Below are 576,716 nucleotides of genomic sequence, written 5' to 3'. Positions count from 1 at the left end.
CTTCTAAGAGATGCTGATGACATGTGTCCACAGGCCACTCACAGAAGTAAGGCTATAGGTGAAAGCAGATAGGACACTCTAGGTACCCAGGCAAGGGCAGACAATGCATCAAAGGAATGAGATCAATACTATCTCATCCACAGAATCACAAAATTAGGACTATAAAAGAAGAGCAGCCTTGTGATGCCATCTAAAAAACATTATTTGCCTCTTTTTAATGGCAAATGTAAAAGCTCTGTGTGGGCTGGATTGGGGTTTCCTTAGGGTGGTGACAATATGGTCTGTTAGGGTAAATGTCAAGGACTTCTGGAAAATTCCAGGCTCTGCTGTCAAGTAGATAAAATTTGTTTTGGTCCCATCTTCCCTGCTGGTCTCACACTTCTTAAAACATGACTTTTCCTAAGAGAAAACTGTGATCTTTTCTTTTAGGACAGATCTCAACAAATTGTCTTAATCTCCTCTACGGAATGAGGTGGAAAGGAATTCAAGGTGTGGTCTTTCCCATGGAAGTCTTTAAGACTCCAGATTTTCAAGACACTACGGGATAAAGCTCTATTAGCAAAATGCGAGACTGTGACAGAACAATATTGTGACAGGAGGGTTTGCTTAAATGGCCTTCTGATTCCTCCACAGACTGACCTTACCCAGTATAACAGGAGTGGGGAGAAATGTCAGTGTTGGGAGGGATTCTAAGAAAGGTCTCCCTCTCATTCTAACTGATTAGAATTGAGAAGCTTGCAGGATTAAAATATTGGGGCAAAGTAAAGATATCTGAGGACATGGAGTAGCTAAGGTTGTTAACCGTTCTCCAAACGCTTATTTATTTTACTTCAATGAATCAGAAATAATTGGATTCCACCCTGTTTCTCTTCTCAGAACAGATAGTAACTAATGTTGTACCATATATTTTAAACTATACTAAGAATATAAGAATTACTTGCTTCAACCATCCACAACTTAGCTCACCAGCAGTGCTGTCCATCTGGAACATAACTAAAAACCAGGAATTATGCAAAAAGTTCCCTGAGTAGGCAAAATAGATGTCATTTTAAATCCATGCAGTAAAGCTCATAAGAGCTCAAGGTTTTAGTATTTATATAATCAACATTTCCCACTTAATGGCAGTAATACATTACTGAAAATCAGATGTTCTACATCTTAAAACTGACTAGAAACCTATTTCCCACTATTTGGAATGGAAAAAAATTATAATGTGTTACATATCAGCTTTAAACCACCAACAAATTTCTTAAAAAGTAACTGAAACACAGTAAAGTGTGTATATGTAAGTAACAAACTACCATATCATGATGTAAAACGACCAAACCATGCTTGCTGATCATCTAAGGATTGATACAGTTAATAGCTACTTTATATGCTGTGATGTCTCTGTTAGTATTAGTGACAGAGAAACTTACCTTTGTTGATAATGTACACTTTTTAAAGTGTGTGCACATGATTCTGACATTCTACTAATTATATTTCTTTTCTCACATATTGCTTTGTTAAAAATGTTCTGTTGAGTTATAAATATGCAAATATACATTTTTTTCCTACAAAAACATAGCCAAAAAATGGTATATTGAGAAGTATATATGCTCTATGAAATTGGGTATTAAAAACCAATAAGTATTCTAGGGGAAAAGTGTTAATTGGGGAGATACTTGCAGTGCATGTCTAGTGCCATGCTGGAGCCCAAAGTCATATTGGTAACTTGAAATTGGCCACAATGAGATTATTTACACCACAAAAATAGGCAAATGTGATAAATCAAGGATTCCCTCCATCTCCATGAAAGCTGGTTGTGAGGCATTTACCAGCATTCCACTGAGTATGCCTATACTTTATCTCGCCAAAAGTAAGAGGTCACAGGTTGCTGGATGGACTTCATCATAGTCAGGATATGCTAGACTTGTGTTATAGTAAAAACAACCTGCAGACACCAGTGGCTTATTCAACAAAAGTTTATTTCATGCTACAATGAGAGTCAATTGAGGCCTCTGCTCTACTTAGTCACTCGGGAACCATAAGCTGATGGAGGCTCCATTATCTTTGTAAGAGGCTTCAGGGTTTAGTGTGGTGTGAGCAAAGACATCTGGAATCAAGAGCGAGTTTTTCTATGCTTTGACCCACAAATAGCATAATTCACTTTTCACCCATATCCCTCTGGCTCAACCTAACTATAAGAGAACTGGGACACATGAAGAAACAAATGGAATGTTGGAAGAGCACTGATATTCCTTTTACGTATACATCATTATTTTAAATGCCGCTAAGGAATAAAAATCCACTATTAATTAAACTATGATGTAAGGCTTTGTTAAAATGAGATATTTGGACATAGACCTTAAAAAATCATTTATGTCTCTTTTGCATACCAAAGAAGATAAATGAATCAAAATAAATTGGTTGAAGTGTTCTTTAAGATTTCTGGTCATTTGAAGAAGGCTGACTTCTGATTCAGAGTCACTGGTATCCACTTTTCTACAGTGTAAGACTGTATGAGCAAGAGCATGGGTGAGGCAGCATTTCTTAAGAGTGCTTTGTGATGATCTCTAAGACTTTTGTCTAACCCATAGTCACACATTCTGCAAGTTTAAATTCTGGAGGTTTATTGATCCTATGAAGATGTTCATGGAGGTTTTCTAGCAGATCCTTGCTTCTTCCTCAATTGGCCTCAAAAGTTTTGTTGTCTAGAGCTTTGCAGTATCAGGGCCTGCACACAGCTAAGTCAGACCCTGATACTAACAAACAAGTCACTACATTTTCCCCGCAAGCTTGTTCTTTAGTGCACCTAGTTCTCATATAACTAAGAGGCACCTATGTCATAAATGCTGCTTGGCTAAGTGTGATTGTGAGAAGTCATAGATTATAAGACCTGTCCTAAAGTCAGAGATGTAGAAATGTAAAAATAAATAGAGGTGTTTGGGCAGTCAAACTTACCTAAGGGGAGCTTGAACTGAAATGCAGTCTTAACAAATTTTAAAAACTCAACGGGCAGAAGGAGAGAGGAAAACCCCTGTGATTTGAATAATATAGGCCATTTTTTTTTAATCCCTAAAGATGACAACTGGTAATCATGTTTAGGGAAGATTGCTCTTTCATTTTGAGAAAACAGTCAGAACGAGTCATTTAGGTATTCAAACATAAGCAAAGGCCTTGTTCTGAATTGGTGATTTTCAGCCAGGGTGACTCTGAGTGGCTAACATCTGTATTTTAACTCAACAAGAAATGCCTGTTTTGAAATCTACAGGAATGTATCTCTGCATGTTGCATCTTCCTTAGATAAATTCTGATTTTCTTCAAAGTATAAATTCAGACTATACTGGAACTTAAAGTATCACTTAATCATTTGGAAATTTATGTATGTTCTTACATAGAGGCAAAATCTGGCAATTTCATGAAAGATGTGCAGGCAAGATTTGCATCTCCTGCTATCAGACAAACCACACAGAAGAGCGGAACTGGACTTGGTAGAGCTCACCCAAGTCTGGACTGTCAATGTCTGTGAGCCTTATCAGGTTGAATTATCTACAGTGTATTGATATTGGACTGTTAGGTTTTCATGCACTGTCCTAATGGATGCCACGAGACATGTTCATGGTTCTACTGGTCTTGTAATTTTAGGAAGAGTACTAAGATGCTGATGCCAATAAATGATGAGTGGAGAAGTAGGCCCTTCTCTCTTTAGAGCCTGGCCATGGAACTGTGCTTGGAGTTATGGATGTCTTTGGCTTGCTTCCAAGGTTGGGTTGATAGGGATAGGAACTAAATAGTCATATCCCCATGGAGGACTGAGTGGGTCTCAGCCTCTCTGGGTTCAGGAGTAAGCTCATCTGTAGCCAATCCAGCAGTAGTACCACAATTTGCTTCTCCTCTGTTATTCCCCAGCTTTCAGTTAACCTTGTTAAAAGTGCAACCTTGTCTCTGGGGACTAGAATGAAGTAAGGGAAGGTCTGTTTTACACTGAGATGACATGACAAAGAGGAAAGGAGAATGCTCTCCTCTGAGGTCAAAGAGGTAGGAGTGGCAAATTAGGAGTGAAAGACTGAAGAACATGGAATACCAAAAATTTTCTTTGTATCAAGTACAAACTCTGAAAGAAATGAAAGGAAAAATTCACCATAGCTCCATGATCAAATAGTGCCACAAATCTCAGTTGATACCCTGGGTCCTAAGAAATCATAGCTCAGTACAATTACAGGTATTCATCATGACAGCTCCCAGTCCTTAAGGAAACATTAAGTTTGTCAAACTCATGTAAGAGCACATAAAAATTTATGCCACCACTGAGACAGATTTTTACACAATTTATTAATATAAAGAAAATATGGCCAGGCATAGTGGCTTATGCTTATAATCCCAGCACTTTGGGAGCCCCAAGCAGGAGGATTGCTTGAGGCCAAGAATTCAAGACCAGATGACCAGACTGGGAAACATAGCAAGACTCTATCTCTGCAAAAATAAAAATAAAAATTAGCCGAGTGTGGTGGCATATACCTGTGGTCTCAGCTACTTGAGACACTCAGGTTGGAGAATAGCTTGAGCCCAAAAGTTCAAGGTTACAGTGAGCTATGATTACACCACGGCTCTCCAGCCTAAGTGACTGAGTGAAACCCAGTCTCTCAAAAAAAGAAAGGAAGGAAGGAGAAGAAAAAAAGAAAGAAAGAAGAGAGAAAGGAAAGAAAGAAAATGTAATGTAGTAGCTTAACTTCTAGTCACTTGGAAAGGTTGGTTACTATAGATGTTCATTTCCCTGAGAAACCTGGATAACCAGAGATTTGCTGTGTTCAGTCCATGGCACCGCACTGCAGGACATTTTGAAGACAAACATGGTATTTTCCCTGAAAGCATTTGGAAACGTTCCCTGTGTGTTTCTAACAATGCTCTAGCAGCTCATATGAATCTAACAAGGATGAATTTATCTAAATCTTTCTTTATCCTATTTATATTTGTGGACTATGCAACATCTTGAGGATAATGAGTTCCATATGTTTACTACCCACTGTATAAAGTAATGCCATCTTTTATTTATCTTTAAACTACTTGCATAGAATTTCAATGGGTGCCCCTGAATTTTAGCATTCCAGGATTTGAATATGTTCTCACTTTAGGGCTGCCTCTAGCCCATATAGGCCTCTGTGCAGATAAGAAACAGCACCCACTCTGGGTGCTTAATTTAGAATGAGTGCTCCCTCTTTCAGACACATACAGCCCTGTGCCAAGTGCATGGCTCAGTGAGTGGAACATGGGCTAGATTTCAATCCCAGCCTAGTCCCTCACCCCCATGTCAGGCCCTTGACTAGGTGCCCTTGCAAAGTACAACTGGTACAGCCATATACAGTGGCCAGGCCTCACCATGGAGGTCCTACAAAGAGTACAGATTTTGATCATATCCTCTCTCAGGTATCATCTCCCTAAGGGATCACAGTATTTCTCTTGATTCCTAATTTTGATGCTATTGATCCTACTCTGCCTTCCTTGAGATGTGGGGCTCAGGCTGAGTGGCAGTCCAGGCAGTCTGCACTCTCCTTGGGACCCTCTGGATCCAGGGACGGTCACCAGGCTGTTGGGCTCTGGGACAGCTACAAAGCAGGGGCCAGAGGAACCAGTCAATAATGGTTTCTATTTGTAGAGCTTCAAACAGATAACCCAGAGAGGATCAGCTTATGATAGCTTAGCTTAATGTCCCCTAGACACACCGTGTGCTTATATGCCAGACAGAGAGTTGTCTGAAACTTTTCTATCCCTTGTCTAAGCTTGGTGAGGTTTTTCTTCATTTTCTCTCCATCCATTCAGAACTATACCAACTGCCACCTACCAGAATTCATTCCATATTTCTTTTTCAAAAATATATTCAATGCCTAAATCATAAAATAACTAGCAATAATACAAGGACAATATAACTTTTTAAAAATTACTGGAGATTATGAGTTTTAATAGTCTAAGCTTATTCTATTTTTAGATTCACTAACCTAATACAGTGTCTGACACATGATTGATACTCAATGAAGAACGAATGGCTAGATACCCTCAAAGTCAATTTTGTTTTGTTTTTGTTTGTTGTTTTTATATAAATAATCTGTTGCAAACATTTGTAAGACTTGCATTCTCCTTGTTCTCTCAGTGATCACTGGAACTTTAGTGATACATGGATTATGTATTAGGTCCTTCTAGCATGTTGGATATAGCACTTAGTCATCTAGTGAAATTTAATGTGATTGTCTAGCTTTCTTTCATCTCAGGTCTTTGTCCCCATATTTAAAGTATATCAAGTATTTCTAAAACAAAAAATTCAATTTTGATTATATCAGTAGATAAAATGTTTACATATTTTTCTTCCTTCTACCATAGTAGATATTTTCAGGGAGAGAAATATCCAATACCAATCCCAACTAAGAGAGGTTTTTATCCTAAGCACCTTCTCTTCAATGAAGAATTCTGCTATTTCAAACTGTTTAGTTAAAAAAAAATTTTAAATGTTATTGTAAAAAAACTTAAACACATAAAAATGTAGTTAAAAATTGTAAAAGGAAATACCAGATACCTATCCTCCTGATTCAACAATTATCAATAGCGCTTGAATTTAATCTATTGTAAAAATATATGCCTTGACTCCTATTGTCCCTCCTGAGGTGAAATTCTCAGATTCTTTCTCCTCTTCTGAGGAATTTTATTTTAACCTCTTGTGGAAGGTTGAAAAATTATTTATATAATCACATAAGCTCCCACCAACTCCATGTATATCATACACATAATGATCTGAGATATTAATTCAATTCTCAGTCACCTGCTGTTTGAGTGCCATTCCCACAGTGCTGCTAGATAGTTGTCTGTCCTGATGGAGACATTTTTCCATGGGTCTCTCATATTTCTGCACACCTTGTGAGCAAAGCACTGACTTGCGCTTTCTTCCTGTAAAAGGATGTTTGTATAGTGAAGAGCTTTAAAAGCTGGAGCTACTGTCTCCCTCTAGAGCAAAGGGCAGGCGTACTTACTGACCATTATAAAAGATTCAGTTTCCCTAAGCTTAGGTTCTCTTCTGGTACCCTGACCTGCTGCATGAAATGATGTCACCTGATCTTCTGTGCCACCTGTTGGAATTGGGACTAAGGAACAAATGCAAAAACACAGATACTCTGGCTATTGCTATCGATGTGAATAATAAGTCATTCTTCATCTCTGATCCAGGAATCTTGGGTTTTCCATGAAACTATGGCAGGCAAATAGGGTAAGTGTCAGACTCTTGACAGTTTAGTAATGATGGTAGGATGCTGACAAAGATATGGCTTTCTGGAAGAGGAAGGATTAGTCCATAAGCCTATTGGTAGGAATTGGGGATGTTCATGGGACATAGTAGTGAACTGATCAAATTGTATGGCCAACTGGGGAATAAATTGTCCTCTACTGCTTGTTAGTGAGAAGGAATTGAGAAGATTAACTGTAGGACTTGCAGGTTGAGTATCAGGAAGTAGGTTCAGGAACAGTTGTTCGAATACTGAACTGCTTGTTGCTAACTCTCCTCTGGGTGAGGAAACTTCCTCACCAACTGAGGGGTCAACTTCAAATCTCTCCATTGTAATAGCCAGCACTAAAATTCCTCTCTTTCATACAAGTTACAGAGACACACATCTACACTGAGCATGAAAGGAGGAAAATCTGCTTGCCAGTGTAGGCAAAACTCAGACAAATCATTTGAACTTTGGCTGGTTTGCTTAGCAAATGAGGGATTGGGTAAGTAGAGCTAATTAAGAAAAAAACGTCAAAGCTGGGCTTTTTAAAAATTGTACTTTAGGTTCTGGGGTACATGTGCAGATCATGCAGGATTGTTGCATTAGAACATACATGGCAAGGTGGTTAGCCGCCTCCATCCCCCATCACCTATATCTGGCATTTCTCCCCAAGTTATTCCTCCTCACCCTCCCCACTCCCGCTGTCCCTCCCCTAGCCCCACCCCAACAGACCCCAGTGTGTGATGCTCCCCTCCCTGTGTCCACGTGTCATTGTTCAACACCCCCCTATGAGTGGGAACATGCAGTGCTTGATTTTCTGTTCTTGTGTCAGTTTGCTAAGAATGATGGTTTCCAGATTCATCCATGTCCCTACAAAGAACATGAACTCATCGTTTTTTATGGCTGCATAATATTCTATGGTGTATATGTGCCACATTTTCCTTGTCCAGTCTATCATTGATGGGCATTTGAGTTGGTTCCAGGTCTTTGCTATTGTTAACAGTGCTGCAATGAACACATGTGTCTTTATAGTAGAATGATTTATAATCCTTTGGGTATATACCCAGTAATGGGATTGCTGGGTCAAATGGAATTTCTATTTCTAGATCCTTGAGGAATCGCCACACTGTCTTCCACAATGGTTGAACTAATTTACACTCCCACCAACAGTGTAAAAGTGTTCCTATTTCTCCACATCCTCTCCAGCATCTGTTGTCTCCAGATTGTTTAATGATCACCATTCTAACTGGCATGAGATGGTATCTCAATGTGATTTTGATTTGCATCTCTCTGATGACCAGTGATGATGAGCATTTTTTCATGTTTCTTGGCCTCATATATGTCTTCTTTTGAAAAGTGTCTGTTTATATCCTGTGCCCACTTTCGAATTTGTTTGTTACATCCTATGCCCACTTTGGGGTTTGTTTGTTTGTTTCTTGTAAATCTGTTTTAGTTCTTGGTAGATTCTGGATATTAGCCCTTTGTCAGATGGGTAGATTACAAAAGTTTTTTCCCATTCTGCTGGTTGCTGGTTTGCTCTAATGATTATTTTGCTGTACAGAAGCTCTGAATTTTAATTAGATCCCATTTGTTTATTTTGGCTTTTGTTGGCATTGCTTTTGGTATTTTAGTCATGAAGTCCTTGCCTATGCCTGTATCCTGAATGGTTTTGCCTCAGTTTTCTTCTAGAGTTTTTATGGTGTTAGGTCTTATGTTTAAATCTTTAATCCATCTGGAGTTAATTTTAGTGTAAGGTGTCAGGAAGGTGTCCAGTTTCTGCTTTCTGCACATGGCTAGCCTGTTTTCCCAACACCATTTATTAAACAGGGAATCCCTTCCCCATTGCTTGTTTTTGTCACGTTTGTCAAAGATCAGATGGTTGTAGATGTGTGGTGTTGCTTCCAAAGCCTCTGTTCTGTTCCACTGGACTATATATCTGTTTTGGTACTAGTACCATGCTATTTTGATTACTGTAGCCTTGTAGTATAGTTTGAAGTCAGGTAGCATGATGCCTCCAACTTTGTTCTTTTTGCTTGGGATTGTCTTGGCTATGCGGGCTCTCTTTTGGTTCCATATGACATTTAAAGTGTTTTTTTCCAGTTCTGTGAAGAAGGTCATTGGTAGCTTGATGCGGATAATGTTGAATCTATAAATACTTTGGGCAATATGGTCATTTTTACAATATTGATTCTTCCTAACCATGAGCATGGAATGCTTTTCCATCTGTTTTTGTCCTCTCTTATTTCCTTGAGCAGTGGTTTGTTGTTCTCCTTGAAAAGGTCCTTTACCTCCTTTGTTAGTTATATTTCTAGGTATTTTATTCTCTTTGTAGCAATTGTGAATTGCAGTTCATTCTTGATTTGGCTCTCTTTAAGTCTGTTATTGGTGTATAGGAATGCTTGTGATTTCTGCACATTGATTTTGTATCCTGAGACTTTGCTGAATTTGCTTATCAGTTTCAGGAGATTTTGGGCTGAGACAATAGGGTCTTCTAAATATACAATCATGTCATCTGCAAGTAAAGACAATTTGATTTCCTCCTTTCCTAATTGAATACCCTTTATTTCTTTTTCTTGTCTGATTGCTCTGGCTAGAACTTCCAGTACTATATTGAATAGGAGTGGTGAAAGAGGGCATCCTTGTCTAGTGCCAGATTTCAAAGGGAATGCTTCCAGTTTTTTCCTATTCAGTATGATATTGGTTGTGGGTTTGTTGTAAATAGCTTATACTATTTTGAGATATGGTCCATCAATACCTAGTTTATTGAGGGTTTTTAGCATAAAGGCTGTTGAATTTTGTCAAAGGCCTTCTCTGCATCTATTGAAATAATCATGTGGTTTTTGTCTTTGGTTCTGTTTATGTGGTGGATTACATTTATAGACTTGCATATGTTGAACCAGCCTTGCATCTCTGGGATGAAGCCTACTTGATCATGATGAATAAGCTTTTTGATGCGCTGTTGCAGTCGGTTTGCCAGTATTTTATTGAAGATTTTTGCGTCAATGTTCATCATGGATATCTCTGCCAGGTTTTGGTATCAGGATGATGTTGGTCTCATAAAATAAGTTAGGGAGGCTGGGCTTTTTTAACAGCTCAAAACCTCCTGTAATCTCTAATGCAGGTCTTAAATCCAGTTGGAGATGACAGTAGAAAGTCTCAGACTTTTCTTCCAGTGGGTCCTGGTTGCTAAAAGGGAACTTTGACCTCCTTGGGAAGATTTTCCTGAAAAAGAAAAAATCCTGTGGGGATCCATAGATGAGGCGTTGACTAGGGTACAGGCTTTTAATGGCCTAGATTGGTTTTATAATGTTGGTGGAAGATGATGAGAAAATAATCTCTCCATCTCTTTCACTCTTTCTCTTTCTTCCCCTGACCTAAGCCAAGTTAAGGAGAAATGATTAGAGATGGGGCCAAGGTCTTCCTGTCCTCAGGGGGAATGAAAGACCATATACATTCACCCCAGTATGGTGGGAAATCTTGGAGAGAGAAAGGAATCAAACTTTTATGGCTCTGTTGGATACAGATCTACCTAGACCTGTGAGAGGGAAAGGCATGCAAATTCAGTTAGCAGCGGTTTAGGCAGGGTTCATGGTGGGGAAAGAAAGCTAGCTTGACTTTGTGGGTAGGGTCCTTTGGGCTAATTCAGTGTTCTATTGCTGCTGCTTCTACATCTCAGTGTAAATAGGAATTGATGCTTGCCTGTCTCATAAGTGCCAGAAAAGAGATTCTCCTAATTGAGAAGAGCTATCCAAAGCTCATAGATGACAGCTTGTTGATTGGCGAGTCAGAAGCCTCAGCTTAGTCACTCTTATCAGAGGTGGCTGATAAGCTCTGACAGAATTCAGGGTCCTATTGGACAAGTAAATTTCTCAGTTCTATGTGTTTGGATATATAACACTTAATTTTTGGTAGTCAAGGAAAAACTGCTCTCTTTGATCCCTACCACCAAGTATTAGAGACAGTATGTGCCTCACTAGAGACTTTTGTTTGGTTCCTTATGTGGGCTAACTTTCAAATCAGCATCCTTTGAGTGGGACTCAAACAAATAAGCTGCATTGGAAGCTATCCTGCCAGTTATAACACACTCTCTACTTTGGGGAACCATAACCCTAATGACCCTTCTGCACTACAAGTCTCTCTGACTAATGATTTTTTTGATTGGAGCCTCTAGCAAAAGGAGGTAGTTTCTACCCAGAGATTCCCCCCTTGAGGTTTTAGACTCATCACCTCCCCGATACAGCTACCAGGAACACCCCTTTTGAAAAAGTGGCTATTAACTTGCTGTGTGCTCTTGTCAACACTGAGTACCTGACCCTTGGAAGGTTTGGGGCGTTCTGAGGTGATATTCCTATTTTGGGGTGAGTCTTTTGGATTCAATGATTAACAAGTGGGGAAGGACCCAACAAGCTTCACTAGTCAAATGAGATGAAAATGGCACATTCAAGAACACCAGCATGGCCTCAGTTGCATCTAGGCTTTACTGGTAAGATCAGTACCTACTGCTTTGGAGAAATAATCTACCCACACTCTGCCAACTGAAGCAAGGTCGCTGGTTCTATAAGGTCTTCAATTCACAGCAGTTTCCGTAGAATCCTGGCCCAGTCAGCTGAAACCTAGTAGTATTCATTGGGCTGCTGTGGCTGTTCAACCTCAGTGTCAGCAGTATAAAACCCAAAATGAAGGAGTTTGCTCCACTCTGTGGACAGAACTCAAGCTGTTCTCATGGCCCTAGCCAATGCTACCCTTGAAGAACCCTGTTATATTTTTTACTGACTTGAGCCATTGCCAATGGCCTACCTGTCAGGTCTACCACTTAGAAACTAAAGACTGGCCAATTCAAATACCCCTTTAGGGCTGCAAACTGTGGAAATAAATTGTGACTGCTGATGGAATTGTCTGGATGAAGTCTATGAGAAGAATCCAGTCTCTGATGAGAGTGCCAGAACTCAGGCTGCTGATTAAGCCTGTTCTGCCCAGATTGCCATCATTGCTGCCTGGGTCCATCACCATATTGGATGAGGAAATACGTCCACGATCACAGAGGCATAAAGTAAAGGCCTCTGTGTTCCTGATGCAGACACTATGACTGCATGCCAGACTTAGAACTTCTGTCAAAAGTTGTAACAAAGGAGGACACATCCCATGGGTCACTGAACCACCTGCAATGGCAGATTGACAGCATTTGACTTTTGATTCCGTCTCAGGGCTGTCCTTGGGACTTCACTGCTGTGGATACTTTTCTGGATTATGGTGGTTTTGTTCCAGCTGATCATCCAATTCTGGCCACACTATTATGGCCCTTGAAACTAATCCATGCCATGTTTTGGGCTGTCTGAATGATCTGAAGTCTGACACTAGTGTGCCTTTTATCACAAAAGTCACTCAAGAGTGGGCTGATGTTCGAAATACTTGATGGACTTTCCATGCTTGTCAGTTGAACCATCTGTGGGCATCTGGTATTGTGGAACATTGCAATGGTCTCCTTATTAACATTTCCTATTCTTCCTCCCTCACCTTTTCCAGATCCACACACCTTAGTAAGACAATTGATCATTCAATGCCACTCTTCCTGGGAGGGGGTCATTTTCTCTCAGTTGCTTCCCGGGTAATAATTAGGAGTGAAGAGGTAGAGAATTATATAGAATTATTTTAAAAATTCAGGAGTCCACCCAGATCATTCCTGGGCATGATGTTTTTATTTTTCTCCTAATGGCAACTTCAAGCCAGTCTGGTGGGTTCATCCACTAAATGATGTGAGTAACAAAGTCTTTTGTCTCAGCCAGATTCTTATTTCTTCTACCAGAATTCATAGAACTATGATGGGCTAACTTGCTAGTTTGCAAGTAGGGTAAAATATCAGACCTTCATAGTTATTGGCTATATTCCCACTTTGAAGAATAGCCTGGATTATAAAACATGTACAGCACAGAGCTGTACAGAATGAGGCTTGCTTATTTTGCCTTTCTGGCTAGTGCTGCCCAAACTGACAGCAATATCTCTGTGACATATACTCTTGTGGACTCAGCAAGATCATACCAAGAACATTTTGACAAAAAATGGAAATAAGTAGGACTCAGGCACTATTTGTTCCCCCTTGTATTGCCATGCAAGGGAAGAAATTCTATGTTTTCTTTGTCAGTTGCCATGATAGTTAGAGGGTCCAGGGTGTGATGACCTATAGGAGAGTGTGCCCCTTAATCACCCTTCTCAGTTGTGACACAATGTGTACAAGAAAGAAACTAATTACAGTAAAGATTGTATGCAGCTCAAATCAGGGTTGCCTAATTGAGTCTAATACCATTGCTGATAGATATGAGTATGTTCAAAGAATTTGTTGTGAAAGCACCTCTCATGTTAACTATTATGATTCCGCCTCCATGTAGTGAGATTACAGTTCAGGAGGTTCCTGGTACTGTAGGAATAATACTAGCTTGCTCTATGTGTGTGTGTGTGTGTGTGTGTGTGTGTGTGTTTGCGTACACACTGCCCATCAGAACCTTTTCATCCACTCAAACTCAGGTAGAGTAAAACAGCTGTTGTCTCATTTATTAACAAAGGTTTCTGTGGTTACCATAAAGCATGACTTCCAAAAGTGATTGTTTATACTAGTCAATATGTGACAGTTCTGATATGCAGTTCTTCACATGTCTTCACACACACGTGATAGCTACTGCACATGGAAACCTTGTGAGGCTTAGGGTCTGGAGACTGAAGAGAGCTCAAAGACAGACCTGTAAATTGTCATGGCCACCAGCTCAGCAGCTGGACATTATGCATTATATTGTGGATGATTCAATACTCATTTGTTGGGTGTCTACTATTTGGAGTTATTTTGCTGGACACTAAGATACACAGATGCTAAAATGTTTGCCAATGAAAAGCTAGCAGGCTAATGTGGGCAACCATAAATAGGCCTATAAACCAATAACTACAAAATGTGAAATGGGAATACGGAGGAGGAAATCATTAATTTTTCTTGCAATTAAAAAAGAAAATTGAGAAGGCAAAGTTGTTTTGGGGCCCTCTACTATGTTTAAGGGCTGCATATTACCCCATTTTCTATGCACAGTGAGGCTCAGACTCCCTCAGAGGTGCAGCAGGGAAAGGTAAGTTTTGGAGACACACAGCTCTGGGCTTGAATTTCAGCTGCCATTAACAACCACTTGGTTATGTAACTAACAAATTTAAACTCTGTTGAAATCCAGTTTCACCACTGAAATAGTGTCACCTCATTGAGTAAAGGGCTGATATCCAGAATTTACAAAGAACTCAAACAGATTTACAGGAAAAAAACAAACAAGCCCATTCAAAAGTGGGCAAAGGATATGAACAGACACTTTACGAAAGAAGACATATATGAGGCCAACAATCATATGAAAAAATGCTCATCGTCACTGGTCATCACAGAGATGCAAATCAAAACCACATTGAGATACCATCTCACGCCAGTTAGAATGGCGATCATTAAAAAATCTGGAGACAACAGATGCTGGAGAGGATGTGGAGAAAAAGGAACACTTTTACACTGTTGGTGGGAGTGTAAATTAGTCCAACCATTGTGGAAGACAGTGTGGCGATTCCTCAAGGCCTTAGAAATAGAAATTCCATTTGACCCAGCAATCCCATTACTGGGTATATATCCAAAAGACTATAAATCATTCTACTATAAGGACACATGTACACGAATGTTCATTGCAGCACTGCTTACAATAGCAAAGACCTGGAATCAACCAAAATGCCCATTGATAATAGACTGGATTGGAAAAATGTGGCACATATACACCATGGAATATTATGCAGCAATCAGAAATGATGAGTTTGTGTCGTTTGTAGGGACATGGATGAATCTGGAGAACGTCATCCTCAGCAAACTGACACAAGAACAGAAAATGAAACACCGCATATTCTCACTCATAGGTGGGTGATGAAAAATGAGAACACATGGACACAGAAAGGGGAGTACTAAACACTGGGGTCTATTGGGGGGAAAAGGGGAGGGCCAGTGGGAGGGGGAGGTGGGGAGGGATAGCCTGGGGAGAAATGCCAAATGTGGGTGAAGGGGAGAAGGAAAGAAAAGCACACTGCCATGTGTGTTCCTACGCAACTGTCTTACATGCTCTGCTCATGTACCCCAAAACCTAAAATCCAATAAAAAATTAAAAAAAAAAAAAAAGAGAATCAGAGGAGATAACCAATCTAAAGTGCATGCATAGTAGTTCCATAAATGTTATCCTCCCCTCTCTACCCTTCACTCATCCCTACAATGAGTGATGTAGAAAAGTCAAGTTATCTGTTTACTGGAAATAATTATTTGATTGCTCTTTAAGGGATACAAGGCAGATTTCAGTGTATTTTGGAATGTGAAAGCCAAATAATTGACTGAGTATAGGAAAAAGAGAAACTAACAGTAACAACACATTACTTTTCGCTTGGGGCCTACATACATTCTCTTTTTTAATCTTCACAAAAACTTCATAAGGGAAGTAGTGTTTTCCCTATATTTGATGATAATTTCCTCACCTACTGTAATATTTATTATGGCTTAATTCACTTTATAGTGTGTGTGTTACCCTCTGAAACTTGAGACAGGCTCTTCTTTTCCTTAGAAAAGCTCCCAAATTTAGGTATACTGCAACCAGATAAGAATAATTGGCTGTATCCACCCAATAGAGATGGAGCAATAAAGCCTAGTATAAATGTGCTTGATTGATTTAGAACTTGGTATATTTTCTTTATTTGTGTAGTGAAGACATACTTCTGTATTAAAAGTGATTCAAAATGTAAAAGTTCTTAAAAATAACTAGTAAAGAAAATAAATCTGTTATCTTTTAGTTTCTTTTTAATCACTCTATCACAAACTTAATGTTATTCAGAGTTCATGATCAGACTGTTCCTTTATTACTCATCCTAAGTCTTAGCTGAGGGTCAGAACTTTCCCAAGACTTGGGTATGGCCATAAGGCTCCTGACTAGATTAGTATCAAAATAACTTTTTTCTCAGTTGTCGGTGTCTTCTACTACCTTGGGCAAGAGGGCACTGAAAAGAAGACTTTTTTGCTTATCTCTGTAAAACTCCTGATCAGTCGCAAAGGCATCTGCCATTCCCTAGCTTCTCTGCTTAGAAGCTTCTGTTGGCTTTCCCATCTTACTTAGTGTATAGAAGTGGTTCTAACCAAAAGATCCCAGAATACAGCATGACTTGAAAAAGAAAGTTCATTTTTCTCATGTGATATAGATCAAAAGTGAGCAATGGGGGCCAGCCGAAGAGTTCTGTCCCATGGGGTCATTCAGGAAAGCAGGTGCCTCTGTCTTCTCCACCATGCCAGGGTATTTTTCTGGTCAAAGCTAGGTTGATGCCATGTCTGAGTTCTAGCCCAAGGGAAGAGTGAAGAGTCTTTTCTCTTGTGGTTGCATCCCTCAGGAGATGACAAGGAAGCTGCATACATTACTTGTCTTCATTTCCCAATGGTCTGAGTTCAGCATAAAATCATTCCTTTATGACCAAATGGCAATATGTCTAGCAACTCAGAGAGTTCTGTTACAAAAGTCAGGAAAGAATGGACACTGAGAGATTGTAACCTCAGCCACTCTCCCTAAGACAAAAGTTGAAAGAGAACCTTTGCTATATAATGGATTTGCTATATATATTGGAAGATTGGAACTTCCCCAACCCTTGCTTCTTGTTCCCAGTTGAGAGGTATTTTTCCAATTTTAAAGATTTTAGTATTTCTCTCCCACTATCATGGCAGCTTTTAGCTGTGTTCTCAATAGCATCCCAACTGGCATTCTGCCTACACCCTTGTTTCCCCCAAATCTACTGTTAACTCAGAAGTTAGTGGCATCTTTATCAAATGTAAACTAGGCAACATCACTTCTCCATTTATAACTTACAAATGACTTCTCATGTGATAAGAATCAAACTAAACTCGTTGCCACGGTCTGAAGGCTGCCATATTAGCTCCACTGACTTCTCTTCCTTCTGTGCTCTCTGCCACTGTCTTTTGCTCATTTGCCATTGCTTTCGTTCCCTGAATATTCTGAGCTTGATCTCATCTTGCGTCTTTCTCTCTCGCTGTTCCTTTTGTTTGAGGTCTTATCTTCACAAAGTTGCCTCCTTCTAATAATCAGGCCTCAACCCAAATGTAACTTCTTCAGCGAGGACTTCCCATGACTACTGCAACTAAAGCAGCCACAGCCTCCCAGTCACTATTTGTGATGTTACCCAAAGTATCTCCTTTAAAACATACATCATGGGCTGGGCATGGTGGCTCATGCCTGTAATCTCAGCACTTTGGGAGGCCGAGATGGACAGATCATGAAATCAGGAGATCAAAATCATCCTGGCCAACATGGTGAAACCCCATCTCTACCAAAAATATCAAAATTAGCTGGGCATGGTTGTGCATGCCTGTAATCCCAGCTACTGGGGAGGCTGAGGCAGGAGAATCGCTTGAACCAGGGAGTTGGAGGTTGCAGTGAGCCGAGATCACGCCACTGCACTTCAGCCTGGCAGGAGTAAGACTCCATCTCAAAAACACAAACAACAACTACAACAAACACATCATGATCATTATTACCTATTATTTGGTTTATAGTCTAGAAACATGTCTTATTTGACCCTGTATCTAGAGCTCCCAGCAGCTCTAAATGCATTACAGACACTCGGTGAATATCTGTTAATGGACAGGTTTGATCTTTGTAAAATGGCAAAACTATCTAACATCTATTAGCACACTGCCTTGCACATGCTCAGTATTAAAAAAATATTTATATTCATATTTTTATTTTTATTTTTAGAGACAGGATCTTTCTTTATTGCTCAGGCTGGAGTGCAGTGGTGTGATCACAGCTCCTCAAACTCCTGGGCTCAAGAGATTCTCCAGCCTTAGACTCCTGAGTAGCTGGAACTACAGGCTTGTGCCAGTACACCCAGCTAATAAATGTTTATTGAATGAATGGAACTAGCTGCAAATCCCAGTGAATCAGAGGAACGAGGAGTGCCATCTGAGAAGTCTTTACAGAAACATTTTGTGCTTAATTAGTACTTTTTCTGAATATTAAAGTAAATATGTGCTGTAAAAAATACAGAGAGGTAAAAAGAAAAATTCCACTTGCAAATAAATAGACAAATGTATTAACATCTTGGTAAGTATTTATACAGACTTTTTTTCTTATATGCATGCATACATACAATTTTTAAAAATTGGTATCATATCATATATGCAGTTTAAATACAAAGTTTGCCAAGTACACTCGCCAAGAAATAATGCCTATTTTAAAGTATGGAGATGTACATTAAAATAAATTAGGTTGTTATCTGATCTTTGACAAGCCTGGTAAAAACAAGCAATGGGGAAAGGATTCCCTGTTTAATAAATGGTATTGGGAAAAATGGCTAGCCATATGCAGAAAACTGAAACTGAACCCTTCTTTACACCTTATACAAAAATTAGCTCAAGATGGCTTAAAGACTTAAACATAAGACCTAAAACCATAAAAATCCTAGAAGAAAACCTGGGCAATACCATTCAGGACATAGGCATGGGCAAAGATTTCATGACTAAAACACTAAAATGGCAACAAAGGCCAAAATTGACAAATGGGATCTAATTAAACTAAAGAGCTTCTGCATCAGAGTGAACAGGCAACCTATAGAATAGGAGAAAAAATTTGCAATCTATCCATCTGACAAAGGGCTAATATGCAGAATCTAAGAAGAACTTAAATAAATTTACAAGAAAAAAACAACCCTATAAAAAGTGGGCAAAGAATATAAACAGGCACTTCTCAAAATAAGACATTCATGTGGGCAACAAACACATGACAAAAAGCTCATCATCACTGATCATTAGAGAAATGCAAATCAAAACCACAATGAGATACTAACTCATGCCAGTTAGAATGGTGATCATTAAAAGGTCAGGAAACAACTGATGTTGGAGAGGATGTGGAGAAATTGGAACACTTTTACACTGTTATTGGGAGTGTAAATTAGTTCAATCATTGTGGAAGACAATGTGGTGATTCCTCAAGGATCTAGAACCAGAAATACCATTTGACCCAGCAATCCCATTACTGGGTATATATCTAAAGGATTATACATCATTCTACTATAAAGACCCATGCACACATATGTTTATTGCAGCACTGTTCACAATGGCAATGACTTGGAACCAACCCAAACACTCATCAATGATAGACTGGATAAAGAAAATGTAGCACATACCTACCATGGAATACTATGCAGACATAAAAAAGGATGAATTCATATCCTTTGCAGGGACATGGATGAGGCTGAAAGCCATCATTCTCAACAAACTAACACAGGAACAGAAAACCAAACACCACATGTTCTAACTCATAAATAACAGTGAGAACACATGGACACAGGGAGGGGAACATCACACACCAGGGTCTGTTGCCAGGTAGGGGGCAAAGAGAGGGATAGCATTAGGAGAAATACCTAATGTAGATGATGGGTTGATTGGTGAAGCAAACCACCGTGGCACATGTATACTTATATAACAAATGTGCATGTTCTGCACATGAATCTCAGAACTTAAAGTATAATAATAATTTTAAAAATAGGTTGTATACACTACCACTTACATATTTTAGGTGGTGATTATGAAAAATACAAAATAAGGTTTGCATAGACACATCTATGAGTAGCTGGACCTGTGCCCCATGTCAGGGGCTCTCTGCAGAGCAGGGAAAAAATAATTCTCTAGAAAAGTTTGTCAAGTCTCTGATGCTGCTTATTTTTATTTAGATCTAAATCTTCTTCCTTCCCACAGAAAAACATTGGTTGCTTGTCTTTTCATCTCTTCTAGCAAAGGTTGATGAATATTACTGGAATGAAACTATCAGATACATATTTTTGCCTTTATTATAAATTTGTATATAATTCAACTCTCTTGATGAAATTGTATGGTGATGCCAGGGGTGCTGCTATCTCTGGGTAGTAAGGAAAAACAACTAGATTTGGAAATCCGGTATACAAATGCATATAGATATACAAATGACATTTATAGATCCCAACATACTCATTCACCCATGAATATATATAGTTGGCATCAAGTCACTAAGCATAAAAATGTTGTGGGTGTTTACAACTTTTTAAAAAGGCATTATTTGCATTTTCTTTAAAGTTTTCTGGACAAGCACAGTGGCTCATGCCTGTATCCCAGCATTTTAGGAAGCTGAGACAGGAAGATAGCTTGAGCCCAGGAATTCAAGACCAACCTGGGCAACATAGAGAGACACCAACTCTACAAAAAATATTTCAAAATTAGCTGGGTGTGATGGTGTGCTCCTGTGGTCCTAGCTACTGAGCAGGCTTAAGTAGGGGGATTGCTTGGGCCCAGGGGAGTTGAGGCTGCAGTGAGCAGTGATTATGCCACTTCATGTCAGCCTGGGAAACAGCAAGACCCTGTCTCAAAAAAAGTGCTGTCTAATTTTTAAAATAGACTCTGTGAAGAGTTAGGAATTTGGGCTAAGATAAAAGAGGGGGGGGGGAAGCCCTGGGAAAAGAATTAGAAAAGTGTGAGTATAAATAGAGTTTTGTACTTTTAGCTGAAGCCTCTTAGAGTTTGTGAATAATAAAGACTCCATTACTATCCACAAAATAACTTCCTTGGAAAAAAGCACATGTTACCTGAAAATTACCTGCTGTCTTGATGAGGGCCTGGAGAATGAGAAGACAAAAACCACATCTAATGGAAAGGGGTGGTAGAAAGAACGTCCCTGTAGCAATCAATGTTAAAGTGTGCAGTAAAAACTTTCAGGACAGAATAAAAACCAAACTCACAAAGGTGCCCAACACAGTAGTCGGGAATCCCAGGCTAAGGCACAGCCATGCGTCTAAAACCTTGGAATGAAAGAAACAGTGCACCTGATTATTTATCACAGTGACAAACTTTAGAACTTTAACTTAAGGAGATTCGGTAGGGCAAGGAATTAAAAATAGATAAATAAAGTTTTTAAAAAATAACCTCTTTCTGAGCATTCCTTGCTCATCCAATTTGAAAGTGGAATTTCTCTACTGGAACTGCTGATTTGTAAGGCATTTTACATAGGTTTCAAAGGGCTTAAAAGTTCACTTATAAAAATATTCTACTTGTTTGTGTGCCAGTATCACATACACACATACTCATCCCATTTATACCTCTAGGCCAGTGTATCTCAATCTCTGAACGACTGATATTTGGGGGCAAAAACTTCTTTGTTGTGGGGCCATCCTGTGCATTGTAGGATGTTTAGCAGCATCCCTTGATCCACCAACTAGACACTGGTTGCCCCTTCCTTCTCTCCCTACCCACAACCCTCATATGACAACCAAAAATGTTTCCAGACATTGCCAAATGTCTTCTGGGGAGGGGAGAGCAAAATCACCCCTGGTTGAAAACAACTGTTTGAGGCCGAGATGAAGACCTTTAGTGAGAGGGAAAAGAAGACTCTTGGGAGACTAAAGAAAAAGAGAGCTTCCTCCAGAATTCAGATATTTATTCTTCAAATTATTTTATTTATGGAAGTTACTCAAAGATGCTTACAAGTGTTGTTAGGAAACTGATCTCATTCCAAGCAAGCCAATATTACAAATGTTATTTTAAACTGTAACTTATAACTGCATTAAATAAATAGCATTAAAGAATGCTATTGATTCATTCATTGTTTTCATAACTCATGGTGTTGCCAGCCTTCCACTTGGAATGGCATCAAGTGGTGTTTTGCTTTCATCCCCAAAACTTTTCAGATTACTTTGATGCATTGCTGAAAATACATTCTAGTGGAATAAGTTATGTTTTACTGCTATTCTGTAAGAACCCATTGTATCTACTTGATAGTAAAGCAAGCATTTTAAATTGGAATGTAATAGTTACCTAGATCCATTTTTGTCATGTTGCTGCCCAGATGTAAAATATTTTACTACCAGCAATATTGTACTTTGCATATAATACTAACCTTGCCAAATAACCTTATGACCAAACCTCATATCTTAACAGTGATTAAAGTTAATATACCTTAATCTGAAGTTTAAGAATACACCCTTATTTGGCACTTACATCTTACCTTGATTTATATTTTTCTCCAAAGAATAGAAAAACACTGCAAATGGTGTTTTGTTTTGTTTTTAGTGGCTTCCAGGCCCCTTTTTCTCAATTTGTTTCAACCAACATTTATCAAACACGAGTATGGGCAGGACTTGTGCCAACTTACAAGCAGATTTTTAGTTTAGCCATAAAATCAGATGTGTTTCTTCTTAAATCATGCTGTAATTTATTCTCTATCATTTTTATATTAGTGAAGATTAACTACTGAAAAAGTTATCAGTTTCTCCATCTATAAATAGAGGACAGAAATCAGGAAATAGAAGAGAGAAGCTATAAAAGGCAGGCTAGGTTTTTACAAAACTAAACATCTAGCTGTATGACTCAAAGATGTGGTGAGAATTCTGTTTCCTGTCACTTTACTACTTGGCATCAAGTAGATGAAAAACATGCTGAAGCTTTTGGGCTAAACTTTTATTTTCACCTGGATAGATGGCAGGCCTAGAGGAACATCGCAGGAAAAACTCTTGAAACGTCTATAACATCAGATGAATTATGGACAAAATATTTACTTTCTGGCCTACAATTTGTTCACTGTATTTTTCCATATTTGCTACTTATTCATTAGTTACATATTAAGTATCAGTCAGTAGTAATAGTATTAATGTTGCCAATGCATTTAAAAATATTAATTTTAACTATAATTTTACTTGCTTTTTGATTTTGTGTCTTTTACTTTAGGTGCTGGGCCCCTAGTCTGGAATTGATTTACTTGGCTTTGTAGGAGTTATGTAAAAATTTCCAAATGATATAAGCCAGGTGTTCACAGCTCTTTAAGTGTCGAGACTACAGTGGAAGCTTTCCAAGAGTAGGCGTCTGTGACCTATAACAGGGATGACAAAGATGGCACACGGGCCTATTTTCACTGTCCCTTAGGCAAGTCGTCTCCACAAACTCACCAACCTTGCAGTGCCCCATTCTCCCATCCCAATCATCTTTCCTCTTCCCAGTCATCTGGGAGGACCATCCTTGGCAAGAGTCAGATCCAATGGCTTCTTTCCGCACTGCTGTGAAGAGTTTTTGGGAGCACAACGGCCTTCACGCTCTCCTGCTGTGCTCCTGTGTGTGTCACTTCCTATATCTCTCACTGCTCTAAGCGGTAAAGAGCACCTAGAACCTTAGAAAATTATTTTTCAAAGGTTTCTTATATTAGCTCTGTATGTCACAATAAACAACACACTTGTCATCTTAAAAGTGGTATTTTACAAACATTCCCTCTTGCTCTTCCTCTCATTCCTTTTTCTGTTGTTTCTAATTCTCGTTGCTTAATTATTGGCTCTTCATGGAGAAGGAAGAAATAGGTTTAAAGGCAACTAGAAGATGCTGGGGGAGGAAAGGGGACTCACTAGAGTACAAGGGGAGGGTTATCAGCATTAGTCTTGGATCTAGGCTAGTGCTGCCAGACTACAAATGATTTGTCTGGCGTGTGCTATTGTTTGAATGTCATTTGTGCCTGCCAAAACTCATGTTGAAGTTTAACCCCCAGTGTGATCCTGTTGGGAGGTGTGGCATAGTGGGAGGTGTTTGGGTCATGGGTGTGGATTCCTTATGAAGAGAAGAATGCCCTCCTGGGGTGGGTGAGTCCTTGTTTTCCTGGGGAATGGATTAGTTTCTGGGAGACTGGGTTGTTAAAGAGAGTCTGGCTTCCTTAACTTCTCTCTTGCTTCCTCTCTTGCCATGTGATCTCTGCACATGCCAGTCCCCTTTTCACCTTTTGCCATGAGTTGAAGCAACCTGAGGCCCTCATCAGATGCAGATGCACAGTCTTGAACCTTCCAGCCACCAAAATTGTGAGCCAAATAGCCTCTTTTCTTTATAAATTACCCAGCCTCAGGTATTCAACACAAAACGGACTCACACAGTGCAAGCATGTGCAGGGGCAGCCATGTCCCAACATGCGGTGGGGTCTTAGTGGTATGTTCCCCAGCCCTGGCAGCCAGCATCCCTGCCCACTTGTCACGCAGTGCTAGTGCCTTCCTGAGAAGGCTGCTCAGAAAGCTGAGGAAGTACAAACGATTGTTGTGGGTTGAATTGTGTCTCCCTAAAATTCATGTTGAAGTCTTAACCCCTAGAACCTCAAAATGTGACCCCATGTGGAAACAGGGTCATGGCAAGTGTAATTAGTTAAGATGAGGTCATATTGGAGTAGGTGAGCCTGTCATCCAATAGGACAGGTGTCCTTATAAAAGGAACATTTGGAGACAGTCACATATACAGAGAGAATACTATGTGAAGATTGAAGTCATGCTGCCACAAGCCAAGGAACCACCAGAAGCTAGAAGAAAGGCCCAGAATGATCCTTCCACAGTGCTTTCAGAGGAAGCATACCCTCCCTGCCTCACCCTGATCTCAGATTTCTGGCATCCTGTGCTGTGAGACAATAGCTTTCTGTTGTTTAAGCCACTCACTTTGTGGTGCCTTGTTACGACACCCTAGAAAACTAGTGCTATATAACAATGTGGCAATGGCAGGCCTGCCATTGATTTTGACTCTAAACCTCCTTGAAGAGTGCTGGTTTGATGGTACTAAGAAATGTGTACAGTCCAAGTCCAAACATCTAGAATGAAACTCATGTAAGTTGATAATAGACATAATACATATAAGGAAATAAAAATACAATTTCTAAGCAACTCCATGAAAATAATGATTGCTGAAATTACTTGTTATGGCACTTAACGCAAATGATAAAAACATGTGGTTACTGTTAGGCTTCTTAAATGCCAAACAATCTGTGTCTCCATTTACCAGGGCAATCCCAGGAGCTGAGCACTTCAGGTCATCTCCTTCTATAACTCAGCTCAACCAAAGTTTACTAATCTGACCAAGTGCTAAGAATTCTAAGAAATGGTAATAGGAAAAAAAAAAATCAAACACAATTCCTGCCATTAAGTAGCTTGCTGCATAATAAATAATAAGGAAGGTAGAATTTTGGAAGACTCTTTAACTAATTATCCTATGGGGGATTTCATCCACTTATCCCTAGGACTGTTGAAGACTCCTTTAGTTACAGGTGATGGAAATAAAATTCAAGCTGGCTAAAGTGAACACACAGATAAAACCATGACTAGTTTGAGGATCAAAATATGATTTTGTTCAGTGTATTACTCAGAGTTCTCTCAAGAAACAACCAGTAGGAGAGAGTGAGGGAGGGAGAGACAGAGATAGGGAGATGGGGAAAGAGGCACAGAGGAAAGGAGAGAGAGATGGAAAGAAGATTATTTGTTTTAAAAAATTTGTTCATATGAATTTAGGGGCAATTAGTAGGACAGGCTGGCAGGCTGGAAAATCAGGTAAGAGTTGACATTATAGTCTTGAATCCAAATTCTGCAGAGCATCAGACTGGAAATGCAGCAGCATTTCTGTATTGCAGACTGGAGGAGAATTCCTTCTTTGGGAAACATCAGTCTTTGTGCTTAATGCCTTTAACTGATTGGATGATGTCCACACACATTATGGAGGGTATCCCAAATCTACTAACTTAAATGTTAAACATCTTTAAAAAATACCTTCACAGCAACATCTAGACTGGTGTTTGGTCAAACAACTGGGCTCCGTAGCCTATGCAAGTTGACAGAGTTAACCATGGCAGGTTGAGTGGAACGCAGGGAGTGCCCTTCAGTCACCAGGAATCTCCCCCTCCCCATCTTTCTACTCTGCTTCTTCCTCACTGAAGGCTGTTGCTGCCCTGTCTTCCTGTACATGCCCATGCCCAAACCAGTCATTGTGGCCAAGGGAGTGCTTTTCTGCCTGGGGCAGAGAATGGGGAGAGAGGCTGTTGTGTTAGAAGAAGAGATGTCAGGCAGGCAAAATCAGGAACCGCAGGCAAGTGTAGTTTTGAAGGAAACAAAAACATTTTGTGCAAAACCAGCCCTGGGGTACTGAAAGTAAGAAGGAAGAGGGAGAAAAGAGACTGTCTGGGAGAAATGAAGAGTCCTTGCTGGAATGCCTTACATATTCCTGCTGCTGGAGGTGGGCAGTGACATCAGTGGTTACCAGAGACCTTATGTAACTGATGGGCTTATACCCATTAGCTTGATTTAAACCACCTTTGAATCTAATGAAATTTTCCTTTGAGGAAAATTTAGTTTTTCTCATTGATTTAAAGTCAGTAATTTTGATTCCTCTGAGCACAGCATTGCTTTTAATCATAAATGTATGACATTTAAAATTATTTAAATACAAATATTTTTACACCAAGGGGTGTGGAATGTGGGGTGTGGGATGTAGGGATGGAAGCAATGAATTTTTTTCCTGTGCAAAAACCCTGCTGGAAAAATATTTTCCCTTAGTCATTGTTCCAAAAATCATCCCTCTCAGAGATGCTTGTTATTTAAAATTAAATGGAATTGGCATTCAGAGATTTTTGAATAATTTAGCTGAACTTGCTTCAGTGATTACGTAATGGTTGCAAATGGGTCAAGGCCCAGGTCATCTGTGGGAATTAAACAATATATTTGTTTCTGTGGCCATTGTTCCTCTGCTTCCCTCATCCTTATCTTCACACATCCCCACAGCTGCTTTCACTCTCTCCACACTGGAAGCTCCTTGAGGAGAGGAGAGCGGCTCCCTTTTCTCCATCCTACTCCTAGGGCAGTGTCTGGCATCTAGTATACAATGCATAGGAGTGTGCTCAATTGCACTGAATGTTGACACCTGGGGAGCTCTGGCATTTAGGAAAGTAGAGAGAGCTATGATAGTTTTGTAGATTCTCAGAGAGGAAACCTTTTAGAATAAAGTCAACAACAATGACAACAACAATAGCTTCACAGATTTCTAGATGCACAGTTGCCATTGTTGGCAGATTTGTACAACAAAAATCTTACATGCAGCTAATGTTTGTCAAATATTGGAAACCAACAATGGGAAACTCTGAAGTGTGTTTTCTGTGTTCCTACTCTTTACAACCCCCCCCTCCTTTTTTAAACAACCCTCCCACTGTCCATACATTTCCTGTATTCAAATCTCGCCTACCATTTTCATTTTTTCTTCTAATCAAAGTAGAAAAGGACCTCATTTTAATAATTTTTCCTTAATGAACTGATTATAATTTGAAATCAATGAATGTCATTTATTTCTTTCTCTATTATAAAATGAAAGAATGGATCACACCTGAAAGGGAGTCCAAGTATTAATAAGAAGATAGGGATGGTCTATGTGTCCACTGATTGGTGCCTTATTCCTTCTCTCTCCCACTTCATTCTTTCTTGGGGAGGGAGCAGGAAAGGGGCATAGACAGGTTACCCTGAAAACCAACCAGAACAGTACAATGACTTCAGTCCTTTGAGAGTGACTAGAGGGATCAAATAGAAAAGGTGGTATGGACTTTTTCCTACCCCAAACACCTATTTCTGGAACCTGAAGATCCCTTTCTCTAGGAATAGTAACAGCACCTTGCCTTACTGCAGGCACTTCTGGCAAATCGTCTCTTCCCTGTTTTCTATTAAACATAGGTGAGTCAGCTTCCCCACCCTTAACCCAACCCTTTCCATCTGTGTGCTTGAACAACAGAAACCACAGCGTGCCTACTCAGCCCACCGCTGTTGGAAGTTTGCATACACTATTGCTAGTCTGAACACAACCCTGAAGACACTTTTTTTTGAGACAGAGTCTTGCTCTGTCACCAGGCTGGAGTGCAGTGGTGCGATCTGGGCTCACTGCAACCTCTGCCTTCTGGGTTCAAGTGATTCTTCTGCCCCAGCCTCCTGAGTAGCTAGAATTACAGGTGGGTGCCACCATGCCCAGGTAATTTTTTGTATTTTTATTAGAGATGGGATTTCACCATGTTGGCCAGGATGGTCTTGATCTCTTGACCTCATGATCCACTCCCCTCAGCCTCCCAAAGTGCTGGGATTACAGGCGTGAGCCACTGCGCCCGACCCTGAAGACAGATTAATACTGTCTTCATTTCACATGTGAGATTCAGAAAGGGTAGGTCACATTCTCAAGGCCACAGCACTAAGTGGCAAAGTCAAGAAGCTTGGGTTTCTTCAGCCCCAAAGCTCATGTCCACTGCACCACTCTGCCTCCCAGATGTGTTTTAATGTTGTCCAGCAGTCCCACATTCGTTTTTTTTAAAATGATAATATTGTTACTCTGCTCTCTCCCTAACCTGACTTCTTGGGTCACATTTTCATGCCTCCTATATGATTTCTGCCTCCACAAGAATGTCCCTTTGGCACTTTACATGCCTTGTGACCAAAACCAAAGGTAAAACTGTTTCTGTGTTTCCAGTTTTTGTTAATTCAATTAAGTCACCTAGTTGCTTAAACCAGAAACCCGGGACCATTGACTTTTCCCTTTTTTCAAACTCTCCTTTTTCAGTTCGTCACCAAGTCCTACAGATTGTTTCTCACACATACATATCCATAAACATAAACACATACATACGCAGTGCAGGTCTGCCCCTGGACTCTCATTTTGCATTTCGTAAGAATCCTAACTGTTCTCTCATTCAAACCCCCCATGTTGCCATTAAGTTTTTTTTCTAAAATACACATTTAATTATGTCATTCTCTTGCTTATAAATTCACAGGATAAGGTCAGAATTCCTTGGCGTGGTATAGAGGACCCTTTACAATCTTGTCCCCCTCCCCACCCTACCATGACCCAACTCCCTTGCTTGTTCTCAATCTACCATATCTTGTGTGTGAGAGTGAGAGAGAGAGAGAGAGAGAGAATGTGTGTGTGTGTGTGTGTGTGTGTGTGTGTGTGTGTGTGTGTGACGGAGTATTGGTCTGTCACCCAGGCTGGAGTGTAGTGGCACAATCTCAGCCCACTGCAACCTCTGCCTTCCATGTTCAAGCGATTCTCCTACCTCAGTCTCCCAAGTAGCTGGGATTACAGACACACGCTGTCACGCCTGGCTAATTTTTGTATTTTTTGTAGAGACGGGTTTCACCATGTTAGCCCGGTTGGTCTTGAACTCCTGACCTCAGGTGATCTACCTGCCTCAGTCCCCCAAAATGCTGGGATTACAGGAGTGAGTCACCACGCCCAGCCTTACTATGTCTTTTGAGTTATACTTTTGCAACTGCTCAACTTTTCTTGTTCCACGTGGCCATCTTCTGTGCATGCACCAAAGCCAAGTTCAAATGTCAGGGTTCACCTGTAAAACCCTCTCAGATTTCTCTGGAAAACGTAGCTTTTCTGCACTTTCGCAGCTTTAACTACATACCTAGATTATAGAACACATACTGTTGTGCTTGGAGCATCTGTTGACAGTGTACCTCTTGGCCCCACTAAAGTGAGAATTCCTTATGGGCAAAGAGATCTATATTGTCTGTACTTGGAAATCAGACATCTTGGACTGTTTCTGGCATACCATAGATCCTCAATAAATGATGTTGGGTTGAATTCAATGGAATGCATCTGAGGAACAAGAGTTTTACAGTGTCCACCTTCCAGCCTTGCACTTGTGATTTAAATACCCACTCACAGTTAAACTGAGGCCTGACCAAAATGGGGAAGACTAGTTTGTTTTTTCTGTCAGTGGCCTTTTCTTTCTAACTTCCTTTTTCCTACTAGTAACAGCCTCTCTCCTTTTAGATTCCCAGTGACCTACATTTTTGCTGTCCTCTTCCCAAATCAGGAAGGCTCTGGAAGCATCACTTGTATACCAACTGAAACTCCCAGCTCTGCTGCACAATAGCTGTGATCCTGGGCAAGTTCACCTGTCTGAAATTATTTCCTCATTTCTAACCTGGAGATCATAGTATCTGCCTCCTAAGGTTGCTGTGAAAATTCAACAGGAAACTCCAAGGAAAGGATTAGCACAATCCCAGGCATATAATAATAGCTCAATTAATGTTTTTTAAAATGCCTTATTTATACTGATATGCTAATTTTTCCTATTTAATTGTGGAACAAATGGTCTCTTATTAAAGAAATCTACTAAATCAGCTAAGACCTATTGTTAGCTTCCTTGGTGCCTGGCTTCCTACCTTGTACTGGGAATGCAGGGAGGGAGACTCGATCCCTGCACTGGGAAGCATGTTGATCCAGAGTCCTCGGTACAGGTGCTGATGTGTGAGGCATTTCCAGGGTTCAGAGTGGAGGCATCTGGACAGCCCATGGGGCGTGCTGAGGGCAAGTTTTCCAAGAAGGAGTCCACGAGGGCTGGAATCAGTCAGAGGAGGGCAATCTTGTCAGTGGAAACATGAGCAAGGGAACAGGAGTCAGGGTTTGAGAGGAGAGGATAAATGACAAGTCATTTGGTTCAGCTGCAGCTTGGGTATATGTAGGAGGGAGTCAGAAAGATGAGGCTGATAAGATAAGCAGGTGGCCAAATCTCAGGGGCAGCAGCAAGTGAGTGGGAAGGAGTGGGCTGCGGTTCTTCTAGCCCAGTAAGCGTCAACTGCGTTTGCATATTGGAATCACCGGGAGCTTTTAAAAATACCAAAGCCATGACCCTTGACTATTACATAGGAACTACTATGGGCAGAACTGAAGCATCATTTTTTTAAGAATCCAAAGTGATTCCAATGCACAGCTGAGATTGAGAAATGCTGCAGTCCAGCCCCTGAAATCACATCAACCCAGATTTGGCTGCCAAGTAACTCAGAGTGATCGTGGACCTTTAGCATGGACAGGAAACCAAAAGCACATCCAACCCTACCCCTGTATTTTTCAAATTAGTTATTAATTTTTGTGTTAAAATATACACATAACATAAAATTTACTATTTAGTCATTTTCAAGAGCACAGTTCAGTGGCATTAAGTACACTCACTTGCTGTGCAGTCCTCACCTCCAGCCATTGCCAGAGCTTTTCATTATCACAAACTTAAACTCGGTACGGTTAAACACTAACTCCCCTTCCCCCACCCCCCCAACCCCTTGCAAGCACCAACCTACTTTCTGTCTCTATGACTTTGGCTTCTCTAGGTACCTCATACAAGTTGAATCACATAGTATTTGTCCTTTTGTGACTGGCTTATTTCCCTTAGCATAATGTCCTCAAGGTTTATCCCTGTTGTCACCTGTGTCAGAATTTCCTTTCTTTTTAAGGCTGAATAATTTTCCTCTGTATGTATACATCATATTTTGTTTATAGCCATTCATCCATCGGTAGGCTCTTGGGTTGTTGGCTATTATGAATAATTCTGCTGTGAGATGGGTATACAAATATCTATTTGAATCCTTGTTTTAAATTTTTTTGGTCATATACCCAGAAGCAGAATTGCTGAACCATACAATAACTCTATTTTAATTTTTTTGAGGACCTTCCATACTGTTTTCCACATTGGTTATACCATTTTACATTTCCCATCAGCAGTACACAAGAATTCCAATTTTCCCACGTTCTAACACTTACTTCCTGTTTTGTTTTGTTTTTATAATAACCATCCTAATACGTAAAGTGGTATCTCATTGTGGTTTTGATTTGAATTTCCCTAACGATCACTGATGTTGAGTATCTTTTTATGTGCTTACTGGCCATCTGTATATATTCTTTGGAGAAATGACTAATTTTCTTTAATGGAAAAGTCCTTTGCCCATTTTTAAATTGGGCTGTGTTTCTTTTGTTGTTGTTGTTGAGTTGTAGGAGTTCCTTATGTATTCTGAATATTAATCCTTATCAGCTATATGGCATGCAAATAGTTTCTCTCATTCCATGGGTTGCCTTTTCATTCTGTTGATAATGTCCTTTGATGCACAAAGGTTTTTCATAACCCCCATATGTTAGAGATGTGCACGCTCATTCCCCCAGGGTGGGCTTCCCTTAAGACTGGTGTACAGTAGTCCCTCTTTATTGGTACTTTTACTTTCTGCAGTTTTAGTTATCTATGTAGTCCAAAAATATGAAATAGAAAAGTCCAGGAAAAAATCATAAGTTTTAAAGTGTGTGATGTTCTGAGTATGCTGTACACTCTCGAGCTGTCCTGCTCTGTCCCACCCATGATATGAATCATCCTTTTGTCCCATGTACCCACACTGTACCCGTTCCCCATCCGTTAGTCACTTTGTAGCCATCTTAGCTATCAGATCGTCACAGTATCATAGTGCTGGTGTTTGAGTAATCCTTATTTTACTTAATAATGGTCCCAATGTGCAAGAGTAGTAATGCTGGCAATTTGGATGTGCCAAGGAGAAGCTACAAAGGGCTTCACTTAAAAGGTGAAAGTTCTTGACTTAAAAAGGAAAGAACAAAAATTGTATGCTGAAATTAACAAAATTTATAAGAACAAATCTTTTACCCATGAAATTGTAAAGAAAGAAAAATACATTTGTGCTAGTTTTGCTACTGCACCTCAAACTATAAACATCATGGCCACAGAGTGTGATAAGTGCTTAATTAAGATGAAAAAGGCATTCAGTTTGCGGGCAGGAGACATTAACAGAAATGTGTTTTGTATTGGCAAAGTGTTGCACCAGCAAGCACTGAGCCTATATGAAGACAAGCATTGATCCCTACAGCAAGGGATCCCCTGAAATGAGTGACACCAAGCCATTTATTGCAAGTAAGGGATAGTCACACAGATTCAGGACTAGGTTTGGACTGAAAAATATATAAATTACTAGAGCGGCTGTGTCTGCTAATGAAGAAGCTGTTGCCACAGGAATATAGAACAATGGGATATTCTGAAAGAGAGAGTGAGAGAGACCACATGCATATGATTTTATTGTAGTATGTTATTATAATTGTTCGATTTTATTATTAGTTATTATTGTTAATCTGTTAACTGCACCTCATCTATTTTTTAAACATTTATCAGAGGTATGTATTAAAGAAGCAGTATATACAGGGTCCGGTATTATCTGCAGCTCCCGGCATCCACCGAGAGTCTTGGAATGTATTCCAGGCAGATAAGGGGGACTGCTGTAGAGAGGGGATTAGGGTCTGCTCTTGGTATTGTTCCCAGACCAAACTGAGGGTCGGGCTGCTATTTCTCGTGGACCAATAATGAGATGCAGATGAACTGGGGAGGAAGAGAGTTTCCTTTAGACCCCAATAAACATATTTGTGGAGGCCTGGGGAGTTTCTTCAGACCCCCAATAAAACTTGTTTAATCCCAAAAGGGTTCTGATAAGAATCCCTTCGTTATCTTGTCATGCTTTGAGGCACAGGAAAAGCCTAGGCAAAACTGTTGGTGGGCTCTTCGTTACATTCCAGCCTTTGTATAAGGGCACTGGCTCAATCAGCTTTTAATGTTTAATCTAGCTACTCAGCCAGTGCTGGGACAGATGTAACAAAGGCCTGCATTTGTGAGACCTAGCCTGCCACAATCCCCACTGTCAGTTTGTGCATGATTTCTATCATGCTTGTATATTTATTTATCACGAGAATCATAGGGATATGGGGCATCATAATCTTTCTGGCTACTTCCTGCTGAGAGAGGGTCATCATGATGGGGCACTGAATGCAGCATTGGAGTGGAAGAGGTCAATTTGTTCCCAGTTGCCCTCTCTATTTCGGGTGCTTAGAATAGTATGCAACATTTTTCCTCTATTCTTATATTAGGATCTCCAAAGTTATCAGAAATCTGCATTAAAGAGCACCTGTTAGAGCTTTATGGCTGATTATAAAACCACCTTCTAAAGAGGACCTAAACAAGACAACAGTTGTTTATGGATGACAAAAAGTTTTAGGGTAGCCATAGTTATTACTGATAATGTACACATAATTATTACTGATAATGTACACTAAGATGTATCAGAATTATAGGAGTCTCCCATAACTTTGGAACACATACCAATAACCTATTTATACAAATGTAGCCCAAAGAAAACCAAACACCATTTCATATTTGACAATGCTTTCTGTATACTTTTTATACTAAATAAGCCAAATTTCACCTTTACATTAGTGTACTGTTAATGTTAAACCCAATTCTTAACAAATCCTTATAGACATATTTACCCAATTTTAATGTTTGGCCATAAGGTAAGACTTTTTATAGACCTTTTGTAACCCTTTACAATATTTGTTAAAGAGCAGGTTAGTGCTCTAAGAAAAACCCACTGTGCTTTTATTTTAGTGTTCAATTTACAGAAAAACTGGATGATACTCCTTTCACTTTAGCCAATATGTTTACACACAAAATCAACTTGCTTATACCTTCCTCTTTATTTTATCTAACTTACAACAATCCTTTAACCTTTTAACCTAAGCAAAAATTCACATTCTCATGCCTCCTTATAATCTTTTTACCAAAAGTATATTTTGCTCTTCTTACACACCTTGCATGTAAACTGTTTCTTCAATAGTCCTAAATACATGTTACGCTGTTAACTTTTAGCAACCTTTCCTTTTAGTGAAAACCTTGGTAAGTTTGGGATTTTAATTATGTACTAGGTGTGCAGCCTAAGACCTAGACAGAAGTGCAGATAAAATCTGACGTACTCCACCGTCTAGCTCCATGTGTCTCAGGCCTTTTCTAGCTGTAAAGCAGGCAAACTGTACAGCTAAGAGTCATAGTGGCATTTTATAAAGCATTTAGGAGGCCTAATCACCTTTAAATTGTACAACATTCCTTGCATAAATTCTGTTTCATAAATTCTTTCATGACTACACAGACAAGCTACAACATGCCTTGACTTTCTGATTTGTCCTAAACATCCCTCTTTTAAAACAACCAGTTATTTTACTTTAGGACAGGAACTTACCATACAAGATCCTTCATTATATAAAATATCTTTTCTTTACTATCTTTTTGCATAGCTAGGGACATGGCTAATTTCATATGTCCCCAGGCCTTATCTAGATTTAACGCTCCAAAATAAACTGAACAATTTTTAAGTCAAAAAAGCAGTTTATGACCTAAAGCATTTTGCAAACCTAATAATCTGCATCGTTTAGACCAAATGTTTACATTTTTAAAAATATTTTTATTTTACCAATAGTCTTTAAAACTCTCTTTCTTTTTATAACTTACTTTATATCTCTCTTATTTCCTGGTTTCTTTTACCTTGGTTTACATGCAACCTTTAAATAAGCTTTGAATTAGATAAAACTTATTTTTAAAAGAACACAATTTTTAGAAAGAACATTTTCCTACAATATATTTTTATTGGGAAATACCTAAATAATGAAATATCTGTTGTTTAATTTAATGTAACCTTAGTTTCTAAATTATGACAAGTTTGTTTTACAAGTATTTGTCGCATTATAATAATCTAATCATTTATTTTAATCGTTTACCTAGATTATTTATGAAAACTGTGATAGTCATCACTTAAAGTTATGAAATCACCATCAAAAAAATTATAACTGACACAGTGAAAATGATCTGACTCCATCTTGCTTCTTACCTCCAAGTTATTCTTACTCATTAACTAAGCTTATAGTTTAGTTTTGAAACAAAGATGGTAACAGTCCTTTCCCAGAATGAACTTTCTTTATGTCTGTGGACTAGACTGCCTAAAGCCACAAGATTAGAAGTTAGGGTATTTTACTAAATACTTCAAGGTGTAGCTGTCTTCATTAAACCAATACTAATGTTTTATTTATTAAAAAATACACAAGCAAAGGTCATTCTGTTTTGGGCTGAATTGTAGTTTTATAGCCTCTATGACAAATTTTGACACCTTAATAGTATTTGGCAGAGATAAGTATGAAGTTGCTTGATCAATAAATGCTAACAAAAATGTATGCTGGAAACTCTTAAGACATTTCTAATATTACTTCATCAATTTTTTTTTATTTTTTGAGATAGAGTCTCACTCTGTCACCCAGGCTGAAGTATAAGTAGTGTCATCTCAGCTCCCTACAACCTCTGCCTCCCAGGTTCAAGCGATTCTCCTGCCTTAACCTCCTGTGTAGCTGGGATTACAGGCCACCATGCCCAGCTATTTTATATATATTTAGTAGAGACAGGGTTTCACCAAGTTGGCCAGACTGCCCTTGAACTCCTGGCCTCAGGTGATTTGCCAGCCTCAGCCTCCCAAAGTGCTGGGATTACAGGCATGAGCCACTGCACCCAGCCATTACTTCATCAATGATTTTTAAAGCTAGCTTATTTATTAACGATTTTACTAAGGTCACATAAACTTGAGAAAGCATTTGACTAGTCTTTCCTTTTTTCTGTTAAGTATTTAAGCGCTTTTATTTTTCTTTGAGCCAATTAATGGGAAATCTTTTATATATTTTCAGTAGTGAAATATAGTGTACAGAAGACATAAATACATAGACATATTAGGCATGCCAATAGAAGCACATTTTATAGATTCACAAGACCTCCTTTTTTCTATCTTGTAACTGGATCTTTGAGCACTGAGCAGAGCCCACACTGAATCCTGGGTTTTCAAAATTATTATGAGGCTAGACCATGTGGTGCTTTTACAGTGCACTTAAAAATATTATTTTCCCAAACAAAGACATTTCTAAGTGTTTAAATTACACTTTTCCTTAAAAACCCAAGAGTAGGTTATGTTGTAATAATTATTAATGAAGAAAACAGAATTCAGTCAACTGAGAAGAAAAAACAAACCTTTTGCTCAAAAAGACAAGGTCCTAGAAGATAAAAAAAAACAATAAACAAAAACATGAAAGACTTTTAAACACAAACATGCACAGATGCACACATACATATACACATCTTGGATGTTCGCTTTTAATTAAACTGACTCTCAATCATTGAGCTTCTAAAAAATATTTTTCCTTCCCAGGAGCCTCTCAACGGGAATGGACCCAATACCTCCCATTTTCAAGTTTACATGATATCAAAGGGAATAAGACAGATACACAAGTAAGTGGAGACAAGTTTTGAACAACACAAGGGGGATTGCATTCAGGCAAAACAGACTCAAAACCTGATCTCAACCAAAATGCAAAGCAGGTGTACGAGCAAGCCCTGCTGCTTCCCTTAGTGGCACCAGACAAATGGCTTAACAAGACCAGATAGGAAAACAATAGGCTCCCAGCATGATACCCAGTTAACTCACCCTTTGAGTGACTCCACTCCTGATCTCCGTTCTTCCCCAGTAGTAAAAGGAACATACACTTTTGCACATGGAACAGCCTTCAAGATGGTCCCCGGGAAAATCTCACAGGCAACTGCTGGGATGCTCCTGAACACTCACACAAGCCACTGGCCAGTGAACGTAGCACCATCCTGGTCTCTCTTGGCTGGCACACCAAATTTTGTTCCCAGACCAAACTGAGGGTAGGGATGCTACTTCTTGTGGCCCAATAATGAGATGCCGATGAACTGAGAAGAAAGAGAGTTTTTATTTCTGTAACTGGTTACAGGGAGAAGGCCTGGAAATTATTGCCAGACCGACTCAAAATTGCAAAGTTTTCCAGAGCTTATATACCTTCTAAGCTATATGTCTATGTGTAAGTGTGCATTCATCCAAAGACATAAGTAATTGACTTCTTTTAATCTGTAACTAAGGTCTGAGTCCTGAAGACCTTCTTCTGGAGCTTCAGAAAGGGTACTTAATCTAAATGGGTCTAAGTACTGGGGTGACTACCTTATCTTGTCTCCTGCTAAATTATAAAGGTTTGGGGAGTTTCTTTAGACCCCAGGAAACTTGTTTGTGGAGGCCTGGGGAGTATCTTCAGACCCCTAATAAAACTTGTTTAATCCTAAAAGGGTCCTGATAAGAATTCCTTCATTATCTTGTCATGCTTCAAGGGACAGGAAAAGCCTAGGCAAGACTCTTGGTGGGCTCTTTGTTACATTCTGGTCTTTGTATAAGGGCACTGGCTCAATCAGCTTTTAATGTTTAACCTAGCTACTCAGCCAGTGCTGGGACAGATGTAACAGAGGCCTGGCATGCCACAGCATCACCACCTGGGGAAGGAAAAGGAAGAAATCATGGAGATATTGGGCTGTGGCATAGTCTCAATGAAAGCCTCAACTCACCCTATAGTGAACACTGAAGCTGAGATGAACCTTTAGAGATGTCCTTTCCTAGGGTGAGGTGATGGTCTTTATAATTGACAGGTCGTTGAATACAAGGTGCTACAAATGGAGTGTGACCATGGGCAAGGCACTTCCAAGAGGGCTGCCAGCTTGGGGCTGCCAGCCAGCGGCATTCCTGGCATCTGGAGGGAACAAGGCTTAAGCCATGAAGGAGATCTGAGTGACATACAACATCATCCACTACAGTTCCAAAGAGGTCTCTTGTATAATAGGAAAACAAACAGTTTTCTCCTACTATGCTCTCAACACAGGACACTTTCAGTCACCGAAATGTGTGTGGACTTTTCTCCATATTGATCAATTCTCTAACACCAATTAGATGTCCTACAATTTAACTCAATTCTAACATTAACCAGAGTTAGTTTGGATCCTGCAAATTAAGGGCTCAGTCCCACGAGACTTCTCCCAACTTCAGATGCCAATCATAAACTCCACATTGGCACCTGTGCTTCTGACTGAGCAGCTATGAGGTTCCCATAACTCCCTCCTCTGGTTTGATCATTTGCTAGAATGGCTCACAGAACTCGGGGAAAAATTGACATATGTTTACCAGTTGACCAGGGGGACATTTACTTGTATTTACTGGTCTATTATAAAGGATATTTCAAAAGATACAGATGAACAGCCAGATGGAAGAGATGCCCAGGACAGGACATGTGTGATGTGCACTGAGCTTCCACACCCTGTCTAGTGTGCCGACCTCCCTGTACCTCCCTGTGTTCAAGCAACCTGGAAGTCCTCCAAACCCTGTCGTTTGAGGTTTGTATGTAAGCTTCACTACACAGGCATGATTGATAAATCACTGGCCATCAGTGATCAAGTCAACCTTCAGCTCCTATCCTCTCCCCTTCTGAGATATGAGGGGATGAGGTTGAAAGTTCCAAACCTCTAATCACTAGGTTGGTTCCAGCTGGCATCCTGAAGCTTTCCAGGACCCCCTAGTCATCTCATTAGCATACAAAAAGGCACTTGTCACTTAGGAGAGTTCAAGCATTTTAGGAGCCTCGGCCAGGAAATAGGAGCAGAAACCAAATATATCTATTTCTTATTATGGCATATCTCCTCTTGCTTGCTTTGGTCTAATTTAGAGCAGAATCTAAGGTCTCCAGGAAGCCCCAGCCTGTTCTCACCAGACCCACTCCCTCCTTCCCTCCTCACTTTCCTTTCTGCCTCCTTAGTTGCTCTCTTCCTCACCTACAACTTTGTCATGTAACTGTTGCCCTTCTGTTAAAGTCTGCAGTTTAATTTCATGCCCAAGTTCCTGCCACTTCAAGACTTCACCACCTGAGATACAATGAGCAGGGGCAAGGACAGAAAGCAACTGCTCAAATCTTCCAATATGAGTGGAGGGATGTTGGGTAAAATACTTAGAGGAAAACCCCAGCCCGGGGGCATGGGCCCAAATACCAAGGGGCAAAACCTGACCCAGAAGCACCTACATGATGAGAAAGTTAAGGAAAAAAGGATGACAGTTAAATGGTACTTGGCATTAGGGACATCATAAAAATTGTCCTCGGTTTTAGATGTTGAAGAAATGACAAAATGAATTAAAAATTTTATAGAGTTAATATTTATGTCTAATTATTATGTAGTATGATATTTCTGTATATAACGTGTTAATAAAACTTAAATGTATTAAAACTAAATTTTTCTCAAGTTGTATTTGATTAGAACAGTGACTCTGACATAATAAATACTAAGTTTCATAAACTGTGGCTTACACAGCATGGAGATCTGCTCACATCACAAAACATCAGAGGGATACTACAATGTATCCTCTTTTGAAAAGAAGGAAACTGTGCCTATGAATCCCTCTTCTCCCATCTTGGGGCTCACAGATACAGGATTCATGCTGAGTTCTTAACCTAAACTCAAAGACTTGTTTCTCATAAAAGTTTCTCTTTAATAGTCTTTTTGCTATACTTCAGTTATGTTTTGTAATGTTGTTTTCCAAATTTTTTATCCTAAAAAAAAGAATATTTAGGCCAGTTGTGGTAGCTGATGTCTATAATCCCAGAGCTTTGGGAGGCTGAAGTAGGAGGATCACTTGAGCTCAGGAGTTCAAGACCAGCCCGGGCAACAGAGTGAGACAGCATCTCTACTAAAAATCAAAGAAACAAACAAACAGGTGTGGTGGCTAGTACCTGTAGTCCCCAGGGGGTGCTGAGGGGGTTGGATCACCTGAGCCTGGGAGGTGGAGGCTGCAGTGAGCCCTGATCACACGACTGCACTTCAGCCTGTGCAACAGAGCAAGACTCAAAGAAAGAGAGAGAGAGAAAGAGAGAGGGAGGAAGGAAGGAAGGAAGGAAGGAAGGAAGGAAGGAAGGAAGGAGGGAGGGAGGGAGGGAGGGAGGGAGGGAGGGAGGGAGGGAGGGAGGGAGGGAGGGAAGGAGGGAAGGAGGGAGGGAAAGAAGGAAGGAAGGGAAAGAAGGGAGGAAGGGAAAAGAGGGAGAGAAGGGAGGGAGGAAGGAAATGTGAAATATTGAATTTTTAATTTTCCTTTAAAAATATTTACATCATCGAATTTATGAACATTTCTATTTCCACCCTATAGGTAACTTACTACACTTCAGTTTTAATTAAAGTCCACTACCCAAGGGTCTTCCCAAAACTTTTATGTCATTGGAAGTCAGGGTCTATTTGGAGGCTGAGTGACTTTTTTTCTGAAAAGTATTCTTGAAAAGGTCTTATCTATTTGGAAATGCTTTAGGACAATCAGATAGAGGAACAAAAGTTGGATTTTATATTCTTCCTTTCCCTTTCTAGTCTTCTCATTAAAGAATACCAGGATTTCTCCCACCCCTACCCTTCCACTTCCCACATTATCCCTGCCCGAAATTAAACTACTCCTTTTAGAGACACTAGGAATATCCGATGGATTGAAAAACATTTCGCCTACAGGGAGTTTCCATTTGACCCCTGTATAATTTCTGAGTGTCGTTTCCATCTCTTGCTCTAACCCTATTTATACTCTCTAAATCCCCAGACATCTCTCTGGGGAAATTTACTCAGAATAAACCCACGAATGCAAATTATCTAGAAAATAACTTAACAAGATTATATATTTTAAAAACAAGTTTCGATATTGCTTTTGGGCTAAAGCCTCATTTCTCTTAGGGTATCCATATGGGAATTGAAATTTCTTTGCTTGCAGTAGTCTTTTTTACCCTCATCACCACGATTACTGCTATGAAGTATTTAGCCTACATTTTTATGATTCAATCTTGGAAATAAATGGTTTTAGGGTTTCATGATCATTTCCTTAATTGTTTCCATTTTTCAGGCTTTTACTATGACATTTGCTACTGCTCATTCTTTAAACTACCTGAAAATGAGGAGCTGAATTTTATTATCAAGTAGCTAAATGGAAGATCCATTTCCCAGGATTCTTAGAGGAGTGTAGGAGAGACCTCTGAGCATATTCTATCTCATTACAGAGCTGGCTCAGAAGCCTAAGACCTGAGCAGGTTCTCTACTTTGTTTGCGGCTTATCAGTGTAGTAACTCTAGTAACTCATCAAGGCTCTAGCGAAATCATCCTGCCTTTTGGCTGTTTTGTCTCATTGTCTGTTTAATTCAAGTCTTATCTTCCTTTGTCGATCAGTTCTTCCCTTTTGCCAGGTGTTCTAAGCAGTTCTTTTTTTTTAGATGGATTTTCGCTCTTGTTACCCAGATTGTGCAATGGCGTGATCTCGGCTCACCGCAACCTCCGCCTCCTGGGTTGAGGCAATTCTCCTACCTCAGCCTCCTGAGTAGCTGGGATTACATCTAAGTAGTTCTTTACTTCTCACTGTTAGTTTCTAGCAGTTCCTGGACTCTCCAGGTGAGCATGGAACACTACAATATGTGTCTCCCAAGGATCAATGACACTTTATGAGAAACATCTAAACTTTCCCACCAAGACTCAAAAAAGGTAGAGTATTTTTTTTTTTAATTTTTTATTGGATTTTAGGTTTTGGGGTACATGAGCAGAGCATGCAAGACAGTTGCGAAGGTACACACATGGCAGTGTGCTTTGCTTTTCTTCTCCCCTTCACCCACATTTGGCATTTCTCCCCAGGCTATCCCTCCCCACCTCCCCCTCCCACTGGCCCTCCCCTTTTCCCCCCAATAGACCCCAGTGTTTAGTACTCCCCTTTCTGTGTCCATGTGTTCTCTTTTTTCATCACCCACCTATGAGTGAGAATATGCGGTGTTTCATTTTCTGTTCTTGTGTCAGTTTGCTGAGGATGATGTTCTCCAGATTCATCCATGTCCCTCTCGGCGGACACAACGAGAGCTCCAATCCTGGGTTGTTCTCACAGCGCCATCTTGAGTCCTCCAAAAAAGGTAGAGTATTATTGTGACTTTTCATCTATCTCAATCCCTTCTGCTTCTCCCATCCCACCTTGTCTCTCTTTGACCAAAGAGAAATTATTAGCTAGGGATAGATGATATTATCTTTGGACAAAGGAGATAATTGTCAATTATCTACCTTTTTTATTTTTAACTGAGACAGGGTGTCACTCTGTTGTTCAGGCCAGAGTGCAGTAGCACAGTTATAGCTCACTGCAGCCTCAATCTCCCAGGCTCCAGCAGTCCTTCTGCCTCAGCCCCCAAGTAGCTGGGACTACTGTCAAATGCCACCATGCCCAGCTAATTTTTTATTTTTAGTAGGCACAAGATCTCACTATGTTGCCCAGGCTGGTCTTGAACTTCTGGGCTCAAGCAATCTTCCTGCCTTGGCCTATCAAAGTGCTGGGATTATAGGCATGAGCCACAGCACCCAGCCTATCTAACTTTTAAGGTATTCTATGATTGCATTATTGTGTCATCTGAAATGAAAGATTATTTGCTCTTTTAAAATTACTTTTTTAACCTTGTAATTCTTGCCCAAAATGCTGAAGTTGGTGAAATGGAAATAGCAAAGAATAATTTATCTTCTATCAGAGAGAGCAAAGCTACTTCTCAACTCAAACAGCAGAACTGGGCTTGCTATTAAGACTTGTAGTAGGCCAGATGCAGTGGTTGACACCTATAATCCCAGTACTTTGGCAGGCCAAGGCGGGAGGATTGCTTGAGCCCGGGAGTTTGAGACCAGCGCAGGCAATATAGTGAGACTTTGTGTCTACTAAAAATAAAAAATTAATTGGGCATGGTGATGCACACCTGTAGTCCCAGCTGCTTGGGAGCTGAGGCAGAAGAATCACTTGAGACCACCCTGGGCAACATAGGGAGACACCTGTCTCTATTAAAAAAAAAAGCCATTAGCCAGATATAGTGGTGTGAGCCTGTAGTCCCAGCTACCTGGGAGGCTGAGATGGGAACATCCCTCGAGTCCAGGAGTTTGAGGCTGCAGTGGGCTATGATGGCATCAGTGTGCTCCAGCCTGGGTGACAGACCAAGACCTTGTCTCCAAAAAAAAAAAGACTCATAGTAACCCATTTGTTATTCGGCTCTGAAATCACGAGATGAAGTTAAAACATTTTTTAAAAAATTTATGCTTTGCTTTTCCAATTGTGATTATTAATACACAAATAATGCAAGGCTGAGCAGAGTCAAACCTGGGATATGTGCATCATCAGTTCCAAAAAACAGAAGACTTGGTTTTTCATTCTGCTATCTAAGAGAGGGGCTCATGGGGCAGCCAAGGACAGAACTTACTGGACCCAGACCTCACATAGTACCAAAGGCAAAGTGCTAAAAGTTAAGAGTAGGGGATGAATATAGGCCACTGAGGAAAATGACAAGCTCTGAAGCAATAGGAAGTTGAATAGTCACCAAAGCCATCCAAAGAATCCAGCCATACTGTGTTTTCCTTGGCTAGGACTATTTGTACCTTGGTGGCCAGCCATGCATTGGCTCTTGGGTCTCAGCTTCTTAAAGGTACCACTTAGGACCTGGTAGTTCTTATTCTATAAATTGATGCTGTATCATCATTACCATCAAATCAATTCTTTTCCAGGATGCAGACCAAGTCCTAATTTTCCTAATTCCCCCAGGGAACTAAACTCTCAGTTGGATGTGATAATGTCTTCTCCTCTTAGAAGTTTGTCAAGACAGTTTTCTGGAGTTGACACCTTTACTGACTTCCTGCTATCTATTTTATATAACAGGCATGGCATATGCACTATCAGAATTTCATGCACAAACCTATTGCATGCTACAAGCATAAGGATAGAAAGGAAAGAAGCTATTATATTTACCCACCCCAATCAGTTGTTTGCTGTCATGTGCAGGAGATACAGAAGAATGCTCAGAGGAAAGGAAAAGAGAGAAAAGTTTCTTCTGCAACATCCAGCCTTTTTTGAGGAAAAGCAAAAAACAAAAAACAAAGAAACAAAAATCAGAGAATCTGTCTCTAGCGGGCATTGTTTCCATACCTTATTACAAGTAATGAAAAGGACAGAAAATCACAAATGAACTTTCAGATCTCATTTGTTTGAACAATTCACCCCTGACCACCAATGGCATTTAAACAGAGCTATAGAAGGGAATTTAATGAACTGATTAAGATCATCTACAGAAACCTCACAACTAGTATCATACACAATAGTGAAAGAATAGATGCTTTTCTTTGTCAGAAAAAAGACAAGAAGACCTATTCTTGTTACTTTTATTCAACGTTGTACTAGAAGCTCTAGACAAGGCAATTAGTCAAGAAAAAGAAATAAAAAGCATCCATATTGGAGAGTAAAAAATGAAACCATTTCTATTTGCAGATGGCATAATATCATATACAGAAAATCCTAAGGAATCCATTAAAAAACTATTAGAAGTATTAAGAAATCAAGAAAGGTTGCAAGATACAAGATCAAAATACAAGTATCAATATATTTCTGTATACTAGCAATGAACAATATAAAAGTGAAATTTCAAAAATTCATTCATAGTAGCATCAAAAAGGATAAAATAAGAATAAATTTAACAAAATGAGTAAAAGATCTAAAAGATCTGCACCAAAAATTGCAAAATAACCATTGAAAGAAATTAAGATCTAAATACAGTCATATGTTGTTTAATGATGGGATTATATTCTGAGAAGTGTGTTCTTGGATATAGGTGATTTTGTTGTCATGTGAACATCATGGAGTGTACTTACACAAACCTAGATTGTATATAGGCTACTATACAAACTGCAAATATATGGCATAGCTTATAGCTCCTAGGCTACAAACTTGTACAGCATGTTACTGCATTGAATACTGTAGGCAACTATAACATAATGGTGAATATTTGTACATCCAAAGATATCAAAACATAGAAAAGGTACAGTAAAAATATGTTATTATAATCTTATAGGATCACCATCATATATATGGTTGGTCATTGACCAAAATGTCATTATAGTGGCGCATGACTGTAAATGGAAAAATATCCTATGTTCATGGATTGGGAGACTTAATATTGTTAAAATGATATTACTCTCCAAATTGACCTATATATTCAATGCAATACATACAAAAATTTCATCTGTCTTTTTTTCTTTTGTAGAAATTGGCTCATATTTCCTTATTTCAAATGTTACTACAAAGCTACAATAATCAAGACAGTGCAGTAATGGCATAAGTACAGACATAAATATCACTGGAATAGAATTGGGAGTCCAGAACTAAACCTTCACATAATGGTCAATTAATTTTCTATAAGGAAACCTGTCAAGACAATTCAAAGAGAAAGAGTATTTTTTTGAATAAATACTGCTGAGGGCTGGATGCAGTGGCTCATGCCTATTATCCCAGCACTTTGGGAGGCCTAGGTGAGTGAATCTCCTGAGGTCAGGGTTTGAGACCACCCTGGCCAACATGTTGAAACCCTTTCTCTACTAAAAATACAAGAGTTAGCCAGGTGTGGTGGCATGCACCTGTAGTCCCAGTTACTTGGGAGGCTGAGGCAGGAAAATCACTTGAGCCTGGGAGGCAGAGGCTGTAGTGAGTGCACCACTGCACTCCAACCTGGGGAGTGAGACACTGTGTCAAAAAAAAAATGCTGAGAAGCTGTGTGTGGTGGCCCATGCCTATAATCCCAGCTACTCAGGAGACTGAGGTTGGGGGATCACTTGAAGCCAGGAATTCAAGACCAGCCTAGGCAACATAGCAAGGCCCTGTCTCCAAGAAAATAAACATTAAAAAATTAACTGGGTGTGGTGTGATGAGCTTATAGTCTCAGCTACTCAGGAGGCTGAGGTGGGAGGATCTCCTAAGCCCAGGAGGCCGAGGTTGCTGTGAGCTACAATCACGCCACTGTACTCCAGCCTGGAGTACAGTTGCTTAAAAAAAAAAAAAGAAATTAAAGGCTAAGACATCTAGATATTTGCATGCAAAAGAAAGAAGTTGGATTTTGACTTTTCATCTTATAGAATAATTAGCTCAAAGTAAATAAAAGACCTAAATGTGATGGAAGGGACTCAAGATGGCACGGTGAGAACAACCCAGGATTGAAGCTCTCGGTGAATGCGCAGAGAGTGAGTCAGGGCCTCATTTCCAGACGGATCTTTGTTGCCCACAGAACGGGGAAATTCCCAGGTATAAAAGAGATGTGGGACGCCAGGCAGAGGTTTTGGCTGGTGCAGCCGGCAGCCGGTGCAGCTGGCGGCCGATGCTGCAGTGCAGTGGCACTCCACAGCGCTCCGCACAAAGCACACTGGTCCAGTTGCCCTGTTGAACTGGCAATCTGAGACTTGAGAGGGGTGAACTTGAGACTGAACAGGACTTGGACAGTGAGCCAGACCAGGAGATTCCAGGGAAACAGCGTTTGGGGTAGCACACTGGGACAAACAAAATGGCGATTCCAAACGCTCCGGGTGGAGAGGATCCCTGCAGGCACAGCTGAACCCAGGACGCTGCAGCTCCATGGGGTAGGGGCGTCCACCATTACCGAGGCAATCCGCCCCTACTGAGGTACACACCATTGCTGACGCACGCTGCCGTTGCTGAGGCAACCTGCCTCAGAGAGACTCCACCGCAGGGCGTAGCCCGGGGCAGCAGGGCGGAAACCGCAGCAGCAGGGCAGAGCCTGCAGCAACAGGGCGAACCTCACACCAGCAGGGAGGAGCCTCAGCAGGCAAATACTGACTAGACTGCCTCCTAGCTGGGCAGGACAGCACAACGGACACTCATAAAGAAAGCCCCAACCCCCCGGAGACAGAGCATCTGAGAAAAAAAGGGTTTTTTAAATGAGTTCTGCTGCAGCAGAATTAAACATAGCAGCCTAACAGCCCTGAATGAACAATAGAGCTCACAGCTCAGCACTTGAGCTCCTATAAAGTACAGACTGTCTCCTCAAGCAGCTCCCTGACCCCTCTACATCCAAAAGACTGACATTTGGCAGGCATCATTCTGGGCCAAAGACAGCAGAAAAAGAAACTGGTAGCATCCCTCACTGTTCCGTAGCTGCTATAGGTGCACCCCAGACAAGCAGGGCCTGGAGTGGACCTCAGCAGTCGTACAGTGGAGGGGCTAGACTGGTAGAAGGAAAACCAAGTAACAGAAATACTTCATCATCAACAATCCGGGCGTCCACTCAGAGACCCAATCAAAAAGTCAGCAACTACACAGACAACAGGTGGATAAATCCACAAAGATGGGAAGAAACCAGTGCAAAAAGGAGGAAAACACCTGAAACCAGAACACGTTGCCTCCTAGAAAGGACCAAAACTCCTCACCAGCAAGGAAACAAAGCTGGACGGAGAATAACTGTGATGAAATGACAGAATTAGACTTAAGAAGGTAGATAATGAGAAACTTTTGTGAGCTAAAAGCACATGTTTTAAATCAATGCAAAGAAACTAAGAACCTTGAAAAAAGATTCGAGGAAATGATAACAAGAATGGATAACTTAGAGAGGAATATGAATGAATTAAAGGAGCTGAAAAACACAATACGAGAACTTCACGAAGCATGCACAAGTTTCAACAGCCGAATTGACCAAGCAGAAGAAAGAATATCAGAAGTCGAAGATCAAATCAATGAAATAAAACGAGAAACCAAGATTAGAGAAAAAAGTGCAAAAAGGAATGAACGAAGCCTCCAAGAAATGTGGGACTATGTGAAGAGACCTAATCTACGTTTGATAGGCGTACCAGAATGTGACGAAGAGAATGAATCCAAGCTGGAAAATACTCTTCAGGACATTATCTAGGAAAATTTCCCCCACCTAGCAAGACAGGCCAATACTCAAAGGAAATACAGAGAACACCACAAAGATATTCCGCAAGAAGAGCAACCCCAAGGCACATAATCGTCAGATTCAACAAGGTTGAAATAAAGGAGAAAATACTAAGGACAGCCAGAGAGAAAGGTCGGGTCACCCACAAAGGGAAGCCCATCAGACTCACAGCAGATCTCTCGGTGGAAACACTACAAGCCAGAAGAGAGTGGGGGCCAATATTCAACATCCTTAAAGAAAAGAACTTTCAACCCAGAATTTCATATCCAGCCAAAGAGAGCTTCATAAGTGAAGGAAAAATAAAATCCTCTGCGAACAAGCAAGTACTCAGAGAGTTTGTCACCACTAGGCCTGCTTTACAAGAGCTCCTGAAAGAGGCACTACACATAGAAAGAACAACCAGTACCAGCCATTCCAAAATCACACTAAATGCTAAAGAGCATCAACATAATGAAGAATCTACAACTAACGGGCAAAACAACCAGCTAGCATCAAAATGGCAGTATCAAATTCACACATAACAATATTAACCCTAAATGGAAATGGACTAAATGCACTAATCAAAAGACACAGACTGGCAAATTGGATAAAAATCCAAAACCCATCAGTGTGCTGTATCCAGGAAACCCATCTCACATGCAAGGATACACAAAGGCTCAAAATAAAGGGATGGAGGAAGATTTACCAAGCAAATGGAGAGCAAAAAAAGCAGGAGTTGCAATTCTCATCTCTGATAAAATAGACTTTAAAGCAACAAAGATCAAAAGAGACAAAAAAGGCCATTACATAATGGTAAAAGGATCAATACAACAAGAAGAGCTAACGATCCTAAATATATATGGACCCAATACAAGAGCACCGAGATACATAAGGCAAGTTCTTAATGACTTACAAAGAGACTTACACTCCCGCACAATAATAGTGGGAGACTTTAACACTCCACTGTCAATATTAGACAGATCAACCAGACAGAAAATCAACAAGGATATCCAGGGCTTGAACTCAGACCTGGAGCAAGCAAACCTGATAGACATTTACAGAACTCTCCACCCCAAATCCACAGAATATACATTCTTCTCAGCACCACATCACACCTACTCTAAAATTGACCACATAATTTGAAGTAAAGCACTCCTCAGCAAATGCAAAACAACTGAAATCATAACAAACAGTCTCTCAGACCATAGTGCAATCAAGTTAGAACTCAGAATTCAGAAACCGACCCAGAACCACACAGCTTCATGGAAACTGAACAACTGGCTCCTGAATGTTGACTGGATAAACAATGAAATGAAGGCAGAAATAAAGAAGTTCTTTGAAATCAATGAGAACGAAGACACAACATGCCAGAATCTCTGGGACACATTTAAAGCAGTCTCCAGAGGAAAATATATAGCAATAAGTGCCCATATGAGGAGAATGGAGAGATCCAAAATTGATACCCTATCATCAAAATTGAAAGAGCTAGAGGAGCAAGATCAAAAAAACTCAAAACCCAGCAGAAGACAAGAAATAACTAAGATCAGAGCTGAACTGAAGGAGATTGAGACACGAAAAACCCTTCAAAAAATCAATAAATCCAAGAGCTGGTTTTTTGAAAAGATCAACAAAATAGACAGACCACTAGCCAGATTGATTAAAAAGAAAAGAGAGAACAACCAAATAGATGCAATAAAAAATGATAAAGGGGAAATCACCACAGATTCCACAGAAATTCAAACCATCATCAGAGAATATTATAAACAACTCTATGCACATAAACTAGTAAACCTGGAAGAAATTGATAAACTCCTGGACTCCTGTGTCCTCCCAAGCCTAAACCAGGAGGAAGCCGAAACTATGAATAGACCAATAACAAGGGCAGAAGTCGAGGCAGCAATTAAGAGCCTACCACACAAAAAAAGCCCAGGTCCAGATGGGTTCACAGCCGAATTCTACCAGACACACAAAGAGGAGCTGGTACCATTCCTTCTGAAACTATTCCAAAAAATCCAAAAAGAGGGAATCCTTCCCAAATCATTTTATGAGACCAACATCATCCTGATACCAAAACCCGGCAGAGACCCAACAAGAAAAGAAAACTTCAGGCCAATATCCATGATGAACATAGATGCAAAAATCTTCAATAAAATATTGGCAAGCCGATTGCAATAGCAAATCAAAAAACTTATCCATCATGATCAAGTAGGATTCATCCCAGGGATGCAAGGCTGGTTCAACATACGCAAGTCTATAAACGTAATTTATTACATAAACAGAACCAACAACAAAAACCACATGATTATCTCAATTGACACAGAGAAGGCATTCGACAAGATTCAACAGCCCTTTATGCTAAAAACCCTCAATAAACTCGGTATCGATGGAACGTATCTCAAAGTCATAAAAGCTATTTACGACAAACCAACAGCCAATATCATACTGAATGGGCAAAAACTGGAAGCATTCCCTTTGAAATCCGGCACTAGACAAGGATGCCCTCTTTCACCACTCCTATTCAATATAGTACTGGAAGTTCTAGCCAGAGCAATCAGGCAAGAAAAAGAAATAAAGGGTATTCAAATAGGAAAGGTGGAAGCCAAATTGTCTCTATTTGCAGACGACATGATAGTATACCTAGAAGACCCCATCGCCTCAGCCCAAAAACTACTGAAACTGATAAGCAACTTCAGCAAAGTCTCAGATATAAAATCAATGTGCAAAAATCACAAGCATTCGTCTACACCAATAACAGACTTAAAGAAAGCCAAATCAAGAACGAACTGCCATTGACAATTGCTACAAAAAGAATAAAATACCTAGGAATACAACTCACAAGGAACGTAAGGGACCTCTTCAAGGAAAACTACAAACCACTGCTCAACGAAATCAGAGAGGGCACAAACAGATAGAGAAACATTCCATGTTCATGGTTAGGAAGAATTAATATCTTGAAAATGGCTATACTGCCCAAAGTAATTTATAGAATCAATGCTATCCCCATCAGGCTACCATTGACTTTCTTCACAGAACTGGAAAAAACCACCATGAACTTCATATGGAACCAAAAGAGAGCCCGCATAGCCAAGTCAATTCTAAGCAAGAAGAACACAGCAGGGGGCATCACACTACCAGATTTCAAACTATACTACAAGGCTGCAGTAATCAAAACAGCATGGTACTGGTACCAAAACAGAGATATAGACCAATGGAACAAAACAGAGGCATCGGAGGCAACACAACATATCTACAAGCATACAATCTTTGATAAACCTGACAGAAACAAGCAACAGGGAAAGCATTCCCTGTTTAATAAATGGTGTTGGGAAAACTGGCTAGCCATATGCAGAAAGCAGAAACTGGACCCCTTCCTGACACCTTACACTAAAATTAACTCCAGATGGATTAAAGACTTAAACATAAGACCTGGCACCATAACAACCCTAGAAGAAAATCTAGGCAAAACCATCTAGGACATAGGAGTAGGCAAGGACTTCATGAACAAAACACCAAAAGCATTGGCAACAAAAGCCAAAATAGACAAATGGGACCTAACGAAACTCCACAGCTTCTGCACAGCAAACGAAACAGTCACTAGAGTGAATCGGCAACCAACAGAATGGGAAAACATTTTTGCAGTCTACCCATCTGACAAAGGGCTGATATCCAGAATTTACAAATAACTCAAACAGATTTACAGGAAAAAAACAAGCCCATTCAAAAATGGGCAAAGGATATGAACAGACACTACAAAAGAAGACATATATGAGGCCAACTATCATATGAAAAAATGCTCACCATCACTGGTCATCAGAGAGATGCAAATCAAAACCACATTGAGATACCATCTCACGCCAGTTAGAATGGCGATCATTAAAAAAATCTGGATACAACAGATGCTGGAGAGGATGTGGAGAAAAAGGAACACTTTTACACTGTTGGTGGGAGTGTAAATTAGTTCAACCATTGTGGAAGACAGTGTGGCGAGTCCTCAAGGCCTTAGAAATAGAAATTCCATTTGACCCAGCAATCCCATTACTGGGTATATATCCAAAGGACTATAAATCGCTCTACTATAAGGACACATGGACACGAATGTTCATTGCAGCACTGTTTACAATAGCAAAGACCTGGAATCAACCCAAATGCCCATTGATGCTAGACTGGATTGAGAAAATGTGGCACATATACACCATGGAATATTATGCAGCAATCAGAAATGATGAGTTCGTGTCGTTTGTAGGTACATGGATGAATCTGGAGAACATCATTCTCAGCAAACTGACACAAGAACAGAAAATGAAATACCGCATATTCTCACTCATAGGTGGGTGATGAAAAATGAGAACACATGGACACAGGGAGGGGAGTACTAAACACTGGGGTCTATTGGGGGAAAAGGGGTGGGCCAGTGGGAGGGGGAGGTGGGGAGGGATAGCCTGGGGAGAAATGCCAAATGTGGGTGAAGGGGAGAAAGGAAGCAAAACACACTGCCATGTGTGTACCTATGCAACTGTTTTGCATGTTCTGCACATGTACCCCAAAACCTAAAATGTAATAAAAAAATTTTTTTAAAAAGACCTAAATGTAAGGGTAAAAATTATATAACTCTTGGAAGAAAACATTAGAGTAAATCTTCTTCCCTTTGGATTGGGCAGTGGTTTCTTAGATATGACACCATAGCACAACAACAAAATTTGCACATCATCAACATAAAAAACTTTTGTGCTTTACTTCAATAAAGTGAAAAGACACACTCAGAACAATATCTAATAAGGAACTTGTATCAGAATATAGAGAGAATTTTAACAAGTCAAAATAAAATTTTAAAATTTAAAAAAAATTTTAAATGGCCGAAGACTTTTATTCAACATATTATTGGAGGTCCTAGGAAGAGCAATTAGGCAAGAAAAAAAGTAAAGAATATCCAAATTAGAAAGAAAGATGTCAAATGATCATGTTTGTAGATAATATGCTATTAGATTTAGAAAAATCTAAAGCCACCACCAAAAAACTGGAACAGATAAACCAACTCAGTTAAGTTTTAGGATATCAAATCAACATACAAAAATCAGTAGCATTTATATATGCCAACAGTGAACAGTCTGAAAAAGAAATCAAGAAAGCAATCCTATTTACTATGCAAAATACCTATGAATAAATTTAACCAGAGAAGTGAAAGGTTTATGCAATTAAAATTATAAAGTGCTTATGAAAAAATTGAAGAGGAGAAAAAAAGTAAAAAATGTTCTACGCTCATATATTGGAGGAATTAATATCATTAAAATGTCCATACTGCTCAAAGCAATCTACAGATTAAATGCAATCTCTATCAGCAGAATACTATTGACATTCATCACAAGTAGAAAAAAAAATCCTCAAATTCTAATGGAACCGCTCAAGACTCCAAATGGCCAAAATAATCCTGAGCAAAAATAACAAAGCTGGAGGCATCTTACTTTGAAATATACTACAGAGCTATAGTAGCCAAAAGAAATATTACTTTCATAAAAACAGACACATTGACTAATGCCACAGAATAAAGACTCAGAAATAAATCCATGCATTTACATCCAACCCATTTTCAACATAGGTGCGAAGAACATACGTTAGAGATAGAACAGTCTCTTCAATAAATGGTGCTGGGAAAACTGAATAACCAGATGCACAAGAATGAAGCTAACCTCTATATCTCATCATATCAAAAAATCAGATCAAAATAAATTAAAGACTTAACTCTAAGACATGAAACTATGAAACAACTAGAAGAAAACATTGGGGGAAATGCTTCAGGATATTGGTCTAGGGAAAGGATTTTTGGAAAAGACCTCAAAAGCACAGGCAACCAAATCAAAAATAAGACAAATGGGGGTTATAGCAAGTTACACACACACACACACACACACACACACACACACACACACAACTTCTGCGTAGCAAAGGAAACAATCAGCAAAGTGGAGATACAACCTACAGAATGTGAGAAAATATTTGCAAACTATCCATCTCACAAGGAATTAATAATCAGAATATATAAAGATTCGACTCTATAGCAAAAAACAGTCTGCTTAAAAAATGGGCAGAGCCAGGCACATGAAACTCATCTGTAATCCCAGCTACTCAGGAGGCTGAAGTAGGAGGATTGCTTAAGCCCAGGAGTTGGAGACAAGCCTGAGCAACACAGTGTGACCCTATCTCAAAAAAGGAGTAGGAGGCAAAAGATCTGAATAGATATTTTTCAAAAGAAGACATATGAATGGCAACAGGTATAAGAAAAAATGCTCAATATCATTAATTATCACGGAAATGCAAATCAAAACCACAATGAGGTATCATCTAACCCTCATTAACATGGCTCTTATCAAAAGGACAAAAAATAACAGATGCCAGTGAGGATGTGGAGAAAGGGGAATGCCTACACATTCTTGATGGGAATGTTAGTACTGTCACTGTAAAGCAGTATAGAAGTTCCTCCAAAAAATTACAAATAGAGCTACCATATAATCTAGCAGTCCTTCTGCTGAAGACTTAAGTCTTTAGTCCATTTTATCCAAAAGAAAGGAAATCAGTATATGGAAGACATATCTGCACTTTCATATTTATTACACTATTCACCATAGCCAATACATGGAATCAATGTGCCCATCAGTAGTTAAATGGATAAAGAAAATGTGGTACATATACATAGAATATTATTCAGCTATAAAAAAATAAAATCCTTTCATTTACAGCAACATGGATAGGCCTGGAGGGCATTAGGTTGAGTGAAATAAGCTGAGCACAGAAAGACAAATACCACATGCTGTCATTCATATGTGGGAGCTAAATGTGGATCTCATAGAGATAGAGAGTGGATTCAGGGTTACCAGAGGCTAGGAATGGTAGGACTGAAGGAGAAACAAAGAAAAGCTGGTTAGTAATTACATGGAAAGATATTCAACAGTATTAGTTATTAAGGGATTGCAAACCAAAACCATAAGATACCACTTCACATCCATTAAATCATCTATCATTAAAAAGATAGAAAATAAAAAGTGTTCACAAGGATGTGGGGAAATTCGAATCCTCATTTATTGTTAGTGAGAATGTAAATGATGCAGTCACATTGGAAAACAGCTTGGCAGTTCCTTAAAAGGTTAACCATTGAGTTGCCAAATGGCCTAGCAATGCTAGTGCTAGCTGTACATCCAAGAGCACTGAAAACATGTCTACACAAAAACTTGTACACTAATGTTCGTAGAACATGATTCATAGTAGCTAAAATGTGAAAACAACCCAAATGTCCATCGGCTGATCAACAGACAGTGTGTTATAGCCATACAATGGAATATTATTTGGCCATAAAAATGAATAAAGATGGATGAACTTTAAAGTATTAGGCTGAATGAAAGAATTCACATAATGTATGATTCCATTTATATAAACTGCCCAGAATAAGCAAGTCTGTAGAGACAGAAAGTAGATTAATGATTTACAGGGCTCCAGAAAGGGAAAATAAGGGTAAATGCAAATAGGCATAGGGCTTCTTTTGGGGATGAAAATGTTCTGGAACTGGTGTCAGTGGTTGCACAACTTTGTGAATGTATTAAAAACACTGAATTGCACAGATTAAAAGGATGCATTTTTGGTATGTGAATTACATCTCAATAAAGCTGTTATTTTATAAAAGAAAGGAAAAAATAGAAAAAGTAAGCTATACAGAAACGTATCTGTGATGGTTTAGGCCACTCTCGTCCCTGGCTGCTTCAATACTGTCAGGTGTTTACATTGATTAGCTTCTGTTTAGTTGTGCTTTTTTTCTTTTCTTTTTAAATTTTGAGGCTTCAATCCAAGTCATCTAGCCAAATAAATTCCCAAACATGTGTTTCTGACACATGGCCAAATAATCTAGATTTAGTTAGGAAATCATGACCAAATTCATTTTAGTCATAAATTAACAGACAGGCAGCTCCTAGAGACCCAAATATGTCTCTTTTTCAAACATGGTGACTGTCTTACACCGTTCAGGCAGCTATAACAAAAATACCAAAGACTGAGTGGCTTAAAACTACATTTATTTCTCACAGTTCTGGAGGCTGGGAAGTCCGAGATTAAGATGCAGATTCAGTGTGTGGTAGGGGCCAGTTTACCAGTTTATAGGCTGCAGTCTTCTTACTATATCCTTACAGGGCAGATGGGTGAGAGTTCTCTGGGTCTCTTTTATAAGGGCACTAATCTTATTAATGAGGGCTCTGTCTTCATGACCTAATCACCTCCCCAAAGCCACACTTCCCAATACAGCACATGGAGGATTAGGATTTCAACATATGAATTTTGGGGGGACACAAATATTCAGCCCATAGTAGTGACATTGAATTATTAAATTGATAATAGGTTTCCTTTAGTGCAAGGATAGTATCTCGAAAATAATAATTTAAAAGTTAAAATGAATAACAAATGTAATGAAATACACACAGACATTTAAATGTACCCTGAGAAATGCCCTTTTACATTACCATACTAAGAGTGTCAAAAGAGAGAGAGAAAGAGCTTTACCTGTGGGTGTATAACGATTTTGGGTAGTTAAGCAGCACCCTTCTTTTGAATTGCTCACAATGCTTTATAGCATTCACTTCAGCAATTGTTACAACACTCTTGTGGGTGGCAGGCATTGTACCAAAAGTGCAGTACAACTGCAGGTCAGACAATCCAGGGACACACAGCAATCACACAAATAGTTGAAAGCACAGGGAAATGTGGAACCAACATGGTCGGTCCAGTGATGCCTTGCCCACATCTGACCAAGGCGGAATCTTCTTGGATTGATAAGCTCTCTAACAAATAATAGTTTTGAGTTCCTATTATTCTGGGTTTCCCAAGTGTGCCTGCCATATCTGAAACAGATGGTCAGTATTGCAGGATTATGACTGTTTTTAATGGTAATAGAATCACGTGATTAACACTTCCTGAAAAGAACTGGATTACATGAAAATTGGACCTCAGCTCTTCAAAAAAATATTATTCGATTTCCTGTCTCATTTCCAGAAAATCATAGGAAAACTGAAAGTCTGTAAAGAGTATTTTAAAATAGGTTAAAATCTACATTTGTTTTGTCACACTGATCTCTTAGGCCCCATCCAATGATTTACTTGTTTGGCAGTTATGATACTTTCTCTGTACAGCCGAAATCCTGGGGAGGGACATGCATGCAGGGACAACAACGTTTTATTTAGCCATGTTGCCCCGTGCTTAGCACCATGCCTGGCACATAGCATGCGCTCAACAACAGTTTTTGAATAAATAAATCTCACCGTATTTTGCTTTATAAGACTTTTCTTTGACTATATGGCAATGCAGTTGGAGTTCAATTTATCATAACAACCCCTCCTAGCAATGCTTTTGTTGCATGGATAATGTGTTTTTATTTTTCCAGATTTCTTTCATTTCTGATTTACTCTGACTATTCACGAAAGAATATTAAGATTTGAAGATTTCCAAACAACTCTGGTGAGGGAATTTCTATACGTGTTCAAATGTTTTTTGACTAAATTTTAAAAGGTTATTTGTATCTGCAGTATTTTTGGCACTTAACAAGTAATAACATATTCATATTACATCAACACTTACTTCATTGTTTTTCTTTAAAAGTTCTTAAAAAAAAAAAAACTAAACATCTTCCCAGATTGTATTTCCCTCATCTCCATTAGTTACCAGTGTTGACTCTATTGTTTTTATTGCCAATATTCTTGCAGAAAACTTACAGATGACCTGTTTGTCCTTGATTTTTGCTTCCAAAGATGCACTACCAAAGAATAGGAATTTCTTATTGAATGCATACGTTTTAGAATGCATCTGTCTCTGTCTTTAACTTTGCAAAAATAAAATAATAAAGTTATGTGTTTTCTTCACACATCTGAAAGCCAGAAATAGATTCAGACGTACATTTTCTATCCGTGTGCCAAGCTAATAAGCAGAGCACAACAGACTGCAGAGCGCAGGCCACCGCGGCTCCGCCCTCGCACTGCGCCCTTCCTCCTCCCGCGCCTCCCCCGTCCCTCCTCCCACCCGGGCCCGGCCTGGCCAGCAGCACCCCGCAGCCCCGCCAGCTGCTCCCCTGGCAGCTGCACACTCGCCTCTGGGTCTGTCGTGCCGCGTTGTGTTCCTGGGCATCATTGCAATCATAGAATCGCAGCGTTTTAAAGCCGAGTGACTTTGGACTGGCTCCTTTGAGACCACTGAATTTCTGCAGATCATTTACTCCATTTTAGAATCTTAACAATTCACCATCTGGAAGGGCTTGGAGAGGGCACTGGGACCAGCGGAGTGTCTGCTGCGTCGTGTAGGAGCACTTTTAGTGACCTCCTCTTGAAGCAGACGTCAACTGGAAGTGTTCTAGGTGCCCAGAGAGAGGGGTCTGATGCAGAACGCCTGTCTGTTACTGCTTCTTCACCCTCCAAGGAAGGAAACCTTCTAGGCTTCTGAGGAGGTAGAACTCAACAGTAATACATGCTTTTAACTAGCAATATATATGGTACACGTTATTCCTTTATAAAATCAGTTCTGCAATGCCCGTTACTCCAGTCTCTGTTATCTTAGGAGCTCTAGAGTGAAGACTATCCCCTGACCTAAAATGGGCAGATCAGAATCTCTCTGGGGAGTTTGGAACTGGGACAGAAATGCTGATCTCTGTCCTGGTTTCTCCAACAGGAAAGATGTGCACGGGGAGCTCGGGATGGGCCGTGTTTGCGGCTGTGTGCCTTGAGACAGTGAAAACAGATCTGCTGGTCCTGGAGGCAGTGAAAGAGAGAGAGAAAGAAAAATAAATCTACAGTGAGAAAAATAGACATGAGAAAGAGCCAGCTTCCCGGCTTCCCAGAGGCTTCCTGGCTCTTCGTTCTAGTCCCCTGGGAGATTGGGCTACTTCCTCGCCTGGCCTGAAGTTAGTTTCTCTTCCATGCAACAAAAATCCTTTCCTAAGATGTTGACTCCACAAGGCTTCTGACCACAAAGCACAATCATAATCCTTTCATTGAGTTTAATTATCCAAAATCTCAAGACTCTCAACCGCAATTAAGAACCCAGAAGTAGACAGATGACATATCCAAATAGTGAAAGCTGGTTTTGGTCCAGAATTGTGCAGAACGTCACTCCTAGCTGTGTCTGTCTGGCGCTGCTCACTAATCCTCCTCAAAAAACAATTCATCAAATTTATCTTGCAGCTGCTACATGCTCTGTACCAGGTCAAATGCTGAAGTTTTGAAAGCCATCGTGACACAGCCCCTGATTCCCATGAGTTTTCAAGCTAGTGGGGAACTTAGACAAGTAAAATACATTATACAAGGGGTCTTTTAAAAGTTCATTGAAATAAGTATTATGAAAAAACTATGCATAGATGTCAAAATTCTTTTGCACCAAAATAAACTTGTACTAACTTGCTATAAAATGTCTGAAAAGGCACTAAACAATAGTTTGTAAGGAGTCCCTTATCAGAGCAATGTGAATTCTGCTAAAATTGAAGCAAGAACAGACATCAGATTTTTGGTGAAGCTTGGTTCAAAGAAGGGTGAAATCATTAATTTTGTAATGAAGAGTTTATTGGGACAATTGTCCCAAGAAATTAAGCAGTTTATAAATAGAATAATTCATTTGAAGAAGGGGAGAGACAATGTTAAAGCTGAAGCCTGCAGCAGCAGACCATCCACGTCAATTTGTGAGGAAAATGTATCTTGTTTGAGCCCTAATTGAAGAGGACCAATGATTAACAGCAGAAACAGCCAACACCATAGACGTCTCAGTTGGTTCCACTTACACAATTCTGACTGAAAAATTAAAGTTGAGCAAACTCTCCATTTGATGGGTGTCAAAACCGTTGTGCCCCCAAATCAGCTACAGACAAAAGCAGAGCTTTTGGTGGAAATTTTAAACAAGTGGGATCAAGAATCTCAGAGTATTTCTTCAAAGAAATGTAACAGGAAATAAAACATACCTTTGCCAGTACAATTCTGAAAACAAAGTACAATCACAGCAATGGCTACAAAGAGGAGGACGTGCTTCAGTCAAAGCACCAGCAGACACCAAGAGCCAAGGTTGTGGTGAAGGTTTTTTTGGATGCTTAAGGTACACTGCTTGTTGACTTTCTGGAGGGCCAAAGAACAGTAATATTTGCTTATTATGAGTGTGTTTTGAGAATGCCAAAGTTTTAGCAGAAAAATGCCTAGGAAAGCTTCACAGGAGAGAGTCCTTCTCCCGCACAATGATGTTCCTGCTCATTCATTCCTCTCATCAGACAAGGGCAATATTTTGAGTTTTGATGCAAAATTATTAGGCATCCACCTTACAGTCCTGGTTTGGTTCCTTTTGACTTTTTGTTTCCTAAAAAAGCTTTAAATCTTTTTTTTAGTTAATAAGGTAAAAAAGACTACATTGACCTGGTTAATTTCCCAGAACCCTCAGTTCTTTAGGGATGGACTAAATGGCTATTATCACTTATAAAAATGTCTTGAGGTCAGGTGCGGTGGCTCACACCTGTAATCCCAGCACTTTGGGAGGCCAACGCAGGCGGATCACAAGGTCAGGAGGTTGAGACCAGCCTGACCTATGTGGTGAAACCCCATCTCTAAAAAAAAGAAAAGTCTTGAATCTGTTAGAGCTTATGTTGAGAAAGGAAGTTCATATATTTTATTTTTATCTTTTAATTCTGTTTCTTCATGAACCTTTTGAACTAGTGAGGTAATTTACTTCTTTAACTTCACTCAGTTTAAATCTCAGTGTTGTTCAAGAAATAATAATATTGGCCAGGCACAGTGGCTCATGTCTGTAGTCCTAGTGCTTTGGGAGGCTGAGGCAGGAGGATTGCTTGAGGCCAGGAGTTTGAGGACAACCTAGCCAACACAGTGAGACCCTGTCTCTAATACTCTGTCTCTCATTAAAAAAAAAAATACAAGATCTGAGTCACATGGCAGAAAAAAATACAAAAAATGATAATCCCAGCCTCCTGAGCAGCTGGGATTACAGGCATGCGCCACCATGCCCAGCTAATTTTTTGTATTTTTAGTAGAGACAGGATTTCACCTACAAATAATCCCTGTTAATGCTGTATAGAACTCTTGCCCTAACGCGCCTCCCCACCCACCCTTGCACTGCTCTCCCAACCCATTCTTGACACAATTCAGACAAGTTGCTGCTCTGAACACTCCATTATTTACTTCTTTGTACATTGTATTTCCTTGTTTTGCAATGCTTTCTTTTCTATTTTTGCCTGTTAAAATCTACTTCTTTAAGGTCCAGGTCAAATGTCACCTTCCCCTTAAATGCATTCTGATTACACCCTCTGAATGAAGTTCCACCTACTCGAACCACCCGCAATTTGTACTTTACTGGAAGCACATGTACTCTGAATTGTACTAATTTTTGTGGTAGTCTCAACTCCAAGACTAAATAGAAAGTTTGAGAGTAATTCCTACCTGAGAGTAAGAATTTTGTTGTATTCAACTTTCCTTTTCTCTTTCTCTCTTTCTCTTTCTTTCTTTCTGATGGTGTTTTACTCTTGTTGCCCAGGCTGGAGGGCAATAGGGCGATCTCAGCTCACTGCAACCTCCACCTCTCAGGTTCAAGAGATTCTCTTGCCTCAGCCTTTTGAGTAGCTGGGATTACAGGCACCCACCACCACACCCAGCTACTTTTTGTATTTTTAGTAGAGATGGGGTTTCACCATGTTGGTCAGGCTGGTCTCAAACTCCTGACCTCAGGCAATCCACCCTCCTTGGCCTCCCAAAGTGCTGGGATTATAGGTGTGAGCCACCGTGCCCAGCCTATATTCAACTTTTCATCTCCCATGTCAACTGGTACAATGCCTTCCTTGCCAATAGTATGTACTCAGCAAATATTTGTTTCAAAATATATGCATTACTAGCAATAGAGAGATGACATACCAATTAAGTTGGCCCAAATTCTTTAACTTTATTAAAATAAAAAATGATAGGGTTAGGGACTGTTGTTCATACCTGTAACCCCAGTGACTCAGGAGAATGACACAGGAGGATCACTTGAGGCCAGGAATTCAAGACCAGCCTACACAACAAAGCAAGACTCTGTCTCTACAACAAATTTAAAAATTAGCCAGGCATAGTGGTCACATGCCTATAGTTCTAGCTATCTGGGAGGCTGAGGTGGGAAGATCACTTGAGCCCAGGAGTTTGAGTTTACAGTGAGCGATGATTGTGCCACTTCACTCTAGCCTGGGCAACAGAGCAAGATTTGTTGTCTTAAAAAGAAAAGTATCAAATATCTGTTATACGTAAGACTCCAGGTATTTAGTATTTCAAACTTTTCTTAAATTTAATTTTTAAAAGTTCAGATGTACAAAATTAATAATATAATTCTCATACACTTAGCATCCACATTAAGAAATAAAACATTACCAGTATAACTAAGTACTGTAAATTCCATCCTTAACGCATCCCTTTATGTCTCTACCATAGTTAGGCAAACCCTGAACTTGGGGATTAATCTTAAGCATTTATTTTTATTTAACCATATTCACATGTATTTATGATGTGTGTTTGCTGAGTTATTTAAGAACATTCAATTCTGCTATACAAAATAAGAGAAATAAACACATAGAGAAAACAATGAAACTAAGAATTGAAGCAAATAGCTTATGAAACAGGCAAAATTCCTACAAAATGTAGTAGCGCATTTGTGTAATGAACATAATTAGAAAGAGATTGAAAGAACAATAAACACCTAATAGTCATGATACATGAGGCCCTGAATCATCCAATTTTCATGAAGCATTGAAGATACTTCAGGCATATGAGGCATTCGGTATTCAAAAGGTTTTAATTTGGTCAACCATTGGCTCCTAACACCCTCTGCAAAAGAAATGTAAATAAAAATCCATAGCTGTTCATCAGGCTCACTGATGAGTTATCGCTGTCAGCCAGACCCACTTTGCCCCCAAGACTGTAGAGCAAGTGTGTATTTTGACCCCAAGCACCCTCTGCCTGTTGGGCTGCTTTGCTTAAATCTCAACTCCGGTCTTTGCAAGCAAACTCTTCGTTAGGAAGGCTAACGTAGCAGAGAAAGACAGAACTGAGCATTCAGGTGTTGTCATCTTTCCACCCTGCCCCCTGTAACACATCTTAAATGTGTTAACCTACTCCATATCTTGCACCTAGCTTCTTATGGTGTGTTTTAAATGGATTTAATAAGACACGTGATTTGCGGATTTTGTTTTGGTCCACGAGCCTTTCTTGTTCTGCGATCCCTTGATATAGCTTGCCTGTTAGTGTACTTATAGGCTACCATTGCAGCAAGGTAATTTCCCACACAACAATAGCATTTGCAAGTTTTTAATCTGGATAGAAATATATTCTACACATTCATCTGCAATTTTTTTTTAAGAGACGGGATCTTGCTCTGTCACCCAGAATGGAGTGCATTGGTGCAATCATAGCTCACTACAGCCTACAACTCTTGGGCTCAAGGAATCCTCCCACCTCAGCCTCCTGAGTAGCTAGGACCATGGGCATGTATCACCAACTCTGGCTAATTTTATTTTTTGTAGAGCAGGTCCTTGCTACGTTGCCCAGCCTGTTCCCAAACTCCCGGCCTCAATAAGTCTTCCTGCCTCGGCCTCCCAAAGTGCTCCCAATTTACAGGGTGAGCAACTGTGTCTTGTCTTGCAACCTGATTTTTGATCAGTTTGATCAACATCTTGTTTGTGAGAGTCTTCCATGGGAGAAACACTTATCTATTTCATTGATTTTCACAGATATATCCGTTGACTATTTCACAATTTACCCATAAATTCTTCTGTTAATCTAATGCTCATCATTTCCATTTTTTTCTATGCTACTGTGAATATTCTTGTTTGTATCTCCTTGGGCACAGTTGAGACAGCATCTCAGAGAATATACCTAGGAGTGCAATTTCTGGCTCACAGAGTATGTACACCTTTAACTTGACTAAATATCGCCAAATTGCTCTCCAGAGTGTTTGTACCAATTTACACTCTTACTAGTTCCTACGTTGTTTGTTTTTTGAGATGGGCTCTCACTCTGTTGCCCAGGCTGGAGTGCACTGGCATTATTATAGCTCATGGCAGCCTCACACTCCAGGCTTAAGCAATCATCCCACTCCAGCCTCCCGAGTAGGTGGAACCACAGATGTGTGCCATCATGCCACTAAGTTTTTAGTTTTTGTAGAGATGGGGTCTCACTATGTTGCTTAGGCTAGTCACGAACTCCTGGACTCACATGATCCTCCTGCCTTGGCCTCCCCAAGTGCTGGGATTAGGAGCAGTTCTTATGTTCTTAATCCTAGCCAACACTTTGTGTTGTAAGGCTTTAAAATTTTTACTGATCTGATGAATGGATGAGCTCTGCCAAAAAGAATCATCTTATAGCATTTCCTCAGTACTTTAATTATGAGGAAAAATAATCTGTGCAAATTTTATGTCAGATTTTTGGATTTTCTCATTCTCTGTTTAAGGCCAAGTAAGGTTTCCTCTTTCTATTTCCATCACTGTCAGCACCAAAGGAAAAACTTTGCAACAAAACTTGTTATTTTTTTTTCAGAAGGATTAAAGTTTGGAAGAATACCATATTGGAGGCTTTAAGTCTCAAAAATAACCCTCTGATTATACAGGGGCATAAGAAAATGAATTTAACTGCATGCATGCAAATTAATCATCACTAAGTATATGTCATAATGATGGTAGGTCAGTAGTGAAACAACTATGACTCACAGGCTGAGAATGCCCTCATTTAAGAAATCCTACAAAGTTGCTCCCTACCCCAGAATATCTACCCCAGGGGCTTGTTCCATGCCTCAAATTCAACTACTAAAGTACTGAAGTCCAAAATTTTCATATTTAAGAAAACTCCAAAAGAAAACACATCTAAGAAAAATATATTTAGTACTTTAGCCAGGCTTGGTGTCTCATGCCTGTAATCCCAGCACTTTGGGAGGCCAAGGTGGGCAGATCACGAGGTCAGGAGTTCAAGACCAGCCTGACCAAAATGGTGAAACCCTGTCTCTACTAAAAATACAAAAAATTGGCCAGGTGTGGTGGCACGTGCTTGTAATCCCAGCTACTCAGGAGGCTGAGACAGAAGAATCACTTGAACCCAGGAGGCGGAGGTTGCAGTGAGTTGAGATTTCGCCATTGCATTCCAGCCTTGGTGACAGAGCGAGACTCTGTCTAAAAATAAAATGTATTTAGTATTTATAAGTCATTAGCAGCTTATGTGTCACATCTCTTTTAAAAACACAAAAGGTATGGGACACAGAAACCACAAGTGCTAATAGGGCATAAGATGGAGGCCACCCTCAACTTCTTCCTCTCCCTTTATCCACAACATTCAGATAGACAAATCTCTGTTCTTAGCATCCTGCTTAAATCTTTTGGGTGGCTCCCCAAGAGGGTTAGCAGTGTTCTCAATGTGTGGTCTAGGGGTCCCTTCTAACTTCAGATTCAGTAAGGTAATCATTTAAAATATGCAGATTTCCCGAGTGCCAGCCCAGGCCTACTCAATCAGTATGTCTGACAGGGAGATCCTGGAATCTGTATTTTCAATAAATAACCCAGCTGGATTTTCTTAAAAAGACTTTTTTTTTTTTTTCACAATTGAGTAGAATATACAAGTACAGAAAGCATAATGTACAGTTCAATGATTACAAAGTGAACATCTACATGGTCCGGAACGAGAAAGAGCCTTGCTGGCCAGCACTTCCAAAGACCCCTTGTTCCCCTTTCAATCATTTCTCTCTTCTCTTAGTTGTATCTATTAGCCTCATGCCTGACACTTGCAGCTTGATTCTTGCACTGATGGTGAGAACTACAGCTACAAGATAAAGTCCAAGAGGAGGCTCCTGCATAATTTGGTCTCTACAACTTCATCTTCTGGCTCTGGCCTCTTCACATCTAATTCTCAAGTCATTTGGACTTCCTTATGTTTCATTTGACAGTAATTTCCCTAAGTTATTGCTCATGCTCGTGCTGCTTCATCACTGCCTCTGTGCTTCTGTACTTGCTGGGGATGCCTGCACGTCCCGAGTCTTTCTATTAATTTCATCCTTCCAGACCTGTCCAATGTTGCTTGCTTACAAGGCCTACTTACTCTCATCCCTCTGCCCTACCCAATACAGAACCATCACTTTTTCTTTGTATGACTAAAAACATTTTATAATGTGTGTACATGCTCATTTACATGTGTATTCGCCTTTCTAGACTAGGTATTAGGGCAGAGATTTTTTTATTTTCTTGTGCATGTAGGCTTAGTGCCTATCCCTCAGTCAGTGCTTAATTGTTGAACAAGCAAATAGCCTGCAGGTATAAACATCTTTGGAAAAGCAGCACACTGCAACCTCAATACATCTGGGTATATTTGGATCAGATCATGTTCTTCCTTGTCAGGAAACAAATTCAGACATCAGTAGCACACTAAGTGCCTGAGAGGGAAGTGAAAGCAAGTGAAGAAAGAGGGATGAAACACTGCAGGAGCAGGAGCAGGAGCTGGGGAATTAGTGATGTTGTCCGAAGAGCTGCCAGAGCCTGCAGTATAAGGAGCAATCAGAGTGCTCCTGGCAGCACTGAACTTCCCCTTCTTTCTCAGACAGTGCGCTACCAGTTGTCAGACCACTGTCCTGCATGGGGAGCCTGGAGTGTTCCAAATTCTTTACATCTTTTCCTGCCTCTGATTGTCCTTGCACTGTCCATTTTCTTTTCTTAGTATCCATTTTTGCTTGTAAAATGCCACCTTCTAAGTAAGTAACCTGCCTATTTTTTGACCTTAGCATCAAAACTCCTATCCATCCATAGTATGTGAGTGGGAGTGGAAGGTGACAATAAGCCACACAGAGGGGCCTTGTGTAACTGCCTGGTGCTCAGAGGAACTGGACAGAAGCATCTGGGCAGCCTACTGGGAAACTTCACAGCAATGTCAATAGTCCTAACGAAAACGAACCTTGCTGTTGGGCAAACTGAAAGGTTGGAAGGACAGGAATGAGCATGGCTTGAAATCTACTGATGCTGGAAAAGATACCATAAAGCAAATTTAAAATAAAAAAGTAGTTAACAAATTTAGGCCTCTTCTACTATATGGGTCTTAAAGAGCGCCATCACTGGTGGCTTGATACCTTTGAGTCGAGATGATGAAGGTGGGTCTGGAGCCCACACTTGGGAGATGGTTGCATCTGCAAAATGAAGAAAGAACTGCAGAGTCGGAGAAAGTGGACTCTGCTGTCCTCCCCTAAGGAACCACAGCCGTAGATGGGTCTCAAGCAGCATGGGACCAGTTCTGCACCTGGTAGGCCAGTTTTCTGCAGCTAAACAGGCAGGGCATTAGAGGTGGCCCAGATGCCAGTTCCGTCATTGGGTGTGGAAGCCCACTGAACGTCAAATTTTGAACTGCAAAAGCTCTGGAACTGCATAGGTCCCTGGAACAGGAGGATCCTCAAGAAGATACATACTTGAATGATTAATCAGAAAAAAAGAGACTATTTGTGACATCAGATTAAAGCAGTTCAAGCCAGTGATATATATAAAAATATATATTTATTTTATATACATATATATTTATTACATGTATAATATATATAATCAATATTAACACATTCCATTTTTTTGTAGCTAGTTGGGTGATAAGGCAACTCAGGATGATATCTGAATCAGCATGGTGAAAGTATTTGGTGTGGTGGGGTAACTGTCTTGAGGGTCTACCACATGTCAGATATATTATCTGTAGTTATATAGGACAGATGACATACTAAGTGTCCAACACATATTTCTTAGCTCCTGGTTTTTGTTGCCCTCTGCAAACAAGTGGATAAACATGTACAATTTTGTTTTCGTTTTTATGTGTAAACTGCTTTTGAAGCAGGATCTTGGTCAAATAACATTTAATTTTTTCCTGATTTTCAAAGTAATGCACGTTTATTGTTGAAATTTTAAAAAATTGAAAAAAGCATAAAGATAAAAGTAAAAATTATCTATAATACCATCACCCAGAGATAATTACGGCTAACATTCAGTAAATTTCCTTCCCTGCATATTCAGCTATAGAGAATACAGACTGTTTTTCTCTGCTCTATTTTTACACATAACATTATGAGTATTTCCCAATATTCTTAAATATTAATTGAATATATTCCATCATATAGATGTGACATAACTTATTTAACCAATACATTATTTTGGATGGTTTTTCAATTTTATAAATAATGTTGTAATAAAAATGTATACACTTAAATGTGTATACACTTAGTATAATTATCTTAGAAGTGAATTTGTTGGCTGAAATCATATGGACATGTTGAAACTCTTGGTTCAGCTTGACAAATTGCTGTTCTAAAGGCTGGTTATTTTTTTTTTACCAGCAATGATGAGTCCCTAACCTCTGCAACTCTGCGATGATTTGGAACAGTTTATTTAAAGAATGTATTTTATAGTTGGAAAAAACCCTTCCTCTGACACTGTGAGAAATTGTTATAGTAAGAAATGAAAAAATACAGTAATAGATAGAAAAGTCTTTAAAGTTTTTGACTACCACATATTATTGCCAGTCCTGGGTAAGTTGAGTCATAATGTATAAGTCTGGGTACATAACAATATAATTACAACTGTAAAGATGTAGCTTTGCAATTATATGCAAACAGAATTATGTTTGATTTATCTTTATTTCAGTAGTTAAAAAGTCTCTCATTGTAGGATACCTGCATTGTCCTTTCAAAGTACTTGCTCCTAGAAGGCAGTGTTGAGTAATTTGTTGGGACAATTAGCCAACTTATCAATATTAACACATTCATTATTATTTTTGTAGCTAGTTGAGTGATAAGGCAACTCAAGATATCTGAATCAGCATGGTAAAGTACTTGGTATGGTGGGACAGTTTTTGAACCCATTCTGCTTTTCTTTCCTTTTCCTGACACTTACCTCTTCCAATCCAAGCAAAGAGAAGATGGGCTGCTGCTTCTTTGCCCCTCTCCCTGCAGGTCTGCCCCAGCCACTCCATCCCATCACTCCCATCTGTCCCAGGTCAAGAGCACAAATCTGTGGCTGGTTTAGAGGAGTTTATGTGAGGATGATCTCTTCTTTGCCCCCTCTGCCTTTTCTTTCCATTTTTTTTCAGGGGAGCCCTGTACTTGGTACTTTTTCTTTGGCTTTTCAATTCCTCCCAAAACAGTTATGTCTACTTTAGTCACTTCTCATAAGTACAGACACATTTTCTTTAATCTCCATCCTCTTCCCCCACTTTCTTCCAATTCTTGCCCATTCATTTCAAGAAGGGCTGTCTTCCTTGACATGCTCTCTTCCTATTTCCTGGCTCCTTTCATGAAAAAGCCCACATCTTGGCTGACAAGTCACACACCTTTGTCAAGGAAACAAACAAAATCCTCCATCACCCTAATGTGGAGTGCTTCACAGGGGTACTTCAGCTGCTGGGTCCTTTGCCTGCAATGTAGACCTAGAGGAAGAGAGAAGCCCAGAGACTGAGCTGGGAGAGTCAGCACAGACTCGACATTCATCTCAGTAAACTAGGTGGAGAAGGGCAAAGCCAGACATGGGACTGTGAGGAACGAGGCGGCAAAGAATGCAGGTTGCAAATGGAAGATGGTTTGAACACATTCCAGAGATGGTGAGCAGAGCACTTTTTTTGAGATGGAGTTTCCCTCTTGTCTTCCAGGCAAGAGTGCAGTGGCATGATCTGGATTCACTGTGACCTCCGACTCCCAGATTCAAGTGATTCCCCTGCCTCACTCCGCCTTCTGGTAGCTGGGACTACAGATGCGTGTCATCACCCTCAGCTAATTTTTTGTATTTTAGTAGAGACTGGGTTTCACCACATTGGCCAGGATGGTCTCTATCTCCTGACCTTGTGATCTACCCACCTCAGCCTCCCAAAGTGTTGGGATTACAAGCATGAGCCACCATGCCCGGTCTAAGCAGAGTACTTTTTAACCTACTCTTTATCCTGGCTTGTGTTGTTAACAATTATGAATGGCCAGGAATGAGAGGACAGTAGCCACTGTGGCTGAGACCTAAAACAGTGTTACAGATGAGTTAATCATAGAAGTCCTTCACAGTGGATGCTGGGAGAAGAGGGAAGGAGTGGGAAGAGAAGACAGAGTTGAGGAGTTTTAACCACTGTTGCCAAAGATAGGGGATAGAGGAGAAAGAAAAACAAGGCTCTAATCCGTAAAAATTTTCCCAAAATTCTCTTAAGAAAGTCTTTTCAAAAGTTTCCGTTTACATTCTCTTCTGTCTTAAACACAAAATTTAACCATAATTACTATTCAGTCAATTAAATGTTTGGTTGTACTTACTGCCTAATATTATATTTTTCTGCTCTTTATATAAGCAATGTGAAGTATAAATTTCCTTATCTGTAGAAGTTAATTGGATTAGGTGATTTCTAAAATCCCACCTAATCCCCCCAAAGTTTATAATACAGTATTTTCATTTGCCTTATAAGCACTGGTAGCCCATCCTGGGAATCTAACTATCTCGTTTTTTTGTTTTCTTAAAACAGAGATTGCATTATAAGTTCAAAATAACCAACTTATAAAGAAATAAACAATTGGAAACTAAACTAGTTGTATCTTGAATTTCTGCAATGTATTTGAATATATTTTGAATATACAGAAGAGGCTGAACTAGGTGAACTTTATAATGTTTTTTACCTTAAAATTCTATAGTATCTTGTTATAAAATACAATGAATAAAGATTTGCTTATTTTTTAGCAAATCTTTTTAGCAGCTATTTTTAAAGTCATGGCTTTTGAAATTATGAGTTATGATATATTCCTATTAACATGTCTTTTAAAAACTTGCTTATATTCTCCATCTATTTAAAAATACTCAAATTTCCATGCATTTAAAAGTTCACTTAGTCTATAATACACTTCCAAAGCTTTGAATTTCATATTGCAAAATAAGAAAAATTTTAATTCTATTTCTGGTAATATGAATATTGTACATGACTCAGTTAATTGTAGGGCTACCACCACACAGAGTGGAAAATTTGTTAAGTATAGAATTGTTCTGAGGCAATAATAAGGGAGAATTATATTGTATCTTAGATCTTGTAGGTCATAAGCCATAATGTTATTTTTCCTCTCCACTAAGAACATTTTAAATCTATTCTTTTGTTTGGAATTACTGAAGCACTTTAAAGTACTAAATCTTTCTGAAAGTAATAAATTAATGCTCTTTCAGTGAAATTTTCACTCAGTTGTCAAAATCACTACCAACTTTCTACAGTTTTTTTTACTGAAAACTTTTTTTTAGTTTCACAATGTGGAAATGGTTTGGGTTTTATTTTTTGTCCAAAGAATCCCCTATTTTTGCAAATGCTAAAATAATGTTGAAGCAGTTTTAATAATAATTTCTTAAAACCCCTTTTAAACATATATTTACTGAATTCCAGAGAAATATGAGACATAGTTGCTCTTTCCAAGGGGGCTTACTGTGTATACTTACAATGAACATAAATTAGGTCACTAAAGATGCATAAATAACTATGAGCCTTCCATGTGGTATCAAAGATAAGTGGAATGGGAGCTAAGGAAAGCAGAAGTTACTGAGGGACATGGAGGTCACAGTGATCTTCAAGGAAGTTAAGCTGGACCTTTAAAGATGGGAGAAACACTTGAGTGTTTCTGAAACCTTGGGCACTGACTTGGCTACTTACGGCTATTTGTTTAATGGTCCAGACATGCGCTCTGGGAGAGTTCTTGGCCTCAAAGCCTGGGTCTTTGTTACCTTAAATAGGATATTTTAGTACCTCACATTTCAGTTTCCTCAGCTCTACAAGAGAATGAAGTGAATACTAGCGCATACTTTATAGTGCTGTTGCAAGCAGACTGATAAAATGCTACAGCACTTATTAGGTACTCAACAAATGTTAGTTATTATTTTTTTTGCAGCACTAAAATAGTATTTACCTTGAGAGGTGGTCTTGAGCCAGGAGCTCAAAACCAGTCTGGCTAACATGGTAAAACCCCGTTTCTATAAAAAATACAAAAATTAGCCAGGCGTGGTGGCACGCCTATAGTCTCAGCTACTTAGTAGACAGAGGTGGAAGGATTACTGGAGCCTGGGAGGTCAAGGCTGAAGTGAGAGCCGTGATCACACCACTGTACTCCAGCCTGGGCGACAGAGAGAGACCCTGTCTTAAAAAAAAAAAAAAAAAAAAAAGGAATTTATTTAATATTTTTTATTTTAAAATTAAGGGTTTTTGCTCAAGGAAATCTATTTAAAAGATATTTTGAGATGATTTTTCTAAATACATAATGAATTTCATTTGCCTCAATAGAAGATCATCATAAAAACAAAAACAAGGAAAACAGTGCTATTAAATTCCAGTTATATACTGAGGCCTGCCAAAGGCTCTGAAGCCTGTTTCCTCACTGTAAAAAAAAAAAAAAAAAGAAACAGAATTCAGCAAGTATTACAGGGATCAGAGACATACTGGCACCAATTTAAATATCCTCTTTCAAAGGACTGAATGAGAATTGAAAAGGGAATAGCTTGTTCAGTATGTGATTTACTGCTCTTTAATGCCAACATGCATCTTCCATCTCAAATCATCTCAGCATGCTTCTATACTTTGACAGAGCCATCAGAAGAGAAAAGTAAAGGAGAAGTGTTCAGTTACCATTGACTGGTCTTGTGTTCAAAGGTGTGTCATATATACTGATTGTATATTTTCAGTGGCATACATTATATTCTATTTTCCATGAAGTTCAAAAAAAATATTTTTCTCTAATTTTTAAACTTGAGAGCAGCCATAAAAAAGAACAATATCATGTCTTTTGTGAGAACACGGATGGAGATAATAAAGGCTGTTAGCCTTAGCAGAGGAACAAAAAACCAAATACCTCATGTTTTTACTTGTAAGTGGGAGCTTAGGATAAGAACTTATGAACACAAAGAAGGAAACAACAGACACTGGGGTCTACTTGAGGGTGGAGGGTGGAAGGAGGGAGGGGAACACAAAAATAACTATTGAGTAATGGACTTAATACCTGGGTGATGAAATAATCTGCACAATGAACCCCCGTGACACAAGTTTACCTATGTAACAAACCACATGGGCCCCTGAATCTAAAATACAAGTTAAAAAAAAAAAAAAAAACTTGAGAGGCAAAATCTGGCTTTTTGAGAGGGGAAATACATCTGGTGATTTCGCTGTACACTGTGACACACTCCACAGTATGGAATAAAATTATGAACAGGCTTGTAAAATAAGCTTCTTCCAAATCTACTGCTAACAGGTAAAAACAAAAACTAAGCCAACGATTTGAAAGAAGGCTTTCAAATAAGTAATATTTCAAACAAGTAATATTTATTGTTTGAAAAAATACTTTGAAACAAGTAATATTTATTTAAGCCATCAGAAGTAGCTCTGTCTTGCCCTTACTTTTGTAATACAGAATAAGCCTGGGATGATATTTGCAAGTGATAGAGTTAAGAATAAACATATGAATAACAGATTAAAAAAACAGAATTTGATATATTTCTCAGGCCATTTTTCAAATGGTGTTAAAATACAGAATTTGGTGTATTTATTAACCTTTTATAATTTATTTAAAAAGAAATTTTGTGCCTGAAAATCTAATATGAATTACTTTAGGAACATTCTAAAATTACTTCACAATTTACACACTGCTTCAAAACATATTCGTACTCTAAATATTTTATTGAAAATATTATATACCTAATCAGAAGTAGGTATCATATATTTTAGATACATCTCTTAGGAAATACAATTCATACTAAGAAAATCTACAAAATACAAAAACTTTGTTAGTTCATATTTTCCATTTCTTCAACAAATATTTATTAAGTGACTAGTATACGTCAGCCAATGTTCTAGCCAGTGAATATACAAAGGTTAATAAAAGACCGTAGTTAATAAAACTTTTGCCCTCTTGGAAATTACATTCGTGTCCTTTAGGCTCTAATTGAAAGGTAACAGGAAATGTAATGTTTCCATTTTTAAGAAAATTATTTTTATTTTACTGTGATTTGCAGTCAAAGTATTACAAAAATAATATAGTCTCATTTCTTAGTTTTTATATTAATCTTTTAGAGTATATGAAAAGACAATAAAACCTGTAAACAGAGACAAAACATTTTCCTTTTTCTTTTAGACTTCCTTCTGTTCTTATTTTCACTGTTTTATAGCAAAGCCCTAGGGGCAGGGACCCATCCATGACTTACTCGTCTTTGTGTTCCAAGCATCCGGCCCTATACCTGGCACATTCTTGGTGCTCAACAAGCTGTACTGAATAAACCAATAACTTCGTATATAGGTATTTATAGTAAAATCACACCAGGAGAAACCAAAACTACTGCATGGACGTTTAACAAAAGATATCCAAAGTGGTCTGAATGGGAACTATTTGTGTTACCACATTCTTACACCTATCTGGGATGCCTCCAAGAACACTCTAAAGCCTTGAAACTGTTTGTTCTCTTCCAGAGGGCCTTCAGAAGATAATCAGACAACCATAATTGTTACCTTCCAGGATGGTATGTGCATCTCTTTGCTTTCCCCTAACAAATCCTGAGGAGGCGTGGAAGTGGGAGAACACTATGTGTGTATGCTGGAGTCGGGAGGTGATATTAGGGATGGCATGAGCGACAACAAGTGGTAAGGTGGAAAAACAGAATCCATGCTTCTTCATCGAAGTTGTCTCAGATACAGGTGAATGCCTCAGTTCTTCTTGAGCTACCATATTGACTACAGTGTTGTCATATAGACATACAAAATTGGATGCTTAAAAGCTTAAAATTTTATCGTTCCTTCATTTTCCTTTCTCCCACCACTTCACCCAGCACCATAGGGCATTTAAGGCAAAGTAAAGTGGGCCAAAAGTGCCATTCTTAATGTGGGAAGAATACACTATCTAAATGTGCCCAGAAAACAAACAAGGATAGATTTCACTGTTTAACTGTAGAAACCAGTTACAAGTCAGAAGAAACAGTATCTGCCCTGACACATTTCCTTTTCAGCATCATGTTCAGCCACACACAGACAAGCTTGGGAAGAGGATTTCATACCGTTTCTTCAAACTCTGGAAACAATTCCACTTGAAGGCTCAATAGTTCAGGTAAGACTACTAATTTTGTGACTCATGAATCAGTGATTATATATCTTTATGGAAAAAAAGTTCTTTGTCTCTAGCTGTTCAGGACCAAGTGTTCGCAAAACATCAGGATTCCAAAAAGGAATTAGAGGAGAATTTTGCAGATTTCGTTGCCTGAACGTTACTTTCCCCACCAGCCAAGAAATTGCCTAGTCTTCAACATAACCACCTAACTTTCTCTCTAGCAGAAAAGGATCCACAGCTGCAAAAACCGTGACAATTAGAGAGGCTAACAGAAACTTCCAGCAGTGATTTCTGCAGTTGAAGAATTTGAGGAATTAAGCAGACTTACTCATTTGAAATATCAACTCAACTACTCCAGACAAAACCTGTCACTAATACTGAAGAAAAAGATTTAACTTTAATTATATGTATTCCATTGTGGCATTACTCATTTCTATAACATGTTTTCACAAAAAGAAAAAGAAAAGGTTCTGTACGTGATTAAAGTCTTGCTTTCAGTATCATCATCATCCTATCCATTGCTGCAACATAAAGATATGATTTGAAGAATTTTTCATCTCAAAGAATGCCTTGTATCCCGATCAGCGAAGTAGGCACACTCTGGGAGGCCAGCCAGGATGTGGGAATGGCCTCCTATAAAACTGGATTTTTGTGTGTATGTTAAAACGGGATTCTACCTGTCTTTGCAGTAGTTTTATATTAATAAATGCTCTTTAACGTTCAATAACACGATGAGAAAATTACTTTTTGCAAAGAATGGAAACATAGATTTAAAAAATAGACTTACAAAATTTTTTTGGTAATAGCTTAAGTACTTTTTTTGTCGTTGTTAAGAGGAGTTTCATTCTTGTTGCCCAAGCTGGAGTGCAATAGCTCGACTCAACTCACTGCAACCTCCGCCTCCTGGGTTTAAGCGATTCTCTTGCTTCAGCCTCCCGAGTAGCTGGGATTACAGGCGCGCGCCACCACACCTGGCTGATTTTTTTGTATTTTTAGTAGAAAAGAGGTTTCACCATGTTAGCCAGGCTGGTGTCGAACTCCTGACCTCAGGTGATCCGCCCGCCTCAGCCTCCCAAAGTGCTGGGATTACAGGGGTAAGCCACCGCACCTGGCCAGCTTGTACATTTTTGAAGATGCTTTTAACACGTTGGTTAGCAAAGTTTATGCAAACCAAAAAATTCTATATTGTGCCTTGGGAACTCTAATTTGACATATTCCAGCACTAAACTAATGCCGTCTTTTTTCTATACCATGTACACAGAAAACACTAAACAGTAAAATAAAAGGCAGATTTTTAGGAGGTTAAAAAGGTTGGAATTAAGTTACTCGGTGAGCGCGACAGTTGTCAAAATTGCACTTTGGCCTCTCGGGTTCCCATTGTTTCCCTCCTCCTCCTCCAGTCCCTACGCCAGGCGGAGGTGGGGATGGGGCAAGATGAGCAAGGGAGAGGTGATCTCCCAGCCGCCGGTTTCTCCAGCACCGCGCACCTGCTGCCCCTTCCTCCGTGTGGTCGCTGCCGCCTTCCCGCCGGACGCCTCGGCCCCCCGGCATAGGCGCACCTGGTCCACCTGCCTCCGCCCCGAGCCTGCGGGGGCGAAGGGAGCGCGGCGCGCTAGGATTTTTTTTTTTTAAGTCAGCCTCTCGGGGAATGTTGGATTTGGCGGGTGTGCTCTTTGAAATACTATATCGGGAACCTCACACATAATTCTGTTTTTTTAAATTGCAAACCTCCCCAGTTCACTCTGCAGCTGGAGAGCAGGCCCGAGGCGGCGTCCCCCGCCCGCCTCCCTCCTGGTCGTCCCCTCCCCGCACCCGGAGCAGGACTCACGGGAGCCGCCCACTCCCGGCGCCCACTTGGTTCCTCCCAGCTGCCGTGTGAATGGGCCGCCCTCTGGATTCCGCGGAGGGGGTGGCTGGAAGGGGCCGAACCCCGGCCCCGGAGGCCGCCCCCGCCCACGCCCGGCGGCGGCCCACGCCGGGATCTGCGTCACTCGGCCGCGCGTGGGCGGGCGCCGGAGCCGCGAATGTAGCAAGAGCGGAATCTCCCAATGTGACAGCGCGGGGGGTGGGGGTGGAGGCGGCGGAGGCGGGAGGGGGAGGGGGAGGAGGGTGCCGCGCGCGCTGGGAAGGCAGGGGAGGGGAGGGCAGGGCGCGGCGGGGGAGGCGCTGCCGCCGCCGCCCGCGCGCCGCAGCCCGGAGGAGCTGCTGCAGCCGCCGCGGCCGAGCGAGCGCCGTCGGGGCGGGCGGGCGGGAAGCAGCGGCGGGCCCGAGCTGGGGGGGAGCAGAGACAGCGCGCCCACCACCTTCCCTTCCCCCCTCGATGGGAGCGGGGGCGTCCCGGCTCCTGCAGCCGCCAGAGGAGGGAGAGCCGGGGGCCGTCGCTTTGGAGTTGGGGCTGAGCAGTCCTCGGGGAGAGCGCGCCAAGACCGCTGCAGCCACTGGCTGAGTACGTACCGGGGCGGACGGCCGCCACTCTCGGTCCGCCAAGTGCGGGACGCTTTCGCGCCGGAGCGGCCGCGGGCGAACTTGGGGCGGCGGAGTCGCGGGGCCGCGCGGGCACTTTGGGGGCGGTGTCCGGTGGAGCGGGCTCCGCGCGGCCGGCGCCGGAAGAAGAGGGCGGCCCCGGGCTCGTGTGGGCGATACCCGGAGATGTTCTGCTTGCCGGGGGAGCGGGGAGCGCGGCCCTGACTCGTGCATTGTGCATTTTCCATCCGAGAAAGCCGGGGGTGCTGAGTCCATTCTGCTAACCGGGCTGGGGGCGTCACGCGGCGCTCGGAGGGACCGCGGGGCGCTGTGGGGGTGTGCGATGTGGGTTGTGCGCGCTGGCCCCAGAGTTTTGCAGGCGCCTTCGTCAAGGCAGGCTTTTTGTTTGTTTACTTTATAAAAGTGCTGTTCTTACCGTCTCGATTTTCTTCTTGGGTACCCTCCCCTTGCGAATGTAGTTTTCTTTTTAAAAGCGGAAGGAGAGTTTTGCATGGAAGTGGCTTACAGAAACTTGGCACCGAGGTGCAGGGAAGCGAGAGACTCTTTGTGGCTCTAAGGCCGTTGAGGAATTTGCAAACACATGTGGGACATACAAGCCTTGGATGCAGAGGTGTGTGACCTATTATGGAGAAACATGGAAAATACTATCAAATCTTTGTGGTCTGCAAGCTCAGAGTTTCCAAAGCTTGAGATAGGTAACGACCCTTCTGATAAGCCTGGATATTGCAGGATTTGGGGGAAAGGGATGGTTGAAATGGAATATCCATTTGTAGATTGTGCAGACCAAGTTTTTCAGCAAGTGATCGGGAGGACTTGCGTGTACTTAACCCCTCGCTCGCTGAGATTCGGGAGGCACGGAAAATTTGGGGATGGCTGTTAATTTAAAATTTCATCTTAAAGAGTCGATTTGGAGTAACTTGTCACTACCAGTTGGTTTGCCAGTGACGTGTCTGCCAACTCAAGGAGTGCAAAGATCAGAAACTGAGAGAGGAATTCTCAGATCTTGTTTAAAAATATTTTGGCAGTTTTAATAGATAATATGAGATTGCATAGGAACAGAGGAACCGAATTTAAAATAGATTAGTCATGTAGGAAATGCTTAGCTGTTGTTAGAGTGTGCACGCAATGACTTACCTTCCTAGGTTTTCACTTTTTTGAAGATTTTTCCCTGAACAACATATTCAATTACGCTATTTCGTAATTTGTGTGTGGGTTATAAGAAGTATGAGAAGAGAGGATGCATAGGATTTGCTCTCTCCGTTTTGGGTGGAGATTGAGCTTTTTCTGAAAGAGCTGCTTCTGATCTAATCTGTGTGCCAGTAAAAGTGGCTCTTAGATGCAAGGCTATCTTTTTCTCCTCCTTATTTGTGTCATTGAAGACATTTAATATTATCCTTTTATTCAGTTTAAAACATTATATTTTGTCCTTATGGGTATTAACATGCAAGTAAGGGTTTTCTTGAGACTTTGTAAGTGGCTGGCTAGGTCAGCCTCTTTTATCCCTGTTTTGGGTATTAAATATTGGAACATTAGATCTTGAAAGAAAATGTAAAAGAACTTCTGGAAGAAACTTTTTGTTTCAATTTTATTTTTACCATTTTGCAATAAAGTCAATATGCCATTCCCATATTAGAAATGTTTTCTTTTCCTGGCTTTGATGGTCTCTTGTTACTCGTGAAGGTATCAGTAATAATAATAATAAAAACATTGAGGCACGGTGGATTTTTATTTTATTCTACCTTCCAATTATGGATGTAATTCAAATGACAGAAATTCTTAGGATTACTATGCTGCTACAAGGACATTGAGTAAGCTTATATATCTAGTAAATAACTTGATCTAATAAATTATCTTATTTCAAAATTATTAATTCAGTTGAGTAATCTGTATTTTATAACTGGTAAGTAATACCCACTGTGATATGGGAAAGTTAATAGATTTTTATTCTCCTTATTAGAGAATCAGTTAAAGCATTAGGTATTTTTTTTTCATTACACTACAGCTAAGAACCTATTGGTTTATTATTGAAGATTGTGGGGGGGTTGCACTGTGGATGCTTCTCTGAAAGAAGAAATTATAAAGTGGGAGACATCTTTGAAGAATTTGTTAATGAACTTTAAATATTTAAAGTAACAGCTGGATGAAAACAGAAGTATGCCAGTTCCTAAAAAAATATAGACATGGGGTCTCGCTGTGTTGCCCAGGTGGACCTCAAACTCCTGGGGTCAAGGGATTATCCCACCTTAGTCTCCCAGGTTATGTCAAGTTTTTGTATCTGTTGGCCTAAGACTTAGGACTCATTTATTCCATTATAACAAGCCTGCAGCTGTTTTTTTGTGGGTGTTATTTATGTGCGTTTTTGGAAATGAAATCTCCGTAAAATTTACCTTTAAATGCAAAGCTTTGTTTTAGATGGAAGTGACCATTTTATAATATGATTTGAACAGTTAAGATCATGCTGATGTGTAATCACCCCACCTATGCATATTTCATTGTGGAATTTGCTAAACATTTTACACAATGAATAATACCACACTTGAGCGTAATAGAAGGTTGCTAGCCCCTTTGCTTTGGATTTATTTTTATCTTACCTGCTTCTTTTATCCTTTTGAACAGTAGTATGAAGAATAGCACAATTATTATATTAAATGCAAATTCCCTTTCTGATCTAACATGTTCAATAACTCATACAACGGTAGAATATACTCCGTAAGCTTAATGGAACAAGTGAGAAATTTGAGAAGTTGACACTTGAGAAAAATTGTAATCCTCATCTTGGGAGAATTCACACAGCTAAAACATACCATTAAGTTTTCAAAGAGTTTGTCATTTCTCCTTACATTGTATTTAGGGGTGGCCCATTAATTTGCATATTAATTTATTAATTTAATGATTTTTACAGAGAAACTTCTGAAAAGGTGAAAAAACTTATAAATATTGCCTGCATAGTCAGTGCTCAGAGGCTACTTAATGTTTGTTGAATGACTTGATGGTTTGTTGGTTGATTGGTTGAGAATTTCCAGCCATTATATGAAATGCTAGTATTTGCCTATTGTAATTATAATGAAATTAATACATAGTTATTTAGCAAAATCTGATTTAGTTTTTTCTAATTTTGCCAAGTAAATTTAACCTTACACTGAATATTTTTATTAAAATTTTAAGATGTCTCTAAAATTTTTTTTCCAGCTTCATTCAGAATTTAAAAACAAACAAGAGAGCATTTTAAATTTACCAAATTACCCTCAATTCATTGGAAGGGATATATTTAATTCACAGCTCAGATCCAAAAGTATCTTGACTTATAAATGATCCACCACTGAATACTTACTAATATGCATGCCTAGGTAAATCATTTGGAACTTGAAACACCTACATGGGAGTTAGTACCTATGGCTACTCTGCAATCTTAAGTAACCCATAAAGTTTAATCATTTTAGCTTGAGTTCTGGGTTCTAGAATGAGGATAAAAGCAAAAATAATTAATTGCCTCGAGCAAACTTTTCCATATCAAGGCCTGTGGTTGCATGCAGCCCAGGATGGCTTTGAATGCAGCCCAACACAAATATGTAAACTTTCTTAAAACGTTATGAGATTTTTGTGTGTGTGTGATTTTGTTTTTTTTAAGCTCATCAGCTCTTGTTAGTGTTAGTGAATTTTTTGTGTGGCGTAAGACAGTTCTTCTGGTGTGGCTCAGGAAAGCCAAAACATGGGACACACCTGACATAGAAGCTCATCCTTCCCTAAGTCAAACTTCTGCTTTTTATGAACCTTTTCAGTTTCAGCCTCTCATGTACCCATTTCACCCTTCTCCCAGGTCCCTGTACCTTCAAGCTATACTCTCCTAAAGTTGCAGTACTTCAGAAGCTTTAAGTGTAGTCTGTCCTCAGATCTCCTATTTTCATCATCATCCCCATTTCTCATCTCAATCTTTCATTAATGTGCATCAGATCTTGTCTAGATGTTAAGAGGAAAACAATCTGGTGGAACTAATTTACCTTAATCTGTAAATTATTCATGAGCTCTTAACTCTTTCTACGGTTTTTCACATTTTTTGCAAGTCTGTAAGAGGTTGCTATTAACTCAGGTAATTTTAAAGTAAAACTTGCAGGCTGTGTTGTGGGAAGGAATTTCTAGTTTTCTGCATAAATAAGTCAGGCCTTACTAGGATTTTTCCTTGGTTTCTTCCCACTCCTAGAAGTGTGTGAATATGTGTATTGCTGTATATGTTTGTATATATATATATAACAATGAATCCCATAGCACGGAGGGGAGAAGATGCAAGAATAGTGATTATAAATCCCTTTTAGTATGTGGATCATTTATGAGATAGATAATTTGGTGATAAGTTACACCACATTTATAGGAACAGTGAAGAAAAAGAACTAGGATCTCAAGACTGAACTTGAATTCTTAAAAGGCAGGTTTTGTGGCCAGACTCGATGTATAATGTGTAACACTAACCACTTGTAGTTCCTGTATGGGGAGAGCATCTTTTGCTTTCTTGGGAGAACAGCCATGTTATAGGAGTGCACCGTATAGCTTTTTAAGAAAGAGGAAGTAATGAGGATGAGAGAATGGAAAGGACTGTAGGTAAAGTAACGGGATGCCCTGTTATTGGATTGACAATTCATTGAGATGCCTGTTTACACAGAAGGCCTCCCTTTTGGAATATGAAAGGTTGTTGATCAGATTCCGACCCAGACATTGGGTTTCATTGCACAGCAACCTTTCCAGTGTTCTATGTTATTTAACATAGAACACTTCACTAAGAATAACGGGGGATTAAAGATTAATGAAACCTATTTCCTACCCTCGGGGTGCTTATAACCTAACAGTGGTTTGTTCTACAGAGCCAGGCAGGTGCCTGCCTTGTACCATGACTCCTTCACAGCTGCACAGCATTTACCACAGTGTTTAAGTCTCTGCTTCTTGTCTTTCTCCTGATTCTCCATGAAGGATTGTCTTGCCTCTGTTTCCCAGAAAACTGGCTTGGTGCTTGATGTATTTGAATAAGTTCAAAATATGAGAGAGAGAGTGTGTTGCGGAGTTTAGAGAAGGGAGAGGGCAGCTGTAGCCAGGGTCAGTGGAAAAGACATTTTGGGAAGGGCTGTGGAGGTTGGAGGGAAAGAGGATGCCTGGCACAGGGGCAGGGAATTGAAAGGCGTATTTAGGAATGTCCAGTGTATCTGCTTGTCACAAGTATATGGGCTTGCTAAGGAACAGAGAGAAGGGTGGAAAGACAGGCTTGGGTCTGGGATGCCCATATGAGTCGTTTGGATTTCTTTCTCTATGCAGTGGTGGTGAAGTTTGCCAGTTTGTAAACTTGGCATTGCAGTGTGGTATCTATTGAAGGTGAAGGAGCTTTTTTCAAAGTTGAGGCAAGAAGCAATGAGCACTAGAATTTGGTGCTTTTGAGGCAGAGAAAGAAGTGGTGGTGTAGCCTAAGGACATGCAGATTGGAAGAAAAAAGAACAAAAAGCAAAAATGGAATCCAAACTTACTTAAATCCAGGAAACTGAAAGACTAGTGGTGCAACTCAAAGAGCTAAGAGAGTCGGAATGAGTAGACTGAGGAATCTGGAAGAATAGAAGTAAATAAGATAATGTATTTGCTTTTAGACTCATCAAGTTTGAGGTTTTGACAATGCCCGGGTGGAATGCAAAATTACAGTTCAGAAGAACAATTTGGGCTGATGGTTCTGAACTTTTCAGGTGTGAGGATAGCGTTTTAAATTAAAAAATTGCAAATATTCATGACTACTTTTAGTATTTGTTTTTCGAGAATACATATAAAGACAAAAACAAAAATCCAATTATGCTTTTAAGTGAGTTCATATGTTACTAAATAATAGAAGTGTCTACCTTCATTTACAAAGGAGACCTGTGTGAGAGGCATCTTTTTCACTCCAGTGTTTTGTGTGCATTTGGATTTGAGAACACTTGGAGTAACTCCATGGCCCTGGTCCAAGCTGCAAATACAGATTTGGAGGTCATCTGCCTATAATGATCATTAAAGCCTGGGAATGGGTGAGATTGTCAAAAGAAATTTATGGACACACAATAGAGAAAAAAGATGTACTATGAAAATCTGGAGAATTCTTGCACTTAGAATATAATAAGGGAATGTAGGGGAAACAAATAATACAGCATTACCAAAGTCAGATGAAGAGCATCTCAAGGAGTGATAGATAACATGTAGCAAAGAGGTTAATGAGAGAGAGGCTCAGAGTTTTGATGATGAGGCCAGAAAACAAGCTGGCCTGAGGCAGGTTTGAAGGAATGGTTCTGCTTTTCCCTAGTGACAATTCAAGGCCTCTGTGCTGTTAAAATATCCTCACATCCCAGCTTGGAGACTGTCAGGGAAATTGTTTTCCAAAGGGAAACAGGAGTTGACCAGTAGTTTTGTCGACCAGACTAGCTCCTTATTTCACTTAGCACAGTTGGAATCTGGCAGGTGGCTGCTGCTACCCTGTAAGAAGACACAGTGAGTTTTTAAAAAAAGTTTTGGAACAAATCATTACCATTTAAAAGATCAGAGAATAACAGACAACAACAAATGGTCTTAAATTAATGCTTTTTGTTTAATCTCGCTTCCCTTAACATCATTGTGATTCTTTTTATTGGACTGAGCGGGGTAAGGAACATTTAAGCTGGTGGAAGTGAAAGTTGGCTGTACATTGGCAGCCAGGTCTCAGGGTTGGTTTTTAGAATGCAGTTAACTAGTTTCTCTTAACTATGGAATTCATTGAAAAGTCAGACTCAGTGTGGTCGTTCCAGGATATCTTGAAAAGGCCAGGTAACGGTAGTTTTCAGCTGAGTGGCTTTACAATACTATAAGCTTCCTGTATATAACATGTTAAGGACCCGTTTTATATTTTCTTCAGCTTGAAGAGATGGAGGTAGAGGCTTTCTTTTGACTTATTTGACCTTCATGTTGAATCATTAATTGTTATAGATTTTATGAAAACAGAAAATCTCATAGAAGTTTTCTTTCAAATCACATCAAGTTAATATATGAAGGGTGGGTGTTTAAATTATCACAGCAGGGTTTGGAAGGAAACTGAAACATTCTCTTAAAGCGAAAGCTTAGGAGGAAAACTCCTTTCCCAGTAGTAAGTATGGGCCTCTAGAAAGCCTCCAGGGACCGAATCAGTTAGTTCCCTTCCATCTGTTATCTTGGCTTTGGAGAGGTACACTTAGTCCTGTCAGTCTTTATGGAGATATTATATTCATAACTACTTTCTTACCCATACAGAGGACTTTCCCTTAAGAACTAGGGGGTTTCATTTTTTTTTTAATGGGTACAGATAAGAAAGGATAAAACTTGAAAATTATTTTCTAAAATCATTGCCTTATCTCAGAAGAATAAAATATAAGCTTGGTTCTTTTAGTTCTTTTTCTTAAGTTTCTCTTTTGTATTTGTCTAACATATGTATATTTTTCTTATTGCTCATAAAAAGATTAAAAACTATTTTTCCAGGTTTCCTCATTTAATCTCTCCTCTATCTCATAATGTAAGGAGTACATATGGTGAGTTAATCCATCACTCTATAAAGCTTGCAGAGTTCCAGTTCTCTTAGTGTGTGTACTACTGGGAAACACCGTGTCCTGGAACTTCCGGGTCTTCCCCAGTCTATTTTGATCATGTGTACATATATACACAGATATACATGTACTTTTTTAGTATTGCATTGAAAGCTTATGGAGGAGTTGCATGACATATATGATGGGAAAGAAAATTTCCTTTCTTCTACCTCTGACACTTTCTAGCAACCCTTCTATTTGTATAATGTAGTTTAATATAGCCGTAAACTTGGGTCTGTAACTCCTGACAGCTGTTTTTGTGAGTTGGTGTCCAGGTGGATGATAGACTCACCCTGGAGTGGGAGAACATGTAGAACCTCCTTTAGGTGATTTAGAAGATGCAAGTTTTCATCCAGAGGACTGAAGTGGCATGAATGTGAAGGTTGACCTAAAGAATTAACCTGGATCATCACAGGACCTGTAGCAGTTTGTGGTGCCCAGAGGATTTATTAAGTAGGAATCTTGTGTAGTCTGTCAGATTTGCCTAATCATGGGAGTCTCCTGAGATGCATCTCAGGCACCTGGGAAACTGTTTTTCAAAAGCACCCCCGGTGATTTCCTGGGTGTTAGCAGAAGCTACTGGGCCCTAATTCAGTCTTTGTTGTCTTTTGGGAAGTCATCAGGTCACCTGGTTATGCCCATGCTAGCCCTTACAAATAAAGAGACATAAAATTTGAGGATCAAAACAGATCCTCAAATAGTTGATCAAAACAGATTGTGGATGATACAGAGGTTCCAGGAGATGGGGCTTCTAGTAGTCACTGCTTAGAGTGGTAGGGGCACCCATTCTCCTGGCTTCAAGTGACTGAGACTAGAATTTTGTGTAGCCTTCTGTTAGATGGCGTAAAACAAGTCCCAAGTTCTGTGACTTCTTGGCTTTCAGAGAAAAGCCTAGTTAACTATTAATAGTTAACTATTGTCCCAGTTAACTATTACTATATGCCATTAGAGTTGAGAGTGGGTCTTCCATTTTTCCCTGATGCACATATTTTTTTTAGCCTTCTGTTATTTTCTCCATAGAGGGCTACAGGGTACTTTTAATCCTAAGAGTGCATTTGATTACAACAAGTTTATTTGTTTCTCTTAAATGGAAGTACTTGGCCAACTCCTCTTTGTATGTGGGAGGTCTCCCGGCAACTGTGAACAACTTTTAAAGGCTGCTAAGAGGTCAAGAAGTACTTTGCTGAGTCTTGTTCTGTCTCTTTAAGAACAGACTTCTTTGTCTTGCTTGGCCTTAAAAAGTATGTTTCTTCCTTGGCTTTGTCTTAGGCTTTCTCCTGCTGCTTTGGAGGGATCACCCGCCCTCCTCATTTTATCCTGCAGCTCTCCCCAATACATGCAGGGCAGTTCTCCGTAAGCGTTCTACCCTGTGCCGTGTGCAAGTGTGTTTGAAAGGGAATCCCATCTTCCTTATTTTTCTGTGTTCCCAATGCCTGTTAGAATTCTGAACTCTCAGATGTAATCTCATTGTCACCTGTAACTCTTTTCTTAAACCACAGTAAACAGTAACTATTTCCTTCGTCAGTAAACGCCAATAAACGTAACTTTGTTCAGCACTTAGATCTAAGTGATCACCAAATCTTGTCACTTACTCGTTGGACTTTTCTCTACTTCTTCTCTCTTGATTCCTAGACATACCACCATCTATTATCTCACCTCCAATTCATACTGAAATCGATCTTCCTTTGCCTGCCAGACTCATCTTTCTCATTTTTTTTTCTGTAAAATGGGAATAACTGTACCTGTGTCACAGGGCCGTTGTGAGAATCAGACATACGTAAAGTGTTTATCGTATTGCCTGGCACACAATAAGTATTCAGCAAATGGTAGCATACTCTACTTCTTACCTCCTGCTAAATTTGATAATTTATAACTCCAGCTGTGTCCAATCCCATATACAGTCAAAAATATGGGATGTGGAACCCTTGGTTTGAGCCTAGTTGGAACCTCTAGATTCCTGCTTACCAGTTATTCTCTTTCGGGAGAATAGTTCAGTTTAGTTACTGACCTATAAGGTTGTTAGGAGTGCAGAGTCAGATAAAGTAGGTAGAGAGAATGCTTCCTTCACAGTCAGTCACTATGCAGATGCTGCTTGTTTTTGTTTTTAAAACCTATAGTCTAACCTATTTGATGAAAGAGGTTTGAAACAAGTATGATGAATTTTTCCTTTTTTTTTTTTGGCAGGTTGAACCCATCCACAGTAATGGCTACGGCCTTACCCAGGACTCTGGGCGAGTTGCAGCTGTATAGAATATTACAAAAAGCCAACCTACTTTCTTATTTTGATGCCTTTATCCAGCAAGGTGGTGATGATGTCCAGCAGCTCTGTGAAGCAGGAGAAGAGGAGTTTTTGGAAATCATGGCACTCGTGGGCATGGCTAGCAAGCCTCTTCATGTTAGAAGGCTGCAGAAGGCTTTAAGAGACTGGGTCACAAACCCTGGGCTTTTCAATCAGCCGCTGACTTCCCTTCCTGTCAGTAGCATTCCCATCTATAAATTACCAGAGGGATCGCCAACATGGCTGGGAATATCCTGCAGTAGTTATGAAAGGAGTAGCAATGCCCGGGAACCTCATTTAAAAATCCCCAAATGTGCTGCCACCACCTGTGTGCAGAGCTTGGGACAGGCGAAGTCAGATGTGGTCGGGAGCCTAGCACTGCAGAGTGTTGGTGATTCCAGACTCTGGCAAGGCCACCATGCTACTGAGAGCGAGCACAGCCTCTCCCCAGCAGACCTGGGCTCCCCTGCATCCCCAAAGGAGAGCAGCGAGGCGCTGGATGCTGCTGCTGCGCTCTCTGTGGCCGAGTGTGTGGAGAGGATGGCCCCCACACTGCCGAAAAGTGACTTGAATGAAGTGAAAGAGCTGCTAAAAACCAACAAGAAGTTGGCCAAAATGATTGGTCACATCTTTGAGATGAACGATGATGATCCACACAAAGAAGAGGAAATTCGGAAATACAGTGCAATATATGGCAGATTTGACTCAAAGAGGAAGGATGGGAAACATCTCACACTCCATGAGGTACAAAGCCTGCATTATTCTTCTCTGTGTATGTAGCATGTTGCTAGTCATTAGAGATAAGTTTGGTAATAGTTTGCAGCAAATGTGATACACTCCCTGAAAGCAGTATTAAAAGCATGGAGGTGTTAGCAACATGTAACTCTTCTGTGAAGATAGACCATATTTATTGTGTTGGGGTATATATATATATGTGTATTTATATATATATATATATATATATATTTTTTTTTTTTTGAGACGGAGTCCCACACTATCACCCAGGCTGTAGTGCAGTGGTGCAATCTCAGCAACCTCTGCCTCCTGGGTTCAAGCAATTCTCTTGCCTCAGCCTCCTGAGTAGCTGGGACTACAGGCATGCACCACCACACCCAGCTAATTTTTTGTATTTTTAGTAGAGACAGGGTTTCACCATGTTGGCCAGCATGGTCTCTATCTCCTGACCTCATGTTCCACCCACCTCAGCCTCCCAAAGTGTTGGGATTATAGGCGTGAGCCACCACGCGCAGCTGTTTTGGGGTATATTTTTATTGAACGTGAACATGTTTGAGCTTTGTAACTACGGTATGTAGTGACTTTTAGAAAAATGGCAGAATTTAAGCAGTGAAAGCATAATGTCTTTGCATTTGCAAGGCAGTTCCTTTTTTAATTAAGAAATAAAACTGGGTTTTAAATATAACTTTTCATTTAAAAAACATTTTTGTAGTAATTACAGCTTTGAACATTGTTTTGGTTTGATGTTTGACATTAAAGATTTTTATTTTATCCTTATAGCACTCTAGACATAGTCTGCCTAAGTTTGTATGTGTATATGTGTGTGTGCATATAGATATAAAATTTTGTATGTATAACATATCATACTTTATGTGTGTTTATCAACTTTGACATTTATTTCTTGTCTTCTCATCTGTCTGGTCAACACATCACCTTTAAAATTCAGCCCAGAATAAGCTTAAGTGTTTTCTGTTATCTTTTCCTTCAAGTAGAATGACCTTTCCTTTTCATTTTTATCCCTACATATGCTTCTGTCACAATAACTTCAACTCCTTTTTGTACTTTTTTTTGTATACTGGTCGTGCTTCACAGTATACTCTGGGTTTCTTCAAGGCAGAGATAATGTCTCGTTCATCTTTATATCCCTAGAGTCTAATGTACTTAGTAAGTGCTTGGAAAATAAATGCGTTTTCAAGAGTTAAAAAGACTATTTCATAGCTTTTTTTTTTTTTTTTTTTGAGATGGGCGTCTCGCTCTATCATCCAGGCTAGAGTGCAGTGGGTGCAGTGTCAACCTCCTGGGCTTTAGCAGTCCTCCCCACTCAGCCTCTCCAGTGGCTTGGACAACAGGTGTGTGCCACCACACCCAGTTAATTTTTTTTTTTTTTTTAAGTTTTTTATAGAGATGGGAGTCTCTGCATGTTGCCCAGGCTGGTCTCAAACTCCTGGGCTCAAGTGATATGTCTGCCTTGGCCTCCCAAAGTGCTGGAATTACAGGTATGAGCCACTGTACTCAGCCAGATCTTTTTAAATAAATGATTTTAGACATGAATGTTGGAGCTTGAGCTCAGATAATTGGTTGGCAGAATGACTTAAGTCATGGCCAATCTGTAACTTGATCTATTTTGGGAGTATCCTTTGAACCAGTGGAGGGATCCACTTAAAAGGCTATATGGCTGTCATTAGTAGAAAAACAAAAGGCAAAATGTGTTGACACTTTTAGCTTCATACTTTAATTTTCTTATAATTTTTAAAACATAGCAGATGAAACACAAAGTTGAGTCAGAATACCTATATTTTTATCAAAGTAAAATTATTTCTAAAAGATTAATAAACCTAGTTAACCTGACTTAAAAAAAATCATTTCCTACTTTAAAAAAATCCAAAAAGAATTATTTTACACTTAGCTTTTGCTAAGGAGCTCTTTGCCTCTTTAGATAAGTAGGTACAGATGGTATTTAAGTAATGAGACTGTGGGTTTCCCAAAATAAGGAAATACTCAAAATGAATGCCAGTAGGCTGAAATGTGGGGGTGGGGGCTTTGGAAGTTGTGGCTTGTGTTTTAGAAGCTTCGCTTAGGCCTGCTTGTTACTTGTAACTCCAATATGTGAATCTGGTTTAATAATATAGTTTAGGATAAATGTTTGTGAATCAGGAAGCTTTCTTAAAACTAGTAACTATCTAAGATCTTGGAAGAAATTACAAAATCCTGAGGGAATTGAAAGAAAGTATACCTATTAGGTATACCTTTTAGGTATTATGAGAATTTTGCAGTGTTTTTTTCTCCTGATTATTTAAAATTAGGGGAAGTTTTTTTAGTTTTTCTAAGTTCCTGAGATTAAAGAATGTTGCTGGTTTCTACTCAATTTCCACATAAGGAATATATAACTTATTCTTAATTCATTGTTGGCTTAATCTCACTGTTCTGAGGGTTTTCTTCATATAAATTGTGTGGATACTGTTCTTTTAATCTTTCAAGACATAGAGCTGTATGTAGGTCACTAGTGGATAAAAAGCTATCTATACTTGTTTTTTCAACTGTTCAAGTACATAAAATTCTTTTTCTTGTAAGAATAAAATATTTGTTTATGTATTTATAATAATACATTTGTTTCCAAGTGTAGACTGTGAAGAACTATGGAATGACTTATTGTTAAGCCCCTCTTTTCTTTTTATGCTAAAGAATCAGTGATAGTCCTACAACCTGGCTAAGTATGGTCTGTTTTATAGGCATCAAATTGTGGAGAGAATGAGGGCTGAGACTTAGAACCACACACATTGCACGTGCTAAGGGACAAACCCCGAGCAATATCAGAAAAAAGCCAGCAGGCAGGCAGTGTTGCATCTATTATAAGGGGCATTAGCAGATAGTAGATGGTAAACTAGGCAAGCAATGTGCCCCCAGTCTTAAATCAGTGAATGGATGAGGAGAGAGCAACTAAAATTTGGGAACAGAAAGGCAGTAGAGTATTACAAGTTTCTACTTGTAATACTCATAAATATAAATAGGTAGACAATTTGGCATTACAGAATATTTGTCAGCAGGTAGCAGTTTCCAGCCAAAGAGCTCTAGAAAGATAGGAAGGAGAAGAGGAGAATGTAGTCAACAGGTAACTGTAGACTGAGCAGAAGAAATTCTGGAGGAATTGGGTGCTAAGCAGGTTACCAAGGTAAGGACCCAGGCCTTTAGAATAAACAGTGATGCCACGCTTAGGTCAGTTTCCATTATAGTGCTGAGAAGTCAAGGCTGAGAGTTTCAGAGAAAGCCAGCAATTTCACCTTCGAGAGAGGAGGAACGCTGAATCTGGGAACTCACAAACCTGGACACATTATTAAGTTAGCTTGTTTTATTCTGAACTCCCAATCTCAGAATTGATAGATTTTAGCATCTAACACTTGAAAGAAAATGTTGAACTTTTCCTTTTGATTATTTTAAAAAATGAATTACGGTAGTCTATTTCTTGAGTCAATTTTGGTAAGCTACATTTTTCTAAGAATATGTTCATTTCGTCTAAGTTTTCAAACTTACTGCTGTAAAGTTATTTATAGTTTTTTAAGACCTAATATTGACCTAAGTCCAGGCATGGTGGCTCATGCCTGTAGTTCAAGCATTTTGGGAGGCTGAGGCAGGCGGATCATGAGGTCAAGAGATCAAGACCATCCTGGCCAACATGGTGAAACCTCGTATCTTCTAAAAATACAAAAATTTGCTGGGCGTAGTGGTGCACACCTGTAGTCCCAGGTACTCGGAAGGCTGAGGCAGGAAAATCACTTGAACCCAGGAGGCAGAGGTTGCAGTGAGCTGAGATTACACTACTGCACTTCAGCCTGGCAACAGAGCGAAACTTAGTCTCAAAAGAAGAATACACACACACACACACACACACCCCTAATATTGATTGTACACTTGCTCTCCTTTGACCGTATCAGCCTTGCCAAAGATTTGCCAGTTTTATTCTTTTTCAGACATCTGCAAACGAGGGTCTGTGGGCCCAGTGTCGCTTATCTCTTGTTTTTATGAATAAACTTTTATTGGCACACAGCTGGGCCTATTTGTTTATGTACTGTTTGTGGCTGATTCTGAGCTCCAGTGATGAGTTGAGTAGTTGTGCCACAGGCTGTTTGGCCCATAAAGCCTAAAATATTTACTCTCTGGCCTTTTACAGAAAAAGCTTGCCAACCCCTGATCTTTATGAAGAAGCCATTTGGGCTTAGTTTATATTCTTGCTTGTGCTGTGTATATATTTGTCACCTTTCTTACAGTTATTTTATTTTTTTTTCTAACTTCATTTGGGTGCTTAGTTCATTAATTTTTAGACATTATTTTTCTAATATGAGCAATTAAAGTTCTCACTAAGTACTGATCCATTGTTATTCCCAAAGTTTTGATATGAGGTTATTATTTTTCAACTTTATGATTTATTTTCTGACCATGAGTTATTAAAAGTATTTTTTCATTTCCAAATAGGAGTGATTTTTTTTTCCATTAGTTGTGTTTTCTAACAATTTCTGACTGAATTGCATTGAGGGCAAGAGAACATGGTTTGTGTGATGCCAGCCCTTTAAAATTTGTTGAGAGTTTAGTTGTGGTTCAGTTTGTGGTCAGTGCTTTTTTATGTTTGGAAATGATATCTTAAGCAGTTGTTGGTAGAGTGTTCTGTATGTGTCTGTTCTAACAAGCTTATTAACTGTTATTCAAATCTTTTATATTCTTAACTATTTTGTCTACTTGCTCTATCAGTAAGAAGAGTTGTGTGCTAAAATTTTACTGTGATTGTAGTGTCATCTGTTTCTCTTTATATTGTGCAGTAATCTTATTAACCTTTAATAATGCATTTTACTTTAAAAAGCTATTTTTTTAATATTCATATAAATACATGAGCTCTCTTTTTACTAGTAATTGCCTATTACATCTTTATATCTGATTTTGAGACAGGGTTTACTCTGTCACCCAAGCTGGAGTGCGGTGGTGAAATCACACTCACTGTAGCCTCGACCCTCCACGCTTAGGCGATTCTCCCACTCAGCCTCCTGGGTAGCTGAGACCACAGGCGTGTGGTCCAAAGAAAGCAAGCTAATTTTTTCTTTCTTTTCTTTTCTTTTTTTGTAGGGACAGTGTTTTCATGTGGCTCAGGCTGGTCTCCAACTCCTGGGCTCAAGTGATTTATCTGCTTCAGCCTCCCAAAGTGTTGGGATTACAGGCATGAGCCACTGCACATGGCCTATTGCTTGTTATATCTTTATATCATCCTTCTATTTTCAGCCTTTCGGAATCCATGTTTTATATATATCTTTTACATAAAATTATATATAAAATTTATATAAGATTTTAAAGAACCCAGTCAGATATGCTTTGTTTTTTAACTGGAACATTTGGTCCATTTACATTTATTATAATTACTAATATTTTGGATTTTTTCCATTATTTTATTTGTATCTTCCCTCTTGCCCCGATGCATTTTATTTCCACATTTATCATCTGGGATTCGTTTCCTTTTAGGATTTTCTTAATGAAGTCCTGGTGGCAAACTTCATCCTTCCCCACCTACTAGGAAATAACTTTATTTTGCTCTCATTTTTAATTACTATTTATTTGGGGTGTTAAATTCTGTAATGTTAGTGGTTTTCCCTTAGTAATTAAAGATACCATTTTATTGGCTTTTGGCTTTCATTGTTCTGTTTAGAAGTTAGTGCTTATTCTGTTACTTACTGTTTGCCTTTTAAATCTTGTTTGTTTCTGCCCCACTTCTTTCTCCTCTCCTGATTCTCAGGTTTCTTGGTTATTTTTACTGTATTGCTTTTCAGTCATATTTTCAAATCCCTATATTTCTTCAAATGGAGTGTTTGAAGGTCTGATTTTGCTGTTTCTATGAGTTTTCACTTTTGTTCTCTTGTTTCTTTGGATGTTTTATGATTTCTGTGAATTTATATTTCTTGGAACTTTAACTGTGAGAATATGTAGAGGCCTGGGAAGAAACTGAATTCCCTAGAGGTTATTTGCTTTTTCTTTTTACCAGGTATCTGGGGACATTGCAAATCTGCGACCCTATGAAAATAAATTTTCAGCCCACATAGTGTGAATTATGGCTGATTTGGGGTCATGAAATCTCAAAAGAGTGCCTTTTGTTCTCTCCCAGTCATTACCAGTGTTCAAGACAGATAATTTTCTTTGCATTATCCTGGGGGTACAGATGTATTTCTAATTCAGCCTTACATTGGGCATGTGTGCTGAGGTTTCAGCTTTATGGAGGCAGCATCTTAGACTCCTCACTTTTGGTTGGCTGTGGCCTTTGCCTCTTGTTTCCTTCCCATTCTCTCCAATCCCATGAGGCCATCAAGATTGAATCTCAAACTTATCAAGTATAGCAACTGTGCTTAACTTAAACTCCCTTGAGGTACTGTATTTATTCATTTTGGTCTCAGTGTCCTTATTCTCATCAGCTCATTCAGCATTTAGATGATCCCCTCCCCATTTTATTTAATATTTTTGGTTGTTTTTTCTGAGAGGGGCCAATAATGATACCTAGCCCTCCCAGTGCTGGAGATGAAAGTCCTGAGCCTTCCTATCACACTGTGGTCACAGTGTTTTTATGCCAACAGTACTTAAAGTCACAGTCATTTGATTGTTGGAGATTACAATTTTAACAACCCATAAAGAAAGATTTATTTAAGAATCAATAAACCACTATTTTTGAGCATAAAGATAACTGGAATGACTTTAATTTTTAAGTCCAGTTATAAGAGATAGCTAATTTCAGGAGGCCGGGTGTGGTGGCTCACGCTTGTAATTCCAGCACTTTGGGTGGTCAAGGCAGGCAGATCATTTGAGGTCAGGAGTTTGAGACCAGCCTGGACAACATGATGAAACCCTGTCTGTACTAAAAATACAAAAAATTAGCCAGACATGGTGGCACACACCTGTAGTCCCAGCAACTTGGGAGGCTGAGACAAGAGAATCACTTGAACCCGGGAGGCAGAGGTCATGCCACCATATTCCAGCCTGGGTAACCCAGTGAGACCCATGTCTCAAAAAAAAAGGAAGCCAACTTTAAGAAATCTTTAACATAAAGATATGAGTGGAATTTTGGTATTTTGGGCCACAAAAAAAAAGGAAATAAGTAAACCAGTAAGGTTTACTTATTTGTTACTTTATCCTTTTAACAAAATTAGAATATTGACATTCAGAAAAAGCTAACAGTGCTACAGCAATTGATGAACTGTTTGGGAATATTTTCATTTTTCTTTTGTAAGTATATCATAATAGTTATTGATTTGTTAATTATTAGCAACTGGGGGCATGAAATCTAGGTAACTCTGACAAAATACATGTTTTTAAGGGAGAGGCTTCATGAATCAGCTTTTTATTACAATAAGGGGGGGTCTGCTAGAGTTATTTCTCCAGCCTCAGTTTTCTCAGGTTCCCTGAGGGACTGCGGAGTTTAGTCTACTACTTTGGTTTGTGGGAGCTTAAATTCAGTGACAGTGAATGCATTATGTTTGTTTTCCTTGGTTTCTGGTAAGGTGATGGAAGGAATATTAGAATATTGTTTTCCGTTTATGTTGAAAAGTTATTTCCTGTGGTTGTGCATAAGCTGGTACCTCTGAAATGTCAATTTAAACATCTTACGGAAAATCAGGTTTTTATAGTAATTTAGATTTATGAGTGTGAAAACAAAAATCGCTATGTAAAAAGCTATTTGAGAATGCTCTTCAAGGTCATGTAGCTACTGTCATTCCAAAAGTGAAGTTGATTTATTTTGGAAATCATTATTTAAAGTATACATTTCACTTTTAACTCCAATAACATTCAAAGGCACTTAGGGGAGGAATTTATCTATTGATGACTCTTTAGAAGGAGGGGAGAAAGCTGAAAATAACTTCTTCCTTCAGTTACGCTTTCATATTCAGCTATGGATTTAAAGTAGGAGACTTGGGTTTATTATTATAACCTTTTGCTGTCAGTAGCCAAATTAATTGTCTCAGAACAAATCAATATAAATCACAGTTGTAAATTTGGGGAGGAGGATATCAGATGTCTGTATCATACCAGTGTACCATAACACATCCTAGATGGTTTAAATACTTCGATGGGAAAAGTAAAAGGATTAGACTAAATTATGGTACATTTATATATTGTTAGGGTGGGAAGAGTGTTTCTGTGCCTGGCACCCAAGGCATAGAAACTGTGTGGCTAATGACAAACTTTAAAAAAAAAAAAATCCCGTTATATGTGATGAAGAGTTAATACTGTTAATAAAGAATTCCTGAAGTTCCAAGAAAATGAAACATTGTAATGAGTCAAAAACATAAGAAAAAACTTTAGTTTCATAGTTAAAGAGATGCAAATTATAACCAAATGCTTTTAGAAATAGAAAAGTTTTAAAAAGGTAAGAACAAGTGTTGGTCAAGATGATAGGAAATGGACTCCTCATATAATCATTGACAGCATTATGATTTAGAACAACTTTTCTGAGGGTAGTTTGGTGGAATGTATAAATTTGTTAAAATTTAGTATACCCTGTGACGTGACAGATCTATTTGTAGGAATTTATTCCAAAGAAATAATTGGATTTGTGTGCAAAGATACACATTTAAGAATCTCTTGTCGGGTGCAGTGGCTCACGCCTGTAATCCCAGCACTTTGGGAGGCTGACGCGGGTGGATCACGATGTCAAGAGACTGAGACCACCCTGGTCAACATGGTGAAACGTCGTCTCTACTAAAAATACAAAAAATTAGCTGGGCACGGTGGCGCGTGCCTGTAATCTCAGGTACTCAGGAGGCTGAGGCAGGAGAATTGCCTGAACCCAGGAGGCGGAGGTTGCGGTGAGCCGAGATCGCGCCATTGCACTCCAGCCTGAGTAACAAGAGGGAAACTCCATCTCAAAAAAAAAAAAAAGAATCTCTTATGCAGCTTTTTTTAAACAGTACATGGAAAACTGGAGATATGTTCAGAGTGAAGGTGGTTTAAATAATATATTGCTCTTTTCTACAATGGAATATTGTATGTGTACATAGTAAAAGTGATATTATAAAGGATTTTTCAGTTCACTCAGCAGTCAACAGATATATATTGAACTTCCAACCCATGCCAGATGCTAATGTAAACAAGTCTCTGCCTTAATAAGCTGGTGAAATAAAAAACACAGCATACATAACTGAAAAAAGTAGATTACAAATCTGTATGTATGTATGTACTTACATTTTATATGTACACTGAAATATTGGAATAATGTATATTAGAATATTGTCATTCTGGATGGAATGATTGTGTGCTATTTATTTTTGTTTTTAAAAATTTTAAGTAAGAAAAATTATTCTAAATAAAGAGATGAGATGCCTGGGTAGGGAGAAAGGGTGGCTGCAGTAGTCCCCTCTTATCTGTGAGGGACACATTCCAAGATCCCCAGTTGGATGCCCGAAACTGCAAATGGTACCAAACCTTATATACACTGTCTGTCCATATACATGCATACCTACCATAAAGTTTAACTTCTAACTTAGACACAGCAAGAGATTAGCAACAGTAACTATTAATAATAATAAAGTAGGACAGTTAGAACAATATGCCATCATTATTGCTCTTGCACTTTGGGGCCATTGTTGAGTCAAACAAGGGTAACTGGAACATGAGCACTGTGATACCAGAAGACTCCATCTGATGGCTTAGATGGCCACCAAGTGACTGATGGGCAGGAATGTAGACAGTGTAGGTACATTGGACCAAGGATTGATTCATCACTTGGACGGGACAGAGTGAGATGGTACATCGTTTAGAACTTATGAATTGTTTATTTTTAGAAATTTTCATATAATATTTTTGGGCCACGGTTGACCACAGTTAACTGAAACCTCAGAAAGCAAAACTGTGGGTAAGAAGGTACTGCTGTACCTGATTTCTTATGAAAAGAAAACAAGAGCTAACACTAACAACCTTGTGCCAGGTGTGTCTCCTCATCTGCTTCTTGTTAGAACCTTTTGGGATAGTGATATTATGCCATTTTGCCTCTCAGAATATTAAATACCAAGTCTCTCAAAAGTTTTGCATGTCCAGAGTCACAGCTGGTAAATGATGGAGCAGGAGATACCTCAGGTCTGTCTGCCATCATGTCCCATTTTCTTTTTGCTAATCATCATGCCTTGGTTAAGTAAATCTTTTGCATATTAAAAAAGCCTGATATAACTCTTGACAATTTCCTATATCTATTTATATTGACAAAATTATGTGAAAATTTGTCTAGTTAAACAATTACAGGTTTTGAGTTTAGGGTAACAAAATTTTGGTACAAAGTGTTTGGTCAACTCTATATTGGCAGTATTTGGTAATTATTGAATTATGAAAAGGCTGTAGAATTAGATGGATCATAGAGATTAGTCCAAGACCTTGATATTCCAATACAGCCCTAGTATGTGATAACTCTTTTATTTTTTTTTATCTTTTTTTTTTTTTGAGTCAGAGTCTCGCACTGTCACCCAGGCTGGAGTGCAGTGGCATGATCTTGGCTCACTGCAACCTCCACCTCCCGGGTTCAAGCAGTTCTCTGCCTCAGCCTCCTGAGTAGCTGGGATTACAGGCACCTGCCATCACACCCAGCTAATTTTTTTATTTTTAGTAGAGATGGGGTTTCACCATCTTGGCCAGGCTAGTCTTGAACTCCTCACCTCATGATTCACCCGCCTCTGCCTCCCAAAGTGCTGGGATTACATGCATGACCCACCATGCCCAGCCACTCTTATTTTTTACTAAGCGATTTTATAAATGTTTAAAATCATTTGGTCTTGATTCCTTTTTAAGAATTTTCCTGTCAACGCACATTTAAAAAAATCCGTCAGACCATGTACATTCATTTTTGGTTAGAGATAGTATCAGCAAATCCTGTATTCTAATATTTTGGGTTCTTTTATAAGAAAGATGCAGAATATGTTTTACTCTTTATTTTCCTTGTTGTCTATAAACTCTCCTACCTAACCAAAAATAAGCAAGCATATGAATAAATGAAATCAAGATGACTATTATGATTCATTTGGGTGCTGTGAGATGGGAGATGCGTTGATTTTCTTCAGAAATTTGGCGGGGGGAACGATCCAAGATGGCCAATCGCTAACATCTCGGGATTGCAGCTCCCAGCGAAAGCTCAGACAACGAGAGGACGCCACACTTTCAGACAAATTTTGGTTGCTCACGGAGCAGAAGATTCCCAGTGGAGGAGCCACACAGGTCGCCAGCGCGACTCTTGTGGCCGGCACAGCAGTTGTGCCGGCACCTAGGCGCGGCAGCTCTTGGTGCAGAGTAAATGGGACTGGTTCCCCTTCTGACCGAGGTTTGGAGCTCGGGGAAGGCAGAGTCGCCTATTACGGACTCAAGAAGGAAGCCAGACTGGAGATTCCCAGGCAGAAAAGCACCATCAGTCTTAACCCTGCTGTTTTGGCTGGCGCAATGGGTTGCTCATATTTCGGCCCTGGGAATTAACAACTTGGACGTCCACTCAAAGACCTAATTTGAAAGTTGGTAATTACAAAGATGACAGGTGGATAAATTTACAATGATGGGAAGAAACCAGCGTAAAAAGGCTAAGAATACTCAAAATCAGAAAGCCTCTCCCTCTAAAGAGGATCACAGTTCCTCATCAACAAGGGAACAAGACTTGATGGAGAACGAGCACATCCCATTAACAGAATCAGGCTTCCAAAGATGGATAATAAGAAACTTCTGTGAGTTAAAAGAACATGTTGCCCCCCAGTGTAAAGAAACTGAGAACTTTGAAAAAAGGTTTGACGAAATCCTAATGAGAATAGACAACTTAGAGAGGAATATAAGTGAATTAATGGAACTGAAGAATACAATGCAGGAACTCCGAGAAGTATGCACAGGTTTAAACACTCGAATTGTTCAAGCAGAAGAAAGGATATCAGAGGTAGAAGTCCAACTTAATGAAATAAAACGAGAAAACAAGATTAGAGAAAAAAGGATAAAAAGGAATGAGCAAAGTCTCCAAGAAATGTGGGACTATGTGAAAAGACCAAATTTACATTTGATAGGTGTACCTGAATGTGACAGAGAGAATGAATCCAAGCTGGAAAATACCCTTCAGGATATTATTCAGGAAAATTTTCCTAAACTAGCAAAGCAGGTCAATATTCAACCCCAGGTAATACAGAGAACACCACAAAGATATTCCTCAAGAAGAGCAACCCCAAGGCACATAATCGTTAGATTCACCAGGGTTGAAACTAAGGAGAAATTACTAAGGGCAGCCAGAGAGAAAGGTCAGGTTAATTACAAAGGGAGGCCTATCAGACTTAGAGCAGATCTCTTAGCAGAAACTCAACAAGCCAGAAGAGAGTGGGGGCCAATATTCAACATCCTCAAAGAACAGAACCTTCAGCCCAGAATTTCATATCCAGCCAAACTAAGCTTCACAACTGAAGGAAAAATAAAATCTTTTATGAACAAGCAAGTACTCAGAGATTTTATTACCAACAGGCCTGCTTTACAAGAGCTTCTGAAAGAAGCATTACACATAGAAAGAAACAACCAGTATTAGCCTTTCTAAAAATATACCAAAAAATAAAGAGCATCAACATAAAGAAGAATTTACATCAACAAATGGATAAAACAGCCAGTTAACATCAAATGGTAGTAATCCTAAATTTAAATCGACTAAATCCCCCAATCAAAAGATACAGCCAAAACCCAACGGCATGTTACATCCAGATTCATTTCACTTGCAAGGATACACAAAGACTCAAAACAAAGGGATGGAGAAAGATTTACCAACCAAATGGAGAGCAAAAATAAATGAATAAATAAAAAGCAGGAGTTGCAATTCTCGTATCTGATAAAATAGATCTTAAAGCAACAAAGATATAGTGGTAAAAGGATCAGTGCAACAAGAAGAGCTAATGATCCTAACACCCAGATACATAAGACCTATAAAGAGACTTAGACTCAATTAAACAGAAAATTAATAAGGATATCAAGGACTCAAACTCAGATCCGGAAGAAGTAAACTTAATAAATATTTATAGAGCTCTCCACTTTAAATATACAAAATACACATTCTTGTCAATACCACATCACACCTACTCATAGGTTTAAATGAAACATTGATTGGCCATTATTAATACCCATTTTTTTTTAGAATAAAGCAACATTTCCCTTCTCTCTCCCTCTTTTTCTTCCTCTCCTTCCCTCCTTTTTTTCTTTTCTTCTCTCAAAAAAAGAAAAAAAAGAAATCAACTTGTAGACCTCTAGATACAGGTCGGCAATGTCTCTCTCATTGCTCGATTTCCTTCCTTGCCTTCTCTCCCTCCCTCCCTCTCTCCCTCCCTTCCTTCCCTCCCTTCCTCCTTTCCTCCCTTCCTGCCTTCCTCCTTTCCAAAAAAAAGAAAAGAAATTTGGCAGTAGGAATAATTAGGAATAAATACCATTCTGATCTTTATGAATTACGATGATTTCATTATATAATATTGTGACATTCTTATATATTAAATGAAATCTTTTGCATTTTGATGAAATCAAAATGTTCATAATTTTTTAAACTCTGTTTTGAATATCCAGCTCACTGTTAATGAAGCAGCTGCTCAACTCTGTGTGAAGGATAATGCCCTGCTGACAAGAAGAGATGAGCTCTTTGCCTTGGCTAGGCAGATTTCTCGAGAAGTCACCTATAAATATACATACAGAACCACCAAGTAAGTATTTAACCAATTGGCAGTATTTTTGCATTGCTCGATAGAAGCAGAGTTTGAAACATCATTTGTTAATAGAATATAAGCTATAAGCATTTCTGAAAAAGCAGTGTGAGTATTGTTCCGTGAAACTAAACAATGCAGTGACTTTTGCAAACATTGCTCAGGTGACTTTTGTTGTTTAATTCTCCTCTTTCTTTTTTGAACGGCATCATTCTCTAATTACTATAGCATTGGTCTGGTTGTGGTTTTAGATACTTTTCTCTCACACTCTTTGGTTTTGAGTGTGAGGAGGGGATTTAGTCAGACAGCATTTATTAGATGTATTTGTACATCCCCTAACTACATGAACTTGTTGAACTCTAAGGAAACAGTGGTTCTTTTTGCAGAGTGTTTGCAATCTGATGAGATTAGCTGAATATGTAAAATGTCTCTCTTGACTAGTATTTACCAGAAAATTGAAAGACAATTCTATTACTAGCAAATGGGTTATGGAACAAGAGTCTGAAATAAAAAATATGATGTTAAAAAGCAATGGTGGTTTCAAAATTTAATGTAAACACAGCATATTCTTCTTCACCTTATCCTTACTTGAGCCGTAAGCATTGTCTACAGGATAGGATCATTTGATTTTGTTCACTTGATTCCACATAGATCCTGATTTCCAGCCCACATTGTATTGTGCCTACCACTGCTTCTCTGAGTGGATGCAGATGACCACTGCATTAAAGTAACTCAGTTTTTGTTGGTAATTTCACATTCTGAGCACCCTCTCCAGCCCTAATAAATCACATTCTTTGGGGATGGAACCCTGGAATATGAACTTTCACAAACATCCCAGAGCATTCTTGTGCATCCTCAAGTTTGGAAACCAGCAATAGGCATTTTCCCTCATTACCATTATTTTTCCTAACTCACAACAGTTTCATTTTCTGCCCCATGTCAGTACCTACGTATTTACAACTGACAAGTAAAATCATGTAGACTAAATGAATAGGGTAAAAATATACAGCAACATTCTCTGGGATTATTTATAAGGTTTTTTTATTTTTTGGAGTTAGATAATCAAGAGCTGATTCGCTGGGTTTTTATTTTCTTTGTTGTATTATACACCATTTTCTTTCTGAGTACTTTATTCAAATAATTTTATTTAATCAAAGTGATGCATGTCCACGATTTAAAAAGTCATGCAATATGTAAGGCTTATAATGAAATTCGTTGGTTCCTGTGCTCTGCCTTCCCACTTCTCAGTTCCATGTTCTAGAGTCAACTGCCTTAAATGATTTTTAGCTGTTTCCTCTAGTCTGTACCTTCACCTTTCCTTTTAAAGTTAAATGTACTTTAAAATATATTAACAATTTTACATAACTTAGAAGCCACCTCAGACTCCTAAGGCACCCTCATTATTTTTTATGGCTGCATGGTATTGAATTGTGTAGATGTGCTGTAATTCATTTAGTCCCATTCCCTACTGCTGGCTACTGGGGTTGTTTCTAGTCTTTTCTTATTATAAATAATACTACAATAAATAACATCATACATATTTTGTTGATTCTGAGATGTACATTTTAACATCTTTTATATTGAAGTATAACTTGTAGTTGATGGCTTATCATAGTTTAATTTATTTCATAGTGGTACATGAAATTATTATGTATTGGCAGAGCACGATTTTATATATGTGTAGGTACCTCTGGGATTGGTTTTCCCAGCAGAAAAATTGCTGGGTCAGGGTAAATAATCTTTAATTTCTGTAGATAGACAAAATGCATTTTAATATCATGTAGCCAAAAATGTCCATCTTAAATGGTCATTTTAGTCATTTTATCCTAAATTATTCCTATTGAACCATAAAGGAATATTCTCCTTGCTTTTTTTTCTTTATGTGATGATTATTAAATATTTATTGAGTGCTAGGCTGGGCACAGTGTCTCACGCCTGTAATCCCAGCACTTTGAGAGGCTGAGATGGGAGGATCACTTGAGCCTAGGAGTTTGTGACTAGCCTGGCTAACATAGCAAGACTCTGTCTTACAAAAACAAAAATTATTGAGTGCTTTTTCTGTGGGGAGCTCTTAGGTAGTGGGCTTTTAAAATTTATAGTTGTATCTATATGTTCCCCTAATGTTAACTTGGAAATGAGGAAAGATCTTTTCTTTATTATTTTAATGTTTATTATGAGTGTGTCATTTCTGGTGTCGAAGTTTCGGGGTATATATTTTGGCAGAAGGTCGTAGGCTGAGATGCCTTTGGAATAAAATCAGTTATTTTCTCAAGTTTTTTTTTTCCCCTCTCCTGTTTCCCTTAGGTCAAAATGTGGAGAAAGAGATGAATTATCCCCGAAGAGAATTAAAGTGGAGGTATGGCCCTATGTTACATTTTCTTATTCTGATAATGTTTGCTTTTGTTTTAAGATCAAGCAAAATCTTAACTAGTTCAGACAAAAAACAATATGGTCCCATAAACTAGTGAAAATTGACTTTCAATAAATCTTTTTAAAAATTCAGAATTTTTGTTACTTTCTAATACAATATTTACGGTAATTTGAATTAGCAGACCAAGGACGAATTTTAAAGACTTTTTTCTTATAGAGACATGGTCTCGCTATGTTGGCCAGGCTGGTCTTGGACTCGAACTCTTGTGTTCAAGTGGTCCTCCCTCCTTGGCTTCCCAAAGTTCTGGGATTACAGGTGTGAACCACCATTCCTGGTCCAAGGAAATTCTTAGAAAACTATGGTGACTAGTCCAGTCAGTTTATCAAACACCAATTTGCAATTGGTGTTTCTTATAGATTTAAGACTTTACTGATTAAACCATTCTTTTTGTAGTCTTATTTACATCATTAGTCATCAAATACATTCAGAGGAGCTAACTTTGCGTTTGTTTATATTAACTAAGGGAAATGATAAGTTAGTAGCTATAAATTACAGAGACTTTACTGTAACTAAAGCCTCTTTTAGAGGGTCACTGTTGAGGCTGCCCTTTTTATTTAAATTTGCAAGTGGTAAGTGGGAGTAGAGAAAAACATACTTTTCTTAGGACTCTCAGAACTATAGGATGGTTTCAGAACTATTGTTTCTTACAAATACTTTTTAAAAAGTCTAGTTTGCAGCAGAGTGGAAATCTGGCCAGGCAGCTCCATCCTTTCTTTCTTTTTCTTTTAGTAGAGGATGGAGGTCGATGTTCTCTTAGCCATTCCATTATTTAATTTCAAATTAAAGCAAATAAGCTATGCTTGACTACCCTAAATTAATACATCATCAAATTATATTTATAGAGTATCTATTTGTATGACAGTAATCTTTTATGCATACCAAGGCCAGAGTTATCTTATAAAAACATAAATCCCTTTCTTTCTTAAATCTTTTCAGTGGCTCATCACTGTACCTAGAATAAAATGTAAGCTTTTTTTTTTAAAGCATCTTTAAGACTTAACATGATCTGATTGCAGCATGCATCTCCTGCCTTGTCTGCTGCCACCTCTCCATACTTACTGTGTTCCAGCCACCCTGGCTGACTTTCTGTTCCTGGAACATGCCAAACTCATTTATGCCTCAGCACTCACTGTTTTCCCTCTACCTAGAGTTATATTTCTTTAGATGGCTTCAAGCCACAGCCGAGTTTCCCCTGACTTCCCTGACTCCCTTTCTGCAGGGGCACCCTCGCCCCAGAATCACACTCAGGTTATTCTCCTAGTTTGTTTTGTTTTCATAGCATTTGCCAATATTTGAAACTATTAGATATTTGTTTTAAATCTATTATCAGTCTGCCCCATTAGATGAGAACAGGTCTCTTATCTGTGTATCTGCTGCTGTATAATTAGAGTTTATAACTGCCTTGCACCTAATAGGCACTTAATAAAATCTATAGGATGAAATAATGAATGGCTTCAGGTAAGCATTTTTGCCTTACAAACACTTTATTCTAAAGCAGTGCTTCTCAAGGAAGAGAAGTGTTTTGTCAAAAACAAAAAGCCACGTTAAAAAAAAATTGTAGACTGGGTGTGGTGGCTTATGTCTGTAATCCCAATACTTTAGGAGGCCAAGGCAACAGGATTGCTTGAGCTCAGGAGGTTGAGACCAGGGAACATGGGGAGACTCGGTCTCTATGAAAAAAAAAAGTGCTTATATTTGTAACCTATCTCACTGTTAGCTCTGGAATAATGTTTAACATGGTTGACTCAGAAAATCTGTTGGAATTATCTAAAAGGCTACATTGAAAGATTGTCTAACTAGTGAGATGTTTTATCTGTTGCCCTTGTGGATTTGGCTGTTTGTGACTCACTGCCACTGAAAAGAAAGGCAGGTGAACATAGAAACTGCTAAGAAGGCATGTGCCACTGGAGGGTTGGAAGGAAAGAAAGCACAGAACCTACACAGGGCTGGGAAAAGCAGTCAACTGCTAGGCTAGAAATACATCCATATCTGTTTTTCACTATTGACCCTAAGTGTGATCATGATTCAGGCTGCTTACATTTAGGCCAAATTTATCTATCTTCAGAGGTCACTGTTACATATTGAAATTTGTGATCATGAATTTCATGGTCTGTTTGAGCTGCAGTTGTTTCTTAGTGGGCTTTATTGATAATTCTTTCTGACCCTCTCAGAGGCCTTGTATTTCATTACCGTGCTTTCAGTTTCTTACTAGAAGCCCAGATGTTGGGTTGTAACATTAGGTGTGACTTTTCTGTTCCTTGAAATATATTCCACTAGGGATACTTGAATTATAGTTCTATATGGTTAGTTTATTGGTTTGCTGGAGTTCACAAAGCCACTTAAACAGCTCTGGATTCAGAATTAAGATAATTAGTGTTTATTTTTCCTGTGAATAACTGTTCTAACCTTTCCTAAATAAGAAAAGTGACAAGCAGCCCCAAGCTGCTTTAAATACTTCTATAGACACTAGACTCTTGATTTTGTTTCTCAGAAATAAACAGTAACTATAGCTTCGAATTTAGGACAATGGCTCACTTTTTTGTTGTTGGTTGGTTTGTTTTTAATTTTGTTTCTCTCTAGTGTTTTGTTTTTATACATTAAGTTCTGGGGTACATGTGCAGAACATGCAGTTTTGTTACATAAGTATATATGTGCCATGGTGGTTTGCTACACCCATCAACCCATCATCTACATTAGGTATTTCTCCTAATGCTATCCCTCCCCTAGCCCCCTACCCCCTGAGAGGCCCCTGTGTGTGATGTTTCCCTCCCTGTGTCCATGTGTTCTCATTGTTCAGCTCCCACTTATGAGTGAGAACATGCAGTGTTTGGTTTTCTGTTCTCGTGTTAGTTTGCTGAGAGTGATGGTTTCCAGCTTCATCCATGTCCCTGCAAAGGACATGAACTCATGCTTTTTTATGGCTACATAGTATTCCATGGTGTATATGTGCCACATTTTCTTTATCCAGTCTATCATTGATGGGCATTTGGGTTGATTCCAAGTCTTTGCTATTGTGAACAGTGCTGCAATAAACATATATGTGCATGTGTCTTTACAGTAGAATGATTTATAATCCTTTGGGTATATACCCACTAATGGGATTGCTGAGTCAAATTGTATTTTGTGTTCTAGATCCTTGAGGAATCACCACACTGACTTGCACAGTGATTGAACTAATTTACACTCCCAGCAACAGTGTAAAAGTGTTCCTATTTTTTCACATCCTCTACAGAATCTGTTGTTTCCTGATTTTTTAATGATCACTATTCTAACTGGCGTGAGATGGTATCTCACTGTGGTTTTGATTTGCATTTTTCTAATGACCAGTGGCGATGAGCTTTTTTTCATGTGTTTGTTGACTGTATAAATGTCGTCTTTTGAGACGTGCGTATTCATATTGTGTCACCCACTTTTTAATGGTTTTTTTTTTCCCCCTTCGCTCTCATGTGGAAAGAACAGCTGGAACTGTGGCAAGCACCACAGAGTGGAAGGGAGAGCAGGGGGAGAGAGAAGGCCTCATTTCTCTGTATTTATACATAACCCTGGGGAAGACACAGAGACTTGCACTTGTGCTGTTCATGCCACTGCTGCCTCTGGGCCTTCCCAACACACACATGGTCTCTTCACCACTGCCCTTGAGTTCTGTGTCTCCTTCTCCTGCCTCCAATTGCTGTCTTGGCTGCTCTCCTATAGTTGGTTATTTTTTATTTGGGGCAGTGGGCATGTATGGGGAGGGGAGGGGATTCTTCCCAGCCTCAGGTCCCAGTTGTTTAGCATTGTTTATTCTGCATCCCCTTCAATAAAACAAGCCAGTTGGGCGTGGCTTAAAAAAAAACCCTCTCTAGTTTATTAAAAAGTACTTGTGTATTGCAGCTCCTCAGTATCTCTCAACGTGTGTGTCTTGTGTGTATGGATGCCTACACATATAGATTGTGTAATTCTTTGCCAAATATATAGTATTGGTATGAATCCTTGTCTGTGCTGTACTATAAGTCAAATTTGAGATACCAGAACTATTTATGGAAGCTGATATGAGGTAGATAGTACTGGGTGTATAAAGTTACTACTCCCTTAAAACTTTTCACCAAGTGCTAGTGCTTTATGTCTACCTTCTTTGTGGCTTCTGGGGAGGGAGAATTTCTGGTATAAAAAGAGATTAGTGGAGACTATTGGGAAGGTGTAATTTGAGCTGGGTTTTTAAAAAAAAGGTTAGAATTTCAGAAGATAGGGATATGGGGAGGATATTGAGATAACATTATAAAGATAGACTAACATGGGCAAAGACAGATAAGAAAATACTAAGCATATTGAGAGAACAATAAGTTTGTGTAGGGAATGTGATTGACACAGAGGACCTCATGAATAAAAGTACAAAGAATGTAGAATTATTTTAACATACTATTTATTTCATTTGAGTATTTCTCTTGTGATTCTCAGCTTATTAATTTCTATGTAAAGAAAGTAATATATAAGGCTGGGCATGGTGACTCATGGCTATAATCCCAGCATTTTGCGAGGCCAAGGCAAGTGGATTGCTTGAGTCTAGGAGTTCAAGACCAGCTTGGGCAACATGGCAAAACCACCCCATCTTTACAAAAAATACAAAAATTAGCCAAGCATGGTGGTGTGCGCCTATAGTCCCAGGTACTCAGGAGATTGAGGTGGGAGGATCACTTGAGCTAGGGAGGCTGAGCCTTTATTGTGCCGCTGCACTCCAGCCCCAGCAACAGAGCACGACCCGGTCTTAAGAGAAGAAAATAAAGTTTTAAATGATTTACAAATAAGCTTAGCCCATTTTAAAGTGTAACTGGTTTTTAATTACAAGGCCCAAACTAATGAGACAAGTTTTTATCTTCTTTTAAAATCTTTAAGTGTTCTAAAATATGTTATTGCTGGCTTTTTCCATCTTAAAAATATAATTTTTATAGTGAACAAAAATGTAATGCTGAGCAGATAAAATAAAAATGACTTCAAAATAATTTGACATGTAAAGGAAAGAGAAACATTTTCTTGCTTGTCATTATCAATGCATTAGGGTATACTAATAAAAGTAGTGCTTTGTTCACGCTCAGTTAAGAGCTTTTGTTGCTAAATACTGTGTTTTCCTGATCTAAACATGAAGGCTTGGGTAGAAAGAAGTTCTAACTCATTCACTTGTCCGATTTTTCTATCTGGAAAGCTCTTAATTATGTAGTAGGTTGTTCCCCCTTAAAGGATAGTTACTTAATTGATTAAAAAAAAAAATAGCAGTATATACAATACATAGAAGTACACAAGATAATCTGCTTTCCTTAAATAGTGTTCCTTCTTACAGGGTATGTTAAACATTAAAAAACACTTTGGACTCTAATTCCTAGAATATGTGAGATAGACATGGAGAAAGATCGCCCGCTAGCTTAGGTATGTGTTAGGGAATCCACCATTTGGAATGAAATATTTAGGAAAACACATCTTCAAGCCTTCATGCTAGTTAGTAAGTGAGGTTGGGAGTCCGTTGGCTTGACCCAGATGAATAACTTGTCCACTGGAACACAGCTCTCTGTGATCCACTTTTAGCTGAAATGAAAATAGATTTTGTTTATTCTTACTTATCTTTTTAATTAGATCTTCTAATTAAATCTTCTAGTTCTGGGGCAGTTGTATTAGCTACTTTGTGGTGCTTTTATTATGTGTCAGTCCCTACTAGGCATTTGGAGTTCATTATCACAAACATTCTTGTCTAACCTATGTGGAGGCTTTATGATTTCCATTTTACAGCCAAGGAGAGACCCAGATCGTCTCAGTATCTTGCCAGTGTTACCAAATTGCTATCCAGTAGCAGAGCCAGGGCTTCCAATCTATGTCTGATTCCCGAATGTGAAAGCAGTAGCACCTTTTTAGGTGCTATTGATCATTCACAAAGCATCTTACCTGTGAAAAAACACTATTGGGATTATATCTTTCCTCCTACTAGTACGTGTGAAGGGTGAAATGTGTGCAGGACTGGTAGTCTTTGAAAAGGGTGGACAGTGGCAGTTACTGTTTTCTAGTCCAAGAAATTTTATCTAGTAAACAGTTACAAGTTTTGAATAGAAAATTCAATGATGTAAATTATAAAAATTTAAGTATAAGAAGTTATCATTTGATGCCGATTGTTTACACTGAGTAAAAACCTTGTGTTGGGAAGATAAACAGAGTAAATCAGAAAAATTAGTTTGATTTCCTGTGTCCTACCTATGACAGAATATATTTAAGGTGACTTGACAGCTCATTCAGGGAGATGAAAAATCAAGAGCCAAAGTCCCTGGCTCTCTTGTCTTCTCCTAATTTTTTTTAAATGTTAGTTAAAAGTGGATTAAATTGGTAACTTTTCTTTTTCATTAAGAACACATTGAGTTCCATGAACAAACTTGTCATTAACTCCAGTGTTACAAGTAACATCTTAGAAGGGAGGAAAGATATATAAAGTTACAGTCTCAGGGCTGGTGGTGGCAGCTGACTAACTGAACTGCATGCTATATCTCATCTGAGTGTTCTTCATTCACTCAAATTGCTGGAGACTGGGCAGAGATGAGAAATGACAGCATTCTTGACCCTGTGGGAGTCAGAGGTGCAAAGCATTCAGAGATGAGTGGATGAAAGAAATGAGGTTTGTTAAGAGAGCCCAGGAAGTCAGAGAATTGGGGCTTGAAGAAGAAAGACCTAAAGGAAACATCTGCTAGCAGGTCCAGCAGGTGGGTGGGGGTGGGAAAGTGAGGAAGGGGGAGGAAAGAGGGTCAGAACATCCACCTACACTGCTACTAAGCTTGTTGAAAAGAAAACTGGTCTAATTTGACTTAGACTCTTCCCCTCTGGATCAGAAAAACAGAAGCACTACAATATGCTATTCATACAGAAAGTGTGATTAGAAAAAAGGAAAATGCACGTGTGGGGTTGAGAACATCTGCTGTAACAAGTCATCTAGAGACAGCTAGCTAAGCAGTGGCTTTAAAGCCACTTGCTAGTGTTCAGCAGGAAGGATGAGGAGGAATGTGGATGGAGACCAATGGGATGCGAGTACTTAGGTCATGCCCCAGCCTCGGTCCGACTGCTTTTATTTTCTCAGTGCTCAGACCCAGAGTCTCGTCAGCAAGGGAACACTGCGATTAATGGCATCAGCCAAAAATATGACATGGAGATAGATCACTCATAGCATGGTGCAGCTGGTGCCTGGGAAACAAGCTTACTAGACATGTTAACAAAAGTCGTGCACCAAACATAATGTGAAAGAGAGCAGTTTCTTGGGAATATTCTCACTTTTATTTCTAAGTCATATATTTTGGGGACCTTAAATCTACTTTATATGACATGCAGTGATAGCTACTCGATTTTGTAATTTTTCCATCCACAGTGAACTGTCAAGACAGTGGGAGAAAATAATGACTAATGTACCCAGTTGCAGAGAGATCACCGATTACTTTGGATATTGTTATTTATTACTTGTTTTAGGCTTTTATTTATCTTTATTAATGATGGACTAGTGTCCATTTTCCAGCAGCTTTCACATGTAGAGTTTGAGGCTCTCCCATCCAGCTTTTTCAGTATTCTCATGGTTGAATAATCCTGACAATGGGGTCACTATATATTTGTATGGCAATGTGTACTTTTCCAAGGCTCACTTATTTGTGTTACTTTATTTAATCCCCACAAACTTCCAGTGGGCAGATACACAGGTGGTGTAATCCAAATTTAAAAATTTGGATCACTCGGAATAATGAGGTTTACTTTTTTGCTTGAGATCATGCAGCTGGTTCCTAATGTGAAATGACTAGATCATACCTTTCTTTTTCAAGCTCTTCCAGAAAAAGTATTGAGGCATTGGGGCTCATGGGGATTCTGATTGGTACACTCCACTCAGTCTGCTGATGAACCGATAACCCTCTAATCTGGGTCTCCAGCCGTGATTTTACAACAAGATCAAAACTCACTGCCCCTGTTTACGTGGCTTATCTACATACAGAGGTCTGACCAGCAGATGAGCTCAACTGAATTCATCAGTTTTCTGGCCCCTCCCAGATCTTGAGTTCCTTATTCTAGTGAATGTCACAACCAAACTCTCAGTTTGCCTTATTTCTGCAGCACCTGCTGCTGTCCAGGGCTGTGCCCTATCTTCACCAACAACCCTCTAACCAGTGTCCCTGTCACTTCTCTGAACTCCCCTCCTCCGCACACATTCTCCATCACATTCACGCGATGGGTTTTCTGAAATGCAAATCCAATCTGTCACTTCCCTGAGACTTTCAATGGCTTCTCTTTGTATTTAAGATAAAATCTAAAATTCTTAACATAGCTTACAAGGCCTGACAGAATCTGGCCCTATGTTTCCACCTTCCCTCACCGCTCCCTCTTTCTCAGTGTATATGGAATATTTTCCAGCTTCCCAGAGTATGCCCTGTTCTTTTTGCCTTCAGACCTCTGTACCAGCTGCTTTCTTTTGGAACTCTCAGCCTAGACGCCCTGGCCTCTGGGACACCTGCTCTGCCACAGCGCCCTCTGCTGTGCTCTGAATCTCCATCCTTTTCCCTCCCTAGACTGTTGTCTGGAGGGCTGAAGCAGGCCATCTCGTTTGCCATTGTATCTTGTATCCCTATATTGAGTACAGTGTATGAATCAGCTGGGTGAACACGACATTTTTGTGAACGCGTAAACACGTTTCTAGGTTTCCAGTGTTGTTTTCACTGAGATAGTTCCCCAACAATGTACTCAATATTCTCTGATTGATTCTAGTATTAAATGTTTAGTTCTTCCTTCTCTAAGATGTCTATACTGTGTGATTGTCCATAAAATTTCTCTTTTTCCCTTGGATCATGCTTTACTGATTAAATCTGGTGACTTTTCAGATGAACTTAACAGATATCCATAACAAACATTTATCAAGTAATTGCTATGTGCCAGACGCTATATTAAGTATTTTTCATGAATTTTCTGCTTCCTTAAAAGATTCTGTAAGTTAAGTACCATTGTTGTGCCCATTTTATACGAGTAAACAGACAAAGAGAGATGAAACGATCTACCCAGTATCACAGCAAATAAGTAGAAGAGTTGGGTTTTGAACTCAGTGCAAGTCATACCGTTAAAGCCCATTCAGCTTATGAAAAACTGAACTATAATTTCTGTTTATAGAAATGCCTGTGTTCTTGTGAGTTTCATAAAGGCAGTAACTCTGTGAATTTATGGATTGAGCATAGGCTTTGAAGCTGGTGTTGTAGCTGTAAAAAAAGGAAACCCAATCTTGTCTGTGAGGAAGATTAGACGACATAATGAATGTAAAATATAGAACATAGGGACTGGTACATTGTAGACTCCTGAAAAATGATAACTGCTCATTTAGAAGTCGTTCTAACTCTTCTACTAGCTTACCTCACTGAACTTGAGAACTTAAGTAGTTCCAGGGGGTGGGGGTTTGCTAAAGAGAAAGTTGGATTTTTCAGTCTAAATAAATTCTTATAAGAAAACTGGAATGGCTAAGAAAAAGTGGACTTTGGATTTAGCTTGGACTGTATACACTTGTATGAAGTTCATTCTAGCTTACGTTATGATTATGTTCCATACATGTCTGTAAGCCAACACAAGAGACCTAGAAGAGTGGCTATTTTCAACACTTCAAAAATGCTGATTACATACTGGCCCATGATAAAGCTACATAGGACCATCTTAAGATGTTAAGTTTATTAGCTTTTGGCTCTCTCTATGTTATTTCATGTCTTTGAATTTTAAAAATAGCAAATTAGTTACTACTTAGGGAATGAATTTTGATAGATAAAATATTTGAAAATGTTAAATCCGCAGAGGAGAAATCATTTATTGTAAAGACCCTGATGGGGGAAAATTTTTGAACCACTATCTTCCATCCCAAATAAGGTAAAATATTTTGTTATTATTACATCTTTTCCTGCTGTATGTTGTTAGAACTTTGGTTTCTAAGGATTTGCCCTCTGCTGCAAATATGTAACTTATCAAAGAAGGGGAGAAATAATGTTTTAGAGTTTGTTAATGTTAATTTCTGTGAGGAGTCCTTTAGGAGGTTTCACCAAAGTTACTAAAACCATGCTCTCATGATATTTTTTAGTTATAAAAGTTCATGAGCAATAAACAGGCAAAAGCCAAAAAACCTTGAAAAAAGTAGTATGTGGAATACAGTGTATAAAATGGAAGTAATTTAAGTTGAAGTGTTGTCCAGTGTCCCCAGAGAGGCCCTATTTACTATAGGAATTTAGTATGTATTGATATACCCATTTAGTAGTTATTATAACTGAAGGCATTATTTCACTTTATCTCATTTGGTCCTCACAACAATCCTAATAGATAGGTTCTCCTATCCTCATTTTTCCTATGAGGAAACTGAAGTTCAGGAAGGTTAAGTTACTCATCCGGTGTCACATCGCTGGTAAGTGGTGGAATTGGAACACGAATATAGGCCTTTTGATTTCCAAAGCCCCATTTCCTGTCATAGGATATGATAAAGGAGAAATCACAAGCCTACATGAAGGAATCTTTGAGCTATTCAGGGTGGGATTATTGGTTAACACTTTAAAGAAAATTTAGTTTGGATCGTTAACCACATTTATGTAACAAAATAAATTTCAGATGGGTTAGAGGGTTAAATTTAAAAAACAAAGTTCTAGAAAAATTAGAGGGTAGATCTGAATACATACACCAGATTTCTGAGGCAGAATTTCCTGAAGCAGAATTTCTCTATAGCAGTAGATGAAATCACAAAATAAAAGTATGTACAACTGTAGCATGGAAAAATTAGAGGGTAGATCTGAATGCTTACCAGATTTCTGAAGCAGAATGTCCTGAGACAGAATTTCTCTAAATTTTATAGCAGCAGATGAAATCACAAAATAAAACTATGTACAATTATAGCATATAAAAATTTAAAAATTTTTGCATATCAAAAGTGTAGATAAATTGGCAGAAATTAAGAAACAAGAATACTTAGTGCTGGCAAGGAAATTGTCATATATTGCTTGTGGTATGATAAACTAGTAAAGGCTCTCTATGGGTTTAGCAAAAGTATATAAGGCATAAAAATATCATTTCTGCAGTAATTTGGCTTCTGGGAATCTTTTGTAATGGATAATCTAAGCTATCAAAAATGCTATCTCCATGAAAATATTTTTGCAGTGTTTTTCATAAAACCAAAAATTAGGAAAAGAACAAAAAATGTCCAATGCGAGGATATGGCTAGTCAAAACCCCCCACTAGGTTAAATACTTTTTGCTCTATGTTGTGTGTTGTTGTTATTGTCGTCATTGTTGTTGTTGTTTGAGACGGAGTGTGACTTTGTCACCCAGGCTGGAGTGCAGTGGTGCAGTCTTGGCTCACTGCAACCTCCACCTCCCGGGTTCAAGCAATTCTTGTGCCTCGGCCTCCCGAGTAGCCGCTCAGCCTCCTGAGTAGCTGGGATTTCTGTCACGTGCTACCACTCCCAGCTAATTTTTGTGTTTTTTATTTTAGTAAAGACAGGTTTTCACCATGTTGGATGGGCTAGTCTTGAACTCCTGACCTAAGGATATCTGCCTACCTTGGCCTCCCAAAGTGCTGGGATTACAGGCATGAGCCACCTTTCCTGGCCTAGATGAAATGTTATATAACCATTATAATCAATGATCATAAAGTCTGCTTTCTAATGTAAAACAATGGGGATGATGATATTTTTCATCTAATTTATGTTTCTACTGAGGTTACAGTTGTAGAAAATAAGATATGTTTCATAAAAGACTGAAATGAAATATTGTACATTAAAATCTTAATCATGATTGTATTGAGTTTGCTTTATTTTCCAAGTTTTTAATAATATTGTTATTTTATTATTTACAAACTCCAAATATAAAGGACTTCTTATTTGACCCACAGGATGGGTTTCCAGATTTCCAAGATTCTGTGCAAACGCTCTTCCAGCAGGCTAGAGCTAAGAGTGAAGAACTCACAGCTCTTAATTCACAGGTAACATAAACTACCAGTTATTATTTCATAATAGTAGTATCTGTAGATTAAAAAATAAATAACTACTTCAACTAGCTTCCACTTTAAATGTCTGAGGACTGACTTTTTATTTCTGGTTGTTTTTTAAAACGTCATCTGAGCCACAGCTGTATCAACATGAGAGCAATAACAACTTGGTTTGATTCAGTTAGTGAAAGAATCTGATATGCTGCTACTTTCTTATTCTTGTAGTTTTGTAGGAAGTGAGACAGATTTTCTACTCAAGAAAACTTCAAAGAAACAGTGTGATGATGGGGAAAACCCACCATGGTTATCATGTAATACGACTCTGAGATAAAATAGTACTAGTTCTCAATAAAATATTAATGGTCAACCTTGTAATTATTAACTCTTTTAAATTCATATTTATTGAAAAACTGTTAAATGAATATGTGGCTTCAGGTGCTTTTGCCATTAAGTTACTTGTGTCTGTATACTGAAATTAATTTTAAAATTCCTTCTGCAAACATCATCTTTTAGAAAGAACTGTAAGCTTTTATTCCTGTTGAACAGCTTCTTCGTAATAACTTGCTTTTGGTCAAATGTAGTACTGCTAAGTTTTGTTTTTTCGTGTTAGGATGAAAAATACTTTTTTTTTAACCTTAGGTATGCTTATTTAAATTTTATCAACTAATTAGTAACAAGTTCAAATAAAATGCAGTGGTTACTCTTGATTTGGTTTATGTGCATTTCGAAAAATAGTGTGTTTATCATGTTTATTCTGTGAATTAGTATATTTTATCTATTGATTTTTACGTTGTGAATCAGAGCTTTTTGTAACCAATTTTATATAGCAGCTTTCTTGTCCTACTCTTTTATATAGCATGGTAGTGATTCATATCTGTGCATTTGACTATTACCTCCTTGGCAAAATATCACAAATACACTGCTCTGAATATCACATGTAAGTAATCTAGAGCAGTGCATTGAAAAGGAACTTACAAAACACAGGCAGAGATAAATTTATGTCAGTTGACTTAATTGCATATTTAGAATATGCTTTTTTGTGATTGGTTGGGAAATTCTGCAGTTACATTTCCTGATGAAGGTGAAGATGCTTATTGGCACTGGGTTTTTTTGCATAATTTACATTGTTTAATTTTAGTGGGAGATGTGTTTGTCTTGTTCTTCTAGACAGCTGTTTTACACCTTCTCTCCCCCAAACATATTGTCATCATATCAGAGTCTGTGTACTGCCAGATCCTAAAATAAAAATGCCAAGATTTCGCCCTAAGTGTTAGAAGTAGTTTATAGCAGATGTTGCTATTGCTTTTAGGTTTCTTTTTTAAAAAATCCTTTAAAGGATTTAGTACCTTGGAAAACAAAGCTAAGGTTATGTTGCTTTTGAGCTGACATGGAATTCTCTTGAAAGAATTGAGAAGAAAGCTTTATCTTTTGTACAACCAGCATTTTATGTTCTAACATGATATAGACATCTTTGCATATTTATGGAATTTGTATACCACATGAAGTGTGAACTAATTTTAATGAATACTAAATATATTTGCTGGAGTCTGAAATTGGTATCTTTAAACCATTAAAAAATCTAGAATGTTTCAATTACTGGTTTTATTTTTGCTTTACTTACTAGCAGCCTGAGAAGGTGATGGCAAAGCAGATGGAGTTCCTTTGCAACCAAGCTGGCTATGAGAGACTGCAGCATGTCGAGAGGAGGTTGTCTACAGGGCTTTACAGGCAGAGCTCAGAAGAGCACAGTCCTAATGGCTTGACTTCTGATAACTCAGATGGACAAGGTACATATTTTAGAATATTCTACACCTTTAGGGCCCCTACGTGCACTTCAAAGAGAAACAGAAGAAAACAGCTGATTATTAAATTACGGTATTTTGTAGAGATTATTTTATAGATCCTCTTATCAAAATTAAGTTCTCCATTTTCTAAATAGAAAATAATTTAATTTGTAAATTTTTTAAACTTTATTATTTCTAAACATTAGTTTGCATGTGAGATTGACATGTATTCTTTTATAAGGGGTTGGTGGGCATATAATCACGATGACCACAGTACAGACTATTTTCCCCAAAGAAGCAGATTCCAGGAAAGATGTTTATCCTTTTTAAATGACCGAAACTTCATATTTTTTAGACTTCGAAAACAAGTTTGTGAAATTTTCAACATTGGGCTTCTAAGAGAATATGGTAACTGCTTCTAAAGTGTTATGACAGAGTACAGCTCAGGTTTAGAAAGCCATGGGATTCATGAGTATTTTTACCATTCTAAAAAGTACTTCATTCTTTTCACATCCTCACATAAAGAAAATCCCAAGTCATCGTTGTTTCAGTCATTCAACAGGCATTTTATTTTTTTAGCATTTTCTATGTGCCAGGCATGCTTCTAGGCACTGAGGATGTGGCAGGGAACAAGTCCGTTTACTTGGAGATTACACTCTAGTGGAGGGAGATGTACAGATTATAAGTATATAAGTATATCCTCTAGTTTCAAATAGTAGTAAGTGTTTGAAGAAAAAAGATAATGTTGTAGTGCCTACTTTTTATATGTTATTGTTATACTTTTCTAGAGAGTGGTTATTATTGTCAAAAAAAAGTAGCATTTGTAGATAAGAATACCATCTTAAGCATTCACTAACCATGGAGTAAAATATTACATGTCTCAACAGATCAGAGTACTGGACAAGAAGGAAGTTCTTCCTTTTAAAAATATTACAGGAACCTTTGAGTTGAGGTCTTGTTTAACTTCTCCGATTATCCTTAACCGTTAAGAAGCAAAGGCAATTATTAAAGATTTTATTACTCTAATTTGTGACACCAGGATAATTCAGTGTGGGGAGACAGTTTGCTAATGTGATGCATTTCAGTACATGACAACATGATTGGGTATATAATTTTTCCCCATATTTGTGCTAAATCTGTTTTCTCATGGATTTTGCTTTTTTTTTTTTTAATAATCTATAATTGGCTTGAAGCCTTCTCTGTCTTTCTATTACTTGTTATTGTATAATTAATGGCATGCCTTGGTAGAATGGTGACACTAGTAAGAAAATGCCTCATGGAGGAGATGTATTATATGCCAAAACTGGAATGCTCACTGGAATTCTCAGTCTTTTGTTTAGCTCTTAAAACTATCCTAGCAGAATTGTAAACCTTGGGACTAATATGAAATGACTTGCCATTTTCCTCTTAAATTATCATTTAAAATGTTTTTTCCAACTGTTAAATTCTTCAGTATCCACTGACTTTCCTCACTTTTTTCCTAAGGAATGTTCAGGCAATTTCTGAAAACTTATTTTTAAGAAAATCCATGATGTATTTTTAATATTATGCATATTTCTTTTTTTGTTTTTGTTTTTTTCATTAGGAGAAAGACCTTTGAATCTCCGCATGCCTAATTTACAGAACAGACAACCCCATCATTTTGTGGTGGATGGGGAGCTGAGCAGACTTTACCCCAGTGAGGCAAAGTCCCACTCATCAGGTGAGAATGTGCTATATGATGAGAGGGTAACACTTGAATAAAAGCATCTTCAAATTCTGTTCTCCTATTCCCAATGTCCCTCCCCCACCAAAAAATGTTATTACTGAGAGTGTTCCTACAGGTTGAGTATCCCTAGTTGGAAAATTCGAAATGCTCCAGAATCCAAAACTTTTTGAGCATCAAAATGACACTCAAAGGAAACCTGCATTAGAACATTTCAGATTTGGGATGCTAAACCTTTGGTATAATGCAAATAGTCCAAAATCTGAAAAAACTGAAATCCAAAGCACTTCCTGGTCCCAAGCATTTTGGATAAGGGATGCTAACTTGTCAGTTTTTCTCCCCTAGGAAGTGATAGATTGCCATAACACTGGCTGCTCTTGCTAGTCTTTTTGCAAACTTAGTATTTTGCACAATGAAGGGAAAACTCATGAAAGTTGAGATTACTTTCATTAGCCATTATATGAACGGTGACGTTTATATGAAAGTTTTTAATAAATAGCTGGTTTAAGTTGTGTTACTGCCTTTTCTGGCAATAACAATATGAAATTGATGGACTACATGTTTGCTTTGACACAGAGAAAACCTTGTGTACCAAAATCTAAACTATATATGCAGATGCATTTTGAAGGTGATACTCATATTTCAGAAGTAAACTGAATTCCATAAAAGGATGAGCAGTTCCTTATCATTGTTAGATATTCACATATTTTTACCCAAGTGAAGTGAATTAGACATTGTTAAAGCATTAGAGACCAGCACCATTTGAAAGATTCTGGTATCATTCAGATTAGGATTAAACCTGACTTTACATCTGTTATCTAGATAGAATGAATTATATATTTACTAGAAAAAAATGTTATTAAGAGCCTTTATGTCTTTCAGTTTCAGATAATGCTCTTAGTAGCAGATGCTAAAAGGGCAAGTCCTAAATAACGTTCTGGTGCTGTGACTTTAGCATGCGATTGCATACTTGATCGTAGCCAGCTTAATAATGTCAAAGGGAGGTTGAGAAATTGAAACTATCCTAAAAAGATGACATCCTGGTCTGTTTTCCACAACACAAAAAGTGATCTATTATTTAAAGTTTTTTAAAAAAAGAACAAAATCCCACTTTTGACTAATTTATATTTCTTTGAAGACTCTATACAACAGAAATACTCCAGTCACATTGATCATATGTCTCATCATGGGGCACATTTACATTTTACACAGAGATATAATTGAGCTAGGGTTTTATGGGTTTTATGTGGAACCAAATGAAGAAATGCCTGAAAAAGCCTTTTTAAAAATTTTTTAATGAATGGAAATAATACAGGTTTCATATAGTGCAAGCCTGGGTCCAGATCTTAGCACCAATGCTTGACTGAGTGGCATGACTGTTACTTAGGTACCTGTCCTTCAGTTGCTTCATCTGTAAAAGAGAAATAATTTCTACCTTGTAGGATAGTTAGGAGGATTAAATGAGATAGTATAGTTGAGTCGTACACTGTCTATTTCAGCCAGCAGGAATTCAATAAATAGTAGCTACTATTTTTATTACTTTTATGCAGAACTTAAAATCCCCTTCTGTTCAGATAGAGAGGATTGATAAATTGAGCTATTTAATTTCAGATAAGCTATTAGTATCGATTACTTTTCAGAATCCTTTGAAGGTGTAAGTATATGTGTATGGACGTTTGCATGTATGTGTGTGTGTACATATCTCCCAGTGTTTGAACTGTACATAAAGATTACATTTCATTGTTATTCTGTGGTGTTTGTGTATGGTTGAAATAACTATAAACATAGAACTCCATGGAATGATTTCTTATGAAAATAGTGTTCATTATTTTATCCCTAGTTCTGCCACCCTAATATGTCATTGTCAGGAAAACTTTAAAAAATAATTCCAAGGTTATGAAGATATTTTTCAGTCTGATTTCTTTATTGGTGATAAATATTTTAACCAATAACAGTTATATATGAATAATGTTTCCTTTTATATATTTATCATATTGGATCAAGCATTAAATAAAAATTAATATGTTCTATATGCTAAATGTTTTATGTGTATTTCATTATTTAACTTTCATGCCACTTTATGTAAATACTATTCCCATTTTATAGATGAAGACACTGAGGCTTAGGGAGGTGTATAACTTGCCCAGACATGTATACAGCTAGTAATTAGCCGAGCTGAAATTTAAATCCAGAATCCAAATTCTTAACAGCTCTATGAACAAAAATTTTATATGGAATTGCAGACATGAATAGTTGATATATCACTGTTTGGAATGGAGTGTGGAGGTTTGTTTTATAGCTTTGTTTCATTTTTGTAGTCCATTGATTTAAAATATCAACTCACTTTGTTTCCATTTTATGTAGAGAGCCTTGGGATTTTAAAAGACTACCCTCACTCAGCTTTTACCTTAGAAAAGAAAGTCATCAAAACAGAGCCTGAAGATTCAAGATAGCTGTGATTCTCTCACTGTTCTCTGGAAATGGCATCAGATTTAAGGATAATACTCCATCATAGAAATAAGCCTTAATAACCAGTGTTGCCTCATTCAGCTCAAACAGATTTCATAGCCAAAGCAAAAGGACTGGTACGGTAGTCTGCGGAAACCAGGAAGATAAAACAACAGCCACAAAAGAGAAAATCAGGAGTGTTACAGTCTATAACAGTAATATTGATTCATTCACATTCCTGTGTTAAGTAATTTTATATGGAAAGGCTTGCAAATCAATATTGTAAGCATTCATTATTTAAGAATGTACAATGTATTTGTGTAATTTATAGAAGTAAACTCTGGATGTTGAGACCTGTTTGGTCCAATAGATGTGGATAGTTTATTTTACTTGAAATTTTGTTGTCTGCTTTGTGTGTTTAACGTAAATATATGTCAGCGTTTAGAATCTTTGCCTGCAGTCCTGAAAAAGAAAGCTTAAGTGATGTAGTTATTGGCAAGATTGTAATGATTGTGGAAAAATAGAAAGCAAATACTCAATTTAAGCCAAGGAAAAGAGTGTGGATTTAATATTTGATAAAACTGATTTTGTTTAACAGGAAATGTGTAGCATTCACTCATAAAATATCTAGTTATCAATGCACGTTTACACAATAAGTACTTGAGTGGAGGAAAGTTAAAAAGATGAGCAATAGAGTAGAAAATATCTCTTAAACTAGTTGACCTAAATTGTATTAATAGTTACCTAAGATGTATCAAAGATAGGAAGCTATTACTTGGACAGAGGACTTGAAATTTCAGAATGTGTTAAATAGATTAAGACATAGTAAATTAACGCTACATGTTATAAAGATGGTGACTGTTAACAAAAGCTATAATAGATTAAGTACTTTTTTATATACAGAAAGTCTTCTCTATGTAGAGAAGTCAGACTAGATGCTTTCACTAGGGAATGGCTTCCCACCCAGCCATCACAAGTGTGGACAATCACTGCGTCCGCATTTGTAGGCATACTTCTATAAAAGTTTAGTTGGCACCTATATTCATTATTTATTTTACAATTTCATTTTTCTACATCTTTGAGATTTGTGGATGCAGTTTTTTCTTAAAATTCATTTTAAATTGACAGTACGTTTTTAATTCTCCCAATCTAATTCATGGACTGTGTGCATATATATTGGAGTGTGCTTACATGTTAATAATGTACTTGCATACTTATGAGAATTTCACATTGGAATTCCTAATGGTAAAAAAAAATGTATCTGACAATATGTATTTTTTTCTGTTGGTTTAAGAGAAGATATCTGACAGCTTTACCTACTTCCTATAGATTCATCAAACCCAGATATTGCTGAGAAGAGTGTATTGACTTAGAGTATGTGTTTTTTTGTTTTTAGTTCTGCTCTAGATCATAATTGTAAAAAATATTAAGTCATAATCTGTTACACTAAAATTCCTCAGCCAAATGTTGTGTCTGCACTGTAGTCTCAGATCACTGTCACATATATAAATTGCTTCTTCATTTTAATTTGTAGAACTTTACAGTAAGAAACACCAGTAAACAACTTTTATACTGTTAAAAGGCTTTTTTCCCTTCCTAAATGTTTTAATTGTACCATAGTGTTTTGCTCACTGAAGAAGCTTCTTATGGACCTTGCAACTTTGTTGCTAGCTTGAGGTTGATTATTGTGGTTGTATTGTTCACTGTGTGTAGAAATAGTATGAGTACAACTTAAATAGACTGGTCAGTTTTTAATATTAGCCATAGCACTGGTTAGTATCTCAGTAGTTTCATGAAACGTTTCTTGTATTCTAATCTATTCTGAAAACTTTTGTTTTTTTTAATTGTGTCTTACAGTCAAGTTTGTAGATTTTAATAAGCCACAATTTTAAAAGATGCAGTAATCTTCCAACTTCCAATATTTATCCATCCATTGTGGACCCACAAATTGCATCTTTAAATTCATAGTAAGTTTCCTTAAGGATCATCTGTTTCCGGTCTTTCAAGCTTTAGTGATAAGGTGGAAGCACAAGAAAAATTTCAGTAGAATACAATTTTTATTTTGTAAACACTAATGTATTAAACTTCCTATACATTAAAGCAAATAATATATTTTTATTTGAATTGTATATATGAATTGGATGTTATAACTAGTTGATTTTTTTTTCATTTTGTTAGAGGTATTTTCACTGAACAAGGTCAATTGGTTACCTCAGTATTACAGCCAATATAGTCCAAGGGACCATTTCTCCCTGAGTCTCTTACACTTTATTGTGCGATGTCCACGTTTCTGTGACTCTTCAAGCTGTTGGTGAGGTGGGACGAGTGCACTTGCTTCCTGTGGCAATAAAGCTTTTCTGTGCCTCACACATTTACGTTTATAGCATTTTCTACATAGCAGTTTTTCAGTGAGTAATATTAAGCCTCCCCTATCTGCTTATTTAAACTAGGTTTCAGCATGAGGGAACAAGAACTTACGTCTTAAGTTGGGACTAAATATTGTCAGCTACCGTCATTTCTAAAAAGTCATTTGGTGAACAGGTTCTCAGTAGACTCTGGTCTGGGAGATAGAGGTCAATTTATTTTCTCACTTATGAGACTTTAAAACTCCACCATTTCAAACTGTATTAAAAGCAGAAATGTTAGGATTTAACATCTATAATGCATTACATATTTATAAAATATTAATGTGATTTGGCTTCAGTATGATAGGCTAATTATATGAAATTGAGCTAACCTGTAGTAAAGAACCAGGACGAGCCTATCAACCGGTATTAATTGGTGAGTTCTATAGATTAATGAAGATCATCAGTATGCCAAGCACCATGCTAGGTGCCAGGGAAGAGGTAAAGGCCACAGACGAAATATATGATCCTTGCCCAAAATCTAGTTGGATGGGAACTAATACCACCCACATAAAAATAAAAATTTCAGTGCCTTGCATATTGGGATGAGGAGCCGACATTTAAGTGCATTCTGTATTACGTAGCCATTATGGCAGCAGGCACTTTACAGGTGAGAGAAAGCACATTGAGATTTCAAAAGAGAATTGGCCGGGACTGAAATCAATTTGCAGCAGTGAAATTTGATAAGCCATAGTGGTAGTACATTTCACTTTGAGGCTTTTTTTTTTTTTAACTGCAATTTTATTGTGAAACTGAATGGCAGATCTGTGCCTGGGTAGTAATTCTTTCGACAATCCATTGAATCTGTCAAAAGGCAGCAGGGAAAGGTGCTTTTCATCTGCCCTTAATTAGTGAAACCACTTGGGTAAAAGCTTTAGGATTTGGTAATTATGAGACTGCTAGCACCTAGTGTACCTTTACAAGTATATTTGACACTATTTAAGACTTAAAGCCTGAATAAGTATGCAGGGAATTTCCTAATGTATGGTCTACTCACTTGGCTACTCAAATGGTTAACTATTACTGACACAATGCCCATTTTCCTTGTGACTTCACTTAATATACCACATTGAGTCTTCAAAAGAAAACCAAGGTATTAACCAACCTCATGAAGCCAGAAGGTCTGCCTCTTTTAGGAAATGAATTCAATTAGTGAGTAGCTGAAGTTAGAATTGAATAAACATTGTATGTTTGCAACAGCTTGAATGACCAAATATGGTGATTGCTCTTTTACTAAAAGCCACCGTATGGTCCAGCTGTGCATGGGTGGTGGTTCAGGGAATGTAAGCTTATATCTGTGAGTGTCCTCATAAATGAAGTTTGTAAGTAGGCCTCCCAAGTTAAAAAAAAAAAAAATCCAATGTCCTGACATTTATTTTTATTCTAAATACAATTTAATATCAGAAACCTTACTGTTAATTATGTCCATAGTGATCCTATAAGATTTTTATTTCACATAGAAGTGATCGAAAGCAAAATGCTTTTTCTTACCTTCTGAGTATCCAACAGTTAAACCTTTAAAACATCTTCTTTGACATCTGTTTCTACTGACTTATGACATTTTTTTTATCACCTCAAAGGTGTTTCTTTTTTGTGCAGAAAAACCTAATCAGAAAGTGTTTTTTAAGTTTCTAATCAGCTTATTAAAGTTAGAATGCAAAAATGTATTGTGCTGAAGGTTAAGCTCAACTTACAAATCTTTACTTTCCAAGTTTAGCAAATCTTAATCACTGTTAAGGGAACTGTGAACTGGTCCTGTTTACAAAGTTGGTTAATTAAGCCTTATTCTTTTATAGTCTTCCCATCTGTTAGGTCACACAATTTCTTAAGTGTTAAAATGATGTCCTGTGGAAATCTAGGTCTCCCAGCTGCGTTTGACTATTTGTTCACAATTTCTAAATTGTTATTCTGACTGCTAAGTGATTTACTTTCAAAGTATTGCTCCAATAATGTTAAAGGTCCACTTCATCACTTCATCTCAAAGGAATTTTTAATGAGGTTTTTTTTGCTTTTTGTTAATTTTGTTTTGCAATTGGGATAAAACCCTCAAGTAACGTCAGAATCACATAAAATAGTAATCAGTTTTTATGTCAACATCCATAGAAAATGCTTAGTTACCATTATTTCTCCATTTTATTCTTTTAAAAATATTTGACAAAAAGCTTAAAGTATACAGTGCGATGGTTTTTTATACAAGTACATTGTATATTGATTACCACAATCAAGTTAAAACACTTCAGTGGGAAATTGTCTCTCCTAATTTTTGTTGACTTAACATTTAGTGCACTTTAGTCAATTAGTTATTAAATGTCTATATATGTCAGTAAAATGTTTAAAAATATTTCCTTTATACAGAGCAGTTTTCTACATTTATGTAAATTAGAAATCTACCTAAACAGTTTTACATTTCAGAAATTTCTTTTCCTTTTTTTTTTTTCTTTTTTTTTTGAGATGGAGTTTCACTCTTGTTACTCAGGCTGGAGTGCAATGGCACTATCTCGGCTCACCGCAACCTCCGCCTCCTGGGTTCAAGCAATTCTCCTGCCTCAGCCTCCCTAGTAGCTGGGACTACAGGCACGCACCACCATGCCCAGCTAATTTTTGTATTTTTAGTAGAGACGGGGTTTCACCTTGTTGACCAGGATGGTCTTGATCTCTTTACCTCATGATCTACCCGCCTCAGCCTCCCAAAGTGCTGGGATTATAGGGGTGAGCCACCGCACCCGGAATTTCTATTGAAATTTTTGCTTTATTATACAGTCCTATTTAAGTTTTTCATTCTGATTAAAAGAATCTGCTCACTTCATAACAATCGCTGAGAAGTAGTGATAGTCGAATGTTGCCATCAGAACATAATGTTGCAAAATGTAGATTAAGTACATCACATTGGTTCAAGGTGGTAGTGCTACGCATGTTAAAATCATGAACCCAACAATTTTTCTCATTTATTAAGAGTGACAAATTTCTTGTGAATTTCCTGTTAGTCCAAACAACTTGGCAATCAGCCTAGCCTAGTTTTGCTGTGGGTGAGCACCAGTGATGGTATAAATTAGAATGTGCTTCATATGTACACATTCTGAAACCTTATGAGTCATCTTTGCATTAAAAGTTTGCACCTCATAAATTTATGTTTAAAGTGCCATGTTTAACACCCACACATAATCCTAAGCGAGCACGGCCATTCTCTTGTAACTGTCACAGACACCCTGTATTGGCAGTCACTTAGGCTGCAGTATGTAGGAAGATAAGTAGTGCACACGTAGGTGGAATCTTACTGGTAACTGTCTCAGCAGAGACATTTTATAATTTTCTGAGACTACCTGCCATCTTCAACTGTGAACTGTTAAACTAAACATCTGTGGTCTAGCACGCACCATACCCTGCTATTATCCTTTTCAGAAGACGAAGTGATTTTTTTGGTAGCATGTTCTTACACGGTAGGCTCTCCAGAGTTTCATCGTTTTAGTTATGTTTCCCCCAAATATATATGCTTTCCATCCCTAGATGCCTGACAATATAATGTAAGCATGTTTTTCATCAGCAGTTAAAATGGTACGTCATTCATTTTCTTTCTGAGTTTAACCAATGTTTCCATCATCAGAAAATGCTCACTGACTGTGTGAGTCTCTTTTGCAATTGGCTAACTCTCAAATTGGACCACATCTTTCCGATTTTTATTGTTGAGAAGGCAACAGAAATATTTGTATAGTGAGATATGGACATGACAGATACAGCCACGGCCACAGATATATTACAATTCTTAGGATAATAAAAGGCATTTCCACTTAGAAAACTAACATTAAAGGGAAAATTAATTAGAGGTTATGTAATTTATTCAAAGAGAAGAACGATTATTTTAATATTTAAAAGTGAAAAGAGAGGATTCCATTCCTCAAGACTTTGCGCAGGTATGTGACTGCTGGCTTATAAGTAAAGTCACTTTTTCTATGATTCCTTATTTAAAGGACAGGATCTAGTTCTGCCTTTCAAAGCAAAAGATTTAAGACTTTGGGCCCCTCACTTGTCCATGAGCACCCTAACCTGTCAAATATCCTTTGAACTGAGTGGTCTGCACTATGTGTGAGCATTTTACACAGTAAACACTTTTACAGATATAGATAAGACTTGAATACACACATGTAGAAAGAACTAGGCCATATGTGAGCACTGATCAGCTGGTGATTATTGTCTAGATTGCAGCAGAGGCTTCCCAAAGGAAGTAAACATCAAGCCATTCTGAAGGCAGTTACTGAAGTGGAGAAGTGAAAGGGCATTGCCAGGCTTTGGGATTAGCACGTCTGAAAGGCCCAAGTTGGGAAGCAGAAAAGTCACTTCCAGATACCACTGACAAATGCAATGGACTAAAGCAGAAAATTGAAATAAAAGTTTATTTTTAGAGATAAAACATCTGGAAAAGAGTGCCTACTAAATGAAATCCTTTGAAACTCATACAAAGTTCTCGTTCAATTTGGGAAGCAATTAGAAGTTGCTTGTTTTTGTTTTTCGAGGCAGGGTCTTGCTCTCTTGTCCAGACTCGAGTGCAGTGGTGCAATCTTGGCTCACTGTAACCTCAGCCTCCTGAAAAGCTGGGACTACAGATCTGCACTAGCATTCTCAGCTAATTTTTTTCTATGGTTTATTAATTGTTCCAAGATACCCCCAAAGGGCTTCATTCTGGCTGTGTTATGTGGAGCTAGTGACCAGGAAGCTGCTGCAGTTGTTCACCCTTCAGGTGGTCAAACTTGAGCAGTGGCAATAAGGACCAAGGGGAACAAGAGTGAAGGATATGCAATTATTCAATCATTCATTCAATAAGCAAGCATTTGTTAAGCCGCCTGCTTAAAAATGCCCAGGCATAGTGTTAGGAACTGCCCTTGAGGGACACTCACGTCTAATAAAGGAAGAGAGAAATTGTTGATGATGAAGTGACAGAACTTGGTAACAGATTAATTGTCCAGCTCATGAGAAAAGATCATATTAACCAATTGGAGAAAAAGAATCAGTGGTTGTGACCCTAAAAAAAAAGAATAGTAGCATCACTTTCCAAAAAAGAATTTAGGAAAGAGTCTGGGCACAGTGGCTCATGCCTGTAATCCCAGCACTTTGGGAGGCCGAGGTGGGCGGATCAGGAGGTCAAGAGTTCAAGACCATCCTGGCCAATATGGTAAAACCCTGTCTCTACTAAAAATACAAAAATTAGCTGGGCATGGTGGCGCATGCCTGTAATCCTAACTACTCATAGGCTCAGGTGGGAGAATAGTTTGAACCAGGGAGTTGGAGCTTGCAGTGAGCCAAAATTGCACCACTGCACTCCAGCCTGGCGACAGAGTGAGAAGTCTAAAAAAAAAAAAAGAATTCAGGAAAGAAAGGGAGTTTGGTGTTCAATAATACTTTGTATCAGACAGTTCAGTTCTAGGGTCGTTGTTGAGCAGAGCTGTCCTACAGGCAGCAAGAAACAATAGACCGAAGAGAGTGTACAAGATCCAAGCTGGAGGGAGGAATTTTGAGAATTCAAAATCATTTTCCTAAAGAGCTCCGCCAAGAGCAAAGTTAATTATAGATATACTGATATATCTTGGGTAGCTGGGATTACAGGCACTACGCTGGCTAATTTTTGTATTTTTAGTAGAGACAGGGTTTCACCATGTTGGCCAGGCAGGTCTCAAACTCCTGACCTCAGCTGATCCACCTGCCTCAGCCTCCCAAAGTGCTGGGATTACAGGCATGAGCCATCGTGCCTGGCCTAAAGAAACCTTAAAGAACCGCATGATTAAGGATTGAGGTGTGTTTTGTATGTGTTATTTAGAGGACAAGGAGGAAGAAGGGATTAAATAAAGGAAACAATTAGCTAGGTTTCTTTCATATTATGGTTTAAGTTAATTTGCATCTCCAAATGTCACTCACAAATTATTTATTAATTGCAAAGGAGACAAGTCAATTTTACAGCTGTGAGCTCTAGACTGTTCTCCTTTCTTGCACTACGTGGAAAATTCTAGAAATAACACCTTTATTTAAAGCTTGCAAAACTATCTTTATCATTAGTTGTGATCTAATTAATCTTTTTCACAAACCAACACATTTGGCACTATTATCCTCCTTTTATGAAAGGAAAAACAGCACCAAGAGATTTAGGAACTCATTGACACCTAGAGAAGAAATCAGTTTGCAGGTGATATAAGTATTACTTCTGCTCTGGTTTCTGTTGGTAATGAGAAGGGAAAATCAGATTGCGCATTTAAAAAAGATAGGTTTCCTCCAGCTCCTTGATGTGGGCCAATGTGAGGGCCCTAATGAGACAGTTGTGCAAAGACTGAGGAAGCACCAGCACGGCAGCATAGATACTGATGTCTTGAGAGAAATTCAAAATTAAATATAAATATTATATTGTGCCTGTTTCTTAAATTGAGGGTCTTTTATTTTTTAGACAGGGTCTCACTGTCACCCAGGGTGAAAGGTGCAGTGGTTCAACCGTGGCTCATTGCAACTCCAGCATCAACAGCTGGAACTGCAGATGTTCATGCCACCACGCCTGGCTAATTTTCTGAATGTTTTTTAGAGATGAAGTCTCATTATGTTGCTCAGACTGGTCTTGAACTCCCGGGCTCAAGCAATCCTCCCACCTTGGCCTCCCAAAGTGCTGGGATTACTGTTGTGAGCCATTGTGCCCGGCCATTAGAGCTCTTTTTTTAAGATGGAGAAAATGTTTTTAAAAACTCAAGAGTGTCCTAAACACAACAAAAACTATCCGCATTAACATTTTTTAGGCACATCTAAGGACAAGGTGACCATAAGAACAAATCAAGATATGCTTTTTGAGCTTGAAACAGTTGTAATCTATAACAGACAGAATTATTCTGGACAAATGCAAAGAATATAATAAAGCATTATAAACTGCCCACTACCCAGACTCATTCTCTGCTTCCACTCCAGGACATGAATGCATACTGGGAAACTGGTGCCACTGGGGGCCACCTGGGAGACTGCCTTCCACAGTGAGGGAGACAATGAGTTCTGTGTGGGACTTGGGGAGCTTGAGAGGCCTTTAGTTTATTTTAGTGGAGCTATCTAGGATTTACTTGGAGACAAAAGTCTGGAGATCAGGGAAGCTGGGAATTCAGGTCAAGACTGGGAACTTAGACTTGATAGTCATTGGAGTCTCATAATTGGCAGCTGAAGCCATGGGAGTGAATGAGAGAACAGAAAAATGAAAGAGAAGATGGGTAAGGATAGGACTCTGGGAAATATTAACTATATGGGGCAGGTGGAACAACAACAAAAACCACCAGGGATACCAAGAAAGAGCAGTCAGAGAAATGGGAGGACACCGAGACCCAGAAACATCCTAGAGACCAGGCAGGAAGCCACAGGATAAAGGGTGCTGGGAATGCCAAACTAGGGAGGAGTCAAGCAGGGTGAGAACAGGCTGTGGAAGTGGATTATTAAAGAGGCTACAGGTAAATTTAGGAACATTAAGAGAGTGCGACCAAGCAGGGTAATTGGGAAGAATAATTGATGCAATCGTTCAATTTACTAAAGTAAAACACAGGGTACTGACAGAAGTAAACAGGAAGAATATGAAAATGAGTGGTGGACTCACTATATGGCATCTTTTATTCAAATGTAAGGATTTTCTATTCCTCAATAAACACCACATTCCTCCTTTATTCACAGAAGGTTGGAGAGTTTTTCTGACACATCCAGACTTACTAGGCATGCCACATTTGCACTGTCTGTACTTAAAAAGGTCAAAGAAGAAGCCCGTAGAACAACTGATCAGGCAACACCTAAACTTTACAGCAGAGCAAATTAGTGTAAAAGAAACATTTGTTTTTTATTTGCTTTGTTTTCCATAAATTTCAGTAAAATTAGTATACTGTCAGTAAACTGCAGTATTCTAATGACTCTTGACCCATGACACCAGGGCACCCTCACTGATACCTGGCTGTTTATAATAACCTGTGTTTCTTTGGTTTAAAATGCTTGGCTTGGCCGGGCGCGGTGGCTCACGCCTGTAATCCCTGCACTTTGGGAGGCTGAGAGGCGGGTGGATCACGAGGTCGAGGGATGGAGACCATCCTGGTCAACATGGTGAAATCCTGTCTCTACTAAAAATACAAAAAAAAAAAAAAAAAAATTAGCTGGGCACAGTGGCGCGTGCCTGTAATCCCAGCTACTCAGGAGGCTGAGGCAGGAGAATTGCCTGAACCCAGGAGGCGGAGGTTACGGTGAGCCGAGATCACACCATTGCACTCCAGTCTAGGTAACAAGAGCGAAACTCCGTCTCAAAAAACACCACCAACAACAACAAAAAAACACCTGGCTTATCTTACCACCGCTTATCTGAAGTTATTATGGCTTTAAAAATACGTAATAAAAATCAAAGCATGAAGTGAATTTTTAGAAGGCAACAGTAACAATTTACCAACGATTTTTTTAAAAAGGACTTGAAGGAGCTTCCAGATAGCTGAACACATGGAGGTTCCTGGACAATGGTGCGCCCAGAGAGGGATGGAAGCTCTGCTCCTCCTCCTTCTAGCCTTGCCTTATGCTTCTCTTCATCTGTGGTTTCAGATCTTGCCTGTAATCCCAGCGATTCAGGAGGCTGAGGCAGGAGGATGATGTGAGGCCAGGAGTTCAAGGCTGCAGTGAGCTATGATGGCACCACTGCACTCCAGTCTGGGTGACAGCAAGACCCCATCCCTAAAAATAAAAATAAGTTTTTTAAGTAAAGGACTTGAAATATGTTTAAGTCTCTAAAATATACTTGTTTTTCTCCTGTTAAGAGCAGCTCTGACTTATGATCAGAACACTTTAATAGCTGTAGTTCAACCTAAAGATGTTCTTCCTGATCTCACAGAAATTATGAACTTTGATGACTTTATTTCTGTGAAAGTAAACTACATCTGCTTCTAGCTTCTGCCATCAAAGAGAGTCAATATATACACGACGAAGCCTAGAAAACAGGACGTGCCCAACCACATATTTGGGAATCAAAGACCTGCTAAAATTCAAAGAATGTTGGAATTTGAAGTAAAGAGCTATCAAATTTAAAAATTTTAGCAGCCTACAATATACTATTCCTGCACTAGGTACAAGGTAATTAACTCATAAAGACTTCTGAGTTAAAGAAATTAGACTAATTCTTCTCATCCTTCGTAGTTTGCTACCTTTAACTTAATAAAAATGGCTTTCAAAATTCACTTAATTCTCTCAAAAGTATCTCACAAAATGTCCATTTTGTTTGATTGCAGACAGGGCACCAGAATGCCAATTCTGCCATATTATCATGTGGGCTATGATACACACACAGAAGAATCAAAAAAGCTCATCCTACTGAAAGAGTAGAATGTTGAGGTCACCTGCCCCATTTCCCAAAGCTAACCCAGGCCCAGCTGTTAGGTGACTTGTCAAAGGTCTCACACAGCCAACAAGTGACACAGCCAGAGACCCCAGGTCCCTGTATCCCTAGTCCAGGGTTTGTTTTCCTGCAGCACCTTTCTCTGCTAGGTGAGATTTTTATTGTTTAACAAACAACAACAATAAAAACACAAACTTTTCACTATTAAAGGTTACAGATAATTAAGGACACAGGAGTTTGAGTCTTGGCTTATCCACTATTTATTTGACTACCATCAAATCATTTTATATCCCTATATCTATAACTGCATTTTTCTTATCCAGAGAAGTACACTTTGGAAGTTTAAAGCCATGTGCTACAGATCAAAAAATGGGAGAGGGGGCCAAAAAAATCTTCATTTTACAACTAGTTTCATCTTCAGATGATGAGACCTGTAAGCAAGTCATTAGAGCTTTTTGACCTTCAGTTTTTTCATTTGTAAGATGTGAATCCTAAAAGACGCCCTCCAAATCCTGAGATTGTGGTGAGATCGTGGCATACACAAGACATAAAGATGCTGTAAAATTGTCACCGCCTTTTTAGGGGGTGCAGATAGTTTCTTACCTGATTCCATGCATATCTCCAAGAATCCATGAGATTAATCTTATAAATGTTTATTGCTAATATTTACTGAGGAAAACAAATTCTTGGAGTCAACAACCTTTGTCTTGGCATTGAAGAGCATGCTCTGCCTACTCGTTACAATCCAACTTTAAAGAGGCTTTTGAGCACCAAGAGGCACTGCACTGTCATACAGCGGAAGAACCCTGAATAGTGTTCCAGACATGTGGGTTTCAGTCTGGCTCGGCCACTGTATTGATGCATGACTTATCAAGTAGCATTTTTGCTGTGCCTCAGTTTTCTGTTAAAGGGGGGTTGGGCTTTCACTGGTTGTTAAACTCTTGTGTCATGTGCCCTGTTGGTTAGCTGATGAAGCATATTACTCCTTTCCTTATAACAGTGCACTTAAGCCTCAACTTTTGCATAAATTTCAGTGGGTCCACAGTCTCCCCCAAAACATAATAAAATCTAAATTAAGAAGCCCTATTTGATCTCTTCTAGCTTTAATTGTCTAGGAAAGCTACAGCCAAACTGTCTATATGTACTTTGGACAAAGATGACATTCCATTTTCAGTTAGTTGTGTTTTTTTTCTTCATTAAAGTTCAACCCAACTCCTACAGATGTCAGGAACTAGCTGACAGTACTAAGCACAGGGTCACCCCACAAACAGCTGATATTTGTGAGATAAAGGATGTGATGGCCTCAATATTATTTAAAATCAGAACTGCTGAATGTACTCCCATATTTTAAGTACTGATAATTTTTTAGTTCTTATATCTATACCTGCAACTAATATATAATGCTACTTTTTTTCCCCCACTGTGATGCCCAGGCTGGAGTGCAGTGAGTGGTGTGATCTCAGCTCACGGCAACCTCCACCTCCTAGGCTCAAGCGATTCTCCTGCCTCAGCCTCCCAAGTATCTGGGATTACAGATGTATGCCACTATCACCTGGATAATTTCTGTATTTTTATTAGAGATGGGGTTTCACCATGTTGGCCAAGCTGATCTTGAACTCCTGACCTCAAATGATCCACCTGCCTTGGCCTCCCTAAGTGCTGGGATTACAGGCATTAGACACTGTGCTTGTCCATATAATACTACTTTGTTAAATGAATTATAAAGTCTCTGTTCATATTAAAAAGGAAAGTTAATACATCCAAATACCCTTTTCTACTCTAAAGAGATACATGGAAAGGGAAGAAATAAACTTAAATTATATTCCTTTTTTTTCCTTAATGCTACCGGTTTTGAGAATCACACAAATAAGTGACAGTCACATACTCTATCAATTATATGACAGACCCCTATAGTGATCTACTGGCAAGACTCTGTGATTGACTGGCATAGAGTCCATTCAAATGAACTTAAGCACAGGGAAGTTTTTGAGAAGAATATAAGGAAATCTTAAGGAACCCCAGGGCAGGAAGTGCAGCCCAGCCTCAGGAGGAACTGGAGTCCAAGAAGCTGGGGAATTCAGAAGCAAAGGTCATCCTCTGCATAGCTCTCTAAGAGGCAGAGGGGTTCCTCATTCTCCCTTCCCTTTGCACACCTGCTTTGTCTCTCTAGACCAGCAATGTCTGCTGCAAGATGCTTATGGCTGCCCAGCTCAGCCTGACAATGACTTTCTATCCAGACCCCAACCAAGACTGACCAGAGTCTCTAAAGCCCAATTCCAAATTCTCTGCAGGGAGAATATGATTGCTCCATTTAGGGTAGGAATATGTTTCAGTGAGTTGGGAGAAATTTGGCTGCATCACTGCCTGCTAGGGATTAGTAGGAGCCATGGGAGCAAAATTCACAAGAAGGAGGCTTGCACTGCTTCCCTAAAAAGGAAGTGTCGGGGCAGAGTGAAAATAATAGAGAAGGAAATTACTTTCCTCTGTAGCATATGGCAGACCTCGAATCAAAGAGAGTCAATGGCATTAGGAGCATGGTGGCCGCCAGCCAAGTATGGACCTCTGATGCTTGCACCCATGGTCCGAACACACAAAGAGAGGAAGCCTTTACCTGCAGAAGACGGCCACAGCCTAGCAACTACCATTTAACATGAGGGCAGAGAGAGTCTATGTTGGTCATATCTCTTCCCAGATGGTTACCAACATTTAAGACTAAGTTGCAACCACATTCTGAAATCTTCATCAGAAAAATGTTAACTAAAGGGGCAATAAATAATATCAACTTTTATACCAAAAGTTATAGGACCATTTAACTATTATTGTTAAATCTATAGGATTTTAAAAGCTAGTTGGGGAAATGTAGCTTAGCTTTGCAACCATGAAACTGTATTAATTAGCACTGTTTCGATTGCTAAAAGTATAAACTTGAGCTAGCTTAAGAAAAATTATAAATTTATTTTAAGAATAGAATGATGTTTAAGGATATGGGGATAAAGGACAGCTCTACTTAGACTAAAACTGGGAATTTTAAAAGTGTCAGGAACCCAGACAGTCCTCTTTCCACTGTTTCCTCGTTTTGTTTGTTTTAGTTTTGATTTGTGAGAGGGTCTCACTCTGTCACCCAGGCTGCAGGGTCATGGCATGATCTCCGCTCACTGCAGCCACTACCTCCCTGGCTCAGGGGTTTCTCCCACCTCATCCTCCCAAGTAGCTAGGAATACAGGCACACGCCATCATGCTGGGCTGAGTTTTGTAATTTTTTGTAGAGACGGATCTCACCATGTTGCCAAGGCGGGATTACAGGCATGAGCCACTATTCCTGGCCTTACTGGCTCCCCTGTTTTTCTTTGTGAGTCAGCTTCATGATCATCTCTGCAAACTGGCTTATACCCTCTCCCTAATTTACAAGGTGGAATATGACTGCCAACAACAGTGAGTTTACTCACATAGCGGAGTAATTTCTTAAAATACTATTGTGTCTGTGTCTCTGTGTCTCTGTATTTGCACTTCCTTTTGCTCACCCAGAGTAATCCACATTGACCTAAGGAGAATTAGAGTGCTTCTAGCAGGTATGCAAAAATAAAGACACAGTCAATGCTTTGTTGTTGCTGTTGTTGTTGACGGGGTGGGGGTGGGGTGTTACAAAATAGGCTTTTCTTTTTTTTCTCTTTTTTTTTTTTCCTGAAACGAAGTCTCCCTCTGTCACCCAGGCTAGAGTGCAGTGGTGCAATCTTGCCTCACTGCAACCTCTGGCTCCTGGGTTCAAGTGATTCTCCTGCTTTGGCCTCCTGAGTAGCAGGAACGACAGGCGTGGGTCACCAGGCCCTGCTAATTTTTGTATTTTTGTAGAGATGGGGTTTCACTGTGTTGCCCAGGCCAGTCTCAAACTCCTGACCTCAAGTGATCCACCCACCTTGGCCTCCCAAAGTGCTGGGTTTACAGGCATGAGCCACTGCATATGGCCAAAACATGCTCTTTTCTAAGAACCTATCAGAAACAATCTTTCTGAAAGCCAAGATTTTGATTTAAAGAATGAAGTGAGTTTTGTTGAAAGAAAAGAAGGATTGTGAATTAGAAGGAAAAGCCTTGAAGGAAACAAGGTATATATTTTCTGTCCTAACAATAATACATTAGAAAGAGGCTGCAAGAGGACCCTGACTGTGACCCTCTCCCCAGTGGGTAGGAGAGGTGAGGTCAGTGGAGCCCTGGGGATAAAGGAACAGTATCTTGGGGAGGCCACATGGATAGAGGCAGAGTAGGCACCCAGAGACTGTGAGTACTTCACTCCCCAGGGCTGGGAGCCACACAGGGAAGCCTAGCCATATATGCAGATGAAGGAGCAGCCATGGAGTGAGGTCACACTGTACCTGCTCCTTTTTGCCAAGGTGCCACAGTGAGCTGGGTTTTGTTGCTCTGTGACCTGTAGAAGTTCTTCCACAAGCAGCAGCCAGCACATCCCCTTGGCCCATCCAGCAAAAAAGGGCTTCCGGGACTCAAGACTTAGTGTATCTCCATCTGTTCAGGCCATTGTGGACAAGCAGCCTTTTGAAAACAGCAAAACGTTCCTAAGCCTTCCCCAACAGAGGGTGGGCCTCATCCCAGAGCAGGGTTAGTGTTATGGGGAAAGAGTGCCACTGCCCCATGCTTGGGTACTACTGGACAGTGGGGAATCTGACTTTGTCACTGGGTCTAGCTACATCAATTGCCACTGTCTATCTCCAAGTCTAATTCCAAATTCCCTGAGAATGGACTCTGATTGACTTACCCTGGGTAAGGTGTCCAGTCCAGTTCAGCCAACTGCGGAAAGTGAAATAGAGATTCAGCCACTTTGGGCATGGCAAGAGGGAACTTTAAGGAAGACGATATGAACTGGACAGATACTCCAACACACAGTTTCTTTTCTTTTCTTGAGAAAGGGTCTCACTGTATCACCCAGGCTGGAGTTCAGTGGCGCAAACATGGCTCCCTGCTGCCTCAACTTCCCAGGCTTAAGTGATCCTTTCACCTCAGCTTCCTGAGTAGCTGGGACTACAGGTGTGCACCACCACACCCAGCTAATTTTTTATATTTTTTGTAGAGAGTGGGTTTTGCCATGTTACCCAGGCTGGTCTCAAATTCCTGGGCTCAAGCGATCCATCCACCTTGGCCTCCCAAAGTGCTGGAATTACAGGCATGAGCCACCATGCCCAGCCCCAATGCAATTGCATATGGAACTCTTTCCACAGTTTTAATTTGTAGTATCAGGCACCCATTACACGCCTTAGCTTTTAGACTTAGAGTATTTAATCTTTTATAAACTATGATGTAAACTTAGACACAATATTTCTGTGTCCCAGTTTCTTTACTTAAACTATAAAGATACTGGTAAAAGTATCCCTAGGATTTCTTATAACTCTATTTCAGATTCTGTGATTCTCTTTATTTCACCACATCTATAGACGGTGAAGGAGTTAAAAATATGCCACTCTCACATGTTGACTATTTTGAACTAAAGGCACTTGAAAATCAGCAGGTGCAAGTAGATCATTCTGACTTCTTTTCTGTTTTTGAAAAGCAGGAGATGAAACTCCCATGTGAAAGAAACCCTTCCTATATGAGAAGAAAAGGCAATATTCTTATCATCAAGGGTGAAGAGTTGAGATCAACAAAATTCTGTACAGACCTTGTTAAAATAACTGTTATTTTTAAGTCTTCCCAGAAATCTACTTGCTTCTTCACTACTTGCTTTGTCTGATCCTTTGTCCAGTTCGGTATATAAGTAACTGACTCTAATTTCTTCTTTGGGTCTTCATTTCATTACACAGCTTCCGTGCCATGTAAAACCTGTATTACATTCACTTGTATGCTTTCTCCAGTTGATCTGTCTTGTGTGAATTTAATTCTCAGGCACAGACAAAAAGGAACCTTAAAGGGGAGCCTCCCTTCCCTACACAGCTACAGGCTGATCATTCAGAGTTCGCGCTGAAAACTCAAATTCTGTTCTAGAATGACCTTTTCTACCTGCAAACATGCCACTCACTCCTCACCACACAGCACGGCCCTGCCCACCTGTACTGTCCCCCACCCCCACCCTGACATACCTTCACATACTGGAGGTTGCTTGTCTCCTCTGCTCAGGATTAAAATCTCTGTCTTGCACTTGAGATGAAAGAGGGTGTTGTGTAGGATGGACGGGCTGTGATAGAGGGAGGAGAGGCTTGACAGGGCAGAATGGAGTAAGGTTTGGGGTCCTCCGTGCAGTAAAGGATTAGAGTCTGGAGCTGGATGAGTTATTCAGAGAACTTTGTGAGGCTTGAGGACAGGCCAAGCTGATTCAGGAGCTCAGGTGACAGATATGGTTGGGAGCACCCCCAGGAACAGCATCCATGGGCACAGGCCCTGCACCCTGGACCAGGACTCTGGAGGTCTTGGAGGCTGGAGGTGCCAGCAAGCCTTCTCTTCCCAGCAGCCTTGTGAGGAGGAGCTGATGAGACCAAGAGGAGCTGAAGTAAAAGGTAGAAGAAAGGCTAGGGTGCATGCCCGGCAGTGCCGTTGTGGTGTGGGGATACATTTAGGACTCATTTTGCCCTACAAAACAAGTTCCTGCACTAACTCAAACAGGGACTAAATGTGAGTAGATATTCAAAATCCACAAACCTTGTGTCCCAATGTTATGGGCTCAATTGTGTCCTTCTCCAAATTCATATATTAAAGTCCTAATTCCAAGGACCTCAGAATATGATTATATTTGGACATAGGGTTTTAAGGAGATGATCAATTCAAAATGAGGTCATTAGGATGGGTCCTAATCCAACACAACTGATATCCTTAGAAGACGAGACAATTTGGACATAGATACAAACAGAAAGAAGACAATGTAAAGACACAAGGAGAAGAAAGTCTACAAGTCAAGAAAAGAGGCCTGGAACAGACCTTTCCCTCACCCCTTTCTTCAGAAAGAACCAACACTGCTGACACCTTGATCTGAGACTTCTAGTCTCTAGAACTGTGAGAAAATAAGTTTCTAAGTCACCCAGTCTGTGGTACTTAGTTTCAGCAGCCATAGCAAACTAATTCACAAGAATACTGTTTTCTGAAGGAACTTTCTTGATCTCTGCATTTTAAGGATTTCCTAATATCAGGGACTAAAAGATTCACTGAGTTATGACTGTGGCTTCTTAGAGACAGAGAGAAGACACTGACTGGCTTTAGCCGTGTAAAGCTGCAGAACAGAAGAGAAATCTCCTTCATTAGCTGGTGACCAATGGCCTCCCGGTAGTGGTGGACTGGCCACATTTTCATGTGATTTCCTAACAAAGTTCGCTGAAACAAACCAACTAACTCTTTAATTTTTGAGGATTTCCCACAAAAGAAATTATTTTAAACTCAGAGATGGTTTAAAAGGTAAATAGCCTCCAGTCTATAAGAATTCATATGGACACACCATAACAAATTGAGACTATTGTGCTAGTTAATGAATTTCTTGCAGAATGGGAAAAACGTTAGCTGTCCTGCTCCCTTGTGTTCTTTTTTTTTTTTTTTTAAGGAAAGGAGGGATGAAGGAAGTGGGGGGGAGGGAAGGGAAGGAAGGAATTCAAGCAATGAGAGAGACATTGCCGACCTGGATCTAGAGGTTTACAAGTTGATTTCTTTTTTTTTTTGAGTGAAGGAAAGAAGAAGAAAATGAGTAAAGGAGAGGAAGAAAGAGGAAGAGAAAGAGGGAGAGTGAGTGGAAATATTGCTTTATTCTTTAAAAAATGGGTATTAATAATGGCCAATCAATGTTTCATTTAAACCTATGAGTATGTGTGATGTGGTATTGATTAGAATGTATATTTTGTGTATTTGAAGTGGAGAGCTCTATAAATATTTATTAAGTTTACTTGTTCCGGATCTGAGTTCGAGTCCTTGATATCCTTATTAATTTTCTGTCTCATTGAATCTAAGTCTCTATGTATCTGGGTGTTAGGATCATTAGCTCTTGTTGTTGCATTGATCCTTTTACCACTATATCTTTGTTGCTTTAAAATCTATTTTATCCGATACGAGAATTGCAACTCCTGCTTTTTATTTATTTATTTTTGCTCTCCATTTGGTTGGTAAATCTTTCTCCATCCCTTTGTTTTGAGTCTTTGTGTACCCTTGCCTGTGAAACAGGTCTGGATGTAACATGCCATTGGGTTTTGGCTGTGTCTTTTGATTGGGGGATTTAGTTGATTTAATTTTAGGGTTACTGCCCTTTGATGTTAACTGGCTGTTTTATCCATTCGTTGGTGTAAATTCTTCTTTATGTTGGTGCTCTTTACTTTTTGGTATATTTTTAGAAGGGCTGATGCTGGTTGTTTCTTTCTGTGTGTAATGCTTCTTTCAGAAGCTCTTGTAAAGCAGGCCTGGTGGTAATCAAATCTCTGAGTTCTTGCTTGTTCATAAAATATTTTATTTTTCCTTCAATTGTGAAGCTTAGTTTGGCTGGATATGAAATTCCGGGCTGAAGGTTCTGCTCTTTGAGGATGTTGAATATTGGCCCCCACTCTCCTGGCTTGTAGAGTTTCTGCTGAGAGAGCTGCTGTAAGTCTGATTGGCTTGCCTTTGTGGGTAACATGACCTTTCTCTCTGGCTGCCCTTAGTATTTTCTCCTTCGTTTCAGCCCTAGTGAATCTAACGTTTATGTGCCTTGGGGTTGCTCTTCTTGAGGAATATCTTTGTGGTGTTCTCTGTATTACCTGGGGTTGAATATTGACCTGCTTTGCTAGTTCAGGAAAATTTTCCTGAATAATTTCCTGAAGGGTATTTTCCAGCTTGGATTCATTCTCTCAGTCGCATTCAGGTACACCTATCAAACATAGATTTGGTCTTTTCACATAGTCCCACATTTCTTGGAGACTTTGCTCATTCCTTTTTATCCTTTTTTCTCTAATCTTGTCTTCTTGTTTTTTTTCATTAAGTTGGACTTTGACCTCTGATATCCCTTCTTCTGCTTGAACAATTCGAGTGTTTAAACCTGTGCAAACTTCTCGGAGGTCCTGTATTGTATTCTTCAGTTCCATTATTTCACTCATACTCCTCTCTAAGTTGTCTATTCTCAATAGGATTTCATCAAACTTCTTTTCAAAGTTCCTAGTTTCTTTACGTTGGGCTACAACATGTTATTTTAACTCACTGAAGTTTGTTATTATCCATTCCCTGAAGCCATATTCTAGCATTGGGATGCGCTCGTTCTCCATCAAGCCTTGTTCCATTGTTGATGTGGAACTGTGATCATCTTTAGAGGGAGAGGCTTGCTGACTTTGAGTATTCTCAGCTTTTTTATGCTGTTTCTTCCCGTCATTATAAGTTTATTCTCCCGTGGTCTTTGAATTTACCAACTTTCAGATTCGGTCTTTTGAGTTGTTAACTAACGTCCAGGTTGTTAGTTCCCAGGGCCAGAGCAGCGGCATTAAAACTGATGGTGCTTTTCTGCCCAGGATTCTCTTGTCTGGCTTCCTTCTTGTGTCTGTAGTGGGCGACTCTGCCGTCCCGGGGCTCCAAACCTCGATCAGAAGGGGAGCCGGTCCCGTTTACTCTGCGCCTCTGCACCACCGTCACAGCCGCTGCGTCGGGCTCTGGTGTCATGCTGGGGGCCCTTGTGGGTCCTCCGAACCTGTTTACTCTGCTCCGAGAGCCGCCGTGTGGAGGCGCTGGCGGAACCGCTGTGCCGGCCACGAAAGTTGCGCTGGCGACCCATGTGATTCCACCACTGGGGATCTTCTGCTCCGTGAGCGACCAGAATTTGTCTGAAAGTGTGGCATTGTCTAGTTCTCCGTGCCTTCACTGAGAGCTGCAGTCCCGAGATGTTAGCAATCGGCCAGCTTGGATAGGTCTCCCCCCTTTGTGTTCTTGAGAAAATACCAAACAAAAATCTCTGAGGAGTATCTTTCAACATGCACGTGCATGTTGCACACTGCTACTGTAAGTTGGGTGTCAATCATGATATATTAGTCCATTTTCACACTGCTAATAAAGACATACCCAAGACTAGGCAATTTACAAAAGAAATATGTTTAATGGACTTACAGTTCCACATGGCTAGGGCGTCCTCAGAATCACAGCAGAAGGCAAGGAGGAGCAGCAAGTCGTGTCTTACATGGATGGCAGCAGGCAAGGAGAGAGAGCTTGTGCAGGGAAACTCCCATTTTTAAAGCCATCAGATCTTGTGAGACTTATTCTCTGTCAGAGAACAGCATGGGAAAGACCCACCCCCATGATTCAATTATCCCCCACTAAGTCCCTTCCACAACACCTGGGAATTATGGGAGCTACATGATGATATTTGGCTGGGGACACAGAGCCTAACCATATCATGTGAGCTCAGCTGATAGTCTTCTGAAGTCTCAATCAGCTACAATTATGACACTGTGCCATTTACACAAAATAGGTAATTTGCTTTAGTCTAAAATTTAAACCTGTGATAGAACTCCCAAGAAGTTTCCTACTCCAAAAAACCCAAAACAAAACAACAAAGAAAAAAACTGCAAAAAAAGACTAAGGGAGAGAGGGAAAAAAATTTATAGAAAAGTGAAATAATTTTTGCCACTTTTTTTTTTTTAGTTTTGACTTTGGGCTACAGGAGTAAAGCACTAAATGAATGCATTTTTTTCCTGTTTCTCCAGAAGTTTTCTTTACAGGCCAGGCATGGTGGCTCCTACCTGCAATCCCAGTGCTTTTGGAGGCTGAGGTGGAAACACTGATTAAGTCCAAGAGTTCAAGACCAGCCTTAGCAACATGACAAACTCCTGTCTCTACAAAATAAAAATCAGATTTGTGTGGTGGCAGGTGCCTGTAGTCTCAGTTATTCTGGAGGTTGAGGTGGGAGGATCACTTGAGCCCAGGAGTTGAATGCTGCAGTGAGCCACAGTTGAGCCACTGTACTCCAGCCTGGGTGACAGAGCAAAACTCTGTCTAAAAATCAAGTTTCCTATACAAAATACATTTTATTTCCTGATTATGATATGGAAAAACCAAATAAAGCAGTGTTGGATATCTGTTGGGTCAAATAATTACTTATACAACTCTGTAACTGAAAGTTGATTGAAATCGGAACAGATTTCAAAATGTTCTTTGAGAAAAGAACAGTTATTTTCTAAATGAAGTAAATGCCAATCAATTCAGGCAAGCAAAGTTTGGTTGATATTGACATGAGTGATGGAAAAACTGAAATGTGAAGATCTTATGCTACAGTTCAAATAACAAATGAATTCTTTTGAACATAAAAAAGTATCCAACTTTTGTTAACAAAAATTCATCCTTCCCTCTTAACATATGAAATGGCATTTAAGTAATATTGGCTTGAATGAATGATATATCTTGGTTGGGCTCTACTTATATAATCTTCCTTATCTGGTTGGAAGAATTTTGTAATTAAGAAAAAGTTTCATTCTCTTTTCCTGCTTAAATGGTCTGATTCAAAAATTTTAAGCTTATCAACCTTCATAAAATGAGCTGTTCCCACCAACATGTGCTTAGGGTAAACCTAAAGGAGGAGACAATAGAAACACCAACTACTCTTACTCCGAACTGGTGCCAAGATCTTTGTCTTCACTCAGACTTGAACCCTGAGTCAAATTTGAAACTTATCTTTCTCTTCATGTTTAGTCAGATACGAAGACCTGCTGATTCTTCATTTGTATTTACACACACACACACACACACACACACACACACACACGGCCATCTCTGTGGCTCTTCATGTTCCCTGCCGCTGTGGGCTGTGAGTCTCCTCATTACTGCCATTACCAGATAGGATCCTTCTGGTCACCCACTTGGGGACAAAGTCCCCTCCAACTCTATCTCTGCCTGACCTATTGGCCCGCCAGTCTCCACTTGGCCAAACAAAGTGGAGCCTCAGTGACTATGGGAACTCTTGTGTTTTTGTTGCTTTTTCCCAAGGGAGGGTCAGATCTCAGGATCTATCCACAAGTGAGAAGGAGTAAAGCACTAAATGAATGCATTTTTTTCCTGTTTCTCCAAAAGATTCCTTTACAGGCCAGGCATGGTGGCTCCTACCTGCAATCCCAGTGCTTTGGGAGGCTGAGGTGGAAACACTGATTAAGTCCAAGAGTTCAAGACCAGCCTTGGCAACATGACAAACTCCTGTCTCTACAAAATAAAAATCTGATTTGTGTGGTGGCAGGTGCCTGTAGTCTCAGTTATTAGGGAGGATCTATGCCAGCAGTGTGAGAAGTGCTGGCTCTGGCTCTATCCACATTCTTTTGTTTCACCTGAGGAGAGGTCCATCCTGACCTGGGCTTGAAAAGAAAGATGTCTTCTGGAGATCCATCCTTCCATCCTTCTCTCCATCTCTCTACACTGCCATCAAAGGCCCCATGCTGTTGCTAGGGAAATTCCTTCCATGTAAGGAAAAGGAAGAGCTATCCAGAGAAACGTTTTTTGAGGCTCAAAAGCTGGAGGTCCTCAGGTTTTGATAAATTGTTCTCTGGGGCACTGCTATGTATTCAGTCAGCTCTGGAGGGGAGGGATGGGCTCCAGACCCCTGGATGGGTAAAGTGGCTGTTCAGTCTCCCCACTGTGAGAACTACAGTCGATTTCCTCACTGGTTACCTAACAAGCACTCACCTTTTTTAAGATAACACAATCTAAACTCCCATCTTAAAAAGCCTATTTCTTCTGTTAGCTTGGATTTTCTCTTACCCTTTTGAGAAAAATGGAACTCACTGTTTGCTGTGTTAAAAAGCACTTGTTTCCTTTATTTTTTATTTGTATTTCTTTTTAGAGAGAGGACCTTGCTCTATTGCCTAGGCTGGAGCGCAGTGTCATGATGATAGCTCACTGCAGCCTCAGACTCCCGGGCTCAAACTGTCTTCCTGCCTTGGCCTCCTAACTAGCTGGGACTACAAGTGTGCACTACCAAAAACAGCTACTTATTTTTTTTAATTTTCTTTTTTTTTTTTTTTTTAATAGAGACAATGTCTCTCTCTCTCTGTTGCCCAGACTGGTCGTGAACTCCTAGGTTCAAGCTATCCTCCCGCCTTGGCCTCACAATGTGCTGGGATTATAGGCACGAGCCACTGCACCCAACTGAACTTGTTTCTTTAATATATTACCACACCAGCTGTCCAAGAGGGGTGGCTCAGGCTTCCATCAGCTTTAAATTTCAAATTTCCCTTTCATAGGGTTAGAACAATGAGATGGATATTCTAGTTCATCCCACCTCTCAGTATTGTGCTCAGATAGCAATTACTTAACTCTTCCTTCACAACTTCTATGCAGAAGATACCTTTGGTTTTTTTTGTTTTTTTTTGTTTTTTTGAGACGGAGTTTTGCTCTTGTTACCCAGGCTGGAGTGCAATGGCGCGATCTCGGCTCACTGCAACCTCCGCCTCCTGGGTTTAGGCAATTCTCCTGCCTCAGCCTCCCGAGTAGCTGGGATTACAGGCACACGCCACCATGCCCAGCTAATTTTTTGTATTTTAGTAGAGACGGGGTTTCACCATGTTGACCAGGTTGGTCTCGATCTCTCGACCTCGTGATCCACCCACCTCGGCCTCCCAAAGTGCTGGGATTACAGGCTTGAGCCACCGCGCCATGAGACAATCGGAATTTCAGAAATACACAAGCTAACGAGCAGTGTATTTCAGCAACTAGTCATGATATACAAAATGAAATCACTACTTTAAGAGGTTGCAAGTGAGGATAGAGGAGGGTTGATCTTGACTGGAGATAGCTGACTTTGGTCAGGAAAGATTTCCTGAATGTGGTGCCATTTAATATCCTTCAGTGTGAGTAGGGATTTGATTGGAGACAATGACACTAGGGGCAGATGAAATTATGTAAGAAAGGCCCAGAGTGTTGGAGAATATGGCATTGTTGGGGAAAGAGTATGGGTAAAGAATCATGTTAGGAATTTAAGAACAAAAATGCATTCCAGTTTTTGAGCAGAGTAATATTCTCACTTAAATTTTGGTTGAGAAATACAACTCTAGTATCAGTGAGAAGACCAGACTGGAAAGGTGTACATATCAAATGCTTCTTGACAGGGCTGGTGAGCTTTGCTTGGACATATGAAATTTCTATAAGGCCACCTGCAGCAAGTAGAAATTGAGCCCTACCTTTCTTATGCCTTGGAGGGTCTTCTTTGTTGCCTGAGGCCTTGTGTCTCCACATCAGTGCTATTAGCTGGTCTCAACTACTCCCAGCAATCCACAGAAAGAGGCAAAATCTCTCTTTGTTTTATATTACACTAGAAATACCCTGGGAAGTACATAGGAGAAACATAGGTAGCTGTTTACAGACCAAAAGAAAAAAATCAGTAAAGCAAATGTATATGTGCTAATACCACTTTAATATTTAACTTTTCTATTTATGATGGTTATTATGTATGTTTGAAGATCCATAAAATTGATTTTCTACCCACTAGGGAATAAATGGGCTATTTAAAACCATAGGCCCACAAACAAATCCCCTGAGGTGCATGAGAGCACATTTCCTTTTTGATAATCACCCGCAATTAGAGCAGATTCTTTCAGATACATAAATTAAAGCAATAAAATGAGAACTAAAAATAACATTGCTGTTCATACTAAAGGAATAGAGCTGTAAACCACAAATCCTCACCCAAAATAACTTGGTTCTCTAGTTGCAAGCACTGATAAGAATAGGTTATGGAATCACCAGATGGGAAGAAATTCTAGTCTAGTGCTAATCTTTTCTTCTAAATGAGATTGGATCAAACCTCCTAGAGGGACAAGAATCTGTCTTATTCTAATAGGATTCGCAGATTAGGCTGAAAACAATTGAGAACACTTGTGGGTATTCTTTACAGGTCACACCTGCACAGTATCCCTGCCTAAAAGGTGAGAATGGGGCAAAGGCTGACAGATTTCAGGTGCTGCGGTGAGTGCTCAGGGACAGATCTCTTCTCATCCCTGGTAACGATGCTTGAGGCTAGGTGGAGTACCTGAAACTTCTTTCTGGAGATGCTTCTGAGGTGCTAAGTCTGAAATCAGGATGCCTAACCAAGGGCCTGAGGCTCAGGGTAAGGAACCAAAATAGGGTGAATAGTCAAAATCAGGGGTTCTGAAGGGCTTGAGTGGATGGGCAGCATCCCTTTAAAAGATTTGGAATGAGGTGAACCACACTTCTACAGACAGTTCTTCCTCAAAACAAGTTTTCTTAACATGAATTGCTTGAAAGACAATTGGCTAATTAGGGAGCATGTTTTGCATACACAGATATCTTTGATCATAACAATTACAATCAAGAACTAGCACCAAAACAAGAAAAATGAAAAAACCGTGGCTAGCACAGTCTGGGAACACATCACTGCTTTGCTGTGTGGCTGGCTGCTTGCTCATTTAACTCTGATTTCTTTTGTGCATGTCTCCCTTATGCCAATTTTGTGTTTTGTCTGTAATGACAATGAAGGTGATAAGTATTGTGTTAGAGACCCTCCAGATCCTAACCCTGTCACCCATGGAAACAATTATGTTTGTAATAAAGTTTTTGATAATGTGAGCTGTCCAGAGAGTATAATTATGGCAGAATAGGCATTTTCATACATTTCTTGCCTTTATATTTAGTACTTCTCATTTCTAAAATATAAAAAATGACAAAAAGTGTGCTTGGAAAGGCACACCCTCAAGGAATTTATAATCCAGTTTAGATTGGATCTGCTCATTTCTCTAGTCATTCAATCAACCACACTTTTCTCAAGAAGCTAAAATTTTTAATCAAGTAATATGTAGGGAGGGCAGTTGTTGTGAGTTTAGTGAATGAACTAAGTGAACCCAAAGTAAAAGACAGGAAACAGTCATCCGTCATATCACATTCAAACATGAGTTATCATGGATAATGTTGTCCCTATATCTCTCTGTTTTGAGGGCCTCTTTATAGAAGTGTGTAAAAATAGGATCTGAGTTACCAAGGAGGTCACTTTTCATATTCCCTTCTTGGATATTATTAAGGCCATTTTCCCTGAGTGTTTAAAGTTTCATTTTTAATGCTCCTTCTAATTGGCTAATTGTGTCTGCTTGGAGCACTGAGTTGAGAAGGATGCCAAAGCCATGACTTGGCTTAGAAAAATCCAGTGCCTGATTGATTAGTACTGTCTAGAATGATTGTGGGAAGTATGTATGTGTGGACACTGAGAATTGGTTTTCTTGGGTTTTAGACTGTTTTTTTTTTGAGATGGAGTCTTGCTCTGTCGCCCAGGCTGGCACAATCTTGGCTCACTACAACCTCCGCCTCCCAGATTCAAACAATTCTTCTGCCTCAGCCTCCTGAGTAGCTGGGATTACAGGCGCCTGCCACCACACCCAGCTACTTTTTATATTTTTAGTACAGACAGTTTTCACCATGTTGGCCAGGCTGGTCTCGAACTCCTGACATCAGGTGATTCACCCGCCTCAGCCTCCCAAAGTGCTGGGATTACAAGTGCGAGCCACCACGCCCAGCCAACATGTTTGTTTTATAACTAGCGAGGACATTCAGGGAGACCCGTCCAGAAAGGCAGAGGCCAGGAGGAAGCTTGCCTAAAAGGATGGCCAAAGAGAGCCTGGGAGAGTGAACAAAGCTGGTGGCTATAGTCGGGAAGAACTTGATTATTCTGTGGTCTCAGAGTTAGCCATGCACTACTGCCCTGCAAAGCAATGGAGAACTAGAATCTCTCTCCACCCAAAGACTAGGAGGCATTTCAAGAGGGGGATGAAATAGAATATGCTTGAGGTCCACTGTGGAAATTAGGTGAGACTATACAAGCTTTCAGAATAGACCCCCATCATGAGTTCCACACAACTGTGGGGACATGAGACCAAGCAGGTGAATTTCATTTACAGCTGTATCTCATATACAATGGCTGCATTTTAGATTCACTTGGGGAGCTTCACAACCCTATATCTGACTAGAGGCTATCTCAGACAAATTCAATTATTATCTTTTGGGGGCGAGCCCAGGCATTTTATTTAAAAATCTTTACAGGAGATTGTGGGCCACTGGCCTAGAGGAGGAGAGCCAGTATGGTGGTGTTCCTAGTTAATGAGTAGGCTCAGCAAACTCATTCTGGAAGAGAAGGATCAGAAAGGGATCATGGTGAAAACATTTGAGAATCCCCCCACCCCCTAATGCTCACCTCCAAATAGTAGAGTCCACCACTGACCTCCATCTTGGGCTACATCTGGAAGCTTGGAGGCCTGAAAGGAGAATTTCATTCATGATCTTTGACACCAAGTCTGAATGAAAGAGAGAGGGTAGGAAGGAAATAGGAGCTGAAGGTAGGGGAGGGAGAAGGGTAAAGGAAACATGAGGAAACAGCAAGAGCTATGCAAAGGCAAGAACGCTCTCCGTCCTTAACCGTGTTTGTAAAACATTGCTTAGGGTCTGGAAGCATGAGAGAATCAGGTGAAGGAGATGGGGATGCTTAATTGGAGAAAAGAAACCACAGGGACAGTCATTGTCTTCCAGTATTTGAATGGAAAGCCACAATGACCTAATCTCCTAATAATGCCAGCCACATGCCAAATTCTAGAGCAAACAATATCCAAAACTCTTGCCAGGTGGAAGGCATTAGACTTCTTTAGTGTGACCTTAGAGACGGAATTAGGACTGGGATAGTTAAAGTTCCAAGGGTGCAGCATTCAACTCAGCCACAGGAAGAAATCTCTATGAGAAACAGTTTATAGGGGTGGAAGGTCTTTACAGTCCAACACACTGGTTCTAAGTCCTGGGCCTACCACTATTAACTGTGTGACTAAGAAAGGTACTTGAATTCTCTGAGTTACTACCTCCTAACCAACAAACTTAAGGTAATAATAGAAGGTTTTGAGGCTCACATGAGATTCTCTATATAAAGGCCCTACTGCAATGTCCAGGTTTGGTAGTGACAACACAACACTAGCAGGCATTTTTCTTGTTGCTGTGCAATTTGCAACTGGAATCCAAAGCTGAGGCAAAGAAGTGTCAAGGGGCAAAGAATAAAAAAATAAACAAATAAATGAATGGGGATCAGGAATCCCTTTCGGGGCTTGTTAAGAAGTGGCTGAACTTTCTCTGCTTCCCTAGCCTTCATCTCTACCACCTGTTTCCAGTCTGTATAAACAGATCGGGGGTGAGAGGAGAGAATCCTCGGAAGTTATCTGCTTCTTTGCGGGGCTGCAGAGTGAGGAGGTGCTTTTCCTGCTTTCTCCTCACTCACAGGTTTGGTGTCTGCTTTTATGCATACAGCCTGGCCCACCTCTGTCCAATCTGACAAATGGAGAAGAAAATTAGAAGGAGGAGGAGTGAAAGGGTAGAGTGCTGCAGCTCCCATGCCTACTATTTAGCATTTGGTGATGGACATGTGATTTCACAGTGGGTCAAAGGGACGCATGGAAGGCAGCCAGGCTTGAGCCTGTCTCAGCTGTATCCCACCCAAAAGAACTGGCTGCCAGGAAAGTGGACCTTGGTGACAACAACAACAAAAACCAGTGGGGTGAATCACCAAGGGTAGGAGCAGATGGTGGAGATTGTGAAGTGGGAGGCATCTGTGGGGCTTCTGGAAAATTCACGTAAGCATCAATGAGGAAGCTGGTATTTGGATGTCTGCCACCAGCTGCCAACCCTGGCCAGAGAGGCTGTCAGCGCTTCAGACTGGTAAGAAACACTTGTCTGTCTCTCTTGTTCCCCCCCCCACCCCCACCTCGCCTGGGTCCACATAGAGGGGAGGACCACACAGAATAGAGGAGGTTGCTGTGGGAGCAGATGTGCTCCTCCACCCACTGAGTCCCTCTGGTGAGGGCCAGCCAGGGCTGGCAGAGTGGATATTGGTCATTGCATTGAACACAGATGGAAGTTTTAAATTGGACTTGTGAAAGGAAAATATCTTGGGCCCCCAAAATTGTAAGGATAACTCAAGCTGGAAATTGCTTAGGGCAAACATGTCTCACATTCTATTTACAATCTCCCCTCTGCTCACTGAGATAGATGCATATTTGATTTGCCTCCTTCGGAAAGGCTAATCAGAAATTCAAAAGAAGGTAACCATTTGTGTATCACCTGTCCGTGACCTGGAAGCTCCCCGCTTCGAAAGGGCAGAATAGAGGCAGTGGTCAGAGAAGGCGCCTTTACTTCAAGTTGTCCCACCTTTCCAGGTGGAACTAATGTACTTACATACATTGATTGATGTCTCCTGTCTCCCTAAAATGTATACAACCAAGCTGTGCCCCAACCACCTTGGGCACATGTGGTCAGGACCCCCTGAGGCTGTGTCACAGGCACATCCTCAGCCTTAGCAAAATAAGTTTTATAAATTGAGACCTATCTCAGATTTTCGGGGTTCACAGACTATACTGAGTCAGGCTTTTAATCTTTGACAGTGACTGGAACCCTAGAGACTTACCCAAGATATTGTCAAGGAATTCAGTGGAGAGATCATGAACCTGGCAGAATTGAAAGCAAGTCATTGTAGAAAAATAAATTATTTCATGACTGTATTTCCTATGAACAAGGATTGCTAAGTAAACTCGATGTGGTAGCCACGATTTTTATGATCAACAGAATGGCAACAGGCAAGACAGAACGATGGGGCTTTGGGGAAATGCACTGGCGATGAATCACCCTGAGATTATGCGGGTGGGGTTTCCCCTGAAGGACTGGAACTGCTCATTGCCAGCTGTCCTCAGAAGAGGTCAGTCCTGGGGCAGGAAATCAGAATGCTGGGACCAGAGTTGGTCTGACAGGATTTCCCAGGAAGGGTGACTCCCGAGGCCCTGAGACACTTCCTCCTGGAGGGGGAAGGACCAGTGCCTGGCACTGACTTATTCTCTGTTTTCTGTTTTCTTTCCATTGTCCCTGAACCTTTGTTGTGATCTGATCTGCGTCTCAAATATTTTCACTTCTGATGTCCTGAGAGGAATTAAGAGGAAAGGTTCACAACCACACCTGGGGCAAAGCAGAGGAGGGTTGTCACTTTGGTCCTTAGGCCACAGCAGCAGTGGCAGCCACAGGCCCCAGCTGAGAATAGCCTTGCCCCAGAGGGACCAGTTTCTGAATACATATGCCAGAGCGCCGTGAGAGAGTCTCAAGTTTCTTTAGCAGAACAGAAGATGCTGGGAGTAGGGGGCAGAGGGTGCTCATTTATGTCAATAAAACTAGCGTGAGTCAAACCACTATGGCTCCAGTTACACTATAATTAGAGTTTACAACAAGGGGACAAGCTCCTTGTCACTACAAGTGCTTAAAGGAGAAATGTTTTTCATTTAAGGAGTATTCTAATGGTGATCCTATGACATTTATTTACTAAACATTTAATTATTTTACACTTACTGTATATCAAGCATTGTGCTAGGTTCCTTACATACAATTTCTATTAATAACCTGGTTTTATAGTTGAGGAAACAGAAGCTTACAAAGGGAAGTAAGTTGCCTTAGGTCTTGCAAATAATCAGTAATAGAGACCTCCAAAGGTGAGCACACTAGATACGCCAGCCTACTCAAGGAGGATGACCATCACGGAAAATGACTCACTGATGCAGATGTCTTGGGGGCATACGACTTCGTGTGACTAGAAAGGGCAGAATAGAGGCAGTGGTCAGAAAAGCATCTTTTTCTTTTTACCCCTTGAGAAAGAGTCTTGCTCTGTTGCCCAGGCTGGATGGCAGTGGTGCGCAATCTTGGCTCACTGCAGCCTACTCAGGTTCAAGCGATTCTCATGCCTCAGCCTCCCAAGTAGCTGGGATTACAGGTGCGTGCCACCATGCCCAGCTAATTTTTGTGTTTTTAGTACAGATGAGGTTTTACCATGTTGGCCAGGCTAGTCTTAAACTCCTGGCCTCAAGAGATCCTCCCACTTTGGCCTCTCAAAGTGGTGGGATTACAGGCATGAGCTGCCACCTGGTCCAGACAAGGCTTTTAAAAATATGTGCTTCCAAGGCTGTGTCTTAAAGATGTGCAGGAGTTAAAAGAAGGAGGAAGTCCCCCTGGGGTGGGTGAGAGGAGGCTGACACTCCAGACAAAAGGGCCAGCCAATGATTCTCACACAGATAGTTCAATAAAAATATTAAGTTGAATGACAACAGCGGCAAAGTCACCTAGTCAAGACATCATATAGCTTTGGGGTGACAGAATGCAGATGGCAAGTCCAGGGAGTGCTGGCGAGGCTGCAGATAGCATAGATGGCCACGTGCCAGAGGGAGAAGCAGCAGCTGTGTGGACAGCGGAAATGTCTGGAGGTTGTTTTCTGAGAGTGGATATTGGAATCTAAGATTTCTGAAGTGGAGCACTTCCAGATGAGAAGATCCATGGGGTGATGGCCGCCAATGTTGGCTGAAGTGAACAAGTACTAAGCGGTCACTGGAATTAGAGGAATGTCCCAACATTTTGAAGCTGCATAGTTTCCTTTCAACCCTAAGAATCTGTAATTCTATTACTTACCTGGCTTTTCTTGAAATGAATGGGTTTGTAAAATGCTTTGGTATCATACAAAAACTGGTTGCCTAATTAAAAGTTGCTATTTTACTCAGCTTTTCACAAATACACTGCTAGGGTGTTACAATCAAAGCCTGTGATTTTTATAATAGCGCCAATTAAGCTTTTCAGCTTTGTAATGTGTGAACAGAGTATTTATTTGTGATTCTAATACCCAGAAAACTGGTGGACCAGTTCACTGGTTTGCATGCAACTGATCAAGCTCAGAGATGCATTACGTGTAAGAAACAAAAGTCTACTTAGCTTCGAGGATATTGGTAAGCAGCTTAGCCAGAAGCCTCCGAGAGCCTTATCAGCAGCCACCAAAGACATCTTCAGTGTTCGTAGAAATCTTGACACACTTCCACCAGTCCCATGCATCCTCTTTCGACATCTTCCTGGTGTTTCAGCGTGACATTATTATATATGTATGTGTTATTATCCATATATATTCATTTTCATCCACAGTTCCTGGCTTCTCACTCCCATGGTTCTTGTTACAATGCTGGGCACTTCTGGCCTTAGAATCAGGCTTCAGAAAACAGAACCTCTGTCTCTGGCATTCTCCTGCCCTCCTTTCACCTGCTTTTTTCTCTCCCCAAGGCAGGAATATTTTCCCTCCTTCCTGTCTTGGAGCTGGCCATAAAGAAATTATGTGACCTACTTTGTCTGATCGTGGGTCATAAGATCCCCATTTTAGATGGGGTCTGCCCCATGCCCTCAAGGAAGAAATGCTACACAGAGAGGCCAAGAAGAATCTGAACAGACAGGCATTGCTGAGTTTCCCCTCTCAGCCTATTAGTATTGGATCATACCCCTTTTGTCCAATTATATTTCCACACGGTTGTCAATCATGCCTATCCAAATGAAGTCTCCATGAAAGGCCCATGGGGACAAAGTTAAGGGAGTTTGCTGAGAGCTGAACACATGGAGCTTCCCCAAGGGTGGCACACCCAGGGAGGGCATGGGAGCCCCATACCCTTTCCCCCATGCCTCGCCCTATGCATCCCTTCATTTTTATTATTTGTAGTATCCTTTATAATAAACCAGTAAACATCAGTGTTTCCCAGAGTTCTGTGATCAGCTCTAGCAAATTAATCAAACCCAAAGAGAAGGTTGTGGGAACCCCAACTAGAAGTTGGTCATCAGAAGTTTCAGAGGCCCAGACTTGTGACCCATGTCTGAGTAGGGGACAGTTTTGGGGACTGAGCTCTCTGCCTGTGAGATCTGATGTACTCTCCAGATAGAGTCAGAATTGAATTGGAGGATAGTGACTGCTGTGGGGTTGATTACTTGGTGTATGGGGAAAAAAGCATCCCACTCATTTGGTCATAGAAGTCTTCTGTGTTGATGGTTGCTGCTGATGGAGAGAATTTTTTTAAAGAAGCAGCTTGAGGTTTTTTCCCCACTCAGAGTGAGACGCAGATGAATATCAGTTTAAGAAGACACATCTGAACATAGTCATGTTAGAGCACATCTGAGCACTGAGGTTCTACCTTTGAACAACTGCCACCGTGGAGGTCATGACCTGTTGCCACGTTAACCCTATGATTCAGCCTGTTTAGTTTTGTTCAGTAAGAAATAAAGATCCCATGTGTCTAAGACACTTGCTTAAAAAGGGCCACTGCCAAATGTAATCAGTACAGCTGAACCTTTTGCCTTTCCCCCAGTAAGAAGCTAGCATAGACATACCAAATAGATCATTTGAGTCAACCTGAAAAGGCAAATTTTCATCCTCAGCAAAGGCGACGTGACAGACTGGATATTGACAACTAACTTCAGAACTGTCTGTCAGTTGTTACCTGCTTCTGTGCAGCTCCATAACATCTGGGAAAAAAAATTGTTCTGGGTTCTAAAGAATCTCCATAATTTTTTTAATCTGGGTAAAATTCAGGAAGACAGTTCTAAGAGACACAATGGCAACCGGGTTTCAGTCTTGGAGCTAGAATGCTGCATGTGCCCTGCGTCTCACCGCCACTCTTTCCCTCCTGCTGCCTGAGGAAGGTTTGCTGCTCTCAACTCTGTCATTTGAGAAAACTGTTCCCAGCCTTAGAAAAAAATATTGGCCTCTAGTTTCAACTTGTGGTGAATTCTTATGGTTGAATTACAAAGGACTAACAGACTGAGGGGAACATGAGAGGGTCAGGATGGAAATACTGACTGCTTTCTGCCTTTACCAGTGCTGACAACTATCTACTAATCTCGCAGATGCCAACATGAATCTTGCCTTTTTGAGTTTCTTGTGTGCTTCACTGGAAATTCCCTGATGAAAAGACCCTTACTACAGTTTTGAAAATTGGGTCTCATGGCCAGGCATGGTGGCTCACGCCTGTAATCCAAGCACTTTGGGAGGGTGAGACAGGTGGATCATGAGGTCAGGAGATCCAGATCATTCTGCCCGCTATGGTAACACCCTTTCTCTATTAAAAATACAAAAGTTAGCCAAGCATGGTGGTGGGTGCCTGTAGTCCCAGCTACTCAGGAGGCTGAGGCAGGAGAATTGTTTAAACTCAGGAGACAGAGGTTGGAGTGAGCCGAGTTCTTGCCACTGCATTCCAGCCTGGGCGACAGCGAGACTCCATCTCAAAACCAACCAACCAAACAAACAAACAAATAATTGGGTTTCCAGGCTCTGATATCTCTCATTAATCATCAAAGTAATGCATTCCCGACTAACATAACCTACTAAAATGCACAAAGAGAAATGAGCCTTCTCCCTCAACTGCACGACCACTCAGGAGGCAGATAGCACCTGCCAGGGCATAGATGCTTCTCCAGTCGTTGTCCAGTGTTTAAGAGGAAAGGTCCAGTACTGACCAGGGCACAACAGCCTGTACACATAGCCTGATATTCCCAAGTGTCTTCTGCCTTTAGACAACATTTCTTGGAAACTTGGAATAAAAAGCCTCCATTATTTTGCTCTTTCAGGAAATGATTCACGGTATTTCCAAAATCAACAGAATCTCTCTCATACAGCAGAATACTTGAATTCCCAAAGCAGGAATTGCTCTTTGCAGACCTTCATAATGTCCTTGTTCATTAAGTTATGTCTGTTAGTCTCTCATTTGCTAGTGATTCCGGCACTTCAGCCACAACTAGAACAACATAAATTTTTTTTTAATTTCTTAAATTAAAAAAAAATAGAATTTTCAGTTTCCCTGAAGCACACCTGGGACCCTGGGTCTGTTTTCTAGGAGAGGGATTTGACAGTGACTCAGATGTTTGTAGGGGAGTGAAAAGAACACTGGAGATTCGACTCCAGAACTCAGCCCTGGATCTGCTGCTTACTGGCAGACAGTCCCTGTGTTCATCCTATAATCTCTAAATCTAAATTTTCTCAATTATAAGAATTGTAAGCCAGGTGTAGTGACTCATGCCTATAATCTCAGCACTTTGGGAGGCCAAGGCAGGAGGGTCACGTGAGGCCAGGAATTTGAGGACCAGCCTGGGCAACATAGCAAGACTCCATCTCTAGAAAAAAGATTTAGAAACTTAGCTCAGTGTGATGGTGCATGTTTGTAGTCTTAGTTATGTGGGAGGCTGAGGCAGGAGTATGTCTTGAATGCAGGAGCTTGAGGCTGCAGTGAGCTGTGATTGTGCCATTTCAGCCTGGGTGACAGAGCGAGATCATGTCTCTAAAAATAAATTTAATTTAAATTTCCAAAAAAGAATTTTAATACAGACTGTTGGAGTTTACATGTGATCAGAAGACCTAATTTTTTTAAAAGAGATGTGAAAACCAAGCTGTCAAAGTATCATTGTATGCACAACTACTTGCAAACAGGATAGGATGCTACCTTTACCTGGCAGTGGGGCAGATTCCGTTGTGCTTGGCAAAGCATTTCAAGGCAGAATTCCTCTAAGTGGCTAGTGGGGTTGGAAAAGGATTTTGCCAGATATTTGTGATGAGTGAGTGGTGCTCTCCATATGGCCTTTTGGAGAAAATTCAGGGTTGTTCTCAGGGCCCTTAGGTGCCAAGATACTTCAGAAATTTTCTGTTCTATATAACCTATGTACACATTGCTTGTATTTAGATACTGTGGAATTTGAATTTTTTAAATTAGAATTCCAACGTCTTCAGTGTGGTTAGATCTCATTAGCAAAGAAGCAATGGAGCCATTGATAGAACCAGCAACACTCAGTTCATCATGTCCTCTGAGGAGAGAGCTGGGGTATGACAACCACAGGACTGAAATGCTCAATGACTCGGTTTTCTGAAAGGTTGCTAAGTTCCGTCTTCCTTCCCCAAGAAATGCTCAAGGAATTGCTTCTCTTAGTTTCAGAGATCTATAAATATCTGGTCAATGTGAGGGTAGGAAGGCCTAACCCGCCACCTCAATTTAGCACATCTTTGAAGAGCCATTTAGCTCCAGAGCTTGTCTGTGCAATTGGCTAAGGCCTTTGTTGCAACTGCTTTTTTGGTTCAGTTGAATCATTTTTCCTTGGCCCTGTCGTGTGCCCTTTCTTCTACATAGGTACTATTCCTACAAGCACACCCATGCTAAGAGTTAGCATGGCAGCCTAGGACTGCCATTCTTTGAAACAGAAGCTTACAAGTTTGGCCCGTGGCTGACATCTAGGAACTAGGATTTCAGTAGGATTCATACCATTCCCAGAATTGATAAAAGAAGCTCATCATGCCTAAACCGTTTGTTAAAACAATGTGGTTTATGCCAAACACCTGCTTTTCTTACAGGAGCCTGGAATTGTGTTACATGCTAGGCTAAGAATACCTACAGGACCAGTCCTGAATAAAAACCCTAGGCACGGAGTCTCAGCTGAGCTTCCCTGGTGGACATCATTTCTTAAGTGTTGCCGCACATGTCATGTTTGACTCCACTGGGAAAGAACTCTTGGAAGCTTGTTCTTGATTTCCTCTGGACTTCATCTCATGCACCTTTTCCCTTTGCTGTCATTCTCAAAATCCTTTTGCTATAATAAATTACAGCTGTGAGTACAACTATATGCTGAATCCTCTGAGTCCTCCTACAGAATCATCAAACTCCTCAACAAACTTCCTACATGCAAATCTCCATCATCTCAGAAAACCTGACCTAAGTCACTACCCTCCTCACCTCTTACCCAACACTTTGTCTTTCTTACAACTCAATTTTAATTAACAGTACCATTCTTCCAGTCCCCCATCTAATTGAGAAGTCCTTCCAAATGTGTTTCTATGATGTCTTCTGAATGCATCTTCTCCATTCTCACGATTTCATTGTCATAATTTAGGCTGTTGTATTTGCCTTCTGGACAATTGCATCAGTGCCCCAGGTGTTCTTCTCCTAGTTACCCGGATACACAATGCTGCCGAATTACTCCTTCTAGTGTAAAACTTGGAAAAAGTGAGTTCCTAGCTTTAAAAGCAAAATAAACTCAAAAACTTCGGGTTTTTTCCCATTGCTTTCTAAAAATGTTAAAGTTAGCAAGGCATTCAAGGCTTCCATGAAATGGCCTCAGCCACTGCAGTCTCCCCATTCCACCTATTGGACTTTACCTTTTAATCACATGGAGCCTCATGCTAGTCACCAAACAAGCCCTGTATTTTTGCCTCCTTTTTCCTTTATTTATGCTATTTCTTTCTTTTCAAAATGTCCCTTATCCACTTTCTCTTATCAAGAGTTTATCAGTGCTTTCTATGCCACACTTCTTTTGAGAAATCTCTTCTATAAAACCTTCCCAATCTATCTCCTTAGGAAGAATTAGTCTTGTCGTCCACTCTTCTACAGTAAAAATAGGTTACTATGTCTCCTATACCCTTTGAATGTGTGTCTCTGAAAATAATAATGAAGTTTACCCTCCTTTCTCCTCTCAGCTGGATCGATAGATTTGGCTAAACAAGAGCTAGAGGAAATTCTTCGGCAAGAGGTTTTCTTCCTGTGGGCTGGAAAATCAGCTGTAGTTTATAAGCTGTGTATTCTGGATCAGTGGTCTTCAAACATTCTGGGTTCTGTTCCCCTAAAAAAAAATTGAACATGAGTTTCTGACTTTGTATGTACTTATTTATATATTATACACATGCACATTATACTGGCATTTTAGGTATATTATAGAACACATACATACATGGCAATTTTCAAAGGATGAGATAAGAAATAGATATAGAAAATCCTAATAGTTTCATCACAAACCTCAGTGAATCCCTTACACTGAGGTGTGTGCACTCTTTTGTGGAAAACTCTGCTTCTGACTTTGAAGACTATATCCAGTTTTCCCGCTTTGTGACCTTCCTGTCTCAATAAAAAAAAGACTTTTCTCAGTTGTGCTATGAGCAAAACTAGGAAATATTAAATTCTTTGTGGCCAGAGTGCAGAAAAAAAGGTCATCCTTTTCAAGGGAAAGGTTAGTTTCACAAACGGAGCAAGGTCCTCATGGTTCAACTGCCCTATTCATTGCCAGAGATTGTCCAAAAGGAAACTGAGTCTTATTTTTATTAAAGAAGTTGGGATATTGAGACAGTCCCTAAAGACTTTGATTGCTGTTGTCGTTAATGTTGTTGGAGTGGTTGTGTGTTTAAATCACTCTCTGATATGCTCCATGATTAGGAAGACTTTTCAAAGTTGGGGCTGGGCTGTAGGCAGGTTGAGGCAAAATATTTCTTTCATAGTAATGACAGATCCAGCTTGATAATGCAGAACTTTAAGTGGTAATGACTTTTTAAAATGTGAAGCTATCAGCTTACTTCTGCTATCACAACAGACTTTTGAGCAAATCAAGCAGAAAAACAAGGGTACAAGAAACATATAAAGGAGGGTGGTATAAAAATAACTGTAGAAATATTTTTGGGAAATATGGTCAAATGTTTATTAGTGTCAAGCACAAACTTGAAAATATGACACAGGATAAGGCACAGAAAGAAGGCATATTGCAAAAGAACATGTGTACAGCTTTGGATTTAATGAGATCTTTAAGTTGAAGTATTAAGGAAAGACAGCCCAGAAGGAGAGAAAATTGCTGTTGTACAATACATTGTTGGGTAGTACTATGAAACCCTTCCCCCACTGAGATTCATGTAATTATATTTATGATTAATTTCAATTTCTACTTTTACAGCACAGCTTATCAAACAAGTATTACTGGAATCCACTACATTGACCGTCATTAAAGACAAATAGATACCACAGTGACCCCGAAAGGCAAGCTGGGCATCAATTGCCATTTTACATATCCCATGCAAATGGAGGTTAAAATGGGCTGCAATTTATGTTTTGGTTCTGACTAGCATGTTTCAAACCCACCCTGTAGCCCACTGTTAAGAATGGACAGTTTGAAGTTTAAAGTTACATACACCCTTTTCAGGGGGGAAATTTCACTTAGTTCAATAAAGGTCAAAACAAATGGGAGAGAAAGGGCATCAAATTGCTATGTCTCTCCAGTGGTGCTGGTATTATCTATACCTACCTGGGTTCTCCAGGCATAAACATTTGCCTCGCATACTGCTCCATTTTCATATGGCTCCTGGGGAGGTAAAGACAGAGAGGAAGCAGAGAAAGGCCTGTCAAATTCTTAACAATCACTCCAGTTGATTATGTAGCAGATGCAATCCAGGAAGGTTCAAGGAAGAATGCTGGGTTGTGGTGTTTTTATACAGCAAAATTTGGTGCACATAAACAAACGTACATCAAGTTGTAGAGGTAATTAATTTAGGTGTATTTGCCTTTTCTGCCACTATTTAAGGAATTTAATATAAATTGTAGAATATTTTATCCAGTAGTAGACTTTCCTGGAAATGGTTCAGATATCTTAGAATACAATTAGTCAGTTAATACAGAAAAAGTGTCTAAAAAAGAAGCTATTTTTATATCTCTCTAGAGTAAATGTATAGTGAGCATTTTAATCTTTTTTTTTCTGTTGATCTTAGGTCAAATATGGGATGCAGAAAGCACCTCTCTTATTCAATAGCCAGTGAGCTAAAAAAAAGGGGGGCACACCAGGATTTATGAGTTTTTCACTAGTTCAAGGGAAATAGTAATATTTGATATTTGTAATTTAGGCTAGGTGTCTGGATAAATGGATTAAGTATGCTGTTCAGATATAATGATTTTCCAATGGGATGCAAAGCTGCTAATAATACCAAGTAAGGAAATACTTAAGGGAAGTATAGATGATAACTAAAAGATGAAATTGCAACTAAAAGAGATCAACAATAAAGGAATATTTTTTTCTAACACTAAGGTAAATTTTGAAGCGGGAGTCCTTATTCAGTCAATCAGGACTTGCAAATGGCTTTTAAAGGCCCACTCAGTAGATCTGTAAGCCATTTGCTGCTACTGTGCTTTTTTTTAATCCACTCCATCTTCAATGCCCTCTCTTTATAATTGACTGGGTTTCTTCTCAGGAAAGAGAGAACCACTTGGAAGTGGCCCCTCATCACATGCTCCCTGATGTGATTTGGGTCTGTGGCCCTGCCCAAATCTTATGTCAAATTGTAATCCCCAATGTTGGAAGTGGGGCCTGGTGGGAGGTGACTGAATCATGGGGCCAAATTCCCCCTTTTGTGTTATTCTTCTGATAGTGAGTGAATTATTGCAAGATTTGGTTGTTTAAAAGTATGTAGCACATCCCCCCTCTCTCTCTTCCTCCTGCTCTGGCCATGTAAGAAATATGTGCTTCCTGTTTGCCTTCTGCCATGATTGTAAGTTTCCTGAGGCCTCACCAGCCATGCTTCCTGTACATCCTGAGGAACGGTGAGCCAATGAAACCTCTTTTCTTTATAAATTAGCCAGTCTCAGGTATTTCTTTATAGCAGTGTAGAAATGGACTGATACACTACCCATGGACCTCCACTGGTTGAACACATTTCCTTTCCTAGGGAATGTTAGGATATTTGGGAAGGGAAAAATAATTCCTCCTCACATAGGTCAATATACTATTCTGTATTGAGTCAGGAAACCTGAAACCATGGTAGGTATTTCAAACACAAGGGATTTAATACAGGGAATTGTTTACAAAGATGAAGGAAGAGCTGAAAGAGCAAAAGGAAGAAAGGGTAACATACACAGAAAGCTCTTGATGCTCCTAGGCTGGCATGCATGAGCCTGTACTTGGTGCTGGGAAGTTATGAATGCTGCCACTTCAGGGACTGGAACTGTCTAAATTGTCCTTCCATGGCTCATGCTGCAATCAAGAAAGAGACTGTGCTAATTTACAAAGAACTCAAACAGATTTACAGGAAAAAAACAAACAAGCCCATTCAAAAGTGGGCAAAGGATATGAACAGATACTTTACGAAAGAAGACATATATGAGGCCAACAATCATATGAAAAAATGCTCATCGTCACTGGTCATCAGAGAGATGCAAATCAAAACCACATTGAGATACCATCTCACGCCAGTTAGAATGGCGATCATTAAAAAATCTGGAGACAACAGATGCTGGAGAGGATGTGGAGAAAAAGGAACACTTTTACACTGTTGGTGGGAGTGTAAATTAGTCCAACCACTGTGGAAGACAGTGTGGCGATTCCTCAAGGCCTTAGAAATAGAAATTCCATTTGACCTAGCAATCCCATTACTGGGTATATATCCAAAAGACTATAAATCGTTCTACTATAAGGACACATGTACATGAATGTTCATTGCAGCACTGTTTGCAATAGCAAAGACCTGGAATCAACCCAAATGCCCATTGATAATAGACTGGATTGGAAAAATGTGGCACATATACACCATGGAATATTATGCAGCAATCAGAAATGATGAGTTTGTGTCGTTTGTAGGGACATGGATGAATCTGGAAAACATCATCCTCAGCAAACTGACACAAGAACAGAAAATGAAACACCGCATATTCTCACTCATAGGTGGGTGATGAAAAATGAGAACACATGGACACAGAAAGGGGAGTACTAAACACTGGGGTCTATTGGGGGGAAAAGGGGAGGGCCAGTGGGAGGGGGAGGTGGGGAGGGATAGCCTGGGGAGAAATGCCAAATGTGGGTGAAGGGGAGAAGAAAAGCAAAGCACACTGCCATGTGTGTACCTATGCAACTGTCTTGCATGCTCTGCTCATGTACCCCAAAACCTATAATCCAATACAAAATTAAAAAAAAAAAAAAGAGAGACTGTGCTGCTGCCTGGGTTGCCAGAGTCTGCAGTTACACTGGCCCCTCTGTTACTACAGTAGCTCTGGTTGAATTTAGAAATAGAAAGTTTTTCCAACTTTCTGATCTTTCCCAATGCCTGCCTGCCACTGACAGATTTGACAGATATGAACATGAAGCTACTGTCAAGGACTCTAAGAAAGGGAATCTGCAGACTTCTAGTCCTAATATAGAGAGAATTATAAATGGTTAAGTATAAAGCAGAGAAACAACAGATTAGTAATCAACAGTCAGAAACTTGATAGCTTCCCAAACTTGTTTTTAGGTCATAGCATGTGTTTTAATTAGGATAAGCTGGGAGGAATATGGGGCTTGGAAGAACCATATGTCTTAGTCTATTTGTGCTGCTATAACAAAATAACAGAGACTGGTAATTTTTAAAGAACAGAAATTTATTCCTCACAATTTTGGAGATCAGTGTGTCAGCAGTTTCAGTCTCTGGCGAGGGCCTTGTCTATGCTTCCAAGGGGGCATCTTCTTGCTGCATCCTTCAGAGATGAGAAACACTATGTTCTCACATGGTAGGAGGAACCAAAGGGTAAGAGGGTGTTCCTTTCAATCCCAAGCCCTCTTCAAAAAGTGCTAATCCCATTAATGAGGATGGAGCCCTCATGACTTAATCCCATCCTGAAGACCCCACTTTTTAATACTGTTGCATCAAGGATTAAGTTTCAACATGAAATTTCGGGGGGATATCATCATTTAAACTATGGAACCATTGACTACATTTTGTTTATAATTCTGATGAATATAATACAGAATATAAGGGAAGATATTTGATATTAAATTTGTCTCAAATTTCTAAATAAAATATTTTGAAATTTTAATAAATAATTTCAGCTTGCTTCCATAGCCCTAAGTTTTTATTTTGTGATTTGTGCTTAAAATGGTTATGTGTCATTCTTATCAATGTTCTTCAATAAAGAGCTCTTCAAATTCTTGTTAGTCACTATTGATAAGGGATGGTTTACAAGTGGTGATAGAAAAAGTAAAAAATAACACTTTAAACATTTACTGCCATTTAAATTGTATTTAAAGACAAGCAGCCCTTCTTTTCTTCTTTGACATATTTACATTTCTTGTGATTAATATAAATGGAATTTGAAAATATTCAAGTCCAGCTAATGCGTTTGTATCATATACACATTGTTATCATAGTTACCCTGCAACTAGCTTAGGTGTTCCTAAAAGGACCCATTGGCTGCAAATAGATGGAAGGATCGAATAAATGTGAAAGTAGAGGTTAAGGGCTAATACTGGGTCAGAAGTTACAGCAGTCAGCAGTCCTCGCTCAGACTCCCCAATCCTACTCTCTCTACTCTTTGGGCACCCAGAGCACAAACTTCCCCAGCAGACACAGACTTCCTCTTCATGTTGAGTCCCTGTTGGCATGCTCCAACTGGCCTGCTGATGAAGGTGCCAGGTAGTAAAGCACCTTCTTGACTGCAATCCTTGCAGCATGGCAGCATAGGGATAAAGGACCTTGCTCTGCTTGCCATCCGCAAGTGTCTTGGGGGACACTATCACACCTCGTCCCACTAAGGCATCCATGTCTCACAATATAATAACCTCCATTTGTGGCACACTGATTGAGGAGCTCTACCCTCAAAGCCAGCAAGAACGATATAATTTTGCCACATGTGAGTTTCAAAAGTTTATTTGAGTCTAGTTCTGCTTAAAACTTTCACAGGCCAGGCACACTGGCCCATGCCTGTAATCCTAGCACTTTGGGAGGCTGGGACAGGAGAATCACCTGAGACCAGGAGTTCAAAACCAACCTGAGCCACATAGCAAGATCCTATTTCTACAAAAAAAGAAAAAAAAATGCCAGGTGTGGTGGTGTGTGCCTGTAGTCCTAGCTACTCAGGAGGCTGAGGCAGAAGGATCACTTGGGCCCAGGAGTTTGAGGCTGTAGTTCAAGGCAAAATAATAGTAAGAAGAAGCAGCAGCAGCAAACAAGAAACAAACAAAAAATTCTCCCCAAAACCTCCTTACACTGATTTGTAAACACCGATATTTATTCTCATCATACAGAGATGTGCCTTGACAGAAATTCTGAACAAATTTCTATACCTCTCTAGCAGAACTTTGTATTGCAACTTTGAGTAAAAATGCTGAAAAACTATCCTTTGATCAGCGTGGTCGGCAGCTTTAAGGTGGCTCCCAGTGATTTTCATCTCCTGGTATCTGTGCTCCTGAGTGTGGGTTGATCCCAGTGGTTTGGTTCTAATGAGTAGAATATGGCACACAGTGATGGGAAGTCACAGCCAAGATTAGGCAACAAAAGGACTCTAGCTTCCATCTTGCTTACCCTCTCTTGGTCTCTCACTGGCTCACTGACTGAACCCAGTTGTCATGTTATGAACTACCCTATGGAGAGGCCTTCATGGTAAGACACTGAGAGAGGTTTCCAGCCAACAAACAGAGAAGAATTGCAGTTTTTAGGCCAGCAGCTTGGGAGGAACTGAATCCTATCAACAATCACATGAGGGGGGTTTGGAGATCTTCTCCAGTGGAACCTGAAATGACTGCAGCCCAGGTGACACATTGATTACAACCTTGTAGGAAACCCTAGTCAAAGAATCTTAGCAAAGGTGTATACCCAGATTCCTGACACAGAAGTTGTGAGATAAAGCTTGCTGTTTTAAGTTGCCAAGTTTTAGGCTAATTTATTATTCAACAATAGAAAATGAATATATTCAATTTTCTTCAAGGGGCAGAGCTAAATTCATAAAGCATTTGATAGCCATTTACAGTATAGCAGGAGCCCATTAACTGCACACATTTTGAGATCACTTGAAGAATGACAAGTTTGAAAGTCAGGAAGCAACCAGTAGTGACTATCATAACGTGACTCTTCTATTTTATTTATAGATTTAGAACCGTGTTTGACAATTCATGAATCTAAATGCTTTGCAATAGATTTGGTGACAAATAATCGAACAAATGCAGTCCTAGGAAAAATACTCAGACACTTCCTGTTGGTTTGCTGCAAAAAAGATAACTGGGTTTTGTCTTAGAATGCTCCCTTATTCAAACAGAACTAACAATTTTTAAATAAAATTGAAGGCATTTAGGCCAGGTGCAATAGCTCACACATGTAATCACAACACTTTGGGAGGCCAAGGTGGGTGGATCACCTGAGCTCAGGAGTTCGAGGCCACCCTGGCCTATGTGGTGAAACCCCATCTGTCCTAAAAAAAAAAAAAAAAAAAAAAAATTAGCCAGGCATGGTAGTGCACACTTGTAATCTCAGCTACTCAGGAAGGTGAGACAGGAGAATCACTTGAACCCAGGAGGTGGGGAGGTTGCAGTGAGTCAAGATTGCACTCCAGGCTGGGTGATAGAGCAAGACTACATTTTAAAAAAAAAATTCAAGGCATTTGGTTACTCACAACAAAAGTAATATTTACCATTCAAACACTGGAAAATATGGAACATCCCCAGGAAGAAAACGAAAATTTCCTATTATCCTGCCTCTTAAAGACAATCACTATCAACATTTTGGTCTATAACTGTAGGTATAATTTTGCTCTTTATCCTTCCTCCTGTTCCTGAAATATGGGCAAACTGGATAGCTAGAGCTTTGGGAATAATCTCAAGCTGTAAAAATGAGGGTCTCATTGTAAGGATGGTGTGAAAGCTGGGTGAAAATTAGAATGGCTGTGGGTCTCAGGCAACGTGTTAAATCCCCCTGCCTGAAGTACCTTCCTACATATTCTTATGTGTCAGAAAAACTCCTACTTTGTTTAAGTCTTTGTTTCAGGTTTCTATTATTTGCAGTCAAACATAATTCCTAACTGACACAATGTCTAAGATAACAATATGGTGATTCTTTATTCATGAGGTAGCTGTTCTGATGAGATTGTGTCAGCTTCACATTGATAGCCATTGCCACCATTCTTATACTAAACAATGAACAAACACATACTGTGTAACTGATACCTTGTCAGGTTCTATTTTGGGCACAGAAGATGAATCAGGTGCAGATCACACCTTCAAAGGTCTTATATACTACCTGTTAAAGTGAGGTTTTGGACTAACTGGGAAGAATGGCAATCTCAGGAAACATTAATAGAGAAGAAGGAAATCATTCTCTGGGGAACAGCTCAAACATGATTCAAGGAGCAGTGGAAAAAGACATGAAAAAATCTAATCTTAAAAATGAATTAAGCATATTTAGAAATGTCAAATGGTATTTTCCTGCCTAAATTAGACACCAAATTATATTTTCATTTGGATCATTGTTTGTATTGTAAATGTTATCTGTGTCATTTGCCCATATATTGGGGTAATTTCTAATAGTAATAGATTAAGTGGAAACTTGCAGAATAGACTGAATAATCTTTAAAATTCCCTAAAATAACCATAATGTATAGTCTATGGTCTGTTTATCATCCAGGTTTGGAATACATCATTGATCATTGTCAATTGGGGACCTTAGAAATTTGTTATGTATTGGAGCCATATTGAACAAGAAAGATGTATCTTTAAATACTAGGATCACACTTAGTTTGGCTTACACTTGAGCTTTGCCCGCACTACAACTTGTGAAAACAGAGACACTCTGAAGCATAGCTCAAATCGTTTCTTACATCACGGTCACTCCAGTGCCTAAGCATATGGAGAAGAGTGGAGAGAGGAATTGTTCTCACTGTGCAAATTGTTCTCTCTCTCTTTTCCTCTCTCATGTGTAGCTAAATTTAGTGTGCATATGATATAACTCATCTGTATTTATATAAGTCCTAATCCTCTATCTGAAACCACTTCTGAAAGCCAATACTTTTTTTAATCAGAGAAAAGGCATACAAATTATTTAACATGTATACATGCGGAGAATCACAAAGTGATTACTTCAGAAAGCCAACAATTTTTATTGTATACCTATATGACCAAAGTCTTCTTTAAAGGTATTACATACCACCAAAGGCCAATGGTAACTTGGTAATTTGCATGATGGACTGATGAGTTAAGGGTATTCTTTTTTTGTGGTATTTTCTGGTGAAAGGATATTTTTTGTGAAAGGAAGAGGAGTGAGGGCTCTCCTTATTGCCAGTGGACCTACTCATCCTTGAAATCGACTATTGGCTTAGGTTCATTGTTGGGTTAATTCAGCTGTGATAATGTGACCCAGCCACTATGTGAGCTGGATTGCCCAGGTGTATTCTGACACCTTGAGTAAACTGAAGATGTGCAGAAAGGTATTTAAGCATAAAAGGACTATTTAGGTGGGGCAAGAAATAACTCCTGAAGCATGAGGCCATAAAGAAAGATGACCCAGTTTCAAGTCAAATTTGGGGTTAGAGCCATACAATGTTAAAACTCAAAGGCATCATTGAGAGAGAGAGCATCTACTGCAGAGGTGAGAAATTAAAGGAATATAAATGTGTTAACAGGTTTCAGTTTTACCGCTTCCAACTAGAAAATAATTACTTAGGTCTCATGGAGAAATGTAAAGTCTTAGGACTTACATTACCCAATTCATTGAATTGAAAAACATCAATATGACAGGTGACTTGACTTTTTAGCCACTAAAATGTTAATACAGTTATACATTGCTTAATAATGGGAATGCATTCTCAGAAATGCAACTGTAGGCAATTTTGTTGTGTAAGCATGAGAGTGCACTTACACAAACCTAGATGAAATAGTCTATTACACATCTAGGCTGTCTGGTATGGGCTAGTGCTCCTACCCTATAAAACTGTACAGCATGTTACTGTAGTGAATACTGTAGGCAATTGTAACACAATGATAAATATTCGTGTATCTAAACATATATAAATATAGAGAAGGTACAGTGAAAAATACAGTATAAACACTGAATAGGGCAGCTCCATCATAATCTTATGGGACCACCATCGTATATGTGATCTGTCGTTGACTGAAATGTCATGCAGGGCATGACTGTGTATGGATATGTTTATAAAGCAGATTGCAAAAGGTAGCATTATAATTTTTTATTCTGAAATTACACTTTAAACTATATTGCAGTCAGGTGATGGATCCTGGGCTGGGGCTAATTATCACTAGTCATCATTATTTTACAGGTGGGAAAACTGGCAATGAGAAAGGGATGGAAATTTACCCAGAGTTACAGTGCTGATCTGTCTCTAGGCCTGCAATCCAAGTTTCTTAACTCTCAGTTCAGGCCCTCCCTGAACTCATTAAGGACGTTCAGGGTGAGAATCAGGGTAGAGTGGTTTGGGACTTCAGTGAATACTATTTCCATATAAAATGTTCTATATTGGACAATGTTTTTATTTAATTGTTATAGCAACTACTCTTAATTCCCTTTTTTATAAATTAAGTTAAAATAAAAAAAGTGGGTTTGGTTTGTTAGATTTTGATTTTCATAGTAAGTTATTTTTTAAATAACTATTAGTACTGGGTATTTTTGAAGACATATCATCTAATACTGTACTATCAAAATAATGTCATGTCTGTTATTAGGAAACTGAAGCAGAAAATACATATAATTAGGTGCAGGCATTAAATGAATACCAAATATCAATTTCAATGCCTGCAAACATGGAGACAAGAATCACTGCAAAAGCAAATTTGTGGGCTGGTCCCATACAGATAATGACACATGAAAAAACACAGGAGGACAGTGAACACTGAGTGTTAGATGACATATCTAGCAATGGAATTTTTATAAAATGGACGAGTCCATTTAACATAGACAAATGGGAAAAAACTATTAATACATATAATGCCAATTAAAAGAAGAGATTATAAAAATAGATTAAAAACAAAAGAAAAACATGACCTAACTATATGCTATCTATGATATACTCAATTGAAATATGATATAAGTCAGCTAAAGCCAAAAGGAAGGAAAAACTATGCCATAAAAACATAAATCAAAATAGAGCTGGAATGGCTGTATTAATACCAAAATAGACTTCAGTGCAAAGAAAATGAATAGGCTAAAGAAGGACATGTCATAACGATAATTGGGTCAATTCACCAAGAAGTCATAACAATTCTAAATGTGTATGAACCTAACAATTGAGAGTCAAAGTACAGTTATGCACTGCATAACAATGTCTCTGTCAATAATCAACCCCATATAAAACAGTGGTCCCATAAGATTGTAATATCATATTTTAATGTACCTTTTCTATGTTTAGAGTTGTTCAGATGCATAAACACTTACCTTTGTGTTGCAATTGTCTGCAGTATTCAATATAGTAACATACTGTACATGTTTGTAGCCTAGGAGCAATAGGCTATACCATATAGCCTAGTTGTGTGGTAGGCTAAACCATCTAGGTTTGTGTAAGCACACTCTATGATGTTCACATGATGACAAAATTGCCTTAAGGACACAGTTCTCAGAACATATTCCTGTTGTTAAGCAGTGCATGACTGTACATGAAGCAAACACTAACAGAACTGAAAGGAGAAATGGCCAAATTCACAATTATAGTGGGAAACGTTAACACATCACTTTCAGTAATCTATAGGACTAACAGAAAATCAGAAAGTATATATAGCAGGATTGGGAAGTATTTTTCTGTGAAGGATCAGATAGTGAACACATTAGCTTCCCAGGTACATATATTTTGTCACAAATTCTCCATTTTTTACAACGTTTTCTTACATCAAGGACAGTACAAAAACAGGCCATAAGCCAGATTTCGCTAAGCTTTAGTTTGCTGACTCTGAATATAGAAGAATTGAACCACATCATCAACCCACTGGATCAAATTAACATTTATAGAACAACAGCCCATGCCAAAACAGAAGAGCACACATTCTTTTTAAGGGCATATAAAACAACACCAAGACAGACCATATCCTATGTCACAAAACAAACCTCAACAAATTTAAAATAATTGAAATCATACAAAGTTTGTCTTCTGACTATAATAGTATGAAATCATTAATAGGAAAATATCCAAACACTTAGAAATTAAACAACACAGTTCTTCTTCTTCATTTTTTTTAATATATATTTTTGAGACAGAGTCTCACTGTTGCACCAGCTGAAGTGCGGTGGTGTGATCTTGCTCACTGCAACCACCACCTCCCAGGTTAAAGCAATTCTCCTGCCTCAGTCTCCTGAGTAGCTAAAACTACAGGCACGTGCCACCACACCTGGCTAATTTTTTGCATTTTTAGTAGAGACGGGGTTTCGTCATGTTAGCCAGGATGGTCTCAATCTCCTGATCTTGTGATCTGCCCAACTCAGCCTCCCAAAGTGCTAGCATTACAGGTGTGAGCCACCATACCCAGCCCTAAACAACACACTTCTAAATAACCCAAGGATTGACAAGGCAGTTTCAAGAAAAATGAGAAAATATTTCAAACTGATCAGAAATGAAAACATAACATACCAAAAATTTGTGGGATACAACTAAAGCAGTGATTAGAGGGAAATTTATAGCATTAAATGTTTATTTTAAAATGAAACAAAGTCTCAAATCAGTAACCAATGGTTCTACTTTAAGAAACTTAAAAGGAAGAGTAAAATAATCCAATGCAAAGCTAAAGAAGGAAATAGTAAAAATAACAGCAGAAATCCATGAAATATAGTAGAAAATAGAAAAACAAAAGAGAAATTCAATGAAACTAAAAGCTAGTTCTTTGGAAAAGTCAATAAAATTAATAAACTTCATGTCAGGTTGACACAAAGAAAAAGAGGGAAATTATAAAACTTACTAATATCAGGAATAAAGAAGGAAATATCACTAGAGACCCCATAGACATTAAAAGTATAATAAGGAAATGCTATGAACAACTCCATACACGTAAATTGGACAACTGTGAGAAAAGGAATCAATTCCTCAAAAATCCCAAGCTATCAAAACTCACCCAAGATGAAATAGACAATATGAATAGTCCTATAATTATTAAAGCAACTAAATGTGTAGTTTAAAAATTTTTTTAAATAGGTATCTCCAGGTTGAAGTGGTTTCACTGACAGATTAAACCATACATTTAAAGAAATAAGAACAAATTCTATACAATTTCTTCCAGAGCATAGACAAGGAGAGAACACCTTTCAACTCATTTTACTAGCCCATCATTACCCTGAGAGCAAACCATTAGATCAATATGCCTCATAAACATAGATGCAAAATCTCTGAACAAAATATTGGGAAATTTAATTAAACAATACATAAAAAGATTAATGCATCACAACCAAGTGCAAAGTATCCTAAACAGAAGGCTGGCTCGATATTCAAAAATCTATCAATGTAATCCACCATTATAACAGTCCAAAGAAGTTCACATGATCATATGATCATATCAATTTAAGCAGATAAAGCATTTGAATAAATTTAACATCCATTCCTGATAAAAACTTCCAGAAAACTAGGAATAGTGGAAAACTTTCTCAACCTAATAAAGGGCATCTACAAAACTATCTAACATCATGCTGAACGATGAAAAACGAATGCTTACCTGTTAAGATCAGCAATAGGTGAGAATGCTTCTCTTCCAACGTTCTTCTACATTCCTTTATTGAGCATCTTAGGAAATAAAGCAAGTACAATAAGGAAACAAACAAATAAACGGCATATAGAGTGGACAAGAGGAAATGAAACTGTTCCTGTTCACATATAACATGATTGTCTATGTAAAAAATTCCAAGGAATCTACAGAAAAAGTTTTTAAAGCTAATAAATTGATCAAGGTTGCAGAATACAAGGTCAATACACAAAAACCAATCACACTTCTATATGCCAGTAGTGGACAATTAACAACCATAATTTAAGAAAATAAATCACCCAAAAGAGCTCCGAAATGAAATAGATCTAAATCTAACAAAACCTGCATAGGATCTGTATGCTAGAAACACAAAAACTCAAGGGTAAGAAAATAACCCAATTAAAATTGTTTATGAAAGAGGATATATGGATGGCAACTAATTAGGTAAAAATATCTTCACATCATTAGCCATTAGGGGAATGCAAATTCAACCCATGATGAGATACCACTATACACTTAGGAGAATGGCTAAAATATAAAAGACTGGCATTATGTACTGCTAGTGAAAATGTAGAGAAATTGGAATTCTCATAGATTGCTGCTGGGAATGCAAAATGGTAGTCACGATGGAAGACAGTTTGGCAGTTTCTTATATAGCTAAACATAAACTTACCATACAATCCAGCAATCATGCTCTTAGGTATTTTACTTAAATGAGTTGAAAATATATGACCTCACAAAAACTTGCACACAAATGTTTATAGCAGCTTAATTCATTATTGCCAAAAACTAGCAGCAAACAGGATGTCTTTCAATGGATGAGTGGATAAACAAACTGGTTATTTATAAAATGGAACACTTAAAATTGTACATAATTAGAGATGCTGTGCTTTTTTCCATTTTACTTCTAGTAGAAAGTGTTTTATAATTGAAATAAATTTTCAACCAGTGACTTAATTAATTCAGGCTTTTCATGAAAAATCTCTTTCTCATTTGTGTTTCTCTATGTATATCTCTATCAGTTAGTATCAGCTTCAAATAAAAGGAAACACAAAATAACAATAGTTTAAACAGGAATAGAGATATTTTTCCCTTTCATATAAATAAAGTCCAAAAGTAATCAGTCTAGGCCCGGTGTGGTAACTCCATGGTCCCCATATTGTTTATATCTTGTCATTCTGCCATCCTCAATTTGTTACTTGAATTAATGATCTAAGGTGGCTGCTCAAACCACGTATTTGTTATCTATTGAAGTGGAACAAAAACTGAGCTACTTAAGATAGCATCCATTTATTATCTCACAGTTTCTGTAGGTCAGGAGTCCTGGAATGATTTAACTGAATGTCTTTGCCTAAAAGTCTCACATAGGGCTATATTCAAAGAACCTTCCAGTGCTACATTCTCATCTGAAGCCTCAATTAGGAAGGGATCTATTTCCAAGAGCAACCATTCTCTAAAGCCATCCCTCATGTATCATGAAAGTTGGAATGTGTTTGCAACTGAGTGGTCTTTCAGCATGCTCCAGGCCAGTAGACTGCAGGGGTCCAATGGCCTCACCATTTTGGACTATTTTTGTCTCTTTCATTCCAAACTGGCAGTGTCTTAGCGGATGTAAATCTCTTGAAAACTTTGTAGACTTTTTGTGAATCTCTGGAGTTCACACCATTAGACAAAAGCCACACTTGCAAAATCTCTTCTCTACCTTGTTCTCCTGCAGAGACTGCTGAGGGACAAATTCTTAAATTTCTTTGAGGCCCTAGTGTTTGATCAAAAGGATCCATGAGACCCACTCTTAATCCTTTCAAAGGGCCAATTATGTGACTGAATAGTATTCCAGAGAGACACTTTTTATCTTTGAAGATCTTAACAGAAGAGTTTACAATTATACTCTGGGCTTCATCTTTAGATTTTTTTTTTTTCTCTGTGCAGTATCCTGGATTTAAACTTTGCTCAAAATCATTTCTTAATGTTATCATCTTTTGTGGTCTGAAGAGGCTGTAAGTTTTCAAAATCATTAACTTTTTTCCTCTCAATTTCTCTTTTTTCTTTCAAAGCTTACTATAAGCAGCAAGACAGAACTAGGTTGCACCTTCAACACATTGCTTGGAAATCTCCTTCGCTAGATTATCAAGTTCATTAAGCATATTCTCTGCTTTTCACATAACTGCAGAAAATAGTGTTGCTAAGATTTCTGCCACTGCATGACAAAGATCTCCATTCCTCCAGGGTTCCTCACTTCCTTTTGAGTCTTTACCAACAGCATCCTCAAAGTCCAGATTTCTACTAACAGTCTATTAAGGGAAATCTAGGTTTTTCTATAACGTTTCTTCTCAAAATCCTTCTAGCTTCCACCCACTGCTTGGTTCTAAAATCACTTCTACATTTTTAGGCATTTGTTATGGCAGCACTCCATCTCAGCACAGGGTTCAGTCAGAGAAGAAGAAATACTACACACACACACACACACACGCACACACATGCACACACACACACGCACACACACACACACGCACACACACACACACGCACACACACACACACACACGCACATGGGGGAAGGGAGCAGGGGGTGATTGTCCTTAATTGCAAGAGCTAGTTAAACAGTATCTATGAGTCTCCTGTCTTCACATCTGATGTTGGAACTTGAAGTCCGCAAGGCAGGAAGAATCAGGAAAGGATGATGAAGATCAAGAACAAGTAAGAACTTACACGCATGAAGCTGAAGCCTGCTGTGATTTGAATGTTTGTTCTCTCCACAACTCATGGTGAAATTTGGTGGCCATTGTGACAATATCATGAGGTGGGGTTTTTAAGAGATGTTTAGATCATAAAGTCTCAACTCTCATTAATAGACTAATGCTGTTATTGCAGGAGTTGATTCATTCTCAGAGGAGTGGGTTTGCCTCCCTGCTTTGCTCTTCTGACATGGGAGGATGCAGCCACAAGGTATTCACAAGATGCCAGCCCCTTGATCTTGGACTTTCCAGCCTCCATAATTATGAGCTAATCACTTTTTTTCATTATAAATTATTCAGTCTGTAGCATTCTATTACAGCAGCAAAAAAATGAACTAAGAGCCCCATGAGAACAGACTGAAACCTGTGCCAGTTATTATTGCCTCTAACCATGGTAGCACGAGTATCTTGCAGAAGCCAAGTCTCGCTGTTACAGCCAAACACAATACACGTGACCCAGGAGTCAGAAGCTGAAGGAAAATCCAGGGGAAGATGGAGCAGTTGCTGCTTCACAGAATTGAGGTGAGTCAGCAGATCAGTGACAAGGTATGAGAGCTGCAAAATGGCTGAAGCCCTCTACGTCTCCTACAAGAATCTCCCTGTAGCCTTCTCTCAATGGAAACAAATAGGAAGGGAATTCTAGAAAAGGTGGCTCAGCCTGGCTAAATGGACATGTAACCAAGTCACTACACACCATCATATTTGTAGTCTAGCCAGTGGAAAAGAAGAAGGAAATGAAGATCTCACCCTCTTCTAATTAAGGACACTTCATCAATGGGATACCTTACTCTTCTACTTTAACCCCACCGGCTGAAACCTAGTCAGTTGACTACACTTAGCTACAAAGGAGGTAGAAAATATAGCCTTCATTCATGGGCCAGGAATTGCCTTCCTAGGGAAGGAAGAAGGATGGCCATTGGGAGATGACTTGCAGTTTCTGCCGCAGTATATTGGCTCTGCTCACAATGTCTTTTCCTCCTTCTCTGCTTGGCAAACTCTAGTTCACCCCTATAGATCCAGCTCAACTATCATCCCTCTTGCAAAGCCTTCACTCTGTTTTCCCACTGGGTTTTACAAATCTCTGTACCTTGGCACTTTCTTGTTTATTCATTTACCAAGTTTTAAGTCCCTCCATATGTCCAGCATTGCTCTGGGAACTAGGGATTTAGCGGTGACATAAGCAAAGTCCTTTCCTGCACAAAGCTTATTGCTTCATAGTTATTTACAATCCTTTGTATTCTAAGGCTGTCCCAAATTCAGACAAAAGAAGGACAAGATTGTTAGGTAATTTCAAGCAATTTTATTCCTGACTAAATATGTAAATCTGTTATCTAGAATTATGATTAAATAACTAAGTCTTCAAAAGTACATCATATTCCTCCCTACTGATCACAACAGTAATATTTGTGATTTATAAAGCATGTCTATTTTAGGGAATCGTGGACCTTGAAAAGATCCTGCAGATTATCTGATAAAACATGAGAAGTCTGAGTCTTGGATCACTGAGATTACATGCCTGGAATTTTGTGCCAGATTAGTGTCAGGGTGAGAAATAGAACCCTGAATATTAATTCTTACACAGGTGCCCTCAATATTTTGTATTTTTGTAAAACAAAACAGAGTTTTACAAATTCAGTTTACAGAGTTTATAAATTCAGTTGTGTTTATAAAATTAGTCTTTCCAAAAATTATAGCTTCAAAATTTATATGTAAAAAAACTTGTTATAAGAATAGGGGTATGTTGGCGCACATGTGTGTGTGATAGTTTTAAGGACAGTTTCTAATTCCAATGTGTGAAAATATAAATCATTTGAACATAAACATATTAAAGCATGGTAATATGGATGTAAAATGTTACAAGTCACATTTTAAGTATGATGGATGAAACCTTACATCAAGGTCTATGTAGCCCTTTTCTAAAATTTCATGGATTGTATTAGACTTCTGCTTTATGTTAATTTGATATCTATAATAGTACTCTCTCTCTCTCTCTCAAAAACTGAAAAATCAGAGCTTTAACTGAAAATTGACATTAAAAAAGAAAGCCATTTGAGCAGCAGTTTTGAGCAGCCTCTGAATTCTGACAACATCCTTGCTCTTTGAACCTTTGCTCCCACACACCAACAGATGCTGTCTTAAACACACACCCCCATATTCGCACCTCCATGCTCAGCCTCATGCCCCCTCACAGAGCTCTGACACATTTGTTCTACCTCTTTCTTCTTGGAGAGACAGCGTGAAGGATAAATGAAAGTCAGGAGCACAGATGCATAATGTATAAATGTGAGTACTATACAAAACCTATGGAAAAAAGCCTCGTGAAATAAATAGTATTAATTTATTTCATAAAAATCTAGTTTCAGTAGGATCAATGACAATATAGCCACTTCTTCCAGGCCAGATTCATGAGCTTAGAAGTAAAGACTATGAGGCAACATAATCCATTTTTAATCACAATGTTTCTGAGCAAATACAATAAATCAATGATTTCTTTTAAAAGAACATAAGACAGTGCTGTTGAACTAGCTCTAATAGTCCTACAAAGAAGAAATAACAGTTTAATTTCTTTGATGTTGCAGGAAGACTAAATTTAATTCACTAAGAGTTTTGCCTTGGAGCTTAAAGTCTTTCTGATTCTGCACTACATTTAGATTTAGGAGGATACAATTAGATCAAAAGTTATATTTTTAATGTACATGAATATGAAAAATCATCAATGCTACTGCTAAAAATATACCAGCCAGGAACTGTGGGAATTCCAAAATTACTGAGTAAGATAGGTGTTATAAAGCCTCTCTGAAGCAGCAGTCATTGAGTATATGTTACTGTTACTGACAAAGTATCTCATACTTTATATGGTAAATCAAGAATCCTGGAGGTTCTGAAAAGCAATAAACTTATAAAAAAACAGGGTAGCCATCTATGAATCAGAAAGTGGATCCTCACCAGAAACACCAAATTTGCCAGCACCTTGATCTTGGACTTTCCATTCTCTAGAATTATGAGAAACGAATATCTGTTGTTTATAAGCCACCCAGTCTATGATATTTTGTGATAGCTGTCCAATCAGACTAAGACAGTGTATGAACACTTAGGTGTTTAATAAATGTCAATTATCTTCCCATTTCTCTTGCAGTCAAATTTTTCTTCCTTTCTTTCTTTTCTTTTTTCTGTCTTTTTTTTTTGAAACGAAGTCTTGCTCTATTTCCAGGCTGGAGTGCAGTGGTGGGATCTTGGCTCACTGCGACCTCCTCCTCCCAGGTTCAAGTGACTCTTTTGCCTCAGCCTCCTGAATAGCTGGGATTACAGGCTATACCAGCTAATTTTTGTATTTTTATACCATCATACCAGCTAATTTTTGCATTTTTAGTAGAGACGGTGTTTCACCATGTTGGCCAGGATGGTCTCAATGTTTTGACCTCATGATCTGCCTGCCTCGGGCTCCCAAAGTGCTGGGATCACCAGCATGAGCCACCCCGCCTGGCCCCATTCAAATTTTTTTTCTTAGGTTGGGAGTTCTTCAGAATAGGAAATATATCTATGCCTAATTTTTTAAATATCTAATATTTAGAACAGTATCTGAACAATATTTAACACACAGTAGGAATTTAATGCACCATGAACAAACAGGTGTTAGATACATACCAGTTAGGATATAGGTAAACTGTTATAACAAAGAGATTCCAAAATAAAATAATGGCTTAAACAAGGTAAGCCTTTCTTTCTCTTTCACGAAGCACTCTGGAGCTTCTCAGCAGTGATGTTAGGAAGGCACTCTGCTTCTGTAGGTCACAAAGCTTCCTTTGGTCTTTTTATTCCAGCTTCTCCTTGTTTTCCTCATGGGTATGATTGAAGCTTGCTGACCACCACCACAACTGCATTCCAGCCCAAAGGATGCAGGAAGATATACAGGGCAAGCAGCTTCCTCTTAAGAATGTGATGCAGACGTTACACACTCTCTTCTATTTACATCCCATTGGGGAGAACTTGGTCAACTGGCTACAAAAAGCTGCAAGGAATGCCTCTAAGTAGTCACATGCCAGATAAAACTCCACTAACAAAAAGAAAGATTAGAAGACTGGAAAGGTCCACCAAAAAAAGAAAGATTAGGAGACTGGAGGTAGGGGATCAATTAGCGGTCTCTGTCATGTGCAGTCATGTGAAGGTCAGAGACATTGGAACCATGGAGAAAACTTTGCCCCATTTTCTCTGCATCATTGTCAGTAAGAAACCATCATAGAAGTGACCCTGAATTATATAGTTTCAGAGTGTTGCATGTAAATGAGCCTCTCCATGTTAAGGCTAAAGACAGAAGATTAATGAGACTGGATGACAGGTGGATTGACTCAGAGTGATCTTACATGCATTCTAGAAAGCACCTATTTTCTTAATCTCAGTCCACTTACTTTTATTATGTCAGAAGCATGAACTTATATTTTATTTATTTTATTTCATTCTCAATGTTACTTCTCTAGGAATGATTCACCCTCATTCAATCATTTCTTCATACAAAAGTGTTAAAGAATATAGGAAGCTTTATTTGAGCTAAGAATTTTATTTTCAACCAAAGACATATAAAAGGATCTTAATTGATCAACACACTTACAATCTGTTCTGTATTGAAGGGAGTTGTCCCAATTCAGATATGACACATTTAAGGCAGTTAGAATCCCCAGAAAATCTGGGGCAGTTCAGTTTTGGATATCTGACATTGTCACTAGTTCTTAAACATTTTTGAACATGAGTCACCAATATATGTATATTTATTTATCTATATATGTATATGTACTAACATATATAAGCTATTATATATATTATAAATTATATTCTATTACATATTTTGTAATATGTATAAAACATACACTAAAACTAAAATTTTAAAATGTGTGCATTATCAAACATACACCAAAACTGAAACTTTAAAAGGATAAACCAAAGTAATTACAAATAGAAGTTCTAATATTTACCACCTACATGCTTTTGGGGCTCATGCATACAAATATGAAAAACACTGTACTAGTTAATTATAGAATCTGAACCAGAACCTAGGTCTCCTGACTTCTTGTTCACTGGTCTTTTCTCTTAACCTTAATCTTTCCATTCGTCTTTCTAATATATCATTTTAAAGTATAGGGCGCATTCCAGTTCCAAATAAGATGGAGTAAATGCATCTCATTTAAATTTTCCTGTTAACATCAACAACTGCTCTTGAAAAAATACATAACTCACTTACCAGAAGATTCTGAAAGGTGGGTAAAATAAAATGTATTGAGTACAGACTTTTTTTCTCTATACTGTTAACACTTCTGGTTATCAAAATGCATGGTTTTTTTCTCACACCAACCAATTCTCTGACACTTCTGGGTATCTTATAATTCAATTCAATCTGACGCTATTACCTGGAGTCAGTGCAGACCCCACAATGTAAGGGCTTAGTTCCCACAAGACTGCCTGCCCCCACTTCAGACACCAGTTACAAGTCCAGGCTGTGACCTGTACTGACCAACCAGCTGTAAATCAGGCTCTCACAACAGCCTGCTTGAATTCAATCATTTGGTAAAATGAATCACGGAACTCAGCAAAACACTTACTAGTTTATTATAAGGGACATTACAAGGGACACAGATGACAGACGAACAGCCAGATGAAGAGATACATAGGGTAAGGACAGAAGAGCAGGAGTTCTGTCCCTGTAAAATTAGACTGTGCCATCCTCCCCTTATGTGGACGTGCTCACCAACCCAGAATCTCTCCAAACCCCATAATTCAGGGATTGTTACGGTAGCTTCATGAAATAGGGCGTGGTGGATTAACTTAATTTTTAGTTCCTCCCATCCTGGAGGATGGAGAATGAGGCTGGGAAGTTTCAAGCCATGGCTTGGCTTTTCTGGTGACCAGCCCCCATCGAGCTGCCTCATTAGAACAAAAGATATTCCTATCACCCAGGAAATTCCAAGGGATTTAGAAGCTCTGTATCAGGAAACGGGGTTGAAGACCAAACAATAAAACAAAAGATGCTTCTAGCACCCCTGTTGCTTAGGAAATTATAAGAGTTTTTAAGAATTCAGTGTCAGACAACAAAGAAAGAAAATTTCAGGCCAATATCCCTGAGGAACATCGATGTGAAAATCCTCAATAAAATACTGGCAAACCAAATCCAGCAGCACATCAGAAAGTTAACCCACCACGATCAAGTCAGCTTCTTCCCTGGGATGCAAGGCTGGTTCAACATAAACAAATCAATAAACATAATCCATCACATAAACAGAACCAATGACAAAAACCACATGATTATCTCAATAGATGCAGATAAGGCCTTCTATAGAATGCAACACCCCTTAATGCTAAAAACTCCCAATAAACTAGATATTGATGGAACATATCTCAAAATAATAAGAGCTGTTTATAACAAACCCACAGCCAATGTCCTACTGAATGGGCATGTGTTGGAATCATTCCCTTTGAAAACTAGCACAAGGCAAGGATGCCCTCTCTCACAACTCCTATTCAACATAGTATTGGAAGTTCTGGACAGGGCAATCAGGCAAGAAAAATAAAGTGTATTCAAATAGGAAGATAAGAAGTCAAATTGTCTCCATTTCCAGATGGCATGGTTGTATATTTAGAAAACCCCATCATCTCAGCCCAAAATCTCCTTAAGCTGGTAAGTAACTTCAGCAAAGTCTAAGGATACAAAATCAATGTGCAGGAATCACAAGCATTCCTATATTGGGCCCACCTGGATATTTTTCCCATATGAAGATCCGTATCTTAATCACATGTGCAAAGTCCCTTTTACCAGTAAGGTTACAGATTCTTAGGTTCTGGGGATTAAGACGTATACAACTCTAGGCTGAGGAGATTTTGTCTCTTATAAACCCCTACAGAACCCCTGTAGAAGAGGTTTTATAAACCAAATTAACATTTGAGTCACAGTCCACATAAGTCAGCTAGGATACGCATTCTAAACAGAGTTGACTACTTTATAAAATATGAGATCCAAGTAGGAGCTAGAGTCTGATAATATCCGGAAGTCCAGGATACAGTCAAAAATTACTCACCCTATCAGGAAAACCTCAACTCAAATGAAAAATGATCAATAGATGCCAACACCAAGGTGACACAGATGAACTTTATCATTTAGATAATAATCAATGATTTTATCTTCTAAACTTACAAGCATTTTTGTTTATACATGGTAACAACTATGCATTTTTTTGATTCAGAGCTATTTTTTGTATATATTTAAGGTGTACAACATGATATTTTGACATACTTATTTGTAGCGAAATGGTTACTACAGTCACTATTTAATATATATGTCATCTCACGTAGCTATTCTCAGACAAGGATTGTAAACCAACTACCATAAAAATGCACTAATAAGTACTTATAAACACTCTAACATCAAATGAGAAAATAGAAAAATTTGGCAAAGAAATTAAAGATATCTTTATTCTTAGCTTTCCTTCATATTCATTCTTGAAGGATGTTTTTACTGGTTGTAGAATTCTGGGTTGAGAGTTCTTTCTTTCCTTTTGAACTGAGGCAAAATATTATTTTTTCCAAAAAAAATATTTTGCCTCTTCCTCTGTCCTTCAAATCTGCTGTCACTTGAATCATTTTTCATCAATTGGTAATGTGTGGTTTATCTCTGGCTGATTTTAAAAGTTTGTCATTAGTTTTCAGATGTTTGATTATGATGTGTTTGAGTGTGGATTCTTTAAAGTTTATTCTGTTTGGGAAATATTCAGTTTCTTGAATCTGTAAGTTTATGTCTTTCACCAAATTTGAGAAATTTGGGCTATTATTTCTTCTTCCCAGTATTCTTTTTACTCTTTTTCTAAAGACAATAATTTGTGAGACAATAACTGTGGTTACTGTAGTAATCATTTCACTACATTTAAGTATGTTGAAACATCATGTTGTATACTTTAAATATATACCAAAAAATAACTGACACAAAAACTGCATAGTTGTTACCATATACAAATATAAATACTTATAAGTTGGGAAAACTTAACACAGTTATTGTCTCACAGGTCCCTAGGGATTTGTTCATTTTTTAAAAAATCTCTTTTCTTTCTGTTGTTCATATTGGAAATTTCTAACACTCTGTCTTTGAAGTCACTGACTCTTCTGTCATCTTTATTTTGTTATTGGTCCCATTCTCACAGCCAAGGACTCTGTTCCCATCCTGTCCTGAAACTAGAAAGGAAGGAAAGGGCCAAGGCTGGTAAATCTAGTTCTCAGGCTACTGGGAGAAAGAATTGAGATTCATTTGGTGTGGATGACTTCGAGGATCCGGTTTGTGTAATGGGAAATCTTGGTGTTGTAGCTAATATTGGTGCTCAGAGTACAGCCCTCTGACTAGGAGAGGATCCCTTGGAGCAGATTTTGGCACAGGAGTGGGGCAGCAGCAATTCTCTGTTAAAAAGAGGAGAGATGGGTCAGACAGGGCAGCCAAAATAAAGGTGATATAGAACCAAGTGTCTATTTGAGGGTCCAGAATGGAAAGAATTAGGTGATAAGGGCTGGGAGAAATGCCTCCTCATCCACCTTAGGCCACATCAGGGGAAGCCATGGAGAAATAACACTCAGAAATTTGTCCACCCTGATATCTAAGTTCATTCATGACTGGAAGAAGGATACATATTCTTTCCTGATCCCCACTTACCCTGGTCTCTTCTTGGATATGGAGATGGGAGACTCTGTTGGGTTGAAGGATATGTGTGAACCCCAAAACGGTATCCCAGACCAAATTTAGGGAAGGCAGAGGGAAAAAGAGTTACCCAACATGTATGCTCTCCAGAGATGATCTTGCACAGAGCGTGTTCTGAGACTTTAATAGGAATCTGTCTTATAGAGAACTCTTGGGAGTCTTTTTAGAGAACTCAATGACGCCTTGGTTTATCTGGATGTCAGGTTTTGTGTCGAAGCACACCTGAGAAGAGTAAGGTAATATTCTCTTTGGTTTTTCATATATTCAACTTCCTTTCTTCTCTTCTTCCCTCCCTCTTTTCCACTGTTGACTTCACCATCATTCAATGATGGAAAAAGCCAAAATGAAAAGAAACCAAAGAAGAGGAGAACAGATAATAAAATGAAAAACTGAGGTCTGGTTCCAGTGTTGTTAGCTGCATATCTTGGGCTTATACATGCATGCTTTAATTTATGACTATTCATTAGTGTCTCATGAATAAGCCAGCTCCATACTCTGTAATCATAGTTGTATGATAATCCTCATTTACTGGGTACTGAAGGAGCACTAAGGGTTTTTCTTGAAGGTCACTCACTGTAATTCCTCCATGTCCAGCCAGAGATGATGACATGACTCCCACTCTGTCACCTTTCAGCTGAGAACAGTAAACATTTATGATCTCACAGTATAGAACAGGAATTTAAGAATGGCTTAGCTGGGTGATTTTGGCTCAGGGTCTCTCAGGAGTTTGCAGTTAAGATGGTGCCTAGAGCTGCAGTCATCTGAAGGCTTTATTAGAGCTAAAGGGTCTACTTCCAAGAGGGCTGACTCAAATGGCTTTTGGCAGGAGGTCTTAGTTCTTTTCTAGATGAATCTCCCTAGGGTTGCTTGAATGTCCTCATCACATAATATATGATTTCCTTCAGAGCATGTGATTTGAGAGAGAGCAAGGAAAGGAAGTTGCAATGTCTTAGAAAAACCATATCATCACTTCTGCAATATTTTTATTAATTAGAAACAAGTCACTATGCCCAACCCACACTCAGTTGGAGGGGAATTAAGCTCCACCTCTTGAAGTAAAAAGAATCAGAAATTTCTGTGCATATTTGAAAACCATCACATATGATATCATCAGTATAGTGGAAGATGGTGCTGATATGCAGAGTAGCCAGACAGTCCAAGTCCCTTTGGGTTATATAATATAACAGAGGGCACAAGAATTAGCCCTGCTCAACACTTTAAAGGTCTATGTCATTCCCATGCTTCTGTTTCTCTCTCTTTACAGGAATAGAAATGAATGCATTTGCCAATCAATGCAAGGTAACTGAGGCCAGGTTAATCTTTTTCTAGCAAAGATGTACCTGACATAGCAAAAGCAATTGTGGCAACTATTTAGTTGAGTTTATTATCCCCCAGGATCAGACCAATTTTTGAACGGGCCAGACAGGTGAATTAAATGAGAATGAGAGAGCCATCACCCTGCATCCTTTAGGTCTTAAAGAGAAGCACTAACCTGTGCCATTCTTCCCAGGATGCAATATTGCTTTCTTATTTACTATCTTAGTGAGAAAGGGAATTTTGTTTCAGATATTCCTCTTGGTCTCCCCTATTAACATAGCTTTTAACCCATAGTCCAAGGAATCACTGCAGACATTCTGCCAGCTAACAAGAATATCTATTTCAATTATACATCAGGAAACTAGAGAAATGACATTTTCCTACTTTATTTTTCTCCATAGCACCTGTCACTATCTAACCTATGTTACACTATTCATTTTATTTATTTTTGTCTCCTCAATGAATATAATCTCTATAAGGGAAGGCAGTTTTGTCTTTCCTTACTGACTTTTCCGAATGACTACTAAGTACCTAACACATCATGGCCATTTTATAGTTCTAACACAGAGCAGGTGTGTAATAAATATTTGCTGAATGAAAGAATGAATATGAATGTTATTATTAAATAATGTCAATGTTATTATTATTCTAATTGTCCCTAAGATTTTTCCACCTCTCTCAACAAATGTGAATCCAAATGTGAATCATTCATTCTGGAGCAAATTAGGGAAAGGCCTAATTTGACCACAGATTGCCATTGCACTTCAAGTCTCTCCTGGTGCATAGCACATGTGTTGGAGACATAGAAGGCAGACCATGAGGGACACCACTTCAGGGTTCTCAGCACCTTTTATATCTTTCTCTTCCCCCAATATGGTTTAAAGTACACTTTAAAGTACACATATTTAATCTCCCACGTTTTCCACTGATAATTATTGGTATTTTGGAATCAAACACACACACACACACACACACACACACACCTCCCAAGGACAAACATTAACTTTGAAAGACACTATGGTTTAAATCATAAATAGCAACTAGTTTGGTTTCCTAGAATCAAATTGCTTATTTTAAAGCATTTGAATTAGTCACAAAATATTTAAATACTTTCAAGGTTCTTTTGAAAAATAGAAAGATCTGGCTATTACCATTTTCACTAGTTCCTAGAAGTGAATGCTCATTTTTGGATGGGCATGTGCTTTCCATCTTATTACAGTCCTCACCACTCATTATTGTCTCCTTCACTCTGAGTCAGAGTGATAGCCGCCATTCATCAATGTATGAGTGAGACCATTTTTCTTACAGTTAAGAAGAAAGTAATATCATTTTTATATCTAAGTCCTTTTAAAAGTTATAAAAATAAAATATAGACAAAGAGGAATAAACATTTTAAGAAAAATGGAAAGAGGGTGTTTTGAGGATGTTGGGGGAGCAAAGATCATGCCTAAGCATTTAATACATAATATGCAAATGAAGTATGGCTGGGTCCATAGACCCAGCCATTCAAGGTGTCAGACTTTGAGTTTTCGATCCTTGCTCTAATCCAATAAAAATTAATAAATCATATAGTCTACTTACCTCGTAATTTGCACAGCACTTCTTTCCCTAAAAAATCTGTAATCCTCATTATTATGTAACACATTTTCGTTTATTTTCTTCATATTAACTTCTTCCCCCCCAGCACACATATAGACCCATTCACCTCCCAAATTTTGCTCTTTGGGAATACAAATACAGAACCCTGTTATGGTATGGATGTTTGTATCCCTAAACATTGCATTAAAATTTGATCCCCAATGTTGGACGGGGGTCTATGGGAAAGGTTTGTGCCATAGGGGAGGATCCTTCATGAATGGCTTGGTGCCTTCTCTTGGTAATGAGTGAGTTCTTACTCTATTCAAGGAGCCTGGCACCTCCCCCAAACCCTCTTCTTTCTCTAGTTATGTGAGCTCTGCACAACCTAGGCTCCCCTTCTTCTTCCACCAGGAGTCAAAGCCACCTGAAGTTTTCATCAGAAGCAGATGCTGGTGCCATGTTTCTTGTACATCCTGCAGAATCACGAGTCAAATAAATATATGTTCTTTATAAATTACCCAGCCTTAGATATTCCTTTATAGCAACCCAAATGGACTAAGACTCGTTGCTAGTTCATACGCTTTATAACTGTTATTCAACAGTCCTTATTTATACAAAGAAAAGCTGGCTCTGAAAAGATTTAATTAAAATCTTAGCTAAGGAACCTCATACTCTTTACTTTCAATATGGAGAAAATAAAGAGAAGTATTTATTCTTCCAGTTGTTCTCAGTTGATAATTTTAGGATTTAATTACTAAATTATAATAGTACAAGTAAAATTTTATGTTGGTAATTTTATTTCTGGGATGCCCTTAGCTAATAAATGCACTTGATGATTAGAAAAATAGAACATCAGGCTGGGCGCGGTGGCACATGCCTGTAATCCCAGCACTTTGAGAGGCCAAGGTGGGCATATCATCTGAGGCTGGGAGTTAGAGACCAGCCTGGCCAACAAGGCGAAACCCCATCTCTACTAAAAATACAAAAATTAGCCAAGTATGGTGGCACATGACTGTAATCCTAGTTACTCAGGAGGCTGAGGCAGGAGAATTGCTTGAACTCAGGAGGCAGAGGTTGCAGTCAGGTTGCAGTGAACCAAGATCACACCATTGCACTCCGACCTGGGTGACAGAGACTCTGTCTCAAAAAAAATAAAAATAAAAATAAAGAAGAGAGAGAGAGAGAGAAGAAATAGAGATAGGCTGAAGTTATCAAAATAGAGTGATATCTCAAAATAAGAAGTCCTGTGAGTCAGGATCAGGCCTACCAATTATAGCAACCCTATTTCTAAAGAGTTTAGAGCCTGGGTCAGACTTCATGGTAGCAAAGCAATGTTTTATTTTAATAGTGTAATTAGAAATGGGTGGCAGTATTTTAACCTCTCCTCCCAAGAGTTCCACAATGCTTTCTTAACATGTTTATAAATATTTGCTTTTGTGCCATTTTAGGGGAGCTTTCCATACAAACATTTGGCTTTCGATGAGTCATCCCCACTCTGATTCATACTCATAAGCTTCCTGCTTGGTTATCAGTGAATATTGGCTCAATAACTGCCTTACTTTTATAATTGACTTGAATGAAGATTGAAAGGGTTGTGGAGGGAGAAAGACGTATTCAGGTAAATATAAAATACCCTGGTTTCCCTACAGGAGATTGACAAATATGCCCCAATATTCTATCATTTAAAGTAGATGCCAGAATTCTGATGGATTTGTGTTAGGCCTTAAAAAAAACTTGGATAATTGTACCTGATGTTACTTTTTTTTTTTTTTTTTTTTTGAGATGGAGTCTCCCTCTGTCGCCCAGGCTGGAATGCAGTGGCATGATCTCAGCTCACTTCAACTTCTGCCTCCCAGATTCAAGCGATTCTCCTGCCTCAGCTTCCCGAGTAGCTGGGATTATAGGTGCCTGCCACCACGCTGGGCCTGTTTTTCTTTTAGTTTTTGAAGTCAAGGTCTTGCACTGTTGCCAAGGCTGTGGTTCAGTGGTGCGATCATAGCTCACTGCAGCCTCCAATTCCTGGTCTCAAGCAATCCTCCTGAGTCAGCCTCCCAAGTGCTGGGATTACAGATGTGAGCCACTGCACCTGGCCTATCTGTATTTTGAATGCATCAAAAATACATATGCTACTTATGACAGTTTTGTTTTCTGTAGATATTCCTCTTAATTGCAATCTGCACAGAGGACACAAGAAAAAGGCGATTAAAAATAGAAATTTGTTTCTTGATGAGGAAATCTTTACCTCAAGTAATATAAGTGTATATTTAAATTCTGCACCAGGATTTTGCCTATTATTTTAAATGATTTCTTCATTGCCCAAGTAAACACAGAATGGCTGTTTGATTTAATTCTAACAGATACTTTTGGTACATACCATGTTCTTGCTTAGATTTCTCAGGCCTTCATTTGAAACCCCCAGAGTGCGTTACCCAGACTGATCTAGGGCCTATGGCAAGTCAGCTCCTGTTAGAAGCTGCCTTCGAATAGCAGGTTATGATGGAGGTAGTGGAAGGCTAGTGTTTCTCTATCTGGTCCACATTTGAAAAGGCACCAGAAACTCAGGAGGTAATTAGGCCAAGGGGCAAGCCCTCCTGCTAAAACATGCTTTCTGTCCTTTTTCTGTGACTTCTGCTGGGGATCTTCAGTTTGTTGGCACATTTTAAAAACAGCATTGAGCCATGTAGGTATCTATGATTGAATTCATCATTGAAATAGCAAGCAGTATCTTTCAGAATTTAGCTTGTATACAAGAAACTAATGGAAAGTACTTAGGATGGTGGCTGTAAGAGGTGCAAGTAAAAAGGCCATGATCAAGGAGAGGTAATGTCATCTTGGATCTCCATAGTTGGGGCTTGTGTTATCTATTTCTGTTGTAAAAACATGATGAGTCTATGCAGACCATGGTTACAAATACAACCCTGCTTCCTTCAGTCAAGATCATGAGAAAATGGGTTCCCTGGATAACTGAATTTCCTAGATTTCTGAAGCTTTGCCTATTAAGCACCAAAATGTAAAATAATAAAAATAAAATAACCATATAAAACGGAAGAATCTCTGTGAAGTATGGTCGAAGGGGGTGGGGGAAATGAGTGGAAGCTTTAACTTCTCTCTGCTCTTCTGTATGAATATATTTTAAGTTAACTAATATGTATTACTTTTATTATTTTAAAAGTTTACCTGAAACCATTTTTATATAAGTAAGTGGGTTACACCATTTTACTTTTCTAAACAGAGCCACAATGAGATTTATTTTGATGATTCACCATCATCATTATAAAAGTCAATTCCTCCGTATGCCATAAAGCAATGGCACCCTCAAGCAGTCCCAAAGTATATTGAATGGTTTATTCCATATACTTTCCTCATAATTTTTATTTGTTTTTCATAAATTTTCTGCTGTTTGCTTTGCTATGAGATTGTCGGATGTCATTCCACATGGACATAATTTGGCCTGTGCTTAGCAGCATCCCTTAAGAAAAATTTTGCTTTAGAGACAGGGTCTGACTTTGCCACCCAGGTTGTACATAGTTCAGCAGTATGAGCATAGCTCACTACAGCTTCAAACTCCTGGGTTTGAGTGATCCTCCTGCCTCAGCCTCTCCAGTAGCTGGGACTATATGCACGTGCCTCAGTGCCTGGCAAGAATTTTTTTGTTTTAACTTAATGCTGCTAATTAGCTAAGTGGTTGGTAAGTCACATAAACTAACTTGTTAGAAGTGACCATAAAATAAAACTAAATGGGCACATAGTGAGTACCAAAGGGTCACTCTTCTGAGCAATGTACCAAGAATATAGCTTTCATGCATTTATTTGGAGGGCTCTGTCTTATTCTTTCTACCTGGATCTTAGCTATGTTTTAGATATTATATGTCACTGGATAAAAGAGTTGTAGATAAAGAAAGTGATGTTCTGCTGTTATTTGATAAAATGACTTCCCTCCTTTGTGAAAATGTTCAGTGAGATGAACATCCAGGGAGATGCATGTGATGTTAAACTGGAGTTTTTCTCATTCTCCAGGCTAACTGAGATGATAGCCCTGGATGTGCAGCGGGTTCTAGAATAATATTTAAATTAGTAGTAATTGCCAGCATTTGGATAACCAATGATTCATTTATAGTAAATGTTTCCTATATTTTTATGCTCTCAGTACACTTGAATATGTATCAGGTTTACCAAATCCATATAAAAAAAATACATCTAGGCTCTAGTCTATTAGGTAGATCAGACAAGAGCAACTGATTCACAGATACATGGAAATAGATCAAATACATAGCATGTGTTTGAAAGGAACACTTTAGTTAGACAGGGAGTGGGGATTTTTTGACAATCCTTCTGAATATGAGTCAGAGTGTAGGTTTGCGTGGGTGAGTACGTGGGCGTATACATCTGTGGGTGTCAGAAAGAGACAGCCAGAGATAGATGGCTTCAGTTCCTAGCTAGTAAAATGACTATAATAGTAAAATAAATTTAAAGGCAAAGAGCTTTATGGAGCCCTTTAAAATAGTTTTAGATAAACAATGTCTACAGAGAGACTTATTTGAAATACCAATTTCTTCCCACAGAGAATTGAAATTATCCCTTCTCATACAATACCAGACAATTTTCATTTACCACTTACTTGAAATTTGGTAGTTATCACAAATGCAACCCTATCTTACATTCCTAGAAGTCAAATTTTTTTTAATGAGAAAATTGAGACAAATTGGCTGTATTGCTCATCTAGAAAAATGACCTTCAGCTGTTCATAGGGCAAGACATGACAGCAAATAACTTGCCAAAGAAAAAAGAGCTAAAATGGGTAATAGGAGAAGCAGAATCTTATCTACAGCGATAACAAGATGGTTTCTGATACACTTACCAGCATCTAGTAATTGGCAACATAAAAATGTAAAAAGAGGGAATTGCCTATATAATTACATGCCTGGTTTTACTTGGGAGAATAATGTGGATGACATGGAGTCTATGCATATAAACTCTCTTAAACAAGATATTTCCAGATCCTCATTATTTTTGACAATTCCATGATTATATTCCTTGACGCTGGCAAGTTTGATTTTATGGGTAAGCTTACAAAGCTATCCAGAATATTACCTGAAACTAAAGCAAATAATCCCAGAAAGAAAGAGGTGATGGATCAATATGCACAGGTGGGATCATTCAATATGCTGTTTTGAGCCCCTCTGGCGTGCCTCCTTCTCGAGTTTGTTTCTAGAATTCCGGCCCTGCACCTGTCCTCAGGGAATGCAACCATTGAATTAACAGTTAAAGAAGCTGGTACACACTGTTGGTGCTAAGTGCTATTACACAGGTGACAGTGGAGGATACAATTACTAATTCTTCACCTGCCAACAGTGATTTTTTTCCCAAAGCAGAACTATTTTTTCTAATTATAAAAATTTTGCGTGCTCATTATAAACATTCAGATATGATAGAAAAGTATCATTTGCTTATATAAGGAAAATTCACTTAAAGCCATTAGACACTAAAAAGAGAAAAGAATCTGGGAATCCTTACATATTCCTCTTTTATAAACGAAACTCTCTGCTCCTTGCCATACATCACTTTTCATAAAGTGGAGGAGAAAAGGTGACACAATGTACTTGCTTAGTGGGCCAGAGACCTGACTCACTCTTTGTTGCTACTACCCTTTATGGCTATGCACTATTATTAGTTTTCACATACTGTCAGTACAATATAAATTTATTTCATGAGCTACTTTAGGCTTGGAAAAATCCAAAACAATTGCATCTGCTTCTTGTGCACTAGTAAGATCACTCCTGCACTCATAAGAAGGAAGTTCTCACCTCTCTTCTAAAGTCCTGATTCTTTATTGCTCCTTCCCTGTCACAATTAGGAAGTCAAATCCCACTTAACCAGTATGTGGATGATTAATGGTAACCATGAACCTTCACTAGGTTTGGGCTTTTCATGTAGAGTATGAATAAGATACAGAGAATGTGAGAGCCTTGTGTTACTCAGAGCAGGATAGGCTTATGTTGCAGTTACCCAATTAATCTGAAACCACAGTGGCTTAACTCAGGAAAGGTTTGTTTCTTGCTCATGCTACACATTCATCACAAATGAGAGGGGCCCTCACTCTAGGACTCAGGATGATAGAGGCTCTGCCATCATGCAGCTGCATCTGCTCCCTATTACCAGGCCCTCCTTTTTTTTGTTTTAACCATTAATTCCAATTGGACTTGACTGAAAAGAGCAATATGCCTGGCTTTGTCAGCGTAGGCCAATTTCTATAAAAATGAGTTAGCTATTTCCAGTTTTTAGAATTCTGGGTAATTTTTCTTTTGTTTCTCTGAATGTTATAGTTTATCTATAATCTCAGGGGTTTAAGACAATAGAATTTAAGCTGGGTGTGGTGGCTTATACCTGTAATTCCAGCACTTTGAGAGACTGAGGCAGGAGGACTGCTGAAGCTCAGGAGTTTGAGATCAGCCTGGGCAACACAGTGAAACCCCCCTTCTACAAAAAAATACAAAAATTAGCTGGGTGCAGTGACCTGCAGTCCCGGCTACTTGGGAGGCTGTGGTGGGAGGATAACTTGAGCATGGGAGGCAGAAGTTGCAATAAACTATGTTCACGCCACTGCACTCCAGCCTGGGTGACAGAGTGAAACCCTGTGTCAAAAAAAAAAAAAAAAAAGACAATAGACTTTATTAATTGCACATGTAATAGTTCAGTGTGGATATCTGAGGAGCTGCCTTGGATGAGGTGATTCAGGGACCTGGCCTCCACCTTCTTCTGCCATCCCCCAGGCCTTCAGGGTCCTTTACTGGTTCCTCTCTATCAGGCAGACAGACACAAGAAGAAAAGAATCAGGGGCCAGGCTTGGAGGCAGCATATATCATTTCCACCCACATTCTGCTGGCAGGAATTCATGATCACACTTAACCTCAAGGGAGCCTGGGAGCTGTAGTTGTCTGTGTGCACAGGAGGAAAAGGAAGAGGTCTGGTGATAGTCTCAGAGGAACTAAGGACTCTGACTGCAGTTAGATATGTCTGAGGAAAAGAACATTATTTCTATTGCATTGTTCTTATTTCCCTCATTTATACTTAGATATTGTTTCTCACGTGTTTATTTCATTTTCTTTTAAAACAAGCTTTAAAAAATGTTAATATCCAGCTTTGTTGAGAGTATACAAAGATGAACACTTAGCTGGTTAGCTGGATGGCATGTAAACTGATATAATCTAACTGAAGGGAAGTTTGTATATATGAATCAAAAACCTTTAAAGGACTATAGTCACCAATTCTACTTCCAGAATTTTATCCTGAGGAATTAAGCAGGTAATGTAAACAGATGTATGTATATTTATCATAGCATTGCTTATAACGGTGAAACACTTCCATGACATAAATGTCCAACATTTGGAAGTAAAATAATAATGCTACTTTTAACAAATACCATGTGGCCATGAATACCATAGATTTCTATTTAGTGAAATTGAATTATATTCCTTATAAATTAAAAGAAAACACCAGTTCACAATCTCTGTGTCTGGAATATTCCCATTCTGGTTTTTCAAAGGATGATTATACACACACACACGTGTGCACACACACACACACACACACAGTATGTGGTGTGGTGAGTGTGTTTTTTTCTCTGGGCATTCTGAATCTGGGCATTCTTTTTTTCCTTTTTTGCTCACTTGTGTTTTCCATATAAACAGGTGATATTTGTCTAAAAAGGAAATCTTTCTTATTTTAAAGCAAAAAAACCCAAACCCTTAATATTTAAAACAAAAACACAGTTTTAACTCATTGGCATCTCAAAGAAAAAACAAAACAAAATACCACCTGGTTACCCACACTGACTTGGATAAAGCGCAACAAATATCTCTTCCAGATGGGCCTTGCCTGAGCACCTGGAAGAGCCTAGGTTGGGGTGGGTGGGTGGTGGGTGGAGGTGGGGTACATGCCATATTCTTGACTGGGCCCTTGTCTCTGTACTGGGCTTAAGCAAATTGTAGGGTCCACGCATAGTTGCTGTTCATTCCTCACCTCCCTCACTCTGACAATGGTCTGCTTTCTTTTCTCTGAGTAGGAAACCTGCAGAGGCAGCTGGCTTGTGATACTTTGTGTAGGCATGTGAGTTACATGCAGATCACAGGCTTGAGTCTGTAGTATTACACCTAAAAATGGGCATGTACTTATGATATTTCTCTTACTTAATTTCTTCCAGAATAAGTCAAATGGCTGTAAGAGGAGGTTTCAGCTTTTAAGTTCACCACTCTTTTTGGGGTTATTCATGCATGCATGCTTACAAAAATTAAATTTTTTCAAAGACAGAATAATTTTTCTACCACAGTTAAACTCAAAGTAAATGAAGAGCTAGAACATAATAATTTCCTCTAAGAATCGACATTTTTTATAGTTGAAATTACTTGCAATATGGTTTTATAATAGCTGAAAGATGGGACAAAATTTTAATCACTTTAAGTATTAACAATAGTGATTTTACGAACTGTAGACTTCACGCAGCAAAATCACACCTTTGTTACCTATACATACAAACACACTTTTAACCTATACAAACAAACACACTTTCTTTTTTCTTTTTTAATTATATGTTAAGTTCTGGGGTATGTTTATAGAACTTGTAGGATTGTTGCATAAGTACAAACATGCCATGGTGGTTTGCTGCCTCCATCCCCCCGTCACCTACATGAAGCATTTCTCCAAGTGTTATCCCTCCCCAACTTCCCCACTCCCCGCTATCCCTCCCCTAGCCCCTCACCCCCAACAGACCCCAGTATGTGATATTCCCTTCCCTGTGTCCATGTGTTCTCATTGTTCAACACTCACCTATGAGTGAGAACATGCCATGTTTGGTTTTCTGTTCCCGTGTCAGTTTGCTGAGAATGATGTTTTCCAGATTCATCCATGTCCCTACAAAGGACATGAACTCATCATTTTTTATGGCTGCATCGTATTCTGTGGTGTATATGTGCCACATTTTCTTTATGCAGTCTATCATCAATGAGCATTTGGGTTGGTTCCAGGTCTTTGCTATTGTAAACAGTGCTGTAATGAACATATGTGTGCATGCGCCTTTATAATAGAATGATTTATAATCCTTTGGGTATATACTCAGTAATAAAATTGCTGAGTCAAGTGGTATTTCTATTTCTAGGTCCTTGAAGCACTGCACTGTCTTTTGCAATGGTTGAACTAATTTACACTCCCACCAACAGTGTAAAAGTGTTCCTGTTTCTCCACATCCTCTCCAACATCTGTTGCCTCCAAATTGTTTAATGATTGCCATTCTAACTGGTGTGAGGTGGTATCTCAATGTAGTATTGATTTTCATTTCTTTAATGACCAGTAATGATGAGCATTTTTTCATATGTTTGTTGGCCACATAAATGTCTTCTTTTGAAAAGTGTCTGTTCATATCCTTTGCCCACTTTTTCATGGGATTGTTTGTTTTTTCTTGTAAATCTGCTTTAGTTCTTTGTAGATTCTGGATATTAGCCCTTTGTCAGATGGGTAGATTGCAAAAATTTTTTCCCATTCTGTTGGTTGCTGGTTCACTCTAATGATTGTTTCTTGTGCTGTTCAGAAGCTCTTAAGTTTAATTAGATCCCATAGCCTATTTTGGCTTTCATTGCCATTGCTTTTGGTGTTTTAGTTATGAAGTCCTTGCCTTTGCCTATGTCCTGAATGGTGTTGCCGAGGTTTTCTTCTAGGATTTTTATAGTGTTAGGTCTTATGTTTAAATCTTTAATCCATCTGGAGTTAATTTTAGTGTAAGGTGTAAGAAAGGGATCCAGTTTCTGCTTTCTGCACATGGCTAGTCAGTTTTCTAGCCAGAGCAATCAGGCAAGAAAAAGAAATAAAGGGTATTCAAAAGAGGAAGTCAATTAGGAAAAGAGGAAGTCAAATTGTCTCTATTTGCAGACGACATGATTGTATATTTAGAAGACCCCACTGTGTCAGCCCAAAATCTCCTTAAGATTATAAGCAACTTCAGCAAAGTCCCAGGATACAAAATCAATGTGCAAAAATCACAAGACAAACTGAGAGCCATATCATGAGCGAACTCCCATTCACAGTTGCTACAAAGAAAATCAAATACCTAGGAATACAACTAACAAAGGTTGTGAAGGACCTCTTCAAGGAGAACTACCACCACTGCTCAAGGAGATAAGAGAGGACACAAACAGATGGAAAAACATTCCATGCTCATGGTTAGGAAGAATCAATATCGTGAAAATGGCCATAATGCCCAAAGTAATTTATAGATTCAATGCTATCCCCAGCAAGCTATCATTGACTTTCTTCACAGAACTAGAAAAAAACCACCTTAAACTTCACATGGAACCAAAAAAGAACCCACATAGCCAAGACAATCCTAAGCAAAAAGAACAAAGTTGGAGGCATCATGCTGCCTGACTTCAAACTATACTACAAAGCTACAGTAAACAAACACACTTTCTAAAGTTCATATCTGTTAAAATTATATTCATTCACAAATTAATTCAAAGAAGTGTACTATTTATTTATTTAGAGACAGGATCTTGCACTACCCTCCTGGCTGGAGGGCAGCAGGGTGATCACGGCTCACTGCAGCCTCAACCTCTCGGGTTCATGTCATTTTCTTGCCTCAGCCTCTTCAGTAGCCAGGACTAAAGGGTGCATACCACCATGCCTGGCAAAAGAAGTATACTTTTTTAAAGACATTATCTACGATTAAAAAAACTCAAAGCCAATCTTGGTTCACTATTTAAAAATAAACTTTTATTAAATAAGTATACTCTTCAAAAAATTATAAAACTCAGACAAAACAGAACATACCAAAATGTCACTTTGTTTGCTATATTTCAGCACCCTATACTTGCCTAGGTTGCCTTATGGTTTTTCAAACAGGATGAAAAAGAGGAAATGCTGATAATTATATGTAACTCTTGCTGATTTTATTGATTAGCAGTAAGTTAAGAATTCTCTTTTCTAACAGAGGAAGGTAAGATGTGAGCTCTCGTAATCACTCAGGATTTTTTTTTATTTTTTATTTTGTTTTAGAGATGAGCTCTCTATGTTACCCAGGATGGCCTCAAACCCCTTGGTTAAAGGAATCCTCCCACCTCATCTACCCAAGTAGCTGGGACTACATACAGGTGCTGGTGACTACACCTGACTCACTCAGAATTTTAACAGGGGGTAGGAGAGAATTAGTTCCTGAGGGAAAATAGAGTGCTAGTGTTGAGGTGAAAGGTCTAGGAAAGAGACCAGTGGTGCACCCATTAACTCCTTCATTTCCCTGGTAGACTCTGGCTGTATGTTTCTGTAAGCTACCATCTTGCTAAGATGCCTTTGCCACTATCAAGGATGCTGGGATCAATTAAAGGTGTCTTCTGGGGATAGCTTTGAGCTCAGTGCTTAATGTTATTTCTCCTCTCTGAGACTTTAATGTCTCTTCATCATTGGCTACTCCCCTTGAGTGCCAGCTCTAAATGCTCTCCTCTGCTCTCAACTCACCTTTTCCAGCATCTCACTTTCCAGCTCCATCATCAACAATCAGTAAAAAACATTGGTTATCTGGGACTTTCATCCTCAACCACTATCTGGGGCTGGCTGCCCAGTGGGCATGGTGCTTTTCCATGGCTGAAAATAGACGTGCAGGGCAGGTTTGCTATAACCAGCAGAATGAAGGGAGAGAAAGAGAAAGCAGCTTGCTGATGTCAACTGAGAACGACCCTACAATCATGTAGGGACCAGTGGGAGGGGCTAGCACAAGTATAAAGATACCTGAGTGTACAATTTGGTCTCTGATAACCAGAGATCAAACAGTAACAGATAAGACAAAAGAGTAAAACTTAGCGACTCAAACTTACTTCGTTTTGCATCTATTTGACAAAGAAGCTGTGGGATGTTTTCTTACACAGGCACTCACGTTCTCACTAGCCCTCAGCCATTTTCTAGTCCCTGCCTTTTCATACAACTCTACCTCCAGCATGTATCTTTTGGCTCACTACCCTGATTCTCCCACCTGCCAATCAGTGAACCCATTTCCATGCTTTTGAAATCTTCACTGTTATCTCACAGATAAGCATCATGCATGATGTGCATGATGCTTATCTATAGGATGACCCTCGAGCATGCAGGCATTGGTTTCCTTTCACCTCTGGAACACGCTTTTCTATAGGTAAGCAGGTTCTTCAGTTAACTTGTGTGGCTGTACTGTTACATTATGGAACATGTAGGTGTGTGCACCTCTGCTTTGTAAACAGTTGAATCCTGATGGTGCTTTAAGTCAATCACTTTATATACACACTGAAGATTGCGTGTATGTAGGCATGAACATGCCAAGAGGTGTGTTGGTCTGGGTATCTCTGTTTAGGGACCTGGGTGGTGTTTGTGTGTGAGTCTGCATATGTGTACACCTGGATGTGTGTCTCAAGGCCCTGCTGATCGCTTCCTACCAGGTTTGACTGTATGCTTCCAAATTGCTCCACTAATTAATGTTACTCTTTTTTTCTTTCTGAATAATTTTATTGTGGTAAAATTTGTATAACATAAAGTTTACCATTTTAACCAATTTTTTTCTTTTATTTTTTTTTTTCTCATAGAGACAAGATATTGCTATGTTGCCCAGGCTGGTCTGCAACTCCTGGGCTAAAATGATCCTCCTACCTCAGCTTCCCAAGTGCGGGGATTACAGGCATGAACCACCATGCGTGGCTATTTTAAGACATTTTAAGTATACAACTTAGTAGCATTAATTACATTCACAGCATTGGGCAAACAATCACTGTTCCCCACATTTTCAACATCCATACAGAAGTTCTGAAACCGTTAAGCAATAAATCCCTGTCTTTCCCTCCCTGCAGTCCCTGATAACCTCTAATCTACTATCCATCTCTATGAATTTACCCATTCTAGATATGTCAGTGGAATCATGCAATATTTATCCTTTTGTTTCAGGCTTATTTCATTTAGCATAATATTTTCAAGTTTCATTCATGTTGTAGCATGTACCAAATTTTATTTCTTTGGCTGAATAACATTCCATTGTGTGTGTGTGTGTATATATATATATATATATATATATATATCACATTTGATTTTTTCATTCATCTGTTCACAGACCAGTTGTTTTCATCTTTTGCCTGTTGTAAATAATGCTGCTATGAACATTGGCATTCGAGTATCTGTTCAATCCCTGTTTTTAATTCTTTTGGGTATATACCTAAGAATGGAATTGGTGGGAAAGGGAGTAATTCTAGGTTTAGCTTTTTAAGAAACCACAACACTGTTTCAACAGTGGTTGTACCATTTTACATTGCCATTAGTAATGTATGAGGGTTCCAATTTCTCTACTTTCTTACAATACTCCTTTTATTTTCTTTTTATTATTATAGCCACTCTAGTTAAAGTGCAAAGAGGTATCTCATTGTGATTTGGATTCACAATTCTTCAAGGAGTATTGTTGTAGAACATTTTAATGTGCTTATTAGCTATTTTTATATTTTCATTGGAGAAATATCTATTCAAATCCTTTGCCCATTTTTAAATTGGGTGGCTTGTCTTTTTGTTATTAAGTTCTTTATATGTGCTGGATATTTACCCATTGTCAGATATTTTGATTTATAAATACTTTTTTTAAGTCGTCTTTTAACTTTCTTGATATCATCCTCTAATACAAGAAACATTTTAGTTTTGAGGATGTCCAACTTATCTACTTTTTCTTTTGTTGCTCATATTTTCAGTGTTATATCCAAATCAAAAGTCATGAAGATTTACCCCTATATTGTCTTCTAAGACTTTTGTGGTTTCAGTTTTATATTTAGATTATTGATCCATTTTGAGTTAATGTTTATATACGATGTGAGGTTGGGGTCAAACTTCATTCTTTTGCATGTGAAAATCCGGCTGTCCCAGCACCATTTGCTGAAAACACTGCTCTTTTTCCATTGACTGGACTTGGTACCCTTGTCAAAAATTGTTTGGCCATAGATATAGAGGTTCGCACTTGGACACTAAATTCTAGTCCATTGGTCTATGTGTATCTATCTTTATACCAGTACCACACTGTTTTGATTACTGTAGCTTTATAGTAACTTTTGAAATCAAGAATTGTGATCCCCTGACTTTGCTATTTATTTTCAAGTTTGTTTTGCCTATCTAGGCTTCCTCATAATTCCTTATGCATCAGCTGTTATCTGCAAAGGCAGCTATTGGAATTTTGACAGAGATTGTGCTGAATCAGTAGATGGCTTTTGTAGTGTTGGCATCTTAACAATGTTAAGTTGTCCTACCCAGGAACATGGAATGCCTTTTTGTTCATTTAGGTCTTCTTTAATATCTTTCAGCAATGTTTTGTAGTTTTCAGTGTACAAGTCTTTTACCTCCTTGATTAAATTTTTGTTTTGTTTTGCTTTATAGCTCTTTTTTTTGTCATTTTTAACTGACAAATAAAAATTGTATATATATATACAGTGTACAACATATTATTTTGAAATATGTCGACCTTGTAGAATAACTAAACATAACTAATTAACATACGTATTACATCACCTATTTATAATTTGTTTTGTAATGAGAAATCCTAAAATCTCTCATGATTTTCAAGTAAACAATACATAGTTATTAACTATAGTTTTCATGTTGCACATCTCCTTGGCTAAATTTCCTCCTAGGTATTTTATTTACCTTCTCCTTTAAGTTGGCTTGAAATCCTCCCCATTGTGCTTTACTACACTATAAAGTGTCCATAGTACATAGAATAGTGCCTAGCACATAGCAGACACTGAACAAAGGCTAATTGAACATAAGAATCTCCAAAATGATAGGATCTTAGAACTTTACCAAAAAAAGTCATATAAATTCCATTCTTCTATAGACAAGGAAATGATGTTTGGAGAAATTAAGTTGCTTCCCTGAATAGCACTGCTAGCTAGGGGTAGAGCCAGATGTTCACATCTCCTGAGAGTTTTCTGTGGATCAAAATGTAATCATTATATGCCATGAGTCTGTCTGCTGGAGTAAATAAATGAGTGTGTTTATAACTTGAGTGCTTGTCTTTGAGGATGAAGATTTTTAAGTGTCTGTTTTTCTCTTTTCTGAAATCAATCTTAAAGAATTGGTGTACCTGCAAAACTACAAAACTAGCTTGCATTAAAAACAAAGCATTGTGTACATATTTCAACAAATGAGCTTACCCAGTTGGACACATAGCTGAGTTAACAATTATCTGGAGATATATATATCAATGAGGGCATCATATGTAGAAGTCTCATAGGTGTATGTGTGTGTGTAGTAGTAGTAGTAGCAGCAGCAACAGGTAAGATGGCTGAGTGTAATTTTGGAAATGAATTGACCCACTAGAGTTTTCCATGGTGAGAGCAGATGATCTTCCACTAGGCTTTAACTCCTAAAGAACTTGTTTCATTATAGAACTATTTCAATTTAGAGAAATAAAAGAGAAAAGCTGTGTTCCTGTTTACAAACTGGGGAATTCCTAATGTGCTGCTTTAGAAAAACATATTCATTAGCTTTTTGGCTGTCTCCCAAGGTAAGGTAAATCAACCTGGGACAGTGTTTAGCCTTTCTTCATTTCATCCCTTTTCCACACACCTTTTCTTCTCACCTGTTGTAACACAGGCCTCTCTCAGAACCTCCCAAAGGTGGTTGGTAATCATTGGTCTGGATATTGTCTCTGAGCCGGTGATGTGAGAGCTGCAACTCTCTGTTCCTAGACTTGGGGAGCTGCAGAGGAGAATTTCTAGTTGCCTATCCAATATTCTTTTTTCTCCTGTCCTTACTGATATCTCCCCATTTTTGTGTGTCTGTGTGGGCAATAATGTGCTCAGGAAAAAACAAATCAACTACTACAAATGAAACAAACAAAAACTACATTTCTAATTCTCCTTTGCAACTAGAAGTTGTCATTGAACCCATGTGTAAGCAAAAGTTTTTGGATGGGGCTTTGAGGAAAGACCTTTAAAACTGAGCTGACAGTTAACAAGTACCTTCTTCCCTTTGCACTCTGCCCTTCTTCCTGACTGGATTATAGCCATGACCCATGGAGGTAGAGCAGCCCTCCTGTGCCCTCACAGACACCTGTGGGGGAGAAGTTAAGACATCATGGTGACATCAACATGGTCTCTCTTCGCTGCTGAACCAATGCCCACTACCATCTACCTCTGAAATGTTTGTTACATAAGAAAAGCCCCATATTTGTTTAGGGGAATCTCCTTCACGAGCAGCTCAATTGAATTCTAATACGAGAATTTAAGGAGCTCCCTGAGATAATTTGAGTCAATGAACTCAAATTAGACAAATTTAGAGTAAATGTTATGGAGGAATTCTGAGAAGCCAAGAAAATGGTGGTATAAATCTGAGTGTGAACATAACCTCCTCCAAAACAATAAGGAAGGCCAAATGAAACTATATAAAACCCATGTATTCTACATAACTAGAAGACATAAAATGTCCACATTTCAAATTAACTGTAAATAGAAAAGTTAACAAACCCCAACAAGTTGCCTCTTCCACTCCTAATGCAAGCCCTTCAGGGAACCAACAAAGGCAGCTGCGAAAATCTGTATAGAGTAGACAAGAGGGAAGCTAGTGGTGAACCTTGGATTGATGTGAAACCACCACCAGAGACAGAACGTTGGCGCTAACTTTGAAAATCTGAAAAACACACTGGTAAATTAGGGTACTTACTACTGGGAAGGGACTTAACCATGAGTGCCACATGCAAGGAGATGGCCTTGTTCCTCTTTTGGTGAGAGGAGGAGATGGTCTTGGAAGGATAAGGCATCCTGGTAAAGAGGATCAAAGGGACCAGCTTTTAGAGGAGAGCTCTGGAAAACTTGCATTGGGGAGGAAATTGAAGAACCTGCAAGACTCTCCTTCCTTGAAAAATTTAAGGTAACTCAGCCCCTTCTCCCATCAGTCCCCTTCCAAATATAATACGAATACTAATAATAGTAAGTAAATTCAATTTTTAAAAAGAAAAAGAAATTACACTTTGCTACACCAACATAAGAGGGCGCTCTTGACCTAGGAATTTTGCAACCACCCCAACCGTCCAGCCAGTCCACAGAAAGGCAGATCAAAGTCTTCACCTGAGCAAAATCACCAAAATAGAAAGAACCCTAACAATTCAACTGAGAAAAATTCCTCCCCTAAATAACGGCAAAGTGGAGGAAAACTGTAACACAGCACTCAGAACTGAATTCAATGTCCTCAAACAAGCATGTGGGAACATGGAAAAACACTTCAAATTACAAATTCAGAAACTAGGTACAGAAACAGACCAAAAAAAAAAAAAAAAAAGAAGAAGAAGAAGAAATAAAATTAAAGTTGTAAAGAAAGGAAAAAAAAAAAAAAAAAGGAAATCCACAGTGCCCTAACAGAAGGAAAAAAAAGTTGATTGAACACAGGAAAGAAATAGAAGAAAGAATGGAAAAAAAAAACATTATAAGCATTACCTATAAGATTTTAGATAAATTTTACTAAGGCATTTTACACATACACAGTTACACACACATGCACACCATTCTTCAAAGTACATTTGAACAATTTCTTCACCAGATAGCTTTTGGGGTTTCATCCTAATTGGATAATCTTTGAGACACAGTAAATGGTTCTGCTATTATCATCATTACAGGCAATCGATTGGATGAGGACAGCAAGTGAGGGGAGGGAATCTCTAGTGAAATGTCTGAGCAGAGATGATAGTTTGTCCAACTCTAGTGTTCGTCTAAGTCAGTAACTTCACAGATGAGATTCAGGGAGGTTACATGATGACCCAAGGTTCCCCAAAGCCAGTTAGTGACAGAGAACACAAGGCAGAAAGCCTCCCTTTCCTCCTCTCTCCCTTTTCCTCCTCTTGCTTTAAAGGACAATGAGTGCCTCCTCCACCCTCCAGCACCCTCAGATCCTGCCACCTCACCCCTCAGACAGACACTCTCTAAGTCACCCTCATCCTGTAAAGCAAATACACCAAACCACCTTCCCTTGATTCTGTCGCTGCTGATTTTTCTCTTATTCTTGAACTTTTGAGAGAACTTGACACCAACTTTCAGCTCTCCCTCTCAACTCACTCCTAAAATTCTTGCAGTCTGTTTTCCCCCATTCTCTCCTCAGGCCACGTGCTCAGAAACTGCTGGTCACCAACTTCTAGACACTCCTATTCCTTGTTTTCTGGATGCACAGTCTATTTTCTCTAGTCAATTCCACATCTACTCATTTACTTCCTCTTTTTAAATGTAGGCATTCCCAAGAGCTCACCACTGCCTTTTCTTTCTGCCTGCACAGCTGCAAACTGCAAATATATATTTCCATACCTATCTGTTTCCTGGGTATGTTTCCCTTATTGTCTTCTAGACGTCATCCCTGGGATCCAGGAGGCTACCTTAAGCTTAACATGTCTAAAACTGAACTCCACATCCTCTATTCAATTCTGTACCCCCTCTTGACCTCCAACTCAGAGTCATTGATCCACCATTTTGTGTTCTGTACCAAATCACCCGTAAATTCTACTGAAAGCAGTTATTATCAAATATGCGCTAGCTCTGGACATGGGCCTGGGACATGAGATGAGTAAGACTTGTCTTTATAGACTCAGTGGGAAGTCCTGTCCAGTCAATACATACAACTTATCTTCTATCTTCACTGTCATCATTTTCTTTCCCACTGTTACCTTCCAAGAGCAATTCAGCACTACCTCTGTCCTAGACTGATAAAGCAGCCCCGTAGGAGATTTTTCTGGAACCAGCCTGCTTGAATGGAATTGATCTCTGGTCTTTTGCATTTTGTAGTTTAATACATCGACGTCTGTTTCTATTTTTTCAACTACTTGGAATATCCTTCACTGATCTTCTCTTGCTACATCTTATTTGTCCTTTAATGCCCATCTCAAATTCCAGGCCTGCTTTGATGTTTTGCCTGGTTTCCTGAGCTTGGAGTTGTGTCTTCTTTCTCAGAACTCATGCAAACTTGTCTTCTGCACCTGTGCTTTACCAGCTGTCCCTCTTGTTCAAGCGGATGGCCCCATCAATTAGGATTAGAATGGAAACACCAGTCTTACATGGTTAAAAAAAAAAAAATCCATGATCAACTTCAAGAGAAATTATTTGTTCATTAGCTTAATATTTGTGTTAAACCTTTTTATACCTTTTCTCTTGGAGATTTGATAAACTAAACTATCAGAGAAACTGAATATGCTAGCGTTACTAGATTTTGCTTAGTGAAAATAATGTGATTACAAGAACTTCACATGACCTCCTTTCAGCTTTGTTATCTAGAAAACAGAAAAGTTGTACTAAATGATCTTCACATCCTCTTTCAGATCTAACATTCTAAAATTAAGGTGTCTCAGGATTTGACTGTGTGGCATACTCTGTTGATAGACTAATTTAACACCCATTCTCAGCTCCTCTTATGTAGCTTCACTACACAAGTTGGGAAAGCTGAATATTCACTTTACCAGCCTTCTTTGCAGCTAGTGGTGGCCATGTACCATAGTTCTGGCCAGTGAGACATAAGCAGAAATCTGTAAAGGAGAATTCTGGGAAGCTGTCATCACTCCTGTAATTGGCAGAATTCTAAGATGGCCCCTGGGTGTGTGTGTCCTGTATAATCCCCTTCCCTCTAGTGAGGCAGAACCACGGGATATCACCCCCATCATTAGGTTACTAACCAGTTGACTTTGAGTCAATCGAAAGGGAGATTATCCTGGGTGGGTCTGGCAGAATCAGGTAAGCTTTTCAAAAGAGAGATGATTTTCTATTGGCCTCCAGAAAGAAAGAAAGCAGCCATCTTTCCAATTGCCTTGAAGCAGCCTCTAAGAGCTCAGGGCCTTAGCCCTAGGAACTGAATTCTATCTACCAACCACCAGTGAGCTTGAAAGAGGACCCTGAGGCTCTCATCACATACAGCTCCTGCTGACACCATGATTGCAGCCTGGTGACTTCTTAGGCAGAGAACTCAGCCAACCAATGACCAGACTCCTGACTCATAGAACTGCGAGATAGTAAATTCATGTTGTTTTACACTGCTATAATTTGTGGCAATCTGCTATGCAGTAATAGAGAACCAATGCAATGAATACAACTCCTTTCCACCTAGTCTCAAAAGTCAGGTGCTTAAAAAACTATCTTACAGAAAATCAATAAATCCAGGAGATGGTTTTTCGAAAAGATCAACAAAATAGACAGACTCCTAGCCAGATTAGTGAAAAAAAAAAGAGAGAGGAGAGAGAATAATCAAATAGATGCAATAAACAATGATAAAGGGGATATTACCACAGATTCCACAGAAATACAAACCATCATCAGATATTATTACAAACAACTCTATACACATAAACCAGTAAACCTGGAAGAAATGGATAAATTCCTGGACACTTGTGTCCTCCCAAGCCTAAACCAGGAAGAAGTTGAAACCTTGAATAGACCAATAACAAGGGCTGAAGTTGAGGCAGCAATTAATAGCTTACCAACCAAAAAAAGGCCCAGGTCCAGATGGGTTCAGAGCCAACTTCTACCAGACATACAAAGAGGAGCTGGTACCGCTCCTTCTGAAACTATTCCAAACAATCCAAAGAGAGGGAATCCTCCCCAAATCATTTTATGAGACCAACACCATCCTGATACCAAAACCTGGCAGAGACTCAAAAAGAAAAGAAAACTTCAGGCCAGTATTTATGATGAACACAGATGCAAAAATCTTCAGTAAGACACTGGCAAACCAATTGCAACAGCACGTCAAAAAGCTTATCCATCACAATCAAGTAGGTTTCATCCTGGGGATGCAAGGCTGGTTCAACATAAGCAAGTCTATAAATGTAATTCACCACATAAACAGAATTAAAGACAAAAACCACATGATTATCTCAATAGATGCAGAGAAGGCCTTCAACAAAATTCAACAGCCGTTTATGCTAAAAACTCACAACAAACTAGGTATTGACAGAATGTATCTCAAAATAATAAAAGCTATTATGACAAACCCACAGCCAACATCATACTGAATGGCCAAAAACTGGAAGCATTCTTTTTGAAATCTGGCCCTAGACAAGGAAGCCCTCTCTCACCACCCCTATTCAATATATGATTGGAAGTTCTAGCCAAAGCAATCAGGCAAGAAAAAGAAATAAAGCATATTCAGTTAGGAAAGAAAGAAGTCAAATTGTCTCTATTTGCAGATGACATGATTGTATATTAAGAAGACCCTATCATCTCAGCCCAAAATCTGCTGAAACTGATAAGTAACTTTAGCAAAGACTCAGAATACAAAATCAATATGCAAAAATCACAAGCATTCCTATACACCAATAACAGACTTAAAGAGAGCCAAATCAATAACAAACTGTCATTCACAACTGCTACAAAGAGAATAAAATACCTAGGAATACAACTAACAAAGGATGTAAAGGACCTCTTCAAGGAGAACTACAAACCACTGCTCAACGAAATAAGAGAGGACACAAACAGATGGAGAAACATTCCATGTTCATGGTTAGGAAGAATTGATATCGTGAAAATGGCCATAGTGCCCAAAGTAATTTACAGATTCAACACTGTCCCCATCAAGCTACCAATGATCTTCTTCACAGAATTGGAAAAAAACACCTTAAACTTTATATGGAACCAAAAGAGAACCTGCATAGCCAAGTCAATTATAAGCAAAAATAACAAAGCTGGAGGCATCATGCTACCTGACTTCAAATTATACTACAAGGCTACAGTAATCAAAACAGCATGGTACTGGTACCAAAACAGAGATATAGACCAATGGAACAGAACAGAGGCCTCGAAGGCAACACCACACATCTACAACCATCTGATCTTTGACAAACCCAACAAAAACAAGCAATGGGGAAGGGATTCCATGTTTAATAAATGGTGTTGGGAAAATTGGCTAGCCATGTGCAGAAAGCAGAAACTGGACCCCTTCCTGACACCTTACATTAAAATTAACTCCAGATGGATTAAAGACTTAAACATAAGACCTAACACCATAAAAACCTTTGAAGAAAACCTAGGTAAAACCATTCAGGACATAGCCATTGGCAAGGACTTCATGATTAAAACACCTAAAGCATTGGCAACAAAAGTCAAAATAGACAAATAGGATCTAATTAAACTCCAGTGCTTCTGCACAGCAAAAGAAACAATCATTAGAGTGAACTGGAACCAACAGAATGGGAAAAAAATTTTGCAATCTACCCATCTGACAAAGATATCCAAAATTGACAAAGAACTAAAACAGATTTACAAGAAAAGAAAACAAACAAACCTATTCAAAAGTGGGCAAAGGATATGAACAGACACTTTTCAAAAGAAGACATATATGAGGCCAACAAACATATGGAAAAGTGCTCATCATCACTGGTCGTTAGAGAAATGCAAGTCAAAACTACATTGAGATACCATCTCATGCCGGTTAGAATGGTGATCATTAAAAAATCTGGAGACAACAAATGCTAGAGAAGATGTGGAGAAATAGGAATGCTTTCACACTATTGGTGGGAGTGTAAACTAGTTCAACCATTGTGGAAGACAGTGTGGCACTTCAAGGACCTAGAAATAGAAATTCCATTTGATCCAGCAATCCCATTACTAGGTATATATCCAAAGGATTATAAATTGTTCTAATATAAGGACACATGCACACATATGTTCACTGCAGCACTGTTTACAATAGCAAAGACCTTGAACCAACCCAAATGCCCATCAATGATAGACTGGACAGGGAAAATGTGGCACATATACACCATGGAATCCTGTGCAGCCATAAAAAATGTTGAGTTTGTGTCCTTTGTAGGGACATGGGTCAACCTGTAAACCAACATTCTCAGCAAACTGACATAAGAACAGAAAAACACTGCATGTGGATGTTAAACAATGAGATCACATGGACACAGGGAGGGGAGCATCACAGACTGTGGTCTGTGGAGCAGGGACTAGGGAAGGGACATATAAGTACATTCTTTACATGTACCCCAGAACCTAAAATGCAATAAACCGGTTCTGGGGTACATGTAAAGAATGTGCTTATATATGGTTATAAGATAGAGTGTATATATATATATATGCAATATCTTATCACCATAAAGGCCAACTGAATCATAAAGCTACTGGCCCTGACCTCTTGCACCTTTAAAACTAAGGTGTAAGTCATCATGCAACCTCCCTGAATCTCATCTGTAAAGTCATTGGCCTTGGTTGAACAGTCGAGTGACACAATTTTTTTTTTTTAGGCCAGGAAAAGAAATGTTGGCCTGTATGAGCCAATATGAAGTTAGCAAACGTTTCTTTTACCGCAGTTAAAATGATTTCCAAATGATAAAGCAGACTTCCAAAAGCAGCATGAGCAAATTCTTATTTATTCATTGGCAAACATTTATAAAGAATACATAATGTTCCAGATAGGGGAGAAAATCTCCCCTCCAAAAAATTATTGCTTTTGATAGGCTCATAGCCTAGTATTGCAGGGAGGATGGGAGAGGGAAAAGGCAGAAAAATTAAGATACAACTAAAATATAGAGTGGTTAGGCTGTGATAGTTATAAACAGAAGGTCTCAGGGAAGCTCAAAGCAGGCATACCTAGCACAGACATTCAGGGTGGTAAGGAGGGAAGGGCTGAATTGGGAGGTTTAGGGTATGGAGCAGAATTATGAGGGAGGAGTATGAGTTACTTGGAAGAAGCAGAGGAAGGGGATTCTAGGCACAGAGAATAGGAGAGGCCAATCAATAATAGAATAACCAACAACCATCAAGCACCTGGTGTGAGGCAGGGGTACGTGCCAGATGCTACAGGGAGATGGAGACATAAAGAACTTTGTCCCTGCCCTGTAGTTTTATAATAATTCTGCAGTGGATGCTTCCCCTCCTCCATGCCAGCCCCCACCACCCCCCAAGGGACGAAGCAGACCAAGTGCTCTCTTTTGTCAACTAGGGACATTGCAAAAGGCACATGCCACCCCATCATGATGCCTAGCTCCCCAGATCATGCTCTTGACAGCTGCCTCAGATGTGACTGCTTCCAGAAAGTGGCTTACCAACGACGGTGGGAGAATCTAGGTCAAGGTCCTTCAGGAATGTGCTGTGCACAGGCAATTCAAGAAAAGAGAAATGGATTTGACAGGAAAGACAAGCCCTGCAGCTTTTGAAGTAGGATCTTGGAGCCCTGCAGGCTCGGTTAAACTATGCCCTCTCTCTTATCAGATTATCGTTCTTACAGCTTAGAATTTGCTTGGAAATATAGAAAGCCACTGTAAATATCCTTTGAGCAAGTAAAGGAATAAACATGTTGAAATAATAAAGTGTGAATTCTGAAATAGGGCCTAGGGAAAAATACTGGAGGTAAAAAGACTAAGGCAGATATTATTGCAGGAAGTTGGAAGCAACAACAAAATGAATCTTATTTCACCCAACTGACTTGTTTAATCATATTTGAGGAACAGGAAGGGTTTATAATGGTAAAAAGAAGTAACTGAAAGGCAGGAAGAACCAGATGCCCTTCTTATCTCAGAAGGCATCTTACTCAGCCTCACCTGATTTTCTCTCCCAGCATGCTGGGGGAAACTTCCCTTGTGGCAGCAGTTCAGAAGCTTGCTCAAGGGCTGAGCATTTTTATTTTGTTTTGTTTTCATTTTAAAAAAAAGTCATAGGCCAGGCACAGTGGCTCATACCTGTATTTCCAGCACTTTGGGAGGCTAAGGTGGGCAGATCACCTGAGGTCAGGAGTTTGAGACCAGCCTGGCCAACAGGGTGAAACCCCATCTCTACTAAAAGTACAAAAATTAGCTGGGCATGGTGGTGCATGCTGGTAATCTCAGCTACTTGGGAGACTGAAGCAGGAGAATTGCTTGAACCCGGGAGGCTGAGGTTTCAGTGAACCAAGATCACACCACTGCACTCCAGCCTGGGAGATGGAGAGAGACTCTGTCTCAAAAAAACTTTTTAAAAAAGTAAGATTTACATAGGATGCACACACATATGCGTGCGCGTGCGCGCGCGCGCACACACACACACACACAGCAAATTGACCCCTTTTCAGTTTACAGTTTGATAAGATTTGACTTATGCATATAATCATATAACCCCCACCACAAGGGAGGCATAGAATAATCCCACCACCCCAAAAGGCTCCCTTGTGCCCTTTTGTAGTCAACTCCTCTCCCCACCTCCTAGAAAACTCTGATTTGATTTCTGTCCCTATAGTTTTGCCTTTTTCAGAATGTCACATGAATGGAATCATATGTTAGATTGCCTTTTGTGTCTGGCTTCTTGCACTTTGCATAATGCAAGGCCGATTTTTAAAAGCTTCACTATAAATGTTCTCTGCCAAGGTCATCTTTCCTTCAAATCTAAGGCTAAGTGGCTGAGCACCAATGTTCATGCTTGTCTTGACAAATTCACTGAAGTGTGACTATGGACCCTAAATCAAACCTCTGAAATACTGAGCAGTTTCTCTTCATAATCTATTCTGATGTGTTGGCTCAAGCTACACTTGTACAGTGTACATGATAATAGAAGTTGCAGTAAACGTATAAATGAATACATTGTTCTACTTATTAACATTTAGAAATACATAATTTCATTTTATTAAATCAAGCATATTAATAGGCCGATACTACTGTCCTTAAGGAACTTGCAAACATAATTACAGACACAGCAGAAAATTGAATCGTAGTATTTTATTGCTGAAAGGGGTTTTAGTGATGATTTATTTAGTCATCACATCATAGGATTTCACAGTTGGCAATGGCCTTCAAGATTATCCAGACCTGCTGAACATCTTAGATTTGAATTTCCCTGGTGGTGTCAAACTCCAGAGCAGACACGATAGATAAATGTGGAAACCTGGCCAGTGGAAAGTGATGGATTATACTTCTGACAAGATGAACTAGCCCTAGAATAACTTTAGGCAAGAGATGTCTCTGTTGTTTACTCTGAGCTATTTTGAGAATATGATTTAAGTGAAAACACACAGTTTTCAGGCATATGTGTTTCCTAGTTAAGTGTTTATGCTTGTTCTTGTATGTGCTACCTAACAGGGTATCAAATGCTTTGTAGAAGGGCAAACTAGAAACAGTGTAACAGTGCCTATGATCATTCAAACTCAATTTAAAAACAAACAGGGCCAGGTGTGGTGGCTCATGCCTATAATCCCAGCACTTTCCAGGGCCAAGATGGGTGGATCACTAGGTTAGGAGTTCAAGACCAGCCTGGCCAAGATGCTGAAACCCCATCTCTACTAAAAATACAAAAATTAGCTGGGCATGGTGGCACATGCCTGTAATCCCGGCTACTCAGGAGGCTGAGGCAGGAGAATCGCTTGAACTCGGGCAGCAGAGATTGCAGTGAACTGAGATCGTGCCATTGCACTCCAGCCTGGGTGACAGAGCAAAACTCTGTCTCAAAACAAACAAATAAACACACACACAGTGTAAAAAATCAATAAATACATATATTTTGGCTTGATTCAATCCTTAAGTCATCACACCCAAATCTCTTTCTATGTTAGTCCTCCCAGGTTTTGAGCTAGTGTCACTGAACCCCAGAATCTAGGTTTGTGTAAGCCTAACATTGACACATCAGCATTTAGGAGCAGATACAAAGGTTTACTTGATTTAGTAACAGTGAGAGGGCAGGAGAGGCAGTCTCTCAAATCCAACCTGCCTTTGAACATAACTGAGGTCTTTTATGAATAAGGTTGTTATGTGGGAGGCGGGATCTCTGATGATCAAAGCTGTTTGCATTTGATTGGGCCAAGGACACCATTAAGGAGGTCTGCATGACCTAAGGATCATTTTTCTTTAAAAGAAAACCAGACTGGGCACAGTGGCTCACACTTGTATTCTCAGCACCATAGGAGGCCAACACAGGAGAATCACTTGAGTCTGGGGGTTTGAGACCAGCCTGGGCAACATGATGAGATGCTCCCCCCTCACCATGTCTACAAAAAAATACAAAAATTAGCCAGGTATGGTGGTGCGCAGCTGTGGTCCCAGCTACTCAGGAGGCTGAGGTGGGAGAATCACTTGAGCCTCGGAGGTTGAGTCTGCAGTGAGCTGTGATTACTCCACTGCACTCCAGCCTGGGCAACAGGGCAAAGCTGTCTCAAAAAAGAAAACAAGAAACAGAAACTCCTCAATCTCATGGGCAGCCCTGGGGTTAACGTAGGATGTTAATCAATTACTAGTGACTACCCTCTACCAAAGAGACTGTATACAAGCAAGTATTCATGGAGGATGAAAAGGAAAAGGGAGATAGGAAATAAATAAAACAAACATCTTTATAATAAAGGCTCAGCTACATTAGTATAACAGGTGCTCCTGAGACCCTGGCCTATGTCTTTCCACTCTCTCCAATTCAGTGGGTACCAACCTGGCTTCTAACTGCCAGCAGCACAGCATCTGTTTGCTAGAGGATTTCTTGAACACTCAGCTCCTGCTTTGATGCACTCTCACTGAGCAGGCAGGAAGTCTCAGGGGATTAAAACGGCCCTTCTAGAGCAGCTTTCCTCAACCGATGGAAATTTGTGTATAAATATTCCATCTCCCTTCACCCACAGGGAGAGGACTGTATTTTACACTGGCCCCCAGAATTCTCAAGTGGGACTAGGGTTTCTGTTACAACAGTGGACTCTCTTTGACAATATATCTTGTATTTCTGGGATCTTTTCCTTATCTCACTTCCCCATTTCCAGCAGCCTTTCCTGAAATCGGCTGCCAGATAATCTACTTGCATGTGAATCTTCATCTCAGAGGCTGCTTCTGGGAGATCTCAAATTCATGTAACTATGAACACCACCAGAAATGAGGGATTTATTGCTTCCCAACACCCTTAGATATCTCTGACCCATGGAAATTTCTTCCCCTTACTGCAATGAAAAGTGTCTTTCTACAACTGGCATCTAGAGGTCCTCTTTATGGGATGATGTACTTTGTGTAAGTTTGTCTAGAAGTCTCCCTCTTTAGAAAAAAGTCACTCAAACCCCTTCATAAACCACTTACGTTTTCTTAAATATAGTCTACATTTTATATGTTGATCTGTGAAAAAAAGAGTTAATTGTTACAAAAAGCCAGGAGCAAGAATCTAGAATGAAACATGCCCAGGGGAAGGAAAACCTCCAGAAATCTGGGGATTGGAGGAAAACACTGGACTTTTCTCATTAAGTGAGATGTGTTATTCTAAGTAAATCTATTAAGTACGTTTTCTATTACTGTTAGACCTGTTTTAAGTTAAAGGCTAAGGGAAAGGTCAACCAAGAGGGCCGCAGAAGATGGGATCATTTTATGTACATAGATAATCCATTATCACTGTATATCATTTATGGGTACTGGTTTTCACATGGGGAAGGATTGTGAAAAATGTGCTGTCTTCGTTTTCAACCTGACAGTTTTCAGGCTTGTGTGTTTCCTAGTCAAGTGTTTATGCTTGTTCTTGTATGTGCTACCTAACAGGGTATCAAATGCTAGAGGTGCTAGGATGGTGTTACATTCTCAGCATCTTTCCAAGAGGCATCCATGGGCCTCTTTAAGAGGCAAGAAAAGTTCTCAATTGTCTGAGTAGTATTCCGAGAGCATCTCCTACCTTACTCCTTCCCATCTTGAGAGAAAGGGGAGTTTCAGGAGAGCCAAGACGTGTGTAAAATGTAGTACAAAATACTGGAACAAGTAGATTTCAGAGCCCTTGTGAACATCGCTTCTGAAATGATGTTTGAAGCAAAGTACTTGACAGACCATTAAATGAACTACTTTCTACATTTTGAGAGTCTTTGTAGGATATCCATGGCCATTTTTTTTTCACAACCTATTTCTGGGACACACACTGAAAGGACTGATTGCTTGCTATTAGATCTTTTCTTATACAAAACCACTCGGTGAATATGTATTCCTGTAGTATAGTTTTTTATTTGAAAGAGAGATAAACAAGTGATTATTAAATTCAAAGCTATACCTATTCCTCCCACTTCTTCTGCATCTGATATAATTACAATAAATCTGGGTTATGCATATGTGAACATCTTCTGGTTTTGATTGTCAAGCAATCAAGTAACATTTCTTGCCCACACTCAGACCCATAATTTAGATGCTTCTCTGCAGTGTCACTTGATGCAGTTTAGTTATAATGCTCTTCAATCTAGAAAGCTATTTAAAGGATGATGGAAGCTGTGCATTTTCAGTTCTTTGTCTCACAAATGATCCAGCTATTTGTACCTGTAGCTGATCCCAAAATGAAACTTGATAACTTGTACATGACTTTTAACAGCGATCATTTTTCATTTACAGAATAACTGATTATTTTTAAATAAGCATTTCTTTCTAAGAAAACACGTCCTGCACAGTTTTCCATTTTGAATCTGTTTTCCCCCTACACCGTTAGAAGAAAGCATGGAAAATTTCACAATCATCTGCATTCTGTTTACAGCAAATATTTTTTCATTTCAGAGTGAAATTCTCAAGCCCCAAATGGGTAGGTGTTTTAATTCAGCATGGAAATAAAGAGCTGCTTTTTCTGGACATATTCCCTTCCTTTCCCTGGCAGTTACTGGTACCGACTTGCTCTTAATTATCTCCCATTCAATGCTAGTCATAACCACCCGCCCACTTCACACTTAGGCAGTCCTGCCCACAGTACTCACCCCAGCCCCCTCAGGCTGAATCATCAGCTCCCACCTCCGTCCTTCCACTCCCACTGCCATTTCCTTTTTCGCTTCAGTGCCCTTTATAGAGGGACATTCTTGCTTTTCCAAAGCTTTTTCCTCATTCTGTATTACATCCCCTTTAAATTTTAGAAAGCCGTAATTCTTATGGAATTTAAGTTTATTCTCATCACTGAGGACAATTTGTGCTTGATGCACCATAGAATCTGTGTTCATTAGTTACCCATTAATTCTTTGTACTTTGGGGAAAGTAGAATTTGAGAAGCTGGAAATCTATCACTTTCAATAAAACATACGTAAGATGAAACTGAGCCACTTTTGGAAGTTTCCACCATGGCAGAGACAAAGAAAGTCCCGGACCTGGGCAATATAAACAATCAAATTATAGTTTGACATTGCTGCTTTTAACATTCCACTCTCCCTGATTTTTTTTAATGCTATAATTAAGTCCTTTCAAATTGCTAACCAAAGAGCCTCCGTTTTTTCTTAGGCATACCTGCTTACCAAAGTCTCCCACAAAATATGGGAAGCAGAGGACTCTAGAATTTAACACCTGCATGTATCCTAGCTCTGATTAACCTACCTATATGCTGTACTGGTATCAGCCCAGGCCATGAAGACACCATTAAACATTCCACCCCATGTGGTTTTTACTTAAAGTAATCTAATATTGTCAGGAGGTATCCATGTATGAAGACAAATTTCTCCCTATGTTCAGGACAAGTCATTCCTTATTATCTCATGAAGATTCTGCACACAGGTCTCACCGCTACCCCCAACATGCAAATAGAGAAAAGAAGACATCGAGCTCAAATGATCACTGATGAGGCTTCCTTTCATTATAAAACTTAAGAGTTAAAAGAGATACCCTTGGGAACAGGCACAGTGGCTCATGCCTCCAGTTCCAGCATTTTGGGAGGCCGAGATGGGTGGATCGTTTGAGACCAGCCTGGCCAACATGGGAAAACCCTGTCTCTACTAAAAATACACAAGTTATCTGGGTGTGTTGATGCCCATCTGTAATCCCAGCTACTTTCAAGGCTGAGGCAGGAGAATAGCTTGAATCTGGGAGGCGGAGATTGCAGTGAGCAAGATTGCCCCACTGTACTCCAGCCTGGGCAACAGAGCTGGACTCCGTCTCAAAAAAAAAAAAAAAAAAAAAGGAAGGAAAAGAAAAGAGAGAGAGAGAGAGAGAGATACACTTGCCTTGACACTTCATTTTATGTGAGAAAGATGAGCTCCAAAGTCCTGATATGGAAATTAGAAAATTAGTTAAAAAAAAAAAAAAGTAGGAGTAGAACCCAGGTGTTTCCACTAAAGGGAAGGAAACCTGTCTTTGTGAAGTGCCCAGCACCTGCTCTTCCCTCTTACCATTTCACCAAATCCTTACCACTGCACAAAAAGGAATTATGTCAGTCTGGCAGATAGGAAAACTAAGGTTCATAAAGGGTAAGAAATTATCCCGAGTTCCTATTCCTGGAAATTGATACTACCAAGTGGAATTACTTGCCAATGTTTATAGCTAACATCTCACAGTTTGGTAAACATTCACAAAGTGCTGGGCATTGAAGTAATCTCTTTAGTATATCATCTGACTAAAGTTTCACAGCAACCCCATGTGTTGCTTTAAAAAAAAAGAGAGACAGGGTCTCCCTCTGTTGCCTAAGCTGGAGGGCAGTGGTGCGATCACAGCTTACTACAGTCTCCAACCTGCCAGACTCAAGCAATCCTCCAATCTCAGCCTCCCAAGTAGCTGGGATTACAGGCTCATGTTGCCATGCCGGGCTAATATTTTAATTTTTTTATTTTAGAGATGGGGTCTCACAGTTGTCCAGACTGGTCTCAAACTTCCCTGCTCAAGCAATCCTCCTGCCTCAGCCTCTCACAGTGCTGGGATTACAGGAGCGGGCCACTGTGCCCAGCCTTAGATTGCTAATTTTTTGTTGATAATATTACCATAACTTTATCCGTTATGAGAAACATGAAATTTTATGTTTCTTTTGTGCCTTTTCTACTGTTTCATTGTTTGTTTTGTTTGTCCCTATAGACGCAAAGGCCAGCCAGAAAACTCATCCAATAGGCCCTTTTGCATATTATTTTCTTGAGTCCAAATTGTCAATAGGTATCAGGAAACAAGACTGTAATATCATACTCTTACAACCTTTAGCATGTTTTCATTATGGAGTGGAGGAAAAGCGTATCTGAGGGAAGATGGATAAGGGAAGAAAGACAGCAGCCTCACCTATCTTTGGAAGTTTGTCAGGAAAAATTAATCGTAAGGAAATATTCAACATCTTTGCTCTGACTCAAGGCTTGTTGGGTGGAACTGCTGAGATAAGAGGGGAAATTTGCTTCTACTATTTTAACGTATCTGCAGTTACCATAGACCCAGATACACATGCAGCATAATTCTAATTGCTTTACTCAGAAAATAAAGAAATCTACCAAATAAAGCTGCAGAAAACCAAATGCTGCATGTTCTCACTTATAAGTGAGAGTGAAATGATAAAAACTTATGAACACAAAGAAGGAAACAACAGACACTGGTGGGTCTGCTTGATGGGAGAGGGTGGGAGAAGGGGGAGGAGCAGAAAAGATAACTATTGGGTACTGGGATTAATAGCTGGGTGATGTAATAATATATATGACAAACCCCTGTGACATGTGTTTATCTACGTAACAAGCCTTCACAGGTACCCCAACCTGAAATAAAACTTTTTTTAAAGTTAGGCAGGGTAAATGGAAAGAGGCATAAAATCAAAATAATAACCTTTATTGGATAGTTATTTTGAAGAATTGTGAACAGACCTTTTTTAACATGCACGCACCAGCTCAGCGCTCTACTCAGCCATACACCAGTCTCCAAACCTCAGATGCCCCGCCCAGCATGTTCCCCCTCTCAGTCCGATGAGCTCATGCCTTTTCAATTGTTCAATCATCCTCTAAAATTACTACCTTTCAAGATGCCTTTTTGTTCTAACTAGGAGAACGGTGGTGATTTCCTTTGGAATATCTGCCTGAACTACCTTTTCAGGCTGCATTTTTTTCACTTGGTAAAATGAAAGTCTGAATTAGATCATCATTAAGGTGGTTTCCAGGTATTAAATTTTATGAGTTTCTAAGTAACATGTATTAAACCTACTACATGTGAGGTTCTGGGCCAGAAACTGGGGGGACCAGGATGCAGGCCTTCCCTCTACCACCTCATTCTATAAGTCTCAGAGATGGCTAATTATCATTTAATATGAAAAATGAAAAGATCAAGGTTTGTGTGCAGGGTTGGAGTGATTAATTCTGCCTGGGTGGTTGGTTAAGTAGAACACAGAGAAGATGACATTTGAACTGAAACTTGAAGGATGAGTTAATAGGCCTAGACAGGGAGAAAAATAATTTTCTAGATAGAATGAACAGGATCAGCAACAGCATGAAAACGTGTGACTGTCTGCAAAGTGAGCATGGATAAGAGTAGTGGTGGATATTTAGGACTGAGTCCATATCCTCTGAGAAGTCATTTGTATTAGTCAGCTAGGGCTGCATAACAAAACATCTTAGACTGGGGGGGCTTAACTAATAGAAATTAATTTTCTCACAGTTCTGAATGCTAGAAGCCCAAGATCAGGGTGTCAGCAGGTTTGGTTTCTCCAAAAGCCTCTCTTTTTGGCTTTTAAGTGTCTGCCTTCTTGCCATGCCCCACAAAGCCTTTCCTCTGTGCACTCTGACTCTTGGTGTCTCTTCCTCCTCTATGGACATCAGTCCTTTTGGATTAAGACCTCAAACTGCACAGCCTCATTTAAGCTTAATTACACCTTAAAAGCTCTATCTCCAAATACAGTGAAGTTGGGAGTAAGGGCTTCAATATATAAATTCTGGGAACACAATTCAGTCCCTAACATCCAGCCACCTGTTTTATTTGGAAAAGAGTAAAAGCTTATGCCTTTAAACTCAATCACCTCCTTCACAAGAAAATCTTTAGGCTTCACCTAAATGACTGCATATTCTGGTGTTACATTCTATTTTTGGAGGCTAGTTTACTTGTGTTGCTATGTTAAAACAGAAAATGTACCTTAAGTGTATGTGAAGCTTAGAGGAGGCAGACAGGTCAATAGCAATAGGAAATGGTTGCTTACATTTTGTGTTTTCCAAAGATGGTCACAATAATGTCTCCCACCCCACATGCTCTTCTCTAGTATACCCTTGCCACTTCCTTGGCAAGAAGTGGAGTAAATCTTGTCCTCTTGACTCTATGACTGACCTTATGATTTGCTTGTTAGCAACAGAATGGTGCCATATGATTTCTGATGCCACAAGAAAATGCCTCAAAGCTTCCATCTATTACTCTTGGAACACTCGGAAAGCCCCTCTTGGGGATTTCTATCTTAGACCTTAGTCATCATGCTGTAAAAATCTGAAGCCACGTGAAGAGGCCACGTGTAGGTCTTCTGATTGATAGTCCCAGCTGAGCCCAGCCTTTAGCAATTTCAGCCCAGGCACCAGACAGATGAGTGAAACACATTCTGGAAGGGGCTCACCCCGTCCCAGATGTTCCAGACCCCGGCCATTAAAGTCACTGCCAGTCATCTGTCTTCCTAGTGGAAGCACTAGGTATCACGGCGCAGAGAAGAGCTGTCCCCATGTACCTTTTCCCAATGCTTAGAACCTGAGAGCATAATACGATTGTTTAAATTCCACTAAGTTTAGGGTGATTTGTTATAAAGCAATAGTAAATGACTCAGACAGTTAAACTATTAAGGAAACAAGATTTTGAAAATACTTACAATAAATAAGCAGATGAGCCAAAAATACAAAAATATAGTCTAGATTATTTGGTATAGAAAAGCAGCCCCGCACACCTCAGTATTGCTCCTGAAAAGTCTTGTATTTATAATACAGCATACTATTTGATGCTCATAATAATGTTCTAGTATCATTAAGCAAAATGATAGGCAGGGAAAATAGATTATACATTTTAGAAAGATAAACTTCAAACTGATTAATATTTAAATTGCTTCATCACTTTAAAAGGAATACAAGTTTCCATGACCAGGAAAATGAAAAGACATTAACATTTTTGTTCTTCAGTAATACAGAATAAATTAGGCTTCACTATAATTTTTAATGGAATATATTTCATAATTATTAATTTTTGTGTTATTTGTCGAAAGGAAGTCTTGGGACCTAGCATATTATTATTCATGTATATACTTTGTCTTTTTCAAAACAGGATTTGATGCTCTGATGTTTCTTTAATGAGCTTTCTATCCCATAAAGCATATCACATATCATGAAATCATTAAGACATACACTTTGACAATAGTAATAATGCTAAATTGTAACCTCCTTAAAGACCAGGAGCCATGCCCTATTACTCATTTGTGTACCCCCAATGTGGCCTAGCTCTGTGCTTTGTATATAATAGAAGTTCATAAAAGATTTGGTGAATTGAGTTGAATTGAACAAGTTGTGATCAGATCTTTAAATGACTTAATCTTATGTCTAAAATTTCTCTCCAGAACACTATTGAGAAATCAGAAACTCAAGCAATCATTATCCTTAAGTAATACAAAGACGTCACGTACAAAACACCCACTTCTAAAATGGATATACCTATGCTTTACAATAAATACACCACATGACAGGCTTTTCTAGTTTTATTTCCATTCAGTTTCATACTACTAAAGTGCTATTATGAAGAGTCCAATTACAGTTCAGGTCAGATCTAACACTGAAGGAAGAAGTTTGTGTGTGTGGTTATGTGTACATATGTGTGTGTGAACCTGTTTAGAAGGGAAGATTTACCCCCAGAAGCAGTACTCATAACCAAAACTTCGGGACCCAAAATCCCATCATAAACAAATAACCTGTGGAAAGAGCAGACAGGGATTAGGGAAAGTGGACTACGATGGCCCAGCTCTAAGACATAAGATCTTAGTAACCACATTAATTAAGGAGTTCTAGGAGTCCCTTTTCTTCCAGAGACCAACATAACCAAAGTCTGCATCCCACCCCTTGAAGGCAGTCACCCTGAAGCCGCTGCAGCTCCATATAGCTCGCACACTAGCATTCACCCTAAAATGACTAGAGCCCCAACTAGAGACAGGTCAAATAGAGCTTCCCTCCCTGTTTTTCAGTTGTACAACTCAGTGGCATGTCTGGATTGCAGGGATGTGCTGTTGACTAAAAATTTTATCTTTGCTGGTAATGTCCACAGATACTGTAATCACAGCTGTGGATTCAACTACATAAAATAATATGTATAATCCAGTGGGAAAGATAGGCGCAGACATTTCTATCCAGAGTCATTTATGACTGTTGAAGTCAGACAGTAATCTATAAGTGTGAATCAAGTGGTGAGTGGGAAGTCTGAGGAGAGGGAACAATGACTTCTGATTTTGTGGAGGAAGAGACAGATCTCACTTGAATCTCACTTTTGACAGATGGTTCTGGTGAAAACAACTAGCACTCTGAATTTGTAAAATAAATAATTGTATTTATTGAATATATACAATGTCCAAGGTGCTAGTGATATGCTATGTCCTAAACTGCATTATCTCATTTTATTCTTAGCTCTAGAAGTAGGTTTTCTTCTTCTTCTCTTCCTCCTTCTCCCTCTCCCCCTCCTTCTCCCTCTTCCCCTTCCCCTTCCCCTTCCTTTTCCCCTTCCTCTTCTCCTTCTCCTTCTTCTTCTTCTTCTTCTTTTTTTTTTTTTTGAGATCGAGTGTTGCTCTATCACCCAGTCTGGAGTTTAGTGGCTCAATCTTGGCTCACTGCAACCTCCGCCTCCCGGGTTCAAGCAATTCTCTGTCTCAGCCTCCCAATTATCATTCTTGTTTTAGAGAAGAAGAAACTGAAGTTTAGAGAAGTGAATTACCTCAGAAAGAAAATGGCAAGTAAATGGCTAAGTTGGGACAGCAGCCCACCCCTGTCTGACTCCAGAGCTCAAGATTTAATCACTATAAAATATGCATAGATCTGTGTATGTGTGTGTGTGTGTGTGTCTGGATTCTACTTTATAGGTAAAGAAAATGGTATAGACAAAAGTTAAATGACTTCTTTACTTCCCTATCATTAGGATTTTTGATAAAGAAAGTAAAAAGACAAAAAAAAAAAAAAAAAAAAAGAAAACTCAACCCATACCCTAGAACGTTATCTTCACAGAAGGTGTCCACAAAGTTCAAAGTATTTCAAATCGAATTTTGCATGTCCAATGTCAGGAAAATATCTATGTTCCTTGCCTCCACAATATATAATTCTGATGTTTAAAAATATTTCTGTGTTCTGATTTCCCCATACCCTCAAGGAAGAAAAGAAATTTAACACAAGACTTCATTTGTAACTCAAGATTTATCTGCCTTTTTCTATACAACAGAGTATTAGATGTCTAGCAGCCTTTCTAGTTAATTGCTAATTAATTATATATTTTAAGTTGTTTGTAATATGTTTCTTTAAAAAGCTTTATTGGTAGGTTACAATTATGAGATTATACAGTTTCCACCACTGATTTAAAGATAATTAATAAAAGCTTAAGTTTCATAATGGCAAGGATACTCTTTCAAAATATTAACCTCGGGCTTTAGGGGCAGCAAGAGTCCCTTCATATATTTTCTCTTCAAAAGCATCAAAATTTCCTCCACCAAAATACACAGATCACCATTTTTGAACAAGATTTCTTTGCAGCCTAGTGGCACAATGAATTACATCCCATTCCATCCCAGCTGTTCTACCCACCTGGGTAGGAGCAGAAAACCTGTAGCTTGTATTATTCCCTTTGGAGGTCAGGAGACCGTAACCTCTCTCCACTTGAGAATAGAATCAAAATTGTCATCTAGAAGGTTAGTGTATCAACTGATCACCAGTTTTCAAATCAACTGACAAGTATACAAGTAGGGTACAATGCCAAAGAAAATTGACGGACATTTGGTATTGCAGACTAGATTAAGCAAAGAGCAAACTATGTGCCTAGGGCACCACAAAAAGCCAAAAACCGCCTGAGTATTTGTAAGAGGGAAAGGCAGGGAGGACTCAAGATGGCGCTGTGAGAACAACCCAGGATTGGAGTTCTCGTTGTGTCTGTGGAGAGGTGAGTCTGAGCTGCATTTCCAGACTGATCTTTGTTGCCCACGGAACGGGGAAATTCCCAAGTGAAGAGGAGACGCGGGACGCCAGGCAGATATTCCGCCTGGCAAAGCCGGCAGCCGGGGTGGCGGCGGCCGGCCCTACCCAGCGCTCCCCACAGGGCGCGCTTGTCCGGGTGCCCCGTTGAACCGGCAACCGGAGACGTGAGAGGGCTGGACTTGAGACTGAGCTAGACTTGGACAGTGGGCCAGCCCAGGGGATTGCAGGAACAGAGCGTTAGGGTTGGCCCAGTGGGACGAACAAAACTGCGATTTCAAACAAGCCCCGTGCAGACGGCCCGAGATGCTCTGAGGGGGAGGGGCGGCCACCATTACGGAGGCAACCCGCCCCAACTGAGATACACGCCCATTGCTGACATAGCCAGACGTTGCCGAGGTAACCCGTCCCAACTGAGATACACGCCCACTGCTGACGCAGCCTGCCGTTGCCAAGGCAACCCGCTACAACAGAGAGATTCCGCCGCAGGGCGTGGCGGAGAACAGCAAAACAGCAGAGCCAGGGCGAGCCTCACAACAGCAGGGCGGAGCCTCGGCAGGCAAACAGTGGCTAGTCTGCATCCTAGCTGGGCAGGACCTCAACGGACATCCAAAAATAAAGCCCAAACCCCTCAACACAGAGCATTTGAGAAAAAAAAGGGTTTTTTTAATGAGCTCTGTTGCAGCAGAATCAAACATAGCAGCCTAACAGCCCTGAATGAACAACAGAGCTCACAGCTCAGCAATTAAGCCCCTATAAAGTACAAACTGTCTCCCCAAGCAGATCCCTGACCCCTTTATATCCAAAAGACTGACATTAGGCAGGCACCATCCTGGGACAAAGATAGCAGAAAAAGAAACTGGTAGCATCCCTTGCTGTGCCACAGCTGCTAGAGGTGCACCCCAGACAAGCAGGGTCTGGAGCGGACCTCAGCAGTCGTACAGCGAAGGGGCTAGACTGGTAGAAGGAAAACCAAGCAACAGAAATACTTCATCATCAACATTCAGGGTGTCCACTCAGAGACCCAATCGAAAAGTCAGCAACTACGCAGACGACCAGCGGACAAATCCACAAAGATGGGAAGAAACCAGCGCAAAAAGGAGGAAAACACCCGAAACCAGAACACCTCGCCTCCTAGAAAGGACCAAAACTCCTCACCAGCAAGGGAACAAAGCTGGACGGAGAATGACTGCGATGAAATGACGGAATTAGACTTCAGAAGATGGATAATGAGAAACTTTTGTGAGCTAAAAGATTATGTATTAAATCAATGCAAAGAAACTAAGAACCTTGAAAAAAGATTTGAAAAAAGATTCGAGGAAATGATAACAAGAATGGATAACTTAGAGAGGAATGTGAATGAATTAAAGGAGCTGAAAAACACAATACGAGAACTTCGCGAAGTATGCACAAGTTTCAATAGCCGAATTGACCAAGCAGAAGAAAGAATATCTGAAGTCGAAGACCAACTCAATGAAATAAAACGAGAAACCAAGATTAGAGAAAAAAGTGCAAAAAGGAATGAACAAAGTCTCCAAGAAATGTGGGACTATGTGAAAAGACCTAACCTACGTTTGATAGGTGTACCAGAAGGGGACGAAGAGAATGAATCCCAGCTGGAAAATACTCTTCAGGACATCATCCAGGAAAATTTCCCCCACCTAGCAAGACAGGCCAACACTCAATTGCAGGAAATTCAGTGAACACCACAAAGATATTCCGCAAGAAGAGCAACCCCAAGGCACATAATCGTCAGATTCAATAGGGTTGAAATAAAGGAGAGAATACTAAGGGCAGCCAGAGAGAAAGGTCGGGTCACCCACAAAGGGAAGCCCATCAGACTCACAGCAGATCTATCGGCAGAAACACTACAAGCCAGAAGAGAGTGGGGGCCAATATTCAACATTCTTAAAGAAAAGAACTTTCAACCCAGAATTTCATATCCAGCCAAACTGAGCTTCAGAAGTGAAGGAAAAATAAAATCCTTTGCGAACAAGCAAGTACTCAGAGATTTTGTCACCACCAGGCCTGCTTTACAAGAGCTCCTAAAAGAGGCACTACACATAGAAAGGATCAACCAGTACCAGCCATTCCAAAATCACACTGAGTGCTAAAGAGCATCAACATAATGAAGAATCTACAACAACTAACGGGCAAAACAGCCACTTAGCATCAAATGGCAGTATCAAATTCACACATAACAATATTAACCCTAAATGTAAATGGACTAAATGCACCAATCAAAAGACACAGACTGGCAAATTGGATAAAAATCCAAAACCCGTCAGTGTGCTGTATCCAGGAAACCCATCTCACATGCAAGGATACACAAAGGCTCAAAATAAAGGGATGGAGGAAGATTTACCAAGCAAATGGAGAGCAAAAAAAAGCAGGAGTTGCAATTCTCATCTCTGATAAAATAGACTTTAAAGCAACAAAGATCAAAAGAGACAAAGAAGGCCATTACATAATGGTAAAAGGATCGATACAACAAGAAGAGCTAACGATCCTAAACATATATGGACCCAATGCAGGAGCACCCAGATACATAAGGCAAGTTCTTAAGGACTTACAAAAGGACTTAGACTCCCACACAGTAATAGTGGGAGACTTTAACACTCCACTGTCAATACTAGACAGATCAACCAGACAAAAAATCAACAAGGATATCCAGGGCTTGAACTCAGACCTGGAGCAAGCAAACCTGATAGACATTTACAGAACTCTCCACCCCAAATCCACAGAATACACATTCTTCTCAGCACCACATCACACCTACTCTAAAATTGACCACATAATTGGAAGTAAAGCACTGCTCAACAAATGCAAAACAACTGAAATCATAACAAACAGCCTCTCAGACCATAGTGCAATCAAGTTAGAACTCAGAATTCAGAAACAGACCCAGAACTGCACAGCTTCATGGAAACTGAACAACTGGCTCTTGAATGTTGACTGGGTAAACAATGAAATGAAGGCAGAAATAAAGAAGTTCTTCAAAACCAATGAGAACGAAGACACAACATGCCAGAACCTCTGGGACACATTTAAAGCAGTCTCTAGAGGAAAGTATATAGCAATAAGTGCCCATATGAGGAGAACAGAGAGATCCAAAATTGACACCCTATCGTCAAAATTGAAAGAGCTAGAGGAGCAAGATCAAAAAAACTCAAAACCCAGCAGAAGACAAGAAATTACTAAGATCAGAGCTGAGCTGAAGGAGATTGAGACACGAAAAACCCTTCAAAAAATCAACAAATCCAAGAGCTGGTTTTTTGAAAAGATCAACAAAATAGACAGACCACTAGCCAGATTGATTAAAAAGAAAAGAGAGAACAACCAAATAGATGCAATAAAAAATGATAAAGGGGAAATCACCACAGATTCCACAGAAATTCAAAACATCATCAGAGAATATTACAAACAACTCTATGCGCATAAACTAGTAAACCTGGAAGAAATGGATAAATTCCTGGATTCCTGTGTCCTCCCAAGCCTAAACCAGGAGGAAGCTGAAACTATGAATAGACCAATAACAAGGTCTGAAGTTGAGGCAGCAATTAAGAGCCTACCACACAAAAAAAGCCCAGGTCCAGACGGGTTCACAGCCGAATTCTACCAGACACACAAGGAAGAGCTGGTAGCATTTCTTCTAAAACTATTTCAAACAATCCAAAAAGAGGGAATCCTTCCCAAATCATTTTACGAGACCAACATCATTCTGATACCAAAACCCGGCAGAGACCCAACGAGAAAAGAAAACTTCAGGCCAATATCCATGATGAACATAGATGCAAAAATCTTCAATAAAATATTGGCAAGCCGATTGCAACAGCAAATCAAAAAACTTATTCATCATGATCAAGTAGGATTCATCCCGGGGATGCAAGGCTGGTTCAACATACGCAAGTCTATCAACGTAATTCACCACATAAACAGAACCAAAAACAAAAACCACATGATTATCTCAATTGACGCAGAGAAGGCATTTGACAAAATTCAACAGCCCTTTATGCTAAAAACCCTCAATAAACTCGGTATCGATGGAACGTATCTCAAAGTAATAAAAGCTATTTATGACAAACCAACAGCCAATATCATACTGAATGGGCAAAAACTGGAAGCATTCCCTTTGAAATCCGGCACTAGACAAGGATGCCCTCTTTCACCACTCCTATTCAATATAGTACTGGAAGTTCTAGCCAGAGCAATCAGGCAAGAAAAAGAAATAAAGGGTATTCAAATAGGAAAGGTGGAAGCCAAATTGTCTCTATTTGCAGACGACATGATAGTATACCTAGAAGACCCCATCGCCTCAGCCCAAAAACTCCTGAAACTGATAAGCAACTTCAGCAAAGTCTCAGGATATAAAATCAATGTGCAAAAATCACAAGCATTCGTCTACACCAATAACACACTTAAAGAAAGCCAAATCAAGAGCGAACTGCCATTCGCAATTGCTACAAAAAGAATAAAATACCTTGGAATACAACTCACAAGGAACGTAAGAGACCTCTTCAAGGAGAACTACAAACCACTGCTCAACGAAATCAGAGAGGACACAAACAGATGGAGAAACATTCCATGTTCATGGTTAGGAAGAATTAATATCGTGAAAATGGCTATACTGCCCAAAGTAATTTACAGAATCAACGCTATCCCCATCAGGCTACCATTGACTTTCTTCACAGAACTGGAAAAAACCACCATGAACTTCATATGGAACCAAAAGAGAGCCCGCATAGCCAAGTCAATTCTAAGCAAAAAGAACACAGCGGGGGGCATCACACTACCGGATTTCAAACTATACTACAAGGCTACAGTAATCAAAACAGCATGGTACTGGTACCAAAACAGAGATATAGACCAATGGAACAAAACAGAGGCACCGGAGGCAACACAACATACATACAACTATACAATCTTTGATAAACCTGACAAAAACAAGCAATGGGGAAAGGATTCCATGTTTAACAAATGGTGTTGGGAAAACTGGCTAGCCATGTGCAGAAAGCAGAAACTGGACCCCTTCCTGACACCTTACACTAAAATTAACTCCAGATGGATTAAAGACTTAAACATAAGACCTGGCACCATAAAAACCCTAGAAGAAAATCTAGGCAAAACTATCCAGGACATAGGAGTAGGCAAGGACTTCATGAACAAAACACCAAAAGCATTGGCAACAAAAGCCAAAATAGACAAATGGGACCTAATCAAACTCCACAGCTTCTGCACGGCAAAAGAAACAGTCACTAGAGTGGATCGGCAACCAACAGAATGGGAAAACATTTTTGCAGTCTACCCATCTGACAAAGGGCTGATATCCAGAATTTACAAAGAACTCAAGCAGATTTACAGGAAAAAAACAAACAAGCCCATTCAAAAGTGGGCAAAGGATATGAACAGATACTTTACGAAAGAAGACATATATGAGGCCAACAATCATATGAAAAAATGCTCATCGTCACTGGTCATCAGAGAGATGCAAATCAAAACCACATTGAGATACCATCTCACGCCAGTTAGAATGGCGATCATTAAAAAATCTGGAGACAACAGATGCTGGAGAGGATGTGGAGAAAAAGGAACACTTTTACACTGTTGGTGGGAGTGTAAATTAGTTCAACCATTGTGGAAGACAGTGTGGCGATACCTCAAGGCCTTAGAAATAGAAATTCCATTTGACCCAGCAATCCCATTACTGGGTATATATCCAAAAGACTATAAATCGTTCTACTATAAGGACACATGTACACGAATGTTCATCGCAGCACTGTTTACAATAGCAAAGACCTGGAATCAACCCAAATGCCCATTGATAATAGACTGGATTGGAAAAATGTGGCACATATACACCATGGAATATTATGCAGCAATCAGAAATGATGAGTTTATGTCGTTTGTAGGGACATGGATGAATCTGGAGAACATCATCCTCAGCAAACTGACACAAGAACAGAAAATGAAACACCGCATATTCTCACTCATAGGTGGGTGATGAAAAATGAGAATACATGGACATAGAAAGGGGAGTACTAAACACTGGGGTCTATTGGGGGGAAAAGGGGAGGGTCAGTGGGAGGGGGAGGTGGGGAGGGATAGCCTGGGGAGAAATTCCAAATGTGGGTGAAGGGGAGAAGAAAAGCAAAGCACACTGCCATGTGTGTACCTACACAACTGTCTTGCATGCTCTGCTCATGTACCCCAAAACCTATAATCCAATAAAAAATTAAAAAAAAAAAAAAAAGAGGGAAAGGCAGACTTAAATGAAGAGTGTTACACTTGTTTTATAGTTCAGGGTTTTATTTTGCTTTGTTTTCTGAGACAGGGTCTCACTCTGTTGCCCAGGCTGTAGTGCAGTGTGCAACAGTCTTGACCTCATGGGCTCCAGCGATCCTCCCACTTTGGTCTCCCAAAGTGCTGGGACTACAGGAGTGAGCCCCATGCCTGGGTAATTTTTTGTTGTCGTTGGTAGAAATAGGGGTCTCTTTATGTTGCCCAGGCTGGTATCAAACTCTTGGGCTCAAGCAAATCCTCCTTGCCTTGGCCTCCAACATGTTGGGATTACAGGCCTGAGCCACCACACCCAGCCTTATAATTCAGATTACAAAAGTTGTTTTTAAATACTTATGAGAGTTTTTTGGGAAAGCATCATAACCTTTTCAGTGGTTGAGACTTCTAAAGGCAATCAACCCTTCTTTTTATCTCAGAATAGAACAAGTTGACATAGTGCTCAATTAATCAACCACAATCCCTAAACAAGCCTTTATTTTGATACTGAAAACTTTTAATTCAGTTTATCAAATGGTTTTAGTCAATAATAGGGCCTGTTTTCCAAGTAATTGTCCTCACATGACTCAGCATGTCAACAATGGGTTGTATAGACTGCAGTTTTAATAGGAGAAATTGTAAGCTAACACTTCAATGGATGTTCACTGAATGAATGGACTGGAAGCAATATACCTGAATTCAAATCCAGTTGTTTTTTTTTTCATTTCTAATATGCTAGCTTGAATTACTTACCTTGAACTTAGGTTTCTATATGTATAAAATGGAAATTATATGATAAACTTTAGGAGTTGTGATTATTAGATAATGTGAGATTATCTCATTAAAGTGATTGACTCCCTTATTTGGATGTTGGGAGGATTAGAAATGAGACATTTATTTGAAGCCGTTTGTTAAAATTCTTCACAACCTCCCTATAGACATTCATTCATTTATTCATCAAATGTACATCGAAAACCTATTGTATAATGGGCACTATATTGGGTACAGAGAAGCCTTCATGATAAAGCCTTAGGAAATAAAATGTTTTATGTCCATTTTGACATGGTGTACAAATGGAATAGTATTTGTCGTGGCAGACAGCAATTTACTAAACTTGCAGCCTAATCATCTGTCTCTCCAGTGTCCTCTCCATTTTTGATTGAAAATAGGAGAGAGGTTGAGAGTATCTGCTTTATAAATTAGCCAGTAATTTATTTTAATCTAGTAATTTTTAAAAGTGAAAGGCCAATAGTTTGGTTTTTTGGGTCATGAAATAGGTGCAAATGTCAAACCTACCCATCAAAATGCCACCCCTATGACTTGTTAGCCAAAATGTCAGCTCCTCTTGAAATCACATTCCTTCTCTAAGATTTGTTCCTTGTGGTGCCATCTGTCTGGATCACTTTCTCCCAGTCCAGTTCATCTGGCTTCTAGCCAACCTTCAGTCACTTCTGTCCTGGATGGCTTTGCTGTCCTCACTCTCACTTACCCCCAGTCTGGATGGGGGCCTTTCTTTTTGTTCCCATAACACCCAGTTCTCATTCCTTTAGCAGGGTGTCAAATGAAATCAATTTTTTTTCTTAACTAGAAAGACATCATTTAAAATGCATTAGTAAGGGACACTTTAATTCACCACTGGAGCACATTCTTTTGCTTTAGGAAAATCACCCAGAATACTTTTATAAGCGTAATAACCACCTATTTTCTTGAAGAAAGCTAGTGCTTCAGACAGAGATGTTAAATTAGTCATTGACCAACGTAAAATTTGCTATTTTTAGCAGACATATTTCCTTGCAGAGAGAAATAATATATTTTTACCTAAATATGGAATAGTCTTGCCCCTGAAAATTGTCCCCACTCCCTGCCCACTCCCACTTGGAGATATTTATGTACATCTGTGTACAAGAATTTTCTCACAGTCTAGTTTAGAACAGTTCATATCAGGATCTGGGGTTGGCCTTCCCTTTACGTTGTGCTGGAATAAAGACATGGAATGGTCTGGACTGTCAACAACCCATCCATGGCTTTTAGTTTCTCCTTTTTGAAACTGAATAACCAAGACTTGGAATTTTATCTTTTAAACTGCAAACATTGCCTTGTCTGTGTCTCTGAAGCTAAAATATTATCTGGTGGGTAAGGATGAAGGAATTGGATGTTTCCACTGTCAGTCATCCTGGGGTGGGATGTGAGGCAGGCCTGGGAATGGACAGGAAGGAGGACCTCCCTTTTCTTAGCTATAGCCAAAAGAGACATGAGGGGAATAACTTCACAATGCAAAGATGCCAGGGGAGACCCACCCCATGGAACAGCCTCCAGCATGCAGTAGGTGCTCAATGAATAGTTCTTGAATAAATTATCAATTTATATATAGTTAATACCGATGTGAGATCCTAAAAACAGCAAGCCACTTGTAGTGGCATCTAGATAAACTTGTCTATTTAATTGATCAGTGTCCATCTGGACAGGTTATAAAATATGGTGTTTCTTGGTAATTTTCAGAAATAGTATTTGTAAAGCAAATCTAGTAAAAGAACAGATTTCTCAGGCAGGTGCAGTGACTTACTCCTGTGATCACCTCAGTGATCCACTGAGGTGGGTTGATCACCTGTGGTCGGAAGCTCAAGACCAGCCTGACCAACATGGAGAAACTCTGTCTCTACTAAAAATACAAAAATTAGCCGGGCGTGGTGGCGCATGCCTGTAATCCCAGTTACTCAGGAGGCTGAGGCAGGAGAATTGCCTGAACCCAGGAGGCGGAGGTTGCAGTGAGCCAAGATCACTCCATTGCACTCCAGCCTGGGCAACAAGAGCAAAACTCCGTCTCAAAAAAAAAAAAAAAAAAAGAACAGATTTCTCCCAGTTTTTCCTTGAGTGCTGACGCTCTTATTGTTTTTGGAAACGTTATCTTAGCCTTTAAAAGATGCTTTGAAGAAAACCTCATCACCATTAACCCGAAAGCTAGTGCTTCAGACAGAGAATTAAATTAGTCATTGACCAAGGTAAAATCTGGTATCTGTAGCAGAAATATGTCCTCGCAGAGAGAAATAATACATTTTGAGGCTTTTAAGGCTAAGATAACTTGGATCCCCTCCCTCAAATTCACTTTTGTTTTTTCTACAGAACCATGACCTTCATGATAATAAGATCTGTATCTTATTTTTTTTTTTTTTTTTTGCATCATGACTGTTTCTCGAATACAATAGGTGCTCAAAAAATGTTTGCTGAGTTACACATGCCAGACCAGGCTCCACATGACTTCCTATAGCTTTTAAACAAATACAGATACAACATGTATGATCCTCGGGGACATTATACGTGATAGATGTTGTAGCTCCAGACCTCACAATTTATTTCTTGATGTCCCACAAATGCCTTTTCCATGCTGCTGTTGCTGCTTCACATGAGATGTATGCACAAAGTTCTCCCTTAACTCCCTATAGCACCGCCAAGATCAATGCAGAAGTAGCTTGTGACTCATCTGAAAAAGTCTTTCATGATATTATCTTCAACTTGATGTCTTTACTTAAGTAAGTAAATAGTATTATTTAAAATTTGTTTATGAGAAAATTACTGAAATAGAGCTAGTAAGATGATTCTCTTTTTTGTAAGGCAGTTGCTGTAACTTTTAAATTGGAAATTATGTTTTAAGCACAGGTACACCCAAAAAGTTCCACAATCATTTCTTAGTGATGGAGGAGCAGGAAACAGAAGAGACCTTGAAGGCCATGTAGCTCCCTCCCTTTATGCGTGAGGAAACTGAAGCCCCAAGTGATAGAGTAACTTGTCCAGCATCACACACCTCACTGATGGCAGTGCCCAGTTGAGACGTCACTGCTTCTGATCTATTGCTTTTCTGTTCTGACAACATATGCTTCTACTAAATCACACCACTCACAGACCCATGGATTGATGGGCAATTTATAATATTTATTTGGGTCTTATGTTAAAAAAATACTCGGAAGCAATAGTTTGGGTAGAGTTGTTGCTGTTTTAACCATCCTACTCTGCTTAATTTTATGAGTACTGCAGATCCTTAAAAGTCCTAGCATAGCAGTTCTCAACCTGACTGGAAAAAGACCTATGCCAGGGATCCACCCAGGCCCATACTGTGGTTCTTAAAAATCAGAGATTGACATATTTTTAAAAAGTTCCCTAAATGATTCTAATTGCAGCCAGGATTGAGAATACTGCCCTTAATTTTTTTTAGTTAATTAGCTTTTAAAAATTAAAATTATTTTAATTTTATTCACTAATTCTTATCCATTTTACAACCCTTTTGTCCACATTCCCCAATTTCTCCCCCACACCCCATTCTGTGATTGCCTAGAAGACACAAAGAATACACATTTCCTCATTTGGGTTTTCTTAATGACCGGTGGGAACTTTCTTTTTTACTATTATTATACGTTAAGTTCTGGGGTACATGTGCAGAATGTGCAGGTTTGTTACATAGGTATACGTGTGCCATGGTGGTTTTGCTACACCCATCAATCCATCATCTGCATTAGGTATTTCTCCAAATGCTATCCCTCCCCTAGCCCCCCACACCCCTGACAGGCCCCAGTGTGTGATGTTCCCCTCCCTGTGTCCATGTGTGCTCATTGCTTAACTCCCACTGAGTGAGAACGTATGGTGTTTGGTTTTCTGTTCTTGTGTTAGTTTGCTGAGAATGATGGTTTCCAGCTTCATCTATGTCCCTGCAAAGGACATGAACTCATCCTTTTTTGGGCTGCATAGTATTCTACGGTGTATATGTGCCACATTTTCTTTATCCAATGGGCATTTGGGTTGGTTCCACGTCTTTGTTATTGTGAACAGTGTCATAATAAACATACGTGTGCATGTGTCTTTATAGTAGAATGATTTATAATCCTTTGGGTATATACCCAGCAATGGGATTGCTGGATCAAATAGTATTTCTAGTTCTAGATCCTTGAGGAATCACCACACTGTATTCCACAATGGTTGAACTAATTTATACTCAACCAGTGGGAACTTTCTCAATTAGTGAAGTTCAATGCTGACAACACTGAATTCACATTAAATACAAAAGACATTATCCCTCACTGGGAACAAAACACTATTGCATTAATTTAGATGGTAGATTTTCATAGAATCACATGATCAGCAAGAAGCATATAATTCATTCTTCAGCCACCTGAAAAATCTTTACCTATAGATTCATGTCTTCTATGGTCAAAATCTCCAGAAATTGTTTCATACTCTTATTATTCTTAAGAATGTTGTTTTGTTTAATCAATTTAAGCTGCTGTCTTCATTGGAAATGGAGAACAATGCATGAATTGCTTGCTTACTGATCTTTTGTTTAGTAGTGAAGACTCACAAATTCACAATTAAGCCTTCTTTTCATCAGGCTAATAACAAATAGTTTGTCATTGTGGCCTACGTCTCATAACCATTTGGTGTATATTTGTCATTCTTCTTCTCTGAACACAATTAGACCACTATATAATACAATAGTTATTTGCCTTTGCTTTAACATGTTATCTAAAGATAAAAAGTGCATTGTTTATGATTGAGGTCATCGTTTTTACGTATCATTACATTCACATGCAAGCACTGTCTATTTTTTCTTACTTTGTAATTTTAAGATAAAAAAGGTAGTCACTGGGTTATTAAATATAATTACCTTGCCTTATATCTGAAAGCAGAATGCAAACATAAAGCTTTCTTGCTTTGGTAATTTCCATAATTTCACACATAGCATTAGTAAAGCCCTGGGTATAATTCAGATGTACAGATCGCACCCACAGTACCATAAACATAAGATTTTCCCAGAGCAATCATCACTGAAGCACCAATTCAGATAACAGAAGTAGTCATTAGTTCTTCAGGCAGCCTTTATATTTTCTTTATGTAGTATTTTCCATACTCGTCGTAATATTGTGCCATTTTTACTAGCTAGTTAAGATTTCACTGTATAAACAGGAGCTGAATATATTCATGTCAAAGATAATCATTTCTTTAAAAGGTTTCTTTGTCAGGTATTCATTAAAGTAGGTTTCACATCAAAATGATAGTCACTAATATAGGGCAAACATCTTATCCATTTGGCAGGTTTCAAAAAATTTAAATTTTGTGAGTACTATATTAAATCCTCAGCCTATATTGTGTCTCCTTAATAGCATAAAGATCTGTCTTATGAGTGCACACATTGGTGGGCATACAAAGTGGAATGACCTGTGTGTCATAGACAAAGACAGGAGACCATGGAAGAGACGATGTTCATGTATGCACTGGAAATATCTACTTGCACCAGTGCTGTGCTTTCTAAACAGTGTTTCTACTTTCTCAATATTAGCCTTCCAAAAATCATTTTGTGATAAATTCCCTAAATAAAGGCTTCTCCCTAGTTGGTGTTTACCACTCCATGCTGCATGAAGCACTGGCATTTTGGCTTCAAGACAGGAGGTAACAGGAATAAAAACAGCGCCAGCTACATTTCCTCTGGATCAAATATGTGAATGTTGTGAGCATTGTAATGGATAGCGTGGGTGACACAGAATTTCACAAAAGCGCCTACACAAAGAGCAGCCCTTCGGAAGGCAAAGCAGACACCATTTTATCTTATTTTAAAGCAGCAACCATCTCCAGGTTTTCTGTGGAAGCTTTCAGACACAAAGTTTTTTACCTAACCCAGTGGGATATGGTGAATTTTTAGGAGGGCAGTTCGATTTCTAGACAGTGGGAAGGAAAATAGAAACGGGCAAGAATTGAGGTCGTAGCTGTAAATATCTCTTTCTCTGAAGGAGTAAAGTGAGAACAATAGCCTTATACATAATGACACTGAGAGTCATTAAATCAATTATAAAAATGAATCCCCAGCCTTAGAGTGCTTCATAGGAGAGACCCATATCTACTCTGGGGGCTTGGTAACTTTGAGGGGGTATCAAGCTATGGGTAAGTTAAGGACCCCAGCCACGTCTTTCTGTGGTGATATGTGAGACCCTAGCCTGGCACTGCTGTTACGAAAGCCCCACCTCCCAGTGGACCTCTTGGGACTGACTGGCCTGACTGTGAATATGTCAATCAAATTATGTAGGCAGCTCTGTGGTTGGTTTTCTGATTATAAATGATATTTGACTTTGGTTTTGTTTTTTGGTGTGGGTATGTGTGTGTGTGTCTTTGTGTGTGGCAGTGGGTTGTTGCTGCTGTTTTGTTTTTCTGGAAACACAAAGCATATATCTAAAGTGAGAGTGTTGCCTTTCAAAATTGTAATCTGACATATTTCCCACTTCAGTGTCACTTCTTGAAATATTTTGGGGTTTATCTTTTAGAATTCCCTCGGCCCCTGTGGCAGATTATTTTCTGTATCCTGACAACTCATTATTTAAGGGGAGATTTAATTTTCTTTTATATTATTTTCTATTTTGTGTATGTATGTTTTTTAAAAATTATGATTAAAATACACATAACATAAAATGTACTGATTTAGCCATTTTAAAGTGAGCAATTCATAGGCATTTAGTACATTCACAGTATTGTGCAACCATCACCACAATGTAGTTCCTCAACATTTTCGTCACTCCCAAGGAAAACCTCATACTCACTCGTAAGCAGTAGTCACTTCACAATATCCCTCTCAGCCGCTGCTAACCACTAGTCTGCTTTCTACCTCTCTGGATCAGCCTATTTTTGATATTTCTCATAATTGGAATCTATGACATGTGTCCTTTCGTGTCTTGTTTCTCTCACTTAGTGTAACATTTTCAAGGATCATCCATGTTGTATCTGTATTTATTTTAAAGCAATAGCAATAGGAAGTTATATGGAGTCAACTTCCTATGGTCAATAAGCTGGATATATACTGTTTGAAAAAAATTTAAGTGATGTTACAAGGTAATAAGACTATTTATACCATGTGACTCACGTCTGATTTTTATGTCTTTTAATATCTAGATTCTATTTACACTAAATAAAACATGCATACAACAAATAAATACTACAATACACTATTAAATACATTATCACCTACACTGTAAGTATGCCTATTGCTTGATTACTGCCAAGTAGACTCTTACAAGATCTTCTCTGGGAAGGGGAAAAGGTTTGGCCAAAGTATGTTAGGCCTGTGTTATACTAAAATGATGACACCCTCCCTAATGAAAGAGGTGAGATATATGCAAATCAGATCTTGGGTGACTATAAGGTAAACATGTAAATTAGGCTTTCATAGTTTCTTTTTGTAATATCCCTCCCTTTTAATTGTCCACTCTCCTTTTCTGAGGGTGAAATACCTATTTAATAAAATAAATTCATCCTAAAGTATTTGTGAATTAACGAACTTAAAAGTTAATGAAGACATTCTTTCTTAATTCTACAAAATTAATTAACTTTTGATCAAGAAATGGAGAGAAACGTTCAGAAAAGTATCCTTCCTTGTCCCCTGAAATCATACCACATGAACCAGTGTGGTTCTCAAACTTCTATGTACCTAAGAATCACCTTGATATTTGTAAATATAGTTTCCTAGCCCCCAGAGATTCTGATTTGATATGGGTGAGGATCAGAAATTTATACTTCTAATAAATATCTTGGGTCAGTGGGTCTTATCCACTGGTGTGCATCAGACTCATCCTGAAAACTTATTAAAATACAGATTCCTGGATCCCATTCCCAGAGTTTCTGATATGGTAGGTCTGGAGTGGAGCCTGAGACTTTACCTAACAAGATCCCTGGTGACGCTGATGACACTGATGTTGCTGATTGGGGATCATGCTTTCAGAACTGTCTTAGGTGATTCTAAAATAATTTTGCCTTGGCTACACTTGAAGACATATTGATAAACTAATCACACTTCTGCAAATCAGGTTAAGTCTATGTAGCAGACTGCAATGAAGCAGCATGGATTTTGACAATAGTAGAATAAAATAAAACTCTGTCCCTAGCTGTGGAAGCATCAAGAATTTTCACAACCAATTGTAATAGGGCAGTATTTTAACGTAAGAAATCAGTTAAGTACCTAAAAACAATGCATCAAAAACAATATTTTCTTTTGACTTTCAGGTGTACATAACGAAGTTTGTAAATTATTGTTGTAGATTGAATTTAAAATAATATGCCAAAAACCCAGCAATGACAACAGAAGCACCGAGAAAATCCTTGTTTAATGGCTTTGAGTTTCAGTTAGAAAACTGATTCAGGGGTACAGCCTGCTGGAGGTTTCTGATATTGCAAAGGAGAAAATTGTTATGGAAGTTTTATCACTTAATATCTTTTATTGTAAACATTTCTTTTCATGTTTTTTATAACCATAGTATAATGGAAACATCATGAACTTTAGGGGGCTCAAAACCTTCCTTTGCCTTGTGATCTTTCTTGCTATGTGACCTTGGGCAAGCTACTTAAGCTTCAGGTTTTCACTCAGCATAATGGGGTAATTTCTACTCAGCAGAACTCCTTTGAAAATTAAAACATTTAAATTCCCAGCACAACAACACTGGACTCATTGCAGAACCTATGTTCTTTACATATACATTTACATCCACTGTCTCTCACACACACACACCGACAAACAGAAAATTACTTTCTGACCATCCTTCTGCACGAGTTGCCCAAACTGAATTCTGCTTCAGAGCAATATTTATCAGGATATGCAGAGACTCCATGTTAGTGCTTCTCTGCATGTTGACTTCTGATAGCTGTATACTTTAGTGAATTAGAAAAGACTAGGAGCTGAAAGAGTCACATAATTTTTTCAGGTATTAAAACTTATATGAAATTAAAAATTAACTTATGTGGCGAAAGCTGGGTGCAGTAGCACGTGCCTGTAATCACAGTTACTGGGAAGACTGAGGCATGAAGATCTCTTGAGCCCAGGAGTTTGAGGCCACAGTGAGCTATGATTGTGTGCCACTATACTGCAGCCTGGGTAACAGAGAGATCCCTGTTTCCTACAAGAAGGAAGGAAGGAAGGAAGGAAGGAAGGAAGGAAGGAAGGGAGGGAGGGAGGGAGGGAGGGAGGGAGGGAGGGAGGGAGGGAGGGAAAGAGAAAGAGAGAGAGAGAGGGAGGGAGGGAGGGAAAGAAAGAGAGAAAGAGAGAAAGAGAGAGAGAGGGAGGGAGGGAGGGAGGGAGGGAGGGAGGGAGGGAGGGAGGGAAAGAAATAAAGAAAGAAAGAGAGAGAGAGAGAAAGAAAGAAAGGAAAAAGGAAAAGAAAACAATGATGAAGTGAAGCATCCCAGCTGAGTAACTTTCTGTAAGTAAAACTGTAAATGTTTAAAGTAAAATCATACTCAATGCCCAGAGTCAATTCCTTGTGTACGGAGGGAACACTTGCAAACTGCTCCCTGCCTAAGATAAGCGATGGGAAATAAGAGCACATTAATGCCAAATTCAAACTATGGAGTCTCTGGACCTCAATCATGCTAAGGAACTCACATCTTGAGGCCCTCAAATCACCCTGGTGATGTGTGGGGCATCCGTGGTGGTCTCATGGATGCCTGGGAACAGGTTCATGTGTGTTTTCTGCTATGGTCTCCTGTATCACAGAGATGTGATACAGTGACCCATAGCAGGGCCTGGGAATCTGCATTAAAAACCTGTATCACAGAGATGTGATACAGTGACCTATAGCAGGGCCTGGGAATCTGCATTAAAACAAGCACTCTAGGAAATTCTGATGGGAGTGAATGATGAAAGACATCCAAGGGTTGCACAATATAGGAAAAATCATGCATTGGGAGATCCAGGAGGAATGAGTTTTTCTGCTCCAGCTTGCTGCGCTTATTGAAATGGAGTCAAGTAGTACATCTATACTCAGTGGGAACTCTGGTTGAATATGAGTTATGATTGCCAGGAGACACTCTGATTCAAGGTAAGTGTGCCATTAAGGTTCTGATGTTGCAAACTCAGTGATTCATCAGGCCATTGCTATAGTAAAAGACCATTATGAGGGTGAACTAATCCTGCCTCCTTACCTGCTGCCCACAAGAATCTAAGCAGATTATTTAAGCTAGCCCAGGGTCTAGCTTAAAGATGCACAGAAGCCGGGAGCGGTGACTCACGCCTGTAATCCCAGCACTTTGGGAGGCCAAGGCGGGTGGATCACGAGGTCAAGAGATCGAGACCATCTTGGCCAACATGGTAAAATTCCGTCTCTACTAAAATACAAAAAAAATTAGCCAGGCATGGTGGCACATGCCTGTAATCCCAGCTACTTGGGAAGCTGAGACAGGAGAATCGTTTGAACCCAGGAGGCGGAGGTTGCGGTGAGCCAAGAATGCGCCATTTCACTCCAGCCTGGGTAACAAGAGCGAAACTCCGTCTCAAAAAAAAAAATATGCACAGAATGTTGCACAAAGAAGGTATTTGGTAAACACATATTGAACAGAATCCTTGTGGCATCATACCAGTTACATCAAAGGTTGGAGTTTAAAGATACATTTACTGTACCTTGCATTGAAGTCCAGGCAGCCTTTCCAAGCACTGGATGCCCATCTGCTATAGCTTTTCTCCAGGTAACTCAGGAGTAGGAGTTTCGGAAAGTTTGAGTCCTGATGTGCCCCCAAAAACAAGCTCCATTTTCAGAACATAGCTCTGGCTTTCCACTATTTACTTATGGCGGCTTGTAAAAAATCACATTCTATTGACATTCTTAAAAGAGGGCTACACTAGCACTTGGGCCAAGTTCAGGTGAAGAACAAAACAATTAGGATTCAATGTATTGGATAATTATATGGGGATTAAGCAGGTTCTGTCATTAATGGTCATTAATGACCAGGTGTTAAAGAATGTGTTAGATTTCTCTCTCTCTCTCTGTTTCTCTCTGTCTCTCCTCTCTCTTTCTCTCTCTCTCTCTCTCTCTCTCTCTCACCTAGGGCAATACTGTTTAGTGTTCTTAAAGTAATATGGACTGACTTGCCCAGGTTACACAATAGTTCCCTCTAAATCAATGAATATGAATTGCTTCACTTTTAATTGCTCTAAAATCTATAGGAGATGGATGATAGTGCCTTGACTTCAAGGGTCATAATAACAGAATTATTGACTTTTATTTTCTTTCTCAAGTCAGGAATTTGGGAGAGTGATATTCAAATAAACCTTGACCTGGACATCCCAAAAACCCATTTGGAAAAATGTTGCCCTGAAAAACTAGGAATGAATGAATTTTTTTTTTTGAGATGGAGTCTTGCTCTGTCGCCAGGCTGGAGTGCAGTGGCGCCATCTCAGTTCACTGCAACCTCCACCTCCCAGGTTCAAGCAATTTTCCTGCCTCAGCCTCCCAAGTAGCTGAGACTATAGGCGCATGCCACCAGGCCCAGCAAATTTTGTATTTTTAGTAGAGATGGGGTTTCACCATGTTGGCCAGGATGGTCTCGATCTCTTGACCTCATGATCTTCCTGTCTTGGCCTCCCAAAGTGCTGAGATTACAGGTGTGAGCCACCGCGCCTGGCCTTGATAAACGTTTATCATATTCTCCTATTCACTATGGATTTTAAACCTAATGCATTTTCTGTTTACTTTAAAACAGATTATTGTTAAAGAAAAAGTAAAATTACAGAGATGTTATTTATATTTACTTTTAAGAGAAAGTAGTTCTAGTCCTGCAATCACGGGAGTAGACATTTTCTATCTAGCCTAGCCTGGGAATTAGGTGTTATGCCATATTCTTCCTGTGCCATCTAGTGGGAGACTCAAATGGTTTTATGTGAGTTTTGTATAAATTATTTGTCATTAATTTTTTTAACTTTTCATTTGTAGCAAATCAACCAGGTTAATAACTGGTACATATCAAATTAGAGGTTGAAACCAAAACTGAAACAGAAAACAAAGTGCAAACTGTGTCTTCTGTTACAAACAGCTTTACGGTAGGGTGAGCTCAGGCTTCCAGCTCACATCACTAATGATGCCAGTGGAGAGGGCATGGATCAAATCTAGGCCCTAACCAGTGTTGGCAAATCATGATAGTATGGCATGATGACACATCTGATTCATTCAGCCAAGAACATCCTAAAGACAGTATTTCTAGATTTAAATAGAATATAATGCCTCTCAAATGCCGTTTCCTGTCTTTACACTTTCCCTTCTCCACATGATGAAATTTTGCTCATCTTTCAAGAGTCCTCAGGCCTTTGATAGCTGCATGCTTTAATGAATTAGAGAAGATCATATATCAGCTTTGCGCAGTGGCAGTATCGTAACCAATGAGGTTTATCCAAGGCGCGATTATTGCTCATTGAAAATTTTCCCAATACCCTGCCATGATGACTTGCAATATAGTCAGCACTGGCAATTTTTGACAGTCTCTGAAGAAAGAGAGAAAGAAAGAAAGAAAGAAAGAAGGAAGGAAGGAAGGAAGGAAGGAAGGAAGGAAGGAAGGAAGGAAGGAAGGAAGGAAGGAGAGAGGGAGGAAGGGAGATCATATATCATTTCCTCTGTGAAACCTGTCTTTTTTCACAATCCGCCTGCATATAATACATAGATAAACAGACACAGACACATACACTGCAGCAGGTCTAACTCGTCCCTGCTTGTTTTTCCAAAATATTTTGTGCTCATGCTTCTTACTTACTACCTTAACTCATATTATGGTTTTCACAGATTTAGCTGCTTGAGGACAAGGGTCATGTGTTCATCTTTGGGTTAGACACCACCTTGAATGAACGAAAGAACAAAAGTCTTTATAGAGTCATCACTGCTGCCCATTTCTCTTCCTCACTTGGTTGTAGAAGCCACTTACATCCAATTTCCAGTAACTGGGCTGTGGACAGATGGAGAGTTACAGTGTGTGTGTAAAAGGGAAAGACAAGGCCTGGAGGGAGAGAAGGGAGTGACAACCCGGTAGAAATAGCATTCCAAGGGATCTTCGATGAGCTTCTCCAGGCTGTACCTTTTCCCTCCACCCTTAGCCCTCATCTTCCCTCACACTAAGAGACAAACTATCTCACAGTTGGGGTGTTGACTTTGTTCCACTTGTGCATGCTGCCTATGGGCAGCAGTGATGGTCACAGAGGACTCAAGTGCTAATAATGATGGTTTAGGTGGCAGCGAAGAAAAAAACTACATGATTGTCCCTAAACCAATGCACATTTGTATATGAAGCCTGTCACTTAGGTCCAATTCCAAATACCTGGTATTTCTGGACATTCTCTTTCACTGGCTTAAAGTAGGTATGAGGGATTTTCCCATGACCATGTTCCTAAAAAAAAAAAAAAAAAATCACCCCTCCTGGGGCCCACTGGGAGAAGCACCATCAACTGACTACTCCAGCCCCAAAGAGCTACTTCATCTTAAACCTCCTGCAGCACTTACTGGTCTAGTCCTATTAGATAGCATCTTGATTTATTGTTCCATTGACTCTGGGTCTCCTGATTGGACTGTAAGCCCCCTGAGAACCATATCTAATGCTTCCCTCCAGAGCTCCTAGGACATCAGAATAGAGTGATGGTCTTAAAATAATGCATATTCTTACTTTGGTTAACTGAAAAGCAAATACTCCATTTATTTTTTATATTATTTCACATGTAATTATATCATTTTATATGATTATCTTTTTTCTTTTCCATCCATTCTCACATCTTCGTGCCTATTGCCTCTTCTTTCCTATACCCCATTCCTCTTCACAGGGCATTATCTTCCAAAGAGTCCTAATGACCAAGCTCTGCCACAGCCACCACGGAAAGTGAAGTCCAGTGCAGGACAAGGTAAACAGACAGAATCCTACCCTGTGTGTAGACCCACAGTCAGAGGACACACAGAGAGAGGAAGCAATAAACAGAAATTCCATTGAGCTGTTAGGGTCACAAAGTGTATTGCAATCACGCTTCAAACAATGTCAGCCCAGAACTCACAGAAATTCTGTGATTAGCACCATCTTTTACACTTCCTAATTGCAAAGACACATTCCTTCTCTATTTGTGCTTTGGCCTGGTAAGGATGGGAAAGCAACTTAAACCCATTTGAGGTTATAACTGCTGTTTTTCTATGTTTACAAATTTTATTTTATCAAGTAGTCATTTGTTCAGGCCGAGAGAGTATAGGACAAATTTTTCTTTCAGTGTGAACATGTGAAATACAGGTGAGGTCTCCAGGGTAATGGAGGAGGCCTCAGGGGGTGAATAATGTGTTCTAAGGTCCACAACTAGGAGATTGTTCAGGGCAAATTGCAGAGTGAGTGAACTGCAGGCAGGAAGGATTTCAAACTGCCGAGTACCCACTTCAGAAAATGGCATCTCTGTATTTTCAGTGAGATCAAGCCAAAAACCTTGCACTTTTGGTTTCTCTCTCCTATCACATCCAACCTCTAATCTAACAGCACATCTTGCTGGTTTGGGGGAAAATTCTTCCAAAATATATCTAATATCTCCACTTTCCACCACTCTGGTGCCACCCAGGTAATCTATGCCAGCCCCAGTCCCATTAGAACTTCTGCAGTAGCCTCTGCCCTCATCTCTCTGCTTCTACTCTTGCTGCTACCCCTTTCCACCTCCACATAGCAGCCAAAATGACCTGGGCAAAGCACAAGTCATGGATCATTAAGGTGATAGTTGCTACTGTAGCAAGGAAACCCCCCAAATTTGAATAATATACATTTTGTGTTCCTTTCTTTTTTTGGCTGAGGGACTAGTCTCATGTGAGGGCTCCTTGTCAATGCCAGGCGGGGAGAGGGAAAGCCCAGTCATCTTAATACCCCCGGCTAGTAGAAGCGGGGAGAGAATATGAAGCAAGCACCTCTGCTCCTTCAACACCTCGGCCCAAAAGTCACCCATAAATCACTTCTGCTCTCCCTCTAATGGCCAGAATTCATCTATGGCCTCTCTAGATGCAAAGAAGTGCCCTGTTGGGCAGCTGCTCCCCTGCAACTGCAGGCTCCTACAATGTCACAACTCCACCATTCTACAACTCTACAACTCCAAAAGTCCACAACTCTACAACTCTTTAGTGACAACTGCCATCTGTTCAAATGTAAGGTGGGTCCTTATTGCTTGCCTGCTTACAACTGTCTGAGAGCTTTCCATCTAACTAAATTTAAAAAATCAAAATCCCAGCACTTTGGGAGGCTGAGGCAGGAGGACTGCTTGAGCCGGAGTTTGAGACCAGCCTGGCAACACAGGGAGACCACCCCAACACAAAAGTCAGCCAGGTGTGGTGCCATGCATTTGTAGTCCCAGCTACTTAAGAGGCTGAAGTGGGAGGACTGCTTGAGCCCAGGAGGTCAGGGCTGCAGTGAGCTGTGATTGCCTCACTGCATTCCAGCCTGGGTGACAGAGTGGAACCCTGTCGAAAAAGAAAGGAAGAGAGAAAGGGAAGGGAAAGGAAAGGAAGGAAAGGAGAAGAAAAGAGATCCAAAATCCAAAGCCTCCAGATCCTCATGCCACCCCTCTGGTCTCATTGTGCTCCAGCCTCTGTGACCCTCTCTGATCCCTGCTTATCCCCACCTCAGCAGTTACTGTTTTCTCTGCCTTGGATATTCTTTCACCAGATCCCTTTTTATCAGGTAAGTAAATAGAAAATGGGACCCAGGAATTTGCACTTTAACAGGCACACAGTGACCCTGCTGCTGATGGTGAGTGGTCTATACTTTGAGAAGCACTGGCACAGTGGTTAAGAATGTGGACTACGTGATCAGAGACACTTGGGTTCAAATACTATGAACCCAAAGACTTGCTAAATCTACAACTTTGCATACCTTATTCAGCCTCTCTAATGCTCGGTTTCCTCACCCATGAAATAGAGCTAACAACAGAAATCACTTCACATGGTTGCTGTAAATAAAATGAGGTAAAAAAACTATGATACAGCACCAGGTCTGACATAAAGTAAGTAGTTTGAAGGAGTGCCTACAGATATATCATGCAGCTTTCGAAAAAGTAGGGTGGAACTGGACAAAAGAAGATTTGAGCAAGTGAATCTTAAATGGGAAAGTGATGTGACTCCTGTGCTTCCTGGGGATAAGGGTTGACACCACAGAGTCTTAAGGAGTGGAGTGGTATGTCAGCTGGATCATTTGAGATGCCTGTGATACAGTCACTCTGAACAATGATGAAAGAAAATTAGGTCTGGAGTAGGGGGCCCTACGAGGAGCTAACGTTCTTAGGTTTCAATCTGCTAGATGAAAGAAGATTCAGTTGTATGAATTGAACAGAGAGATGAGTTGGAGGGAGAAGAAAGCAGTAAGAAGCAGCAGAAGAAGGTTGACAATGTGAAAACAGACCAAGGGAAAAGACTGAAGGGAAATGTGTGTTGTCTCAGTATGGACAGGACCTACTGCGATGGAAGGGCACTGATTCCTAGATTATACCCAAGAATGCCAGTAGACACCAGCAAATGGTAAAATGGAATCCCCAAAGCAAATGAGACCATAGAAGCCAGAGCTAGTGGCAACACTTTGAGGAAGTCATTGTAATTACAGTTGAATGGTGGCATCTAGTCAAAGGGTACAAAGAGGATGGCACTAGAAATTTTCCTTTGAATTTTCCTGAAGTTGCCAATAATATCCTAATTGAGGGTAGCAGCTTCCAGTGATAGAAGAAATACAAGGGGAAGGAGAACAAAGTTGATTAAAGAGAGTCAAAGACCTAGATGTGGTAAGAAGTAGATGCGTCTCGTATAAAGCGTATGTTCAAGGAACACAAATATACAAGATAGAAACGGAGCAGTGGCCAGGAGTAAAATTGGAGTCCATTAGTGCCACATGCTCATGTGCTCTTTCTCTCTCCTATACAAACTTCCCGTGGCTTCCACAGAAGGCCCTTTTACTCTCCCCTACCCCTCTACACTCTAAACTGACTCCTAATCTAGTGTGAGTAGGATGAAGATTCCACGTAGGTTGAGTAGTCCAGGCTTTGTGGGGGCTAAGACTTATATTATTTGGCTGATTCTTTTCAAGAAAAACAATATAAAATTACAAATATAAAGCTAGGGACAAAAAAGAATATTTATTAAGGATTAAAAAAGGATCCACAATAAGTTACCAGAGCCTGACAGTCCAGGCCCCTTTCTTCTGACATGTCTCTAAGCAATGTATCAGAAATGTTTATATAGAAATCAAATTTCACTTCTCTCTCTACTGACAACATTCTACAACCCTCGCCAACTCCCAATACTCATAGAAGCCCAAGTAAGTAAGGGGTCCAAAGATTATGCTTCTTACTTCACGGTAAACTTGCCTTTCTGTTTAGGTGTTTCTCAGCTTTATTCAGCTCTTCTTGGCTCCCAAGTGGGGCAACTCTAAACCCAAGTAAAAAGAAGAATTTCTGCATGTCCTCCTTTCTGCAAATTCAGTAGGCATAGTTTTCTTGAAGGTGGAAAGGACTAAACACTGACCCTCAGGAAAAAGCCCTGTAGAGGACAGTGTCTTTGGCTGACATGGCCTCAGGGAAGCTTGCAGAGGATTGAGTCCCTCAGCTTTTCCAAAATATGCGGCCACATTCCTATCACTGCAAATACTGCCTAAGCACCAACTGTATCTCAGGGAGGAATTTGCTTTCAGTGGTTTCTTCCATTAACCCTCCAGATTCACTTTCTTCCCAGCCCCACTCTGCTCTGTGCCACAGGTGGCTAAGCCATATAGCTGTCAGCTAGTTCCCTTCATGCGCAGCTCATGCTTGGGTTTGGTCACTGAGAGGCAACAGCAGGAGAGTGAGGATGGATTATTTATTTCCTGGCTTCCTTGTGTTGGCTACAGCTTCTTCTTTCAGATAGTCCTCTCCATACAACCACCCTCTTCAGGGTCTGGAAATAGCTCCAGCCTCTTGATCTTCAGGCTTGTGGGTGGTAATGGCCCCCTGATCACAAGCCTGGGGGACTGTGCCATTCCTTGCTGGCTTCCTTAAACCACTGTCCACACCTTTGTAAGCTGTTCCATTATTAAACTCTCCTCAAATTACCTCCTAGTTTGAATGCTCTTCTAGTTTCTGCTTGGGCACTGCCTGATACCATGTTATAATTAACAAAGAACAGAAAAGGCCTTTGGAAAATTTTGCTTGGCCCAGAATTAATGAATTAATAGAAGTAAAAAGCCATAGATAACACCAAATGCACCAGCCAATTTATTGTGGTGAAAGGGTTGTCATAACAAGCATGTCTGGCTGCTTTCCCTCCTGACAGGTAGGAGTGCCAGAAAACAGCCCCCAAGTGAAAACCATGAATGTGAGGACCTGAGGTCACTGACCACAAACTGCATGTTCCTTCAGCAGATAGGACCTTAGAAAATAAAAGAAACCCTTCCAGTAGTTAGTTGGATTATTGACTATTCTCTGCCTGCGAAGATGAGAGAACATTACTTTACAATAGCGTATCCTGTTACAGAGGCACATCTAATTGTTAGATCATTAATTGAGCAAAATCTGCCTCCTTCTGACTTTCTTTGGGTCTGTTTTTTTCTTCTAAACAATGCAGAGGCAAGTGTGATCTTGCTTCCTTTTGACAGATCTACAGATATGAGGACAGCTGCCATAACTCTCTGGGTAGAAGCACTATTAACACACTTCTCACTACCCTGGTGTCTTGAATGACCTGGTTCATCAACATGCCTATAAAAGTACGGTGTCCAAAAATGGATGCAATACTCCAGGTGGACTCTTACTTGAAATAATCATACAACATTCAACCAGGTTTATCTCATTGTTCCTCCCAACTCCTCAAAAAAATATTTCTCTCACTTCTGGGACACATTTAAAATTAATCCTTTCTCTTCACACCCATAGCTGCTACCTCCTTTAACTGTACTAAAATTATCTTCTCCTCTCACATCATTTCCTATTTCAAATGCCCCTTTTATAGCTACCCATGGTTTTTTTCCATCAGATTCAAGTTTCTTGATGTTACCATTACTACCTGACCCCAATCATCATTTTTACCGCTTCCTGATTTTCTTGTTCTCTTTTCTCCTTCACAACTTTGTTCCCTGTCACCTCTACTGAATGTACTACTGATTTCACATTGAACTTTGATTGAAATATTTAGCCCATTTTCATCCTTTCCAAATTTAGAAGTCCCCTTTATATAACCACCTCATGTTTGAAACTTAGAGGACACACACACACATGCACACATAAACACACACACAATCTAAATGATATTTTCTCCTTCAAAATTCATGAACATCCTCATTTTAATCGTTTGATAAGATGCCCTAAATTAATTCTGGGTATTCTATATTGGTGTCAAGGATAAGCTGTTAGAACCCAAATCATATCATACAATGTTACATGAAAATGCAAAGCCCTTTATAATTATGTAAGACATACAGAACTAGAAATAGCATGGAAAGAACACTTGAAATAACATTGGTTGACAATCATTTCACTGAAAGATGCATCATATCAATCATTCAAATTATATGTAAATACTCTCATAGAATATGTATTACTCAGGATTCACCTATACTTAGCTTTACTTCTCATTGTGAAGAAAACCTACAATTCAGGTCCTGAGCTTTATTGAAAATCTGCTCATCCTTGCTTTGAAGCACAAGATTTAGCTAAATATTCAGTACTGAGCATTTGCTATGTATATCTGTGCATAATTCTGGACACAAGCCAAGCTTAAAAAAAAAAACTAAATGGAGATACAAAGACTGATAGGCATTATTACAATGTTTGTCTACCAGAATTTATTGGATTATATTTATATATTTTTATTGAAGGAGCTCAAAGTCCCCATGGTTATTATCTTTATAATTCACATAACAGACTCATTAAGCATGTAGAAACCACAGGGATCATGTTGTCTCCACTTTGAAGACCCATCCTTGAGGTGCAGACATCAGGGGTCATTCCTCTTGACAGGTTGATGGCCTGCCTTAGGCCAAGGTCACACATTACCTTACTGTAATGTGTGCCAAGAAAATAACTCTAGTTTAATGATCCACCCACAAGATCTGGCTGACTTCCAGATGTACAAAGTCAGCCCTAAGACACTGCAGAGTATGTTATTGACTAAGACTTTGGCTACATAAACTCACTGAGTTTTCTACTGAAACATTTCTGGAGGAAGAATCAGACGTAGAACTAATATATGAAGACTAGTCACATAGTAATGACCTCTCAGGCCTCATCCTTCCTTGATCTTAATAGAAGACTAGGTTGGCCACCATACCCTGGTAGATTTGCTCCCCTGTCCCAACCTGTCTCTCAGTTCCTGGCCCAGATCCTGGCTCTGCTCTGGATATTCTTAATAGACAACTAGTTAGCCTGCTGCCGTGTCTCTCCTGGAATTAAAAAATAGTCAATACTTTTGCCTTAATAATCCTTTTTCATTTCACACATCAATAGAGTTTGAAAATAACTATGCTCATCTGTGACCAGGGAAAAACAGTCTTCCTCACCTACCGTAATATCACTGGGAGCTATTTCTCTGGCATCTTCTGCCAGGGGTTTCTTTGTCTTTCACAATGTCACAGGTACTCAAGGAGGAACTCTTTTCTTCTTTGACTTCTTGACTGATGTGTTTTTCCATTTTTCATTTCTTTTTCTTCTTTTTCATAGAGATGGGGTCTCACTATATTGCCCGGATTGGTCTCAAACTCCTGGGCCCAAGTCATCCACCCACCTCGGCCTCCCAAAGTGCTGGGATTACAGGCATGAGCTACCGTGTCCAGCCCCCATTTCTTATTTTTATCAATGTTGGAGACTGTTGGGACTAGGTCTTCTCTGTCTTCCTGCCCTGTTTTCTCAAAGATTTATTGGAAATGTCCTGTCCTTCTCTAGAATTTGATATAAATGGTACAGCTCTTTGTGTCTCACTTCTTTCACCTGGCACATTTCTGAAATTCATCCATGTTGTTGGTTGTATCAGTAGTTCATTCATTATTATTACTGTGTAATAATAATAAATAATAATAAATCCCATTGTATGGATACACCACAACTTATGTCTCCATTCAGCTGTTGATAGATATTTGAGTTGTCTCCAGTTTTGTGCTTTTTAGCTCTGTTTTCCACCTGTCTTACCTGCTTGGATTCTTGGCCTCCTGCTTGCTCTGAACATCATTGTCTCCTGAATCTCTTAGTTCTGACATTCAACTTGTCCTCCTCATCAGGCAAATTTCTTGATTCTACAGGATCCACCTGAAGTAGCCAAGGCTTCTTATTGTACAAAGTCACTAAATAGGCATGGTCAGCATAAGGCATAAAGAGAATTAGATGAGTTCTGTATTCAAGTGCCTTTGTATCTTTATATGCATCCTCCCTAACACCATTGCTCAGCACATACACACACACACACACACACACACACACACCCCTCACCTCTGTTATGGAATAAAATGTGTACCAGCATCCCCTCCCACATTCATATGTTGGAGTCCTCACCCCTAGTACTTCTGAACTTAATCTTATCTGGAGATAGAAGCCTTATGGAAGTAAGTTCAAATGAGGTCCTTAGAGTAGGGCCTAATCCAATGGTATTAGTGTCACAAAAACTGGAACTTTGGGGATTAAGGGAAGATGACATGCAGAGACACAGGGAGAAGGCAGCTGTCTCCAAGCCAAGGAACACCTGAGACTATCAGAAGGTAGAAGAGAGGCCTGGAATAGATTCTTTGCAAGTGCCTTCAAAGGGTATGTGGTCCTGTAACACCTTGATTTTGGATTCCGGCCTCCACAACTGTGACACAAATTTGTTGTTCTAAACCACCCGGTTTGTGGTATTTTGTTATAGCAGCCTTAGAAAACAAATACATGCCCTCTAGGTTCTCCCCCAGTTTTCCTGGACCCCGTGTCCTCCATGGTGCCCCACTCAGATGTGCAGTTATAGGCAGTGTCTGAAGTATCCACCCATCATCAAAACTCTAATTTCCAAAATGCCTGCACCTCTGAGAGTTCTCAGGGATGAACTAAGATCTTGACTAAGCTAAGTCAAGCCAAGACTAGTGACTGACACCATTGTAATGTATCATAACTCTTCTGCAGATTGGCCTGGATGTTTGTTAACTCATAGGAATGAGTCTATAAGGATAAAATCCCAGACAGTAAAAGAGGTGGGCAAGGAAAATAATGTTAGGTGGAGTGAATATCACATAGTTCCTCAAACACAGCAGTTGAATGGCCGTCTGTTTTTACTCAGGATTGTCCATACTGGCAAATGAACAACGTCCCTCTCAGAGAAAGATGTAGAAGATTAAAAGACAAATGCCTGAATGCCTCCAGGATGGCACTCAGTGTGTATTTTAATCAATAGCAAACCATGAAAAAATTCATGGCAAACCTCTGACCCCTTTTGCTTCCATGTTAGCACTGGAAATGCTGAGACCAGAAAGTCATATGTAAAGATGTCTGAGATGCTAAAGGAAGAGGGAAAGTCAGGGGATTGAGCTTGTCTCAGCTTGCAGAAAGGTGAAAAATGTCTCCATGGAAGGTTGAAGACACATTTGTTACACATGGTCAAGAGAAAGCAACAAAAGAACAAAAATATAAGAGCAACTGTTTTCTTTTGCTAAAAAAAAATAGTAATTATTATTAGTGGGAGTTGATATTCAATTGTAAAGAGATTGTTTTTAACTTAAAAAATAATACAGCAGTGTCCTGAAGAGAAAAAATGAGTTTATAATTCCCTTAGGTGCTTTCCATGAAGAGTTCTTGCCTTTTTGCCTGGGGGTGAAGAATAAGGGACAGCATGAGTCTTGTCCTTTTGGGCAACTGTACTGAATTTGGATACTGTACTTTCATGGCTTCTTGGGATAGATCTGTTAACACAATCTATCTATTGTGGTCTTTTTAAAAGAATAAAGGGAATTGCATTTTATAAGAACGCAGCCTTTTTGGTTTATATTTACTTAAAGATAATCTAAGTAAACTATTTCTATCATTTTCCCCATTACTTTTCAACACCTTATTATTTGAATATTATTCAACAATTTATCAGTTTTTAAGACAATGGTAACTTTTGCCATTGGACAATGTTATTGTTTAATTTTACACTTACACACATCTGACACTATTCTACTTGAGGACGGTGTCAATCACAATTGGAAAAGATGATTTCTTGCATTTGCACACATTCTTTTGGTACTCATCAGTTGTAACCATATTTCATTTTGTGTGAAGTACAGAGCTTGGGAGTCTGTGGGGCCCAGTGAGGTCACCAGAGTGATCCATCAGGTTGACTGGAACCTTTGACCTCTTTCCCTAGAAATTAGACTAACTGGCTTCTCACTCTTTTTTTTTTTTTTTCCTATCTTTCCTTCCTCTCTCATTTCAGTCTGCATCAGGCGCAGGGATATATGAATATGGAAACGATAAAACTCCTGCTTTATAATCACTTATTGCAGAGATTCCAATCTGCTCTGAAAATTCAGTTAAAAGTGTTTAGTCTTTCTCCCCACATCCATGTGTCCAAATCCTATCTTACCTTCAGTGCCGTCTCAAATGGGACCAGCAGCCAGAAACTTTCCTTTCCTACCTGTGTTCTCCTCCTCTGAAGAACCATGGTCACTAGTTGTGTTACTCTTGTATCATCACCTACTCTGTGTCTTATTTTTTAAAACTCATTTCCCCTGGCAAACAGTGAGCTGTTTGGGGAGATTAATCTTCATATCCTCACATTGCCTACCATATGCTGTCTGCATAGTAGATGTTTAAAGAATACCTGCTGAATGATTGAGTTCATTCAGATATCAAACATGGATGGGTAACATGTTCTTTTGGTAGACTTTATCTTTAGTGCAGCAATTTGCTGATTCTTAACAGTCTTTGAATGAAAAGCACCAGGTAAAAATGTCTGCTACGCTTGGTTTGTAGATATTTCAATGCAAACAAATATCTAGCACTTTGGATTTACTTTCTGAAATCAGGTTAGTTCTGAAGCTCTGAGCCCCTGAGCAGGGATAGATCACTCAAACCAGGAGTGTCCAGGCTAGTGTTATATGCATTCTGCTAGAAATCAATACTCAGTAAAGAAAGCTTCCCAACACAAAACGATGATAGTAATGTTCAATTACAAGATGCTCCTTAAAATCACTCACTCCTAACAGAGCTTTATTTTTCTCTGTATTTTGCAGAGAATATATTTTAGTTAATGCATCAAATTTAGCATTATGCTTCACCAGTTCTCCTCAGATATTCCCCAGTACTTAAGCTCTTTTCATTAAAGACCAATTTGGACAATATTATCCTGCTGTGGCTAAGGATTTTGCTAAGCCAGAAATAGGAAATGTATTGTATTCCGTTGCATAGTTTACTCTTTGATGAACAAGGCTGGGAAGGTTAGTGTTTAAATTTCATGGACTCTGTGCCTTGTTGTCTGGATTCATATCCTGATCCACTGCCTTCCAGCTTTGTACTCTTCATAATCTAGTAGCTTTTCTGTCTCAGTTTTCTCATCTTTGTGTAGTTAAAGCTCTTAGAACAGTGCCTTGGGCATAGTAAACATGTGAGTTATAGTTAAAGGTATAAGAGTAGGACAATAAGAACTTGAATCCCTTTCTTTGAGGAATGCTCAGATGAAACAACCTCATTTTAAGGTAAGTAGGTAACCTCTGGTAAGACCCAGGGCTTTTTCTGACCTATGAACAAGGCTACCTGGCCTGAGGCCTAAAAGCTATTTTATCCAGCGGAAATATTATCACTGGTATCTTTTCTTACTTCGTTTTGACTCTTTTTATGACACTTCTTTCCAACGTGCCGTGCTTCCTCAGAGTCAAATTTCCATCCAGAAGGAACAGAACTGCAGTGTCATAAACAGATTTGTAAACCTGGGTGACATAGCACATCACTTCCCTGATCTCCTGTGACTCCCATTCAGAGGTGAAAAGTGAAATTGCAGCTATTATTTGATTAGTAATGCCCATATGGCTTAAGTGGAATTAGCAGGATCTTTTAATATTCCAACCATGTACTCCATGTATTTGGCATATAAAGAGTAGCAAATTGATGGAGATATTAACTAGTTTTTTAAAAGATTAAAAAAAAGAGGTTTAGACAAGACGAATTGGAGATGGAAGTAATAGATGCCAATTGGGAGGTCCATCTTACCTTTTTAGACACAGAAGAGAAAAGGGTCCCTGATTTCTAGGGGTGGCTGGTTTCCAAGGATGTCTGGCAATGTTTCTTGACTGTGTGGCATACTCCTCTAAAATGCCAATTTCCAAGGCCTACCTACCCAACTAGAAATTGGGGAATTGAGACCTAGTATATCTGTTTCTAACATGTTCCCTCAGATGATACTAACACCCCCAGTTCTCCTACTGGCTCATTTTTCAGAATGATGACCAGCATACAAAGATGCTAGTTGCAACAATTTGGAACAAGAGATCATAGAGATTATCTAGGGTGCCTACTTCTCTTCACACACAAGATGAGGAGCCTATAGAAGTCAAAGAATTGGCCCAGTGTTACTCACATTGGATAATGTTAGCACTTCTCAGGGATGCCAAAAACTAAAAAAATGCTCATCCACAAAATGTGTTTGAGGAGCAAATTATTTGGTTTGCCAACATATGTAGCATTTTCAAAAAATATCGAGGCAAGATAATTCCTTGTTATATTTAAATATGGTGTGAGGTAGGAGTCCAATTTCTTTCTTTTGTATTTGGATATCTAGTTGTTTCAGTGCCATTTGTCAAAAAGTCTGTTCTTTCCTTCATTGGATTGTCTTGGCATGCTTGTCAAAAATGAGTTGTCCATGTAAGCGTTTATTTCTGGGCTCTCACTTCTATTCCACTGATCTGTATTTCTCTCCTTATGCCACACTGTCTTCATTACTGAAGCACTGTAGTATGTTTTGAAATCAAGAAGTGTGACGCCTCCAACTTTGTTCTTCTTTTTTTTTCCTATTTTTTTTCTGATGGAGTTTTCACTCTTGAGGCACAGATTGGAGAGCAATGGTGCAATCTTGGCTCACTGCAACCTCTTTCCACCTCCGGGGTTCAAGTGATTCTTCTGCCTCAGCCTCCCAAGTAGCTGGGATTACAGGCATGTGCCATCATGCCATGCTAATGTTTGGTATTTAGTAGACACAGGGTTTCACCATGTTGGTCAGGCTGGTCTTGAACCCCTGACCTAAGGTGATCTACCTGCCTCAGCCTCCTAAAGTGCTGCAATTACAGGTGTGAGCCACTGTACCTGGCCCCAACTTTGTTCTCCTTAAGGTTGCTTTGGCTATTCTGGTTTTCTTGAATTTCTGAATTTTAGAACTAGCTTGTCAATGTAGGCAAAAAAGCCAGTTGGGATATTAATAAAAATTGCATCGAATCTGTAGAAAATTTGGAGAGTTTTGCCATTTTAGCAACAATAAGTCTTCTGATCCATGAAAATGGTGGGTCTTTACATTTATTTAGATCTTCTTTAGTTTCTTTCAACAATATTTTGTAATTTTCTGTGTACAAGCCTTACACTTAATTTTGTTAAATTTTACCTAAGTATTTTATTGTTGTTGATTAAATTTTATAATGAAATTGTTTCCTTATTTTTCAGATTGCTCATTGCTAGTGTATAAAAATACAATTGACTTTCGTATATTGATCTTGTGTCCTGCAACCCTACTAAACTTGTTTTTTAATTCTAGTCATTTTTTGATGAATTTCTTACCTGTAGTATAATAAAAAATATTTTTGGTCTTTGCCCCTGGTTCCTGGTACAGAGCTCAAAAGTCCTTGGGATTTCCTGAGTTATAGGAGTTCTTTCATTATTCTTAATTATACCTGAGTTTATGCTAACAAGGCAACTCATGGTGGACACTCAGAAAGTTACTTAGTCAGGACATGATTAGAGGGTTGTGACTTTCAGCCCCACCTTCCAGCTCTGGGAAAGGGAGGGGCACTAGAGATTGAATTCAGTCATGTGGCCAATGATTTAATCAATCACATCTACAAAATGAAGCCCCAATGAAACCGTGAAAAATGAGGTTTGAGGAGCTTCTGGATTTGAGAATGCGTTGGTGTACCTGGAGACTATTGTTCCTGGAGAGGACATGAAAGCCCTATACTCCCATTCATATACCTGTCCTGTGCACCTCTTCCATTTGGCTGTTCCTGAGTTGTATCCTTTGTAATAAAACTGTAATTGTAAGTATAGCACTCCTGAATTTTGTGATTAGTTCTAGCAAATTATCAAGGATTACGGGAGATCGGTCATAGGAACCCCCAAATTTGTAGTTGGCTAGGTAGAATGTGGGTAGCCTAGGATCACACTTGGGGTTTATATCTAAAGTGAAGGTACTCTTATGAGATAGAGCTCTTAACTTGTGGAGTCTGCACTAATTCCTGGTAGTTAGTGTAAGAATTGAATTGAATTGTTGGATGCCCAGTTTGTGACAAGGAATTATTGGAATGATGTACCTATTAAACTTCTTTATTAAGTCTCATCCTCTTTTAATAGATTCTGTAAGATTTTTTACATTTAAGATCAAAGAATCTGGAAATAGAGATTGTTTTACTTCTTCCTTTGCAATCCAGTTGTCTTCTTTTCTTGCCTAATTCTTTTGGCTAGAATCTCCAGCACAATGTCATATGTAAGCGGCAAGAGTGGGCACCCTTATATCTTTTCTAATTTTAGTAGGATAAGCTAGGGTTTTTGCAGATGCCTTTTATCAGATTGAGAAAATTACCTTTTATTCCTAGTTTGTGGAGTGCTTTTATAATTAAAGAATGTTGATTTTGCCAAATGGTTTTTGTGCATCTATTGAGGTATTTGATTTTTGTCTTTCATTCTGTTGATATGGTATATTACATTAATTGATTTTCGCATGTTAATCATTCCTGAAATAAATCCCACTTGGTCATGGGGCATACACGAGATTTTATTTGCTTGTATTTTATTGAGGATTTTTATGTTTATATTTCTAAGTTCTACAAAATTGATTTTTAAATCATTTAGGAAAAGAAATATGCAATTATATTGTATATTATAATTACCCAATTAGCTTTCTCACAAGGCAAGCATGCTAGCAATGAATTCACTTTTGTTAATCTGGGAGTATCTTTATTTTGCCTTCATTTTTGAAAGATAGGTATGCTGGATATAAGATTCTTTATTGAATTTTTATTTTTTTTTATTTTTAGCACTTTAAATATGCCATTTCTTGTCTCTGGCCTCCACTGTTTATCATGAGAAGTCAGATATCAATATTATTAGGATTCTCTTGAATGTGATAAGTTGTTTTCTCATATAGCTCTCATAAGTTTCTCTATGGCTTTCAATATTTTGATTATAATGTGTCTAGGTGTGGTTTTCTTTGTACTTAACCTAATTGGAGTTTGTTGAGTTTATGGGATGTGCAGATTAATGTTTCTTCCAATAGTTCTTCTTCTCCTTTCTTTCTCTTCTGTCATTCTAGTACTCTGAAGTGAGAATAAGCAAGATTAATGTGCTCTGAATTCAAAGTCACTACAGCTCTCTATTCTAAGTTTAAATTATTCCCAAAGCCATGGTGCTTAGTCTCTCTGTCCACAACTTGCAACACTGGCTGCATGTTAGAATCACCTGAGGAGCTCTTAAAAAAAAATCCCAACCACAAAGCAATTACAGTCAGCCCTATGTATCTTTGTATCTACTGGTCTGTATCCACAGATTCAACCCACTATTAATAAAAATATTTGGAAAAAGTAACAATACAACAATAAAAATAATACAAGTTAAAATAGAATGGCATAATTTTTATATAGCATTTATATTAGGCATTGTAAGTAATTTACAAATGATTTAAAATATACAGGAGAATATGTGCTGATTATATGCACATACTATACCATCTTATATAAGGAAATTTAGTATCTTCAAATTTTGGTATCCACACAGGGAATCGGAAGGTACATCCTGGAACCAATCCCTGGAAGATACCAAAAGACACTAGTACTTCAGAATCTCTGAAGTGGTTCTCAGGCATTCGTAGTTTTTAAAGCTCCCCAGGTGATTCCAGTGTACAGACACTTTAAGAACCACTAGTAGAGGCAAACGTTGACCCTTAGCTGTGATCAAGAGAGGATTAGAGAAGCTGGGAGCCAGGCAGATCTTTACAGATTGTGCAAGGTTTTTCACTTTTAAAAGTCTCATCTAAGGACTCTTCTCCAAAGTTCCAGCCTTAGACTAATGAATTTCTGTACACACATGCCGTTCTTCTATATTGTTTCTGCTATTACCTTATATCTCATTCTCTGCTAAGTAATACCTTTCCATTAGACCAGAGTCTATAATTCCTAACACCATGATTTTCATTTGAAACCCAGCAGGGATCCCAGCAGAAATTTAGGCATACATGGGCATCCCTATTAAGTCATTGAGAATGATCTAAATATTTATTCAGAGGGAATGAGACCTTCTTGAAGAGATCATATCTGCATCAAGAAAATGAAGAGATCATATCTGCATCAAGAAAATTAAGGGAATAGATTTATATATTAAATATTGATATCTATGTTAATATTATATATAAATAGCCTTTATAAATCAAATAAAAAGTGAGCACCACAACTTAAATGGCCTATATATACATATTTCATATATAGGTAAAATACAGAAGAATGAACAAATATGGAATGTTTACTATAATTTTTAAAAATTTAAATCCAAATACGAAGTGTAATTTTTAAAGCTTTTAGATGGGCATAAATAAAAAGGATTGATAATATGCAGTCTAGTGAAGGTAAGGAGAAATGGTTAGCCTTATTCACAGCTGATAGGAGGGCCTCAGACCCTCCAACCTGTCCTCCATGCTAGTACAAACTCTGGAAAGCATTCTCTTTTGTATTTATCAAAACTGTGAGTCTATTCATCATTGATTCATCAAATTGTCTAAGAATTTATCCTAAGGATTAATAGATGCATGTACAAGGATGTTTGCATACAAGGAGCTTACTTGATAATTAGGTGACTATAAACAACATGACATCCATTAGAAAAGCTTTGGTCAAATAAATTATGGTACATCCAAAAACAGAATCCTCATTCAAAAATTAGGAAGTAGATATTTATATTTGAAATAAGTTTATAGAATATGATGATTGCATTTATTTAGAAATTACAGATACATGTTTATATAAACATTTAAATGTTCCAAATTGTTAGCTCACTTTCTCTGTATTATTCTAATGCTTTTTCTATGATCACATATAATCAGCAAAAAAGGAATAACAAGGGAATAGGTGATTCTAAGCCATTTATCCCTGGTCCAGCCCCTCAGATTCCTGTCTGTTAAAGCTGAAAGAGTTGTTTCCCTAACCTGCTGTATAACTTTGTAGCACAAGCAGCTCCTTCTCATAAGAGGGACAGGTTAGGGTAAAGAGAGGTGTTCTCCCTTACTTTGTCACAGACCATAGCATAAGTGTGGCCCTTCAAGGAAAGAGACTCAGGTACTGACTAGGAGAGGGTGGTGTGATGGAGAAGCAGTGGGCTGACTAGTGGGGAGGCAGCTGTGCCTGGCGTATGATGAGGCAAGGCTAGCAGAAACAGCTTTCATGCCCAGGAAAGGACCCAGCAGGAGGAATGTTTTACAGCTGTTTGGACACTCTATATATTCTCAGAAACACTTAAGGGCAAATGTTTCAGGAATCTAAGGTCCTACAGAGGAGTAAATCTTGGTAGTATACTTTTAAAAAATACATATAATATTGTATTTGGCTATTCTTGCATGGCTATAACTATGTGAGACTGAGTAATTTGCAAGGAAAGCCGTTTAATTGGCTCATGGTTCTGCAGAGTGTACAGGAAGCATGGTGCTGGCATCTGCTTCTGGGGAAGCCACAGGAAGCTTACAGTCATAGCAGAAGGTGAAGGGGGAGGAGGCCTGTCACATAGTAAGAGCAGGAGCAAGATGGTGAGGGGAGGTGCCACACACTTTTACACAACCAGATCTCATGAATTGTGACTTATTGTCGCAAGGAGAGCACCAAACCATGAAGGACCCACCCCAATGACCCAAACACCTCCCACCAGGCCTCATGACCAACATTGGGGATTATTATACAATTCAATATGAGATTTGATAGGGACATACATCCAAACTATATCAAATCTATGCATTTAAAAAATTACTTTTTGAAACGGAGTTTTATTCTTTTACCCAGGCTAGAGTGCAGTGGTACGCTCTCACCTCACTGCAACCTCTGCTGCCTGGGCTCAAGTGGTTCTCCTGCTGCAGCCTCCCAAGTAGCTGGGATTACAGGTACGCACTCCCATGCCCAGCTAATTTTTGTATTCTTAGTTGAGACAGTGTTTCGCCATGTTGGCCTGGTGGTCTCAAATTCCTGACCACAGGTGATCTGCCTGCCTGGGCCTCCCAAAATGCTGTAATTACAGGTGAAGATAAATTATATTATGTACATTTAAGGTACACAATGTGATGTTAAGGGCATCAATAAGGTATACATATAGATAGTAAGAAGAATACTATGGTGAAGCAAATGAATATATTCATCTCACATAGTCACCTTTTTTTTTTATTTTTTGGTGGCAAGAACAGATAAAATCTACTCATTTAACATGAATCCCAAATATAGCACAATTGTATGACCTGTATTTCTCATGCTGTACATTAGAGCCCTAGACTTGTTCATTCTACATATCTGCTACTTTATCCTCTGACCTGCATCTCCCCTTCCTTCCCCTGCTATTTTGTTCTCTGTCTTTGTATATTTGAATTTATTTATTTTTGGATTCCACATACAAGTGAGACCATGCAATATTTTTTTGTGTCTGATTACTTGGGATAATCTTCTCTAGGTTCATTCACATTGTGGCAAATGATAAGATCTCATTCTTTATTGGGGCTAATATATATATATATATATATTTCATACATATATATAAAATATACAAGTACACATTCACACACACCACAGTTGTTGCTCTATCCATTCACTCATCAAGGGGTACTTATGTTATTTTCATGTCTTGACTGTTGTGAATAATGCTGCAGTGAACATGGGGAGTTGAACACATTTATTTACACTATAGGTTGGTGAGGCCTTGGGAAACTCAAGTTATATAGCTAAAGAAATAGACTTTTAAAAGTGTACACATTAGTCAACAAATTTAATATAAGAATTTCCATATATCTTATAATTAATTATAAAAATGTTTTTATTTATAATACCAAAAAATCATCAAAGTTTATTAATCTTCCTGAGTTCTTCCATGTCTCTGTAACCTCCGTCTCTGACTCCTGACCTGGAACACAGGCTCTCAAAGCTGGAGCAGTTTGTAGAGGGATTATGGTATTAGACAATGCCGGGATCAACACAGGAGCTAACCGTTAACCCAGTCCGATTTTATTTGTATGGCCATAGATCCCCTTGTTTTGAAATAAACAAAAAGCAGGGAGGATCCACTTTCTCCAGTTTTCTCAATTGCCTCTCCCAGGGATGTTTAAGCTTCCATCATCCAAACTATACTTGAGCTGGGAGTTTTGGTCACTACTTCCTACAGCCTATGCCCTTACAAACATGATGGCTTCAAGGTTTAGAGGATAAATCTGGCTTCCTCTGCCTGTGCTTGAAAAGGGTAACTTCTTATGCACAGGTTTAAAGACTCGAATTGTTCAAGCAGAAGAAGGGATATCAGAGGTCAAAGTCCAACTTAATGAAATAAAACGTGAAGAAAAGATTAGAGAAAAAAGGATAAAAAGGAATGAGCAAAGTCTCCAAGAAATGTGAGACTATGTGAAAAGACCAAATTTACATTTGATAGGTGTACCTGAATGCAACAGAGAGAATGAATCCAAGCTGGAAAATACCCTTCAGGATATTATTCAGGAAAATTTTCCTAAACTAGCAAAGCAGGTCAACATTCAACCCCAGGTAATACAGAGAACACCACAAAGATATTCCTCAAGAAGAGCAACCCCAAGGCACGTAATCATTAGATTCACCAGGGTTAAAACGAAGGAGAAAATACTAAGGGCAGCCAGAAAGAAAGGTCAGGTTACCCACAAAGGCAAGCCTATCAGACTTACAGCAGACTTCTCAGCAGAAACTCTACAAGCCAGAAGAGAGTGGTGGCCAATATTCAACATCCTCAAAGAACAGAACCTTCAGCCAAGAATTTCATATCCAGCCAAACTAAGCTTCACAACTGAAGGAAAAATAAAATCTTTTATAAACAAGCAAGTACTCAGAGATTTTATTACCACCAGGCCTGCTTTACAAGAGCTTCTGAAAGAAGCATTACACACAGAAAGAAACAACCAGTATTAGCCTTTCTAAAAATACACCAAAAAGTAAAGAGCACCAACATAAAGAAGAATTTACACCAACGAATGGATAAAACAGCCAGTCAATATCAAATGGCAGTAACCCTAAATTTAAATTGACTAAATCCCCCAATCAAAAGACACAGCCAAAACCCAATGGCATGTTACATCCAGACCTGTTTCACATTCAAGGATACACAAAGACTCAAAACAAAGGGATGGAGAAAGATTTACCAACCAAATGGAGAGCAAAAATAAATAATAAATAAATAAAAAGCAGGAGTTGCAATTCTTGTATCAGATAAAATAGATTTTAAAGCAACAAAGATATAGTGGTAAAAGGATCAATGCAACAACAAGAGCTAACGATCCTAACACCCAGATACGAGACTTAGATTCAATGAGACAGAAAATTAATAAGGATATCAAGGACTCGAACTCAGATCTGGAACAAGTAAACTTAATAAATATTTATAGAGCTCTCCACTTCAAATACACAAAATATACATTCTTGTCAATACCACATCACACCTACCCATAAGTTTAAATGAAACATTGATTGGCCATTATTAATACCCAATTTTTTTCAAAATAAAGCAATATTTCCATTTACTCTCCCTCTTTCTCTTCCTCTTTCTTCCTCTCCTTTACTTATTTTTTTTTCTTTCCTTCTCTCAAAAAAAAAAAAAGAAATCAACTTGTAAACCTCTAGATCCAGGTTGGCAATGTCTCTCTCATTGCTTGATTTCCTTCCTTCCCTTCCCTCCCTCCCTCCCTCCCTCCCCGCTTCCTCCCTTCCTTCCTTCCTTCATCCCTTCCTTCCTCCCTACCATCCTTCTTCCCTTCCTTCCTGCCTTCCTCCCCCCCTAAAAAAAAAAAAAAAAAAAAGAAAGAAAAGGGTAACTTCTGTAAACAGTGCCAGAGACAAACTAGAATCTGATCCTGAGAACAACTGCTTTCTTTTGAGTAAAGAACACATGTCAAGGAAGAGAAGGCCCAGACTGTTAAAGGGGGCCAAAAAAACAAGAAAACAAAAAGAACATGAGCTGGGCACCTGAAAATAGAAAAGGGACAAAGTGAAGGATGAAGAGTAGCAGGGAACGACAGGAGCAAAAAAGAGAAGTAAAAAAAAAATACTTAAAGAAACAACAATCTAGAGACAAACAGGAAAATCTTCATGGCATACTAACACATCCCAATTATTTCCACTTTCAAACCCAGCCTTTGGAACTTCCTCCTTGCAGCCATTAAGGAATAAGTCTTACATGGTGGTTTTCAGTCTTCCTGAATTGTTTTTACTAGTTCTCTAAATTAGCTAAATGGCCTTAAGGAAATAATTATAATACACTTTTGTATTATTAGAGAGGCAGTATATGTGCTTGGAAGAAAAGAATAAAATACTAATAAATAAAACAAAATGTTATATTTTTTCTGTCTAAGGGTACATACCTCTTAGGGTATTCTCACATATACTTGAAATACTACCACAGTCTGCCTTTTATGTATGTTAGTGTCTTTTTAAAAAGAGCAGTCCAGTTGTTCTACAAATTGGTCCACCTTCTGGGTTTGTCTGGTTGCTTTCATCTGATATCATTTAACTTGTTTCCCTATTGCTCGAATCAACTATAAAATGGAAGTCATGCCTAAAACTGTGTATTCTTTTAAAAAAAAACTTTTTTATTGAGATAAAATCTACATAACAAAAAATCACCATTTTAATTGTTAAAACCACAATTCAGTGGTTTTTAGTGTTTTCACAATGCTGTATAACCATCACCACTATCTAATTCCAGAATGCTTCCATCACTGCAAAAAGAAACCCTGGATCTCCCAATTCTTCCTCCTTTCATCCTTTGGCAACACTAATATACTTTCTGTTTGCATGGATGTACCTTAGTTTCTTTGCTTGACCCATACCTTATATGAACATTTCATATAAATGAAATCATATGTGGTCTTTTGTGTCTGGCTTCTTTCACTTAGCATAGTGTTTTCAGGGTTTATTCAGTACTTTATTACAATAATATTCCATTGTACCACATTGTGTTTATTCATTCATCAGTTAAATATCAGCTACAAGGAAGAATCAGTGGAAGTTGGGTTGCTTTCAGTCTTTGGTTATTATGAATAATGCTGCAAAGAATATTCCCAATTCTTGTACATTTTATTATTTGGACATAGGTTTCCATTTCTCTAGGATACATACCTAGGAGTGGAATTGCAAGGTCATATGAAAACCCTCTTTTTGAGAGTTCTGCCAAATTTTTCTCCACAGTAGCTGCACTATTTTACATTCCCACCAGTCAGGCATGAGGGTTCCAATTTCCCCACATCCTCACCCAAACTTGTTATTTTTCTTTCTTAAATTATGTTTTTCCATATCCTCACCCATACTTGTTATTTTTCTTTTTTTAAAAATTATATTCATTCTAGTGAGTATAAAATGATACCTCATTGTGATTTTGATTTCCATTTCCCTAGTGATTAAAAATGTTGAACATCCTTTTATGTGCTCATTGGCCATTTGTATAACATCTTTGGAGGAATGTCTATTCAAGCTCTTTGCCTATTTTTAAACTGAGTCACTTCTTTATATATTCTGAATGCAAGGTCTTTATCAGATATATGATTTGCAAACATTTCCTCTCATTCTGTAGGTTATCTCTCACTTTATTTATAGTGACCTTTCATGCAAAAAAATTTTTTTATGAAGCCCAATTTATCTATTTTTTCCTTCGCTTGCTTGTGCTTTGGGTGGTGTCATAATTTTTTTTCCTCTGAGATGGAATCTTGCTCTGTTGCCCAGGCTGAAGGGCAGTGGCACAATCTCAGCTTACTGCAACCTCCACCTCCTGGGTTCAAACAATTCTACTGCCTCAGCCTCCCAAGTAGCTGGGATTACAGGCATGAGTCACCACGCCTGGCTGTTTTTTTTTTGTATTTTTGTATTTTTCGTAGAGACAGGATTTTGCCATGTTAGCCAGGCTGGCGATCTCCTGACCTTGTGATCCACCCGTCTCAGCCTCCCAAAGTGCAGGGATTACAAGTGTGAGCCACCACACCTGGCCTGGTGGTGTCATATTTAAGAATCCATTGCCTAGTCCAAAGTCAGGAAGATTTACACCTATGCTTCCTTCTAAGAATTTTATAGTTTTGGCTCTTATATTTAAGTCTTTGATCTACTTTGAGTTAATGTTTGTATATGGTGTCAGGAAGAGGTTCAAGTTCATTTTTCTGCATGTAAGTATACATTTGTTTCAGCACTATTTGTCAAACTTTGTGTATTCTAATTAGATATTTCTGACCAGTTTACATCATAGGTGATGTTAGACACTTCACTTCGAATCCCATCAGAAGTCACTACCTTGGTGAACCACCATTAGAAATAACTTAGCTGTTTATTCAGTGCTATGACCGTTGGATCCCTCCATTGTTCAGTGATATTTTCCTTTGTGACTAGAAAGTAGTCTGTGTGGTGTTAATCTGGTGCCAAAAGAATGTCCAAGTTATTCATTAACTATTCTCCTAATGGCTTTAAAAAGTAATTTGACTACTTGTTATCATCATCAAGTAATCATCTGGTTTTTGTTGTGTAAAATGAAGGGATTAGATAAGATTATCTCAAACTTCACTTTCAGCTTTAATATTACTTTATTAGTCTCTATGTTGGGTTTACTTGCATTGAGCTATATTTTTTTTCTACAGTAACAAAATGAGACAGTTACTTCAAATGACTAAGGGAGTGGACATTTAACTTAGGAAGAGGTGGAAATCTCTTGGAATGATATATTTTTTCTTTTTTTTTTTAATTTGAGGCATACTCTCACACTGTCGCCTGGGCTGGAGTGCAATGGCACAACCTCAACTCACTGCAACCTCTGTCTCTCAGGTTCAAGTAATTCTCCTGCCTCAGCCTCCCGAGTAGCTGGGATTACAGGCACCTGCCGCCACGCTCAGCTCATTTTTGTATTTTTAGTAGAGACAGGGTTTCACCATTTTGTCCAAGCTGGTCTGGAACTCCTAACCTAGTGATCCACCTGCCTTGGCCTCCCAGAGTGCTAGAATTATAGGCGTGAGCCTTTCTTCTTTCCTTCCCTTCCCTTCCCTTCCCTCCCCTCCCCTGCCCTCCCATCCCCTTCCTTTCCTTCCTTTCTCCTTCCTTCCTTCCTTCTTTCCTTCCTTCTTCCTTCCTTCCTTCCTTCCTTCCTTCCTTCCTTCCTTTCTTTCTTTCCTTCTTTCTTCTTTCTTTCTTTTTCTTTCTTCTTTCCTTCCTTCTTTCTTTCTTCTCTTCCCTTTCCTCCCTTCCCCTCCTCTCCTTTCCCTTCAATCCTTCCTTCCTTCTTTCTTTCTTCCTTTTTCTTTCTTTCCTTCTTTCTGCTGCTCCTGTGGAGCAGAGCTAACTCACAGGCAGTGTGCCCAGAGTTGGCTGAAACATACTATTCTCTCTCCCACATTTATTTTGTTCTTTTATTTTATTGTGGCTTCTCAAGAGGCTAATGTGATAACAACATCAGTCATAGAGTTTCTTTTCCTTTTTTTTTTTTTTTTTTGAGACAGAGTTTTGCTCTTGTTGCCCAGGCTGGAGTGCAATGACACAATCTCAGCTACTGCAACCTCCACCTCCCTGGTTCAAGCGATTCTCCTGCTTCAGCCTCCCAAGTAGCTGGGATTAAAGGAATGAGCCTTTTTTTTTTTTTTTTTTTTTTGGTATTTTTGTATTTATATTAGAGGCGGGATTTCTCCATGCTGGTCAAGCTCGTCTTGAACTCCGAACCTCAGGTGACCCACCCGCCTCAGCCTCCCGAAGTGCTGGGATTACAGGTAGGAGCCACCGTGCCTGGCGAGTTTCATATTTTAAGGTAATGACACTAAACAACTGTGATACCAAATCCAATCTCTGGAGAAATGTGAATAGCTCAGGTAGGTAGGTAGGTAGGTAGGTAGATAGATAGATGATAGATAGATAGATAGATAGATAGATAGATAGATACTGTTATAAATTTCCTGGATCCTTGGGAATGTTTTGAGTAAAGACGATTGGAAAAGACCAAAAAGAGACAAAATAACTATTTGTAAGTATCTTGATCTCTCAGACCTACATCTATGAAAACAGATCTAGTCTTTGTTGAATAAAGAAATAAGATGGAGTGGAATTTAAAGGCAGGCAGATATCAGGTCAATATACAGAAGCTCTCTCTAAAATCCAGGCTTTCTGGATTAGAACAGGCTGCTGTCCTGTGAGGCAGACATCTACTACTCCTGGAAGAGTCCCAACAGAGGCTGGTGAGCCACCATTCAGGAATGCAAGGTCCAGACTTCTGCATCAGGACAGAAGTGGGGCAAAATAACATCTTCTCCCTCTTCATTCATATTATTAAACTCTAACTCTCATTTTACCTCCTCAACATTTCACACATTTATCCACTAGCATTTTTAGCTCCACTGCCTAGGGCTAAAATCTCCTACCAATTCTCTACATGAACTTGATGCTCAAGGCAAATTTTACTAGTTATTCCTCCTGCTTCTCTCATCATTGTAAATTATTTCTCATCACTCAGCTCAAAATCTCTTCAGCTGTGACACCACATCAAGGCATCCTGGCATTCCATTCTCTGGGTCTTATTCTCTCCGAACCCTCCCTGGTAGCCATGACACCATGTTTTTTCTCTCTGGAAAATGCACTTGACCAGCCTGAGATAAATTGTTAGTGACTGGCAATGGCCTTGATTCCTAGTGGGTAATTCTTCCTACACTTGCATTCTGCCAGGGATTTTCAATGGCTTAGTCAAAAGGTAGAGAAAATATTAAATACTAAAATAAAGGAAACCATTTGAAAAGGTAACCCAAGCTTTGCCTTCTTTTAAAATAGAGGTCTTGACCTTAAGAAGCTTTGAGATTCTTGAGAAATAGGTTTCATATTTCATTAGAATAGACAGAACATATAGTACCTGAGATTTTTTTTTCACTCTAATGATTTTGATAGCAGCTGTTATTTGGGGAGGAGTGTATTTGTCAAAGCAGCTAATCATCTTTGTATTAAAAAAAAAAAGAAAGAATGTGATGGGAATTTGGAAATCTGCCCAGTATGCTTTTTGAGAAATTGATAGTGATTGTTGACATATCTTTTTCTGTGTGTGCCTCTTCCTAACACTCCCTCACAGGGGCACACCCTGCCCGTTGTCAGGGTGAATCTAAAGACAGATTGTTGTCTCATACTTTAATGAGACAGAAACGTGTTGCCTCCAAACTACACTGAAAGAAAATCCAGTGGGGCAACCACAAGTTTTTCACTGCTGCTCTGATGAGCCTACTCTTCAAGAATGTAATACTGGGTTTCAATGGTGCCTGGAAATTTTTTCCTCTGGGTTGAAAAAGGAAAAAAAAAAAGGAAAGGATGAGGAAGATAAAAAACAAGGAAGGAAGGAAAATGAGGGAAGGAATATTCCAACTCCTTAACTGCTAAGCAGTTCTGTATTTTGAGATATCAACATTTTGAAATGAAAGCTTCTTAGAATATTATTTTTTTCACATTTGGCCCAGGGCCTTGACTGGCAGTACTTGTGCACTTCATTACTTATATGCTTTTTAAATAATTATGCACATTTTTCTGCATTTTGTTTTATCCCTCTAGCTCCATGTTGGGGCATCTGAAACAACTATTTCAGGCATTTGGTTGTCCTGCCTTTAAGGAAAGGTACCTTCAATTCTGTTTTTGCTCTTGCCTACATTTCTTTGACATTGCTACAAAAGCAGACATGATAATGCGCTTTGATGGGATGAGCTGCTGAAATGACTTAGGATTCAGGATTCAGCATACTATGGCCCACAAACCCAATCCAGACTGCTGTCTGCTTCTTAGTTTTATTGAAACACAGCCATGCCTATGCATTCACTTTTTGTCTATGGCTGCTTCTGTGCTATAATCACAAAGTCGATAGGGACTATATGGTATACAAAGCCTAAAATTGTGACAAAGACTGTATGGCCTGAAAAGCCCCAATTTTTACTATCCAAATATTTTCAGATTGCACAAGAATATAAACCAAATATGTCAACTATGCACAGTATTTAATTCAACTGATATCCTTTTTGCAGGAAGACTTCGTCAATGCAGGAAGCAGGGTACAGATGAACATTCCGGTGCAAGCTCTTTCTTTCTCTGTGGATCAGCACTTTTAGTAGTACTGTTTTAAGTGACTCTATAAAAATTTTACTTTAAGGAAAGTACTTACTTTATAACATTTCTAGGTTGTGTGACTCATAGACATAGTTAGAGTTATCAGCTTTTGCTGTTTTATAAAGTTGCCCCCAAACTTTGTGACTCAGAACAAATTGCAGTTTGGCATTTTGGACTAGGCTCAGCTTGGTGGTTTTGCTTTGTCCAGGCTACAGTGATCTTTCAGCTGGACTTGCTCATGTATCTGTGGGCAGCTGGTGCATTCGCTGGGACTGGTTAGTCTAAGACAGTTCAACTAATACAGCTTTCCATTTCACTTGGTCTCGCTTGATGCTCAAGATATGCTGGGCAGGAGTCTGAGACCAGAAGGAGTGAAAGCTGTGAGGTCTCCTGACACCTGGGTTCAAAACACACAAAGTGTTACTTCCATCACATTCTTGGCCCAAGCAAATTTTAAGAGCAGCCGCCTGATATTGGGGGTGGGGAAATAGACTCCACTTCTTGATGGAAGGAGCTGCAAAGTGTTGCAGCCATTTTTGCCGTCAGCCACAGGAAGGGAAAAAGAAGACAACTGCTTCTCTTCAGTTCCTTCTTTTCCAAACTTTGGTCAAATTTCACTATTCTGGTGCCTATCATAATACTGCCCAACTGGCCTGATCCAATTTCAGAGTTTTATGTAACCTTTAGGAAAGACTCTGACATCAAAAACAATATATTTGAATTATAGTAAGAGCAAAAGAAATTATAGTAATTACAGTAAGAGCAATAGAAACAGAACTGAAATCTAGGAGTCCAGGTCCCTCTGCTGCAGAGTTTCGGCTTTATAGTCTATGAAATTATAGCATTGTAAATTCTCGCTAAACATTTCAATAGTTGTGTTACCTTCAGCAGTTTAGCAATGCTTTTTCATTTGTATAGACTTTAATATAGCACAAAACTTCAGTGAGATAAACATAAAATGCTAAATAACAAATAACACACCTTAGAAGGTTTTGAGCATTTCCTACTCCTATCACCTGGGTGATACACTTTATTTAACGTATGTGACTACACATTTGGTATATTTGTTTCTGTGGTAATACATATGTGGGTATGTTAGTATTCTCACAAACCTTTACTTGGGAGGTAAGAAGGAATGGATGAAGGTTCAGAGACTGCATAACTTAGCAATTATCACTTTTTTCATACCTGCAAATTTCTCTTAAGTCAGTGCATTTCCTTAGATAAATTAGCTTTTCAGGGGATATATTATTTCACGCCATCTTATTCTTAATGTGATCTGAAATGTTAGATGTTTTTAGTATAAAGTTTCAGATAAAAAGACAGTAGAAATACTGAGTAACACAGATCAATTATTAACAAAAATATGTATAGATACATTTAGACACCGAATTATTCTTGAGTGGTCTCAATGTAAAACCCTTCTTACCATATCCATGTTGAAAACTCTGATTCACATTTTACTCCATGATTCAGGCTCTGACCTTAGAACATAGAACCTGCACACAAATCCTATCTTTCTTGCTTCCTGAAGCCCTTAGGTGCTATGTAACCCAGAAGACCTAGCTTTTCCAGCATAGAATTAACACTTGGTTTTAGGGTTTCAACAATAGTCCAAGCCTGTATCTTGCTGAACTTCAGAAAGTCCAATTTTTGCCTGGATCTGCGTCCCAAGGATCTCAGGAAATTCCCAGGCAGGGCTTCCTTGTTTTACAAAGGCACCATGACTTGCCAGCTCAGCCCACCAGCTGGTTCTGGACTGCTGCTCTGTTCTGAGGTCAAATTTCATTACTGCCAGACACTGATGCTGCCTTCACCACCATGAAGGTCAAAGGCATTCAAATCCCAACAGAGGTAGCTAAGACCATGCTGTATTCCTTACCAAGACTTCCCTGGAGGGTTTGTAGGTGACAGAAGGGAACTTCCCTTATAGCTTAAAACTTTATGCCAGATGTAGCAGTTCTCAGAGTCCGCAAACCAAGGACCCACCATGGGAGTCTCAGTTGGGTGTCTCTCACTTTGGCTGCCAGCCAGCCAACATGTTACCGAGCTGGCTCACTTCTTCACTGAGCGCTTTCTTCAGCACATTGTCCTTTCCTAGAACTGAGGCCCTGATGCCCAAGGCTAAGATAGAAGAAACTACTCCTTGTCCCATTTCCAACTCTGAGATGACCTTTTCCAGTGATAGAATATCTGAGGGATAAGAAATAAGCTCCACAGGGCAGGGGCTTTTTGTGTTTCTCACTGACATATTCCAAGTGACTAAAATAGAACCTCAGCCTAAAGGGGCTTCAATAATAATTGAGCAATTGAATAAAATGGTTTATTTTTCTAAAACAAACTAATCAAGACTCAGTAAGTGTTTAGTTACATAATTCAGAACAATATCAGAAAAGCTTGGTCCAACATGAGAATTTGCAAACACAATCCACTCCCTTCAGTCTTTTCTCCAGCATAAGATAAATGCATACCTCCATATCCCTTCTGCCAGAGTGGCTCTCCACTCCTGACCTCCTCTTTCTGAAGGCTCACCCAGGATGACACAAAAGCACCACTCAAGAATAGTTTCAGACACAATGAAATCTAACTTCTTGTTCAGAAAAGAAACATTCTCCTAAAAGATACAATCCACAGAAATGTATCTCCATCCTCAATGGAGACAAATTTTCATAAGTTTCATAGTTAACTCCTCAGTGTTAATTGTCTAAATTCCAAATTGGGCCCTGCCCAATTTCTCTTAAGTGTCCAACACAATGATTATTTCTCAAAATAGTGATTTTCTCCAAAACTAAACCACAAACTCTACAGTTAGAGACACAAAAACACTCTTCTCACTTCAAATTGGCAGTTTTCCCTCTTCCTGGGCATCAAAGTTTCCAAAAATATCTTGGGGCCCAATTTCAGCAGAGCACCAACTTTCTAGCATATGTTGCTCAGTCACTGTCTAGATTCTAGAACATAAGCCAAACCTTAGTGATGGGTGGAAAATTCCCACTGGTCTGAATCAGCAGAGCAGAGCTTCTCTCTGGGCCTCCACCCCCTTCTCACTCAAGGACTTTGCAATGATCTACATTTGCTCTTTCTCGGTATTCATACTGTGTATAGACCTTTGCTGCTTAATCACTTTTCAGCCAATGGATCCATGTCAGTGAACTGACAGGTCAACCAAAGGAGGAGAGAATGTACCTTGTTTCATGAAAGACCATCTTTTCTTCTTGTGTACCAGTTATCTATTATTATTTACCTACACAAAGAATTAGCCTGTTCTTCACAATCCTCCAACTGTTCTGATCTGTGGGCACCTTTCAGATTTCTGCCTGTGGGCACCCTTGGCTGCTGTGCTCTGAAATCATCATCGTACTTGAGCCAAAGTTGTGCTTCCTACGGGCTGCTTTTAGCCAATGACTGAGCAAGACAGGGATACTAACTAAGGCAGACCTGCTCCTAGGAGTCACAGAACTCCTCTGACAGGCAACTTTGATTCTAGGATTTCCCAATACTTGCCAGACTTTCTTAGAGTTAAACTGAAGTCTATGGTGATTCTCCCAACTCTGTTCCTTTTCCTCGGTCAGACCTGGGTTGCGCAGTCTGATGGTTTTCCTGGCCTTCATTTTCTGCTTCCTACCTACGTTAGCTTTCTCCTACAGGCACTGCCCCTAATAAACCTTTTTTCCCTCTAATTCCATCTTGAAGCCTGACTTTTGGAGGACCCAAATCAATATCAATGGTACTGATGTTGAGAAATGGGCTGAGAAAACAGGTGATCAAGTAGGAGTTTGGACTGGCCCACTTACCACCTAGAAGATGAAGGATTATCATCCTGGTTGGCAGCCAGGACACAGACAGTATCTGGTACAAGTTAGTAGCAGCTCAATGGCTCAAGACTTCCTCATGATGACCTGTAAAAATATCCTGGTGAAGTAAAATGCTGTAGCAAATATGATGATGCAGGCATTTAAAATGCATGGAGAGGGTGGATGGTGCCTACAAATAAACATTTTTAGGATTATTAGTCAGAAGCAGAGATAATACTGATATCTAGAGATTCAAAGCATGGTTATGGTCCCCCTTACCCCCACTAGTGTGGTGGTCTACAGGGCCAGGCAATAAATGAGTTGGCTAAAATTTCACCCACTAGATTCAGGAATCTACTTAGTGATCATTTCACCAGTTCCTGAGAGTATCATTGGAATTGGCTTAGCATTTGGAATGACCCCCACATTAGGTCATTGAGCTATTATAGGGGAAGAGGCTAAGTGGAAATATCTGAAACTGTTCCCAAACCCCAGCCAAGATAATAAATTAAAAAAACAGTATCGCCAGGCATGGTGGCTCATGGCTGTAATCTCAGCACTTTGGGAGGCTGATGCAGGTGGATCACAAGGTCAGGAGTTCAAGACAAGCCTGACCAACATGGTAAAAGCCATCTCTACTAAAAATGCAAAAATTAGCTGGGCCTGGTGGCATGCCCCCTATAATCCCAGCTACTCAGGAGGCTGAGGCAGGAAAACTGCTTGAACCTAAGAGGTGGAGGTTGCAGTGAGTCAAGATTGCACCACAGCACTCCAGCCTGGGCGACAGAGTGAGACTCCGTCTCAAAACAAACAAACAAAAATGAAACAAAAAAACAGTATCATATCCCATGAAATGGTAGAAATGATTGCTACAGTTAAAAACCTAAAATGATGGTCGGGCGCGGTGGCTCATGCCTATAATCCCAGCACGTTGGGAGGCCGAGGCGGGTGGATCATTAGGTCAAGAGATCGAGACCATCCTGGTCAACATGGTGAAACCCTGTCTCTACTAAAAATACAAAAATTAGCTGGGCATGGTGGTGCTCGCCTGTAGTCCCAGCTACTCGGGAGGCTGAGGCAGGAGAATTGCCTGAACCCAGGAGGCGGAGGTTGCGGTGAGCCAAGATCGCACCATGGCACTCCAGCCTGGGTAACAAGAGCAAAACTCTGTCTCAAAAAAACCTAAATGATGTAGGAGTACTGTTTAACTCACCAATGTGGCCCCTGAAGAAACCAGATGAGTCCTGGAGCATAACTGTATACTATTATAGACTTAATCAAGTAGTAAACCTAATGATTATAGTTACTGTGCCAGACGTGATATTGTGTTAAGCAGATTAATAAGGCTTCAGGTACCTAGTTTTCAGCCATTGATTTGGACAACATATTCCTTTCCATTCTAATTAGAAAAGAAAGATCAGAAATGGTTTGAATTCAGATGAAATAGACAATAATATTGATCTCCAATTTTGTCTTGGGCTCTGGTGACACTCTTACCCTTTGCCATAATTTTGTCTGAAAAGTCTGAATCACCTATGAGTCCCTCAGAACACTACACTGATTGAAATCATGAAATCAACAACACACATCAATGAAATCATGATGACTGGACAAGAGAGGAAGAGGTGGCCAGTATGCTGGAGGCCTTGGTTAGATACGTGCTCCAAAGTGTGGAAGATGAACCCTACAAAGACTCGGGACTTGTCCTACAGTGAAATATTTAGGAATCTACTGGCCATTCCCTCCAAAGTAAAAGATAAATTGCTGAATCTATGGACAAACACATGGAAGGGGCATGATGTGTGAAGATTTTTTGTACTGTTCATTAATGCTCAGCAAATAGCGACTACAGTGAAAGAATTACTCAACAGGTAAGTAGATAAAATGACTCACCCAGTTGATTTTAGTCATCCCAGAACTGACACAGTGGGTATGTGAATGAAGTAGCCACAGTGGAAGATATGGAGGCTATATATGGGCCCAACAGCATGGGCTACCACATACTGAGGCAGACAGCTACTGCTGTCTCTGAGTAGCCAGCTTGTCAGAAACCAAAATCAGTGCTAAGCCCCCAATAAGATACTTCTGGCCTGTTTTCTCTTTGTCTTCTCTGAAGTATCTGTCACGTCCTTTGTGAAATGGGAGCAGAGCAGAGGTGAGCTCATGGAAAGTTACCTACTCCTGTGACTCCTCTACTAGCTGTCTCAAGCTACCAGACAAATGGATGATTCAACATGCTGGTGATAAAAGAAAAATACCAAATTTTCAATACAAGGTTATTTACTTCAAGAAAAAAAATGACATAAAATGTGAACATTGTCCATGAGAAAGTGAAAAAATTAGAATAGACCATACCACAAGGGAGAAAAAAAAAAGCCAATAGAAAGATCAGATCAGTTTCAAAAAAAAAAAGCCTGAATGAGAATGGCAATACAAATAAAATGCTATATGAAGAAAGGCAATTTTCAAAAAGTAAGAAGATATCATAGAAGCACATGTGTTAAATGTATCAACTAAAATTTAGACATGTCAAAAAAGAACTCAAGAAGTACACTTGAGTATCTTAAGGCACTCAAAAAAGAATACTAGAAGACTGTAAAATCACTAAATGATAGAGTCCAGTTGAAATATAATAAACACAATTTAATATCTTGCTTTAGGAGGATCAGGGGATTCCCAAGCCCCATTTTTCATTTGCAAAAACAAATTTGAGAAATTAGATCAAACTGTGGTCATGCTTAGGTCTTCTACAATGAATTAGCTAATCATTTATAGAATAACTCCTTAGAAACAGATATCTTTCCAATATTTCACCACTTTTATTAATATCAAAGCTCTTACCAAAGGCTGTAGCTACTCCTTACTGTGCCTTTGTAAGAATTAGAAAAAGATGTTCCCTTGGGAATTTCAGCTTCCACTCTCCCTTGTGAAGGGGCAACCTTATTCCACTCACATATGCACTCAGCAAATAAAACTACTACCTGCATCACAAAGAAAACAGAGACCAAGAGTGGTGAACTCCTTTCCTGGTACAGCCTTTTTTTTTTTTTTTTTTTGGTATTACCAATCTCATTCAGGCTTTTTTTTTTTTCCAACTTCTGTCTTCTCCCCCTCCGACTGACCTCTATCTTTGCGTGTTTTCTGCTGTGTGATTCTTTTCAGACGTACCCTATCCTCCTGGCCTCTTCTTCCTCTCCTTTTCTATCCTCCAGGTTCCAGCTATACCCCATTTACACGCTCACCCCTTTAGTCCTGCACTTTCTATGTTTTGTTTTCCTCAGCCTCCAAGGAGACCTAAGTTTCCTTACTTAAAAAACACACAAGATTTATCTCCATAAACTTCTTGAAAAAGCACTGTTCCTCTTTATCCTCCCTGGCTCACTTGTCATTACTCCTCCACTCTCTGCATTATTGTATTACATCTCACCTCCGGTTCAAAGACACAAAAAGTCACTTTGACTCACTAAATCACAATAATTTCTGTTTCTATCCTTCTTGACATCTCTGCATCATTTGACTCTATTGACCTTCTTTCTTTAAACTTCCACTAGCTTTTTAGAGAGTTCTACCTCTCTGACTTCTCTTTCTTGGCTTATTATTCTGTCTTTCATTGATCTTTTAAAGGGCAGGGGAGCGGCACAGTCTCATCTCTTTCTCAGCTTTAATGATGGCATCTACTGTGGAATAAAAGATTGTTGAAAGCTTGCACGCACTTAACATGTTGGTAGAAAGGTATATTTTATTTTATCAGGGGAAACTGAATCTAAATGACATTTTAGACTTCTTAGAGAACAAAAAAACTAAATGTTTTTTTGAGCATAGCAATAAATATAATGTTTTTGGAAGTGTTTGATAAAATTCTGTACTAAAACAACTTAATAAAACAGAAATCACCATGAAAAATACTTAATGGATAAAAACTGCCCTGAAAACACGAAACATAAGATCCTAGTATAAATGGCACCTGCATGTGTAGTCAGTGCATTGAACAAGCACTAACACATGGAATGCAATCAGAAAAACAACTTTCTTTTTTCTCTTCCATTGCTAACTTAATTTATTCGGCAGGTCTTGCCTTCCCCTTCCTCTCTGTAGAAACTTGACTTTTCTTCTTACCCTTATATACTAAGAGTTCACTCTGTTGGTTCACTTTAAAATTCTCCCTTGACTTGAGATAAAAGTGGAGTGATATTCTCTTCACAGCGAGTTCAAGATTCTGTGAAGTGGGTATCACCTGTAAAAAAAAATCACTTTTACAAATGCTCAGTGAAACCATCCTTTCATGCTGTTGACGCTAGTAAAAACTCCAAGAGTATTGTAACTTTTATTCATAGCACCTCTAAAATTCATAAATTCACAATTTTCTTGGGTACCTGATGCCTTTCACATTAGGACATCAGCCAAAACTTCCACTTGAACATTCCATTATACCTAAATGAAGAGATTTAAACAGCGAGGCACACCAGCGATTGGCTCTAAACCTTCCTTATGAAACAGGTTGGTAAATGATTCAGAGGTGAACATATGCGTGAAATCTCCAAAGTGGCATATGACATGAAGCTTCCAGTTAGTAAAATGCCAAGTCAATAGGATAAACTGCAGGAAGATTGCACCAGGCTGGGTGAGTGGGCAGAAGTGGCAGATGAGTGTTCAAGGACAAGAGAGTAGATGCTTTCAGGACAAATAATCCAAACGCAGTTCTCAGGGAAATGGTCTCCAGGGTTATCCGTCATGATTCTCTGGAAAGATGGGCTTGAGAAAGGTACAAACTTGCATACAAAATAAGTTCCTATTTACAGTTCATATGTTACTGGAATTTTTTAAATTAATGCATATTTGAACTAAAGTTCATTATCTTCCTTTATAGCAGGAATTTGCCTTTAGCTAATATTTTCATGTCTGTTTGTAGCTAACATAAGTTTTTTAAGCCTAAATTTATTATTCTTCATATAGAACTACTTAGAAGGTCTTTAGTATGAATATGCAAATATATTTTCCTTTTTGTTTCTATTAAGATGTGTGTATATCTTTATCCATGTATTTTCTCTCAATTGTTTGTGTGTGTACAGTTGATAATACAAATATGTAATTACTTGAGGTATAATTAAAAGTCCTCAAAAGACTTTCTCAAGATCTTCTTTCTCTGTTGAAGAGATGAGGCATTGGATAGCTGGTACAATTTCTGCTAATAAAAATAAATGTCCTTCAGACAAGAATTAGATAAGCAGCTTGTTTCTGTAAAACTGAACTACAGCCAGTCTTATACAAACTCATTTCATAAATATTTCTCTCTTCAAAAAAAAAATTGAGAAGATGGATGGATTCAAAATTTTCCAGGAAGGTACTAAGAATTCTGCTCATGATTATCTCAGGGGGAAGCTTCCATCTGTTCTCTCTAATAGTTTAACTTACTCTACTTTGTTCCCTATTTCTCAATCAGGACTTTGGAGTTTCTGCATAAGATCAAATATTTTTTTCATTTCCCTCTTTTATTAAAATACCACATTTAGATGAAGGACAAGTCCCCGGCTATATTGCTTACAGTGCTATTTTAGGAAAGAGAAAATATTTTGTCACAAAGAAAGATTTCCTGACATCTCTATGGCTATATAAATATTGATATATTTTTTAAATGCTAGGATTCATTGATTTTGAAGAGTCTCAGTCTCCATCTGATTTCTCTACTTCCCTGATAAACCTTCAATCCTTACATTAATTTATATAATGATCAGACCCAAAGCTTAACCATTACTCAAATGATTTAAATATGAAGCATGACTATAAATCATGTGAGTAATTTGCAAAATGACAGGATTTGAAGATAGTTCAAAGAAATAAATTCCAAAAACCTTTTGAACCATGGCAATAGCATTGGAACAAGCATATAACTTTTTCTGCTGAATCCTCTGAATATATATGCTGTAGTATTCACTTACACAATCATGCACTTTTCACCATCTTCTTCACTCCGGGTATTAATATGCTATACTGCATCTTCTCTGAAATAAAACATTCTCACTTTAATATTCATATTAATAACCCTCATAACAAAAGTAAGTATATTTTAACTTTCAGCAGCAACTTTTTCTTCATTATGTTCTCACATTTAAAAATGAAAAATGTGAAAGTGAACATCTGAAAGATTTCTTTCAGTTAGAGGACATTCTGGTATTGTATTTTTTTTAAAAAAAAATAACCTCCTGGACCCATTAATTCATAGCTTTAAGTTATTTGTTTGGAAACTTACATACTTTTTTGCTGCTTTAGTGTTCCAATTTTTAAAAAATGCAAATGAAGTACATATAAAGGCATTCGCAACTCCCATGTGAAAGGTGGTATTTGTAATAATTCCCTTCCTATGGACTCCTGTAATTTTCCATCACAAATTAGTATTCAAGTTACTTTCAGGCAGACACATCTTTCGTATGCTCTAAATACAGGGTTGACCTTGGGGTGAGAGTGGAAACCAGTCCAAATCATACTGTAGTCTCCCATTTTCTGCTTCATACATTTTTATATGGTAACAACAATTTAAAAGAAATCAACATTACAGGAGAGAATGAGGAAGTCCCGAAAGAACCACACCCAGTATGCACCAAGGGTGTGCATAGAAGACAAGCAGTCCTACCTGCCTGTCCTGATGACCAAGGGTAGCAGGTTGTACTTACTGCATATATTAATATATCTGTAGGAATTTTCCCACAACACATATTGAGGACAGTGAGTCTTATGACCCCACGAGCCAGGTAGGATTATTATCCTCATATTTTACAGATGAGAAAAGTGTATTTCAGGTCTCTTTTAGCACCAGTTGGGGAATTGGCCAACTGCCTGAATGAGTCATAGTCCAGATGCTCAGTCCTGCAGCCACAGAGCCCAAGACAATGATCCAATGTTTTTTGGCACTCCTCACTTTAACTGTGCCCAGCAAACATCCTGAATATATGATCAAATATGCTTTTTTAAAACTCCACACTGGGGCCAGGTGCTGTGGCTCATGCCTGTAATCCCAGCACTTTGGGTTGCAAGTGGACCACGACGTCAGGAGATCAAGACCATCCTGGCCAACATGGTGAAACCCCGTATCTACTAAAACTACAGGCCGGGCGCGGTGGCTCACGCCTATAATCCCAGCACTTTGGGAGGCTGAGGCGGGTAGATCACGAGGTCAAGAGATCAAGACCATCCTGGTCAACAAGGTGAAACCCTGTCTCTACTAAAAACACAAAAATTAGCTGGGCATGGTGGTGTGCGCCTGTAGTCCCAGCTACTCGGGAGGCTGAGGCAGGAGAATTGCTTGAACCCAGAAGGCGGAGGTTGCAGTGAGCCGAGATCATGCCATTGCACTCCAGTCTGGGTAACAACAGCGAAACTCCCGTCTTAAAAAGAAACAAAAAGAAAACAAACAAAAAAAAAACTACAAAAATTAACTGGGCACGGTGGCACGTGCTTGTAATCGCAGCTTCCTGGGAGGCTGAAACAGGAGAATAGCTTGAACCAGGGAGGTGGAGGTTGCAGTGAGCCAAGATCATGTCACTGCACTCCAGCCTGGTAATGGAATGAGGCTTCATCAAAAAAACAAAACAAAAGAAAAAACCCTCCGTATTGTACTTATTATCATACAATATCTGTATTAGTGAATATTTCTTTTTGGTATTGGAACAATGAACTATCACTTGAAAGCCGATTTTCACTTTGGCCTTTTATGCCAATCTACGGAAGCATTGGCACCAATATTGGAAGTGGGAAACTTGCCCACCCAGCAGGACTATGCACAAATTAGCCAAACATCAAAATTCGCTGTCACGTCTCTTAAAATTAAAGCTAGAATTAAGGAAAACTACCACCAGGGGGCAATAAATATCTTATCACATGGTCGGACTGGAAATAAACGAGTGGCCAGCTGCCATATTTGGTTTGATTCAAATGATTTGTTGGCTTGTTCATTTTAAGTTCAAGCCAACAGCTAATAATCAGGAGTGCCCACATAACAATACGGATTTTCAGTTTTTCTTGAAAAATCAGAAGATCTAGCAATTACTGGCTCTTCATTCCTTCAAGATAACGATTAGCTATAGCTGAACCCAGCTGCCCCACTTGGATAGCCAGGCCCTTTCCAGCACTCCATGGCCATATAAGCTATGCATGTGTGCTTACATCCAGCCTGTTTCAGGCTACCTACCTGGCCTCTGTGCCATTTTGAGTTGATGAAGCTCTTAGCCAATCAGGCTATGGCAAGAAGTATGGTTACAAAAAAAGGCTATATACATTGAACTTCTAGACTTCTTTAAAAATGCTAACTTGGTTATTAAAAAATGACATTGCACCATCAAGGAATACAAACATTAAACATTAAGATGAGATTAAGGTATTTTTAAATGACCAAACTTTTGATATTGACCTATATTTTCACAAATGCTTTAAATCAACTTATTCTATCTCTGTTCTTATCCTCTGACTGAAATAGAAATTCGTGTATTTATCCTGAATCCACATTCTGGAGGCATCAGAACCCTTCTAGAGATGCTATATATTTTGTTACTTCAACCTAATTAGAAATCTGGTCATTGTTTTAGTTGCAGGTAAAAGCAGGAATGGCACAGTTGCCATAACAAATTTACTTAGATGTGGTTTCTCAACTTTGTACCTATTTCATTCTCTCTCTAGCGTGTGGAAGAAACTGCTGCTGGAGGATATAAGAAAGAAAACACCTCTTTTTGGCTTCTCCTCACTCTCCTATAAGTTTACTCATAATAAGAAGCAAATAGAGAGCAAGTGATAGTCTTCAAGGTCAAGGATGGCCTTGGCAGTGAGGATATTTCTCTTGCCAGCCTCCTAGACTGTCTTTACCATTCAAGGGCAAACAACTTTCTATTTTCTGTAGAGAAGTTACTGTTGTTCTGTAAAGGTAGTATGGGGTGGAAGGCAGCTCCAGCTTTGAGTCAGAAAAGTTTGGTTTACTACCCTATTATTGACTGAGTTTCCTAAGACAAATAATTTACTCAATTTTCTTAACTACGAAATGGGGATAATGCTATTTACCCTTAGTACCTTCTCATGTAAAGAATTATATTACTGTAAACCAAATAATACATATAACAAAAATTGTAAACATTGTGTAATACAAGGTCTTATAATTTGAGAAACGCCTCTGAAGCAAACTGGCCTCAGGTGGCTTCTAAATCCTGAGGATTTAATAATTGGGATGCAGATAAATAAGATCTTCATTTTCATAGTGAAAGAATTTTAGTCTAGAGCTAATTATCATGTGTTAACGTTATACAAAGACATAGACTCTGAAATGCACCAGATCACAGGACTCCCTTGTCATATGGAATCTTTCATTGCTCAGTAATTGAATAAGCAAATTGAAACTTAGAAAACATTGCTTTTTGAACACAATCTCTATCAGCTCAACCATAACGAGACTAAAAACTTGCGTGTTATAAAGTGAGAGAGAATGGTTCAGGATTATAGAAATAGGATAATCAGTCTTTCAGACTAAGAATATTTCTTAGTTAAAATGTCAACTAAAATAGACCCAATATAATTTTTCTTACATTGTATTTAACATGCAATCATAAATCTAGAAATTTCAAAATAAAACCATAGCAAAACATATTTTGTTGCATTGCTGGGAAGGACTAAGTGCAGGTAATCTATCAGAGCAATAGCATAGAAATTATTTTGTTCCAAGGTTTTGATATTATATTTGCCACTAGTCAAATGACATAAATTTGAATGGCTTAACTAGTGAAATAATCACACGTAGTTCTAAAATGTACTCATTCATTTACATAGTTCCTCTACATGCCGGATACTGACTAGATGCTGGGAAGACCACCATGATGCCATAATTCCTGCTATCAAGTTCCTGTCAATCCCCTCTGGCTCTAAGGAGGTCTCTCTATAAGAAAGCAGGATGGGGTGGAGGTGACAGTGTAGAAAGGGAGAAAAAGAGGGCAGGACAAGAACACTAGTGAGTCAAGAGTTTAACAAATATAAAAATTAGTAGAAATTGCGGGTGCACATTAAAGGTGAGAAAATTTTGACTATGAGATGGCAATGTGGCTGCCACAGGTAGGTTGTTAGTGAGAGTTTTACATAGGCACCCACTGGAGCAGACAAGGTGCTGAAGCCCAGACCCAACTTTGCTTCTCAAACCTCATGCCTGGAGCAGGAGGGAGGCTTTATCTGCCTCTACTAATGGCCACCTTCCTTGCATAGGATATCTGTGGCCCTGGATTCAAAAGTACACCTTTAAAACCAGAAAAATTAAGGAAAGGGATGGTTGATAGCATTTATATTCTGCATTTAATCAAGGATCTTCTTGACAAATGTTTACATGTTCAGAAATCAAGTATATTTTCAAGACTTCTAGTACATATTTCGTGTTTTACAAGATATAGCAATAAGTTTCTAATATGGAGCTTAAATTCTTCATCTACTTTAAGTGTTCAATATTTGAGATGTAATATGTTAAATAAAACGCTCAGTTCTTACTGACTTTTGTATTATGACATTTTAAGAATCATCTCATTATACTATTATCATATTATACCAGGAAAACATCAAGTTTCAGTGTGATCCAGGGTCATTTATTATTTGAACAAGATTATTCTTATTTATTTGGTTTCAAGTCTTAAAATTTATGGTTCTACATAAAACAGAAAAAAGCTGCCTAATCTTTTCTAATACAGAGTGCTGATGTGGCGTTTAAAGTCCACTTCATTTTTACCCCAGTTAAATTTCCTGTAAAACGCCTGGAAGGATCCTTCATACTAAAAGAAAGCAACTTGTTCCTGCATATCATATGGGGCAGAGAAAAAAAATGAAATAAAACAATTTGTGTGTTCATGTTCATAAAAACTGTACCGTGAACTGAGAATACAAAACAAACCATTGTATGGGGGTGTCTTTTAGTGAACCTAGAGTTTGACAGCTTTCCAGCAAGGCGATCTAAGATACAGGATTTTTGTGATTCCTTAACTGTCAACATTTGAATATTCATTGTGTAAAACATAATGGAATTAAGCAGACAAAAGAAAAGATACTGTTTCTGCCTTCATAAGGATAAGGTTATTTTGGTGTTGAAATATTTCTTTCCTTTTCTTTTCTTTTTTTGAGACGGAGTTTCGCTCTTGTTACCCAGGCTGGAGTGCAATGGTGTGATCTCAGCTCACCGCAACCTCTGCCTCCAGGGTTCAGGCAATTCTCCTGTCTCGGCCTCCTGAGTAGCTGGGATTACAGGCACGTGCCACCATGCCCAGCTAATTTTTTGTATTTTTAGTAGAGACAGAGTTTCACCATGTTGACCAGGATGGTCTCTATCTCTTGACCTCGTGATCCACCTGCCTTGGCCTCCCAAACTGCTGGGATTACAGGTGTGAGCCACCGCGCCCAGCCATCTGAAATATTTCTTTTCAGAAAGCTTACAGTAGTGACAAAATGGGTAGAATATGAGCAAATTTGTGTAGCTGCTTTCTCCTATTTTTGTCTGTTTTTGGCACCAAGTAGTCTTTCCTGGTCTTTCAGAGTCTCTCATGACTCACTTCCAAAAGTCCTCCTCCTTTCACTTCCTTCTTTTATTATGCTGATATCAAAATTGCTTGCTTAAAATCTATTTTCTTAAAGACCAGTTGCCAAAGTGATAGCTAACTATTCTGGTAAACTAATCTATGCTAAGGTACATTCCTTAGTTTTATCCCTTTAAGTAACATATTACAGTTTAACTGTCTTTTTAGAGACAATGTCTTAATGCATAGGAGTCTAATGGTGGGGATTTCTCCACACACGATGGGTCTTTTGGTGTTCCCCAAATATATCATCTGAAGGGCTGCCAACATTGTCTCCCTGTCCTGAGGGTGGGGAAGAAAAGAAATGGGCTAAATCTGCATTGCATGGAGGAATCTCTAATATCATGCTTGCCAAAGCCCATGAAGGGTAGGTAGGTCTATCCACAATTTGTAGGGTCTTTTGCTTCAGCAAGCCTAGCCTAGTTTTCCACAACTCCTATCAGGGAAAAAAAACATTTATCAAAAAGATGTGCAAGTGACATTTTGGGCAGGACAATTCTTTGTTTCTCATAATGGTATTATACATGGCAAGACATTTTAGCATCCCTAGTTGCAACCCACTAAATTCCAATAGCATCTCCCTTCCCTCATCACTGCCTGTCTGGTCACTGTGACAACCAACATGACTCCCACACATTTCCAAATATGTAGAACAACCCTGGTGAGAACTATTGGACATTCCTTTTAGAGCCAGTTAGAACATTCTCTACAGGAAGCACAATATGCTCCATCAGCCTCACCTTGAAAGGGGTTGAGTGACCTTGGACTTTCACTGACCAGGTTCAAGAATACAGTGTATGCCTGGAAAAAGGCAGATATAAACTCTCCCCCTTAGCATCCATAAACCAATTCTAGCCTACAATCTTATCATGATTCAGAAATGCAGACGAAAAGAATGGGGAATTTTTCTGAAAGTAAAGGCTTTCTTCAGATGGCAGCTGAGTGAGAAACTTTGGTGGTTTGACATTGATCTTCCTAATATTGTGACAGCATCCCTTAAAGAAGCTGTTCTCTTGGGGTTAGCACAAATTCAGATTTTCATCTAACTAAAGTTAGAGTCATATTCTATTGCATGATCAAAGATCATTTTAAAAGAATCACACATATGGAAAAATTGGAATGGTAGTACTACCAGTTATTTATTGAGTGCCTACTATGAGTGAGGCACAGTTGCCTGTGATCTCAGCTACTTGGGAGGCTGAGGCACAAGAATCACTTGAATCCTGGAGGCAGAGGTTGCAGTGAGCCGAGATGGTGCCACTGCACTCCAGCCTGGGCGACAGAGAAAGACTCTGTCTCAAACAAACAAACAAATAAGTAAATAAATAAAGGAGGTAGGGTTTGAGATTTTCGTAACTTTCTGCCCTCTAGTGAAAGAGAGGATCATGTAAACACTCCATTCCATTCATTATTAAGTAGTCTATAATAGAGGAAGTAACAAGGTAGCCACTAGTAGAACTTAAAGAGGAAGAAACAATTACCTGAATCTGGAGATCATGTTAATCCTACAACGACAGGAAGATGATAGAATTTATATGTTGCCTACTCTGGATTCCCGGAGGCAGACAAATTACACAAGGTCAGCAAAACAATCCCATCTAGACAACAAACAATCCTGTCTCCTCACATGCCATGGTAACACGCTAAATTATTTTTTTTTTAATTTCTTGCTTGACGCAAATGTTAGTCCATTTGCATTAATTTCATTAATTTTTCATGAACCTGAGATTAAATGATACTGGTGAGAATAAAAACCACGTCATAACAGAAAGCACGAGTTTATGATGAGTAAATCACAGTTTCAGGGGCCATAAAGAGTTTCATCGGGGGAGTAAAGTCCTTTTGTTTTTCTTTAGATAAGATATTTGTATAGAAGAATGAATGCCAACAGTGCTAGTCTATTAAATAATCCTCAAAGAACCTGATTAACAGGAAAATAATATGGAGAATAATTTTTAAAACAATGTATTTAGAAAGTAAAATGTACAATATTTGTAGAAGCTTTGAGTAAATGAAAGGTAGAGTCATGGCTTTTGAGAGTATCAGTATGTTTTAGCACTATCAAAGGTTTATTCCTGAAGTAAGAATTAAGATCTGCTTTCATTTTAAATACTGAACATTCGGCACGTAATGATGCTGATTGGGTATGCCGTAGGTGGTTAAATTATTATGTTGGTAAGAAAGTCAATTATTTCTTCCCAGTGACCTATGTCAGATGTCAATTCAGATGAAATACTCACTCTACTGGGAGTTCCAGGAATGCAGGAGCCATATAGAAATGGTTCTCTCTAGCCCCCATTTCTGAGCATGTAGAAGGTCCTTGAAGGCAAGTTGAAAATCATTCACTCTTTTCTTCTATGCAGCAACCACAGTCCTTAATGATTCTCTCCCTGAACCATGTTTGACACAACACACTGTGATCATTAACAATAACTTTCAGGGCCGGGCGCGGTGGCTCACACCTGTAATCCCTGCACTTTGGGAGGCCGAGGCGGGTGGATCACGAGGCCAAGAGATCGAGACTATCCTGGTCAACATGGTGAAACCCCGTCTCTATTAAAAATACAAAAAATTACCTGGGCATGGTGGCGCGTGCCTGTAATCCCAGCTACTCAGGAGGCTGAGGCAGAATTGCCTGAACCCAGGAGGCAGAGGTTGCGGTGAGCCGAGATCGTGCCATTGCACTCCAGCCTGGGTAACAAGAGCAAAACTCCGTCTCAAAAATAAAAAAATAAAAAAAAAACAACTCTCATTATTATGCATTTATTTCATGTAAGGCACATGATGGCCATTATTTCATTTACTTATTAAAAAATCAACTTCGTAAATATTATTTGTAACTTCACAAGTATTAGTATCCACATTTTCAGATGAAGAAACTGAGATTAAGAGGGGTCAGTAATTTGCTACAGATGACAGAGTACCAAAATACAAATCCAGGTCTCTAAGAACCGGGTCTGTTTGTTGAATGCTTATTATGAGTGAGACACTGTGCTAGGAGGTAGGGTTAGAGACTTCCATAAGATAAGCTTCTGTCCTCTAGTGAGGGAGAGGGTTGTGTATACACTCTATTCCAATCACTATTAAATGGGCTATAGTAGAGCAAGTACCAAGGCAGCCACTAGTAGAACTTAAGGAAGGAGGAACAGTTACCTGAATTTGGAGATCTTGTTAATCCTATGATGATAGGAAAATGATAGAATTTATATATAGTTTTTTTTTTTTGGATTCCCAGAGGCAGACAAGTTATACAAGGTGAGCAAAACCATCCCATCTGGATGTCAAACAATCATGTCCCAAGTCCTAGTTATTTTTGGTCAACTCTACACTGCTCTTGACTGTTTAGGGGGTAAGCAAGTGTATATTGAGCAGTGCTGCTAAGCCTATACATTTTTTACCTTGACTGTCCCAAATACAATTCTTGCATGATAAGTGTACTTTACACAGCATTCCTGCTATAAGCTTGGAAGCTTCTCCCTGTTATTTCTGAGAGTGACAGGAGGGGTGTCTCGCATGTAGAGACCAATTAAATTTTTCCTCTCTTACGTGGATTCCTTCTTGCCAATGTCTAATCCAACTGAAATGGAAGCTCCCTCAAATAACCTACCACCACCGCTGTTAAGTATAAGTCTGGCAAGCAGTTCATCCATTCATGGCAAGAATGTCCACCCCTAATTCTGCCTAAGTTGCCTTCACCTTGCTGAGTTTCTGGAGGTGGGTAGAAAGCCCCTCTGTGCAGCCACCTTGGCACAGCAGTGGAGTGGCAGTCCACTCCAAGACCCCACTGCTACCATTCAGTGCTCTCACTAGATTTTCCTTTTCTGTTTGCCATCTGTAAGCAAAAACTTGTCCCAACAGTAATAAAAACAACAGTTTTCTGTAGGTTCTACCTCCTGTTATATACAGCTAAGAAAAAGTGTTTTCTTTCTTTAATATTAAAAAAAAAAAAGCAAGCACACACACACACACACACACACACACACACACGGAACTTGGAGATACTTGGTCTGGTCCAAAACTACACAGATATTCATTTCCATTGCAAATCCAGAAAGAATCACCATTTACATTAATAGTACTTGCCTCATATTTGTGTAAATAACATAAACTAATCTGGTGGGTTTTTTGTTTTTTTTTTCTAAAACAAAATAACAGTTAACATAGATAAATAGGCCAGGCACTGTGGCTCACGCCTGTAATCCTAGCACCTTGGGAGGCTGAGGCAAGTGGATCACTTGAGGTCAGGAGTTCAAGACCAGCCTGTCCAACATGGTGAAACCTTGTCTCTACCAAAAATAAAATAAAATAAAAATACAAAAGTTAGCCAGGCACTGTGGCAGGCACCTATGATCCCAGCTTTCAGGAGGCTGTGGCACGAGAATTACTTGAATCCTGGAGGCGGAGGTTGCAATGAGTCAACTGCACTCCAGCCTGGGCGACAGAGTGAGACTCCATCTCAAACAAACAAGCAATAAATAAAAATGAATTAAGGTTCACTTATAGAGGCCAAAGACAGAAAAAAAAAATTCACAAGTTTTAAAGTTCAACTTCAGCCAAGATACCCTATTATATATAGGTGAAGAAATCTAGTTAGAATATTAAGTTTGTTTGGTGATTAAAATCATATAGGGAATAGCAGAGCTACTAGAATCTAGATTTTCTGATTTCCCAGTCTAAACCTCTTTCTTGGAGGGAAAGTTGGGGGAGGAGATTGAGAGAGATGTACTGTAGTTGGATACTTTTTCCCCTGTAGGAGAAAGAAGAATGGCTTTCTCTGTCCTGCCTTGGTTAGTTTTTGGTCATTTTCTAGGTATGTGTCATTTCTGGCTCTTGCATTTTCAACAGAGCCGACTCTTGCACACTGAGCTCAGTGTCTCTGTGGTTTTCTGGAACGCTCAACATGAGCCTTTTTAAAAGGAGAGTTACACAGGCTGCCTAAACATTGCACAGACCTCCTGATTCTAAAAATATGCTGTCCGTTTGGTTAACATGGTTAAATTATTATTAAGGTTCATTTTATTGTAGCTTGAATTGTACTTGAATTCCTTTTATTGTTTTCCTTTTCAACTTCCTATGTTTTGGTCCATCTTTCCACTGTCATGCTTTTATCTTTGAACAAACTGACTATTATGTACTCCCCATAGCCTAGAATTATTTACTTATCCTTCCAAATAAATCAGTTTCTCCAGATTTTCATTAATGTTCAAACCTTTTCCCTTAGTGTAGTTGCCCAGATATACTGCCTGAGGGCCTGGATCATGATTTCACCAGTATTAAGTGCAATATTAATATTCAGCTCGTTTTCCCTTTCCTGATGCAGGGAGGCACTTCTTTTCCTCATCTTCATCAGGAAGCAAAGACCCATGCATCTGCCAGCTTCAGTAATGCTGTTGGCTGCTCTGAGCATGGTATGGTAAAAAAAATAAATGTTGGGGGTTGGTTTGTAGCAGCTGTTTTACCACATTCCTGTAAAAATTCCGGCAAGCATAGACTGCTCCTCTCAAGGCACGGATGGTCTTCTCCTGCCCCGGTAAATATGGGGAGGAAATCTGTCCACTTAACAGCTGTGGCTGATCCCTGTTAGAACACAGGGTCCCAGACTTGAGTATATGTAAGCACTACCTGGAGGTGCAGAGTCTTGGACTGCACCCCTAGGCTCTATAATTCTGTCTGTCTAGGTAGAGCTTAGTAACCCTTTGGGAGCATCCCAGATAATTCTGATGCTGGCCATCTGCAGAGGATTCTTTGAGAAATACTGATTAAACCTTTAGAGTTAGGCTCATTATTCTTTAAACAATCTTTTATTTAAACACACACACACACACACACACACACACACACACATACAGTGGCTGGATGACCAGTTTTGAGGAATATTATAGAGGAGATTAATAAATAGATGAGAAAGTAGACTGGATTTCTCAAGTCCATTCCTTTCCACCTCTGCAACTCTATGATTTGGCACTTTTAAAGATTATATATAGTATATCTGAATCCATGCAATTTAGGAGAGATTTCTTGGCACTTTTCTATCTCTACTGAAGATCCTCCAAGATGACAGTTTATGCTAAAATGTAGCAAATGTGAGTAGAGCAGCTTTGGTACCTTCCTGGAGTCACTAAAACCTACACTCTAGTATATGGTCCCTCCCCATTGTCACCTTATGGGCGTAGTTTGCTTGGTTTTACAAGATCAGCACTGAAGTGGGTAGTTTCTGAAAATAGAAGAGAAGGAATGTGCCCTGAGGATTGAGGTGAACCTTAGAAACGGAAGGGGAAGATTTGGAACATCAGAACAGGGTGTGGCTCACTATGGGTGGAGTCAGCAGATTTTATGTGAACAAGACATTTCTGTATGAAACTGTTGTACAGAGGTTAAGGGACAGAGGAGTAGTGACGAAGCCTTAAATTCTGTAAAGAAAACACTTAAGGTACCTGGAAGATGGTTCCTTAAATTCACATTATCATATATAAAGGATTTCCATAAAAATTTCCAGAAAGCTGTTTTTAACGTGGACAGGAAAAACTGCCATAGAAATTTAAAGGGGGGAATGCAAATGAACTAGGGGATACAAAAATAGATCCTTGGCACCACGACTGTCATATTCTGTTTACCGTATTCAAGAGGCAACACACACAATAGCATTCTGGAGAAAAAGATCTGATTATGTGGCAACTTCAACTAAGGGAAGGATAGAAATTCTGAATAAACCCGAAGCACAACAGCCCCTGACAAAGAAAATGCCACATCAGTTCTCCTACTTCAGAAGGAGGACCACAGATCCCTCCTCCTGCCCCTCAGAGGCAGCTTCTGTTTGGCTGTCAAATAGCAAATAAATGTTTAAACACACATGGAAATTTCTCTGAGAACCTCCCTGTGAGTTATATTTCACATGCAAATAGAAGTTGTGAATTTCTGAACAAGGATATACTAAAGGAGGATGAGAGGCCCAGCTGGGGAGAGGACCCTTTAAGAAAAACCAAAGCCAAGTAGAAAGGAAGAGTCAAAGTAGACAAAAAAATTCAAGAGACGCTCTCAGTCAAGGCGATCTTATCTACCAAAGCAGAGAATGCTGAAGAGGTGGAACCTAGCACAGTTCGGGGTACTTACGAACATTCCATAAATGTGGAAGAAGGACTGGGATTCCTAGTAAAACTTCCTAAATTGTTGAAAGGTGATTAAAAGGTGAGCCCTGTTATGACTAAAAGACAAATGTGACTAAACTGAGGATCCAGACAGAAAAGGATCTTTTACCAGAGATCAGTGTAGAAACATGATTCAAGACAGGAAAGTAAAGCAGGCAGCTTAGCCGCTGGTAAATGATCCAAAGGAATGTAAGACAGACTAGCAGAGTGATAAAAAGATATGCCTGGCAGGGACTTCTCTGCTGATAGCCCAGGAAAGTGAATGCCTTGAGGCTGTACTTGCATTTTATTTCTTCTGTTCATAGCCCTGCCATCCCTTTTTCCCTTTCTCAAGCCCCTCTTTCTATGTAAAATTTAGGTCTGCTTCGGAATGATTTGTATATGTTGAAATGCAGTGGTCAGGGTAGAAAAAGGAAGTAAGTTAGAGACGTAGGAAAAAGCCAGTATACAAAGGCACAGTCTTTGATGGAGGTGTTTTCTTTTTCTTTGATTACTAAATGCTGACTTAAGACAGACTCAAAATTTGTCATCAGATTTAGCTAGGGTAACATTCTAAATGTTAGAAAATTCTGGCCAGGCGCGGTGGCTCAAGCCTGTAATCCCAGCACTTTGCGAGGCTGAGGCGGGTGGATCACAAGGTCAAGAGATCAAGACCATCCTGGTCAACATGGTGAAACCCTGTCTCTACTAAAAACACAAAATATTAGCTGGGCATAGTGGCACGTGCCTGTAATCCCAGCTATTCAGGAGGCTGAGGCAGGAGAATTGTCTGAACCCAGGAGGTGGAGTTTGCAGTGAGCCGAGATCGCGGCATTATACTCCAGCCTGGGTAACAAGAGCGAAACTCCATCTCAAAAAAAAAAAAGAAAGAAAATTCTAAATTCTAAAAATCTGTGGGGACAGATCTTTCACTATATATGTGTATATATATATTCAGGTAAACTTTTATTGGTTAGTGATATGGTTTGACTGTGTCCCCAATCCAAATTTCATTTTGAATTATAGTTCCCATAATCCACAAGTGTTATGGGAGAGACTCAGTAGGATGTAATCTAGTCATAGGCGTGGTTACCTTCATGTGGTTCTCATGACAGTAAGCGAGTTCTCACAAGATCTGATTTTGTTGTTGTTGTTGTTTTGTTTTTGAGATGGAGTCTCACTGTCACCCCAGTTGGAGTGCAGTGGCATGATCTTGGCTCACTGCAATCTCTACCTCCTGGGTTCAAGTGATTCTCCTGCCTCAGCATCACCAGTAGATGGGATTACAAGTGTACATGACCACACCCAGCTAATTTTTTGTATTTTTAGCAGAGACGGGGTTTCACTATGTTGGTCAGGCTGGTCTCAAACTCCTGACCTGGTGATCCGCCTGCCTCAGCCTCCCAAAGTGCTGGAATTACAGGCATGAGCAACAGCGCCTGGGCGATCTGATGGTTTTATAAGAGGCTTTTTCAACTTTTCTTGGCACTTCCTCCTTGCTGCTGCCATGTGAAGAAGGTCATGTTTGCTTTCCCTTCCACCATAATTGTAAGTTTCCTGAGGTCTCACCAGTCATGCTGAACAGTGAGTCAATTAAATCTCTTTCCTTTATAAATTACCCAGTCTCGAGTATGCCTTTATTAGCAGGGTGAGAACAGACTAATACAGTTAGTAAACTGAGCTCTGAACCTGGGAGGCAGATGTTGCAGTGAGCTGAGATCATGCCACTGCACTCACCCTGTCTCAAAAAAAGAAAAAAAAAAAATCTAGTAATCCTTGAGCTTCAGCAAGAAGCATTTCCTGCCTCGCTTTTTTATTAGACCATGGCATTAAGAGAAGCAGCCACACTATCCTTGCCCTTCTCAACCTTAATAGTCACACAGGATTACTCATTTGCTTGAAAGAAAAGGAGCGGGTGGGGCCCGGCGCGGTGGCCCAAGCCTGTAATCCCAGCACTTTGGGAGGCAAAGGAGGGTGGATCATGAGGTCAACAGATCGAGACCATACTGGTCAACATGGTGAAACCCCCGTCTCTACTAAAAATACAAAAAATTAGCTGGGCATGGTGGTGCATGCCTGTAATCCCAGCTACTCGGGAGGCTGAGGCAGGAGAATTGCCTGAAACCAGGAGGCAGAGGTTGTGGTGAGCCGAGATCGCGCCATTGTACTCCAGCCTGGGTAACAAGAGCGAAACTCCGTCTCAAAAAAAAAAGAATAGAAAAGAAAAATAGAAAAGGAGAGGGTGCTATAAGAGTTCTTAACATGGAACTATATCTGAGGAGATGATATTTAAGCTGTGACTTGAAGAGTCAGTAAGATTTCACCAGTAGCAAAGAGGAAAGATGAGGGTTTTTTTAAGCAGAATAAATGGCGTGTGCAAAAACAGTGACAGTTTCCAAATGACAATTTAGGAGAGCCTTATAGGTAGCAGTTTGACTCAGTGGTAGGCTAGCAGCTGTTTTTACATAGCATTCTATGTAAGATTTTTTTTTTTTTGAGACGGAGTTTCGCTCTTGTTACCCAGGCTGGAGTGCAATGGCGCGATCTCGGCTCACCGCAACCTCCGCCTCCTGGGTTCAGGCAATTCTCCTGCCTCAACCTCCTGAGTAGCTAGGATTACAGGCACGCGCCACCATGCCCAGCTAATTTTTTGTATTTTTAGTAGGGACGGGGTTTCACCCTGTTGACCAGGATGGTCTTGATCTCTTGACCTAGTGATCCACCCGCCTCGGCCTCCCAACGTGCTGGGATTACAGGCTTGAGCCACCGCGCCTGGCCTCTCTATGTAAGATTCATAAAATATCAATTTTGCCTACCAGATAAGGGATGGGCTTGATGCATATTATAAGATAAGGAATAAAGACCCCCAAATCTCCCCTAGTGCTGCTACCATGCAGGGGCCATGATTTAGGTCTGGTATGTTTGAAGATCCAAAGAAGGCAGTTTTAGCTGGAGCATAGAATGTTAGTGGTAGACTGGCTGAAGATGTAGCTAAAATTTAGGCGGAGCCAGAGAGGCATTGCAGGGAATGTTATAAATTTTTAATTTTATCCTAAATGTAATGGGAAGCCATTATGGGTTTTAAGCAGGAAAGCAGCATGATCCGATTTACGTGTAAGAAGATCACTGTAGCTCTTGGATAGAAATGGATTGCAAGGGACAAGGAGCTAACATCTGCTGAGTTTCTGTGTATGCCTATCCCTGAACAATATGCATGCATTACTTCATTTAATTCTCACAGTTGTGAAAAGTGTGAACCGTTATCTTTACTTTGTAAGTAAGGAAGCGAAGACCTTTTGAGACTCCGTAACTTGCCCAGGGAAACACAAGGAGAAGCAAGAAAATGAGTATAATTCATTCTATTAATGTGAAATTAATGCATAGGGCATACTATGTACCCAGTAAAATCTCAGTGATGATTTTGCTGTAAAATTTTGTAGGTAGATGATGGTCATATCCAGAATGCAGTGATCAGGGAAGGGTTAATACATGATTTTGCAACAAGGAAGTTCATGATCCTGGGTGCTCATCTGAGAGAGATACTGGAGATAGCCATGTATGATTGAAGCTATTATGAGATTTTGCTCTTAACCTCTCTTATCATTGTTAAATGTGTGAAAGACCTGTTTTCACCTTTTTGTCAGGTTGTTTTCCGGGAAGTGGTTGCTAGGAGTGAAAGAGTTTTATTATTTAGAGATGAGTGGAGCCTAGGTAGTCCATCTCCTTAAAAAAGAACATAAAAAGAACCTTATAGTAATTGACTTGAAAATTATGTTTGTGACACTATTTGTACAGTCCACCTGCTTTCTGTTTACTTGTGGTTATCTCCTTTCTCTAATGACTCTGAAAGCACACACTCAGGTTTGTACCAAAACACTATCCTGGAGGCTGTTGAAGGAGTCTGACTGCCAGGGCTCTTCAGAGCCAACAGCTGTCTCTAATGACAGTGAGCACGTGCACTCACAGTGGCTGAAGAGTCTCTTGCCATTCATGCACTGTGCATGAACTACTCTTGGATACAGTTGTCTTTATATTCTGATAATGTCTACCACTGGGGGAAAACCCACTGAGATTAAAGTTTTGCCAGCCAGGATACAGAGACGCTGTTCCACACCCTGGAACAAATTCCTGCCCAGTACCTCAGGTTATCAAGATAGTGTTGGGTCCTTGGGTTGGGTATTCCCTTGCTCTTTCACATATGTCCCTTAACATTATCTATGATTATTAGTCTAAAAATGTGTATCTTTATTGCTCTTGCAAAATTGCCATGTGCTAAGCTGTTTATAGCTCTTGTCTAGTCACTGCATTTGAAACATTCTTTAACCTTGTTTGGTATTTCCAGTGTGTCGCTTGCAATTCCCATGTAATCTGTTGGAAAAAAGTGGACACGAGATTTCATCAGTAGGTGTTTAATAACCTCCAAATAAAAGCCACAACTGCGTGTAGTCAGTGCTTGGAATCACAGTTGAGACCTAGGAGGCACCTTTGAGGCCATTTAGGCCAACCTTACATTTTAAAAATGTGGAAATGAAGACATTGACAAGTCAGGATTTGCCCACATCAACCAGTTAGGTAATAGCCAGGCCAGAGCTAGAACTTCAGCCTCTTGACTCTATTCAGAAAAGTTTTTTTTGAGACAGTCTTGCTCTGGTTGTCCAGGCTGGTGTGCAGTGGCACAAGCTTGGCTCACTGCAATCTCCACCTCATGGGTTCAATTATCCTGCCTCAGCCTCCCGAATAGCTGGGACTACAGATGCATGTCACCATGCCCAGCTAATGATTTTGTATTTTTAGTAGAGACAGGGCTTCACCGTGTTAGCCAGGATGGTCTCAATCTCCTGACCTCATAATCTGCCCGCCTTGGCCTCCCAAAGTGCTGGGATTACAGGCATGAGCCACCGTACCTAGCCCATTCAGAAAAGTTTGAAAGAACTACATACAGTATTAAACTTTTAAATAAATAAGCATAAGCTTACTCTTTGGAATTGAACTTAAAAGTTTTTTCTTGAATTTCTCCTTATACAAGGACTTGATTTTCTGCTTGACATTTGAACAGGTCCTAGCAAGTGTACACATTTAAGGCACTTCTCTTGGCCTGCCGCACAAATTATTAGGGAAAAACTACAGTTAGGAAGGAAACCACGTTTTCTTCAGAATCTCCACCTTTGCTACCATTCTCACTTCTTCCTTTGGTGTTGCTCTAAGGGTTTCTGGTATCTTAAGATATGCATCCCAATCTGTTCATGGGCCCCTTGGCCTTACATGCTTGTAATTATGACAACCCTTCATGTCTAGGCTTCCCCTGCCTCATTTCCTCATCTGCCTACGTGAACTTACCTACACTTTCTATACTATTCCTTTAGGTCCTTCTCTCAGGAGAATATTAGCACAGCTCAGGTGCTAATCAACACAGATGTCTCCTGTTTTTGTCTAGTACCAGATATCAAGTCCTCCCTATTTCAAACACTTGCTTGGATTAAGACTTTTTTTCTTGAGCCGGGCGCAGTGGCTCACGCCTATAATCCCAACACTTTGGGAGGTTGAGGCGGGTAGATCACGAGGTCAAGAGATTGAGACCATCCTGGTCAACAAGGTGAAACCCCGTCTCTACTAAAAATACAAAAATTAGCTGGGCACGGTGGTGCACGCCTATAGTCCCAGCTACTCGGGAGGTTGAGGCAGGAGAATTGCTTGAACCCAGGAGGCGGAGGTTGCTGTGAACTGAGATCCTGCCATTGCACTCCAGTCTGGGTAACAACAGCAAAACTCCGTCTAAAAAAAAAACAACTTTTTTCCTTGAAAACCCTGTTAAAATGCAATCAATATTAGCTGGGAGGTGAAATTCAGGAAGACACTACTCTCTGCTGCAATTCAAATCTAAACCTGCCTGACTCCAAATTGTATTTTCGTTTGTATCATGCCTCTTGCATGAGAAATATCATAGTATGTGGTGCTCAATACTAAGTGTAGCCAATATTTACTGAGGTTGCAGATGCCTCTGGACACTTCTTTTTCCCATCTGGAACACATGAGTCAGTGACTGTGCCACTGTCAGATTAAAGAAAGGATGAGTTGTGAAGACGTCTTCTTTTTCTTGACTCAAATTACATTTCTTAACTTTGGAGTTAGTTGTGGAAATAAAAACAGCTAGTCAGAAATGACATTAAATAAAAAAGCATAGAATATGTTTACTTGAGTTCACTGATTGGGAAATAGGAGGTACATCCAGATGAGAATGGTAAGAGGGTGATGGTAAAGGCATAAGCCAGAGTCAAGAAATATGTGATACTTTTAAGGCAAGTCACTGAAATATTGAGCAGATAAATGTTTCTGTCAATTTTCTCATCTAAAAAATGAGATTGTGCCTACACGCTCAATGGCTACATGCTCAAATGGCTGTTATGAAGGTAATATGAAATGGGAGAGCTTGAGGATCAGGGAAATTTTGAAGGGTAGAGAAGGAGGCTTAGGTCATACAAGGTGATTAAAATGACATAAGCAAAGAAGAAAGTTGGAAAGAAGGAATGTTGGTTAGGTGAAGGAAAATTGATCATTCTGGCAAGAATGAAGGACAGCAAATTAAGGTTCAAAGAGAAATCTATTAGGCACAAGTATAGAAAGTCTACTGTAGAGCAGAAGGACAAAGCTGGTTGTCTCAGTATGGATTGATCTATTATCTATCTATCTATCTATCTATCTATCATCTATCTATATTTTATGAGACTGGGTCTTACCTTGTTGCCCACATTGGAGTGCAACAACACAGTCACAGCTCACTGCAGCCTCAAACTCCTGGGCTTAAGCTATTATCCTGCCTCACCCTCCTAAAGTTCTAGGATGACAGGTATGAGTCATTGTGCCTGGCCAATAGGAGAGAAAAGAAGCAATATGGAGTTATAGAAATCATTCAGAGTCCAAACTGAAGGTTAGAGGTAGGCTTCTTAGTGCTTACTGTCTCCAACTCTAACTCCAACTCCATCCTTTTATTTTTAAATGATGCAAAGCTATCATACATGGCCCTACAATTGAGAAGTCATATAATGCATAAATAGGTTAAAACATAGATATCTAATTTAGTGATGCTAAACAAAGGCGAAAAAGGATACAATAATTTGTACTCAGGGCAAATAAAAAGACACAGACACAGAAAGAAACTTTTATAGTGTGACTTTGAATCAGTTAGGATGTCTTAATGGAACCCAAAACTTGAAATGATTTAAATAATAAGGAGAGCAGGCATAAGAATTGATTGAGTCAGTAGTTCAAGAACGTCATGGAGTATCCAGGGTTTTTTTGTTTGTTTGTTTCTCTCTCCACTCTGTTGGCCTTGGTGTGATAGGTTTGCCTTAAGGCTGGCTCCCCTCCTAGCAGCAAGAGGGTTGAAGCAGTTTCAAGAAGAATGAGCTTTTCATAGCTGGCTAGGACTATTTATCTGGAGTAGAATCAGCTCTGGAGAATAAGTTTCAGATAACATTACATTGCTATCATCATCTGATGGTTCAGGGGAGAGTAGAAAATGTAATTGTTCTTGCAGATGTTTTGATTGGTATAGTATTTTTTAAAAATTGAATGAGATGCTTACATTGAAAGGTCATAAAGTTTAATTTATTTTTAAAAATCACATTTCTGGGTCATCTTGAAGAATTCAAAAGTCTAGCAAACTGCCTGCATTCTCATTTAGCTAAAATTGGCTGAAATGGATTAGTTACTGCCCCTTCAGATGGTGCATTCCAATTCTAATGTGCTAGAGTCTTATAATTCCCTAATGTATTACACCTGGTCTGCTTTACTCAGGTTATCTACCTAGTCCCACATTTGAGGAAATTACTCTAAAACAGTAATTTTTGTTTGTTTGTTTTTGAGACAGAGTCTTGCTCTGTTACCCAGGCTGGAGTGCAATGGCATAATCTCTGCTCACCACAATCTCCACCTCCTAGCTTCAAGCGATTCTCCTGCCTCAGTCTCCAGAGTAGCTAGGATCACAGACACGCACCACCACGCCTGGCTAATTTTTTGTATTCTAAGTAGAGATGGAGTTTCACCATGTTGGCCAGGCTGGTCTTGAACTCCTCGTGGTCCAGTCGCCTCAGCTTCCCAAAGTGCTAGGATTACAGCTGTGAGCCACTGCACTTAGCTTGAAAGAATAATTTTTAAGAGCCCGTGTTAGCAGTTTTCTGCTGCTATAACAGAATGCCACAGACAGGGTAATTAATAAAGAAAAGAGATGTATTTGGCTTATGGTTCTGGATGCTGGAATGTCCAAAAGCATGGCACCAGCATCTGGTGGTGGTCATCTCATGGTTGAAGGCATCACATGGAAAATGAGTGCAAGACAGAGTGAATAAATGGGGGCTGAATTTATCTTTTTATCAGAAACCCATTCTTGTGTTAACTAACCCATTCCTGTGATAATGGTGTTAATCCATTTATGAAGCCATAGTACTCATGATCTAATCAACTCTTAAAGGCCCCACGTATTAATACTGTTACAGTGGCAATTAAATTTCAACATGAGTTTTGATGGGGACACTCAAACCATAGCAGTCTTCCCCGGCCCCCCAAAACTTATACTCTTCTCACATAAAACATACATTCATTCCATGCCAATAGCTCCAAAAGTCTTAACTTGTTCCAGCATCAACTCAAAAGCCTAAAGTCAAGAGTCTCATCTGAATCAGATGTGGATGAGACTTAAGGCATGATTGATCCTGAGGCAAATTCCCTACAACCGTGAGACTGTAGGGAATCAAACAAGTTATCTACTTCAAATATATAATGGCAGGACTGGCAGAGGATAGACATTCCCATTCCAAAAGGGAAAAATAGGCAAGAAGAAAGGGGTAACTGGTCCCAAGTAAGGAAAACAAACAAATAAACAAACAAAAAAACAACAGGCTAATCAACATTAAATCTTTTTTAAAAATCTAATTTATTCAATTAGCAATAATCGTGCCTCCAATAAACCTCATTGGCTACAATACTGCCACTGTACAAAGATAACATTAAATCTTAAAGCTGAAGAATAATCTCCTTTGACTCCATGTCCCCCATTTTGGGCACAATGGGGTGGAAGTTGGGCTCCTAAAAACCCAAGCAGCCCTCGCCCTATGCCTCTGCTGGAGACAGTCTACCCAGAAGCTCTGACGGGTTGAGATCACATGCCTGTAGCTCTCCTAGGCTGAAGGTGCATGCCAGTGGCCCTACAGTTCTTGGGTTTTGGAATTAGCCCCATTCCCATGGCTCTACCAGGCATTGCCCTAGTGGGGACTCTCTGTGATGGTTCTGGCCCCACATTTCTGCTTGGCATTGCCCTAGCAGAGGTTCTCTGCAGTGGCTCTACCCCCGTGATTAAATCTCTGCCTGGGTATCCAGGCTGTCTGTGATATCCTTCAAAATCTAGATGGAGGAAGCCACACCAACACAGCTCTTTGCATTCTGTATACCTGCAGAATTAGCACCACATAGACAAGTTTATGGCTTGAACCATCTCGACTGGCAGGTTGAACCACACCTGAGCCAGCTTGAGCCACAACTAGGATAGCTGAGGAGCACTGCATCAGAATGCAGGAAACAGAGTCCCTAGGGGGTCCTGGGCAATAAGCCTGTGAAGGACACCCTGAGCCCATACCCTGAAACCATTCTTTCCCCTTAGAGCTCTGGGGCCTTTGATGGGAGGGGCAGCCTCAGAAGACCTCTGAAATGCCTTTAGAATCTTTCATGGTCTTGATAAAAAGCATCTGGCTCTCTTTTATCTATACTAATATCTGTAGCATATGACCACTTTGTTCTCCTAAACATGACTTTTCACTCTTTATATGGCCAGGCTGCAAATTTTTCATATCTTTCCATTTAGTCTTTCTTTTAATTTTAATGTTGACAAAAAAAGGCCAAACTCTGTAAAATATTTGAAGAAGTTTATTTTGAGCCAAATATGAGGACCATGACCCATGACATAGCCTCAGGAGGTCCTGAAAACAAATGTTCATGGTGGTTAAGTTACAGTCGATTTTACACATTTTTAGGGAGATACAAGTTACAGACAAAGACATAAATCAAACATGTAAGGTATACATTAGTTTGGACCAGAAAGTGGGGCATCTTGAAGTGGGGGCTTCCAAGTCATAGGTGGATGAGAAGATTTTCTGATTGGCAATTGGTTAAAAATGTTAAGCTTTGCCTAAAGTGGAGTCAGCAGGAATAAATTAGCAGTTTCTTGGAGTTAAGATAGGGGGGTTGTGGAAGCCAAGGTTCTTGTTATGTAGATGAAGCCCCAGGTAGCATGCTTCAGAGAGAATAGATGATAAATATCTCTTATGAGATCTTTAGAGGTGTCAGACTCTTAGTTAAATGGCTTCTGAATCAGGAAAGCAAAGGGGATTCTCTAGAGTGTGAATTTTCCAGAGAGGTTTGTAGGATCATTCCAAAATATGTCAAAGAAATATATTTTGGATAAAATACTTTGGTTTCCTTTGGGGCTTGTTATCTGTCATATGATGCTATCTCAGAGTCAGTTTGGAGTTGGTATCTTATTGCTACAAAAGTCTGTTTTGGTCAGGTGTGGTGGCTCGGCCTGTAATTCCAAGCACTTTGGGAGGTTGAGGTGGGTAGATCGTGAGGTCAGGAGATTGAGACCAGCCTGACCAACACAGAGACACCCTGTCTCTACTAAAAATACAAAAATTAGCTGGGTGTGGTGGCATGCACCTGTAATCCCAGCTACTCAGGAGGCTGAGGCAGGAGAATCACTTGAACCCAGGAGGCAGTTGCAGTGAGCTGAATCTCGCCACTGCACTCCAGCCTGGTAACAGAGCAAGACTCCGTTTCAAAAAAAACAAAGAAAAAATATTTTTAATGTTTTTCTGTTAAATATGTCATTCTTTAATAAAAACTTTATTTCAAGAATAGTAACTATTGGTTGTCCTTTTGAAAAATAATTTACAGGGTAGCTGTATTGCTTACTAGTTATATCACTCAGCATTGGTTAGGCTAAATTAAGTTTAAAAGGAGCCATTAAAATTTATCATAGAATTTGTAACGTTTTCTACACATATAATAATTGTTAGAGAGCTGTAATGGGTTTCAACATTGAAATAATGCTTATTTTCTTTTATCACAAAATATTTCAAACATAGAAAAAAGGGAATATGACAAATCATATTTGCCTGTTTGCTTCAGATTTTTAAAATTATTATTTTAAGAAATTAATCATTACAGATACAGTTTTCACTCTGTGTACAACTCTTCAATCCCATTCTCCATTACAAATTTAGAGACAATAATCACTATATTGAATTTGATGTTTTTCATTCCTGTGCATATTTTAAACATTTAAATGGAATCTATATAAATCTATAAATAATATATTGTTTTGCATGTTTTAAAATCATGGTATTATAATGTATATACCCAAATGTAACTTTTACCCCTTCAACATTGTTTTTTCTTTTTCTTTTCTTTTCTTTTTTTTTTTTTTAAAGATGGGGTTTCACTATGTTGATCAGGCTGGTCTTGAACTCCCGACCTCAGGTGATCCATCCACCTTGGCCTCCAAAGTGCTTGGATTACAGGCGTGAGCCACTGCGCTTGGCCTCAACATTGTTTTTGAGACTTATTCACTTAATATAGGAAACTAGGGATCATTAGTTTTAAATAATGTGCATTAAATAATGTGTGCCATGTTATTTTAATCCATTCTCCTACTGATAAACATTTACGCTTTTTCTACAGAGTTTTAAAAATATATTGTTTTTTTTTTTTTTGAGACGGAGTTTCACTGTTGTTACCCAGACTGGAGTGCAATGGCACGATCTCGGCTCACTGCAACCTCCGCTTTATGGGTTCAAGCAATTCTCCTGCCTCAGCCTCCTGAGTAGCTGGGACTACAGGCACGTACCACCATGCCCAGCTAATTTTTGTATTTTTAGTAGAGACGGGGTTTCACCTTGTTGACCAGGATGGTCTCGATCTCTTGACCTCGTGATCCACCTGTCTCGGCCTCCCAAAGTGCTGGGATTATAGGCGTGAGCCACCGCGCTCGGCCTGTTTGTTGTACTATCTAGGTAACATATGAATAAAGGTCTGCCTCAGAACACACATTGGTGTTATCTCTATAAGAAACAGCTTGGTCACAAACCAAGCCTTGGATTTACAGCATTGTTTCTAATACCTTCTAAATAGATAGAGGGAACCAGATGCTTACTGTAAATGTCAGATGCTTAAAAAGTGAAGATGTAGTTTGAAGGAACCTGTGCTTTCCAGAGGATGAATACTGAGTCCTCTTTACCCTGGTACATCAAAATACATTATTGTAGACTCTGAATTTTATATTTAGCTCCATATATAATGATTTCAGTGGAGTTCAGTAATGGGTTTCTGAATTGGTAATATGATTTTACCATTGGATGAGCATAAATAGATAAAAGCCCTGGCTCATTTTTCTTTTTCAGGGCTTGTAAAATGTGACAAATGTTAGATGCTGAACCACCATTAGAGTTTATAGCATAAAACCAACCATAGCATAATTGATATTGGGCTCACACTTCAAATCACTGCTAATTTTCTCCACTTAACATGTCCAAATGCATATGACATACCGAACTAATTGAACTATCAATTAAATGTCTCCTACCTGAACTTTGGTTTTAATTGTACCTGAAAAAGAATGCCTATTATGACAGGCAGTTCCACTCAGTGGTACTGTTTCAACTGCTCTGTAGGTTGACTATTTTTTTTTTTTTTCTGTTTTTGGGGATAGTCTTGCTCTGTTCCCCAGGCTGGAGTACAATGTTGCTATCTCAGCTCACTACAACCTCCGCCTCCCTGGTTCAAGCAATTTTCTTGCCTCAGCCTCCTGAGTAGATAGCACTACAGGCGCACACTACCACGTCCAGCTAATTTTTGTGTTTTTAGTAGAGACAGGGTTTCATCATGTTGGTCAGGCTAGTCTCAAACTCCTGACTTTGTGATATGCCCGCCTCAGCTTCCCAAAGTGCTGGGATTACAGGCGTGAGCCACTGTGCCCAGCAACTGACTATCTTTTAGAGTTCTCAAATGTTCTTTTTCATAATCCAGATTGGAATGCTGGCTACCATCTCTTCTTCAAATTGGATGATAGTCAGCTTAAACTAATTCATTCTATGGTTATAATCCTTAAATCTAAATGACTTAAAATAAGGCTTATTTCTCTTGATATTATTTGTCAGCCAAAGTCATTGTCAGCTTTGTTCCATAATTCTGGGACGCAGGTAAAGAAGCATCGCTCATGGACTGGACTAGAACCAATCCATGGTTCTAGGGAATCCATGGTTCTAGGTGGGGGGGAAAGAAGGAGCCCTGCCATTCTTGTTTAAAAAGGAAAGGAGAGATGACAGAATCAAGTGATGACTTTTAAAGTTTATGCTCGGCAGTGGCATATCACTTCCTGTCACATATCATTGAACAAATCAAGGCCAAGACCACCATCCAAGGTGTGGAGGTAAAGTCTGCCCAGTAGGAGGGACAAAAATATTTGGGAGTAGTAATATAATCTATCACGGAGGTTGTTTTCATCCTCAAGCAGTTACCCTTTTGATTACTTTTGGACTATATATAAAATCAGGGTTTCTTTTAGGTTTTGCTAATATACAAGTGAGACTTTCTTGTCTCTGGGCTAGGGTTTCCCTGATTTATTTTTTCTATGAGTCCACAGAAAAATAAGGATTAAAATCACTTTGAAAAATTAATGAGTATTTGGAGGCCCCATAAATATAATGGTGGTGTAAATATAAACAATATTACCTTACAAATTCAACTAATTGAAATCGTTACGATATTACTTTAAGTGGAGAAAAATAACTAATTGCTACTCAACCCCCACTCTAGCCATCAAGAAACTCTCAAAAATAACTTCATATAGTTAGTATTTTAAGGCAGACCATTCAGATATGCTGCTCAAATTTGATGCAAATCTCTTGTTATTTTATATGATGTCACAATGAACAGAGGTGTACTTTCATTTACATGGACGGCAAATTATATATTTTTAGATTTAATTGCTATATGTTAAGGTATTTGTATATGACACGTATATTCAAGGCCCACCTTTTTCCCCTTAGTGATTCTTCCTTCTCTAGAATTTTTTTTTTTTTTTAGTTGTTTGCAAATAGCTCTTACTTTGGGCACTGAGCCCAGCTTTCCTTAATTTCACTGTCTTTGTCTTTTTCTATTTTAAGATACTTTGAAAATTAGTGGTTTATTTTCTAAAAATGAAGTAAATTATCTCTATGTTCCCCTTAAACGATATTTTATTATTAGATGGCTTAAAGCAATACTTTTTGGCTTTTCAATAATATATGTGAAAACTGATCACATTGCATGTCAAAATTTATTCACCCATGGTTTGATAATAGCTACAACACTTACAGAGTGCTACTGTCACTATTCTAGGTGCTTTATATGTATTGTTCATTTATTCCACACAACAACCCTACAAGTACCAATATTATCCCTTTTTTTATTTTTTGAGATGGAGTCTTGCTCTCATCACCCAGGCTGGAGTGCAATGGCTCGATCTCAGCTCACTGGAGCCTCAGCCTCCTGGGATTCTCATGCCTCATTCTCTGAGTAGCTGGGATTACAAGCATGCACCACTATTACAGGCTAATTTTTCGTATTTTTAGTAGACATAGGGTTTTGCCTTGTGGGCCAGGCTGGTCTTGAATGCCTGACCTCAGGTGTTTTGTCCGGCTTAGCCTCCCAAAGTGCTGAGACTGAGCCTGGCCATATTATCCCTTTTATAAACGAGAGATTTACCATACTTGCTTTAGTACAGATCTATATTCAGTATTGGAAAAATAAACCATGTTTGGCAGAGCTTATCAGTGAAGCTAGGAAGTTGGCCAGTTAAAGCAGGAAACCAATAGAAGAAAGGGAAGCAGTAGTAGAAGCTCATTTAGAGGTTTCCTGAATCTTACTCTATTCTCCAAACAGAATTTCAAACAAAAAAGGCTTAGGCAATTCTTTTAAGCTGTTAGTCAAAGGAGAATTACTTTCTTTTTAGCCCTAGGCCAACAAATAATGTACTAGTTTTTGTGAAGGCACGATCTGGAATTTATATATGGATTTTATTATGATCTTGAAACATTAGCCTTTTGTAATCTTCAAAAGAACAGAAAAGCTCAGGAACATAGAAGTACAGGAACCAATCTTCAAGTTAGGAAAGAAGCAAAGTGCATGAATTCCAATGATTCCTTTTGATGGTTGATTATCTCATGATGGCTATGGGACAGCAACTCTTTGTAGAGTAGCTGCACTTAGCCAGGAGTAAGCAGAAGTCTAAAATTAGATCTGACAACCCAACCATATGTTGATCTGGAGAGCCTTTTTCTATTCGTAGATATTTTGGTGGATTATTTATTGTATGTATATAAAAGTTTTATATGTTTTATATGATGACTATATGAGTTTATGTGATGATATGATTCAATTTAACATAATTGAAACTCCAAAATTGTATAACGGTTCCAAAGTTGTAGAATAAAAATATCTTTAAAGATTAAAAAATTATATAAGATGAAAAGAATCATATAAAAGCATTGAGTCCCATTTTAATTCTATTTATGATAGTTTCAGTTTGTGGTCTATAACCTTTTCATTAGCCTTCTCAAACAAGGGGTTAAATTTCAGTGAACTCAATTCTTCCAAATGTTAGGAGGAATATCTGTCCATTTTCTCCAAAAGTAGAAAGTCTAGAAACTAAAGTAGAAACTACCAGAAAACTCTAGAAACAAGAAACTCTAGAAAATAATCTATTACTAGGTTAGCTTTCCATATTTGTTAACTGTACTATAAAGCTTTTAAACCTTTAAATATCTGAAATACTTTTCATAAGAAACTCAGAGAAGCTAAGGGAAAATCTGGGAGGAAAACAATAACTGGCTTGTCAGTTGCCTTGTGTTGAGAAAAAGAGGCAGCTAAAATTGATAACTAATTGTGGCTAAGATATTGAACAATATTAACGTTTGCAAGTTATTAACAAGTCAGTGTTAGGCAGGGGTAATTTTCCAAGGGTTACCTTTCCTCCAAAATGATGTTTCTTTTCCTGAATATATCATTACTTTGACTCATCAATATTTTTGGACAAGTAACATTAGCAATAAAAGCCATCTAAGTAATTTGTCATTGTCTTAATCACCTTTTTTATTTAAAGGTGACTGTATGCGTTACACATGATAGTTTTTTCTATGTTCTTCGGGTTAAAGAGCAGATAGAAAAAAACTTAAAACACAGCAAGGCTGTAACATGCCAAAGGTCACATAACCCGTAGATACAGACAGATTTCCTGATTATTAATTTACTGAAATATTTTACAGTTCATTACATTACTAAATCCAGTGATCAATTAATGACACACCTGACATACACCCTTCTAGTTTCATAAAAATCATCTCATTAGGCTGGGCGTGGTGGCTCACACCTGTAATTCCAGCAATTTGGGAGGCCTAAGGAGTGCGGATCCCTCAAGCTCAGGAGATCCAGACAAGCCTGGGCAACCTGGCGAAATCCCTTCTCTACCAAAATAAATAAATAAATAAATAAATAATTAGCAGGCAGTGGCTGAGGGGAGGATCACAGGAGCCCCTGAGTTCGAGGCTGCAGTGTGAGCCGGGATCGCGTTACTGCACTCCAGCAGTGAGGCAGAGTGAGACCCCTTCTCAAAACACACACACACACACACACACACACACACACACACACGACAATAACACAGTAACAACACATCACCACTCCCAGGATATCTTATTAAATTCTGTGGATCTATGCCATTTAAACCTAATTGTTTCAGGTAATCATGTAAAAAATTTTTTTTGTCCTGGAATGGAATGCGTATGTAGGCTCAGGGAATAACTCAGTTTATCGGGTTCTTGGCTCTTTTTCCACAGGTCCAAAAGGATAAATGATGCTGAAACAGAGAACCAGTATTCCAATGCTTCTATTTTAAAACAGTGAAGCAGTTTTTAAAATAGAAAAGTATCTACAATTTTGCTTTCAAGCAAACTAGCGTTAACGGAATCATTGCTATTCAAAACTATTTTTGAAGTATCGGTGTATTTTTAAAAAATAATTTTTAAAAAGGAAAGCCGTCGTATTCTGGATTCCGTCACTCCCCCCATTCCCCTGCCCCGCCATTCTTCGCCCTTCCCCCATCTCCTCCCTCCGATGGCTTAAGTCGCATAGCTGAAAGGATTTTGCTCATTTTTTCCAAAACACTTCAGTCTGGGTAGTAGCCAGTCATGGAAAGTTTCAGGCAAATGCTACATTTGGGAGAGGGATGAAGCTCGTCCGGGGCTGCTCTCAGAGGAGCCGCCAGACGACCTGACCTCAGGGCCAGATGCGAGCTGGGACCGGCCGAGCCCCGCCAACCCTGCTGACCTCACAGCCCTCGGCTGCGGGGGCTCTCTCGCCCATGAGTCTCCCAAACAGCTCGAAGCCCCGGAGTTGAGGAGCCCACCGCTTCATAAATGCGAGAACTCGGAGCCCCCAGTACCCAACTAGGCTAGCTAGCCTCGGGGTTGGCGCGGCGTGAAGAAAGTGCTACTGAGGAGCCGGGCCTGGCTCATCCGCTTCACATGTCAGTTTGACTCCCCTCCCCGCCCCCCACTAGTTCCCCGCCCTCCTCTCCGCGCACCCAGAGCCGACAGAAATTTGACTGCTCGAATCGCCAATCAAAAGAAAGGTCGAGGATTTGAGCCAATCGAAGGCGGCGAAGGGGGCGTGCCACCGGCGTCCCCCGCCCCCGGGTGTGTGAGCGCCGAAGGTCTCCAGCCCTACCCTGCGCTTCAGCCTCAGTGCGGAGCCCTAGGCGGTGTGAGGAGGCTCGATCGCGAGGATCCTAGGGAGCGGGAGCAGCAGCAGCAGCAGCAGCAGTACCTGCATCCGCTGCGGGAGTCGGCGCTGGAAACACACCCACGTCGCTGCCCTTTCCTCTTCTGTCGTCTCACCGCCCCGCCCCAGACCGCGTTCCCGGAGGAAAGCGGCCGCCCACGCCCGGAGCATCCTCCCCTGTCCAGCGGGCGCTGACTGACCCGGCAGCATGATGCGGCTGCGAGGCTCGGCGATGCTGCGGGATCTGCTCCTGCGGTCGCCCGCCGGCGTTTGCGGGACTCTGAGGCGGGCACAGCCCCTGGTCACCCTGTGCCGGCGTCCCCGGGGCGGGGGACGGCCGGCCGCGGGCCCGGCGGCCGCCGCGCGACTCCACCCGTGGTGGGGCGGGGGAGGCTGGCCGGCGGGGCCCCTAGCGCGGGGCCTGTCCAGCTCTCCCTCGGAGATCTTGCAGGAGCTGGGCAAGGGGAGCACGCAGCCGCAGCCCGGGGTGTCGCCACCCGCTGCCCCGGCGGCGCCCAGCCCCAAGGACGGCCCCGGGGAGACTGACGCGTTTGGCAACAGCGAGAGCAAAGAGCTGGTGGCCTCAGGCGAAAAGTGAGTGTCTCCGCGAGGCGCAGGAGGCCTCGTTCCGCTCTGGGCCCGGGCTCCGGGGAGTCGGGGGGCCTGCTGTGGGGCGGGATGGGAGCCGAGGTTTTAGAAAAGAGAAAGAAAGAGATGCCGGGCGGCCTGCGCCATGTGATTAGGCCCGGCCCCGCCCGCGCCTTCCCCGCCCGCGCCCCTCTGCCAAGCCCCCACTTCCCTTCTCCACCCTCGGCGGGGGTTGCCCCGGTGGAGCAGTGGTGGGGCCTGAGGGTCTCGCCTGGCGTCCCCAGCGCAGGAGAGGCCGCTGCCTTGCCTGCTCCGCGTGCTCTGCTCCCTGGCTCGCGGCTGCAACGCCTGGCTGCCTGCCCCAGGCATTCGTGGGCGATGCCGCACGAACATCTCCACCGTGTGGCATTTAGGAGTCTGGCGTTCACCGGAGTCTTTACCTTCCTGACTTGTCGCCTTTCCTGGCTCTTTTCCGCTCTGCCTGCCCTCCCCTGGTCTCTGCCATCATCTTGTTGGGAGCCAGATGTGACAGAGAGATCTTTATATTTCTGGAGTGGCTACCTCAGGCACGTGTAGAGCCATCGGGGGCACCGGAAACAGTGTTTCAGAAGTGAGATTAGGAGGAATAGGGTCATGTGGCCGAGAAGATGGGGCACGCAGTATATAGACCACCTGTTTGCATTGAGGACCAGCTTTGGCCTCTCATGTCTTCCATGAGATGTAGAGATTTTTAGAAATAAAAGTTGAAGAGCTAAGGTGAAATGTGACATAATACATTAGCTCAGTGAAAAATTTGAGTTAAGCAGGTTTTGTGACTTCATTGTGATAGGATGTTGACTCATCCTGCATGTGTACAGCACAGTAGTTTAGTCTTAAAGCAAAATTGGTTTTTCTTAAACAATATGCAAAACAGTCTCCTAAATATTTTTGTCTTGTGTAATACAAATGGACAACTTTGTTTTCCCAAAATGGGTAAAATTTACCTGTTTGCTTTCATTATACCTTACTATTTTTCTGGCTTTGTATGCTGACACTCTGTAACCTGTTCTGCTTCCCTTATTTCTGCTGCTATTTCCAGCTCTAGAGTTCCTTAAGTCAAACCGAAAGTGAGAACGTTCTTAAAATTTCAATCTCACGCCTGCTTGATATTTTCCTGTAACTGAAGTTGGGACCTTCCAAAAACTTTACTAAAGTTCTTCTCCCAGACTGAAGAAGATTATTTGAAAAAAAATCACTTGATGATGGGCAAAATTTGTGGTATTGTGTGATATTGGTCATGCCATAAAACAACGTCCTGACCATGGGCAAGTTATTTAATATCTTGGGTTAGATAACGTAAATCCTTTGAAGTTCTAAAAAGCTAAACTCTTGTTAAATATGTATTTTTCTCATGTCATAGGGACTAGAATGATATTTAGTCTCATGTGGGACTCACTTTTACTTTAACATTATCCGGTTTACCAAGCAGGTGACAAGAGTTTACATAAAAGTGCCCAACTTACAGAATTGCAAAATGCAGTCACTACCATTTAAAAGTTAACCTTAAAGGCTATCGGATGGGAACTGCTTTCTACTAAAACTGTCTTCAGGTCTGTGTCTCTGCAGTGGCTCTAGTGCCTCTCTTTTTTTCCTCTTTTGTCAGATAGGAAATTGAGCTTCTTTTGTGATTCACTTGTGCAGAAGTTTCTGGTTTCATTGCCTTCTTAGTAAGAAGTCACCTTTTAGCAATGGCTTCAAGGTTGTGAAAAAAATATGTTAATTTGGTTAAAGTTTCTATTTCCTGAATGATCTCTTTCCAAATGTAGCTTTCCTCCTTTGGCCCCTTCCATTTTGCCTTTTTGTGACAAACATTTCTCTTATCCTGGGAGATAAGCTCCCAGTTGATCCTGTTATCCTTTCTAATGCTTAGCCTCCAAAGCATAGGTCATCCCTCAATCAGCAGTCCACTTGGTATGCTAGCACTCACTCAGGACTGTGCTAGATTTTATGTAGTATTATTAAAATAAATAACCATGTAAAAATTAAATTAATTAACATTTGTAAAAGGCTTAGCACAATATTTGGCATGTGTTAAATGCCACATAACTGTTTATTAGATACATGAGAAAAAAATTGCTTCTTCATTTTTTTAAAGTCTGTTAAGGAGATTGCCTTTTGAATTTCAGGCTTGCACATAAAGGTTTTAAATTTTTTTAGTTTCCGCAAAAATGTTTATCTTGAGAAATTGCTATACATCTGTCTTATATGAAACTATGTGATTTGCACTGTTTACCTTTTGCTCTGCTGATAAATAAGTTCAGAGTAAATTTAATGCTTAACCACGCCAATTTCATTAGTTCACATGGCTGGGGTATTTGCTTTTTCTTCTTTCCTTGGTCCTGACTTTATATTTTATTTACTTTATATTCTGGAAAGAGGCAGCATATAAACAAATTACCTTACCTTTTTTCCACAGACTCTTTGAACTAATGTTACCCTAGACTATACTGTCTCCATTACACAACTTTAGTGTGGTTTAGGATACGAACATCTTAATATCATACAGAAAAATGTAATTATCTTTGCTCAGTTTTCCCTATAGTGATCTTATTTAATTTTGTTATGGTTCATTCTGTTATATTGAAAACCAACTTTGCTTGCCTCTCTTCATTTTCAAAATTGTTCTCTCTTGTTTTCTACTTCTTTTTGGGTTTCCTCACTGGGTAAACCCTGAGGCTGAGGCCTTTGCTCCTTTCCCACTTGTCTACCTTCTCAACAGTGTATCCCTTCTTTCATCTTTGACTTTCATCTTTGTGTAGGTAATACTTCATCTCTTAATCTAAACTCCATTCTTCCATTTGTCTCCACATATCCGATGACTTCAAATTTAAAATCTGTACCCCAATATTCATTATTTTCTCTAATTCAACCTATGTTACATACTGTTATGAGATTAATTTTAGAGTTTTAATTTGAAAATATCATTCTCCTTCCAGAAAACCAATAGGAACTTGAATGAGCATTTTATGTGTGTGTGTGTGTGTGTGTGTGTGTGTGTATTTTTTTTTTTAAGATGGAGTCTTACCTTGTTGCACAGGCTGGAGTTGCAGTGGCACAATATTGGCTCACACCAACGTCGATTCTCCTGCCTCAGCCTCCTGAGTAGCCGGGATTATAGGTGCACACCACCACCCCGGCTAATGTTTATCCTATCTTAGTGAAGGGTTCCTTGGAAGAGTCAAAGGGATAGAGGTACAAGGGCATTATTAAGTTTTTTTATTTGGACATTTATTTATTTATTTATTTGAGACGGGGTTTCACTTGTTACCCAGGCTGGAGTGCAATGGCGCGATCTTGGCTCACCACAACCTCCGCCTCCTGGGTTCAGGCAATTCCCCTGCCTCAGCCTCCTGAGTAGCTGGGATTACAGGCACGCGCCACCACGCCCAGCTGATTTTTTGTATTTTTTGTAGAGACAGGGTTTCACCATGTGGACCAGGATGGTCTCCATCTCTTGACCTCGTGATCCACCCGCCTCGGCCTCCAAAAGTGCTGGGATTACAGGCATGAGCCACTGCGCCCGGCCCTGGACATTTATTTTTTAATGAGAAAGGAAAAGAGATAACAGAAATTGAGCTGAAAAAATACCAGCAAATGTGTGTTGTTTAGAAAATAGATAATTCATGCAGTATGCAACATTGAAAGTATTCTCTTAAGGCAACAATGAGGTCAGTTTCTCCTCAGATTGGCAGATGTTAAATCAAGTGATTGGGAAATAGGAACTCTTGCATTGCTAGTAGAAGTATAAATTAGTTCAGTTACTTTGGAGGGCAGTTTGGTAGTTTCTGTTAAAAACTGCATACTGTGAGGTAGTAGTTGGATGTTTGCACATCTACATGAAGTCCTGGCATTCAAAACTATTTGTAATTACACAAATAAGCATAATTTAAAGTATATTTATATTTAAAAGTAAAAGTTCAAGAAAAAATGATTTCAGCTAGTTTTAGATAGTATGGGTTTATGTTTTGATAGTTCATATATTTAGTAAATGGAAAATGAAGGGCAAAAAAATTGTTGTGGTGTATACTCTGAAAACTGAATATCAAAGTAAGATTAAATGGTTATGCATTTCAGCAAACATTGAATTGGGTAGATTGAACAATGCTAGTAAGAAAGTTGCTGGGCGCAGTGGCTCATGCCTATAATCCCAGCACTTTGGGAGGCCGAGGCAGGTAGATCACAAAGTCAAGAGATCGAGATCATACTGGTCAACATGGTGAAACCCCATCTCTACTAAAAATACAAAAAAATTAGCTGGGCGTGGTGGTGCACTCCTGTAGTCCCAGTTACTTGGGAGGCTGAGGCAGGAGAATTGCCTGAACCCAGGAGGCGGAGGTTGCGGTGAGCCGAGATCGCGCCATTGCACTCCAGCCCGGGTAACAAGAGCAAAACTCTGTCTCAAAAAAAAAAAAAAGAAAGAAAGAAAGTTGAGTCAGTATTTGGCAGATATAAATGTTATGTTTTAGAATTGAATGACAGAACCCCTTTTAAAATAGGCAGTGCGTGTTTTTATGGTCCTTCAGTATTGCATTTGTTCTTAATTTAAAAAATTAGCATATTTACAATTCACTAAAACTGAAATCACGGTGGAAAGTATGTTTAATTTTTTTGTTTGGGCTTCTCAAGCAGCCCTTTAGTTATTTTTGATTTCTTCAATATTAACAGTTTTTTCTAGGTGATGATTATCAGTGAGTTTTAGATTTCTGTTTTTTTAAAATCACGTGAAAAAAGTAACAATAACTATATGTTATAACATTTTTGTGGCCTAATATTTATATTAAAATGTGCATTAATCGCTTCTCGGCCTTTTGGCTAAGATTAAGTGTAAAATGTGTGTTAATTAGTCATTGACAAATTTGTCCATGATTTGTAATTAACAAACTGCATGCTGATAATTTTAATTTTATTAACATTTGGATGAAGTTCACTGAAAGGGCAAGAATTAGATTCTGAGGGGTTTAGTCTCCTTGAGTTTTAGCTGCATGTTTCCAGATCTTACTATAAAATAGAGAAGTCTGCCTACCTCAAAGTCATCTAATTGATGAAATGACTACCAAATAGAATTCAGCCTTTTTTATGAGGCAATAGGTAGGCCAGCCAAAAGGACGAGGGCACTGTTTTAGTCCGAAGATAAATGTCACCTTGAAGGAAAGTTGCTGAAGATATTTGTGGGTTTCTTTGAGTTTTAAAAAGTTACTTAAAAGAAATCAGGCGGGGCGTGGTGGCTCATGCTTGTAATCCCAGCACTTTGGGAGGCTGAGGCGGGTGCATCATTTGAGGTCAGGAGCTTGAGACAAGCCTAGCCAACCTGGTGAAACCCCATTTCTAATAAAAATACAAAAATTAGCCAGTCTTGGTGGCAGGTGCCTGTAATCCCAGCTACTCGGAAAGCTGAGGCAGGAGAATTGCTTGAACCCAGGAGGTGGAGGTTGCAGTGAGCCTAGATCGTGCTACTACACTCCTGCCTGGAAGATAGAGCGAGACACTTTCAAAAGAAAGAAAGAAAGAAAAAGAAATCAGTAAAAGGCTGTACTGCTTCTTTCTTGTGATACTTGAAATGAAGAAAAATTATGACTGTAGAAACTGAAAGCCTAATTATAGAATTTGTGTTAGGGAGCTCAATCATGTTAAATCCTATGTAAATCACAGTTATATTATGTAGTTGCCCGTCTGTGCCTTTTCACCTTTAAGTCATTTGCTAGTAAGAGAAATTCTTAAGAAAGCTATGTGAACAGATGTATTTATAAAAATGTTACTAATTACTGATATCTCTAAGTGAGATACACAGTTTTCACATAGAGATACTGTTAACTACAGTTTTATCCTGTAATCTACTCAGGTGTAAAATTGCTCAGGTTATGAAACAAGTTACTTATGATCGATCACTGCACTCCACTTAGTGATTTTCTGACCCCCTACAACATAGTAGAAGCAAAATGTTAATGTACCTTGACTTCCATTTGGAAATGTCCTCTGGTTGGTATGTAACATTCATTATGAAGAAATGTTTATAGTGAAAGCATTACTTTCAAAACGTGGAACTGTACATGTTGCATAATGAACAAAACATTGATAACTTTCAAGATTAAGAAATATATTTTTGTCTATTAATTTCTGGTATAGCCTTCTAAAAAAAGATTTTTAGAATGTCCTCTTGATGAGGATATTTTGAGTGATATAGACACTTCCTTCTATTTTTGATGGGATTGTAAACTTTCTGAAGAGCAATTTTTAACCTCTATGAGGAACTTATAAATTATTCATGCCTTTTTAGGAATCTAAGCTTACAAAATAAACTGAAGTGTTAGATCATTCCCTAATATTTTTGGTACAGTGTTATGCATACTAGAGAAAAATGGAGAAACATTTCATGTTCAACATTAGTGGGATAGTTAAGTAAATTATGGTACATTCATATGAGAGTCTCTTATTTAGTCATTTAAAATGTTTGGAGATACTTTTTGGGACATAAGAAAATAAATGCTAGACCAAAAGTTAGAATATAGAATTTTCTATGCAGTATAATCTCAAGTGATCTTAAGCTATTTTAAAAAGCTCAAAAAAAGTAATAGAAGGAAGTAAGCCAAAATATTACCAATTGTGGTTTATGAGAATGAACATTGTTTTTCCTGCCTCTTTTTGGTACTCTTAAGATTTCCTATTATGAGTGGGAAACTTCTAAAACAGTAAAAAACATTACACAATTTTGAGAATCAAAGGAACCACGTCTGTTAAATTTTGAACTTATAAATCTCTACTGCCTAGTCATCTGCCCTAATATCTTGATTCTAGTTGTATAAGAATAGTAAACACTATTACGTTGAAAGAAAAGTATGAAAATAGATTATGTATGAATTTGTACAGCTCCTGTTCGTTAATATTATTCATATTCACTGGTACTCTCAAACATCAAACCTTAAAAATTTAAAACTATTCTTGGTAAAGGTTACATATTTCTCTACTGTATTAAAACATGACCATGAATAGAGGTTAACGTTTCTTGTTCAAATTATGTGTATTTTAAGGAAGCATTATTTTTTATTTATTTATTTGTTTTTAAGGAAGCATTATTATATTGCACTGTAATACAGTGATGCTGTAAGACAAGTGCTGGCACACTTTCCCTGACAGGTCCAATGGTAAATATTTTCAGCTTTTGGGGGTCTCTATTCCAACTACTCAGTTCAGTGGTGGTAGCAAAATAGCCACAAATAATAGGTAAATGGATGTGGCAGTCTTCCGATAAAACTTTATTTACAAAAAGAAGAGGCCCCTGCTATGGTTTGCCTACCCCTGCACTAAAATATACTTATTGGTGAGTTCTCTCATGCCTTGATTGGTTCTGCTTTAACCAGTACTCTTAAGGGTGAGTTTGTTCTTAGGTGAATTTTTGTATCTTTTCCTCTACATGTTCCTCTTATTCATGTCTCCACTTTAGCAATCCTCCTTCACTCTCACCTTCTGTATCTAGTTCTGCTTAACAGCTTTCAAAAAATTGTGGTAAAACATACATAACATAAAATTTACCATTTTAACCATTTTAAAGTTCCCTAGTTCAGTGGCATTAAGTACTTCCCTTAGTTTTTGTGTTAAGAACTAAGATGAATTTGCTTATTTGTAAATAAAAGTACGTAAGTCCTGAGTGAATAAAGTTTATGATCTCACTTGAGTGTAGAGATTTGGAGGACATCTATTTTTAGCAACTCAAAAACTGAGAATTAGGCATGGAAGCGGCTTTAAAAAACATTTAATTCCAGCTCATTTTACATATTATATAAGCTGCCCACAGATATTAAATGACCTAAACAAGTTCAGACAGTTTTAGGGTTTGTTTTGCTTTTGCTTTTTTCATCTATTAGCAGCAAATTAATTCAATTTATAGAATTAAGTTTTTTTTAGGTTCAGTATTATAAGAGATCTTACAAACCGTTCTCCCCAGCTGTTCCTTTCCTCTCTTCTGTTATATACTTCCTATAGGTTGTTACTCATCTCTACTTGAATACATCCTTTGCATGGGGGTTCACTCCCTTAGAAGACAGCCCATTCCATTTTCATAGCTGTTTCATTTTTCTTTATGTGTGACTGAAGTCTTCCATTACCTTCTACCTATATATTTTAGTTATTTTGAATAAGTCATCTGTACTGGTATCAAAGTGATTCCAGTGACAATTCATATGATATCTGTATTATTCCATCTAGACTTATATATTAAAGGATACTTGGCTAAAGAAATGGATTATTGGAAAAACTAACAAGAGTTGGACATTATACACTTGATCTCCCCAGATCCTAGTCTTCCCACCTGAGACAGCCAGACTGCCTTTTGGATTAAACTTCTGAAGTTGTGCAAACACATGGACAGATTGCCATTAGCTGACAGGGACAGCCTGACCATTTCCTCATATAAAGCTGGCTTTTGGCTGGGCGCTGTGGCTCACGCCTGTAATCCCAGCACTTTGGGAGGCTGAGGCGGGTGGATCATGAGGTCAAGAGATCGAGACCATCCTGGTCAACATGGTGAAACCCCGTCTCTACTAAAAATACAAAAAATTAGCTGGGAATGGTGGCGCGTGCCTGTAATCCCAGCTGCTCAGGAGGCTGAGGCAGGAGAATTGCCTGAACCCAGGAGGCGGAAGTTGCGGTGCGCCGAGATCGTGCCATTGCACTCCAGCCTGGGTAACAAGAGCGAAACTCCATCTCGAAAAAAAAAAAAAAAAGCTGGCTTTTGTGCTCTTTACTTTGGTCTGCTTTTAAATGAATTTATTCTAAAAAGTCCAATCAAAATAAGTCGTTATTTAATATAATCTCATCTTTGCTTTGACAAGATGCAGTTTTGTCAAGGCAGAACAATTTAGTTTTCTTATTTGCGTTTTGGTTAGAAATTTTTCAATTGGTAAAGAGCTTCATCTTCTATTATCCTTCAAGAATTACAGATATTCATCCTAAAATAGAGTGCTAACCACTGAGAGCATGAGGTGGCAGAGCAGGAAGAGTCGGGAGCGAGGGACAAAGGACTGATTCTGTTCCAGCCACTTAAGATTTACGTGACATTGGGCATGCTGTTTGACTTTGATACTGTTAAAACAAATTTTTTTTTTAAATTTAAAAGTAAAATTTATTTTTTTTTAGAATTGGAATCTTGCTGTGTCACCCAGGCTGGAATGAATTGGTCCCGTTATAGTTCACTGGAGCCTTGAACTCCTGGGCCCAAGCAGTCCTCTCGTCTCAGTCTCCCAAGTAGCTGGGACTGTAGGTGCATGCTGCCACACTCTTCTAAGACTCTCTTTATCTGTACATTGGGGACAATTAACTCCCTTAATTTACCTCGTAGGGTTTTAATATGATGGAAAGTGAGAGTCCTTTTTTTTTTTTTTTAAGCAGTAAAGCCTTAAAAGATGCAAGTTTTTATTTTTAAATTCCACCAATGATTAGCCTTGGGGCAAAATCACTTGGATGATAAGTAGAATTTGTCACTTTGTTAGTCTTACATTCATTCTGATAAGCTATTTTATTATGTGGTCAGCCACCATCAATTCATTCAGCTTTCAACTTAACAGGTTTATTAATCTTCTAATTTGCTGGTGTTGATAGACAGTTGTTACCAGTCAGCTCACTATAAATTCAAAATGATACACTGATTTTAAAACAACTGTGAATATCATCTTAAGGATCATTAGTCTTAAATGAAGGCATAAGTAAAGACTAGCAAATCCTTTTGTATTCTGTTATTAGGCCTCGTTTTTTTTCTAATCTCACTTGAAAAAACAATGATAGTTTTTCATTATCTCATAGGTGTATCATACTATACTATGTGTTTTAAGAGTTAGGCAGGGTTGTGAAAAAAAATTTGAAAAGACTTGATCCCAGCCTTGAAGCTTTATAGTTTGGGGAGGTTGGGTGATATGAAATGCTATTTAACGAAATAAGACAGTACAGTTGGTTTCCATTATTTTCCTCCGTTCACTTCATGGATTCTTGAATTTTCTTCCTTTCATTTGATAGTTTTTTTATTTATAAGATTTTTGAACTGATGAAGGTGAGTTTGCATTGTTGGTCCTAATTACACATTAGAAACCATCTTGATTTCCCCTACCCATTAAGGTGAAATTAAATACTTCATCTGTACTTGCTAATATAATAATTTTTGAAAAACATTTCTACCACAGTATTTGCCACATGGCTTTAGTCTTATTTCTCCTAGACCACAACCTTACTTTAGGGATCTTTATCTCTATTGCTTGGCATATAATAAGCTGTACAAGAAAAGAACAAAATTTAGTGATGCTAGAGAATGCTAAAGAGTATAGAGAATCTGGTGGGGCAAAGTCCTATGAAACAATTGAAATGATCATTGATAAGCTTAAAGGTTTAGGGAGAGGAAGGTTATAAACAGAAGGCAAGATAGGTAAAAAAAAATAATAAAGGTGAGATGGCAGTACTTATATACAGGTCATTGAGTCTAGTCAATTACATTGGGGAATTATAAGGAATAAGTTAGGAATAAATAGTCTAAAGCTAATTTATAGAGAACTGCATACCAGACTGAGGAGTATGAATTCCCCCTTTGGTATGGATAGACTAATTTGGTCAGTGGGGTAAGCAAAGATAGTTCCTCTTTTCATGTTGCAGAAGTTGGCCCTGCACTTAAACAAAGTATTTTTTGGAGGGTAGTTTCCTCATTTAGCAGTTGATTTGTATATATCTCTCTCAACACTGGAAAGTATCTATATAATAGCTTATAGGTAGAAACAGGCACCTTAATTCACACATTCTGTGCTCTAGCTGTTCTTTGTAAACGCTAAGTGAATGCTTATTTTCATCCCTTTGGTCTGTTTGTCAGATATCCTTTTCTGTTGCCATGCTTCCAGCCCCTATCCATCTTTCAGGTTTAGCTCAAATTCCACCTCATCTAAAAAAATCTTGACCTTATTAGACCACAGTGAAGTAGTTTTCCAAAGTCTGGATGTCATAGATATATTCTCGTAATTCCTCATTTTATATACATGTCTTCTATGTCTTCTAGACTGTAAATGATGTCTAACCTGATGTTGAATATGGCATAAATACATAGGATTTTTTTTCTTTTTCAATACCAAATTATTTTTAAGACAGTTATTTTGTGAGGCTAAAGTAGGGGAAGGAATGGGTAGGAAGAAGGAACAATATGATAGTAAAATGATCTTAAAGGCAGAATTTAGAAAGGAAATGAGAGAGAGTATAAGTTAGAGAAATAAAAATGGTGAGAAATAAGGAATTTCTTATTCAGATGATCTTCTGTTATATCCTATTTGAATTGCTGAATATCATAGCCATTTTATGTTTTTCTCTCCAGGGACTCTGGAGGACTCACTTGGGTTATTAAAATTGTTGATGATAAGATTTGAAAGCCTACTATAATCCCATGTGTCATTAAAACTTAAGTACTTATCTCAAGGATTTCCTAGTTACTATATAGTTACTGAAAGCTATAGGTTTTAGCTTTTGAATTTTAATAGAAAAATACATTATTGTGAAGAATTACCAGAAACAATTAATTTAGGGAGAGAAAAAGGGGGTTAAGTCATGAAAGATCTTTAGAGTAGTTTCTGCCTTGTAGAAAGTTTGAGGAGAATATTTGAGTATGTTTGTTCACCAGACTGTTGAAGCCAGTTTATTCTCAGATCAAAGTCTGAGCTTTCAAATGCTGAGATAAGTAGTAATTTGTTTTTATCAGTTTTGACAGCTTTTTTTTTGCGAGTTTATTCATTAGGGCTGGCTTAAATTCTTTCTCCTGTAGATAAAAATTAGTTTCTTGTTTAAAAGCAAGTAAACATTTACTTTTTTTGCTAGCTATGGCAATAATGTGGCCATTTTAATTTTTTTGCACTATGTGCCATAAGCTAAAAAAGTGTATATTTTACATTATTTACATAGCTTTTAGGCAAAGCAAATACCATTTACTGGTGTGATAAATACATAGAAAGCTTATTCTGCAGTTTTTTAAAATAACAAGCTACCATTATCTGGACCAACCATTTGCTGTAAATAATTGGTATGTTATTATCCACTGATTTTATGACAGCTGATTCAGTTTTTCTTTAAATATTAGGTGGTGCGTATTGTTAAACTGTGTTTAATGGTATTAGATCAGGATAAGACCTAGAAAAACTTGTTTGTACCTTATAAAGGTAATGAGCTAGCAAGTTAGAGAGCCAGTAAGATATAGTAGTAGTTTGGATTCAGAAAAACAGAGATCTAAATTTATCTTTGCCACTGTGCAACCTTGGAAAGCTTCTTAACTGCTGAGCCTCTGTTTCCTAATCTGTGAAAGGGGATAGAGGTACTCATTTTTTTCAATAAATAAAAAATTTGTTGATCTTCTATGTACCAGAAATTGTAATATATTTTGAATAACAATAGTACCTCTGTCATAAGATCCTTGGAGGATTAAGTTAGAATGCATATAAAACAGCACATGTGTGTAGAACGTAAGTAAGTGATCAATATATTTTAGCTATTGTTACTAAAACATCTCAAATGCAATTTTTTTTTTGGGAGGAGACAGAGTCTTGCCCTGTCACCCAGGCCGGAGGCTCACTGCAACCTCTGCCTCCAGTGTTCAAGCCATTCTCCTACCTCAGTCAGCCTCCTGAGTAGCTGGGATTCAGGCGCCTGCCACAACACCTGTCTAATTTTTGTATTTTTAGTAGAGACAGGGTTTCACTATGTTGGCCAGGCTGGTCTTGTGCTCCTGACCTCAAGTGATCTGCTTGCCTCAAGCCTCCCAAAGTGCTGGGATTACAGGTATGAGCCACCATGGCAGCTCCAAATGCATTTTTAAAAGTTACATAAGAGTAAATATAGTTGCAGGGAATAATTATATATCCAGGATATGTCATTAAATATTTTAATGATAAAGCTATGTGTTAGTTTTTAAAAAAACATTTGTGTGACATTCATTGTTTAAAAGTTTGGTTAATTGGTTAATTGCCGAGCACAGTGGCTCACACCTGTAATCCCAGCACTTTGGGAGGCCGAGGTGGGCGAATCACTAGTTTGGAAGATGGAGACCATCCTGGCTAACATGGTGAAATGCTGTTTCTACTAAAAATATAAAAATTAGCTGGGCGTGGAGGCACGTGCCTGTAGTCCCAGCTAGTTGGGAGGCTGAGGCAGGAGAATCGCTTGAACCCAGGAAGCAGAGGTTGCAGTGAGCTGAGATGGCGCCACTGTACTCCAGCCTGGGTGACTGATTTGTAGAGTTAGTTGTATACAGTCTTGCCTTGTCCCTCTGTGTGTGTTAAGAGATTGGTTCCAGGACCCCCACAGCTCAAGTCTTTTATGTAAAATGCCTTAGCATTTGCCTATAACCTACTTACATCCTCTCATATTACTTACAATACCTAATATAATGTAAATGCTATGTAAATAGTTCTTATACTGTCCTTTTATTATATGTTTTTTATTTTTTTTTCTGAAATTTTGTATCTGTTTATTTGAATCTGTGGTTGCAAAGGACTGACTAGGTTAGGTAAAAACCTAGATCACTTTAGAAATAATAACTACAACTACTGTCAGTTGAGTCTTACTCTATGCCAGGCGTATTCTAAAGATATTGAATGTATTGAGTCAACTGATCCTCACAACAACCCTGTGAGGGAGACATTATTATCCCCTTTCTCAAATGAGGAAACTGGATCACAGAAAGGTTAATTAATTTACCCAAGGTTACACAACTATAGTATTACAGCCAGGATTCAAGAACTTGTGCACTTGCTATTAACTACTGTCCGGTAGTTAATTGCTGTCTCTCCCAGATTTCATAATCAGGTTAACTATTTGAATAAAAGGTAAATATAGTCATCATATTTCAAAAACTCCTAAAACAACTGAACAGAATGTTGAGTCTTCATGCTTTTTTTTTTAATTTGAGTCAGAGTCTTGCTCTGTCTTCCAGGCTGGAGTGCAGTGGCACATTCTCGGCTCTCTGCAGCCTCCGACTCTCTGGTTCAAGTGATTCTCCTGCCTCAGCCTCCCAGTAGCTGGGATTACAGGCATGCGCCACCATGCCCAGCTAATTTTTTTTTATTTTTAGTAAAGACCGGGTTTCACCATGTTGGCTGGTATGGTCTCGATCTCCTGACCTCGTGATCCGCCTGCCTTGGCCTCACAAAGTGCTGGGATTACAGGTGTGAGCCACCATGCCTGGTCAGAACATTGAGTCTTATTGGAACATGTGCTGAGCTCTATAATTTGTATTGGGTGATTGTACTGGACTATATAGGAAGGCATCACCATAATGGATAGCTAGGCATTAGTGCAGCTAGAGTTGATGATCAGGGTTTCAAAACCTGGGATTAAAAAATATCTATGTGTTAGTGATATTTTTTTTAACTTGTTTTTCAGTGTGGTTTGTAGTGTTACTGATTTGATTTTGGCAAATCAGCATTTATTATGACTGTAGTCTTGAGTATATAAGCTCAGCTGTAGTCTGGTTCAGTGGTTATTTAATAATGGCTTTAGCTAAAATTCATTAGAATGTTCATACAAGGATTAATTTTGTATTCTTTCTACCTCTTTAGTAAAATAAAACAGGGTCTGTTACCTAGCTTGGAAGATTTGCTGTTCTATACAATTGCGGAAGGACAAGAGAAAATACCTGTTCATAAATTTATTACAGTAAGTTTTTATATTTTTATATCTTAAATTAAAAAAATAGTAATACTTAAATATATACAGTATTATTGAAATACAGTCTTAAAGGTCGTCTGATCATGTAGATTCTGACTGACACTATTTCTCTTATTATGTTTTCAAATTTTTATCATGCTCATTTCAAGGTAATCAATGAAAGAAAAAGAGAGAAACAATGAGAAACTTGTCCAGAAAGTGGGTAATAGTGACACTAAGATGCCATATTCATGTTCAGGTGTTGGGTAGAAGTTTTTATATACAGGAATAAAATCTTGTAGTTGGAATAAGCATATACATTATTTGCACCATATATTTACAAACTCTTATTTTTTTAAAAACAGGCACTCAAATCTACAGGATTGCGAACGTCCGATCCCAGGTTGAAAGAGTGTATGGATATGTTAAGATTAACTCTTCAAACAACATCAGATGGTGTCATGCTAGACAAAGATCTTTTTAAAAAGTAAAAGTTTCTGCCAAACCTTTAATGGTGATTTGCTATGCTATACGGTGATTCTGCTTTAAAAAAAAAAAAATTGTATCTTTGAAGGCCACTGCTTCCTGTGTAATAGAAAAAGGAGATTTATAAACATCATTTGTTTGAAGAACTTGGTACACATTAGGTTCTATAATACACCAGGCTAAGAGTATACTTTCTTTAAATCTGTTCTAAGGAAGTTTAGACACTAGTGTTTCCAGTTTACAGTCTCTGGAAATTGCATTCAGTTTGAGTAGGGTACATCTTTCGTCCTGTCATTGCTTATATTGATCCCCAATTCATCTGCATGACTTGCAGGCTTTCTCAGCATGGTCTCTAGTTCTTTTCCACAAGGTGATTTAGGTGATACCATAAAATTGAGAGGGCTTCAGACAAACCTGTGTTCCTCACATTGCATATCTGCATTGTCTGCTCCTCTCCTCTCTTCAGACATTTTAATACATAGGCTTTTGACTATTTTTATTTTCCTCAAAACAGTAAAGAACTAAAGGCAACTTTGGAGATTAAAGCCTTGATTTGGTTAAATGAGAATTTTTACTTTGATGTTTCTGTATTTGCATATATTTATTATTTATCTTTATTAATGTGTTTCTATTAGTTTGATTACTTAAAGATTTAATGGACATGTGTGTAATGGATCCCAAAGAATCAAATAATATTTTGAACTACTACTATTTAAGTGGAAACTAGTATAAAACTGTAAATACTACTTAAGACATTGGCTTTTTTCAGACGTGGATCCATAAAATTTCTGCCATCTACTTTGAAAGTTTGTTATGTGTGGATGTATTTACTTTTATTTTATTTTATTTTGGGTGTTGCGTGATTTGTTCTAGATATCATCTGGACTATTAAGTCATCTGAAGGTATAAGCATTTAACTGAGGTTCTCTGAAGTTTCCTGGCATGCTGTGAAGCACTGCTGACAGCTTGGGATTCTTACCTTTTCACCAGGAGATTATTAGTTCTGTTAACTTAGCTGACCTTGAAGTGTAGACTTTAGGTCCATGTTGCAGTTGGTGTTAGGAATTTTGTCTCTCCAGAACCTGTTTTTTTTTTAGGAGACAGAAAAACATCATTTCTAAATTTATTTGTGTCTTTGCAATAAGGATTATTTTTCATGTTCATGAACTATCTGCAAAATATTCTGATTAAAGTGCTTTCTGCGGGCATTATTTTATTGTATCTGTGAATGAAGTTGTTAGAGTAATGGTAGGTAGATCTGTTGATAATTAGTAGGGGAACTGTTTTGGAATTTGAAGTGAAAGCATTATTTTATACACTTTTAATACTTGGAAAAATATTTTTGCTTTATTAACATGTTGCTATGTTTAAATATCAAATTTAAAACAATTTAAACCCTCTTATTATTAAGGCAGGGAACCATAAGCATTACATTTTCTTCCTACAGTTATATTAAGAGATAGTAATTACCACTGTTTTAGACACTAATCCAATTTTTAAAAAATCTGTGCTTGTAATACAGGCAGTTTCCAACTTGACAAATGTTTTATGGTCTATATGAGCAACCAGTAGAAAAGTACAAGTCTATAGGCATAATTATTTCTCTTTTTAGTTTTAGAATGAGGTGGTTCAGAACCTCCAACTATTAACCTTTTAATAGTTTTCAATCACCTGGAGAGGCGATTGCTTCACAGATATTCTTTTCTCTGTTTTCATAAGTTATCTAGTTAGTGTTGCCAGAAATAAACTTTCTTCCATGAGGTTGGGGAGGAGATGCTATAACATGGGATTCATTTTTCTCCAGAGAAATAATTTATAAAGGTGGGTAGGTTTGGTTGAAGCAATGTGTTAGTATTTTACCTAAAATACATTGTAGATTAATATTTCTAGACTTTAATGGTAATCTGAGAAACAACTATTATGTGTGACTTTTTTTTTAAACTTGGGAAAATATGTTCTAAGCATACTGTTTGGAGTATAACCTATTTAAGTTGGAGACTGCCTGTACCCAGCTTGATAGTCAATTGTTTTTAATGCTAGTAATTCTTAAAATGAATAGAAGTAAAAGTATTTGTGTTGAAAACTAATCCTTTATTTATTCATGCATTTTTAACCTGATAGGTATTAGAACTGTTTCTTTGTATGACCATAATTTTTTTGACCTTTTTGTTTTGGAAGAAAGTGGATGGTAGCCATTCATTTGTATGTTTGATTTTCTTAAAATTTTCATATTTGTTATGTTATTTTACTAATGAAAAATTATTTGTGAGAAATGTTTTGTAAACCATTATGCATTCTTTTTTTGTTTGTTTGTTTTTGAGATGGAGTCTCGCTCTTTCACCCATGCTGGAGTGCAATGGTGTGATCTTGGCTCACTGCAACCTCCTCCTGGGTTCAAATGATTCTCCTGCCTCAGCCACCCGAGTAGCTGGGATTACAGGTGGCCACCACCACCTCCAGCTAATTTTTGTATTTTTAGTAGAGATGGGGTTTCACCATGTTGGCCAGGCTGGTCTTGAACTCTTGACCTCGTGATCTGCCCACCTCGGCCTCCCAAAGTACTGGGATTACTGGTGTGAGCCACTATGCCCAGCCATGCATTAGATTTTTTTTTTTTTTTTTTTTTGAGACGGAGTTTCGCTCTTGTTACCCAGGCTGGAGTGCAATGGTGTGATCTCGGCTCATTGCAACGGTGCGATCTTGGCTCATCGCAACCTCCGCCTCCTGGGTTCAGGCAATTCTGCCTCAGCCTCCCGAGTAGCTGGGATCACAGGCATGCACCACCATGCCCAGCTAATTTTTTGTATTTTTAGTAGAGAAAGGGTTTCACCATGTTGACCAGGATGGTCTCGATCTCTTGAACTCATGATCCACCCGCCTCGGTCTCCCAAAGCACTGGGATTACAGGCTTGAGCCACTGTGCCCAGCCTGTATTAGTTTTTAGTTATAAACATTTAAGGAAAGAAAATGATTATTTCCAGCTTACAGGTAAGAAAACTGAACAAAGAACAGAGAAAGATATAACTTGCTGAAAAGCATAAACACCTCCTTTTCAGAGTTCATTTTTTATATGACTTCTCATTCCCTGTTAGACTCATGGCATATATATTAAAATAACTCTGATACTTGCAAGTTGTTTTAGAAGCTATGTGAAACATTAAAAATATTAAAACAATGGTAATATTTTGAGGTTAACATTGAAACTATCTAAAAATGATTAAGGTTTATTGATTAAATATTTCTTAGCTCTAGGATATCAGCAATAGTGTATAAGTTATGGAAATTGGGACTGTACTTTTTTAATGTTGTAATGGGGGATCCTTATGAGTGAAACAGTAGTCATTTCTATTAGGGTTTTATTTTTAAACTATATGTTAATTTTATATTGAACAAGGGAGTATATATTATTCTGAATTTTTGTTAGTAGTTAAAATGCAAAATTTGATTTTTAACTTTAATTTGGTTTTATCGAGAACAACTTGGATAAAAATATTGAGATTTAAAAATTTCTCATTTACCACAGACTAAACAAGAAATACTGAGAGTATCTACTTTTTTATATCTTCATTTATGATTAGTGCAAGTTACTAAGCCTCTTAGAGTCTCATTTTCTTACCTATAAAGTGGGGAAATCTTTACAGAGTTGATGTTTTGAGGATTAAACAAGATAGCTATTAAGGCCGGGCACGGTAGCTCAAGCCTGTAATCCCAGCACTTTGGGAGGCTGAGGCAGGTGGATCAGGAACGAGGTCAAGAGATTGAGACCATCCTGGTCAACATGGTGAAACCCCGTCTCTACTAAAAATACAAAAAATTAGCTGGGCACAGTGGTGCGTGCCGGTAATCCCAGCTACTCAGGAGGCTGAGGCAGGAGAATTGCCTGAACCCAGGAGGTGGAGGTTGTGGTGAGCTGAGATCACACCATTGCACTCCAGCCTGGATAACAAGAGCAAACTCCCGTCTCCAAAAAAAAAAAAAAAAAAAAAAAAACCAATGTGTTTTTTTTTTCTCTTCTACAAAGAAGCTGCTAATATAGTATCACATCACTTACTGGTGAGGAATCCAGATACATCATCGGTAAATTCCTATAGTAATGGTTTGACTTTTTTTTTTGAGAGGGAGTCTCACACTGTGGTCCAGTCTGGAGTACAGTGGTGCTATCTTGGCTCACCGCAACCTCTGCCTCCCAGGTTCAAGCGATTCTTCCTGCCTCAGCCTCCCGAGTAGCAGAGACGAGGTTTCACCATGTTGGCCAGGCTGGTCTTGACTCCTGACCTCAGGTGATCTATTCTCCTCGGCCTCCCAAAATGCTGAGATTATAGGCATGAGCCACCATGCCCAGCCTGGTTTGACTTTAAATACTTTAGCTCCTCAGCAGTTGATTTTTTGTCTGTTGAGGGCTTACTCTTGAGATTTGTTATAGCTGATATTATGGCTTAATATCTGTGTTTAGCAAGTCTTCCTTTATTAATTAAATATTCTATTACTGAGTTATAGAGGCTTAAGAAGCTCCGAATATATGACTGGTTGTAATCTATTTGCAAAACTTTTTAAAGGCTGCATTAATATACTGATTTTCTGGCTTAAATTCCTTTTAATAAAAAGCAGAATACTGGTTCAGTTTATTAGAGGTCATGCCCTCTCATCCACTTGGTTTACTATGTTTTTAAAGTACTTTTTCACAGTGAAACCTTTTTATTCTGCATTGTATTTACATATTTTATATTAAATGGAATATTGTAATATAACATTTTTGGTGACTGTTACACTACTTCAAATGAAATTTTATTTCAAATTATACATTATTTTTACGAGCATTTTAGCAGACATTTCATTTAAGAGGTAAATTAATCTGACTAAACAAAGTTGATATAATTTAGGAAAAACATGTTAAAATGCAAAATGTGTAATTTTTAAACAAAATGCTAGTAATAGCTATATAAGAACTAAGAGATATATCGCTGAGATTACTTGATAAATAAACAAGATCTCAACCATGGCAGGCAGTTAGAATTTTTTAGCCAGATGTCATCATGCTGAATGTTTACCAACTCTGAGTAAGAAACTTGTTTCAGATGGTCTTAATACTTAAACCTGGTGGAATGCTTTGTCATTTTAATTTTTGACACAATTTTAGGCACATCCAGATTATTTCTCTTACATGTTCAACAGCTTGCAAGCAACTACTTGAAAGACTGTTAGAAGAAAAGAAAATAATATAGAAAATATAATTTGTGGAATTTAGTTGTATAAAATGATAAATATGTCTATTATTTAAACAGTGTCCAAATTATTATTATTACCAAGTTCTAATATTTGAAAGGTACCTAGTTTATTAATTATTTTTCTTACATTCCACAGATGTGTTCAGAGCAACATTGTTTTGTTGACACAAGCCTTTAGAAGAAAGTTTGTCATTCCTGACTTTATGTCTTTTACCTCACACATTGATGAGTTATATGAAAGTGCTAAAAAGCAGTCTGGAGGAAAGGTAATGCTTCTGATGTACATATTTTCATAACCCAATCACTTAATAAATTCAGCTCACTTTGAGGTCTAGGTAGTAAATTGTGTCGTTGCATTTTGGTAAAGAAAATACTTTAGCTTTGTTTAAGAAATTTAACTTAAGTGAAGCCCCTAGATTTAGTGTTTTTAAAATATTTTAAATATTTAACTTTTGTTATTCTGGCTAAAGAGAAATCTAAGGATAAGAATATTTTCATTTTCTGCAAAAAATCAGCTGGGCACGGTGGCGCGTCCCTGTAATCCCAGCTACTCAGGAGGCTGAAGCGGGAGAATTGCCTGAACCCAGGAGAGGCGGAGGTTGCGGTGAGCCAAGATCGCACCATAGCACTCCAGCCTGGGTAACAAGAGCGAAACTCCCATCTCAAAAAAAAAAAAAAGAATATTGTCATTTTCAGATGACGGGGTATTTAAAATTTTTGATTTAAAAGACCTTATTCAGAATTTCTGCAGATCTGATATACTTCAATATTTATTTATTTATTTTGAGACGGAGTTTCGCTGTGGTTATCCAGACTAGAGTGCAATGGCACGATCACAGCTCGCTGCAACCTCCGCCTCCTGCGTTCAGGCAATTCTCCTGCCTCAGCCTCCTGAGTAGCTGGGATTACAGGCACGCACCACCATGCCCAGCTAATTTTTTGTATTTTTAGTAGAGACGGGGTTTCACCTTGTTGACCAGGATGGTCTCCATCTCTTGACCTCGTGATCCACCCGCCTCAGCCTCCCAAAGTGCTGGGATTATAGGCGGGAGCCACTGCGCCCGGCATGGTATACTTCAATATTAATGAAATGTTTCTAGTTTTTAAAATTCTATAATAGTGCTAGGGACTATTTGATTTTCATACAGAAAGTTTTCATTTTCCTTTGTTTTAACTTTGGATAGCTTTAGTATAATACAATTGGCCCTTGAACAAAGCAGGGGTTATGTCCCACACAAAAATCTGAGTATAACTTTTGACTGCCTTAAAACTTAACTACTTATAACTACTGTTATAAGCCTTACCAATAACAGAAATAGTCTATTAACACATATTTTGTATATTTATTATATAGTATACTCTTATAATATAAAGTAAGAGGATAGGAAATGGTATTGAGACAATCATAAGGAAAATATATTTACTATTAAGTGGAAGTGGATCACCATGAAAGCTTTCATTGTCATCATCTTCACGTTTAAATTGAAGAAGAGGAGGGATTGGTCTTGTGTGTTGGGGGTGGCAGAGGAAGAAAAAGTCTGCGTATAAGTGTACTCTTTGTGGCTTAAATCCATGTTGTTCAAGATTCAACTGTATAACAACTTCAGTGTAAATACTTACTACTTATTTTTAGATATTTGATTCCTAATTTCTTAGTGAAATCCTATAGCACCCATGATCCTGATTAAATAAATTTTTTACTTTTTTCCTGCTTAAAAAAACAAAATCAAGTCCAAGTTCCTCTGCTAGACTCTCCTGCTAAGTATAGGAAAGAAAGAATGCATTAGAAAGAAAGAATGCACTGGAAAACAAGAAATTAATAGAGACTGAAAGAAGTCACTTCAGATCTCACCCGTAATTCTCGTCTGTTTTGTCTTTAGTTTTCATGAACATTGTTATAGAAGATAAGACTACAAAACCACTGAGTGTTGTCAAATAACCAGTCATTAGGAGAAGGCAAAATGAGATAAGAAATTTGTTGGTGGAAGAAAATATATTATTTGCCTATATTGTATCCATTCATTTATTTCCAATCTTTTGGATAGGTTGCAGATTATATTCCTCAACTGGCCAAATTCAGTCCTGATTTATGGGGTGTGTCTGTTTGTACAGTAGATGGACAGAGGTAAGTTTATTTCAAATTCATGAACACCAACTCTAAGCCTTAAATTTTGTATAATGGTTAGAATGACATGGAGAAGATCATCTTTTGTAATGGAAATTAGTCCTAACGGCATAATTTCAAAAGGTAAATAAATGTAGATTTTAATGTAGTTTTTAAAAACTCAACTAAAAGTTACATTATATTAAGTTTTATAAGACATCTATTTTATTCACTGTTGTAGTCTTATTTTTTGAGTATTATTCAAATACCTGCAGTTACCAATTTATTTAGGAAAAGCAGACTTGTCAAAACATGACACTATTCTCTAATGAACTCACCACTAATAAAATTTGTCTCATTTCTCAACATTGGTAACCCATCTATCATTTTTGTTCCTTGTGTTCCTGTTATAATTAGCATGAGAATTAAGATAGTGCAACATAACATATCCCAATATTCGTGGGTTCATTTGCAAAGTGAAAACAGTTGCAAAACATGTAGGATTTAATGAAATCCATTAAAGCAGTATTTGGGAATTGCTTACATTGCAGGCATAGCTGCTGACAGATGAGGAACTTGCAGAATTATAAAAAGGATAGTGATGTGAGGGCCCTTTAAAGAGAATGATTTGATTTAAAAATCAAAGAATTAAGAGAGGCCCTTGGAAAATGGCAAAGTTCTAGAATATTTTTTTAAGAATGATTCTTTTCATTGTGCTGGGAATTAGGCATAAAGATTATTATCATCTTGTAACTGGTTGTATCAGAAAATTATGTTTTTTTCACTCATTTCAAGACTGGCTCAGTGATATATTCTTTTGGTTTTTATTTTTTTATTAAAGTGTTTCTTTTTTATTAAAATATAACTTACATAAGATGTACAACTGTAAGTGAATATAGCTTGAAAAGTTTATATGAGAGTTGTAATTTGGGCTGGGCGTGGTGGCTCACGCCTATAATCCCAGCACTTTGGGAGCCCAAGGCGGGTGGATCATGAGGTCAAGAGATCGAGACCATCCTGGTCAGCAAGGTGAAACCCTGTCTCTACTAAAAAGACAAAAATTAGCTGGGCATAGTGGCACGCGCCTGTAGTCCCAGCTACTCAGGAGGCTGAGGCAGGAGAATTGTTTGAACCCAGGAGGGGGAGGTTGTGGTGAGCTGAGATCATGCCATTGTACTCGAGTCTGGATAACAAGAGTGAAACTCCATCTCAAAAAAAAAAAAAAAAAGTTGTAATTTTACGTAAATTTTGTTAAAACTACTAAAAGTAATTTTAGATTTTACTTTTCAAGATAATGTTGCAATTAAAACTTTTTTTTTTTTTTTAAATGAAAATTCGATCTTTTATGTTACCCAGGCTGATTTTGAACTCCTGGCCTCAAGCAGTCTTCCTGCCTTGGCCTCCCAAAGTGCTGGGATTATAGGCATGAGCCACTGCCCCAGCCAAAAATTTGTGACTCTAAGGACTTTCATTTTAGGTGATTTTAATTTTTTAATTTTTGAGACAGAGTCTTGCTCTGTTGCCCAGGCTAGAGTGCAGTGGCGTGATCTCGGCTCACTGCAAACTCTGCTTCCTGGGTTAAAGCTATTCTCCTGCCTCAGCCTCCCCAGTAGCTGGCACTGCAGGTGTGCACCACCATACCCAGCTAATTTTTGTATTCTTAGTAGAGAAGGGGTATCACCGTGTTGGCCAGGATGGCCTTGATCATTTGACCTTGTGATTTGCTTGCCTCAGCCTCCTAAAGTGCTGGGATTACAGGCGTGAGCCACTACACTTGGTGATTTTAATTTTTTTTTTTTTACAAACCCTTGTGTTGAGGGCTGACTCTCAGTAGATCGCAGTGAGAGAGCTGCTCTGCTATGTACGAAACCCCGACCCAGAAGCAGGTCGTCTACGAATGGTTTAGCGCCAGGTTCCCCACGAACGTGCGTTGCGTGACGGGCAAGGGGGTGGCCGCCTTTCCGGCTGCACCCCGTTTCCCAGGACGAGGGACACTCCGCACCGGACCCCGGTCCCGGCGCGCGGTGGGACGCGCCCCACGCGGGGCGGAGCGGCCCGCTGGCGGGGGATTTTAATTTTTTTGCTAAAAAAATCTCAAGTACTTACAATAAAAAATATATGGGTTAGCCCCTTCATTTTGAAGATAAGGAATCTGAGGCCCATAGTTGACATGATACTGGCAAAGGTAAAATGAATACCTAAATCTCTTCTAGTCCATTTTTTTTTCTTTTATTATTATATGGCTTTTTTTTCATTTGGGCTTGTAAAATGTACTGAACAGTCACCATATGTTGAATTAAATGTTGTGTGCTCTGAAGGTACACAATGAAATGAAAAGACATTGTGACTTTATCCCATGAAGCAAATCCCAGTAGGGAATGGTATTCCTGTTTTTGCATTTAAGGAAATGGTTTATCCAGTAATGAAAGTCTTTGAATTTGAAGGAAATTATTATCATGTAATACTTGGGTATGATTTTTCTCTTCTTAAATATTCTCTATGTCTCTTAGTTTTCTTATCTAGAGAATTCAGAAAGTTGACTTTAGAACTAAAACATATGTATTTTTAAATCCAAAGGTAATAAGACAAGCTTTTAATCATTTTTTAGAATGATTGTCAAGTTTGAAGTTTTTTTTGAAGTTATAATCTTATATAATGTAACTATATAGTGTAAGGTTATGGTTATACATTATAAATAAAGTTGATAGGAAAAATATACTTTTGGTATTTATTCATATGTATTTATATTTTATAATACACTCAGAAGTGAGGTGGGTAAGCATTCTTGTTTGACCTTTGATGTCTCTGCCACCCTCTGCTTGGGGTGGTTAATAGTGCCCAGTTTCACTAATGAATGACTTTCACTATGAATGAATGCCTGTGATGTGTTGGGACATTGTTTAGGGAACTTGGGATATTCTAGTAAGTATATCAAAGATCTTTGCCTTTGTGAAGCTTACATTATAATTTGGTTGGCCAGAACTTTTTCATTCCCAAATCTTTTCTCTACTTCATGTACCTCTCAGTTTGGTGGTAATATAAAGCTTTCTTTTTGTTCTTTTATCTCCATGGTAATTGATGATTGCCTACTGGAACTTACTGCCAGCTCTGTCAGGTTTATAAAACTGGATGTTTTTTCTTTTTCTTTTTTTTTTTTTTTTTTGAGACGGAGTTTTGCTCTTGTTACCCAGACTGGAATGCAATGGCGGGATCTCGGCTCACCGCAACCTCTACCTCCTGGGTTCAAGCAATTCTCCCACCTCCCTCCTGAGTAGCTGGGATTACAGGCACGCGCCACCGTGCCCAGCTAATTTTTTGTATTTTTAGTAGAGACGGAGTTTCACCTTGTTGACAAGGATGGTCTCGATCTCTTGACCTCGTTCGTGATCCATCCACCTCGGCCTCCCAAAGTGCTGGGATTACAGGCTTGAGCCACCGCGCCCGGCTGTTTTTTCTTTTAATGGGGCCAGGATTGTGATTGGATGTGGTTCATAAGATGAGGGATTTATAGACAGGGTCTCAGAGAATAGTATTGGATATAAACTGAGCTTTGTTTAGCTCCTTAACTGTGGTTTAGTCACAGCTTACAGTTATGAGTGAAAAAAAGGTGAATAATTTCTGAAAGGGCTAATTTATTTTACGTGACTGAATACAGGTGGGAGGAAGGAGGAGCATGCTCTTACATTCTTGCCTGCAGAGGAAACTTTCCACATTACATATTTTATTATCTACTTTAAAACCATAGTTCTGTTGTGTGAATACTTTTATGCTTTTGCTTTTTTTTCCCCACAGTATTCCTCTTAAAATAAACATATGGTCAATTCTGTATCCATGGAGTCTGCACCTGTGGATTCAAGCAATAACAGATCAAAAATATTTGAGCAAAAAAAGATAGATTAGTTGTGTCTGTCGTGAACATGTACAGACATATTTTTTCTTGTCATTATTCCCTAAATAACACAGTACAACTACTATTTATATGGCATTTACATTGCATTTGGTATTACACATAATTTGGAGATGATTTAAAACACATGGGAAGATGTGTGTAGGTTATATGCAAATGCTACACCATTTTATATAAGGGACTTGAGCGTCTGTGGAGTTTGGTATCACAGGGACTCCTGGAGTCAACCTCTCACGGATATCAAAGAATGACAGTACTTATATTTATTCTTTAATTTTGACATAAACTTGTGGTTGAATTATGGGAAATTTTTATAAATTGGAATTAACATGTAAAAAGAATAATTCCAACTATGCGATTACACTTTTTCCCAGTTGATGTTATTTTTTAAAATTTCCTTTTAAATAGGCATTCTATTGGAGATACCAAAGTTCCCTTCTGTCTGCAGTCCTGTGTAAAACCTTTGAAATATGCCATTGCTGTTAATGATCTTGGAACTGAATATGTGCATCGATATGTTGGAAAAGAGCCGAGTGGACTAAGATTCAACAAACTATTTTTGAATGAAGATGGTAAGAATTACATAAACATTGGTTGAAAAAATGTCTCATTTTCCTATGTAAATCTAAATGATTTTAAGCATTTTTTGATTAAAATTAAAAGTGTTTATTTGTCATGTGATTTCTATGCAATCAAGAGAGAGAATTTTAGGCATCTCATACCACTGGGAAGTGGGCTAGGGAGAACGTGAACTTCCCTGGGATTACAGGCACGTCCCACCATGCCTGGCTAATTTTGTATTTTTAGTAGAGACTGGGTTTTTCCATGTTGGTCAGACCCGTCTCAAACTTCCAACCTCAGGTGATCCACCTGCCTCGGACTCCCATAGTGCTGGGATTACAGGCATGAACCACCGTGCCTGGCCCATGAGGATTTTTATTTTTTAGTGAGTGTTTTTACTTTTTCTCATTATAACATTAAAAAATTTGAAAGAAACGCATTGTGTTTAATGCTTGGATAACAAGTCATTACAAGAATTCAAAAGAAAAGGGAAGGACGAAAGTAGTTAGTTTGATCTGATAGAGATTTTAAGTCTAAACATCATTTAGCTGAGTGTAAACTAGGCTGAACTATTCCTATGGTTTGGTTTCTGTTTTTTGATCTTTTAAGCATATGCTGTGTTTCTGATTGATGAGTTAAGATGCAGAATTGAAGAGTGAAAGTGATGGTTGTAGTACAGGCTGTGAGAGATACACTTTTATACGTTTTTTTCTTTCTGCTGTATCAAAAAATGAAATGTGCCTTATACTCATTATTGTTTTATTAGTTTGTAAGATAAAGTTATAAGAGTGGTATTTTCTTATGCTTCTTATTCTATTTATTTTGAAAGCAATTATATTTTATTTCCTATTTTACCATAACCTTTTTATTCTGATGCTAAATTTGATTTTATAGATGTTACCATAAATTAACAACTTCAATAAGGACATCATGTGTAGAAGCTCTCTATTTACTAAGCTCATTGACATCTAGATTTAATATTGAAAGAATTAGTACTGTTATTCTACAAATAATCAAATATTTTAAAAGAAAAATTTAATACTTTTCCGTGAAAAGCAAAGGAGAATGGATGTGTCTCGTAAATTGATTGATTTTGAGAGAGATATTTAAGGAAAACAAATATAGTAATTTATAGAAGATTTCAGAAACAAAAAAAAAATAAAATGGACTTGGAGCAAATGAGCTTAACAGTGCAAGTAATGAATTTTTGCCATGTACATTTATGGTTTTAGAAATCATGAATTATTGATACTGTATTCTACATAAGAAAAAATAAGAAATCAGGAGTTTAGAATTGCTTATATAAGAACAAAATATAAAGTTCAACAAGAGGTTTTGCCTTCATATTTATGGACATTTTTCTAAGCCTGAGCCACCACCACGAGTCTTGAAAGTAATGGTAAATAAAGGCTTTACTATGTTACATCTTCCTGAGTTCTGTTTAGAGTCTGAGCTCTTGAGCCCAGTTTAGTTTAGCCCCAGCAAAAGCAATTTGAGGATCTCCTTCATATTTAAAATTGCAAGGGTAGATTTTTGGTGAAACCATATACTTTTTTGGTGTGTATGTATATATGTACATCTAGAATTGTAAAATTAAAATATATTAATGTTATGCTAGCTTTATAAGATTGTGATGATTTATTAAGACTAATACGGAAATAGTGACTAGATATAGAAATTGTAGTAGTTTTTAATAACAGCAATTTAAAAATGTTTGCAGCATAGAAAGTGTTGGTCCTGTGGTAGGAGGTGGCTGATATTTTTTATCACATAAGTGAGCAAACAAGTTACTTTATGGAGATGTCAGTTTTGCAGACTATCATCTCCCAGGGAAGTCTTCTTTTTCTACCTTATAGTGATCAGTTTAACCAACAGATTATTTATGTAGTTTTCCCTGTCTGTACTGTTAACAGATTTGGAGGGTACATGGGCCTTGGTTCTTGGAATAACTTTTCTGACTGCAGGTTACAGAAGACAATTTAGCAAAAGTTTGACTCAGCCTTACCTGTGAACAAAACCCTTATAAGGTTCATATGCTAAGCAGCTTGAAAGCTTCTTTTGATATAATATGAAAGAAGGCTGTGTATTTTACTGCCTTGGGGGAAAATAAATACTTGTTAAAATTGATCCGTTTTTTGCATTATAGTTTAAAATATGTCCTTAAATTTCAGATGTCACCCATGTTCATTTTGTCAGTACATGCTCTGCTATGTCATTACTTCAAATGTTAGCCTTTATTAGTATTTCGTATGTTATTTTTGCCACTTACAAATATTTTTAAATTAAAAATTCTACATCCATCAACTCTGTCTTATGACAGCAGGAAAGAAGAAAATTTCATAGTCATAGGTCTTAGATCAAGGTTTTAAACTGCAGTTAGGCTGGTGTTGTGTTACATTCTCTCTGGCGGATTTCCAGATGTTCAGATGTCTGGATTTTGAGCCAGAGGCAGAGTGAGCAATTACATACTTCTGAAAATTGGGCTGTCATGCCGTGAAATGATTTAGTGTTCTTTAAGACATCTTGAGTATAGTTTATGTAGCATTTGCAGAGTATGTATCATTTGGAAAATATTTAATACTCACATTTTTGTGGTACCATTTGGAATACATACATTAGTAGCCTTCTAGGAATATAGGTTCTAAGCCTGATAATGTCAAAACTCTGAAATGGCAGTTAATGAACATCCATACAAATATAGGTATAAAGTAATTTAGCACAATCTGATTTCTAAATTCTTCTTTCTTTCTGCATGGGCTTTTCTTTCAGGTAGATAATATTTGGAAAATTTTTAGGTTTTGGCCCCCTCTTGCCACATAATATTCTTCTGAGACAGCAAGTGTTCTCATTTTGTGTGGTCTCAGAGAAAGCAAACTTCTTTTAGTATAATTTGGAATAGGCAAATCTTCATTTTAAGAATCAGATATAAAACAAATATTTTAACTTTTGGAACTAGGCATTATGAATAACCCAAAATGTATAATTATTTATTTATTTATTTTTAATTGACATAAAATTGTGTACAACATAGTGATTTGAAATATATATGCAGGCCGGACACAGTGGCTCAAGCCTGTAATCCCAGCACTTTGGGAGGCCGAGGTGGGTGGATCACGAGGTCAAGAGATGGAGACCATCCTGGTCAACATGGTGAAACCCCGTCTCTACTAAAAGTACAAAAAATTAGCTGGGCACGGTGGTGCGTGCCTGTAATCCCAGCTACTCAGGAGGCTGAGGCAGGAGAATTGCCTGAACCCAGGAGGCGGAGGTTGCGGTGAGCCGAGATCGCGCCATTACACTCCAGCCTGGGTAACGAGCGAAACTCTGTCTCAAAAAAAAAAAAAAAGAAATATATATGCATTGTGGAATGGCTAAATCAAAGTAATATACATTACTTCATATATTTATTTTTAATGAGAAAACAAAGTATGCTTTCTTTACAATTTTCAAGTACATATAATACTTGTTATTAACTATATCATGTTATAAAATAGATCTCTTGAACTTATTCCTCCTATCTAACTGAAATTATGTATCCTTTGACCAACATCTGGCAATCCCTTCTTCCCCCTCCCCCACTTCTGGTAACCACCAGGTAGATAAATTAAAACGTTGAAGTCTGCTTGTAAATAGATGTTTTCACTCTCCCCAAGAGTTTGGTTTTTAGCGTTTGTGTCATGCAGTGAATGAGAATATAATCCGTTGAGTTTTGAAATTCTTATTTATTGTAAGAATTAAGGAGTTTGGCCGGGCGCGGTGGCTCACGCCTATAATCCCAGCACTTTGGGAGGCTGAGGTAGGTGGATCACGAGGTCAAGAGATCAAGACCATCCTGGTCAACATGGTGAAACCCCGTCTCTACTAAAAATACAAAAATTAGCTGGCCATGGTGGTGCGTGCCTGTAGTCCCAGCTACTCGGGAGGCTGAGGCAGGAGAATTGCTTACCCAGGAGGCGGAGGTTGCGGTGAGCCGAGATCATGCCATTGTACTCCAGTCTGGGTAACAACAGCGAAACTCCGTCTCAAAAAAAAAAAAAAAAGAAGGAGTTTGGATGAATGTAAAGTTTTAAGTAACTTTAAAATTATACAAAGATACACCTTTACTGTCAGGAAATATAGAAAGCCTAAAAATATTCCCTATAAAACATTAGCCAGGTGTAGTATGTGCCTATGGTTCCAACTTCCTGGGAGTCTGAGGCCAGAGGATCACGTGAGCTTGAGAGGTCAAGGCTGCAGTGAGCCATGATTTTGCCACAGCACTTCAGCATGGGTGACAGTGTGAAACTCTGTCTCTTTAAAAAAAAAACTCTTATAATTTTATTCTATGTAAAACTCTTGTTTGTGTTTTGAAATCCTTCTGTGTAAGTGCTTGTATATAAAGATAAAAATAAAGTACTTAGAAAAAGCAAAATTGAATTTATGTTAGCTGTGCTTTTTTCCAAGGTTATTTTAATGTAGTAATATTAGTCAAGTGTGTAAGCATTTGAAATAATGGTATTGCTTTTATATTTTGCAGATAAACCACATAATCCTATGGTAAATGCTGGAGCAATTGTTGTGACTTCATTAATAAAGGTAAAATGTTGATGTTTCATTTTAACCTAGTAAACTTTTTGTTTTTAATAGCTAAGGCATAAAGATGAATCTGGGATTATTTATGTAGAATTATGAAAAATTTTCTCTTGGTGTTAAAAAATTTGTCTTATGGTATAGAGTTAGAATCATTATTTCAAAATAAATGATGTAGTCATTTCAAGGCCAAGATTAAAAACAGATGACTCACTGTAAATTCCAACAGTTATTTACTCTTGACTTGAAGATCTGGAAAATATTTAAATTCTGCTGAAGAAAGGCATAGAGGCTTTTTTTTTTTTTAAGTTTTGATATTTTCCTTTCTTTTCCTTTTGGCTCTTCTAGAGTGAACAGTTATAAATAGAATTAAAGGCATTTTACCATATATTTGTTATTAGTATGTATAGGAACAAATGTTCTAGAACTTGTTTAAGACAAAGTACATTTACCCTAGAATATTCTCAAGTCTTTGATACTCTGATGAGCTGAAATCACAATTTTTATTTGAACTTGTTTTATTTGTTTTACTTAAATCGTGCCATAATTAAAATAATTAAATAAGGTTCATTCCAATTATTAAGTTATATTTTTTTATGCTTTGAAGTTTGCATTATAAGGAGTTTTTTTTTTTTTAATTGTTTGGTTTGCCTTAATAATTGGAAGATCTAGTGTTTTGACATAAGTATTTGAAAATAGTTCTCTTGTAATAGATTTTTAAATCTATCACACGATTTTAGATTTTTCAGATTTTTAATTTCTAATTATAAATTTTATTTATTTAAATAAATTTTGTGTTTGGAAGCATTTGTATACTTCTTTGGTAAATCTGTGCCTATTTATTCCAACTTAGAGTAAAGCATAACTACATGGCTTTGTAAATACATTACTGTGGATGAGGTACCCTGGTTACATGAAGGATGTTTGACTATAAATGATACCCGTGCCCCAGTTCACAAAACTTCATCTAATTTGTATACTAGAAATCCTTTCTTAACTTTCAAGGGTTTTATATCTATGAGAAAAAGATTTTTTAATTATTATTATTTTTGAGACAGAATCTTGTTCTGTCGCCCAGGCTGGAGTGCAGTGGTACAATCTCGACTGACGGAAACCTGTACTACCCAGGTTCAAGCAATTCTCTGTCACAACCTCTCGGGTAGCTGGGATTACAGGCACCTGCCACCACACCCAGATAGTTTTTTGTATTTTTTAGTGGAGATGGGGGTTTCACCATCTTGGTCAGGCTGGTTTTGAACTCCTGAGCTTGTGCTCTACCCACCTCAGCCTCCCAAAGTGCTGGGATTACAGATGTGAGCCACCATGCCCAGGCGAAAAAGCTTTTTAATAGAAGGCTAGTATCTTAAGAATCTATATGTTTACTTTGGCCCATTTAATTCTTATAACTCTAATGAAGTATGTGTTATAGCCAAGTGTTTTTAAAATGTAACTAATTGTAATAGGCTATGGAGAAATTTGTCAGTTTGAGGTGAAAGAAACTTGAAAAATGTGATTATTTGCAAGGCACAGTCCTGCCTTTATATAGCTTACTTTGTAGTATGAGTAATGCACAAGTAAATGGGTCCTTATAATAAAATTCAATAAATACTGTGATGAAAGAAAAGCTTCATTAATAATTGCTCAGATTTGAACAAGTAACTTAAAATTAGAAATAAGGAAAGTTACTGTAATGTATATGTTAATGCTTGATGAGACAAACACCAAAATTGAATTCTTAAACTGGAGAGAGATTAACATGGTACACTAAGCATAGTTTCAAAAAAGGGCTTATGTAAATAATTAACAGAAGACTTCCTTAACTGCACACAGTTAAAAATCTTTCATTTAATGATTCATGGGCTTAACAGACTACACTGAAATGCTTCATGTGGGAATTGCATGTCTGGTCATTATCACACCATCATTTATTAATTTCACTTGCCATGTTTAGTCATGAGCCGTAAACTATACATTGAGTTACGTTTTAGAATGAGTGAATAGAAACAGTTAAAACATAAACACAGCATATATAGAATTCAACAGTGTAAAAATTTGAGTCATCTTGGACCTACAAATTTGATCACTGAGTTTTATAAAAACTTAAATTTACTGGTAAAGTTGGAAATGAGGCTTTAGGGTATAGTTTATATTTAAGGTCACTTTCTCCTGAGTTTTTGTTTTTTAGCATGTGTCTCACAAGTGCTTTTTTTTTTTTTTTTTAAATGAAGTTCATACAAATCTTGGAGAAGAAAGCCTGCTATAACCCTTTGTAAAATTGAATGCTCCAGAATATGTAATATTTTCTTAGAATCTTTTAAGGAAAGAATCAATTTATATGTGTGATCTCTACAAATTGTAGGATGGATGACATAATATTTATAAATGGTGTTGGTTTGAAATTTAGGTAATAAAACCATAGCCAAAAGGGCTTAAACATTGTCGAGCTCTCTTATTTTATATAGATGAGGAAACTGAGAGCCTGGCAAGGTTGTTAACAGCAGAAGAATTGGGCATTAACTAAATCTCCTGATGTTCTGTTTGCTGTTCATTACAATTGACTCTGCCATTTTAACGTAGGTGTTTGCCATTTCTCTTGATGACATCTTTAACTTTAATTGGCATAGTTATATTGCCCAAAATGCAGAAGTAATATTTTCTTAATTTGAACTGGTTCAAACGATAATAATTTATTGGTTTAAAAGTTGTATCTCATTTGGTACCAAATGGCTGTAGTTATTATTTGGAATTAGTCAGTAAAGAAACAGGCCCTTTTCCAAGGTGCTTGCATCTGAGTACCCAAAGCCACGGATATTTCACCATGGCTAGTAGAGGTGAATTCTGTTTTTTAGCTCTTTTAATTGATGACCTTAAGCCTATTTGTGATTTTTCTTTTCTTTCAAAATTCAGGAATTTATCATGGTACCATTAAAATCATTTCTTCATGTTACTCCCCTCACCCCAAAATTAAGTAGAGTCTTTAGTAAGACTCTTGATTTCATAATTTTGTAGTGTTGATATTTTTTCCTTGTAGGATTGGTGGTGATCCTCAGGAAATGGGGGAAGAGGCAGAGCAAATGTTCAAAAGGATTAGCAGATTGTGGAAAAAAGGAGGATTTGGACAGAAGGAGCCTGTTGCATAAATTCTTAACTACTAAGCTTATAGGAAAACTCCAATATTTAAAATTTTAAACAAAGCTATATAGGTAAATACCTTTTTAAAAACAAATGTCATTTTATACTTAAAATGCACATAATTTTTAAAAAAACATAAGGATACTATACTTCCTCTCTTTCTCTGTGGTAGCTGCTAACTTTAAAGGAATACTTTTTGTTATAATCTGTTTTATTTGGGATGGTGATAAGGGGTGATTGCTTGATTAAAAGGAAAGAATAAAAATAAATTTGAAAGGAACAGTTATTTTTATATGACATAGCAGTATACTTATATACTTTTTTTTCCCCAGTGGCAAAAATTTCACGGAGTTTTAGTTTAAAAGTTAAGATCTAGTGATAACTTAAGGGTTTAAGGTAGGAAAATGAGGACAACATACTGCAAAATAATTGCCATATTTAATACTTTTTCATGTTAGAAATCGAATTTACACTGTCTTATGTATTTTTATCTCTCAGAGTTTTGTTTTTGTTTTTTAGAGACAAAGTCTCTCTCTGTTGCCCAGTCTAAGTGAAGTGATACAGTCAAAGCCCACTGCACCCTCAAACTCCTGTGCTCAAATGATCCTGCCACATCAGGCTCCAGAGTAGCTGGGACCACAGGCACATGCCACCATGCAGGGCTAACATTTTATAAAGATAGGTTCTTGCCATGTTGCTAAGGCTGGTCCCCACCTCCTGGCCTAAAGTGATCCTCCCAGTTTGGCCTCCCAAAATGCTGGGATGACAGGCGTGAGCCACTCTACTTGGCATGCCTCATTCTAGTGGTGGTTTCCAGTTTTTGTCATTTAAAGAAAGAAGCTCTATTTTTTCTTTAGTCAAAAGTATTCTTGAATTGTAAAAATTAGGGTTTTTTTTTCTCTTTAAACAATTTAAGCATACTCATTGAAAATCCAGACAAGCTTAATGTCTACGCAGTGTTCAGTTTGGTCATGTTAGCAATAAAGTGCTAGGTTTGCTTATAAGGCAGGTTTTTTAAGTGGTTCGTGACTGAGAATAATGAATGATGTCTTGGACAGGCAACATTCAGAAGACAGGATTATATTGGTTTATTTATTTCATGTTTATATCAGTTTATGCTTTCCTTTTTTTTTTAATGAAAGGTAGAGCATTTATTGTCAACTGAAAATAGTTCTGTTATTTTATTTTTAGGGTTAATCTGTGAAAATACTAGATCTAGAACAACCTTCTTTTACCTGAAGTATCTTATTTTTTATTTACCTAATACTGTTTGGCTTTAAAGCATTTTATATCATAAGACTATTTCATAAAATCATTTTTAGTTACCTCTTTTTGCACTTTTTTTCTAGGATCTTTAATTTTTAATTGGCTTGTAACTCCATATTTTATGAATGGAATCAAGTGAGATACTTCTAAAATAACTCTGATTAATGCATTGACTTTAAGTGAGCCATTTTAGTATTAAATTTATTGGCAGATATCCTTAACAGCGTTTTTTACGTGTATTATGAAGTATGATACATAAATCAGTTCATAAATAACACTGTAAAAACAGTATTAAAACACTGCAATATAGTTATATTATTTAATAGACAATGTTAAAACTCAATGCCTCTTTATCAAATTTTCATTCATACAGTATTCTTCAAAGAACTGCAAATTTTGTAACTTGATAGGCATATTTATAGAAAAATTTGTATAATTTTCAGGTATCAGGATCTGGTTACCCTTTTCAAACAACCCATATGGGTTTGTTTTTAAAAATCATTTGGTGAGTGGATTCGAAATTTTGATTAGTATATTTCTTGCAATTTAGTTTCTTTTAAAAATGTTTCCACTGTATTTACTGCAAATTATTATAACTTTTTCAAAATTAAAATATAATAATAATGCTTGTATAGTAATCTTCAAACTGGGATAAATATATCTTTGGATTCCATACTTAGAATTCTTTCCAAGGAATAAAGGGGCATTGATAGTTTTAAGATAAGTCAATTTCAAAATCTGTTTCTTTATGCGTATTTTAAAAAATTAATCTGCCTTTAGTCCAGGTGTCCTCGTATTTTCCAAAAGGAAGACATAGGTCTCATGTGTTTCAAATTTTAGTACGGTGCACTGCTTCAGGTTGTAAAAACCTATTAGCCCATCAGCAAAAAAGAGGACATTTTGAAATGTTAGAGTCAGTGAAGGATGTGAACCATTGTAATGACTGGTAATAAGTCCTGTTGTATACTACTAGGTTGTTTCCAGTTCTTTGGTTTCAACAAAATCTAAAGAGGATCTAAGTATATTCCCAGTTAATAAGAGCACTAGCATAATTTTTCAGGCTAGAGTACTCTGTGACTTTTGGCGTGTCATGAGCTGGAGGCATGTAAAGAACTGAGTAACATTGCTATAACAAAACTTTTTAAATTTCAGTCTTCTTATCCATTATAAGCAAAGTTTTTCAATTCACACATCTGTAAAAATTAAAAATAGGAAGAGAGAATTACTCCTGAGTTCATTCTAGCAGTAGAAAATACCCACTGATAGATGAACTAAAAATCAATTACTATTTCAAATGGGAAAGAAAAATACTAAAAAGGAAAATCTTTCAAATTAGTATGGGAATTATTAGCAAGTAAATATTTTTTCTTTAATTTTTTTTATTGTGAAAAAGTTCAAACATACATAAAATAGACTAGTATGGCCAGCCCTCACATATGCATGCCCAGCTTTTACTTTTGTTAACATCTGTTTCTCCACCTGACTCGCCCTACTACTACATAATGATGAAAATAATGATTTTTTAAAAATCATTTTTAGTTTTGCCTTTGTTTGGGGGGGTGGTTTACTCGATTTTGTATATGTATGTGTGTGCTTTTCCTAAGAGCTTTGCAAATAAGCTTTTTACTGTAACTTTTTCAGTATTAATATGACATGTTAATGATTAGTAGATCTCATCTATCTTTGGGGTACATGAAGTCTTTCCAAGAGATACGCAGGCAGACAAATTTTATTGACTTTAGTTAAATGCCATTTCCAGGATAGATACTATGAACAAACAATAATCAAATACCTTTACATTTAAATGGGGAAGTTTTGGGGAGAAACATTCTTCAGTCAATGCAATTATTCAATACAGGCATACCTCAGAGATATTGTAGATCACCTAACTAAAGTGAAGATTGCAAAAAAAGTCATACAAATTTTTTTGTTAACCAATGCATACAAAAGTTGTGTTTATACTATATTAGGTGTGCAGTATATTGCATCTAAAAAAATACAGTGTAAATACCTTAAGTAAAAAATATTTTATAACTAAGAAATTCTAAGGATCATCGAGCCTTCAGCGAGTCCTAGTCTTTTTGCTGGTGGAAGGTCTTGTCTTAATGTTGATGACTATTGACTGATCATGGTGGTGGTTGCTAAAGGTGGTGGTTGCCGAAAGTTGCTATGGCAATGTCTTAAAATAAGACAACAGTAAAGTTTCCCACATCAATTGACTCTTCCTTTATGAAAGATTTCTCTGTAGCGTGTAATGCTATTTGACAGCATTTTACTCAAAGTAGAACTTCTTTCAGAATTGGAGTAAATCCTCCCAAACCCTGCTGATGCTTTATGAACTAAGTTTATGGAATATTCAAAATGCTTTGTTGTATTTCAATGATAATCAGAGCATCTTTAACAGAAGTAGCTTTCATCTTAAGAAACCACTTTCTTAGTTCATCCATGAAAAGCAACTCCTCATCCGTTCAAGTTTTATCAGGAGATTGAAACAACTCAGTCATATCTTCAGACTCTACTTTTATTTCTGGTTCTCTTGATATTTCCATCACATGTGCAGTTACTTACTCCACTTGAATACCCCTCAGTCATCTGTGAGGATTGGAATCAACTTCATTTAAATTCCCATTAATGTTGATATATCGACCTCCTTCCATGATAACGAATGCTCTTAATGACATTTGGAATGGTGAATCTTTTCCAGAAGATTTTCAGTTTACTTTATCCAGAGCCATCAGATAAATCACTATTATTGCAGCTATAGCCTTATGAACTGTGTTTCTTAAATAGTAAGACTTGAAACTTGAAATTACTCCTTGATCCATGGGCTGCAGAATGATGTTGTGTTAGCAGGCATGAAAACATTATGCTCCTTGTATGTCTCCATTAGAGGTCTTGAGTGACCAGATGTACTGTTAGTGAACAGTAATGTTTTGAAAGAAATATTTTATTTTCTAGCTGGTCATGACGGCTCATACCTGTAATCTCAGCACTTTGGGAGGTTGAGGTAAGAGGATTGCTTGAGCCCAGGAGTTCAAGACCAGCCTGCAGAATATAGTGATACTTCCTCTCTATTTAAAAAAAAAAAACAACTTTGAGCCATAGGTTTCAACAGTGGGCTTAAAATATTCAGTAAACAATGTGGCAAACAGATGTGGTCTCATCCAGGCTTTATTATAAGCACAGGCAGGCTACCCTATTTAGGACTCTAGGATTTTTGGAATGATGAATGAGCATTGGCTTCAACTTAAGGTTACCAGCTGCCTTAGTCCCTAACAAGTCAGGCTGTCCTCTGAAACCAGACATTAACTTTTCCTCTTTGACTATGAAAGTCCTAGATGTCATCTCAATAAAAGGCTGTTTTGTCTACATTTAAAATCTGTTGTTAGTGTAGTCATCTTCATCACTGAAGTTAGATAGATCTTCTGGATAACTTGCTGCACCTTCTGCATCAGCCCTTGCTGTTGTTTCACCTTGTACTTTTGTGTTATAGAGATGGCTTCTTTCCTTAAACCTCATTAATCAACCTCTGCTAGCTGCAAACCCTTTTCTGCAGATTCCTCACCTCCCTCTCTTCATAGAATTGAAGGATTTAGGGTCTCGTTCTGAATTAGGCTTTGGCTTAAGGGAATGTTGTAGCTAGTTTTACTTATTTATTTTTTATGCAGACCACACAAACTTTCTCCATATTAGCAGTTATGCTGTTTTGCTTTCCATCATTCATGTGTTCACTGAAGTAGCTTTTTACATTTCCTTCAAGAACTTAAAGAAATGTAGAGGAAACTTTGCATTTACAACTTGGCTAACTGGTACAAGAAGCTCAACTTTTGGTCTGTTTCAGTTTTCAGCATGCCTTTCTTACTAAGCTTAATAATCATTTCTAACTTTTAAAAGGTGAGAGATGTGCAACTCTTCCTTTCACTTGAATGTTTAGTGGCCATTGTAGGGTTATTAATTGGCCTGTTTTCATTCAATATTGTTGTGTCTCAGGGAATAGGGAGGCTCAAGGAGAGGGAGAGAGATAGGAGTGGACAATTAGCGAAGCAGTCAGAGCATACACAACATTTATAGGTTAAGTTTCCCTCTTACATGGAGATGGCTTGTGACACCCCAAAACAAGTGTAATAGTAAGAGCAAAAATGACTGATCACAGATGTCTTATATCATCTGACATATAATAATAATTACCAAAATTTGACACACAGACACACAATTAGCACATACTGTTGGAAAAATGGTACCAGTAGACCTACTTGATGCAGGGTTACCACAAACCTTCAGTTTTTTAAAAAATGCAGTATCTGTGAAACACAATAAAGTGAAACTCAATAAAATGAGGTATGCCTGTATTTTGTTTTGTTTTATTTACATAATCTGCCTAGAGCATTTTGAGCACTTTACCCAAAATATTATGTTGTATAATGATAGACATTGGTAAATACCAGTTTTTTCTTATAAACAATGTAAAAGCAAAATTTAATCATGCTTTAATTTAGTAAGTCACCAAATAGACCAATTATGTGACCATAGTCTAGAGTTGAATGGCTTTTATTTTTGTATATTAAACATGATAGCCCAATGAAGAAAACTTGTATAAGTTTTATAGGGTACAGTTTAGGTCACAGAATGAAAGTTCAATGTAACTTGTTTATTTTACATTCATTGTTTAACCAGTAATTGTCCATATGACATCTCAATGCAAATGCTGACATCCGTTTCCAAAAAAGTTGTTTTTTTGTGCTTTTTCTAAGGTTACGAAGGTTTTTGTGGTTTAAATGTTGTTACATATTTTACAGCATTAGGATCTATGGAATATTTTGACAACTGCAACAGTTCAATGAAGTTGGTAATTTCTTCTTTTAATTATTTTTCATTGAACAGCCTTGGAGTTACATTTCTACATTTTGATTTCTGGTATAGTATAAGGAAAGAAAAAATTATGTCAAAGGGTACTTTAGAGAAAATACATAGATAGTGATTACAATATGGCTGTAACTAAATTATGCTTAATCTTGTTGAAGTTTTGTTAATGCCTAATTTCGATGAAATAGTATGGTGTTCCTTCCAGCTACTGACTGTATATATGTGATTGCATGTCTTTCTTAAATAAGTTGATTTGTAGGTTTTCACATATTGTCAGCCACACTCTAATCCTCTTGTAAAGAATGAACCTGGCTTTATTCAATTAAATAATTCTCTGGTACAGGTTTTCCTTCCATAATATTTTAAAGTATAATGTTTTGGATTTTTTTTGAGTGTAAAGTAAAAGAAAAAGTTTTAAAAACTTTTAGTCATCAAATTATTTTAATTTAAGCCTCTTTTAGAAATTAGAGATGTATTGTTTCTTTTGGGTGCATATCACCAATTAATACGTTTGATTTCAGATCTACAACTTACTGCTTTGTAAACTTCGCCGAGGTAAAATGAAACCATTTGGCTACTTGAACTGATCTACGTTACATAGGTTTTTCCTATTGACATTTATAATAGATAACATGTCAGAAATGAAAGTGATGAAACAATACATCTTCCGTACTCTGAATTGGCATAATACTAAATACAATAGAAGCTAGCTTTTTAGAGATTGTGAAATATAATTTTTTTTTAGTTCAAGTATTATTATAACAAGTAAGAGCTACTAAGAGTAGAGTTTTCTCTACGGTAGTAAAATGTAACCAGAATGTTTGCATATACTAGAATTATAAAAGATTAGTTAGTTTTGCAGCATAACTCATTTTTCTAACTCTAATATTAGTTTAAGGATTTAATAAAATACAAGTAGATTGTTCTTAATTGAAATCATATTTTATATATGTATTTTTTTTGAAGGGTGAAACTTTATTTTAAGTTTTTTAAAATATAAGATTAAATAAATAACACATTTTAGCAAATATGTGCTGTCAAGAAAGATAAGGGAATTCATGGCAACTTGTATTTAAAATTCTGTAACTTTCGGTTGGGTAAAGATATACTTAAAATAAAGCATTCCCTTTGTAATTCTGATGCATTCTCAACATATGGGTATTAAAGAACATGTAAGAAAAGTTTATATAAATATTAAATTACTTTAGAACTATTTCCTAAATTTAAAATTACTAATGCAGTATATTAATTTTAATGGTAGCTGTTTGAAATTTTGATATTAGCTTGAAACTTAACTCTGGTGGTACCTATATTAATGTATTTATGTCTCTTATTTTTTTGCAGCAAGGAGTAAATAATGCTGAGAAATTTGACTATGTAAGTGCAACATGTCATTCAGTTTTTATGCCACATTCTCTACATATTTGTTTGATTACTAATATTTCCTAATTTTGGTTTATAGGTCATGCAGTTTTTGAATAAGATGGCGGGTAACGAATATGTTGGATTCAGTAATGCAACGTGAGTGTTTTAAATACTGTTTTTGTTATGTAAAGATACAAACACACTGTATATTTAGAATTGATCTGCTCTTTTTTTATTAGAGGGAAATGAATGATTTCTAAATTACATGACAGAAACACTTAAAAATTCTTTAAATAGTTTTGACAAATTTCTTTATTTTTTTTTTTGAGACGGAGTTTCTCTCTTGTTACCCAGGCTGGAGTGCAATGGCGTCATCTCGGCTCACCTCAGCCTCCGCCTCCTGCGTTCAGGCAATTCTCCTGCCTCAGCCTCCTGAGTAGCTGGGATTACAGGCACGCGCCACCACGCCCAGCTAATTTTTTGTATTTTTAGTAGAGATGGGGTTTCACCATGTTGACCAGGATGGTCTTGATCTCTTGACCTCATGATCCACTCACCTCGGCCTCCCAAAGTGCTGGGATTACAGGCGTGAGCCACCGCGCCCAGTGACAAATTTCTTATAGGTCATTTTACAATCAGAAGAGACCCCAAGTTTATCTCAAATTACTGGTGCTTATTCAATGTTATCTTTGCTTATAGTACATGTCTTACCTCTCTGTTCCAGGCTAATTTGATTTTTACCCCAATTTTGTATTTTAGAATTTCCAAGTCTATAGAAAAGTTGAAGAAATAAATATCTGAAATCTTTTACTTATATTTTCTAATATTTTTGTCATACTTGCTTTTTCTCAACCTCTTTTTTTTTTCCTGAAACAATTTCAAATTAAGTTATAGACATTGTGATATTTCACCCTTAAATAAGAAAGCATATATAATCTAAGAATAAGGACATTCTCCTACATAACCACAATACCATTAACACTTGTATAAATATTAACATTGATTTTTAAAATATCATGACATTAATCAATATATGAATGTCCCCAACTCTTCCCCAAGTGTCTTTTACAACTTTAATTATTATTTTTGATTCAGGAACAAGTCAAGTTTCTCATATTGTATTTATTACGATGTCTGTTTTGTCTCTTTACTTAGAACAATTCCCCAGCTCTAGATCCTTGGTTTTAAAAAGTTTATTAAATGGCTTTTATTTTTAAAGAGTGCAAGCTGCTTGTTTCATAGACTAGGGCTTGGTGACTTTTTTTTTTTTGAAGAATCAGACAGTAAATATTTTAAGCTGTGGGCCATACAGTCTGTTGTAACTTCTGAGTTCTGCTGTTTAGTAGAAAGCAGCCATAGACAATTTGAGGCTGTGTTCTAAAAAAACTGTATATAAACAGGTAGCAGTCCATTGAATGGATATTTCCCATTTTGTATTTGTCTGATTGCTTCCTTGTAATTAGAAACATTATTAACTTAAGCATTATTGTAACATTATTAAGCGGTTTTAGCATGTATACTACTATTTTATTCTTATTTTGCACTTCCTGCTTTACATTTCAGGGGTAAACATTTTCAGGTTGCCTACCTTCCCAAAATTAATTCATCAGCTTAAATATCTTTTCCAGGAAGTATTCTATGAATCTCAACTTGCCTCTTTCCTGTGCTCTTCTATTACCATATTTTATCAGCTTACTACATGTCCCTCTTTACTCCATAACCACCATTAGACTCTGCCCTCCTTAGATAGAATGTTGTATCTTCCAGTTCATTTCTATATCCCTGTTATCTGGCAGATCATAGGCACCTGAGATAGTGTTGAAGAACTATGTGTCAGGCACTGTGATAATTGCTGACTAGTTAGTCCTTTATCTAAACTATGTTGATGTTTTTTTAAAAAGTATGGCAAATTGATAAGAATTTGAAATGTTAAAATGTACAATTAGAAGGGGCTGTCCACCTCAGTAGTATAACTTTACCCACAGTTCCTCTAATATCAGCAGCCCTTTTAGACTTGTAGGTAATTCTCAAATATACTGCAAGTTAAATCTGTCTAAATCAAAACTCAATTCTCTTTCTTTCCAAACTGCTTTTTGCTCTAGCCATCCCTGTGTCAGCTAATACTATTATCCTCTCAGGTTATGTTAGAAATTGAGGCTATATATCAGTCTTTACCCTCCCTGTGTCTCCTTTTTCTCATCAGGTTAGAAAATTATCCAACTGCTTGCATGTTTGATCATACCCCTCCTTTTATTCCTATCACAGCTGCCTAAATTCAGGCTTTTGTCACTCTCATTACAATAGTCTCTTAATAGATCAGTCATCACTTCTTTTTCCCCTTTCCCAAACTGATGTCAGAGTTATCTTTCTAAAATGTAGATCTGATTAGGTAACTTGTTTGAAAGCCCTCAGGCTTTTGTTTTGTGGATGGTCAGGAGCTATTACATTATTTGGCATCTATTGGTTTTGATAATTTGGTCCCAGTCTCCTTTGTCAGTTTGATGTTTTGCCACTCTTCTCCATGTGCTTTTCCCAGTTATATCAGAATATTTGCCATTCTTCAGTGGATCACTGTCTTTATACTTTTATAATTGTTCATGCTGCATAGAATTTGCCAGTGCCTAGTCTTCCCCCTGAAATCTGTTAGTCCATTGAGTCCTACAAGTTCCATTTTGTGTTTCCAACTCTCAGTGAAAGTTCCATAATTATGTCAAGTTCCCTGATTATGTCAGTTAAAATGGACTGTTATTGTACTTTTGGGTAGCTAGAGGATTCTGCAGTTTTTCAGTACATTTTAATGGTAGAATATTTGAGAATTTTAAAGTTAGCATTTTTGTTTACAAAGTGTAAAGACTAGAAAGGGCCTGAGTTCATTTTAGTCATTTTACAATCAAGAAAATGAAGATTGAAAGAATTATCATTTAAAAAACTTGTCCAAAGCTACTCAAATAGCCTATTGACAGAATTGATTGGAACTCTATAGTCCTGAATCTTAGTTCATTGTTCTTTATGCTGTACATTACTATACAAATGAAATTATGAACAATCAGACTTTTACAGAAAGTACATAGAGCAAATGTTTCCTTTTCTTCTTCCAGGTTTCAGTCTGAAAGAGAAAGTGGAGATCGAAATTTTGCAATAGGATATTACTTAAAAGAAAAGAAGGTTTTTAAATTTTTGTTTCTATTTCAAATTATTCTTTTATTTAATTGAATACATGAAGATATATGCTAAGAATTCAACAATAGCCTTTAAGCAACTACCTATTACTATTTAAGGTGCAGAAGTTTTTGCAGAGTGCTCTTCAGTCAGTGTTAATAAATTGTTAATAATGTTATTATTAAATGGATTTGTATCTGGCAGTATTTAAATATTTGACTAATTTTATTTATCAATGTAAATTTTGTTTGAGGTTTCATCCATTTTTTTCAAAAGCATAATGTCTGATTAGTGTTAACTACCCTTGATTTTTTTTTTTAAGTGGCTGGTCCAGTAACTTGATTTATAAGTCATGAATTATTTTATTATTGTCAGTTAAACTAGTATCTAGAAACTTACATGATGCCATCTAATTTTGCTTTATTATTCTTTATTTTGTGTTTATACTCTTTTAAAAGTTACATGCTATTTTATTAATTAAAATGAAACACTTGTATACATTTGAAATTTAATTTTCCTGTATTTCTCTTCTTAGGCGCATTCCTGTGTGCCTGAATTTTTAATATCCTTTCTATTTTTTTAGTGTTTTCCAGAAGGCACTGACATGGTTGGTATATTAGACTTCTACTTCCAGGTAATTTAATTATATAAATTGTATGTATAAATGGAATGTTTCAGCTAGGTTTGGTGGCTCATGCCTGTAATCCCAGCACTTTGGGAAGCTGAGGTGGGCGGATCACAAGGTCAGTAGATTGAGACCATCCTGGCCAACATGGTGAAACCCTGTCTTTGTAAAAATACACCACCCTGTTTTTGTAAAAATGCAAAAATAAGCTGGGTGTGGTGGCACGCACCTGTAATCCCAGCTACTCGGGAGGCTGAGGCAGGAGAATCTCCTGAACCCGGGAGGTGGAGGTTGCAGTGAGCCAAGATTGCGCCACTGCATTCCAGTCTGTCAACGGAGTGAGACTTCACCTAAAAAAAAATAATAAAATAAATGGATATGTCACATTATGCAAAATACAGATGTTTCAGAAATCTTGGTTCTAGGCCGTGAGAAAATACATTTTCCGTTGACTTTCAAAAATGCCTTCATAAAAGGCAGTCTCATGTCTATGTTGCCTAAAAATTCTTGCCTCAAAATGTAATGGGGAAATTTTCGTCTGAAAACATATTTAAGAATTGCCAAAAACAATGTACACTCCCAGAAATTGGCAATCCTAGTTAAAAACTGAGCTCGAAATTTTTCTTAGCTTTTACATTTTGTTTAGGAAAAGCTATTATTATTAATTTTTTAATCAGAGAGCTCTTATTCAGCATTTAAAAGTGTGAATGTCTTAGCTGACCTGGTATCTTTTGTAATTTCTTTGTTACTACTCTATTCTGGCTTATCTGGTCCCAGTTCATTTCTTCAGGGTAAGATATTGGGCTTTTTTCTAAGTTAGAGTAGCCCTCAATATTCAGGGGGTGAGGTTGGGCGAGAGGGAACAGGCTGTACAATGGTCTGTGCTATAGAACTCAATTTAGAATAGCCTTCTGGGAGATCTCTTCTCTCACCCACATTTTCAGTTCAATTTATTCTTACATATTTAACACAGTTGGTGCTATTGATGGGACCGTAACATGAAGCTACGTAGTAGGCTACATTATTGACAATTTCTAGTTCACATTTACATTTCCCTGTCTTTACTTTTAAAGGTTCTTTAATTTTAATCTTTAAGTAATCTTAGGGAGTATATAAGAGAGGTTGATAATGAGTTAGATTTTAATAGATGTCCAGGTTGCAGCTAGTCATCTGCCCAGTGTGAAAAACCGTAAATTGGGAATCCAGATCATCAATATAAAATGTAAGTTCTAGCCCAGCCACTTATTAGCTATATGACCTAATTTTAGCTACTGATCCCTAGTTTCCTTATCTGTAGCATATGCCTAACCTACCTTGCTGTATTATGTTGAAGATAACATGAGATGACATGTGAAATTCCTTTGAAACTATGTCATATCATTTAACTCCAATAGCCTTTATTTTTTCCCTAGTTTCTATGAATTTTTTCCATAAGTTTCTTTTTCTTTAGAATACATATTTAAATTTGGCTGTTATAGCTTAGATGCTGCTAATCTACTATAATGTAAAATTTCTATACTTGATGGCAAAAATCAAGAGACAGCTGTAGAAGTGGTATCGACTGTTTTGGAGAAGGACTGCATCAAATTGAACCACCATTGAGGTTAGCAGCAGAGTATTCAAGTCTGTATTTTGGCAGATTAAGAGTGTGCTGCCCTATGACAAACACAATTCCAATTAATATTAAGTATAAATTAGAAAATGATTATTGGAATTCAGAAAGCCTTGCATGATTAAATCGACCTTATCATAAGTCTTTGTTATCTGGGCAGTATTCTAAGTCTATTCTGTTGTTTTTGAGAAATAGGGAAGAGATTTTTTTATATAAATAAGCAATCTAGTCAAGTTAAACACACAGTGTTCTAATTCACTGTAGTTTTCCTCCTTGCTATTTCCAAACCCCTTTTGCCTCTTGTAGATCTTGAAGTGTGGCTGAGGAAAATTTACAAGTTGAAAACCCATTCTTCTCCTTTCCTCTTTCTTTTTTGACCCCATCTCATCCCATTTGGAAAAATTTATTATTTTCATTTTATGGGAAATTTGGGTTCGGTATGGGGAAGGATTTCCATTATTTTGATTGTATTTAAATACACGAATTTTATTCTAAAGGGTATATTTAACACCCATAGTAAATATCATATAAATATTAATAAATGGTCCAAAAGATAACATTTTGGTTTAGGCTTACAGAGCATCTGAGACAAATCTGCTTTATATTTTTTCTTCTCCTTTGTCCTTTGCCTGTTATCATATAAATGGGGATACTGAGCTTTGTTATTGGTGAAGTGTCAGGCACTTTAGCATTTTCTTCTAAAATGGTGATTTCTCATGTAGACACTATCATAATCATCATGTATGGTGTTTTATCTTAAAAATGTTTCATGGCTCTTTTTTTTTCTGTTGTGTTAAAAGTAATTATGCTTGTGTATCCCACAGAAAGTATTAATATTTAAGCAAATTTGAATATCACATAGAATAAGAACAAATCTTAGTGTTTAGTGGCTGGCTATTCCTAGCCTAGTTCTGCCATTAAAAGACTGAATATCTTTGGCCAAATCAGGGTAAACTTTAAAAGGAGGTAGAACTTAGGTCAATTAAAATCTTCAGAATGTCATCAAGTTTATATTAAAATAATCTCTTTGGAAGAAATATTTCAGATCTATATGAAATACCAAGTAAAATAGATTATCTTAGAAGTAAACAGTAGTATTAAAAATATGAACCTAAAGTTTTTAGAATTCTGCTTTTTCTTTTTGTTAGCTGTGCTCCATTGAAGTGACTTGTGAATCAGCAAGTGTGATGGCTGCAACGCTGGCTAATGGTGGTTTCTGCCCAATTTCTGGTGAAAGAGTACTGAGCCCTGAAGCAGTTCGAAATACATTGAGTTTGATGCATTCCTGTGGCATGTATGACTTCTCAGGGCAGTTTGCTTTCCATGTAAGTAATTGTTTAATCTTAATTTTCTCTGGCAAGAAATTAGTGTGGACTGGTTCTTTTAAAAATGCAGTTTGAACTTTGCTTCTAAAGCTGTCTATTAATTTTTGAGAGAGAGGATTGTTTTCAAGGTTAATTTGTTACAAGATTAGTAAGGAATAAGAGCTAAAGTCTACCAAATGTTTTTAAGGACTTGGAAGTTTAATTTATAGAACCTCATTCCTTCTGCTTTTAAGGCATTCCAGTGCACAAGGTTAGTATAGTCTTTCTTTACTTTTAGTTGTTAATATCTAGCATTAAGATGAGTATGTATCTTAAGAATGCTTTAAGTTCAGAAAGATTGCAAAGATGTGATGTTTCACATCTTTGGTTACAGCCATAGATTTTTTTTTTTTCTATTTTTTGAGACTTTTTTTTTTTTTTTTCTTCTATTTTTTGAGATGGAGTCTCGCTCTGTAGCCCAGGTTGGAGTGCAGTGGCACAGTCTCAGCTCACTGCAACCTCTGCTTCCCAGGTCCTGGTTCAAGCAATTCTCCTGCCTCAGCCTCCTGAGTAGCTGGGATTACAGGCACTCACCACCATGCCCAGCTAATTTTTGTATTTTTAGTAGAGGTGGGGTTCCACCTGTTGGCCAGGCTTGTCTTGAACTCCTGACCTCAAGTAGCTGGGATTACCGGCACCTGCCGCCGCACTTGGCTAATTTTTGTATTTTTTGTGGAGACAGGGTTTTGCCATGTTAACCAGGGTGGTCTCAAACTCCTGACCTTGGGTGATCTGCCCACCTCAGCCTTCCAAAGTGCTGGGATTACAGATGTGCACCATCAGACCCAGCCTTATAACTTTATTTGTAAACATGTTGATAAAAATGTACCTATGTTTTTAATGTCTACTCTATGGATATATAATTTTTAATTTTTAAACCAATTTCCCAGTTTGTTTTTTGTTTTGTTTTTGAGACAGGATCTTACTCTGTCACCCAGGCTGGAGTGTAGTGGTGCAGTCATGGCTCACTATAGCCTTGACTTCCTGAGGTATGTGATCGTCCCACCTCAGCCTCCAGAGTAGCTGTGACTACTGGTGCGCACCTCCATGTCTGGTTATTTTTTGTATTTTTGTAGAGATGAGATCTCCCTGTGTTACCCGGCCTAGTCTCCAACTCCTGGAGTTGGAATTGTGATCCGCCTGCCTTGGCCTCCCAAAGTGCTGAAATTACAGGAGTGAGCCAGGATATTCAGCCCCGATTTCCCTGTTGTTGAACATAACATTTCTTATTTTAAAATGTTTACCTGAATACTTATTTTACTGAATTATTTTTAGGTCGGACTTCCTGCAAAATCTGGAGTTGCTGGGGGCATTCTTTTAGTTGTCCCCAATGTTATGGGTATGATGTGCTGGTCTCCTCCTCTGGATAAGATGGGCAACAGTGTTAAGGGAATTCACTTTTGTCACGTAAGCATATTTTCTTAATGAAATAATGATATAAGTTGAGCCATTCACTGATTCTTTTTTTAACCCATTTTCCATAGTTCATTAACTCTTGGTCCTCTGCCTACATATAGAGTGCCAGTTACTAAGTAGCCATAGAAATACAGAGGAGCTTCAAGTTGTCTCTGTCAGACAGCTACCGTTTAATTATTCCTACAGAAAATTATATTTGTTTGATGCTAATATTTTAATTTTCCTGGTTATAATTAGTATCAATTTTTAAAATTAGTATCAATTTTTAAAAGCTCAACAAAAGATGTTAGAGAAGTAATTTAAAAGACAATGTACCTTTTTTTTTTTTTGAGACGGAGTTTCGCTCTTGTTACCCAGGCTGAAGTGCAATGGCGCAATCTCGGCTCACCGCAACCTCCGCCTCCTGGGTTCAGGCAATTCTCCTGCCTCAGCCCCCCGAGTAGCTGGGATTACAGGCACGGGCCACCATGCCCAGCTAATTTTTTGTATTTTCAGTAGAGACGGGGTTTCACCATGTTGACCTGGATGGTCTCAATCTCTTGACCTTGTGATTCACCCACCTCGGCCTCCCAAAGTGCTGGGATTACAGGCTTGAGCCACTGCGCCTGGCCCAAGACAATGTATCTTAAGAGTTTGTATTTTATTGTATCTTTAATCTGCATGGTTGAATATCTTTATCCCTTTATCCATTGACTACCTTTAAACATTTTTTTTGAGGAAATAAGTACTGAAAATTTTTTAAAAATTAAAAAAATTTTAAAGTGTTACTGCTCTTGATAGTTTGGTATTTTGTTGTTACCTAGTTCCTGCTAATGTTTGAGCTTCTGGCCAGAGTTCATATTAAGTACCATAGTCAATTAAAATTGTTTTATTTTCCAGTCTTTTACAAAAACTAGAGTATGACATTGGATTATATATAAAGTGGAATAGATTGTACCAGAGTACTTATTTACATTTTAATGTTGCTTTACGCTTATTTGATAGAAGAATTCTTTCATGTGGCTGGCTATAAACCCTATTTTGTAGAAGATAAAAGTTAAGACAATTTGATTGTCTGAGCTCTAGGATCATGTTAGTAAACAATGTTCTTAAAGCTTGTATCCATATCTTACTCTGATTGTAGTTATCTTCTTGATGCATTATATTGCTTTATTAGCATGCAGTGATGATTTCTAAGCTGGATGATATAAGCATAGTTTGTTAAAATATGAATATACATAACAATGAATAGCCAGTTGCTCATACTTGTTCTGTGTAACTGTTTATAGGACCTTGTTTCTCTGTGTAATTTCCATAACTATGATAATTTGAGACACTTTGCAAAAAAACTTGATCCTCGAAGAGAAGGTGGTGATCAAAGGGTAAGCAAAATTTTTATTTAGATAATTAAGTAAAATTTTTAAGAGAGAAAAAGTGAGATTTGCTTGTATAAGTGAAATCTTAGTTTGTTAGTGACTTCAGGTCTTTGCTAATCATAAATGAGTGAAATCAAATTGCTGACATTTTAATCCAGTATTTAATCACCAGTATTAAATACTTAAATATTGCTCAATAGATACTTAATAGATATAGATACTTAAATGTTGCTGTTTCATTATTTAAATCGAAACTGGTTAGCCTAGTGTCAGGGTTTTCCCGTCTTGTTTTTCACTATCTTAAGTAAGATTTTAAAAATTGATTCTGCTAAAAAAAAAAAAAAAAAGCCATTGGTACATGCTATAAATCTAATTTAAAAGAAAGTATTGCTTTACTCTTAGTATTTGTCAGAGTCCTAAACTGAAGTTCATTTTAACTTCTTGCTTCCTGTGTAGATGGATATGTAAAAGGATTATCATATTATTGGGAGACCATGTGAAGCCTCATAATAAGTTTTATTAGCCACTGAGATGAATTTTTTTTCCAGACTGTTAGCAATATTCCCAATAATCTTACGGTCCTATTTTGTTACCAGTGTATTTGGCTTCATACTATTATACTTATATTACTTTTTTAGAAGTATTACTAAGAGACAGGACTTAACTTTTTTGGTCTATATAGTTTTTCACTGTACCAAGGGACTTGTGTTGAGAATTTTCATTCAATTTCTTTGCATACCATATTGAAAATGTTTGTAGCAAAATTACCTAATTAGACTTCAAGATAATATGAAGCACTTGTAAATAGAAAATATTTTTAATACCTCTTACGTACATTTTCTGTAGCGCTAAACTAAATTAACTTCTGTTACTATGTAAGAATTATGCAAAACCAACAGAATACTATGAGTCGACCTGAATAACATGGAGCAAAATGTCAGAGGTGGTGGTTTAAAATGTTAACAGATTTTAATAATGTTCATTGAAAAATACCATTTTATAGCTTGGACCTTTCTTCACTCAAGTGCACTAATAAATTATGTATGTTGCTTGAACAACTAGCATTCCTTTGGACCATTGGACTATGAAAGTCTCCAACAAGAACTTGCTTTAAAAGAGACAGTATGGAAAAAAGTGTCACCTGAGTCAAATGAGGACATCTCTACAACTGTAGTATATAGAATGGAAAGTCTGGGAGAGAAAAGCTAAAGAAATGGGTTCTAGTTTCAGAATGTTTCTTCAGTCAATCTTTCAAACATCTTTAGCTTTTTTTTTTTTTTTGCAAATTATAAATATTTATTTGAGGTATTTTTTGTTCTCAACCTTTGGTGCTGGAGCCATAAAGCTTTTTTTTCCTTTTAATCTTTGTATAAAGATAATACATTAAAAAGTGAATTTGTTGGTCTTTGAAAAAGTATTTACAAGTAAATAAATTTGCTTTAATTTAAAAAATACAAAAAGGAAAAATTCTCTTAAATTTTTCTTGATGTAATTAAAATTTTAACTATGTAGTCAGATAATCCCATTTTATAATAGTAACAGAAAATCGTAATTCTTAGTTCTAAAATTCACACATTAAACTCATAAGTTTTGTTGCATTTTGTTTTTTCTTTTCCATTTTTGAAACTGACATGATGTCTGTAGTGGCAATAGAAAGTACTTCTATGCTAAATGCAAAACTAAAAGGACAAAATAATGAACCCCAAATTACTTTATTTAAAATAGCAGTGGATTATAAAATTAGCTTACATTTACATTTATGCCGCTTTTAGTAATAGATTGGCTTTACATTTTAAAAAATTTATTTAAAATTTTATCAAACGCTTTAAAATATGTCTCCTACCTTTTCTATTTTGCAACTCCTCTGTTTCTGTCAGAATTGTTATATACAGGAGTGTCTTATGTTACTAAAACATTCCAGCCAAAGAATTTCAGACATGAGATAATGATGTTTCATTGATAAAAAGCTATAATGGTTAGTTACTCAGAAGGAGAAACAGTGAGTGTCTTCAAGTGAATTGTTCACCAAAACAATTTTATTTTCATATTATCCACATAACTTTTTCTATGTTATATTTAAATATGAATGGCAAATTTTGTTTTTTAGCTTTTAAAATTTTATTATCCTAATAATTTTATAATTGCTAATATTTCTTTTGTGATAAATTATAGCCTTTCATGAAGTTTGTTCTATTTGAACTCTTAGAGTACTTGGGAAATGAATTTAGTCTGCAGGTAGTAAGTATGCTACTAAAATATGTTAGATCTGAATCCTTTTGTCTGGTAATAAAAATGCAATATTGAGAATCAAAACTTGTTTTTAAGAGAACTATAGATTTTATACAACCTGATTTCAAATAATTATTCATGATGTTTAAAGTTGTCTTGGCAAAGTGATTGTAAAATTCTGTAGGACCTATTCACACTTCTTCCTTCTTCCGTAGGGGAATACCTCTCTGGTTTTCCCCACAGTTCCCCTATAGCTTCAAGTTTGTTGAAACCTGTTTGTTTTTTTTCAATTCATTTTTAAACTATTTTTGTGGGGGATTAGAAGAAAAACTTGGTGGTTTCTTAGCATGATGGTGTATGTATGTGGTAACGGAAAGTCTGTAAAAGTGAATATAGTGTAGCAAAAAAAGATTTCACTGGGTATTTTAGTTACTAGTACAAATATAGAAAATCCTGATCATAATGTCTTGAATTTGGGAACTATGTTATTAAGAAAAGAAGTTCCTTCCCAGAGGTGCTGGCCAAAAGCCTTTTGGGCTAACTTAAGTATTAAATTTATATATTTAAATAATTATATTATTAGTTGTAGAGCATTTTCCTGAGGGTTTTATGCTTACTTAAATGTTCTTTGAATGTTCAGATGCATATGCTAACTGGATGCTTCTCAAGGCCTTACTGCATATTTGTGTTGTATATTTGTGTTAGTTGCACCAGGGTCATTTGTAGTTTAGGCAATTGAATGCCTTAATTGGAAAAAAGGCATTATGGTTTCCCCTATGTTCTGAATTGTTACATTTTACCATTCTGTTCAGAAGTTGGTTTTACTTTATAAAATGAAGATTTATCGTGTACATATTTGTATAGATTTCAAAATTAGGTTAATTTGTGGCACTTACTATTATTGTGTTGGTAATGCTTAAATGCATACTTAAAAATGAAATACTGTTACCTAAGCGACTATGTCTAGAAAATATTAAGAATGAGCATCCAGAAATTTTTATAGAAAATTATAAATGGAAGAAGAGATAAGATATTGTGAATAGGCCCTCAAACTTAAAAAAGAAAAAAACTTTGCCAGTTTTAAGGACATATTTTGATTCTTTCAGTATTCTTAACACCTTTTTAAACAAAGTTCTTAAAAGTACCCAGTATTATTGGGTTTAATGTTTTATGCCATTATTGATTCTTGATATTCAAGCATTTACAATATAGCATATTTGATTTTCTTTTTTCTTACTTTTTATTTTTTGGCATCATTAACATTTCATTTGAAATGCATATTATTCCTGAAGTACTTTGTTTTTAGCATAAATGTTGTGCATTTTATCTTAGTGTTTGGATTAAAACATTTGTGTTGTTTAGCTTTCTTTCATTTGCTTTGTATATTTAATAATGTACCTTTATTTTCCAGTATGCCTGCATTTTGTATTGTACAATAAATTTATTTTAAGCTGATTTTATTGTTTTTTTTTGTTTTGTTTTATGAAAGCAACTTCTACATTTTAAGTACAAAAACAGTTGGGATTTTAACTTAGAAAAAAATTATTCTTTATGAAGATACTATTAAGGTGTTTGCTATTCTGAAGCTGCCTCAAAGTAAACTAGAAATACTCAAAAGGGCTTTATTTGATTTTTTTTTTTTTTTTTTAATGCAATGTAGCATTAGTGGTTTTTGTGGGAGGAGGACTTTTCCTATTGGTTATGCTAGAAGTATTTGAATGAAAACTTTCCCTAATTTTTTTGGTTGTTTTTCCAACTTAAAAAAAATGCAACCCTATTTGTAGGTTATTTCTACTTTCTGAGGAGGAATATTGTTATTCACCATGTAACTCTCATTTTATCTGTTGTTGCCTAAAGAATAGGAAAAACATTGCTAAATCAATGAAGAGTATCATAATATTGCTTTAGAATAAAACTGTTAATCTTGGCAGAATTTATATTAAACAGAATGACAGTGATAGAGAAATTCACCTTAACTGCTTGGCAGAATTTATATTAAACAGAATGACAGTGATAGAGAAATTCACCTTAACTGCTTTCTGAGGGCATTACATTTTGAGAAGGAATTTTGTATATTTCCACGTCATAGTCCAAATTATAAGTTATAGAGACTCCATGTATTGTTAAGTCAAATATAGTACTTTAAATTTTTCTGTTTAATTAAATCTGCCATTCATATTCTGGAGATTTTCTGAATATATTGTAGAAGTTTTAAAATTATTTGAAAGGGGAAATACTGTTGTTTATATTACTTTGTATTTATGGGAATTTTAAATGAATTTCTTTCAGAATTAGTTAATAAGGAGTTTCAGTACAATGACATATTCAATAGATGTAACAGTTTGTGATCAGTTGCTTTTAAAGATTTTTTCAAAATTTCATTTGAAGCAGAGAGGAGACTTAAAGAGGAGACTTAAAATGCCTGGTGATCTTGATCTGACAGTATATATTTATTTAATAGGCTATATTTATATGGAAAAAACTGCTGAAATATACTGATATGTCAGCCTGTATCCTTATAACTTACATATAATGTGTTGCATATGAATGTTTGTGCACACATATATGTGTCATTTTCTTATCTATGTATCTTAATCTACCCATTCATATTCTGAAAATGATGAGCAGTTATTTTCATATTGTGTGTTATGTATAAATTATTCATTGATCTATTCCTATTCCAAGTTTTGACACAAAAGAACTCCTGAAATTTTTGCTTCCCTAGAATTTGAAAAGAATAACATACTTCTTCAGTTTGACTTTAAAAATTTGTGGTTTCTGTTACCACTCCCATTCACTACCAGCACTGCCAGGGTAAGAGAGTGACTAACAGTATTGGGGGAACTCTGGAAAAATGAAACCAAGAATATTATGTTTCATGTGGAATTTGACTTTAAAGCACTTTCCAAAATTTATTATAAAGAAGGATTATATTTTTAAAATTGTATTTGACTTAAAAGAAGTAATGCACTTCTCGTATTGAGCAGTTTATGGAAGAGTTTTATTTAGTTCACTGTGCACAATTTACCATTCATTTGTAAAAATTTTGGTTTCTCTCCTAGATGGTCTTGAAAATGCTAGAAAGTATTTTTTAAACATATATGATCAGTGTACTTAACGTGTGATTTCTTCTCTATTCCTTCTTTACCATTTTATATTAAATGTTATATTTGCATTCTGTAATAAAACCAAAACCAGATTTGGAGATGTAGCATAAGTGGAAAATTCTTACTATGTATCATACACTCAGACTTTCACATAGATTTATTAAGAATGGCCTTTACCTTCATCAGTCTTTTCTCTGACATATAGTTCAAGGGCAAAATTATATATGAACGTGCACTCAAGTATATCCAAGTTCAACTATTTTTCTTTTTTTCAAATTGTAACTAAGTTAAAACCGTTGTTTTTTACATTGCTTAGAAATGGAAGGAATTTAATTAGAAATGGAAGGAATTTAATTGGGTTGGGGGAAGTTCTTTTATGTCACACCCCAAACTCCAGCCAGTAGTTTATTAATCTGAATACCATAAAATGCATATGACTTTGAGAAATTTAGAAAACTACTATAAGAATGTCTGAGGCAAAATTTATCCAACATGAAACAGAGTGGGGAAAATGTGATGTTTCTTAGAGTTGTTAACTTTTTAAATAGTAATAGAAAAAGTATATTTTTAAAAATACTATGTTAAGTAGACTAATCATAAATACTTATTTAACAATGTGATTCTGTTACTGTGGTCTTAAAATGTTTTCTATTTCTATTTCTATTTTGTGAACATAGGAAAGGAAGATAATTTAAGTTGACTTTGTTTACCATATCCATTGTATAGATTGTACATCTACTTTAGTAATTTTTGTAAATTGTAGCTAATAGAGATTTTAAAAATATGCCATGTATTTAAAACCTATTTTTATAAAAACTTTTATAATGGCTTCCTGACCCATTAATCCTTAGTCAAAATGAATAGGATACTAATTAGCACTTGCATTACATTACTCTTTTGGCAGAATCTGTGGTATGTTTTTGTAAATTTCATTCAACAATAAATTACAAAAAACTTATTGAAAACCATCATGTATTGCTTAAAAAAAAAGTTATGATCTTGTCCTCAAAAGGCAAGTATTAGAACAGGTAAGCTGGTGCCAACTGCTTCTGTCAGTTAATTTGTAACATTGTTACTATACTTTTAACTCTAAATCCCACTTACCAATTATGAAATTTTTTTAGAAAAATTATCGACCACATCTTAATGGCAAAGAACATTTTTTGTTTGTTTGTTTGTTTGTTTGTTTTTGTTTTGAGACGGAGTTTCGCTCTTGTTACCTAGGCTGGAGTGCAATGGCACCATCTCGGCTCACCGCAACCTCCACCTCCTGGGTTCAGGCAATTCTCCTGCCTCAGCCTCCTGAGGAGCTGGGATTACAGGCAGGGGCCGCTATGCCCAGCTAATTTTTTGTATTTTTAGTAGAGACGGGGTTTCACCATGTTGACTAGGATGGTCCCAATCTGTTGACCTCGTGATCCACCCGCTTCGGCCTCCCAAAGTGCTGGGATTACAGGCTTGAGCCACCGCACCCGGCCAGAACAATTTATTTTTAATCCATATTTCAATATGTGAGGATGACTTTATACATAGTATGATGAAAAATAATGGCATTTTTTCCATTAGGTATTTACCTTGCTGAAATACTTTCAATCCATAAAACCACAGATGATTAAAATTATCTATTGGAAGGCTTAGCTTTTGAAAGAAAAATTCTTGTCTATGGCCATACCACCCTGAACGTGCCCAATCTCCTCTGAAAGAAAACATTCTTATCTGAAATAGTTTTAAAATTTCTGTTGTCATACTACATTTCTGGTGATTTTTGTTTATATAATGAAAATCTCCTCTGCCCATATTTGGAATCCTGAGCTATAATTAAATTTATATTTTGTAAATAGTTGAAGGTTTTCTTTTATTTTTAAAACATAGTTCAACCTTTCTAGATTTTTGATATACTTTTATTTACCATAACCTTACATATTTTTTAGAATCACAGATTTGAATTTGAAAGTAATCTTAAAGGTTATCTTTAAGACTCACTCCAGGATCAGCCCCTTTTCCGGGTTTCCTAGCCCTTCGCTTTCTCTATTAGCATGTTTAGACTTTTTTTCTCTTTTGATGGGGTTGGTCTGTTGTGTGTTTTGTTTGGATGGACTTTCTGTCTGTGGTTATTTTTAACGAGAGAAGCATAATTGGTAGTAGTTAATGTGACTATAAGTTATTTGGCAGATGATACCATCAGCATTTATTAAAACTAATTGTATTTTTCTAGTAAGCAGTCTTACATCTCAGTTATTTAAAAACTAGTAAAGTTAGAAGTGAATGTTTAAATTATATAGTAGTTCTAAAAATAAAACATTACCCTGCAACCTTTGAAAGAAAGTGTAGCAGAAATGTAACTCTAAAAATAAATGTTGCACCACCGGCTTTTTAAAATAAATTTCTTTGAGGTTAGATTAAATATGTAAGTAAAAAGATTTTAAATAAGTATAAAACTATTCAAGTTCCAAACAAATTGTTTCTTAAGAAAGTTTCTTTGCATGTTTGCTTTTCCAAAACACATGCAAAATATCTAGCTATTTCCCTTGTTTATTTTAGACATTTGGATCTGTGAGTGGGCCCCAAACAAGGTTCCTAAGTTGTCTGTTTATTTAATCTGTCTATAGTACATATGGTCTTCAGTGTCAATCTCCATTTCATCGTTCTGGAATTTTAATATTTATGAAAGACTAAGTATATTGAGTTCTTAAAATAAGTTGATTTTTTTAAAAGACTTTGTTGACTTACAAAATGTTAAAACTTAAATATTGTTGCTCTCAAAATATTATAGTATTGGTTTCTTAATTTTGAAAATTTAAACTGCCTGAGTAGCTCTTTTCCCCCCAGTTTCAATAGAAACCCATTTTAAATATTAGCGTCAATTACGCAAATACAGCTACTCACATTTGAACCACTTCATTGTAAAATTCAGATTTTAATTATGATAGTCTGTTGAACTTTTTTTAGATCTAGATTAGCGTTTTAATTTTCATTATTTTATATGTGCCTTTCGCAAATCATCATGAGCAATTTACAAAGATTCTTTTGAGGGGACAGCTTAAAACTTAATCCTTAAGGCTTGACTTTCTGCTATTAAATGAGATTAATGATATTAAAACCATGGCATAAATTATTAATTGAATTCCACCTAAGTTCTATTGTTTTGTTCATTCTCACAGTCATTCCAAATTAAATTTTAGTTGAAAAACTTAGAATATATTATCTAAATTTCAAGGATTCTATTTTTTATCCTTTCATATCATAATTTATTTTGGGTCAAAATGAGGTAATTTTAAAAATTATATCAAAGTTACTCAGGAAATGGGTTTCCAATTCTGCATCTTTATATTGCTTGATATGTTCATTTTCAAATCTTTTGATGTTGACATTTGCCACTGTAGTTTTATTTTCTTTAAAAAGTTGAAAAGAAAATCACACACAAAATGTAAAAGTCCAAACTTTTCTTCTTCAGTATAATATAGCTTATTCTTTATTATTTTACATACATCCTTGAAGTATATGCATCTTTGATCCAGGCCTATGCACAAGATTTGTAATGTAAATAAAGAATGAACTAAATAATACTGTTTAAGTATTCGAATTGAGATGTATAAATGTTACATCTTCTGCACAATGAAACTTCATTGACATCTGATGAAATTACAGGACAAGTGATTTTGTTAACATTCCATGGTGATGAATACTATTAATCCTCTTTAATCATACCAATAAAATATTTCTGCCTAATGTCTCTTTTTACTGGACTGTGAAGAAACAATTCAGCTGTTAAAGGATAACCAAAAAAATAACTTCCACCTTTCTGAATGCCCTTATTCTGGCAAGTTAGCAGTTTTATTGTAAACGTACCCACTTTACATTTAATTAAGGTGCTCTACTTTTCTTCTAGAATTGCTTTTGTAATAAGTGTAAAATTGTAACCAGGTAACTCATTCCTTCTATGAAGTTGCTTTCCCATTTGTGTGACTGTAAGAAAGTGGCTGAGTCCAGGACTCTTCTGGCTTCCTGGTTTCCAGGTTTTCATCTCAATATTTTCAGTCCTTGTTTTACTTAGTAAACTTTTTTTTAATACCTTCTATGTAGCAGGAATTTTGTTCTCCTCTTGTGTTATTTTCTTCTCTTCATTTCTGGTACCCAACCAATGTCCAAGATTAGATCCCACTATATAAATGAAAGTGTACAACCTTTAAAATTCTTTTCTTTAGGTCTTTTTCTCTACCAAGTAAGAACCAAAAAGGGCATTTCACTAGTTTTTGTTCAAACAGCACACAAACAGAATTAGTTCAAGATATTTAGCTAATTAAATTTGATCAAGCAGTTCAGATCTATATAAATTAACCTTAGCATTATTCCTGTGTTTTATTATTCACTGATAGGTTCTTATTCAACTAATGTTTATTTCTTGCCTAATATGTGACAGAAACTGTGAAGTGTTTAGGATATGCAGTGGTTAATGAGACAAGTAGGAACCAACTTGTTTGTAATTAAAAGGGGATATAAATACTAAAAATTAAAATTGTACTAAGTGATTTGTTAATCCTGATGCATGTAGATCTAATTCATTTTAAATGTTATAAAATGAGTTGCAAAATGGTATATGCCATATGCTGCCATTTTTGTACATCTATAACACATTATGAGACACAAATAAACAATGTAGTTACTAATAAAACTTTAAGAACATGAACACCAATCTTTAGATAAAGCTTACTGCTGGGAGGGAAGGGAATGAATGCAGAGAGCATGGTTAGCTGTATCTTTAATGTTTCATTTCTTTAAAAAATATTTAAGCAAATATAAGGATAATAAATGGTAAAGTAAAGAATGCTAGGAGAGGGTACAATAAGAAGATCTTGTTTTGTCTGTGTGGTTAAATGTGGTTGGTTTTCACTGGAAGCTAATACAGTATGTAAGTTTTGAAGAAGTCAGAGAGAGTATGAAATAGTGTTGATAGGCTAATCTGACTTGAAGGCCTCAGAACAGAAACGAGTTCAGCACATTTGAGAAAGGGCAAGGCGGCAAATCTGCTGAAAGGAGTGAGGTGAGGTGGACGGAGATTGGCCACGGATGACTCTTACAGATGGGACCATATTAGGTAGAGTGGGCTTTCTCATATTTCAGTGTACATCAGAATTGTTAGTGTTTTAATTTTAAAATGCAGCTAACTTCCTGGGGCCCAGTCCTGCAGTTTGATTCAAAAATCTAAATTTTCAATGTGCACCCCAGGTGCTTCTGCTATAGGTTGTCCTCAGGATGCAGTTTGGGAGATGTTTGTGAAAGATCTTATACACCATAGTAAGAATTTTGGACTTTATTAAAAGTTCGGTGAAACTTTGAAGGCTTTTAAAAAGACAAGAGAATTGTTTGATTTTTAAATACGGCTCTGTGGAGAATGGATTAGAGAGAGACAGTTGAGGTTACGGACTCGAGATGTGTGGTGGCTTGGACTAGAAAAGTAGGTGGATAAAAGATGTGTTTAAGAGAAAGGATTGGTGACACTTGGTGATAGTTTTTGGTGGGTGAAAAAGAAGGAGATATCTTGTTGATTACAAGTTTTTTAGTATAAGCAACAGGGCCAAAGCCGCTGCATTAACTAAGATGGTGAACACTAGAAAAGCAAACCTTGGGAATATGGGAAGAAATTCGTTTAATTTTGGCTATTGTAACAAGGATCTGTTTGATTGTGGGTGTCAGGAGGTTTATTAACAGTGCTTTAAACATATGGGGGTCATTTTTCTAATATAACAAGAAGTCTCAGGGAAAACCAACCAGGACTAGTGCCATCAGTAAGGTAAACTTCTGTTACACAAGCCTTAGGGTGTTGGTCTAGAAGTCATGCCTGTCATCTTACAGTTGCAGGGTGGCTGCTCCATCTTCAGTCTCACCTATATGCGCAAAGTGAGAGAAGAAAAGAGAAAAGAGTGATAACTAAATCTAAAGAAAGGAGCTTTAGAGGAAACTCAACCTAACACTCACTGACCAGACTAACTGCAAGGGAATCTGGGAAAGTGCTTGTAATTGGACACATTGCTACCTTTTAACAAATAGAGATTCTGTTAGTACGGAAGGGGTGGGTAGTGGATAATGGATAGCCAACTATCATTGGCTAGGTAGTGCAGAGGCTAGGTAGTGTTTGAGATATTCGTGAGCTATCTAAGTAGTGATGTTGAGTAAGCAGTCAGATTTAGGCCTAAAACTTAGGAGGGTAGTGTAAGTTGGAGCTATAATTTTGTGAGTGGTCAGTATGAAAAGTAGTGTTTAAAGTTGGAGTAGTGTGTGAGATTGCTTAAAGCGATAGCATAAAGTGATAAAGTGGATCAAAGACAGAACTCCAAGAAACCCTCATTTTAAAAGTAAGATAGAGTAGAAGAGGCTTCCACTAGGGAAGGTGGACAGAGAAGAGAAAATCCAGCATGGTGCAATATCAGGAGTCAAGGAAAGAGTATTTTAAGGAGTTTGGAGCATTGAACTGTATGAAAGCATAGAGAATTTAGTAAGATGAGGGCTTTCCATTTACATGATTTTTTAACTAAAATTTTTTTAGAACAATTGCTTTATTTTTTTAATGTCTTAAAAATATGCTTTTCTCCAGCAATTTTGTGTATTATATGTTGGAGGAGCTTGCTATGTAACTTGAATAATAATCAAATGGCTATGAAAGTGCTTTGAAAAGTTACAGCATTAGAGAAGCATACTGTTAATACATCTTTTCTGTGTGTATGGTCCGTAAAGCACACATGTTGAATGTTTCACAGTGGAACTGTGAAGAATACTGAAAGTTAAGTAAGGCTCTCTGGAGACCAATGAAAATGAGGGATTTCTCTTCTAACATTAAAGCAATTAGTAAAGATTATGTTAGTATTGTGCGTTGGAACAACTAGAAAACTCAAGTCACTGTGCCTGGCTTCGTTATAGTAGCAGGATTTGAGGCACACTAAGAGAAATAGGACCTTAAACTGATTTGAAACCATAATTCTTCCTATATGACTGTTAGACTTTGTTTCACAGCAGGAAGAAAATCCCATCTCTTTTCAGGGACCTTGTTTGTATTTATTTATTTTTAATTTACACAAGATAGTGTCTTTGTAAGAATATTTTGATTCCAATGGCCCTGATTTTTTTCTTTAGTATGTGTAAATATTTGGTGACCAATTTCTCTTCCTGTCTTATCTTCGCTTTTAGGTTCTTTGGCTATTGCGTTTTATGTACTTGTTTTTAAATGTGCACTTTATCATTCCAGAAATGTAGCACCTTCTCCTCTATCCTAACACACTAATGTAATATTCTTTAGTGTTTGTGAAGTTTTGCAAATACTTAGTTGTATAATAATAGAAGACCAGAAGGATAGTGAATGAGAGACTTGATAGTTGTCTGTACAATGCAAATATGCTTAAGGTCTGCAGTTTTGTTCTGTAGAGGAATAGCTAGCTGTCTTTGTCTTTGCTCATTGCTATTTTTCTTCTATTCTGCTTTCTTGCTTATTGATTGAGTGCTGTTTTTCATACCACACAAAGATGTATTGTTAGCTACTTTTATAATTGGATATATAAAGAGGGATGCTTATGACCTCATCGGTATCTATTTAGACCATTCATTGGTGTTTACTGGAATAATATGCCACTAAGATAAGAAGTCACTTATTTGCTGCCAGTGGCGTAGCAGTAATATTTCCTTTTATTCACATTCACCTAAAACTCACAATTCATTTTTAGAGATTTAAATGCAAAGAATAAAGGTAATATCTTAACATTTTCTATTTGTCATTTGTGATATTGACATATCAAATTGAATTACTTCTTTTTTTTATTTTCTCTTCATTTAAAAAACACCTTTGGGTAGCACCTCCGTATAAAATTAGTATCTCTGATTTTCTATAAATTGTTTCTTTGTTGCTGTTTTCTAATTTACTATCACAGCATATTTCTGTCTTTTTATTTTATTATCGAGGAAGTCCCAGGTTTTGTTAGGAAATTGCTTGGCCCAGTAGATAGGCAGTGGTTGCAAACACTGGCCCTGGCATCTGGCAGACTGGATTTGAGCCCTTGTTCTTCTACTTACCAGCTCCGATACCTTGCTTAAGTTATTTAAATGTTTCCTATCCTTTAATAACAGAAATAATACTATTTGGAGCACTTAGCTGAGTCAAGAAAGAGTAGATGCTTCATATTAACTATTTTGTTGGAAGTAATATATAATCTTTAATTTTTTTGTCTTCATAGGTTGTCAGATTTTTTGACATGATTACAACTTTTTAGTTTACAAATAAATGAAGTTATTTCAGATTAAACTAGTCATTGAAAAAATTTGAGGCAAGTCATGGTGGCTCACACATGTAATCCCAGCACTTTGGGAGGCTGACTCAGGAGGATCGCTTGAGTCCAGTAGTTTGAAACCAGCCTGGGCAACATAGGGAGACCCTGTTTCTACAAAAAAGTAACAAAGAAATCATATGGGTTTAATGACACGTGCTTGTGGTCCTGGCTATTTGGGAGGCTGATTGGGAGGATCACTTGAGCTAGGGAGGTAAAGGCTGCAATGAGCCATGATTGTGCCACTGCACTCTAGCATAGGCAACAGAGTGAGAGCCTGTCTCAAAAAACAAAGAAAAGAAAAAGAAAAAAAGGGAAATTTGAAAATTGTATGCTTAAGGGACTGGAAGCAAAGTCGAGAGCAGAATATAGTTTTTAGTTCTTGGAACTACCATTTTGAGGTATTTTTAAAGTAAAATTTCTGTAAAACAGAGCTTCCCTCCTTTACAATAAAATTTACTATTTGATTTATTCTTCTCTTGAAATTACTATATGAGAACCTCCTACATTTGTGTAAGTTTGGAAATATGGGCATGAATTTATTAAATTGCTATTTCTATAAAGTATTTTTTCCTCAGTCCTCTGAATCATCAGTTTGGATTAGTTTTGTCTATATGTAGTATATTAATAACTGTGTCTCAGTAAATCATTGGAAAGCTTAGGAGTATGTGGCTCATACTCAGACTGTCTAATTATAAAAGTACTATAAAATTTTATTTTACACATCCTTACAAAATTAAAGAAGCTCAGCAGTAAAGGAAAGAGGAAATATCTTTGATCTCAGACACATTACACAGGTTTATTTTTACCCTTGGGCAAGGTGATTATTTTATATATGATGGCAACTTAAAATTTTTATTTAGCTACAGGATAATAGGTAGTATGTTTCAATTTGACCTTAAGAAAAATATTTATAAAAGCAGGCTGAAAGCTTATTTTCACGTAAAGACTATAAACAGCCAACTTGGAGTGAAGCCTTTAAAACAGAATTGGATCTGGATTCATGATGGTTTATTTAACAGATGAAGAAAAGTATCTATTCCATGACAACAGATACTGCAGTGAGCTGGAAATGAGAGCAGCTTTATGTCAAACTAGAGGTGGTAGAAACGGAAGGATATTTTTTCAGTTACCTGCCTTTTTTTTTTCATTAAAGCACTTTCAAATAGACTGAATTAGTGTTTGTACCAAGACAGAAACTAAAGATTAAAAAAAAAAAAAAAAAAGAGCAAAGGAAATTTTGTTTTGGCAGTTGGTAATAGAGTTGGAAATTAAATATTTGGAGTAAAGTGTAAAACCAGTGAGTCAATCTTTCTTCCCTCTCTCCCTCCCTCCATCTTCTCCCTTTCTTTTTCTCCCGTCCTGCTTTGGTCCCATCCAGGCTTCCTTCCAATATTTAGTAAAGAACCTTTATGGATTAGAGCTAAACTGATATTTAATCCTTTGGTTTCCTTCTGTGCTTTGGATAACAATCAGAGATCTATTAAGGACTCACATCATTATGGTCTAGTTGTACACAATTGGGAATCCAGATACCTGAGTTCTACTCGAGCTCCATCACTAATTCATATGTTATGTTACCTTGAACCAGGGCCCTTAATCTCAGTGGTAGTAGTAAATAAAAATATATCAACATATTTTGTAACTAGCCTGTCAGCAATTTTAACAAGCAACTATAACTGTTTCAAATATTGAATGGTTTAGGGTCATCCACTATATAAATACAGAGTAATGGGAGTATATCATTCTAATAATTGCTATTTACTCCTAAGTACAGAATTATCAGGGCATTTGCAACGTTTAAACAAGCTCAAATTGGATGATAGGATTAAAGACTTAGGAATGCTATGTTTTAGATACATAAAATTGATACACTCCTCACCCACTTCTAGATGTTTTGAAAAAAAGAGGTTTGCTATGCCAAGCATGCCAGTGTTAAATGAACTCATGTGAACTGTAACATTTTTTCCCACTGTTGTCATGACTTTTTATAAATAAACTAAGATAAGATTGTCTGGTTCAAGCAGGTTCTGACAAAGAGGCTTGATAAGGAAAGTGCAGTAGTGCTGGAAAATCTACAAGATGAAGGGCAAACTTAAAATTTAATTTATAAATTTGAATGGCTATCTGCCCAGGTGCAGTGTCTCTTTGCTATGAGGAGGCATATATTAAACATCAGAGCCCTTCATTTAATAGCTACTGTTGCTGCTGTGTACAGTCTGTTTCCTCATATTAAGGAATTATTTATCAAAATACAGCTTCCACGCCTCTGGCGTTTACTGTTAACCTATTTTCTGGACCTTGGCCTCCTTGACAGGTATTTTAAAATCAGTATAACTCAAGCATCCAGTAGGGGAATAGGGGAATGAGCTTCGATCAATGGTTAGTACACCTACATCCTTTGCAAGAATTGGTGTGGAGGTGGATGAGTGATCTTCTAGAGAGCCCCTCTCCTTCAGCTTGTTTGCCATGATAGGCATTCCAGAGGGGGTGTCAGCTTAGTTGGAAACACCTGTGGAACTCTTTTAACAGACCGGGAAGTAGACTGTCCCTAAATGAAATGCTCCATCTGTTGTCTCAAAAGTGTTAGTTTCATTTGCTCATTTCATAATTTAAGCAAACTTAAAAGTATAGGGGGCTGTTTATGCTGGAAAGAAGAGGTATTTGTGGTTTTGCTTTAAACAGTGCCCGTGCATGGGCTGCCTCCTAGTGCTTTTCTGTCTTGGAGAGAATTACAGTCACTTTGTGTTCAAATACTTATCTTCTGGTTTGGACCAAATTCAGCTCCACAGCTAGCCTTTTGTTTTTATGGGAAGAATACCAGACTTCCATGTTAGGCTTTAATAATTTTTAAGGCAAGTTAATGTTTTTCCCATCTGATTAGTTACAAAGCCTTTATACATTTAAGTTTCCTGATTTTTTTCTCATTCTTGTGAATAACAGTATACTCTGAATAAACCAAGTATATTCTAAATCTGCATTTTTTGGGCTTTATTAGTAAGAAATTGACTTTAAGGGCTTTTGAAATATTGAATACTTGACTAAGTGCTACACACATACTATAATAGACTCTCTTCAAACTAGTTGGTCTAAATTCAGAATTTTAAAAGGGAATGTGTAGACCATATATCCAGTCACTGAAACAGATGAGGCTTTATTGCTTAGAAGGACTAACATATTTTTAAAAATAAGAACCATGGGTAATTAATATATTAATGGTATGTTTAGGGAATCTGGATTTTTCCTCAGTGGTAGGGGAAGTAAGACACACAAATGCTCCATGTGGTCATGTGACACGCCATAGTGAGGCAAATGTAGACAGAGATTACTATTAAGAGATTGGAGCAGAGTTCACAGGAATGGGTTAAGAATAACATTTCAGTGAGAAATGGGTGGGGAAAATGATTTCAGGAGAATAGTATGCATGGTGGCTTACAGGGAACAGGAGGTAAATCCAGGGTTGTGGTGGGAGTGGAGGTATCTAATTGACTCTGTCCCTGGCACGTGCTGTCACAGAGCACTGTGTGGGCAGCTGACAATAAGCTACATAGATAATGAATGCTGGGCTGGGATGGCCTGGGGAAGCCCTTAGTCTTTGATTAGTCTTTGGTTAGGAATCTGGGTGTTCTTAGAGAGAAGAGCATAGATACCAAGACAAAAACAAGGGCAGTAAGGCAGACTAATTTTGCTCTATCGAGGTTGAGAGGAAAAATTAAGTTAGCTGGATTGAAGAACCTTGAATACAAAGCTAAAGAACTTAAATGTTAACAGGAATGATTTTGAGTTTCTTGTTACTCTCCTGGTTAAAAGCCTTTAGGGATTATAGCAATGTTTTGAGAATAGGATTAGAAGTATGTGGAGAGGTTTCGGAGGGTGGAAGAAGGACCAGAAGCAGAGCACCAGTAACGATTGAATAAATCTTGTAATGATTTTCAAATATGTAAAAGTTAAGGGAGATGGGCTGGGCGCAGGGACGCACACCTGTAATCCCAACACTTTGAAAGGCCGAGGTAGGTGGATTGCTTGAGGTCAGGAGTTCCGGACCAGCGTGGACAACCTGGTGAAACCTCGTCTCTACCAAAAACTACAAAAATTAGACAGGTGTGGTAGCACGTGCCTGTAATCCCAGCTACTCTAGAGGCCAAGGTGGGCTTGAACCCAGGAGGTGAAGGTTGCAGTGAGCCAAGATCCTGCCACTGCACTCCAGCCTGGGAGACAGAGTGAGAACCTGTCACAAAAAAAAAGAGCGGGGGGGTGCAGATAGAGGAATTAATTTTACAATTTAATATCCAAAGTTAAATATTTGATGCTTTGGGGAGAATATTCACTTAGTCAATAGATATTTAATGAGCACCTATTATGTGTGATAGACACTGAGGTTATGGTGGGGAACAAAAAGACAAGTGGTCTCTGCCCACATGGAGCCTACATTTAATGAGAGAGACAAAAATATATATAAAAACCTATACTTTATTATATGTTATATGTACTTATATACGACTATATATAAATGTGGTTAAAATGTATATAGTGTGTGTGTGTGTGTAGAGGAAAAGCAAGGTGAGGGATAAGGAGTGTTGAAAAGAGGGGAGTATTTTAGAGTCTTGAGAGAACATTTGGGTGGATTGTTCTACCCAAAGGGAGGGAAAGAGGGAGCCTCCTGATTACCTGGGGAAAGAGCATCTCTAGCAGCCAGTTGTAGGCCTTGAGTGCCTGAGACCACCAAGACATTCTAGCAGGAATAGAGCTGGAAAGGGAAGAGTGGTAGAAATAATATGTACAATGTAACCAACAGTAGAGCCTTTAGGGTCTCGAAAGCCTTGGCAGAGTTTGATTTTACTCTAGTTACGATGGAAAGGCACGGGAGTTCCTTGATGTTTTTAAAAGATCCCTGTGACAGCAGAGGTGGTGGCTCAGATGAGGCCTAAGGCAGTAGTGATAGAGATAGTGATACGATTCAAAACATATTTTGCAGGTAAAGCAAAGAGGATTTATTGATGAGCTAGATGTGGATTGTGAGAGAACAGAATCAAGGAATACCCCTCAGGGTCTGTATGGTGAATTTGTGTGAATTAGAAAAAGCTAACTCTGTCTCTGGGCAGAAGCACTTCTCAGTACGACTGGGTAAAGAAACTCTTCCTCCCAGCAGATGTATTTGGGTGCTAGGACACCTTGGTGGAAAGAGCATGGGTGGTACCTGTGTTGGCTCTGTGGCCAGGCATCCCTGTGAAGGAGTCAATCTGTAGGAGCAAATGCAGTAGGACTGGATGACCCCTGAGTTTGTGGCCTGAGCAAGTAGATGAATTGTAGCGTAATCCCCAAACTGGGGAGACTAAAAGAGTTGCTGACTGTGAGTGGTGACAGAACAAAGCAAATTCTATTTTGGATATAAGTCTGAGATGTCCGTTAAAAGTCCTGGAAGCAATGGCAAGTAGGCAGACAGTTCTGAACTGGAGCCAGGTGGGAAGCCGGCAGGGCTGTTGCTGTTTTTGAGTCTGATGACTACTGAGTGGAGCTGTAGGGCTGGAGCTTAGGAGCAAAGATTTAGATTAAAGTTGGGGAAGTCAATCTGCCCAGAGGAATAGAAATCCTTTGAGGGGCATTATATTGAAAAGCAAGAAGATTGGAACTGCCTTGGGAGTATGATTAGACAGTGGAAAGTGGGTAATGAATCTTCAAACAGGAGGAAGATCAGGTTGATGCAGCAGCATGGAAGGCAAGTTGTGAGAGGGTGGAGGGTGCTGGGGAGATCTGAAGGAACTGGGGCTTAGGAAGCTGCTGGAGCTTCGGGGAGCACGATTTAGAGGTAACAATGAGTGTGTAGGTAATTTTCAGGGAATTAAAAATACACTTTCAGGAAACACTGAAGGGAGAACAGTAGGGTCAAGTGTTGGTTTTTCAAAATAGGATGAAGTTGTGTCTGTTTTAAGGTAAGCTAAGGGAACCAGTGAAGAGGAAAAGTTAAAGATGCTATCAACAAAGGGGATCGGTAAGGGAACAAGAGCAGGGGATCTGGAGAGTAAGTGTTTCAAGGAGTAGATAAGAAATCAGTCTCAGAAATGAGGAAGCCTTTGCTTTGAGAGTTGAAAACAGCTTTTTATCTTTTCAGCAAAGTTGTAGTTAGGATCTTCTGTTTCTAGGGGTCTCCATTGATATTAAAGGACTGAAGAAAGTATGGCGGGAACCAAGAAGAAAAACTGTCAAACAGTAATGAGAGACCAGGTGGAAATATGGAGGATAATCTCTAATAGCCAGTCAGTATTCTGTGACCCAAGAGAAAAAAGGGAATTGAGAATTCAGAATTGACCCCATTAAAAAAGAAAGATCTTAAGGGAAACAATGGGTCATAACCCAGAAGAGTTTGCATATCAAAGTCACCAGGAGACTTTAAACAAAATTTTGGCTGGGCATTATCATGCCTATAATCCCAACAATTTGGGAGGCTAAGGCAGAAGGACTGCTTAAGGCCAGGAGTTCAAGACCAGCCTGGCCAACATGGTGAGACCCCATCTCTATTAAAAAGAAACTCTATGCATTTACTTCCTTTCCCTAAAATGTATCAAATTGAGGTATAGGAGTAGGACAACAAGAAATGGGAGAGATGTTTATGTATGCTTTTAGAACATTCTGGGTGATGCTTTTTAGTTCTTTGCTCCACCCCCATTCCCCATTGAGAAAACTGTTCTGGACTGTAGGGACTAACTATAGGTACAGGCTGGGCAGGAGTAGGAAAGGATGGCTGGAAGGGAAGCTAAAGCACTGAAGGAGTAAGGGGTTAAGGTTTTTTTATATCAACACAAATAGTAATAGTAGTATTTTGGGGGTATGCTCAGCTAGTTAGGTTCCTTTACTGTAGACCTTGACAGAGCCTTTCATATGCTCATGAATCTCCAAGAGAGGGATTTAACATTTTAAGATCATATCCAACCACAGGACCCTTATTTTCGTGGACCATTTTGTGGGCTAGTTTCTGGAGATTACACTTTGAAAATGCTGAATGAGAGAACTGCAGCAATGGTCAGTTCCAGTTAATTTGGAAAGTTCATGGGTTGTGGAAGGGGGAGGCCATGGTGAAAAGAGTGTCCAGGTTAAGGTCTTGAAGCACAGTTCAGGCTGTGGTTTTGTTGATGGAGAGCTGGATTACTTTCCATTCCTCCAGTTAAACTTCTGTTTTCTACCATTGAGTCCAGTATCAGTTGAGTCATCAATATGAATGTCAAAGTTGCAAAGTATAAGAGAAAATGGGGAATTTATGAAGTATTTACAAATATTCTATGACCAATAGTTTAATTTCTCATAGATAGGGATGGATAAAGTCTTTATGACAGCAGATCAAAATCCAGTGGCTTTTCAGATAACTAGTCTTTTCCTCTTACCTGTAAGAAAAGGAAAGTGGGTAACTGTCAAAAGTAGATACACTGAAATCTTGGAGCAGGTAATAGAGATGACTTAATATTTTTGGAGTTTAGAAGCCTTTTAAACAGATCAGTGTCGTAAGTTCTGGGAATAACCCAATTTGTACCACCTGGGCATTGAACTAAAGGCTATCTTTCCAGTGAAGTAAAGTTTAAGATGATAATTAACACTGAATGTTCTCTCTAAAGATTGACGAAGAAGCCAGTGATTGTTGAGGACAGAGATTGTTGGCAGGGATTAGACATTTATACAGCATGATTTAGTTTTTAATAATGTGAATTTTATCAGCATACAAACTTGCTCACAATATTGAGAGATACAGAACGGGAAGGCTTCTAAACAGTTTTCAGTTGCTCCAATGATACAAGTTTCACAAAATTCCACTTTTGTGCCAATTAATATTATTCCATTCCTTCCCTCATGTATCTTTATTCTTGAATTTTCCCTCGCAATCCACTGTTAAAAGAAGAAAATACCACTCGTGCATTCTTTGGCTATAGAAGTGTACTTGAGATAACTTTTTGCACATGACTCAACTGAAGTGTTCAAAGCACATAAAAATCACTTATCAGTGACAGGTCGCCGTTGTATGTGTTTTGCCCTATGGATACCTAAACTTTCTTTTCTTCACAGGTAAAGTCAGTGATAAATCTTTTGTTTGCTGCATATACTGGAGATGTGTCTGCACTTCGAAGGTATGTTTACAGGATGGATTAGCATGCACTTTACAGATATCTTATGAAGTTGCTTCCAGGCCGGCAGCCATTTTAAGGTTAAAGCCTCACTTCTTTTTCCCTTTAATAAAAATGACCCCAACAAAATTTTTATTATATCAGCACTTCCAGTGCCTCAGGCCTGCTGTCCAATCTTGTCCTTTTCTGCCTCCTGAAAAAAAGACAGTATCTCTGTTTCCTCAAGTAGTGACTGTTCAGCGAATCTGGCTGATTACTATCAGTGGCTTACTGGAATTGGATGATGTCTTCTCCCTCCATTCCCCATCTTTGGTGTGTGTGTGGGGGCGGGGTGGGGAGAAGCAACTGGGGCGTGTTGTGTCTTGCATTAGCAAGGCCATACCAGCATTAGCAAGGCCATACACTGCTGTACACTTAAGGCCTTTTGTGTAGAGCTGTAACTGATTTTCTCTTTCCTTTTCTTTTTGCTCCCATTAAGGCCTCTTAACAGCTGATTTTCAAAGTGGAAAACTGTCTATGCATCCCCTCCTTGTTTTAAAGTCTGACTAATATACTTGTAGACTGTGAAATGTTCAAGAATGGGAGTCTTAGTAAAAACATACAACTTTATTATAGTGATTAGTTTCTTGCCATTCTGAGATATAAACCTTGGTCCAGTTGTGGCACAAATCTTGATTTTTGAACAATAATGTAATAAAGCTCAATTTTGTGAGAGGTAGTTAACATTTAAATCTTACCTAAAAAAGCAAAGCTGAGGAAGAGAGGTGAAGTGGCATTTACCCAAAACACCTGTGTACTGGTCGTAAGGTCTGTAGTTCCCATCAATGAACCTGATGAAAGATGGGGCACCTGTCTGACAGGGCCTTAGATGACTGATGCAGTGAATGTTAAATTTGTTTTCTAAAAATCCACGGTGAACAGCTGTTCTTACAATTTTCAGATTTGCTTTGTCGGCTATGGACATGGAACAGCGGGACTATGATTCCAGAACAGCACTCCATGTAGCTGCTGCAGAGGGTAACACAGAAACTACTCATCTCTTTTCTTTCCACATTTAATTTCTACATTGTACTAAAATCTGCTTTTCTTTTTCTGGGGTGGGACGGTATAGGTCATGTTGAAGTTGTTAAATTTTTGCTGGAAGCCTGCAAAGTAAACCCTTTCCCCAAGGACAGGTGAGCACTTACGTTACCTTCTAAATATGTCAGTATTTTGTTACGTAGGAATATAATGGTCAAGTGGTTATAATATTTAAACCCACGGAGACATTCTTGAACCTGCCGTGATAGCTTATAAAGTCAATATACCTTGTTACTGCTAGATAGGTAATTCTGTCTCCCATATCCTGTTTCTTATCTAAGAATTTTTAGAAATTTTCAGGTTTGACTATCAGTCAATACACTGTATGAAGAAAACAATTTGTTTTGGCATTTTGGAAATGAAAATCGGAATTTTGTCCTCGTGGGGTTTTTCACTACACAGCGTAGACAAGATAAACCTTTAGAGAAGCATAAATTTTAAGATGATAATTAACACTGAATGTTCTCTCTCAAAATTTGCAAAGAAGCCAGTGATTGTTGGCAGAGATTCAACATTTATATAGCATGATTTAGTTTTTAATAATAATGTGAAATAATGTGTTGAAATTTCTGGATTTGGTTGGGATCAGTTTTAGAAGGCTTCATGGAAGTTAAATTTTAATCAGTGCTTGGGGGACAGATGAGATTGAAGGCACAGAATGAAAAGAAGGGCCACTCTATGTATAGTGGGAGAAATATGCCTAGAATATAGTCTGCTCTTCTCTCTTTCCTGGTCTGCATAGCAAACTGCTACTCATCCCTCAGCAAATGCTGTCAACAAAGTGGTCAGGGAAATAAGAACACAGCTTACACACATACATGGTACAGTAAACTCTGTATTCGTATCCTTGGACATTATGTACTGGAGTAGAGTGGATAAATCCGTGAGTGATGAGAATAAAAGTTTAGAAGAATGGGGAAAAACATACTTGATGGTGGTTTGATACGGAGAACCGGGAGCTGTAATCCAGTTTGGAGCAAGTTGATTACTCTTTAGCTATATTGTCTTTCTGTTTATTAAGCTTTTTGTTTTTTGAGACTGGGTCTTGCCTTGTCACTCAGGCTGAAGTGTAAGTGGCATGATCACAGATCACAGTAGCCTTAACTTCCCAGGTTCAAGCGATTCTCCCACTTCAACCTCCCGAGTGGCTGCAATCACAGGCACACACCACGCCTGGCTAATTTTTAAATTTTTTGTAGAGTTAGAGTCTTACTATGTTGCCCAGGCTGGCCTCCAAATCCTGGGCTCAAACAGCCCTCCCACTGCAGGCTCCAAAGTGGTAGGGATTACAGGTGTGAGCCATTGAGCCTAGCCAACTATCTTATTTAAAATTAGGGCTTGGGTTTTGTTGGTTAAGCTCTCAGCTTGCAAGAAACGCAGAAAAGTTATGTCAACGTCTGACAAATGTTAGCAGTTTTGTAAGTGTGCTAACACTCTGATTACCTAACTTTATTTCTATAGTAAAAAAAACATGATTAAAATGACCTTTATTGGCAGTATTCTAAAACCTCATGTAGGATGACAGTCCTCCCTTTCTCCCAATTTTAATACCCATCCCAGCTTTCTAGAGTATGAAATTGAAGAGTTTTCTTTCTGCGTTTACAATCCCAACTAAAATACTATAACACTATGTATACATGTTGGAAATTACTGTGCTTTGTATATGTGTAAATTTTTTTTTTGCCCTAAATTGGCCTCTAGAAATGTAGATGTACCTGTCTGATAAGAAAAAGTGAGCTAAGTAACTAACTTGATAACTAGATATTCAACAAGTCTTCTTTATTTCATAGAATCAATGTTGCCTTAAATTATAAAACTGGTTTGAGCAAAATTCGTATATTCTTTTTTTTTTTTTTTTTTGAGGCAGAGTCTTGTTCTGGAGTGCAGTGGCTTGAGCTCACTCATGGGAATCACCGCCTAGGTTCAAGCAATTCTTCTGCCTCAGCCACCTGAGTACCTGGACTATAAGCATGTGCCGCCACGCTATGCTAATTTTTGTATTTTTAGTAGAGAGGGGTTTCACCATGTTGGCCATTCTCGTCTTGAACTCCTGGCCTCAGGTGATCCTTCCGACTTGGCCTCCCGAAGTGCTGGGATTAGTGTATTCTTTTAAATTTAGATTTTTCTCATTAATTCATGGAAGAAGAGTTATAAAAAGGGTAACACACAGTTGAAGTTCCATTTTTCTAGAAAGACAGATAATTACATACTGTAGAGGATGACTCAAAAGTCTGTTTGAAACCGCTGACTCCTTAAACTAATGAAGGCCTATTCAAAGTCACTGAATTCAGCTGTTTGAGAAACACAAAGATACATGTAAAGTTTTACTTACCTGATTTTAAAAACAGGCTACCAAAATTTACCAAAAAATATTTTAAAAACGAGACTGTTTTAAAAACCTTTTTTTTCCATATTGTGATTCCATTAAGAGGGCAGAAAGTTCAGGACAGAGATGGAAGGGAAAGAAGGAAACAGGAAGTGAAACTAGGAAGGTGGTGACGGGGGCACATGGACAGAGGGAGAGGAGAGAGATCAGCAGCCATGGAGAATTTTGTAACATGAGTAGAGAGATGGGGTAGGAAGACAGGCTTCACAGTTTGTGAAGTGTAAGGGAACTACCTGTCATACCCTGTCATTGACTAGGGCTGGGGGTTATGTAGTTCTGTCTCCTCTCGCAAAAGATTTACCCCTTCTGACAAGTGATTAACCTCTTCTGGCAACTCTTCATTTCTTCTTATCCTCAAATCTTCATCTCCATCCCTCTAAATAGTACAGCCCCAGAAGCATGGAGAGGGGAGTTACTCTTCTGGTGGCATAGTGGTCCAACTGAGTCCATGGCTTCCCATCCTTACCAGAGGTGATGAAAATGCCAGTTCCTCTGGGGCCAATGCCAATGTGCGTTTTAGCCCTAATAAGGTCATGGTTATTTCTAGACTTCTGAGACTTACTGTGGCTTTGAATTGACACAAACACAAATCTTCGGCCAAAGGCTAGAGTGATGGATGTTATGTACCTGAATTTTCTTTGAACATTTTATTTAAAAAGAGGTATCTTCGGCTTTTTATGAAGCTAAAATTCTGGAACCCTAGAGCTATTATATCTGTTAACACAAGGACTTTCCTTAAAAAGCTCCTTCCATAAGCACTTGAATATATCAACATCCTTTCACAGATCTTCTCTTCCTCTCCATATCCCAGCTTGTCTTGGAGACTGCTTTTTGAATTATACGTCCCTTTCTGCATTTTTATTATTAATTTTTATTTGTAAAATTGCTAAAATGGCTAAATTTGATTGGCTATTTAACCCACATTTAAAATCTAGCCATGTGGGGTGGTCATTTTTGTACAGAAGTTACCTAATGACCTTGCCCATGCTGTGCTACTTGCTTAGGTGGAACAACACTCCCATGGATGAAGCACTGCACTTTGGACACCATGATGTATTTAAAATTCTCCAAGAATACCAAGTCCAGTACACACCTCAAGGAGATTCTGACAACGGGAAGGAGAATCAAACTGTCCATAAGAATCTTGATGGATTGTTGTAATGGTCTTAAATCCCAAGATTTAAATCACTTACCTATTTAATTGTGGAAAATGATTATGAAGAACATGTGTATTTCTATCGGGTAGTGATGTATATTTTACATTTGTCATTTCAGTGTTACTGGAGTTTTCTTCATTGTGCACACAGGACAAATCTGATCTCTTTGGGAAAAAATAGAAATAAAACAATCTCCCTCCATAATGTGAGCAATATTACCTCGTGCATTGTATGATTTGATGTAAAAGAAATAGTTACCAATGCTAGCTTAATTGTGTGGTCTTCCATGATTTGTGTTTTGTGAATTTTCAGTTTATGGTGATGATCTGCTGAGATGCATTTATAAATTAAGCTCTGTTGTACAGTTGTTCAAATGGGTCAAGGTTGCCTTTAGAAGCAAATAGTGTGATTTTCAAGACTTCAAATACAGATTTAGTTTGAGTGTTTGAAAAACTATATGCACTTATGGTTGTGTGTTTAAAGTGTCTCTCTCTCTCACCCTAGCTTCACGATGTGACTCTTAAAAAACTATAATAGTTAACAACTGTTAGTAAGATACCAATTCTGATTAGACTTTATCAGGGAATCTGTTTAAGATGTTTGGTGACCAAAACATATATGTGAATGTAGTTATAATACTTAAAAAAATATTTCCTTTTTCTATATCCCCTTAGTCCAGCCTCTCTTCTCAGACATTTAGCTATCTGTCTCTTTCCTTTAGCTGGGAAAGTGAGTGCTGGCATACTATGCAGTTTTCATGTTTTCCATAGTAAGTCAGAAAATGCCTCCTATTTCTGGCATCAGAACTTTGCCATGTGTCTACAAAAGATGAACCAGAGACAAAATTACTAAGTATAAATTAGTCGAATTTATCAGTTTAAAAAAATGAAGGGATGTGCAACTGCAGATCTTTAAGATTTTTTTTTTTTTTTAGCTTCTAGGGTAAATATAAATTCAGAAATATTCTAAGCTACCAAAGTTATTCTGATAGTATGGGAACTGCTACAACAAATGTTCGTTTCCAGGCCTGTCATTGAGTCTGCATCAAGAGATTTGTCCTCCTTGGGGAACGACTGGATCATTCCAGATTTCTTGTGATTCTCTATTGTGTAATTCTTGATGGGCTCTGTAGTTTAATAAGAAAAAGGGCCATTTCATTTAAATTGTGACCTATAATTTCTTTGTCTTGGGTTGGTAATTCAGGATTCATTTGGAAAGTAAGTAAAATGGGCTTCAAAAAACTGAAAGAACAGGATTTTCTAGGAATTGCACATACATTTTATCCCATAATACTTCAAGGAGATAAAGTGGCATGTTAGTGAGGACTTCTGATATTAAGCACACACACACACATGCACACAAATGGACTTCTTTGAAGCTGTGCTTAGTGAAATGAGCAGAATTCTCAAGTACAGGAATGCTAGTCGTTACCACATACGGCGCTTTCCTTTTTTCTTTCTTTCCTCTGAGCACACACTGCTGCTTGCAAGCTTTACCAAGATTGATGGCACCTTACTCCAGCAGCCTCCAGGTGTTTTCATTTTACTTCCAGTCTAAGCCAGTGGCTATAGCCACTGCCCTCCCATTACCTAGATGGCACCTCCTTTGGTGAAAGCACAGCCAGTGTTCCTTAGCTGCACCAGGCACGAAGCTGTTCCCATGCTTGAGCTTTCTCGGGGAGGATGGTGGGTAAGCAGTTGCCTAACCCATGGATCTACCAAGCTGTGAAGACAGGTAGCATTTGTAAGATGCTGCAGAGGAGCAGCATTATCCCCAAAGATATTACAGGGTAGACATCTTTTAACTGAAATCAGCTGAGATAACTTTGCTCAAATAGGAGCCTGCTTTGTGTGATTAAAATGAAAATTATGACAGTTCAATTGTGTGACTTGAAGATTACCAATGATTTTGAGGTTTTTCTATAATAAAAAGAGTTTCTAACCGTTATTTGGGAACAGAGTTTTCATCTTTTTTCAGATCAAAACTGTCTGTAAAATCTTTGTTGTTTAATTAAATGTGCCCTTATTTACTCCTGATGTTATTTATGACTATGCGTGGATTCCTGCTTGGGCTGTTTGCTGTTGGCTGGTAATAATACATTCGTTTTAAATGCTGTTGACTGTGCTATTAACGGCTGCCGTCAGTAAACTCCAAAGATCTTTTTGTTTTGGCTTTAGTATCATATATGCTTTTTCTGTATCTTGAGAGCTGTATATGGTCATGTTAATTTAAAGCTTTATATACACTGTTGTTTTTGCTGGTCTCATCTTTGGTAATACGCTATACCCCACTGCTGCCCACACTGCCTTTAGCTGCAGAGCTGGATTAGCTATTGACCATTTGATGCTGTTGTCTGTCTGGCAGGGACTGAATGACCTGATGTCAGATTTAGATTATTCCTGGGGATTACACAGCGATGAATGTATTTGCTTCTAAAACCTCCCAAAGTGAATCTAATCTTAAAACTACAAGTTGTAAGTATTCTGAAATTGGGAAACATTTATTTTAAATGCAATCAGGTAGTGTTGCTTTTTACAGCATAATAAATATATGTATCAAAAAAAAAACTGTGTGAAAAATGAACTTTCTTAAAACAAGAGCCAGGAACACTATTGAGCATACAGACTGTCTGGTTTGGTTCCAATCCACTTCTAATGCCTGCTGTAAAGCTAAGTACTATGCAAGGTGTCAGATGGCATTACCACAATGATTAGGACAAGAATCCTGGATAGAGTTCATCTTTGAAGATGGGGGATGAGTAGGCATGTCTCTAGTCCCCTAGAAGCAAACACTATCCTTTTACAGTTAGAAAGTGCTCAGTAAATATCTGTTGAATGGAACCATTAAACATACCCTTGAATGAGAGGAAAGGTTATTTTCACAAAGCCTTGAAATTTATTTAGAGAGTTGAGCCTAGTACCGCCACACTAGAATCTGAGTGTGACCAGCCAGCAAACCTCAGCTCCTAATTTACTCTGTGTGGGAAGAGCATTCGCTTCCAATGCCAGAAATCCCAGGTCTTTAAGGCACTCTTTCCCTTCAGGCTGGGGGTAGTGTATAGTTTTCCAACCACAGAGAAAGTACATGGCATCAACACCATGATTGTTACATTTTCATTTATCAAAGTTATCTGTCATAAAGTAAGTTTTTGCTAGACGAGTCACTGCATTACTGGCATTTTAGAACTGTGATGAGCCAGGTACTATGCAAGGTGTCAAGTGGGGTTACCACAGTGATTAGAAGAGACATCAGAAATTATCTAATCTAACTCACACACAGATGAAGCTGAGACCCAAGAGTGGGCTGTGATACAGAACTCTTAGTCCTGTGCTGTTACTCTATATCCTTCAACACTGATTATGCCCAGTATGGACAGAATATGCATATTGGGGTGGAAGGGTGGGAAAAAAAGAATATGTATGTTAGCTTATTCATATGCACTATCTCCTATTAGCTAAGGCCTCTCTCTCTGCTGAGTTTTAGGGAGGCTGAAGTGCTACCTACAATAGAAGTCCTGCAATATATAGTCAACTTCAGCTATACATATATACATCCAGAGATGGGAGCAGGACATCAGTGCAGGCGCAACAAATGTATGAAGAATCCAAAATAGTGAATAGCTATTTTTGTTCTTGATACAAGATCATTTTATTTTTATAGGACTTTTTTTTAGGAGTCGGAGGAACCTTCCTAATTTTACTTGCTAATCCTCATAGTAAAAATGAGTAAATTCATAATCATATACCAGATGGCCCAGGGAAGCAGCTTATGAATGTGTTAGATGGCTTTTTGGGAAAGGATAATTTTATAGTTATTCAAGGAAAGGATGTGATTCACTAGATTATATGTGTTTGGGGATGGGAAAGATTAGAAAATTAAGGCAGTTTTTTAAAAAGGGAAGTGTGAGATATTGTACAACAACTGGATGGAATGTGTTAAAGGTGGAGACTGGGGGGTTTTATTTCTATTCTGGAGAATGAACCAGACTCCAGGACTGTGTGCACCCCTGCTGTACCCCCTCGCTTCCTCTCCAAATAGCCAATAAAAAGACGGCTATGAAGTGTGTCAGACAAGCAGTCCCAATGGCAAAAGAATATCAAGACTGTTTCAGTTATGTACAAGAAATGTGGAAAGGCTGCAAACAGACACTAACAGTAAGGTATTGAAGTGTTACAATAGCTTTGTGAAATATAGGAGGGTTCAGAGTTTCATATTAGGTATTTGACAGCTTTCTACCTCTTAGATAGCTTTATGTTCTCTGTAGACTCCAGATAACATTAATAAACAAGTTTAAGACTGCTTAAATATGGCTTTGTTGTTGTTTTTTCCTTTTTACAATAAATCAAGCAAGGTGCTTAATTTCTCAGTTAGTATAGCAAATGCATAACCCAAAGTGAGTTCACAAAAACTGGGAAGCTGAGGATTATTGAGTCAGTATCATTTAAGAGCAATATAAGCTCATCTTTAAAAGCACTAAAACCAATATTGTTTCTCTTCAGCTTTCCTAAAACTTGTTTAAATGTCATTTCTTTGAAATTGTATTTTTTATATATAACATTTACATTATCTGTATCGTCTGGCTGTTTACATCACAAAATCTTAAGTTTTAATAAGGTGATTGCACTAGAATGTATGATCCAGTGTCTCAGAACATCTTAAGTTCTGTAAAAGTAGGGATCTTAGCTTTTGTTTACCAGTGTTTCCCTAACATCTAGAATAATGCCTGGCTCATGACAGGTGCTCTGTATAAATCTGATGAATGAATGAATTATAACTAACCAAAGGAAGCCATTCACATAAATGGTCCTTACTTTGTTAATGTCCAAATTCAAAAGGTAGGCAGAAGAGTTCTCAAAACACTCTCTAGTTTTTCCCTGTCCTTCCCCTGGGTTAGTCAGATGTGACAGAGAACTGCTTTGTTCAGTAAGACCTGCCTTCATATTCCACTTTAGCTTTAGGCAATAAATAGATTTTACTCATTTAATGCCATCTCAGAAAACCCTCTTTCCTTTAAAACAAGACATGTGTCCCCAGTAACACCCATAAGCTCTATGCTTATAAAACACTTTTCAAACTTACTAACACCATACTAGAAATACTCAAACACACACAAATACCCCTTAAGTTAGGATCTACTCATTGACTTCTTACAATGGTTAATTATGTAAGAATACAAACTTACACCGTTAGCCAGGGCATTTACTTTACTCCCTGGAGAGAGATCACTCTCAGTGTTCATTATAAATAAACTATATTTCCTAGATGCAAATATGACAGATATGGAGATGAGAATAATCCTTCTGGTTCTGATGCCAGCGTTCGTTATCAGGGAATAACACTATTCCACGATAATAGTTAAATACAACTTGCCAGACTATGTTTAACTTGGTGATTATGCCTCTTCTCACACTTTTTTCCCCCAGTACACAGTATATTTTACTTTGAGAAGGCCTGGCTTTCTAGCCTTTGACATCTTTGGAAAAAAATGGCAGCTTTTTATGTGGGTGCAATAACTTCTCAGTAATAACTCATCTAATCATGGGGGTGTGGATTTTAGATGACTGCTTTGGAGACAAGACAAAGTCCCATTTCTCATGTATTTTAAAATTAAAAATTGCTAATTTGGGGTATTAGCAATGCCCAGTTCATTTTTAAATAAGTGCCAAAATATTTGTATATTTGGAGACAGCTGTGGTTGCAAAGAACCAAAGTACTTCTTGTTTGCTTTTTATGGTACCTACTATAGCTCTTTCCAATAATATTAGTCCTCTGACCTCTTCAACTGACACATCTTAATCTGCCATAGCAATTTTGAGTACGAGTAGGGCAGGTAAGGACAACACTTCGGAAAATAGCATTATCGATCTTATTTTAAAATAAGGATTGATGTACATGAGAAAAGCATCAAACCAATTCATAATGTCAGTAATTTTAAAAATCTTTATATTAAATACTATTAATAAGAAAGTTAGAATTTTAATACTTCTTAAAAGTAAATTCTCTTGTCTAGTGCAATAAAATGAAACCATGCCAAATTCCCAAAGGGCAAAAAGGTAACTGATAGCTAAAGCTCAGCAATTAAAAACAGTATTTTTTTAATGTTGTCTTGTCTTTTGGTCATTTCAATTGGAAAAGTCAACTGAAGCTCAGGTTCTCACTATCTATATAAAAACTGAGAGAGGAGGCCTTGGATTGTGTGTAGTACCACAGAAAGCACTGTGTGCATATTATATTTAATGCAATACACGTAAGTTCACTTTAATTTTAAAACAAAACTCAAGACAACTTTATCTTCGCCAAAGAAAAATACAGCATTTGCACGATAATATAGTTGTGGTAGCAATAGTGAAAAAAACAAGATACAGCCACATAGACAGCAGTATGTGAAAGGGAAGAACCTTGTCAAACCCATCTCCTCATCTACTTTTGTGTCAGTGCTAAGGAAGGAAAAAAGTACAAAAATACAGTATACTTCATGAAACATCATCCACTCAAAAAAGTGTCTAGAAAATGCACAGGAGAGAGAATGGAACCATTCACAAATGTAATTGTCAGAAAAACATGTATATCAACGAGACATATGCAGTTACATAGGAAATGAGTTTTGAAATGATCTGATTCTCATATTTGGTTAATGATTCAAGTTGTCAGTTACTACTGTTTCTACTCCTTTCCCAATTTTGTGGCTAATAGACCAAATATTACCTAATAACAAAAAAGACAAAGTAGCCCATTTAAGAAACATGCATTCAGTTTCTGAGTTTATGTATATCTATGATTAATTTCAACTTGAAAAAAAAAATAAGATGACTTGCCTCAAATGAATGGCTGTGCATAGCCTAACTCCCTTGGTAGAACTGCAAAAATAACTGTATGTGACCAAGATGAAAGCAGAATGTCTTCAGCTTTAGATATTAAACACAGTACACTACTTGTAAATTTGGAAAATGTACATCCTTCTATTGATACTAGCCAGTATCCTTAAGCCATAACAAACAGTTAAGCTAATATTCTCTCAAGAGATAGAATTTGAATTTATCTTTGTCTTTAAATGGCCAATGTGAAAGATGTCATAAAATACACATCTTTCCCCCACCAGATGCACGATGGGTACCTTTGAAAGAGGACTGATATAATTGTATATAAACTTGGCTTTGAACTATTTCACAGGTAAAGCAAAGGAAAACTGCCAGCCATACTTAGGGCAGAGAGAACACCTAAGAATTCTCCAATAGAAATTTACCATTCCTATATCAAGCAGTTTTCTAAATAACCATTGATTTATCCAACAACCTATAACAGTTGGGCACTAACTTTATGCACAGCATTTGCTAGATGTTGCTAAACTTCTCCTTTCCCAAAGGATCCTCATTCTAGTCCGATACTTTGGATCTATCTGGATGTTTTTCATTTGTGAGACCCACTCTTCAGAAAATGCCTTCCAATTTTACCTTCAGTAAGATGCATGATGCCCTTCAGAGTAACTGATATTTCTGAGTTAGAGAAAAAGTCGCTTGCTATCAACAGGTTGCAGCAAATTTGTTGGCCTTTCTTTCATTTCCCTAGAAACACAGGATGGGAAGGAACAGAGTAGCAGGAGGGAATCACAGATGAGAAGGAAAACTGTCGCCAGAGAAGATGAAAAAAATTCATGTTCTATACTGCGTTCATCTGTAAAAAGACAAAATGTGGTTAAGTTTATTACACTGATGTTGTGAAATGCAGATTCATACAATAAACATTACTTGTCCATTCTAGAATCAAGTAGTAGGAAGATACTTCCAATGGGAAATAACTACCATGGAACGAGAGGACCTTCAGCATGTACTGTCTATTATCCTGGGCTAACCAAGACCTTTTATATTACCTAAGCTGATGGCTTATTACTCTGTAGCCCACTGGCTTAATTTTGTGAATCCATCCAGACTACATAAAGCTTTTTGCTGTTATGCAGGTCTGGGGACAGAGCAACGTGGCAAATCTGCTCATGTGAAACAAGAGTGAGGAAATGCTGAGCCATATGCCCCAGGGAGAGAGGAAGGATAGGGAAATGATACATTTCCCCTAAAGGCCACTCAGTGGGTAAAATCAATGACTGTTTCAGGTACAGGCTAGAGAAGCAGAATTACCAAGAACCCTTTCACCCTCCCCACCAGTACCTTCTGCCCAGCTGCCTTGACCAGGATAACTTACAGTAAGTAAATTGTTCATCCAAAGAATACTAGCCTGCCAGTCACTTCCTGTCTGAAGGACACACTGGTCTTTCCCCTTAGACCAGATACTTTTTTTTTTGAAAGAAAAAAAAGAAAGAAAGAAAATGAGAAAGAAAGAAGAAAAAAAGAATGAAGAAGAGGAAGAAAGAGGAAGAAGAAGAGGGAGAGAGAACGGGAGTGTTGCTTTATTGCCCAGGCTAGAATGCAGTCTAAAAATGGGTACTGGAAACCTCTTTTATGCCAATAATTGTGCTTAATAATGGCCAACCAATATTTCATTTAAACCTGTGAGTAGATGTGATGTGGTACTGATAAGAGTGTTTATTCTGTGTATTTAAAGTGGAAAGTTCTATAAATGTTTATTAAGTTTACTTGTTCCGGATCTGAGTTCAAGTCCTGGATATCCTTATTAATTTTCTGTCTCATTAATCTATTTAATATTGATGTTGAAGTCTCCCACTATTACTGTGTAGGAGTCTAAGTCTCTTTATAAGTCTTATGTATCCTGTATTGGGTGTGTATATATTTAGGATTGTTAGTTCTTCTTGTTGCATTGATCCTTTTACCATTATGTCCTCTTTTGATCTTTGTTGCTTTAAAATCTATTTTATCAGAGGCGAGAATTACAACTCCTGCTTTTTATTTATTTATTTATTTATTTATTTTTGCTCTCCATTTGGTTGGTAAATCTTTCTCCATCCCTTTGTTTTGAGTTTTTATGTATCTTTGCATGTGAAATGGGTCTGGATGCAACATACCAATGGGTTTTGGCTGTATCTTTTGATTGGGGGATTTAGTCGATTTAAATTTAGGATTACTGCCATTTGATGTTAGCTGGCTGTTTTGCCCATTAGTTGATGTAAATTAAAAGACCAGATACTTTTAATCGAGGATGATTCTGTCCCCTGGCAATGTCTGAAGATATTTCTGATTGTCTCATCTGGCTGTGAGGGTGCATGTGCTTACTGGCATCTATTTGGTAGAGGCCAGAGGTGCTGCTGAACCTCCCATGAAGCACAGTAAAGAACCCCCATCCCCAACAAATAATTCTGCAGCCCCAAATAGCAGCAGCACCAAGACTGAGACACAAGGCACTAGACTGGAAAGCCTCATGAGAACATTTTTTAAATCCCAAGTACTCAATAGTGTGTAGGACATAGTGGGCTCTTAGGAAAATTATTCTGGATTGAAAAGCACAGTGAAAGTGTTGCCCCTATGTTTCAGTCTGGCTGATGTTTCAAATGTGTGGTTAATATGGTGGACTATGGTGGTAAAGAGGGGGAGGGAGGGAAAGATAGATAGAGGAAGAGAGAGATCCTGTCACTGTGTGACCAAGGCATATGACTTAACCTCTCTAAACCTCAGTCTTCATCTGTCAAAAGAGGATTAATAGTACCTAGCAGATAGGCTTGTTAAATTAGATGGCATATGTAAAGTGTTCACTATAGTAGATGAAAAGTAGTAGACTGTCTATTGACAGGCCTATCATTATGAACTTTGGCTAAAGGCCTCTAGCAGAGTAGACTGGCTCTATTATAGTCCCGGAGGAAAACGATTACATAGGAAATCCAGACTAAACAAATACCCAAGTCAGGCTGCAGAAAACACTGGTGCTCTGGCTCTCTTGGACAATTTCCTCAGGAGCCTATGGTCCTGTTGCTCCTGAGGCTACACCAGGCGTAGGTCCCTGGTGCCACCCTCTTCCAGAGCTGCAACCTCTAGACTTGGCAGAAGACAGCCAGCCTGGGGAGAGCTACTTCTGTCTGAGTGTACTCCCTGATTCTAAGAGTGGATGATGAATGGAAGCCATGGCCAAGGGGCAGAATAGCAAACCACTGTGGAGTCAACCCAATTTAGAGACTGATTCAACTTTTGTCTAGCCACTGCCTATATTATAGCCTCTTTTTTTTTTTAAAGTTATAGACTCTTTAGCTCTTTATGTCTTCTATGGGTTTAATGAGAGACTTCAGTGGTGTATAGAGGGTGTGTGTGTGTAAAATGGATTTATTTTATTCTACAAATGAAATGAATGAAATCATCTGAAATGGGATGGAATGGCTACAGCAGGCATCCAAAGACCACAAAACTGTTTCCTGACATGTGTTTAGCGTATTTAAATTGCTCTAACAGTATCCTCCTGAGAGCACAGAGAAAGCAGTCCAACTGCTTGCACAAGACTGCAGAGAGGGAACCGATCCATCTATTTTCTCAATGTCACAGGAAATAACGGTGACGACAGAGATGGAATACTGATTGCCAAATCCCAAACACAAACCCAAAGGCCATGCTGCCTTTGTCTTAATAACAGAATAAACCCACTCCTATACAAACAGCTTCTTCAGGGTGCATGTTTTGAATGGGGCAAAGATTAGCTTTTTGTGGGAGGCTTTCCAGGATAGTGGACAAAAGCATGAACTAGGGACTCACTAGGTAGATTCAAATATTCTTTCTACCATTTACTAACTGCTTGATCTTAGTTAAGTTACATAAAAGGGGCTGCAGGGGGATGAGGGGCTCTGTTCTCACATCTGTCAAAAGAACAGTAACAATAATATCTAACTCAGAAGGTGGCTGTGAGAACTGAATGAGTTACTAATGAGTTACCAGTACTGTGAAGTACATGGTAAACAGTAGGTGCTTAATGTCACCTATTAATGGTGGTGGTGATGATGTTGTAATTTGCTCAGGAACGACAAAGGAGGCATATAAAAGAAGATCCCCCCCATTTTACAGTTCCTGTGATATAACATAGTTTCTGAATAGGGGTTTATATCTGTTCCATTCTTGTCCCAGGCCTAAAAGCCCTTTATACCTTTATAGCAGTGTTGGGAGCTACATTCTAACAGGATCTCCCTTACACCCAAAAAAGGCTCATTTTACACTTGCCAATAGGAATGGAACTATTTTGCTGCCACACTAGCTAAGTTTTTTTCTAAATGGCCTATTTCATCATCGATGATCAGGAAGGTGTAAGAAGGTACAATCTCTAATGATTGTAGCCCGTGCTTAAGGTGAGGGAAAAAAGTCAAAAAGTTACACAAGAGAAACTTGAATCCAGGCAGATCTTACTGAGGCCTTATCAACACATTCCCCAAAGGTCTGAAGAGTGACGCCCTCTCATTCTCGCTCACCTTTCCCCTCCCTGCCTTCTTCTCTTTGTTGAGCACATACTTTTTGCCAGGCACCAGGTACACAGTAAGGAAGAAAGGCCAGTAATGACTGAGGATATTTTTTAGAAGCATTAAACAAATTTTTAAGAATGAGCTGGAATAGCTCCATGTGGAAAAGAGCTTAAAATTAAACAGCATCAGCAAAAATCCAGCCAAGCAAGCACAATCTTTAAGAGGAAAGATTTCAGGTCGAAAGGCAAACAATACTAGTTATATACGAAAAAACAGCCTCCCAAAGGAAGATGCTCTCTTTTGTGGACAATCATCTTCCTATTTCTATTTCTCTCATGAATCTCATTAACTATTTTACTCCTTGAACCTTTTACTCTTGGCAAGTCCCTCACAGCCCCAGGAGCTAGTTGTACAAATTAGCTCTCAAATATAAAGCAGATGAAGTAATTTTATTGCTGCTAGCTAAAGTATAATTATAATTATTGTAACTACCAAGCATTAGTCCCTCCCTTTCTAAAAATAACACTCCGTCCCCTAGACACAGTGACAAAACAGCATACCGAAGAAAAACATTTGCTTATCAAAGAAATCTTAGTTCCTTAATATGTGAAATTTCTACATGGACAATTTCAAAGGGCAGAGCAGGAAACTTGAGTATTTGAAATGTCACTTGTTTTTTGGAAGGTGCTGAATGCCAGGAATAAAAATCGCACGATAATGTAGGTGGTTTAAATACAGCAGCTCCAATACGTCACGGTTCATCTGAGCACTGCACTCCCCTTGGCTCTGCCAGGGTTCCCTCCTGTAGACAGGCCCAGGATCTGCCATGGTGCCCTCCCTGTCTCTAAGCACACGTATTTGCTGCGAGCTACATGCATGCCGGCCATGGTACTTACCATACTGTCGAATTCTACAGAGCCCACTATCCGAGACACCTCATCAAACTCCTCAGGAGACATAGGGAGCAGGTTGTCTGTGGACTGAAGTCTAGAAGGGTGACTAAAATGGGGAAAAAGAAAAGGGGAAGTCAACATCTGAGTGATGAAAGCACTAGTGCATACTTACACACTTTATCTTTTGTCTGTATGAATAATCATATTATATTTTTATTTTCGGTACGTGCATACACTTGTAAAATACATTTGCAAAAGTACAGCTCATGGGAGGCTCATGTCCCCAGCCCAGCCCCTTGAGAAAGGTTTCACACTCCATGGATGTGATGAGCAATAGCCAGACTGGAATCTGCGCCGCTTCTGCCTGGGTAAGCCTAGGTGTGAGCATGTGCAGTGCACTACCCTGAGATGACGACGCCTCATGGCTTACCCTGGACAGAAAAGCACCAGAGAAAAGTCTGGGGAGTCCCTCATCCCTACCTTGAGGTTTGAATGCAGATAAAGCTGCTCCACAGAGTGTTTTTACATGAAGGCTACATCCATTCACCCCAAGACAGTGCTGCAGGCCAAATAACTGACAATGACATTTCCAAAATTTTTTCTACCTTTTATAAAATGAAACAACAAAATCAAAGCAAGTGGAGACAATTTATCTCAATTATTACTTTGGCCTTTTCTAGATTGAAAAGAACTACTTTCCCACTCTGATCAATTTTTGCTCATTTTATTTATACTTTTTCAAAGTATCAGTTTTGGGAAAATGTATATACTTTAAACACAAATTTGGTTTTCGGCTTTTTTTTTTTTTTTTTTAAAAAGGTAGTGAAATGCTGACAGCGGGTAACGCGGGATCCCAACAAGTTCAACTGTGATGGCGACAGCAATTACAATGGAAAAGCAAGATACAAGCATCTTCAACAGACCCCAGCCAGGAACAAGGCTGGCCTGAGGTTTGCAAACATGTCACTCTTCTGTGTTCACTTACACTTCAGACACAGAAATCAATTCAGTCTTGATATATCCAGTTCCTTTAGGGCCATCAAGTTCCATTGGCTCTGGTGCTAGAAATAAACACATCATGCACACATCAATCAACAGAAATTACTTAAGAATAGAACATCAACTTTTTGGGGGGATTAAAGTTATACTGTGTTTCTAGACAGCTTAGTGTCCTAAAACTTGAAGAGGCTATAACCTCCCTCCCTGAGTTACCTAAAATTCTAATGGGAATGCAGAAGCAACTAGAAGGAGGAGATTTCAGCAGGACTCTAGGTAGGAGCTTTCTCTTTACACAACTTGAAATCTTACAGGAAGTTCTATCTAGTTTATTGGCATTAGCCTGGCTAATGAATATTCACAGCTCTCAGGGTAAGCTGGAGGCATTTTCATTCCAAAGTAATTTTCCTAATACTGAGATTTCTGATCCTGAAAAACAGCTTTGTTGTTGTGTTCCAAACAAAACAGGTCTAATTTGAACTTTCTCAAATGTAATTCATTGACAACTGAGAAGCAAGAGACCTGTGTTCTCAGATTAGGCTTCTTCTTAATAATTACCTAATAAAAATAGGATCTAGTAATTGGGCCACCCTAAATGAACCACTTGACTGCTTCCACGCCTCAGTTTCCTCAACTTCAACATGAGCAAGATATCTTCTGTTAGTTGGCCATAGTTCCTTATTCTTTATCCCTTTCCATGTGGAAACAGTGATAGTAACAAATACAGAAGATCAGCAATGGATTTTTCCAACACTCCTAAAATAGGAGATTATCCACTCATTTTTTATAGTTATATCAGGTCAAATAATGCATTATGTTTCAACTACGCTAAGTTTATACCATCTTTTGAAGGCCTGCTCTTACCAATTCAAAAGCAAGCGGTGAGTTAATGACACTGCATGGGTGGAGAGTTGGAGAACAATTACCCCCTCATCAGGAAGGACTGTGCCATGTGATTACCACCTGCTCGCCCTACTTACCTTCCTTTGGTCTGGAGTAATACTTTCCAAAGGCATGGTCTTTGTCAATATTTGGATACAGATACTTCAGGGGATTCTCAGGAATATTCTCAGCAGCCATGACTTTGTAATTGCGAATGATGTCAGGGAAAGTAACCGCAGAAAGTTCTTTCTTCGTGTAGGGTTCAACCGCATGGAAGTAAGGTTCTAAAAAAAAGAAAAGAAAAGTGAATACCAAAGAATATCCCAGAATGAAAGAGGACAGAGAAATAAAACACTGCAGAGTTGACAGATTTGAGTGAACCTCATCAGAACTAATCACAATCTAAGAGTTATAACACATGTAGTAGACTGCTTAATTTCCAAATAAATTATAATCCTGTCTTAAGAAAAATAAAAGGAGGAATTACTCTCAATAACATTGCATTTGACATTATTTGCTTAGATTTATAAATATGGCCAAATAAAATTTATTAAAAACCTTTAAAAGCTTGCATCTTTAATGATATGCTGCCAAGAGGCAGATAAATAACTCACTACTAAGTGGGTCATCCTGGCTCAAGCCATAGATTTAAAGTACTAAAGCTAAATTCACTTTCTGTTTGTTTTTCTTTTCATATTGAAAAATCTAATTTTGTATTAAAATAAATGATGATGATGATATATAGCAAAAAACATTTGAAATAAAAAAAGATCCTACTTGCTACATTTCCCTCTAACCCTTAATGTAATAAACCATGGTTTAATTCACTCCTGTTCTTATTCCCAGACTGAATTCAGATCCTTTTTCCTAGCTGATACAGAATCTTCGGGTGTCCACTTTCCAGAGGCCACGGTTCAGGTGCTCTGGGGAGCCTGCTCTGGAACACGAGACTATGCTGCCAGCATAACCCTTCTTGGCTGGTACTGCCCTGCTTGACCTTTCCTGGTTGCCAAGGGTTTTCTTCATCTCTGCTTGGTCTGGTAGCTCTGTCCCTCAGCTGGTTCAGGGAGGGAAAGGGATAAGAGGAAAAGGGCAGGTTCCAGTGACTACTGCCCACGTCAGACTCTCATCTCAGCCCCGCTGGGTTTTCTTCAGAAGAAAAATAGAAGAGTATTCCAGAAAAGCAAATAGAACAAGAAGAGTATTCCAGAAAAAAATAAATAGAACAAGAAAGAAGACTATTCCAGAAAAATAAATAGAACAGTATTCCAGAAAAACAGAACAAGAATATTCCAGAAAAATACACAAGAATATTCCAGAAAAATAAATAGAACAAGAGTATTCCAGAAAAATTAACAGAATAAGAACAGTACTCTAGAAAAATGAAAGAAGAGTATGCCAGAAAAACAGAATAAGAGGAATCCAAAGAAATAGCACGAGTATTCCAGAAAAATAAATCGAACATGAAAAGCATTCCACTTTGTGTCTACCCACAGAAAGTATCAAAATTACTAAAACAAATCAGTTTTTCCTCCTGCCTTTCAAATAGACCAAACTCTAAACAACAGCAAAAAGTAATCAGTTTGTCTTCATGATTTTTTCACGTATGCTGTTGAGCTTCGTCCTCAGAAACCTGCCTAATAATGTCAAGGTTTCCAGAGTCTTTCAGCCATGGACTCATTTGATTAAATAGAAACCCATATATGACAAAGACAAACTTGCAGTTGCTCTGTTTGAAGGCAGGGTAGAGGCTGCCACTTGTCCCAAGAGGCCCTGCACCTGCTCCCTGGCTAACAATGTATATGAAGTCTTCTCCCAAAGCCTGTCCCCATCCACACATTCTACTCTGGGATTACCCTAAGAAAGTCTGGAAACTTAGACCTGTGGGAAATGTGATTCCTTCCGAGAATGGGTGGCAGATTATGCTGACTCACTTCCTTGATCTGCAGATAACGAACCTGACGCAACGGAAAGAATCGCCTTGTCTTTTCAAAACCACCATTTCTACAATATATTCCAGAGAGTGAACCACAAACATTCATGGTGCTTTATGAAATCCTATCAGGGGCTCATTCAGGGTAAGTATGAGATCTGCAATTTCATGTCCCAAACACATCATCTGTATGAGCTCACTGGCGGTGATGAAGAGGGACTTCACACCCATGGAATGCTGGGACCGTGTGCTCAATCTCCCACTCACCGCCTCCGTTCTGGGACCGCTCCACCCATGTGAATGTGATGGCCCCTTCCCGGGAGCTCTCACTGAACCGCAGCAGGAAGGTCCCCGGCTGCTGGTCCTTCAACAGGGCACGCTCTCGTTCCTTGCTGATGAAGCCCATGATGCACCTGAATATTGAAGAAATGGACAGAGAGGCTTTTAATTCAATTGTGATTTCCATTTTAATGCTAACTTACAAACCAAGAAAATGGCGGGAATATGACAAAAGAACCTATGGTAAAAAACATACACCATTTTAAAATCTGTTCAGTTGACACTCAGGGAAGCTTTTCACTTCTACATGTACATACTAAGGTTTAAAAAAAACAATATGAACATGGTGTCAGCAGGATGCTACAGATGCTCAATAAATATGTATTAGATTAATGAGCTTTTTATAGTTCCTTGATTATTTTAAAGGCCATGAAAATGTCTGAATTTACACATCTTTTTTACTGGAGAGAAATATGTTCATATTCTAGCCCTTCTGATCGAGTTAAAGCTTTTGTTGAAATATCAGCTGATCCTGGTAATAAGTCAGTTAGAAATGATTTGCCCAGTTAAAAGGGTTTTTCTTCCTTGCTAGGGGGCCACATAGCAGGTGCTCAAAAAATTTTTGTTGAGTGAATGAATGCATGCATGGCACTTGGGAGTTTTTTGTTTTTTGTTTGTTTTTGTTTTGTATTTAGCTTTGCCAATACTTATATATGTACTAAGAAAGTGTAAGGTTATTAATGTTATGAGGTTGCACTCTCCTATAAATGAGCACCTCTGTGGGATTCACACACATCTAGTCAAATACTGCAGCTGGACTCAGGCCTTGCCTCAATCTTGAAGCACTAAAAATATGTTTCAAAATATATCCATCGGTGGCCCTTACCCATCATTCCAGAGAGGGAGCAGGTGTTTTTTAATGAGTTCTAGGATGCTTTCAATCCAAAGCCAGAAGGGAAAATTTTTATCATTTATATTCTCCTGAAAGTATACAAATGCACACATTATGAACAAAATCTAAAACAGTGACTTACCATGGCCCCTCCTGCCATCAGGTTTTAATTTGTAAAGACTCCCTAGGTGCCAGGATGGAACAGACCCATTCAGCGCAGCAGTGGGATCCTTTCCTTGGTGGGGAATATCAAGATCCCTCCCTCCTCTTATCACCATTCAGACCAGGAGCTTTCCATTTCCCTGGGCCAGGCTCTGTTTCCCTTCCCAAACAGTAGGGGATGACCTCCAGTGTGAATCACGGAAACACAGCTGCCCAACACTAACAAAATCCAGCAGTGTGAGCTGGCCCGCACTGTCTGGTGACCCTGGCAGGGTCTAAATGTTCTTCGCAGTGGGCCTCTCTACTCGAGCAGGCCATGAAGCTCGTCTGGCTGATCAGGCTGTGCCACCTGGCATAGAACATATATTTCACACAGAAATGGCTGAAACGCTGCGGGGCAGGGGTCCAGCCAGCGTGAGAAGACTCACTTCAGATATAAAAGAATGTTATCACTCAGGCAGGTGTTTCCTGTTAGACTCCCGCTCAGAGACCAACCTCCTGCACTGAAGAAAAGTAAACAACTTGCCGGAGAGTCTCCTTGGTCAGAGAAGAACACGCCAAAATAAGCAAACAGGTAACTATCACAGTAAGAAATACAAGAACCTCAACCGACAGCAAAAAGGACTCAGAGAGCACAAAACCCAGACAGTCCTCACCTTACAAAACCTCGTCCACGGAATGAGACCATCGGGGCTGGCGTTAGGACCTAAACAAATAAAAACCAGATTTTTCAGCAAACAGTAACTGATTCTGAAGCTTTGGTTAGACGATGGCTCTTGCATTTGCTCTCAACGAACAGAGCCAAACACCCAACAAAGATTGTATGTACACAGTTGGCATTTTTGGAGACCTTAATGCCAAATTAACTGAGCAATTATCACATGTGCTGGAAAAGGGTGGAATTTAAATAGTCTAAAATATGTGTATGTTGGTTTGAGTTTAATGGCAGGGAGGAATCCATGCCAGATTCCTGGGCACTATGATATGAAAGTTTTTAGGGAAAGTAGAAACATCAAAAAGCCTTACCATCTGCTCTCTCCCTCCCCAGGAGCTCCTTTCCCCTCCCTCTTCTCTGAGAGGAGAGTCCGTTTAATGCCCTGTTCATGTTAAACTTCCTTCCAAGAACATCAGCTGACTTTGCCTTTTGCACGAAAGCAAAGGTGCTCTGCTGGGCCTCCTAGAGAAGCCTCCCTACCCAGTGCCTCTCCCCACTGCCTTCCTCTACCATTCAGCAGAGCCCCTCTTCCTTGGACCCTAAAGAATTTTTTCAAAGTTCAACCTGTGCCCAAGATCACTCTTAGATCTTCAGTGTAACTGATACTTGACTTTACAAGTTTATTTTAGACATTATTTATGCATTTCCCTCAGCTCTTCTCCAAAGAGGACATGGGCTCAGAGTTTGATGCGAATCAAAAGGCAAGTGAGAGAAATTAAAGAAGCCCAGAGCTTATTAGCTATACAAATTAAAGCAGCCCAGGTGAGAAGAGGTGATAAGCCCATTATCTGTCTTCAAAGAGAACTACAAATAAGCCACTACAGGCAGGAAAGCTATCCTTCTTAATGCTCACCAAATAAGAAAATGGAATAAGGTGATTTTGTACTTTTTATTAAATAGCACAAGACCACCACTGTGACAGCTGCATGGCCAAGGGGAGGCATTGTTGGAAGCCACTGGGTTAGGAAGAGCCTACTGCTGTTTGTGGTAAATGCAATGCTGCTCTACAGAAAGCATATGTCAGGGACTTCCTTTTTTGCTCCCCAAGGTTAATAGGCCTTCATCTTTCTAATCCAGGAAATTATTTCAGCCACAAATAATCTATTTTACGTAATTCACACAATGTTTCCATAGAGGGCTGGGCACAGTGGCTCATGCCTATAATCCCAGCACTTTGGGAGGCCGTGGTGAGTGAATCACAAGGTCAGGAGTTCAAGACAAGCCTGGCCAAGATGGTGAAACCCCATCTCTACTAAAAATACAAAAAATTAGCCAGGCATGGTGGCACATGCCTGTAATCCCAGCAACTCAGGAGGCTAAGGTGGAGAATTGCTTAAACCTGGGAGGTGGAGGTTGTAATGAGCCAAGATCATGCCACTGCACACTCCAGCCTGGGTGACAGAAGGAGACTCCATCTCAAACAACAACAACAACAAAAACAAAAAACCTTCCCCTTAGGAATCCATCTCAGAAATCTTAACATGAGACAATGAGGAAAGGATTCATTTAAATGTTATCAGGTCTGTATTTCTTTCTAAGATGATATATGATTCTCACTTAGCTACAATAAACTGTAGCTTGAAAAGCTGACAGATTTTAATACTTTTTTACCTTTAACAAAAGTGACAGCAAAAGGAGAAAAGAGCAATTAGAGATATTTTTATGAATTCAATTTTTATAAATGTTAATAACAAGTTAATATGCATATACCAAGAAGCTTCTCTCCCAACATGTTCAGCTGGTCCACATTGAGACCTCTTTTGGTGACAGAAGAAAACTGCCAACTCAGCACCTCTGAAAGCTGAGCCCATCGTGCACATGGTGGATTCAGGAAGAAGGACAGATTCTAGAGAGAAAATATTCAAAATCTAAGGGTTACTACAGAGACACTAGTCACAAGTGGGACACTAAAACATATGTCCATCCCAACTTTCAGTTCTAGTTTATATGACACATAGATGCTTTCACAGTAGGGAAGAGAAATACAATCAATTTTCATTATTCACAGATGCACATTTGTGAACTTGTTTACTCACTAAAATTTACTTGTAACTCCAAAATCTAAGCACCTGGTGTCTTTGTGGTCATTTGAAGACACACCGGTGCACACAGCAGCAAAGAATTCAAGTCTCTTAACACTTACGTTTCCAACTGAAGTCAAACAAAATGACATGCTGGCTTCCTCTGTCAGCCCTCATACAAAAATGTGTCCTTTTTGAAGTCTATTTAGTGCCATGTTTTTTGCACTTTGTGACTGCTATTGGTGATCTCTGTTTAAAATGGTGCCCGAGCATAGTGCCACAGTGTGGTCCACTGTTCCTAAGCATGGGAAGGCTGGGATGTACCTTATGGAGAAAATACATGTGTGAGCTAAGCTTCCCTCAGGCATGAGTTACAGTGATCTGACTATAGGTGTAATGTTAATGCATCAGCAAGTATATTAGATAAGCTGTCTTTAAACAGAAACACACATAAACAAGGTTATGTATTGATGGGTTCACATAAATATTGTGATCAGAGGCTTGAAGGAACCTAGCCTTGTAGTTCCCTTTGGGGCGACAATTCATTATTTGCTGATTAAGTGTTCCTGGTGACCTTAAAAAAAATAAGTACTTTGAATAATGATAATTGACTATAACTAATTAACAGTGAGTACCCACACTCTAAGAATGGAGCATGCTTGTTTAGTAGATGTATACATTTTTAAAGAATCACAATAAAGTGATATGGAATCCCTGACTGCCCTTGCTTACTCACATGAGAGAAAAATAATAATTCCCATTTCAAACACATTCCCATGCTTTACTTGAGAGCCTTAGAAACACCACAGGAGCTTTGACATTTCTCTCACCATCTGGCCATTGGGGCTATTTCAAAGATGCAGCAGTGAGAGCACAGAGATCTCTGCTTACCCCCAGGACCAAAGCAAATATGTTTTCCATACCCTGGGTTCCGCCACCAGCATGTTGTACCAAAGGATGGAGGCCCAACCGCTTGGGAGCTGGCTGACGTTGGAGATCACCACAACAGGCAGAGAGGTCGTCTAAAGGATGACAGAGACCTTGAAATCATCCGAATCACAGAAACATCACCTTCAGGTAACTGCTTAGCCTCAACTAAAAGCAGGGGATTATTTGTAAATTTGCACATATTTAATACTTGAAAATGAGAAATGTTAAGTTCTGTTTTTTTTTGTCCAGTTTAATTTGCCTTTGATGTATCTTTCAGTTAAGAAAAAAGTCCCCAAAAATAATAATAGCTACAATAATTCCTTAAGGGATATGCAATATAAGAAGATAAAAATTGTCACATTAAAGACTCAAAATGTAAGGGAGGGCAGAGTAAAATAAATAAGTCCCAGTGCTTAATGTTATAAAATTAAAATCAGCTATCTCAACCGGAATGTTTAAGTTATAGAATCTGCAGGTCAATTCAATTCTCTAGCTCTCTGGACCATAAATTAAGGTTCAGATAGTATCAGCTGAAAAAGATCATTTTCAAAACAATTAGGTAAATACCTCTAAAACAAAAGCTGAGAAATAAAAATACATCTAACAATTAAAAGTAAAAATAATGAAGTTTTCCAACTCGGGACCGTAAAAGTCTTACCTCGAGGTCAATCACCAAACCAGGCTGGCACAACTGGGTTTCAAAACTAAGGGAGTGAAGTTCTTCAGTAACAATGAGAGGACCCTTGGAAAAGAAAAGGAAAGAAGAAAAGAATATAACCACTTATTCACAGATCCTGAAACTTTCCAAAGCCCAATTAACATGGCAACAGGCCACAGAGATCCTGGATGCAACCAGTGGCAAGTCCAAAGACTCAATATTCAATCTCTCCCAGATTTAATGATTCTGAGTATCTCAGTGTGCTCTGAAAGATAAATGTCTGAAGTTATGGCAAAGGGTATAGATTCAGAGCAATAAATGTCAATGGGAAAATAGCGACTAATGGCTTTGTGACCTGAGGCTTCTCGATCCTCAGCTCTGCCTGCCTGCCCAGTGTGGCTGCACATCTCAGGGAAGGTGGGTGGGGAGGAGGGGAGAGCGCCGGGAGTAAGTGCACACTTGTGATTGTCTACTGCCTACAGGAAGGGCTAACTCACACAAACTTGGCAGGTCACAAAGTGTCTTGGTTTTGGTAGAAATGTATAGATTTCAAAGTGCCTTCATAGATGTTACCTCATGTGAACCTCACAACTTAGAACTAGAGAGGTGCAACTGCTAGACCCAGGGAGGTCAAAACAGTTCAGGCGCAAACCAGGGCTAGAAGGCGTCTTTGCACCGCCTAGGCCTGTGTTTGTCCTGCTGCTCCACGTGACCTCCACTGTCCTGGTGTGGAAGGAATGCATGCTGTATGTGCATAAAGGACGAAATGTTCTAAACCGAAACAACTCCAGATATTTTATCCTTTGTCCATAGTTCATCTCTGAATATATCACAAACCCAACTCCTGAGGATCATGTTGTAAGAAGGAAACCGATGCAGAGGCAATGCTTCCAGTAGGGGATGCCATGGCCGAAAAGCCCTCTTGGCACATAGCAAGGCAGTCATAAAAGTGGCCTCTCATTCCAACTGTGACAGTACTCTGTGCACCTTAGCTAAATTCTGCAAACTTCCTGTGACTCAACTTCTTCACCGGTCAGATGCGCGGAATACAAAAGCCCAACATAGCTGCTCAACTGAGTTGTCCATGAGTGTCTAATGAATTTATGTACAAACTCGTTTGACAGTAAAGCACAAACGTGGTGTTTTTACCATTGTCACAGATAGACCCAGCTCCTTTGCTCTTCCCTGCTGGGTCTGACCTCCTCTGTGAGGTGTCCCCAGACACAAACTGACCCACCCTTGCTGGATGGACCTGCCTGATTTGGGCCCATTCAACACATAAAGAGACTCTTACCTCATTCGTTCTGGTGCCAGCATTCTTTTGTTCTTTCAATTGCTATAAAACAAACAATCATCTTAGTAAACACCGTCTTAATGGTCAAAGTTGCTATCTTCATTTACAAATTAGAACAAAATTAGGACTAAGAAGAATGACAGACATGACATTATCTTTAGAATGCAGAACAAGAGACAAAACGGCCCTTGTTCTGGCTCCATGAGCAGAAGCACATGTCCCCAGCAGCCTGACGGTGCGGACACCAGTCTGGAGGGATCTCTTAGAATCACAACCGGCTCCTCTCCTGCATTCAAACTTTCCCTGAATGACTCCCTGTACACCTTCATTAGCTGTTTCACGCCCCGAGGCTCAGAGGACAGCTTCTCCCTTCCCCTTCCCTCAGCAGAGTCCCTCAGGCTGGGCCCAGTGACTCCAGGCCCAATGGCTGAGGGGACTCCATCCTGGAGCCCTCAAGGGAGCAGGTTGGGGCCCTGATGGGGGGATCTGAATACCCTGAGACACCTGAGTTGGGCTGGGTTTTTGAGTCACGTAGAGCTTCCTAGCTAGAAGGCTTGCTGGATCACAAAGTGGTCTCTAGTGAAAAAGGATGCCTTTAACCCCCTACAGGTTCTGGGCCCAGAGAGAGCTTCGGACTTATCACCCACAGAGCCTCCCAATTGGCAGCCCCTGTGATCACAGAGGAGGAAAGAAGGGACAGCCCACACAGAGCACCCGCTGGGTCTTTACTGCCTGGGGAATGAGCGCTACTGCTCTGGAGAGAAGGTGGTAGAGTCAGCTTCCTGTGGAGGCAGCGGCTGTGGGCAAGGCCACCAGGAAGGAGAATACAGGACCTGAGGAGTGAACCCTGGAGTACAGGACCACACCTGGAGGGCGGGAGAAGTCGGAGTCAGGACGCAGGAGCCATAACGTTTGAGAAAACTGCAAGCATCTATGGTAAGTGACTGTGGGGATCATGCAGGCAACAAGTGTAAACCATTTACATGAACACGGGCTCATGAAATATTTTTACTGAGAGTGATACAGCCCAGGAAACAAGGTGAACCCCTCCTGGGATAAGGAGGAGAAACCAAAATGCCTCAAGTGCTGGTGACAGGAAATCACCAGCCACAAAGTCTGGAAAGCCCTGGGTGGGGGTGGGGGGGTCATCCACATGACAAAGTGCCAAAAAGGGCCGCTCTGTTGTCAAAAGCCCTAAAAAAAACCAGGACAACATAAAGAGAGGAAACTGATGTCCCTACCAGGTGCCGAAATTCAGCCGCCAGACTGCCGTTGGTGGACTCCTCCATGTTCATCACCTTTGTGTGTGTGCCCAAAATGTTGAACTTCCTAAATCTATACGATACAGGAAAGAAATACTGAAAAGGCTTCCAACTTTGCTTACTAAACAAATAAGCAAAAATACAGCACAGTATAGTGCAAAGCACATCACGTACCCTTTTACTGTATTTCTCTCATTCACATCTCTGCAAAAAAAAATATATAATTACATATGTATATTTAAAATTTGAAATAAGCTTTAACAAAATTATAAGAGTATAAGAATATAAGAGTGTAAGTGAATGATAAATAAAAAATGAATCTACCCCTGTGGGTTGTAGCCTTCCATTCACTCCCTGCCTCCATCTACCCATACTAGGTCCTGGTTATCCCAGCTGAGTCCCAGACATGTAATGAGGCCTTGCTAGACCACCTGGCTCCAACCACGCCAGCCCAGATCAGGACGACCTACAGCTTGCAGAATATGAGAAATAATGTTTTTGGGTTTTTAGCCACTACTTTTTTTTTAAGACAAAGTCTCACTCCGTCACCCAGGCTGGAGTGCAGTGGCATGATCTCAGCTCACTGCAACCCCCACCTCCCGAGTTCAAGTGATTCTCGTACTTCAGCCTCCCAAGTAGCTGGGATTATAGGTGCGCACCACCATGCCCAGTTAATTTTTTTGTATTTTTTGTAGAGACAGGGTTTTGCCATGTTGGCCAGGCTGTTTTCAAACTCCCAGCTTCATGTGATCTGCCTGCCTCGGCCTCCCAAAGTGCTGGGATTACAGGTGTGAGCCACTGCGCCTGGTCTAGCCACTAAGTTTTGGGAATGGTTTGTTAGGGAGCAAAAGCTAACTGATACACCAAAGATGATGGCAGGGAAGACAAGGCACACATCAGGCTATAAGGAAGAATATTTTTTCAGGAGTGGGAAGAAGCAAAAAGCCAGAGGAAAATGATTTAAATGATCATAAATCTTTTTGAAACTTGCCATACCGGTATGTGTCACAAGCTAACAAAAACATTAAATATGGCAGGGGGGAGGCGCCATCTTGTTCCTAAATGTGACTGGCCGCCAGGTCAGTGCCAGTCTAGGTCTAGGGTCTCAGGACAAAACAGGATGTGGCTGCTCCACTTGGACTCCCATGAGAGATGCCCATTCCTGAGTCCCCACTGCTCAGAATAGATAAGGGTGAATCCCACAGGTTCCACATAGTCTCTTCAAGATGCTGCTGACCTCACTCTACAAACAACCCCCCAAATGACCACGAAATCAGGGCAGCCTGAATGTTCAGCCTTGGGTTTGATCAGGGGTCTCTCCTCTGGGGCTGACCTTGAAGGAAGGGGTGGCCTGCCAAGTCCAGCCACTTCAGACTTGCTGATTACAATCTCATATGCATAAAGAGACACTCACTTTCTTGTTCATTTACAGTCTAAAAAGGCACAGGAATGTTGATATCGGCTCTAGGGGAAGCTTCCAACATCCAGCAAGGGAGCTCCTGATTTAAATCTGCTGGGATCATTTAAATCTGGTAGCTCTGACTAGGAGCCTCTGCTCATGCGCAGCATCATCAGGACTCCAGGTTCAGCCCTGGCCCCAGGGAGGGAAATTTCCACCCAGTGTAGACCCTTCCACAGCTGGTGAATCTGCTTATTTAGTGGAGGAGTCTGTACTTGAGTAACAAAATCAACATTTCAATAGTACATGTATGTTACATAATATTAAAGATATCTTACTTATCAAATAAGACTTTGACTTTCAAATTATAATTCAGCTCTTGCAATTTCACCAACAGTCTGGAAAGAAAAATAAAAGCCATTACTTAAAACAATTACCTGTTACAATTTATTTATTATGCCAATTCCCTATTAACGTTTAGATAAACCACTCCCCCTCCAGTTTTAGAGTGTTACCAACAACAAAACTGGCAGTTTTGTAGAAATACTTCAGTTTTTTTTAAGTGTATTTGGAAGAATAAACTCCTAGCTATAGAATTGCTAAGGCAAAATTCTAACACTAATTCTGACAGGATGCAGCCCTGATTTCCATTCCCGCCAAAAGTTAATGAGGGTGGCTGTTTCCCTCTATAACCTTGCCAATACTGGGTTTCGTCAAAATTTCTACCTTTGACCAATGTATTATGGGTGAAAAATAGCAAACATTACTTTCTACTAAAACTTGTATCTAATCTTTGTCCTGTTGGGAGACAATAAAAACTATTGCCTATGATCAGAAAAATTAGTGTCACATATATAGTCACACCAGGGTAGCCTGGAAAGATGGAAGGCAGGTGAGAGGGTGTGCCTCTGCTCCACGGAGCTGGAGACCTTGGGAAGGAGACCCCAGGGTTCTGCCCACTCCATTCAGTGGAGCAGGTAGATGGGATCAGATTTCTACTGTCCCTTCCAGCTGTGAGTTCCAGAATTCCATGAAGGCTTGAGTGTGGCATTGTACACTACCAGCCAGGGAGGGATACCCAGACTTAAATCAGCAGCACCCAAGAAAAAGAACCAGGGCCAACTCCAAACACCAGTCCAGTTCTTCAGAGTCTAGCTACTCATCATAGGAAGAACACTTAAAGCAATGCGGTCATTCAATAGAAGAGCCACATGTTCCTGGAAACACTTCTACAATTATTATCGAGGAGAAAGCCTACAAAACAATATATGTAGCATAATCCTAGTTTTTTTAAAAAGGAAATATATCTTATTTGTGTGTTTGTGCTTCTGCATGAAATACCTATTTGTGTAGATGGAATCCTAGTTTTTAAAAAGGAAATATGTCATATTTGTGTGTGTTTGTATATGAAATACATTTTTGAGTAGACATGGACAGAATCCTGGGAGGACAGACACTAGGCTGTTTACTGTGGCAGTCCACAGATATTTATATCATGGACTACATTGAGAATCTAAGGAAAAGTATAAAACCATTCATTCATCAGAAAAATGTACACATTATAAATCCACATTCACACAGTTTCTGTCCATAACGGTCAGGTCATAAGCCTATGCCCAAGAGAGGTGAGGGAGCCAGGAACTTTTACTCTCTATTACACACATTTCTGCAATTTGGAATTCTGTTTTACTGTGAACATGCATTACATCTATGACTGGAAAAAAATCAGGAGTGTGTACATATATGTGTCTTACTTACATTTCTACTATGAATATATTAACAAAAGACTCTCAGATATTCTTAGTAAGAGTTCATATTAGAATGCACCCTGAAAAATTATTTCCTCAAAACCACCCTATATAACAGTTTTTATAAAAGAAAGCTAGGGGGACAAACCACAAACTACATGACAGGCGAGGTATGAGATGACGTTTCCCTGGTTACCTCAACTTCACAGTGAACTGGACCCCAGTCTTCAAGACCAGTGGCCTCTGAGGGTGCGTAGGCATGCAGGGCTGTCTTTCCACCACAAATGAGCTGCAAATACCCAGCAAAGGATAGATAAGTTAGCATTTCCATTAAGGCTGAGGCAGTCACAATGACTTTCCCTAAAGAAAAAAGAGAGTTAGAGAGTACAACGTGAAAGATTCTGACAAGTTGGATGAATAAAGTGATATTTTCTAATTAGTAAAGAAATCCCAAGACCTAACAGGCAGTTAACAGAAAGAGAATAATTGTAATAATCTGTGAAACTATTCAACAATGAAGGCTAGGCACAGTGGCTCATGTCTGTAAGCCCAAAACTTTAAGAAGCTGAGGCAGGAGGACTGCTTGAGCCCAGGAGTTCAAGACCAGCCTAAGAAACATAGTGAGACCCTATCTTTACAATTTTTTTTTTTTAAATTAGCCAGGCACAGGCATGGTGGCTCATACTTGTAATCCCAGCACTTTGAGAGGCTGAGGCGGGTGGATCACCTGAGGTTGGAAGTTCGAGACTAGCCTGACCAACATGGAGAAACCCCATCTCTACTAAAAATACAAAATTAGCCAGGAATCGTGGCGCATGCCTGTAATCTCAGTTACTCAGGAGACTGAGGCAGGAGAACCACTTGAATCCAGGAGGTGGAAGTTGCGGTAAGCCAAGATCATGCCATTGCCCTCCAGCCAGGGCAACAAGAGCAAAAAACTCCATCTCAAAAAAAATTAACCAGGCATGGCTAATTAGTCCCAGCTACTAGAGGGCTGAAGCAGGAAGATCACTTGTGCCCAGGAGGTAGAGGCTGATGTGAGCCATGATCACACAGCTGCACTCCAGACCGGATGACAGAGTGAGGCCCTGTCTCAAAAAATTAAAAAAAAAATAAAAAAATAAAAACCCTGTATTTAATTATGTTCATTTACAAGTCAGCATTAAGAATAAAATGTGTACTCAAAGTATAAGTAATGTTTTCAATTTTTAAAAAACCCAACATACAGGTCTTCTTGTTTGAACATTAGCCTCAGGGAATCAAGTACGTTGTTTTTGAATATTACTTCCAATAAGTACGATATTTATTAAACATATCTTCAGTTGTTTTGTTACATACTGTGTAACAAATTACAATATTCTGCAGCCACAAATTATATGCAGAGTATGAAGAAACTATTGATCAAATAGTGTAATCTTTCCATTTATAACTCTACAAGGAAGAATTAACAAATCATATCTTACATATAACATCTCACTAAACTTTATGCATGGAAAGTGACGGATGCTGCTTGTGCTGTTGCACACAAAATGGCTGAACTTCACCTTCAGAAGACTAAACCTGACGTCTAAACACGCCAATATAAACATCAAAACAAAATATATTCTAACCAACCATGAGAAACAGTCTGGTATCAGGAAAATAAATATTTTATAAACTAGCACACAAAGGTTTAAAACAGTTTTGAAAATGAAGTTAGCTGTCTTGAGTCAAGGGAGTAAAAAAAAAAAAGTCAGTATTGACCATTTACAGTCTCTGACCTTTGTGGAGATGTAAGAGTCTGTTGTAGTGCAGCTACATACAGTACAATTCAGGCAATTCTGTTTTTCCACTTGGATTCAGATTGCAAATTCATTGCTGTGAGAAAAGGATGGAGGCAAATTTTAGCAGCAACCTCCACCTGACTGCTTGACCAGAGTGCTCTGAATTTTAACACTGGCCGCAGCACCACCAGCTGTTGTTCCAGGACTCATTAGCTTTTCAATCACGGCTGCAATCGTCATGAAAGACTGTTCTACATTTGTTGCATTCTTAGCACCGGTTTCCAAAAACGAAATTCCAAGGGAATCAGCAAATTCCTTTGCTGTTGTATAGTCTGCTACTTTCTTTGTGGGCAGATCACACTTGTTCTCTACCAACAATTTGTAGACGTTTTCACGGGCATAACGATCTATTTTCTGCAGCCACTGTTTAACATTATTGAAGGACTCCTGATCGGTCACATTATATACAACTAGGATGCCACTGGCTCCTTTGTAATAACTGGAAACGACTGTTCAAAATCGTCCCTGGGCTGCTGTCTTCCATATTTGAAGATTGATTTCCATGAAACTCTATAGTTCTTATTTTGAAATCCACACCAATTGTGCTGATGTAGCTTTCTGTATATGTATCAACCGCAAAACCTAAGAAGGAGGCAAGGCTTTCCAACCTCAGAGTTGCCAAGCAGAAGTAACTTGAATAAATAATTGTATTTGGGATTCATGGTGGACATGTCACTGTAGCTGCCACCACTGCCACAGCCACCCTTGCTGCTACAGCTGCCCTGACTCTCTGCACCATGGGCAACTGAAGGAAAGGAATGGGATAGGCTGTTCCAGGAGAGCAAACGTCTTCCCCAACTCCGTCCGCTAGAATACAATCAGCAGCCGCCGTCACTCAGCTATCGCTTCCACCCAGAATCAAGTACATTTTTACTACTTCAAGTTTGCATTAAAAAACAAATTACATTTTTATTATGTCAAGTTTGCAATATGAAGCCTTCTTTTCCACTCAGTGACATTTATCTATGTACTAAGCCTGTCTAGAGCACCTACTATTCACAAGGCACTGTGCTAGGTCCTGCTGGGGGAAAAGGTTGAAAAAAGCATGTCTCTACTGTCCAGAACCTTATGATAGTCAACAAATATAAAGAAATATATAACAACCATGTAACAAAAGGCACAGTAGGAGAGGAATGAAGGATGACTGTAGGCCAGGAAGGGAGATAACATCTGTTTGGGAAATTTGGAAAGATTTCATGATGAGATACAAGCGGAAGCTTGCAGGATGATACAAATTTGAAAGTAGGTACAAGAAAAGAAGGCTCTGAGGAGGATGACATATCCTCAGGAGAGGCACTGAGAAGCAAGTGTGCAGCATGGCCCCTATAGGAATTAGCAAGAGGTCAAATTTGCCTAGAAAGAGGCATGTGTGGACATGAAGCATGGAGTGGTCAGCCAGGTCCACGCTGCAGAAGGGGGGCCATGAATGCCCAGCTGAGGGGCTTCACTTGGATCAGAGGGTGATGAGAAACCAGAATGGAACTCCGCTCAGGGACAGCACTGGACATAGGGAGGAAGGACTGGGATGGGGGACTGGTAGGGAGGCTGGGGAAGAGTCCAGAAAAGAGGATTTAAGAGGCTGAGACATGAGGAGGGGAGAGGAGGTGGTGAGACATGCTAGGGTTATGGCAGAGACCTGGTCACAGGGGAAGGAAGAGTGAAAGGTGTCTACAGATTCCAGCCTAGGTGGCCATAAGAGTGAAGGGCCACTGGTATAACCAAAGAATTCAGGAAGAGTCACTGTCACTAAAAAAATTTTATATAACCTACTAAACCTTTCTAAATCATCCAAATTACAGTAAAATGTTCCTCTGTAAGAACTGATTACAGAAGGTACAAATAAATGTCCCTCGAGTTACCTCTGAATGAGTTGCTGGAACAGACTGAAGGTGCGGTCCCATAACACTTGTTTGTTTTTTGTGATAGGGTCATGTTCATAGGTGTATTTCTGTTCCAGTTCCTCCAGCTTTTTAAGCTGCTGCCGAACTTGCTGCAGACTCTCCGCAACTATAGTGAACCTGGAAAGGTATGAGACACAGATGTCTTTATGAGAAACAGTCCAGAAGCAGCCTGGATTCAAGGGAGTCTTAATGTATTAGTCCATTCTTACGCTGCTAATAGACATGCCCGAGACTGGGACCTTTATAAAGGAAGCAGTTTAATTGACACATAGTTCCACATGGCTGGGGAGGCCCCCAAATCATGGCAGAAGGCAAATAAGGAGCAAAGTCACATCTTACATGGAGGCAGGCAAGAGGGCGTGTGCAGGAAAACTCCCTTTTATAAAACCATCTTGAGGCTTACTCACTCCCACGAGAACAGTATGAAGGAAACCACCCCCCTCAATTCAATTGTCTCTACCTGGCTCTGCCCTTGACACACAGGGATTACTACAATTTAAGGTGAGATTTGGGTGGGGACATGGCCAAACCATATCCTATGGAAACCAACAAGTTGTTATGTGCCACACAAAATGTTATCAGGATATTGTGCTCTGCGCTCTAGGGAGAAACAAGGGGAAAGAGGCTTGTGCCAGTGCTAGAAGCTTTGTTATTTGAGGAGAAAAACTAACATGACTGAATGATTACAGCCTAGATCAAAAAGTTCGGCACACCACTGAGGTCTAAGTAAGGAGAGATGAGTGTGGGCTGGGCTTCTGGGTGACGTGTGACTGAAGCAGGGGAAAGAAGAAGCCAGAGGCAGGGAAAACAGCAAAGCAGATGCTTCCAGGTGATGCAAGAGGCAGCGAGGAGCCACTGCAGGTTCTGTCAAGACAGTAGCATCAGCAAGCAGTGTCTCGGCAGGACCAGTCAGAGATGTGGCACAGAGTGGGAGAGAGGGGAGGCAAGGCCAAGCAAGGACGGGAGGTGAGGGAGGAACAACGATTCCGGTTTCACTCGACTGAAAGAAGGCATATGCTCAGTCTCGACCCTAAAAATATAATGCCAGTGAGTACACCTAGTACTTGCTCTTAGTCTTCCTTCCCTTCAGTCAACTGCTAACAGTAAAACAGGCAGGGGAAACACAGTTTTATTCGCTTGCAGTAATGACAGAAGAAAACTTTTTACAAGTGTCTTCTTCGCTGAGAAAAGTATCTACTTCACTTTCTCGATTCCAGTTCAAAGCCCTGGGACAGCAGCCATTCGTCAGGAAAGGAGAAGGCAGGATAACAGTTGCCTGAGTTCCAGAGGACATGCTAAACCAGTGTCCCCAACTCTGCACACAGAGAAAACGACAATCCTTACAAAGCACAGTGGGAAAACTAGAGGGCATATATGTCCCCTAGAAGAGGCGCCTGTGGTCTAAGAGGTCCACTAGGGGGCTCTACACACCCCAGGGCCTCTCTGGCCACCCGAAAGGCTTAGGGGTGTCAGCATTCCTCAAGACACATGGCGTGTACTGGGCTCAGAAGCTCTGCTCTAATCCACAAGAAATCTGGGGCACCTACAGGCAATTCACAGAATAAAAATAAATGGCTGAATATTAATTGTGATTTTTAAAAAAAATTAGCAATACAGAAAATAACTTCGTGAGGTCTCCGATCCTTGGACCCTTTACAATGGGCCCAGGCCACCATTCCTTCATATTCACTCTGTGATCCCAAGTGCAACCGCTGTTGACTCTTACCTGGACCACACTAATATGCGAATAGTATTCCAACTGGTCTTTCTATCTCTGTCCTGTCCTACAGGCTGTGTGGCTAGAGTGCCCTTTCTAAATCAAAGATCAGAGAAATATACCTCCTGCTTAAGAAAAAAGGCTGCCTTGGCTCAGCAGTATGGGTACACACGGCCCCCGTTCCATTCCTAGCATGGTGTGAGAACCTCCACCGTTAGGTTCCAGCAGCTCCTGCCAGGTCCACTTTTCTTCCCGTCTCACCTGACATCACTCTCCAGCCACCCAATACAGACAGCCCCTTCAGGCTCCCACATGTGTGCCTTTGCACATGCTGTTCTCTGTGCTGGAAAGCACTTCTCCTCTACGTGGAAAAAGCCCAGTCACTCTTGAGTCAGTGCAAGGCCATTTCCTCTATGAAACCTTCCCTGGAGATGCTTTCCTTTGTCCTCCTCAGAACTCTGATGGCCTTTTGTTAGAGCACCTGGAAATTTCTACTGCACAGAATTTTTACCATGTCTACATCCCTCCTCCACACCAACAAGTCCTTGTTGCCAAGGGCCAAGAATCATTCATCCTTGTGTGCCCAGGTCCTAGTACAGTGCCTGGCACGTGGTAGTCATTTAATAAGTATTACTGGATGGATGACTCCCGACAAACTATTCATGTAAGCCTGGAAAAATGCCTCAAGCTATCTTGTTTTGAATGAAACATTAGGAATCAAGTTGTTAATTGTGTTCTATAATGACCATGTCACTGAGGTGTTGTACAATCAAACAACACATCCCATGGCACAGGACTGCTCCACACCAAGCAGACGTGGCTGAATGTGGCAAGAGTCATGAATAACACTGTGCTTTCCAAGGGACTGTGTCCAGGGTAAGCAGAAGCTGGACTACATCAAACTCTATACCAACATTTTGACAAGGTCCATTCAACACAGCTCAAAGGGGCATTGATGAGCTTATGTGGTTAGCTAGTCAGCTGCTGGTTTTCCACTTTGGAGAATCTTACCAGTTCTGCAGTTGATCCAGGCAAGCATTGGGTGGCCCCCCAATACAGGCGCTCTGCTGTCTCTGCTTCCACTCCACTAGTTCATCGTTAATCAGGGCATTCTGGGTAAGTTCAGTGACATTCAACAACTCTATTATTTTGTGAACTACTTCCTAAAGGCAGTGGAAGAAATAGTGAAATAAATTCATTTTTAATCACTGAATTTTCAAATATTTTTTAAAAGAAAAGCAAGTATCGTTTCATTCTCAACTGGGGTTCTAAGCAAGGGGGTTAAAAAAATAATGTTTCCTCTCTTCTGAAATTGAGTCCATTATGCATAGTCTGTAACAAAAGCAGCATGCTATTCTGGAAAGTAAATAACTACCTTTCTTTTATTGTCAAGCATTAAATACATCTTCTTGAGTAACAGCTGTTCTTGTTTCTGATCACTCTTCGCCACACCATTGGTCTCGTGTTCTATAAATTGAGAGACAGCCAGTAAATATATTTACATAAATAAGACAAAACCAACAAAAGCCAAGATAATATAACTTAGGATAAATAGATACAGATGCCGCCTAGAGACAGGTCAAAGTTTGGCTTTCTTCCATCTTTATTAAACATGAAAACAAGTCCTAAGGATAACAACTAGACACACTGAAACAGAACGCTTGTTTTCAGTGACCCATCTAAATCAGACATAGTAGTATCTGCCACTGCAGTCACTGGCAGATAATTTCCTAAATAAACGTACATAACAAAGTTCAAAACTGCAGTTAAAAAAATGTATGCAAAGCATATCTGTAGGTTTTGAAGAGAAGTAGATGATTATAAAGTGGTAGTTGAAGTCGCTGTCTCTCATACTTTTTACCCAAATCATACTTATAATCTGCCTATGAACCGTTGTATACGCCAGATGATGAATATAGTAACAGTAGTACACCACATATTCTGTACAACACACAATCTTGAGTTATCTTTGGTTGCTACTCTCATTAAGAACAAGCAACAGTAACAAAATAGAGTAACACTGCTTTAAAACATGAGAAAAATACTGAGCTTATCTGCCATGTATACAATGGACCTGCAATGTTTGAAGAAACTTCAGATATTAGGGCAGGGGAACTCCACATTCTGTCACTCTGCATGAATCAGTGGACTACACGCAATTCAAAGGTGAGTAACACATAACCCGTGGTTATCAAGTATGGGTCACTGACCCCAGGGGACTTTTTGCATTGTTTGAAGACAATTTTGGTTGTCACTAGTGAGGGTTCCTGGCTAGTGCCACTGGCATCTGGTGGGTAGAAGTCAGGGATGCTGTTGAACACTCTACAATGCCAGGACAGCCCCCACAACAAATTATCTGCCCTAAAACATGAATGGTACTGGATGTTAAGGAACCCTGGCTTGGGTTATCAAGGAACAATTCAGAGTCATAAAATAATTGGCAAATAAAAAGCAGTAATCATATTCGCTATCTAGTGTGAACAGAAAAAATTACAGCCAATGGGCACCCCTTCAATTGTGAAGCCTTACCTCTGTTCTGCAAGGTTTTGCATTTAAAGTCATACTCATCTTGTAAATCTTCCAGGTTCTTGATTTCATGCTCTATACACTACAAATAAAGACATAAACATATTTTCTACTGATCAGCGACTTCCAAAGACTTTAGAAAACAGAGTTTTGTTCCTATGGAACCCCGAGAAACGTGAAAACAGTTCCAGCTCCCTCAAAAAGAGATCTGACTTGGAGAGGTCTAATCATATACATGAAATTACTTATATTTCATTAACAAGTATGTAATAACACTTTAAAAAAAAGCAAATGTATAATAATTCTCAAACTGATTTGTATGTTCTTAACCTGGTTTCAGGGCCAATATTTTGATTCTTCCTCCTCATTTTTGAGAGATACAATTTAAGAACTCGGAGGCCGGGCGCAGTAGCTCAAGCCTGTAATCCCAGCACTTTGGGAGTCCGAGGCGGGTGGATCACGAGGTCGAGATTGAGACCATCCTGGTCAACACGGTGAAACCCCATCTCTACTAAAAATATAAAAAACTAGCTGGGCATGGTGGTGTGTGCCTGTAATCCAAGCTACTCCGGAGGCTGAGGCAGAATTGCCTGAACCCAGGAGGCGGAGGTTGAGGTGAGCTGAGATCGTGCCATTGCACTCCAGCCTGGGTAACAAGAGCGAAACTCCGTCTCAAAAAAAAAAAAAAAAGAAAGAACTCTGAGTTACTTAAATACTTAAGTAACTCAATTTAAGTACCTCTGAGACACGATTTAAGAACTCCACTATGAAGCACACAACAGGGATAAAAAGCTCATGGAAAATCTTCTCACTCCTTTCCAATAAGAAAAGTGACCATACATCCCTGCTTTACTGGCAGAGACCTAGTTTCATACTTTCTATAAACAGTGGCCTCCTGCTGGCTCAAATGCATCTCCATCTGGACAATAAATTGTATGTTCACTCTACAAATAAGCCTTGTTTGTTTGGGATTTGGTCACATTTCTACATATTCTTCTCTGGATTTCCATGGCTATTTCTGGACTGGGCTCTCTTAGTTTCTACTTTAATGAAATGTTTCCCTAGGAGAATTTGCTCCAAAGAATGGATAAAGTTCTCCAAAGAATGTGGAGTTTGGAAAGATGCTGCCTGAAGCATGTAAGTCAAGGCCATACTGGTGCTACCCAGAGATCCGCAGAGGACCACACCCCTTAGTTGGAAAGCCTTTTCCACAACACACGCTTTTGTGAAGAACTCCTCAACCTCTCCCTGCACCAACCTTAACAGTGGAAAGGAATAAATGTACACCACCGAGAACGCCAGAGCAGCCCTTTGCTTCCATAAATTGACTTGGAAGTTTTATCCTAAAATTGCTGTGGATGTCTTAATCAGAAATGTATCCAAATTTATTTCAATAAAATGTATTTTTACTCCTCTTCCAAGTCTTAGGATAAAACAGGTGATTGAGAAAGATGGGCCATGTTTATCCTGGGCACTGTGATTGAAAGGTGTGGACTTAAATAGAGCAGCAACATCTCATTTACTGGGTACTGGGGCAAAGTCAACATTTACTGCATGATCTTTCAAGGAAGAAAAAGATAAGCTCAATGTTTGGCAGTTATAATAAGGGGCCATTTAAAAAGTCTATCTGGTCATTGATTTTACCAATTTGTTTACTTACAGCTTGAGACTTCTGCAACATTTTTCTTCCCAACTACTTAAAAGACTGAACTCAGTTACTAGGTTTACACCCAAAGGGACTGAAACCTTTTTTCCCTACAGAAAGTTTTAGAATAAACGCACATGTTTACTCAGTACTTACCATAACCTTGTCCTTCACGTTTCTGACTTTGCTGTCAAGCTCTTTCTGTTTGTCTAACATCACCGTGCTCTGAATACTCCCCAGCTGAGCCTGTAATGGGAAGGGCATGATTACAGACATCATTTTCTCCAGGGTGTGTACTTGCTGGTTACACTCCAAAGTCCCCACCTGCCTCCCAGATCTTCTGACACATACTACAGGCTTCCCACTTATGTGTCAATAAGAATTTTTTCCCAAGATCCTGGAAAATGCTGGCAAACTATTAACAAGGCTGCAAAATAACTAGGCTTAATTCATGTCTGTAATTATTTCTGGGAGTTTCCATTAATTCACACAATTGCATAGCATCACACTAGAATTCAGTTCAGAGTTTCTCAAATACTGTACACAAGATTACTCTTACTAACCCTGTCCTTCTTTATCTTAAAGCTTTCTGATTCAAAGTGTGTCCTCATACCAGCAGCATCTCACCACCTAGGATCTTGTTGGAAATGCAAAATCTAAGGGCTAATTCGATTATGGAATCAGAAAACCCTATTTTCACACAATCTCGAGTGATTCAGAGGTGTACTGAAACATAAAGGCATTGAATTAAGGGCATCAATGAAAATCTGCTACTATAAAGTCAATAATGAATATAAAACCAGACTTGCCTGGGAGTACTCAGTCCTATTTCTGATAATCAGAACACTCAGATGTGACAAAACACCAGATGTGCCCTGCACATACTTACTAGGTACTAAGCAAATGCAAGACAATGTTCTAGGCCCAGGTATTAGAGTGGTAACTGATGGTTCCTATTCTCATAGAGATTAAATTCTAGAAGATGTGATTTTTTTTAGAGTTAAATCCCCCACACAGCAAAAACTGTGTTTGTCAACCCTTCTTAAATAGTGCCCTATACAGCACAGATTCTACAGGGGTGTTTTTTTTACATATTTAATTGTATCAATCTTTTCTTCTTTATGTCTAGACTTTTCCTTATATTAGAAAGCCTTTCCCTGTTGACATTATGGCATTCACTCATTTTTTTTCCTAGCACTTGCAAGGTTTCCTTCTTTTCTTTTTAACTTTCAGATCGCTGATATATTTGTTGCTCATTCCTATGATCAGTGTGAAGTGTGGGTCCACTTTTGGCTTTCACTTTTTTCCAATTCGCTTTCCATTTGTCTTAACAACATTCAGTGAAAAGTTCATTATTTTCCCCAGGGCTCTGAGCTGCCAACTTTATCGAATAAATTTCCATATGCACACGAGTTTCCTCCTAGATTTTTCTCTTCTTTCCCATTGGCCTGTTTATTCATAAGCCTGAACCCTTGAAGGATGTTTGATTATAGAGGATTTATAGTCTATCTAATAGGGCCAGTCCCATTTCATTGCTCTACTTTTTACAAGTTTCCTTTCTATTTTTGCATGTTTATTTTTATAAATTTCGGAATCAATTTGCATATCTCCAGAAAACAACTTGGTATTTTTATTAGGATCACATTAAAATGACAGATTAACTCAGGGAGAGCTAATATCTTTATGTTGTTTTTAATTCTTATGCTTCTAATGGTTTTCTCTAACTGCACAGGCCAATACCACGAATGTGATGTGGCAGCACAGTGAGCATCCTTGCTGTGTTTCTGACTTGCTGGAGTTTTCCCAGTTAAGAAAGGTACTGTCTCTAGAATGGAGAGATGTATATTTGTGTATGTTAAAGAGGTATCCCTCAATTCCTACCTTATTGAATGTTTTTATCAGGAATAATATTAAATTCTGTCAGACCCTTTCAGCTTCTGTGGAGGGAAGTAAATGCTTTTTTCTCCTTGTAGCTATTAATTCAGTGAATTGCATTAATGGGTTGCCCAGTTATGGTCTACCCTTGCAACCTACAATAAATCATATTTGGTTAAGGCATATGACTTTCTTAATATAGTAAAATTCTGATCTTTAATATCTTACTGAGGACTTCTAAACTGATACTCATAAATAAAATTGGTCCACAATTTTTTTGTTCTATGTTTATCAGGTATATGCCATCAAAGTTATCCTCTCTTCACAGGAAGTTTTCCTTCATTTTACATATTCTCCAATAGCAGAAGTGCAAAGCATGTGAATTGTATCAGCTGTAAAGTGTGTATTAGAAATACATAAATATTATTGGTATCCTCTGGAAGTCCAAGGTGCCACATATCACTAACTGACAAAAGGGGTTTCTCTGGGCGGTCGGAATGAGCTGTCACTTTGAGCAGTTCCATAGAGTTTTATGCCTGTGCAGGGAAATCTCTGCTGTTGTCTAATTCTGATATGGTTTGATCTGTGTCCCACCCAAATCTCGTGAATTGTAAGGAGGTCCTTTTCAATGGAATGAGCAGTTGTCCAAGTAAGGGAATAGGCACTCCATGGTGTGTGAAGTTCCAGCCAGAATACCCTCACATCCCATTCCACAGATTAGAAAACTGAAGAGTGACTTCTCCAGTGAACTAGTTTTAGAGTTGGACAATACTGGGTTTAAATTCCAAACCCACTTCTCATTAGCTCTGTGGTCTTGAGCAAAGTACCTAATCTCTAAACCTTAGTTTTCTGATCTTTAAAATGGGGATAAGAATACCTACCTTCATGTTAGTTCTTAAAGTATTTACTTAAATGAAATAATGTTTATAAAGTACTTAGCACAGGAACTGAAACATGATAAGCACTCAGCATATGGTAACTATTAGTCCTTAAGAGCACAAAGATGGAACAGCAAAGGGAGGCTTAGAATCCACCTCATGTCTTCTCCTCCCATCTGAAAGAAATTCTCCCATCCCTGCAGACCCTATGGACCTAAATTTTGTCCTGACATGCAATTAGCTTTTTCACGACAAAGAAAAAAAAAGAGAAAAATTTAGTGTGCTATAAGATAGCACTCGAAACATTTATAGTCTACTAGAGTGTGTATTACATATTATTCTCTTACATGTGTTTTCTAAAAATCTCATATTAAAACAAAAAATAATGGTAACAATAATTTTCCATGTTGGCATGTCTGCAGAATTCTGTGCTCTCTAAATGCTCTGAACTGACCTGGAATTTTGCACGTTTTTAACTTGTTGAATCCCCATGTACCTATCAGACAGTTTCAACAATTAGCATTCATGGATGCCCTTATTTCATCCATATTCTCCCTACTCTTCTAGTCCCCAAACTGGATTATTTGAAGCAAATACCAGACATGACATCATTCCATACACGGATACTTTAGCATGAACAGAATATACAGTCATGCCCCACATAATAATGGTTCAGTCAATGATGGACTGCATATATGACAGTCTCATATATGACAGTGGCCCCATAAGATTACAATGGAGCCACTTTTTTGTACAAAGGTACAATTTTTATTACACTTTTTCTATATTTAGATACACAAATAACATTGTGTTACAATTGCTCATAGTGTTCAGTACAACTTCATATTGTACAGGTTTGTAGCCTAGAAGCAACAGGCTTTACCATATAGCGTAGGTGTGTAGTAGGTTATACCGCCTAGGTTTGTGTAAGTGCACTCTATAATGTTCACACAAAAAATGCCATTACCTAGTGATGCATTTCTCAGAATGTATCTGTGTCATTAAGTGATGTATGACTGTATTAATAAAATGCAGTTACTTCAACAAAGAAATGTTTCTGACTTACCTAGCCAAGAGTTGGCTGGATAATTTTGGAAAATCGGCACCTATTGTGCCTTTTCCCTTTCCCTGACATCCCCAGACACCCGGGAACTTCCCTCATACGCTAAGAAGGCCTTGCAAAGGTGTTCACAGAGCCAGGTGTCCTCTGAGAGGCTCAAAACAATCCCCAGGTTACCTACATTTTTAATGGGGAGGGAGCTCAAAAGCTGGTAAACCTTCAAGATCCAAAGTCAGGGGACGGGTTCATATGGGAGAGCAGAGGCCACTTAACTCTGCTGCCAATGCCAACTCTGGACCAAGGGGCCAAATGTGAGGAGGACACACTTGTGGCTGGGGGAAACAGGTTGTCCTTCTGCCCAACTTTTCTCCTGGCTGTCTGTCCTTTCATGACTATTAGAAATACAGAGGAGGCCTACGCATACTGCTTTTAGGATGGAAGCCCCATATAATCAAAACTGTCTGCTGAAAATCTCCCAGGTATGTGCCAGGTTAGAGATAGGCACACCTCTTTCAGAGGAGACCACCTGGCCAGCTTCTCTTCCAACATTGCTTCTCCTCCACCTTTGTCCCTAGGCTGGGTGCCAGATGAGCTAGCCATCTTGAATTTAGCATAAGCAATATGTATCTTTACATGCTCAGTTCAGCAAGGTGCTATCAGTATGACAGGAAGATGGGAACTACATGCCTAAGGAAGTAACAGGATCACAAGGTCTGGGACAAATGCTCAGGCAGTCCTCCACTACATTTCAATTCTCCCCCTCTTCACTGACCCACAGTTCACTTTGGTAGTTATTTGTTGGTGAAACGCACACAGGATGCACACTGTGTCTTCTGGCATCCATACTGAAATGGGCTCCTCCAGAACAACCCATAGCATGACGGCTTCACGCTGACTGCTTGCTGACTTGTTGCCACCACCCCACTGCTCAAGAAAGGAACAGTAAATGGCATAGCAACTTCAAAACACTGCAGAACCTGACAGCTAGGAAGGTTTTTATTAGGATTAATAACAATGATCAAAAATCTTGATACTAGTACAACTGTGGCTTATTTACTGTTTGATGTCTTGAATAGGTATCTTGATCTTGCTCAAAACAAAGCCCTTGATTTTTCCCATCAGCTTCCTCTTCTTTCCACAAATCTATTGTGTCCTGCAAAACTCCTGGCCCTGCCCCCTCCTTGCCTTCCCAGCTCCGTGAACAGCATTCCAGTTTTCAAGGGCCTCTAATAGCCACTATAAAGCCATCTCTGGCTTTTTGCTTTCTCTCACTCCCACATCTAATTCTTTAATATAAGGATCCTTCTATACTGGCACCACATCCAAAGCATAACCTGAATCTGCCCACCCCTTCCTACCTCCACTGATTCTACTGAGTGCGAGATTCCATGGCCTCTTCCTTGGACAGCTGCAAGAACCCTCTATCTGACTTTCCATTCCTGCTCCAGCAACTCAGAGGCCTTTCCTGGCCCTAGTCTAAAGGAACAATACCACTCCCAGCCATTCCATGGACTCAGCATGTTATCTTCTCAGCACTTTATGTTACCTGGAAGTATCTTGTTTATTTGTCTCTCTCCTTGTTATAACTGAATTCCATTAAATCAGGATCTTTCTTAAAGCTTGGTTCTATAAAATCTCTAAATGTGATTCTCCCCACTTCTTGGGGCTAGAAAATTAGATATTCACCATTGCTGTGACATGGGCCCCAATATTTGGTGAATGAACACATTTTTATTTTATTACAATTTTTAGTGTTCAATGAGGAAAAAAGTACCTGATTAAATCTCTGGGCATTTTCCAAAATTTTCCTTTCCTCCTTCAGACAGTTATAAATGATCATAGACATCTGGATTGGGTCTTCCTGAAAATTATCCTAGATTTAAGTGGTTAGAACAAAAATAAATTAAAATTCAGAATGTTTAAATTATTTTGTGTTATAAGTTGATATGAATTTGTTTATATTCTCTGAGAAACCTCATCTCTTATCTATTAAATTCTATATAAGCTATGTTTGTTAAAATCAAAATATTTCTTTCACAAATTATGATAAAAATTGCTTTAACTTTCTAATAAGGGGCAGGTACCTAAAGTACTTTTTGATTAAAAAACAAGTATTTTCATGTATGGTTCATATAATATTTTTACTTTAATATCTTTCCATATTTCTTGAGGTCAATTATCTTTTGTTAGGATTCCAAGACAATACAAATGATATATACATGACATTCCTCAATGAATGCATCTGTTGATCTAAGTTTGAACTACACCAAAGATATTCATCTAGGGTTTTCTGTTGCCATTGTCAAAGCTAGTTTGCAAACTGCTGGCAATAATGGCTCTTTATATAGGTACATTCAAGTAAGATCAGTACGACAGCAAATTTCTGTAAAATTAATTTGATTTCCTCACTCACTGGTATATAAAATCATAAATACATTCACATTCACAAAGGAAAAAAAAACTTCCAATTACATAAGCTGAAAAGTTCGGTTGTATTGTATAAAAGAAGAAAATGATAGCTTTCACCTCCATTAAAACAGAAAAGTTCTGTTATTGCAGGACACAAATATGGTAGCCAGGCTAAGGGCATGCTGGAAGTACATCTGAAAAACCTCTAAAACTTCGTAGCATATCCTCTCATATCTGGATCTTTGACTTCCACTTCCAGGAGAGGGCAACTCCCCCAGGAGCAAGGCAAGATGCAATCTAGTTCCTGAAGTCACCTGACTTCTTCAGGTGAAGGTCAAACCTTTCTGGACTTATTCCTCATTTGTATGGCAAGGACCTGAACCTAACCACTAATGTTCTTTGCGGCTTTAATGGATTGCTATAGATCACTGCTCCTAAACTGCAGCCCCTTTTCATTGGTTTAGACATTGACAATTTTTAGTAAAACAAGATTATAGCATCACATTTTTCTCAGTATTACTGACATCTAAAAGGTGATACATTTAACCCTGAAAATTCCTTCTGTGTTTATAAAATAATATTTTATTTTACTTACGCTATAAATACATACTGAGGCTGTAAATAACGAAGGGAGTTACTTACAGTCTCTGTTACTTCTCTAAATACCAGTAAGTGTGTGCTGAATTGTATTTGCTGAAAGAAAACTGCCTTACATAAACATGAGAATCTTTCAACTAAAATACAAAAACCAGGTCATACCTGAAGATTACGCTTGCTTTTCCTTATGTTATGCTGTAACAAAAAGTTATTCTCCAAAGAAAAGCGACTATATTGGTCATCCAGCTGTGACAGGAGGTCATGAAAACAAACGGTGGCAAATGAAACATCATTGGCGGCATGCTCCCTAGGAGATTTAACATTTACACATTTATTCTCGAAATAAATGTCTACATGAAACAGACAAAATAAATGTTGCTTTCCTTATCGAAATTATTAAAAATAATTTAAGCATTTTCTTAGGTTTATTTTCTTCTTTTGAATCTGATATTGCTTTTAGCAGCAGTATATGTGGTATTTATCTTATATGCAATTAGCATGAAAAATTCTAGAATGCTAAGAGATTGTACATGACACTGTTCATGGTGACGATCTCTGGTCAGGAAAAATCAACAGGGGACCCTTCACTTTCTATGTCAAACACTTTCAGGACGTTTAAAATATTTGCAATTAGCAAATAATACATTTTAAAGTAGGACACCTATCAGTTAAAAAAAATCCCCTTAATTGTACTACCTTCTTCAAATTTCTAATCAATGTTTAACCATTAATTTGGCTTTATTTCTTTTAAATTACTTCTTTCTATAGTCTGGATCCTAAGTTGGAAAATAATTGGTGTCAGTATTATCTAACTTGTCCAAAGCATTTAGGAATACCTATCATAAATTAAATTTGACGAAACTACATAAAAGTGCTTAATGACTTATATACTTAGCTTTGTCGAGACACATGTCATTTTTTAAATCAACAAACTTTTCTACAACAAATAATCCCATTGATGAAATTCACCTTCCAGTAAACACGTTTCCAAGTCACTTAATCAACAAGGTTTAGTTCCTTACCAGTCTTGCTTTTCTAACCACTGTGCCAAGTATTGTCGGATTTCCATGGGAAAGCTGTCATCATAAAGCTGGTGAACCTGCTCCAGGAATTTTGAGTCAAGCTGCTGAAGTTCATACCACTGAGACATACTACAGAGAAAAAGAATATACATTCTTTGTATGTATATGGAAGACCCTAGCTTCAAAGAAAACCTTCCTAGCATCAGGTTGTACTCTTAAATATCTTGCTCAATCCAAAACATAGTTTGTTCTAGGAATATTTTATTTAAATCGCATTTATAGTCTAAAGCCTGTTTTTAATTGAGTTTGGGAATCAACCTTTTTTCTCCTCCATGAAACACATCTTCAGGCCTTTGCTTGTTGTACAAATAACAGTACATTTCTAATTTAAGTATTTTTAAACTATTTTATATTTATGATATATTTTATATCAGGGCAGCCTTCTCTGGCCTCCTTATTTAAATGGCAACACCTACCCTGTAAACATGCTGTCTCCCTTCCCTGGTGTATTTTTATTTTTCGGCATAGTACTTACACCACCATCTGACCTACCACATTTTAAATTTTGATTATGGTCTATTTTCACCACCTGAAGGATGGATGTTGGAGAATTTTGTGCACTGGTGTATCCCCAGAACAATGTTAAGCACGTAGTAAGTATCAAATAAATACACCTTTAAAATGAATTTGCTATTCTATCAAATAAATACATGAAAAACATTATTTTAATTAGATTTGCTTTAAATTATAAGACTCTCCCAAAATTGCTCTCCTACAAATAACAGTACATTTCTAATTTAAGTATTTTTAAACTATTTTATATTTATGATGCATATGGTAAAATTCATTATTTTTGTTACACACATTTAAAAAGATGTATTTTCTTCTTTGCCCACTACAAACAATAAATCTGGCATAAAGTAGTAATGATTTTTAAATATTAAAACAACATCATTAAATGTATTTAAAAGGATAAAGTAACACATCTCTTTGAGTAACTGTTAAGTCAATTTTTATATAGTGATCAAATTTTTTTATATAGTGATCAAATCACATTTTTATATTGTGATTAAAAATCACAATAAAAACTTGATATAAGGAAGTCCTAAAATTCATTAGGAAAATGAAGAGTCTCCACGACCATCATGTAACAGGATTTATGTCAATATGCTGGCAATATGCAGAGTAGACACAAGTGAATCTTGTCCTGCCAGACCTCTGGGGACGGGGGTCTGGATTTTCAAGTAGGGCATGGAAGAGTGTGTGCTACTTCACCCCCACCCCACCCCAACTTCATCCGTCAACAAAGCAACCCAGTCACCGAATTATTTACTGTTTTTCAAGTGTACCCAACATTTCTGCTTTTCTCCAGCTGCCACTTGCCCTTGCAAACATCCTCTCTACAAATTGTTGCATCTCTAAATCCTACAGCAGTCAAAGCTATGTACAAAAGCCCCTTCTTTCATAAAGTTGACTTACTCACAATTAAGCTTTCTTTGACTTGTGCCTCACTGAATCTGTACCTCTATTAGAGCATTGGTTCCAGTTTTTCTTGCAAAGTTCTGTGATGCCTCCAGAGCCTGTGGCGGGGAAGGTGGGTGGAGTGGGGGTGAAGTAGCAGGGGTATTTTCCTTTTAACCTCTTCTGGACCTTGGACAGTGCCCTGAATATACTAGATGCTCAAAACAGTTTGTTGAATTGAAATCTTGTATATTTCAGACGGAATTAGAAAGTAAAAAGCAAATCATATTTTGATGTCACAAGTGTGAGTCCAGCATCCTCATTAAGCAACAGTTGCACAATGAATTGTGCTGGAGGCTCAAGTCCTATTTCTGTTCTATAAAAACAACTCCCTATCTGTACAAACAACATTCAAAGCACAATCGACCACACATCTGCATGCCTACCCCAGAACTCTTCAGTGCTGGTCAGAATTTTCTTTAGGAGTAATTATATTATCTGGGGTGGGTGTGGGGTCTGCAAAAACTAAACATCACTTTTGAACTACAGGAAGACATTAAGCTCCTCCATCTTTAAACACAGATACATAATTAAGATACCGAAGTCATATACTCATTCATTGGATCCCATGAACATTTACTGACCTGCCACCTTGTGCCCCAACAAGGGTCTGGGGATTCAACCAAAGGATCAGCTACATATAGCACGTTAGGTGCCAAGACTGTTGAGGTTGCATGCACAGAGTGCGAGCGTTAACCTAGACAGCTCTCGAGGATGGCATACAGCAAATGATACTTCCTGCGAAAAGAAGAAAATGTGACTGATGGAAAGGGGCGGAAACGGGAGAAAGTGAGCGTAAACGGGAAGGTGCAGTGACTTCTAGAGGAAAATTCTATTTCACAAGTCCTCTTTACTGCCAGAGCACGACTAGCAAGGGCAATCGTGCTGAGCAGTGCCATCTCCGAAAACAGATGGCACTGCTCGCACTTGAAATACTGGGAAGCGTTCTTTCTCCGGGATCACGGATTCGCCGATCAGCACTGACAGCCCATCCTCGCCCGGCGGCCAAAGGCACGGCCCGCGGACTCGGTCCCGGGGCGTCCTACCCCTGCACCCGGAACCCGGAACCTCACGGCCACTCACTTTGCGCGCAGGATCCGGAAGGGCTAGGCGGGGACGCGGCGATGCAGCCTCTCCGGCCGCGCCGTGTCGCCTCTGCTGGGTCTGGGGAAAGGCCAGGCGCGGTCCCCCGGTACAGCCAAGCCCCTCCGCAGACTCTGCGCTGGAAAGCGAAACGACGCTGCAAAAGTCAGCGCCCGCACCCGGCCCCCTTCCGCCCGCACCAATCACCACGCGGTTCTGCGATCAGCCAATTGGACGCGGCTGTTCCGCGGGCGCTGCCGCCTCCCTCTGCAGGCCGCTGCTCCTCCCGCGCTCCTGGTGTTTCCTCTGGCTTTGGGCCGGGCCGTTGCGTGGGCGCGCTGCAACCCAGTCCCGCGTTGCCACGCTGGGGACTGTAGTTGTGTTTACATATCTTAGAGAACGACTAAAAGGACGCGCTATGTTTGCAGAAGCCCAAACTTGGAGGTCTCTGTATTGAGTTTTACCACCGAGAATTCAGGCAGAGGACAGATTTGGCGACCTCGTCATTCTAGAAGCTCCCTTTAGCAACTGACCTCCATGTTGCTAATCCCAGGGGACACTTTTCCGTTGTCTTCACTTTACTTGACTGCTCCTAAGCATTGGGCACAGTTGACGCCTTTTTTCTTGAAACACGTGTCTTCCTTGGTCATGATGACAGCATGATAGTCCTTGCTTCTTCCTGCCTCTGGCATTCTTTCTACCTCCACCTCCACTAACAAACTAATGTTGAGTTGTCACGGTCCAGACCTTGGTCAGCTTTATGTAGGCTTCTCCTCAACACTGTTGTGAAGACCTCACCCACAACTTCAATTTCCTTCTAGATGGAGGGCTCCTACATGCTTATCTTGTCTACACCTCTCCTCTGAGCTTCACACCTACACCCCCCACTTGCCTCGCCACTTCTATGTGCAGTGAGCTCTACAGACTATGTTCAGAACCAAGCTCACCTTTCTCTTTAAACATGCTCTTCTAGAAATGGCACATGTCAGAGAGCTAGGATTCATGGTTGACATTGCCTTCTCCCTCACCTTGCCACACCTGATCCTCAACCTTGTTGATTCTTCTTCCTAATTCCCAAGTCTCATTTACTCTGCTCCATCCCTTTGGCCGCCTCCCTTTTCTCTCATTCCCATTACTGCAGTAGATTCCCAAATGGCTGCCTCACTTCAGCCCTTAGCTCCCTTTTAATCCATTCTCCATACAGCCGTTTGGTTTTTTGTTTTTTGTTTTTTGTTTTTTTTTTAATTGAAAAGCAGATCATGTTATTTGCCAACCTGAAAATCCTACCATGGCTTTTCTTGGATCTTATAAAATTTAGTTTCTTAATACATATTATAAAGCCCTGGTTTCCTGATCTCTTTCTCTAACCCCATAATGTACAACTCTGTTTTGCTTACTTCAGCATTTAGTTCTTCAAATAAACCAAACTCCCCAAATTCAGGGTCTTCTCACCAGTGGCTCTCTATTTGGAAAACCCCTGAGACAACATCTGCTTTACCCAACTTCTTTGCTGGCTAACTCATCTCTGAGATCTTAGTTTAAAATCTCAGCTTAAATGTCACTTCCCCAGGTAGGCATTGCTGAAGCCAGACAAATTAAACCTTCTTCAAATATATGCTCATAGACTCAATTGGTTCTGGCTGCACATGGTGGCTTACACCTGTAATCCTAGCACTTCGGGAGGCCGTGGCGGATGGATCACGAGGTCAGAAAATTGAAACCATCCTGGCCAACTTGATGAAACCCTGTCTCTACTAAAAATACAAAAAAAAAAAATTAGCTGGGCATGGTGGCGTGCACCTGTAGTCCCAGCTACTTGGGTGGCTGAGGCAGGAGAATTGCTTGAACCCGGGAAGTGGAGGTTGCAGTGAGCCAAGATCATGCCACTGCACTCCACAGAGCCAGACTGTCTCGAAAAAGAAATCAATTGGTTTGTTCAAGTAGATGGGATTTGACTCAAGCCTTAAATAATTAGGGACTTTGGGGTAGGAGAAGGCTCTGAATAATTTCCCATGGATATGCCTATATGTGTTGTGTATTACAGTTTTTTATTCTCTGCACATCAATTTGCTCTTCTTGTCACACATACATCCTCACAAAGCAAGTTAGCAGTGAAACCAGCCTTCTCTGCAAAGGGATGCCAGGGCACCAAAAGGGTCCTCTCTCCTCATACTCACCTAAGGACCAAGACAGTAACTTACTATTCTCTGAAGACAGCTGTATTAATTGTCTTAACGATGTTAACAAAGACATACCCGAGACTGGGCAATTTACAAAAGAAAGATGGTTAATAGGCTTATAGTTCCACATGACTGGAGAGGCCTCACAATCATGGCAGAAGGCAAGGAGGGACAAGTCACATCTTACCTGGATGGTGGCAGGCAAAGAGAAAGCTTGTGCAGGAAAACTCCCATTTTTAAAATGATCAGATCCGTAAGACTCATTCACTATCACAAAAACAGCACAGGAAAGACCCTCCACCATAATGTAATCTCCTCCCACCAGTTTCTTCCCATGACAGGTAGGAACTGTGAGAGTTACAATTCAAGATGAGATTTGGGTGGGGACACAGCCAACTCATATCAAAAGCTAACTCTAGAAAGGGTAGATTACATGTTAAAAATATTTTTTTCTTTTACTATAAAACTTGCACAGATACTAACTTCAGTATTGATGAAGAAATTAAATAATCTTAACATCTGCAAATAGGATTATTAGGTACTCCAAATCCCTATTTAGATCATCAAGATCTATGGATGCTTCCTTTCTTAACCCCCTTTATTTTAGCATTCCAGACAATATCCTACCATAGGCTTTCATCAGTTGAGAATTGGAATGCTATGCTAACCTCTAGGTATATTACTTTTTTCTTATCTCTTTCTCCTTCACTATATTTGCCAAATTAAATTCCTTAAAATACTGCCTTGATATAGTCATTCCCTGCTCAAAAGCCTTAACAACTCTCCTGCATGTATGATAAACACAAATGTCTGCTAGTCTGGATCCTCCACAAAATGTGCCTTTCTTCTTTCCAGACTTTTCTGTCATTGTCCCATTTCCCAACTAACCTTGTCTATCTCCAACCCTCCACCCATGCTTTTAATTTCCTGACTTCTGCCCCTTTGCACATACTAAATGGCAAATCTTGACCCTTACACTCTTCGCTTACCAAATTCTTACTCACCTTTTAAAGCCCAGTCCAAATACTATATTCTCTTTCTAGAACCACCTCAACCTGTGGTTCTAGAATCAATCTGGGGTCTCTGAATGACCAAATAATACATGTCTCTATTTATTTTGACAATAACTGTACACTCCCTAACATTATGGTTTTCGAAATGTTCAATCCTTATGCCTCCAAGATTCAAAGTTCCTGGAGGATTAACTATTTATATTTTATTTGTTACTACATAACATATTGACTGCCTCAAAAAGCAATCAAACTAAAACCAAACAAAAACCTAGAAATCCAGAATTGGACAGATACAAATATGTGACAGTCACCTTCTAACAGTCAACTTGGGAAGCTATATCTCTGTATCAACAATGTCAAACTTGCAAAAGACACAAAACTAGAAAAAACAGCTAACACTAGGTCTGTAGGTTGTAATATTTTTGAATCTCTTCTGTCCCTTCCCACTGTAGATTGTAATATTTTTGAATCTCTTCTGTCCCTTCCCACCCCTTGCCATGGATGGTTCACTAAGGGTAGAGTATACCACCTCTCTGTGTGCTGTAACTGACACTGGCCATGTGACCTGCTCTGGATAAAGGAATATGGACAGTGTGATGTATACACCACCTGACCTGAAACTGCATGTTCTTGGTGATAACTTGTTCTTGTGTGCTCCTTCCCTGTGCTAGGAGACAGCATACCTCAGGTACCCAGGCTAAATCAAAACTCTAAATTACCTAAATATTCTAACAGGCTGCTGCTGCTGGTCTGAAACCAACTGGATATTATTTATTTACAGTGTCACTCTGTCGCCCAGGCTGGAGTGCATTGATGCAATCTAGGCTCATTGCAACTGCTGCCTCATGAGTTCAAGCAATTCTCGTCCCTCAGCCTCCCAAGCAGCTGGGATTACAGGCCTACGGAACCAAACCCAGCTAATTTTTTGTTTTTAGTAGAGACAGAGTTTTGCCATGTTGGCCAGGCTGATCTCACACTCCTGGCATCCAGTGATCTGTCTGCCTCGACCTCCCAAAGTGCTGGGATTACTGGTGTGGACCACTGTGCCTGCCCTCAACTGGATAAAACTCTTTTTTTTTTTTGAGACCAAGTTTCCTTCTGTTGCCCAGGCCTGAGTGCAGTGGCGCGATCTCAGAACTCTGCCCAGCCTCCATGAGAAGTCCAGCTGGCCTGCAAGAGCATGAGAGACTGCACATATCACAGTTGAGTTAGAGCAGTTGTTCAAGTTTAGATCTCATATTTATGAGAGAACCCAGGCAAGATCAAGTGGGCCTGACCCAGATGAACTGAACTCCCCAGCATACCCTAGACTCACAAGCACTGATAAATGGTTGATGTTTTACCAAAGTTTGGGGAGTAGTTTCATCTGTTATGTAGCAATAGATCACTTATAAAGAATTTATGAGATGAAGCAAAACATCCTACAACTGGATTCTAAAACAAGTAAGTGGAACTTACTTAAGTGGGACAGGTCCATTGCTCTTCCCAACCGTGGAAATTTCCCCTGGAATCTCTCATCCTTAAGGAATACTTTATCTGTGTCCTTACCACATTCCTATAAAAAACAAAAACAAAACAAAACAAAAAACCTACTGGTTCTGTGCTCTTTCTTTACAGCCTTGATCTATTTCAAAATGACAGCTACAGATCTGATGAACCAATCTACAGTAATGTGTTAAGAGATTTTCCTTCCAGCTACTATTTTGCATTTCATCTATATTTTCCCAATGTTTGTAATAATGTTATAAGCTAAATATCTGATAGTAGGAATTTCTAAAACTTCCAGTCAATGCCTCTTCCCCTCTCCTCCTTTTGTAAGGCTTGCTATTATACTGTGAATGTCACTACATCAGTGTAAACTGTATTTGTTCATCTGTAATATAATAGAATTGCAATAAAGGATTTTATCATTCCTTGTAGTTCTCTGGATTTGGGTTTTGTACAATCACTTACTTGTCTTGGTGTGTGTATTTTTTTCCCCCAGTTAATAAGTACAGGAGACCTCCTACATAGCAGCTGATTAAAATGCAGGGATACATATCATTGTTTCAACAAAATCGCAGTATATACGTGACATATTTCATCCCAACATAGAGGAAAGCTATGACTACTTTTAGGAAAATGGCCATATGCAGGCAAGCTGTGTTCTTTACATTAAGGAAAAATAACACATGGACTGGAATTCTATTAATGATTATAATGTAGGGAACACAATCTTTTTTTTAGAAGTTTTTATAATATTCTTGAACTTACAGAAATCTGCTATAAGAAGTGATCAGATATAAATGAAAGATTTATGCAGAATAGTGTTCATAGCAGCTTCATTTATAATAGTGAAAAATCAGAAGCAACCTAATTTTCCAACTGATAGTTAAAGCACAATTCATATAGTAGAATATCAAAGTTAGGCTTTCAAAGACTGTTTAATTTCACATTGGAAAATATCCACGTATAAAATTAAATGAAAATGACGGAAAGAAAACATAGACAGTATTATCCTATTATTGTAATAATATATAGAAATGTAAATAAATGGAAACAGAGAAAGAGGGAGGAAAAATAGTCTAAAATGCTAATGTTTCTGGGTAGTATATTATTTCTATATTATTTATTTTTAATGTTTACCATGGGCTATATTACCTATGTGGTTAAAACCCGCTCAGGAACACTTAGGAGCCTTTGCTTTCAGAACCCAGGGAAAGCAGCCCAAGCCCGCTCAGGCCCAGCTGCTGGCTTTGCGTGGGGCAGTTTGAATAGTTTAGGAAACAGCTGGCTGGGCACGCGCGGAGGGAGGGACGCCAATGTTCGGAAGAGCCGCCCCACGTGCTTTCGGGGAAACTGCCCGGGAGCGAGAAGGAGAGGGATTGAAAGGAAACCGAAAAACGAAAGTCAGAGCTGGAGGGAGCAGTACGCAGGCGCAGCGGGGCTTTCCGGCAGCCCGCCCCACTTCCTCACAGTGGTTCCCCCCCGGGGGCGGGCCTCTTGTCCGCACGCTAGCCCTGTGGCTGCATATTGGCTTGCGGGACCGGGTCCCAGAGAGGCTGGTCCACGCGGACTCGCACGCGCGAGTGTTAGTCCTGCACACGACGGAAGGCGGAGGCGCGGGTGGCTGCCATTTCACCTTAGAGACAGGGAGGAGAACGTCTGCTAATTTCCGCACCTAAGGTGCTGGAAACCTTACTCATCCACTTCCACCGTTATTTCTTTCCTTGTCCTGAAAAGGTCTTTTTACCCGCTTCACTTCGCTATCTACACAGTTTGCACTCGCACTAACTCAGATCTTTTCCTGTCCACTAAGCTCTGACCCTCAGCCAGCCTGTGTGGCTGCCCTTGAACCAGAGGTGATGGGCTGGTAGTTCATATAGGCGTCCTTAGGCTCGGTCTGTGTGGGGCTTGCCTCTTTCTTCTAGGGTCTTCTCGCCCCCGTGCCTTCTCACCTATGGTGATTATACCAGAAGGAAAGTGGGAGAAGTATAATGGAGAATGCTTAGTTACTGGACAATGATTTCGAAAGTTTGACTGGCCCAGGAAACATACTTTTGTGTAATGTCTGTAACTTACCCGATGCTTCTAGGAGGCACGAGACTGGATTTCTTTGGGCTCTGTTTGCCTACTCTTAAGGGGCTCTGCCTTCTTAGGGTGAACCCAGCACCCACCTAGAATCTCCAGTGTGTGAAAGGGACGACCGCATTGGCTCCCAACTTCCAGCCTCTTGTGAGAGTGAGGACCAGCCCCCTTGGCTGCACACAAACAGGATCCTAAGGTCCAGAGTTCTGCTATGCAAATAGACGTTTATTTTCCCCTGTTAGAACACAGGACCAGCTAGATAATTTGCAGGGCCCGTTGCAAAATGAAAATGTGGGATCCTTTATTCAAAACTAAGAATTTCAAGAAAGCAACAGGAGATCATGAAGCCAAGCACGGAGCCCTTCTTAGTGGCCTGCCCTGTGCAAGCCAGACCTAGGTGGGGAATTGGGGGGCATTTCTTCTATAGGAACCTGGTTTGATGATCACGTCAATGAAGAAACAAATTTTATAACACCACTCACCTGTGTAAAAGCCTCTGCTGGCTTCCTGTTGCATTTGCAATAAAAGCCACGGCCCTTAGCATTCCCTATAGGGCCTGACAATTTGGTCTCTCCTACCCCTCCCTCTCACTCATCTTATTTCACTCTCCCCATACTTCACTAGGCTCCCCTTCATTCCCTTGGCCTCTTTCTGTTCCTCAGAGACCCCAGGTTTTCACCTGCCTGAGTCCTGTGCATACATCCACTGCTCTTTTGGGATGCTCTCTTTTCCTGGCTGTGTTCATGGACTGCCTCCTTCCCATTCTCTAGGTCTCAACTCAGTCATCATCTCCTCATTGATTGTTTCTTCACCCTCACTGATTGTTTCTTCCAGTGACTGTGTCACGTTTGCAATCCTCTTAACACTTGGAAAATCTGTCCCTGTTTATTATTTGTCTATTTTCATCTCTCCTTGCCAATGTATAAGTTCACAACAGAAGGGACTTCGTTCTGTATTAGAGCCTTTTCCATCCAGGATTTCATGAGACAATTCAGTCTAATTTCTCAGGGCATCTATGTGTGTAATGAATTCCCTGCTCTCCTGTATATCTAGAATGGCACTGTATACCATCGCTGGAAGAACTGAGAAAATCGTCCAGCAAATTGCTTTCTTTGCTTGTGGTTCAGAAACCCTAGTTAAGCAAGGCAATGCCTGATATAGGCATTTTTAAATATTTCAAAAATATTTTTTGAACGAATGAATAAATGAACATCACTGACCAGCACTGGGATCAGGAATCACAGGTTAATTCAGACATTCAGACCTCAGCACTGGCTCTAAGACCTATCGAGCCACAATTGAGCAGGGGGGAGAATAATGAACAGGCATAGTCCAAAAAAGCTTCCCTAAAGGATTTTTAATGAGAACTCTACTCCTCTACACCCCTTCCAGCCTCTCCCCCTCTGCCCTCTCTGGATGGCAGAGTTCTTTCTGTCTGCAGCAGTCTGCGAGACATCTAAGAGGATGACTGTCAAGCCTAACCTAAGAGTGTTGTGGAGGATTTTTACTGGGGGCAGAAACAGTAATGGCCTTGAGTTTAGTCGAGAGTTTAGGGGAGATTTCAGGAACACTTGGTTCATCTGTGAGTAGGTAGATGTCTAGGATGTTAGGCATGCCTGAGATAATACCTAAATCAAAGGGAAGTTAGAGTGAGCTGATAATAGTTTAATTCTAGACAACGTCTATTGGAGGTTAAGGGTGAGACAGAGAGGAAGTCCCCTCTGTGTGATCAAAGGCAAGTGTGTTTTGGTTAATCAGGATGAAGCATAACACTGAGACTGTTTCATGATTTTAGAGTTTGGAGCTGAAGAGAATTCTAGCTTAGTTCTGCAGGCAGCCCAAGGAGCAAAGGAAAGGAAGGAATGAATCACCATCCTCAAATGTGTTCAAACACCAACTCATTAATAAATAATTATTCAGGGCCAGATTGTACTAGATTCCAGGAATATAACTGTGAGCAGGGCTGTCTTGGTCTCAAGCCTAATAGAGCTTGCTTGAAGTCTATTGAGGAAAATAGACGATATCATTTACATCAAAGGTGTACTGTGCTGGAGATCTAGAGGCTGCTATGGAGGAAGCATGGCATGACCTGAGGCATGCACGTGTGTGTGTGTGTGTGTGTGTGTGTGTCTGGCAGAAAGGCTTTCCAGTGCCTGAAGAATGCATGAACATTATCCAGGTACAGGGGTAGATGGGGTGGGGTTGGAGAATTGAGAGGATGTGGCAGAAGAAGTGGAGAGAACATCATCATAGAAACTGAAAGTAGTTCAGTCTTGTGCGCAGATGTTTGGGTGGATAAGAGACGCGCTGAAGACTAAGAGGAGACTAAATAATACACGACTTTGGAAAGATCTGTTGAGAATTCTGGTCTTTATCCAAGCCTGGGATTCTTAACCTAGTTTTTGTGCCATGTACCCCTTTAGCAGTCCAATGAAACCCACACGTTTTTCAAAAAATAATGTTTTTAGTTGAATAGGTAAGATGCATAAGATTCAAAAGAAAACCAGTTATATTGAGATGCTGGTATCACAACTTTGTGATATATTAAAACCAACTTTGTGATATAGTAATGTAAATGGTTTTTTTTCTCTTTTGAGACAGGGTCTCACTCTGTCACCCAGGCTGGAATGAAGTGGCAGCACTTCATTCACTGCAGCCTCGACCTCCTGGGTGGACTTCCCATTTAGCCTTCAGAGTAGCTGGGACCATAGGTGCATACCACCACACCTGGCTAATTTAAAAAAAGAAAATACTTTGAGTAGAGATGGGGTCTCACTGTGTTGCCCAGACTGGTCTTGAACTCTGAGGCTCAAGTGATCCTCCCACCTCAGCCTCCTACAATGTTGGAATTACAGGCATGAGCCACTTCACCTGGCCAAGTGCTTATTTACTAATGACATTAAATAATAGGATCTAGCAGTGGGTCCAAATAATGCAATTTCAAAATTGTGCTTAGCATAAACAATATTTTGAGATAACTTTAATAATTGTGCTATAAATATGGCATGGGTTATGGTTTGCTGCCCTTATAACTGAAGGAAATTAACTGTAGTTAGAAGTTAGTGGAAATAAAACCTTAACTTTGCCATCTAAATTCATGAGCCCCTTGAATTCTGTCCACACACCGCAAACAAGAACTGCTAATGCAGAGCATCGTGAACCATTCAAAAATTTTAAGTAGGGAGTGAAATTATCCAATTTTAGTAGAGCCCTCTGTGTACACATGAAGCTACATAAAATTGTTTCTTGTCTTTACTGTAAGGAAACAGAATGTCCTTCCCCATGTTTTTATGGCATCCTCTTTGTGAATACTCTGGTAGAAATCTTCTGTCTTTATAGTGGTGGTTACACAACTATATGAGTTTGTCAGAAGTCACAGGCTGATACACACAAAACGGTGAATTTTATTGTATGTAAATTATCTGTCAATATGCCAGACTTTCAAAAGTACATCAATAAAATCAATAATGTTCCTGGTCAATCTGGAAAAAAGGTATCTTTTCTCTGCGTCAGATATTGGAGCGTGTACACACAGAGGCCAAATGCTATGTGTGGGCTCTCTACTGCTAAAGCAGAGTATTCAGATGGCTTGACCTTTAATTCTTTTTCTTTTACTGTGGGAGTTGCATGGGCTTCCTGAACTGTGGAGGTAAAGAAAAATCCTTTGAATTTGCCAGAGGTTTATTCATTTTTTATGCTGCTTTGGTGGGGTAGGGTTCTTGCTACCTTAGTTTTTGATGAAATTCATTGGCTTTCTTTCAGCATTTATTACAGATGAAGGCATTGATAGTACAATTCGTTAAAGTGATTTTTTAAATTTGAAAAGTCATTAGCAAAATGTATATCTGTGATTGATCTGGGATGGGTGAAAGGAGAAGTGAAACTAAATCTATGTTTTGTTTCAATTTCATTAAATACCGCTTATTTGCCACTAGTTTGTTTATTTGCCGCTGGACTGAATGTTTGTGTTCCCCTCTGAAAATTTGTATGTTGAATTGCTAGTCCCCAGAGTGATAGTAGTAGGAGGTGGAGCTTTGGGGAGGTGATTAGATCATGAGGCTGAGCCCTCAAGAATGGGATTAATGCCCTTCTAAAAGAGACTTGGAGAGCTCTCTAGCTCTCTTTCTATCCTGTGATACAATGAGAAATTGACAGTCTGCAACCTGGAAGAGGGCTCTCAACAGAACTAGACCAGACTGACACCCTGATTTTAGACTCCCAGCCCCGAGAACTGTGAGAAATAATCTGTTTTTCTATAAGCCACCCAGTCTATGGTACTTTCTTATAGCAGTCTGAATTGACTAAGTCACAGTAGGCAGAAAAAAATATTCTGGGGTAGAATTTGGACAAAACATGGTCCAAATTCCCTTCCCATTGCATCTCCTGCTCATGTAGCACACCTTATCTTTAACTAAACAGATCTCCCCAGGACTCGCCTGACAAAACCTCATTGCCCTCTGCTATGATTTGGATGTTTGTCTCCCCAAAGCTCAGGTTGAAATTTGATCCCAGTATTGGAGGTGGGAGCTAATGTGAGGTGTTTGGGTCATGGAGACATATCTCTCATGAATAGATTAGCACCCTCTGGGTGTGGGAAAGTTAAGTTCTTACTCTGTTAGTTCCTGACAGTGCTAGTTGCTAAAAAAAAAAAAAGCCAGGTGCCTTCCCCACTCCCTCTTGCTTCCTCTCTCACCATGTGATCTCTGCATATGCCAGGTTCCCTTCCCATTCCTCCATAACTCGAAGCAGCTTAAGGCCTTCATCAGATGCAGGCACCAGTGTCATGCTGCTTCTGCAGAACCATGAGCAAAATAAAGCTCTATTGTTTATAAATTACTCAGCCTCGGATATTCCTTTTGAGCAACACAGCACAGACTAAGAAAATTGGCACTGAGGACGGGAGGTTGTGATAAAGATACTTATGAATGTGAAAGTGGCTTGAAACTGAGTAACAGGCAGAGGTTTGGAAGAGTTTGGAGGACTCAGAAGAAGTTTGGAACTTCTTAGAGATTGAGTGTTGTGACCAAAATGCTGATAGAAATGTAAAGGTCATGTTGACAAAGTCTCAGATGGAAATGAGGAACTTATTGAAAACTGGAGCAAAGGTCACCTTGTTAACCAGTAATAAAGAATTTGGCTGCATTGTATTCAGGCCCTACGACTTTGTAGAAGGCTAAACTTAAGAATAAAGACCTAGGGTATCTGGCAGAAGAAATTTCAGTAGCAGAGTACTCAAGAAGTGGTGTGGCTACTTTTAAAAACCTATGCTAAATTGTTGGGAGCTAAGGAGTTACTGAAAAGTGTAATTTGTAATTAAAAGGGAAGCAAAATATACAAATTTGGAAATTTCATGGACTAGCCATGTGATAGAGAAGGAAAGAGCATTTTTAGGCAAGGAATCCAAGGGTATAAGGAATCTGCAGGTGCTACAGAGCAACCATTGCTAAAGAGATTATTGTGACTAAACCAGAGCCAGATGTCACTAGTTAAAAAAATGAGAAAAAGGCCCTGAAGGCATTTCAGAATGCCTTTTTCTCAAATGCCTTTGAGGCTGACCCTCCCATCACAGGCCCAGAATCCTAGGATGACAGAATGGTTTGAGAGGACAGGCCTGAGACTGCGGCCCTGTGACAAGTCTGCTGCTTCGCATATCTCCACCACTCCAGATGGCACAGCCATGGCTCACATGACCTCGGTGGCCCAAGGTAGGACTCATGTTGCAGCTCTGGAGGGCATAAGCCATAAGCCTTGCTGGTGTCTACGCAGTATTAAGTCTGCAGGTGCCCAGAATGCAAAAGTCATGGAGGCTTGGCAGCTTCCACCTAGATTTCAGAGGATGTATAGGAAATTCTGGATGCTCGGGTGGAAGTCTGCTGCAGGGGCAGAGCCACCACAGAGTCCCACTGGGGCAATGCCTAGTGGAGCCATGGGATTGGGGCTGATGCTGCAAGGACCCAAGAAGTATAGTCATCAGTAGTGTGCAACCTCAGCCTGGAAAAGCTATAGACATTCAACTCGAACCTGTGAGAGCAGCCAGTGAGTGGCCTTGGGAGTAGGGCTGCTTGAGATCGTGGGAGCCCACTCCTCATACCAGTGTACCCAGGATGCAGGACGTGGAGTCAAGGATTATTTTGGAGCTTTATGATTTAATATCTGTCCTCCTGGGTTTTGGACTTGCATGGGTACCATTGCTCCTTTTTTATGGATGATTTCTTCCTTTTGGGATGGGACTGTTTATCCAAAATGTGTACCACCATTACATCTTGAAAAGAAACAACTTGTTTTTGATTTTACAGTTTCATACTTGGAAGGAATTTGCCTTGAGTCTCAGATGAGTCTTTGGATTTTCAAGTTGATGATGGAACAAGTTAAGAGTTTGGAACTATTGAGAAGGGATGATTATATTTTGCAACATTAGGAAGACATGAGTTTAGGGGGGCCAGAGGAGGAATGCTATAGTTTGGATGTTTGTCTCCCCAAATCACATGTTGAAATTTGATTCCAGTGTTAGAGGTGAGACCTAATGGCAGGTGTTTGTGTCATGGGGGTGGATGCATGAATAGATTAATACCGCCCCCCATGGTGGGGGACGTGAATAAATTCTTACTCTGTTGGTTCTTATAAGAGCTGGTTGTTATAAAGAGCTTGGCACCTCCGCACTCTCTGGCTTTTGCTTCCTTCCTTGCCATGTGATCTCTACATACACCAGCTTCCTTTTGCCTTCTGCAGTGAGTAGAAGCAGCCTAAGGGCCTCACATGCAGATGCAGGTTCCATGCTTCTTGTATACTCTGCAAAACCAAATAAATCTCTTTATGAATTATCCAGCCTCAGGTATTCCTTTATAGCAACACAAAATGAAATAATATACCCCCACAGAAATGATTTTTAGAGCACAAGAATCACACTCTTGGGAAATAAGTCTTAACTCTGGGGTCAATAATTTGGGGGTCGATAACTCTGGGGCCAATTAATTTTGGTTTTCTGAATCTAAATAAAAATAGCCACTCATTGAGCTTTTATAACATGGCCATTGTCCATATTGTAGAAAGTGAACCACAGATGTCCTTTATTTTCTACCCCCAAATAACAAGGATGACTGTGATCACAGAAAACCCTGGCATTCTGCTACCAGGCTCTATATTGACAAGCTTTTTAAAAAACTTCTGTGAAATAGGTAGAAGTCCATTGTACTTTTGATAAATTCCAAGGAGCAAAGAGCTTCTGCAATCTTTTTTTGTCTAAATCCAATTGTTCAAGAGCACTTCCTGGTAGGAAATTACTTCTTTAAAGATAAAACTGTAATAGTCATGCTCCTGTTTAAATTATTTCATCCAATTCTGCTGCCAGTTGATATATATATGTCAGGCAAATTTTAGGAAACCGGTTTTTGTGGAAGGAAGTAGAGACTGGGAGGATGCCCCTCCAGTAAGATGAACCTTCCATCAAACAGATGCCTTCACTCTAAAAGCATTTGGGAGCTCACAAAACAGTAAAGGAACTGGCCTTGGAGCAGGTGGAGAGTTTGTTCCATAGGAACAATCTAGGAGCCAGTTGGGCACATGTGGGTGGGATGAGATTGCTCAGATGGTATCTCTCTAAGTGAAAGGGCAGGTTATACCAAAAACCTTTTTCCCTTGAACTCTTTTCCATCAAACATTAGCCTCTGCCTGTTTGGTTTGTTTGGAGGACAGGAGGTGGGCAGAAGGAATTGAATAACAGCCCTTCAGAGGGGGCTGCCTTCTCTGACTGCAGTCAGGGCTCACCTTGGAAACCTGGTTCTGGATTTTCCTGCATCTGATCACGGCAGATGCCTCAGTAGATGACTTCCTCACCTGGCGCAGCAGCATCCCCAGGGCTCAGCAGGCATAGAGAACTCTCCAGGTCTTGAGCATTGGAGGGCTCCATGCTATTACTAAGGACAGCAGCTGGGCAATGGCACCACTAAACATCCAGTAGGGGTGGGGCAAGGACCAAAATAGACTTGCAATTCACATACATTACTATTCAGGAAACTACCTACCCTTCCTCTTTACTAAAGAAAATTGAAGGAATGGAATTTCTCACTCTAAATCTCTTTTCCTAGTCTCAGGTTGGATTCATGGGACCAGAGAGACCATTAGAGCTGGGAAGGATCATAGAACACACATAGTCTAACCTCTTCTACAGATGAAGAATGAACAACCTATGAATAAAATCAGTCACCCGTGGCCAGAGCTGTTTTTCTCCTAGTCCTCATTTCATGAGTTGTTGTTTTGACCCGTGTGTCTGCTTATAATACCTGTAAAATCAGTGCAATTGGCCCAAGATACCACCAGGAATGACTCTGGATCCCTCCTCCTGTGATACCAGCAGCTGTTGAACCCCATAGTTGGGATAATGTTGACATGGTACTCAGGAGGCTTCATAATTCAACCCTGGATGTCCTGTGAATTTCTGCTAATGTTCCATCATGATTTTCATCTTGGATCTACTGTGATCACCATGCCTGGTAGCACTCATCACACTGATTGGCTTATTTGGCTTTTCCCTCAGGCCTTCCTGCTGAGGTGTAGGTGTGACTTTGTTATTCTTGACCCACCCTGAAACATTAACATTTGCATTTTCTAGTGAAATTCATAAGTAACACCAGAGAGACAAATCAGAAATAAACCAAACACAGGCAAGCAAGTCCTCTGTTAATATTGTTATTCACACTGGTTTCTTAAAGTTGTCTTATCTTGCAAGTTTATCTGAAACTTTGGTTTCTAGCATTTCAGTCACAACACTCCCAACTGGGGGGTGCCATGACAGTGAGAAGAGAGCTTCAGATGTCAAACATTTCCTAGAACCCGGTATTTACAAAGCTGAAGAAATAAAATGCGGTCGTTGGGCAGACAACAGTCTTTAAACTTTTTCATTTGCTTCCTTTCTTGGTGTGTCAGTTTATCCTGTCATTCAGCAGAATAAGGAGACTTCATCTAAAATTAAAAATGAAAATAATCTTTGAGGAAACTACTGATTTGCAAATAAATCACAATTTCTTGTGTAAATAAACCTCCTCTTTTCTACTAATTTCTCTATAATTTTTCTATTAAAGTAATTTAAGTATTTGCAAAAGTAATTGGGGTTGATCAATCTAAAATACAAGGTACCTTTCAAGTAGACAGAAAACCGTTTTAATAAAAAGGCCTGTTCATCCACCAAAAACATAATGAACTGGGTGCAAAATGTAGCAAAAGTTCAATTAGACATAAATAACTTGATGATTTAAGGGAACTGACATAGAATAAACTATCAAAGGAAAGTGAAATTTTCGTCTATGGAAATCTTCAAGAGGTCTAAAAACCAGCCAGATACAATTTTTTGAGGTTTAAAGTCCCTCCAAGTTTCTATTATATTATTCTGATGTATGTTCACTTTCATGTAAATTGGGGGTTTGAACCCATTGACAGTATTGGTGGATAAGAGAAAATAGGATGTATCCTAACTAACATTATTGCATTAAAGATTATGACTCAATTCTCAAAAAGGAGAGCATTATTATGCTATTGACTGTTATTCATATATTACTTGACCAGGCTCCAGGTTCTTGAAATGCAAGTCATAATCAAGAAAAATTGCAATTTGTGAGGCTTGCCTTGTTAAGACAGCAAACTAGGTTTAATAGATATTAAGTAACTAGTAGACTAGATAGTATACTTGGTTTATAAATCATGACCAATAAATGTTGTTTGCTAAAGTAGAGAGTGGTGGGGAATGAGAGGGCCCACGGTGCAAGCAGGGATAGTGTGCTTGAGTAGGGTATAGGAATATTTTGCCCTCTGGTGGTTTCTGAGGGGAAGAACTTAAAGCAGTTTAAGTAAGTGAAGGTGTCTGCTTTCAACACTCAGAACATCAGCAACACGCAGGACCATCCAGACATCTTTTGTGTTATGCTTATGAATTTGTTCCAAAACATGTGTTTTCTCCCTGCCCAGGCAGAATTTCAGCCCCTTTGATTCACACACCACCTTTGCATCATTGGAAATGCCTTTGACCAGCAGTGGAAAATAAAGGGAACATACTGCAGTTTCAATTGTTGTGGGACTCAGGTTTTCTCTCAGCACCGCATACACACTTGGAGACATGGGAAGAAGGTCTGATGGAGATTGTGGCTCCGTTGAATCACTTCGGCTTAAAGAGATAACAAGGTCAATGTGGACAAGGATTAAAAAGTAATCCTATCTCATGGTGACTTACTGTGTCAGGAACTCATTTCTAGGGCTTCATCTATTTGTGACACTGTCTAATTCATTTCATATCTGAACATTCAACTTGCTATGGAATATATGGCATGTAAAAGGTAAATTTTATAATTCTAGTCACAATAGATTGTGCTAAGTGTGCCATGAAGTCTAGCTTTATGTATTAAAGGAAATGGGATACTGAACATTAAAATGCTTTGCTCTCAGTTATGTGTACTCTGCTCTACCTTTAAATCTCCTATAGGAAAGCATTTACTAAAAGATATTTTACATGTGACTAAGATTACTCACATTGTTGAGATGGGGATAAAAACAGAAGGAACATAACCTTTGTCTCCTCTTTCTGTTGGTCTTGAAACTAGAAAAGAAAAAAGGTACAATGTTGGGGAAAAAATGTCAATATTATCAATAAAAGTGGGGAAGAAAGTGTCTAGAAAAATATTAGCAATGCTAAGAGGAAGAGAGATAATATAGTTGTTCAGTGATCCACAAAAATGTTTTGTTAAATAGGGGACATAATCTTTTAGATAAGTGCAAGAAGAGAAAAACAAATCTCTTGGCAGGCCTAATCTGACTTTACATATTAATGCCTCTAAACTGTGTGGGAAAAATTGAGAATCAACTATATTACCTATCTTCTGTTTCATTTAAGTTTGATTATAAGGACTGATTGAGTCAGGTTCCGGGAGATAAAACCCAGTTATTTTCATTAAAATTGACAGCAATCAGAACCTTATGATTACAAACGTTTTTGAAGTACAAACGTCAGTGTTCCCGAAAGTATCTTTGTACTGTAGTAACCGTCATGTGCAAGCCTCACCTTGGAACAATTCCCCAAACTTCTGTGGTATACCACGCTGAACCAGTATTTGTTCCAATTTCCCAATCCTAATTTGTTGCATTGATATTTGTTATTTCATTTGATTAGCTGTTGAAAGTCATTGAAGAGCCACTGGTTTTTTGCTTTTATTTTCTTTTGTATTTTTGTTTATTTCAAAGGGCATGAAGTCAGGTGGCTGCCACTCTGTGAGTGACAACTGTAGGATATTCTACATGATGGTACCCAGAGATTTTGTTGCTACAGATGAAGATTTTTATGGATTGTATACACTTTCATTAAAGAAAGAGAATGGTGAATGTACCTTAAAATTACATAGCAATTTAATGAATTTTCTTTTATGTATTAGAATAATATTTGCTGAAGGCCTGTTTTGGCCAGGCATTGTTCTAGGTCCTTAGGATACAACCAGGAAAGGCAGGCTGGGAGTGTGGGAGGAGGGAGAGGATGAAGCACAGATTCACAGATACCCTCCCTGGAAAATGAACAAATACCCTGAGGTGCAAGACCACAGTAAGGTTAAAAATATGAAACTTATAAACCTGGGGGTTCCTTTGTAAAATACAGACTTGCTTTGCTATTAAAAGCGTCTCATCATTATCCCCTCTTTCTTTTCCTTTCCTTTAGTCATAGACATGAAGTCTGCACCACTTCTGTCTTGCGAAGGAGAAAACTGAAGCTCTTCAAGTGGCCCTGAGAGGCCCCCACAGCCATGGTGAAGTCTAGTTGCAGCTGCTTATTACTTTGCTAGTGCTAGACAGTCCAGCGGTCCCTTTTCAGGAACTGCTGACATACCACTTCATTTCTAATACTTTGACCTCTGTATGCCCCTTAGATCTTACAAAAATTAGAGTAAACAAAAAGTGGAACTTCATTTACTTTGCTCCAATATGAGGTTATTTTCCAAAATCTTCAGGAAAAAAAAAAACAAAAGAACCTAACCTTCACCAAGCTGGGAGCTGTAGTGTTTACTGAAGGCTTTGTCTTTGGGAATGTCAGGATATAGGTACTTCAGAGGGTTTTCAGGAATGTTTTCAGCCATGATAACTTTGTAGTCTCGCAGGATGTCAGGGAATGGCAGAGCAGACAATCGGCCTTTATTGTAGGGTTCTACAGAGTGGAATCTCACTTCCCCTTGAAAAACAGAAATTGGAGAAATATACAGGGTTCCTGTACATATTCCTTGTGACCATTTTTTCCTGCCCACATTATGTTCATGTCACTGGAGTGACTTGTCAGTTCATATCACTTCAACGTCAGACCTTCTGCTGTCTGGACAGTATAGACTGTTCATACAATAGAACAGTGTATTTTGGAATTCATAGGTACCCTGTTCTGAGACAGCTGCAACAACGAATATTCAGACCCACTGAACACATGACAAACAGATCAACACACTATTCACTTACAAAAACTGAAAGACTAGTAACCAAATTTAAGAAAACGAATTTCACATAAATAAACATTAGTAAGTATATACCATTTTCAGAATGGTCCACCCAGGTGAAAGTTATTCCTCCGAGATGGCTTTCACTGAATCTTAATAAAAAGGTACCAGGCATTTTATCCTTTAGCAAGAGCCGTTCTTTCTCTTTGCTAACAAAGCCCATGACATACCTAAAAATAGAACATGCATGATTTTATCTGATCATTAGTGCATCTACAAAGAGCAGACCTAAAGTTTGTTTTGAGTATAATCAAAAGTCATTCATATCTGAAATACTTATATGTAGATTAATATACATAGTGATACTCCAGGAAGAATAAGAAATTGCAACTATTTTTTTCTATGGTACCAAACATGGATAAGAGAAAAAGAAATAGAAGAAAACCAATGACAACAGAAAAAAAGAACATAATTAAATCATATGAAAAATATAGCCTATAACTCACCCGTCAATCCAAAGGGGAAGAATGTGTTTCTTAATTAGATCCAATATTGCTTCAAGCCATGTCCAAAAGGTAAATGATTTACCAGGTAAATGTTCCTATAGGAATAAACAAGCACTTTAAGACAATGATTATTTAAGTAATAATGTTGATATAATAATGTAAGATAAATTTTTCAATAAAATATGATCTTTAAACTGAAGAACACCTTAGTTTCTTTTAAAAATATCCTTATCTGGGAAATTCTCAAAACCTCAGGTAGTAATATAGAGATTTAGAAAGGCACATTGTATTAAAAACATGTATCTAAATGATGTCCCCCCCTCCCCTGTTTGTACCTTGCAGAACTTGGCCCAGGTGAGGTGACCATCACTGTAGCTAGAATGGCCTGAAATGAAAGACAATAATGAGATTTTTTCATTCAACAATGAGACGTTTCAATTTTGTACTCAATTTAGATATTTTCCCTCTTCCCTTTCAAGCATTTCTTAAGCACCTGATATGGGTTTGCAATGTACTGTTAGGTACAGTACAAATATAAGACATCATCCTTGCTCCTAAGAAATTTATTATCTAGAAAAGAAGATTTTTGGTGGAGAAACTATGGTTTAGAAAGCAGGTGAGTATCTAGGATATGGGTGGGTAGAATATAAATTGTCAGAGGAGAGGAAGGAGAGAAAGAATAATTTAGGACAAGGCATGATGGTCACAGACATGGCTCATATAGGAGACAGGAAGAACTGCCTAATGTTGGTGAATGAACATTATAAAACAAATTTGTGTAAGTTAGGTGTAACTAGATTACCAGGAATGTTGTCTATTAAGATGGAAAAAATAGACTAGAAATCTATTAGACAATAAGTAGCCATTGGCTGTTTTGATCCAGGGCAGTGAAAGGATACAAGTGTTTACATCTAAAGTTTTAGGGAAATTATACTCCTAATAATAATTTGATAAAGGTCTGAAAGGATGTGATTGCTATCTATACTACATGTTTAAAAGCTTAACAAATATTTATTGAATGCTTACTATTGCTGCTTACAAATTAAATAAGGATCAAAACATGTATTTATATTAAGTAAACTCTGTAATATTTTCTGAAGTCCTAATTTATTTAAGTACGTATTGATCCAAGAGTAGGCACAAGTGGCAACCATCCCAGCACCATGTTAATCAAGCTTAAATCACACGATTCTACTTCTGCTGCACAAATGGATCTTTGGCCGTATTTTAACTAGAAATGCATATAGATCTAATTTTAACTCTTTTTGATGCTAAATATGTTAAACCCTGACTTGTCAAAATGCAGCTCTCTTAGAATTCTTTTAGAAAAAGTTTGGATTATAGTTGGTACATGTAGTACCAACACTCTAGTTTGCAAACTTTAGAAATCTCAGTCAAAGCTGAAACCTTCTTGGTATGCAGAATTAAGTATTACCCAGGTGTTTTAAAATTTCTATTACATTTCCTGGACTTTGTGAAGGAATCAGTCATTTTCCAGCTGGTTAATGTCAACTGAGACATTAATATGAACGATCAAGGCACGGTTAAGGCTTCACATCATATTTAGTGGAAACAGCCTGGAGACTGGGGTGAGGAATAGACAGGGAGGGCCTTTGGACCTGCACAGGTCTGGTCTGTGGCTTGGTTCTGCTGTGTACTAGCCACGCATCCATGGCAAGTCACTTAACTTCTGCACTCCAATACACTCATTTATAAAATAGATAGAATAAGGTTAGCCTCGAAGACTTTTCTGAGAATCAAAGATAATATAACACTTAGCTCTGTGCCTGGCAATATAGTAGGCATTCCATAATTATGATCATCATCATTATTATTAATAGTAGTAATAGCGTCCTGGTTATTTAAAATGCTTGAGCACCAAAAACAGAGGCAAATCCTCCCTATCTACCAGCTCTCACCTGTAAGCTTCTCTGCCAGCATATTGAGTTGATCTGAATTAAGGCCACGACCAACATACGACGAAAACTGCCAGCTCATCACCTCCAGTAGTTGACTCAATGTGGCAGGTGGAGGATTATTAAAGAAAACCAAGTTCTGAAATAGAATCATGATGATGATTTGTTAATTATGTTACAGTGGGTAGCTAGTTACATATGAGCAGGGCAAGAAAGGTCTCCCCCTGTTCTGCACACACACACTAGGAGTGTTGGGTGAGCCATTAGGTGATGGTCAGGCAATTATTAAGAGTGTCTCAAAGTCATAATTGGTCACAGCTGGTGCCAGGGAACGACGGTGTCCTAATAGAAAACACCTAAAACCAATCAGCAGCTTCCCAGTAATATCTCAGGAGTAGGGAGAAGTAACACAAGACCCTAAGAGGTTGAGCTTCACACTTCGTTTCTCAACTCGCCCACTTGGCCCTCTTCCAAGTTGTACTTTCCTCCTTTCCTTCCTTTTCCTACTGTTCTAAAGCTTTTTAACAAACTGTCACTCCTGTTCTGAAGCTTGCCTCGGTCACTCCTTCTGTCTTATGCCCCTCAGCTGAATTCTTTCTTCTGAGGAGGCAAGAATTGAGGTTGCTGCAGATCCATACAGATTCAATACAGCCAATAACAATTACACCGACGACACTGTAATTCAATATATTGCATTCCTAATTTAAACTCTTTAGGCCAACCTAAGTTAATATAAATTATCATCTCATCTCTGTTGTTCCTAAGAATGATGTCTTTTCCTAAAAGTCTCCTTGTTCTTCATGTATATATATAATCAGGCTCCATCTTACTTGAGAAGAATCACTTGACATCTCTTTAACTTTTCCCTGTCAGTCTACCAATGCAAGTGCTTAACACTGTCCAACAAGTAATTTGACAGATACTCTTTTCTAGAACAATATTCATCCTAAACAAAACTTATATCATGTTATTTAATTGGTTTATCATGGGGTTGGCACAAGTTTTACCTTGACCAGACCAATCATCCCAAAGTGTCAGAAACAGTAAATTCCCAGGTCAGGGAAGGTGATCCTACAATATTAAGATTAACCTCAGATTCCTGTTTTATGGACAGCATAGTAGTCTTTTCTTGTTTGCTCTAGATAATTTAAAAAACAAAAACAGAGAAATGATCTTGCTATGTTGCCCAAGCTGGACTTGAACTCCTGGGCTCAAGAAATTCTCTTGCCTCAGCCTCTCAAGTGGCTGAAACTATAGGTGTGCACCACGGTGCCCAGTTAAATAAGAAAATATTCTGTGTGGTCAACTACAAACAAGCTTGTGCCAGAAATTGGCCAACAACAGTGGAACATACGACCTCTATTCCAGATTACTGGAAAACAGATGTCTGAAAGTCAAGAAAAATGTTCTAAGAAGAGGAAAGAAAGAATTCAGAAATCCAATGTGTTGCCTGGAGAAGGCCGTTGCAAACATGAGCTAAACAGGGCTTAGATTAATCAAGAAAAAGAACCAACTCAAGAGATTTCAGAAGGTGGGAATAAAAGAGGACAAAGCATCCAACAAAGAATGGGCAGTAGGAAGAGGAGGAATGAGGAAAAAGAATTTCTAGGGAGATGGTTTTATGTGAACCTGGGAATGGTGCCTGGAAAAGTGACCAGAAAACACAGAATACAATCAAGGCCTAAGGACGTAGGTTTTGAAGCAGGACAGAATCAAGAGGAGAAACCAGGGTTAGTTGTTCAGATTGGTTCTGTAACTAGGCTGTGAATCTGTATTTTAACAGCTGTATATTATCTTTAGCTCTAGATTCTCATCCTAGAGCCATGTAAATCTGGGGTAATGTGTGTGATGACTTTGGTGCCTTTCTTACAAAAGGAGGTTGCTGAAGAAAGCTAAGTGCAGCACTGCTCTGTGAGGCTGGAGAACAGAGAAGAAGCCCATCACTCCTACTTCCTGGAGTTGGAAGAAAGCTGAACAAGTATAGTCTAATGGGGATCAACATTTAATATCAGGGGCATTGGCTGTCCTTCACCTTAAAGACCAGGTGATTTATCTGGTAAGTTCTACTCTTTTGGGGGTACTCTGCTCAGTCTTCCTCTCTGCAGTTAATTTTTCTAAGATGCTGGGGCACTTGAGGAGGAGAAGGAGTAGGGCTGGGTCATTTTTCTCGTTTTTTCCTTATTAGAAACATTGAATTAAGAAGAAAGAACACTTACAGCTGATTCATTATGATCTCATTCTTACCGCTGGGATCTAAAGTACAAGAATTCTTCCCTTTGGTGGGAACATTTGCTTTGAATTAAGAAGAAATGTTGTTATTTACATTTGACCTATTTTCTCCAGACCTTAGAGGTTTCCAGGACAACACACTGAGGTTTTGAAGGAGGGGTGCAAGGGGAAGTGCTGACACATGTTTTTTGCCACTCCCTTCCCTGGTTGTCTTATAAGAAGAACATCTATTCACTGCTGGCTTTGTGACTTGAGGCCAATTTTGAGTCAGTGTCACAACCACCAGATGGCATCAAAACCCAGTTTGAGCCTAGGATGGATGAAATCTGTAATTTACTTGAAAAATGTGTGCTGTCAGAATATGATTAGGCAAGATTGATGAATATTCTAATTACTTACTTGGAAACCACTTCTCCACCTTTGTAGAAGAGACTTTATGTACAAGGTGGGACCAGAAGCAGCTGAGGAGGAGTTAACTAAGAAGTTTCCCCCAGCTTAGTTAATAGAGCCATAGAATGGCCCTGGAACTCTTATACACATAGTTGGGAACTGACCAGATTCTCAGAAATAACAAATATCTGTCTGTTACTTTTGCCAGCAGAACTCTCTCAGGATCCACAAACATCAGAACATAATACTTTACATATGACATGAGAGGAAACACACAACTAGAAATAAAGCAACTCTCACCCTCACACCCCCCTGGCACACACATCTTTTGATGCAGATGTATTTGTTGGCAATAAAACAAATCAAATAGAATTATAGAAGGTGAGGTAGAAATAGAGTCTACCTGGGAATCGTTGGTTGACACGTTGTACCAAATGATGGATGCCCAAGCATTAGGTAACTGACTGACATTGGAAATCATCACCACAGGCAATGAGTTGGTCTGGTTTGGGGGGAAAAAAGCATGACTCAGGAAATCTCAGAAAACAACCAAGAATCTGAGCAACAAATTATTTAATGTACATAGAGTTCATAATACCCTTGAGCTTTTTGTTTTATTTATTTATTTATTTATTTATTTATTTATTTATGTATTTATTTATTGAGACTGGGTCTCACTCACTCTGTCACCCAGGCTGGAGCGAAGTGGCATGATCATCACTCACTGAAGCCTCCACCTCCTGGACTCAATCAATCCTCCTGCCTCTGCCTTCTGAGTAGCCGGGACCACAGACACATGCCACCACACCCAGCAAATTTTCGTATTTTTAGCAGAGATGGGAGTTTAACCTTGTTGCCTAGGCTGGTCTTGAATTTTGGGGCTCAAACAATACACCCACCTTGGCCTCCCAAAGTGCTGGGATTACAGGTGTGAACCACCACACCCAGCTATGCACAAGCTTTTGTCAATTATATGTAACCAGAATATTATGTGAACTAGTGAACATTTGACATATTGATTTGCTAAATTAAAACAAAATAATGAATAGGGAATGTACAAAAACCTAGAAAATACCGAGTTTACATCTATAAATGCTGACCAATTCCTGCAGATGTCATTAGTAAATAGTATATGTTCTTTAAACATCTACCTCCAAATCCATGGTCAGGCCATAGAGGCAGATCTGTGTTTCAAAGGTTATGGAATGAAGTTCTTCCGTCACCATGTGACACCCCTAAGGGAGAGAGAAAAATTGTTACCTCCCAAATGCATATTCACTATCTAGTAGAAGCCTTCTTTCTATATAAATTAATGCATTCATTAATAAATTAATAAAATAAATGCCCCCAGACAGTCTCTATTATAGAACATTCCCTCTTATTGTCTTAAAGTTATATACAGAGTTTGGAAAATCTTCATTTTCCCAAACAGAATGATTTTAAGTCTTCAAAACAAGATAATCTATGGCTTTAAAAACTAGCATAGCTTTTTATCAGTTGAAATTTAGACAAGTTGTTCTTTAATATTTGAAAATTGGTCCTTTTGATTTACCAAATGTTAATAAAAACAGTCCATATATGCATAGGCATACAGACACAAGCCTTAGTGTCACAAGGAATTTGTTTAAAAAGAATGCAAGACTTCCTCCTGGTTTAACATGTAGGTGGAGTACATGTATTTTCCTCTGTTCCCTCTGTTCCCTCCCTACCTTACCTCCAATAAGGTAATAGCTGGAGTTTTATTCATTTTCCAATAAAGTAAAACGGTAATCTAGATCCCTGAGTAAAAGGTTGAGGAGTGCAGAGTGAGGGTAGAACAAAGAACCCAGAGATTGAAAGCACTGAGTGCCCTGAGGCTGCACACTGTAAACCAGGATGTGCTTTAAGACCCTCAGTTCAGGCAGTGAGGTCTCCTACCCTCCTGACCTGGGCAGAAGAGGGAGATTTGCTCTTTGGGGCAGACGAGTCAGAGGAATTACAGAGGCTGTTTATATTCTGGGAACAAGGTCAAGCTGCAGGCAGGGGTTAGATGCTGTGTGTGCTGAAGAGAGGAAGGTCCTGTGAAAGTTTACAGTTGAGCCCATGCTTGTCCCTCCTCCGACATCTAGAGCCAGGCTTAAAATCTCTTGGAAATGTATCTGGGAAGTGGACCAGACCAAGGGAGGTAACATACAGATACTGCCTTCTACACCCACCACCGCCCCCCAGCAACACATTGAAACAGCCAGATTCTAATAATCACCCTAAGTCTACAGTTCCCAACATGCACATAGAATATTCAGGCAGTTTTTTAGTGCCCTTCTCTTTATTATTAATAGCAAATTGATGATCATCAGGCTTTGACAAAGCCTCTCACGTGAAATGAGGATGCAAAAACAAAAAACTCAGAGGAAAAGTAAAAAAAAGAAGAATATAAGAAAACAATTAAAAAAAGTCTCCTGTATTCAGCTCAGTCTATTCAATAAATATATGGCATGTTGAAGGAGCAAATCAACCATCTCGCAATGGGAAGACAGTGCTTAGACACTGATTTGAACAAGCCAACTGTAAAAAGCCTTTTTTGAGGCAATGGAGGAATTTGAATACAAAATAGGATTTTTTAAAGGAAGGCTTTTCAAAAGTTGTTATGTTTTTTGTGATAAGGGTATTGTGGTTAGATTTAAACATTTCTTATAATCTAAAGATACCTGTTGAAGTATCTGTATTATACTATACTATCTGGAATTTAAGAACTCCAGAGGAGGAACGATCCAAGATGGCTGATCGCTAACATCTCAGGATTGTAGCTCCCAGTGAAAGCACAGAGAACGAGAGGACGCCACACTTTCAGATGAATTTTTGTCGCTCGCGGACCAGAAGATTCCCAGTGGAGGAGCCCCACGGGTCGCCAGTGCGACTCTTGTGGCCGGCGCGGCAGCTCTTGGTGCAGAGTAAACAGGACTGGTTCCCCTTCTGACTGATGTTTGGAGCTCTGGGAAAGCAGAGTCGCCTATTACGGACTCAAGAAGGAAGCCAGACCAGAGATTCCCTGGCAGAAAAGCACCATCAGTCTTAACGCCGCTGTTTTGGCTGGCGCAGTGGGTCGCTCAGATTTCGGCCCTGTGAATTAACAAGTTGGACATCCACTCAGAGACCTAATTTGAAAGTTGGTAATTACAAAGACGACAGGTGGATAAACTTACAACAATGGGAAGAAACCAGCATAAAAAGGCTGAGAATACTCAAAATCAGAATGCCTCTCCCTCTACAGAGGTTCACAGTTCCTCATCAACAAGGGAACAAGGCTTGATGGAAAACGAGTGCATTCCATTAACAGAATCAGGCTTCAGAAGGTGGATAATAAGAAACTTCTGTGAGTTAAAAGAACATGTTGTAGCCCAATGTAAAGAAACTAAGAACTTTGAAAAAAGGTTTTACGAAATCCTAATGAGAATAGACAATTTAGAGAGGAATATAAGTGAATTAATGGAACTGAAGAATACAATACAGGAACTCCGAGAAGTATGCACAGGTTTTAACACTCGCATTGAACAAGCAGAAGAAAGAATATCAGAGGTCGAAGATCAACTTAATGAAATAAAACAAGAAGACAAGAATAGAGAAAAAAGGATAAAAAGGAATGAGCAAAGTCTCCAAGAAATATGGGACTATGTGAAAAGACCTAATTTACGTTTGATAGGTATACTTGAATGCAACAGAGAGAATGAATCCAAGCTGGAAAATGCTCTTCAGGATATTAGTCAGGAAAACCTTCCCAACCTAGCAAAGCAGGACAATATTCAACCCCAGGTAATACAGAGAACACCATAAAGATATTCCTCAAGAAGAGCAACCCCAAGGCACATAATTGTTAGATTCACCAGGGTTGAAACGAAGGAGAAAATACTAAGGGCAGCCAGAGAGAAAGGTCAGGTTACCCACAAAGAGAAGCCCATCAGACTTACAGCACATCTCTCAGCAGAAACCCTACAATCCAGAAGAGAGTGGGGGTCAATATTCAACATCCTTAAAGAACAGAACTTTCAGCCCAGAATTTCATATCCAGCCAAACTAAGCTTCATAAGTGAAGGAAAAATAAAATCCTTTGCGAACAAGCAAGTACTCAGAGATTTTATTACCACCAGACCTGCTTTACAAGAGCTTCTGAAAGAAGCATTACACATAGAAAGGAACAACCAGTATTAGCCTTTCTAAAAATTTACCAAAAAGTAAAGAACATTAACATAAAGAAGAATTTACATCAACAAATGGATACAACAGCCAGTTAAAATCAAATGGCAGTAATCCTAAATTTAAATCGACTAAATCCCTCAATCAAAAGATACAGCCAAAACCCATTGGTATGTTGCATCCAGACCCATTTCACATGCAAAGATACACAAAGACTCAAAACAAAGGGATGGAGAAAGATTAACCAACTAAATGGAGAGCAAAAATAAATAAATAAATAAAAAGCAGGAGTTGCAATTCTCGCATCTGATAAAATAGATTTTAAAGCAACGAAGATATAGTGGTAAAAGGATCAATGCAACAATAAGAGCTAATGATCCTAACACCCAGATACATAAGACCTATAAAGAGACTTAGACTCAATGAGACAGAAAATTAATAAGGATATCCAGGACTTGAACTCAGATGTGGAACAAGTAAACTTAATAAATATTTATAGAGCTTTCCACTTTAAATACACAAAATATACATTCTTGTCAATACCACATCACAGAAGCATCATAGATGAGATGCACCATTAATGTTTGTATCAAAGCCATCCTAATCATTCAAGATGATTACAGATAGAAAATATCCATATTAATGATATTTATATTATCTGGCACTGAATATTGTAGCTAGATCAACTGTATTGTACTTCTAAAGGAAAATGCCCATTGGAAAACCTGCTAAGAAACTGGAAAACTGTTCAACCAACTTAATCAGGGCTCCACTTGGGAAAAATTAGATACAACCTAATAAAAGGTAGTTCTAGATGTCACCATATTCTTCTCTGTTTCCTCTGCTCAGTGTCTAATAATACACCTTGGAAACCTAGGATATATTAACAAATGGTAATGGCTTTTAACTTGACAGAAAACCTCTGCTAAGAAAAATATGGCTTGGATAAAAGGTGATTTTCACCCAAATTTCTTGCTCATCTTTTAACAATACATAATTTATGATAATGTCCCACATGGAAAACTATACAGAATAGAATAGAAACAATTAAAATAATCCTTTCATTTAGTGAATATTGAGCACATATTAGATGCTAGACACTGGCTCAGATGCTGGGAAACAATGAGAAGAGAGGGAAACAGTGGTCCAATCACATGAGAGATAGCCTTTAATCACAGAATCACAGAATCAGAAGACAGGAATATAATATGACAACTCTGCTTAGCCCATAAAACAAGGGTACTGTCTGGATGCTGGTGCATTCTAAAATGTCTAAGGTTTTAATAATATTTTTGTACAATTCTCCCTCAAAAAAGTGTTGTAACTCTTTAAATTAGTTCAGCAAGAAATCAACTTGCTGTGCAAATGCTTGGGCTAGGTGGGGTGTGAGTAGTGTGTCTGTGTTTGAGAACACTGAACCTTGCAAGAACATCTGTTTGGCTATTTTGTTAAATGAAACTCAAGTCACCCAGGCTTCACTAATAGCTTCATTGTGCTTCATGACTTTCCACCACATAAACAAAATTACCTAACACCTCAGTCTGTGGCTAAAACTCTCATTTATCAGTTAAAGCCCACTGACAAAGAGCGAACGGGAGAGACTACAATTCCAGCTTCTCTATTCAAACAGTTTTCACATTTCAATAATCACTCTCTAGCTGGCTCCCTGCTAGATAAGGGCCTCCAGGGAAAGGTTGCTTCCTGGGAATGTTTATTTTACAGGGATAGATGGATGGGCTCAAAGCCTGGCCACTTGCTAGGTGATGAAATCGTTTATTCACATTGACTCTTCCCAGGAGAGAAGAGGTGAGAGAAAGGCAGTGATTGCTAAAGTTGATTTTATTCCCACTGTCAATCATTTCATAACTATTTGATACAAGCTCTTACAACCACAAAAGTAGAATGAAGGGACCCACAATTTTGTGTGCGTGTGTATGTGTGCGCACGTGATGGGAGTGATGGGCATTGGAGTGGTAGCAGGAATGCCAGACAAGAAATCCCATGAAGGGGCATACACACATGGTGACCTGAGGTTTCAGGGACCTGGAGCTGGAAAGGGGAAGTGCCCAGGGTTTTGATAGGGACACATCTCCAGTAGAGCACTTGGCAGGTAAGCAGAGAAGGATAAAGATCAGCAGTTGTCTGAAGTTAGGTACCTCCTTTTAGAGCCCAGTTTTCCCATCTGTGTAGACACCTGCTCCCTCCAGAGGAGGCTGATCAGTAAATGTCATCGCCAACATCTACACAGCCCACCACCACTGACTCACACACAGCTCATTTGGTCCTCATGACATTCCTTAGAAATGTAGGTTAACGTTAGCAGCATTTTGTAGATAAGGAATTTGGGAGTTAGAGAGGTTAAGTGGCTTGTGCAAGCTCAGACTGCCCCAAGAGGCAGAAACCAACACAGTGCTATCTCCACTATCTCACCGAGGCACAACACACGTGAAAAAGGAGACACAGTAGACAGGAGAGGTCAACAGCATTTTCTGAAGAAGCATTATTTTAAATTATGATGTGAGACAGCCATGATTTCTGAGCAGGTAGGCAAGGTGCAGCCACTCTGTGAGATAGATGGGGTGAGGTGACCGGGTAGGAGGAGTGCCAACTAGCTTGCCTTTACAGGGAAGATTCTGCGACCCAGAGGTAGCATAGCAGAGGGGCCAGGAGCCGGGACACGGGATCAGACTGCCATGGTTTTATCTTGGCCCTGCCATCAACTGCCCCTGTAATCTTGAGTAAGCTGTGCGACCACTCTGTGCCTCAGTTTCCATAACTGAAACAAGTATGAGGCTAATAGTACCTACTTTACAGTCCTGTTGCAAGAATAGCAGAAATCAGTATTAGTGAAGCTCTTAGTGTCCACGAGGATTGTTGAAGTCATTCTAGGAGGCTGTGAACTCCTGCTACAGGTGCTCACAGATAAGCAATAGCAACTTGCTGAAACTTGAAAACGAGGTTAAGATATCCTGCTTCCTGTTTTCCAGAAATTTGTTACCATAATCCCTGGCCTCATGACTTTATGAACTTCACTTTATTGCTCCCTCTTCCCTCACTTCTTCCTAACCTTCGTGTGATCATCCCTACTGAATGGCCAAGACCCTGATTCCTGGCTTATCTTCCTTCACATTTTGTGACTACTCCTGCTGCACACAGGATAGAGTACCTAGGAGTCATACTAAAATTCTACCAACAGGTGGAGCTCAAAGAATACATTAAAATAAAATGAGCCCGATTTGGCAAACCTGAAAAAAAACAGGGAAGAAATAAAAATCATTCTGATATGACTGTATGATTTTGCTATTCATCAGAAAATAGAGGAAATAAATTGAAAGCAATATAAGTAGACAGTGTTAATAAGACAGTGGTTGGTTTTTCTACAGTGGAAGACGATTTACTTAGATTTCTGTCTCTATGGAAATCCAAATGAAGATTTTCATTTCATATTCATAAAGATGACAATATACTACAAGAGGTGAGCTATTTGGATTTATTCTCATTCGATTTGTTTTACTTAAAGAAAGTTCAGGATAATGATACTTAGTCTGTTCAGATTCATAAATAATACTCAGGGATGTCAAGCTGAATGAAATGCTGCAACTCTGGCCAGAATTCCAAGGAGGTGTGTGGAATGAGCTTTTATCTAAAACGCGCTAATGTTTAGGAAGTTTAGAAAACCTTTATGGGTTTCTATAAGCTGGAAGAACAACTCCCCTTCACTTGTTTTACTAGAATCTCCTTAAACTCAAAAACTCTACTCCTGTGATTTCTTTGGCTGCACAGACCTGCTTAGGGGGCTGTGCGCTGAGCAGCAATTCTACCTTGGAAGACTGAGCTCGTCTTTGGTGGTCCTATGACGTTTGGCAAATGATCTTTAAGACACAGTTAAGGGAATGAAGAATTCTTGGAGGGCAAAATGGTAGGGCATTAAATCTTTTGTGATGGATCTTTATGGTTTTGTGGGGTGTGATAAATTGGATGTCACTGGATGCTGGATTTATAAAGTGGTTTTCTTCCAAACAATTCAAAGATCTTTTTTATAGGAGCTGTGACTGTAAAGCCTAGAGTTTGGATCCATATGAACCACCCCAGAAATAAATCTCATTGTTTCAAAATTGCATCATGTAGGTGGTTTTACACCTGCAGCACCTCTGAGCAGGGACTGTTGAGCATTAATATCCTGATCCCTTGGAGGAAAAAAATGGCAATATTTCTTCATCAGATCATTTGCCAAATCTCACATTTTCAGGCCCTGGCAGAGCATGTACTCAAACCCAGGTTTTCTAGTTCCAAACATATATGTCATGGACTTATGCCTTAGTTTCTAGGTCAACTGAATAAATATGCTCCAAGATCATGTCCAGTTCATGATTTGACTGCTCGATCATCAACTAACTCAAATGTGAGTACTCAGATTGCATTAGTTGGTTCCTTCATTCAAATCGTCTAGTGAAATGCAAACATTAGAGAGCAAGGTGATTGATACCTCAAAATAATAAGGTTGGTTTTTACCCTGCATATCAGAATTGCAGGGTAAAAAAAAAAAGCCCGACTTCATGTATGTGAGAAAATGAGTGAATGAAAAATGAAGAATCACAAAGATATTTCTTGATAATGGACTGACTAAAGAAATTATGGCACACTTATAAAATGCAATGTAATGCAACCAATTTAAATTATGTTCTCCAATAATATTTAAAATTATGAAAAATTGTTCTCCAGGCTGCGGGCAGGGGCTCAAAAAAAAAAAAGGATACATGAATACATTGCTATATGAAAAAAGCAGGCTATGAAGCAATGAGTATCTTTTTTTTTTTTTTTTTTTGAGACTAAGGCTCACTCTGTTGCCCAGGCTGGAGTGCAATGGCGTAATCTCAGCTCACTGCAACCTCTGCCTCCCAGATTCAAGCAATTCTCCAACCTCAGCCTCCCGAGTAGCTGGGATTCCAGGCGCCCGCCATCATGCCCAGCTAATTTTTCTATTATTAGTAGAGATGGGGTTTCGCCATGTTAACCAGGCTAGTCTCGAACTTCTGACTTCATGATCCATCTGCCTTGGCCTCCCAAAGTGCTGGGATTACAGGTGTGAGCCACCCGTGCCCAGCCTGAGTATCATATATTTTTAAGGTAATATATACATAAATAAAAGACTGGAATGATGTCTACCAAGATGTTAATAGTTATTTTCTTTGGAGGGTGTTATATGTTATTTTTATTTTCTCTTTTAAAAAAACTTCCTCATATTTTCTTCAATTATCAAGCTTTACATCTATAATCAGAAAAACATGAATTTGATTTTATATGAAGTCAAGCAGTTTAAAAGCTTTGTAAAAATAAGATATTATAAGATCTGTTCCCAGAAAAATTCTATAGGAGAAAACATTTCCTACCTCGTTTCCTTTACCTCCAGCACTGGACTTCATTTCCTTTGGTTGCTTTGTAAAAGAAAACAACAATATTTAGATGGAGAAGAATTATCAGCTACATATTAAGTTGGTCGTACCTGTTGGAGTCGTTCTCTTGGCCAGAGTTTTGACTTCTAGAACAGCAACATATTTTCAAACTCATTGAAACCTGACACAACTGCCCGGATTTAAGAGAGAGGAGCTTCCTGTCTCACCCCATGGGATGCCGCTTTAGAAACCTGAGTTGGCTTATCACTAAGACTTTAGCTTTCAGCCAACATTTTCAAGAAAAGAAATCATGCTGAGAACTTTCAGAATCTGTACAGCACTCATTTGTGCCTGGAAAGAATCATTTTGGTAAGCTATGGGGATGATTTCCAGTCCCTGAGAAACCAAGTCTAACAGAGAGGACTAGAAAAATAAACTCTAGGGCAGAGTGTACCATATAGCGTAGTAAGCCATTAAATGACATCAGAGAGGAAGAAGACTCACTGACACAATAAATGTGCACTGACATAGATTACTGAATGAAAAAAAGAGGCAGAAAACAAATAATACAGTGTGTATTATTTGATCCCACTTTAAAAATAATTATATGTAAATATTTTAGAAAAAAGGACAAAGTTATAAAAAATAACGATGTTAATAGCATTGCAAAGTGGTGAAATTATAGGTTATAATTTTTAAATTTTTGACTTTTATTTTCTATATTTATTTTGTATCAAAAAGGAATTAAAGTTTTATGCATAAAATAAATGTGAAAATGCTTCAGAAGAGCAAAAGAGCACTGTAAAAACTGAGGTTTTGTTATTTTATATATTGTACCTGCTAAAATAAAGACCTCACCGATTTTTGGTGCGTTCCTTGTTCTCCCTTTTCCATGTGACTTTTTTGGGAGACAGACGTTTCTAAGTTAAGATCTTCCTACTTATTACTAAACATGGCCCCTTGTTGAAAGTTCCTAGAGGGTAGGAATTGAGCCTAACAAAATAGAGTGTGAGTTTCAAGGATGTCTATAATACATTGTTTTTTATTACATTTTATTTATTTGGCAGTTCACACAGGAAGGATTCATTAAAAACAAAAACAGAAACAAAACCATACTCCTCAATACTAAAAAACAAACAAAAACAATATCAAAACCAGAAATCAGAATACATTTACATATGCAGATATCTTTCTGTGAAGCTACATTTTATCTTTTAGAAAGTAGACTTTTTGAGTCAGATTCAATGGTGTCCAAACACTCAGTGAGGCAATTGCTAAACATTAATAAGCAGGAGGAGTAACGTGGTTTCTGGCAAGAAAAGCAGTAAGGTCTTTGGGAATCTAAGAACTACACAAAGAATTAGAAAGAAGGCAGGAAGAGAACTCTAGGTCAAGAGGAAGTGGTAAAAACAAGAAGCAACAGGATGAGGCTGGGTCAGAGCTTTCTAGACATAGCAAGGTGAACTATTTACAGCTGCTATACCTAGGAGCATCCTATTTCCCCAACCTAGCCTCCTAAAATGAAAGCACTTTTCACCAGACATGATGATCAGAGATATAAAAATGAAACCAGGAATGCCTATCCATTATTACACATGTGTGTATGTGCCTTTGTACTTTTATATTTATATATCATCGTTGTACATATTTTTGTGGTACATATGATATTTTGATACATGTATACAATGTGTAATAATCGAATCAGGGTAACTGGGATATTTATAACATAATTTATATTTTCTTTGTGTTGGGACCATTACAATTCTTCTCTTCCTGCTATTTAAAAATATACAATAAATTATTGTTCCCTTCTATACTATTTTTGTTTTTGAGTCTGAGTCTTGCTGTGTCACCGGGTTGGAGTGCAGTGGCATGATCTCAGCTCACTGCAACCTTCGCCTCCCAGGTTCAAGCGATTCTCCTGCCTCAGCCTCCCAAGTAGCTGAGATTACAGGCATGTGCCACGACGTCCAGCTAATTTTTGTGTTTTTAGTAGAGATGGGGTCACCATGTTTGCCAGACTGGTCTTGAACTCCTGACCTCAGGTGATCCACCTGCCTCTGCCTCCCAAAGTGCTGGAATTACAAGTCTGAGCCACCGCACCCGGCCCCTTCTACACTATTGAATTCCGGAATTTATTTCCTCTGTCTAACTGTACCTTTGTACCCATTAACTGACTTCTCTTTGTACCCATTAACTGACTTCTCTTTATCCCCCTGCCCCACTTGGTTTCCTAGCCTCTGGTAACCACCATTCTACTATCTGCCTCTGAGAGATCTGCTGTTTTAGTTCCCTCATGAGTGAGAACATGCAATATTTATCTTTCTGTGCCTGGCTTATTTCATTTAACATAATGAGGCTTATTTCATTTAACAGAATGACCTCCAGTTCCATCCATGTTGATGCATATGACACGTTTCATTCTTTCAATGGCTGAATAATATCCCACTGTGTAATACCTCTCCATTTTAAGACAGATTATCTCTGTCCTTATCAGCAAAATATACTAACCAACTCCTATGCATGCTTAGGTACTATGTCTTCATTGCTTATAACTCAGACCTTCCAAGTAAAGGTTCAGTGTTCTTTCTATCATTTTAATTATTCACTGGTGGTATGTTTTATTTCTCAATATGGTTCCTAATTTCTTTTCTTTTATCTATTTTAATTTTTTTTTTTGAGATGGAGTCTTGCACTGTAATCTGGGCTGGAGTGCAAAGGCGCGATCTCAGCTCATGCAACTCCCGCCTCAGCCTCCAGAGTAGCTGGGACTACAGGCACCCGCCACCACGCCTGGCTAATTTTTTTTGTATTTTTAGTAGAGACGGGGTTTCACTATGTTGACCAGGTGGCGGAGGTTGCAGCATCCTGACCCGGTGAACCGCCCACCTCCGCCTCCCAAAGTGCTGTAATTACAAGCCACCGTGCCCGGCCAGTTTCTAATTTGAAATAAGAAATGTTTAAGCACAGAATATACTGTTATAAGGGCTCTTAGTATAGATGTCTCTGATTTGAGGGAAAAAAAAGCCTGTGTAACTTTACTGCTAAACTCACCAAATGTCGAAATTCTACCGAGAGACTCCCATTGGAAGATTCTTCAATAGACATGGCTTTGACGTTAGTTCCACAAAGCACAAATCTTCGGTTGCTGGAGAGGAAATCTTAGCTATTTACATGGTCTCAGGTAAAACAGAGCAGCAATAAAGATTCCCCAAAATAAATGTCTTACCTTAGAGTTGAAACATTCCTGTAAAACCAAGAAGATTCTTTAAAATGAGCTATTTAATAGATCTAGGAACAACTTTCTATGATACTTTATTTATTTATTTACTTATTTATTTGGAGACAGAGTCTCGCTCTGTCACCCAGGCTGGAGTGCAGTGGCACGATCTTGGTTCACTACAACCTCTGCCTCCCAGGTTCAAGTGATTCTCCTGCCTCAGCCTCCTAAGTAGCTGGGACTACAGGCATGAGCCACCACACCTGGCTTCTATGATACTTTAAAGGATAGTAGATAAAATTGATTTCAAGTTTTTATAATAAAATTTAAAAGTTAAACATTGAGTTTTGTTAAATGTTTGAATTTCAAAGTCAAATATTTGAAGTACATTGTTAGATAAGTAAATTTAAAAGATCAAAATTATTCTATAAAATAAGGGTTATTCATTTTAAATAGTCTTTCACAACTCAAAATGATATTAGAAAACTTACTTGTCAATTGATGCTTTAACCTTTACCTGATAGTTTAGTTCTGGTAATTTTATTAGTAGTCTGAAAAGAGATTTCAATAAAAAAAAAAGATAAAAATTGAAAGTGTTTTAAAACTCTTTTTTATATTTAAACATTTAAATATACTTATGGAATATGCATATAAACAAACCTAACGTTATCTACAGTTATATGATAGTATGTGTTAAGAATGTCCAATGCCTCTTCAGTTTGCCGTGTTACTGATGTTGACATCAGTCACGTATTAGCATTATTGACAAACATTTGGAAAGTGTTTCCATATTGTTTCAGTTGATGTTTGCTGAATAATACATTGGCTGGGTCAGAAAAAAAAGCTTATATTTTGGCTGAAGCCTAAATCTGAGTTAAATGTATAGATATAAAAATTCTTATATGGCTTAATTTTATCCTCATATTACAAAAAAAGAAACCACTTTGTAAGTGTTGATGATGAGTATTTTATGGTGACTATACTAAGACAGACCTCTAGTAAAATATGGAAAAATCCCAATTCGAATGCATTTGAAATCTTTCAAAACACTATATTAAAATAACAGCAAAAATGTTCATTAAAAAACCAACTTCAAATGAAAAAGTAACTGAAGTTCAATATAAAAATTTCTTTAATTCCTTCTGTGTCAGCCCATCCATTATTCTTTTGCTTTCTCTAACTCCTCAGATGTCTCTCCTGTGATGTGACCTACCTGTGGGTTCAGTGCAGTTTCAGAGATAGTCATTCAGTCCCTCACCCATTCATTTATTTACTCATGCCCTCATCCTAAACTTTGTGCATTCACTCAGCATGCACTGAGCTCCTCATATTTGCCCAGTACAGCCTTAGGTACCAGAGAACTAGTGTAGCAAAGATTGCAGGAGGGAGAAATGTGAACATGGCTCTACATGAAAGGAGGGAGTCCAGGCACACAGATGGAACATAGAGAATATGGTGATAAGCAACTCACTGGCATTAGAGAAATGAAATCATAGCTCATAGGCAGCCCAAACAAAAGGGTGGGTTGAATGTTGCAAAATGTTGAAAGTCCTGTACAAGGCACAAGATTGGTTCAGGGTTTGGAGTATGCTGATGTGCAGCCATTGGCAATGAACGATGAGAAGGGGACACAGTCATATAAAATAAGGCCAGATGTTTTTCTCCTCCACCTTCCTTTTTATACTACTTCAGGAAGGATCTGATTCACTGTAACATGCTGATGTCCCACTGAGTCCAAGTTCATCCTTTTCTTTGAAACAGGAGGATGCAATGGTATGGCAAAGAGGGGTTTTAGAAAAACCTTGATTAAGGGATCATCTATCAAGATGGTGGGTAATAGGGTGTAGAGAAGGAGGATGGAGACACAGTAGGTAGACGAGGAAGACAGAACCTACCATCAGGGACTAAAATTCTATGCCTCTGGCAATCAGTTCACACAACATGCAGGTGGTGCTGCTTCAGATTAGAAATTTTTTTGCTAGGCAATCCCTACTCATCTCCCCTTTTGCCCCAGAGAGCATTTTAGACTTACTCTATCATCTATAGGAGTGTCTCAAGGAAAAGGAGAATGTCCACCACTTCTCCATCCGAGTTCCCTTTATTGTTACTCCCCTCCGAGTTATATGGAGATGTGGGAATGAAGAATGAACAACTTTTGATAATTCCTATTTTATTTTATTTTATTTTTTTGAGACAGAGTCTTGCTCTGTCACCCAGGCTGGAGTGTAGTGGTGTGACCTCGGCTCTCTGTAATCTCTGCCTCCCAGTTTCAAGCGATTCTCGTGCCTCAACCTCCTGAGTAGCTGGGATTACAGGCATGCACCAACATGCTCAGATAATTTTTCTGTTTTTAGTAGAGATGGGGTTTTGCCATGCTGGCCAGGCTGGTCTTGAACTCCTGACCTCAGGTGATCTGCCTTCCTCAGCCTCCCAAAATGTTGGGATTATAGGCATGAGCCACCATGCCTGGCCAACAACGCAACTTAAAAAGGAACCTAGCCTCTGCCTTTTGTTTTCAGTTCTTAAATCTTGGTGCAAAATTCACACAAAGAAACTGATTAAGAATTTTAATCTGTGTCTTAAAAATGCAAACTGAAGACAAATGCCTTCTCTTTAAAAATGGAGTTCCAATAGTGATAAATGATCAGCAACTCCATCATAGAACCCTAAATTGCTCTGTGTCATGGCATCACCACCTCTTGACATGTTAGTTTGTGGTTTCAGTTTTCCAGAGGTCACCTAGAGATTAAGCATTTAAAGCTTTAGTTCTTGGAGTTTGAGGCATGATGAGAATCTTTGAAAGTAAGAACTCAAACTCATTATTCTCAACATCATTAGGGACAACTGTAAGTTTTGATTGCTTATGCTAATAGAAAGGATCAAATTCACAGAGAAAGCAAAGCAACAATAATACAAAAGTTATGTCTTTAACTCAGGGACACAATAAAGATATATGGAAGACTGTGGTTTTGAGAGTTTTTGTGGAAAGTCCAATAAGCCAGTTACTGGGTAATCACAGGAGATGAATATGCCACTACGTTTCCTGGATAGGTTATTGAAAGCATTCCAGAATCTGTCCCCAGTCTGTCCTCTCAGTTCTGTCTCTCCCTGCCCCCCATGATTACCAGACAGACCCAGGAAGCCATTATTTCTGTGCTCTTCCTCTCATACAATCCTCTGGGTGATCCATCTCTCCAGTCTTTTCTCAAGTCAGCCTTTTCAGTAATTCATTTCATTGTGCCTGATATTATGGTTCCATTCTTTCAAGCTAATCCCTCATGTCCTCATCCGTACTGTCATGCTCTTGACAAGCAGGACTCTCACCTTAACATTTCTGTGGGTATTTCCTAAGGCTCAGAGCTGGCACACAGCAGATGGTTCAATAAAGAATAGATGAATGCAAGCCACAGTGAGAGAAACTGGCCTTGATTATCCAGAAACTATAGTTCCACAAACACACGAAATAGTAGAAGATATTCTGCCTACCTTAGTTTTACAGTGAACTGAATTAGGGTTTTAAGTACCAGCGGCCTCTGAGGGTGGGTTGGCATACATGGCTGTCGCTCAACCACAAACGAGCTAGATAAAAAGGAAATAAAGCATGTCATTTGAAAACATTGAAAATATCGACAGACTGAAAACCACAGAGGAACAGGATGCTATCCACGCATAAAGTCCAAGTTTTCTACATTTAGAAGATATTCAAATCCCCAATTAAACTCACATCTTTACAATGGCTTTTCATAAATCACGTAACAGCAGTAAATGATTCTTGTTATAATTGAGCCATAAAAAAAGCCCCAGTCCACTTAGTAATTTTTTTTTTCTTTTGAAAAGGGTCTCTCTCTCTCTGTTGCCCAGGCTGAAGTGCAATGGCATGATCATAGCTCACTGCAGCCTTGACCTCACGGGCTCAAGCGATCCTCCTGCCTTGGCTTCCTGAGTATCTAGGGTGATAGGCATGTGCCACCATGCCTGGATAATTTTTTTTATTTTTTGTAGACATGGGGGTCTTTCTATGTTGTCCAGGGTGGTCTCAAACTCCTGAGCTCAAGCATTCTCCTGTCTCAGCCCCCCAAAGTGCTGGAATTACAGGTGTGAGGCACCAGGCTTGGCCAAGAATAAATTTCATGACTTTTTTGGACTAAATGTTAGGATTTCTGGTACATATTAGCATTTTTTTCTTTAGAATAGCTCATAAACATGAAAATGTTCTCCATCCTTCATTTCATGGATATACACGTAAGAAAAAAATCCTTGAAATCTTTTCTAAAATGTAAAAACTGAGCTGTCAGTGAGTGTAGAAAACCGAGCCAGTTGGTGAGAGAAGTGTTGATGAATAAATAGTGAAGAGTAGAAATGTGATTTCTGAAACTTTGGAGTTCTATTCACTTCTCCCTGAGGCTCATTGTTGAATACATCCCTGCCACTCTTTCACCTAACCCCAAAACCTTAGGCAGGGTGTTCTTACTTCATGGGATGGAGGATGCCAGGAAGCACTGAAATTTATAGCACTTCACTTACTTCTTGAAAAGGTTGTAGATCAAGAAGGTGACTCTTTCTAGCATGTGAGTTCTTTGCATCGGAATGGGATCACCTTCATATGTCATTTTGGTAGATTGCTCCTCTAGTTTCTCCAACTGCCGTCTGAGTTGGAAAAGACTTTCTGCCAATAGTGTAAAGCTATTGAACAGCAAATGAAAATAAAAAATAGTTTTTCCACTTATTAGTAAAACATTGTAACAATGGGTCATAGTTAACAAATGTTAAATTATTAAGTACTTATTTAAATTAATTAATCACTTAGTTTGATTTAGGTTAGTGACAGTTCTTTATTTTTATTTTCCTAACCCATTTTTTTCTTGAATATGCATATGTTAAACATTTTCAATGTTTTCTCATTTATACCTTCAATTAGATATGTCATCATTTATGAGATTTTATCAATATCTGGAACCAAATCCCTTTTAATTACTCTTTGTTTAAGCTTATTAAGCATATAGATGTTAAAACTATGGCACTCACTAAAGGGCAAAGAAAAAGCAAATTTAAAGCCATAAAATACATGAGATGATTAATGTTTTCTTATATAAGTATACTGAAAGAAAAACATATGAAACCGATCTTCCCTACAATATATATTTTACTGTCCTAAGTATTAGCCAAGAGTGATCAATGACTCTCTTTAGAGTGAGGTATTATATTTAGAAATGCTTGCTCTTGATGTCTGCTTGGAATTGTATTCACGACATGGTGATCTCACCTCAGAAATGGAGGTGGTAGTGTGGGCCAGAAGCCTAGGGAAGAGTAAGATTGAAATGGACACGGAAGGGACTGCCAGCTACAGGAGGCATAACGTCTTAACAGACTTGGAAAGTCCACTTCACCCTACAGCAACTCTTTCTACTTAAAGTATTCCACATATAAGACTATGGCAAGAGTGGCTAAATACCTGCTGAGTTTTGGTCTGAGCATCATTATTGATTAAGCTCTTAATTACTCCTTTTATTGTTGTTTTCACAACAGAGTACAGTGAGTTAAAGAATCAAAGTGTCTTCCCAAGGAAAATCAATGTTTTAAATGAGCCAAACTTTTTACATTTCTTGATAAGTAGGCCTGGCAGGGCAGAGCTTTTAGTTAGGGGGGTCCCCAGTTACTTTGAACAATTTTAGATTTAAACTGAACAGTTTCTATTTCATATTTTCCAATTGTTCTTTCAATTAAATAGTTTTGTTCTGAATTTATGACATGGAAAATCCTATGAACATTTTAATCTTCTAATGCAAAGAATAGTATCTACATTTCACTGCATGTTTGCGTACATAGATGGGGAATGGCTTTAAAACCATTTATGGTTTTAAAACTTGACACATAAAAATTGTATATACTTGTGATATACAACATGATGTTTTGATGTATGTATACACTGTTGAATAGTTACATCGAGATAAATAACATGCATTATTACTTCGCATATCTACTTTTCTGTGGTAGGAACTCTTAAGATCTACTTTCTTAGTAATTTTCAAGTATAGAATAAACTGTGATTAACTACAGTCACCATGCTGTACAATGGATCTCTTGAACTTAACTGAAATTTCCCATGCTTCAACCAACATCTGGAACCAAGCAAATCACTATGTTGAAAACACAAAACTAATATTTGAAAGTTGAGATCCCTATTTTGAAGGTTTTGAAGCTAGTGCTTCTTTATTACGTCCTTAAAGAAAGCATATTGCTGGTTTTAAAATTTATTCAAGTGTTTTAAGATTGATATTTTACATATGAAAATTAAGCATTCAATATATGCTTTCTTTTATTTTCCCCATGAGAATAAAAACTAAGAACACTTATATTATTTGCTTTCAGCCGTAGAGTTCGCAGCTGCTAATAAGCTGAATGAACTGATGTTCCAGTCTAAACCTGCATTCTCTGGCTGAGTAACACTGAAGTTGTGTATTTCCTGTGGTTTTCACTAGAAACTACAGCCAATTAGTTTTACCAGTTCTGCAGCTGGTTGAGCACGTTGTGGAGCGGACCCCCGATGCAGGCGATCTGCTGCCGCCGCTTCCAGTCCTGCAGCTCTTCGATGAGCATGTTGTTCATCAACAGGTCCGTCTCATGGATGATTTGGGTCATCTTACTGAGAGCCTCCTAAAAACAAAGGGGACAACTGAAGAGAGTTTCATAAGAAACAAGTCACTTAGAGTTCAATTTACGAAATGATTTCACCTGGTAGACAAAGGCTTGGTTAAAATTTTGACCAAATATTTTACCAAATACTAGCTTCTATTTGTCAGGTCTTTTCAAACAATTACATTATGGAAAATAAATGATGCCATGAGAAAAAAGAATGACCACAGTTTAACATTCTCATCATGTGTTTCAGGATAAATACATTGAATTTGTAACTCCTGTGGCACCAATATTGAATCTTATAGTCATAAAACTGTATAGTTGCTTATTAAAAGGATATTTATATATCCTTTTATTTTTAATAAAGATGGTTATTCATTTATATTAAAATTAGCTGATTAAAACGAGCCTTTTTGTGTTAATTTTTATTAGGATTTTTTCTGGGTTTTGGGAGGCGTAATGAAAAATTATAACTTTTTTTTTTTTTTTTGAGATGGAGTCTCACTCTGTCACCCAGGCTGGAGTGCAGTGCTACTATCTTGGCTCACTGTAACCTCCACCTCCTGGGTTCAAGTGATTCTCCTGCCTCAGCCTCCTGAGTAGCTGGGACTACAGGTGCACACCACCATGCTAGGCTAATTTTTGTATTTTTAGTAGAAATGGGGTTTCACCATATTAGTCAGGCTGGTCTTGAACTCCCAACCTCATGATCTGTCCACCTCGGTCTCCCAAAGGCTGGGATGATAGGTGTAAGCCAACGTGCCCGGCCAAGAATTATAACTTTTAAAGGCCTAGGGGTTAGAAGATATTAATTCCTGTTTTGGCATTACTATAAGCCATAAAAATGCAAACAAAGTATTTAACTTTGCTGAAACTTGGTATTCTCATTTATACAACCAATTGAGTGAACTGAATTATTGTCAATGTTTGTGTTCTTTTTAAAATTTTATTCTTAAAGCAGAATAAGATGACATGCATAAAAATATATAGCATAGATTTATTATGCATAAAAAATTAAATTTTTTCTTGGATTAACTACTTGCATGCTTAAAATCTGATATGTAACTAAGTTTATAATTAATTTAGGGTGAAAATAAATGTTATGCTTGTTTGTGCTCACACAAATTCCTGCACAAAAAAAAATTGAGCCGAACTTTTAGAAACGAACTATAGATTTATCAATGACTGGTTAAATTTCAATTGCACTTATTTTCAAAGAGATGTAGAAAAGTGAAATAGAAATGTTCCCCCTCCTTAAAAATATGTCATTAAACCAGAAAAAATTTCTTGCTCTCCTTGGAAGAAGTTAGGTTGAATATGTTCAGATGTCAAAAATCAGCTATTCTGAACTTTAGTAAATTGCTTACCACTACGTCATTTCTCAAAGTAGAAACTAGAACACTTATTTTTCCAATAAAATTTCAGTAGTCATCAAATACTATTTTAATTATATACATGCAGTGGAACCCATCTCAGCATATTAAGTACAGCAATTAAAACAGACATGTTTGGAATAATGACGAAATAAAAATTGCGTAAAATTTCCACCTTGAAATTAATGTTAGTTACAGAAAATGTATCACATAAGCAAGATCAATAGACTCTAAAGAGGTCCAGGTTGTAAACTCATGAAGAGAAGCAGGGCAAACAGTGTGGGACTGTTCCTAGAAACCTTGCCGTTTTTTTCACTCAGTAAATGGAACTGATAAAATCTGACAGCTTGATTCTTTTCAGTTAGACTAAGTTTAGAAAAAGGAGAAAAATAAGCAAAAGTCAAAATTAAAATTCTTCACTAACCTTTCTCTTGAAATCGAGGCTGTTAAGCATTTCCTGCAGTGTCAAAACTTCCTGATTCATCATGGCACTATTCTTGTCACTCTGATCTGCAAAGGTAAAGAGATCAGATTTAGAGTCCTCTCTAAGTCAAAACTCTCTATTCCTGAAAGTCAAGTCAGCCTCAATCCACCATCCTAAAACAGCTCTGGCCCAGAGAACTTTGTGGTAAGAGACTAATTGGGCTCACTAGAGTTGAGCTTGGAAGTCTCTGTCTGCTCATTTTGCCAGAAAGAATTACATCCAAGCATGCAGAAAAGGACCTCTTTATTTTACAGACCTTCAGGAAAGATTCTGAAGGTCTGTAAATGAACTATTATAGACAGAACAAAACTTCACTTGGTGTTTTGTTTTGGTGGTGGTGCATGGAGGAGATAAAGCTGCCATAATGGATTCCTTACTGGATACCTTTACATTAATAATATACTTGGTTGTTTGGTAAAAGTAAGGAAGGTGAGGATCTCCCCTTGTGCCCATGATTAAATTATATTTGACTCTCTGTTATCTTCACCTACCCCTCCTGCCCTGCTTCATATGCAGGAGTTATGAGAAACTGCCTGACGAGAGTTGCAGTCTTATCTATGTAGTCTCATGAACTAATAAAGACTAAGTTCTTTACTTTCCCCCACTTTTATTTTCAAAATGAGCTAGCCTCATCATAAAATTAGCAGTGGGCCAGAGTTGTAACTAAGAAAAATATCTGACTGAAAAAAAAAGGTTTATCCTTTTTTACATGGAAATACATGCAATAAATAAACATTATATTATTTAATTTGAACATTAAACTTTGTTAACATAGTGGTGAGACTCAGAAAATGACACCCCAAAATAAACTTTATTGACATAGTGGTGGGGCTCAGAAAATGACACCCCAAAATAAGCAGCAGCCTCAAGGTCTCTCTCAATCCTCTATCTCTCCATAGCACAGATGAAGTGTTCAGAAGCTCCCTGATCTGCCTAGAAAGTGGACCCTTAAGAGGAACACAATTGCCTTTGATCCCTTTCCTGAAATTTCATTAACCAGAGAAGGTTAACATTCATATCACAAAGGAAAAGTCCGAAAATTAAACACCACACCTAGAGCCCAAACTTTGTCCCAAACCATTGTTTGTTCTTAGGTTCCAGTCAATTATTCAAGAGAATTATTTACTAACTACCACCTGAGCACTGGGTCCATTCATTAACTTTAAAATTCAAGGCATAAAAACATCCGTACCCCATTGGATTATGGGTATTCTCCCGCTCTTCTCCCATCCTGTGCATGTTAAATTTATATGCCCTTTTCTCCTATTGATCTACCTTTTATTAGTCCATATTCAATCAGAGGGTGAAGGGGGAAGATTTCCTTTTTGCTCCTACAATGGCAGGTGAATGTTTATACCAACCATTCATGTTCATGAAAAATGAGGGCTGGGAATGCTGATTTGACTTCTGTAATTGTGAAAAGGAGGCCCCAGAACAACAGTGTGGCAAATTCTCTACGAAAGAGGATAATCTCTAGGAACTCATTTCTGCTTGTAATAATTCACAAATTCACTAACTCCTAGATCCCATACATAGCAAAATCTTGCTTACACAGCATTTTGGCAACTGAAAACTTCTTTAGGTAACCTTTCTCATCTTCACCAATAACTTGGTTCCCTTGTATTTTTCTTTTCACTTATAACAGGATGGAACAAACAAAGTTAATATTTGTGGATTTAGGTGATAAAAATGATCATTTTAATTCATAATGTACAGGAAGCACTGAAAAAGTGACTCAAATCATAACAAATTAAGTTAAAATATTCTTATCCTTAAAATTAGTAGTTTGCATATAAAATTTGGAATAAGGCTGCCTTTAATGAATATCACTTGATTAAATTTGTATTTGTTCTAAACCCTTTTAGGGTCATGGACTCCCCCTTTGATAATGAAACCCATGTTTGTGCCATTTCTTCTGAATGGAAAAGTTGTATGTACAAATAATTGTGAAGATTTTGAATAATACTTCCTGGAAGTCAAGGCATTGTCAGCATATCAGGAGAAGAACCCAAAACACCTCATCTTCATGTATGAAAAGTTAAATGTTTGATGACAATCATTCATACTTTCTTCAAGATACATTTTAAGTCAACATTTTAATAGTCAAAGATAATTCTGTGAATGAAAAGTTTTTATCTTTAAAATTATTTTGAAATAATTTTAGAAATGCAAAAAAGTTGCACAACTAGTACGGAGTTCTCATATATCCTTCACCTAGTTTTTTTATTCTCATACATAAAAATAGTAAGCATAATGATCAAAACAAGTAAATTAACATCAGCACCATTCCATCAACTAAACTAGACCTAATTAGAATTTTGTCAATTGTCCCATTAATTGCAACATACTTTTAACTATTCATCTATTATTATTTGTTAATCTTAGGTCTTGTAAATATTCTCTTTCCCTTCATTGTTTGAAAAACACCTAGTTGAAAACAACTTCAGTGTTTAACTATAGAAAAATAGTAAAATAAATTGCAGTGTCCTTACATTTTGCCATTTATGCAATTACTGAAATTATGCTTTTAGAGACTTTTTGACATGAGGAAATACTTAAAAATAAAACTTTAAATGCAGTACACAAAATTATATACAACCTGATTTCATTTTTTAAAAATATATACATAGATGTGTATGTATGTGAACATACAGAGAAAAGGCTGGAAGGAAATATATTTTGACAGTATTTATCTGTAGATAGTGAGATTTCATCAGATTTTTATTTTTTAATGCTTTTGTCTATTTTCCATGCTTTCTTCTATGAAACACATTTCTATTTTATAATCCTAGAAAATGGTATTATTAAAATACTACTTAGGGGTTATATTAGTAATTCTCTGATCATGTTAGGCAATTATTATTACTTTTGTTTTTATAATTATTATATTTTGATTCTATAGGAGAAGGTTTTTATTTTTTAGATGTATGCTGAAGTTGAGTAATTCCTCATTCAGTTTGAAATTTACATTGAATTTGCTGGTAATTTACTTAGAATTGGTTGTATATCTATTAATACACACACACACATATTTATATGCAGACAGAAGGAAGAAGCAAAACAAGACAATACTTCTTGTATTTCCCTAGGCTCACCTAAGGAAGTAGATCAAATTTATCAACTCTGTCAGTGAAAAAAACTCTACTCAAGCTGCCTTTTTGTCCCTATGCAGAATTATAGGAAAAACAAAAACTTACCCATTGTCTGAATTGTTTTATACCTGTAGTCAAATTCATCTTGCAGGTCTTCTAAGTACTTGGTATCTTGTTCTGTCATCTTTCACAAAAGAAAATTTACTCACTCTGCTGTTACCATTAAGCATGTCAATCAAACAACATCATAAGTATTTAAAAACACTGTTTAGTGCTTCCAGTCTTCAACAGCAACCAAAGACCGTAATGAACCCACACTTTTCAAGAACTAAGTCATATGAAAGTTGAATAATGCTAAAAGAACCAGACTGAACTTGCCCTTCCAGCTATTCTCTTTCTGCTTGCCTGGAAGTCTTTCAGCATCTACTTGCTCATTTCTTAATTAGTTCCAAATGATGCTATGCATATAATCTTTTTAAATTGGAGAATATGAATATTTTTGCCCTTTCAGAAGTCTTGAGTATTTCGTATAACTCTGTACTAATGTATCAATTAGCACTTTTTGCTTAAATCTTCATTTAAATATGCTGTCGTTTATGACAATTCAGCTTAAATACTTTTTCAAAAAATTTCCTGAAATATGCCTATGTTTCTTCTGTGTCTCCTGTTATTCTGTCTTTAAGATTTTTACTTTACTTTTCTCCAAACCTGGTGATGGTTTCCTGCTCAGATATAATAGTAAATGTCAAGATCTGGGCTAAATTCTTTTTACATATTATCTCCTGCAGTCCTCACAACACCCATGAAGTGGGTTATCCTCACTTTTACAGAGGAAGAAGCAGAGGCTACGAGATGTGAAGTAACTCACTCATCACTCAGGTGTTCAGCGAGAAGTTTGTGGGAAGTCCAGCAGTCCACCCCTGACCCCTCCCTTAACCAAAGATAGACTTGCTGTGCTTCCTAGATTCAGACCACTTTACTTCCTTTTCTTCTCAGAAAAGTCACACTTTCTACTGCCTGCTGATTCCAAGAAGTCTTCTCTAAGGAAACACATATCTACCACAACAGCACTTTCATCACAAATTTTAAATTTTAAGCAGAATTAAATTTAATCCAAATTTTAACTTGTTGGTTACAAAAAGTATAGAATTTGGAGTAAGAGAATCTGAATTTGTGTTCCATCTCTATGACTTACTAGCTGCATGGACTTGGGCAAATGTCTTTGCATTTCAGCTTCTTCTCCTGTAAAAAGGCGTGTGGGGGTAGGGGGAGAAAGGAGGATAACAGTATCTACCTCAAGAAGTTGTTATAAGGATACATGAGTTCCACTGCTTAAAGCAGTGCCTGGTACCAAATATATGCTTCATAAGCAGTAGCTATTATTACTCTTCTAATCCCTGTTTGTTATCTCATTCTGTTAATGGCATTCTTTATATTTATAAGCCTTAGAAAAGAAACAAAGCAATAGCTATTGACTACATGATATACTGTCTACCCATCCATAGTAATAACAGCTACCAATTTTGAGCAACCTGTGCTGTGCCTATACCTTACATAGATTATCCTTTCAGCTACCTGCAAAGTAAACAATTTTCATTTTTTCTGTGAGGAAACTGAGGCTCAAAGTCATACAATAATACATGCTCGAGCTAGCATTCAAATCTAGTCTGGTCTAGCTTCAGTCTTTACTCCTTCTTTTCACTATACCCCAATACCACTTGTAGCATTTCACTTTGATGCTAAGTTTCTGCAGAACTAAGTCCCATGGAAGACTCTGGGCTACTAAAGTCATGGAACCCACACACATGAGAAAATGAACCAAAATAAAATATGATCGCTTTAAAGCAGAGATATACTGTGGTTCCGTCTTTTGATCTCAAAATTAATTAAAAGCTGAAAGAAGGCACTATCTTGCAGAATCTTCTAATAAAAAGCATATTAAACTAATACCAGAACTCTGAAGAGTCAATTCTATGGTAAGTAATTAAAGGGCTTCTAGATTATATTGTCATCAGTAATTGTAAAAGGTGAAAATACCCAGTGACATTCTTCAAAAGCTCTCTGAATGATCTGAGAGCTACATTCCAAACATTCCATAGAGAAACTGAGGTTATGGTATAAGTGGGAGAATTACACTGATTGAAAAGCACTGCTTTGCCTGAAAGTCAGGCCAGGTTTCCTGGAATCAGAGGCTGGGACAATGATTTATAGTTTATTTATTTTTATGGAATTATTATTTTTATAAATGGCAAGGAAATGAATGCTATGTAAGTTTTTGAAAGGAAATTACCATTCTATTTTATATACATCCTATTTTAAAGACAGAAAGTCTTATTTAAGGCATCTTCACTAGATCAATAAAATTGATAAATCTCTAGATAGACTGATTAGGGAAAAAAAGAGAAAACAAAGCTGAGCACGGTGACTCACACCTGTAATCCCAGCACTTTGGGAGGCTGAGGCAGGCAGATCATAAGGTCAAGAGATCAAGACCATCCTGGCCAACATGGTGAAAATCCACTTTTACTAAAAATACAAAAATTAGCTGGGCGTGGTGGTGCAAGCCTGTAGTCCCAGCTATTTGGGAGGCTGAGGCAGGAGAATTGCTTGAACTCAGGAGGTGGAGGTTGCAGTGAGTTGAGATCGCACCACTGTACTCCAGCCTAGCAACAATACAAGACTCCATTTCAAAAAAAAAAGAGAGAGAAAATAAAATTCATCTATATTAAATAAGAGAGGTGACATTATTACAGATTCTACAGATATTCAAATGACAATAAACATGAACAACTTTATGCCAGTAAAACAACTTAGATCAGTGGACACATTTCTTGAAAAATACAAATTGGCAAAGCTCATTCAAGAACAAATAGATCACCTGAATAGCCCCATATGAAAGAAGTTCAAGTTGAAGTTAAAATGTTTCCCATAAAGAAATATTCTTATATAAACACAGTATGTGAGAGATATTTATCTTATTAACAAATTGCCCTATGACTTCTATATACATGAACTTTGAGCACATGAGAGAATGATGCATAGTTATTTGGGAACTGTAGCCAGCCTTCCTAGGTATCTGTATAAGGTCACTTACCTGCACACTGTTTTTAATGGCAGCCACTTTGTGTTCCACACTCCTCTGTCTTTCTGAAACTGAAGAATTTTGTAAGGATTTCTCTAGAGGCCCCTGGAAAAAGAGTGTCTTGAAATTTCACTGGTTTTGAAAAGGTTTATGATAAATGCAATACATACAGCACACAATTTGAACTGACGTCTGGATCAATGTGATATGAATACTCTGCAGCCATTAAAAAGATCATGCTGTAGAAAACTATTTAATGACAAAAAATTTAAAGTGTTAAAATTTGAAGACTAGAGGAGATTATAAAAATACCATATATAGGCTGGGTGTAGTGGCTCGTACCTATAATCCTAGAACTTTGGGAGGCAGGGGTGGGTGGATTGCTTGAGCTCAGGAGCTCGAGACCGGCCTGGGAAACATGGTGAAACCCCATCTCTACTAGAATACAAAAATTAGCTGGGCATGGTGGCATGCACCTGTGGTCCCAGGTACTTGGGAGGCAGAGGCAGAACTGCTTGAACTAAGGAGGCGGAGGTTGCAGTGAGCCAAGATTGTGTCACTGCACTTCAGCCTGGGCAACAGAATGAAATTCTGTTTCTAAAAAAAAAAGAAAGAAAAAAACCCCACCATATATAAATATAAATATAAATAAACATAAATATATATGTGATATCTATTGCTCGAACATGTATATGCATGTATGTATAAATACACCTGAAAATGTATGGATAGATGTATAGATATGTAAACTCAAGTACATGTGAGTGGAAGAACATATGCACGGAAATCTTATCAATGTGTTATCTCTAAATAGTGATATTCAGAGACAATTTGAGATCACAATTAGAGATAATTCAATGATTTTTAAAATTTTGTCTCTCTCTATAACATCGATATAACTTTTGAAATCATATAAAACCAATATATGTAATTTTTTAAATGGCATAATGAAACTACATTAAATTGGGCCTAAATTTAGAATTGGGGATGTTGAATCTGCTGCAATGAGATTTGTTTTTACTCTAGAACAAAGGGAGTTTATGAAAGAAAATGTAAAAATGTTAGCCTGTTAAGCAAAAAGACAGTTTCTCCAAGCACAGCGTCTTAGCTACTCTAATAATGACACTGAGTGTGTTCCTTAGATAAGAAGTTCTATATTAGAGATGAGAGTTCGAGATGTAAGCAGCCCCTTAATCTTAAGCTGGGTGGGGAGCTATGATTAGAAAGGTTGATAACTAAAATCTGCAGTAAATTCAGTGCAGTAACCTCAAGTAGAACCCATGTCCTTGACTCTTAATCAGATATTCTTCAACTATACCACACCCTTCCAATTGGCAAAGCCTTTATAAAATACTCTTTCTCCCACTTCAGCCTCCATTATTTGTCTACCTAGTTGAAATTTAGTGAGCAGTGCTTCTTTTGTGGTAGTGAGTGGTACTGGCAAATTATTTTCAGAGTGACGTTGATGAGCATATACTCAGAAAAATGTTTTGACTGATAACTGACATTTGAAGAGAACACTTGTACATGCACACACACATGCACAGACGAATACCTAGAGATAAGAGAGGTAAAAAAAAGGACAGCTGAGAATACATCTGAGAATACCTTATATTTGTAAAAGTATCTTGAATTTTACCCCAAAGGCGGTGAATCAAACTGTATGTACTTTAGAAACTTGCTATAGCTTTAAAATTAAATAAAAATACCATCCTTCTTCATCTAAAAAATAAAGTTGTTACAACTTCAAAGTCCTCCCAAAACAGCCATAACCTGACAATGACAAACCAGGAGAATTTTTTGAGTTAAAAAAAGACTCTTTTGGCCACACGTGGTGGCTCACACCTGTAATCCCAGCACTTTGGGAGGCCAAGGTGAGATGATCACTTGAGGTCAGGAATTTGAGACCAACCTAGGCCATGTGGTGAAACCCTGTCTCTACTAAAAATACAATAACTAGCCAGGTGTGGCGGGCGCCTGTAATCTAAGTTACTTGGGAGGCTGAGGCAGGAGAATTGCTTGAACCTGGGAGGCAGAGGCTGCAGTGAGCCGAGATCACGCCCCTGTACTCCAGCTGGGCGACAGAACAAGATTCTATCTCAAGAAAAAATAAAAAAATGAAAATATACTTTTGTTAGACTTTCAAAAATAAATATAATGGATAATTTATTAAATTATGGAGGATGTCACTTGGAAAATTATTTACATATTAGTCTTTCCTTTCTGTAAGGATTAACTGAAAAGAATACTCATTAAAGATTGCATTGACTCCTCTACTTGTCTTCAGTGAGGACTCTGAATTCATCCAGGAAAATGGGATAAAATATAATCTAATATGTTAGGGTAAAGTACATTTACACAATTTTTTTGTTTTGTTTTGTTTTTGTTTGTGTTTGTAGAAAGTGATTTATTTAGAGAGAGAAAGAGGAGAAGGAGAGAGAAAGAAACAGCTAACTCTCACACAGAGTGAGAGAATCCAGAAAGATGGAATCCAGGAGAGGAAAGCAGCTTCCACTGAAGCTGTGAGTGGAAGGGAATAGAGAGAGATGGAGTTTAGGAAGGCAAGACAGGCTTCCATGAGAAAGTGTGGAAGGGGACTCCAGAGGGGAAATCCAGGATAGAGAAAAACAGCTTCCACAAAGGGAATGTTTGTGGAAGGGGACCCAAACATGGAGTCCAACATTCATGCAATTAACAAGCAAGAATTTGTGGAGCTTCTGTAAGATGAAATTCCTGCTCATGGACTGGTTTAGCCTGTGAGGAAGGAAATGGAAGCTACTGAAGGGTATAGAGCAAGACCAGGCTGTGAGAGAAATATTCGGGGAGAGGCAGAGTGGGAATGACAGGAATTCAGCTTGGAGGTGATTACTGTATTCCTAGGCTGATATTGTAGGACCCTAGAACAGAGTGTGGCCAGGACAAACAGGAAAGGATGTATAGCTAGGATTCCAGGCATACACTCTGGAGAAACTTGGTAATTGTCTTAGCATGGGGGTGGAGAAAAGGAACTACTCAAAGATGACCCTTAAGAGCTTTATTCCAAGTGACTGGAAGGTTGGTGGCACCACTAACATAAGTGAAAGAGGCTGGAAAGATTCTTTAAAAATGTCTCCCTCCCTCCCTCCCTCCCTGCTTCCCTCCCTTCCTGCTTCCCTCCCTCCCTTACTTGCTTCCTTTCTTCCTTTATAAGAGACAGGGTGGATTATGTGGTATGAACATAGCTCACTGCAGCCTTGAACTGCTGGGCTCAAGTAATCCTCCTGTCTTAGCCTCCACAGAGCTAGGACTATAGGTATGTGTCACCATACCCAGCTAATTTTTATTTTGTGTGTGTGTGTGTGTGTGGAGACAGGGTCTTCCTACATTGCCTAGACTAGTCTCAAATGCTTGGCTTTAAGTGATCCTGCCACTTTGATCCCTCAAAGTGTTAAGATTACATGTGTGAGCCACTGTACCCTGCCAAAGATGAGAATTTCTGTTTCAGAAAAATTTCTATCAGAAAAATTGAGTTCAAAGTGTTAACAAGATCTCAGAAAATATTACCTGGACAGGCATATTGGCTGCGGCCAATATTCTCCTCTCTTCCCTTAAACAGTTCGAAATAACCACAGCTACATGCATTGGATTTCCATGAAATTTTCCCTGAAAAAAAACAATGAGCAAAAATAATTAACATGAAAGCGTAAATATATGCATCATAAGAAAATATCACCTCTTGAAAATCAACAACAATCTCTCAATAAATATGTAAAATTATTTAGGATTTGTTCCAATAATCTGTTACATTAGAAAGCTACAGAAACTTATACTGTAAACACACACCCCTAAAGAGAATATTTATCTCTTTGTCCTCAAAAATAACTTTTAACAATGAAAAGTGTTTCTTGAGCATCTTTTTAGGAAAGATCCTGAACACACATTTAGGAGGGTCAATTTAAGTTTCAGGCAGGATTTTTGTTTGTTTGTTTTGTTTTGTTTTTGAGACAGAGTTTTGCTCTTGTTGCGTAGGCTAGGGTGCAATGGTGAGATCTTGGCTCACTACAACCTCTGCCTCTTGGGTTTAAGCGATTCTGCTGCCTCAGCCTCCCGAGTAGCTGGGACTACAGGCCTGTGCCACCATGCTCGGCTAATTTTGTGTTTTTAGTAGAGACGGGTTTTCTCCATGTTGATCAGGCTGGTCTCGAACTCCTGACCTCAGGTGATCTGCCCACCTCAGCCTCCCAAAGTTCAGGAGGTTTTACACGAAAGTTACTTTTCTATAAATTATCATGACCCAGTGGCCTCAATTTTTCACTTGTTACTTGTGTGTTATGGTTTGATTAAAGCATTTGTTTCTGTCACTATTTGGTACTGTTCGTGTCAACTAGCTCATAACTTCATTAGTATACTAGAGTGAAACTATATCATACATTGTTTCATCAACTATATTTTTGTGACAGCTAAGGATATACATCTTTTATTGTCAAGTTTAATGATGCAGATACTGTAAACTGGCTGCCTGTGGGCCTAATTCAGCCATCAGTTACTTTGCATAAGTTGGAATACTGGAATCCCTTTGGAGAAAGTGTGTGCCCACCAATGCGTGTCCCAAGCACTCAGTTACCTTGTCTGTGAGTGTCCCAAGCACTCATTTACCTTGCCTGCAAGGCCTTGGTAGCTGAGTTTTCTAAACTTACTCTATTGGACTGATCTGAAAAACATCATCATTTTAGTCAATAGTATTAAATTTCTTTGTTCCTGACTTTTTTCAGGGCAGGATTAACAGGAAGCACAGTAGAAAAATGCATTTATTTAGTTTCTCTCGGCTCTCCTCTCTGAAACTGGTGCTAATATTTATGAAATGACCAAAAGATTAGCAGCAGAAAAAGTAAAACAAAAACCACAAAGTGGAAAATTAACAAACAAAAAGTAGATTATACAGATATAAACTAGAAGATTTTTCAAGGGAAAAAATAAGGTTATTGGTTCTAAAAATTTTTTTGGCTTTGCTGCCACAATTTTATTAAAGTGGTATGTTCATCACCACTTCTATTGTTTTATTAAATGATGTATGTTAATTACCACTTCTATTTGTAACACAAGAGTAAACACAAGCTATCTGAATTCCTGCTCTTACATATTATACAGTATTCCAAACTCTTTCTTTTTTCTCTTGAAATCAGAAGTCTCCAAGTGAAAACAACAACAATAAATTGACTGAAACTCGGAAGGTAAAGAAATAAATACCTGCATCATAACAAACGATTCTAGTTATGAAGCGGGGATACCAATTATTTTAAATTTCTGCATGTCAACAATTTCAGATTCTCTCTAGTTAGAACTTGTTCCCACAGTTAATTTTCCCATGTGTTGATTTTATTTTCATGCAACCTATATTCAACTCTCCAAAAAAAGCTATGTTTTCTCATTTTGCCTTCGATTTATTTTAATATTATTCCATAGTTAAAAATAAAGGGCTTCTCCCAGGGCCAATTTGAGAAGCTCTGTTATTCATGTAAACTTGAAAACTCTTGCCATTTAAGACGAGGATCCTCTTGTTTTTTAGAGTTCCTCTAAGAACCCAAGAATTACTATTATTCGCCTGTTTTTCTCACTGTTACTGGAGTATTTCTATGCCGATCATTTAGGCCCCACCTTTCAACATTTCTCAGTTGTGTTGACGCTTTCTTCATTTTCCTTCCTTACTTGCACTTCTTCTACCTTCCTGTTCAGATTCAGTTTCCCCCATTCTTTGTAAAGTTAAATTACTCACTTTTTCTTCTTTGTTAAGAGCCAGGAATCACCACTGTTTTTATCTAGGATATCTTTTTACTTTCCTTTGGCATTTTTCCTAAGTCCCCCACTTAAACACATGAGAAAAAGACATCTTAGGGAAAATTGATCATTATAGATTCAGTACCAGATGAGCACTTCTATTTTCCTAAGTATCAAAGCCATAACTCATATTCACCTTTCAGCAGTTACCAAGTATATGAACCTCAAAATAAAAACAAAACAAACCCTTAAGTATGTGTTGGTGGGGGGAAGGAAGAAGCATGCCAGAGAAAGAGAAGCTGCTCATTTTCTGTAGGGTATCAGTTTCTCATGCAGATGTATTGCAAACACCTTCTACTCTCTGGCTTGTCTTGTCCCTATCTTCTAGTGTCAATGAAGAGGTTTTAAATTTTAATAAAATCATTTATTAGTCTTTTCCTTTATGCTTCTTATGATTTAAGAAATCTTTCTCTAAGCTGTGGGCATGGAGATTTTTCTTTGTGGTTTTGCACCATTTATTGTAATTAATTTTGAGCTTGTTAATAATGATAGTTTTCTTTCACTTTTTTCCATATGTCTACCAAATTTCAATAACATTTACTGAACATCTCATTCTTTCACCACTGCTCTGCTGGGCCAACTCAGTCATAAATCAAGTGTTCATTTGTGGGTGGGCTTGTTTCTGGACTCCATTCCAGAACCTATGTTTCTATCTCTGCTTCATCAATAGATTAGCTTTTTGTTTTTTTTTAACTACAGCTTTATAGTTAAGTCTTGAGGTCAAGTAGAATATTTGTATTTCTGTTTACATTTTAGAATCAACTTATCAAGTCTCCCCCTCTCTCTTTCTCTCTCTCTCTCTCTCTCTCTCACACACACACACACACACACACACACACACACACACATCCTGGTTGAGAATTTGCATGGCATTAAATATTTAGATAAATTTTAGGGAGATATGGCATCTTTATTCTTATGTTCTAATCTATTTATTTATGTCTTCTTTAATGTGTCTCTATTAAACATTATAATTTTACATGTTTCATTAGGTTTATTTCTATGTAGTTTGGTATTTTTGATATTAGGATAAATATCTTTTTCTTCACTGTTTTTGCTGTTCTATAGAAATATAATTGATTATGAATCCAGCAACCTTGCTAAACTCTGATTCTAATGCTTTTGTAACATCTCTTACCAATTCTAAATTTTTTATCTGTGGCTTATTTTGAATTTTCTGCATACACAAATCATACATTATATGGATATTGATAGAATTTTCCTTCTTTTCAATCATCTAACTTCCCTCAAGTTTTCATCTTTGTCCTAAGGTGGCTTATTTAGAAATGTATTGGTTAATTTCAAAACATAAGGATTTTCTATTTATCTTTTCCTTTTTGCGAATTTTTAGCATAATTCAATTTTAACCAGAATACATGCTCTGAATGACTTCAATCACTTTAAATTTGTTGAGATATAGATATTTACTAATACATCAGTACTGTATACATATATGAAAGGGGAAGTATACGTGTAATAAGTTGGCTAATGTCTTCCTAAAATGACTTCTCTTTAGAGTTCAATTTTTCTGAATCTCTTTTAAACTTAGATTCATTGGCACCCATATTTTTCCATAAAATAATGTCTTCTGGGCCATCAAGAATGTCAGTGATGCATATTTCTGTAGAGTGTGCACAATTACTGTCTCCATTTTGTAAGTTTGACGCTGGCACTTTCTTGATCCTTCCAAAATTTCTCAGTAGAAGGTTTCAGACAAGAACCAGGACTCTTATTTTTTCTACATATGGTTAAATGGTTTGTTGACTGAAATGCTGAAGAGCTGTAATAGTCTAGTCATACCTTCATGATTTACAGCCGCATCACTAATAGATGAGATTCCTATTTAACTTTTCTGGCAGATGTCTGTGGAATCATTGAGAACTAGAATATATGGTAGATTCTCAGATGTCTCTTCCAGAAGACATCTAATCAGTTTTCTGTCACCTCAGCCATTATCCATCTGCTATTGTGGTTCACTCTCAATAATACCTTTAAAAAAGTTCTTATTCTTAGACATTGTTTTATAGTTACATAAATTAAATATGGCGGCAACTTCAGCAATCAGCAGTTAGGCATAAGATCACAGTGATATGCTGCTCTTGATACCCCAAATTCCTAATCTTGGCCTCCTTAAAGATGCTTTTATATTGGCAGTATAATTTTAAGTCTTGCCAAGGAAAACCACTCCCTTATGTATAGCATTACCTCTTTGAGTAAACACATATTATCATTTTTCCTCACTTGCATCCTGCTGGAAGTTAAGTGTATTCTGTTTAGTCAGCAGGATGTTTCTGATAAATTGATGCTGTACATCTTAATGATAATACTGTACAATGCATGAATCATTCACTCCAGGCCTCTTATTGTGCTGAGATTTCTTTCATCTATTATGAGAAATTTAGCAATTTCTCTTGCTACTGTTGCTTTGTGTATGGCAGGCAATCTTTTTTTTTTTGCATGAATTTCAGTAACAAAATATAATACAACTTTATCTCCTGGTGAGCATTTTCCTTTCTTACATCCTATAAAGCATGTTACTGTTGCTTTCCAAGAAAACTTGAAATTTAGGGTCATCCATCTGGTAACAAATAGTTGCTTCACAAATATCAAATTTGTACCCTGCTGATTTGTTCTCATCCCATTCTGCATACATGATAACTATTTGTTTCAATCCTAAATCATAGTGTTACATTTTGATGACATTTTAAACAGCAATTAAGATCAACATATGTTGCACCAACAGTGCACATAATTCAATTGAAGTGACAACATGCCAGTTTCACATCACAGGCAATGACAAAGATGTTGTGATTGCCACATGGCAACAGCAATTAAGAGATGTTATTGATTGTGATATGCATTCTGATTTCAGAGATGTTAAAATGTAGAGAAAAGTGTTATAGAATCCATGAATATGCTAGTTATTCTTTTTGCTACTTTATGCTAAATATCTTGGCTTTCCTTCAAATTACCCTTCTACTGCCTTTCTACCTAATTTCCAGATTTGACTTGTCATTAAAGAGTAACTAGTTTGGCCAGGCATGGTGGCTCGTGCCTGTAATCCCAGCACTTTGGGAGGCCGAGGAGCACGGATCACGAGGTCAGGAGTTCAGGACAAGCCTGGCCAAGATGGTGAAACCCCATCTCTACTAAAAATACAAAACTAAGCTGGATGTGTTGGCAGGTGCCTGTAATCTCAGCTACTCAGGAGGCTGAGGGAGAGACTTGCTTGAACCCGGGAGGTGGAAGTTGCAGTGAGCTGAGATCATGCCACTGCATCCCAGCCTGGGTGACAGAGCAAGACTGTCTCAAAAAAAAAAAAAAAAAAAAAAAGTGACTAGTTTATCTGCTCTTTTTCTTCCAAATAGTCCAATAAGTTCCAGAGTCATAAGTAATGGATGTGAGAAGGCCTGTTCAAAATAATCTTCTTTGTACCAGCAATACCAAGCCTGAAATGTTACAATTAGGTATTCACTCCTCTGAGTTCTTTCCCCAATGGTCCTCTTAAAAATGTAAACACATTTGGAGAGTTAATACCACATTTAACAAATTTCCTCTGTATTGTGAAGGATTTATCAGATGACATTCTCTGACTATAGTGACCTGGCAACTGCAGGATGAGAATGATAGATCCCAGGTCAAATAAAGGGAGAACTTTCAAGAGGGCCTGAAAGAGGTGGCATTAGTGACCAAAGGGAAAAAACATAACCAACAACTGTCCTGGCTTGGGTTTCTTTAGAAACTGACCTTGAGACAAGGATTTCAGTGCAAGTCGTTTAAGTGGAAGTTGGTCCAAAAAAACACGGTTACAGAAGTGGGCAAGTGAAATGAGGAAGAGAAGGCAGCCAGTAAGGGTGTGCTGTAAGCCACTCACACTGTTTTGCTATGGTGGGCTAAGAACCTTGAAGTTGGTACAGAACGTGTGACTTAGAGTTACCTACTCAAGGACTTTGGGAACTGAAGCATTTTTCACATCAGCTCTTGTTGTCTATCATTAGCGATTTAAAAAGATAGGATATTGGCAGCTAGGTTTCTACTTAACTAAACTAAAATGATAAGGCCAAGAAGATGTGGACAGGACACCTTCACCTCTGCTGTGCCAGCTCTTCTCCTAACCCCAATTCGAGAACTTTTTGACTTCTTATTTTTTTAAACTACCTACAAACATACTTCACTCAAATGTAGGTATTTGTTTTTCATGGTATCTCTGGGATATGAAGCATTTGTCTCCATTTACAGAGTAAAATGTTTTCATTCATATTTTTGAATTGAAAATGTGCCACCTACTGCATACTTCTGGTTGCTAGCTAGCTCTCTCTTTGTCATCACAAATACTGCTGTTGAATCATTTTTATCCTTATTCCTTACCAATGTCAAACACACTGGCCTGTGTGGGTATCCAACTGACTTACTCATAAGTTAAGCAAATAAGCCAAATGCCTTTCAAGTTCATATGGTTTTAGTAATCTTTGATTTTAAAAAGATAGTTTAAAAATTATTGGTAAAATAAAATAGCAATGTCTTCAGAATTAAGACATTTGGACTAAATTAGTCTCTGATAGGTGTTTTAAGATACAGAACTTTGGGCCCAGCACAGTGGCTCATGCCTGTAACCCATCACTTTGGGAGGCTGAAGCGGGCAGATCACAAGGTCAGGAGATCAAGACCATCCTGGCTAACAAATATATATATACTAAAAATATATATTTATATATTTAAATACATATATAAATATATATATAAATTTATATATATAAATATAAAAATATATTTATATTTTTAGTATATATTTATATATATACTAAAAATATAAAAATTAGCCGGGTGTGGTGGTGCACACCTGCACTCTCAGCTACGTGTGAGGCTGAGACAGGAGAATTGCCTGAACCCGGGAGGCGGAGGTTGCAGTGAGCCGAGATGGCACCACTGCACTCCAGCCTGGGAGACAGTGCGAGACTCTGTCTCAAAAAAAAAAAAAAGATATAGAACTTTGTTTCTGACACTTGCTTAACTTGCCTATAAACTTATGTTCTTAGATTTGAGCCATTAGGATATGATGAAGCCTAGTTCTAGGCATTGTTCTTTGCTCTGAGCTCTGCACCTGGTACATATTTAAATTGCTTACCTACTAAGTTTTTTACTAAAAATGAGCCATTAAGAATTAACAGTACAATTAATACATATTAATTAAAACTACTAAATACAAAACACATTAAAAAGGTAAAATGTATTTTTTATAAAGTTACAAGAAGGCCTAGGAATATGGTTTTTATTAAAGGAAAATTAATTTTGTCTAGTTTAAAAATGTTCAAGGATTGTTTTAAGTTAAAAAAGAAAACTAAAGGTTTAAACAAGTTGTAAAAGGTTTAAGAAAGATTAATCTTATTAAAAATTCTATGCGTGAGCATTAGCTATAATTTAAATGGATATTTTCAGTTTTTCTATAAATTAAACATTAAAATAAATAGCACACTGATGTAATGCCAGAATCTAGGCCTCTGTGTTAGAATCACAGGGTTTTGTTGGAGCATGGATTTACTTTTCAATAAAAAAATCATAAAAATATAAAGAGTTTATGAAAATCTTACCTTATGGCTCAATTGATTAAAATCATATTTATTCATAAGGTTTTATTAAAAATAGCTTTAGCATTAATAATATACTCTACAAAAGTAAAAAAGTGGTTTTTCTGTCTTAAAGAAGATTTTTACATAATATTGAAAAATAGTAAAATATTTTTATCTTTTGGGTAAACTACCAAAAAAAAAAAAAAACTGGGGGAGAGAAAGATTTTGCTGCCAACAACAGGGTTCTTGTTGGCCTCAAGCTATCTTTATCAGGTTTTAATGTTTGGGAAAGCGAGTCTCCTCTCTACCAAAGAGTAAAGGTTTCTGCTCCTTTGAAATGTTTGAATTATCATTTTGCCTAAGTAAATGACTTATTTTATAGTGACCTGTGATCCTATTTGTGATATCAAGTGTTTAAAACCTTTGATATTTTACAAATCAAAATCAAATCCTAAATTCAGTATTTTGAGCTAAAATTCACTTTTAGGTCAGAAGTTCCAGAGAGACATATTGAGCTTAGTTGATATAGCAAAGTCATATAGGAAACCCTGCCAAATATAAAATGGTGTTTAACTTTCTTTGGGTTATATTTATATTAATGTGTTATTAGTATGTATTCCAAATTATATGAGATTTCTGTGATTCTGATATGCCTCTGTTATCAGTAGTAATTATAATTATGTTAAATTATTGAAAGCCACAGAAATAACCAAATTTCCTTGGCAATTGTGTCTTTAACTGTGGATGTTCTAAGACTTTTGTCATCCACAGATAATTGTTTTACATTGATTTTTTTCAAAAGTGGTTCAAAGTTGGCTAGGGATTCTGACAGGTGCTCTTGAATGCAGGTTTCGAAAAACTATGGAGACTGTGCCATTGGAATGGAAAGCAAACTTCCAGGACTCTCAAGGATAGCTGATGTGTTCATGAGAATTGCTGATTCAATATAGAGCAGAACAGAAATTAATTGCATGGACCGAACTAATAGAATATTTAAATAATTTTATTACTTTGTTTGTTTAAAACATTACTGATTCTTTTTGTTTTGTTTTTCAAAGTCAAGAAAACCTTGTTTTCATTTGAACTATTTATAGCTTTTAACAACTGAGTAAAATATATTCTTGTGAGCAAAATTTGAGACATATTTCTATCTGATTTCTCCAAAATTTGAAAACCATTTGTGAGTATTTTTAATTTATGGTAATAGTTATTTGATTAAGTTCAATAATAATCTATTTTTTTCTGTAAGAGGACACTCTGGAGACCCTGGTTATTTTAGCAAGTCTTTGATTGCAATGATATTTTAAGATATGAACAGATGGCTTTGAGGAATTGGGATTGATGTACAGAGCTCATAAAAGCCCTTTGGAAAAACTGGTCTTGTATCCTGCCCTTCACAGGGTTCTTGAACTGTGGTAAGTAAAGATTGCCACTTTCTGACAGGCCCAAGAACCCCAAATTATCTTAGGCCCTCAAGAAGGAGGAATTCACCCAATTCATACAACTATCTGCAGGCATAGATGAATCCTTGGCTGGGCTTGAAGCTTTTAAAAGGCCTAATCTGAGAGTCCTTATTTTTAAATAAAGGTTCCAGCAAAGCCAATTTTAAAAAGAGACTGTATAGCAAATAATTATTCTTGATGCATTTTATGCAAATAATCAGACCAAGTATAATTAAACTAAAACTTACTGTGCAAATAAATTAGTCCTGCTATGATGTTGTCTTTAGTAAAATTGGGAGATTGGAAAGAGAAAAATTACGTTTCAAAAGAAACTATAGTACACCTCTTGTCAGATTCTAGCCTTGTCCATATTTTTTCTATTTCATTCTTGTCCATTCTTTTTATTATTTGCTACAATTTAGACTGAATTCTGACTTTTTCTCCTGGCTATATGTCTCCAAACTAATATTTTCAATTTTTTTTTCCAGAAAATATTTCTGACTTGAAATCACGAGAAATTAAAACTATGCTTTTCTTAAGGCCCTTCAAACTGACTCTGGGCAATTTAAACCTCAGGAGAAAATAACAGCAACTGTTATTTTAACAATCTTTGTATCTGCCTGCTCAAGTATGGACTTACCAGAAAGTTCACTTGAACGCCTAGTTTGAACCACAATCCAGAAGAATCTGTCAGATTGCCACTGTAATCTGAAGATGCCTCAGAAACTCTAGAAAACTAGTATTATACTGAGTGCTCCTGACATTAACCTTTTTTTCTTGTGTGTCTACACAAATACCTCTTATCAGGGATCTGATTGTCTACATCACACATAGAAGCCTAACCCATCTGCAGTGCTGCCTTCTGGAATGGGACACAACTGTTTAACTGAGTTGATCTATTCTCATGACTAATATACTAATTAAAGAAGGCATGGGACAATATATTTAAATCTGCTCATTTCTATTTATCCTGATTTGTCTTTCGCTACTTTGTCTATCTCCATCTATCAACCTCTGAACCTGAATCTCTCCAAAGCCATCAGCTTGGCTTTTAATGCCTGAAATCTGTTTTAAGTTTCAAAGTGGGAACTGAGGAAATTAAAATATTTTACTCCCAAATATGTTTCTTTGATGTGTTTTGAAATGGCTGCAGCTTGGCCAGCAAACAGAAATGGTGTTGCCAAGCTGTCTTCTGTGGGAAAAATTTACATCTGTAGAGAATCTCTGTTAATGTAGCCATGGCCCCTCCCCTTTCCATCCCACCACTCCATCCAGGACAGAGTAAGAGTCTGAGGTGCCTTTAAAAATCTGAAATGAAACATTTACCATCACATTGAGGGAGCTTCATTTACATAACAAGGCCACCTTTGCCAGCCAAGCTTCTTCCTTACTCAGCCAGTCTTTCCACTAAACCTGATTTCCCTAGTTCTGGCTATGCTCTGCATCTGTATTCTTTCCTGTGGCCTCAGGATGGTATATACATATGTTTCTTCTATAACTCCTTGGAAATTGGCTCTTCATTCTTAGAGCTCCCTTGTATACATGCTAAATAAATTTGTATGCCTTTTTTTCAATTTAAAAAAACCAACAACATCACTGGCCAGTTTCTATAACAGAGCACAGTCTCAGTTCAGCTTCTTATTATTTCCTTCTCTTTATTCTGAGTATGTAATTTTTCTCAATGTCTTCTTCCTAATCCTTTTTCACCAGAATGGAAAGGCTATCTCTATAGTGAAAAAAACAAACCCACTAAATTGAAGAAGAGCTGAACTAGTTGTTTTAAGGCTGATTGAAAGAGAATGGCTAGTCTAACAGGTTTTAAAAAGCAATTGTCTTTCATGATAAAAACTCTGAGTATACTAGCAAGAGTGAACTTTCTCAACTTGATTAAAAAAAAAAACTACCAAAAAATATACAGGCAATATACTTAATGGCGAGAAACTAGGCGCTTTTTTGCTAAGACCAAGAACAAGGCAAGGTAGGCTGAACTCACCACTCCTATTCAGCATCATATTGGAAGTAGTAGCTTAATAAAATAAGATAAGAAAAGGAAATAAATGGTGTACAAATAGGGAAGGAAGTAATAAAATTTTCTTTGTTCACAGGTGAATTGTCTATGTGTGTCCATAGACATAGTGATTGTCCATGTAGAAATCTCAAAGAACAAATAAAAAAGTCTCCAAAACTAACAAGCCGTTAGAGTAAGGTTACAGACTGCAATGTTAATACAAAAACGTCACTTGCTTTCCTATAGAACAGGAACAAACCATTGGAATTTGAAATTGAAAGCACAGTGCTACTTATATTAGCACAAAAGAAGAAACAGGTATAAATCTAACAATATAGGTAAAAGAGATTTAAGGAAAATTATAAGACTAATGAAATAAATAAGAACTAAATAGATGAAAAGATATTTCATGTTCACTTTAGACAAAAATAAGTAGATAAAGACTGTATTGTCAAGATGTTGGTTGTTCCCCACTTACCTATAGATTCAATGAAATTATCTGCAGATTCCAATCAAAATCCTAGCAGTATTTTGTGGATAATGACAAACTAATTTTAAAGTTTATATAGAGAGCCTAAAGAGCCAGATAGCAACAATATTGAAGAAGAAAAGCAAAGTTGGAGGGACTGTACTCAACATTAGGGCTTAGTATAAACCTATTGTCATCAAGACAGTGTGGTAAGGGTAAAAGAATGGACTGAGAGATCAACAGAACAGAATACACAGCTCTGAAATGGATCCACATAAATGTATGTCACTGACTTTTGACAAAGGGGCAAATACATTACAACAGAGCAAAGGTAGCCATTTCAACAAGCAGTGCTGGAATAGCTGGATATTCACATGCAGAAAGTGAATCTAGACACTGACCTTACACTTCCCACAAAAAATAAGTGAAACTAACTCAAAGTGAACCACAAACCTAAATGTAAAATGCAAAACTATAAAAGTCTTAAAAGATAACATAAAAAAGAATCTAGATGACCTTGGGTTTAGTGATGACTTTTTAGCTACAACACTAAAGGGAAAATTTATGAAACAACAGATTAATTAGCTGAAAAATTTCTGCTTTGTGAAAGAACTGTTAAGAAATAAAAAAGAAAGTCACAGACTGGCAGGGAATATTTGCAAAAAACATATCTGATAATGAATTATTATCTAAAATATTTTTTTAAAAAAACAAGAAAACAAACCCAATTTAAAAATGGGAAAAATACCATAACAGACATCTCACCAAAGAAGATATACAGATGGGAAACAGGCATATGAAAGATGCTCCACATCATATGTGATCAGGGAAATACATACTAAAATAACAATGAGATACTGCAATGCATCTATCAGAACAATAAAAATCCAGAACACTGACAACAGCAAATGTTGATGAGGATGTGGAGCAACAGGAACTTTCATTTGTTGCTGGTGGGAATAAGAAATAATATAGCCATTTTCAAGGACAGTTTGGCAGTTTCTTTATAAAACTAGACATACTCTTGTAATATGATCCAGCAACTACACCCCTTGTTATTCATCTAAAGGTAACTCATTTCCACATGAAAACCTGGCCATAGTTGTTTATAGTGGCTTTATTCATAATTGCTGAAATTTGAAGTGACCAAGATATCCACAAGTAGGTGAATAGCTACACTGTGGTGCATCTAGATGATAGAATATTATTCAGCACCAACAATAAATGAGCTATCAAGCCAGGAAAAGATATGGAGGAAATTTAGATGCATATTACCAAGTAAAAGCAGCTAATGTGAAAGGCTACATATTGTATAATTCCAACTATTAGATATTATGGAAAAGTCAAACTATGGAGACAGTAAAAAAGTCAGTGGTTTCCAGGGATTAAAAGAATGAGAGGGAGTAAAGGATGAATAGGTGGAGCACAGGGGATTTCTAGGGCAATGAAACTATTCTGTATAATAGTGTATTACGCTGGATACATGATATTACACATTTGATAAAACTCACAGAACATAAAGTGAGCCCTAATGTACATTATGGGACTTTAGTTAATAATGATATAATATTGTAATAATATAAAATTATATCAAATACATCTTTAGGACTATAACAAAAACATTCTTTAGGACTAACTCACACATACACACAGATACACTCAATGCCACTTTGAACTCACAAAATGAACTCACAAAAGGTAGCAATTAGAAATAATAATAATAATACAGTGCTTTCACCTAAGCATAACTCATATAACCATTGGAAGAGAACTATTAACACTAAATTTTCTTTGCATAGAAAAAGACCTGGGAAGGAAAATATCAAGCTTGAAGATGTAGGAGAAACTGTCTGGTGAGGGGTGTGAGGAGGAGACTAAGGGAGTCTATGGGAAAGTATTCTCTGTACTTTCCACTCAATTTTTCTGTAAACCTAAGATTTCTCTAAAAAACAAATCCTTTTTATTTTCTGAAGTTGTCTTGCTGAAGTTTCAGTTCTTATATGCCCTCCTTATGCTATTCCTCTCACCAGAAATGAATGAATCCAAATTAATGAGGTTGCTCTCCTCTTCAAAGTTAGCTTTAAATTCTCTCATCCTCACAAAGGTTTACTTGATTAAAAAAAAAGGTATGATATAGATTGTTGATGTATCTAAATAACAATGCCCTGCTATTATTTATAATAATACTAACACATCTATCTTAAACTAGCTAAAAATTAGCTGCAGGTATATATAGCTTGTCTTATTTATTTATTATTTTTAAACTACTTCTTAAAGGCATCAAGTATGTCTTCTGCAAAGTGTGAGTACATTTCCTGCAGAATTATCTATGTCTATGAAGACTTAACCCTTCTAGACAATCACTCTGAAAAGCAGCCAGAGAGCACTCTGTACAAAGCCAGAGGACAAGGGTTTGTGGCCCAGTCCTAGCTATGTGACCTAAAGTAAGATATAGCTTAACTTTCATTGCTTAATTGCCCAGTTGAGACAATAATACTTGTCATTCATCACAGAGTTATCGTGAGGAGCATGTCAGACAATTGAAAGAGTTTTGTAACTTGTAAATCACACTATACATAGATGGAGTTTTCTGTGTTGCCTTCTCAGGGTGTTAAGAGAGCTTAAAACTCATAAATTGTAAATCAATACAAACAGAAGATAAAATCTTCCCATTCGTTTCACAGAAATGACCAAAACTAAATAAAAAGTCAACGAAGTAAGACTGAATTATGTTCCAGGAAATAGATTTATATGAATATAAAAGAAACTCCAGGAAAAGACTGTGTCTTTGGTGGTTTTCAAAACACTAGACTGTGGGGACTTTCCTGGCATTTTTTTAGGACCAATTCACACATGCACACAGATACACTCAATGCCGCTTTGAACTCACAAAACGAACTCACAAAAGGTAGTAATTAGAAATAATAATAATACAGTGCTTTCACCTGAGCATAATTCACATAATCATTGGAAGAGAACTATTAACACTAAACTTTCTTTGCACAGAAAAAGACCTGGGAAGGAACATATCAAACTCTCACCAATGATTATCTTTGGAGAATGGGACTGAGGAAAGGATATTTTTGCTTTTACTTTAATTCTGTGGCATTGTTAGAATTAAAAGAAATAATTACACATGTTACTTTTGTTATTAAAACTAAACAAGAATAGATAAAATGCATATATATGTATTTGATATCAAGTCTTTGCTTGATTTATGCATGGATTTTTTAAAAAGATGAATGCTAGCTTTGAAAATGTGTCATTCAGGTGAAAAAAGAAGAAAAAAGAGTCAGAGTCCAGTTAGACAATTATGATGACTAAAATTGAGTGCTCCTAGGGAATTCACAGCATTGTAATCAAGAGACAGATTGCTGAATTCAAAATGACAAGAAGTGAATAAGGAGGATGCTTACAAACTCTACTTACCATTTATGTTTGAATATGCCAGTAACAGAATCTGCCATGTAATGAGCACCTACGCGCAGAGTGCTCCATAGGCTTTGTTTTTATCTTGATAATAGCCTGCAAGGTACCCATCAGGAAGCCCAGGGTTATGTCATTTGTGAAAAGTCATAGAACCAGGAAGTCAAGGAAAAGGAACTTCTCAAATCTAGGTGTTTCTTAATCTATGGTCAATGACTTTCCAAATCACGACTGCCTTTCAAAAAGCTCGTGCCTTCCTTATTTAACCAGATCCTGTGGGCCACAGCTGTGTTTCATTTGATTTTCCCTGGAAGTTATATTTATAATATTTATGTGATAAATCTATTCAGGGCTAACCATCATTTGTTTAACCATCAGTGGTTAAACAAATAAAGCAATAGAAAATAACCATGTGATTGGTTATAAAATCATTAAATCAGTTTTCCTGAGACAACTTAGATCTTACTAGCCCTGGCAGTTCTACTTGCTGTCGGTAAATGCAATATATGCCATGACCTGTGGATATCCCTGCATGACCCTGTTAGGTATGCCAAGAATGCAAGGCCCTGATCATTCTTTGCTTGTGTCATTTTTTAGGGTTATTGCATAGGCAGCAAGCAACCTTGAGGGATAAGGTAATATCTTCACCCAACCAGAGTGGGCTTACTTCCCCAGCTACAGGAGCAGTGAATTCCTCAAGTTCAGTGTTCCTTTCCTGTAATGCAACCCACTGGTGTCCAGACATCCGCATGATGGGCCCACTATGACACCTCCATAGGACTTGGGATACATGGAGAACCAGTGCCAATGAACGCGAAGCTCTGATTGCCGCTTTTGCTATGAATAATAGTCTTTTGTCTCTGGTCTAGAAGGCACATGTTTTTTTCTAGCATCCATGAAACAGTAACAAGCTAACTTGTTAGCTTGCAAGGAGGAGAAAATCCTAGACCCTGCACAGTTCTTGATGCCTGCTTGTGTTGTACAACTTGTTCCAGAATATTTCCATTTTTAAGTCTATATCTGACTTCTTATCTAGACTCTGCATCTTTCAAAAGCAGGAATTGGTCTGCTTTAAAACCGATCTTGAAATAGCTGTCACCTCATAGGGACCTCACAAATGCTAGTTGAATGATCAAATGAGAGGGTGAATAAACTATAATAATCACCTCCTGACTGAGAGAAAAATAGAAAAAGCATAGTATTCAATCTCTGTGTTGGTAAAGACCTCTATCTCGAAATCTTTTTGGAGTTTTTATTAGTTATTTTATCCCTAGTTAGCAATAAACATATGAAACTAGAGTCTTTAGATTAGCTGGAAGGGGCAGCGGGGTATGAAATACCCCTGGAGATGGTCATTTTGCTTCTTGAGGGCTGGATGGGATCTTCCTCCTAGTTGACCAGTATCATTGGTAGCCATGCTGCCTTAAAGAAAATTGCATCATGAGGATTGGCCATTTGTGGATGTAATGTTTGCATCACCTGCTCACTACATGGTAAGACAGATCCTGTATGGTAAAGGGAGCTTGACTTTCACTTATTTCCTGTAAGATAATTTAGTCACCCCTTTGCCCTTATTCTGTGATAATACCAGATATATCATCATCATTAGAAAGTGTTTACACTTAGGGAGGCCGAGGCGGGTGGATCACGAGGTCAAGAAATCGAGACCATCCTGGTCAACATGGTGAAACCCCGTCTCTACTAAAAAAAATACAAAAAATTAGCTGGGCATGGTGGCGTGTGCCTGTAATCCCAGCTACTCAGGAGGCTGAGGCAGGAGAATTGCCTGAGCCCAGGAGGCGGAGGTTGCAGTGAGCCGAGATCGCGCCATTGCACTCCAGCCTGGGTAACAAGAGCGAAACTCCGTATCAAAAAAAAAAAAAAAAAAAAAAGAGAAAGTGTTTAGACAGATTATAAGGATAAGAAAATGAAATAGTAAATGTAAATACTGGTAAAGGGGATATGCACATATCTCTCTTGCTGATAAAATTATATTTCTAGAAAAAAAGAGACATAAAAATTCTAGAATGAATATACAAGATGACATGATTTTCTCTACTTTGGCAATAACCATCTAGACCTAGAAATGGGAAATAAGAAATAGAAAATAGATTCAAAATAAGAAAATTAATTTTAAAAACACAGGAACGAATTTAACAAAGAAGATGCAGGTCTTATGTGAATTAAATTAAATTAAGTCATACTGAAAACTTTAAAACCTGAGAAGACACAAATTAAAAACCTATATTCTAGAATGTGAGAGACTTGTTATTATAAAAATATTAATTGTCTCAAAACTAATATGTGTATTTAACACAATTAAAGTTAGAATCCTTACTTTTGGAGGGTTTGGGGTTGAAGGAAAGATTCAATGAAGAGATCTTAAAGTTTATATGTAAGAGGAAATGTCTGACAACAGCCATGACGATCACAAAGACTAATTTTTTACTGCTTAAACTCTGTCAGGGAATTTTCTGACCACTCTGTTGAGTTTCACTTTATTAACTCTCACAACTCTCTGTGATAAATGCTGTCATCCTGAGTATACAGCTAGGTAAACTGAGATAAAGAACGGTTCAGTGACTTTAAGCCTGTATTCACTTTGACTTCAGCGTTCTGACTTGCTTTTAACCAATTAACCAACAAGTTCAAGTTCATTGTCTCTAAGCTGGAAGGAGGACTTGTCTTGTATGGTACTGAAATACACTATAAAGCTGTTTTAACCACTAGTAATGACATATAACTAGATTAGCAGAGCATAATAGACAGTTGTGGGAAAAAATATTAAATAAAAAAACATATGAAAAGGTGGTTTTTCAGTTGAGTGAAAAAGTGCTTACTTTTTTAAACCTTGCTTATATCATTGTCAATCCAGAAGAAAAAGTTGAATCTTTATATAAAGAATTTCATGTTGATTTAAAAAGTTTTTAACTTTAAGAAAATCTTAGACTAGAATTTAGGAAAACAGAACAGCTAAAGCTCGAGGAGACCTTTTAAACCTGGATACAATCCCTCAGAACTATACAAAAAAGATGACTTTTCACTAATTTAAATATTTTTGTATGGAAAAAGATGTAATAAAGCCTAAAGACATATGATAGACTTGGAGAACATTAGTAATTCATAAGAAAGAATTATTAACATATAAAAGATTTTTAAAGTTATTTTTAATGTAGATAAAGAGCCCTTTGAAATTGATTTAAAATGCCTGATAGAAGGAAGTGAATGGAAAATTCACAAAAGAATACATCCAAATGATCAATAAATGTGGGAAAGGATGCCCCACCTTCCAAGTAGTTAGAAAAAAAAAAATTTTAAATAAAAAGAGAGATAGTATCTTCCAAAACGTCAGGTTGACAAAAATAAAAAAGAATAATATCTATGGTTAATGAAGATATGGGGATGAGGGTCCCCATACACTTTGCTGATGGAAATGTGAATTTGACAACCTGTTAGGAAAGCAATCTCACAATATCAAAATTTAAAATACTTGTATGTTTAACTCATAAGTCCATGTCTAGGAATCTATCCAATAAAAATGAAAGTGCTGGCCCGTAATAATATATGTACAAGATTGTTTGTTCCAATACTGTTTATGGTGGAGAACCAGAAGTAAAGTAATTGCTCACTTAACAGGAATGGCTCAATAGCACATTCACACCACAAACCATTTCCTACCATTAAAATGAAGGGATTTTTGTTATGTAAAATTTGGAAAGCAGAGACATAAATAATAAAATTTCATTTTTGTAAATGACAAAATACTCCATCATTTACAAAATTTGATAAACACACATATATACACATTACATATTTCAAAATATATACAAATTATATCCTTTCTATTTTTTCCATTTTTATTTGATTAGGTAAACATAGACACACATATGGAAAGGTGGACACTTGACTGTTAACACTGATGTCTTTGAAGGTAGTGCTGTGGATGGAGGGAAGTAAAAAAGAAGTGGGATTAAAAAGCAGTTTGTAATTAAAAAGCCACATGTATATTATGATCTACTTTATGGAAAATTACATGAGTGTGTATGCAGTAAAATTATGAAAAGATGGTGAACAAAATGTTAGTAGTGGTTATCTTATTTTGGTGGAATTTCAGGGGATTTTTTTCTTTCTTCTTAGACTTTTCATCCTCATTTGACTTTTTACAAAGATTTGCATTATTTAAGCAATCAGAAAGAAATTATAAAGCTATTTTCAACGTAAAAATTCCATTGGTAAAAATTTTTAAGTTAATTTACATAATGTGCAAAAATTAGAAAATTAGAACTCCTAAAGCAAGAAGTGGAAAAATTATTCCAATCTGAAGAAATAAAACCATTCTCTGAAGATTGTTGACATTTACGAAACAGCCCTCAAAGTGTCCCTGTATATTTTCCATGGAACAAAAATCTGAAGCCTATTTGAACTATGTGGCGGAAGTATTAATACCGTCCAACTACTGAGAGAAATGAAAACTGAAGGGATTGCTAATAGCTCATAAATAATAGGTTAGTACCTAAATGACCTATTAGATGACTGTGGGCATGAGGATGGCCCAGAACCACTTCCAAAACGGTGAATCCTGGATTTGACTTGCAGGTACACAGAGTCATACTGCAAAGTAGTCTCTGGGCTGGTTTGAAATGCAAATCACTAACATGCTTATTTAAAGTGACCTTTCCTTTCAAGGCCACTCTGGAAAAGATGCTAACACCTATAGGTGAAATTAGTTCCTCAAGCAACAGAGCTTTTTCTGCTGACCGATTTTGGCTTCCATGACTATTTCTACCTACAGTTTCCATCAGAATGTATTTGTCTCATCCTCTCAGTACCTTGCTCATTTGGAGCTAATTAGTCAGGTATATTTCCCTCTTTCTCCTATCATCTTAGATAAAAATCATATTTATATATTTGATTGTATATACTTTTATATTCACATATAAATTTTTATATTAACATTATATAAAATATATGTGAATTTACATATTTCCTCTGGGTTTGATACTGGACTTGATCCCCTGAATCAGCAGCATTTCAACAGGTCTTTGTGCTGACATGGTTTACCCAGAAAAATGTACTAGAAAGTCCTCAGGACTGGAGGTCAGAAGTCAAGGGTTTTAGACTATGTACTGTCATTAACTATGACAGTTTTTTAAGCCACTTTTACCTCTGTTAGCTTTGATTTCCACTCCTGTCAAATCTCTACCCTGCCTTTCTCTCCTAAGTGGTGAGAAACAAGTGGAACATTCGTAAGATCATAATCATTAAATAAAGGTCAATTTTACTTTTCTTTGATTGTGGAAGTAAAAATGTTCTTTGTAGAAAATTTTTTAAATGCAAAATCACTAAGGATTGATAAAAATAATAAGAAAAATCATCACCCATAATCACAAGATCTAGAGATAACTGATGTTAACATTTTCATATGGACCCATTTGGTTTATTATCTCTGTGTGCATTTTTATAAATTCTTACGTACACTTTAAAAATAAGATTCAGAGCATATTTGGTGTATCATTATGTATATGCTTTTTTATATAATTGGTAATTAACACTTCAATGTCATTGAAAACTGTTTAATAATACTATTTTATTTTGTTTAAAAGGAATAAAGAATGACCACTCCATAAGCCAACATATTTCAGCCCTAGTCTAATTTAATAAATTCTCCACTGTTGATATTTAGATTTCTTATAATTTTTTTTCCATCAAAATGCAGTGACATATTCTTGGTTAAATCAACCTTATTAAATTATAGCATTTACATCTCATTCATTTAAGGTTTTGTATATTTGATGTCAGAAAACCAAGAAATGTGTTAAAGTGTTCTACTGCTAGTCATTTCTATTTGTGTTTATAATTTTTACACTGTATGTTGATTTAATATTACTTGGTATATACCGACCCATGAATGTTCACTTGAAATTGTTACTTTATAGTATGACAATATTTGTTCTGGTTACTGCTTTTGGGATGGAATTTGACATTATCTAACAAGCTTATAGTTATCATGAGCATTAACTGAGATATTACATGTCCTTTGTACTAAATTAATGTTGGCTATTGCATCTCCTTTCTGTTTTATTATTATGCAATTATTACATAACATATAGTGACCATATTTTCTTTTTGTCTACATTAGTTTGATATATCTTTGCTCAGCCTCTTTTGTTTGAACTCTTCTAATACCTCATTTTAGGTGGTTACTTATCAGCAGAAAGTGGTTGATTTCTGTGTTTTAATTTTCACCCATTTATGCCTGAGGTTGCAATTTTTTGAATTTTGCAATCAGACCTTGGGGATGACCTTGAGCAGTAGGATACAAACAACTCCTACATGCTTAGCGTTCCAATAATGAAACACTAGGCATAAATGGGCTAAGTGAGAATTTTCTTATTTTTAACAAGAGCGCTTAATCCACTCACATGCACTGCTATATTTGGTTTATTTGGTTTTACTTTGTTAATTTTTAAATTATTCTTTTCTTTTCTTGTCCTTCCATATATAGACTATTCCTCTTTTGCTCTTCTCTACTATTTTGGAGGTATTTATACAGTTTTTCATGCTTATAGCAATTAACATCGAATTTATCAAAAGCATTTTTGCACCCATTGGTTCACAAACTTATTTTTATCACAACCACCAGGCAGATAACCTCATATTCACTTCAAACTCCCCCACTGAGGGCTACTGTGCTAAAAGAATGAGCTGTACTTTATGCACAATTCGCAATTGCACTATCTCCAATTTCACAATTTTTCACTTGCAACAATCACAATCCACCATGAGTGCGTGAAGCTGCCTTGAAACCTAATTTTTGTTGTCTGGAGTAAAAGTTAAGCTTTTACTTATTTCCATGTCAAGATAAGGAATTTAGCATACTTTTATCAAATCTCTCAAGTCTACAGTGGCATGCTTTCTTTGTTAACTCAGGAAAGTCTTCTAAAATATACCTTCAGCTGTAATTTTTGTTCCATTTGCTTTTGTCTCCATCAATTATCTGTGTGTTGGCACTTCTTTATCTCATTTCCATATGCTATTTACTTTCATATTACTACATGATATGCTTTAACTGTGACATTCATGTATCATGTATTTTCCATGGTGTCAAGTACACCCAACATGGATTTAATTCTACTCCTGTTTCTTTCTCACCATGGAATCCTTTCCTATCCTGGTCACAACCTCTCTTTTCATATGATTCTTTTAAATTTTTTAATTTTAACCCATTTGCTTCTTTTAGTTTTCTGCTCCTATTTTAAACACAGGGTTTCCCAGAAAGCCTTTATAAGATGGAATAGATCATTTTCAGAAGTATGCTATTCTTTTGATTTTTAAGGTATGTTTGCCAGTCCCTTGTTATGTAGTATTTTTTCATAGGTCCCAGGTATGTGTCTTGAGGCAGTATTTCATTAAAGGAAAGTGGGGTTGACTTCCTGACTTAGTATTATTTGCCTGATACTGCTGTAGATTTTGCTCATGTTCTGGCATTTAAATTCCCAGTCATCTTAGTCTTTAATGTTGTGTGTGCTTGTCTTTGTGTTCTCTTATGTATTGTATCTAAAAGTCTGCAGAAATTTTTATAACAGTTATAAACCTGAAGTGCTTGCTACCAAAGTCAAGGGCGTGAATTCCAGGCAGTGTGGCAGAAAAAGGATATCTTCAGGGAGCTAAATCTCCTATCAGAATCCATAAAAGCAAAACTTAAAAGTCCAAATTCTCTTATTCATAGGGTTGATCCTATTTTAAGCTGAAGCATAATTGAATTTTTTAAAATGGTATTCATCATTATGTTTACAAAGAAAAACAAATTAGAGTTTAATATATGGTGTCCTCTTCATTCTCATGAGAATTAAATAAAATTAATACACCATATTTTTCCTATTTCAACATACAACATAGTTTGCTCTTTTCTATATTTCCATTTTTCATATTATTTAACTCTTTGACTTCTAAAAATGTTTCATTGAAGCTACTAATATATCATTAATATCTATTATTTTCTATTTTAACTTGAGGGAAATTGCTCAGACAATGGGGCATTTATAGTTTTTTCCTAGCTTATCTACATTTATCATCACCCCGGTCTTTAAAACAGATGTAGCTTCATTTGCACATTTCTGATGAGCAACCAAGGTTTCAGACTATGAGTAATAGGTTGCTAAGTCTTCTAGGTATCAAAGCCTTTGTGATAGCTTTTTGATGTAAAACGCTAAAGAAATAACCATAGAATCCCCATTTTGTGAAAAAAAAAATCTATTCATCTCTAATACATTTAAAAAGACAAGAAAAAATATACTAAAGTATCAACAGTGGTTGGAAATCTGGATGATGGAATTACGGATTTTTTTCTTCCTTCATTTTCCAAATTTCTTATAATTAATTTACATTACTTGTATAATTTTTAAAAACACTTTTTTAACTAAACAAAACTTTGATAATAAAGAAGTTAAACCAGTGAATTAGTTTTTCCCATGTTTAGTTCTCACTAACATTTGTTTTCTGGGAGAAGATGAGGAAATATTGTAGATAAAAAGCTTTAGAGTCAATGTTCATTTTTTGTTCAACTGTCAAAAAAATTAAATTCACAATAGGCATATGTCAAAAAAATTAAATTCACAATTGGCATATGTGAAGAAGATTAAATTCACAATAGGCAAAGTGTTAGGCATAGAGACTGTGTTTTTAAAATTTGATTTAGTGACCAGAAAACTGCCATAGAAGTCTTTGAAGCTGAAGTAAAATTGTCAACTTTTGATTTTGCTAAGTAAGTATATATTAAATGAAGCTCCACAACTACCACCATATATATCATCATCATTTTATAAAGCATAGAACACTTCTCCCCAAATGATTAGAAAGGATATGTATTGTCATAGAATAAAGGATAATCCTTTAAAGGGAATTTTGACTTTGCAAAAATTATCTCCATTATTCTTTTATTTTGCTACCGACTGGTAAAAACTTTATTAAGGATGGGTCCTAGCTGGTGTTTGCAACCTTCTGGACTATTACTGAGACCACCTGGTGCTTGAGCAGAAAAAAGTCCCAATGGCCCATCTTATCTGGCTCCAGAGAGACAGGATAACTGTTGGAATAGGGGCAGCTGTTTAAAAAAGAAAGGTATAATCAGACTCGGCATTATTTTCAGGGAGAAGGCCTGTTATATCCAAGGCTTTTTAGATTTATCACAGGTTCTGTGGATAAAAATACAACATAAAAGATGTATTTAAATCCCTATATAATAAACAACAGACTGTAGGAGAACAGTTTTTAAAGTCTAACACTGTCATACATAACTAGCTGGAATTCAACTCTTCTCACCCCTTGTACCACTACCGTCCTTTGTAGCCTGGCTTGTCACCAACTTCCTGGAACTCGGTTCCCTGCTTTTGCCCTCACTCACCAGAAGGTTACTCTCGACATGGCAGCCAGAATGATCCTGCTGAAATCCAAGATGAATCATGCCATACCTCTATCCAAAACCTTCTGATGGGTTATCATTTCAAAATAAAAGACAATGCTTTTACATTATTCTACCGACACCAAATTCATGAAGGGATGACACATACAGTACGCAACATATGCAATGTTTGCATGTTCTTTTTAAAAAGGTGGTCTTCACAGCTATCGACTCCTCTCTCCTGATGTATTATGAGTACATCAGATTATTTTAAACAGCATTGTTTGTCTTTTCTTAGTTTAATAAAACCCATATCCACTGTATAAAATATGTAAAACACAGCAAAATTATACATCAAAAAATGAAAAGCCAGTCTTAATCTTACCCACTAAAGATAAGCATTGGTAACATTTTAATATATTTTCTTCCAGTTTTAAAACTTTGAAATCAGGATAAAGTTTGTATTCTGTGGTTTTCACATAATATATTTTCACATCAGTAGTCTCCAAAAACACAATGTTAAATAAATGTATGCTACTGAATTATCTGGCTTGATCAGATAAACCTATGAAGTCATTTCTCCACCATGGACATTTAGGTCTTTCCTGATTTCTAAGTATAGTATTTAAATATCCTTGCCAATGGACATAAACAGAAAATAACCCCAAGCTCTGGAGTGTGTTGGCATCAGCATAGGGGCCTTGTGGAGGATTTGAGATTGTGAGTGTCCCACTGGGATTTGCTGTGAAGATGACAGCGGAAAGAGCAGGCGCTAAGGAGAGACCTTGTGGTGGCTTTTCTGTTACTAAGGAATTTTGGTCAGGTCATTATTGCCTCAACATAATCATAGTAATATTAAGAGTGGAATTAAATGTCATTAGAATTCCTTCTCTCTTAATTTTTCTGTTCTGCTGTCAGCCTATCTCATGCTGAAAATAAATTAGCCATCCATCAGAATACAGATGTTACAGAAGAAACTGTAACCCTTGGAATCTCATTTGTGCTTTTGGAGCTTTTGTGGCAAATAAATCAGTAGGTACTGGGAACTTTTCCAACTTGGCAGAAGACAAATCAAAACACATGCCCTATTCTGTTTACGTTTTATGGTGTAGTGTCTGTATTCAATTTGAATAGCTTTCTGGGGGAAAATGTGCATGAGTCAACAAATCATTTTTAAAAAGTGAACATACACCCTTCAGGGACAGGGCAAGATTGTACAACCCTGTGAGAGCGTGCCTGTGTCAGCATTAGAATTAGGGCAGTTCCTAGTGATAGGAATCTTATGGTATAGAGCATTTCTTATAGAGCATTTCTCTAATATTCTAGGTGAGAAGGATACTGTAAAGTAAACTGAGCGAGGATGCTGCTGTCTGGGGAGGTGAGATGTTGCATGTTTGGTGATACGTTTGGATTGTCAGTGAAGTGATATTTAGACTTGATATATATATATATGGATGAAATTCAAGTACTCCACACATTAATGTCAGCAGTAGAAACATATGGTTGCATAATGAAATGAAATAGAGATGTTTCTCACACTAATTAGATTAGCAAGATGAAGAATGATTAAAAGCTTCAGGGACTGAGGTTTCTTGTTTTGTGAGGTCTTTAGTATGATAGTAGTCATTTCATTTCCAGGGTCAAAGCTAGTGTGCTGACCTCAATATGTACTCAAAGCATGTTTACTGACTGAAACCCAGAGTCCAACCTTATTCCTTCTTTATAATTTTCCTGCCTATTGACAATCTTTTTTTTTTTTTTAAGACGGAGTTTTGCTCTTGTTACCCAGGCTGGAGTGCAATGGCGCGATCTCGGCTCACCGCAACCTCCGCCTCCTGGGTTCAGGCAATTCTCCTGCCTCAGCCTCCTGAGTAGCTGGGATTACAGGCACGTGCCACCGTGCCCAGCTAATTTTTTGTATTTTTAGTAGAGACGGGGTTTCACCATGTTGACCAGGATGGTCTCGATTTCTTGACCTCGTGATCCACCCGCCTCGGCCTCCCAAAGTGCTGGGATTACAGGCTTGAGCCACCGCGCCTGGCCGACAATCTTAAAGAAATATGTTGACTGGGCATGGTGGCTCACAGCTGCAATACCAGCACTTTGGGAGGCTGAGGCAGGCAGATCACGTGGTCAGGAGTTTGCAACCAGCCTGGCCAACATAGTGTAATCCTGTCTCTACTAAAGCTACAAAAAAAAAAAATTAGCTAGGCATGGTGGTGGGCACCTGTAATTCCAGCTACTTGGGAGGCTGAGGCAGGAGAATCACGTGAAACTGGGAGGTGGAGGTTTCAGTGCCCACGCTATAGTATGAGACTCTGTCTCAAAAAGAAAAAAAAAAAAAAAAGCATCCACACTCAGTTCAGTTCTAGACATGATAATATTTATAAAATAACATTCACTGAGCACTTTCTGAGTGCCAGGCACCATGCTAAGCTCTTATATGAATTGTCATTTGGTACCCACAACAGCCCTATAGTAATGGGCATAATACTATTACTGTCTCCACTTTACACAGAGATAAAGACAGCAAGGTGCAGGGGAGGCTGGGGTTATGCAAATTGACTAAAATCAGGTTGCTAATAAATCTGAGGCAGGGTTTTAACCTCAGGTATATGATCTGCAGACCCATGTACACTTAAACATTATGCTATTACCCTTAAATTCTATGTCCATCTTTTGGTGTTTTGTTTTTAGGGTTAGCAAGTGCGGCATCAGTTTACAGGCCAAGTGAAAACATACAAGATATACTTTATTTTTCAACCCAGATTACTACCATACCTTCCTAATATATGGTCACAGGAAGAGAATCTCAAGGATAGCTCTAGTTTTTCAGCAAGTATTTATTAGGTGAAGAAGTCCCAACATTTCTATAGGATTAAGGGCCCAAAGTTTCTAAAGAATGTTTCTCTCATTGATGCCCATATTTTACAAAATGGAGTAATTTTCATGATTTCTGAAAACTATTATTATAATCCTTGAAGCAAACCAGGGATGAAATAAAGACATTATCCATTGCTGGCAGAGTGCAGTGGCTCATGCCTGTAATGCCAGCACTTTGGGAGGTCAAGGCAGGCAAATCACCTGAGGTCAGGAGTTCAAGACTAGCCAGGCCAACATTGCGAAACCCTATCTCTACTAAAAATAGAAAAAATAGCCAGATATGGTAGCAAGTGTCTGTAATCCCAGCTACTTGGGATGATGAGACAGGAGAATCTCTTGAACCTAGGAGGTAGAGGTTGCAGTGAGCCAAGATTGCACCACTACACTCCAGCTTGGGTGACAGGGTGAAAGTCCATCTCAAAAAAAGATATTATTATTATTTACCTTACAGAGAAGTAAGAGAAAATAAGAGAACTTAGTGAGAAAAATGTAAACATTATAAACTTAATGATAGTAACAGTCTTGTTCGTTATAGATGAACATCGTTTTGAAAACAGACTCTTTCACTTGCACATACTGATGTGTTGAGAAACAGATTCAGAAACTGACTTTGAAGTATTCAGGACAAATAAGTCAAATACGAAATGAAGAGGAGGTGGTGGTGGGGGAAAAAGAAAAGGGACAGGTGAAACATTGCTTATTTCACTTCAGCACTTCATGCATGCAAGTTATACAAAGCTTAAAAGCAGATGGATTTTTGTTACTTAGAAAAGGAAACCTTTTGGTCAACATCAGCAAAACGGAGATGAATAGGTTAAAAGGAGAACACAAGCACAAGCCCTGGGACGGTGATGCTGTGGTCGGGCCTGACAGATTTAAACCAGCTAAAAGGTCACAGCCAAAACAAGTGCTATTCACTAATGGAAACCCCCCTAAATTTCTAAAACACTGTGTACATGCCTTTCAAATTTTGATAAAGATTCACTAACAAAATAGTTTTTCTTTATTGAATTTTCCACGTCTACTACACTCTCTGAAAAATAAAACTGTGTGACAAACCTTGTTTTCCACTTGGCAAAAAACAGAAACTTCTTGGTTTCTACTGGAAAAATTACAAATTATTAGCTTTATTTACTTTCCTATTTATCTGAATTGTTCACACACCTCTTAAGGATTAGCAATGCACCAGTAACTGTATCTGCTGCTGAGAAGAGAAGAATTTTAGACATTTGTTGGGTGCTTTCACTGATTTCCTGTGGGTTGCACAGCACCACTAGGAGGCAGGGGGAATTATCTCCATTTTTACAAGTGAAAAACAGAGGCTAAAAGGAAATTCTATTCATTTTGATGAAAAATCTCTCAACTTTTCAAATAAACTTATAAAATATGATGACAGTGTTTTTAAAAGAGAAGGGGGAAGCCAGAGTGGTGGGTTCCATTTATGCAGCTAAGAAGAGAATGGCTCCTTCAGGCATTCATTCAGCAAATATCTATTGAACACCTACTATGTGCAAGACTCTGTGTTTGGTTTGTCTATTCCCACTCTTATCTCATGTTGTCTACCTTCAAGTCATTCAGAAACATAAAGGCTATGAATTCACCAGTTCACATACGGGAAAATTGAGGATTTGTGAAATGAGGTGGCTTCTTTGGGGTCATATGCCTTGTTACAGGCTGACCTGGAACTCAAACCAGGTGTCAGTGCCCCTCCAGAAAGCTTTCAATAATGGAGGGAGAAGTTTAAATATGTTAATGATCCCTTTTTAATGTTTTAGTTTGCATTCAATTTCTCTTATTTCAGTGGTACTTAGAATGTTTTCATTCTATTATTTCTCATGTCTATCCCTCAAAAACAATCCCACTGTTGTTTTTTGTGACTGTTCTTTAACTCAACATGGTCAATTTTCTAAGCTCTTCAAGTCTCCAAGGGTCGCTTGATGGGGCTCCCTGGCTACTTCTTTGGGCAGCTCACAGTTGCAGGGTATTTGGTTTACTTATGACCTCCTTTGAGGGAATTTCAATGCTCTAGCTAGTCTAAACAGTCCCTTACCTAATAGCTTTAAAGGACTGTTTAGCTATAGAGTCCCTTTCATTGAGAAAGGCTACAATATGCAAACTCCTGGTTTCCAATGAGTTGTCACCTCCCACCTAGGATTCAACCACTGCACCCTCCATGGCGCCCTGCAGCAGACACTGGCCGCACAGCAGCCTCAACCACCTGAGGAAACACTACTTGATGTCCCTATGGAAACATGACCACAAAACCATTCCTCAGTCTGCACAAACATAGATTTACGTTGATGGCAATCTAGGAAGAAAGAGTCGTCTGCAGGCCTTTATTCAATAATATGCAGGTTTTAGCTAGATTGCGTTAATGCCAGTCTAGGAAGAAAGGGTCCTCTGCAGGCCTTTACTCAACAATATTCAGGTTTCAGCTAAGTGGCTGCCTCATAGAATATGAAAACTGCTAAAAATGAGTTAAAGAAGCTGTTGAGTTCCCAGGGATGCTAAAGTCTTCAGAATAAGGGATATGGGAGGAGCTAGGACTGGGGATGGGTAATAACACTTGTAAGTACCTTTTATATGTCCTGTGCTCACACATACCATCTCATTCAAAGCCTACTGTAGCCCTTCGAGATAGCTACTATTATTCCCATTTTACAGGCAGGGAAACGGGGATTGAGGGAAGCCCAACTCCAGCCTACCTGACATCCGCAGGTATCTCTAATACACCATTTGGAGCTGGGTGTCATATTAATTTCAATCTGAAAGTCTGAAAAAGATTTTTTTTTAATCTTTCTTTAAAGTGTTTTTTGTTTGTTTGTTTCGTGATATACATGTATCCAAGGTGGGGAATTTACTGGCTACTTACAAATATATTGCAAAAGAGAAAATGCATTAATTTCAGTTGATACAAGTGAAGTATTGTATCACTGAGTTTCTAAAATGTATAGCACTACACTGAATTATATTTTATTTAATTTTTGTTTGTTTGTTTGTTTGTTGAGACTGAGTCTCCCTTTGTTGCACAGGCTAGAGTGCAGTGGTACAATCTCGGCTCACTGCAACATCTGCCTCCTGGGTTCAAGCAATTCTCCTGCCTCAGGCTCCCAAGTTGCTGGGATTCAGGCAGGTGCCACCATGCCCAGCTATTTTTTTTTTTTTTTGTATTTTTAGTAGAGACAAGGTTTTGCCACGTTGTCCAGGCTGGTCTCAAACTCCTGAGCTCAGGCAATCCACTTGTCTTGGCCTCCCAAAGTGCTAGGATTACAGGCATGAAACACCACACCCGGTGAATTATATTTTAAATATACAATTTCAAATGTAGAATGTTACATATAGGAAGCAAAAATATAGATTTTTATGCATGCATGCAAGAGTCAGGTTTCAAAATTAATTTGTGGTTTTGAAAGACAGGAGTGATGTTATATCTGGGGGACAAATCCTCATCCTTCTCTTCTATTTAACTTATTATCCCATTCTTTATCAATTTAGAGATTATAGTTAATATCTTAGGAAGATATGCATAACAAGTTTTAAAATAAATATTAATTAAGAAACATACTACCAGTTTAAAAATGTAATTTGCTTTTTTAGTTCTTGAATATTTTGGAGTATATTTTTTCAAAAAATTGTAAATAAGCTGTAATATGTCCATACAATGGAACACTGCTCAGTAATAAAAAGAAATGAACACTTGATTCATGCAAAAATGTAGCTGAATCTTGAAATAATTATGCAGAGTGAAAGAAGTCAGTTAAAGAGAAATGTGTGGGGCTGAGTGTGATGGCTCATGGCTGTAATCCCAATTACAGCCATCCTCCCTTTGGGAGGCCAAGGAATGAAGATCATTTGAAGCCAGGAGTTAGAGACTAGCCTGGGCAACATAGTGAGACCCCATCTCTATAAAATATAAAAATAAGTAAAAAATTAGCCAGGAATGGTGGTGCTCACCTGTAGTGTCATCTCTCAGGAGGCTGAGTGGGAGGAGCGCTTGAACCCAGGAGTTTGAGGCTGCAGTGAGCAATGATTGCATGACTGCATTCCAGCCTGAGCAACAGAGCGAGACCCTATCTATTGGAAAAAAAAGAGAGGAGTGCAACTGTATGGCTCTAATTAGATTGAACTCTAGAAGATGCGCCTTCATCTACAGTGAACAATAACAGACAATGGCTGTCTGCGGCCGACAGAGCACAGAGAGGTAGGAGGGAGGGATTAGGAAGGGACACGAGGAAACTTTTAGGGGTTCTGGCTATTTTTATTATGTTGATTGTGGTAATGGCTTTATGATTGTATACTTATGTCAAAACTTGTCAGACTGTACACTTTAAATATGTATTTATTGTATGTCATTATACCTCTATAAGGTTGTTAGATATTATCATAAACTACATGTTTTTGGAAAAATATAAAGACAAAGTTTGGAGAAATTACCTACATGTGTGTAACATTTGGGGCATATACTCTGGATTAAAAAAAGCAACAGATCACATTCAAATTCTCTCATTTCCTAGCTATGTGACCTTGAGCAACTGTGTGGCCTTTCCAAGCCTCAGTTCCCTCATCTGTAAAATGGGAGAAATAACATTATGTACCTGCCAGGACTGTTGTGAGGATATAATGAGGTAATGAAAGTAGCACTGTGTACCAGTGTATATAGTAGTAAATGGTCATCATTGTTCTAAACTGCATATACGTATATGGATGAATACATATGGGTATACGTATGCATATCTATTTTTTACTAAAACAGGTTCTGTGGCACAATCTATATATAGTATAGGATAGTGATGAGACCCAAAGAAGCAATGAATCAATCTAAGAAAAAGGAACCTTTTGTTATTACTGTTATTACTTTCCCAAGTACGATCTCATTTTTGACAACTTTGTGAAGTGTTATTATTACTCCATTTCTGCAGCGAGGAACACTGAAGCCTAGGGAGAGGAAGGTCTCTCAGTTACAAGTGGTGGATGTGGAAGCAGAACACAGACGTCTGTCTTCAAGTCGAGCTCTTTGGACAAATCATGGAAGGAAAATTCAGGATAATTTCTTGAAAGCAATAATTATGTGACTCATAATTAAACATACAATATCTAGTCCTATATTAGAGCAAATATACTAAGAATCTTTCAGCCTTGCATGCCACTTCTGGTTCACTCCACTCCCTAGCAGGAAGGGCATTCCCATAGCTCTTTGCTGTTCTTGCCCATCTGGGAATACTCACATGAGTAGGGCAAATGGGCCCATCAGTTGTACTGGTCTAAGCTCCCCATGTCTCATTGTCTGCCTCTGTGTCTTTGCACACATGGTATTGCCCACCTGTAACACCTGCTCACACCTTTGCTTATGAAGATCCTGTCCATACAATTACAGCCAGTGCTGGCAGACATTACTGGTGCCACTCATTCGTTTGTTCCTACTTTTGTTCCACAAATCTGTACTGAACAGCAGTGATTGCCAGGCACTGATCTGAGTGCTGTGAGTAATCGTACCAAACAAGCATTATCTCTCCAATTTTTCCTTCTTTGCATCTGAACTTGTCTCTTAGTACCTATATTACACTTGTTCCTTGGCTCTTGAGAGCTACAACAGGGTTATATAGTTCAGAGCTTGGGACACAAGAGAAAGCACTTTTTCAAATGTATTGGATTGAAAAGAAGGAAAAGTACTGCATTTGACAGAATAAAACAGCACTGGATATAAATAATGCTTGGAAACTTATAGAAGGTAGTCAAACTTGAAGAAGTTTGAATTGGTTTAAGAGATTCAAGGAAACTTTTGACTTCACAGGGAGATGTAAAAAAGCAATTAGGTACCACTAGGGCCAAATTTGTTTTTTGTTGTAATGTGGAAGAAAGATTAAATCGGTTAAATATGAAATTTAGAGAGTGTTCCAACTTGGAGTTTCAGCAAAAAATGCAGGGAAATAGATAGAGGAAAAATAATTTTGGAAACCAGCATAGAGAAAATCTGTGAAAATTTCTTATTTTTTAAAAGTATGCTTTTTGTACAGGAAGTACTCCCAAGAACATTATAGAAATGTTACAGATTCCTTAAGTAGAGAAAGTGATTTATATAAGGAACAGGTTTTCATACATATCATTTTTTATATGCTTTTCCTTTCTGCTCAATCACCACACACAGGAGGTTCCCCTAGAGTTTGAGGCTGATTACATATGATGTTTAAAATACGTTGTTTCTGAAGAAAACTGTGGTTTGATCTAAGACGCAATATACAGGAAGCTGCTGTTATAATTTAGCCATAATTGTTTTACAACTTAGGTAGCTTTTTAGACTTAGTGTATCTAATTGAACTGTGGTAGAGACAGGAATAATTCTCCGTGAATGCAGTGAAAAGCTCAATTTTTAAGTGTTGTAGTATTCAACGCTAAACTGCTAAAATAATTTTAAAGTTGGCCAAGGCATAATATTTATAGCCTGAAGTCTTACCAAAATCATGGTAATGAGACCATACATCAATAGAATTTCCTTAAAAATAAATTGTGCTACTTATTTGTTGCATACATAGTATTATTAAGGTTCCTCCAATATCTAAAATGTTATTTGCCTTATGCATATGGTATAATAAATGGATACTGTGGTACATTTTGTGGGCCGTATAGAATAGTAGTGAAAGCAAAAGAAGAAATGATATATTAAAAAGAAGCATTTCAGTATCGTTTCTCTCCTACTGCTCTATTCTCACCTCCTCCGTAAAGTTTAACAGGAAGTCACAACTCTCAGTTGCATAACTCGTTTTCCATTCTCTGCATATTTTTCAGCTGAGCACGTATTAGAAATATGAAGTCACTTCAAGTGACAACACCATCATGACACATCTTATCACAAGTGACATCACTTTTGTCTATAATCAAAGCACTGGGGCTCTCCAACCAAAACATTTCACTTGCCACAGGGCCACTGCTTTAGATCATGGACCTTATGGGCTACAGAGCTCAGGATTGCCTTTGGAGTGGAGAGACAGCAATTACGAAGTTGAAGAGGATGGAGTTGTGCTTCAGTTCAGTTTAGCAGCTACATAATGTGTTGCTGGAGCCGTGGGAAGGTATGTTTCTACTCTCACAGGCAAAATTTCACAGACTTCTATGTGTCGTCATCATTACTGCTATTGCTAATGCTATTTTTTTTTGTTTCCAGAACTGATATACTGAATCGCACATTAGTCTGTATGATTAAAAAGGTAAATTTGTTTATTTTTCTCTCTAAATTTGGTATTTTAATTTTTTACAAGTATAAAAGTGTGCTACTTTTGCAAATAAAAAAGAAAATGTACCTGTTTTTCATTTCTCCCAACACTTACGGAGGGTCTGCTACATGCTACACAAAATGTGCTGAGTATTGGGAATCCAAAGTTGAAAGAGATAATTCCACCTCCAAGTCATTTCATCAAAAACTAGTTCACCAAGAACTCATTTGTCAAGGTGATTCCTGGTCCTTTGTTCTCAAAAACTCACAAGCTAAAAAAAACGCAAACATGTAAGCAGCCATGAGATGTCTGCTTTATCTGTGTTGAACAAAGCTTTTGTTCAAGGCTCAGAGAGGAAAATAATTCTTTGAGGTTAAGAATGGATCCAGTGAAATAAAGCAACCGTGGTGTCTCACTAGGACACATGGCTTCATAAGAGGGGTGTGGGTTGGATTCCATTACCCACTTGTCCCTCTGTGTGTTTCATTTGTGCAGGACATAACCTGCCAACCATACTTCAATGCCTTGGAGAGCTCTACTGTTTTGAAAACATCTTTAGTCTTGATAGTATCAGATTCTGCAAAAGCTGACAAGCCATTTTCATTGTGTCTCATCAGGCCCTTAGTCACCTGTGATAGTTGAACAGAATGCTCCTTCCACTGGAGCAAAATCACAATAACTTGTTTCCAATGAGGATCTTAGGTCACATTAAGTATCTTGGTGATTTGGCTGGTATCTGACCTCAGTTCTCAGAAATATTGACTTTCTGTCAATGTATACACAGTGAAAAATAAATTGCATATTTTCTTGCATATGTTATGCCAGGATTATGCTAATCAATAAACTTCAATTTGGTGGGGGTGGGGGGAGTCCAAAAATGTACTTTCACCCTAAATACTAGGTCCTCTTTCTGATTATTCAAGTAGGGCTACTTACAGAAGATCAGATAAGACAGTATCTATTATATAGTACTGCTTATTTCTTGCAGGAGGAAGGTATTAGTCACATGGTACGTTTGATTGAAATGAACATTATGACCACAGAAAAAAACTTAGAATGTGTTGTATTATTAGAAAAACTGCATTTGCTTGGTTTGTATTCTGCTCATGACATAGAATGCTTCCTTGTAACAGGCCATGACAGACAGAGTCAATGGCATGCTTCCATCATTTCCATTCCCAATGTGAAGCGAAGATCACATTTTCTCCCTTGTTCACTGATGCTAACAAGAGGGAACTGATTTGATAATACAGTGCTTTTAGACTTATGATATGACACCGTGTCCTCTACAGAATCATATCACCTCTACATTTCAGCCTAAATTAATGCCATTTTCAGCTGGTCTTGTGGCTGTGCAATTAGTTTGCAGGCTGAAGTTTAGATAAAGAAGAATCAACCTAGTTATTATAATAAAAGAGCTCAAGGAAAATTGAGAAATGCTAATTCAAGTTAGAAAAAAACACCTCTGAGTAACGCCAAAATAGTCTTCCAATAAAATCAGAGTAGACTGGTAATAAATCAGAAGGAGTAACCTTATAGATTTCTATTTTTTTAAAAAAAAAGCATATTGCATGAAATTTAGACAAAGATGGCATGCTTTGGGAACAGACCATCCCACTTAACTTTCTTGGTTAAAGCAGGACACCACTGAAGGCTGCTTGAAGACACAGCTCCAATACTTATTTAATTACTGTCCTCTTTGGTACATTACATACAACATGGGCAGGAGACATCTCTGTCTTATTGCCAACATCAGAGGTGTTCCTGGCAGGGAAACTCCCCAACATATACTTGTTGGAGGAATAAATGACTGAAAGTAAGTTTACTCAAATGTCTCAGAAATGACAAGAGGCTTGAGGTAGACAGTAAATAAATCTTTGGGAATCCATCACTTTCACCAAGAAAGCAACTCAAATATCCCTCCCACTAGAGTAGCCAAGAATAAATAAAATATATATGAGGTCTCCACGTGATTGTTTTTGCATCACTTTGAGCGAAGAGTCTCAATCTTGGCTACATCTTAGAATCACCTAGGGAGCTTTAAAAAATCCAACAGGAACAGAATCTCTGCAGTGGGGCTGAGCATGGCTGATTTTCAGATGTGTCATTAAGGATTCTCATAAAGCAGGCAATGCTGAGAACATTGAGTGTGGGGCATTTTTTCTCAAATTTGTCTGATTAGAAGAATTATCTGAGCTGCTCAGTCCATAACAAACCAAAAATGGTTTCAAGGGTTTTTAATCTTTGCCAGTTTGGAAGATAAAAACTAGTCTCTTATTTTAGCAGAGAAGCACAAGTCTCTAATAGCTTAAGGCTGCTCTGACTTCAAATTTCAAAGACTTACCATTACACCTAATTTAGTGCCAACACTAATGTAATTTATTGCAGGATTATTTTCCAGCATATCCTCAGGCATTTCTTCTTGTCCTAAAATAAGACTTTTAACTGTAAGTTGATTCTCATCTATCTAAAGTAATTGCCACTTGTGATTAAGTGTCAGGATGAGTCATTTGGACACTAAGTGCTGTGGGAGTGAGAGGAGAGAAAACTCGATGTGGATTTTAATGACATGTTGAGCAGGACGTGGGCTGCAGCTTAAAGGATGGCTTGAGGGGAAGGAAACTGCATCCTGGGCAGAGACCATTGCAAGCAATGAGAAAAAGTCTATTCTAAGAATACAGAATACCCAGACCCTAATTCCACCATTGCTTATTTTTCATCTGATGCCTAAAGAATCCTACCTCTTCAAGCCACATCCCCAAAGTCCACCTTTTACCTATTCAGTCAGAATTAGAAATGCGGGCTGGAAATCTACATTTTAAATAAGTTTCTCAAGTGATTTTTGTAATGAAACACAAACTGAGAAGGATGTATCTATCTACACCATTCAAGAGAAAGACGGATGGGAAAGAGCGTCCTCCAAAGAGAACCAAATGCAACAAACCAGCGCTTCTGTCACAATAAATCAGACCTAGTGTTTTTCATCTATCAAACTGGCAAAGATTAAAACACTTCATACCACTCATATTGATGATGGAATGAGATTTTATGCACTGCTGGTGGGAATGTGAATTGGCACATTACTAAAGGACAATTTGGCAATTCTTATAAAAAGCCTTAACATTTTTCACACCCTTTGACATAGTAATTCCACTTTTAGAAATTTATTCTAAGGCTGTGGTCTCAACCTTGGCAGTTTATCAGAATCTCTTGTGAAGCTTTATGAACTGCAAATTTCCGGGCCCCACTCCTTGGAGATTCTGGGAGTGAGGTCTGGGAATCTGTTGAATCTGTTTGTTGGTTTATTTGTTCAGTACTAATGTAATCAGGGCCTATTTTCTAAAAGTTCAAGTAATAGAAAAATAAAAAATTGGTGAGATCTCCATCTTTCACTTCATCCGCTGATTCCCTGCAGCTAATCATACTAGACATTGTTTTGCATTTTTTCACTCAATAACATATCACATATAGTCATTCTTCCATTCTAATATATTCAGATATAATTTTTTAATAGCGCTGTAAGTTGCATGGAGATACTTCAATTTACTTTATCGATGTGGACATTTAAGGATAGACTTTTTAAGACCATTTTTGCATTTTTATTATAAATAATAATACAATGATCATTCTCAAATGTATATCATTTTCTTTATCTATGTGAAAATTCCTTCAGGATTAATATCTATAAATGGAATAGCCATTTTTTTAATTTTGGGTCTTACTCTATAGACGAGGCTGGAGTGCAGCAGCTTGGTAATAGCTCACTGAAACCTCAAACGCTTGGGCTCAGGTGATGCTCCCACCTCAGCTTCTCAAGGAGCTGGAACTACATGTGCATGCCACCATGCCTGGCTAAGTTTCTCTATTATTATTATTTTTTTTTTTATAAATTTGAGTTCTTCCTATATTGCCCAGGCTGATCTTGAACTCCTGGCCTCAAGTACTACTCCTGCCTTGGCCTCCCAAAGTGCTGGGATAACTGGTGTGACCCACAGTGCCTAGCTGAACACAAATGGTTTTGAGGCACAGAGTTAAGACCTTTGGTCCTGACAAAATCACAAATATGAACAAAATTTTAACAGTAGATATGTGTACTTCACCTGTGTATATTGGTGAAAAACTGAAAAATTAATAGATGTCCAATTAATAGGTGAATTAAAATATGCTAAAATGAGTATTTAATGGCATGTAAAGATGTTGATTAAGTGAATGTATAAAGCTTAGGAAGGAAACTCTAAAACAATATTAATTTTTAAAATATTTCAATTGATGCAGAGAAGGCCTTTGACAAAATTCAACAGTCCTTTACACTAAAAACCCTCAATAAACTAGGTATTGACAGAACATATCTCAAAATAATAAAAGCTATTTACGACAAACCAACAGCCAATATCATACTGAATGGGCAAAAACTGGAAGCATTCCCTTTGAAATCTGGCACTAGACAAGGATGCCCTCTCTCACTACTCCTATTCAATAGAGTATTGGAAGTTCTAACCAGAGCAATAAGGCAAGAAAAAGAAATAAAGGGTATTCACATAGGAAAGGTGGAAGTCAAATTGTCTCTATTTGCAGACGACATGATTGTATATCTAGAAGACCCCATTGTCTCAGACCAAAATCTCTGAAACTGATAAGCAACTTCAGCAAAGTCTCAGGATACAAAATCAACGTGCAAAAATCACAAGCATTCCTATACACCAATAACAGACTTAAAGAGAGCCAAATCAAGAATGAACTGCCATTCACAATTGCAACAAAGAGAATAAAATACCTAGGAATACAACTAACAAGGAATGTCAAGGACCTATTCAAGGAGAACTACAAACCACTGCTCAATGAAATGAGAGAGGACACAAACAGATGGAGAAACATTCCATGTTCATGGTTAGGAAGAATCAAAATTGTGAAAATGGCCATACTGCCCAAAGGAATTTACAGATTCAGGCAAGAATCTGTAATCTTCTTCACAGAACTGGAAAAAACAACCTTAAACTTCATATGGAACCAAAAGAGAGCCCACATAGCCAAGTCAATTCTAAGCAAAAAGAACAAAGCAGGAGGCATCACACTACCAGACTTCAAACTATACTACAAGGCTACAGTAATCAAAATAGCATGGTACTGGTATCAAAACAGAGATACAGACAAATGGAACAGAACAGAGGCCTCAGAGGCAGCACAACATATCTACAACCATCCAATCTTTGACAAACCTGACAAAAACAAGCAATGGGGAAAGTATTCCCTGTTTAATAAATGGTGTCGGGAAAACTGGCTAGCCATGTGCAGAAAGCAGAAACTGGACCCCTTCCTGACACCTTACACTAAAATTAACTTCAGATGGATTAAAGACTTAAACATAAGACTTAATGCCATAAAAACCCTAGAAGAAAATCTAGGCAAAACCATTCATGACATAGGTGTAGGCAAGGACTTCATGAACAAAACACCAAAAGCATTGGCAACAAAAGCCAAAATAGACAAATGGGACCTAATCAAACTCCACAGCTTCTGCACGGCAAAAGAAACAGTCACTAGAGTGAATCGGCAACCAACAGAATGGGAAAAAAATTTTGCAGTTTACTCATCTGACAAAGGGCTGATATCCAGAATTTACAAAGAACTAAAACAGATTTACAAGAAAAAAAAAAAAAACCAAACAAGTCCATTCAAAAGTGGGCAAAGGACTTGAACAGACACTTTTCAAAAGAAGACATACATGAGGCCAACAAACATATGAAAAAATGCTCATCATCACTGATCATTAGAGAAATGCAAATCAAAACCACATTGAGATATCATCACCTGCCAGTTAGAATGGTGATCATTAAAAAATCTGGAGACAACAGATGCTGGAGAGGATGTGGAGAAATAGGAACACTTTTACACTGCTGGTGGGAGTGTAAATTAGTTCAACCATTGTGGAAGACACTATGGCAATTCCTCAAGGATCTAGAAATAGAAATTCCATTTGACCCAGCAATCCCATTACTGGGTATATATCCAAAGGATTATAAATTGTTCTACTATAAGGACACATGCACACATGTTCACTGCAGCACAGTTTACAATAGCAAAGACCTGGAACCAACCCAAATGCCCATCAGTGATAGACTGGACTGGGAAAATGTGGCACATATATGCCATGGAATATTATGCAGCCATCAAAAACGATGAGTTTGTATCCTTTGTAGGGACATGGATGAACCTGGAAACCATCATTCTCAGCAAACTGACACAAGAACAGAAAATCAAACACCGCATGTTCTCACTCATAGGTGATGTTGAACAATGAGAACACATGGACACAGGGAGGGGAGCACTATGCACTGGGGTCTGTTGGGGGGAAATAGGGGAGGGACAGCAGGGGGAGGGGAGTTGAGGAGAGATAGCATGGGGAGAAATGCCAGATATAGGTGAAGGGGAAGAAGGTAGCAAATCACACTGCCACATGTGTACCTATGCAACAATCTTGCATGTTCTTCACATGTACCCCAAAACCTAAAATGCAATAAAAAAATAAAATAAAAAATTAAAAAAATTTTTTGAAATAAGTTAATATTGGCAGGAGATATACTATAGTGTTCACAGTGGTTACCAGTTAAACATATAATTACAGATTCCTTTTGCACATCTATGTTTTCTAGACTTTGTTGGGTATGTATCACATTGGTAATAAAAAACGTTTATCAATCAATAAATATGGTACTAAGCTGCATTATCAAAAAGATATGGCCCACAGGAACTCAGAGATGAGCCCCCTACATGGGTCAGCATTCATGTGGTTTGATGCCCAATAGTTTATCAGAGTTGTCTACCTTTGAGAGAAGACCTGAAACCAAAGTCATTCACTTGCTTATCAAAAGGCCTTACATAGAACATTTTACCAAGTGCATGTTTTTTCATTCAACAACAAGGCTGGAGATTAGAATCTTTATTTATTTAGCTTTTTAGTAGAGTTAAAAAGTTATAGACTTGGGAAATTAATTGTCCCAAAAATACAGTTTCTATCTTCTAACATATACATGAGTATTTTTTAAAAGATGAGACAATGTTTGTCCATTCATTGATATGTTCTTTTGCCCACTAAATGAACAATGAGAAAATGTGTTTAATTTACAGCAGAAGTGACGAAAGGAAGATGTTCTTAATCATATTGGTAAGGGTTTAGAAAGGTTACCGGGTCTGTTCATGCGATATTGTTCCCTAGAAATTTTAACAACAGGAAATAGATTGAGGTGGTTCTGCTGTGGTTTAGAAATCAAAGGATGCGACACCCTGGGGGTCATTCTTTGCCCTTTGACTTCTTGCATGTCAATGAGCATATAGGAGAAGAGAATGAGTGTTAGATACCAATTATGGCACTTTAAAATAATTTAAGATACATGTGAGGTTTTTAATTTCATTGTGCTTATAAAGATCGAATGGAGTAAAAATGGAAAAGAACGGCTTATTTCCAGAGGACTAGTTAAATTATGGTACATGCATAAGATGTGAAAGACTTATGTAAGAACACTGTAAAGCATTGTGAAAAGAAATTAAAGATCTGAATAAAGGAAGAGATGTTTTCTGTTTATAAATTGGAAGACTCAAAATTATTAAGATGTCATTTTTTTCCCAAAATGATCTATAGATTCAGTGTAATCCCAATGAAAATCCCAGTAGGTTTATTTGTGGAAATTGTCAAGCTAGTACTAATATTTATGTGAAAATGTCAATGATCAAAAAAATTGAGGCAATTTTGAAGAACAAGGTTTCTAGACTTTTGCTATCATATATCAAGACTAGAAATCTATGACAGTTAGCTATAATGTGGTATAGGTGCAGGCAGAGACAAACAGACTAACATATTAGAGATGCACATAAATAAAAGTCCCCCGATTCGTGTCAAAAACATCACTGCAGTGCAATGAAGAAGGGATGGTCATTTCAATAAATGGCTCTGGGTCAATTAGATGCCCACATGGATTGCTTCTCAACCTTATGGCTAAGGTCAAGTGCAGTATGAATATGGAAAAAGTCTACCTTACCGCTATCTTCTTGCAGATATAAAAGGCATCCAATGGATCCTAGTTCTTAATGTAAAATATTAAAACGCTGAAGTTCCCAGAAGAAAACCTAGAAGAATGTTATGATCTAAAGCAAGAAAAGTTTTTTATAAAAAGGATACAAAGAATGGTAACATTTTAAAAATTTGAAAAATTGAATCTCAATTATAACTAAGAACTGTTGTTCATCAAAAGACATCATGGAAAGGAGACTAAAAAGGCAAGGCACGATGTAGAAGATATTAGCAATACATATATCTGACAAAGATTCATTTGGAATATGTAAAGAATTCAGAATTAATAAGAGAGACAGAAAAAACAATTTTAAATAGTCAAAAAGCCTAGACAACATAGGGAGACCCTGTCTCTATGAAAATAAAAATAGAAAAATAAATTAATTAACCAGGTATAGTGGCATGCACCTGTGGTCCCAGCTACTAAGAAGGCTGAGGTGGGAGAATGACTTGAGGCTGGGAAGTTGAGGCTACAGTGAGCTGTGATTGACTCACTGCACTCCAGCATGGGTGACAGTGCAAGATCCTGTCTCAATAAATAAATAAATAGGCAAAGAATTCAAGAGGTACTTTTAAAAAAGAGGATATCAGTGCTTGCTTCAGCAGCACATATACGAAAATTGGAATGATACAGAGTCAATTTGCATGGCCCTGATCAAGGATGACACACAAATTTGTAAAGCATTCCATATTTTTTTGTTTATAACTCAAAGGAGAAATGTTTGAGGGGATGGATACCTTAGGATACCTTATTCTCCATGATGTGCTTATTTCCCATTGCAAGCCTGTATCAAAACATCTCACGTACCCCACAAATATATACATCAACCATGTACCTACACAGATTAAGAAAAATAAAAATAAAGAGAATATCAATATGGCCATTAAGCATAAGAGTCTCAACATTATTAATCATCAGGGTAATGGAAATTTAAATTACAATGATTTGCCACTAGATGCATCCTGAAATGATAAAAATGAATTAAAAAAAAAAGACTGACAAAAACATGTGTTGACTAGAAAGCAGAGCAACTGAACTCTCATATACTTCTGTGGCAGTGTTAATTACTACAACCACCATGGAAACGTGTGTGGCAGCATCTCCTAAATCCGCACATCTAAATGCACTATTACCCAACCATTCTACCTCTGGGAATATGCTCAAAAGCAATGAGTGCTTATGCCTACTAGTGAAGGATACAAACAAAAATGTTCCTAAGTTTCATTCATAATAAGCAAAAACAGGAAGCAGTCTAAGTTTCCACTCACAGAAGAATGAATAAATAAATTGTACTATAGTTATACAGTAGAATACTAAGCTGTAACTAAAAAAACAAAACAAAGGAAAAATACAGATAAAACAGCATGGATAAATCTCATAACCCAGAGTGAAAAAAATCTAACTCCAGAAAATTATTCAGTGAAATTTCATTCATGTGACTTTCAAGATAGTCAAAAGAAACCTACAGTTATATAAGAAGGGCAGTTATCTTTGTGACTGGTGTTGACTAAGAAAAGCATTGGAAAGATTTCTACATCTTGAATTGGTGGTAGTTACATGGATGCATATTAAAAATTCATTGAGCTATACAATTAAGATTTGTATAATTTACTGTATGCTTATTTTGCATCAACAAAAACATCTTTAAAAAGTGATGCACTTTGCTCTAAGCGCCTTGTATTAAAATATGACATAATATTCAACTTCAATCTATACCTCTTTCAGTATGACTTTAAAACTTTCTCATGAAACAGAGTGGGCAGTGGAAAGAAATGTCTCTCCTATGTAATTTCTAAATGAATCTTGACCACTTTGTCATTGTTTTCTTTGAGAAACTTCAAAATCTTCTGTATTCCTGGAGTCCAGAGTATTAAAGCTCCTGACTTAGTTCCTGGGGAGTTGGGGATGGTTCAGAAAAACCACCTCCCCTTCTAGGTGAGGGCTAGCTCTAGGTGTACCTTGGACTTCCTTTCACTTCAGTCCTTACTCCTCTCCAGAGTGGGTACACTTTCTCTCAGCTTCCAGAGGCTTAGTGTCTCCCTCCTTCTGCTGAAAGGTTTTCTCCACCCTTCCTGCTTCTGGTCCCATCCAACCTGACCTTCTCTCACATGTACCATATCTCAAAATACAGATGCTTCTCCACTCATGAGGGGGTTACATCCCAGTAAACCTATCATCAATTGGAAAATATTCTAAACTGAAAGTGTGATTAATACACCTAACTTACCGAATATCGTAGTTTAGCCTAGCCTACCTTAAACATGCTTAGAATACTTACATTAGCCTAGCATTGGGCAAAATTATCTAACACAAAGCCTATTACATAATAAAGTGTTAAATATCTCACATAATGTATTGAATATGGTACACTGTAGAGTATTGGTTGTTCATCCTCATAATTGCTTGGCCAACTGGGAGCAGGGCTCACTGCCACTGACCAGCACCATGAGAGTATTGCACTGTGTATTGTTGTACTGTGTAAAAGATCAACATTCAAAATTTAAAGTACGGTTCCTACTGGGTGTGTATTGCTTTTGAACCATCATAAAGTTGAAAAATTATAAGCCAAACCATCCTAAGTTGGAGACCATTTGTACACTCCTTCGCAAAACCAATTCCTTCCATCCTTAGAAACTGCTGATTCCAGCAAGGAAACTCTTAAAATCTAAGTTGTTCTTATGAACTCTATCTAGACTGAACTTGCAATAATGACATGATATTTGATCCATTTAGTTAGGAATATTCATTGCAATAAGGCAACATTCATATTTTCAACGTTAGCTCAACTTCTCATTTATTAAGAAAGACAATGAGCCCATGATATTTGCTGGGCTCTGTGGGGTGAAGCACTGGAAAGGCAAAGATGAATGCACTCAAAGAGCTTACAGTCTTATGTAGGAGGCAGACAAATATGTAGACACATTAGTTTCACTTATTTCCTGTTTTAATAACTTTCTACTCTATAACACATAGAATTTATCAAACTCATCTTGTTATCCCACTTCCCTCCCTAAATCTAATCTGCATTATGCATCAACATCTATGTCTGTCTATGTCAATAACCCAAGCTAAAACCCTCAGCCATCTCTTATTTTTCACTTTCTCATGTTTACTTATTACATGTCAATTCTTTCACCTAATTCTCTCACAACTCTAGCACTTGCTCTTCATTTCTGTGCCACTTCCTAGATCAGAATCCTAATTTCCTTCTCCTTGTACTATGGCAATATTGTTCAAACAGGTCTCCATGCCTCCAGTTTCACCACTGCTATTCTTTACTCCACACTGTTGTCAGAGAAGTCTCTCTCTGTCTCTATAGTTCTGTCTCCACTGCTAGGAAGACTTTTTATTTGTTAGGAACAGAAATATAAGAATCCAAAGGAAAAGATTTGGTGAGTTGATGAGTTGCTCAGCTACGGAGCGCCAATAAAATTTTAATTATTTCCAACATAAATCTTGACAGATGTAAGTTATGGAAACCTGGTAAATTAGAAAGGGCAGCTGTTTTTTTTTTTTAAAGTTTGATATGGTACAGATTATCTTTCCATTCCCATATCTTTCTACTGAGGCAGAGGTCACAGATTAAACGATAGAAAACAGACCGGTTCTTGATGTCATAGGCATTTATGAGGTTCTCATTTTTTAGGTGCCAATACAGCTCTTGGCTATATTGCCGTGACTTTATTGGCTATATATATTGGCTATATCTGTGTGATTTTACACCTCATTGTGCGCTTAGGAGCCCACTGCGGGTGAGATCACTATGTTTTTGACAAAAATAGCCAATCAGTAGATAGTCAATTTCCAATTGTCTATCTACAATAGACAATAGACATGGTAATAGACAATTGGAAATTGACTATCTACTGAGTCACTGGCTCTGGATCCTCAATTTATTATTATTATTATTATTATTATTATTGTTGTTGTTGAGACAAGGTCTTGCTGTCACCCAGGCTGGAGTGCAGTGGTGCAATCATAACTCGCTGTAACCTCAAACTCCTGGGCTTAAGCAATCCTACCACCTCAGCCACCCAAGTAGCTAGGACTACAGGTACATGCTACCATGCCCAACTAATTTTTTATTTTTTTTGTAGAGATAGGGTCTCACTATGTTGCCCAGTCTGGTCTTGAACTCCTTGCCTCAAGCGATGCTCCCACCTCAGCCCCCCATAGTGCTGAGATTATAGACATGGGTCATCATGCTGCACCTGGATCCTCATTATCGAAAGAGAGTGTGTGGAGAGTTAGGTTTAAGTTGAGCAAATCTTTTGTCCCCAGGTCATCTCTAGGAAAGGCAGTAATGAAAGGCCAGAAGGTACCTGGTGACTTGATGAAAAAACCAACTTCTTGCCTGAGTCATGAACTTCTTGTTGGTGAATTAAATTGATACATTTGAAGTTATTTGTTTGGACACATTAAAGGAAGCTGTTCAATGCCTACAAATTAAATTCAGAGATCTACTAAGTTTAGATACCTACTGACCATTACTCCCTTCGGTTACAACTTTGAAGCTAAACATAAATTAATTTTTAACTGATTTGAATTATATTGACAAATTTGTTTTCAAGTAGATCTATTTATTTTTGCTCTCATTTTTACAGTTTTGCTTATTAAACCCACTTTAACAAAACTTAAACTATGTCAGAAGGCTTATTTAAGGAAAAAAATCTTGTGAGCTGTCTTGATTTTGATTAAGTATCTCTTTGGAAAGTTTCCAAATCATGATGAATTTAGAACAGTGTAGATGGCTTTCTTATAGGTCTTCATCTCCATTAAATGGGGACAAATTATTTTCTAAAACTGTTAGTCAAAAGACACAATTATCCTACTTTTTAGGTGATTATCTGCCCAAGTTTTGCTTAACAATCACCATGATGCTCCTGGCAATGAAGCAGAAGATGGTAAAAACCAACAGATGACTTTGAACACCTTCATGTCGTCTTTCTCTACTGGCATCTTGTACCTCCCCACCCACTTCCTCAGTGGTATGGTTAGTTGTCACACTAGAGGCTGTTGAAATCTCATTTTTTTTCCTGGCCACAGACTGCCCTCTAGGTTGGCAGCTTCCCTGCAAGCTTGTTACAGCGGACAGTCCAGCAGATTCACATGCTGGGGTTTCCATGTCAGCTCCTGGACAGATTGGGTGGGCTTCTTCTGTTAAGTACCCACAGTGACATGGGTCTTGGACTTGACTTTTCATCACATGAAATTGTTCTCCCCACATTGGTATATTACAGCTAGTCTTGTTTGTTGGCTGCTTGTTTGACATTTTGGCTCTGTCAGTCAGGCTGGAGGGCAGTGGCATGATCACAGCTCACTGCAGCCTTTACCAGAAGGGCTCAAATGAGCCTCCCACCTCACCATCTCACGTAGCCAAGTCTACAGGTGCACACCACCATGGCCTGCTAGTTTTTTAACTGTAGAGATGGGGTCTCTTTATGTTGAACAGACTGGAGGCTAACTTTTGTGTTAAAGAAAATAAAATCCATCCAGTCTCTGGATGATTTGATGAGAGGGAGAACAGAGGTTGGAATGAGAAAAAAAACAACAAAAATTTCAGCCTCAGAATTCCCCAATATTCTTTTGCCTACAGTAGACAAGGGGTGGGTTTCCTAGAGAGGAAATGAGCTCTGGATACATTTTCAATAAAAATATATTGAAACCTTTGATGGTTCCCTATTAAGTCCAAGCTGCTTAGCATGGCATTCAAGGTCTTCAACCCTCTTTTAATGTTGAAAGTGCCTTGCTTGTTTGTGGGATGGGATGGGAAATCTCATGTTGTCATGGTCTTGCTCTTGCTGTACCAGGGAGTCTTTTTCCTGTACTCCCCTTCGAAGAGTCTTGAACTATGCTTTTATAACCAACCCATTGGTTTCTAACTCTAAGAATTATGATCGCAGATGCCTCTACCATGGTGCTTACCAAACTACATCATAAATATTTATTTGCACTTTGTCCCCTTTCTAGATAGCAAACTCTTCCAACATAAGAATTTTGTCTAGGCACTCTTCACTTTATGTCTTTGCCAGTCAATAGTATTCTGATGTTAATATCCATATGATGTAATCAATATTCAGTCAACAAATACCTGTAGAGTAGACAGCCATTGTACCCCAAAGTAAATGATATGATCCCGACCTTTAAGAAATTCAAGCTGTCACTTGGAATAAAAACGATGTTTCATCATCTAAAAAGTAATTATTGCATAAAAAAGCCCCAGACTCTGGCATAAACTTTACAAAAAATAAAAAATCAGGGAAAGGATGAATCATCATGAACTCGAGTGTGAAGTTGTTAAGATATAATCAGGAGGAAGAGCAATCTAGGATAAAACAAAGGCTTGCAGGGATATGCACAAAATGACACATGGATGAACTCGCAGGTGGTTGGGCCTTCTGTGGATTATATCGGATTCCAATTAGAGTGATATGCACAGATTGTGACGCACCCCATCCACCTTGTGTTGATGAACCTATACTATGCAACAAACAAAGTCTTAAAAACTAATTCACATTTCATCTTAAACAGCACAAGACAGAGTTCTCTAAGCTTTTGAAATGTGAGTGTTGTGATATTGGCATCATGGTATCATCTTAAAGGGGGTCAGATTTTGAGGGTGTAGTTGGGGAATTGGGGAAATAACTGTGGAGTGACTGACGAATTGACTGCCACCCATGTGTGGCAAAATGGCATGAATATTGGTCCTTCAACTGAGAACTCCTTCAGAGTTAACACGAAGTGGCTACACATTCTTCTCAGGTCTCAGGTTGAGGTCATCTCTTCCCTTCTCTTTGTGTGTGGTATATAGAGGGGAAGGAAGAGGAGGGAACTGAGAAAGCAACATGAGTTATAAGAGAAGATCTGACAGACTCAGAGCAGCTCCATGTTTCAAGCCACTGTTCTTTCCTCTCTGGTATTGCAAAATCTGTTTCTAATGCTTTACCTTGTCATATTAAAAATCTCACTTTATGGGATATTCAGAACCAAAAAGAGGATTTTTACAGACTGAACAAGAAGGAACGCACCTATGGCTTGATTTTTGAGGTGCTTTCAGCTCTAACATATTTTCGGTCAGTCATATCCAAATGGCCTCCAAGAAATGGGCCATGGTGGTTCAAAGAGTAAGTGAGGTGCAGGTTACACTCATTCATGCCCCCTTACCCACCGAGTTTAAACTCTCACTAATAGTCATTACCCTCGTTTGTGAAAAATGCTTTGGAGGCAGTAAGATTACTAACCACAGCGTTAACACCAAAACTCTGAGCAGAGCTTTCTAATTGATAGAGATTTTTATTTTTCTAATATCAGAGAAGATTGTTAATGCCTGTTTCCCTCTCCTTTCCTATCACTACGTTTTGATGAATAGCCATAGAAGTTCCCAACATTTAAAAGCCAAAACATAGGAAGCATGAACTTTTTGCAGTTGCTTCTAACTGAAAGGCTGAGAAGTAATTGAATGTGAACTTTTTAGACTGTGAGTTTTGTGACTTCCTCTATTTGTGTTCCTAATGCTTAAAATGTGATTGATAACATAGCAAATGCTCTTTAAATATTTGTTGACTAAATAAAACTTGCTATGTGATATTTACAAAAGCTATACCCAGTAAAAAATGACACAGCAAGTATAAAATTTAATTCATTTACCGGCTAGTAAATGATAATAAAAATAAAAGCATGCAATGAAATTTTAAGATGAAAAATAGCAAATGGGTCAAAGGAGGAAGTTTTAGATGGACTTTTAAAAATGTGAATGTACAGGCATGGTGGTGCATGCCTGCAGTCCTGGCTACCTGAAAGGCTGAGGTGGGAGGATCACTTGAGCCCAGGAGTTCAAGTCCAGCCTGGGCAACAGAGCAAGACCCCATCTCTGAAAAAAGGAAAAGAAAAGGGCCTCTTTTAAAAAATTTCAATTATCCAATAAGATGTTAACTTCTACCTGTGCTCCTTACAACATTTTATCAAAATATATAAAGCAAAAGCTTTGAGAAGATTAGGAGAGGTGATAAATCCATGGTAAGAAAAAAAGACTTTAATGTGTCACTTTCAAAAAAAGTCAATGGAACTTTTTAACAGATCTCCTTCCTTCTTTCTTGACTCAAAACAGTTCATTTAACAGCCAGAATGAGTTTTTTAAAACAGAAATTGGTTCTTGTCATTCCCTTGCTCAAACTCCTCAGTGGCTTCCCCTCCACAATAAGTCTCAGATTTCTTACTAAGGTCCACAAGCGTCTTTATGAGACAGCCCCAGCTCACCTCTATGACCTCATCACCCTTCTATTCCTTCATGTTTTGGGTGCATTCTTATAAAAATCATAATTTGTCTTATGACTGAGGAGTTTTATCAATATAATATATATTATTTGGATTTTTGACATTTTGTGCATTTAATTTCTTATGTAGTCTATTTCCACTTGTTTTAGTGGTCTTTTTGAAGTTTTGCCAAGCATGCTTAGTTTCTATGCTAATTAATTTCCTCTAGGAATTCCTTCCATTAAGGTATTTTTGTGGCGAACTTTCAATCTTGTATAATAATTTAGCTGGGAAAAGAATTTTGAAAGGTATTGTATTGCAGCTTTGTGAAAAAATTATTCTACCTTCCTCTCACTTGTTACTGTTTCGGCTCTCAGTATATCTCCCTTTTTAAAAATAGATAATATATTTGTTATCCTCTGTTACTTTTAGAATATTTTCTTTCTAGTGTTCTGTAGTTCCTTTGCTTTTTAAATTTATCATGCTGGGGAACCCGTATTTCTAAAACCCAAGAATGCATGGAAGCCATCAAGTTAGCTTCTACTTAAATTTTGTTTTACAGGTTTTTCCTATTTTTTTTTTTGTTTCTGTGATTTCCTTTAATTTGTGGTAAGCTTATCTATGCATTTAAAAACCTGTTATAATTTATATAGCATTTCTATGTATTTATAATGGAATGTTTTTTAAATTTATCTAGACAGAAATAGAATTCAAAACTGGAATTACAGACAACTTAGACATGAAAAATGAGAGCACTATATATTAAAGTATACAAAGTCACCACTCAAAATATCAATAATTAAATGCATTTATAAAGAAAAAGGGATGAAAATTAAGTATCTGAATAAAGTTAGAAAAATGATAAAAAGTACAATAAGGAAAGAAGGTGGATATAGCACCAGATTGTATGATCCATGACCGTAACAAGTGTGGATGAGAATATCAAGCCAGAACTCTAGCCCTTTGAGTGTAAATTGGTATAACCATTTTTGGAAAACAATTTTGTATTATGTAGTATATTAAAGATGTACATAGTGCGGAGGGGACTCAAGATGGCGCTGTGAGAACAACCCAGGATTGGAGCCTGCGTTGAATTCGCAAACGGTGAGTCAGTGCTGCATTTCCAGACTGATCTTTGTTGCCCACAGAACGGGGAAACTCCCAAGTATAAAAAGACACGGGACGCCAGGCAGTAGGTCTGCCTGGCAAAGCCAGCAGCCGGGGCGGCGGCGGCCGGCCCTACCCAGCAATCCCCACAGGGCGCGCTTGTCCGGGTACCTTGTTGAACCGGCAACCTGAGACTTGAGAGGGCTGGACTTGAGACTGAACGAGACTTGCACAGTAGCCCAGCCCAGGGGATTGCAGGGACAGATCGTTTGGGATACCCAGTGGGACGAACAAAACCGCGATTTCAAACTATCCCGGGCAGACGGTCCGAGATGCTCTGTGGGGGAGGGGCGTCCACCACTACGGAGGCAACCTGCCCCAACTGATATACACGCCCACTGCTGACGCAGCCAGCCGTTGCCGAGGCAACCCGCCCCAACTGAGATACACGCCCACTGCTGACGCAGCCAGCCGTTGCCGAGGCAACCCGTCCCTACTGAGATACACGCCCACTGCTGAGGCAGCCTGCCATTGCTGAGGCAACACGCTACAACGAAAAGACTCCGCTGCAGGACGTGGCGGAGACCACAGCAGAGCCGGCAGGAACAGCGCGAATCACACAACAGCAGGGCGGAGCCTCGGCAGCCAAACAGTGGCTAGTCTGCCTTCTAGCTGGGCAGGACACCTGATCGGACATCCAAAAACAAAGCCCAAACCCCTCAACACAGAGCATTTGAGGAAAAAAAAAGGGTTGTTTAATGAGCTGTGTTGCAGCAGAATCAAACATAGCAGCCTAACAGCCCTGAATGAACAACAGAGTGCACAGCTCAGCAATTAAACCCCTATAAAGTACAAACTGTCTCCTCAAGCAGCTCCCTGACCCCTCTATATCCAAAAGACTGTCATTAGGCAGGCATCATCCTGGGACAAAGAGAGCAGAAAAAGAAACTGGTAGCATCCCTCGCTGTGCCACGGCTACTAGAGGTGCACCCCAGACAAGCAGGGTCTGGAGCGGACCTCAACAGTCGTACAGCGAAGGGGCTAGACTGGTAGAAGGAAAACCAAGCAACAGAAATACTTCATCATCAACATTCTGGGTGTCCACTCAGAGACCCAAACGAAAAGTCAGCAACTACGCAGACGACCAGTGGACAAATCCACAAAGATGGGAAGAAACCAGCGCAAAAAGGAGGAAAACACCCGAAACCAGAACACATCGCCTCCTAGAAAGGACCAAAACTCCTCACCAGCAAGGGAACAAAGCTGGACGGAGAATGACTGTGACGAAATGACGGAATTAGACTTCAGAAGATGGATAATGAGAAACTTTTGTGAGCTAAAAGATCATGTATTAAATCAATGCAAAGAAACTAAGAACCTTGAAAAAAGATTTGAAAAAAGATTCGAGGAAATGATAACAAGAATGGATACCTTAGAGAGGAATATGAATGAATTAAAGGAGCTGAAAAACACAATACGAGAACTTCGCGAAGCAAACGCAAGTTTCAATAGCCGAATTGACCAAGCAGAAGAAAGAATATCCGAAGTCGAAGACCAACTCAATGAAATAAAACGAGAAACCAAGATCAGAGAAAAAAGCGCAAAAAGGAATGAACAAAGTCTCCAAGAAATGTGGGACTATGTGAAAAGACCTAACCTACGTTTGATAGGTGTACCAGAAGGGGACGAAGAGAATGAATCCCAGCTGGAAAATACTCTTCAGGACATCATCCAGGAAAATTTCCCCCACCTAGCAAGACAAGCCAACACTCAATTGCAGGAAATACAGAGAACACCACAAAGATATTCCGCAAGAAGAGCATCCCCAAGGCACATAATCGTCAGATTCAACAGGGTTGAAATAAAGGAGAGAATACTAAGGGCAGCCAGAGAGAAAGGTCGGGTCACCCACAAAGGGAAGCCCATCAGACTCACAGCAGATCTCTCGGCAGAAACACTACAAGCCAGAAGAGAGTGGGGGCCAATATTCAACATTCTTAAAGAAAAGAACTTTCAACCCAGAATTTCATATCCAGCCAAACTGAGCTTCAGAAGTGAAGGAAGAATAAAATCCTTTGCGAACAAGCAAGTACTCAGAGATTTTGTCACCACCAGGCCTGCTTTACAAGAGCTCCTAAAAGAGGCACTACACATAGAAAGGATCAATCAGTACCAGCCATTCCAAAATCACACTGAATGCTAAAGAGCTTCAACATAATGAAGAATCTACAACAACTAACAGGCAAAACAGCCACTTAGAATCAAAATGGCAGTATCAAATTCACACATAACAATATTAACCCTAAATGTAAATGGACTAAATGTACCAATCAAAAGACACAGACTGGCAAATTGGATAAAAATCCAAAACCCATCAGTGTGCTGTATCCAGGAAACCCATCTCACATGCAAGGATACACAAAGGCTCAAAATAAAGGGATGGAGGAAGATTTACCAAGCTAATGGAAAGCAAAAAAAAGCAGGAGTTGCAATTCTCATCTCTGATAAAATAGACTTTAAAGCAACAAAGATCAAAAGAGACAAAGAAGGCCATTACATAATGGTAAAAGGATCGATACAACAAGAAGAGCTAACGATCCTAAACATATATGGACCCAACACAGGAGCACCCAGATACATAAGGCAAGTTCTTAATGACTTACAGAAGGACTTAGACTCCCACACAATAATAGTGGGAGACTTTAACACTCCACTGTCAATACTAGACAGATCAACCAGACAGAAAATCAACAAGGATACCCAGGGCTTGAACTCAGACCTGGAGCAAGCAAACCTGGTGGACATTTACAGAACTCTCCACCCCAAATCCACAGAATACACATTCTTCTCAGCACCACATCACACCTACTCTAAAATTGACCACATAATTGGAAGTAAAGCACTGCTCAACAAATGCAAAACAACTGAAATCATAACAAACAGCCTCTCAGACCATAGTGCAATCAAGTTAGAACTCAGAATTCAGAAACCGACCCAGAACCGCACAGCTTCATGGAAACTGAACAACTGGCTCTTGAATGTTGACTGGGTAAACAATGAAATGAAGGCAGAAATAAAGAAGTTCTTCGAAACCAATGAGAACGAAGACACAACGTGCCAGAACCTCTGGGACACATTTAAAGCAGTCTCTAGAGGAAAGTATATAGCAATAAGTGCCCATATGAGGAGAATGGAGAGATCCAAAATTGACACCCTATCGTCAAAATTGAAAGAGCTAGAGGAGCAAGATCAAAAAAACTCAAAGATGTACATAGTGCATGATTCAGTAATTCCACTCCTAGATATACATTCTATATAATTTCTTACAAATGTTCCCCAAGGGACACAAGTAAGAATGTTCACAGCAATATTGGTTATAATAGTGAAGAAATACAGGAAATAAGGCAAATGCCCATCAACAGTAGAATGAATAAACTGTGATAATTCACACAGTGGAATATCATGCAGCAATGAAAATGAATAAACTACTGCTACACACATCCATATGGATGAATTTCAGGAACCATGCTGAGTGATACATATAGTGTGATCTCACTTACCTGAGATTTAGCAGCTTTCAAACATAGATACTATATCCTTTTGGGATACTTATGTGGTAAAATGGCAACAAAAAGGAAAAAACTTGACACATGCAAAATTTGGGTCAGTGGTTGCTCCAGGTGGAAAGAGAGCAGAGTGGGGTCAGGGAGGAGGCATAAGAGGCTTCAAAGGTAATGGTAACATCTGGATATAAAATGTCAACAGTTTGCAAAAGCCAAAATTCTCTGACGTTTTGTATTGGAAGGAGTAGATGGATACTACATTCCTGTATCATGGTTTCCTCGATTGGTATCATCTGAATGTCCCAGGTAGAGAAGCCAAGTCCTAGGGACAAGATTTGGGCCTGTGAATGCAGGTTTCTGCAAGTTGATCCAGGAGCAGCTGTGATGTAGAAAACCCAGGGGAGTAGAGCAAATTAGAGGCCTGTTCATTCTCTACATTTGTGGAGGTGTTTGCTATCTAGATTTATAACTACTCCTGAAGAGAAGACATCATGAAACACACCATTCATTCCACACTAAATTACAATTGGAACATAACTGAAAGAAAATGTTTCTTAAGAAATGAAGGACGTCCATTTTTCACATCATACCCTTCTATTCTGTTTGACTTTTCACTCTAAGCAGAGCTTACATTCAGTGGGTGTCCATCAGGAGGACTAATAAGTTATAGGATCCTAATGTTTTCTGATTAGGTATTGCTCATACTGTCTTGGTTGTAAAATAGCATCAACATCACTCCTAACGTAAACAAAAACTGCAGGTTGGCCTAACACTTCTCCAGTGTTGCTAGAGCAATGTCTACAAATAGTTAAGAGAAAGAAAAAGGAAACCAAGAACTTTATAGCAAGTTGGGATGTCCTTTACAGTATCAGATATTCTTACGCATGAATGTCCTCAAAGATTACAGTACCATTGAGAGTTTCTTGAAAAACTACTTGATGAAATCTAGGCAATTCAGAATGAATCACAATTTGAAACCTCAGGAATGGAGAAGTAATGGTTAAAGAAGCGGATGAGCACTGAATCTACTTATACATAAAACTAAGAAATGTCTGGAATTGCCATGATACAGCAAGGATGATGTAACTAACAAAATGTAATGTAAATGATGGAAATTGGCAGGTGGAGGGATGGGAATGAGAAGTGGAAGCAAATTTACCAATGTTAACTTCTCCTCATGTTTAATAGCCTGGAGTCAACAGATAACTGCCTAAAAGTGAAACGTGGTTTCTGTATCTCATCTCTTAATGCTTTTCATGGCTTTAAAAATTAACTTGAGTGAAATTTCTTTTGGAAAAAAGATATTTCTTATGGTGAGGAAACATTTAATATTTTAAAATAACTCAATATTTAATTGAATTCAAATAAAAATAAAATTTTATTTTAAAATAAATAATATAATTTTTTAATCTGATATTCCTATGCAGTATTCATTGATTCATAAATCAGTTATTGAGCACCTACTATGTGTCTAGGCACACTCTCCAGGCACTGGGGATACAGCAGTAAATAAAACAAAATCCCTCTCTTTACGAAGATGATATTCTAATGGCAATAAAAAGGCAAGTAAATATAGAGGAAGCCAGAGGTTTAGAAAACTATGGAGGAAAATAATGTAAGGTAAGAGACATGGAGAGTTCCTTGTGTGTGTGTGTGTGTGGGGGGCAGTGGATAGGAGAATCTGTAGCAATTCCACCTTCCATCTGCATATATACATGTATAAAGAGGTGTCTGGAATTACACTCATCAAATATTAATATGTTTATTTCCAGGCCATAGATTTTTTTCATACTTTCTTCTTTGCACTTTTTGTGTTGCTTTGATTTTTAAAAATTATGAATATGCACTATTTTTATTTTTCTTAGGTCATTCTATCTGAGAGCGAAAGACAAAGAGGAAGGTGAATAAGGAAAAGAGGTTTGCAACAGAATGTCCAAAAATAATGATTCAGAAATCGTGTTTCTAGATATTTACCCAAATGAGTTGAAAACTTACTCCTACACAAAATCCTGTATATGAATGCTAATAGCAGCTTTATTCATAATGGCCAAAAATGAATACACAAACTGTGGTACATCTGTACAAAAGAATATTATTCAGCAGCAAAAAGAGATAAACTATCAAGCCATGCAAAGACACAAAGGGACCTTAAAAACATATTGCCAAGTGAAAGAAGCCAATCTAAGAAGGCCACAGACTATATAATCCAACTGCATGACATTCCAGAAAAAGCAAAACTGTAAAGTGGGAATTATATAACCCAGTCCACCACCATTCACACCTGAGCAATCCTTCCAAAGTCTAAGTCTGAGCCCACCCAACCTGCTGCTACAACCACAGCTGGCACCCACCCACATGTGCTACCTATAGGCCTGGAGATTGGCCCTCTCAACCCATCACAACTACTGCCAACATCAGCACGGACTGCTTGGGAGCAAAGGGTTGTTCCATCATGCTACTGCCATTGCCCATGCCATACTCCCTGCCCAGGAGTCTAAAAACCCACACAACTGCCTGGCCTACTACAACTATATCTGGCACCCAAGCAAGCCACATAGAGGCTTAATAATTGGCCCACCTGAACTTGCTAACACTGGTGTCAGTATACTCCACCCTAGGTCCCAAGGACAGACAAGGTCAGCCCATCACTGCCACCACTGCCTAAAGACTGGCCCACCTGATGTCCCAGTCCCCAGAAAAACTTCAACACAGTGTCCGCTAACAAATGCACCCTAAGCCATCAAGGAAATCATAGACATAACTGATACTGTTTATAGCCAAAGAAATTGTACAGAGACTATACTACTGCACACACTCAGAATCAAAGCCAAAGGGTACTACCCAACCAAGATCATAGGACGAAAAACAAGTCTCAAACATTTTTCTAAAAATCAAAATTATATCAAATATCTTCTTGGACCACAATGGAATAAAACTAGAAATAAATAACAAAAGGCACTTTAGAAACTGTAAAAATGAATGAAAATTAAACAGTATCCTGCTGCTGGATAATCATTGTATCAAGGAAGAAATTAAGGTGGAAATAAAAAAATTCCTTGAAACAACATATCCAAACCTATGAAAAAGCAGTGCTAAAAGGGAGGTTTATATAAATAAACACCTACATAAAAAGTTATAAAATTTTCAAGTAAACAATCTAATCATGCACCTCAAGTAACTAGAGTAACTAGAAAAGCAAGAAAAAAAAACAAAATTAGTGGAAAAAAAGAATTAATAAAAATCAGAGCAGAACTAAATGAAATAGAGACTAAAAAAAGATACTAAGGATCAACAAAATGCAAAGCTAGTTGTTTTGAAAAGATAAAGTCAATAAACTATTTGCTAGACTAACCATAAAAAAGAGAGATAAACCAAATAAATAAAATCAGAAATGAAAAAGGAGACATTACAACTGATATCACAGAAACATAAAGGATCCTCAGAGACCAATTATCAACAATACACTAACAAAAGCTGGAAAACCTCGAGGAAATGAATAAATTCCTGGACTCACGCGACCTAGCAAGATTGAATCAGGAAAAAAAAAACCCCAAAAAACCCTAAACAGACAAATAATGAGTAATGGGATTGAATTAGTAAGTCTCCTGACAAAGTCCAGGACTGAACGGCTTTACTGCCGAATTCTTTTTTTGTTACTTTTGTTTTGTTTTGTTTTTGATACAGAGTCTCACCCTGTTGCCCAGGCTGGAGGGCAGAGGCATTGGCATAATCTTGGCTTAGTGCAACCTCCACCTCCCAGGCTCAAGCAATTGTACTGCTCATGAGTAGCTGGGACTACAGGTGAGTGCCACCACACTCTGCTATTTTTTTGTATTTTTAGTAGATATGGTATTTCACTATGTTGACCAGCCTGGTCTCAAACTCCTGACCTCAAGTGATCCACCTGCTTCAGCCTCCCAAAGTGTTGGGATTACAGATGTGTGCCAACATGCCCGGCCTTTACTGCCAAATTCAATCAAACTTTCATAGAAGAACTAATACCAATTCTCCTCATATTATTCCCAAAAACTAAAGAGGAAGAAATTCTCCCTAACTCATTCTATGCCAGCAGTACCCTGGGACCAAAACCAGACAAGGACACAACACAAAGAGACAAGTACAGGCCAATATCCCTGATGAACACGGATGCAAAAGTTATCAACAAAATACTAGCAAATCAAATCCAACAGCATCTCAAAAAAAAAAAAAGTACAATGTGATCAAGTGGGATTTATCCCAAGGATGCAAGGATGGTTCAACATATGCAAATCAGTAAACATGATACATCACGTTAGCAGAATGACAAACAAAAATCATATGACCATCTCAATAGTATAGGAAAAGCATTTGGTAAAATTCAATGTCCTCATGATCAACAAATGAACCATAGAAAGAACATACTTCAATATAAAAAGGCCATACATGACAAACATACAACTAACATCATACTGAATAAGAAAAAGCTGAACGCCTTTCCTCTCAGACCTGTAACAAGACAAGGATGGGCACTTTTCACTACTCCTATTCAACATATTGCTGGAAATCCTAGCCAGAGCAATTAAACCAGAGAAGGACATACAGGCACCAAACTGGAAAAGAGGATGTCAAATTGTCTGCTGATAACACTTTGGGCTCTGAACCTACAGAGAGGTTGGGTTTCTTTTTCTTTTGAGATTGACTTTGGAAGAGCTCCTGTGTTCCCAGGTGCAGAGCAGCCCCTCTGCAGTAAGGACCCAGCTCTCAGAGCCCGTGAGGCCACAAGCCTCCACAGTCCCACTTGGCTGGGGGCTGTGGTTTATATTGTAATCCCGGCACCTTGGGAGGCCTTGGCAGGCAGGTCACTTGAGGTCAAGAGTTTGAGACCAGCCTGGTCAACACAGCAAAACCCCGTCTCTGCTAAAAATACAAAAATTAGCTGGGTGTGATGGCACATGCCTGTAATCCCAGCTACTTGGGAGGCTAAGGCAGGAGAATTGCTTAAACCTGGGAGGCAGAGGTTGCGGTAATCCAAGATCACACCACTGAACTCTAGCCTGAGCGACAGAGCGAAACTCTATATTGAAAAAAAAAATTGTCCCTCTTTGCTGATAATATGATTTTATACTAGAAAAACCTAAAAGAGTTCACAAAAAATCTCTTAGGTCTGATAAATAGATTTAGTAAGGTTGCAGGATATAAAATTAACATACAAAAATCAGTAGCATTTTTATACAATGAAAATGAACAAGCTAAGAAAGAAATCAAGAAGACAATTTCATTTATAATAGCTTCAGAAAATACAATACAATAAAATAAAATACCTGGGAATAAATTTAACCAAGAAAGTGAAATATCTCTACAAGGAAAACTACAAAACACTGATTTAAAAAATTGAAGAGGGCCAGGCACAGTGGCTCACATCTGTAATCGCAGCACTTTGGGAGGCCAAGGCAACTGGATCACCTGAGGTCATGAGTTCGAGACCAGCCTGGCCAACATGGTGAAACCCCATCTCTACTGAAAATACAATTAACCAGGCATGGTGGTATATGCCTGTAATCCCAGCTACTCTTCTTGGGAGGCTGAGGCAGGAGAAATGCTTGAACTCAGGAGGCAGAGTTTGCAGTGAGCTGAGATTGTGGCAAGACACTCTAGCCTGGGCAACAGAACAAAACTTCATCTCAAAAAAAGAAAAAAATTGAAGAGTACACAAACAAATGGAAAGACATCCCTATGCTCATGGAGTGGAATAATTAATATCATTAAAATGACCATAAAAAGCAATCTACAGAGTCAAAGCAATCCCTATTAAAATACCAATGTCACTTTTCACAGAAATAGAAAAAACAATCCTAAAATTTGTGTGGTACTAAAAAGAGCCTGACTAGCCAAAGCAATCTGAGCAAAAATAACAAAGCTGGAGGCATCACACTACCTAACTTCAAAGTATCTTACAAGGCTATCATAACCAAAACAGCACAATATTGGCATTAAAAACACATAGACCAATAAAATAGAAGAGAGGACCCAGAAATAAATCCACATATTTATAGCCAACTAATTTTTAACAAAGGTGCCAAGAACATACACTGGGGCAAAAACATCCTCTTCAATAAATTGTGCTGGGAAAACTAGATATCCATATGCTGAAGAATGGAACTGGACTCTATCTCTCACTATATACAAACATCAATTCAAGATGGATTAAAGACTTAAATGTAAGACCTAAAATTATAAATTGCTGCAATAAAACATAAGGAAAATGCTTCAGGTCTAGGCAAAGATTTTATGTTTATGAACCGAAATGCACAGAAAACAAGAACAAAATAGGTTAATATAACTATATTAAATGAAAAAGCTTCTGCACAGCAAAGGAAACAATCGGCAGAAAGAAGAGGCAGTCTGTTAACTGGGAGAAAATATTTGCAAACTACTCATGTAACAAAAGCTTAATATCCAGAACATACAAGAAACTCAAACAACTCCACAGTAAAAAAACAAATAATCACATTAAAAAGTGGACAACGATATGAATAGACATTTCTCAAAAGAAATTCAACCCAAACTCAGCAGACAAAAAGAAATAACGAAGATTAAAGAACTAAATAAAATTGAAACAAAAAATACAAAAGATAAATGAAATGAAAAGTTGTTATTTGAAAAGATAAAATTGATAGACCACTAGTGAGATTACAAAAAAAGGAGGATAATCAAATAAGCTGAATAATAAAAGAAACTAGAGATATTACAACCAGCACTGCAGAAATACAAAAGATTAGTTAAGACTACTATGAACACTTTTATGTGCATAAGCTAGAAAATCTAGAGGAGATAGATAAATTTGTGGAAATATAAAACCCTCCTAGATTAAATCAGCAGGAAACTGAAACCCTGGACAGACCAATAACAAGCAGCAAGATTGAATCAGTAGTTTTAAAAAAAATTGCCAACAAAAAGATCTAAGACCAGACGGATTCATAGCTGAACTTTATCAGTCAAAGAAGAATTGGTACCAATCCCACTAAAACTATTGTAAAAGATCGAGAAAGAGGGAATCCTCTCTGAATCATTCCATGAAGCCGGTATCACCCTAATACCAAAACCAGGAAAGGGCAAAACAAGAAAACTCCTGGACCAGTAGCTCTGATGAACATAGATGCAAAAATCCTCAACAAAATGCAAGCTAAGCAAATCCAATAGCATATCAAAAAGATAGTATATCATGGTCAAATGGGTTTATATTAGGGATGCAGGGATAGTTTAACATATACAAAGTCAATAAATATGATATATTACATAAAAAGAATTAAAAACAAAACCCATATGATCATCTCAATAGGTGAAGAAAAAGCCTTTGATAAAATCCAGCATCCTTTTATGATTAAAAAAACCCCTAAGAAAAATAGGCATATAAGCAACTTAAATTGATGAAAGCCATATATGAAAAACCCACAGCCAACATCATACTGAATAGGGAAAAGTTGAAAGTATTTCCCCAGAGAACTGGAACAAGGCAAGAATGCCCATTTTCCGCACTTCTAATCAACGTAGTACTAGAAGTTCTAGCCAGAGCAATCAGATAAAAGAAAGAAATACAAGGCATCCAAATTGGAAAAGAGGAAGTCAAATTGTCACTGTTTGCTGATTATATAATTGCATACCTAGAAAACCCTAAAGACTCATCCAGGAAGCTCCTAAATCTGATAAAGGAATTCAGTAAAGACTCAGGATATAAAGTCACTGTACTCAAATCAGTAGCTCTGCTATACACCAAAAATGACCAAGCTGAGATTCAAATCAATAACTCCATCCCTTACAATAGCTGCACAAAAAGAGAAACATTTGGGAATATATATAACCAAGGAAGTGAAAGATGTCTACAAAGAAAACTACAAAATACTGCTAAAATAGAGCATAGATAACATAAACAAATGGAAACCCATCTCATGCTCATGAATGGGAAGAATCAATACTGTGAAAATGACCACACTGCCCAAGGTAATCTACAGATTCAATGCAATTTCCATCAAAATATCATCACCATTCTTCATAGATTTAGAAAAAACAATCCTAAAATTCATATGGAACCAAAAAAAAAAAAAAATAACCTGCATAGCCAAACCAATACCAAGCAAAAAGAACAGGTCTGGAGGCATCGTATTACCCAACTTCAAATTATATTAGAAGGCTATAGTTACCAAAACAGTATGATACTGGTATAAAAGCGGGCACACAGACCAATGGGACAGAGTGGAGAACCCAGAAACAAAGCCAAATACTTTCAGCCAACTGATCTTGGACAAAGCATGCAAAAACATAAATTAGGGAAAAGATACTCTATTAAATAAATAGTGCTGGGAAAACTGGCAAGTCATACGCAGAAGAATGAAAATGACTTCTCTGCTTATACCAATATCAACTCAACATGAATCAAAGACTTCAATATAAGACCTGAAGCCATAAAAATTCTAAAAGATAACATTGGAAAAATGTTTCTAGACAATGGCTTAGGCAAAGAATTCATGGCTACAACCCCAAAAGCAAATGTAACAAAAATAAAGATAAATAAATGGGACCTAATTAAACTAAAAAGCTTCTGCACAGAAAAAGAAATATTCATCCAAGTAAACAGACAACCCACAGAGTGGGAGAAAATATTTGCAAACTACGTATATGACAAAGGACTAATATCCATAATCTGCAAGGAACTCAAATCAGCAAGAAAAAAAAAACAATCCCATCAAAAAGCAGACAAAGGATTTGAATACACAAGTCTGAAAAGAAGATGTACAAACAATCAACAAACATGTAAAAATGGTCGACATCACTAATTGTCAGGAAAATGCAAATTAAAACCACAGTGAGATACCATCTTACTCCTGCAAGAATGGCCACAATTAAAAAGTCAAAAACCAATAGATGTTGGCATGGATGTGGTGAAAAGGGAACACTATTAGACTGCTGGTGGGAATGTAAACTAGTACAACCTCTACGGAAAATGGTATAGAGACTCCACAAAGAAATAAAAGTAGAAGTACCATTCAATCCAGCAATCCTACTACTGGGTGTCTACCAAAAGGAAAAGAAATCATTAACTAAAAAAGACACATGCACACCCATGTTTATAGCAGTATGATTTGCAATTGCAAAGATATGGAACCAACCTAAGTGTCCATCAATCAATGAGTAAAGAAAATGTGGTATATATACACCATGGAATACTACTCAGCCAAAAAAAGGAATGAAATAATGTCTTTTGCAGCAACCTAGATAACAATGGAGGGCATTATTTTAAGTGAAGTAACTCAGAAATGGAAAACCAAGTATCATATGTTCTTACCTATAAGTGGGAGCTAAGCTATAAGGACGCAAATGCATAAGAATGATATAATGGACTTGGGGACTTGTGGGGGAAGGTTGGGAGGGGGTGAGGGAAAAAAGACTACATATTGAGTGCAGTGTACACTGCTAGGGTGACAGGTGCACTAAAATCTCAGAAATCAACCACTAAAGAACTTATCCATGTAACCAAAAACCACCTGTACCACAAAAACTACTGAAATAAAAATAAAAATAATTTAAGAATTTAAAAGACATATAAATAGTCAACAGATACAAGAAAAAATGCTCAATATCACTAATCAGGAAAATGCAAATTGAAACCACAGTAAGAGATTAACTTACCCGAGTTAAAATGGTTATTATATATATGTATATGTATGTATATATACATATATATATATATATATTTTTTTTTTTTTTTGAGACAGAGGCTTGCTCTGTTGCCTAGGCTGGAGTGCAGTTGAACTCCCACCTCTATCTCTGTTTCCTCACTGCCACTTCCAACTCTCTGGTTCAAGCAATTCTTCTGCCTCAGCTTCCTGAGTAGCTGGGATTACAGGCATGCACCATCACATCTGACTAATTTTTTTTATTTTTAGTAGAGACAGGGTTTCGCTATGTTGGCCAGGCTGGTCTCGAACTCCTGACCTCAGGTGACCCACCCAAAGTACTGAGATTACAGGCATGAGCCACCATGCCCGGTCTAGAATGGCTATTTTTTTAAAAGACAAAAAATAACATGCTGGTGAGGAAGCAGAGAAAAAGGAACTCTGTACACTGTTGATAGGAATGTAATTTAATAAAATCAGTATGGAAATTTTTCAAAAAACTAGAAATAGAACTACCATAGGCTACAGCAATTCCACTACTAGGTATTTATCCAAAGGAAAAAAATTAGATTTAAAAGAGATGTCTGCGCTTGCATGTTTACTGCAGCCCTATTCACAATAACAAAGATTTGGAATCAACCTAAATGTCCATTGATGGAAGAATGGATAAAGTCACCCCTCCCCCCCAAAAACACACACAACTTAATGGAATTACAGTAGCTTAAAAAGAAGCATAAAACGCAGCAGGTTTGTTTAGGTATAAACCCATAGCTGACAATGTTCTTTAGTACTAGTTTCTACTGTGTTGTTAATGTAAATATCCAATAAGCACGATCTATAAATTGAGATATATGGAAGTACAACAAAGAGCAAGCATTTTTTTCAACTCAAATATCTTAATTCACCAAATTGTTTTTTGAATTCCTAGTGTGCAGTAGAACCATATTGAGTACTGGGGGTGAAGGAGGGGAGTCACAAAAGGAGGTCAGGCTTTTACAGTTAAGGACCTTATGACCCAGTTAGACACACATGCAACACAGATGAAGGGACACAAGGAGATGCTGCTTAACTTGTAGTTGTCCCTGGAGAATGAGAACACGGACTAAAGCATGTGGTGAAGGTTTCCTTGTTGCACTGGGACCTATGCAGATTCTTTAGGGTTAGATAGGAACTAAATTGGTGGAAGAGGAAGGGAAGAGAATTCCTGGCCATGGGACCATCATGGACAAGGCTTAGTAATTCAAGAGTGTGTGTGATGTGTTCAGGAAAAAGTAGATCTATTTTTCTCAGGTAGGGATGTGGAGGAACTCAATGAAAATTGTTGGGAAAGATCAAAAGAGGAATGATGCTAGACAGCCAATGAATGACACATGCAGATGAGTTTGTGCTTGAGCTGAAGCATGACAGGGGATATCGGCAGGTTTTTGAGCTGTGGAATAGTGAGACAGAAGTGATGATATTACAGGGTTTGTCTGATACAGATGGCCAGAAAAGAAGCTCCCCTCATAATCTTATCCTCCCGCCCAGCACAAAAGATGGGCTGTTTACTTATCCCTGATTTACACTGAGAAAATCCTGCTATTTTCCCTATCAAAAATGAGAACCATTTATTGAATGCCTACTTCTTGCCAGAAGAAAAGCTCCAGCCTTCCTCACAATTCCAAAAGGTAGACAATAATCATCCTTGTTTATATTAAAAGATATAGGTCAGAAGGTTAAGTAATTTGCTCAAAGCCACATTTGAGGGTCAGATTTTTAACCCAGATCTTTCTGGTTCCAAAGACCATGCATCATCTATTAATATTTTCCTCATCTGTGCTTATCCAGCAAAGTGACCTATAGACTCTTTGCTATTAGGCTAAGAGTTAGCAAACTTTCCTATAAAAGGCCAGACAAATATATGTCTCATATGTAAATATATATATGTAAATATGAGACATATATATACACAGAGACATATACACACACATTTTTATTTTAGGCTGTGTAGGTCATACTGTCTCTATCACAACTTCTGTCATTGAAGTGTAAAAGCAGCCATAAACCATATGTAAACCAATGAGTGTGGCTTTGTTTCAATAAAACACACAAATTTGAATTTCATATAATTTTCATATGTCAGAAATATTATTTTAAATTTTACTGTTTGATCTATTTAATTTTTATTCTTTTCTAATGACCTACAATATAAAAACATTTCTTAGTCATGTGCTATATGAAAACGGGCAGTGGCCATTCGACTTGTGGCCCATAGCATGCCAATCCCCATTTTAGGTTTATAGATTAGAGCACTAAGCTAATGAGGCCACTGTTAAATGTCTTGTCTGCGTAAAAGAGATTGCTGTATGCCGCCAAAACTCCTGTTTTGTTGGCAATATGCAATTGCCCTGTTTCTTGTCAAGTGTCTTGCAGATTTGTAGGGGATTACAGAGGCAAAGATAGCTCAGTGCAATCTAAACAACAATAGAAAAAACAATGTATTTTCCCTTCTCACAAATGTAATGTCAAGAATATTTCTGGGGTAGTTTAGCTAAAATGTTCTAAAAATGTGTTAATTGTAGGTTTGGGATTCTAAAAATGCCTCCATGAGAAATGGCACAATGATCTTTTCCTGTTTTCTAATACGTTGTATAGGCACTCAGTAAATATTATAGCAGTCCACGGTCAGGCTAGCACTTCTGGGTTTAGTTCCATATTAGCCTGCTTTTAATTCTTTAGATCCCTGATTCACTTACTTCATTTCTTCACCCCTTAATCAGTAAACATTGCACATCTATCGTAAGTCCAGACTTATGCTGGCTGCTGGAAATTCAAAGTGGAACTCCAAAGTCCTTGCTAAAGGAACTCATGATGTGGGGAGAAGGGATATGGATGCAGCAAACCACCATGGCATGTGTACACCTAGGTAACAATCCTGCACCATCTGCACATGTACCCCAGAACTTAAAGTATAATAAAAAAGAAAAATAAAAATATAATAATCACATCATGGAAAATGGAGTATCCAACCCCTCAAGCATTTATCCTTTGGGTTACAAACAGTCTAATTATATTCCTTTTGTTATTTTCAAGCGTACAATTAATTTCTTATTGACTATAAAAAATAAAAAAAGAAATAGCAATAATATCGAATATACTAAATGCCACAGTACTGATATGTTTTGGTGCTGAGAAAACACGCACAGACGGGCTCTGCCTGCGTGAAGCAGAGAGTACCAAAGAACACTTTTAAAGAAGGGTAAGATCTGAACCAAATCTGGAAGGATACATTCACTCACAATGCTCCCATTTAGGAATGAGAACAATACTAACTCTAACGTGTTATGTAAGAGACAAAGGCAAGGGAGGGCTGTGGAGAGCCATGAAACTGTGGTCTGATCTAGTGTTGTTGAACTTGATAGTAGCTAGTAAACAAACCACATGCAAGTCCTACATATAACACATTTGTAGTGTATTTTATACACTATAGTGTATTTTATTTTCAACATTTCATTAAAAAATATTGGGTAATAAAATTGAGCACAAAATTTGTAAATGGTAAGAGAACTCAAATTTTTCCCCTTAAATCTCTTTTGAAAATAATATAAGGGTACATAGTTAATTTTTACTCCTATATCCAAATATTTTGGAAAAGTAGAAATGCATTCTCACCTGAAGGATTTTCCTAATTCTTTTTAGATTGTGTATCAAGAGTAGGTTTTTCTCTTTGGAAACACGACCTAACTGTTCATCCAGTTGTATTAACAAGTTTTGTAGAAGAACTGTTGCCATGGTTTCATTGTTAGAAGCTGCCTCCCTAAAAAAATAAAGGGTTATTACACAAAGAAAACCAATTTGGTAAAATGTCTACTCTTTTACCATATTAATTTTAAAGCAATAAACCTTTACATGGTGCTAAACATTTAAAAGTTTTAAAAAATTAAATTGTAAACATGAAGAGATGTCAACGTCATTAAGCATTGGGGAATTACAAGTCAAAATCACAGAAGATACCACTTCATACCCATGAGGATGGCTACTATTAAAATGAAAAAAACAGAACATAAGTGTTGGTGAGGATATAGAGAAATTGTGCAAGGCTGGTGGGAAGGTAAAATGGTCAATCACTGTGGAAAACTGTATAGCAGATACCCAAAATATTAAACATAAAATTGCCATATGATCCAGCAATTCCACATCTGGGTATATATCCAAAGGAATTAAAAGCAGGGACTCAAACAGAAACTTGCATACCAATGTTCCTAGCAGAGTTATTAGCGATAGCCAAAAGGTTTAAACAACCCAAATGTCCATTGACAGATAAATTTATCAAGCAAAATGTGATATATACAAACAATAGAATATTATTCAGGTTCAAAAAGGCAGAAAATTCTGATGAATGAATTTTGAAAAATTACACTAAGCAAAATAATTCAGTTACAAACAGACAAATATTGTGTGATCCCAATTATATAAAGTATCTAGAGTAGTCAAATTCATAGAGACAGACAACAGAATGGTGATTACCAGGGGTTGGGGATGGAGGATTAGGGAGTTACTGTTTGAAGAGTACACAGTTTCAGTTTGGAAAGATGAAAAAGTTCTGCAGTGGATGGTGGTGATGGTTGCATAATAATGTGAATATATGTAATGCCACTGAACAATACACCAAAAACAATGGCAAATGTTATGTCATGTATATTTTACCACGATAAAAAGATGGCCGAAGCAAAATTTAAATGGTATAAGGTGAATAGAGCTTTGAAAAACACAAATCTTACTGTGAAAAAATATTGATTTACATTGTCAGTTCTCTATCACAGACTCAATCGATTGATTTGTTTCTTTTTTAAATACATAAAAAATTGTTTGGGTTTTGATTTACAGAGAAACAAAGCACTAGAACCATTAAGTTTTCATTTACAATGAATGAAACCAGAAAGGACAATGATTCCCCTCCTTCGGGAAGGCTTTTCAAATCCTTGAGAAAGTTCTTTACCTGAAAAGAATGCATCTACTGAGTCAAAAGTGGACCATAAAATAAATTCACATGGATGGAGCATAAAGCATCTGTGCATCAACTTCTAGGGAAAATATATTTGATCCTACCAGTCTTGATTTTCAATCCACTGGGCCAGCAGATGCCGAATTTCCATAGGAAAGTTGTCATCATAGAATTGATCCACCTGCTCCAAAAACTTGATTTCTAACTGTTGGACTTGATTCCACTGAGACATGCTATAAACGAAGGAGTAGAATTAGAGTTTTAAAATATTGTTCATAGCTCTACTACATATTTTCTTCTTTATTTGGAATTCAGTCATAATATTGACTGAATTCCAATATATCCAAAAATGCAAACATTTCTCTAAGGCTTTTTTTCATAATCCAACCCTAATGAAGGGACCAGCCTTCTTTCTGTGCCTCCAAACTACAGCTTTCCTTGCTCTAACATGAACTCCTGTTCCACCTGCTCCAGGAAGCTTTCACTCCTGCTCCCCCAAACACCCCACATCCTGCCCACAGCTGTCTACATCAATTTGTTTTATCAACAAGCCGTTTCCCTATCTCTTGCCCCCTCTACACTTAGACTTGGAGCAACTTGAAGGCAAACATATTTAACATTTACTATACCTTTAAAGCCCTCTAAGACTTTATATATGAAGAGCAACCTCCCAAAAAGCTTCTTTTATATAAATTTGTCAAATTTCTTTATTTCAGATTTGTCTGGCTTCTAGAGTCAGATTTATGTTCCTGACTTCTAGTCCAATTCTGTCTTAGCTTCATTAAGAATTTTATGTATGCATTTTCATAGGCTCTAGTTTAATTAAAAATATTTCTGAACCAATGAATGTGTTTTATTTCTCTCTATGAGGATCCCCTATGGGTGGGCAAAGCTCTGAAAAAGATGCAGTCTTTTTGTCTCTGAGAAACATCTGATAGCGGTTAAACCCTCAAGTTACTTAAGGATTAAGAAACCACACTTGATACCTATTTGGCAGCCTGTCATAAAACAAAAGCACGTATTTCCCCCTTGCAACCCCTCTCTGGCCAGATTAGAAGCTGTAGACATATTTCCTAACTCAGGAAAATCAGTATGATGCTGCCTCCTTGAAATTACAGCATTTTACATTTTCCAAAGTCAAACTTTTTATTGTTTCATCAGCAATTCTAAGTCAAATAAAAACACCAAACCCTCTTTTACATGATTAATCACCATAACATTTCAACATATCTTACAGACAGCCTAAGGTTCCTTTTGCCTATAGAACACCAGGATAATTTCATATATTTCATATACATATTCTTCAGGTTTCAAATAGAATCATTTTGAGCACCTGTTCCCTGAGCACCCAGTAAATGATTTAAAATTTATAGAAAAACCTGCTGCCAATGTTTTGCTAAAGAGAAAGCAAGTGAGAAAAGAAGTAATGTTTTATTTGCACATCACTATATATCTATGAAAACGTTTATACTTTCCAATTCTAGGCATATTGTAAGTGCTTAATCATGGCTTGTAAAATGAAGAATGAGTGGCACTCTTGATGTTGCTATGAATCGCGTAGATGGATATAAGTAGTATGTCAACTTTAAAAAGACAAACTTAAAGCTCAAATAGGTGAAATGATGCCTGCCTAATGTGTGAGGCTTCTAAGGGGCAACCCGAGGTTCCCTGAGCCTGAACCATTTGTCTTTCCAGATGCTAGATGTGTATATACACCACGCAAAATTGGAACATTTGTTCCCATGCTACTGTCAACATCGTCCTACCAGTTTATTTTAGTTAATGACAACAGAGAACATGAGCTGAAAATAGCATTACAATTTTTTATCATACTATTGTTGAACCCCAGCTATGAGTTGGATGAAAATCTATTTTCTAACTAAAACTTACAGGTAGGGAGGAATAAGCTCTGGTGCTGTAACACTAGGATGAATATGGTTAACAATAACTTAGTGTGTATTTTCAAAAAGCTAAAATAGAGGATTTTGAATGTTCACAACATAAAGAAATGATCAATGTTTGAGGTGATGGATATGCTGATTATCCTTTAATCATAGCACATCGTATGTATATATTGAAATATCACTCAATACTCCATAAATATTTACAGTTGTGTGCCTAATAAAAATAAAAGAAAAATTTAAAAAATAAAAATAAGCACCAATAAAAAAGACTACCAAAATCTGGGTATTGCGGAGAGCTGAATTCAAAGCTGAAAAAAGGAAGAAGAATGAATACATAGTCCTAGGACACTCTCCATCGCAGCCTCTTGGAACGCCTTTAGACATCCTTCAGCAGATTTCTTTGCTTTCACTCCCTAAGTGCTACTTCTTTCTTGTGAAAACTGTACATTGCCTCTGAAAACTGAGTGCCTGTCTGTTCTTTTCGCCTGCAGTCCCTAGAAGACCCTCTAAAGGGGCATTTTGTCCCACTGTCTGGGAGCTGGAGGTGCCGCGTTGGCTCTGTGGCTTATAGCTTGCAAAAGGAGATGACCTGCCCTAAAATGTCAGTCGTGCTCATCAAAGCCACAGTCACAGGCTGCCGTAGCTGCAAGCTTTTTTTTTTCTGAAACCTAGATAAGTCAATCTAAAGTCAGGCAACACAGCTCTAGAGAAGCTGTCTGAGAAAGTGAAGAGGGGCTCACTTTCAGCCTCGGCGAGGACACACCTCCGCAGACGCCGCAGCTCCCCCGGCCCCGTCTGGGAGATTCGCCCGGGCACCGTGGCGCGGGCCTGCGGGGCGGTCTCCGCGGAGAACCTGTGCCAGGGCGCATCTGTGGGTCGTGGAGTAGGAGGCTTCTTCGTATAACAACCCCTCCTTAGGCAGGTTAAAATGAAGCCACTGTCAAAAAGCCCAGGGAAAGCAAAGCTTCAGAGCATCCTGCGTAATAAGCGTGTCCTCCTAGGGAGAGGCAGCCAGAAGGTGTGGTCTGGCCACTTACCTCGCGCTCTCTCAGCACAGGTCCCAGGCGGTGCTCACGTCCAAAGTCAGAAGCGCCCCTCACAGTCCCTAGGAGAAAGCCGCTGACGCCATCGTCAGTAGGAGATTTGCATTTCTCCTCCCACTTGAGGCTTTCCTGTGCGTCAGTGTTCGAGTCTCTGGGACTTTACTTGGGTCAGTTCCCACCCACTCTTTATTCTAGAAACGCTGACACGCAGAAAAAGCCAGGCTGAAGCCCCTTCGCCGGGCGTCCTCTTCCCTCTTATCCCTGCCAGCCGCTCCCACCAACTGCAGGTGGCTCAGGAGAGCCAGGAGAAAGGGGAAGGGCGGAGCACACATTTTTCTTCAGTGGTTTCCTTAGACAATTCGAGATCCGCTGCAGTTACTTACCTGGAGCTCAGTTCTTGAGCTTCCTCTCTCTCTAGTCTAAGACTCCAGTCAGCCTGGTGAGCCAGCCCCTGGGATGGAAGGGGTGGGTAGCCAGGATCGCAACACCAAACTCATAGACCTTACTGGGCTCCAATTCCAGCGGGGTCCGCTCACTTGGAGGAGGGTGACCTGATGTAGAGGTTTAGGCCAACTTCTGGGTAGGCCACCAGTGCGCGCCTTTCCTGGCCCAGCCTCCTCTGCTCTCCCTGAGCAGCCCTGCTCCTGGTTGCTACGGTGCACTCTCCTCCCTTTTTGACATCAGCCTGTTCTAGAATCATAGACTTGGAGGAAGTCTTAGTCCCATCTAATGCTAAACCCTCTTTCATATCTGAAGAGGCCCAAAGAGGTCACCAAGATGACTCAGTAAGTTATCGGTGGAGCCACACAAGAGCCCAGGTGTTTCCCTTTCCACCGCTGGTCTTTTCATCTCATCTCCTTGTAACTAGACGTTAACCCCTTGATTCACAGTAGGGGTCCTATAAACATTCAATAAAATCAAGACAAGGCCAGGTGTGGCGGCTCACACTGTAATCCCAGCACTTTGGGAGGCCGAGGTGGGAGGACAATTTGAGCCCATGAGTTTGAGACCAGCCCAGGCAACACAGAAAAAACTCCACTGTATTTTTAAAAAATCAATAAAAATGTTTAAAAAAGTAAAAGTAGTAAAATAAAGACAAAAATAAAGGCTGACAGACAGACTGAAAGAAAGTGCCGCTCAATTTGATTATACACATACTTAGAGCAATATTCCAAGGTGAAAGGCTGCCTCCCCCTCCTGCTGTGACCAATATCACACAGGTGCACTCTGGATCCTTCTCTCCCAGGTGACATCATTATCATGTGCTTAAACTTACCACCCACCCCCAAATAGGTCAATCAACCCAAAGTCACACTTTCCACATCACTCTAAATTTCCTGCTTGTTCAGTGGGCAGTTTCAGGAGTTTATGCTGCTCTGACCCTTCATGAGAAAGCGCCAATTTCAGGCTATTCCGTAAGCTACTGAGCAAAGTCTGATTCTCTTCTGGGGAAGCCATCACTGCCTACAGGAAAAAAAAATCCAAATTCTTGGCACTTTAAGTTTTGTGCAGTTTGGCCCCAACCTATCTAGGAAATTTTTCTCCCCTTTATAAGAGCCCGTGATGTGACCCAAAACAGTCACCTCGGCTGCCCAGATTAACCTGAGATTTCACTACTGATGCTTTCTGCAACTGGATATTCCTCTCCTAGCCTACCTAGTGAAATCCTATAGTTCTCAGTGAGGACTTCCTGATGACCTGAACCCACAGCAGTGTTTCCCTGCTCCAAATTCTTGTAATACTTCCTGCCCAAACCTGTGCACTCCAAGAGAAATAAAATGCAAGCCACATATGTGATTGTACATTTTCTGATAGCCACATTAAAAAGGAAAAAAGCACAGGTGAAATTAATTTTAATATTGTAAATAACCCAAAATATACAAGGATCTTAACATTTTGGCATATAATCAACATAAAAATCATTAATAAGGTACTTTGCCTTCCTTATTTCATACTCAATCTCAGAAGTCTGGTGTGTATTTAGCACTGGCAGGGCATGTCAGTTAGGACTAGCCACATTCCAAGCCACATGTGGCTAGTGGCTACCATGTTGGACAGTGCACATCTAGACCACTCATTTAGCACTTTTCACTTCCTGCCTCACAGTGTTAGTCACACTGGTTTCACACGTCCTTATCATTATCGTAGTCAATTGTTGAGGGCCTGCTGTACAAAACAGAGAGTTTGTTTTCTTCCTCCTTTTCAGGGCCTTACCTTGGGACTCCCACAGCAGTTCTTAATCCGTTTGTTCTCAAGACACCATTATTCCCTTAAAAATTGTTGACAACCCCAAAGAATGTTTGTCTATTACTGTTCTGGATGAAATTTGTATTTACTGTGTTAAAACTTAAATCTGAGAAAAAAATTAAAATATTTAATTTATTCCTTTAAAATGATAATCATAAACCCACTATGTGTTAAACATGTTTTAAGAAAAAGTGTATCTTCCAACACAGAAAACTTAATGAGAAGTGTGGCATTAAAAAAATCTCTTTACTGTCTGCTTTAAGAGAAGACACTGGATTCTCATATCTGTTTCTGCATTTAATCTGTTGCAAAGTATTATTTTGTTGATGTGTTTAAAGGAAGTATGGACTCACACATTTATGTAGTTGGAAAAGGCGAGTATTATAATGACCTTTTCAAATAGTGTGATTATTATTCTTTGATAGCACACCAAAACTTGGCGAGTGGCAGTTTCTGAAGGGCTAGTTGCATTGTGAAATCTGAAACCTTATCAATATACTCAATGTATACTCTTACATACAAATACTTTGTTTTGTCTATTTTGAATGAAACTATTACCCACAAATTATTTAGCAATGTCAGACACTGGTCATTGGAAAAATATTGGTCCACTGATGTATGCAGATTTTCTAAATGCTGACACATTTCATCATACAATATTCAGAAATTCATGTCAGGTAATAATCAATGTTGATCTCATCATATAAGTATTTTAAGTACTGGGAAACTATCAAGCTCATGATGATGGATACAAGCTCTCCAAATTCTCATTTTTGCTCGAAAGCTCCAATTTTATTATTGGCAACAGATACTGCCAGTTGTTTTCCTTAAAGAGACAGGCTCATCTTGGCAACTCAGTCATATAAGTGCTTTTCCTTGAGATGACCATCATCTTTTAACATGTGTCTTTTCTACTTCATTAAAAAGAATATTAAAAGACATGTATTTAAGATCTGAGATTTAATAAAATTAATAATTTTTACTGCTCCATCAAAAACATTATTAAGTCAAACTGGCATTTAAAAATTTTTATTGTAAGTGCATGGTGGTGAAAGAAACAAATCCTAGTACAATTTGTCACCACTTCCTTGCTTTGTGCCAAAGCACCATTGCTTTGGTACCATTGGTGCAAATGTCAACAGAGTGAAAAGACAAAATTGTATTAGTATTATTATAAAAATAGTATAACCTTGCAGATGCCCTACAAAGATCTTGGGGACCACTCCCAGGGATCCGCATATAACACTTAGAGAATCTCTGCTCTATCTTCCATATGCTGCCAGCTGTAACTTGTTTATCCAGAGATGTCTATCATGAGGGACTCTCTGCACAAATACACACCTTTTTTTTGGTTAAAGCATCTGCCTTGAACCTCTGTCTTCCTCCTCTATTTCATGAGCAGAGCAAGACATCTAGGAAAGGGCACTTCTATGTCCATTTGATTCTCTTTCTTAGAATCAAAACTAAATAAGCAGGTCCTCAATTTTTTGGCCCTGCATGGTCCCTGCCCTCTTCAGTCCCTCAGAGACAAAGATATAAAACAATTCAAAGGTTAGGCATGGTGGCTCATACCTGTAATCTCAGCACTTTGGGAGGCTGAGGAAGGTGGATCATCTGAGGTCAGGAGTTTGAGACCGGCCTTATCAAACATGGAGAAACCCTGTCTCTACTAAAAATACAAAAATTAGATGGGCCTGGTGGTGCATGCCTATAATCCCAGCTATTTGGGAGGCTGAGGCAGAAGAATTGCTTGAACCCGGGAGGCGGAGGTTGCAGTGAGCCCATATCGTGTCATTGCACTCTGGCCTGGGCAACAAGAGCAAAACTCCATCTCAAGAAAAAAAAAAAAAAAAAAATCAAAGTAAAATGAAGAAACAAACCAAATGCTAAAATAAAACCCCGTAAGGTTTTCCAAATTCAAAGGCCCCCACAGATTCCTGTCTCCTTTCTAAAACAGCCACACAGTTGCCCTGGTGATAAGCCCTATATCTAAGTTTTTGCTGTATCATCCTTAGAAGAAAATCCCAGATTAAAGACTTTCAGAAAAGCAGATTCTAGTTCTGGTGTTCCAATTTCAACTTCTCTGAGCCCAAAACTCCCTGTCTATAAAAGTGGGGATATTACATCCCACCTGAAATTGCTGTGAAGAGTCAGAGATATAATGTAGGAAATGGCATCAGGTTAAATGCTCAATCAATAGCTGTTAATAATAGAATAATAAGTTATGAGGAACTTTGGCAGTCACCAGCATAACCCTCCAGCTTCCCTTGGCTCCTTGCTGTACAGATCAGAAATGGAGATGAAGAGAGGCCAGCGAGATAGGCAGGTTCACAGTTGTAAATAAAAGACAGGGTGGATTCAAAGCCAGTTCTGACTGTGCTTCTCCCGCTCTGCCCAGTGGAGCTGCTTTTGTGAGAAACAGAGGGAGGAAGAGAAAGCATATCACTCTTGCTGCTGTCGGGAAGTAAACCAGCTCCACCTTCTCCCAATTTTTGTACAAAGAATATAAACATTTGCTGATTTTCAGTTTCCTCTTAAGTGTCCTGAGGAAACTGGGGTGAGCAGGAGTTGGAGGTTGGACAGACAATATGTATTCACAGAAAGATGCATTGAGTTCCCTGGTAACATACGTTAGCAACAAATAAGTGGGACTGTGAGGATTATTGGGATAAGATGATCTGGTGCAAATTTCATCAATTCACCTGTGTGCAGGTTGCTCTAGCTCCATCAGAACAGGAACATTGTCTTGCAAAAGGGTTTAATTATCAATCGTGTTAGTTTTCTGAAGTCCAGTTCCCAATGACTGTGCTCCCTCTACTGCCACTCAGAAGCATTGCAATTTACAAATAACTTGTTTACCTCCGTGCCAGACATAGTGCCAAGGACTTCACATGCATTGTTTTAGTTAATCTTCACAACACTCCTCAGGATTAAGTATTATGATTATCTCTAATTGGCAGATAAGGAGACAGAGGTTTAGTGAGCTCTAGTGAGGCTAATCAGAGGTTTACTGAAAATCTTATCTGCTCTTATGAGAAAAGCTGTAACTTGCTCAGAGAGCCATAGAGGAAGTACGTTTGATAACTTAAACATGAATTCCAAACAAGAGAGGATCATTGCATAGTCCAATCTTTTGGCTTCCCTGAGCTACATTGGAAGAGCTGTCTTGGGCCAAACATAAAATACGCTAAAGCTGACAATAGCTGATGAGCTTTAAAAAAATCTCATAAGGTTTTAAGAAAGTTTACATGTTTGTGTTGGGCCGCACTCAAAGCTGTCCTGGGTCGTATGCAGCCCATGGGCTGGATGCACTTGGACTACAGTTTTCTTTTCTGTAATGTCTTCTGGAAGCTTGGATAGAATTGGTATTATTTCTTCCTTAAAAATGTTTGAAAAAAATCACCCGTGAAGTAATATCTGACTGGAGTTTTTTTGGTGGGAAATTTTTAAACTACAAATTCAAATTATTAGATCTAGGACTACTTAGGTTACCTATTTTCTCTTGGGTGAGCTTTGACAGTTTGTGTCTTCCAAAGAATTTATATATTTCATCTAAGCTGTTATTATATGCATGAAGCTGTTTATAATATTTCCTTTTAGCAAGTTATTCTTTTAATTCCCTTTTACTCCAATTATTCTTTTAATAGCTGAAAATCTGTAATAATCTCACCTCTTTCAATTCTGATATTGGTAATTTATGTCTTCTTTTCTGCCCCCCAGGACAGTTTTATTGAAAGTTTATCAATTTTATTTATATTCTCAAAGAACGCACTTTTGGTTCCACGGATTTTTTTCTATTGTGTTTCTGCATTCTGTTTTATTGACTTCTATGCTTCGTTTCCTGTCTTCTGTTTACTTCTGTTTCAATTTGCTTTTCTTTCTCATATATCCTAAGGCAGGAGCTTAGGTCATTGATCGGATCGCTCTTCTTTCCTGATATAACCATCTATATATGTCTTCCTTTCCATTGCTTAATCCACATCAAACAAATTTTGATATGTGTATTTTAATTTTTATTCATTCTACTTAGATTTTTCCCTGTGATTTCTTCTTGGATTTATGATGTTTGTGTTGTAATTAATTAATTAATTAAAATTGTGACATTTGTTTTCCAAACACTTGGATCATTTTCTAACATTTTTCTCATATCCATTTTTAATTTAATTCCATTGCGGTTAGATAACACACTTTTTGTTACTTGAATTATTTAAAATTTATTGAGCCTTGTCCTATGGCTGAGAATATTTTGGTCAATGTTTAGGACACTTAAGAGAATGTGTTCTCTGCTGCTGTTGGGTGAAGAGTTTTCACAATCTCAGTGAGGTCAAGTTGGTTGGTAGTATTGTTCAAGTCTTTTATATCATTCCTGATTTTCTTCCCATTTATCCAATCTATTATCAGAGGAATATTTAAATCTTCAGCTATAATCCTGGATTTGTCTGTCTTCTTTCAGTTCTTTCACATTTCATTTCATGTGTTTTGAAGCTCAGCTATTAAGTGCATAAACATTTAGAATTGTTTTGTCCTTTTGATGATTTCCCTTTTACTATTATGAAATGATCCTTGTTATCCCTGTTAATATT

General features: G+C 38.4%; 4 protein-coding genes, 2 long non-coding RNA genes, 2 other non-coding genes and 2 pseudogenes across 26 annotated transcripts; 4 read left to right on the top strand and 6 right to left on the bottom strand.

Moving 5' to 3' along the window:
• The first annotated feature begins 78,346 nt into the window (after positions 1–78,346).
• NAB1 (NGFI-A binding protein 1) lies at positions 78,347–124,925 on the top strand. 4 transcript variants are annotated; one of them, XM_003733204.6, is made up of 8 exons: positions 78,347–78,529; positions 87,690–88,527; positions 102,079–102,212; positions 104,517–104,568; positions 116,524–116,613; positions 118,247–118,406; positions 119,989–120,105; positions 122,473–124,925. In XM_003733204.6, exons 1-8 carry the CDS (start codon positions 78,522–78,524, stop codon positions 122,559–122,561), a joined length of 1,488 nt encoding a protein of 495 aa, XP_003733252.2. In that variant the 5' UTR covers positions 78,347–78,521; the 3' UTR covers positions 122,562–124,925. The 4 variants fall into 4 exon arrangements, with proteins under 4 accessions (XP_003733252.2, XP_008997346.1, XP_078183207.1 ...); XM_008999098.5 differs by having other exon boundaries at positions 118,244–118,406; XM_078327081.1 differs by having other exon boundaries at positions 78,347–78,614.
• A 34,702-nt stretch (positions 124,926–159,627) lies between these two features.
• LOC118154530 (uncharacterized) lies at positions 159,628–175,322 on the bottom strand. Its single transcript, XR_004744530.3, has 3 exons — positions 175,252–175,322; positions 163,132–163,188; positions 159,628–161,688 (listed from the first exon to the last, which is right to left on the bottom strand). It is a non-coding gene; the product is annotated as an uncharacterized LOC118154530 (long non-coding RNA).
• A 10,023-nt stretch (positions 175,323–185,345) lies between these two features.
• On the bottom strand, positions 185,346–187,345 carry LOC118154529 (uncharacterized). Of its 2 annotated transcripts, none has more exons than XR_004744528.3 (3): positions 187,230–187,345; positions 186,806–186,957; positions 185,346–186,440 (listed from the first exon to the last, which is right to left on the bottom strand). It is a non-coding gene; the product is annotated as an uncharacterized LOC118154529 (long non-coding RNA). The 2 variants fall into 2 exon arrangements; XR_004744529.3 differs by having other exon boundaries at positions 187,310–187,345.
• A 59,455-nt stretch (positions 187,346–246,800) lies between these two features.
• LOC118154833 (U4 spliceosomal RNA) lies at positions 246,801–246,940 on the top strand. Its single transcript, XR_004745091.2, has one exon. It is a non-coding gene; the product is annotated as a U4 spliceosomal RNA (small nuclear RNA).
• Positions 246,941–306,341: 59,401 nt separating this feature from the next.
• LOC118154845 (U4 spliceosomal RNA) lies at positions 306,342–306,418 on the bottom strand (annotated as a pseudogene).
• An 8,826-nt stretch (positions 306,419–315,244) lies between these two features.
• On the top strand, positions 315,245–396,510 carry GLS (glutaminase). Of its 7 annotated transcripts, XM_035304223.3 has the most exons (18): positions 315,245–315,876; positions 330,471–330,567; positions 330,924–331,045; positions 336,406–336,535; positions 338,315–338,394; positions 342,689–342,852; positions 347,358–347,416; positions 358,016–358,048; positions 358,134–358,192; positions 361,135–361,201; positions 361,779–361,829; positions 364,581–364,757; positions 366,072–366,203; positions 367,481–367,573; positions 389,262–389,323; positions 390,261–390,337; positions 390,432–390,495; positions 393,791–396,510. In XM_035304223.3, the coding sequence occupies exons 1-18, from the start codon at positions 315,491–315,493 to the stop codon at positions 393,945–393,947; spliced, it is 2,010 nt and encodes a 669-aa protein (XP_035160114.1). In that variant the 5' UTR covers positions 315,245–315,490; the 3' UTR covers positions 393,948–396,510. The 7 variants fall into 7 exon arrangements, with proteins under 7 accessions (XP_035160114.1, XP_078183206.1, XP_035160115.1 ...); XM_078327080.1 differs by lacking the exon at positions 390,432–390,495; XM_078327076.1 differs by lacking the exons at positions 315,245–315,876; positions 330,924–331,045.
• A 3,625-nt stretch (positions 396,511–400,135) lies between these two features.
• STAT1 (signal transducer and activator of transcription 1) lies at positions 400,136–441,537 on the bottom strand. The gene is made up of 25 exons (XM_002749568.6): positions 441,400–441,537; positions 440,901–441,054; positions 438,796–438,924; positions 437,936–438,080; positions 436,542–436,640; positions 431,111–431,200; positions 429,313–429,391; positions 428,159–428,250; positions 427,795–427,946; positions 425,025–425,183; positions 421,539–421,631; positions 419,933–419,992; positions 418,370–418,399; positions 418,175–418,268; positions 416,934–416,975; positions 415,640–415,723; positions 414,975–415,073; positions 413,741–413,876; positions 411,972–412,021; positions 411,148–411,242; positions 410,250–410,395; positions 408,148–408,333; positions 407,157–407,232; positions 406,175–406,277; positions 400,136–401,614 (listed from the first exon to the last, which is right to left on the bottom strand). The coding sequence occupies exons 3-25, from the start codon at positions 438,921–438,923 to the stop codon at positions 401,600–401,602; spliced, it is 2,253 nt and encodes a 750-aa protein (XP_002749614.1). The 5' UTR covers position 438,924; positions 440,901–441,054; positions 441,400–441,537; the 3' UTR covers positions 400,136–401,599.
• On the bottom strand, positions 423,091–423,985 carry LOC144576618 (ras-related protein Rab-1A pseudogene; annotated as a pseudogene).
• Positions 441,538–456,828: 15,291 nt separating the features above from the next.
• On the bottom strand, positions 456,829–570,526 carry STAT4 (signal transducer and activator of transcription 4). 9 transcript variants are annotated; one of them, XM_035304216.3, is made up of 25 exons: positions 570,270–570,526; positions 567,044–567,172; positions 565,607–565,751; positions 496,643–496,741; positions 493,112–493,204; positions 490,123–490,201; positions 488,477–488,560; positions 486,866–486,951; positions 484,935–485,086; positions 482,957–483,115; positions 481,919–482,011; positions 478,924–478,983; positions 478,442–478,459; positions 478,267–478,360; positions 475,210–475,254; positions 466,801–466,884; positions 466,053–466,151; positions 463,034–463,169; positions 461,450–461,499; positions 461,115–461,209; positions 460,702–460,838; positions 460,164–460,355; positions 458,675–458,741; positions 458,204–458,312; positions 456,829–457,117 (listed from the first exon to the last, which is right to left on the bottom strand). In XM_035304216.3, the coding sequence occupies exons 2-25, from the start codon at positions 567,169–567,171 to the stop codon at positions 457,091–457,093; spliced, it is 2,331 nt and encodes a 776-aa protein (XP_035160107.1). In that variant the 5' UTR covers position 567,172; positions 570,270–570,526; the 3' UTR covers positions 456,829–457,090. The 9 variants fall into 9 exon arrangements, with proteins under 9 accessions (XP_035160107.1, XP_035160105.1, XP_078183199.1 ...); XM_035304214.3 differs by having other exon boundaries at positions 493,112–493,219; positions 570,270–570,507; XM_078327073.1 differs by lacking the exon at positions 570,270–570,526 and adding an exon at positions 569,881–569,928 and having other exon boundaries at positions 493,112–493,219.
• Positions 539,972–540,077, top strand: LOC118154919 (U6 spliceosomal RNA). The gene has a single exon (XR_004745173.1). It is a non-coding gene; the product is annotated as a U6 spliceosomal RNA (small nuclear RNA).
• Positions 570,527–576,716: the final 6,190 nt, after the last annotated feature.

Source organism: Callithrix jacchus, chromosome 6 (assembly GCF_049354715.1).
Source record: "Callithrix jacchus isolate 240 chromosome 6, calJac240_pri, whole genome shotgun sequence".
NCBI lineage: Eukaryota > Metazoa > Chordata > Mammalia > Primates > Cebidae > Callithrix > Callithrix jacchus.
This window is presented reverse-complemented; position numbering and strand designations above follow the sequence as displayed.

Excerpts from the sequence above, each read along its gene's own strand:
- NAB1 (XM_008999098.5), top strand. Across the intron at positions 88,528-102,078 it reads AACATCTCACACTCCATGAG|CTCACTGTTAATGAAGCAGC; the intron begins GTACAAAGCCTG and ends TTGAATATCCAG. Across the intron at positions 102,213-104,516 it reads TATACATACAGAACCACCAA|GTCAAAATGTGGAGAAAGAG; the intron begins GTAAGTATTTAA and ends TGTTTCCCTTAG.
- GLS (XM_035304223.3), top strand. The coding sequence starts at position 315,491 with ATGATGCGGCTGCGAGGCTCGGCGATGCTGCGGGATCTGCTCCTGCGG. Across the intron at positions 389,324-390,260 it reads GATGTGTCTGCACTTCGAAG|ATTTGCTTTGTCGGCTATGG; the intron begins GTATGTTTACAG and ends TACAATTTTCAG. Across the intron at positions 390,496-393,790 it reads AACCCTTTCCCCAAGGACAG|GTGGAACAACACTCCCATGG; the intron begins GTGAGCACTTAC and ends CTACTTGCTTAG.
- STAT1 (XM_002749568.6), bottom strand. The coding sequence starts at position 438,923 with ATGTCTCAGTGGTATGAACTTCAGCAGCTTGACTCAAAATTCCTGGAG. Across the intron at positions 425,184-427,794 it reads CTGGATCAACTGCAGAACTG|GTTCACTATAGTTGCGGAGA; the intron begins GTAAGATTCTCC and ends ATACCTTTCCAG. Across the intron at positions 412,022-413,740 it reads GTTGGGAGAGAAGCTTCTTG|GTCCTAACGCCAGCCCCGAT; the intron begins GTATATGCATAT and ends TTATTTGTTTAG.
- STAT4 (XM_035304214.3), bottom strand. The coding sequence starts at position 567,171 with ATGTCTCAGTGGAATCAAGTCCAACAGTTAGAAATCAAGTTTTTGGAG. Across the intron at positions 493,220-496,642 it reads CAGCCAATATGCCTGTCCAG|ACACTCTTTTTCCAGGGGCC; the intron begins GTAATATTTTCT and ends TGAAATTTCAAG. Across the intron at positions 478,984-481,918 it reads CAGTTCACTGTAAAACTAAG|ACTACTAATAAAATTACCAG; the intron begins GTAGGCAGAATA and ends ATCTCTTTTCAG.